We start from the raw sequence: 549,685 nt of genomic DNA, 5'->3' as shown, positions 1-549,685 counted from the left end.
ACAGAATCAATATTTAGAACAGTATGTGTTGATATTAGTAAAAAAAAATTAAAGAATTTTTTTTTATTTTGAAAGTAAAACTTTGGTGCATGAACCAAAATTTCTTTATGTGAAATTCAAGATACAAAAAATGTTTGGAAATTATTTCCTTACATGGAAATGTAAAAGCATTTCAATTACCATTTTGTTTTAGACAGTTATGGCCCAAAAACCAAAACATGGAAAATTTCACTATTTTGCACTACAAATTTCAAACAAAAGCAAATAAATGTGTTCTCAAGAAATGTAGTTGTTTTGTGGTAAAATGGTATTTTAAAAACGCTTCGAAATTTGTGAGTGGACTGTAACAAAAATTCATTAAATTGTGAAATATTTATGGATAATTGGAGCACTTGGTGTCATAGCAAATGAGATACGATGAATTATTGGAAAAGGCATTATTTTAACTGGTTTTATGATATGTATTCACTAACCGGCTGGGTAGCTGAGTGGCTATAGTGCTCGTCTAGTAATCAAAAGGTTGCCGGTTCGATCCTGAGAAAAGTCAGTAGCTTTTTGATGGTTTGAAACTGGACCCAGCTGTTCCTGATCATTGGGCTTTGAATAAATGATCCTGACTAATGAAACAGCTGATCTTAGTCAGTAACAAAGCTACCCAGGTTATCACACACCATTCTACACTCATCCTTCACTCATATTTGGGTTAAAATACACACTTAGGTGGCGTCCCCATCTCAATGATTGATAATTGATAACCATTAGTTGTGGAGATGGGAAGCCACTAATGGTTGAGGACAACACAACATGGCCGATACCCACGCCATGAGCTGGATGAGCTGTTGAGGAAGGCGATGGAGGTACAATGTCCAGACGTGTGATGGGAAGAGAAGGGCTGCAATGTCCAATCTAAACACTTCTTGATGTCGAAACGACGGGTTAGTTTATATGAGCTCAAGAAAATGTTATTGTAGGTAATATTCACACGCGTTCGCGGAAGCCGCACAAGAAGTTGAATAGAAGCTATCACTTTTCAGAGAGTTAATGCACAGTTAAATACAATATAGACAAAATACAATTAGTAACATGAAATAGAGAATATGGAGGCCCAATTACAATACATTGTTAATAGGGACCGGTCCCGAATCAACCGACCTAAAAATAGAGACTTGATGAATGGGAGTGTTACATCAAGGAGCTTCACCGGAGACTGACGCTATAGTCGCGGAGTTATAAGTTTGTTCTAATTTAAGTAAATATATAAATGTGGAAGCGTGAAATAAGTTTTATTTTTGACAATTAAAGTATTTCAGTTTTAGTTAACATTATCTTTTTGCTAATAATTCAACTAGTAGAACTCACACTGTATTTTCCTTTCATAATGACAACATATAGTATTAATAACATATGTTAAAAACAGTCTTTTTGGAACTGTTATGGCTTTGCCACAGCTTGTGGGAATCAGGGATGGACGCGTCCGGTGGTCACATGACCGTCTCGACCAATAAATTTATTGCTATATTTTAGTTCATCAATGAGGGAATACTTAGACCCCCTTAGTTCAAATCGATCAGCTGAGCTCTAGCTTTGATGATCCATGACACAAGCCCTAGGTCTACGTTATCAGTTAACAATGTCCTGCCACCGTGGTCATGGTCAAAGAGCAGATAGTGGTCCTTGTATTGCGCTGTCGAAGCTTGTCCCTCATACCAGCTACGCCAGCGCTGTCTCTCTCTCGCTCAACCACCGTCGTCAGCTGCTCAACCATACGCTCCCCCTCCACATCAAACAAATCTAAATTAATCTTCACACTGTGTTTTTTGCTTAGGAACTTCCAAATAGCAACATTTTTTTTAATAATTTCTCCTAGTAGAGACCTGGGTTAACGATCAGGACTCATTGGAAAAATAATTTTCTGAATGTAATTAATATGTTGGCTTAACGTGTAAAGGTGCAATTTTTTAAAATTTGTTTCAATATATAACAAGTGGTTTTCTGCATTTGCAGGCAATCTTAACAACTTTTTAATAAACATTTTTTGAACCGCCTCCACTTGTTCGCTTTCATAACAGCCCCATACTTGAGCACTATAATACAGGATTGACCTAATAACAGTATTAAAACAAGTAACCTTTGCACTAAATGAAGCTGTCCTGCAGTTTATTAATTTAGAACAAACTGAATTAATTTCAAATTTAGATGTCCTTGTTTCTGTTCGTATTCTCAGCAGCTGTAAAACTCATTGCATGCAGATTTTTAAACCGTTTTCATGACAGTTGTAATTTTTTTCCAATGGAATTTTCTATGTAACTCTCTGCAACAATAGAGGATTTCCAACCTCCATGGGATTCAAGGGCAAGTAAATCCCCTCCTCCCTCGACTAGCATGGTGGCTGAGGTACGCCTGAGGGTGTGTCCAGTATAGCGTTCCGGTTCGTCTAACTTAAGGTATTCCGCTAGGCCTACCTTTTTTGGGATTGAACTGATTGTGTGACCACCTACATTTTGTCCCACACATTTACCACATTTTCTTTTGTAGCCAATTAAAAATCGGTTACTTTTCATTTGTCTGGGGCGCTCTAACAAATATTTGCAAATCAAATCACATGGTCTACATGGACAGTTGTCATTGGTTATGGTAAAACTGTGTTTAATGTGTGTTTTGCCGTCGTTGAGAAACACGACATAAAAACTACCATTGTCTGTGATATCTTCTACTTTTAAATTTATGATATTGTGTTTTTGACAAGCTCCATAAATACCCCCAGAGTTAGGATGACTTTGCATGCTCAAAAATTTGCCAAGTGACCGTTTTTATCACAATTTTTATTAAATATTGTATTTCTAAACCTACATTCTTTCCTAAAATGGCTACCCTTACAAGAATAGTATAAATAGTTTGGATTTTTGATTAGAACCTCTCCATTGCTCTCATTATTGTAAAACGACATTAGATTTTTTGTTGCTGAAGTGGTGAAAACAACTTAATGTCCTAGCATATTTAAGTACAATATTGAAATCTGTGTACTCTTTCTGAATTAAGAAAGCTCTAATAGAACCTTCATTAATTTAGAGTCTCTACCTGTTATGAAGGATGTAATGAGAGCATCTTGTTAAAAGTCACCATGGAAATCACAACTGCTGGTTAATTCTTTTCATTTACTTTCAAAGGTGGACAAAGATTCAACACCTTGCTTCAGTGAAAAGAATTTGACTCTTTCGGCAACTTTAAACTTTTCTGGCTGGAAATGATTTACCGAAAGCTCAGAAAGCTGTTCATATGTGAATTCGCTATTTCTTTTGGTTTGCAAATAACTACCAATGTTTTAAGAACTGCACTATCCAGGCAGCCAATAAATAAACATATTTCAGTATCATCATTTGTAATATTAACTAAAATCCAAACATAAATGTCGCATGAATAAGTAGGGTTAAATTTGTTACATCTATTTATTACTTACCAACATAGGATTATTAACAGTTGCTGGTAATGTATCCTCAGACATTATAATGAGTAAGAATGTGAAATTGATTAAATTATCCTAAAGCACTGTAAGCATTCCATAAATTCTCCTTGTCGCTGTTTTCCTACAGTTATAGCATGTTAGTGTTACCAGTTGGAGTTTATTTGCAGCTTCCACCATCTATCCTCCAAAGATCTTCTAAAGACTTGGGCCTCCAACGTGGAGAGTACTAATGTAGTACCCGCAGATAATATCGTTTAATATTGACAGTGAATTTTTGTTCAACGCATTTGGTGTTATTCTTGCGGACGTCCCATTGACCGCAATATTCACACAGTGTTCAGAGACAAAGTAAATTTGTCGTCATGTATAAAGTAAAAACCAATACAACCAATTCAATAAAAGATGTAGGAAAGTATTTATCAAACACAGGTTTTGTTGATCTAATTCACCTTACAAATAAATCTACTGACCAAATAACTTAAATCAACAAAATTTGACTTTAAAGCCGGGGTTTTCTAGGCGCGGAAGTGGAGCGTGGAATGGGCAGAGCGGACTCCACTTGTCTTAGGCAATTTGTTGTAAATGGACTAACTTAAATTATGTAGAATGATAAAGAGAAAAGTGTTTTAGGTACAAGTTTTACTCAATACAAAACCACAACATAGCTTTCCACAAAACACATCTGGTATCCATGACAACTAACTTATAGGTACAAAACACATGTGATACCAAAATTAACTATTCACACAAATCATATTTCAACACCCTCCTTATTTGTGGAATCCCTGGAACTTAATGCAGTCTCTGAATTTTTTCCTGTCAAGCGCCTTTGTTAGAGAATCAGCAACCATCTCTTTAGTAGGAACATAAATGAAGGAAAGCTGTTTGGATTGAATCTTCTCCCTCAAGAAATGATGCCTCACATCAATATGTTTCGTCCTGGCTTGGTACGTTCCATTCAAGGTTAAGTTCCTGGCTCCCTGGTTGTCACAATATATCTGTATCAGACTCTTTGAACGTTTTAAAGTGACCATTGACTTCGTCCTTTGATTTTAAAAAATAAACAAAACACATGTGACTGTAGTCATCTAAAAAGGTCAAAATATACCTAGACCCACCAAGACTATTCACTTCCATAGGACCTACCAAGTCAGAATGCACTAGCTCCAGATAATGACTGCTTTTAGACTCACTCTTAGGAAAAGGTAAACGATGGCTTTTTCCTAACATACAGATATCACAAATAGTTTCTGGCTTACTACCAGAAATGATGATATCATCAGCTAAGCCATTAATTAATCTTGTAAGGCTATCGTAATTCAAATGTCCCATACGCTGATGCCAGAGCATTAAGCCACTGCTTTGCATGGATAATGCAGATGTGTTCGTAGGCATATCCAACTTAAACAGATTGTTTATTAAACTAGCAGAAGCAATGAGCTGACCTGTTGAATTGAAAACTTTGGCTCCATCACTATTGAATACCACAGAGTTTCCTTTATTTACAATTTGACTCACTGATAAAAGATTAACTTTTAATTTAGGCACATAATGTTACTTACATTCGCTTCTGAGACCTCACCAGAAATTCATATTGGAAGCTCCAAATCACCGACGGTATCAGTCACCATTGTCTCATTATTTGCTGTGGTGATCGTTAGTGCTTGGCCTTTTCTTGCGTTCAGAAGCATGTTAACGTCAACACATAAATGACAAGATGCACCGCTGTCTAAAAAGAACTAATTACTAACGCCTGATCGCATTGAAAATGCAGCAAAAAGTGACGTATTAGATTTGCCAGAGTTTACGTTATTTTTGCTCACTACTCTTGTAGATGTACAGTTCTTTGAGATGTGACCGTAAACATTGCATTTATAACATCTCGGACCTTTCTTCACATTTTTGTCCGAACTACTCGTGTTTCTGTTCTTTTGATACACTTTGTGAACTGTCCCTCTTGAACTGGAACCATACAGTGCAGAATCAGTTCCTGCAAAAGTCATATCACGTTGTACTGGTGACACATCTTGCAATAACTTTGTTTTTATTGCATCCGCCGTGACTTTATTGCCTGAAGATTCAATTCCCATTATCATTGGTTCATACCGGATGGGTAAACCAGCTAGTAAGATTGTTCCAACCCATTCATCGGTGACCTGCAGACCCACATTTGTAAGCTTGTGAGCAGTTGTGACTATGCGGTTCACCTATTCCTCAACAGAACTACAATCTTCCAGCTTTGTAGTTATTAGAATACGGAGAAGTCCAACTCTCCTGCTTAATCCATCGTCTTGAAAAGCCTTCGTTAAATTGTCCCAAGCTGCCTTTGCGGTGGTTGTGTTTTGAATATGTACATAATTCACCGGATCAACCAATAAGATCAGCTTTGACCGACATTTAATGTCCTTTTTCTTATCCTGTTCTACACCAGATACACAGTCCCACAAATCCAAATCTTCCAGGTAAGCTTGTACTGCAAACTTCCATGTATCAAAATTCTCACGACCTTTAAGCCTTTCAATTGGTAATGAATTTTGAGTCATATTGCTGTTACAAACTTATGAAGTTGGTATTCATTAAATGAAGCACTGAATAAAATATCCTGGGCCCATAACCTGTTCTAAATGGACTTAAATTATGTAGAATGATAAAGAGAAAGGTGTTTTAGGTACAAGTTTTACTCAATACAAAACCACAACATAGCTTTCCACAAAACACACCTGGTATCCATGACAACTAACTTATAGGTACAAAACACATGTGATACCAAAATGAACTATTCACACAAATCATATTTCAACACAATTTAATGTTACTGTTTTCCTAGAAAGGAGCGGAACACCGTGTTTATCTCTTTTCCGGTCTTCGCTCTCCTCTTCCGCCCCTAGGAAAAACCAGCTGAAATTAAATGATGAAATAATAGATTTTTTCAAGAAACTCCTGAAAAGTGAGTAGCCTAAATTGTATATTTTTCCAGTGTAGAGGAATATGAAAGCTTTTATATGACACGTCAGTTATGAAAATTGTTGAGGAAATAAGGAAGTTATAGCCTACTGAAAAGAAAAAAAGAGAAAAAAAATACTTGAATTATAATATCTATTCTATATTCTATACTTCTATACTATTATATAAAAATCTAATGGTGTCTGTCTGTATGTGTGTTACTAATAGGTGCTAAAACTACTGAACCAACTAGGCTTAAATTTTACAAAAATATAGCTACCATACCAAGGACCATTATAGGACTATTCACATTTCGATACTGACCGTAGGCTTTGCCCCTTTGGATTTAACACGTTCGCTACTGAGCGTCGCATATATGCGACGCCGCGGTCATTGCTACAGACCTTTGAATCTTACACACAGACCGGCTGTCACTTGGATAACAGTACACACAGACCACGGGCAAAAACCTGCAAAACAGTGATCATTTACATTGTAATACGCTACAATCGTGTTTGTAAATAATGTATTCTTGTTTTTTTGTATTATTAATAACCTTTTGTAATGTCGCATATTTGCGACGCTCGGTCTACAGCGAAGACAATAGTGAAAATTATCATAGTTTTCTTGAAATAGACTAAACATATATGCGACAGTTCATTTTTTTTGTTTTGAGGTGAAAGTAAGTAAAATAAAAACAGATTGATAAAGAACAGTTTATAACTGAACAAATATAAAAGCTACATAGGATAATTCAGCGTACATACTGCATACATACAAACAGTGATGCAGAAAAGTAGAGACCAGTTTTTCCAACTATCATATGACGTCACCAATCATCATATCCACAGACCAAGCGACGCAGTTGTGCGTCAGACATCTCTGTAGACCACTGCAGGGAATTCAGTGCCTTCAAATAGACCGTTACAAAGATATAAGCATTTTAATAACATTAGAACCCCGACCCAAATATGCGACGGCAGTCTATTTTAATGTGACTAGCCGACGCATATATGCGACGGCAGTCTATGGGTGGCTGGTCCACGTGAATGAAAAATTTTGTACTATTGCAGTAGCGAACGTGTTAAAAGTTCTGAGGTGAGGATTTTAAAAGTAAATATTGATTGGTCTCCATGGCTGCGATTAGAACACTAATAATGTTTGTTTACATTTGCTTTGACATTTCAATGTAAACAAGAAGAACTGCTAAATTGCATATTTCACAATTTCAGACAGCTGATACAAAGAAGTTAAATACAGGGTGGCTGAAAAGTAACTTGTACCCCCCCCCTTAACTTTTCAACCATTTGAGATATTTTAAATCTCACCTCACCTCACTGAACCTGACTGTTACACCTGACTGCTTTGAAATTTTTTAAGTTATGAAAATAATGTTATTGATAATGTTTTCATAGAAACAGTATGAACATTACAATGTATAGATGTTTTGTATGAATTTGGAGGCTACTTTAAATAAATTTGAACTGCTTAACATGTGTTAACTTAACATAACTTGCACATCACATTGTTTTTTTTTATATGTATATTTAGGTAAATTTAGTTATTAAACCTATGCTTAAATTAAACTAAAGAATACCATCAATAAATAAATTGTACATCATTGATTTTTGTGTTCTAAAATCTGTTGTTTATGTGTAAGTATATTTAATTATCAAATGGTAATACAAAAAACTCTTATTTTATCTTAACATAGCTTTCAGTTCACAATTATTACTCTATTTGATAAATTTATTGTTTGTGTTTTGCCAAACCCACTGATTAAATTAAACCAAGGAAAATATCATAAAACTAAGCAGTACACAGTGTTCTTTTGTTTCTAAAATCAATGAAATATCTGTTTCTATGTTTACTTAATGGTACATGCATTAGGATGTATTATCATAGACTAACCAACACAAGTAGACTTCTCATCCCATTGTAATTTTTGAAGCACGTTTTTCCATAAATAAAACGTCTAGTTAATGTACGTGACACAAAGGCGCTAGTGTCGATGAAACTTTGTTTCCATTATTTTAGGGTTAATTTCTTGATTTGTGCTTTACTGTTTGGTTATATAACTAGGGGACGAGTTATTGTTTATGATTAGATCGTATTATTTGGTTAAATGAGGTTTTAAAAGGCTGTAATAACGGGAAACAAATAATTGTAAACAAAACACGACCTCTACATAAACCGTACATGTACTAACAATAAAATTGTCTTCAGCTGTTCCATAAGGATGAGAAATCTACTAAGGGAGTATGTTTTATCTATGGTATCATTAATGGTCTACTATGGTGTTTTCAATTCTCATTTGAACTATGGCTGCGTTTATGGGGAAATAGCACTGATGCAAAAAGAGTATTCATATGGCAAAAGAAAGTCATTCGTTGTATGGTAGGCTTAGAAAACAATCAAGAACATTGTACAGATAGTTTTATTAGTCGTAAAATAATGCCGTTACCATGTATGTATATTTTTTGTAATCGGGTTTATGTTAAGGAAAATATAGTTAATTTTAGTGAACAATGTAATCAACATGAACACAGCACGAGAAACAAACATAATCTTGTAACACCTTACATTCACCTTCACAAATCATATAGAAGTCACAGTTACCAGCAATTTCTGTTATTTAACATGTTACCATTAGTTTAAGAAATCTACCTCTTGTAAAATTCAAAGAAACTATCTCAAACTGGCTAAAACAAAAAGCATTTTATAGCATTAAAGAATACCTTAAATGTACATTTTAGACTTAGACTAGAAACTTAAGATTTTTTGTACTAAAACTATTGACGAAGCCTATTGTACGCTAATGTATTCTTGTACATTGTATTTAATGGCCAATAAACTTCTTGATTCTTAAGTGTGAAAATTTAAAGGCAATGGACGATGGAACTGATTAAAAGAACTGGCTTATATTAAGTTGTTTGTTGATATTTTTGTAGAGTAGAATCAGAGATGCAATGAAATATATACCGTATTTGCTATTAAATTTTTTTAGTCCTCGATGCTTTGATAGGCTAATCATATTAGTTTTGTCTGCTGTCTTTAATGCTAAATTATTTGTTTAACATGTTTTATAGTATAGATATAGTTTCTTTAATATTTCAAAAGACTGTATTGATAAGGCACAACAATATTTCTAAAGTTTATAACAGCTGACTTAGTTTTGCTAATGATTTTTTGTGAGTGAAGAAACTGAAGATGTAGGATTTGTGATTTAATATGAAGAAGAGTGAAATTTAAAAAATGTCCAATTAAATTTAATAACTAGTATTTTTGCAACTTCAAAATTGAAATTTAAAATGTCAATTTAACTTCATCTTGTGTATTGCCTTTCGGATTACTTTATGAATGTATACAAGAGGTTAAGTTACCTTGATTCTGTCCAAGTAATCCTTAAGTCGTCATTAGTGCGACCGGTTTCGATGTCTATGGCATCATTGTCAAGCTGAACGTAAAAATCGCTCCTAGGAGGTCGTCATGAGTCTTGAAAAACACGTAACACATAACACGTACAACAAACAAAAAACGATAAAATGCAACAATAAATTAGTTGTGTGGCCATGCATTTTATCGTTTTTTGTTTGTTGTACATCTTTTTTAAGCTCTACAAAATGGTTGGGAAAGAAATTCAAAATTTTATGTTTTTAGGGAAAAAACAAAAAAAAAAAAAAAAATGGGAAAACCCCTATAAGACCCCCATAAACCCCCGTTCCCATGGTCCGATCATGCTGGTTCGCGAACTCGTTCGAATAAATCTAGGTTTACACATTTATACCAAATTTCATTAAAATCGGATAATTTTTGTTCTAGTTTTCGTGCTAACCGACACATATATATATACTGTATACAGAGTGTCTCACGAGAGGTGTCTCAAATTGATTACAGAAAAATGTCCAAACGTACAAGGATGAAATAAAATTATTTCCCGCTAAATCGACCCCAAGTAATAACGTAAACAAGTAATAACTTTTTCCCAATACATGGTGTGCCAAAAACTGAGGGTCACTAGTTCGAATCTCAGAATTTTCAAATGTAAACATATGACATGTTATACATAATTTTAAAGGCATTTGATATACAATCATTTTGGCAAAAACAGAAATTAACTATCTTTATCCGTTTCAAAATGGCGGCAGTTTTTTTTTAAATCTAGGCTATATTTTTTTAATAATCTATGTTTTCTATACCAATGCATTTAGCCCTTCTCCGGTTGAATTTTCTTACTCTTTATGAAATTAGCTTTACTTTGATATGCTACTATTAACGGTTTTTTGAAATGATATAAATAAAAAAAAAATTTTTTTGAAAATTTTAAAATGATCATTGTTTACAATTTTTAAATAGCAACATATGTCAAGTGGCACACCATAATATAGGTTTTTTAATTCCTAACAACTTTGCAATTTACACTTACTTCGTATCTCTTTTAGTTTTTGCGTAAATAACAAAAAACCTAATTTTCTTATATCAAATGCATGTTATTTGGGGTTGACGTGGTTTAGCACCTATTGAAATGGGGCCTTTAGTGTTAAACCCAAAAGTTATAGATGTTATCTTAAAAAATAATAGTTCTTTGAAAGCGGTTTGAAAGATGGGATTTTAACAACTTCAAAGCAAGTGGAGAGAAATTGTAAAATTTAAGCTTAGAAAATAAAATTTTATGTACAACACAGTCTCACAGTCAAAGGCTTTTGACAAGTCACAAAACATTCCAGCAACATTCTGAGACCTATCAATGCCACAGCCGACCTCCCACAAGAAGTCAGACAGAGCCTGAGTTGTACTACGTCCTGATCTAAAACCATATTGTTCTTTCACAAAAATGTTGTTGCTTTTAAAAAAAGATGATATTTGGTCGCTAATAACTTTTTCAAATACTTTCGAGAAAGCTGGTAAAATTGAAATTGGACGGTAGTTGTCAGGATTTGACTTACTGCCATTCTTAAAAAGTGGTTTCATTTCAGCGAATTTTAGTTGATAAGGAAAAATTCCACTCTGTAGACATTGATTTATTATGAAGCTTAATGGACCCGATATAACATTGTTGGTTTTTTTTATTAGCGTTACAGGGATTCATCCCAACCGGCTGACATTTTATTTTTTAGGGAACAAATTGCTTTAGATAAGATACTTTTTCTTTTGAAATTGGTGAAAAATCAAAAATAGGTATAAATGATTGAGGTTAACATTTCTCAACACTACATGAGCATTGAAAAGGTTAAAGTTAGCAGAATTTGATTTTGCAATGTCAGCAAATTTGTTATTAAAATGTTCAGCTATTTCTTTACCATTATTGATCAATTGATTATTATGTTCCTAATTATTCTTTTCGTAATATACACTTACTTCGTATCTCTTTTAGTTTTTGCGTAAATAACAAAAACCTAATTTTCTTGTATCAAATGCATGTTATTTGGGGTTGACGTGGTTTAACACCTATTGAAATGGGGCCTTTAGTGTTAAACCCAAATAACATGCATTTGATATAGGAAAATAAGGTTTAGCAGCCTTCAAAATGTTGGTTGTGGTGAGCGGCATGGTTATAGATTAGTTTTCTTTTGTCTTCATGTACCACATCAAAACGATGGCCTGTCATTCGAACTCTTAAAGAGTTCGAAGTCTGGCCAATGTAATCTTTTGGACAATGTTTACACGATAGTTGATGAATCACATTGTGAGATTCACAAGTTGATCTACCAAAAATCGGATAAACCTTGTTTGTAACGTTACTATCAAATTCAGTTGTATTACTCATAATTTTGCAAATACCACATCGGAGCTTGTGACATGGTTCACAGCCGTGTTTAGAATTGTTTGAAGGCTGAGAATTTTGAATTTTGGGTCTCACCAACATATTTTTTTAAATTTTGTGGCCTTTTAAAAATAACACGTGGTGGTCTGGAAAATAAATTTTCAGTACTGGGGGAAAATTTCAAAATACTGAATGCTACTTTCATTACACTGTTAATCTTTTGTAGCCCAAGATAGTATTGAGTAATAAATTTAGGATCACTTGAAAAACTATTATCTTGGTTGAGTTTTTTGGGTTTTTTGATCTGATTGGATATTAGTTTTTGATGATAGCCTCTTTCAATGAAAGCAGAATTCAATTTAGTGATATATTTTTCAAAATCAGATTTTTCACTGCAGAGTGTTTTAGCACGAATTGATAAGCTTACAATTCTAAACACGGCTAGCCCTCATTGGTGTATATAATAACAATATATATATGAATTTGAACGGATGGTGTTTTTGGCCTCTGGGGACCTCAAAACGAAAAAATAAATCGGTCCCGGGACCAGGTCTTACCATGAGACCTACGGTAATAGCTTATTCCCTATATGGGAAATTTGCTAATACAGGGTGATTACCGAGAAACAAATGTTTTTCAAATAACGAGTACTCGGGAGATTCAGAGCAAAAAATATATTTATGATTGGAAAAACAGTGTACACAATAGGCAATTTCAGAATAAAATTACTTAAAATTTAGCATTTAAACATTACAACTCTAAGGTCGCCTTCTGCTTGTTTATAGTGTTGAAGGCGTTCCTAAAAACTTGTTACGGGTTTTGCTAACATATCTCTAGGAATAGCGCTAATTTCCTGGCAAATAGTTTCTTTAAGTTCCTGAATTGTTTGTGGTTTGTTTATGTAAACTCTAGATTTCAAAAATCCCCATAGAAAGAAATCTGGAATTGTAAGATCCGGTGAGCGAGAAGGCCAAGTGACATCACCAAAATGCAAGATAACTCTTGTAGGGAATGTTCGCCGAAGGAATTCCATACTAATGCGAGCCGCATGGGTTGTTGCCCCATCTCGTTGGAACCATACATTACACATCTCTACACATTGACAGCGCAGTTCTGGCAAGAAATATTCTTCCAACATTTCTAGGTCCTGCATTTACATTTCTAGGTTGTGCATTTACTCTCACTGCTCCGCCATCGTTGTCTTAAAAAAAATAAGGACCAATGATCCCTTTTCACTAACCGCATACCACAGTCACACCTAATCTATGAAGAGGTCTCTCAGTTACGTTTTTGAGGATTTTTTGCACACCAAAATCGTAAAATCTGATTGTTGACTGCTCTTTCCAAGTGAAAATGCGCTTCATCACTCATAAGGATAGCTGCTTTGTCGTTTTCATCTAAAACTTCACTCATTGTTACAAAAATTTACACGTTGCCTCTTATCTGCTTGACTCAATTGATGACATACTGCCAGCTTGAAAGAATGAAATTTAAGATCTTTGACCAAAATCTTTCTCACAATGGATGGGCGAAGTCCAAGAGCAGATGCCCGCTTTTGAATTGACCGGCTGGGACTCTGAACTGTTGCAAGGCGCACTCTTTCAACTGTCTCAGGGGTGACTGTCCTTACCGGTCCAGGAGGTTTCTTCTTAATCAAAGATCCAGTTGTGTTAACATTGTGTATCCAACCCAATATCGTGACGATCAGGGATAGCACCATGCCGTGCAATGTTAAAATGTGCACGAAAGTCTCGCTGAGTCTGAGTGAGAGATTCACCATTTGCGTAATATTGTCGCATGACAAACGTACAATGCTCAAGGTTCCACATCTCGGCAATAATTGAAACTGCACTCTTCCCCCCCACAGCGCAACAACTTTTGGCTGTCGCCGAACGATATTCCTTGTATACTACGCAAGTCAAAAACATGCGTTTCCCAGTAATCACCCTGTATATGGGAAATTCGCTAAAAAACCAAAATTATTTGCTACATAATGAAGATGGCCCAATTATTAACTTTAAATTAGGCTACTAAAACTAATTCCATCAAGAACATAATTATTGTAGTATATCCAAAATTCAAAAGGTATTTTATATTTTTAAGATTATTTTTTTATGTATATTTTTCCAAAATCCTTGAGGTACATCATCTATTTTAACTTAATTTCAAATTAATTTATTATAAAGTAAATATTTATTAGTATTTGTACTAGGTGTTCTGCCCGTGCCTCGCCAAGGGGAGAGAACGCAGAGAATATGGTGGTTCTTCACCACCTCGTCCAATGTAAACTGTGGGATTTAGGAGTTTTAGCGAATTTCCTTATAGGGAAGTAGCTATTACCGTAGGTGGCACGGTAAGACCTAGGTCCGGGACCGATTTTCATTTTTTTTTATATATGTACCATAGGGTTGGTCACTTGACCACGGTTTCATGTTGGACGTGTCTATTTTGCTCTGTAATGTCTTTTCGATTTTCCTAAAAAACCATTCGAGTAAACTTGCATTGTTGTGATTAGTCAATGGTATCCTGCGTCTACTGTTGTGGTTGCCTGGACATTATTCGTTGTGAATTTAAATGTGAAAGGTTTTTTAAAATCCTAACCTTGTTTTATTCATTTTATATTCATTATTTCATATTTCATTATATATATTCTTAGACTCAGACATGAAAGAAAAACAGTAGGTTTCGCACAGCATATCTGCGGACTTCCATGACCCCCGCCACATAACTGCTGGTGTTGCGGTTATTTAAAAAAAATTGTGTGGTAAACCTACGCCATCTCACTGTGTGACAAGACACTTGGCTATACAAGAAAAGGATAACATGGCCTCAATCTTTAGTTTAATTACAAAACCCACCTATTACAGCAAGCCTAATCCATATGACTACGATGCAACGTTCCAGGATTTGACAGAGAATTTCAAGAAACGGGGCCTTAAACATTTGATCTGTTCCCCAATATGATGTGTCCGGGACAATATACATCCATCACATTTCATTAACAATATAATAAAATTTCAAAAATCAACCAATGCAACAGTGACAATAGTTTCATATAATCAAAATTCTCACCGGATCTTGAGAAACCGAATACCACATGACATCTTTAATAAGCAATTAGAACAGCTCGTGGACATAAACTCAAGAATTGGCTGCGGTAGTCCACACTCTACAGGACTGGCAGTAACCAAAGTAAATGAGAAGGGAGAGCTGGGGACATAGCCATAATTATTTAACACAACACCAAAACGATTTAACACTGCCCATTCACAGACTTACGTCACTTGAAACCCTTCCACAATATCCAGGGAATAAATTGTATAATAAACTGCCTGAAAATATTAAACCACTAAAATCATTTGAAAAATACAAGAAAGAAGTTACCAAGTTGCTGGTTGACAGAGCGTATTATAAAGTAAATGATTTTTTAGATGATGTATTTATTTGATTTTGTAGTTATTTTATAGTTTTATGTATTTTATTTATATGACCATTTCACCTGTTTCCCAGCTATGCTGGATTTGTAAACGTTATGTGAAAATAAATGATAGAACTGAATTGAATATATATACAGGGTTAGTAAAAAGTCTGGAGACCCCCTGTTAATTTTTTAAAGGCCCATACTAGAAAAACTAAACTTGGCACACCTTTATGGCAAGTTATGAAGTACTTTTTGGGCATAACCGCCACTTGGTTTACATCCCCAAAATGGGGGATTTTGGGGGAAACTCAAAAATTCCAAATGGTAAGACCCATCGAGTGACCCCTCATTTTGAAGGTGCTGGTAAAAGAAAACCAACAACTCAAATTAGAGGTCTCTATCTCAATCCAGTACAAAATGGCAGCTAATTGAAATTCTCAGAAGTTAAATTTAACTTATAGCATTCCAAGTCTGGAGACCCCCTGTACATTTTGTAACGGCTCACACTAGGAATAATAAACTCTACACAGCTTTATGGGATGTTATGAAGTACTTTTCGAGCCTAATTGCTACTTGGTGTACTACTTGGTGTACATGTAATCAGGTCGACGTCATATATCTGGACTATGCAAAAGCGTTCAACAAACTAAACCACTCAACGCTTCTTATTAAATTGAAGAGCTATGGAATCCTGGGAAATCTCTTGAGCTGGTTTGGCAGCTACTTGTCTGGAAGGAGTCTCTGTGTAAAATTTTCTTCCGCAGTATCAACTCCAATTCCTGCTTCTTCAGGAGTGCCACAGGGATCCTTGATGGGACCCTTCCTATTCTCTCTTTTCGTGAATGACCTTTCCAGTGTTTTGCAAGTCCGTTCTCTAATGTTTGCCGACGATGTGAAGCTCATCCTGGAAAACAACACCGTGCGAGACTGTCTCCACCTGCATAGAGCCCTTGACTCTATCCTCGAGTGGTCAACAAAGAACTTAATGTCGCTGAACCCAACTAAGTGCAAAATCATTTCATTTCATAGAAACATTCAACCCATCGAATTTCAGTATATGGTTGACACTTCTCACTTGGAGCGTGTCACAAGCATTCGTGACTTAGGGGTGGTTCTCTCATCTGACCTTTCACCTGACCTTCATGTTGATGAGATATGTCGTCGAGGCCACAAAACTATAGGTCTCCTTTGCAGAATATCTAGGGATCCCTTTAGTACAAAAACATTGCTCAGCTTCTATTGTTCCTATATACGCCAGCAATTGGAATATTGTTCCGTTATCTGGTCACCTTACCTCCTGGGTCAATGTAATAGGCTTGAATCTATCCAGAGAAGATTTGCTCGGTTGGTGGGAACAAAGCTCGGATTCGGATACTTGGAGTTTCCTGTTCCTGACATCCTAACTGATCTAGGCCTCACTCCACTAAAGCTTCGACGGGAAGTGGCGAATATCAGTTTTCTCCACAAACTATTAACGGGTGCTATCAACTGTGAAGAGCTCCTAGAACAAATTGAATTCCGCATTCCCAATCGAACCAGATCACGTGAATTATTCTACAAGAGATCTTATCCCTACAACACTCTCCTCTTCCCAGATTGATGTGTCTTGGCAACATGGTAGCTTCTCATCTGGATTTCTTCGATGGCCTGAGCCCAGCTGCCTTCAAACGGAGAGCGACTTCCATTCTTCAATCCAATTAGCCTCAACGCACTAGAAATCATCCGTGGGGTTGTGTTCACGGTGGTTCAGTGAGTCTATGTCAATAGTGTGGGGTCAGTGGAGGGATCCGAGGGTTGTGCGTGTGTTGGCATCGGTTTGCTGAGGGTAATGCTTACCTCCGACCTTTGTCCTACTCCATCCTGAACTCCTGCATCAATCTTTGCATGTTTCCAAACTTTCTATTTATTGCATTGTTATTTATTTTTGTTAATATAGTCTATCCTGTTGTTATTGTTGTATCTTGTTCTTGTACAGAGTTTATCATATTGTTATTTTTCTGCAAGTTTTATCTGTTTTTCATGAAGTTTGTTCTGCTTCTTTTACTGAAGTTTCACTCGCTTACTGCATTGCATCATTATTGTTCCTATACTGATTTTGTTTTTTGAATTTCTCTTTTTGTCAACTTGTTCAGATAGTTTGCTATTTATAGTTGTTACGTATAGTTTGTTATTCATAGTTTGTTATTTATAGTTTGTTATTTATAGTTGTTATTTATCATTTTATGTCTTGTTATAGAAGTCTTGTTTTCGGGAGTGTTGCTGAAGGTCTAAGTCCCGGAAGGTCTAATTAGACCTTCGACACACATTTTGCAGTTTGTACTTGTTGCTGAAGGTCTAATCTGGCAGTATGTCGGAGGTCTAAGTCCCGGAAGGTCTAAGAGTACAGTCAATGCAAAAAAACTCATCCACTGACACTGTTTTAGACCTTGCGGGATTAGACCTTGGGCACATAATGTATATTTTCAAAATAAATATTTGTAAAATGAGAGTTGCTGAAGGTCTAATTCCCGGTAGGTCTAAGATTCGAGTGCCGGAAGGTCTAAGATTCGAGTCCCGGAAGGTCTAAGATTCGAGTGCCGGAAGGTCTAAGATTCGAGTCCCGGAAGGTCTAAGATTTGAGTCCCGGAAGGTCTAAGATGCGGGCGGGCATTGCGTCGCCAGAGATGAAGGCTATACAGGCAGGCAATAACTCAACAACTTCTAGAGTTGTAATATCATTGACTATAGTCAATGGTAATATTCTTAGTGATAGTTTTAATAACTCTCACGTCTTTTTTTTGCTAGCTCGTTATTACAAGTACGATGGAGATATAAAAAAAATCTTCATTTATACTATATCATTGACTATTGGATACTTTAATTTTTGTTATTGGCATAGTTGCTGGTCCATAACAGTTGCTATAGCTCAGAATAAATCATTACATCAGTTTAAATTGGTAATAAAAAACCATCGCACAATCGGCAGAAATAAGTTAAATAAGTTCGGCAGAAATAAGTTAAATAAGTTCGGCAGAAATAAGTTAATGTTGGTGTTAAAATAACATCGTTAGTTTCCTTGGTGTTCAGGATTCTGTTTTGTTTATTTCAGCTTAACTTAGCCAATAAATAGTTTCATCCATTGACTTTATACCACATGTATAGTCAATGTTTCATCTTACTAATATTATAAATCTAAAAGTTTGTGAATTTTTGCGTGCGTGCGTATGAGGGTGGTTCCGAGGCGATCAATGTGATTTTCCACCGTGGGTCTGAGGTCCCCGCTGATTTCGAGGTCCGTGTCCGTTTCCCTCACATATAATGTATACACTATACACCCTCTGATACATCCTTCAACTGGAAGCAGAGGCTCCCCTTTAACCCCCTCCTCCACGTTTCTCCAAGATGACATCGTATTTCAGATATCATATCACTAACGGCAGTCGGCAGTCCAAATGGAATGAGAACAGTTGCTATTCAACACCTCACGAGAACGTTGTTTCCAAGCTGTGCTCGTTTGTTTCCTAGACGAATAACAGTAGTAAAATTAAAGAACAAGTATCTTGGTTCCATTATACCTCATAACTGTAATTATTAGTACTCACGTGAGCCTATGAATGTTTATGCATTTTTGGAACGTACTACACATTAACATAACATGTAAACATGAGTTGTTTATTAGATAAACAGTTTTATTCATACCATTGTTACTTAAGCAAATTATTCCGATACACAAATATCAAAAAATAATTACAGTATTAAATAAAACTAGTGGCTTGTAGGGACATAAGTCCCTAAAAAGCTCCAATGTAAAACAAATTATTGTATTGTTTAAATAACCACAGAATCAAATTTTCTTTAGATATTTCAGTACATAATTTTTTACAGTTTATTGTTTTTTTCTTTATGATAAAAATAATGATAATAAAAAGGCTTCCCTGATTGAAATATTGGAACTTGTCATCGTTAAATATGAAAAGGTGAATAAAGGTTTGTTGAGATAAGCTTAGTTCTTTGTGAAAACCGCTAAATTAGCATCCCGACCCAGTTATTATTTCTATGTTTAGGACTACGCTCATTTTGTAAAGGTTTGACAAAATTAGTGTAAAGTTAAGGCATCCCACTGACATAACATAACCCTAAATTTGATTCTGTTCGACATTACAAAAACTACTATAAGCCTAGTGTAAATATATGTGGTGGTAATCCTCCTAAGGTGGAATTGACTTTACAAATTCTATAAGGAAAATGCCTAATCAAATTCTGATTACTAACTATTTTGCGACTGGTTAGGGTTCATTAGACCCTATAGTTGATGATTTATTTAGAAAGTATATGCCATTGAAAAAGTTTTTATTCTTTGAATTTCTCCTCTAAAGCTACTCATTTAGGAGTTACAGTGTGTTAAAACTAAGAAAAAATTACGTGTCGTGTAGGGGCCTACATTCGACGCCATGTATCTCTTAAATGAGTAAGTTTAGAGATAAAATACTAAGGGTAAAAAAGACTGAAAATTTCATCTACAGTCCAAAATGACCTTAAATTAAAAAACATAAAAGATAATGATCCCATAGCACAAAATTTTAAAATAAGAAAACTAGGTATTTTATGGCCTTTTTAGAAAGTGGAAGCAATTTTAAGACTTATTTACTCTTAGCACAAAATATAGGGTCTTCCATAATATAAATCAAAGTTGGGGGCCTTATTGAATAAATGGCTGCTAAATTGTTTTATTTTTAACTTTTTCTAAAACTGTTTGAATAAAAAATCTAAGACCTCTTTCACACTGTCATGCGGCGTTGGTCTATGGGAGTTTTTATATACGTTTTTTTCATATGATGTCCGTCGCGCGCCTGCGGCCTGACTGACGGCGAATTCACTGAACGGCACGCGAGTTACCGCCGGATGCACCTACGCCGTCAAGAGTCTACGCCGGATGACTCGTTGAAGGGCTAGTTCGGCTGCGTCCCGAAAGCCACGAATGTTTATGGCTAAAGCTGGGGGACGAAAACCACAACAATTAGTAAAGGGTCCAAAAGGTTTTAATCCTGGGGACGTAAACCACGACTGCGAGCCAGGTAGACAGCTGTCAGGGTGGCAGCTCACAGGGAGAATGGGAAATTTTAGCTCCCTGTTTTATTTATGCGTCTCAAGCAAATTTGTAAGTCCAATCTGAATCCGCCGTGATATAAAGGTTAGAAATACACTTTTGAGCTCTACTACTGTTTGTTATTTTATTCTACTGTCTGGTTATTGTTAGTATACTGTAGTTGTTCACCGCAATAATTAATTTCAAGCCAATAATAACTTTAGATAAGCTATTACCGTAGATACTATGGTGAAACCTAAACCCTGTCCTCACAGGCCAATGATGTATTAAATATATTAATATTTATTCAACAAAATTGGTTATTAATGTGTGACGGACGAATACTAAAGTACTGAAGTTCAAGTTAGGGAGAATTAACCATCAAGAGCTTCGGACTACTCACTCTAAAAATATCTTAAAATCATGTTTGTTGCTATAATTCTATTTCCCATAACTTAGGTTTACATGTTTAAACCTATTTTTTAATAGTACAATCAGTTTCACCATAACTTTATTGAAAAGATAATATCCAAATTTAAGTTACATAAACACCGTGCATGATGTTTTATTGTGATTTATAACCCTCAGAGGCCCTAAAAGTTGCAGGCTCTCCTCAAATTTCCAGTAAAAGGTGTTGTTTGAACTTGATGTAATGAGTATACATTCCTCTAAAAAAACATTTAAAAAATTTATAATTCACTTCAGCAGCTTGACATAATACGCCAAAAACATACAGCAACTTATTCAACAGCAATTGCATGAGTTTTACAATTTTATTAGGCTATAAGTAGGAATGAACGAGATTGTACTTATGAACAAACAACTTCTGATCTTTTCTCTTGGGCACCCATTATAAATAATCTTAAAGTAATTGGGAATAATATCAAAAATTCATAACTACGAATGTGACGAATGTTAGGGATGACTAATTCCAAAATACCCCAAGCCAAACATCAGCTTTGAGCCCTATTATTTTCCGTAAAAATATTAGGCCTACACGCCCGAATAGTGATGGTTCTTAAAAGAAGTACAGTAATGTATTAAGACTTTATAACACAAACAATGTTAACTATATTCGCCAAATTGTAGTATGCTGATATATTATAACGGTTGGTGATGAATTTTTCGTAACTTAATAACTGATAAAAAGCTTTATGCTTTTTTACTATCTAAATATTGCAACAGTTCATAAATTTGTGTATATTTAAATAATATATAAATAGCCTATTACCAGTCAATTAAGCCCAAAAGCCTATTTTAAATATATTATGTTTACAATCTATTTCAAACACAAGCTAAAGTAAAAATAAATATATATATATATATAATTAAACAAAATCTCAAAAAGTAATTTACCCAAATTAAATTTCATATACTATTAATTGGCCTGAGTGACAAAAAGTGAACTTCAAGATCTAGAAGACCTGAATACATTGTTGCTGAAAAACATGTGTTAGGTAACAACTGGATTTTCTTCTTCTACCATGAACTAGCTGGTGAAAGTTTAAAAACTAGTTTGTATGATTTTTATATTATAATATTTTCTAGTAAAAAGTAAAAAGCTAAAGCAAAACAGTCTCATTATTTCAAATAGTTTAAACAAGAAGAAATATGGAAACTTGGAAGAAACTTGGTAATCTCCATCTTATTATTACAGACTATCCTATAGGTGTTGGACAATTTGAGAACATTAGCCTATCATTGAGGTGGATCGAGTAGCCTTGTAACTGTTAAAATTTATATAGCCTAAATTCTTGATTCAAGTAAAGACTTTTGTTTTAAAACAATCTTATCCAAATTCGATATAAAATTATTTAGTAAAAAAAAATCAAAGGCTAACTTTATTATCATAAAATCAAATTAAAATATTAGCAAGGAAATTGGTAATTAAAGAGAGTTCCAAGCACGAACCTAAAAACCCTGAGGTTGCAATATATAAAAGGCAAAGCTCTCACTCACTGACTCACTCATCACTAATTCTCCCACTTCCCATTTACCTAGGAGGCTGAAATTTTGTACACTGATTCTTTAGGCATTAAATAGGAAAACTAAGCTGTTTTTATTCTGATCGGACTCTCGGGCTCCGCCCCAGTGGCTCTGGAGTTTCCCATGTTAACCTTATGAGTACTCATATTTAAATGGAATTAATGAATCTTAACAGCTGTTTCAATTAAACAAGTTGGTTCTGTTCTCTGATGTTCAATAGCATTAAAGTTACAAGGATTACCAACAGGGTGCAGCACTATTATTTATTTATTCTTTTACATTTATGACAACAGCTAATTTGCAACCAAAAGGTGAGTGAGCGTAGCGAACGAACTTCAACCAGGACGTAATTGGGCCATGCGAACGAGCTCACTTATGAAGTTAAACGGGGCAAAGCCCGCGGGTACAGCTAGTTTATTTATAAATAATCAATGTGGACATTTGTATACAAATAGGCTATTAGTGATACATAGTAGGCTACATAGGTAAAAAATTATTTTCTGTAGGACGTGAGAATTACCCCGGAACAGTTATTGACAGGGATTTTAAACTTATGTTAACTCAAATAAGTTTATTAACAAACTCATTATGTCCATACCCAAAAGGAATGAGAAGTTTTCTTCAATATCATTAAAAATAATGTTAAGAAGAAATTTCCTTTATGTCTAAATTATATAAAAATTGGCCATAGGAGCTTTATATTTGTACAAATCTAAAAAACCATATTATCTGCACTGTTTGGTTTCGGGTGGCCCAATAGGGATTTTTATACAAAAAAGTCAAACTCAAAGAATTACAAAAACTTAAAATACTACTTCAAAAAGTCAAAACCGTAGGTTTACACGTTTGTACCAAATTTCTCTAAAACCAGATTATATTTGCTTGAGTTATAAGTTTTGTCATAAGTTTTGCTTTTTCTGTATGGATTCCAAATTGTTAGTTTATGCTAAGAAAATCATAACGCACTCGAATCTTAGACCTTCCGGGAATCAAATCTTAGACTTCCGGGATTCGAATCTTAGACCTTCTGGGACTCGAATGTTAGACCTTCCGGGAATTAGACCTTCAGCAACTCTCATTTTATAAACATTTATTTAAAAAATATATATATTGTGTGCCCAAGGTCTAATCCCGCAAGGTCTAAAACAGTATCAGTAGATGAGTTTTTTGCATTGACTGTACTCTTAGACCTTCCGGGACTTAGACCTTCGACATACTGCCAGATTAGACCCTCAGCAACAAGTACAAACTGCAAAATGTGTGTCGAAGGTCTAATTAGACCTTCCGGGAATTAGACCTTCAGCAACTGATCCTTGTTTTCCAGTTTTTTTTCCACTACTTTTGTACTGGCCTGTGATTTTTTTTCTGCTTCTGTATGTAAGATTATTGTATTTTTCATGTAAAAATGTTGCAACCGTTTACAAATAATTAAATAAATAAATAAATCCCCTAAATGGGGGATTTGGGGGAAAACTCAAAAATTTCAAATGTTAAGCCCCATTGAGTGACCCCTTATTTTGAAGGTCGTGCTTCAAAATGAGGGGTCACTCAATGGGGCTTAACATTTGAAATTTTTGAGTTTCCCCCCAAATCCCCCCTTTTGGGGATGTACACCAAGTAGCAATTAGGCTCAAAAAGTACTTCATAACATGCCATAAAGGTGTGTAAAGTTTTTTTCCTAGTGTGAGCAGTTACAAAATTTACAGGGGGTCTCCAGACTTGGAATGCTGTAAGTTAAATTTAACTTCTGAGAAATCAATTAGCTGCCATTTTGTACCGGATTGAGATAGAGACCTCTAATTTGCGTTGTTGGTTTTCTTTTACCAGGACCTTCAAAATGAGGGGTCACTCGATGGGTCTTACCTTTAGAAATTTTTGAGTTTCCCCCAAAATCCCCCATTTTGGGGATGTACACCAAGTGGCGGTTATGCCCGAAGAGTACTTCATAACATGCTGTAAAGGTGTGCCGAGTTTAGTTTTTCTAGTATGGGCCGTTAAAAAATAAACAGGGGGTCTCCAGAATTTTTACTAACAGTATATATGTATATATACGTCCGTGAACGTGATAACTTGAGTAATTATTGTCCGATTTATGGTTTAAAGGTGTAAGGCGGGATGAACTTGAATGAGTTCGCGAACCAGCATGATCAGACCATTGGAACAAGAGCCTAAAAAACAAATGATATAGTATATCAAAGTGTTTTTGTACGGTTATTGGTAACAGAAAAAATTCCAAAAATTGTAAATTTAAAATTCCCATGTTATTCTTATGGAGAATATTGTAAAATGTTGTATAGCTCGGCCGCTTAGAAAACGACCTGTGCGCTAATGCTAAACCAATGCTGGAGGAGGTCGTTTTCTAAGCGGCCGAACTATAGTTTGCTTCTTGTTTATGGGTTCATTTTTATGAAACTTTATTTATTATTTATTTTATACTAAGCTATCATTATTTTACTAAAAGATACACTTTATTAGTTTCCTTGTAGTAGCAAACCTAGGTACTCGTTATCTCTAATCTTACTAATATTATAAATCTGAAAGTTTGTGAGTTTGTCTGTTGCTCAATCACGCATAAACTACTGGACGGATTGGGCTGATATTTGGCATGATGATAGCTCTCATTCCCTATTAACATTTAGGCACATTCTTATCTCAAAAATCCTTTCGGGCTCCGCCCCAGTGGGCCTGTAGTTCCCCATGTTAACCTAATGAGTATTCATATTTAAAGAATTTAGTCAGCTGTTTCAACTTTACAAGTTGGTTCTATAATATGCAATAGCATTAAAAAGTTATAAGGTTTCCCAACAGGGTGCAGCACTATTATTATTTTGTTTGTGCATATATGACAACAGCTAATTTGAACTAAGCAGCAACAAAAAGCTGTGATACACAATGAGAACTGTCAAAGTAGGATTGTTTACAGTTAGGTTTGAGTTTTTAATTTAATGAATAATTTGTGATATTGTGCGAATGTTTGATAATTTATTTTTTTCTATTGTTTAGGTGCAATGGTAGAACATTATGGCAATGGTAGATGTGTTATACTATATCATACCGTAAATTTATGAACCAAATTTTATCAAACTGTGTCCTCCCCCCATTGCAAACGCAAAGCTTGAGTATAACTGCAATAAGCATTTTAAACTTTTATGCCAACCCCGTACGAAGGACGGGTGCTCTGCTAGTGTTATATAAATAGATTTAATTAAAATAAATTCAGACAAATAGAAATTTGCTTAGTCGGCAGGTTTGCTGCGATGATGTATTTTTATGTAAATGTTGGTGCTGTTAAAATGTAAACAAACATATTTTCACTTAGAATAACATGGGAACTTTGAAGGCCACTGGGGCAGAGCCCTGATGGAATTTCATAAATGTTTTGTTTTATGGCAAATCCACGACCTATCCAACGACACCTTAAATTTGGTGATCGGATGCGTAGCAGCTCCAAAACAATTATCACAAAATTCATATTGGCCTATTAAATACAAGGGAGCGGCAGAATTACATGACGGTTTCTTTCCTGCCCTGCCATATTTCTTACGGTAATGCAAGCAAATACACCACTGACTGGCCTTTATTTTACTGTTTTTTAGATGCGGTTGTGTTACAAAAAACACTACTAAGATTTTGGCATTCAAATTTTTCCTATCCACTGTCAGGTATTAGTAACGGCATCGACTCTTTGACGATCAATTTCCAATACCAATGTTTCAGAATTGGTAGTATCCAAGAGTCTACACATCAAGAAGCTGATACCTTTTATCCTTTTCCTGTCTTTTTTGCGTACTCCACTGATTAATCAGCAGATCTGATTGAGCAACGGTTTGCAGTTGTCTTCTATACTCATATTGCTGCACAGATGATGCATTACAACCACAACAACGTAACTCAACTTACAATAAACGGTTTTCTAGTCTATATCTGTTGTCAATTTGTATTGTTTTTCGCTCTGTTGTTAATTTACACTGACGTTATTTATATTGTTCTCAATTTGCACTGCTCTAATTTATAATGTTACTTCACATCATGTGCAAATCACTATCATTGTAATCTCATCATCATGTCACCTTCTTACGTATCCATATTATGTTTTCTCTCGTGTGTACTTTTTTGTAAAATTGTGGTTGCCGTTGAAATAAATAAATAAATACTGTACCTAGATCAGACACAAACAGTTGGATTTGGAAAATCTACCTTGGAAAATGTAAATGAAACATTACTAAGAACATTTTATGATAGATAACTTCTAACAAGACAGCAACATTTTTTTATAAGTGAGTAGGAGGACCCTCTGGGATTTCGGACCTGGCTATTCTGGACCTCAACTATTTGTTTAAAATTTTATACATGTCCGTGAACAAAAATTTAGTTTGGTTTTTTAATTTAGTTAGTTTTTGAGTATTAATTATTGTTTCTGTAAGTATTCTATATATTCGTACCCCAATTACTCAAAAACTAACTAAATTAAAAAACCAAACTAATTTTTTTTACAAATAGACAATAATTTTAATATAAAAACTAAACTAATTAACCCTGAATACATTTTGTGAAATTTTGCATGTATATGAAAAACTGGATAAAGTTAGTTGAGTTAACGAACCAGGAAGATCGAGTAATAAAAAGAAGCTGTAGTGTGGTTTTAACTTGTTTTTCAAATCTACCTATTTCATTACAGCCATCGTATAGAGAAAAAAAACAAACATTTTTTATAATGAGGCATTGTTGACATGCTTTAAAAAAATTATTAAAGGTTACATAGAAAATAACAAAATGTTTTTCATTAAATTTTGCAAATTTATTCATTTTATCCCATACTATTAAAACTTGATCAAAAAGCACTATTGCTCTAACACGTGGCGGAAAACCTTAGTAGGTCTAGTTATTTAGGGAATAAATATGACTTGTTTATGGACATTTTTAGATAAAATCCAATCGGACAAATTGAAATTTGCTTAGTCTGCAGGTTTGCCGCAGTGGGGGTATTGTAATTATTTTACGGTGTGAAAGTGGAATAAACAGTGTTAGCATCATTGGTGAAAAATTGGGTACTTACGTATTATACGGAGGCCACTTATTTTACAGCGCGCTGCGGCGGTTAGGTTAGGTTGGGTTATCATAAGTTTTTATGACTCATCTCGTATAGTTCGATTCATAACGAAACTAGGAAAGTTCTACAAACATATTTATGATAACCCAACTTAACCCAACCGCCGCAGCGCGCTGTAAAATAAGTGGCCTCCGTATAATACGTAAGTACCAAAAATTGTTGTGTGAACTTGAAAAAAAAACAATCAAGCCTGCAAAACATCACTTTGTGTTGTTCTTTGGTGCAAAATTCACTATATTTATATCCATATTAAGTTAAAGATTTGTTTTAAAAGTTTCATTTCAATAAGTTTTATTGTTTTTAATCAAAACCATCGTGTAGCTAGACTGTGTAAAATATTACTAACAAGGTAACATAATAAGCTTGAACCACCATCTCATTTGCAAGTTACTTATATGTTTTTATTGCCAACAACAACCATAAAATAAAATAAGCCTAAGAATAAACATAAAAAATTAACTTCTAAAAATATCACTGTAAATGCAGGGTATATTGGTAAATTGGTCCTCTCTCGCTGGTTCAAGTCCTTAGGTTTCTATACATAAATCAATTCGGTCTGGTGGTTCTTGGTCACAAGGTGAACGAGACTACCGTTCGGGGGTCTATCTTCACCCTTGCTCCATCGGTAAAACAAACTGGAAAAACAGAGATAGGAATATAAATACAACAAATAGTACTGCACAGAAGTAAAATGTAACTCCGTCACAGCAAACCTGCAGGCTAAACAAATTTCCATTTACCTGATTGGATTTTAAATGAAATATATTTAAATAATATTAAGTTTAACAAGTACCTAGGTTTGCTGCTACAGGGAGGGTAATAAAGTGTACTATTAGTTAAAAACGTCAACTGTAAAAAAAACAGTTCAATATACCTGTGGCTAAAAGCTCAATCATTGTGTGTCCATTTTTTTAAACTTTCGGAAAACACAAAAACAAGATTTCAAACTTGGAGGAAAACATTGATTAACACTATGTATACCCACAAAAAATATGAAATATTGCCCAATGTTATACTGCATATGATAGTTATAACCATTCTGAGCTAACCTTAACTATTTCAGCATAGTCAAATTAAATATTTAACGAGGACGGACATACTATAAGTGTGCCCTTCTCTTTAGTTCCCAAATATTGTATGTCCACTAAGAATTGGATGTTGTTCTTTAGTGCTCAAATGATGTATGTCCTCATATGCAATAAGTGTGCACTAGGCCATTTAACCTTACAGAATACTGACTCTAATAGAGTCAGTATGAAGATAGGACATACAGTGGCTGTGCACATCCTAAATGATCTCTTCATCAAAACTGGAATATTTTTCATTTCACCATGTTTTGGTTGGACATACAATGTTGATGCAGGTGGAAAGAGCTCATCTTCCCCTTTAAATTGATACTAATAACTCGATTTAACATAAAAATGGACCTACAATGGTTGTGCTTTTAACCATCGATACAGTACGAAATTATTTGTTTTTTTAAGCTTGTAACAACGGTTTTAAGAGAAATTGGGAAATTTTATGTTTTGAGAGTATTCTATGATTTTACAATAAACATACTATAAAACTACAATCAGTTTTTAGTGTTTAACCATGCACCAGGTAGTGTGCTGGCTGGATCTATCATCAACATTACTTTTGAGAAGCCAGGTTAGGATGCGTGTAGGTCTTTATTTTGAAATTGATTTGAATACCTCTGCTTGCTGTTGATATTCAACATGTGTTTAACACAATATTTTTTTAACATGGTGAAATTACATATCATAGTTTCCAGTACAAATATTAGGAAGTGAAATATCAGACATTGGATTTCATTTCAAGAAATCACAACTAATGGCATGAACTTTATGGATTTTTTGCAATCAAAAGAAGGTAGCCTAATTTGAGCCAACATCCCATAAAAAGTTCATAGGTAAAATTCAGAAGGTTATAAGATTGGATGTAAAGAATACAGTAGCAGGAATGAGGTTCATACTCCGCAACAAACTCCAGGGGGGTCCAGGTAGACTTGTCAGCATCAGCCATCCACTTGCGGTTCATTGGAGTGTCCAGGGTGACAGGCAGAGTGGCCACAGACAGACAGTTAGCTGGCAGACCACTGTTCTCTGCAGCCAAGCTCTTTGTGAGCTGGTGGACTGCGGCCTACAAGTTAAAATATATACATTTATCAACATTATTAATTTTCCTACATGATCGTCTTCCATGAGAGCGGAAATATCATGAACATATTCCGCAGTCGTGTGGACATTATCATCGTCTTGCGCGATCGCGGTAAAATTGTGATCATCTCTTGTAGTCTCGCGGCTGTGAAGCTATTGCAGCAAAATTCTCACTGTTTCCTGCGATCGTGTGGACATTATAATCGTCTTCCATAATCGCGGCAATATTCTGATCATCCCTCGCAACTTTGTAGACATCATCAGCATCTTCATGCGTGATCGCAGCAAAATCATGAACATGAACATATCCCGCGGTCGTGAAGACAATCATAATCGTCTCATGCGGTCATGAAGACATCATGATCGTCTCTCGCGATTGCGGCAAAATGTTAATCATCTCCCGCGGTCGAGTGGAGATCATCATCGTCTTCTGCGATTGTTGCAAAATTCTGATCATCCCTCGCCGCCGTATGTAGACATCAGTATCGTTTCCCTTGGTCACGGGAAACGTCACCGTTGTCATGCGCAAGCGCCTGGGTGAGTGAGAGTTTGAAACATTTTGGAAGGGGTCAATGACCTTCAGTGGGCTTGGCTGGAGATGAGTGGCTCATGATTATTTTATATTCTACTGTGCTTCCTTCAGAGAAAAAGACTCTACAATCACAAAAACACTAAAAAAAAAACTACAGTTTGATATGAAAACCTTGATTTGTGTAGGGAAGTAGGACAGTCTCTGTCTGCACTTAATTTAACTTTTTTTCCTGGAATGTGGTTAATCCGATTACAGTCAATTAGTAGTTTAGTGTGAATTGAAATTACCCAAGAAAATTAAATTGATAAAGACATGACAAAAACTCACGCTTTGATTGGGTTAAAGCTCTTAACATTGTGGCAAAAGATCTAGCCCTACCTTAGCCATTCCATAGCCAACCATGCCAGGAGTAGGTCCAAGAGCAGGTTTGGCGCCAGGTAGAGACACGAGCCCTCCCTCCTTGAGATGCTGGGCGGCCACAGATGCAGCTATCACGGACGACCACACACTCTGACGCCACATCAGGTCACTGTTCTTGACAAACTCTGCAAAAAACCAAGTCTAAGCTAAGTCATTCCTCACAGATAATCATGAAAACTCCTCGAGATATCTACCACCAATCTAGAGATAAGCCCTTTTGATTACAATATCTAAATTCAAGAAAGCATCAAATGTGTTAGGACTCTGGTTAAATAACAAGAACTTTAACAATATATTATATATTATTATATTATTACTAGCAGAGTACCCGTCCTTCGTACGGGGTTGGGATATAGGTATAAAATGCTTATTGCAGTTATACTCAAGCTTTGCATTTGCATTGAGGGAGGACAGAGTTTGATCAAATTTGCTTCTTTAAATTTATATTATTTTATAGTATTACACATCTACCATAGCCATAATGTTCTACCACTTCACCTAAACAATAGAGAAAAATAAATTATCAAAAATTCGCAAAATATCACAAATTATTCATGAAATTAAAAAAACAAACATAACTGTAAACAATCCTACTTTGACAGTTAGTTCTCATTACGTATCACAGTTTTTTGTTGCTGCTTAATTCAAACTAGATAACCTGTTGCTCGAAATCGAGCAAAACTCCAAAGCTAAATCCCTCTCTTGACGCCAACCAGTACGACACGTACACTTATTAAATTATTCCTATATGTTTTGTTTTAGGCGTGTTTAAATTAGGTGATCCAACCAAAGTCTCTGGTTGGGAGCCTAAGAATGGATTTAACGACGTATCTAGAACGGATTCACTTTCAACTATTAGTAAAAAAAAAATTATTTGGCCAGGTGGTGCTCTGTTTTCAGCTTTAAAATAGCTGCGACATATATACAGGTAGCATCATTGTAGCAAGGAAAGTCACTTCTTTTGTCTCTTACTATGCACATAAGATTGAAGTTATTACTATAAATAACTTGACTACTCGCAGCACTCGTCCCTACAAATTTCTGCCAAAGTTTTAAAATATTGGGCAAATGGGTTAGCATTGTGACCCTATTTCTCGCATATTTTTTCATTGATTTTTTGTTCGAATTGTTTTACATGCGCTGTTTGGTTCCAGTGCCAACGTCGTACTTATAGATCTGTGCGTATTCGGGATCATGACCTTCTTTGAAGAATTCTTTGAGAAATTCCTTCTTGAGGAATTAGATTACCAACTTGGTGGTAAAACTTTTCATGGATCCTGAAACTGTAGATCCCCTGTGTGACCCTCTCGTCAAAATGAGCTTTAGAGCTGACCATGGCAAAGGCGGTATTGAATTGACGAATATTATCCAGATAATTTCTGGATCTAAGTCTCACCCCCCCTGACCTGAGTCTCAGCCCTGTTTTCAGTTTGGGAGTGTCCAATAAGTTCCTGAAAGTATGGTGAATTCCGCAAATGAGGTTAATAGTGTTAACACTGTTCAATGAAATGGCGACCATACATTAGAGATGTGTCGCTGCAGCTGGAACTACATTTATCCACCGTTCCGAGAGTGGAACTCGTTCCACCGTTCCAAGCGGAACCACAATCCAGTTCCAGTTCCACTGGAACTACTTTTTCAGCTGCAGCTCGGTGGAACGATTTGAATGTAGTTCCGCACAAACAGCTGCAGCCTTTTTGTAAATTTTTAAAGATAAGTTCCGGAGTAACTGGATTTGTAAAACACATACAGTTACAACAAAACAGCTGCAGCTGGTTTATTAATACTCTCACTAAACATTAAGTTCTAGTCTGTGCAGCTGATGCGTTTTGACTTATTTGGTCTCTTGTAAACAAAGGTGTGATTAGCGGATATGGTTGACATACCTTAAAAGAAATTAATCATTTTCTGTTTTATTATTTTTTTCAGGCAGGAGTTAAATAAAAGTACATCAGTCCCAGTTAAGTCGTGCTCATAATATATAAAAATTTAATTAAGTTATCTCTTCCTCAGTTATCAGTACTGTACCGTAATAATGGTTTGTGTTTAACTTAATTCAGGATTTTTTCGCTATTAACTTTAGAATTTTATATTAAGAGTTAGTCTAAGTGGTGTTTGAATAATATTATTTTAACAATAAAAAAATGTATAATATGAATAAATGCATAATATGAAGAACCTCTAAAATAATTTATACCAGCCTGTCACGTATTGTTTTTAGACCCTAGATAGACAAACTAAAATAATTAATTACTTGTACAACATTTCCAAAACACGATATTGATTTCTTTACAACCGCTATTTTGCATTATTTAAAACAATATTCTAATTCAAGAACTGCTTAAACTAATCCGTCTCAAATTATGGTAATAAACTGAGATTTTGTTCATCCGCCCTTTTGCCTCGTTCCACTACAGCCATAGCTCCGCTGCAGCGGGAAATCCAGCTGCAGCGGGCAAAACCAGCTGCAGCTGGAACTGCTTTTGGAACGAGTTCCACGGCGACCTTGGAACTAGCTGCAGCTGTTTCGCCCAAGTAACTGCTTGGCACATCTCTACCATACATAGTAGGTATTTTAAGCCAAGTATGAATGGAGATGAGTGTAGGATGAGTGGCGCGATCTTGTAGTCTTGTTAGTGACTAAGGCCGACATTCCTTAGACATAGCTGTTAATTAATAGCCCATACAGCTAATGGCAACTAAGGGACCTACAGTTTATAGTGGAATCCGAACCACATTTTTTCCTTGGTATATACGAATTGGTCTAATTATCAGGATAGTACTGCGGATAGTCGTAGTACTCACTCGTGTGGACGTTAATCCACACCAGGGAGTAACACATCCGCAGTGCAAGCCTATAAATATCCACAATTCGTGACCTCCTAGTAGCTGGATTACAGGACGACGCCACCCGTCCCAGTCAGTTAAACGAACCTTTCATTTATGGCAACAAAGAGTAAACATTGAACCGTCTCGGCCAGTCTTTTCTTGCTTAAAATGTAAGCCACCACAATGTAAAAATTAAAAATTCATTTGTCCGAGATTGGATGTATCACCACGGCGCGCGGTACTGCCACTCTGTATCCGTCAAACTAGAAGGTTCGATGCAAGCGGTCACGTTTGCATTCTCTCCAGCCACTCACAGTTCTTCGTCTTACTGGTGGCATTTAATTTAAAAATTTAGATAAAATACGAAAGTTAACCAATCAACAGAAAACACAACAAAGGAATTTTGACACACATTGTAAATTGCATGATAATATGGTAATGGGATATCTGCACTGTGAATAATCACTTTCAAACATTCACTTAATCACACCAAATTGAAACCAAAACTACATGATAATTCAGTAAAATATGATTTTAGGTAAATAAATTCAACCATTACAAACAATTTGTTGTCAGGTCTTGCTAGGAAACTCTTTATTTATGAACCAGACTTAGTTAACAGATGTTTAACACGTTCACTGCTAATGACGCACTTGTGCGTCATAAGTATATTAGCAGATATATAATACATGATGTATATAATTACATAATATATTTTAATCCACAATTTATAGTATGAAATTTATTTAATTAAAGATATATTGTCACTCAATTAACATGATCATGTTAATGTTAATGTTTTTTAGCCATTTATAAAAGTATTACATATCATTAGCAGTGAATGTGTTAAATAAAAATATAAAATTCCAGCTTTGCTCTAAAAGTCCTGGAAGTCCTGCAGTCTGTGGTTAAACTTAAAAACTATTTCAAACTACGTCCATATTGTTAGTTGTAAACAAATGGAATTGAGTTAGATATAATGTCAACAGATAGCGCCACGGTTCCCAAACTTTAGCCCTTAACTGTACTTAAGTGATACCCTTTCTTAATATTATGAGACGTATTTGCACATCTACGCGAAAATACCTTTTATTTAACACCTCAAACGTTAAAATCCGTCAAGCCGTTATCGAGTTATAACTGTGAAAAGAAAACTGTTTGCGTATTAATATATAGATTTTCTGTTTTCATAAATGCAAAAAAATATAGTGCTTCACCCTGTTGGTAAATCTTATAACTTTTTAATGCTTTTGCATATCATAGAACCAACTTTTTAAGAACCAACAGCTGACTAAATTTTTTAATTCCCTTTAAATATGAATACTCATAAGGTTAACATGGGGAACTACAGAGCCACTGGGGCAGAGCCCGAAAGGATTTTTGAGATAAGAATATGCCTATATGTTAATCGGTAATGAGATCTATCATCATGCCAAATTTCAGCCAAATCCGTCCAGTAGTTAATGTGTGATTGAACTTCAAACAAACAAACAAACACACAAACTTTCACATTTATAATATTAGTAAGATTACAATATATTTGTCGTTGTCTCCTGGAGTGGCAGATTTAAAGCTTGTACGAACAAGTGCCAGTCTCTCTTCACTCTCACCCTAACCCTTTAGAAAGGGTCAGACCTAAACCACGGCCGCCTTGAACTAAGGCCACGGCGTTCAGTGGCAACACCGCATGGGATGGCTGAATGAATTAATGACTACGACTACGCTACACCACTGTACGCTCGCACCACAAAAGATTAGAGCAAGCATGCATATTATCTATAAATTCAGATGTTTTATATCTGACAACACTGATGTGTATGAAAATAAGGAAATAATCATACAAGGCTTTTGTGTCAATCCAAGAAAATATTTATTAAAACCTTTTATGGTAGCCTACATTGAACATTTAAGTATAATTAACTTAGAATTGTAGTTTTCTTCTGTCTATTCTACGTATTTACTCTTGTAGTAATTAGGTATTTATTATTTGTTAAAATTGTAATCCTATTTACATTGTTATTTAATTAACTCTTCTAATAAAGGCTATTGTTTTATCAATATTATTGGAATAATGACGTTTACTATACAATATAAAAATTTTCAAAAATAACAAATAATATTATTATTATCGAGAAAGGAATGAAATTTTCCTACGGTTACACTGGCTACTATTTTTCACTAAAACCCAGCAAAAACGATTTCTTTGACTTGGCTCTAAATATTTTTTTTTAGATTAAAACCTCCAATTTTTAACCCCCAAAATTTTGCCCTCCCCTTAAATTTGCGGCCCTATGCGGGTGCCTAGTCTGCCTATTCGGAAATATGTTCCTGTTCTTTTGTAAGACTAAAATTTTCTCTATCCTACTGCAATTATTGCCGTAAAAGACAATATGTTATCTGAAAATGGATAGAAAATAAGCAAGATAGGCTGTTTTAATATAATATTGATCTGTACAATGCATTTTAGTTTAGTTATAAGACAAATTACCCTTGAAAGCTTAGAGCTTATGAAATCGATATGAGGTAAATTGTGTTCTCTATATGAAATCGATAGACTTAGGCAAATGGAAGAAAAGAGGAAACAGGAACGACCGGCTGAAGAGTACTAAGTCCTAACTAAACAGCCTCAATCCAGTAGGGTTTCACCTCACTGGATTGGAACGTCATGAAGAAGAAGAAGAAGAAGAAACAGGAACAACAATTCAATAAGAGTCATAGAGTGACCCACATGGATTACCCAGAAAGCATTAAAGTGTGGGCATTTTACCAAAGAGAAGAGGGGTTAATCAAGGAGAAATTGGAGAACAGGAAATATAACGTTGAAACAGACACATTCTCCAACTACACAAAGACAGCGATCTTCACCAAGACCCAACCTACAGACTCATTCTTCAACCACACAAACCTTCACCAAGCAAGACCTACCAGAATTGTTAAACCTACCAAAAGATTCATAGAAGAACTTTGAGAAAGAGGGAGATGTCCTGAAGTATGCATTTTGTGAAACTGCAATAGTTTGTTTGGTTGTCACCTAATTTTACATGTTATTGTTTTATGTTTACTTTATGTTTAGTTTAATGTGAAATAGAATGAAAGAAGTTTGCCCTACAAAAATGGTTATTAATTTAGTTTATTTAAGGGCACAACAAAATGGTTAACAAGATAAAAGTAAATATTTATTTGACATGATAAATAGGGGCTTGCCTACAAGATATACTGTATAAAGGGAATTGATGCATCGTGACCATTATGACAACCTACAGTGTTCTATTTGACCTAAATAACAAAATTGATGCAATTACATTGCCTTCTTTGATATCCAACAACTGTGAATACCATTTTTATAGGCAATTAAAACATCCATCAAGGATGACATTAAGATAACGTCTCATGGACTTATCTTAGTGACTGGTTTTAATTGTCCTAGAGATAATGATTTTTAAAATCAAATAACCGAGAAAGCAGAGTAGCGTTAGCGTCTTGAGCTGATAAGCTAGAAATTGCTGGTTACAATAACTTATTACTGTCTTGCCCATGTCCTTACTTCATTGTGTTTAGATCACTGCATAGAACAATAGTCTATATGTTGTCATGCAGTTTGGATTTAAAAAATAAATACATGAGTTAATTCAAAAGTAAAATCCATATTATGTGATGGTCTTAATGATTCCAGAGTTATCAACATCAACAGATTTATACGCATTTCTCAGCAAAATATATCAATGACAGTGTTCTAAAAATCAACGAAGACATCGAGAAAATCATTACCTGGACTGATAAACATGGACTTAGACTAAACCATACAAAAACAAGACCAATAATAATTTGTCATTCACGTTTACGAAACTCAATTGACTTTGACACAGTGAACTCAGTAACTATAAATGGGACAGCTTTACTTTACTATGACAAAGTGAAAAATCTAGGACTTACTATAAACTCGACGCTTACCTGGGGAGATGCAGTAGTAGACATACGTAAAAAGGTGTTTGTATCAATCCACTCACTGAAGAAGTTACAGAATTTTTTACCTTTACACATTAAGTTACACCTAGTAAAATCACTTGTCTTCCCTCACTTTACTTACTGTAACTCTGTGATCAATGACATGACTGTAAATCTCGCTGATGCTCTCCAACGCACTCAGAACTACTGTTTAAGATTTGTTTATGATCTGAGACGTAATGAGCGCATCACTCCTTTTTATGTTGATTCTAAATTACTAAAACTATGTGACCTAAGATCAATAAAAATTCTTATGATAACCTATTCAATATTAAAAACAAAATGTCCAAAATATTTTTTAAACGACTTCAAATTTGTAGCTGAAGAAAGTGTAAGAAACTCACGTTCTGCTTCAGTAACTTTGCGTATGCCTCATCATAGAACGGCAGTTTATGACAGAGCGTTTGTTGTTTCTGCTTGTCGCCTTTGGAATGATCTCCCTCTAGCCATAAAAACCCTTGATAGCCGTCCCCGGTTTGTGACAGCACTAAAAAATCTGTTTTCTGGACGTATGGCCATGGTTGGTATATCCTAGGCGTGTGCTTGGTTGATCACTGACAGGTGTGCGTGTGTGTGTGCTAGTTCCTTAGAGTGTGTGTTGAGTGTGTGCGTGTGTGTGTGGGTGTTTAACGTGGCATGTTTTAAAAGTTTATTGTTTCTTTTTACATTAAATATTGTAAATAGATTATAGTATTTTATTTGTATTGTACATTGTTTTGTTTTATTTCTATGTTTAGATTTGTATAAACAGGTTAAGTGTAAGAGAGCTCCATGTGGCCCCAAATTTGCCTGATTAAATAAATCATTTTTCATTTCATTTCATTTCATTTCACATAAACCCCTGCCATGCCTTTCCCATCAAATGACACAATTTGCTTGGTTGTTGTTGCTGTGAGATGATTGCATTGTCAGTGCACAGAATTAGTTGAGACCATCAATCAACCACAGACTGTAAAGTTGCCAATAGTTTCAAATGTAAAATTTTTAAATTTAATTTTGTTTAATCAGTTTTTTAAAATCTTTAAATTTTCAAATGTAAAGGGGGGTCGTGTTTTACCTCTTTTTAAAGGTCCTTTAGTCCTGAGTATTTTAGTGGAAAAAGATTTAAATTATCTTCATCCCTATTTACAGGGTGTTCAAAAACGTACAAAAAATTGACCTTTGAACTACTTTTCACTGTAAAGAGGTGGAATTTAGTGGGGGGTTCAAATTTTAGTGGGGGGTTCAAATTTTGATAACACTTTAATTGCTAAATGAGCTTTCAAAAAACTCTGGTTTCAACCCTTTTGCTATCTTTTTACTTATGTTACGCATTTTCAAACTTTTTGAAGTTTCAAAAGCTGTTATCTCAAAAATTTCAAATGGCAACATGGGTTTCATTACAAACCACATTGTAACCCTTAAAATTTGCTATTATTTTTGTATTTAATGTTTTTTGGTATCTTCATTGGTTAAAGAGATATAACGAAATTAGTGTATTTTAATGTTTTATTAAATGGTATTCAAAGTGTTTGCTGTTGCAAATGTACACATCTAGGTCTCAATTAAAACAAATCTTGTCTAAAAAAATAAAATAGTACTCAGATTGTTGATCTTGGAAGATTGATAAAGGTAAGAACACAACTGCAAATATTCTTAGTTATTTTACAATTCCATGGCTCTAATAGTGCTTTGAATGAATAATTTGTTTGAATCAGCATTAATAGCATACATACCGATGGACTTCTACAAATGCTTAAATTGCCTTCCATTTTATTCCATGCAAACCCCAACTCTGTTTATGCACGTAGTACTTCTTCTCCACTATTATGGTACTGTATTGCTATTTTACTACCGCAGGTGCATTCACCTCTCGTACAGATCCAGTAAGTTCCTTATAATTTGTTTTATCTGATCAAACGTGACCAGTTTCACGAACACGCTCATTGATTACATGATGATTTTTTTTTATTTACCAGTAGCATTTATAGACAGTATTCATTCAAAGCACTATTAAAATTTTGTAAATTGCAAAATAACTAAGAATATTTGCAGTTATGTTTTTTCCTTTATTAATCCTCCAAGTTTAACAATCTGGGTAGTATTTTAATTTTTTAACATAATTAGTTTTAATTGAGACCTAGACGTGTACATTTACAACAGCAAACACTTTGAATAGGTACCATTTAATAAAACATTAAAATACACTAATTTCGCTATATCTCTTTAACCAATGAAGATACCAAAAAACATTAAATACAAAAATTATAGCAAATTTCAAGGGTTACAATGTGGTTTGTAATGAAACCCATGTTGCCATCTGAAATTTTTGAGATAACAGCTTTTGAAACTTCAAAAAGTTTGAAAATGCGTAACATAAGTAAAAAGATAGTAAAAGGGTTAAAATCAGAGTTTTTTTAAAGCTCATTTATTAATTAAAGTGTTGTCAAAATTAGAACCCCCCACGAAATTCCACCTCTTTACAGTGAAAAGTAGTTCAAAGGTCTATTTTTTTTACGTTTTTGAACACCCTGTAAATAGGGATGAAGATAATTTAAATCTTTTTCCACTAAAATACTCAGGACTAAAAGACCTTTAACAAGAGGTATAACACGACCCCCCTTTACATTTGAAAATTTCCCAAAAACCACCCCCACCCCCCAAAATCTGCCCTTTGGGGTGCTTTTTTGGGGTTGAAAATAATTTAGCTGAATTCCTTGGGGTCAAAATAGGGGGTTCCAGTTGCAATTAGGTTTCCATTTGCTTTCATATTGGAGCTATACAAGCCGGCCGGGTGGTCTGAGACACCCTGTATAGACTGCAAGAGTTTACTGAGAAGGATTTTGTAAACAAACTAGAATCTTATATAAATTATTTTACTACAAATACCATTTTGTTGAGAGACGTTAATATCGACCTGTTTGATGGAAAATAAATTCTAAAAACTATCAGTACCTTTTAGAGAGCAATGGGTTTTTATCAATAGTTAAGAATGCTACTAGAATCACAACAAATTCTAAAACACTAATCGACCATATTTTTATTAAACATAGGCAAGTAAATAGTTTTAAGTAAGCAATAGTTGATTTGAATATAACAGATCATTGTTTATTGGGTATTAAATTGAATGACATTTCTTTAGACCAAGACAAAAAAAAGTATTTTGTGAGAAGCAGACTATAGATTTTGATAAGGTTATTGTAGGTCCGTTAAGTTGGCGTACCCATATTAGCGTATCCACTTTTGATCATACCAATCGTTAGTTCTCGATAGTTCCCAAATTTTTTCGTTAGTTCTCAAAAAATAAAAAAGTTATAGCCGATTATAAGTGGGTACGCTAACTTCACACTTCCGGGTTCTAGCACGCGCCGTTTTCTGAGGAGAAATGTTTACATCTATATACCAATCGTTAGTTCTTCGTTAGTCCTCGATAGTTCCCAAATTTTTTCGTTAGTTCTCAAAAAATAAAAAAGTTATGAGGCATACAAAGTGGGTACGCTAACTTCACAATTGTACAATTTCCAGCGGGAACAGTTTTTTTACTATAAATGCCTATATCTATATACCAATCGTTAGTTCTTCGTTAGTTCTCGATAGTTCTCCAATATTTACGTTAGTTCTCAAAAAATAAAAAAGCTACGAGGCATACAAAGTGGGTACGCTAACTTCACAACTATACAATTTCCAGCGGGCACCGTTTTCTGACTATAAATGCTTATATCTATACACCAATCGTTAGTTCTTCGTTAGTTCTCGATAGTTCTCCAATATTTACGTTAGTTCTCAAAAAATAAAAAAGTTACGAAGCATAAAAAGTGGGTACGCCAACTTCACAATTATAGAATTTCCAGCGGGCACAGTTTTTTTACTATAATTGCCTATATCTATATACCAATCGTTAGTTCTTCGTTAGTTCTCGATAGTTCTCCAATATTTACGTTAGTTCTCAAAAAATAAAAAAGATAAGAGGCAAACAAAGTGGGTACGCCAACTTCACATTTATAGAATTTCCAGCGGGCACAGTTTTTTTACTATAAATACCTATATCTATATACCAATCGTTAGTTCTTCGTTAGTTCTCGATAGTTCTCCAATATTTACGTTAGTTCTCAAAAAATAAAAAAGTTACGAAGCATAAAAAGTGGGTACGCCAACTTCACAATTATAGAATTTCCAGCGGGCACAGTTTTTTTACTATAAATGCCTATATCTATTTACTAATCGTTAGTTCTTCGTTAGTTCTCGATAGTTCCCCAATATTTACGTTAGTTCTCAAAAAATAAAAAAAGTTACGAGGCGCACAAAGTAAGTACGCTGACTTCAAAATTATAAAATTTCCAGCGGGCACAGTTTTCTGACTAAAAACGCTTATATCTATTTGCCAATTTTTAGTTCTTCGTTATTACTTGTTAGTTCCCCAATATTATTACTAGTTCTTAAAAAATAAAAAGGCAATAAGGTCTTAAACGTGGTTTTGCCAACCTCACACCCAAATCATTCCTAGCGTGCACCCTTGTCTGACTAAAAGTGCCTATATCCTAATATTAATCGTAAGATCTTGATAGCTCACCGATTTTTTTGTTAGTTCTAAAAAAATTAAATGAATAGACGTATAGCCAGTAATGAATAGATAAACTTATTTAATACTTCTGATTTCCATCGCGCACCTTCATTCAACGAAAATTGCTTACAGTATACTACTATACAACTAAATAAATATTGTCTCGACCCCGCCATACCCAATACGCCATGCTAGTAATGTGTTGTACACATTTATTCCATCCACCACTCCAGTCTCCAGTTTGTTCAAGTCCGTATGACCTTCCAGTCTCAATCCGTGCAACTGTCACTCGTTACGTGTTACGTTTAATGATGTAATTTTATAATACTAATACCGAACACAAACAAATACAAACAATACAAACGATTAGTTCAATTAACCAAACAGAAGTTCTTTGATCGTACATATTTTATCTGCTTAGTCCAATTCAAATAATCACTGCTCATAAATTACTTTATACCATTTTACTTAGCAGACTCTGGTTTTCATTTTGATGGATAGTTTATTTTGTTTCCATGATGGACTTTTTATAAAATGCACTTTTTCACACAACTAAGTAGGTATAAATATGATTGCATTGCTTATCTAAAACCAATTTTTGGAAGCGTTGTCTTTTTTGGATGTTCTAATTAACTGAATATATTCAACTGTTAATCATTTTGATACCGTAATCAAAATTATCACTCCTAAAAAATAATCTAACCGAGTGACACCTGCAACTACTATTGCGGATATCACAGATAAGCGCTATCCTGGAACTGATAAGCAATCCTTTCTCTTCGAGAGAATCATAATGTGATAGTTATTCTAATGTCGGTGTTACTTTGATTTTCATTGTGTGAAGATGAATTGGTAAATAGATATAAGTGTTTTTGGTCGGAAAACAGTGCCCGCTGGAAATTTTATAATTTTGAAGTCAGCGTACTCACTTTGTAGGCCTCGTTACTTTTTTATTTTTTTTAGAACTAACGTAAATATTGGAGAACTATCGAGAACTAACGAAGAACTAACGATTGGTATATAGATATAATCATTTATAGTCAGAAATCGGTGCCCGCTGGAAATTGTATAGTTGTGAAGTTGGCGTACCCACTTTGTTTGCCTCTTATCTTTTTTATTTTTTGAGAACTAACGTAAATATTGGAGAACTATCGAGAACTAACGAAGAACTAACGATTGGTATATAGATATAGGCATTTATAGTAAAAAAACTGTGCCCGCTGGAAATTCTATAATTGTGAAGTTGGCGTACCCACTTTTTATGCTTCGTAATTTTTTTTTTTTTTTAGAACTAACGTAAATATTGGAGAACTATCGAGAACTAACGAAGAACTAACGATTGGTATATAGATATAGGTATTTATAGTAAAAAAACTGTGCCCGCTGGAAATTCTATAATTGTGAAGTTGGCGTTCCCACTTTGTTTGCCTCTTATCTTTTTTATTTTTTGAGAACTAATGTAAATATTGGAGAACTATCGAGAACTAACGAAGAACTAACGATTGGTATATAGATATAGGCATTTATAGTAAAAAAACTGTGCCCGCTGGAAATTCTATAATTGTGAAGTTGGCGTACCCACTTTTTATGCTTCGTAACTTTTTTATTTTTTGAGAACTAACGTAAATATTGGAGAACTATCGAGAACTAACGAAGAACTAACGATTGGTGTATAGATATAAGCATTTATAGTCAGAAAACGGTGCCCGCTGGAAATTGTATAGTTGTGAAGTTAGCGTACCCACTTTGTGTGCCTCGTAGCTTTTTTATTTTTTGAGAACTAACGTAAATATTGGAGAACTATCGAGAACTAATGAAGAACTAACGATTGGTATATAGATATAATCATTTATAGTCAGAAATCGGTGCCCGCTGGAAATTGTATAGTTGTGAAGTTGGCGTACCCACTTTGTTTGCCTCTTATCTTTTTTATTTTTTGAGAACTAACGTAAATATTGGAGAACTATCGAGAACTAACGAAGAACTAACGATTGGTATATAGATATAGGCATTTATAGTAAAAAAACTGTGCCCGCTGGAAATTCTATAATTGTGAAGTTGGCGTACCCACTTTTTATGCTTCGTTATTATTTTTTTTTTTTTAGAACTAACGTAAATATTGGAGAACTATCGAGAACTAACAAAGAACTAACGATTGGTATATAGATATAGGTATTTATAGTAAAAAAACTGTGCCCGCTGGAAATTCTATAATTGTGAAGTTGGCGTTCCCACTTTGTTTGCCTCTTATCTTTTTTATTTTTTGAGAACTAATGTAAATATTGGAGAACTATCGAGAACTAACGAAGAACTAACGATTGGTATATAGATATAGGCATTTATAGTAAAAAAACCGTGCCCGCTGGAAATTCTATAATTGTGAAGTTGGCGTACCCACTTTTTATGCTTCGTAACTTTTTTATTTTTTGAGAACTAACGTAAATATTGGAGAACTATCGAGAACTAACGAAGAACTAACGATTGGTGTATAGATATAAGCATTTATAGTCAGAAAACGGTGCCCGCTGGAAATTGTATAGTTGTGAAGTTAGCGTACCCACTTTGTGTGCCTCGTAGCTTTTTTATTTTTTGAGAACTAACGTAAATATTGGAGAACTATCGAGAACTAACGAAGAACTAACGATTGGTATATAGATATAGGCATTTATAGTAAAAAAACTGTTCCCGCTGGAAATTGTACAATTGTGAAGTTAGCGTACCCACTTTGTATGCCTCATAACTTTTTTATTTTTTGAGAACTAACGAACAAATTTGGGAACTATCGAGGACTAACGAAGAACTAACGATTGGTATGTAGATGTAAACATTTCTCCTCAGAATACGGCCCGTGCTAGAACCCGGAAGTGTGAAGTTAGCGTATCCACTTATAATCGGCTATAACTTTTTTATTTTTTGAGAACTAACGAAAAAATTTGGGAACTATCGAGAACTAACGATGAACTAACGATTGGTATGATCAAAAGTGGATACGCTAATATGGGTACGCCAACTTCACGGACCTGGTTATTGTTGTTTTAAGTCTATTAGTTGGGACAAAGTTTTTAATGAAACCAATGTTGATTTATGTTATGAGAAGTTTGATTTAATTAACTACTAAACTACTAAGTCCTTGGATGACAACAAGTCTCTTAAAAAAAAAATAGGTAGAAGGAAAAAACTGTACGTGTTAATTAAAAAAGGCCATATGATTTAGTTTAAAGAAATCACTATAAAATGTTCTACAATAATTTAAAACTTGAAATAGATGTCAAAAAATTGTATTATTCAAATCATATTCGAAATGCTGATGGGGACCCCGCTAGACAGTGGAGGGTCATAAATAGCCTAACTGGTGAAACCCGTAATCAGTGTTTTGATAAGGCTGAGCTGAGGATGGAACTATTGACAGTAAAACACAAAGTGTAGCAGATAGAGTTAATCATTATCTGATGAACATTGTGCAACCTGATAACGATACACCTTCACTGGCCGGCCTGGGTCTACATCAGCATTGCCAATCTTTTTTTATTGTGCCAACCACGGAAAACGAAATTATAGGTGTCATTAATGGTTTAAAAAATAAAACATCTTCGGGTTTCGACAATTTTAATGCATTATTAATTTTTAAAATAGCTCAATACATTGCACATGTTTTAACCTATATTTTTAATAAAAGTTTTAGTGAAGGTATTTTCCCTACTAAGTTAAAATTAAGTCGCGTAATACCAATTTTCAAGAAGCCAAACTTAATAAAATTGAACAACATAAGACCAATCCGTCTGCTTTCAACTTTTTCTAAGATATTGGAGAAGCTAATGGTTAATAGACTAGTAAAGTATTTCAATCAAATAAACTTTTTTTCTCAATGGCAGTTTGGGTTTCAGCGAGGAAGATCTACAGAAGATGCTCTGTTGAATTTTACAAATTTAATATATTCAAGTTTTAACGATGGCAATAAAACGACAGGTCTCTTTGTTGACTTTATGAAGGCCTTTGACCTGGTTAACCATAATATCTTACTATTTAAGCTTGAGGCAGCTGGTATCAGAGGTGTGGCGCTCAGTTGGTTCCGCAGCTTCCTGACTGGCAGAGAACAGCAAGTACGGGTAGGTGACTGCCTCAGCAGACCACTGCTCGTCACTGTAGGTGTGCCGCAGGGCTTGGTTACCTCAGCAATTTTATTCCTTGTTTTTATTAACGATTTGCTTGACAAGAATTTTAAAGGTCAAATCCAAGCTTTTGCCGATGATATTGGTTTTCTTTATTCTAATAAGGATGAGGAAGTTTTAAAAATGAATTTAATGTTTGATTTAGGCATACTCCAAGATTGGTGCTTAAAAAACAAAATGAAAGTTAATGTTAGTAAAACAAAGTTTATAAATTTTGGTTACAGAGAATTTTCTTTTTCAGCTCCTATTTTGTATCACATACAAGGCTGCAAACGTGTAGATTGCCAATGTGACCTTGGGATACACTTTGATGAAAAATTTACGTGGGAAAACACATTCAAATTCTGCATGCAAACATCAAAAGGTCAATTAGAAAATTTTATTTTTTGAAACATTTTTGTGAAGAGCATTTATTGAAAACACTTTATTACGCACTAATACATTCACGTTTGCAATATGGATCAATATGCTGGGGAAGTACTTTCAAAAGTTTCATCAATAGTTTAAGAACAACTCAAAATCATTTTTTAAGAATTATTTTGAATAAACAGTTGAGAGAAAGCTCATTTCCGTTATACTTTCAATCAAAAATAATGCCAATTCAGAATCTTTTTATATTTAAAGTATTAAAATTGTTTTATCTTAAAAGTGGGAATAATGGAACTGATAACCTATATTACGATACTAGAAGCGTAGATAATTTGTTTTACAGGACCCCTAAAGTTAACAAAGAACTGTTCAAACATTTGTATTTATTTTTGGGACCTTTTGTTTTTTAAAGGTTGCCAATTGAGATAAAAAGAAGTAATAATGTTAACAGTTTTTGTAAAAGGTTGAAAGAATGGTTATGTAATATAAATGATACTTTGTTGCTTCGGAATGTTTAAGAATAAAATCTATGTTTTTCATATCGTTAAATTGTAGTACGTTTTTTATATATTTTGTGTTCATTATTTACAGTTCAGGCAGTCACATATGTATATTTTAATTTTTAGTAACGCTACAGGTAGCAGCAGGAGTGATAATTTTAGTAGGACTGATAAGGCTGAACTCTTCATTTAATGTATAGATAAGATAAGTTTTGTGTACACTGACCACAAATACTGGACAAAGTGGTCAGTTAATTTCCGAATTGTCTTATGATTTGATGATTGTTTGTTTTTGAGGAAATAAATTCATTATTCATTATTTATTCATTATTCATTATTATTCATTTTATGGGGTAAAAATAGGTTTTTCCCATTTTTTACCCTAAAACACCAAATTTCTTTCCAAAACATTTTGTAGAGCTTAAAAAAAACAATTTAGTATATTGAACCGTTATTAAGCGCCTATTAGTTACGGAGAAAATTCCCATGTTATTTTATGGAGAATAAGTCAACTGTTGCAGTTTGCTTGTTTATGAACATATTTTGATCAAATTTAGAAAATACATTCATTTCTTAATAAACTACAGTATTAACATTTTACAACAAAAAACACTTTTTTACCCTCCCTGTTACAGCATACCTAAGTACTACCAGGGAAATGGAAATTCGCTAAGACTGCAGGTTTGCTGCGGCGGGAGTATTGTTTTAAAATAAAACGATGTCATTAAATGTTGCTGTACCTTTGCTTGCTGCATTTCCACCGGCCCAGCCACCAGCCACACAGATGACTGCATCCAGCTTGGCTCCCTGTAGACTGCTAGCTACCTGACTCAATACTGCTGACTCCTGCACATAAGTACAGATACATTCTACAACAATCATAATGTAACTCCTTAATACATTGTCCAACAGTACTTAATTACTCTTGCTCTCAGGGCCACGCATATCTAAGGAGATACTCAGGCCTGGACTGGCCAGGTCAGCAATCACGGAGGGCCCCTGCCTCAAGGGGACCCCTTCTTACTTACAAAAAAATGTTGTTGCTTGTTAGAAGTTATCATGTGTTCTTAGTAACGTTTTATTTACATTTTCCGAAGTAGAACATGACGTGTGCCGTTTGTATCTTGCCATTTATAAAAAAGCTTTATATAACCTTCTGTAAAGCTTTATATAACCTTCTGTATTGTAAGTTGAGTTAGGTTGTTGTGTTGTGATACATTGTCTGCACGGTGACTTGAGTTGTGGTTAGCAAACAACGGCAAAGTGATGATCTATCAGATCACCTGATTTTGATTACTCAGTATGATGCGGAAAAAGACAGGAAAAGAAGAAAAAGAAACAAGAAGCTTTAGTGTAGGGATGTGTCGATTCTTGATGCCACCTATTCTGGAACATTGGTATGGGTATTGAGAATTGATAGTCAAGAGTCAATGCCGATCCTAATAACTGGCAGTGGATAGGAATAATTGAAAGTGAAAATCAATAGACAAAATTTTATTATAGAGTTTTCAATTTTAAGCAAATCATTACCAAATCTAAAAAGCAGTAAAATAAAGGTCAGCTATGTATTTGCTTGCGTTAACGCACCAAACACAGCTAGCACACAAGTCTGACTGATAAAATTACTATTGTAAGAAAATTCAGGGACAGTACACTATTGCACAATAGACAATTCAATGTCAGAGAACCGGATACAGCATCATCTTGCCTACATGAAAATATTGTGATATTAAGGGCATTAATTGTTTGGTCGTGCTTTTAATAGTTTGGTCTTTTAAAAAGGAAATTATCTTTTAAATTCATCTGAAAGAACAAAAAGTACGTCAAATAACACTTATAATAATATATTTACACTTATACTGTTTTTTACAAGACGGTAAATACATATAATACCCCCGCCACAGCAAACCTGCTGACTAAGCGAATTTCCATTCGTCTGAATTGATTTTGAATCAAATCTATTTAAATAACATTATAGGTTTAATGAGTACTTAGGTTTGCTGCAACAAGGAAACTAATAAAGTGTGTTTTAGCGAATTTCCCTATAGGGAAGTAGCTATTACCGTAGGTCTCATGGTAAGACCTAGGCCCGGGACCGATTTACTTTTTTATTTTGATGTCCCCAGAGGCCAAAAACACCATTCGTTCAAAATTTTATATATATATATATATGTATGTCCATCCGCACGATAACTTGAGTAACTTTTGTCCGATTTTGATAAAATTTGGTTTGAAGGTGTAAGGCGGGATAAACTTGAATGAGTTCGCGAACCAGCATGATCGGACTATGGGAACGGGGTTTTATGGGGTAAAAATAGGTTTTTCCCATTTTTGACCCTAAAAACACAAAATTTCACAATTTATTTTTAAACCATTTTGTAGAGCTTAAAAAAACAAATAATTTAGTATATTGAAGCGTTATTATGCGCCTAATTGTTACGGAGAAAATTCAAAAAAATTGTAATTTTAAAATTCCCATGTTATTCTTATGGAGGATAAGTCAACTGTTGTAGTTTGCTTGTTTATGAACATATTTTGATCAAATTTGGAAAATACATTAATTTCTTACTAAACCACAGTATCTTTTAACATTTTACATGAAAAAAAAACTTTTTTACCCTCCCTGTTGCAGCAAACCTAAGCACTCATTAAACTAATTCTGTTTAAATAGGGAATAAATGTGATATTTTTAAGGAGACATTTTAGTTTAAATCCAATCAGGCAAATGGAAATTCGCTAAGTCTGCAGGTTTGCTGCGGCGGGGGTATTTTAGTAAAATATTAAATAGTTTAGTATAAAAATAAATCAATTTGCCAAGTTTGATAAAAATATAACCATAAACAAGCAAACTAAGACATTTTACAATATTCTCCTTAAGAATAACGATGGGAATTTTAAATTTACAATTTTTTAAATTTTTTCCGTTACCTTGTACAAAAACACTTTGATATACAAAATTATTTGATTTTTTAAGCTCTTTAAAAAGGTCTAGAGAGAAATTGGGAAATTTTGTGTTTTGGGGGTCAAAAATTAGAAAAACCATTTATACCCCATAAAACCCTCCGTAAAACCCCGTTCCCATGGTCCGATCATGCTGGTTTGCAAACTAATTTAAGTTTATCCTGCCTTACACATTTAAACAAAATTTCATCAAAATCGGGCAAAAATTACTCAAGTTATTGTGTTCACGGACGTATATATACATATATAAAAATTTGAACAAATGGTATTTTTAGCCTCTGGGGACATCAAAATGAAAAAGTAAATCGGTCCCGGGCTTAAGTCTTACCGTGCCACCTACGGTAATAGATACTTCCCTATAGGGAGATTCGCTAAAAGATGGTAAGTGGCGATCGATTTCGATTGGACACTCCAATCATCATCAGACCCAATAGGAGAATAGGTGAATGGTAATAGGTGAATGTGATTCGCCTATTGGGTCTGAAGATGATTGGAGTGTCCAATTGATATTGATCCCCACTTAGCATCTTTTATAGGTATTTACAGTCTTGTGAGTAAACAAACAGTATAAGTGTAAATATCTTACTAATATTATAAATGTAAAAGTTTGTGTTTGTTTTTTATTTGTTTGTTTGTTTGAAGTTCAATCACGCATAAAATACTGGTCGGATTGGGCTGAAATTTGGTATAATGATAGCTCACATTCCCAATTAACATATAGACATATTCTTGCCTCAAAAATCCTTTTGGGCTCTGCCCCAGTGGCTCTGAAGTTTCCCATGTTAACCTTATGAGTATCTATAATATTAAAACAAAACAGTGTTTATTTATTTCACGATTCTGAATCAACCACTCGACGGATTTTCATGATTTTTGTGTTGAAAGAAAGATAGTTTTGAGAACTAGGGAATGTCGAAGCTATAATTTTAATTTAGGGTCCCAGTTTTTTAGAAATGAAGTTTTAATTTTTAAAAAGTCTAGCAGCCGACGCTAAGATTCTAAACTAGCTTTTGGCATAAAGAAATTTGCTTAACATAACAGCTGTAAACATTCAGCTTTTGTGTCACAAATTCAGCATTTGGATAAAAATGTAAAGACATACTTAGGGTTGACTTATTTATACTATGTGTAATGCTAATCATTGATACGTTAAATTCTTCTGTAAGAGGATGACAGATTAATTAAATATACATAGTAAAATACTAGGATGTTCAAATTATTTTTTAAAGCAATCTTTGTAATCTTCGATTTGTTTTAGAGCAATATAATTTGTTTTAACTAACAGCTGGTTAAATATAAACTATGGAACTATGAGGTTGTCATTGATTATAGGAAATAAGTAAGATTAGTAGAGATAATTAGACCACAGTTTAAACCCCAGTACTAATCGAGGCTCTGTACACGAGTCTTAACCCTTCCCGGACGGGCCAAATCATGACATAGGACGGGAAAAAATTAGAGGAAAAAATACATTTTGTTTCATATTTGTGTTTTGTTACACAAGTATACATAAAAGAAACACAGTGGAACACATCATACTGTCAAAATAATTTTTTTTATCCTTTTTAACTATGCGGATATATCCGCTACCCGTCCTCGGATGAGTAGAAATGCAGCGGATATATCCGCCACCCGTCTTTGAAGATATGACCATGACAACGTTAGGCAATAAATAAAGAACAATATGTAAACAAAAAATAGAGACAACGTAATGTTGAGCGCGAAACGTCGAGGGGAGGTGTAGGAGTGGTGGTAGGTGCGCGGGAGGGGGTGAGGCGCAAGAGAGGGGTTAGCGCAGTAGAGAGGGGGGAGTGCGGGGGAGAGCGCAGTCACCCAGTCATGGAAAGAGCAGGATAGTGGCGCCTTGGTTCTGCAAAACATCTGCTGGTTACTGCTCAAGCACCTGCCAGTGTGTCTGAAAAGAAGGCGGATATAACCGCTTCCCGTCCGGAGCATCAAAAACCATATGCGGATATATCCATCACCCGTCCTTTATCACCAAAGACTTATGCGGATATATCCGTCACCCGTCCGGGAAGGGTTAATAAAAAAGGATAAATGCAAATTATTTTACTGCTCCACTTTTCAAGGAAAGATTAGAAAAATAACAAAGTTTACATGTTTTAATTCTTCATGGTAGCTTTTTGTTTACAATTAATGTTTGTCTGCTTTAACTTTGTTTGGATTTAGGCCCGGAAATACTGATGTCATAAAAAGAAGATAAAGAATAATCAGGAATCACGATTTTAAATTACCACCACAACTTCAGCCGGGTTTTATACAAAGATAAACAGATGGATGACATAGATTGAACACAACATCAACATTGACCTAGGTAACTGCAATTAGACAAACCATCCTTTTATGAAATCGTGTTCAGTTGTGGTTACGTTTGGGGGCGCCTATAACAGCGCCCCCAAACGTGAAAATATCACTTTTATTAAACTAACTAATATGAGAAATTACGATGTACATTTATTCAATGAGGGTGGGTAATTATCAAGGATAGATCTGATAACGGTATGGATAATAAACATTGACAATTACGTCATTAGCTTTACTAGCGTAGCGTGTTTACTTTTTATATTCCTGCTACATGTGACCAGTTTTTTTTCAAATGAATTTTATTTGAACCAAACAGCTGTTTCAAAACAAACTGTTATCCTTATATATAATTCTGTAAGACAAAATTTTTACCAGAAAATTGTGGACGTCTGGTAGGTCGCAGAAAAGTGGGAGATGTCTTAAATTAAAGGTCTTGACCCCAGGGACTCGCGAAAAATAGCAGAATTCCCATAAAGATACCATAAAACGAGATATAACGTAAAATGTTCTCCATAAGAAAAGCATTAGAAGCCAATTACTGCAGATTTTTGTTTACTTCAATACAGCTGATCGTGATTTATCATCAAGCCAGTATAAGCAACGATAACATTAATTTGGATTACTTATTTGCCAGTCAATTCTGCAACGTACTATATAAAACCAGGGATAACCTGTACAAATTAAGACTATTTAGTTACGTTATGGAATGGGGAAATAAATCATTTTACTTTGAAACTTTTCAAATATGTGTATTTTTAACGTTTAACATTAAATAACCACATTGGCTAAATAATTAACGATTCAAGATTAAATGGAACACTTCTGCTTTGTTTTTATTTAAAAACATATGCTCTAGATTTATTCTACACTTTCTTTCTTTTAAATTTGAGATTTATTGTAGTGTTTATACTTTGTATGAAGTGGAATAACCTCAATGGCTTTAGAAAATAACCTAGAAATAAAGATGGAAAGATGGAATAGGTTCGTACAGGAAATATATATTTGTTAATTAAGTAAGTACTAAGACAAGTTCGAATGGGAGGAAAAACAATATGCTTGGAGATTTTAAACAGGTACTGTCTGTTGCTCGCAAAAGAGTTAAGAATCAGCCAATGATTAGGCTAAATTTGATAGAATATGTAACGTCAATCGCACCTTTAAGAGGAATACCACCACATAAACTTTCACTAATTGTAGTTTTTTTATGTTGATCAGAAGAAATCTAGGGTTAAGTTTGGTCAATGGGATGCCTTTACTTTACACTAATAAACCCTAACAAAAGAAGTATAAACTTAGAATTATTAACTGGGTAGGGATGCTAATTTAGCGGGTTTGGGAAAGAACTAAGCTTACCTCAAAACACCTTTATTTGCCTTTTCTTATTTGACGAAGACAATTTCCTAAGTTCCAATCAGGGAGGTCTTTTTTATCACAATCAACCACAAGACCAAAGCTACCTTAATAAACCATCATTTATTCAAAAACAATTCTATGTTTGCTTTCTTTATCAGAGTTAAAAGCTATGTATTTATTCAAATTATTTATTGAAAATAACATCATCAAAGGCAAACAAAGTCAAACAACAAACGGTTTTTTACACAAAAGATATGGCGTACAGGGATATCTATTCTGACACAGCGATAATATATTTTTTAGTTTGTTTAAATATTGGAATAATTTGTTTTATATTATGTATTGAGCTTTTTAGGGACTTATGTCCCTACAAGCCACTAGTTGTATTTACTTTTCTTTGTTTACGCTTATTTATTTAGCAATTAATGCAGTGAAATTGATATATAGGATAGGTGTGACGATTAGTTTTGATGTTAGGACACCAAAGTTAAATAATGTGTACTGTGAATTTTATTGGATATATCGTTTTATTTTAGGTCGTTTCTATTTAGACCTACTGGAAATTGTGTATGGTAGTTGTATTGTGCTGATAATAATTATGAAAGAGGGAGGTATGCTATGGAAGGTGGTATCGTTGACTAGGTCTATACACTTCTCAATTGACTATTATCAGTGTGCGTCTGTGCGAATCGGCTGCAAATGTCACTTCAACGCTTTTCACATCGTACAAATTTCAGAATTGCTGTTTTAGCGAATTTCACCTATAGGGAATAAGCTATTATTGTAAACTTATCGGATTTAAAATGCATATCGTATAGGCCTATGATGGAATCAAAACATATTTGGTCACACAACATTTGTTTACAAGATGATTTTTCACATTAAAACTGCAAGAAACTTTGTCTTTATATGTGTAAACTAGCTGATCTGAATTGTACACGGTTTTAACTGACTACTGAATTCCCGTACGCAGGACGGGCTAACACCTCGTTCATATTTAAAAGGAATTTAAGAATTTATTCAGCTGTTTCAACTACACAAGTTGGTTCTATGATATTTAATAGCATTATAAAGTTTTAAAGTTTACCAACAGGATGTAGCACTATTAACTTTTTTGAATTAATGACAACCTGATAATTTGAACCAAGCTGCAACAAAAAGCTGTGATACACAATGAGAACTTAACTTTTTTCTATTGTTTAGGTGCAGTGGTAGAACAATATTGCTATGGTAGATGTGCTATACTATAGTATACCGTAAATTAAAAGAACCAAATTTTCTTAAACCGTATCCTCTCCCATTGCAAACGCAAAGCACATTATAACTTAAATAATAATTTTGTGCTTATACACCAACCCCATACGAAGGATGGGTACTCTGCTAGTATTATTATAAGTGTTATTTGACATATTTTTTATGCTTTCAGGTAATTTAATAACACAAGTAATGCTTATCAAGAAGTTATTTAAATTCATGTTTTATTGAGAACAGTTTATTATTTTAGTTACTAAAAAAATAAATCTTCGATACTAACCCTAAATAAAGAAGTAGCCTATTGTCAGACTCAGAAATAATTTAACCGTGCTCTTTAAGTAAGTCTACTATGTGGCAAAATAGAAGTAGTCAGAGAATTTAAATAAAAAATACAGCTTGGTTGTGACTGGTAAATACAAACTAAAATATTCTTGCGTTATATGATTTTTTTGCCTATATGTGTATGTGTTTGTGAGTAAATGTTGAGCTGGTAGATAGTGCCATAGACAAATAGAATGAATATAGACCGGCAGCAGTGCTGCGGTTAGCATATGTTCCGGCGCCCACCGCTAGGAGTGTCGTGTAGTTACGGCGCACACCAATGCAGCGTCTGCTGGTAGCATACGGCTCCTGCGCTCCTTGCCTGCAGCGGTGTGCGCCTAACTACACGGCACTCCTAGCAGTGGGCGCCGGAAGCTTCCTTTGACAGTCTATATTTATTCTATTTGTCTATGATAGTGCTAATTTTTAAACATGTGTGTAATGTAATTTTTGTGTATATTCCATGTGTTATGGCTCATATTATGTGTATTTATGGTTCAATATTTTTGCTTATGTCAAGTAGGCCTACTGATGAATAGTCTTTGTCTTGTAAGTATTATTTATCAAATCGTTAATATCTTTTTGTGATTATTTTAACACAAATAATGTTGACATAATGCGTCAACATCTAAAGTGTTTGACACGGTGGATCACACTCTCCTCTTGTGGAGGCTTCTTGTCCAGGGGTTTGGAAACGGAAAAATAAAGTGGTTCACCAACTACCTTCAAAACAGAAGGATGTTTGTAAGATTAGTGTCTGCAAACTCGTCTGAGTTTATTTCTTACTCTGGGGATCGACATGGGTCATTGCTCGGCTTTTATCTATTTTCAGTCTTCATAAAAGACATGCCTGGGGACTTCATTGGAATTCTCTACTTTTCGCTGATGATGTATGTGGTGAGCCCAGAACTCGAGTTCAGGAGGTAAAGGACCTAGGTGTCATTTTGAAACCTTCACTAAATCCTGAGTCCCACGTAGCTCACATCTGCAGCAGAGTGAATAGAATGCTTGGCTTTGTTTTTCCCTATTTGAGACACTTTAGTAATGGCTCTGAAGACATTTGTATGCCAGATTCTTGAGTATGCCTCACCAGTATGAAACCCTCACCAAAAATATCTAATTGAAGACCTGAAGAGCATTCAAAGAAGATTCAAAAGAATGGTTGGGGTCAGGAATGGATTTCCTTACCGGCACGTCCCAATTGAAGACATTTCTCGGGATCTGGGGCTCCAATTTCTTGCGAGTCATAGATTTTCTGCTGACATTGAAATTCTTGTGTTGCTACACAAGATCCTTAATGGCAAGGTTGACTGTCCTGACATCCTGCACCTTGTTTTATTCAAGTCACCATCATCCACCCTATCCGGTGACCTGTTCAGTGTTCAAGAGACAATACATCTGCTGTGGAGTTTTTACTTTGGGTTTTACTTTGTCTGTGTGATTCCTCTTTTTACAAATATTACAACCAGCTATCTTTTTACTAGGACATGTATTAGCAAGATGTCCTGGCTTGTAACAAATGAAACATCTCCTCTCAGTGTTGGGTTGCCTCAAATCAGTTTTACTTTTGTTGAAATTATCAAATTTTGAATTTTGGTATCGCTTTCCTTTGTTACATTTACTTTTGAAAGCTATCATATCCTCAGTGTCACTGTTTTTACATCTTATTTCCTCTGTTGGTAACCGTGAAGTTAAATTTGACAAGGTTCTATCTGTTTTAGCTGTAGACTCCCAGGCTGTTACGAAATGTTTGAACTTATCCGGCAAGGATGCCAAAATCTTAGACATCAATATGTCATCATCAATGTTTTGATTTAAACTTTCCAATTTAACTGCCATGTTTTGCAAGCTAGCAATGAAACTAGTCATATCTGAATTTTGTTCTAGTTTAAAATTGAAAAACTCTTGCTGTGCGGTGTTATTAATAATAAAGAGTAAAAGATCGAGGGTTTTGGTATAAAAGATTTAATTTATGAGAGAAATAATGAGAACATGTTGTTATGAGAGGTGATTCGCGATGAATGAATCCAACAATGGATAATGGTCATATGATGGGATGTTAAATACAAAGACATTTAAATTAATAGATGAAACAAAGGCAACTTGACTGAACATACCGCCCCCTTTGAACCAACAAGGTTCAACAAAAGAGAAATTGAAAAAAAATATAAAATGTTTATGACAATTGACCAGAGTGGATTGAAAAATTGTTTAAAGAATGCAGCTTAATGGTATGAAGACACTTTGAATGATGGTCTTGAATGAGGATCCAGCTGATCTGTAGCTAGGAGGAGCTGGTGTGTTTTAGCAAACAGGGTCTACATTGAGGTTTTCTTTCTTGAGGTTCCACTTGAAACAACGCTGATGAGGGGTCTTAAAATATTCTTGACTCCAACGGCAGCATAGGCTTCGGGTGATGTCTTGAGGTAAATTATTAATAAGAGGTGATATCTTTATCGGGTCAGGAACAGTTGTCAGAGAAGAGTTGATAAGGAAATGGCCAGGAGTTACAGCTGTCAGTTTTGAAGGTTTTGAATTTGATATTGCTTCTTTTTGTTCTTGGTTGGAGTGATTTCTGTTATCAGCCATAGGCTTAGTAGGCTTCCAAAAATGAAGGAGTGTGTGATGAAGTTTCAAACAGGTCTTACAAGTATTAGTCGACTTGCAGCGTTTAGCAAAGTGATTACCAAGGCAATTTGTGCAGCGTTTTAAGTCGCATACAACTTTAAGCCTTTCTTGAGGGGTTTTACTATTAAAGACAGGGCAACTGTATATTTTGTGATTTTTATGGCAACAAAAACATTTAAAATCATTTGAAGTACAGATCAAAGCCATAGGGGGATGTTGAAACTGAAATGATTCATAAATTTGACGTGGCACTTGGTGAGGGTTGGATATTTGGAGAGGAGCTACTTGTGAAGCGTGACAGAGAGAGGCATCTTCACTGTTGTTACAAAAGTCTTTGAGGAAGTTGATTATTTCACTAGCTTGAGGAAAATCAGAAGAGTTTATGCGTTTTGATTCAAAAACTTGACAGAGGTTGGAATTCATTTTTCGTAAGATCAACATACTAAGTAGGTAGTTGTCTTCCATGACATTATAGTCAAGAACACTAAGAGCTTGTTCATTTTCATTAAACTCATTTAAAAATGATCTGAGGTTTTTGATAGATTTTTCATTAATATTGGGTAAATCGACAATTTTACTGAGGTGGACAGAGATTAGCCTACGCTTCGAGTGGTATCTTTCCCGTAAAGCATTATAGGCTACTGTATAGTTGCCAGACGAGATCGGTAGGGATTTGATTAGGTGTAAGGCTTCGCCTTCAAGTGAACTTATCAAGTACTGGTGTTTTTCAACAAGGGATAAGCTACTGTTGTTGTGGATAGTAGTATCAAAAAGGTTAATGTAGGATATCCATGTTTTAGTGTCACCATTGAAGGACTTCAGTTCTAGTTTAGGCAATTTTACTATGCGTTGGGAGCGCTGGTGTAGTCTGCAACCTAAGATGGCTGCAACTGTGCAATTTTGACTCTGTCACTGTGTCAGTTTGTCAATGTCAATGAGTTATAAACAATAACATAACCTCACTCGTGAATGTTGGTGTAAAGGATTGGATTGTAGTTTTTATTTTAGGATTTATAGTTTGTTGTTGAATCTCATACACTGAAAATAATATCCTTAATTTGATATTTCTCAATTAATTTGTAAAATAATTTTGTTATTGAAAATCGTCTTCAACTTGTCTTTGAAATAATTTGTTTGGCTCCTTTGAATAATTTTGGTAAGTAAATAGTGTTTTACCAACAAAAACCTAGAGCTGGAAAAATATTGATTATTTTCTCAATTTATTGTTTAAAAAGGAACTCTGAGATTCTTTGATATTTTATATTATTTTAATTCCTTTTTTAACATAAGAAACTTATAATTATTGTTGTTGATGTTTTAAGCAGGCATAGGCCTAACTCAACGTATCCCAAGTGGTATTTAACTATCAATTTTCTTCACCTTCACTAGGCCTATAAGGATATTTTGAGACTTCATTCATTTTAAACAGAATTTTCTTTAGGTTTGAGAGTGTTATTGAGACAGTCCTATTGGAGATAGCCTAAGCTAAGCTAATTAATTGTTTAAGCTCTGTAGTCTTGGGTACAATTATTTTGAAAATTTATTGATTTTAATATCTATATATTAAATTTATTGATTTTAATATCTATATATTAATATTATACTGTATTTGAAATTTTGACTCATATATAGCCTACAATATTTGATTTATTCACCCATTGTTGCTAAAAATTGAAATAATAATTGAGTTTAAAGATTTTTTGGCGCTAATTATTGAGAGTAAAAGATTAATATATCCAAGTGTACATAGGTATTGTAGTGGGTAGCCTACACTTTGATGGAAACTGAAATATAGCCTACTGGATATTGAATAGGTCAGAGCATTTTTTGATTTATAGGTTTGTTTTTAAAAAAGGGTTATTTATATTGTACTTTTTTCCTCTTCTGCTTACAAAGTATTTGTTTTGATATTAATTTCCTTATTAGAAATATTTGAATTATTTACTGGTTTGTAATTGGATTTTACCTCTTAATTAAGATTCAGGGTAACCTGCAAGATGAAGTTCACTACCTTTGAATGACAGAGCAAATTAATTCTGAATCGCCTTAAGAAAATTAAGGATCGTGTCTCCACTTTGGTATCTGATGATATAGGGAGTGATGCTCTTGAGGAATTGGAGCAATATGCTGAAGAAGCAGGCATCAGGTACTCAGAGTTTGATAAATATATTACTCGCTTGACTTCTACTGATTCTATACCTGACTTTGATGCTGAGGCAGTTGAGAAAGTTCAGGATGATATCAGTGACTTATTTATTCAGATTAAAGTGATTGTGAAACCATATCAGAAGGAGTCCACTTCTACTCCTGCTCATGCAAATACTTGGCCTTCAAAGACTCTAAAGTTACCTCCGCTCACTTTAAAAGCGTTTAGTGGGTTACCCGACCAATGGTTGTCATTTCAAGGTTTGTTTGAAGCTTCTATTCACAAAAATGATAAATTAAATGATACTGAAAAGTTCCAGTATTTGATTATTTAGTGAAAAGAACCTCATTAAAATAGGATAAATACTTTAAATAAAAGTATAGAGGTTTCCACTAAATATTATTGTTTAATTTATCACACTTTTACAAGTAATTAACAATTAATTGTTTAGAGCAAATAGAAATGAACCACTTTGGTTGAAAAGCCTAAAAGAATGTCTATTTGTTTATTTTCCTTTTTATAGCAACCAAAATTCAATAAACTATTTAAAACATCTGTCAGCTGATAAATCTGTCAGCTCACTACAGGAGCCCCCTACGAAGACTGGAAGTCCATGGAGTTTTGGAGGGTTCCAAAAAGTCACAAAAAAAAAGAACAAATAACAAAAAAAAAATAATAATAACAGCAAGGACAAAGGCGATTTCCATCAAACTGAAATTGGATTCTTGAATGTCACTTTTCTTCCAGACTTTGTCGTATATGACTTTTGAAAATCCACATCCTTTGAAGTTTCAGATACAGTTGAGGGCTTAACTTCATCATTCTGAAGGACATAGGCCGGTTTAACTCTGTCAAGACTAACTTTAACAATAGAACCATTCACTTTTATTGTGATAGTTTTATTGTCTTTCTTGATCACTGGATGAGGTCCGGTGTATGGATGTTGTAAAGATTTTCTCACAGCATCTACTCTCAGAAAAACGTGCGAACATGTGTCCAAATCACGAAAGATGAAGCTTCGGTTAATGCCGTGTCTCTTGATATTTGTTGGTTTTAATGATGAAATCATGAGTCGTAATCGAGACACAAAATTAGTCGGATCCTCTAAGGGTGCTAGCTGGGTTGTTGGCATAAAATACTCGCCAGGGAGGCGTAAAACCTCTCCAAAAACCATTTCAGCAGACGAGGTGTTCAGATCCACACGGAAAGCATTTCTTATTCCAAGAAGCACTGTGGGTAAGGATTCGACCCACGTGGAGGCGGAGTGGCACATGATGGCTGCCTTGAGTTGTCTGTGGAAACGTTCCACCATGCCATTTGCGCACGGGTGGTAACTTGTTGTCCTTAATCTTGAAAATCCACACAATTTTCCCAACTCAGCAAAGAGTGCAGATTCAAATTGTTTACCCTGGTCTGTTGTTATTCACAAGGGAACACCATACCTTGATATCCAACAATTGAAAAGAGCTGACGAGACTTCTTCGGCAGAGATACCTTGCAAGGGGTGTGCTTCCGGCCATCTGGTGAACCTATCTACTACTGTAAGACAGTAACGAAGATTTCCAACTTGGGGTAATGGGCCGATGATATCCACATGAATATGTTCAAATCTACAATTTGGCAAAGGGAAATCGTTGATAGGTGTTTGAACATGACGAGTAATTTTTGAACGTTGACACTCTCGACAGGACAAGGTCCACTCTTTACAATCACGATTTATTGAAGGCCAAACATATCTTGAAGTTAATATTTTATTCATGGATTTTATCCCAGGGTGACTTAAGTTATGGATTGAATTAAACGCTTCTCTGCGTAAACATTTGGGGATATACAATCGTTCTCTACCGTTCTTTGTATCGCAGTAGACGAAAACATCAGAGCCAGGAACTGGAACTGGTTGAAGACAAAGTGAAGTACTGTTTTCGAGAATAGACTTAAGTTCCTCATCATTAGATTGAGAATCTGCCAAGAGATGCAGATCAATTTTACTAGTCTTGTTGGCAGAAATAGATTCTATCCTAGAAAAACTGTCTGCTACTATGTTTGAAGCACCAGAAACATGTTGAATGTCAGTCGTGAACTGTGAGATAAATGAAAGATGGTTAGTTTGAACAGGAGGTAGTTTGTCCTTCTTTTGTTGAAAAACGAAAGTGATGGGCTTGTGATCAGTATAGACAGTACAGGAGTTAGCTTCTAATATATGTCTGAAATGTTTAACAGACGAATAGATGGCAAACAATTCCCTATAATAAGCGGGCCAACTGGCTTGCTTAGGTGTTAGTTTTTGGGAAAAGAAGGACAGGACAGAGGTTCCCATATTCCATCTTGATTCAATTGGTGTAGTACTGATCCTACTGCAGTATTCGATGCATCACAAAAAAGTGCTAATTTACCATTAGCGTTGGGATGACAAAGTAATGTAGCTTCGGCTAAATGATCCTTACATTTACTGAATTTTTCAGTCAATACATCGGTCCAAGGGACTTTCTGATTCCCTTTTAATGACGAAAGGACAGTGTGGAGAGGGGCTTGAAATTCTGCAGCGTGAGGAATAAACCTGCGGTAAAAGTTCAACATTCCCAAAAATCGCCTAAGACCTTTGGCAGTTTGTGGCAAAGGATAATTCTGAAGGGCGTCAATGCGATCAGGCACAGGCCTGGTTCCGTCAGCGGTGACTTGATATCCCAAAAAAACTACCGAGTCAGTGTTAAATACAGATTTCTTCACATTTATAAGGACGCCATATTTGACTAACCTCTTAAACAGAATACGGAGGTGTTCTTCGTGCTCGACAGGATCTTTTGAGAAAACAAGGATATCGTCAATGTAGGGGAAACAAAAACTTAGTCCCTCTACGACTTCATCAATAAACCTTTGAAAAGTTTGACCAGCATTCCTCAAACCGAAAGACATGAACGGGAACTCAAAGAGACCGAATGGGGTCGTTATTGCAGTCTTGGGCACGTCTTCTTTATTAACCGGGATTTGGGTATATGCCTTTACAAGATCTATCACAGTGAAAACTTTACTACCGTGTAAACAATTTGAGAAATCATGGATATGTCGAACAGGGTAAGAATCTGGAATAGTGCGGGCATTCAATGCTCGGTAATCGCCACATGGTCGCCATTCATCATTCTTTTTAGGTACCATATGAAGTGGTGATGACCATGGGCTTTTGGAACGACACGCAGTTCCATTTGCTACCATGGATTCAAACTCTAATTTGGCAATTTTATATTTATCTGGAGCTAACCTTCTTGGTCTTGACGAGACTGGTGGGCCAGGAGTCGTATTTATGTAATGCACTGTGTTATGAGGAATAAATCTTGGTACTCCTAAAGGTTTTGTGATTTCTGGAAATTCCAATAACAGTGGATAGTTTGATGGGTCGGAAGTAATTAATTTGATACTAGGCTATATTGCTGAGTATTCATGAACTGACATTTACTTTTTAATTGTGTAATGTTGTCAATTAAGAAACCGTTACTACAATCAGGTAATAAAGAATAGTGAGCTAGGAAGTCAGAACCAATGATTGGAGTGCTTACTTTAGCTATTATGAAATTCCAGACTAGAGTTCTTTGTAGACCAATATTTAAATTGAGACATAAACTACCATAAGTGGGTATTTCAGAGTTATTTGCAGCTCTGAGTTCTATCCCGGATGGTTTTAAGGGTCTTTTGACTAAATTTAGGGGTATACAACTTACGTCTGAACCTGTGTCTATCAGAAACTTATAGCCTGAATTGTTATCAATTACTTGTAACCTGTTGCTGTGGTTGCTGTCAACTCCGGGTGATTCATGAGTTTGGCGTCTAGGCACATGACAACTAGTCGACACCGCATCTAGTTGCCTAGTTCGTTTTTTGTAGAAGGATAAGTGCAAGGAGTCACGCATTTGGTGGCTCGTGATCCATAATGTTTATGATACCAGCAGTAGATGTCATTGTGGGGTGAGGTACTATGCTGTTTACTGGGCTGGCTCTGACTTTGCGATCTGAACTTACTATTTTTATATGTGATCAAGTCGTCTGAAAGACAGTTAACTTTCTCCTCCAGCATTGAAAGTTTTTTCAAAATTGCCTCAAAACCTCCTCCTTGATTGAGATTGTTGTGACTATGTGGGTTCTGAGAAAAGGTATTTGTTGGCTTACCTCGGTTTGACAAAATAGCGTCACAGCTCATTGCAGGTGAACTCAAAGGTTGAACCTCCTGAATCTTGTCCGCTGTAACGGCCAATGCTTCGGTACTGACCCCAGCGCCTAACTGGGTTTGGAGGATGCCTTGAATATGCGCAGGAAGTCGCTGCATCCAGATGATCCTCAGCAAGTCATCTTGAACGCTGCTGCCAGCTAACGATTTCAGTCTTCTGAGAAAGTGTGATGGCGTATCTGTACCGAGTTCTTCTTCTACGAGTAACTGTTTAATTCTCTTATGTTCCGAGACTGATAATCTTCTTATTAATTCTTTCTTCAGGCTCGTGTAAGGGTTTTCCAGATTTGGGTTTGAGAGTAAATCCTCTATTTCGGAAGCAGTCATCTCATCTAAGTGTGTCACAACGTGTGTGAAACGAAGGTTCTCATCAAAAATGTGCCATAAAGAGAAAATCGCCTCAATCTGTATGAACCAAAGTGCTGGTTTCTCTTGCCAAAAATGGGGAAATTTTAATTGTGGAGATTGAATTGAAGTTATGTTTTCAGACGGTCTTGGATTTACTGAATTGTTTCGTTCTTGAGTTTTCTGATTCATTGGATTAACCAAAAGATCTTCTTCTGAATCATGATTTTGTCTTGAATGTTCAGAGTCAACTCCAATGACATCATTAAGTTGTTTTCTGAGATTTTGGTTTTGCTCTTCCATCAGTTTTAGTCTTGCCAATATTTCTTCATTGACTTCCATTATGTATTCTTGATGTGTTCAAATCGGGGTCACCAATTTTAGTGAAAAGAACCTCATTAAAATAGGATAAATACTTTAAATAAAAGTATAGAGGTTTCCACTAAATATTATTGTTTAATTTATCACACTTTAACAAGTAATTAACAATTAATTGTTTAGAGCAAATAGAAATGAACCACTTTGGTTGAAAAGCCTAAAAGAATGTCTATTTGTTTATTTTCCTTTTTATAGCAACCAAAATTCAATAAACTATTTAAAACATCTGTCAGCTGATAAATCTGTCAGCTCACTACAATTACCTCTCTTGAAGGGGAACCATTGAATTTGATTAAAAATCTGCCAATAACAGCAGAGAATTACATGGTCGCCTGGGAGTTGCTAAAAAATAGGTATCAAAATAACAGGAGAATGATCATTCATTATGTTAATAACCTAATTGACCTCTCTAACATAACTAGTGGTAATAGTAAAGCCATCAGAACCTTTTTATCTAAGTGTTACGTACTTATTGAATTAAATAATTATAACACATAATTGTAAGAAGTAAAAATAATGTCTTGTTTTTATTCATTTCTCAAACTTAGAATTGTAAATATTACATCAGCTGTAAATACAAATAAAATTAATTAATGAGTCCAGACTAATAGATATAATAATATATAACAGTTTCTCCCCCACTTGACTTCAACGTTAGTTCATCATTCACTTGCAACAACTACATTTCTTAGAATTCCTTATTCTCGAAGATCGTCTTAACTGCAATGGTGGTTGGTTATGAACAGGTGGTTCTACAATATTTTCAATATATGCTGAAGGTTCTTCAATGTTTTGTTGGTTAGCACCTACAGGTGGCTCTGACACTGTGTAATCCATGTTTGATCCAGATGTGGTTATCTCTGAGGAATCCATTGGAGGCTGAGGTAAGATTTGAGAAGAAAAGGGACTTGATGGTGCAGGATCCCCTAAAGGTGTGTTCCATGGCAAGACATTTGGAGAGTTACAACCCTCCAAATTTGTTTGACTTGGTATGATTTGGGTTGCTTTTTGGTATCTATGAAAATATCTTGGTGTTTTTGATAACCCACTAGCTTCAACCTGTGTTTTTCTGAGCTGGTTAATATGTCTCTTTATTTTGTTTTGATTGTCTAATAAGATGATATAATGAAGTTTTCCCAAGCGTTGTAAAACTGTACCGAATTTCCACTGTGTAGATCCTACATAGTTTCTGGCTTGAACTCTATCTCCTGGATTTAGTAATCTTATTTTGGCAGAATGATCATCACTATCATCAGGTATTTTTCTTGTTATATTTCCCATAGGACGTATGAGATGTAACCTAGTACGTATAGTCCTGTTCATAAATAGTTCTGCAGGCGTTTTACCATTGTTAAGAGGGCTTGAGCGGTACTTAAATAAGAAAAGATTCAGCTTTTCCATCAGTCTTCCTGTATCTTCAGTCATTGCTTTGAGTTTTTGTTTCAAGTTTTGTACTGATCGCTCAGCCAGACCATTTGTTGCAGGATGGTTTGGTGCACAGAAACGTTGTATTATCCCGTTATCCTGACAGAATTTAGTGAACTCATCAGACTTGAATATAGAAGCATTGTCAGAAACAATGGTGTAAGGAAGTCCATATCGAGAAAATAGGTCATCCAGTGCATGTATTGTTGTTATTGAGGTAGGGGCTTTTGAGGAAATTTTTACTTCCAGCCACTTTGATTTGGCATCTACAACCACAAAGAAATAGTGATTTTTGAAAGGGCCGGCATAATCCATGTGAATCCTTTGCCAGTTTTCTTGAGGTTCTTCCCAAATGTGAGGAGGGGCTTTGACTGGATTGTTTTTTACTTCAGCACAGCTTTTACATGATTTTACCATGCTTTCGATTGCAGCATCTATGCCAGGCCAATAACATAATGATCTAGCAATGCTCTTCATTTTCACTATTCCAATGTGAGATGAATGTAATTCTTTCAGTACTGCTGGTTGAAGTGTTTTAGGGATGTAAACCCTTGACCCTCGCATAATAATACCAGAATGAAGGGTGAATTCTGGGTTTTTTATTTCTCCTTCAAGAAGCTTTCTTTTAAGGCTTTGTAATTCATGGTCTCTATTTGTCTCTAATCTGATTGTGTCTGCGGTAATAGCTGAGGTGTCTGTAATCATGTCAAGAGTTGTCTGATTTACCTTGTATGAGTCTTCAAGGAAGTTCACCAACTTTACATCCAGAGGAATTGGATTTCGAGAAAAGTAGTCTGCATTTGTATGTTCTTTTGATGGTCTCTGTTTGATTTCGTAATCGAATGCACTTAAGAATTGGGCGTACCTTAATAATCGATGTGCTGAGATGACTGGCATGGCTTTCCTTGGATTGAATATTTGTTGAAGTGGCTTGTTATCTACAATCAATATAAATTTTCTGCCGTAAAGATACTGGTAAAATCTCTTAATACCCCAATACACAGCAGTGGCTTCTTTGTCAAGTTGACTATAAGCCGCTTCACTTTTAGTTAAGGATCTGGAAGCAAATGCGATGGGTTTTTCTTGACCATTTATGACATGGGACAGTACTGCTGAAAGACCAGTAGGTCCTGCATCCGTAGCTAACGTAACAGGATAGTCTGGATTGAATGGAGTCAACACTCTTTCACTTGTGATTTCTTCTTTGATTTGATTGAAAGCGTTTTCACATTTGTTATTCCATTTGAACTTAACATCTTTCTTTAGAAGCTGAGTTAATGGATGAATTATTGAAGATGCATTTGGAATGAACTTCGCATAGTATAGTGCCAACCCGAGAAATGATCTAACTTCCTCTACATTTGTTGGACGAGGTGCTTTCGTAACAGCTTCTATTTTATTTTGACATTTAGTGACACCTTGACTTGTTATACGATGTCCGAGGTAATTTATTTCAGATTGAAACAATTTGCACTTATTCATGTTTACATGTAAACCATATTTCCTCAACGTCTGGAGACACTTTTCTAGTCTTTGATAGCACTCTTCAAAAGAATGCCCTTGAATGAGAAAGTCGTCAAAATATGCAATAGTTCCATCTAAGTTAGACACTACCTGGTCAATGATTTTGTGAAACTCTTTTGGTGCATTTGTGATACCCATAAAGAGTCGTTTTGCTTTGTAAGTTCCCCATGGAGTGGAAACTGCAGCATAGTTTTGACTTTCTTCTTCTAACTGTACATGTAAATAAGCTTTATGCAGATCTAAAACACAGAAGTATTTTCCTCCATTTAATTTATTTAAAAGATCTTCGATTCTGGGAATAGGATATTGAGTATCTTCTAGTTGAGGGTTTAGTGTAATTTTATAATCTGCACAGATCCTTACAGATTGATCTGGCTTAGGAACAATAACTAGTGGAGTACCCCACGCCGAGTGATCAACTTTTTCTAGGACCCCTTGATCAACTAAGGATTGTATTTCTCTTTTAGTTTTGTCTAGCAAGGCATAAGGAATAGGTCTAGGCTTCATAAATATGGGTTTTGCATTTTCTTTCAGTTTTAAAGAACATTTGAAATTTGGAATGACACCTATATTTGATTGAAACACATCTTTGTACTTGTTTAAGAGTTTAGTTTTGATTGATTCGATATTATTCTTGTCTGGGTCCAAACGGTTACCAGTATTTATTAAATTAACCGCTGATACTTGTACGTTTAGTTTTCTAATCCAGTCTCTACCTAATATAGGAGTGTAGTTCCCTTTTACAACATACAAATTACCGTGAGTTTTAATCTGTTTGAATGAAATTGGTACCCTTGCTACACCTATTGGGGAAAAAGATTGATTTGTATATGAACGAAACCTTACATTTGATGGTTTCAACTCACAATTCAGTTTCAAACTTTGAAAATCAGTTAATGATACTATAGTAACTTGACTGCCAGAATCAATTTCAAATTGTTTTGAGCTTCCACCAACCTTGACTGTGACTACAAAAGGATCGTCTCGAGGTTCACCTAAATTGTAATAAATAGGTACAGTTTTTACCTGATTGCAGTCATATTCAGAATCTACGTCGCTTCTTTCAGATTCTGATTCTTGTATTTGCTTTATTGGCTGCCTTATAAGAGATGAAATGCAGACTTTCTCTATGTGGCCTTGCTTATCACAAGATTTGCAATAAAGGTTCTTGGATCTACAATCTGATGCTTTGTGATTATTCTTCCCACAGCGTAAACACGTATTTTCTAATCCAAGTTCTGTAAGCAGACTTCTTCTATTGAAGTTTCTAGATGATTGTTGGCTTTTTCTAGTTTTATTTCTCATAGAATCGAAACGAGACACATTTTTCGATGATCTGGATTTAGAAATTTGTTTAACATCTGTATCGGTACCGTATAACTTGTTTTGTATTTTAGCAGCTTCAATTGCTAGTGAAATTTCAACTGCTTTTTCAAAACTGATGTCGTTTCCTTGCTGGAGAATCTGTTCCCGAATTTCACTGTCACGAAGTCCACGAATAAATTGTGCTTGTAAAATGCTATTTACTGGTTTCCCACAATTTTTTTCTTGGCAATTCCATTTTGAAGATATAGAGAGCTGTTTTAAAACTGTAATGTATTGAGAAATTGATTCATTAGAACCTTGTTCCCTTGATAAAAATTTGTGTCGTTCTGTGAGAACATTTGTCTGTGGACAGAGCTGTTTCTCCAGTAAATCAGTCAAGGTTTCATAGTCTTTTGAAGATGGAAGGTCAGGTGCTGTTAAACTTGATAGAAGGGAATAATATTTTGCACCGAGTGCATTTATCAATATTCTTGCTTTTGTTTCCTTGATTTCATTTGACTCTCCATGTAACTTTTTCAGTTCAAAGAAGTTTTCTAATCCCTCTTTATAAGATTTGAATGTTTCCACTTTTTCATCGAAAGATTCAAAGGTTACTGAAGAATTTAAGATGGGTGTTGTGACTTTACTATATTCTCCATTGTTTTCTGGTTTAGGACTTGCAAGTTGTCTTACTAAATGGGCAAGAGCAGCAGTTTGAGCTTGTAATGTTTCCAATATTGCTTTGTTATGTTCAGTCACTTCTTGATTATCCATTTAGAATGTCCTGCTCTCTTTAAGCTTGTAAGTAATGCCTAAATCTTTTTATTTTCACCTCTGAGTCGCCATTGTTACGTACTTATTGAATTAAATAATTATAACACATAATTGTAAGAAGTAAAAATAATGTCTTGTTTTTATTCATTTCTCAAACTTAGAATTGTAAATATTACATCAGCTGTAAATACAAATAAAATTAATTAATGAGTCCAGACTAATAGATATAATAATATATAACACTAAGTTTCAGGAAAACACTCAGGCTTTGGAAGCTCTTAAACATGAGGTAAGAAAAAACAATATAATCTTGTCTACTATGTTGTTGCGTAAGCTACATGGAGAGCTACGCAAAAAATTTGAGGATGAAATCAGAAATCAGAAATCAGAAACGTTTTATTGTCCTTCAACATTTACAACAAATGCAATAGACAAAAGTCAAGAAAATTCAGCTATTACATAAACATAAACAGCCTATTTTTAGGCAAAACAAAACAAGCCTAAAAACAAGTCAAAATAGGCTATACTAATACATATGCTTACAAATAAAAAACAATGTGGAAATGTGAGGACATTAAAAGTTAACTTCGTCAACCTTAAAATATTCTTCTAAGTCATAAAAAGGATTTAAAAGTAACCAATCCTGAGCTCTTTTTTTAAATGACTTAAGGTCCAATTCTTTGGCATTGATGCTAAGCTTATTAAATAATCTTAATGAAATAACATGGTAACTATTTTTACATTTACTTAACCTACAATAAGGCACGTCTAATAGGAACTGATTACGTGTGTTGTGTGAATGGATATTAAACCTATAAACATGGGAACTAGTATTTTTCTTAACCCTAAGTAAACACATAAATATGTACAGATTAATCACAGTCAATATTCTACTTCTTATGAACAATGGCTTGCAATGCTCTTCAATTGGAGCTTTGTTTATTATTCTAACTACCTTCTTTTGGAGTATTAACACTTCACTTATGTGACTACTGTTTCCCCAAAGAATCAAGCCGTAGCTAATTATGGATTGGAAAAATGCAAAGTAGGCTACCCTTATGTAGGTTTCAGGTACAACACCCATAAGATTTCTAAGCAAACAGATTACTCTGGACAATCTTGCACAAACCAAATCTATCTGAGGAGACCAGCTTAAACATTTATCAATTTTTATTCCTAAAACTGTAATTACATTTTCATTGTTTACATCTTGTGACTCTACTGGAATGTTTTTAAGACTACACAATAGATTTTGAGTTTTATTCTTATTAAGACAAAGGCTATTAGCATTAAACCACATATAAGCTGAATCAGTTGTGAGCTCAGTTACTGACATAAGATCACAAAAGTTGGGATGAACACTCAAAAAATTGGTGTCGTCCGCAAACATGATGGTAGAGGATCTTTTAATATTGGCTGGTAGGTCATTGATGACTGTGATAAAAAGAAGGGGGCCTATAATCGAGCCTTGTGGCACACCTGAGCTAACTTTCAAGCAGCTTGACATCTTGCCTCCTGCATCAACGAATTGAGTTCTCTCTCTCAGGTATGAATCAAAAAACTTAAGCTGTATACCGCGGATGCCATAGTACTCCAGCTTAGTGATGAGTATGTTGTGATCAATACAGTCAAATGCTTTACTCAGATCACAAGCTGTGATCTGAGCAAAGCTCGACTCCTCAAAAGCTCTCAAAATCTTAGAAACAAGGTGGTCCAGGGCATCCACGGTAGACAAACTTTTACGAAAACCAAATTGAAAATTTGAAAAAATTTTGTTTGTGTCAAAAAATGAACATACCTGAGGTTTGATGACAGCTTCAATGATCTTGCCAATTATAGGGACCAGAGAAATGATGGTAGAGAAGACAGTCAGAAAATCCCCTCAGTAGAAGAAATCATGTCATTTTTAGAAGATGAATGTACTCATATGGAAGCTGCTAATCTTTCTAGTCTAAGGATATCCTCTGCCTCCCACTCTAATGTCAAATCAAACTCTGATTATTCTAAGGTAACTAATAAGCCTCGTACAGTTCTGCTATCTGCCCCCGGGTTACCTCAGAATCCCAGGTGTGCTTTTTGTAACAAAAGTGGTCATGTGATCTATAGGTGTACGGACTTTCAAGCTATGACTCCCTCCTCTAATAGTTCATTATCCTGGATAGGTTTTTCTAATAGTTCATTATCCTGGATGAGATCATATCTTCACGGCCGAAAGCAGTGTGTGTCTCATGACAAAACTATGTCTGACTGGAGGCAGGTGCCTTGTGGTGTTCCTCAAGGATCAATACTTGGCCCTTTACTTTTTACTATCTACATAAACGACATCAGTTCAGTCTTACAACACGCCAAGTTTCATTCTTACGCTGATGACTTACAAATTTACGCTCACTTCAAAGTCAGTGTGGTGAATGAAACAATCACATCAATGAACGACGACATCAACAGAATTGTGGAGTGGGCAGCAAAGAATGGACTAAAACTTAACCCTGACAAAACCAAACCAATCATTATTGGCCACGCACGACAACTAAACCGACTTGACCAAAACTTTTTACCTCACATCACTGTGAATGGTACTGTATTGCCATACCAAGACAAAGTTAAAAGTCTTGGTTTGACGATACACAACACACTTGACTGGACTGACACGGTGGTTAACACTTGTAAAAGGGTGTTTGCCGCTGTCCACACACTGAAGAAGATGCAAAGACTTTTACCATTTCACATTAGACTTTTACTGATCAAGTCACTAGTGTTTCCCCACTTCAAAAACTGTAATACCGTGGTTAATGATATGACCGTGGCTTTGGCAACAAAATTGCAACGAGCTCAAAATTACTGCATAAGATTTTTGTATGATCTTCGACGAGATGATCACGTCACACCGTACTATGTAAATTCTTCTCTTTTAAAACTGTCTGACGTTAGAGAAATACGCATTATTAATATAACTCATTCGGCCATCAATCTCAAAATTCCAAATTATCTCGCGATCAATTTTAGATTTTTAAATGAAACAAGTGCAAGAAATACCCGCTCTGGCTCATCAACTCTCCAAATTCCTCACCATAAGACAACAGTTTATAATAGATCATTTACAGTAACAGCATGTCGCCTTTGGAACTCACTACCATTCACTATCAGGAGCATAGAATCCCGTTCCCAACTGACGGCGGCGCTGAAGGCGTACTATCTCGATCGGATGACCGTGGCTTGGTGGGATGGCGTGCGTTAGGCCTAGGTATGGCAAAGAGTGAATGTGTGTGTGTATGCGTATATTAGGGACAAAGATTTATAACTTTAGTTTTTACTTATTATTTTGTTAATAGTTTTAAAAGTTTTATAAAAATACATTTTTTAGTATATATTTAGTACATAAGAGGTTAACTGTAAGAAAGGACCATGTGGTCCTAATGTTCGCCTCAATAAAAAAGTATTTTCATTTCATTTCATTTCATTTCATTTCATTTTCATTTCATTTCATTTCTCTAAATTTGAGTTCATAAAAAAGAAACACTTCTGTTTCAATTGTCTTGGCACAGGTCACAGCTCAAATTATTGTAAATCAAAACGTTCATGCTTTCATTGCGGTAAGAAACACCACTCATGGCTGCATTTATCAAATCGCTCCACACCAACCAGTACGCTAACCCCCCTGCCCTCTCAGCAAGAGAAAAGGAATGTAGTTGACACAAATCTCTCAGTGTCAGCCTCAGATAAGGAAAAACATCCAGTGGTTGTGTTTTCTCAAAGTAATGTTGTCAAGTCTTCAACAGTACTATTAGGCACTACCCTTGTGTATGTTAGTAACAAAGATGGCCATTCTCTGGTTTTAAGAGCTGTACTAGACTCTGGCTCTATGATTTCATGTTTGACTGAAAATGCAGCTAATCTCTTGTCCTTAAACAGATGGCATAATGGACATAGTGATGTAGATGGCCTCTCTTCCTCTCACATCAGTACCAAAGGTGCTTCAAAGGTAAATATCTCTTCTCTCAATGGTACAGACATAGTGAAGAACCATCCTGTGGTGATAGGATAACTTCGGATATTCCTCAAGCTCGAATATCAGCAGCGTTCAAGAATAAGTTGAAGCACCTAGTTCTAGCAGACCCTACTTTTGACCTACCAAGCTCTGTGGATATGTTGTTAGGAGCTGACTTGTTTTGTAGGATTGTAACGGAGGATCACGTGACATTTGGAGACAACTTGCCTATGGCAATGAACTCTGTGTTTGGTTATCTAATTGTAGGACCCGCTCCCCTAGAAGGAACCCCATGTGAGGAGGGGACTGTATCTTTACTCACCACTCATGAAGTTGATCTGCATCGTTCCCTACAACGATTTTGGCTGTTAGAAGAACCTCCGCTAAAAATAAAACCCTCTCCTGAAGATGATCTATGTGAACAGTTGTTTTTAGCTCACCATTCCAGAGACTCTAAAGGTCGCTACACGGTCCGACTACCCTTCAAGGAAGCACCCGCTCCCCTAGGCAACTCCTCAGAAAATGCAAAACGTAGATTTCTTTCACTGGAAAAACGATTGAACGCAAATCCTGAACTAAAAACAGATTATGTGAATTGTATGAATGATTATATAGAATCTGGTCACATGGAGATAGTGACCCAGGACAGACTTCATGAATCTCAACATTTTTTCTTGCCCCATCATGCTGTAGTTAAAAATGAATCATCGTCAACAAAGCTCAGAGTTGTCTTCAATGCTAGCGCCCCCTCCTCTACAGGGATTTCTCTCAACCAGACGTTATTATCTGGGCCAAAGCTGCAAAATAAAATTTGTGACATTCTTATTAATTTCAGACTACATCCTATTGTAATGTCCTGTGACATCAAGCAAATGTTTAGACAGATTAAAATGCACCCTGAAGATCAAAACTTTCAGCTTCTCTACTGGAGGAAGGATTCATCACTCCCCCTGAGTATCTATCGATTAACAACTGTTGTTTTCGGCTTTGTGAGTTCCCCATTTTTGGCAATACGAACATTGAAACAACTTGTCCTAGATGAAGGTCAAAACTATCCATTGGCATCCAAAGTGATGGAAAAACAGGTTTACGTTGATGATTTAATATTTGGAGCCAACTCACCAGATGAAGCTCGAACTACGCAGAAAGAAATTATTGATCTTCTGTCAAAAGGTGGTTTTGATTTGAGAAAGTGGGTTTGTAACCGACCCGAACTAATAAGCGACATACCTGAATCTTACAAGGAAAAGCCTATGTATTTCCAAGGTCCAGATAATCCTTTATACAGTATCCTAGGCATAAAATGGGAGGCTGAGAATGATCACTTTTCTTACAGGCTTGATATCCCGGAGAAGCCCCTTACCAAGCGAAACATCCTCTCAGCCGTTGCTCAAATTTTTGACCCTTGTGGATATCTTGCTCCTACCATCTTCTGGACCAAAGCCCTCTTACAACTTCTTTGGACTCTAGGACTGAAATGGGATGAACCCATTCCTACTGATGTTGCAGAAAAATAGAACAAGTTTTATGACCAACTCCCCCAACTGAGAAATATTTTCATACCTCGATATGTACACCTGAATGATGCCGTAGATGTACAGTTACACGGTTTCTCAGACGGTTCCGAAGCAGGTTATAGTGCAGTTGTCTACATCCGAACTGTCTCAGCAGATAATGATAGCAGCGTGTCCTTGCTTATCGCCAAATCACGTGTAGCTCCTCTCAAAAGGATATCCATTCCTCGCCTGGAGCTTTGTGGAGCACATCTGCTGGCGGAATTGTTGAACTACTCGTCCAACCTAATCTCTCAAAGATGTGAAATCAACTCAATTTTCGCTTGGACAGACTCAACGGTTGTATTATCTTGGATACACTCCCCCCCTTTTAGGTTAAAGGTCTATGTAGCTAACCGGATATCTCAAATCCAAGATTTAGTTCCACCACATATGTGGTCTCACATTTCTACACACTACAATCCCGCAGACTGCGCTAGTCGAGGCCTCTTACCGTCCTGTCTAGTAAACCACAAATTGTGGTGGTATGGACCACCATGGCTGTCAAATCCTACAACTGAATGGCCGGTCTCCTCATTTAAAATTATGAAGAATGAAGAGTTGCCTGAACTCAGGTCTGAACCTTTGAATGTTTTGATAGCTGTCAATGAATTGGACATTTTCTCCAAGTTCTCCTCATGGAGCAAATTGTTGAGAGTGTTATCTTATGTTTTTAGATTCATCAAAAATACTCGCCTGAAGAAGAAAGAATCAAGATCCCTAAAGTTAGAAGAACTGAATAATGCGTCCGTCCAAATATTCAAGATACTTCAATTGTCAGTATTTCAAGAAGACATTGCACGTCTCAAGTCAGGAAAACTAGTAACATCCCGTCTAAAGCATCTCTCACCCTTCATTGATGATTCTGGACTCCTCAGGGTTGGAGGTCGCATTCAACACTCAACATTATCATATGCAGCAAAGTACCCAATCATCCTGCCTAAGTCACACCATATAACTAACATTATTATTGATTATTATCACTTGAAATATTTGCATGCTGGACCACAATTTCTCCAGGGCATAATCTCTCAAAGGTTTTGGATCCTTTTAGCAAGAAGTGTGATCAAGAGTAGAATATTTAAATGTGTACGTTGCTTCCGTTGTCGACCTACTCTAGCTTCGCAGAAGATGGGCGATCTCCCTCCAGTTAGAGTTACTCCTTCTAAAGTTTTCTTTAACTGTGGAACTGACTTCATGGGGCCGTTTTTGGTTAAGCCAAAGAATTTGCGCAAAACTAGCCCTGTAAAGATGTACTTGTGTATCTTCATATGCCTAGCTGTCAAAGCTGTTCATCTTGAGGTAGTTAGCAGCTTGACTTCAGAAGCCTTTATTGCAGCCTTGACTCGGTTTGTATCACGAAGAGGTCTTTGCTCAAATATTTTTTCAGACTGTGGAACGAATTATGTCGGGGCAGCAGCAGAACTACAACACATTCAGTCATTTCTACAACAGGATGAGACTAAGAAAGCATTAAATAAGTTTGGAAATGAAAATCATATAAAGTTTAACTTTATACCTCATGCAGCACCTCACCAGGGAGGAATATGGGAGAGAACCGTACGAAGCGTCAAATACCACTTACGACGTGTTATTGGAGAACAACTCCTCAACTTTGAAGAATTTCTCACCTTATCTACAAAGATAGAAGCAATACTCAACTCTAGGCCCATCACTGCCCTCTCCTCAGACCCTGCGGAAGTTGATTACCTCACACCAGGACACTTCCTCATTGGAAGCCCTCTACTTGCACTTCCTGAGCCCACATGGGAAGAAGTTCGAAGCAATAGACTCTCAAGATGGCAGCTTGTTTAAGCTATGTCTCAACATTTCTGGAAGAGGTGGCAGAAAGACTATCTCCATACCCTGCAGAGAAGAGGAAAATGGACACTTCCCCAAGTAAATATAAAGGAAGGTGATCTTGTATTAATCCACGAAGAAAATTCTCCTCCCCTCTCCTGGAGGACAGGCCGTGTCACCGCAACTTCCCCTGGACCTGACGGTGTCGTTCGGGTTGTACATCTTCATACCAACAAAGGACCTCTAACAAGGGCTGTCACTAAGGTGCCTCCCTTCCCAATTGAAGAGTAGTTTCATCATCCTCCACCTCTTGTAAAATGTTAAGTTTTTTGTTCTTTTGTGAACCCCATTGTGGTTCACGGGTGGGGGTATGTTGGATATTTAAGTACAATATGTAAGGTTTAAAAGGTTTTTATTTGCACATTGCAGGGTATTTTATTTTATATTTCTGTAACCAAACAAATTATATATTTTTTAGTTTTTACTAGAGTTATTAGAATCGAGGTCAAGATTTTATTTTATTGTAAGCAATCCAATCCTTTGAGTTTTCATTTTCAATACGCTCACCTGTAGAATTGAACTTTGATCAGGATGTTCCCCTCCCCCGACCGGCTAGATAGTGAGCAGCGTCGGGTTAGATGTGCCTTGGACATGGTAGTGACCACGTCTTTCTCTCAACGCTCTAATTTTCTCTTTTTACTCTTTTACCCTTGTATAGTTTATTCCTCTAAATTCAGTGTAATTATTGTGATCATCTCAACACCTCGTCCGCCACACCATGAAGACTACCAGAGACTGATTGAGGGCCCTCACTTCGCAGCAACGTCTCAGCATGGAACTCTCTACTCACAATATAATTGTACAGGTATTTTTAAATGGTCCTTCGGTTGCTAAAAATTACTCACAAACATTTAACAACTTTTGATCCGAAACAAAAATTCTGCGGCTGGGTGCTTGACAGTCAGCCACCGCTGTTACTGGCCGTCTTTGGAGTTTCCCGCGTAAGAGCAAGGAGAAGTACATTTTGAAGCTTGTTCACCAAATTTGGCATGATACCAGCAAATTTGGCTTGTAGATTTGTTCTGACCTTGATTCGGGTTCTTTGATGTTTTCTTGTCATGATTGATCGAACTATCGTGCCGGAGGGATACTTCGAGTGCGTCAATCCTTTGTGTCAGTCTCGCAACAACATCAGTGAGATCGTCATTTGACTGTGTGTGTTCACGAGATGTAGTAGCATTTACCGATACTTGTGGTGTTCTTGTAGAAACTTCAATGACTTTATCGGCTATATCTGCAAGTTTATCGAGTGGAAGTTCATTTTGAGCAGTGAGAATCGCTTGAATGTTAACAGGGAGACGGCGTAGCCAGAGTGCTCGAAGGATGTTGCCCTGTAGTTGGGCTGGACCGAGCAGAGAACGTAGGTGGCGTAAGAACTGCGATGGCTTGCGATCTCCGATATCTTCGTCGCTTATCAACTGGCGAACACATTCTTCTTCACTATTAGAGAGCCTTTCAATTAGCTTCGAACGAAGTACCGCGTAACGATTTGTTGCAGGCGGATTTGTGATTATGTCCTCTACATCCACTGTTTCAAGCTGAGAAACGACGTAGTGGAACCGAGTGTCAACGCTTGTGATGCCTGAGATTGTGAACTGGGAATCTACCTGAGCAAACCATAGACTAGGTCGATCGGCCCAGAATGGTGGAAGCTTTACTGCAACTCGATTTACTGATACATTACCAGGGTCGTTGCGTTGCTGAACGTTGGTGGAAAGTTCATTTTGTTGCTCCCGTAGATTTGCCAATTGAGCTTTGATTTCTTCTAGCGACATTGGTAATATTGATGTAGGAATGTCGTGCTTCTTGTTGTCGTTATTCGGGGTCACCAATATATAGTGTGGATAATCTGCATGAATTAAATTCACCACTATATGAACGAGTATTTGGTAATGATTTATTTACAAATTAATTAAGTTGTGTGTTGAATCATAACATAATCAAAACTGAACATTTTTACAAAAACAAACAACAGCTGTTACACAACAAATATGAAAACAAAGCATAGACCAAAGGCAACACAGCTGTGGCTAAGTTGACGCCACAAAGTACAGTACCTAAAACTATTTCTATTAATAAACATTTTTCTTGCACACAGTTTGATCCTATCACAAAATTTAAAAAAAATCCTCAATTAGTGACTTTTTGAAGTTCACAAGATTGTAATCCTTATCATTTTTCACTTTAAAAAACTATTATTTATCATAACCAAAATATTTTTTGAACGTCAGAATCGGTAGTTAATGCAGATAACAACTACGTTAAGTTTCATACGGACAATTGAATATTGTAAATATGTAGGGAATAGAGATGTGTCCAAGTAACTGTAACGGGTACTTTGTAACGGGTACTGGCTTTTGCGGAGAGTAACGGTTACTCAAAATCTTAAATACCCGTTACAAAAGTACCCGGGTACTTCTAATATCTATCTAGGGAGTTAGGAAAATTGTGTACAGGACAAGTAATGGTAGCCGTACCTGTTACAGTCAGTACCCGTTTAAAAGTAACTTTATTGCTGTGCTGACATAGCAGCAGCGCTCTTGTTAGCTGTGGGGGGCGGGGGCACTTTTAGGAACTATGTTTTTTAATTTTAGGCCTAACCAAAACTAACTGTCACTAGGTATAAATAATGTTAGGGAATTAATTCCTGAATATAGGCCTACTTTTTCATTTCGATATTTTACTCAATTTAGGTTACTGTAATAATGTAAATTTACCGTTGGGTTTATATTTTGTGCGATATATTTTTTTTAAATAAATAGGTTAAAGTGGTAAGCCTTTTCATACAACCACTTTACACATTTGAATAAACATAACAGACACAAAAGGAGGTAAAGAGGTACTCAGTTACCCAGTATCAGTACCGATTTCATGGTATGAATCCAAAATGTCAAGTAGATACTATACCTACCTACACTGGACTAGAGTACTTCTGTAACCGGGTACTTTTGTAACGGGTACTTGTAACTGGTACTTTAGAGTACCTGTAACTGTTGTACCCGGGTACAGGAAAGTACCCTTTTAGCCCACCTCTAGTAGGGAAGTGTGTAAATTAATGGTTTGTATAGAGGGCTGCACGCTAGCTCGACCAGTGGAGCCCGCGCGGTGACGTCACAGCCACATGGCAGTGGAAATACTTTGTTCGTCGACGTGAGCCAGCCCCTGTATTCTAAAGGCCCCGATACTAGGCTGTACCAATAAAGCCCCACCACTACTCTCTATCTTCCTGTATATTCCTTTGTCGCTCCTATCTGCTCTATATCTCACTTCACCTGTTTCCAACATTTTTGTCGTGGCCTTTTCTTTGGTCTTTTTCCTTTAGGGTTCCTCATAAGAACTGGTTTAAAATTATCTGCCCCTCTTCTCAAAACAACGCCAGCCCATCTAATCATTCCACATATTTATGCTCACAAACCACAACCGATTCTTTAAATACAATCCTCTTAATTCCCTATCGTGTCTTTTCCTCTGCTCTCCAGTCCTATGATTCATAACTCGTCCGAGGTATATCACTGACCAAAGTTTTAAATTACTTACTTTGCCGTCATGTATATTTACAAGCTTTTTCTTTCCATTAAAACAAATCTCAATATCTTTTAGAATGAAAAACAAAATCATAGTTTTCACTTATTCAAATAACTACCCATCCACAGACTTAAACTTCATTTGAAACTCTGTCGCAATCCTATACTCTAATATGAGCAATGTTTGCTTGTATGTATGTAGGCTATACTTGTTTGCACAATGATCTTGAAAACGGCTTTGACGATTTTCTTCAAATGTTGTAAATAGTTTAAAATGTAATGGGAAGGGAGGGAAACAGGTACGCGACGTAGGAAGTAATGAGAAGTGATGAAGTGACGTAGAGATTGGCGAAGGAAGTAGTATTAAGGCAAGCAGTGTGGAGTTTGGAAATGGATTAATGTATCTGCAATACTAAGACTGCTTTCAGAGTAAACTAATGATTTCCCCCGAGCAAAGCTCGGTCCTCAGGTACTATGCCTTATATAGGAAAAATATGTATAGCAAACTACAAGACATCATTGAAACAATGACAGAACTCCTATTCCCAACATAAAACTATACGTAACTGTTCATAGCATGTACACATGTTTTGAAAAATCATAGTTTTCTCTCTTTAGTTACCATTTCTTTGGTTGGCAAATTTTGATCTGCACCAATGCTTTTATTCAATTTTTATGGCAATTTAGAAGTTACTAGATAACCTGTTGCTCGGAATCGAGCAAAACTGAAACTTGTATAAAAAAATAAACATAAAACATAAACAGCAAGACCTTACTTAATCAAAGAGTCACTCTAAAATAATTTATATGACTGATTATAGAAATATAAAAATATTATGATGTAAAAAAATATAAAAGCAATCTACAATATTTAAATTTACATTCACTCTCATACATTCACTATGCTTTGGTTATCTCTTATGTATAGTAGGCAGGTGCACTCTATGAGCACGTAGATGTCAACCACACACTGTAAAGTGAGCTTTTGGCCTAATGTAGCTCAATTCCTCTCTTGACGCCAACCATCGCTACTCTTATTCTAGCATTGTTGTGTTCTGTTTTAGGCGTATTTAAATTAGGGGCCCCAACCCAAGTCTCCGGTTGGGAACATAAGAGGGTAATTAAGTGGATCTAACGACAGATCTATAATGGATACGCGTTTAACATTATTAGTGTTGGAAAAAACTATACGCTTTATTTGGCCAGGTGGTGCTTTGTTTTCAGCTTTAAAAATTGCTGCGAAATCTACACATTGTAGCGAGGGAAGACACTTCTACTGTCTCTTATTATGTACATAAGAATCTCACTTGACTCCTCGGAGCTCTTGTCCCTACATAATGTCTGCCACCGTCTTCAAAGATTTGCAAAGGGGTGTTTTGGAGTTGTTGTTGAGTGTTAATATGCCCTATTTCCCGCATATTTTTTCATTGCATTTTTTGTATTGTGCTTAGTTCTCCTTTGGGTTCTAGTGACATTGTCGTACTTACTTATATATCTGTGCGTATTCAGGATCATCACCTTCTTGAGGAATTAGAGGACCCACTCGGTGGTAAAACGTGTCACGGATCTTAAAATTGTAGATCCCCTGTGGAACTTTCTCATCTTATGGAGCTTTGGAGCTGACCATGGTAAAGGCAGAACTGAATTGACAAACTTTATCCAAATAATTTCTGGATATAAGTTTCACAGTCCTATTTTCAGATTGGGAGTTTCCAATAAGAACCCGTAGTTTATTGTGGTGAATTGCACAAATGAGGTAAACGAACCTTTCATTTATGGCAACAAAGAGTACAAACTTAACCGTCTCGGCCAGTCTTTTCTTGCTTAAAAATATGTAAGCCACTACAATGTAAGTATTTAACGTTCATTTGTCCGAGATTGGACTATCACAACGGTGGTACTACCACGATGTACCCATCAAATGTTCAATTGAGAGGTTGATGCAAGCGGTCATGTTCGCGTTCCCTCCAGCCACTCACAGTTACTCCACTCAGGCCTTACCTTAGCAATCCTGTTTTTTTTTGTTTTTTTTAACATGATTGCTAAGGTAAGGCCTTATAATATCAATTAATATATAAGCAATCCAGAGGCTAAAATGATTGATGAAATAAGAAAGTTAACCAAATAACAGAAAACACTATAAAGGAATTGGAATTTTGATACACATTGTAAATTACATGATAATATGGTAATGTAACGGATAACTGCCCTGTGAATAATCACTTTTAAACATTCACTTCATCACATCGAACTGTAACTACATGATAATCAGTAAAATACAATGTAAGGTAAATCAATTTAACCATAGACAAAAAGAATTAAATATTTATTCTTTAACACTCTGTTGTCTAGTATTGATAGGAAACTCTTCATTATGAACCAGACTTAGTTAACAGATTGAAACAAAATATAAATTCCAGCTTTGCTCTGGAAGTTTTAAGTCCTGCAGTCTGTGGTTAACCTTAAAAACTATTTCAAACTACGTCCATATGTTATTTGTAAACAAAGGGAAATGAGTTTGATCAAATGTCAACAGAGAGCGCCACCTTCCAAACTTTAGCCCTTAAGTGTACTTAAGTGGTGCCCTTTCTAAATATTCTGAGACGTATTTGCACATCTACACGAAAATGCCTTTAATTTGACACCTCAAACGTTAAAATCTGTTAAACCGTTATCGAGTTATGACTGTGAAAAGAAAACTGCTTGCCTATTAATATATAGATTAATTTACCTGTTCTTGCCATCCATCGTCAGGTTTTACAACAATATTGCAGTCAGCTTGGTCATTCTCTTTCATATCAATAGAGCCAACCCACTGAAAAATTGTACAAACATGCATTAGTAAACTGTGAGAAGATACAGTGAAATAACTATGTAAGGGAATTAAGCTGTAATATACATGTAAATAAGTTAGTTACTTCCTTACCATAATACCCAAGCTGAGCGAGGGGCAGGGTGAGCTTCTCCATGATAAAATTACTAAAGTAGGCCTATGTTTAACAGTTTTACATATATTTACTGTATGTTACCTCTCAAATGCACTTCTGCAGTCAGTTAAACTAAGTCTTATTTTACTTGAATATTTCCTAGTCTAATCTAACCAGGTCTCACAACCTAACCAAGTGCAACACAACCAAGGTTCAATTAAAACTCATATTTGAATGAACTGTTGGAAGCGTACCTATGTATAACATGCAATAGTCAATGGTATAGATAGATATCTATGCACTTATATTTACTGAAGAAGAAAACTTAAGTTATATACTAACAATTATCACCAACAAATAAAATAGGCTAACTATATAAAACAACACTAGGTTATCAATCAAATTAGACTAGGCCTAATAAAAAATTAACTTAATTGCGCTTACAGTAGGCTAGTCTTTTCTACATCCAGGCTTAGAGCCGCAGCCTGCTATCTACCTCATTGTTTCGTTTATTTACTACAGTAGGGTATTTACCAGTTCTAGGCTAATTTAATTACAATATCGTACAAATAAAATAAAGGTCTAAAAAATGTATCTATGCGATGTAAATAGTATCATTAGGCTGGACAATGATCTAGCACTATTAGGCTAACTCAAAGGTTTATTGCGGACATTTTCCATCACGATTGTAAAAAAACAATACACAACGTTTCGGGATCTGGAATCTGATCCCGTACTCAGGTGAAAAAACTTAACTAACACAATGGACTAATACTAACATAATGGGACTTTTGGAGTGTAACTATTTCCAATTAAAGAGTAAATTATACCGTCAAGATGAGGGTATGGCCATGGGGTCACCATTGTCACCTATCTTTGCCAACATCTTTATGGAGGAGTTTGAACAAAAAGCTTTGGCTTCAGCTCGGCTCAAACCGAAGATATGGTGGAGATATGTTGAGTCTATGACACTTTCGTGGGTTTCCCTCATGGAGATGATAAATTAAATGAAATTTTAGAGCACCTTAATAGCGTTTCATCTTCCTTAAAACTAACCATGGAGGTGGAATCACAAAACAAACTCCCCTTTTTGGATGTGTGCGTAGAAAAGCATTTGAACAGTCTTAGAACATCTGTTTATAGAAAGAAGACACACACAGGGCAGTATTTAAACTTTCAATCAAACCACAAAAATTCTGTCAAGGAGGGAGTTGCTTACTCTCTGTTTGACAGGGCTAAGAGCATTTGCTCCAATCAGGATGAGTTAAAGGATGAAATAAAGAAAGTAGAACAGCATTTGGCTAGTAATGGATACCCTCGATCCATTATAAACAAATGCAAGAAAGATAGGGCTACGCGTGAACCTTTACAAAATCGCAAGGAAAAGCTCGTCCACATGTCAATCCGTATGTGTCAGGGCTGCCGGAAAAAATCAGAAGGGTTGCTAGGAAATTTAATGTGCAAACAGCGTTTAGGACACAAAACACACTTAGGCAGAGTCTCGTCAAAACAAAACCCAAAAATGACACTCAGGATACTAAAAACTGTGTTTACAGAATAAATTGATTGTTCCAGGCCTTACTATGGCGAGACAAAAAGACCGTTGAACATTAGAATCAAAGAACACAGAGAAAACACAAAAAAAGGTTTAGTGGAAAAATCTAAGATCGCTCATCATTGCTGGTCCGAAAATCATCATGTGAATTTTGAAGAGGCAAAAATTGTCCATAAGGAACCTCATTATTTCAAACGCAAACTCATTGAACCCTCATACATTAAATTAGCAGACCAACCAATCAGTCAGTCATCGGTTGAAATCAGGCCACTTTGGCTACCCATCTTGAACAAGGAACTAAAGGATAGGGAACTTAATTGTTCAATAAATAGGAAAATAACGAGTTCTCCTCAAAATTTGCACGTTATGTTAACTCGTAGTAAAACTCGTGATAGGAATAAACAGAATTAACACCCATCTTGTGGCATCGTACATCGCTCCGCCATTTTGTTGGTTTTACTTTTCCAGGGACTGGAAGCCATTTCTGTTGTCCCCATGTTTCCGATTGGTCGGATTCAGTCTCATTGGTGGAGTCATTGCGAACGGTGCTATTAGTGTTCCATTGTGTGAGCTTTTTACATTACACCTTTGATAGATTATAGTGTTTTGTGATTGGTTATTATTTGCATGTTGTATCATGACTTGACCAGGGCCGGATTTCCCAATAGGCCCGGTAGGCCCGGGCCTATGGGCGCAAGCTCCCAGAGGGCGCACGGCCGAGAGGAAAAATATTTTTTTTAATATCTAAAAATAAAATAAATAGCCATAGCTTAACATATTTTGTGAGTTGATAAAAAAAACTCTTGCCAATAAAGCATTTTAATTTTTAAATTCATTAAAAGAAATAACCGTTAGAAAATATAAACAGTTTTTCAACATTACGCATCAATTTCGTTACAACATTGATAACGAACATTGGTTATACGGGAGTAGGCTGTAGGGATGTCGAGCGCCCGAGCGGTACGCATCCCGCATCGTATTGCCAGTTGCCACTGTACTCTTTGCACTGCCACTATGCTGGCTCGGCGCCACTGATCGGAGTGATTAGGGGCGTATGCGTGTTAGACACCGTTACCATCCTTACTTCACAAAAAGAAAATGTATTAACTAATCTTTTGATCAGTTTACAGCAACCTGCACTGCAGGGTCAAGTTAAAATATACAATACGTTTTGAATATTAAAAATACGATAAGTTTATCTTTAAAATTCAATAACGAAAAAATTATCTGAGTTTGCAACAGGTTTTAGAAAAATTAAATCCCCTCCAAAGCACCATTTGATGTCATTTCCTCCTCAGCTCAGCCCTGAGGATAATTATGGTTGGCCGGACTATTGCTTTGCAAATATAATCAGAATGCAGTACCACCATAGATTAACCATAAACTCAAGTCGACTTGTTATCATATTGTCAATCCTAAATAATAATATAATAATTAATAATATTAATATATTGTCGATCGGGTAGTGGTGTAAATACTAAATAGGTGGTTGGGGTTCCCCCATCAGCTTGCTGGTGGTCCCCTTCTTCCTGGCTTTGATGGCGGGCTCTGCCTGTCAGGGATTAGATAGGTCCCGAGTGTTGCTTGCACTAAATGCGTCAGGGCATTCCATTATGGTCCTTCTGGGTTTCGTACCTGGGGGAGCCCAGGTGGAGTGACGCTTAAACAAGTAGCCGGTATCCCTGGTTAGGATTGAGGGGCAACCCTCTCTCCGATGGGTTGCTTCGGCAGCCGGTGAGCCTGATGACCTTAAGTCATTCTCCCATGATGTGCCAAAGGTTGGTGCATTAGCTTCGGCCTACATCATGGGGCCCGGGTATGTTTAATTACAGGTACCGGGTTTGCAGTCAGGGAGCTTGCTCTTATGACAAAACGAAATGTGAAATGCGAATGCGAATCCTAAATATAGTTTTTCATGTCTAGTTCATATATGTTGGTCACACTGGAAGTTAGTTTTGACGTAATTTTGTTTCTATTATTGTCTATTATTCTATGTTGTCGTTGTGGGTGTTTTAGTTTCTTGTAATATAACCAGGGCCTATTGTTTATGATTAGATCGTTTTATTTTGGAGAAACTAGGTTTAAATAACATATAACTTAAATAAAAATAATTGTTTTCAGCTAATCCCTAAGGATGACAAATTACTAAAGGCCTATGTTTAATCTATGGTATCACGTACTGTTATGGAGTTCATGTTTTGGGGCCTGAAATTGGAATCAGTGGACATGCTTTTTTGCAGAAATGCTCTGTGGGTTGGATTGTTTTGTTTCAGTCCCACAAGCGTGAGCATTTGCTGAAAGCATAAAGATAATTCTTAAAAAAACTTGCAATGATAAAATTCCGACGAGGAGTGGTGTTCAAGCAATTAACATAGGCCTTTAGGCATGATATAGTTTTAAATAAAGGTTTGTAGGAAAGAAACTGTGACCAGAACAGGGGGCGGAAAAATTATTTGGGCCTAGGGGCGCCAAAATGCTAAATCCGGCCCTGGACTTGACTGCTATACAGTGCATATTTTTTTAATGCTACCCTCTGTAGTGTATGCCAACTTAGGTTGGGTGTTTGTGTATTGTTAGTTGTAATGTGTTAGTTAAGTTTTTTCATCTGAGGACGGGATCAGATTCCAGATCCCGAAACATTGTGTACAGTATTGTTTTTTACAATCGTGATGGAAAATGTCCGCAATAAACCTTTGAACAACATTAACTCACCATCACCAACAATGAACTTCAAACAAAGAACTATTAACTCACTTGTGTCATAAGCTTATTTATTTATTATTTATTTATTTATTCATATGGTTTCACCATTATAAATACAATTTTGTCTAAAACTAATTTACAAGATGGCAGAGGCTGAAAGTTGTAAACAAGTAACTTAATTAATGTCAATTCAAACTATGAACTATAACTAATAAAGTTGCTTTTAAATAAAGTCTGTTAAGTTACTATAGGCTATTCGACTAACTTTTAAGTTACCAGTAGGCCTACTGTCTTATTTAAGACACAATAAGTTACTGTGACAAGCATCTTGATGTAGGCTTCAGGGGCGTAACTAGAGGGGGGAGGGGGCACACGGGGCATGAGCCCCGGGCGCCTGTTTTTGGAAGCGCCAACCAACATGGGCACGTTTTTTCAAACAAAAATTTTTGAAAATATTTTTAATGTGATGTGTGTTGCAAAAGAAAATCATTCTATTTCTTATTTTAATTTAATTTAGAAAAGTCTAAGAAAGTGCAAAGTGAAATGATGAGTGCTATTGGAGGAGTCGTCTGCTGAGTGGTCAACATTGTTGATGTGTACATTTTTATGTCTTTAATTTCAGTAATTTAATCGCTATTACAAGTTGTGTGACAAAAGTAATATTTGTAAACCATAGGTAAAGTATTACTTAATAAGTGGAAACATAAGACTTTTAAGGGATAGTTACAACTAAGTTAAAAATGTAATTGTGAAAATACTCACATTAATCTGAGCAAAAAGCACATGTTTTTGACAATAACTGAAAATTCTTCAAGTGAAAACAGCAAGACCATATAATAAACTTTTTATAAAGCTGATTAATTATTATCAATTAGTAACACTTAGTCAACCCACTAGTGCAATATTTCACAAAACTAAATTAAATAACACACTCAAGACAGGAAGTAACCTACACTTGACTCATGCAACAGGTTTCTGCTGATGACGTCTGGTCCTCCACTCCCCCTACCCATCACTAACTTGTAGACAGCTTATCACTTGGAACTGACCCTTGGATTACAATCTCCAGCTGTGTTTATATTGCCAATATAACTCTTTTAAATCATTGTTGCAAATCATCTGGAATTAGCTGTCACCTTTTTCAAGCCTATTTTATTTTCTCAAGTTTTATTGCTGTTGAATATTGACACCTTATTTTTTATTTTCAACAATAACATATCATGATGTAAAATAAACCCTAAAAATTGAAAATTAATTATAAATTAAAAGGATTACCAACTTCAACAAATTCTGAAGAGAAAAATGTTTTCTGTTAACGAAAAAGTATTTGCTAAAATAAAAGGTCACCAGCCCTGGCCTGCCTTAATTGATAAAGTTTATGAAGGAAAATACTATGTAACGTTTTTTGGTACTAAACAGACAGGAATCTGTAAAGGAAATGATGTTTTCAAATTCTATGAATATTCAAAAAAAACTCTACCTTTGAAAAGGCTAACCACTAGCCTGAAAAATGCTGTTGAAGAAGCAAACCTAAATGATCCAGAGGTAGATGAATATATCTATGAGCCTAATGAGAATACAGAATTTGAAAGTGAAACAAGTATTGTAGAACTAAATGAGATGAATACCCAACTTAAGTTTGAGAAGAGTAAAATTGAAAAATCCTTAAAACTAGCAGAAGAAGAGTCAGAAGATCTATGTAGACAATTCAGTGAGGAAATAAAATCCTTAAATAAGAACATCTGCCAATTAAATTCTGATATAAAAAATAAGAATAACACTATAGATAAGCTAATGGAGGAGCTAAAAGACTTACAAAACAAAGAAAAAAGAACTCTTTCAAATAAAAGTGTTTCTACCAACACATCCCAGACAGATTTTGGACCTTCAAGAAAATCAATAATGACTACAGAGTTACTGGGTAGTGGTTGGCTCTCGGACACAACCATACAACCTTATTTGGAACTACTTAACACGACTTTCCTATCATCAATTTCATGCATGATAATAAATCCATTAATCATTCATGCAGTAAAAAATCCTAATGATTTTAAGCATTTTCTGGATCCTTTACAGATAAAATATAAAAATGTTCTCATCATGCCCATTAATGACTCAGAGGAGACAAGTAAAGGTGACAGTGGCACACATTGGAGTGTTTTGGTTTTAGACAAAGTAGAAAATAAATATCACTACTACGACCCCTTCAGTAACTATAATCTGCCGTCAGCGCAAAGGGTTGCAAAGAAGTTGTCCGAGTACATTGGAAGTGAAACAGCTTCAGCCTCGTTTTTGCCACTAAAAGGACCACAGCAGCCCAACGGTTATGATTGTGGTATTTTTTCATGCTGGATCATTGAGTCATTGGTTAACGACATGGTTACAACAGGATTACTAAATACAAACTTTATTAACAAAGTCAAACTTACAGAGGAAGAAGTAGTTACAAAACGAGCACTGATAGCATATTTCCTATCCAACCCTCCAACTACAAACCAGACACATTTGTATTCACTAATGATTGATAAGAAAGGCAAAGAACTAAAGCAAACTGAATATGAAGAACCAGCCAGAAAAAAAGAAGAACAAACAAAGAATCGAAAAACATGGGTGAAAGTGAAAACTAAAAAAAGAACTGTAAGCAAATCTGACAAAGAACCTGCTATTGAAACGTCCAATAGATATTCTATACTAGAAGACGAACCTGAAATAGATAAATCAGTAAATGGCAATACTGGAAGTTGACCTACGGTAATTGACCTTGTGCAGCGGGACCAAACTTCACCTTTGACTAGAAAAAAGAAAGTATGCAATACATCAACAACTACTACATGCCCCAAAATTAATTTAACGTTCTGTTCTGATAGCCAAGGTAGACATGTGGCTAGCAAAATTGAAAGTTTTAGTGCAGGGAATTTAAACACTTTTGGCTACGTCAGAGCAAATACTTCACTCCTACAAGTGATAGATTCTGCTACCATAGAAAAAAACAATCCTACAATTATTCTAGGAGGAACTAACGACAGCCTAAACGGAAATTTAAAAGAACTTTACCAAAACCTAGAAAAGAAACTTAAGGAAATAAGCATCAACAGACCAGTATTTGTTTGCACGATACCCAATAGATACGATAAAGTTAATAACCTTAGCGATAACATAGAACTGGATGCAGTTAATAGTTACTTGACGGAGTTGACAGCAAGAATAGAAAATACATTTTTAATTGATCTAAGCACTCTCAAAAGATCACACTTTACTACTCATGGACTACATCTTAATAACTATGGCAAATCAAAACTGGCACATCTAATTGTTAGTGCCATCAAAAAATGGTCTCATATGACAAATCCTATTCCCTTAGTCAACTATCAACAAAAACAAATACATCATGGAAGTAAATGCAAGTCTGGTATAAAGGAACAACAAGATAGAAAATCATCAGCCATTCAAGTCATTGATCAAGATATGGCAGAGGTATTGAAGACTAGGCGATGTGATAGATCTGTCGCATTCGCACACTGCATATCAGGGGACTTCGGTAATGTTAGGCAAATGACAGCAGGTGTAGCTGTAAAGTTTAGAAATGAATTTGGGAAGCCAACTGCCTGGGATTGTGTCAGAGATCATTTAGCATATCAAAAACTTGACAATGGTGCTGGTGTATATAGTTTGGTAACAAAATTGAATTTTGATGGGAAGCCAAAAATGAAGGATTATGATGAAGCATTCAAACAACTAACAACGTGCTTCAAAAGTGAAAACTATAAACACCTTATCTGTTCTCCATTAGGATGTGTCAGAGACAAGGTGCCAATCAAGCACTTCATATCAAACATTGTTCAATTTCAAAGGGAAACTGGAGCTAAAGTTGAAATTGTAACTTACCGGCAGAACTCGGCTAGAAGAATTTTAAACAACGGTCTTGAGCATGAACAGTTTATAAACACCTTAAGAAAACTCATAAAGGAAGAAGCAACCTCACGCAAGAATACAATTTTATCAGAAAATTTTAACCAAGACGGATGTTCCATTGCTGTTTCACAATCATCAACCTCTCCTTCCTCGCCTGGGAAAGATGGGACCACTTTCGAGCTGAATACATCGACCCCAACTAGGACTAACAACGACAACGACCAGAAGATCAGTGAGACGAGCAAACAGCAGTGTGGTGATTGTGAAGTGTTAAAGCAGAGCACAGTTTCAAGTGAGCCAATCAAGACAACAAGTATTATTCAACCTATTGCAGAGATGACAACCCCACCACAGATGACACTCAACAGACACTCGACCCCAACCACTCATAGTGTACTTAATTTAGACAATAGCATAATAGACTATGTAAATAATGAAGACCACCATATTTCCAAAAGTAATTTTTTAGAACCACAAATATGGCCCTGGTTGCCAATCAAGTAACTAAGACTCCAAAACAAAATTCCTACTATTGTAATAAATCAACAGCAATCAAAAATTTTAGTATCTTCCATCAAAACATCCAACATCTCCAATCTAGGATCGACTCTTTAATTATAACTATTGAGGAACTAAACCCGGAAGTAATTATCTTAACTGAACATAAGCTAAAGGAGCATGAAATTGAAAAGTTAAATATACCAGGCTATGTAGTTGCTAATTGGTATGCTAGAACAGATTACAATGGTGGGGGGGTAATTATTCTTGTATCTGAAAAAATTTCATTTAAAAATAAAAATTTTCACCTCATTAAAAACCTTAATCAGGACAAAATATTTGAATCTTCTTCAATAGAAATAAAAATTGATAAAGAAAAGCTGATAATTGTAGGGATATACAGAACACCTTCTGAAAATATAGATGATTACTTGCAGAAATTAAATGAATTTTTGAGGACAGTAAATATTGTGTAAAAGAAAAATATTGTGATCTAACATTGATGTTTTGAAGGAAGGTAAAAAGAAAAATGATTTTTTAAATATTTTAAATATGAATGGTCTTCATTATACAGTAAATATTCCCACAAGAGTAACTGAAACAGGTGAATCAGCTATCGATAACTTTATCACCAACATAGATTATAAAAGTTATAAAGTAGAATGTTTTATCACTGCCTTATCTGATCACGATGGGCAACTTTTCAAGTTTTTAATTCCTAAAGTTAAAAGTTATAAAAATTCAAAATTAACTATGGAGGGCAGAAAATTTAGCCAGGAAAGTATGAAATTGTTTCTTGATGATCTTGCAAATGAGGATTGGAACCTGCTTTATATTAGACCTGTAGAGGAAAAATTCACATATTTCTATGATATTTTAAAATATTACTTTAATTTGCGATTTCCAAAAACTAAAATAGTTAAATATAATAATTATAACCAATGGATTGACGATGAAGTTATTTATAAGCGAAGGGAAATAATTGATCAATACCATACTTATAGATGTAACAAAAATAATGTAGCATTGAAAAAGAATATAAAAGAGAATAAGAAACAGTACAAACTAATGATTCAAACTAAGAAAAAATGTCTTTTTAATAATAAAATTAAAAGCTCTACTAATGTTAACAAAACTGTATGGAGTATGGTGAATAAGGAAATAAAAAACAAAAGAGACGTGCAATTTTCCAATATTATTCTGGAGCACAATGGTAGAAAGATTGTGGACCCTGATATTGTTTCAAATGTTTTGAATGATAACTTTGCTGATATGGTGGAAACTCAAGTTATTCCAAATTTAAAAACAAACCCAATTAGGACTACTACAAATTCACACTATTCAGAAACCAAGTTCAAATGCAGAACAATAGATGAGCAGATACTTAATAAATTGATTGATTCGTTGAAACCAAAGTGGTCATCAGGATATGATGAAATACCTATCAAAATTTTAAAAGAAGCAAAATCAGTACTGTTAAAGCCATTGGTACATGTAATCAACTCATCTCTAATAACTGGCATTTATCCTACTCAATTAAAAATTTCTAAGATTATTCCTGTTTTTAAAAAAGGGAAACATAAGGATGCCTCAAATTATAGGCCGTTAGCTATACAACCTTCACTCTCTAAACTTTATGAAAAAAGTATGCTTTATCAGTTGATAGATTATTTTGAAATTAATAATATGTTGGACCAAGATCAACATGGTTATAGAAAAGAAAAGTCCACCATAACAGCATTGATATCTTTTATTGAAGATATTTTAGAGAATTTGGATAAAGATAACTGTATTATTGGTGCTTTTTTAGATATGTCTAAAGCCTTTGATAGTGTTCACCATCCTACCTTAATAAATAAGCTTAAAAATTATGGTATTGATGGTAAAGAATTAAACTGGATAAGGTCTTATTTGGAAGAAAGGCAACAGTATGTCAGTGTTAGATTTGTTGAGAAGCAAAATTTGTACAATATAAAATCTAAGTTAAGGCAGGTACATTACTCGGTTCCTCAAGGGTCGGTTCTTGGACCGTTCCTATTTTTGTGTTATCTGGGAGGTATGCAGGAACACCTAACTAATAAAATCCAGAATACCAAACTATGTTTATATGCAGACGACATCAGTATGTCAATACATGACAGGAATACAAACAGTATAGAATCCAAAATAGAAAATGCCATTTCAATAGTAAACACTTTCCTCAATGATAAAAATCTTTTACTAAATAAGAACAAAACTACTTTGGTTAAATTTTCTTGTAAAAACTCAAAAAACAATGAAATTTTTAATAACTTTGAGAATAACACCAAGTTTTTAGGTCTTATAGTTGATAAAACATTAACCTGGTCCAAACATGTTGATCATGTTTGAAAGGAAATAAGTTCTGGAATCTTTATAATTAATAGACTTCAACCTTTTTGCAATGTACAAACCCTTAAAACAGTTTACTATGCCCACATTCACTCCCATATAACTTATGGCATTGAAATTTATGGGGGTACGAGTAATCAAAATTTAAAAAGAATTTTATTATTACAAATGGAAGCTATTAGACACATCCTAAATTTAGAAAGAACCTCTAGCAAAAATTCGTTAAGAAAATATTTCAAAGATTTGGAAATTTTAACAGTTCCGTGTTTATATATCTATAAAACAATTCTTTATGTAAAAAATAATGAATCAAAATTAGAGCGACAACAGGATATCCACAATTACAATACTAGATATAAACAAAATTTCACAATTAAAAATCATAAAAAAGAAAAATATAAGCAAAGTCCTCAGTATATTGGCATTAAATTTATCCATCAACTCCCAGATGGCATAAGGAAGGAGCAATGCACAATTAAATTTAAAAAGAAACAGAAACAATTTTTAATAGAAAATTCTTTTTATAGTCTGGATGATTTTTTTAACTTTAAGTAATGTATTAATTTTATCTAACTTTAAGCAATGTATTATTTTATCTAAAAACTGTTATTATAAAAATCTTTTAACTTTATGTAATATATTCCTTTATGTTATTTAAAAATAACATAATGACGCATTCATGTACAATGTATCTGTACGTTTTGAATAAAGATTTTATTGATTGATTGATTGATTGATATCTGACTGTTAGACTGTTGACAAATCATGTTTACGGTCCGGATGAACTTGTACATAAGAATGAGCACACTGTGTTATCTCTGGAATGAGTCACTAGGACGGGGCGGCGTCAGAACTCACAACACTTCCTTTACCCTCCCGGCTCAAACCCACACGACACATGCCATAAACACACAACACAACGGACAAAGACGAATTGGCAACCGAAGTGGAAAGTTCCAAATATCATGGTTTGGATTTAGATCCAAACAGCCAATTCCAGGGCTGAATCTACAAAATATGGGCCCCCTGCAAAAGTCCTCCAAGGGCCCCTAGAGCTGGCATCAATGGGAGGAAGGCCTTACTGGGGGGGGGTTTAAGTAGGTGAAACCAAATTTTAAGGCTATTTTAAAGATAAAATATTGATCGTGTTTGTAAAAAGACATTTCGTTAAATGTGTATAATTTTGTAAATTTATGAACTTAAAAAATAACAGCAAACTTCAAATAAAGCTTTCTTATTCTTATGTCAATAAGATTTCTTAGCCTCTCAACAAGCTTTACAAATTACAAAACAAATATTGTACAAAATACCCCCGCAGCAGACAACCTGCCGTCTAAGCGAATTTTAATTTGCCTGAATTGATTTTCAATTAATCTATTTATAACATGTTAGGTTTAACAAGTACCTAGGTTTGCTGCTACAAGGAAGCTAAATAAACAGTATCAGCATTCTGACACATACTTTCTCCCATAAGTTTGTCAACAACCTTTATCATGTGTTAAGCGGTGAGAGTAAATATACGGAAATGGGATTTGTAGAAAGGACTATAACATAGGCCTACTAAATTTTATCAAAATCGTTCCCGGGGCCATTTTTGAGAAAATCCAAATTTTTCGTTATTTTATGGGGTTTTTATGGGAAAATAACTTAATTTACAATAACTGTTGAACCGTAATTTTTACAGAAATTGGATTTGTACCATTTTGTTCAGAATATAAAGGACTATAACGTACTAAATTTTTATCAAAATCGTTCGGGCCATTTTTGAGAAAATCCGATTTTGCCGTTTTTTTATGGGTTTTTATGGGAAAATCCCCATTAAAAATCAAAATGAAAAAAAACGCCTGGAGATACAATGGATTAGAACCTATAAACTAAATTTCATCAAAATCGGACCACAGGTGTAGTCCCTAGCTCTGTACACATCCAGACACACACACACAGATATCACTCTGAAAACCACTTTTTTGGGTCTAGGAGGACCCAAAACGGATATATCCACTCAAAACTCTCGAAAATTTTGACAAAAACAATACTTTCTCCATAGGCTATACTATGGTATAGGGGGAGAAAGTAAAAAGTGTGTTTTTAAGTAAAATAATTATAGCGTACTATAAAATCAATAAATTTGCCAAGTTTCATCAAAATATATCCATAAACTAGCAAACTACAACATTTTTCAATATTCTCCATAAGAATAACATGAGAATTTTAAATTTAAAAATTTTGAGTTTTTTCCGTACAGGTAACCAATAACCGTACAAAAACACTTTCATATAATTAATTATTTGTTTTTCTAAGCTCTTTAAGAAGGTCTATAGAGAAATTGGGAAATTTTTTGTTTTGAGTGGCAAACATTAGAAAAACTAATTTTTACCCCATAAAACCCCGTTAAACTCCGTTCCCATGGTCCGATCATGCTGGTTCGCAAACTCATTCATGTTTATCCCGCCTTACACCTTAAAACCAAATTTCATCAAAATCGGACAAAAAATACTCCAAGTTATCGTCCGGACGGACATATATACATACATAACAATTTGAACGAATGGTGTTTTTGGCCTCTGGGGACATCAAAATGAAAAAGTAAATCGGTCCAGAGCCTAGGTCTTACCATGAGACCTAGATGGTAATAGCTACTTCCCTATAGGGAAATTCGCTAAAAAGTAAAAAAGGTTTTTACATAAAGAATTGCAAGCATTAATAATAAGGTAAAGTAATAAACAAACGACTCAATTTAAACTTGAGTTCTGTTTGAGTTGAACTTTTAATTCTTTAAACTATTTTTTCAAGATAAGCCTACATACAAATCATGGTCCCAGAGGGTGGGGCAGGAGGGCCAGAACCCCGGGGCCCTGGGCTCTGAAGGGGGCCGGCCCGGTCAAACATTTCAAAATCTTTTCTGTACATGTAATCCGCTTATATCTTAGCATGGTTTTCCAGTTCACATAGTAATTTTTGAGTGGAAATAAGTTGTAACTATGAGCAAGAGAATTAATCAAACTATCATGCATTTTAGATATATTGTTAAACGTTTAACAAAACGGCACGAAGGCAGCTAGACACTAATTTGGGAAAACAGGGGGCCCGGGATTGCTCAGCCCAGGGGTCTGTGACGGCTCTTGCCGGCCCTGAGATGGTTAGATAACGCTACAGAGGTTAGTATAAGTTCCTTCTGTACTACAGACTTATTGCTCAGCTCAACTGATATTTGACTAAGTTGACACTAAGTCCACGACGATCGGACTGTAGTGGATCTGTGAAGCGTGCACTGCAGCTGACAAGCTGACTGGACTGAGCTCAGCATACAGACTCGACTGACTGAAAGTGACAGTATTAAACCACAGATTAAACTGTCTACGGCGAGGTCCCGAGTTGTTGACAATCAAAATAGTAGGTCTAAATTTACTTAATAATTTTAACTTTAGCTTTGATTTTGACAATATTTGCCTGTCAAAACTAAACTTACCGTCCTATTCAATTATGTTTATATGCATTAAAATAATTTTAAATTTTATGAGCTCTTTGGGCCCCCTAAGGGCTTGGGCCCCCCCGCATTGTGGGGTTTCGCGGTTCCTAGATCCGGCCATGGCCAATTCAATTGATCTTCTGAAATTTTTGTGTGTGAACAAAATGGAGGATGTATATCCAAACATAACGACTGCCTTTAAACGAATCTTCCTGACGATTTCAGTGGTTCCTGAATTACCTTACCTGAATTACCTCCTCTTCATCGATGACCAGCCTAGGCTGGATAGATAGCGTCAAAGAAAAAAATAAGAACTAATTTAAATATAGGCTATATATACATTTAAAACTGTTTTGCACTGGTGGCGGTGCAAAGCTAGTTCTTGCGCCAGCATACTTGAAGAACTCCATAGTTGAGTAGAAAGGGTTCTCCAATAAAAATTGTTTGATTTTACTTGTGAACACTTTTGTGTCAAGTTCTGTTATTTTACCAGGCAGAGCATTGTACATCCTGACAGCTATGGCAGGGAAACGGTCTCTCGTCATAGTTAGTCTATAGCGATCTGTATTTAATTTATGGGTACTTCTGACATGGTCGTGCATGTCACCCCTTGTTTCATGAAAGTTCAAATTTCCTTTGACGTGTTGAAGGCAATTGTTGGTGAACTGATTGAAAACAGTAAAAACATTCAGCATTTTGAAAAGTGGTCTGCAATGTTCCCGTCTTTCGCTGCTTGTACTTATTCTTAGGGCTTGTTTTTGCAGTTTGAGAATCCTAGTACAGGCGGGTGCAAGGCCCCAGAGTATGATGCCATAGTTGATGTGACTGTGAAATAAGGAGAAATAGACCATCAGAAGATATTGTTTAGTGATCTGGTGCTTAAGTTCTCTTAAGAGGAAATTGACTCTACTCAGCCTAAGACACACTGTGTCAATATCCCATTGAAGTTTTGGGTTCAGGATAAAACCGAGGAGTTTGACTGGAATATCTTGAGATGGAGATGATTACTGAGTGTGCACAGGAGCTTTTGCGTTTTATCTTCGTTTAGCCTGAGGCCATTAAGTGAGAACCAATTTCTTGCAACTTCAAACAGCTGGTCAGATTTGGTTATTGCTTCGTTGGGGCACTGTCCCTTGCCGTACAAGGTTGTGTCATCCGCATAGAGTAGGGTATCCCTTTCTCTTCCAAGGTCATTCATTAGGATTATAAACACGGTGGGCCCTAATATAGAGCCTTGCGGCACTCCATGGTCCATCGCAGCTGGAGCAGAGAACGCTCCATCAACTGACGCCATCTGGTACCTATTTTCAAAATACAAGTGAAAAGTCTTGAGCACTGTCCCTCCAACTCCGTAACGTTTAAGTTTTTCCAACAAAATGTCATGAGACACGACGTCGAAAGCCTTCGACAAGTCACAAAGGACCAGTTCGGTTTCAGTGGCAAAGAATGAAAAAGTTTTAGCAAACTTAAAATAATAAAAAAATATTTACGGAATTTTACAGGGCAACAGAGGCTGGCAAACCTAGGGATTATTTCCATTGAGCACCAGGTAGCCTCAAAACTATGCTTCAGTGAGATTGTCAGTACATTTGCTGCAAGAAAAGTCTGAAAAGTTATTAAATTCGACGAACAATTAAATGTTTAAATCATCAGTATTTTTTGATCATTTTTTTATAATTTTATCAAATACTTTACCTAGGTCTATTGGTCACATAATTAACTACCGTACCTATCTTGTGTTTTTGTATAAATTATGTAATTTTTAAATAAACTATTTGTCTTTAAAATATGTATTAAATTATTTAAGTTACCAAATATATAGGTATTTAAGTTAGACCTATAGGTATACTTTGAACTTGAGGTTGAGTATTTTAAGTTCTAGATAGTACCCAGGCCTATTAATTTATCGTGCCGATGGACACACCACACTTTTTATGAGGAGTTGTAAGGAATTAACTTAGTTTCAGTCCAATTGGTGGGGGGGGGGGGGCAAAATAGGCGTTTATACCAGGTGCTGAATAGCCTAGTTACGTCCCTGGTGGGCTTAGTACACAAAAAGTTCGTTTTTAGATCCATTCATGATTTTTCAGTGTGTTTAGTCTATTTCTATTTTATCAATTTCTAGTTTTATTTAATAAACAGAATGTTTTTTTCATTACTAAACATTTGTTATATTATTTCATTATCAGCAAGTTTGGTTAGTTCGGTTAGGTTATGATAGTTTAATTTTATATTTAAAAAATTATAAAATTGAATTTGAGGCATTTATAGTTTTATTTTCTAACTGTTGGCGCAATGAAAATGAAGAAATCTCGTAAAAATTGTAAATACAGTTATTTAGTAAAGTGTAACTTAACTTACGACTAACTTACACACCAGCACCCAACGATAACCTAATTTCCGAAAGGGTCGTAGCCTAGTGTCTAGTGTTAAGAAACCAGGATTGCTAATGGTATGGCAGGATTGGTATGGCTAATAACCTAGGCAGTCTCAGTCAGTCTTGCTATATAGCTGGACCCTTGACTTAGGCCTAGCTTTTGCCCTGCATTCAATGAAAGTTTGCTTCACTGTCTTTTAGGCATAGCCTAGTGGTAAAAATACACATTGATTTTACAAATCGGTGGCGTAAACCTAAGCTACAAGTAGGCCTATATTTTAATTTCATTTTTATCTGCTTTATGATTTAAAAAAACAATAGGCTATAGGCTACTTACCCAATTCTGACTTTTGAAATATGAAACGCAGGCCGCACCTAGTGCACCTTTACCACCATAAATAAATACACGACCAACACCAGACATGTCAACAATACTCTAAGGTAGGCCTATCTATAACTGTACTTTTAACCGGTTTACTTTCTTCACAACAGTGTCAGAGTTCAGAGTAGAGTGTCTTATCTAGAATTCATTTATTGTTTTGAGCACCGGACCGGAGGCGGATAGAGGAGAGGTCGGCACAGAACACGACACAGGTACCTCAGCAGATCAGACAAGGACTAAACAAACTTAACTTTCTACTTTCTAATCCATCAAGGTCCTCTAGACACCTCGTCCTCGTCTGATCGTGATCGAACATCGAAACTGAACTGGGTGAAGGCTAGGCTAGGCTGGTTCGCTGGTTGTGGTCGTGGAATAGCAAGGCTGCTAAGCAAAGCAAACTACGCCTTGAACAACGGCAACAGATTTGATTTTGTGTATACGATGGGACCGCGTCTCGTTGTCCCTCCGTCTCGTTGTCCCTCCGTCTACTTGTACCTCGAGGCCTAGGGACAACTAGTCGTAGGTACAACTAGACGTAGGTACAAGTAGACGGTGGCTCACCCGACTAGTTGTACCTGCAGATTTTTAGGAGGTACAACTAGACGTAGGTACAAGTAGACGTAGGTACAACTAGACGTGTATCCCACCGACAAGTAGTATCACCTAGCTTGTACGGATGCGACCAGTTGTCCCTACGACTAGTAGTCCCTACGACTAGTAGTCTCTACGACTAGTGGTCCCTCCGTCTAGTAGTCCCTACGTCTAGTTGTACCTACGCGTATTTTGCGTCCTTATAGTCTAGTTGTATCTATCCTTCAATTCGTTACCCTGTTTAATTGATTACTGCACGAGTACTTTTTAATAATACCCTTAATTAAATCAGGAACTGCAGTGTTCCGAGTCGATTGAGTATGATTGGCAAATATTTTTCACCGCAATACGATGTTTTAGTAGTTTTACAGACGTTAATTGGAGGCTGAAAGCTACGCATTGCTGTCCAGGGTCGAAATGGCAGCTATAGTTGTGATTAAAATTTTCCAGCCCTAGTACCGAAAATCGCTTATTTAATTAAAACATTTATATATATCATTAAATATACAAGCATTATATCCCTAATGAATTGCAATAGACCGCTGCCCAGCAATTATGTATTACTATTTTTGCTGATTCCTTTAAATATTTTTTCACATAACCTTAAAGTATTTGCATTGATTAGTGTGCATATCCTATAGTTTACAATGGATTTCCCAGTGATCAATGAACAATGAAGTGTACAATGAAGTTGAGGTCCAGCGGTTGAAAACTCGACAAAAACTATGCAATGTACTACACATACTTCTCCATTTAACATACACTGTAAATAATAAATGTGATTGGAATATGTTCCATTTGTTTTGATTTTATTTTCATAATTAGTTGTTATTTCGTCACCAGCATAGCAACCCGTTAAACCCATGTTAGTTTTAAACATTTGTAATTCTTTTTTTATGTCTTTTTAGCCTATTTTAATTTATAAAGGCATTCTGTAGATCGACAGGAAAATACATTTCCACCGATATGCGGATATTTTCTCTGTGATGTTCACGAGCTGATAAAAAGGTTGTAAAGAAACATGCTTGCCTACATTATTGATATATTTTCTCAGTTTTGTATAGTTTGGTGAAAAACAGCAATCGTGCCACGGACCGATTTCATCTTCGTCTCGAACTTAAAAATGATCCCGAGCTGAAAAAAATCATTTTCGGCCCTAGGTACGAAATATACTCTTAAACTATCGCAGGATCGGTGAATACTAAACTCTATCTTGGAATTGCATACACTCGCTCCTATCTTTAAGTTTACGTTGTTGCCATACAATAAATGTATAAATAAAAACAAAAATTCACAAGTTTTGTTGTAAGTACCTATATCATGTATAAATAAAAACATACAATAGCATCATGTGTAAGTGTATTCTGTAAAACTTTAAACAAATATTAGTAAAATAGTTTTCAGGTAAACTATTGTTGAATGAATTAGTTTTAAGTTGTTAAATTAACCTCGACCCGTGCTATATGTTTAATGGAGTTTGTCCGGAAAAATACCATAGTAAAATTAAATCAAATAAATAAAATCAAAAGCAATTCATAACAAAAGAATAATAGATACAGAATGAACGTAATTTCTGAAAATCGACAGGGCCCACATATGCGAAGCCTGTGCGTGGGGACCAAGTTGACTCAATAATTGGCAATTTGTAGTCTTGTAACATAATTAAATACCACTACTATAATTATCAATACATTTTCAAAGGAGAAACAAACGTCCGATTATTTCTAGGCAGCCACAACAGATAACTTTAGAAAACTACGTTATAAGAATTAGAACAACTCGAAAATTAAATTGTTAACATGATTTGTTTAGCCTAACGAAGAAAATCATGAAAACCAAATTTAACTCCCATAAGAAAAACATGGGGAGCAATTTCGTTTACGTATAAGCCGAGTGAGATACAGTAATAGAAAAATATACGCCGATGCTTGATGGCAAATCTGTGCGTGCATACCTTTAATTTGAGACCTCAATAATAAAAATGGTCGGGTAGCAGAGCCAAACGAATAACCCATTTTCTTAAATTTATAAGATTATTTAATTATTTATTTATTTTAATTATTTATTTACTTTACTTGACTGTTAATACCAAAGCAAACGCTTCAACTTCGTATGCGTCCGGATTACGAATAAACCTAAAACAATCTTACACCAATTTACCAATAAGATTAATAAACCAAAATTGCACATACTCCGGACAGATTTCTTATAAAGAGATGCTATGACAATATGATCAAATCTCTATTTAATATCGTTTAGGTTGTGTATTGATTAGTCAGGACATTGATTGAATAAATAAATATTTAAACAGTATATATATATACTAAAACATAAATACAGCACAAAACAAACATATAAAACATAAATGTAAAACATAAAACATAAATGTACAGTACATAAATAGCCTAATTGTTACAATAAATTAACAATGATCATTTGTTAAATTAATCAGTTCAATGTTATTTATATAATACGACCATAAAGATAGGCGAATGTCTCTCGTGTTTATTAGGACAATAACACAATATACCTTATTGTTGATTCAGGAACACGCCATGAACAGCTATTTCTGAGAAAGGTGAACGAAATACCTGTTGTAAAATGCAGCTAAAGACATCTGCTACAACGTATTTGACTTATTGTTTAATATAAGCAAAACCATATAGATTCAGTACGGTACTTGGAAAGGCAAAGGAAATATTTTGTAAACAGCGTACAGAATGTCCCGTTAATCCCCACACGTTACTCCGAATGGACTTCATTTGCAAATTCTTAGAGTTTCCTTTCACAACAATCCATTCCAGTTATTGGGGTGTTGGGTCAGCCCTCTATCGCGTAGTTGCGAGAAAGTGATTGACCTCCAATCAACCTAAATATTGTTTTGATTTTACGTAGTACTGTGGTAGTTGCTAAAAAAAACTCTTTCACTCACAGTATTAAACATTTTCAAAAAAATGTTGATTATATCAAACTGTTATGAACAGTGTGATTTTTTTATTAATAACATAAGCTTTTAGTTGAGTATTTTAAACTCCTTGAATGACAAAAGTTTTAATGTAAAACAGATCTATAATCTGATGTACGCTGCCCAACAAAGACGTTATTTATTTATTAGTTTTGAAATAATTCCTGGTAATACACATATCTTAAAAATTAGTCGATTTCGAGAAACAGGTACACTACATTATAGTGCAAACAAAACGTAAATAACACTTAGATTTTCAATCCATTACTGATTTTATACTGATTTTAAGTCTAAATCTACACAGGCAACGTAACTTATGAAATACTCTTAGTTTATGAAGGCTTGGTATAAAAAGTCTTGTAAAGTGCCATTCTTGTGTGTTCTCTGGTTAGGAAACTAGCCTTAATATTTAGTTGTTTATGATATAAGCGGTCTGATTCATACCTACAGTGTATTCAGGTTTTGGACTGGCTAGGCCTATATACAAATATGCATGAGTGTTCGATGTCATCATAAGCGTTGGAATGTTTACCTAAAAAAAATGTCGTAGTAGAGGGTGATAGTGTAAATCATAGCTGTTCCCTGGTCCATCGGCCGGTGCCTCGAGGGGTAATGACCGACGGACTAGGGATAGAGCTGATGACTCATCGATATATTAACTATTATAAAACTATTTAATAGTAACTAGGTGAAACCCGTCGAAATCGACGGTTACTTTCAAGGATTACGTTAATTCACCTAACTGCGATAAATTGGATAAAATATAGGCTACATATTTTGAGCATTTAGCATTGTTTAAAGAATAATAAATGTAAAAACAATATTGATATTAATTGCGTTAGTCGCCAAATTCGGTTGATAATTCAATGAATAAAATATTCCCCTTACCGTACGTCATCGGAGTTATTATTAGTATGTTATCTGGTATCTCTTCCTTTGGAAGAACCTTTAAATAGTATTAAAATCGTATTGGTGGATCTTTTGTAGTTAAACACTTCCGTGATTTCATCAGTGTAATATGATTTTATTTGAAAAGAAAACTTTTTTTGGGAAGACATATTCAAAGGGAGGTATATCCGTTACAGTGTAAGTTTGATTTTTCCTTCGTCACGTCGCGTCAGTTCATATTTTACTTCTGTGCCAACGAATGCACCCTCTAGCTTACTTTTGAGAAATTTATTTTGAGGTTACTGTTGAAGCTGGAATTTCTTGACATGGGGGATGTCAGTTAGTTGTCTCAGCCTTATCAATAACATAAAGTTGTCAATATAATCTCTCTACGGAATGTTAGGTGTAGTGTAATGTAATACTTGAAGTGAAGTTGGATTTTATTCTTGAACTGTTAGGGGCCTCCTAGTTCATACGGCCTTGACTTTATTGGCAACAAATAATGCAAATGACATAGCAATGGGACATTTCCAAAAACAAAAAAATACTGTAAATTGGCTGTTACGTATACATTGACGTTTAAATATTGTTAATCAACGTATTTTATAAAGGATTATGTGATCTAGTTTAAATGGAATATGACCTTTCTGTCATGACAGTAGCTGCATAAATAGTATTTTCTCTCTGTACCATATCTTACAGACAACATGTCGTGTTATTTTCAATAATGTTACCAACCCAGTGCGCCAAAGTTCGTAATATAGGCAGGTGCAAATAATTTGTCAAGATAGGTACCATTTTAGGCAATGTTTCTATGTTTGGATTTTATTGGACATGATAAGAGCAGATATTTGTACATAAATATTTGATATGTGTAGAATAATATGATAAAATGTAGGCAAAAGTGGTGAAAAAGGCAGACACCATCCAGTACAATAGATATAAGATAGTTCAATAAGAAATAATTTATGAATTGCTGTGATAAAAGGATTTTGCACTGATTTCGTAATGGAATGTTACATTGCAAAACATGGCTGAAAAATAAGAAAAACAATTTTAAAAAAAGAAAATAACATTAACTCCGTTGTTTGAAATACAATTTAAAAATAAACAGCTGTTTCATTAAAAAGTATTATTTACATGGCCAAAATGTAAACAACTCTGTGGAGGGATCTTTAAAGGCTTCTAGGGCAGAGTCCTAAGGGATTTTGCTTATTTTTTCTTTTGATAATTCATCTAAAGACCAATACATACCTTTCTTTGGACACCTCTACCAAGTGGTTACGCGAAGTTTGCGTACAGCGAAATTTGCGTACAGCTGGAATTTAGCGAAGACTGCGTGACCCGCCAGGTGGATGTTTGACGAGGGTGAGACAAGGCCTGACCGCCTGGCCTTTGTGTCAGTGGAATTTGACAAGCGAAGTTTGCGTACACCAACAAGAACCACGGCTTGGTGTTGACTATTAGACTAACATTTGACTAAAGCAACCAATCAGTTCTCACTGAGGATAGGGTCTTGGTAAGCCATCCTTTGCATCCGAACCAACATGCCTACCAGAAGGGAAAGTCATGCGAAACAGCCCTGCATGCGCTGGTTAGTAAGATTGAAAGTGCTATCTCGAACAAGGAAATAGCGGTGGCTGCATTTCTTGATATAGAAGGAGCTTTTGACAACACCAGTACTCGCTCTATTGTATCAAAGCTGGTGTCAAGAAATGTGGAAAGCACTGTAGTGAGGTGGATAGGCAACATGCTCGAAAGTAGGAGAGCGCAAGCTTCTCTGTGTAGGACGGTGAGAGAGGTCAAGGCCCAAAGAGGGTGTCCACAGGGTGGCGTCTTGTCACCAAATCTGTGGAATCTGGTGGTTGACGATCTCCTGTCCGAGCTCAATGCACAGGGCATGTACGCTCAAGGATATGCTGACGATATTGTTGTACTAATAAGAGGAAAATTTATGAACACTTGCCTGGAACTCATGCAGAGGGCATTGTCCATAGTGGAGAGGTGGTGTAACCAGGAAGGTCTTAGGGTCAATCGAATGAAGACTGTAATGGTACCATTTACAAGGAAGAGAAATGTTGATATCGCTAGAGTACCAACTCTCTTCGGTAATCAGATCCAGGTTAAGAGGGAGTTCAAGTACCTAGGAATAAGGCTGGACGACAAGCTCACCTGGAACAGCCATTTGGCACATATAACGCAACGTTCTCAGACCACACTTATGATGATGAGGCGGGCTGTTGGGAAGACCAGGGGTCTAAGTCCACAAATGACTAACTGGCTATACACTAGGGTCGCAAGACCGATGATGGTGTATGGCTCGGTGGTCTGGTGGACCAAGGTAATGCAAACTACCGCTGTAAAGAGACTACAAAAGATCCAGCGAGTAGCATGCCTTAGCATCACAGGAGCCATGAGAGGCACTCCAACTGCAGCCCTGGAAGTAGTGCTAAACCTGCCACCTCTCGACATCATTGTGAAAGGAGAGGCAAGGATGGCAGCCTACAGAATGGCTTGTAGTGGCAACTGGAAGTATAATGCCTCCAGTGAGCACACAAGAATTGTAGACAAGGTGCAAAAGAACTCCTTGGAAATGCTACCAGACAGGATGGTGAAGATCACAGATCTAGAAAAACCATACAATGTCAACATTGTTGACAGGGATGCCTGGGATAAGGGTGAACCTGAATTCATGAAAAGGGGGATCACCTGGTATACGGATGGCTCAAAAAAGCCAATGGGCACGGGGGCTGGAATATATGGAGTCAGACCCAAGGTGCAGTTATGCGTAAGTTTGGGAAAAATGGCCACTGTATTCCAGGCAGAAGTGGTGGCCCTGTCTGAGTGTGCGAGAGTGTGTTTGAAGCGCGGTCTTATAGGCCACACTATATACATGAACTCAGACAGCAAAGCAGCACTAATGGCACTTGACAGTTTCGACTTTACCTCCAAGGCTGTATGGGACTGTCATCAAGCCATGAAAGCCCTGGGAAAGACCAACAGGATCATCCTTAGTTGGGTTCCAGGGCACAAAGGTATTGCTGGCAATGAGGGAGCTGACAAGTGGGCAAACAAAGGAGCTGAAAGCCCGCTCATGGGTCCAGAGCCGACGTGTGGTATTGCTTACAACACAGCACGGAGAGCTGTTCGCCAGTGGATGGGCATAGAACATCAAAGGAACTGGGAAAGAACAAAAGGAAATGTACAGTCAAAGAGAATGCTGAAGGCACCTACAGGTGCGATAGCGGCAGAAGCCCTTGGGCTGAGTAGGAAGACCCTGCGGAAGGTGGTTGGTTTTATTAGCGGCCATTGGGTATTCCGTGGACATTTACACAAGATGGGAATTCAAGTTGAAAGCCTCTTATGTAGGAAATGTGGAGAGGAGGAGGAGACAGCATTCCACGTGATATTTATGTGCCCAGCCCTACAAGGTCTGCGCATGAGATCCCTTGGCCTATCGACTGGAGATCAAAGGGAAGAACGGGTCACCATTGTCAAAAGGATCTCACGGTTCACAAAGGACCTGGGATTTGACAAAGAATGAGGACCTGTGAATGAGGGTGCACAATAAGCTGTTCTAGCTGCGTTGCAATCCCATGGTTACTTGAAGCCTGGCCCTCTATTAAAAAAAAAAAAAAAAAAAAAAAAAAAAGTTCTCACTGATAAAATAAAACTTACTAACTATATTAAGTAGTAATAAAAATATACCGCTTTTAAATTACTATCTAGATAAATAAATGTATATGTAAATTGGTCTTATGTGATTGTTGGATGTAACAGCCGCTCATACACTAGACAGAATTGTCACGTATGGAAATGTATAAGCGGTCTTTCGGCCTTGACGGTTTTATTCATATTTACAGTTCTGATTATGTAAATACTTAGCGGCTACTATTACAATTAACGTTATTAGTAATCTACAATAGTACAGTTTCTAAATTAAAACTATTTACATTAGTCAGTTCTTTTGGTCTTAACAAACTTATATATAGTTAAATATAGTTACTACCCGAGTTTGTGGAGGTATAATATCGCTTTAAACACGGAGCTATGTCTCTATTGTAATGATACCGGTATTGTTTGCGTATTCTTTCGATCCTTTGGTCCAGCATAAGATAGCGACCAGAAATCATAACGTAGCCAAAATAAAGTGTCTCCTAAAACTAATAATGTTTAATGGTAGCTCAACGTTATTATCTGAAGCAACATTGATTGAAACCCAGATTTGTGTATGTTAAAAATAGTATTTATATGTTACTATAACTTTTACAGTTAAAGATATTTAACAAGGGATTGCGACGTTGTATTCCGCGTTGGCTGGTTACTACATTTAGCTATGTAAAACAGGTTAGTTAAACCTTCAAACCTAACAGAATTGAGCGATAAATAATTAATTGTAATTAAGAAACTGTAAATATTGTACATTACTAATAACGTTGATGTAAACAGTGGCCGCTAAGAATGTACATGGTAAGAACAGCATATAGGAATACAACTGAAAAGACCAAAAGGCCGCTTCATACATTTCCAGACTTGAATTTGGCTTAAGTAAAATTTGTCTAGTAATGTATGAGCAACTGTTACATCTACACTCTATCTATTCTATCTATATATTAATTACGTAAGCCGATTCTTTGCGTCAAAATTGTGGTGAGAGACTGGGAAGTCGTAGAACGACGGGAGAGGGCTCAAATTAAAGGTCTTGACCCCGTGACGGCGGGAAAAATAGTGAAATGTTAACACAAAATTAGATATAACGTAAAATATTCTCCATAAGAATAGCATTGGAAGTCATTTGCTGCTGATTTTTGTTTACTTCAATACAGCTGATTGTGATTTATCATCAAGCCAGTAAGCAATATGTTACTTCATTTTTGTTGTTTTTTCCTCCCACAATATCTAAATTATTACTAGAGGTTAAAATACCTTATAATACGTCAGTGTGACTTTTTGATCACACTGACGGATTATAAGGTATTTTAACCTCTAGTAATAATTAAATATATTACCTTTGGACTACTTATTTGCCAGCCAATTCTGCAATGTAGCCTACTGTACACAATATAAAACCACGAATAACCTTACTTATAATAATTCAGACTTTTTAGTTAGTCTTACAATGTTGAAATCATTATTTAACTGTGCAATTTACAAACTTGTGTATTTTTTTGTAAATTAGTTAAACACGTGATAAGTAGTTGAATCATCGGAGATGGCTCAAATCAAAGGAATTTAACTTAGAATAGCTGAAAAAATAATGAAGTTTTTTCTCATAACTTGAAGGTTATTTTTGTGTTGAAGGAATGTTTAACATGAAATAACCACATTGACTAAAAAATAAACGATTCAGGATTTAATGGAAAACTTTTGCTTTGTTTTAATTTCAAAACATATGTTCAAAATTTATTCAATTTTTTTATTATTTTATATTTAGTTTTCAAACCAGCTTTGTTGAATTGTGAATGTGTATACTATATACTAATGTGTATTTGGAATACGCTATATTTATTTTTTTAATCTAATTTATTTTTATAAGATATACCTTTACATTACTTTTCCTTATTATGTGACTTATTTTTATATGTGTTATCAATGGGACCGCGTCTCGTTGTCCCTCCGTCTCGTTGTCCCTCCGTCTACTTGTAGTCTACCTCGAGGCCTAATATCCATAAGAATAACTTATACATTTTTAATTTGAACTTGTTGTAATATTCTCCGTGACTAATACCGTACAAAAACACTTTATTATACTCAATTACTTGTTTTTGTAAACTCTGAATTTATTTATTTAAGATAATTGTTTAAAGTTGCTGTTTAAGCTAGTTAATGTTAGTTTTCTATAGAAAGGTAGAGTTTAAGTGGAAAAAACAATGATAGCAGATCTTGACAAGAAATAAGGAAAACCAAAGTGTAATATGGATAAGGACTGACCAAGGGACACAAGTACGTTGTTGTCAAGAACAGGGGTTTCTCAATGAGCTGCAGACAAGCCAAATTTTCCTGGCTTTTTTAGCAAGTTGTTTATAATAAATTGTTGTAAGATTGTATGATTTTTAAAGAAATAAAATAAATCTCTTAAACCGGTGACAAGTTGAAGGGGAGATACAACTAGCCGCAGGTACAACTAGACGTAGGTACAAGTAGGCGTAGGTACAACTAGTCGTAGGTACAAGTAGTCGTAGGTACAAGTAGTCGTAGGTACAAGTAGTCGTAGGTACAAGTAGTCGTAGGTACAAGTAGACGCAGACGTATGAGGTACAAGTAGACGGTGACGTTCCCGACTAGTTGTACCTGTAGATTTTTAAGAGGTACAACTAGACGTAGAGACAACTAGACGTAGAGACAACTAGACGTCCGCACCATCGTCAAGTTGTCTCTACAGCTTTGGACGGGGTACAACTAGACGCCTGTCACCAAAATGCAGCAGGTACAACTAGACGCCGGTACAAGTAGACATCGCCCCTATACGATAGGTGGCTGTGATACGATACGATACGATCCGACGTCAGACGCAGACGACAGTAGCACGGCACGGACGGCCGCCTTTAACTCCAGGCCACGGCCTTCGAAGTGGCAACGTCGCAAGTGGTGTTGTAGCTGTTTTGTTTGGAAGCAGCTAGGTATTTGTGGGAATGGGCACACGAAAGGGGGAACGGGCACACGGAAGGGACTAAGGCTAAAGGTGTATGTTAGCCTTAGTCCCTCCCGTGTGCCCCACCGGGTATTTGTGTATTTGCGAAAGATTGGTTACTGGACTATGACAACATTGAACCCTTTTAAAATGTACAGATATAGATTTTTAAATCATATTGTTTCGGTTTTCAATTCTGTATGTTTTATTTTCAATATTTTAATAAATTTATGTTCATAAATTTAAATCAATAAAGTGGGAATAAATGAGCTGGTGATACCATAGATTAAACAAACTCCTTAAGTAGATTTGTCATCATTTTGGATTAGCTGAAAACAATTCTTGTTATTTAAGGAGCATGTTTTATAGGTTTTATCTATGTTTAAACCTAGTTTTCCAAAATAAAACGATCTAATCATCAACAATATTTCGTCTACTGTTTAAGAAATTAAAACACACATTATAGAACTAACCCTAAAATAATAGAAGCGAAATTCACAGAGGATACGCGTCCGGTAACCAGACGTGGATTAGGCGTCCGGTAGTGACGTCACCGGGTTGTGGGGTCCCGGAACGCCATTACCACAACGATACAATGTTTGGTCAGCGTTGTTCGTGGTGTAGTGGATAGAGTGCTCGGCTGATATCCTAGAGGTCCGTAGTTCGAAACCCATCGGTTTCTTAAACTTTTTGTCACAGATTTTGCTTTGAATGTAATTTCTTCTTAACTGTACATCTTTTGTTAGAATTTTTGGCATTTATAATTTTATGTTATGAAGAGAATTGAACCTTCATTTGATTTTTTAATTATCAGCAAGTTTGGTTGGTTAGGTTAGGTTATGACAGTAACTGCCGGACGCCTAATCCACGTCCGGTTACCGGACGCGTATCCTCTGCGAACAAAATTACGTCAAAACGTCTAGTGGGTATTTACTCAGGGGAGGTATAGAAGAGGCTACACGATGACAGCTGTGGACTTCTTATTAGCTGAAGGAACGCCATTACCGTAACAATACGGTCAGTGGCCATCGGCCTCGGTGGTCTAGTGGTTAGCGTACCAGGCTGATATGCTGAAGGTCCCAGGTTCGAAACCCGCTGGTAGCTCTAACTTTTTGTCCAAGATTTTTTCATTATCAGCAAGTTTGGTTGGTTTGGTTCGGTTATGACAGTTTAATTTTATTATAAGTCATTATAAAATTCTAATTTAGCAATTTCTAGTTTTATTTAATAAACAGAATGTTTTTTTTCATTACTAAACATTTGTTATATTATTTCATTATCAGCAAGTTTGGTTAGTTCGGTTAGGTTATGATAGTTTAATTTTATATTTAAAAAATTATAAAATTGAATTTGAGGCATTTATAATTTTATTTTATGAACAGAACTGTTTTTGCTATTAGTATTAGTAAACCTTCATTGCCAAAGTGCTCTCTACTACAGTATAAAACAAAAAGCGGAAGTAACGGGTACCAATAATGCTGGGCTAATAATTTCCTCCCTAAATGTACAGTGTCTTAGAAATAAATCTAGTCTGGTTTCACTCTTTGCCAGAGAAATTGGTTGTGATATTTTGGGTGTTTGCGAACATTGGTTAACTAAAGAGGAAGCAGACCTCTATCATAGTATCGACAATCTTCACCTTGGAAGTGCATTTTACCGCTCATGTCACAGAAATGGGGGCTCTGCAATCTTTGTCCGCAATGGTCTGAATTTTAAACCTATTGACCTTGATGAATTTAGTGTTGAGATGGACCTGGAACTTGCTGCAGTGCAGCTATTAGACTTATCTTCAATAGTGATATCGGTCTACAGATCCCCAACTGGTGACCTATCAAATTTCTTCCACCAACTTGACTTGTGTCTGAACTATATTACTAGGCTCAACTGTAAAAATGTCTTTCTTGCTGGCGACTTCAACATCCATCTTGAGTTCCCATCAAAAGAGGAGGCCTCATTTACTAATATTTTAAGAAGCTATGGGTTGTACATTACATCAAGAGAACCTACCAGAAACATGGCATGCCTGGACACAATAGTGACAAACCTTAACTCCTGGGAATATGCAGTGAAAGTCACTGAACCTGTTGTTGCTGACCACGGAGCAGTCTCCCTAATGATTGTGGCGGATCTGGTGAGTACAGGACCAATGCCTATCTCATGGCAGGATAAATATATATTCGTAAAGCGTAAAATTGACGAAAGTAACCTAGGTGTCTTGAACCAAAAGCTGAAATGTCTCTCAAACTGGAATTTACCTGACACATCTCTAAACCCTGATCAGAGGTTTTCAAACTTTTTTGAAATTTTCAAGGAACTGTTCTATAGTGTGTTCCCATCTAGAAGTTATAAGCCTAGACAGTCTCTCAATTTGTCAAATAAAATTAAGCCTAACTCTTTCAAAGATAAGCACTGGTACACGCTTGAGCTCTCTAAAATACGTTCATATGTTCTTTTGCTAAACGATCTCCACAAAAAATGTTTAGATGAAGTTAGGAAAAAAAACCTTTATGATTTGTACCGTAAGGTAAAAAGGGATTATTCCTCCAAAGTCAATGAAGCAAAGAAGAGTCACTTTGGTGACATCATAAACTCGGCACCTAACCCGTGTAAGGCCGCTTGGGACATAGTCAACGCTAGACGGCAGACAGGAACAAGGCCTAAGATCTTAACAAGCCCTGACGATTTCAATGACTATTTTGTTAATATAGCTAGTGATATTGTAAATAGTTTGCCTGTATTACAGAGTGATCCTACCCTGGAAGTAACAGACCACTCATCAACACTAACACTTGACACCTGGAGCAAGGTGAGTGCTCATGAAATTATATCTATGGTGAAAAACTTCAAAACTTCTAAAAGCCAAGATGTATTTGGGATGACTTGTAATGTATTGAAATCAGTTATTGAGATTATAGCACCCCCACTTGCTAAAATTATAAATGCATGTCTTGAGGTAGGTGTTTTTCCAGATACTCAAAACGGCCCGTACAATACCTGTTTTCAAGAAAGGAGATTCCTCACTTGTATCAAACTATCGCCCAATCTCAATACTTCCGGTATTCTCTAAGATCTTTGAGACCGTAATTCAAGTTCAACTTGTATCCTATCTAGAGCACAACCACCTGCTGATTGATGCACAGCATGGCTTTAGGAGGGGTAGATCAACTACCAGTGCTTTACTCAGCCTTATGAACACTATAATTGATGCATTTGAACATAAGTCTTCAGTCTTGCTAAGTCTATGCGACTTAAGCAAGGCGTTTGATGTGGTGTCACATGATGTGCTTATTTCTAAAATGACAAAATATGGAGTTGGTGGCACAGCTCTAAAGACAGTTTCTAGCTATCTTGCCAATAGAAAACAGCTGGTTTCGGTAAATGGGGCCTCGTCCAGTATTAAAAGTTTAACCCACGGGGTACCGCAGGGTTCGGTGCTTGGACCGCTGCTATTCTCGATCATGATTAATGACCTTTGGCTTAATGGCTCTACATTGCTTTTTGCAGATGACACCACGCTCATATCCAGAGGGGGCGATATTCCACGGTTACGGACTGAAGCCCAAGATCTCCTTGAACAGGCCAAAGTGTGGTTCAATATGAACAAACTAAAGCTTAATGACGAGAAAACCAAGTCGATTTTGTGTACTCTGAAGACGGACGCAAGGGAGGAAAGTGCTGTTAAGCTATTGGGTTTTTGGATTGACCCGAAGTTAACCTGGAATCACCATATATCTCAGGTATGTGTCAAGCTGTCTAGAGTGTGTCATCTTCTCAGAGAGCTCAAATCTGTGTTGACTAAGTCACATTTGGTAACTGTCTACCACGCGCTCTTTCACAGCCACCTTGTGTATGGGATTGTGGTCTGGGGACATTCTACAGATACTCAGGACCTACTACTTCTTCAGAAGAGGGCAGTTAGGATTGTGTCCAATTCTGGCCATTTGGACCACTGTAGGCCGTTATTTATTGACTTGAAGATCCTCACCGTCTTCAGTCAGTACATCTACAGCATCTTAACTATGCTAAGAGTAAACCTCGAAGACTTTAGAAAAAGAGGGAGTCACCATGACCACGGTACCCGCAGAGCTGGTGATTTGGACTTACCCCGATGTCGTCTTGGTATGACACAGCGAGCGTATCCTCAGTCAGCCCTGAAGATTTTTAATGCTCTACCGGATGAGGTGAAGAACCTGAACCCGAAGGCTTTTAAGAAACGACTGAAGGATTGCTTAGTGAAAAGGCCGCTCTACTCTCTTCAAGAGTTACAAGATGGGTCTCTATTTGAGCAGTAAAAAGCCTCAACACACTTCTGACGCAGTCTATCCAATTTTCATTGGTCAACGACGAAGACGACAAGTATTACAAGTAAGTAAGTATTACAGCGCTGTTTACGGAGGAATTTTGAACCAATGCCTCATTCGTACCTCCCCTAAGTCAGACCCCGTCTAGTGTCACCATCATGAACAAGACATGAAAAAAGTTTGAATTAACAATATCATAAGAAGTCGACTTGGAGTTATATTTAATCTATGGTCGTACTGCATCTAGGTTATATTTTTCCAAAGGAAAACAGAGCAAAATTCCGGCCAACCATAGAACCATACCGATCCTTAGGTCTGAGGAGAAAATGACAGCATTAATGGTCCTTCGGAGGGTATAGAATTTTTCTAAAATCTAATGCAAACTAAAATTAATATTTTTTCGTTAAATTTAAAGGTAAATTTATCGTTGTTTTAATATTCAACACAATGTATAATATATTTTTACTTAATCCTGCAGATTGGTCTAAACTAATCAAAATATTAGTTAATAACTTTTGTTTTGTGCGCTGAGGGTGGTAACAATGTCTAGCACTCATGCGCCCCTAATCACTCGTGCCGAGTCTGAGCCAGCATATTGGCAATACGATGCGTACCCCTTGGGCGCTCGTCAACGTCAACATCACTACAGCCTACTCCGTATAACCAATGTTCGTTACCAATTTCGTATCTAAAATGATGCGTAATTCTGAAAAAAAAAAAATAGTTTAAATTTCCTAACTTATTATTTCTTCTTATTAACTTCAGAATCACAATGCTTTGGAGTTTTTTTTTTTATCAACTTTGATTATTTATTTTTATTTTTAGATAGCTCTTTACGTATAAAAAAATTTCCTCTCGACCGTGCGCCCTCTGGGACCTTGCGCCCATAGGCCCGGGCCTATTGGGAAATCCGGTCCTGATTGCTGCAACTCTGTAATTTTATATTTTTGAAAGACATGTTTTAGGCGAGGTTTATTATACTGTATTGATCAGCTTGTGGGCTTCACTCACCTTAATTTGTTAATCCAGGACTCGTCAAATGTAACACAACGAAGACACACAACACACACATACACGCACATAAAAAATCGTCCTTGGATTTTCTCCGACGTTTCGCAGGACCAAGATAACGTCCCGCTTCCTCAGGGAATTAAAACTTTATTTTTCTCGCGTACACGAGCTGAACGCCTAAAGCCGGGTATCCACAGTGCGAGGCTGCTCGCTGCGAATGCCTCGTGCCATCTGCCTCAGGGTGAGCTCTTCAGCTGGCAGCTAGTTTGTAACCATACGAATGCTCACTGCGAGCACACGAACATGGCGCGAGCCACCCGCATTCGTAAAGCCGGGTATCCACAGTGCGAGGCTACTCGCTGCGAATGCCTCGTGCCATCTGCCTCAGGGTGAGCTCTTCAGCTGGCAGCTAGTTTGTAACCACGAATGCTCACTGCGAGCACGCGAACATGGCGCAAGCCACCCGCATTCGTAAGGCAGTCGGTACAATGGTGTTTTCCATAGAAAAGTGCAAGTTCTGCTGCTGCTTTTATTGTGATGGCAACGATTATTAATAAAAAGCAACAGAAAAAGCGACGTAAACATTGTTGGTGGGTCAAAAAGATTTATCGAAATCGGTTTGAATATGGGAACAGACTCCTAGAAGACGTGAGGTTCGAAGAAGACGTGACAAATTTCTTGCGAATGTCCAAGGAAGATTTTGAACATTTAATTACATTGATATAGCCTGCCGTGAAAAAACGCGATACCTACATGCGAAGTGCTATTACGACCAAGGAAAGATTAGCTGTTACTCTGAGATTCTTATATTCTGAGATTCTTAAATTCTTATACTCTGAGATAGTAATCTGAGATTCTTGATTACTATAGCCTCGACCTTTCACGTCGGTAAGACCCCAACAGAGACGTATAATATTCTTTTTCAGATCTTTCACCGGATGATTCATTGACTGCGATATTTCGCGCCACAAGTCTTCTCTCTTAAACTTATTATAATACTCTCGGTGTTTAGAGTCCCAAACCAAACCAAACGTTTACTTTCGTAACACTTCACTAATCTCTTATTCTATCATGAGTATCCATGATGACAGTTTCGCGTGGAATGGTTTGCAGAGAACAGTCTGGTACGGTGCGAGGCAGACAGTGCAGGTATCCACTTAACGCACAGCTCGGGGTGAGGCACCTTTGAGCACTGCTCTGAGACCGACAAGTACACGGCTCGCCTCACGTCCGAGGCAAAGCTGAGCATTCGCAACGAGGCATTCGCAGCGAGCTGCCTCGCACTGTGGATACCGGCCTTTAACCACGACTGCCGGATCAGCTGTTCCAGTAGAGGGGGGGAGGGCAGGGGGGTTGGTGGACGTACTGGTTATTGTAGATAAGCCTTTGACATCCTTGGCCTTGTCTCTCAGCTGTTCTAGTTCTTCTTTAATTATTGGTACCTAAATAAACAGTACTAACATCCATACCGATGGTCGTGATAGAGGCTCATCTTCAATAGCCATAAATAGCGACTCTGCCATGTTCCGTTTCCTCCAATCCGGTTCTTTGTGTAGAATTTTGCTGGAATCCCATTTTACTGTATGATTTGTCTCTACTACATGTTCACAGATTCTCGAGCCATACCTATCTTTATTTTTAACCTTTTTAATGTGTTCGTTAATCCTCACCGTCAATGGCCTTGACGTTTGCCCTACGTAGTTTCTACCACACGAACAAGGAATTTTATAGATAATATTTTTTGTGTTTTGCTGTTCATTTTCAGGTTTTAGTTTGGTGAGACGGCTACGAATTGCGTCTTTACTTTTGAAAACTGTACGAATTTTGTATTTTGAATTTATTCGCCTTAATTTTTCTGAGACATTTTTAACATAGGGTATACAAACAGTAGTAATGGGTTTTTCCTCAGTGGTGGGTTCCAATTCTCTGGAGTTATTTACTTTGTTTAGGGCCTTATTAAAAATAGATTGGGGATAGCCACAGTTGTTTAAATGTTGTTTTATACTGTCTAGTTCTGTTTTAAGTATGCTGTCGTTGCTGCAAATAGATTTAGCCCGTTTGATAAGACCGATAACCAAGCCTGTTTTGACATGAGTTGGGTGATTGGAAGCAAAGTTTAGATATTGTCCTGTAGCAGTGGGTTTTCGGTAGACGCTAGTAAGCCAGCCTTGATCCAATTTCTCAACTAGTACGTCTAAAAATGGTAACCTATTGTCTTTTTCAAGTTCAATAGTGAATTGTATGGAGTCTAATTGATTATTTAGGTGGTCTTTAAATTTCATAAGCTCTTCCATTGAATCCTCCCGCATACAAAACACATCATCTACATAGCGCAGCCAGATTATTGGTTTGGTTTGAAATGATCTAATTGCATCCTGCTCAAATCTATCCATAAAAATATTGCAAAATAAAAAAAAATATTACTTAGAATATATAAAAATATTGCTTAGAACCCCGCCCATCGCCATACCCTGGGTTTGCTCAAAAAAATAATTTTCAACTTGAAAGTAGTTTGACTTAGTACAGACTGTTAGTAGTTCCATAATGTTGGATATGGGGATCTTAGTTTTATCTTCTAGATTGACATCGTTTTCAAGCTTTTCCCTCACAATTGTCAAACAAGGGTCGATCGGAACGTTAGGGAATAAGTTCGTCACATCAAAGCTGACGAGGATAGTGCTATTGCTGGGTTTGTGAGGGTTTATTTTGTCAATAAAATCTTTTGAGTCTCTTATAAAACTATCAGATTGACCAAAGTAAGGTGTCAGCAATGGTAAGAGGAACCTAGATAGTTGGAAGTAAGGTGAGTCAATTGCACTTACTATCGGACGCAAAGGGATGCCTGGTTTATGCAATTTAGGAAGGCCATACAGATGTGGAGCTTTACTAAACTGTGGGCTTAGTTGAAAAAAATGTGCGGTCTGTGACGAGAGGTTTAATCTTGGCCAGTTCCTTTTTAATTCTATTCTGGATTACGTTTGTTGGATCACGGTCAAGTTTTTTGTATTGACCTCCATTGATAAGGTCAGCTATTTTTTTCTTGTAATCTTGTGTGTTCATCACAACTACAGCAACACCTTTATCAGACGGGAGTATGACAACTGCGTCATCCCCTTTTAATTTCCTGAGAGCAGAATTTTCATTGATGTTTAAGTTAGGTTTAATATTAACAGATTTTTTAAGAGAGTTTACTACATCACATCTATAAGCTTGCTTAATATCATCAGGCAGAAGTGAAACAGCAGGCTCTATAGTGACGTCACTATGTTTACATTAAGAACTCGGGACGGGGCAATACCAAAGTTCAATCCCTTGCTCAGGACCTGACGCTCTGTCTCGTCCAGCGCTCTGTCGGACAAGTTGACAACTAACTTATCAGTGTCCGTGGATATTGCAACAACCCTGTCCTGGCATGTTCCATTGTCTTTTGAATTGCATAGACTGGCTGCAATCAATTTGCTAAATTTGTTCTTTAAGCGATTCCTTTCTACATTTTATTCTAAAGCTAGGAGAGTACCTATTCAACGCTAAACGGAATCGCTTAAAGAACAAATTAATAGATAAGGTAAGTCTCTTACCTCATTAGTGTAATGAAGAGGTGTGCTATTTTAAAATTTTATACTTTCTACAGTATTTAAGTTTGACCAAAATCTAAGTCTAAATCTAGGTCTAAGTTGAATTGAATTGAATTTAAGTGATCCAAGACTGCAGTTAGGGTGTGCTGCAAAAACCTAGATGGGTTTCTCAATTAAGTTTGTCGAATAAATATACGTCCCATTAAATAAATTGTTTGTAATAGTTATTTGTGTAACTAGTGGTGAAAGTGGCACTTTGCTGCACACGAGAGCAATGTTTACGCACGAGCCGCAGGCGAGTGTGGAATGATCTCGAGTGCAGCAAAGGCCTTTTTCCCTCGTGTTACACATTATATTTTTCCTACAGTCACTATAAAGCATATAAATAATTAGTCTTTCAAACACTATGCAACACGTTTTTAGGTTCAGCTGGCAACACAAGGTGCCCTAGAGAAAGTAGTACCCGCGGTCCATATCACTCCGCTATTTTTCCTCGGCAAGAAATGTGCTCCGCGTTTTGAGAATATAGTTCCGTATGTTTTTGTAATTTGAAGTGGTTTCCGCGCCTAAAAAAAATGCTTAAAAGCTATTTTCTTGTTTATTAAGATCGTAGGAAGGTTTTAAAAACGTTTAAAAGAAAAGTCCAGAAAGTTCAGAAATACCGAAACTATAAACACGAAATGACAGATTAAATCGTAGTTATAATAGTCAATCAGCTGCTCATAGTATAATTATCTTTAAGTGTTGCCAACCTATTTCCAAGCGTACACGGATTACGTGCATAATGGAACCACGCTGTTTGGTGTTGTTTCGTTGGAATCCTGATGTGCGGCAAAGTATAAACCGTACGGCAAAGTATAAACCGTACGGCAAAGTATAAATATGCAGCAATTAGCAGCTTTCTGTACTATAAACAGTACAAGGAAGCCTACTTTGTCGGATGACTGTAGGAAAAATAATTTACATGTGCAGTATATGCATCAAGAACATGCATCAGACATAACCTGTATTTAAGATTCTTAAGGTGCAGCTTATCCATGATATTTGTATGTTTTCAATAAAAAATATATCAGGCCTACCTTGTATTTGAAAATTTGTTTGGTAGAAATAATCTAAATTACAAATGATTCAAATTAAAATGATTTATTTGGCCATTCAGTACAAACAGACAATAGGCTACGTCAAACAATAACAATAGAGCTGAAATAAACACATGCAGGATCTCATTTAATATAAAACATGCAAAGCAATGCATGCAACTAAAAATGAAAAAAAAATAAAAACTACATGCTGCAAGCCATGCAAGGCAGAGAAAAATAAATTTACAATTTCGTAATACCTCTACTGGACTACTGTGGGTTCAACCCAATAGTAACAAGCTGTGCATTCCAAAACTCTTTTATGGAATAAAATGGATTGGCAAGCATCCAATCTTTTAGTGTGGTCGCAAACTTGATCGGTAAGAGTTGTCTGACAGTTATGGGTAAGGCATTGTAGAACCTTATTCCTGCAACAGGAAAACAGTTGAGAGTTAAATCTAGTCTAACTCTATCTCTAAAAATATTTTCATTGTTCCTAGTGCTATAATGATGAACATTATTAACCAATGGAAAAGCTGATTCATTGTTCTTAATCTCTAACAGGCATTGGTAAATAAATACATTGTGTACAGGCATTATACCATGCTGAACTGCTGAACAAACAGAGGTTTACAATGCTCCAGCTGATGGACTCCACACAAGACCCTGACAGCTTTCTTCTGTAGTTTGAGGACTTTTTGCACTCCAGGGGAGTGACCCCAGAGCCTAGTGCCATACAGAATGTGAGCATGGAAAAAAGCAAAGTACGCAAGTCAAACAAATTCAAATGGCATGTCAGCCTTCAACCGTCTGAGCAAATGGATTACACGACTTAGCTTACCACACAGGATTTCAATATGATCGTTCCAATCAAGCTGAGGATCAAGGGTGAAGCCCAGCAGCTTTACAGTGTTTTCTTCCCTCAGTTCCCTAGAAAGACTAAAAGTGTTGTTTTGAGTTTTGGCTTGGTTCAGGCATAATTTATTGTTGCGAAACCAGATTGAAGCTACATCTAATAATTCCTGCACAGCAACTTTAGTTACAGAAAAGTCTGAGTGACTAGAAAAGAGAGTTGTATCATCTGCCTATAGCAGGACATTGCCTGCAACACTGTGATACAAGTCATTAATTGAGATTACAAAAAGGAAGGGACCCATAATAGACCCTTGTGGGACTCCATTGTTCACCATCAGAGGACTGGAAGAGTTACCATTCCAAGTCACAACTTGAGACCTCCCTTCAAGATAAGATTTAATCAATGAGAGAGCATCGCCTCGTACCCCGTACCTTTCGAGCTTTGACAACAGGAGACTATGTGATACACAGTCAAAAGCGCGGGATAGGTCACACATTATAACGGAAGTAGAATTTCTAATCTCTAGACCATTTAAGATTTCTTGAACAAGACAGTCCACAGCCTGAACGGTGCTTTCCTTTTTGGAAGCCAAATTGAGCGGGCACAATAAGGCGATGCCTCTCAAAGTAGCTGTACAGCTGCTCTAACATGACTGCTTCAAGCACCTTACCAAAGATGGGGATGATAGATATTGGTCTGTAACTTACAGTACTGTCCTTTGGTCCCTTTTTGTACACAGGTACAGTCCTACTAATCTTCAGAGCCTCAGGAAAGACTCCTTCTCTCAGAGATTTATTTACAATATCTACATAGATTGGCGCAACTACATAGATACATCTTTTTAAAAGCTCAACAGACATGTTATAAAAATATTAAAGCTACTGACTACTCTAAGCAGCTTATCAACAGTAACAGGTGTCCATGAAAAATTAGTGGGAACAAATGGAACAAAATTAAGGCAATCATAAGGAACAGATGGATCAGGTTTACAAGAGAGGATTAATTCATCAACAGAATCAAGAAAGTATGAATTAAACTCATCAGCAGTGCAAAAGTCTTTAGCAGGAACAGTAGTAGGGGTTTTATGCCTATTGATGTAGTTCCAGGCAGCCTTGCATGCATTTGGAGATGTAGCAATGGCAGTAGCAGTAGCAAATTGCTTCGCCTCCCTTACCTTCAAACGATAATGCTTCCTGAGATCACGGAGGTAGGGCAGCAATTGTGGGTTACTCTTGCATAAGTCACTGATACCTAGGATAAAGTTCTTAAAGGCAGAGAGTTCAGGTGTGTGCCAGTTGTTTACACTGCACCCAGCATTTGCCTTGGCTAAAGGCACAGTCCTGCAGGTTTTATTTCTTAAGGGAAAACAATAGTAAAAAACTTTTCTAAACTTATCAAAGAAATAGTCAAAGGATTGTTCAGCATTAAATGATTCTATTTCAGAGAGCCACTTTACTGCCAGATCAGTCAATACACATTGAAAGTAATAGTAGTTACTTTCATTAAATTGTCTGTAAGTTACAGTTTTGACAGGATTATTTAAGTAGTCAGGTTCCTGCAGACCACGTTTGGATACACCTTCAGGTAGATCTAGTTTAAAAAAAACATGTTTGTGGTCAGATATCTGATCTACATGGGCCATGTATCTCCAGCTGTCAAGATTGGTAAGAACAGTGTCTAAAGGAGATAGACCACGGGTTGGTTCATTCAGGGGTGCCCATCCCCCCCAAAGCTCACGTCGCAGAATCCCCCCCAAATTCGTTGTTTAACCATACCCATGCCGGAAGGTCTGGGGGCTAACCCATAGTTATGTTTATAATGCGGGGAGGGAAGGGGTGCCCCCGACACTTCTTTAAACTTATGGGAATTTAAGCGTTTGAATCAAACTTTAAACCCAATAAAAATGGACAATTTTCCTTTAAAACTCTAGTAGCAAACTATTTGTTGGTTTAGTTTTAATTTAAATGAGTTGGATTTTTGACATGCACACAATTTGAATCAAAATTGGCCATAGTCAAAGAGTGTAACATGTTAATTTTTAAGCAAAATCTTTCGGGCCAATTCTGAGAAAATTTTATTTATCCATTATTTTTATAGGGTAATGGAATATATCACTATTAAAAATCTAAAATGAAAAAAAAATCTGGAGAGACCATGGATTGGTACCTAAAATACCAAATTTCATCAAAATCGGACTCGGACCACAGGCGTGGTCTGTAGCTCTGTACCATACATACACACATACAGACAGACACACACATCACTTCGAAAACCACTTTTTTGGGATCAGGTTTTTTACATAAAAAATTCTTTTACCATATTAAATTGTAGGGGAGAAAGTACTTGAAGTTATGTCAAAAAGTTTGAAATATTTTCTAAATTGCCCTTTAATCCACTTCTGAGTTTGGTCCTTTTTAAATAAGTGTAAAATATTCAGTCTCAAAAATATTACTAGGCCTAAACTTAATAGTATATTTCGTGCCTAGGGCCAAAAAGAGGTTTTGCTGGTTCGAGGTAGTTTTTAAGTTCGATACGAGGTTGAGGACTTAAAACGATCGAGAACTGCAAAACCATTTCAGTCCGTGGTACGAACGCTATTATTCACCACCCCACACTATACCCTATTGCCACTAATTCACCTCAATGATAATACACTGCACACTGATATAGTCAACACAACTACAACTTTAAGGTCATGTGGATAAATAGTTTGAGGAATCAGCAAAAACAATAATGAATAGTTGCTAGGCAGCGGTGACAATAAAACAACTCTATTGCAATGCTATGGATACTGATTGTGTATTTAAAGCGGGCAGCTGATTTTGCGGCCCTAGGGATGTAAAACCCTGCTCGATCCCCAAATGACGATGACAGCTGGCATGGCCTGCAAAACGTAACTTTCAGCCACCAATTAATGTACCTTTATGTAAAACAGTTAAAAACATCATAGTGTGGTAAAATACTACTAAATCCGTTCAAATTCCTATATTACCACCAACTAAAGGACTAAAAATCACTAGAGGTGTTTTTGTTATAACCACTCATTGCCACCCAAATAGGCCCTACAGTATAATCAGCTGATTGGTGTCCAGCAAAACTCATTACAGTACAGTGTAGTACTGTATGAAACCCCATTTGATTAAGGACAACAGCTGTTTTCTGGACTAAATCCTTGCATGGGAAGTTCGTCAAAATAGTGTAGCGTGGCGTAAAAAAATAATTATATATCTATTCTAAGACTAGTAAAATTTATTTGAAGCTCTTTCTAGATTCAAGAAAAGACAATAACAAATACAATTTAATTAATCCATAATCATGTGTTTCAGTTCTTGAAGTTAACGTAAACACATAGCCTATCAAAAACCTTAATTAAATGTCACAGTACTGTTTGTCAATTTCTTCCAATGAATAAATGACCCAGGCATAATTATTTAGGAGAGCCAAAATATTATCACAAGCTTTCATCATGTTGTTTTTCATGTTGTAAAAATAGCAAAATGATTATCATTATCATTGGTTTTTTTATGAATCAAGAATATATTATAATAAACAAACCTATAAAACCATCAATAGGTCCTCAAGGCAATGAGACTATTTGAGAATGAGTTCATAATGAAAGGTTAAAACAAACTCAAATTGCAGATACAATTTAATAAGCAACCATAATCCTTTGACAGCAGTTGTCATGGAGTTGTTCTCACTGTCAAACATGATACGAGTCAGAAAGTGGAAATCCATCCACATAAAAGCATAGATAAAAGTATCTATATATTTTATAGCAATTATAAAATGATGTATTAATCAAGATAAAATGTCAAACGGGATTTTGATTGCATAATTACCCCAGTAATAAATTAAGGAGGTCGTAAAAATTATCTGATTAATCTTTTATGTGCTTTTAACCAACCACAGGCTTGAATCCCCCCAAAATCACAAAATCCCCCCCAAATAAAATTCTGATGTCGCATTTTGCGACATCAAACCCCCCTGTGGGCACCCCTGGGTTCATTGACACTAAAGAATATATCATGGCTGCGGAGAATGTTCCTGAAATCACTGGCCTCACTTGGATGGTTGAGTATATTCACATTGTGGTCTGTGCCGATTATAATATCTAACCCCAGGGAAGTTAAATAAACTAGACACATGTCAAGTAAATAAAATACCCCCGCCGCAGCAAACCTGCCGACTAAGCGAATTTCCATTTGTCTGAATTGATTTTCAGTTAAATTATATTTTAATAACATTAGGTTTAACGAGTACCTAGGTTTGCTGCTACAAGGAAACAAATAAAGTGTGTTTTTGAGTAAAATATTGATAGCTTAGTACAAAATAAATAAATTTGACAAGTTTGATCAAAATATATTCATAAACAAGCAAACTACAACATTTGACAATATTCTCCATAAGAATAACATGGGAATTTTAAATTTACAATTTTTTAAATTTTCTCCGTTACTAATAATTGAACAAAAATACTTTTATATACTAAATTATTTTTTTTTTAAGCTCTTTAAAAAGGTCTAAACAGAAATTGGGAAATTTTGTGTTTTGAGGGGCAAAAGTGAGAAAAACCAATTTTTACCCCATAAAACCCCCCGTAAAGCCCCGTTCCCATGGTCCGATCGTGCTGGTTCGCGAACTCATTCAAGTTTATCCCGCTTTACACCTTTAAACCAAATTTCATCAAAATCGGACAAAAATGTCTCAAGTTATCGCGTTCACGGACGCATATATATATATATATATATATATAAATACATAATATAAAAATTTGAACGAATAGTGTTTTTGGCCTCTGGGGACATCAAAATGAAAAAGTAAATCGGTCCCGGGTCTAGGTCTTACCGTGCCACCTACGGTAATGGCTACTTCCCTATAGGGAAATTCGCTAAAAAGCGTTCAAAACTACCACCAGGCGAATGATACATGGTGACAACAATGAGATTCAAGTTAGAGATGATTATACCTGTAAATTCTGCATGCAGTTCTTCACAGTACTCACTTAAGTCTAATAATGAGTAGTTCCATTTAGTATTAATATAAATTGCCACACCCCCCCAAGGGGTTTTTCGACAAAAACAAGATACAAGGTCAAGGCTATTGATTCTAGAGTAGTATGCAGTTTCTGCCTCTAACAACCAATGTTCAGACACACAAAGCACATCAATGTCCAGTTGACAGCAAAGTATTTCAAGCTCAGCAATTTTATTACGTATAGATTGCACATTTATAGCACACACAAGCAGGCTACTAGCAGATTTACCCATACTAGGCAAGATTTCAGGCCCATAACCTAGGATTGAGTTTGACGGGGCTGCATTTTCCCTAAAAAAAGTGCGTGATTGTACGAATTGAGGCTTGAGTCTCGGGACAAATTTTTGTTCAAACTCCTTAACCAATGAACCCTTAGGCCAGTAGTCAGCCTGTAAAAGTCTATTTGCATCCGCAGGTTGGACACTGATTTTAAAAGACCGATAAGGCCTATCAAACTTCAACTTTAGTAGAATAGACTCACCTGAAATTCCATCATCAGAGATGTAATTATCAATATCTTCCTTGGTTACATTGTTGGCTATACAAGATAGGAAGATCCACGTCTTTTTTTCAACGGCTTTAACCTTAGTTTTAGCGACAGAACCTACATCCACAGACTTGGTGCCTATAATTGGTCTAGGCCTATGGGACTTGCGTCTGTTCCTTCGGGATACATGTGTCTGCCAGTTATCAGTAGAAGGAGAAGCTTGAGCACTGACCTTTGTCTTTGTCGGCAATGGTGGAAAATGTTTGTCTAAAATCAGATCACCAACAGCAGGAGTCACAAGGTTCACTGAACTGTTAGACACGTCAATTAAAGTAGAATGGTCTTCTGAAGGAAACTGTATAACAGTTTCATCAGTCTCAATTACAGCCCTTACACTGTCGATTTTTGAAGTGTCGACAGACCTAGGATTCAGATTCAGACCTAACCTCACTTGACAACAAACGTCGTCAACGCGTTTATTAAGTTGTAGGTTGTCGTTTGCAACTCCTTCAACTACCTTTACAAGATTGTCTAAGATAGTACGAGTGTTAATCAAATCATCAATGTCCCAAACACTTAACATAAGCCTGTGTAACCTTGCAGAGCACTGCTTGCAGTACCACTTTATAAGGTCTGCCAGTTCATTAACACCAGAGATTTCTTAGAGTCTATATTTACACAACTCGCGTGGTACCATTTTTTACAAAAACCATCGCATAATAGACCATTGCAGTCATTAGTAATTAAAATATTGCAAATTTCACAGGGAGAATCCTCGTCACCAACTTCCACCATACTCACTCAGTGATGATTAGTATCTTCGTAATCACAACTAACGTGTGTATTTATAAATATCACAAATGTTACGAGGCATTCAAAGCACTACAACTGGTTTGGGCTGTACTATAAAACAGTATTAGATTTTACAAGTTTACTTGGGGTATAGGTCTACTTAATTATACAGATACCTTTTGCACACAACTTTCACTGCGTTCTTGTAATTAATGAGTGCAGTTAATGCAAAAATGATTAATTTTATGTTTAACGCAATATTTCTCCCCTTAAGCGGACATTACACGTCACATATTGCATATCATTTTAAAGCTTAAAAACGTGGAAATTTTTTTTATACTATTTGACAGTTTTTAACATGACTTGATAAAAAAATGTCTTAAGCGAGTTGTAGTGCCCTTTTTATAGAGTTTTCAAAATTTGTTATTTAAGTCAAATTTACAAACTTTTGAATGGGTTAAGCTGTACCATATTATACGTACTCTGATAGAAAATTAAATGACGATTCTAAAAATGCAACTGAAAATATCATTATTATTAGGTTAAAAGTTTAGAAATATTTGATTTTATTAGGCAATGTCAAGAAATTTGGAAAAATCTAAAAATGGCTGTTGCTGGAAGTAGGTGTGAGATATAAATTGCGTATTTTTATCACAATTTGGGTGCTTAATAATGCCTTAAAATATTTTACACTGACTACCAAACACCCTGTATATTATATTTGATATTGTTCACGTGTAGGGCTACTGTAATAATTAATATTAATAAATAATACACCATAGTACCCTTTTTTTATTATTTTTAAAGACTGGTGCATTTCAACACTAAGTTCATGGTCACAGTCTTTCACAATGTTATGAAATCTAAATATGTAAACAAAGAAAATAAATACAATCACATGTTTAATTTTTAACTTTTTTCTATGTTGTGAGTAGGCTACCTACTGTTACAAATTCAAAAGTGCAAGTTCATCTCCAAAATTCAAACATAATTATAGGAACTTCAAAACAAACAAATGCTAAAATATGAGTTAACATGCGGCTAGAAACATTTCTATCCATATTTCCATTTTTTCTTCCAACTACATTTAAACTTGAATTATTTTAGGATGTTTAGTTACCGTACAGTAAATGTATTTTTTTTTATACAAAAGTAAAATGTCTGTAAACATAAAAACATAATCTTACATACAAGGTTTCTTAAAATCAGGTCAATACTGATGTACACATCCACTCACAGTTTATAGCCTACAAGCAATAGAGCAGAAATGAAAATGATTTTTGATCTGCAAAAAAATCAAATAGAAGAAACATGTTACCTTATGCAAAGAAATTCAAATGTATCACCTTAATAAGAAATTTTTACTTCTGAACTGGTTTAGTTCTCCAAAAACTGTTGTTTAAATCCCTCCCATGCATTACAACCTACACAGTATACATAGTGTTTAGGTGATTGATCACATAGTGTGAGTCGGACTGTCATGAGTCTGGCTCTAAAAAGTCAACGCCTGCCTTGATGTTATAACTTATTGCCTGCCTTAATCTTTCTGATTAATAACTAACATATGTTATTTTTTATTATTATGATTTTTTAAACATTATCCAATTTAAATACACATCAAGTCTATTAATTTTTGTCTTTTTAAAGTCTTGTCTGCCTTTTATATTTTTAATATTGGTGCCGAAACCCGACTTATAAATTATGTCAAAAAATATGTCAATACGAAAGTCAGGGAGAGAGAAACATCCTCCAAATAGATATTCCCCTGAAATTGTAAATGATAAGAATGATGAACCCATAGAAAAAGATAGTCAACCTCCAAAACCCCCTTCTAAGTCAAAAACCACATCTTCAACTTCCAGCAAGCGCCGGTTACAACTGCAACTAGAAGAAATAGAAGAAATGAACAAACTAGAAAAAATGCAAAAAGAAAAAGAAATGCAACGCCAAAGAGAATTCGAGGCTAGAGAACTGGAACGACAACATCAAGCTAAAGAACTAGAACGGCAGAGGCAAAGAGAGGAGAGGGAAATGGAACGACAACGTCAAGCTGAAGCAAGAGAACTAGAACGACAGAAGCGTCTGCTGAGAGTAAGGACCGAACTTGAGTCTGCTTCGGTCTTGGGAAGTAGTCAGTCCGCCTCAGTCTTGAGCAGTTGTCATTTGGAAGATAATGAAGACCCTGACAAGGTAAGCTTCAATATTGCTACTGTTGAGGAGGACTCTAATGTCAAAGTCAAGAGGTGGCTAAATGACCACCTCGTGTCTACTGCTATTGGTAAATTAGCTGACTCCTTTTCAAAAGCTATCAATTCATCTAACCCCAACCAACCTGTCTCTTGCCGAAGGCGCCTTCAGTGGGAAACCAGACGAACGGCCCATGTTCTATTCCTGTTACAATACGACTAAACACCTTTTTAATGACGATGAAAACCTTGACAGAATAAGAAATTGTCTGGAGGGAGATGCCTTTAAAATGGTAAAACCTCTAGGCCTATTTATATCAGGTAAAAATTTGAGTACAGTGATGAAAACTTAACAAATGCGTTTTGGACGTCCAGAGTTTATAGTCGAGTCAATGTTGAAGAAGGCGCGCATGCTCCAACCAGTCAAGGAGGATGACGCTGTCAGCCTTATTGAGTTTTCAACAACTCTTTTAAACCTGACCTCTACCGCAGAATCGTTGGATTTGGAAATGTACCTAATAAATCCTCTCCTGTTGAATGAACTTTTAAGTAAGCTCCCCTATACTCTGAAGTACAGGTGGGCCGAACAAGTGAATAGCATGCATTTAGAAAAACTTACTGACCTGAAAGTATTCTGTAACTGGCTTAAAAATCAGTGTTCCATTATGAGTATTTATTTTCGTCCACCCAAGGAGACAGCGCGGAAGATAAGTGACCCTAAACCAGTTTTGACTAATTCACCCAATGAAAACGTTTGCATGTTTTGCTCGGAGGGTCATGAAACCAACCGATAAATGTAAGCTTTTCAGAAAAGCAGAGGTCGCGCAGCGGTGGAAGATGATAATTGAGAAAAAACTGTGTTTCTTTTGCTTCCGTCGTCACCACATCAAATTTTGCAATTTAAAGAAACCTTGTGGAATCAATGGGTGCAAACTATCCCACCATCGCCTTCTGCATACTGACAGTGCCTCGAAAAATGCTGGACGTATCACTGATAACTTTACTCTGACATGTTTTGAATATGGTAAATTGCACGAAATAGCAAAGGAATCATTTGAGATTGACAACTACGGTGCAACTCTAGCAGAAAACATCTCACAAGAAGAAAGGACCCGAAACAAAGAAATCAAAATCAAAACAACACATTTAGACAGTGTTCCAATCAAAGAAAAAGCGTTAGGGATGGAATGCCAACTACTGGGGGCGTAGAATATGGTTCAGAACTCTGAGAAACATTCTGACATTCTCACTAGTGTCCAGATGGTCCGAATGGTTGGAGAGAGTACGGAAGAGCCTGATGAAGACAAGGAGATAGTTAACGATGAGCCTATAGAAACTTCCAAAATACTCGAAGTCTTGAGAGAAGCCATGCTGGAATATAGTGTCAAAATCGAGAACAGGATCGTCGCAGTAACTGACAAAAGGAGGAAAGTGAAAACAGACAAACAACATAAAGCCAAACCTCTATGGGAAATGAAGAAAACGGAGAACGATTCAGAGTTGATAATTTGTGGTGGATGTGACGTGCAGTTTGACAATACCTCCTTCTACAGACACAAGAAGAAACGTGTGTACTGGAAAGAGCACAAGAATAACGATGACAAGCAAACAAACAAGTGTGCTCAGTGTGGCTGCAAGTTCCCATGTCTGATGGCCTTGTTTAAACACAACTGTAGTCGCTCACAGGAACCTACGATGCCACAATTGTGTCTTGAAGAGCCGATGGCGGAGGTGCTAGGAGACAGCGTGGAGGACATACCCACCTTGTCATCTGTGGAAATCTCCAGAGACGAGACTGTGAGGAGAATTAACGATGGCAAGCAAACAAACAAGTGTGCTCAGTGTGGCTGCAAGTTCCCATGCCTGATGGTCTTGTTTAAACACAACTGTAGTCGCTCAGATGAACCTACGATGCCACAATGGTGTCTTGAAGAGCAGATGGCGGAGGTGCTAAGAGACAGCGTGGAGGACAATCCCAACTTGTCACCTATGAAAATCTCCAGAGACGAGTCTGTGAGGAGATTGTCAATAGTGGACGATTCAGTCAGCCTGGTCAGTGACGAGACCTTTGACATCTCACAGTACCACGGCAAGTACTTCAAGTCCAGCAGTGATAACCAGAGGAATAAGAAGTATTCTGAAATATTCAAAGAAATCAAACAACAAAGAAGAAAACGTAAGCCCAAAGTGAAAATCACTAATGAACTGGTGAGTACCAAAGTTAGCCTTCGCAAACCTCGGCCAAAAATGACTATTGCTCCAAAGAAAAAACGAATGAAAATGAAAAGGAAATCTAATTTTCGAATGGTTAGTTGTCTTGGAGGGGAGAAGATGTTATAACTTATTGCCTGCTTGTGCTCAATCTTTCTGATTAATAAGTAACATATGTTATTTTTTATTATTATGATTTTGTAAACATTATCCAATTTAAATACACATCTTTTTTGTCAAGTCTATTAATTTTTGACTTTTTAAAGTCTTGTCTACCTTTAATATTTTTAACAACGGTATTACTGTTAGAACCAATTTTTTTATACAATACTTAGAACATGTTACAAAATAAATTCTAATTTTTATATAAAAAAATAAAATTTTCTTCAGCTAAAGTTGGATTGTCTAAAAAATTATTGAGAAAGAATTAAAAGTAAAAGAAGAACTTTCATTGAGTTTATTCTCTCCGCACAACATCCTCCTATATCTCTGTATTCAAGACACAGCTGAGTTATGGCTTGGTGTCAGTGATCTCGGAAATGCCGTACATCCCAGCTAATAACCGTCCGTAGTTGGCTGGAATAGGATCCTTGGGGGGAAGATATGGTCCTTGATCCCCCACATACACATATCTATTTACACATTAAGAAAAACACTGTCAGTATTGTATCATTACAGTCAACTTATATAACTTAATACAGTACAGTATTTGAATGGGATGAATATTGAGTATTAAGTTTTCCAGAGATTAGGTGAAATCATGTGTGAATGGCCACGTTAAACAATGCCTATTTTGTTTAAATTATAGAACTTTATGTACCATATTAGGTTTTTATTAACTTTATATAATTTTCCAATTATTTACAGCATTTTAACGTGATAAATAACCACGGATGACCATGTTACATATATGAAGGAAAACATGAAGGGATAAGTTAAAGTTAACAAAGGTAGGAGTGATGAGTCAGTTGATGACATAATTAAACAATGTAAAGTAGCGGGGGTAAACCCTTCGACTGCTGAGACACAGTGACCATTCGTATGGCGGCTCCCGGTTTTACTGGTCTCCTCACATGAAGATACTATCTTATTCTTATTAAAATAGTTTAATTTAGCACTACGGTTCCCTCGTGCCTTCTCGGGCTTGTCGTAAGAGGCGACTAAAAGGGTGACCGACGAACTCACTGGGAGTCCCTGGGAGTGCCCCTGTTGTGTTGCAGGGGTTGATGTGTGCTCTGCACTGCCGATGGGTATTCTCAGTGGGTCGTGAGAAACCAGCCACTTCGGTCCTTGGTCAAGGAGTGCGGCATGGATGCAGAGGTCGGGCTCTGCATTGCGACGGGCGACCCCCGGCACGTCAGGTATCCGGTGCTGGGCAAACGGAGGTCGGGCCCCGGGGAACCGGGGTAGGGGTTTTTGTCCCCGAGGGTATACCCGTTCCTGACTGATGCGGGGAGGTTGGTCACATCCGTAAGGACTGCAAAGTCGAGTCCTGTTTCCTTTGCAAAGAAAATGGGCTCGCTGACAAACATGTAAAGCATATAGCTGGGTCTGGGCAGTGTAGTGTATTTAAAACTGCTCTACAGCAAGCGAAATCTCTCCCACGAAGATAAGAATCCTTCAGTGCAATCTGGAGCGATCCAGGACGGCTGACGCACTTCTTTGTCAGTTTGCCCTCGAACACGATGTCGACGCTCTCTTAATCAGCGAACAGTACCAGTATCGAGATAGGGACCCATCTTTATGGTTCCCTGATAGTCTTGGCACTGCTGCATTCTGGGCTCGTAATGCAGCTAATGTACAAGTGCGGGGTCACGCGAATGGCCGAGGTTTCGTTTGGGTTCGGTGCAGGGATGTCACTTACTTCAGTGCCTACCTTACTCCCAACGAGGCCATCCGTGACTTTCGTGAGAAGATAGACCGCCTAGAAGAGAGCGTGCGCAATACCACAGGACACGTCGTCGTGGGTGGGGATTTTAATGCTAGGGCTGTCGAGTGGGGAATGACCCTCACCAATTCCCGGGGCAAGTACATTCTGGACTTTGCTGCCAGAGCCGGACTCGTTGTCGTCAACGAGGGCAACACGCCAACTTTCCGGCGCCCTGGGATGCGGGGAACGATCCCAGACATTACCCTTGCATCTGAGTCTCTTTTGCCAAGGATCAGAGCCTGGAGAGTCCTGGAGGATTACACGGCCAGTGACCACCAGTACATAATTTTTGACGTCCTCGATGGTCATCAGAGACAAGTGGCAGCGTTTCGTCAAGTGCCCGTTCGATGGAACATTAAAAAACTGGACGTGGCAAAATTCAACGGAGCCATCCTACGAAGAACGCCGGTGGTTCACCCTGCAACTGGCGTGCCTCACGCAGAGGCGTTAGTTGCATCCACGATGAAACTGATTGTCTCGGCCTGCGATGAGTCTATGCCTCGCAGGAGATACCGGTGCAATAAGCGTCCTGTGTACTGGTGGACTGCCGAGATTGCGGAATTGCGTCGAGCGGCATTGAGGGCCAGAAGACTTGCTACCAGGGCTAGAGAACCCCTAGACAGACGGCGTAAGTCGGATGCTTATAGGGTGGCTAGGAGGTATCTTCGTCGAGCCATCAATCGGAGTAAACGCAGTTGCTGGGATAAATTAAGGGACGATGTTGATTCCAACCCGTGGGGCCTGGGTTACAAACTTGTAACCAAGAAACTTGGAACCCGCTCTCCACCTTCCGTCATGGACAGGGTCACTATGGAGAGGATAGTCGAGTCCCTTTTCCCGGCTCACGCGTTGCGCCCACTGCGGGATTATGGAAGGGTGGACGACGTCCCACTTTTCAGCCCTGAAGAGCTGGTGGCGGCCGTCACGTCCCTGAAGAACAACAAGGCTCCTGGTCCCGATGGGGTGCCCGGTGAAGTCCTCAAGAAGGTTTTGACTACCAACCCCTTGATCCTTTTGAGCATGTATAACGCCTGCCTGGTTGAAGGGGTTTTCCCCTTGTGCTGGAAGACAGCTAGGCTTGTGCTTGTTGGGAAGGGCAAGGGAGACCCAGATCTGCCATCCTCTTACAGACCTCTGTGTATGTTGGATACGGCTGGCAAAGTCCTCAAGAAATTCATCCGTTCCCGGCTAAATTCAGCCGTTGTCGCTGCGGGGGACCTCTCCCCTCGTCAGTATGGATTCAGGATGGGGCGGTCAACGATTGATGCGATTGAGGAGGTGAAGCAAGCCGTGATGAGAGCTGAGGATTTTACCCACTACTCTCGCAGGGTTGTGCTGCTCGTAACGCTCGATGTGCGAAATGCATTTAATTCGGCGAGGTGGTGCGATATGCTGGATGCTCTGGAGAACACCTTCCACGTGCCGGCATACCTCATGCGCATCATAGAGGATTATCTCCGGTTTCGCCTCCTAACCTATGACACTGCGGAGGGCCCGCGGACGATGAGTGTCACTTCTGGTGCTGCCCAAGGTTCCATACTCGGCCCAGACCTCTGGAACGTCGCTTATGACAGCCTTCTGAGGTCTGAAATGCCTGAGGAAACGGTCTTGGTTGGGTACGCAGACGACGTTGCAGCTTTGATAGCTGCACGTAGCGTTGAGCTGGCTCAGCTAAAGCTAAACCGAGCTATGCGTACCATAAACGCATGGATGGCAGACCACGGTCTCTCACTTGCTCTGAGCAAAACCGAGATCGTGATTTTGACAAAAAAACGGATTGACACCATCGTGCCGTTGAGGGTGGGAGCCGTCGAGGTTCAAACTGTTCGTTCTGCCAAGTATCTTGGGGTCATGGTAGACAGCAAGCTTAGCTGGCGGGATTAGATCTTCCGTACAGCGGACAAGGCCGCTAGGGTGGTTTCTTCTCTTAGCCGGTTGATGGCCAATGTCGGAGGGCCTCGGTCCAGTCGTAGAAGGCTGTTAATGTCTTCGGTCCAGTCCGTACTCTTGTACGGTGCTGAGGTGAGGGCAGACGCACTAAATAAGGAGGCATACAGGATGCGGCTCGCCCGAGTGCAGCGTCAGGCAGCACTGAGGGTAGCATCTGCCTACCGAACAGTGTCCGAGCCCGCCGCCCTGGTGATTGCTGGAGTCATCCCCGTCAAACTTTTGGCGGCGGAGAGAAGGGCAATTTACCGGCGCCGTGGGGAGGACGAGGCACGAACAGAGGAACGCACCCGCACCTACCAGCTGTGGCAGGAGGGCTGGGAACAGGAGACACGGGGACTCTGGACCAGGCGACTGATACAGCAAGTCCAACCTTGGGTTGATCGGCGGTACGGAGAGGTGGACTTCTACCTCACCCAATTTCTGACGGGACACGGCTTTTTCCGGTCGTACCTGTTCAGGATGGGCAAAGCCGTGTCACCCGACTGCATATACTGCCCAGGCATTCTCGATGACGTGGAACATACATTTTTCCACTGCCAGCGCTGGGAAAGGCCCCGCCTGGAGGCTCAACAATTAATAGGACTGCTGTCGGTGGACACGGTCATACCGATTATGACGGAGGGTGAGGACAATTGGACCTGTGTGTCACATTATATCCAGGGTATTCTCCGCGCCAAGAAGATCGACCTTGACCGGGATGCGGTGTAGGTCATTAAGAATCTAAATGCCAGAAACGGTGCGAGCCCTGAGGGCTTAGGTCACATGTTGGCCAGACTTGAAGTAATGTGACAAACAATTCCAGGTCTGTGTCCAACAGAGTAGAGGGGGTTTTTTAGTGAGTAGTCTGATAATTTTCAGGAGTCTCACACTACAGGCTGGCTACCTGTGTGCGTAAAAGCATTTTCCCTCCTCTCCCTAAAAAAAAAAAAAAAAAAAAAAGCACTACGGTTCCCAAACGATGGGTTGCAGTTTTGGTGGGTCAGAAGAGACCATAATTAAAAATGTTTTTTATTAGACTCTGGACTACTAGAACCGGAATATTTACAGTTATATTTTGGTTTCTGCTATGCACCAGAATAGTGTATCGAGCGGATAATAAAGGGCATGGCTGTACGTGGTGCACTGTATATTAAAATTTTTCAGAATATTCACTGTTTAATGTGATTGACTTGTTTTAGCTTTACACTAAGAATTTGAAATGCTAATTGTTCATTAAACTTTTATTCCTTATTTCTATGTGTGAATTTGAATAGTTTTTGGACATTTTGGACGTGAATGACGCTCTAATATTACGATAATTTTTTCAATGATTTCGCAAACAAAATTTTACAGTATTGCTGCAATAAGCAAAGGGCCGATTTAGCAAATTTGTTTTTGGTTGATTCTTTAGGACGTGTAAATTATCGTGGTGTTACTACAAATTCGGACGATGATTACGACGTCACCGTAATCGTTGTAGATGATCACTTTAGCCTCAGTTACAGAAAATAGTTAATATCGATTTGTAATATATACACAACATTGTGTATACAAACCTAAACAAAATCTACTAAACAACTTCAGTACTTTTTTATTACAGCCCTTACACGCGGCCGGGTCAGTACAAACCTACACTGCAGTGAAAAAATCTTAAAATCTGTCGCTGAGTGCGAGCCTAGCGTCGGTCTAAGGCGGACCTTTTCCCAGTGCTCGATTTGTTAAAAATGAGATGCCGGAACTGCCTATTTAATGTGACTAGTGTACCTGTTGCTCGAATTTGAGCAATTGAAAAGTATTACAGCCGTTATTTGTTATTTTAAAACGAATACCAGTCATAATTTCCGATGAATTTAAAAGAGTAGACTCAAAGATTATGGAAATACTCACGATGTACATAACCGATATAATCAACATTTCTTCTAAATATCGTATTGTTTTTCAAAAGCTTGTCTTGTTTTTTAGTGCTTTCTAAAATGTTTCCCACTCATAGCCAAAATTTTCAAAATTTTCTGGTGGCCAAAACTTGATCAAGACATAGAAAACATGGTGAATTCTTGTCAAGCGTGTCAACAAAGTCGTCACAACCCTCTAAGAGCAACGGTTCTTCCTTGGGAGAAAACAAAACAACCCTGGTCTCGTCTCCACATAGATTTCGCTGGGCCTTTCCAAAACAAGTTGTTTTTGATTGTTGTCGATTCTTTCAGTAAATGGTTAGAAGTAGTTTTGGTGCCTTCTACAGATTCAAGATCAACTATAAAGGTTCTCAGAAGCCTTTTTGCAACACATGGTATTCCAGACACAATAGTATCTGACAACGGGTCGGCTTTCACTTCACAAGAATTTCGATTGTTTAATGAAAGCAATGGCATCCGCCACGTCGTGGTTGCACCATACCATCCATCATCGAATGGTCAGGCAGAATGGATGGTCCAAACGACAAAAAATTCTTTGCGACGAATACTTCAAGGAGATTGGCAATAAATATTGGCTCAGTTCCTAATATCATCTCATATAACACCAAATTGTTCAACTATGTCACCGAGTGAACTGCTGTTTGGAAGACGTATTAGAACCATCTTAGACAGAGTTCACCCTGATTATTCTTCAAAATGATAAAGAAGACAAAATCTTGGATAAAGCGCTTCACGATTACCAACAGTCACCTCAGAGGAAATTTAAAGAAAATGATTCCGTATTTGCAAGAAACTATAATCAGCGAGGACCAAAGTGGATTCTTGCTAAAGTCACTAGAATAACCAGGCCACGTAGCTACCATTTGACAACAAAAGAAGGCATTGAAATACGACGTCATATCGGCCAATTGAGACCTCGCTCAGAAATATCAAAAGCATCTCCTAACTCGCACTTGGATAATCCTGAATCTCCAGTAAACCCATCATTCCACCCAATATTCCAGAATCCTATTCAGATGAGAACACCAGAAGCACATCATATCACTCCAGTTCAACCACCATCAATGGTCCGCAATCCTATTATGATGAGAATACCAGACGTACAACCAATGCGACCATCGGTGATGCAACAATCTCGTAATTCCTTTAGTAGTATAGAAGGATCAATTAACCCTCATCAAGATGCTGTTTTCAACGTTTCTGATTTAATTCAAGACTCCACTAGCATGAGCACAAGTCCACAACCTGTTCGGTCACGTGTCTCTAGATCAAACTCCCAAAACACTTCAATGAGCATGAGTCCTCGACCTGTTCGGATCCCTCGACCACCGGCATATCTCTAGGACTACCTGACGGAAAAGGAGTGTTATGTATCAAGAAATAAGTCCATATGTTTTATTCATAGCATCTGTCAGATGACTGTTTATATTATTATGTTTTGTTTACTTTTTAAATAACTTCTTGATCAGCATTGTACGTGTTATTAAATTTACGGAAAGTAAATAAAAGAAACGTCTTATAACACTTAAAACATATATTTACGCTTATACTGTTACTCACAAGACGGTAAATATACAAAACAGATGGTAAGTGGTGATCGATTTCGATTGGATGATGATTGGAGTATCATCAGACCCAATAGGCGAATGACAAGAATCTTAATGGCGTCCCTACTTATACCCTATTGGCTACCGGAAGCACCGGCCAATACATTTTTATAAGTACAACTGGAATCAAAATGTATTTGTTCATTAATCAACTTATTTCTATTTTACATTTTTCCTTATAAATATACAATTCTTCCCAAGCATTCATCATATCCTTTCTTACAATTCTTTAAAATATCTAGACTATCCTCAATTTTTCCTAGTGAGTGGCCATTTTGTAACAGGTGTTGTGCGACATTTGATCTTTCCGGTTTGTTGTTCCTCCACGCAGATATGTGGTTTTTGAAGCGGTTAACGAAGTTCACAGTCTGTCCAATGTAGAAGTTATCACAATCGTTACAATTAATTTTGTAGATGCCCGAAGCGTCGAATTTGTTGAAATATTCTATTTTCGGATGCAGTATTTTACTCATGGTGTTCTGAGTCCTGTAGGCTATTGAAACTCCGTATTTCTTGAATCTGTTAGCAGTCCTTTGTGTCGTAGTCCCCGTGTAGCTAAATGTGATATATCTGGTGTTTTCCTCTTTTATCTCTTCTAATGTTGTTCTGCTGTATAGTGTATTCTGCCTATCGATTTTCCTCCTCGTCTTCCTTGCGATGTCCTCTATTGTCTCTATTGTGACCATTAACTTGAGCGATCTTCTTAATGGTGTCCAGTTCTTTCTTCCTATTAGCTTGGCTAAGTGGGATCTTATAGGCACGGTACAGCATAGATCTAAAGGCTGCGGTCTTGTGGATTGTCGGATGGATAGACTTCCTGTTGATTGTAGTGTCCGTTTGCGTAGGTTTCCTGTAGATGTCAAACTCTATCTTGCTGTCTTTTCTCTCTAATGTGAGGTCCAGGAAGTTGATCTTTTTGTTTTCTTCAAACTCGTTGGTAAAGGTGAGGTTTGGGTGGTGGCTGTTTAGTGTCTGCATCATCGTTTTGTGCTCTTGATCCTGGGCTTGTCTGAAGATAACAAGAATGTCGTCTACATATCTAACATACAGTTTTACATCATGATTCTTTCTTAAATTCTTTAACATTTCTTTTTCCTGATGCTGTAAAAATATTTCTGACAAAATTGCCGAAAGTGGACTTCCCATAGCTAAACCATCTGTTTGTTCGTAAAACCTATTGTTAAATCTAAAATAATTTTGTTTCAAAACAGTCACAAGCAATTTTACAATCTGATTGACATATTCATCGTCTAAACTATTCTGTAAAAGCCTACATTTAACAAAAAAAAAATTGAGAATTGAAATTGGAAAAATTGAGGATAGTCTAGATATTTTAAAGAATTGTAAGAAAGGATATGTAATGAATGCTTGGGAAGAATTGTATATTTATAAGGAAAAATGTAAAAATAGAAATAAGTTGATTAATGAACAAATACATTTTGATTCCAGTTGTACTTATAAAAATGTATTGGCCGGTGCTTCCGGTAGCCAATAGGGTATAAGTAGGGACGCCATTAAGATTCTTGTCATTCGCCTATTGGGTCTGATGATGATTGGAGTGTTCAATCGAAATCGATCATCACTTACCATCTGTTTTGTATATTTACCGTCTTGTGAGTAACAGTATAAGCGTAAATATATGTTTTAAGTGTTATAAGACGTTTCTTTTATTTACTTTCCGTTTACTTTTTAGTTTAGTCTGATTGTGAGTTCAATAAATTTGGTTTTGTTAATTATGTTTCAATATACTAAAATGACATTTTTTGTTTTTCAAAGTTAAAGTTTTATCGGGAAGACATTGGTAGTCCAGGGCCGTTTCATCGGCATTAAACATGTTTTTAGGATCATAGTCTTTCTTTTAGTTCCTCTTTCCAGTTTTTACATACATTTCTTCAATGCTTGCACTCTCTCCACACCTGTTAAAAAAACAATGTAATTTCTTTGTTTGTATTTCTCCAACTAACCATTACTTGCTCAAAAATTTTCATGGCCTAATGATTTGGCAAAAACCTTCAGCTGGCGGGGATACCCAAGGCCCCACTAGAAAAACAGGCCATGCTGCAGCGCGGGCAGTACAACACTACGTCACAGTGGTGGATAGTTGTACTAAAATCTGACAGACAGCCAGCTTATTTACCTAAAACATATAGGATATGGCAATGAATTTATCAACGAATCTATCCGCTAGTGTAACGTCATGGATCCTGCAGCATGGCCTGTTTTTCTAGTGGGGCCTTGGGATACCATACTCTTCAGCTACTGTATATCCTTTTTATATTTTTTTCACCACTTTTTTACTTCAACAAAAATTTTAATTTTTGCTTGCAAAGTTAAGGACTAGTACTTCTTAGCACTCATTCTTGCTCACTGAACTGAAACACTCATCAACTAGCAATCAATTAACACAGCAAAATCTGACTGACCGTTAAAGACGTCAACTTTGCAAAGAAAACAAACGGAGACTAATGAACACATCGTGGGAACATCAATGAGAGCATCAGTTCATGTTTCAACAGGTGTATTTTTTGTCCTGAATTCAAATTGCAGAGGCTCACGGTAACGCAGTTTGAATTGTGGTGGACCTTAAATTTTGGAGGTAACAGTTCGAATTATAGCAATACAATTTGAATTGTAGAGGCTCTACTATGTGCAAATTCAAATGGCTGCATTAAGTGTAAAAATCACTTAGAATTATTGGTACATATTTATTTTTTTTTATTTTAGAGGTTTTCTGAGGGGAATAGACAAAACATTACTTATTATAGAGGTTTTCAAATTAGTGAGGTTCTACTGTAGTAGTTAGCTATACAGTAGAATAAAGTAAAGCTTTCACAGATAATGCTTTCTCACTTATTTAAAGTACAATGAATTTATGTTAGTTATTTTATTTTTAACAAGTGTTTCATTCAAGCCCCAAATAGGGTATGCATTACAGTGAAACCGTTGACTATTAATACGCGAAACATAAATTTAAAATAATCCTAATATGTGCTATTTTATTTTTATTTTGACTATATTTTTAAATTAAATTTTACAAAGGATATTGCAGTTTAATGTACTACGAGCTGTCGGGCATGGCCGTCCTACGTACGGGAATCGAGTACTCCATTAAAACTGTGTATATTTATATTCTTAATTCAAGCATAGTTTAAGCAGTTCAAAATTTATTGTAAAGAAAAAGCTGCCAAGATTAATTAAAACATGTAATCATTGTTATTTCCCAACCTTTCCTTAAAAATTTGAGTGGCAAAAAGATTTTCATAAGCTTTCTTTTGAAAGCTCCTGAGCTTCGATTCGTATACAGCAATGGTTATAGAATCTTACTTATTTCCTATAATCAATGACAAAATCAAAGAGTAAATAAACTAACCTCATAGTTCTATAGAATATGGAATATTTTTATATTCAACCAGCTGTTAGTTATACTGTAACAAATTATCCCCCGTGCGGTACCGGGTTAGAATAGCACCGCAGCCTTCTCGGGCTTTTCGTAAGAGGCGACTAAAAGGGTGACCTACGTTCTCACTGGGAGTCCCTGGGAGTGCCCCTGTTGTGTTTGCAGGGGTTGATGTGTGCTCTGCACTGCCGATGGGTATTCTTAGTGGGTCGTGAGAAGCCAGCCACTTCGGTCCTTGGTCAGGGAGTGCAGCATGGATGTAGAGGTCGGGCTCTGCATTACGACGGGCGACCCCCGGCACGTCAGGTATCCGGTGCTGGGCAAACGGAGGTCAGGCCCCGGGGAACTGGGGTAGGGGTTTTTGTCCCCAAGGGTATACCCGTTCCTGACTGATTCCGGGCCGCTCCTTGCCACACGATGCGCTGGAATAAACACGATGGCTTTAAATAAAACCCCTCAAAACACATTTTTGATCAAGAGCTCAAATGAGCCAGAAAAGACGTTAGAAGTGGAGCGGAACGCTTTTGTCCGTAGCTCCAAGGTGCAGCGGTCGCCACCAGCGAAAAACGTGAGGACATCTCCCCCACCTGCCACCTTCAAATGCACTAAGGAGTTCCCCCGTTTAGGAGCTCCTTCGGCAAGTGGAGCTGGGAACGGTGCGGAAAACGCCGGAGATGATCTACCCCACTCTGCCAGTTCTGCTGTAGGGATGCCGGAGGAGCCATTCACGGGACCATTGGTGTCGGAAGGCTCTGAGATGGTGCTTCTGCGTCAGGAATATCTTGACGCAGAGAGTGACATTGAAACCCGGCTTCAAGACATGGAAGCTACGATCAAGGCTATGCTGGACACCTTCCGGACCCAGAAAGCCGTAAATCAAGTGGTCAAAAACGGCATGGCCAAACTGGAGGATGACCTTGGCTTCGTTTTTGCCTGCCGGGTGGTGAGTAAGGCAGCCATGGAGAAGATTGCCAAGAAGGTTGTGTCTCTGTCTGACGAAAGAACACTGCCTTCTAAGAAACGTAAAAGGCCTTCCACATCGGACAGTCCTTAAAAAAGAGAAGAAGGCGTCCAGACCAAAAGGACCATGGTTAAGGCCAAGGGGACTCAGACTGACCTATTGTCTGCTGTGCCCAGATCCTTTTCAGACATTGCTGCAGCTCCTGTAAAGAACCAACAGCCACAGCTACCTACGACCCCCCTTCAGGGAAGTTCCCGAAAGGGGTCAGTCGTAGAGACACCTGGGGCTGCGTGGGAAAAACGCCGTTCCCGAAAGGAGAAGAGGCAGTTGAGGCGGGCGGAGGTCGCCTCTATTAAGAATGTGGCAGTAAAGGCACAGCCGACCGGCGTGGCCCAAACTGGGCCCGGCTCGGTCTCTGCTCCGAAAAAGTCCCGGCCAAAAAAGCCCAGGACGGAGGCAATCCTGGTCAAGCCCTCAGGGGGGAGATCTTTCGCCGAGGTCTTGGGTGCAATTAAGGCCAAGGCTAAACCAGAGCAGACCGATACGGTTGTACGGTCGATTAGACAAACCCGGGACAGGGACGTTCTCCTTGAACTGGGTAAGTCGAAAGACAAAGCAGCCTTTACTGCCGAACTGAAGGCAGCTGTTGAAGGCCAGGGCACCGTCCGTGCTCTTGAACCAAAGACATCAGTCGAGGTTCGAGACATTAATTGTGTATCGACGGAAGTTGATGTTGTTGAGGCCCTAAAGAAAGCTGTCCCCGAGCTTGGCGGGCAAACGGCTTTCCTTAAGGTGTGGCTCACAAAACCGAACAGGAGTCAGCAGCGGATGGCGGTCGCCGAAATGGCAGACGCACATGCCACGAAGGTGCTGGGAGTCCAGCATCTGAGAGTCGGCTGGGTTAACTGCAGGCTCAGACGGAGAGTGGAAGTGAAGAGGTGTTTTAAATGCCTCTGTTTCGGCCATTCCTCCCGAAACTGCAAGGGACCCGACCGAAGCAAGAACTGCCTTCGGTGCGGGGAGGTCGGTCACGTCCGTAAGGACTGCCAAGTCGAGTCCTGTTTCCTTTGCAAAGAAAATGGGCTCGCTGACAAACACTTGAAGCATATAGCTGGGTCTGGACAGTGTAGTGTATTCAAATCTGCACTACAGCAAGCGAAAGTCCTTTCACGAAGATAAGAATCCTTCAGTGCAATCTTGAGCGATCCAGGTCGGCTGACGCACTTCTATGTCAGCTTGCCCTAGAACACGATGTCGACGCGCTCTTAGTCAGCGAACAGTACCAGTACCGTGATAGGGACCCATCTTTTTGGTTCCCTAATAGTCTTGGTACTGCTGCATTCTGGGCGCGTAATGCAGCGAAAGTACAAGTACGGGGTCACGTGAAGGGCCGAGGTTTCGTTTGGGTTCGGTGCAGGGATGTCACTTACTTTAGTGTCTACCTCACTCCCAACGAGGCCATCCATGAATTTCGTGAGAAGATAGACCGCCTGGAAGAGAGCGTGCGCAATACCACAGGACACGTCGTCGGGGGTGGGGATTTTAATGCCAGGGCTGTCGAGTGGGGAATGACCCTCACCAATTCCCGGGGCAAGTACATTCTGGACTTTGCTGCCAGAGCCGGACTGGTTGTCGCCAACGAGGGAAACACGCCAACCTTCCGGCGCCCTGGGATGCGGGGAACGATCCCAGACATAACCCTGGCATCTGAGTCCCTTTTGCTAAGGATCAGAGCCTGGAGAGTCCTGGAGGATTACATGGGCAGTGACCAACAGTACATTATTTTTGATGTCCTGGATGGTCATCAGAGACAAGTAGCCACGTTTCGTCAAGTGCCCGTTCGATGGAATATTAAAAAATTGGATGTGGCAAAATTCAATGAAGCCATCTTACGAGGAACACCGGCGGTTCCCCCCGCAACTAGCGTGGCTCACGCAGAGGTGTTAGTTACATCCATGATGGGACTAATCGTCTCGGCTTGCAATGAGTCTATGCCTCGCAGGGATCCCGGTGCAATAAGCGAGCTGTGTACTGGTGGACTGCCGAGATTGCGGAATTGCGTCGGTCAGCATTGAGAGCCAGAAGACTTGCTACCAGGGCCAGAGAACCTGTAGACAGACGTCGTAAGTCGGATGCTTACAGAGTGGCTAGGAGGTTTCTTCGTCGAGCCATCAACCGGAGTAAACGCAGTTGCTGGGAGACATTAAGGGACGATATCGATTCCAATCCGTGGGGCTTGGGTTACAAACTTGTAACTAAGAAACTTGGCACCCGCTCACCACCTTCCGTCATGGATGGGGCCACCATGGAGAGGATAGTCGAGTCCCTTTTCCCGGCTCACACGTTGCGCCCACTGCGGAATTTCGGAAGGGTGGATGACGTACCACTTTTCAGTCTTGGAGAGGTGGAGGCGGCCGTCCTATCCCTGAAGAACAATAAGGCTCCTGGACCCGATGGGGTACCCGGCGAAGTCCTCAAAAAGGTTTTGACTACTAACCCCTTGATCCTTCTGCGCATGTACAACGCCTGCCTAGTCAAAGGAGTTTTTCCCTCGTGCTGGAACAGCTAGGCTTATGCTTGTTGGGAAGGGGAAGGAAGACCCAGACCTGCCATCCTCTTACAGACCTCTGTGTATGTTGGATACGGCTGGCAAAGTCCTCGAGAAGTTGATCCGTTCCCGACTGAATTCAGCCGTGGTCGCTGCGTGAGACCTGTCCCCTCGCCAGTATGGATTCAGGATGGGGCGATCTACGATTGACGCTGTTGAAGAGGTGAAGCAAGCCGTGATGAGAGCTGAGGATTTTAACCACTACTCTCGAAGGGTTGTGCTGCTCGTAACTCTCGATGTGCAAAACGCATTTAATTCGGCGAGGTGGTGCGATATGCTGGATGCTCTGGAGAACACCTTCCACGTCCCGGCATACCTCATGCGTATCATAGAGGATTATCTCCGGTTCCGCCTACTCATGTATGACACTACAGAGGGCCCACGGACGATGAGTGTCACTTCCGGTGCTGCCCAAGGTTCCATACTCGGCCCGGACCTCTGGAATAACGCGTATGACAGCCTCCTGAGGTCTGAAATGCCTGAGGAAACTGTTTTGATTGGGTACGCGGACGACGTTGCAGTTTTGATAGCTGCACGTAGCGTTGAGCTGGCTCAGCTAAAGCTGAACCGAGTTATGCGTACTATAAACGCATGGATGACAGACCACGGTCTCTCGCTTGCTTTGAGCAAAACTGAGATCGTGATATTAACAAAAAAACGGATTGACACCATCGTGCCGTTGAGGGTAGGAGCCGTCGAAGTCCAGACCGTTCGTTCTGCCAAGTACCTTGGGATTATGGTGGACAGCAAGCTTAGCTGGCGGGATCAGATCTTCCGTACGGCGGACAAGGCCGCTAGGGTGGTCTCCTCTCTTAGCCGGTTGATGGCCAATGTCGGAGGGCCTCGGTCCAACCGTACACGGAGGGTCTGTGTCCAACAGAGTAGAGGGGGTTTTTTAGTGAGTAGTCTGTGATAGATTCAGGAGTCTCACACTACAGGCTGGCTACCTGTGTGCGTAAAAGCATTTTCCCTCCTCTCCCTTAGAAAAAAAAAAAAAAAACTCTAACAAATTATAGCTTCCACTAAAACAAACTAAAGATTTTAAAGACTGCTAAAAAAAATAGATCATCTAGTATTTTATTATGTATATTTTAATAATCTGTCATCCTCTTACCGAATAAATGAACGTATTAATGATTATAGCATTATACATAGTATAAATAAGTCAACCCTACGTATGTAATTTAATTTTTATCCAAATGCTGAATTTGTGTTGCGAACGCTGAATGTTTACAGCTGTTACGTTAAGCAAATGGTATTAATAGCAAAAGCTAGTCTAGAATGTTTATATCGGCAGCAAGACTTTAAAAAATTGAAACTTAATTTCTAAAAAACTGGGACCCTAAACTAAAATTATGGCTTCAACATTCCCTAGTTCTCAAAATTATCTTTCTTTCAACACAAAAATCATGAAAATCCGTCAAGTGGTTGATTCAGAATTGTGAAATAGAAAAACCCTGTCACGTTTTAATATTATAGATTGCAAAAGAATGTGCAAGGTACCTGCTTATTTGGTGTATTGAATTTTAATAAATAGGCCTACAGTAAAATCATAAAATCGTACATGAAAAATATTTTAAAACCTAAAATATTATATTATAAAATTACTTCATACAAAATGCAGCATACTGATAATCTAACAGGTTTAAATATTATTTCAACATTAGATTGCTTGATTAAAATCAGTTTGCATATGTAAGACGCATTATATTGAGTATATTAATGAAACTCGTCCTACACTCATCTCCATTCATATTTGGCTTAAAATACCTACTTTGTATGGTCGCCATTTCATTGTAAAGTAAATATGATGATTGTATGTTCATACAGGGGTCCCATTGGCAAATTTGCCTGGGGCCCCGAAAGTCTTAGGTCCGGGCCTGTAAATTACTAGGCATGCAGCCTCAGGTCCGCCAATTGAGCGGAGTGAAGCATCGATATAAACAAATAACCTTCTTTATAAATAAAATTTTTTGTTTCCAAATATATTATGGATTAAAACGTAAAAACAAAAGTGAATTTTATTGATCAATACAAACCTCATTATTCAAGCCAACAGTTATAAGCAATTTTCTTGAGTCTTTCAATCTCTTTTTCTTTGCTTGTCATTTGCTGCTCTTATTTATGCTTTCGACTCTCTCTATAGAAAATGGATCGATCAACAAGCCCTCGATGGTTATAACTCCTAATGCTACATAAGTCAAGCCGAGGGAAAATTCTAACTTTCCTAGGTCCACCACAGCCTGATATACAGTACCAGTATGCAGCTTGGCTGCGATGTACCAAAATCGCACAGGCAAGATTTAGTGGAAATTGCCTTCGAGAATATTTGACAACATTCAGTTTAAAGGAAGTAGTTGAGTTGTTGTGTTTATGTAAAACCTGTGGATTGTAGTAAATCTCCAACCTGACATCAAAATGCCAACATGCTAGTTCTGTTGGCTGCAATAATTAATCTTATTACGGGAAAAAGGAGGAATATCGATTATCATATGATGCTTGGTTATAACTGTACTCCCGTACAGGCCAAGCAGTCTAGGCCAATTAATTAATGGCCTACTTTTCTAATCGTAACTGTATTTCTTTACAGACGACTATTTATTCATTTAAGCTAAAAATAGACTTCAACACAAGCTTAGTTAAATATTTACTTAAATAGTTGTAAGTTGACTACTGAACTTCCGTACAGGCCTAGCAGTCTAAGCTAGTATGCCTGTGCATCGTAATCGTAACTGTACAGGCCTAGCCAATTATTTGCACACCTTAGTTAAAATTGGACTTCTATATAAGCCTAGGTATTTATTCAATAATTACTATAGTCGCAACTTGACTTCTGTACAGGCCTAGCAACTGTATTTATATAGGATAGGCTACTGTTATCATCATTTGAAAATACTGAATACCTGCTTCAAAAATGCAGTTTCTATAATTTTCAATAATAAAGATTTTCTTTTGCTGTTATAAAGCAATATTTGCTACAAAACTAATAGAAATAAGAATCACCAAAAGAAATAACTTGTATAAGGCCGACAGTAATTAGTAATGCGAATCTGTGTACTGCATTATTAATCAATGCTTAATGGTATTCATCGGACTGCCCTTTTCTTTTGTACTGTCTTTTGTAATTACAAGCAGTTACCCCAGGAACTGTACCTAGGCCATCTGCGCACGAGCAAGCTGAGATGCCCGTGGGTACACGATGTCGAGTCGCATACGCTACGATTATTTGTTTACATCTACGTTGTTATCTCGTAACCAACATGGCAACCCTTAAGACTAATGTTAAACATTGCAAATTTTATGTCAGTTTAAAAGTGTACAGGTATTATCAAATTGAAATTTGTTTGTTTAGTAACATCAAAAATATTTGTCGAAATACCACTGGTAAGTTTGGATTCAATATGTTCAGCCGTTATTGAGTCAATTGATTACATAGTTTGCATAAGGTCCAATCTCAAAGAGCTTCGCTCGCTCCGCTCAATTATAGAACTAGGAAACAAAAAAATAAGTAAGTACACTTTGTAAGTACATCTTATATACTAAAAAACTTTTGCAAAACTTATGACAGCTAGCCTGACCATACGACTGGACCGAATTACATGCGGTTGATACCAAATGAAAAATATTTACCTGTAGATGTGCAGAATCCCTTTATAAACTAAACTAGGCTCACAAATAAGCACAAAAATTGAATTTGAAATTTTGTAAAAATTAACATGGGTCTTATGGGTTGCCATGGTGATGACAAAATAACACTAAAATATAAACAGAAAATCAAAACAAATGTAAGACATTCCAATCACATGTTTTATTTACAGTGACGGGTGAAATTAGAAAAGTCTGTACATTACATATTTTTTGTAGAGTTTTCGATCACAGGGCGACCTCTAGGAACTAATATAAAAATAAACTTTTCTTATGGCGATTGTTTTAAGCTTACGACAGACACCCTGGCCATAATACTGGACCGATTTACACACAGTTGGTACCAAATGAAAGGTAATTGTCTGTATATTTGCCCATTTGGCTTCGACTTCAGATATTACTGGACTAAATGTTATAAAAACGGAAATTAAAATATCTATTGACACTTTAAAATGGGGTAAAATGTTTAGTCTATTAAGAGTGAGATCTGGAGTTATATTGGACCGATTTGCATGCAGGTTGTGTTAAATGGAAGGTAAACTTTCCCAAGTCGCTGAAAAGTTTACTATTAATTTATATAATCTTCTAAAAATGGAATATAAAATCTTATATAATAAAAAAGCTTTTGCAAAACTTATGACAGCTAGGGTTATAGTAGTATGTTTTCTGTGGCTAGACTGACCATACTACTGAACCGAATTACACGCATTTGGTACCAAATGAATGATATTTCCCTTAGATGTGCAGCATCCCTTTATAAATTAAAATATGTTTAAAAATAAGATCAAAAATCTTTTTTAAATTTAAAAAAATAACATTGGTGATTTGGGTTGCCATGTTCGTGACATTCATTTATACTATTCATTTATATAATTCTTTTATATTAATACTATTCATTTATATAATCTTCTAAAAATGGAATATAAAATCTTATGTAATAAAAAAGCTTTTGCAAAACTTATGACAGCTAGGGTTATATAGTAGTATGTTTTCTGTGGCTAGACTGACCATACTACTGAATCGAATTACACGCATTTGGTACCAAATGAATGATATTTCCCTGTAGATGTGCAGCATCCCTTTATAAATTAAAATATGTTAAAAAAAGATCAAAAAATCTTTTTTAAATAAAAAAAAATAACATCGGTGATTTGGGTTGCCATGTTCGTGACAAAATAACAACAAAATATAAACAGGAAATCTAATCAAATTTCATAAGTTCCTATCATATGTTTTATTTACAGTGTGGGGTGAAATAAGAGAAGTTTACACAATACATACTTTTGGTCGAGTCTTCGACCACGGGGTGAGCTCTCGTTCAAACCTAATATTAACCAGATGTTGTAAATTATTGTTTGTCTATGTTTGATTTTATCATTTAAAAGTAAGTAAACGCTTTGAGTTTTTATTTGTTTTATTGTTTGAAAATGTTTTTTATGTAATTAGTAAGTTAAAAGTTTTTGATAGGTACATTTATTGGAATTTAATCTTATTTTACACGGTTTTTCATTTCAGATTTCAAAAAGCACCATTTAAACATACATCAACCCCGGACGAAGGACGGGTACTCTGCTAGTTGCAATCTATTTTGAAAATTCATCATTGGGTTAAGAAAGAACGATGTGAAATCAACGGAGAGGTCTGTGAGGAAAGTTTGCAGTTATATTTATTTTATATATATCATGTTAGTCCTAAACACTCTGATGTTGAACATTTCAAAGTAGGTAACGATTTAAAGATTTAAAAAAAAAAATAAGCCTGCATTAGTCAAATTACATCTAATGATCAAAAGCTGCATAAAAAAGGATACGGTAAACGAAGAACCCAGTATGCACTCTGAGACAGTTTGATTGGTTCCTGGCAACCTGTGACGAAGGTGGGGCAAGGCAGGGGGGCAGGCTGCACCCGGGGGTTGAGGGTGACATGGACGGGGGCCTTGGGAGTCACAACGTGCACCCTCATGAGCTGGGCGGTCAGCGGCTTGCTGCTCCTATGTGAGGGAAACCAACATACCATTTAGCGAATTTCCCATATAGGAAATAAGCTATTAACGTAGGTCTCATGGTAAGACCTAGACCCGAGACCAATTTACTTTTTCGTTTTGAGGTCCCCAGTGGCCAAAAACACCATCCGTTCAAATTCATATATATATATATATATATATATAGTATATGTGTGTGTCCATTAGCGCGATAACTCGAGCAAAAATGATCTGATTTTGATTAAATTCAGGATGGTAAGTAGGTGTTTATTATGCAAAATGCACTATTTTCCCCCCTCTGTGCTCGCCGCCATATTGGAAAAATCTGAATCGCCATATTGGCACTTTCTTGAGATTTTCGCCTATAGCTGCGTTTTGGTGTGTTTTAGCGAAAAAGAAGATATAGTCAATGTTGTAGACAATTAAATTTCCTATAATATACGTGAACATCTTGTTTATACCACTTATGGCTAAGAAAATATTCACTTAATGAAAAGGGGAAAAATGAAATTTTCCCGAATTTGCCAAAATTGTAACATTGGATTGCTGTAATTCAGTAATGACCTATTCTAGCAAAACAAGTATCACAATAAAATTTGTAGAGAACTTGATTACCTTCAAAATGCTTCTATTTTTCTTTATTAACCGTTGGAAGTGGGGCCAAAAAAATTAAAAGCAAACAAAACTGATTAAAACAATGGGTCTATTTTTTTGCTTTTGTAACACCACATTTTATCTAAAAAATAGCACAAATTATTTTTCTGTTTTAGCTTGAATTTTTAACCAAACTTAAGTTTCTTACATGTAACAGCACAATGCTCATGATGCAGGTAATATATTCCCTTTACAAATATCCACTAGTGAAAGGAGCTGTTCAATTTCAAACACAGCAAGTACATTTTTAACCCTTTCAGTGCTAGACCAATAATTCATATTTTGTAAGACTTTTTTGTTTGCCTTTTAATTCTATTACCTGTTGTTGACTTTTAACTGTCATGTTGTCACTATTTTATTAACTAGGCTAATTTTGCATAATAACACAGTAAGAAAATATATAAGAAATATAAGAAATCCCGGTATTTGTAGTAAACATTAAATAAAACTTAGTTTTAGCGAATTTCCCTATAGGGAAGTAGCTATTACCGTAGGTGGCACGGTAAGACCTAGACCCGGGACCGATTTACTTTTTCATTTTGATGTCCCCAGAGGCCAAAAACACCATTTGTTCAAATTTTTATATATGTATATATATATAGACTTATATATATATATATATATATATATACGTCCGTGAACGCGATAACTTGAGTAATTTTTGTCCGATTTTAATGAAATTTGGTTTAAAGGTGTAAAGCGGGATAAACTTGAATGAGTTTGCGAACCAGCAGGATCGGACCATGGGAACGGAGCTTTACGGGGGGTTTTATGGGGTAAAAATTGGTTTTTCTCACTTTTGACCATCAAAACACAAAATTTCCCGATTTCTCTTTAGACTTTTTTAAAGAAATTAAAAAAAACAAATAATTTAGTATATAAAAGTATTTTTGTTCGATTATTAGTAACGAAGAAAATTAAAAAATTGTAAATTTAAAATTCCCACGTTATTCTTATGGAGAATATTGTCAAATGTTGTAGTTTGCTTGTTTATGGATATATTTTGATCAAACTTGGCAAATTTATTTATTTTTTACTACTATTTTACTCAAAAACACACTTTATTAGTTTCCTTGTTGCAGCAAACCTAGGTACTTGTTAAACCTAATGTTGTTAAAATATATTTAACTGAAAATCAATTCAGACAAATGAAATTCGCTTAGTCGGCAGGTTTGCTGCGGCGGGGGTATTTGTTGTAATTTTCCTGGTTTTCCTATAAGTTTTTATGTTCTGATAGCATTATTTGAAACCAAAATCTCATAAAATCAAAAGACGTATAGTTTACAATGTAATATTGAATTTAACCTTGATTTAGTTGGACGAGGTTATCGTAATATAGCCATTTTAGGGAAACTAATGTTTTGCAGCAAAGTCTCAGGAACACATTTACTACTACTAAGACTAAAAGATTGCATCTAAATAGTCCGTGACTAACTGGTGCTGCTACCTAGTAACGCATTGAACAACCATCTGCAGCGCCATCTGTTCGCAATCGGTGGCGACAGCTTAAATACAGGTTTTTGACTCCCCAGTCTTCAAGCACAGATAGCCGAGAAGGCTAGGGCGTGTGTCACTTGGCCAGTGGCATTCGTCTGCTCGGGTTCGAATCCCGTCCTGTGTGGCAAATAATTGGTGACGTGTGTGTTTGTAGCGATATACTACAACCACTGGGGCATAGTGAGGTGTTCATAATCCTTGGTTTAGACATACACCTCGAAATCATCGGATTGGGCGAATCTTTTAGCTAAGTGGTTGGTAGTGTATCCTATGAACATGCAGGTCACCAATGGCCGTTTTGCTATTTTTTTTAAATAACCTTCCTCTCTATATCCCTTAGGGTTTTTTTTAAAACAACGATATATCGTTTCATAGCACTGAAAGGGTTAAAGATTAATTAAAAAAAAAAATAATAATAAGATCAAATACAGTAATAACTAGTGTACCTGTTGCTCGAAATCAAGCAATTGCGAAGCATTACAGGCGACTCACGAAGATTATGGAAATACTCACGATCTACACAACAGTTAGATATAATCAAAATCTTTTGTAAATATCTTATCTTTTCTCAAAAAGCTGATCTTGTTTTTTAGTGTTTCTACAAATTTTTCCCTCTCATAGCCGCATTAGGTTGTCTATAATAACAATTATAAATGAAAAAAAAACATTATTTCTTTTCTTCTACTTGGTTGTGTTCTATGACTTTTTCTATGTTTTCGTGTTTTATGTTGACGTGTTCTATGTCAAGATGGTGGACATCTAGCATCACCTGCAAAGTGCTCCCATATCTAAAGTGTAGTTTAAGTGGTAAAAAACAACAAATTTACTAATTAAACATCACACATCCAAACAACAACTTTATCAAGTGATTTTAAGACAAAAACATTTTGGAAGAAGTGAAACTCGAAGACATCAACCTCAAATCAAGCAAGTAGGTCGTACACATCAGCACCTTCACATGAAAGGTACTATTAATCAAGACCCTCAAGAAAATCTCATGAAAAGCCAATATCGAGACAAACTGAACATGACTGTAAGTTATTAATACAAGTTTAATACCAACAATAACATTTACCTCAAGAATTCATTGAACAGATGGTTATCTTGTAAACATCGCACAGTTTAAAAGTTTCAATTTTACATTTACATATAAGTGTCCAAATTCTTTAAATTAAACTCTGCAAATATATCAAACCACTAAAGCACAATAAATATTAAAAAGTACAAAGAAAGAAATTTCACCAATATATTTGTGACAAAGTATCAAATTGACAACCAAGCAGTGACGTCATAGCCAACTCACAGCTTTATACATTCTTCACTTCCAACACGACACCTGCTGCCTGGGAGTGTTTGAACTGAGAGTTGCTGACTGCACACTCAGCACACCCTGACCACAGACACTGCCACTTCTAACAGTGTCTACAACCTACTACCAACCAGTAATACAGTGCAACACTGTATTCCTCATTACTCTACATAAATTTTGGACAACAGAAATAAATTATTTATTTATTTAAATATTTCTATCCTGACATAAAGAACCAGCCAAACTTTTCAAAACTGATATAATTTTACACCTGATCCTCAAGATTCCTGACATAAAGAACCAGCCAAACTTTTCAAAACTGATACAATTTTACATCTAAACTTCAAGACCCCTGACATAAAGAACCAGCCAAACTTTTCAAAACTGATATAATTTTACACCTGAAACTCAAGATTCCTGACATAAAGAACCAGCCAAACTTTTCAAAACTGATATAATTTTACACCTGATCCTCAAGATTCCTGACATAAAGAACCAGCCAAACTTTTCAAAACTGATACAATTTTACATCTAAACTTCAAGACCCCTGACATAAAGAACCAGCCAAACTTTTCAAAACTGATATAATTTTTCACTGAACTTCAAGATCCCGGACATAAAGAACCAGCCAAACTTTTCAAAACTGATATCATTTTACACCTGAACTTCAAGATCCCTGACATATAGAACCAGCCAAACTTTTCAAAACTGATATAATTTTACACTGAACTTCAAGATCCCTGACATAAAGAACCAGTCAAACTTTCCAAAACTGAATCAGCAACTGGATTAACTAACATGGAAATAAGCAACAAAACTAGCTTTAATACCGGACAAATTGTGTTTGTAAAATTAAAAGGGTACCCACACTGGCCAGCTAAAATTACTGAAATTTGTACAAATTAAAAAAATTGCACCTCAAAATATAAGGTAATTTTTTTGGCGACAACAACACTGCTGACGTTAGAGAAACTGATATGTATTGTTACGAAAAAAGTAAAGATCTGTATGGGAAACCAAAAATAGACAATTTTAAAAATAAAGTGTTCAACAAAGCCTTAAAGGAAGCAGAAAATGCCTTCTCAAACCCGAAATGCTTGAACCCTGACAGAAACACAACACTAGACAGTAATGTCCCTCCACTAGAAAATCAGCAGCTCAGAGATGTCCTAAATAAAGTACAAGATTTACAAGAACAAGAACAAAATCCTGATGATCTAGAGACATCGCTCACACTTGCTGCGGAAGCTGGACATGCTTTACTGTTAGAAATTAATAAATTAAAGCAAGAACTACATGATATGAAGCAAAAATTCTCTTCCTTAAAATGCCAAGACTTCAGAGACAATAACTTTGCTGACATGAACCTTGCTGAGGCAAAAATTGAAGAGCTTGAAAATGGCAAGGAAGTCCTGCTCTCCCAAAATGCTTCTTCACTGGTTAAAACACTAAATGAAGTAGAACTCCAACTAGAGAAGGAAAGACAGCTAAGAATTAAAATGATAGAAACCTTTGAAGAACAAGATAATGAAAGAGAAAAACTACTACTCAACTCAGCAAATGAAATTAAGCAATTAGGTGGAATGATAAAAAAGCTGAAGCTAAACCAAGATGACAAAATGGACCTACCTCAGACACCAAAACCTACTGGCACTTCAGAAACACAAACAAATCACTCTGATTTTTATGTTCCCAACTACTGTGCCTCTCTAATTACTGAGCTGGTTCAGCTGAAAACTCGACAAGACCAACTAGAACGCTCTGTGGAAACTTTGCAAAAAGAACTGCACAAACAAGGTGAACAAATAAACCCTGCTACACCATCAACAGTCAAACAAAGTTCACCCACTAAAGAGATTTTTCCTCGTTCTAAAAACCACAACATAAGCAAGAGCAAAAAACCAATTGGGAAAGAAAGAAACCATTTCAGTGTATCTCTCCAAGTAGCCAAAAACAAATCTCGGCTTGAAGAATGTAGAAATAGGCTTACAGGTAGATGGGGTAAAACAGAAATGCGATGCTGACATCTTGACACGAGAAACTACAAGGATAGAAAGCCAAACTCCTTTCAAAAAACTGAACCCGGATATGACCAGGAGAAACAACCAAACTCCTTCTAAAAAAATGACTCAAAAAGAAAGGATTCCACCTATGACAGCAAGAATACGAGGCGACCAGGAAACTTTGGATGATTTTTTCATGAAGCATATAGATTACTTCAAAGACATAAATATCCAACACAAGGAAAGATTATCAGCCTCAATTAGTCACTCTGAAACCCCAGCCTCTAGAAGTACCTTAATCCCACCCCAAGTAGATAGCAGCAACCCAAGTACAGAAACCAGCAACACCCAAACCTATTTTTCAGGACCCTCAACCAAACCACCGGCAACAACATAACAACATCTAAAAACAATGTTGACAACCAATCAAAACACCCACTAGTTCGCAGACACCAACTCACCCTTGCCCACCAAAATATAGACTGGCTGTCTAATAAAACAGAAAGACTATCACACTTCCTTAATAATGAACAGCCAGACTTCATAGTTATTACAGAGCATGGTCTCTCCCGAGAAAACTTAGAAAACACACAGCTAGCTGGCTACACCCTAATTGGAGGCTACACAAGAAGAAATCATACAAAAGGAGGAGTTGCAGGATATGCCAAACATGGCTTGGAAAATTATATGAAAGTACTTAAGATAAGTGATGACGACTCAGAACTAGTATGTGAAACTGCTCTTTTCAAAATAAAACTGAAAAAGGAAATAGTCCAGGTCATGGGAGTCTACAGGCCTCCAAGGGACAATTTGGAACAAGCGCTAGATATCCTAGCAAGCCAGCTGGAATATGCTCTCCGCACAAAGAAGAAAACTGTCATCATGGGCGACATAAATGTAAACAACCTTGGTGAACATGCAAACGACACAGATAACATCCAAGTTGAAGATCTTCTATCCTCTTTTGACATTGTTAGACTAAATCTGCCGCCTACTAGAATTACACATGAAACTAAAACCTCAATAGACTGGATCTGTACAAACATAGACCCAAAACATATCCAGACATCCATTATCCTGTCTAGACTCTCAGACCACACTGCCCAAATTGCCACTCTCCAACTACCATCAGAAAAAATCACAAAGTCAATTAAGGAGAAAAGAAGAACTCTCAACAAAAACACCATAAATCTATTTAAAACCAGGCTCCATGAACAACCCTGGGATTGTGTCTACCACATAGAAGATGTCGATGAATCTTATAACAACTTTCACAGGGCTATCCAAGGAATACTGATTGAGACCTGCCCAGTAAAAATGACAAGGAGAAAACAACACAATAAAAACAAACTGCTGGGATGCTGAATGCTCTAGACTAAAAAATCTATATATAAATGCCCTAGAAAAAGAAAACCGCACAGGTCTACCTGAAGACAAAGCAGAAACCGCAGCAAGAAAAAGGGACTATGACCTAAGACTAAAGACTTTGAGGAAAACTCAAACATCCGACTATATAAGCAATGCCGACAACAAGTCCAAGGCACTCTGGCAGGTTATAAATAATGAGAGAAAATCAAGTACCAGTATAGCAAATGAGTGGGAACTCCTAGTAGATGGGGAGACATTACAGGACCCAATCAAAATAGCAAACCACCTCAACTGTTTTTTTGCTACAGCCGCGGAAAGGACACTTCAGGCAAACAACACCAACACACACACCAGAACCCCTGAAATTCCCCCTTTAACAGCTAACAAACTAAAATTTCAGCTTGCAACACATAACGAAGTACTAAAAGCAATAGACTCACTTAAACCAAAAACTTCATCTGGCACTGATGAAATATCAGCCAAACTGGTCAAAACATGCAAAAATGAACTGATTAACCCACTAACAGCACTCATAAATAAGTCTCTCAAACAAGGGGTCTTCCCAACACAGCTGAAAACTGCCAAGGTATACCTAAATATAAAAGTGGACCAAACACAGATGTTAAAAGTTACAGACCAATTTCACTTATATCGACCTTCTCTAAAATCTTTGAAAAAATCGTCCTTAACAGACTAATATCCCATCTAGACCAAAACCTGCTGCTCACCAGCCAGCAACATGGCTTCCTTAAAGGAAGATCCACTTCCACTGCCTTAATACAGCTCACCGAGCACATAATAGAACAACTAGAAGACGGCTCCTCAGTCACAAGTCTGTTTCTGGACTTTAGCAAGGCCTTTGACTGCCTTAACCACAAGACACTTCTTAGAAAATTGGGAGCTCTGGGTATTGAGGGAAAATCTAAACAATGGTTCCACAGCTATCTTAATGGCAGACAGCAACTAGTTGAGATTCAGCATGTAGAAAAAAACACTCGCCATAAAATACATTCCGAAACTGTCCCTATACGGAGAGGAGTACCACAGGGATCAGTTCTCGGACCAGTCCTGTTCCTCCTCCTCACAAATGACCTACCAGACCAGCTACAAGAATACTGCCAAACCACAATGTATGCAGATGACACTGTCATCACACTAACCGACAAATCAACGGAAACTTTAAACCGAAACATCAATATAACCTTCAACATGACTAAACTATATTGTACAGTAAATGAATTGGCTCTAAATGAAAAGAAAACTGTTCAGCTGAACTACTCTACTAAAAATAAAGACACAAACGTATTAATCCCTGGGATAGAAGCACAAAATAGTACCAAAAATATCTCGGCATTATCATGGATATCTGACATCACTTTACATCCGTGAGGCAATTCTCCATGCTATCTTTCAACGTCTCGGCATCCTGACTGTTTATGGACAATATGTCCTCAATTGTCTGATACACGTACGCCAGAACATCTCTAAGTATGGTAGAAGACAAGATATACATCAGCATAACACCAGGAACGCTAGAAACCTCGACACCCCTCAATGCAGACTGTCCAAATCCCTGAATAGCTTCCCAGTGACCGCAATTAAACTCTACAATAGTCTGCCTGAAGAAGTCAGAAGTATGGATGTGGCTGGGTTTAAAACCTCAGTGAAGGAAAAACTTCAAAATAGGCCTATTTACACATTTAAAGAATTAGATGACGTGCCACTTTTTTAACTCGCCGCCATCTCAGTTTACTTTTTAATATAAATTTGACGCAGTCCATCCGGAATCCCGGTCAGAGACGAAGCCTTCAAGTATTCAAGTAAGTAAGTATTCATCTCCACAAACCAAACAAGAAACAGAGACATTCACCATCACAATACACGGAACGCCTCAAGCTTTGCAATACCACCTCACCATCTAAGTCTCTTTGAAAAGAAGCCATCCTACAAAGGGGCCCTGTATTTCAACAACCTACCAGAACAACTTAGAAATGAACCAACTCACCGTTTCAAGAACCAATTAACAACATGGCTGCAAGAAAGGCCATTCTACTCAGAAAAAGAATTCCTTGACAACCAGCTTTAACAACATATTAAATCAACAAATTTTAATTATTATTCTGACGCATGTACTGTTCTCAACGAATATGTAAATAAAGATCATTGTATATGTCTATGTCTATGTTTCCATTGTTTGCAAATCGGTTATTTCAATGATTGCTCAAGAAATGTAGCATATTGTTAATTCAGTTTTATTTTTAGCCTATATTAAATTGTCCAGGATTTCTCGCTTTTTTTCCATTGTAATAATTTCACCAACCCAAGTTTCGTCTACAGATGCAATACGCCAAAGAATATCACCTACGTACAATCTCCAAGAAGTGGTAAAAAAAGGCAGAAACCAAGCCATACAATAGATATAAGTTAACTCCATAAGAAATCATTTTAAGAGTTACTGTGATATTAGGATTTTCCACTGATTTGGTAATAGAACATTATATTGCAAAACATGACACGATGCAGAATAAAATCGATTTTAAAATCAGAAAAACCCATTGCAAATACTGTACTTCATTTTGAAAAATTCAATAAATCACAATTTAAATATTAACAGCTGTTTCATTAAAAAGTAGTGGTATGTAGAATTATGCATATGGTAAACAAATTTGAAGAGGCAACTTTAAAGGCTTCTGGGGCAGAGCCCCAAGGGAATTTACCTCGTTCCTCTTTTGATGGCTCATCTATAGACCAAGACCTTTCTTTAGAGACCCCTACCAAGTTTCTATGCCCAGCCGTTCTCTCAAATTAGCTGGGACAAAAACCCAGTTTTTCCTCCATAATAATAACATGGGATGGGAATTCAAAGGCCACTGGGGCAGAGCCCCAAGGGAATTTACCACGTTTCTCTTTTGATGGCTCATCTACAGACCAAGACCTTTCTTTAGACACCTCTACCGAGTTTCTACGCCCAGCCGTTCTCTCAATTTAGCTATGACAAAGAAAAACAGTTTCAAATTAATATATAGATCCTTACAAACATTCATATCAAATAAACTAAGAACCCAAATAAATGTCTCACACCCTGTAATTTTTTTAAATTAAGGCTAAACATCCCTGAAAAAGTTGTGTTTCTGGCCCGATAGATAGCAGCACCTCTGCGGCAAATTTGTACCAATTATAATTTCCGTATTTATTATCAGATTTTTGTTTTTTAAACGGCTTTGTAAATGACATGAATAAAAAATTGACGCTATTTTGCTATTGTTTTTTAAAATTTATTTACAAAAAAGTTTTATAAAGAATTTTTTTTGCTATAATTATTTTTTTTAATCGCAGGTAGTCATTTTGTAAAGAGAAATTTTAAAAGAATTTTGCCGTTTTCAGATATTAATTCGGCCAAATGGTTGTATCGGAATCGTTTTTTAAAGAAATTATCATTATTTCTCTCGCGCTCCAGTCCCCTCCCCCCTCCTCCCCCGCATAGCGCAGCTCCAGTGCCCAGCCGCTCTACCCGGCCCTGCAACGCGACTGTAGCTTCGTCATCTCACACACACCTCGCATTCATACTCTGACCGGACAAACTTACTAGACTGGACTCCTGATTTTAACAGATACTAGTTTATGATTTAAAAACAAGTATTTTCTGTAAGTCGGAAAGAGACATATATTCAAATAAAATTGAGGTTTTATCTGTACATTGCTTAGAATCGTGGAGTTTTTGGTTATTCTTACGTTTCATAGCCTAAGAAAGCCTATGAATAAAGCGTATCAGTAATATATAAAAATTGAATACTTGTGTCAGGCAATTAATTTTACAGTAATCGTAAATGTTAATTTCTTTAACTGAGAATGCTCATTCCGATGACTAAAATAGCGAGCTGTGTTAGCGCTAAAACAGCATTGCGAGAGTTGGCGCAAAGCACTCTCACACTCTAATTTTTACGTTTTCTTTCTGGACTCCAAAATAATAGCTTATGCTATAAAAATGATAAAACATTAACGTACGTAGGGCCTACGGGAATCTTGTAGTAAGTTGAAACCTTATATTCTGAACAGGAGTTAGTTTGCATATTTAGTGTGCATATTTTGCATTAAAAGAAGGCCTGTAATTGAAAGTTACTTTTCAAACAGGTTAAAAGTAGTTAAAATACTACCTCAACCTCACTATTGCACACTTTATTCGGGTTGAAATTTTCATTAACAAAGGTGCTCTTGTCTTTTCCACAAAACAATGAGAAATAAGGACATTAATGCGTTACCAACAGACATACAAACAAAAATACAGAATTGAATTAGGGGATTTGCTAAGCTTTAACCAAAGCAAATTACAAACAAGGTAATTATTTGAAAGTTTTGATAGTGTCATCAAATTTTATCATAATCGTTTTTAGGCCTAAAATTGGTGTAAATCCGTTGGCAAATATATAAATAAGTAAATAAATACACAGTCCACAAAACATTTATACGTTAACAACGCCAAGCTTAAAAAAATTCATGATGGTATGCAAAAAAAAATTTCACTATTGGTTTTTCATTTTCATAGCATAAACTAACATTTTGGAGTCCAGACAGAAAACGCAAAAATTTTACAGTAAAACATTAATTTAATTTAATAAGAAATAAGGTGCAGCACTAACGATAACTATAGTTGTAAATAGTAATGTGTTCGTAAAACTGTTTCTCACTACTACCAATGGTTCTAAGGAAAAGTAGCAGTACCAAAAACCAACGTTTACATTTAAGAAAAGAACTATAGTAGGCCTACTTACGACCAATTCAAACTGTCCTTAATTAAACTGTATTATAGGTGTTAATCCGTTGATAAATAAAAAAAAATAAATACACAGGCCACAAATTATGTAACATGTAACGTTAACAACTTAAAGCTTTAAAAACTCACTATATGGTTTTCTCAAAAAAACTTACACTTGATGTTGTGCAGTTCAGATAAGTTATTAACCTCCCTTGGTTTTAAATTTTTTAAGTTTTTGAAAATCAAAGTTATTTTCCATTAATAGTATTATTTGTAAGCAACTTCTAATCAATCAATCAATCAATAAAATCTTTATTCAAAACGTACAGATACATTGTACATGAATGCGTCATTATGTTATTTTTAAATAACATAAAGGAATATATTACATAAAGTTAAAAGATTTTTATAATAACAGTTTTTAGATAAAATAATACATTGCTTAAAGTTAGATAAAATTAATACATTACTTAAAGTTAAAAAAATCATCCAGACTATAAAAAGAATTTCCTATTAACAATTGTTTCTGTTTCTTTTTAAATTTAATTGTGCATTGCTCCTTCCTTATGCCATCTGGGAGTTGATGGATAAATTTAATGCCAATATACTGAGGACTTTGCTTATATTTTTCTTTTTTATGATTTTTAATTGTGAAATTTTGTTTATATCTAGTATTGTAATTGTGGATATCCTGTTGTCGCTCTAATTTTGATTCATTATTTTTTACATAAAGAATTGTTTTATAGATATATAAACACGGAACTGTTAAAATTTCCAAATCTTTGAAATATTTTCTTAACGAATTTTTGCTAGAGGTTCTTTCTAAATTTAGGATGTGTCTAATAGCTTCCATTTGTAATAATAAAATTCTTTTTAAATTTTGATTACTCGTACCCCCATAAATTTCAATGCCATAAGTTATATGGGAGTGAATGTGGGCATAGTAAACTGTTTTAAGGGTTTGTACATTGCAAAAAGGTTGAAGTCTATTAATTATAAAGATTCCAGAACTTATTTCCTTTCAAACATGATCAACATGTTTGGACCAGGTTAATGTTTTATCAACTATAAGACCTAAAAACTTGGTGTTAATCTCAAAGTTATTAAAAATTTCATTGTTTTTTGAGTTTTTACAAGAAAATTTAACCAAAGTAGTTTTGTTCTTATTTAGTAAAAGATTTTTATCATTGAGGAAAGTGTTTACTATTGAAATGGCATTTTCTATTTTGGATTCTATACTGTTTGTATTCCTGTCATGTATTGACATACTGATGTCGTCTGCATATAAACATAGTTTGGTATTCTGGATTTTATTAGTTAGGTGTTCCTGCATACCTCCCAGATAACACAAAAATAGGAACGGTCCAAGAACCGACCCTTGAGGAACCGAGTAATGTACCTGCCTTAACTTAGATTTTATATTGTACAAATTTTGCTTCTCAACAAATCTAACACTGACATACTGTTGCCTTTCTTCCAAATAAGACCTTATCCAGTTTAATTCTTTACCATCAATACCATAATTTTTAAGCTTATTTATTAAGGTAGGATGGTGAACACTATCAAAGGCTTTAGACATATCTAAAAAAGCACCAATAATACAGTTATCTTTATCCAAATTCTCTAAAATATCTTCAATAAAAGATATCAATGCTGTTATGGTGGACTTTTCTTTTCTATAACCATGTTGATCTTGGTCCAACATATTATTAATTTCAAAATAATCTATCAACTGATAAAGCATACTTTTTTCATAAAGTTTAGAGAGTGAAGGTTGTATAGCTAACGGCCTATAATTTGAGGCATCCTTATGTTTCCCTTTTTTAAAAACAGGAATAATCTTAGAAATTTTTAATTGAGTAGGATAAATGCCAGTTATTAGAGATGAGTTGATTACATGTACCAATGGCTTTAACAGTACTGATTTTGCTTCTTTTAAAATTTTGATAGGTATTTCATCATATCCTGATGACCACTTTGGTTTCAACGAATCAATCAATTTATTAAGTATCTGCTCATCTATTGTTCTGCATTTGAACTTGGTTTCTGAATAGTGTGAATTTGTAGTAGTCCTAATTGGGTTTGTTTTTAAATTTGGAATAACTTGAGTTTCCACCATATCAGCAAAGTTATCATTCAAAACATTTGAAACAATATCAGGGTCCACAATCTTTCTACCATTGTGCTCCAGAATAATATTGGAAAATTGCACGTCTCTTTTGTTTTTTATTTCCTTATTCACCATACTCCATACAGTTTTGTTAACATTAGTAGAGCTTTTAATTTTATTATTAAAAAGACATTTTTTCTTAGTTTGAATCATTAGTTTGTACTGTTTCTTATTCTCTTTTATATTCTTTTTCAATGCTACATTATTTTTGTTACATCTATAAGTATGGTATTGATCAATTATTTCCCTTCGCTTATAAATAACTTCATCGTCAATCCATTGGTTATAATTATTATATTTAACTATTTTAGTTTTTGGAAATGGCAAATTAAAGTAATATTTTAAAATATCATAGAAATATGTGAATTTTTCCTCTACAGGTCTAATATAAAGCAGGTTCCAATCCTCATTTGCAAGATCATCAAGAAACAATTTCATACTTTCCTGGCTAAATTTTCTGCCCTCCATAGTTAATTTTGAATTTTTATAACTTTTAACTTTAGGAATTAAAAACTTGAAAAGTTGCCCATCGTGATCAGATAAGGCAGTGATAAAACATTCTACTTTATAACTTTTATAATCTATGTTGGTGATAAAGTTATCGATAGCTGATTCACCTGTTTCAGTTACTCTTGTGGGAATATTTACTGTATAATGAAGACCATTCATATTTAAAATATTTAAAAAATCATTTTTCTTTTTACCTTCCTTCAAAACATCAATGTTAGATCACAATATTTTTCTTTTTCTCATTTACTGTCCTCAAAAATTCATTTAATTTCTGCAAGTAATCATCTATATTTTCAGAAGGTGTTCTGTATATCCCTACAATTATCAGCTTTTCTTTATCAATTTTTATTTCTATTGAAGAAGATTCAAATATTTTGTCCTGATTAAGGTTTTTAATGAGGTGAAAATTTTTATTTTTAAATGAAATTTTTTCAGATACAAGAATAATTACCCCCCCCACCATTGTAATCTGTTCTAGCATACCAATTAGCAACTACATAGCCTGGTATATTTAATAAACTCATCTTCAAACATAAAAATAAAACAGGAACCAAAAAACAGAAAAACTACGTCTCTGCAAAATATGGCACCTTCATGAGTAACAAATTTAAAAATCTTATGACAAAAAACAATATTACAGTTTCATTTAGAACAGAAAACAAACTTGGCGCATTGTTAAAAGAGCGCAGTCATTCATTGACACAACCCTTAGACAGATCCGGCGTATACAAGATCAATTGTACCGATTGTAATAAATTTTACATCGGCCAGACGGCACGCTCCTTTACAAAACGTTTCAAGGAACATCTCCCAAAAGCGTCAACAGTACACCAGACATCATCTTTTGCAGAACATTTAATTTCTCAAGGCCATAATTATACCAGCATTAGTAAGAACATGAATATTTTACATTTCTCTAGAGACAGATTTAAATTAAACACCTTAGAAGAGTTTGAGATTTATAAGGCTGTAACATCCAACCACGAAAATGTGTTAAATGACCAGCTAACGTTTTCGTCCAATTTTATATATGACACTGCCATAAGGATACTGGAGAGTGGAAGTGTGTTAGACAGGACTAGGACCTAACCTGAAGTGATAAGATAACGGACGTACACCACTGCAATGACCACCCGCAGTCTGGACTTAAACTCCGTCGGGTTAGCGTCGTCTGTTGTCGTAACTGATCAGTAAATGTTTCGTGTCCGTAACGTGTTTTGTGTCGTGTGTAAATGTTTATTTATTTTTACGTGTTAAATATGACGCTCTTCATATGAAGAAAGAAGATGTCCTTGTACCGCCTGATGATGACTCCACATAGGAGTCGAAACTAGTTGCAACTGCAATTAAATGGATTGCTTGATAGCAGGTATTTAAACCTTTTTAATGGTATATTTAACTTTTCAATTTCATGCTCCTTTAGCTTATGTTCAGTTAAGATAATTACTTCCGGGTTTAGTTCCTCAATAGTTATAATTAATGAGTCGATCCTAGATTGGAGATGTTGGATGTTTTGATGGAAGATACTAAAATTTTTGATTGCTGTTGATTTATTACAATAGTAGGAATTTTGTTTTGGAGTCTTAGTTACTTGATTGGCAACCAGGGCCATATTTGTGGTTCTAAAAAATTACTTTTGGAAATATGGTGGTCTTCATTATTTACATAGTCTATTATGCTATTGTCTAAATTAAGTACACTATGAGTGGTTGGGGTCGAGTGTCTGTTGAGTGTCATCTGTGGTGGGGTTGTCATCTCTGCAATAGGTTGAATAATACTTGTTGTCTTGATTGGCTCACTTGAAACTGTGCTCTGCTTTAACACTTCACAATCACCACACTGCTGTTTGCTCGTCTCACTGATCTTCTGGTCGTTGTCGTTGTTAGTCCTAGTTGGGGTCGATGTATTCAGCTCGAAAGTGGTCCCATCTTTCCCAGGCGAGGAAGGAGAGGTTGATGATTGTGAAACAGCAATGGAACATCCGTCTTGGTTAAAATTTTCTGATAAAATTGTATTCTTGCGTGAGGTTGCTTCTTCCTTTATGAGTTTTCTTAAGGTGCTTATAAACTGTTCATGCTCAAGACCGTTGTTTAAAATTCTTCTAGCCGAGTTCTGCCGGTAAGTTACAATTTCAACTTTAGCTCCAGTTTCCCTTTGAAATTGAACAATGTTTGATATGAAGTGCTTGATTGGCACCTTGTCTCTGACACATCCTAATGGAGAACAGATAAGGTGTTTATAGTTTTCACTTTTGAAGCACGTTGTTAGTTGTTTGAATGCTTCATCATAATCCTTCATTTTTGGCTTCCCATCAAAATTCAATTTTGTTACCAAACTATATACACCAGCACCATTGTCAAGTTTTTGATATGCTAAATGATCTCTGACACAATCCCAGGCAGTTGGCTTCCCAAATTCATTTCTAAACTTTACAGCTACACCTGCTGTCATTTGCCTAACATTACCGAAGTCCCCTGATATGCAGTGTGCGAATGCGACAGATCTATCACATCGCCTAGTCTTCAATACCTCTGCCATATCTTGATCAATGACTTGAATGGCTGATGATTTTCTATCTTGTTGTTCCTTTATACCAGACTTGCATTTACTTCCATGATGTATTTGTTTTTGTTGATAGTTGACTAAGGGAATAGGATTTGTCATATGAGACCATTTTTTGATGGCACTAACAATTAGATGTGCCAGTTTTGATTTGCCATAGTTATTAAGATGTAGTCCATGAGTAGTAAAGTGTGATCTTTTGAGAGTGCTTAGATCAATTAAAAATGTATTTTCTATTCTTGCTGTCAACTCCGTCAAGTAACTATTAACTGCATCCAGTTCTATGTTATCGCTAAGGTTATTAACTTTATCGTATCTATTGGGTATCGTGCAAACAAATACTGGTCTGTTGATGCTTATTTCCTTAAGTTTCTTTTCTAGGTTTTGGTAAAGTTCTTTTAAATTTCCGTTTAGGCTGTCGTTAGTTCCTCCTAGAATAATTGTAGGATTGTTTTTTTCTATGGTAGCAGAATCTATCACTTGTAGGAGTGAAGTATTTGCTCTGACGTAGCCAAAAGTGTTTAAATTCCCTGCACTAAAACTTTCAATTTTGCTAGCCACATGTCTACCTTGGCTATCAGAACAGAACGTTAAATTAATTTTGGGGCATGTAGTAGTTGTTGATGTATTGCATACTTTCTTTTTTCTAGTCAAAGGTGTAGTTTGGTCCCGCTGCACAAGGTCAATTACCGTAGGTCCACTTCCAGTATTGCCATTTACTGATTTATCTATTTCAGGTTCGTCTTCTAGTATAGAATATCTATTGGACGTTTCAATAGCAGGTTCTTTGTCAGATTTGCTTACAGTTCTTTTTTTAGTTTTCACTTTCACCTATGTTTTTTGATTCTTTGTTTGTTCTTCTTTTTTTCTGGCTGGTTCTTCATATTCAGTTTGCTTTAGTTCTTTGCCTTTCTTATCAATCATTAGTGAATACAAATGTGTCTGGTTTGTAGTTGGAGGGTTGGATAGGAAATATGCTATCAGTGCTCGTTTTGTAACTACTTCTTCCTCTGTAAGTTTGACTTTGTTAATAAAGTTTGTATTTAGTAATCCTGTTGTAACCATGTCGTTAACCAATGACTCAATGATCCAGCATGAAAAAATACCACAATCATAACCGTTGGGCTGCTGTGGTCCTTTTAGTGGCAAAAACGAGGCTGAAGCTGTTTCACCTCCAATGTACTCGGACAACTTCTTTGCAACCCTTTGCGCTGACGGCAGATTATAGTTACTGAAGGGGTCGTAGTAGTGATATTTATTTTCTACTTTGTCTAAAACCAAAACACTCCAATGTGTGCCACTGTCACCTTTACTTGTCTCCTCTGAGTCATTAATGGTCATGATGAGAACATTTTTATCTTTTATCTGTAAAGGATCCAGAAAATGCTTAAAATCATTAGAATTTTTTACTGCATGAATGATTAATGGATTTATTATCATGCATGAAATTGATGATCATGATATGTTATTGTTGAAAATAAAAAATAAGGTGTCAATATTCAACAGCAATAAAACTTGAGAAAATAAAATAGGCTTGAAAAAGGTGACAGCTAATTCCAGATGATTTGCAACAATGATTTAAAAGAGTTATATTGGCAATATAAACACAGCTGGAGATTGTAATCCAAGGGTCAGTTCCAAGTGATAAGCTGTCTACAAGTTAGTGATGGGTAGGGGGAGTGGAGGACCAGACGTCATCAGCAGAAACCTGTTGCATGAGTCAAGTGTAGGTTACTTCCTGTCTTGAGTGTGTTATTTAATTTAGTTTTGTGAAATATTGCACTAGTGGGTTGACTAAGTGTTACTAATTGATAATAATTAATCAGCTTTATAAAAAGTTTATTATATGGTCTTGCTGTTTTCACTTGAAGAATTTTCAGTTATTGTTAAAAACATGTGCTTTTTGCTCAGATTAATGTGAGTATTTTCACAATTACATTTTTAACTTAGTTGTAACTATCCCTTAAAAGTCTTATGTTTCCACTTATTAAGTAATACTTTACCTATGGTTTACAAATATTACTTTTGTCACACAACTTGTAATAGCGATTAAATTACTGAAATTAAAGACATAAAAATGTACACATCAACAATGTTGACCACTCAGCAGACGACTCAGCTTAATTAACCTCCACAGTAATGTTAACATATTAATGAACAGTTTGAAACATATTAATGACAGTTTCCCGGGATCCCGTGATCAATCCCGGGATTATATAATATTATGATTTTTAACTTTTTAGCCATTTTAAATGAGCGAGAAGTCTCCTCGTTGAGTACTTTAATGTTTTAAACTGGCCTTACCAGTGTTACACTGCGCAATGTTTCCGTTTTGTAAGTAAATAAATATTACCACGCCAAACTTTCATCCGTATTTCTTATTTACAGTGTATAAATGTTGATATGTCACTCTAGAATAGAATATAATATAGGGATGGTCAAGTCTCGAAATTTCGGGAATGTTCGGGAAATTTTCAATCTCGTTACACGAGACGAGATTACTTTTTGGCCGAGATTTTTATCGAGACGAGAATAAAAAAAAAAAAAAAAAAAAAAATTAAAAACGCCTGCAGAAAGTCAATGCAATACCCGCAATACAGGAGCGTGTTGTAGTTGCGTTTCCTTTTCAAAGGCGTTCTTATTTAATTAATTCTTTTAATGTAAATATTACTTGAATTCTTTTAATGTAAATATTACTTGAATTCTTTTAATGTAAATATTACTTTCATTATTTTAATAATATTACTTTAATAACATTTGAGAAGTTTTGTTAAGTGTAAGCAGTGTGAGGAATGTTTTATTACTATAAAAAAAGTCAAAACAAGTAACTATTTTATAAAAATTAATATTGCTTTTATTTTATGATTTATTTTATTTTAGGATAAGTTGAACTCTATCCTAACTGATATCACCATGTTTCCTAATCGTAGGCATTTTTAATAAGTTAGGCGTGATTAATAAAAAAATGTTATGCTGATGTTATTTAATGAAAGATTGTAAATATTCTTGCCTATTATCATTATTTTAGTATTTAAACAGTCATCTAACAATGTTACAAAATCAGGTAAAAATTTCGAACGTGCATTTCCCGTTGTGTATGAGAAGAGAAATCTCGTCTCGATCTCGTCTCGAAATTTTATGAGAAATAAAAAATCTCGTCTCGTCTCGAACTAAAAATCCAATCTCGTCCATCCCTAATATAATAAATACATTAAAAAAATCATGAGCAACCGCACTCGCACGTAGCCTAGATACCGTGACGTATCTAATAGATAGATTAAAGATAGCTAAGAGAAAAAGATAAAATGGGAAGAATCACGAGTAGCAGTGTTAAAATGTTATTTTGACTGACAGCAATAAAACAATATAAGATACTGTAAAACAATAAACCATCTGCTTATGTAGTAGCGTGTGTATGAAAAACGTAATTTTAGATTGTAAGAAATTTAATCACCACACTAATAACCAAATACGAAGATAAAGCTATACGAGTAGAGCGCCTAAATATAAGCAATCTTAATACTGTAATGAGATTATAATCGTGTGTTAATAGTTATATTTTATGGCATCAATGAAAATAATACTTAAATTTCCGATTGCAATGTTATGTTTGCTACACGAATTGCGTTGTTTACGTTTCATGTCAACAGTAAAACTCAAAATAACTTGTAGGCCTACTGTAATTAAGTTCTAACTAATGTAATAACATTTACAGAAAGTAAATCCAAATGGTCTAAAAACTGAAACATATATTTAGGCCTACATTCGTTCGCCTATTGAGTTTAATGATAATTAAATGTTCCAATCAAAAAGATCATTGAAGGCCTACTTATACCATTTCGTATAATCGTCCTAAAAATAAAGAGTATATGTGTTTCAAGTGTTATTGGACTATTGTTATTAGTTTTCCTCAAGTAAAAAGTCCTCAAATTCACAAAAAAATCAATATAAACATAGGTTTTGCAATCCCGTTAATCCCGGGATTAAAAGTCACCAATCCCGGGATTTCTAAGTATCAAAAATCGGCCGGGATCCCGGGATTGAGACCCCTATCTCTAAACGATAATCGGTACATATATCTAGCAAACATTCGGAGGAAATGTGACAAAAAACGCACAAATCAGGGATTTCGGACGTTAGTAATTTTACTTCCTAAATAGGAAAAGTACCGATATCGTTGTCGAAATGTAAGTAAGTAGACACCAAAAATGGCAGCCAGTGGCACATTGGAAAAGTGAGTTTAGCTACATCTGTAAGTTAAACCTCTGTTACGATCACAGCGAAATCAGAAAGATCTTCCAAGATCGCAGCAACATCCACGATCACCCACTGCAGTTCTGATTTTTTACTTTGCACTTTACACAACTGTCTTTGAAGCGCCGTCAGTGAGTGGAAACCTGTTTTGTAAGCTATTGGTGACGATGATAAATAAATGTAAGTTTCCCAGCACTAATATAAAGCACTGTTTCACAGTATTTTCCTCGATTATCAAAACTCAAGAACAATCGTTGCACTTGCGATTAATTAAACCGGTTAAGTAAGGCACAACCAAGGCCGCACAACGTTTTTAATCTAACTTGGTTTGGATGTGCTAACAAAACTTGATCGGAAATGGTTGCGGTATTTGTTAACAACTTTAAATGTAAAAATATCAGTGACAGCTAGAAGTGAGAACTAATCCAAACAGCTGATCGTTATTTTATAAAATGTAGTAGTAAACATTGGGAGAAAATTTGACAAAATTCGAACCAAATTGGGTTTTTGATGGTTCGTTATTTTGTTTTCAAAGAAGCGAGGCCATGTTTTTATAGCCAAAGACACTCTCATCAATCCAGTAAATACGAAAAAATTATTAAATCCTTGATCGGAACTTTAGTTTTCTAGGAGTAGGCCGCGCAAAATTACATTTTGGCACAGAATAGGCAAACAGACAGACAGAAATTGAGATAAGACTCGTTTCGGCTTTCTTATGTTATGAAACGTAAAAATAACCAAAACCTGCATGATTCTAAGCAATGTACAGACAAAACTGTAATTTTATTTATATAGAATTACTAGCTGTTGTACCCGTGCTTTGCAACGGGAAGAGGACCTGAAATCGAAACATTTTGATCTTTACATCTGTTGTATAAAATATACACATCCGCCAACGCTTTTACAAACAAAATTCAACCCTAATGGCCTTTGTGTCAATGCGGAAAGGAACCAGGTTTCTGCACTGTACATAACAACAGGCCTAATGAGAGTTTTGTACAGCTTCATCTTTGTCTTGCGGGTCATCAGCTTGGATTTGAGGATCTTAAGGTTAGTATAATATGCTCTGTTACCAGCCATGATTCAGTTTGTGATTTCTTGCGCAACAGTGTTTTTGCTATTCAGCTCTGCCCCAAGGTAAACAAACCTATCCACGCCCTTAACACATTTGTTTGTATATATTTAGTACTTATTATTTAATTTACACATGGAATTGAGCATTTAAGATGGCAGACAAAACTAATGATTATCAAAACATCCAAGATCAAGGACGAATAAAATTTAATAGTAATACGGTATATGTTTCATTGCATCTATGATTTTACCCTACAAAATATCAACGAACAACATAATATACAAACCATTTCTTTTATTTAGTCCCATAGTCCATTTTCATTACATTTTCACACTTATCATTGAGTAAACATAGTAACAGACATAATTGATTTTAGAAACAAAAGAACACTGTGTACAGCTAAGTTTTATGATATTTTTCCTTAGTTTGATTTAATCATTCGTGTAGCAAATAGCTATTTACCTTACAAGTGTAGTAAGAGCGTTTTTACATCACGCAGGTGAATGTTGTGCAACGAGCGGAAGCGAGTTGCATAATTTACCTAAGTAATGTAAACACGCTCTTGCGTAACGTGTAACGTACAAGATTTTACCTGACCCGACAATATACAGGAGGTTACGAACAATATTTTTCATTATCCATTTCACTCATCTTCTAACAGTAACGTTTATTTACAAATAAAAGCTAGGTTAGGAAAATTCTTTAAAACATAACAATAAAATTCAAGCGCACAGATGATTTCTAGCGTTGAACGTCGTTGGCTCCATAGAGGTATATTTTTTTAAGTTAAGCACTCAATGTTATTTAAATGGGTTTCATTACATCACCGAGTGAGTTTTTTTCAGCTTTACATCACTCGAGAAGTAACGAAGTTATATACATCATGCTTGGGATAGGGAAGTTTAACATGGCGGGTTAGGTAAACACAATTACTAAATTTACCTAAATAAAAAAAATCTATGTGAAGTGTAAGTTATGTTAAGTTTATCCAACACATGTTGAGCAGTTCGAAATTATAAAAAAATGCCTCCAAATTCATACAAACCATCTAAACATTGTAATTGTCATACTGTTTCCATGAAAACATACCAATAACATTATTTTCATAACTAAGCTTTAAGAAATCCAAAGCAGAGCCGGAATTGATACAGCAACGGTTATAGAATCTTTTCTATACTCATTGACATAGTTTTAGAATAAATAATCCATGATAAAACTTTAGATTAAAAAAACTACCTCATAGTTATGGAAAATATTATATTTAATCTCTTTCTATCAGCTGTCTGAAATTGTGAAATATGCATTGTGAAATCAGTTGTTTACATTGAAATGTCAAAGCAAATGTAAACAAACATTATTAGTGTTCTCATCACAGCCATGGAGACAAATCAATATTTACTTTTAAAATCCTCACCTCAGAACTTTTAAAGCTAAAGGGGCAAAGCCCACGGTCAGTATCAAAGTGTGAATAGTCCTATAATGGTCCTTGGTATGGTAGCTATATTTTTATAAAAGTTAAGCCCAGTTGGTTTAGTAGTTTTTGCACCTATTAGTAATACACATACAGACAGACACCATTAGATTTTTATATAATAGTATAGATATTTGCCAACTGATTTACACCAATTTTACAGTTTGATTAGGCCTAAATACTAGGGATGGTCAAGTCTTTTGGCCGAGATTTTTATCGAGACAAGAATAAAAAAAAAAAAATTAAAAAAAAAAATTAAAAACGCCTGCAGAAAGTCAATGCAATACCCGCAATACAGGAGCGTGTTGTAGTTGCGTTTCCTTTGCGAAGGCGTTCTTATTTAATTAATTCTTAAAATGTAAATATTACTTTAATTATTTTAATAATATTACTTTAATAACATTTGAGAAGTTTTGTTAAGTGTAAGCAGTGTGAGGAATGTTTTATTACTATAAAAAGTCAAAACAAGTAACTATTTTATAAAAATTAATATTGCTTTTATTTTATGATTTATTTTATTTTAGGATAAGTTGAACTCTATCCTAACAGATATCACTATGTTTCCTAATCGTAGGCATTTTTAAGAAGTTAGGCGTGATTAATAAAAAAATGTTATGCTGATGTTTTTTAATAAAAGATTGTAAATATTCTTGCCTATTATCATTATTTTTGTATTTAAACAGTCATCTAACAATGTTACAAAATCAGGTAAAAATTTTGAACGTGCATTTCCCGTTGTGTATGAGAAGGGAAATCCCGTCTCGATCTCGTCTCGAAATTTCATGAGAAATAAAAAATCTCGTCTCGTCTCGTCTCGAACTAAAAATCCAATCTCGTCCATCCCTACTAAATACGATTTGAAACCGTCATCCACCCGTGTACAAGCAACACCCCAGCCTTGTTGTGGGGGGAGGGTAGTGAATGTGAGTGTGACCTTGGAATGAGTCACAGCGGCCCTGTCCTGCACCTGCTTCATGTCTCTCTCGCGTTTGTTATAATTACTTTAAATGTTTAAACAACGATACCGACTGAACCAGCCAAGCGATTTAAAAAATTTAAAAAGTAAAATTAATTAAAAATTATTGTCTTTAAAATGACTACCTGCAATTTTTATTTTTTATTTTTTAACACAATTATTTTACTATAATTTTTTTAACCAGCAACTTAATTCAAATGTATCTTCAATGGCGTGAATTGTTATCTTATCCCGTTCACAAATCAGTTTTCAAAATGAAAATCGGATGAAAATTCCACCAATAAACACCAACACAAAATGACTCCGTTTTGGTGCTGCGACGTGGTGGCAGAATTTGGAACTAAACCTGGGATGTTTAGCCTTAATAGAGATAAAAAATATTTAGGGAATCTTTAAATGACCAAAAAAGAAAGTTTTTGGTGTATCTAAATGTTCACCCCCTCCCCCCTAAAAGGCGTAGTTTGGGGGTAAGACGAAATTTTCAAATGTAAACCCTATCAAGTTATATATATATTTGTAAAGGATAATAAAAGAAAGATAATGGGGCAAACTAGAGGTCTCTACGTTAATCCTATCAAAATTTATGGCAGTTCAAAGTTTAATATTTTACCCCTTTAAACGGCTACAGCTTGTTGTTCAATTAAAAACACGTCAACATCCGAAACATTTTAAAAATTTTGGAAGTAGGGCGTTTTTTTTTTTTTTTTTTAAGGTGAACGAGTTTGATTTTTGGAAAACTCCAACAAGTGTTTTGTAGAAAATTTAATTCATGACCATCAAAATCCTTTCAAATGTTTGCTAGCTCTTACCGTTTTTGAGCCATAACTGTAAAAAAACGTGTTTTTCCAAAAAAAAGAGGGGGGGGAATTAAAACTGTGAAATGCCATAACTTTTGATAAGATTGATGTAGATACCTCTAATTTGCACCATTCTTTTTCTTTTATTATGACTTTTACAATTATGTATAACTCGATAGGAGATAAACTACCCCTTTTGGGGGGGGGAGGGGTAAACATTAACATACACCAAAAACTTCCTTTTTTGATCATATAAAAATTCTGCCTGTACAGCCTGTTCAGTTGTTCCGCTCTTTAAAAAGTTTTATGGTAGCCAATAATATAATAACAGGAATGAAGTCACCGTCGATGACAAAGACAACGCCGATCTACTAACTTCACTATTTGAGGAGGACAATTAAAGACTCCGACTTCAATCACTCACCCCTATGAAACGAGCGAAGCTCCAGTAAATCAGTGTTCTTATATGTTCTTAGTTTATTTGAAAAAGAAAAAAAATAGACCCATTGTTTTAATTAGTTTTGTTTGCTTTTTATTTTTTTAGCCCCACTTCCAACAGTTAATAAAGAAAAATAGAAGCATTCTGTAGGGAATTAAATTCTCTACAAGTTTGATTGTGATACTTGTTTTGCTAGAATAGGTCATTACTGAATTACAGCAATCTAAAGTAACAATTTTGGCAAATTTTTGAATAATTTCATTTTTTCCCCTTTTTATTAAGTGAGTATTTTCTTAGCCATAAGTGGTAGAAACAAGATATTCATGTATATTATAGGAAATTTAATTGTCTAACATTGACTATTCCTTCCTTTTCGCTAAAATGCACCAAAACACAGCTATAGGCGAAAATATCAAGAAAGTACAGATTTTTTCCGATTTTTCCAAAATGGCGGTGGGCGCGGAGGGGGGAAAATTTTGCATTTTGCATTTTAAACACCTACTTACGATCCTAGACAACATTTAAAAAATATATAACTACTACTAGTTAGACAGTAGTTAGTTAGACCGTTTGTAAGTTAACATACCTCTATTTACTGGATTATTATTCTATCAACTATTTCCTGATGTACTGCATTTAAAAGTTAACAGCTGTTCTTATGCCTTTGTTCATGTGTCAAATACTGCTTCCATAAGGATTACATTGAAACTTGGAGACCATTGGGACGGATTCCTGGGAGGATTCTTTTTTATGCTATAAAGATGTTGGCACTCGCCAATATGGTCTTTATACCGTAACCATGCAAAATTAGAAAAAGCAATCAAAATTCATGTATTCGGCCCCTGGACTATATTGTTAAGACAATAATAGGTTTTTTACATACCTCAGTCAAATAGTCCAATAAATGATATTGCTCAACAGCTTACATGTTTTGTTGCGAAGACAACATTTTCAAAGCTTGCAACTCGTCAAAAACACATTTAAAACACGGACACGAACACAGAAAACATTAATATGGTACAAATACACGATAGAAATTTAGATAGCGCTATCATAATACCGATTTGGTCCGGCGCGGCACGGGGTTGGTAGCAGACTCTGAGTCTGCTAGAAATGTAGATAGCGCTATCTAAATGTCTATCGTGTATTTGTACCATATTAATGTTTTCTGTGTTTGTGCCAGTGTTTTAAATGCGTTTTTGACGAGTTGCAAGCTTTGAAAATGTTGTCTTCGCAACGAAACATGTAAGCTGTTGAGCAATATCATTTATTGGACTATTTGACTGAGGTATGTAAAAACCCTATTATTGTCATTAGAAAAAGGATTGCTTCAGCCGTCTAGGAGGAGTTTGCGTATGATTAAATGCATAAGAGTTGACATATAAGAGCTTTACTCGCTCTTCTCAATTATACTGAAGTACTTCTATGAAATTCATGTTTGTAAATGTAATTTTTTTAATATCCAGAGAATACCAACACAGACAATTTAACTGAGAGATGATTAGTACTTGACCTGCAAGGGCATGGGAAGTAGAGAGGCATGTCGGAGCTGGTGACTTTGTTGCCATTGTCCTTGACCAGACCAGAGCCTGAGGTCTTGAGCACTTTGTCTGGGGCTGAACACATGAATCTGTGACCTCTCGGACACTCGTACTCCACTCCCACAAATATCTTCACGTTAAACTCGGACAGATCTACAAAATATTGATAATGTTACAAATTAAATTATGCATAGTATATTGAACTAAATAGTGATTCAGGTATTAAAGAACATTAATCACAAATTGAGTTCTTCTAATGAACAGCAGAGGCCAAAAGCTTTTTTTTTTCAAAACTAAGGTACAGTAAACCTTTGATAGTTCGACGCTCCTTGTAGTTCGACACGGGCTGAGCTATTTTGTTGAGCGATATTTAATGGTTACTATATTGTGATGTAAGCTGACTTGAACAAAAATTTTTCATTTATTGTCGACTTGAGACTTAACCCATTGGCGCCGACTTACGAGCATTAACTCGTACGGCCGCTGCAGGCCTGGCGGCCGACTTACGAGTGCCGCTCGTGTCACCTCTACGCAGCACTACTAGTTATTTAATTATTATTATTCTCCCCCCTTTTTGTTTCTTTTTACTTTTATAATGTTTATAAATATCTTGCTTCTTGATTTGCGTAGTTAATCATTTATTTTAGCGAATAACAAACAATTTTCTGTTGCCATGGAAACCAGATATCACAAAAAATCAGCTGCGGTAAGGTAAACCAACACATTTTTTTCTACGTTATTACTTATGAAAGTACACAACTTTTGATTTTTATTTGTAGGGAATCAATTGAACTTTATAATAGTAGTGTTATTTGGTGTCTGGATTAATCTTGGAATTTGTAAATCAAGTTTACTTTCAAAAAATAGTTTTTAAAATTTATATTTTTTTAATCTTTATATATTTTTTTTAGTTTTACACTTTGACTATCCAATTACCACTTTTCTGTAGACAGTTTTACTGTAAACAAAATGGTGAAGGAATTATTAATTTATTACCTAAGGTTTTCTTTATATAGCAATTAGAGTAAAAGTCCACAAATTCGGTAAAATTAATTGCCGACAAAGGGTGCTGCAGGCAGCACATTAATTCCTTCCCCAATGGGCTAACTAATGAACAGTGAAATTTTTAAGCTTTTTAGTATTTAAAAAATTTGAGTGATTTATATATTGTTCTTACTTTCCTGTAAATAAAACTCCATTTACTCCCTATAATTCGACATTTCGATAGTTCGACATCCCTTAAGTCCACAAAGTTTCTAACTATCAAGGTTCTACTGTAATTGTTATTCACTGAAGTAGTGTTATGTGATTATATGTTTAGAAAGAAACATTAACTTCTAACAGGTAATGAAATTATAACCTTTTCCTCCCTTATTCTTTCTCCCTTTGCACAATCCCGTAGATTGCCCTGGCTTCATACGGCTTATACCAGTTTGCTCCCCAACAGTGGGCCAAAAACGATCCTTTTGTGTTTGCTCTAATCTGTGACAGAAATATTGACATTAATAAAACTTCATTTTAACTTTTACAAATCAATTTTTATAAATATAATGTTACAAATCTAATATGAAAATAGCACACAATCAAGAAGCCTAAATTAAAAGGTAGGTTATGTAAAACAAAAGAGAATGGTAACCTGGTAAACATCTTGGACCTTAAGGTGAAGATAGAGTAATTTTCAATCAAATTATGCCATGATGTCTAAATTTTTAAAAGTTAAATCAATCAACTTTTACACATCAGCATGGTTAAGGACATAGATGAGGATTTAAATTAAAGATGTAAAGAAATTTATATTGCTATCGGGCGCCATATATAGTTTTAGAAACAGTTTACTCAAAATAAGCATGAAAAATGCTTAGTTATGTACACACTCAAATACCATGGAAGGGCATTAAATGTGGGGAACATGTTTCATAATGTGAAGAGTAAACTGTCACATAAAGATTGTGATCTTGGTTTGATGTGGTTAATGTTAGTAATCTAAATAAAGTACCTGACAATGACGTCCCAAGGCAGCAGGTAGGCGGAGGCCAACATGCCCGCCTGCTGTTGATCCTGTAGGCCGAGGTTGTGAGAGTAAAGGCTAGAAGGGCCGAGACACACCAGCGACCATGACGGGAACTGAGGCAACAGACTGCCTGGCGACTCCGAGTGTAGCATACCAGGGAGGTACTCTGTGGTGCTGGGCTGACGGACCAAACTCTTGTCTGGTCATATCAAACTTCCATTATTGGATCAATTAAATAAAAAAAAATCTGTTATTCATATATCTTATCTTATTTTGTACATATTACACAATGTGTACATAATTTGCACTTAGATACAAGCTCTGGAACCCCTCTTCCTTGGCTGCCGCATAAAAATCATTTTTTTCCTCTTGATCAACATGGAAAGTTTTATTAATGTTTGTAACTTTTTCATGGGATAAGGTTTTGAAAACTTTTTAACTTTTTCCTTTTACTGATGGTTCTTTGATTGTATTTTCGTGTTCACTGTTAAGAGATGGAGGATGAAACCTGTTATAGTTTGAAACCTCTGCAGATGTTGAATTCTAATAATGATATATACTTCAACACTGTTAACAATAAAACATAGAATTCTGCTCTATTAAAATCTTACATGATATACAGGGTGAATAAAAAGTCAAGACCCCCCCCCCTCTAAAATTTTTCTAAGTAAATGTACAGAGATATCCTTTTGGTGGTCTTGCAATCGGAAGTTTCATTTTATGATTTTGAAATTTTTGAGTGTCCCCCAAAAAGGGGGAATTTTAGGGGCAACTCAAAAATGTTAAATGTTAACCCTCTTCAAGTGAACCCTCATTTTGAAGTGTTTTCAAAAACTTAAAGAATGGTGAAAACCAGAGTTGCTATCTCTTCTCTATCCAAAATGGTAGCCCATCAAAAGTTTAATGCCGTTACTGTTACATTAATTTTCTTGTGTAATAAAAAGTAATTTCCCTCCCACTAATTAATTTGTTCCTAAGTAATTGCAGAGTTATCCTTTTGGTGGTCATGCAAACTTAGCATGAAGTTTCATTTTATGTTTTTAACATTTTTTAGTGTCCCCCAAAAAGGGAGATGATCACTATTTGGGGGCAACTAAAAAATTTTAAATGTAAACCCCCTTCAAGTGACACCTCATTTTTAAGTGTTTACAAAAACTTAAGGAATGGTGAAAACCAGAGTTCGCTATCTCTCTTCTGTCCAAAATGGTAGCCAATATTACAATTACAAACCAATATTACCATTGATTTTCCATAACATTTGACGGGCTACCATTTTGGATAGAGATGAAATAGCAAACACTGGTTTTCACCATGCTTTAAGTTTTTGTAAACAATATAAAATGAGGTGTCACTTGAAGGGGTTTACATTTAAAACTTTTGTGTTGCCCCCAAAATCCTCCCTTTTGGGGGTACATTTAAATATTTCAAAATCATGAAATTAAACTTACTGCTAAGATTGCACGACCACCAAAATGATATCTCTGTATATTTAATTAGAAAAATATTAGAGAGGGGGGTCTTGACTTTTTATTCACCCTGTATACAGTATTAACAATGTTTGGTTTGCAAAATTAAAATAATGGAACACTGCTACAAATACACACAATAGCTTGTTTTTAGGTAGTAAATGATCAATCTTGTTAAGCTATAACTAAGAATTAATCTGGCTTTTAAATAGTACATTAAAGCTTGACTATGATTGAGATGTACAATTATAGTCCAGTAAATAGAGACAAAATTGGGGAGGGGGGGGGGTTAACTTACAAACGGTTCGGTAGTTCTAAATTTTTTATATGCTGTCTACGATGGTAAGTAGGTGTTTATAATGCAAAATACACAATCTACCCCCTCCCCACCCGCTGCCATATTGGAAAAATCTGAATCGCCATATTGGCACTTTCTTTTGATTTTCACCTATTTAAAATTTTTTTTAGGGTGAGGAGGGAAAATGCTTTTACGCACACAGGTAGCCAGCCTGTATTGTGAGACTCCTGAATTTATCAGACTACTCACTAAAAAAACCCCTCTGCTCTGTTGGACACAGACCTGGAATTGTTTATCACATTACTTCAAGTCAGGCCAACATGTGACCTAAGCCCTCAGGGCTCGCACCGTTTCTGGCATTTAGATTTTTTATGACCTACACCGCATCCCAGTCAAAGTCGAGCTTCATGGCGCGGAGAACACCCTGGATGTAAAATGACACACAGGTCCAATTAATTGTCCTCACCCTCCATCATCATCGGTATGACCGTGTCCACCGACAGCACTGTTGAACCTCCAGGCGGGGCCTTTCCCAACGCTGGCAGTGGAAGAAAGTGTGTTCCACGTCATCGGGAATGCCTGGATACGAGGTTACCCGCGCTCGGGCGCAAACAGTTAAACTTCATCCAATTATGACAGGGATAAACCCGAGCGCAAAAAGTCGGCTTCACGGGTTCAATTAGAGAAAACCCCGGGCTAAATTTCGGGTTCACGAGTCATGGTCTAGCGCAAATTGGATAATCTCGGGCATAAATAACAATGGTTTTGGACTTCAACTTAACCCTGCTAGGGGGCAGGGTTGAGTTGACATCATGTTGGGATTATCTCATTTGCTCGTTTATTGTTTTTTGTTAGCAAAAAGAATGTTATATTCGAATTCGCCATTAAATTCCGAACAATATCATTACACTCAACATGACATTTATTTTTTTTTCATTTTTTTACTAGGTACTGATTGTTGAAAACATCTAAAAAGTTGATACAACCTTATAAAGAAAAGTTCCCCGTAAAATCCCTGCTGTTGAGCGCAGTGGCGCACCCAGGATTTGACTTTGGGGGGGGGGACACCGGGGGGTCTGGGGTTAATACCCCCCAGGGAAGGGGGGGGGTCCGGAAAATTTGAGAAAAATAACTTCTCTAAACATTATTTTTAAGCGTTTAGGAAGTGAAATCTGGTGTTAATACTTAATACAATTTTATGTAATTTTGTAGTTAAAATTTTTTTTTAATTAGATACAGAAAACTGAGATTTTATAGATCCTGAGACATAAAAATACTATCAAACTTAGCTTTTTAAATTTAAAAACAAGTTTTACTGGAATAATAAATTACGAATTTTTCAATTTAAACTGAGTTAACATTTCCGACAAACACTGGTAACATCGGCTGCAATTAATTGACAATTTCAATGCAGCATTTTTTTTAGCACTACAGTACTAAAAACTGAGGGGGAAGTGAACCTCCTCCACCTTTAACTTAGTCTCTGGCTCTTATTTGCTTACGTCCAAGAACGGTATAAAAGTATAAACTAAGGATAACAACTTTGAGTGGATTGAGATGAACCACAGACAAACATAGGATTGTCTTTGGTTGAACGTTGAACACACTGAGCTAAAATTATAACTGGAGGTAGCACTGCCATGGCAGAAGTCTGTCAAGAGCGTGTCGCTGATTTTGTTAGGTTGGTATAGCAGTGAGTTTTTTTAACCAATGACATGGCTTCTATAACTAGGTCTGCATAGCAGTGAGTTTTTTCATCCAATAACATGGCTTCTTTATAACTCACACCTCACGCAAACATGGCGGCTGGCGACACGCATCTTTGACATTAAGTGCTACCTCCAGTTAGAATTATAGCTCAGTGGTTGAACACTATGATTTTTCGTCAGTTTAATGCCGATACAATAATCAAAGGTTATACCAATACCAATTACCAACCAATACAGTACAGGAAGAAACAGGGTAAAATAATTTGTTATTACCAAATTCAATTTAGGTGATGTATTTTATATTTAAACTGAAACCAACATATTGCTACAAAGTACAGATTATCTGTAGAAGATCAAAATAAGTTTCTATTCAAATCTTGATGTCGAGACGGCGTGGGTTTTTCGCAAGTTCGTTTAAAACCTCTTCACTACTTACTACTGTTATGTCTTTTTGAGACAGTTGGTAATCGCCGTGCGGTGCCAGTGGCCCTTGAGTGAGGAAAGTAGTTTAACCGGTTTACGAATGTTAGGGAGGGGGCAGAGAATTCTCAGTACTGTCCTGGCCGCCGTGAACGTCGTATCGAACATCCCCCCCCAATCTAACATTGATGGGTGTTGGGATTGTTTTGGTGTTAAGAGAAGCCCTTTTATTATTATTTTTCGTTTTCAATTACAGTATATTTATTTGTATATATTATAGGCTCCTGGGGGGGGACCGGACCCGTTCGTCCCCCCCCCGTCGGTGCGCCCCTGGTTGAGCGATGGTCAGCGTTGGTCTCGGCTAAGCTTGATCTCTGCTAACGCTCTACGTCGTGAACCCATTTTTTGGCCGTCGGTTAAAATTGGCCGAGATCAAAGATAACCGCGGGCCACGAAACCCCGTACTCGTGAACCGTCTCTATAATGGTCAAGGACCTTCCTAGAACCACCTTGATAATTCCGGTTACAATTACTTGCGGAGGGAAATTAGCAAAAAGAACAATACAAAACATAAACAACAATACCTCTGCCGCAGCAAACCTGCCGACTAAGCGAATTTCTATTTACCTGAATTGATTTTCAATTAAATGTATTTAATTAACATTAGGTTTTATGAGTACTTCATTTCATTTCATTTTATTTCATATAACTTTATTCATTTAAGTACATACATAAATACAGGAATGGCGTCAAGAGTAATTTAAATTTAATAAAACTAACTTAACTAAAACAAGCAGGTGGCCCGTCCTACGTACGGGAATCGAGTTGTCAACTAAAACGGAATAATTCAGAACATCTAGTTTACACGCATAGACGCATATTCTGGCAGTTTTAATGGGAAAGATCACCTTATAAACAAATGTAACGTGACCACCTATTTATTCCATTCGAATATAGACCTAAAATATGGTGATATATGCATTTTAAATCCGATAATTTTACCATAAAACAGCATTTGTGTCGATTTGAAAAATCTTGAAGTGAGATTGGCGACCGATTCACACTGGTTTTGAGTAGAGTAGCTACATGCCACCTCCAATTGCATACTGTACTACTTATGTTAAAAGTCAAAAATGGAAAGAGAAAAAGGACTCGATACTGGGCAGAAAATAATTTAATTATTCACAAAAGAAAAGTTACTCAATCATAGTAAAATGCTACCAAACTATTATTCTGTTATTACAACATAACATAACAATTCATTCAAAAATCATATGTCTCAAAATTATTGAAGTTAATTTTCATAGCAGCTGGAAAAATCAATACAAAATATAAACCATAGATTATTTAAGTGAAATGTTTGTATACTATATCCAACATTCTCCCACCTTTTGACTTGTAAAGTCAAAATATTAATTATTGCTTAAGGTATCTTCGTGGCGGTCTAATTTTTCTTCCTCTTTGTGTATAAAAAGTTTGATCATGTTCACGTTTAACACCTTCAGCCACTTTTTCATCTTCCATTTCGAATGTTTCATTACCATCTTGACTGTCTTTCTGCTGGACTAATTCAAGTGGAAACACATGTTGCATGGGTCTCAGCACTGTTCCTTTTGATGTTTTCATTTCCACAAGACGTATGTTGCCATCTTTTCCAGGAAGTATCTTCTCAATCTTCGCCAAAGGCCAGTCCATCCGTTTGGTATTGTCGCTTCCAAGTAAAACGATTTCTCCAACTTGCACTTGACGAGATTTCTTCTTCTTCGAATGCATCACCAATTGACTTAAATATTCGCTTCTAAATCTTTTTTCAAGATCTTCTTTTAATTTTAATTTAAAGTTCCAACGTCGAGACAAATTTGTGTAGTTGATCTGGTCCAAATCAATAACTCCATACTCCTTCGTACCATTCAAAAACATAGCTGGCGTCAAAACTTCCATGTCATGGCTGTCTTCTGAAATGTAAGTCAAGGGTCTACTATTTATGACAGATTCACAACTGCACAAAACTGTCAAAAATTCTTCATAAGTCAAACTAGCTCTTCCTAAGACTCTGCGAAGAAGCTGTTTCAATAGTCTTATGAGTCTTTCCCACCAGCCTCCCCACCATGGTGAGCCAGGTGGGTTGAATTTCCATTTCATACGTTTGATTGTGCTGTACTCAACAATCTTATTCCAATCGATTTGCTTCAACGCACTGTAAGCCCCTCGGAAGTTAGTGCCATTGTCTGCAAACAAGACTGTTGGTCGACCCCGTCTGGAAATGAATCTTCTCAAACTTTGCAAGAATGACTCAGTCGATAACGAAGTAACTAACTCCAAATGCACGGCACGGTATACTGCACAGGTATATAATGTAATCCAAGCTTTTTGGCCATCTCGAAGGAAAACAGGTCCAGCTAGAGCCAGCAGGAGTTGTAAGTCAACTCCACAGACTTCAAAAACAGAAGCATCTCGAACCCGTTGCGAAGGAAGTGGTACTGGATCAGTATCCAAACTTTTAACACAGTATCGCTTGCATTTGACGCATTTGTCAATAACTGATTTTACAGTTCTTCTTCCACTAATAATCCAAACTTCTTCTCTGAGAATAGATAACAATCCTTGGACTCCAACATGTGAATTTTCTTCATGTTTGTATTGTATGTATCTGTGAACAACAGGATGGTTACTCGGCAATACGATTGGAAGATTAAAATTTCTACTATCAGGTCTCTCTGTGATTTTTGTTTTTAACCTTAATAAGCCATCACTGTCTTCAAACGGACACAATGAACTCAATTTTTCATCCTTGATACTATGGAAAGCGTCTTTCTGAATAAGTTTAAACACTTTATTTTGAGCCTTAATCAATTCATCAACCGACAATCCTCCTGATATCTTTTGTTCAGACATATTTGTGTTAGAACAAAATCTCAAAATCCAGCCTACCAATCTGACAATTTTATCAAATCTGGAGAAATATCTGTAATACCAACAATCTGGTTCAGGTTTTGAACTCATCATAATCTTTGTAGTTGATTTAATCTTTCTAAGTTCAGAATTTACTTCTTTCTCATCACAATCATCACTGAAGTTTTGGTTAGGCCACAAGTTTGATGAGTTTCTTAGCCATTGTGGTCCCTCCCACCATTTCGACTCCACTAGCTGCTTAGGAGAACATCCACGTGACGGCAAATCAGCTGGATTCATGTGGCCTGGAACATGATTCCATGATTCGATGCTACTAAGGGATCTTATTTCCTTTACTCGGTTCCAAACAAACACTCCTCAGTAATCTTCTCGACGAATCCATGACAAAACGGTGGTTGAGTCGGTCCAATAAAATGTTTTGACATTTTCAAATCCCATACTCTTTAAGACGTTGTCAGTTAGACGAGCGCCAATGGTAGCCGCCAATAACTCCAGTCGAGGAATAGTCATCTTCTTGACAGGTGTAACTCTACTCTTCGCTTGAACTAATTGAACTGTGACAAGTCCATTAGATTCACCCCTCAGGAAAACCGCGGCCGCATAAGCGTCCTGGCTTGCATCACAAAAACAGTGAACTGTCCAAGAAATATTCCCTCCGATTTCATTTCCAAAATATCTTGGAATTTTCAAATTTGAAAAAATCTCAAGTTGCCTTGCCCAATCTAAAAACAAAAGTTTTATCTCTTCTGAAACCTTGTCATCCCATCCAATTTTACTTTCCCACGTTTTCTGCAGCAATATCTTAGGCAAGAGTGTAGCAGGACAAGTTATACCTATGGGGTCAAACAACTTGTGAGCAAAAGACAAAATAGATCTCTTTGTGACTATTTCAGTTTCTTTAAACGCAAAGTTTTCAAAATTCAACTCAATCATGTCAGTATTTTTGTTCCAATTTAAACCTAAGATAGGTGTCAAGGTAGAATCATTTTTGAAACTCTGAATTTCTGTGTACTCCCAACTCCGAAGACAGAATCTAGCATCTTTCATTACAGAAGTCGCTTGATCTACAAATTGATTCAAATCTGAAAAGTCATCAAAACTTGCCATACAGTTATCTACATAGAAACTTCTCGCCAGTGTCTCTACTACTTTTCTTGAGTAGTTTAACGATCCAGAATCTATCAAGTCTAATGTTCTTTCTAAATGAAGTTTTATTACTGCACTTAGCATAAATGGACTACAGGTAACTCCAAAGACCACTCTAGCGTGTCTGTAAACAACCAATTGACCATCTTCATTAATCCACAAAAAACGAAGAAAATCTCTATCATCCATATGTACACCAATCTGTAGAAAAGCCTTCTCGATGTCAGCAACAACTCCATATCTGTGTAGTCTAAAACGATTTAATATGGACGGAATCAATTCAATTAGATTGTCACCTTTTTCTAGACAATCGTTCAACGAGGGCTGATTCTTTTCTTTAGCAGATGCATCAAATACAGGTCTCAATTTCGTGGTAAGACTGTTTTCTTTTATCACATGTCGATGCGGTAGGTAGTGACCAATTTCCAAATCGGCGTCGTTAACCTTCTCTATGATACCTAATTCCTCCCAGTCAGACAACACCTGTTGATATGAACTAAGATATCCACTAGAATTAAGTTTATTTGTAAGATTACTGAGTCTCTTCTGTGCTACTTTCAAATTAGTAGGTAACGGCGGGTGATCTTCAACCCATGGCAATTTGACCTGATATCTGCCATCATTTTCCACTGAAACAGATTCTACAAAATGTTCCATTGTTCTACTTTTAAATGAAGATTCACTCTTTACCTCTACTGGATCCTTGATTCCTAAAACATCCAAATTCCACAAATCTGAAATGGATTTATTATCAACAGGGGATAGTAAAGAAGTTACTGCCATAGAACTGGACCTGTCATTCCCTTCAACTGTAGTTCTTCCCATTAAAGTCCAACCCAACAAAGTATGCATCGCAACTAACCCGTTGGAAAGCAGATATCGTTTCTCAGTGTATAGTTTCCCGGCAACGTCTGCACCTATCAGAACTTCAATAGGCCCGTCTCCATCTGTTACATTAATTCCCAATGTTCCAAGCTCAATGGACCAAGGACCAGGCTTAACTGTTGTAACATCGTTACAAATTATATCTTGATCAAGAACGTCAAAATTGCAGGCATAACTGTCATTTAAGTCACTTAGTCTAACCTTATAACACGCATGTTCAATTGTTTCAGTACTAGTGCCACCAAATAAAGCATGAGCTAGCTTCTCCTTTCTGACTATGTCGTAGCCAAATTCCTTTGCTGTATTTTTCAAAATATAAGATCGTTGTGATCCCGTATCTATTAAAGCACGTGCTGTTCGCTCTCGATTTTGGTTTCTAATTTTTACTAAAAAGGTTTGTAAAAACACTTCTGTGTGAACATTGTTTGCTAGAGAACTTTCTTTGCCTGGTTGTTCACTCAATGAACTTCCTTCTGCAGCAGATGCCCTACACATAACAGCAGTGTGCCTCCTTCCACAGTTAGGACATTTTACTCTAACTTTACATTGCGCACTCCTATGACCATACTTCAAGCAAGTAAAGCAACAACCATTTTTCCCAACGAGTTTCACCTTCTCATCTACTGTCAATTTACTGTCTTTACAGTTTTCAGCTAAGTGGTTAGAACCACAAAACAAACATTTAGCGTCTTTAGTATTTAAATTATCAGACATCGTTGGATTTACTAAACCAGCAGCTGTCGGCATCATTTCAGTATGTCTGGCGTAACTAGTCTTAGGTCGAAATACAGTAGATTTACTTACTTTAGGCTGTAGGTTAGGTCGCTTACTATTTTCAAAACCAGATGCGGCTAGGGTAATCCTTTCTTCGTTAGCAACCTCCTTTTGAAGAAACTTCATCAAACCATCAAGTCTATCCTTAAGTTCAGCATCAACTTCATAGCTGGAGTGACGCTGCCAAGCTCTCAACAGTTCCTCGGGCAAACAAGACTCTATAAGAGGATATAACATAGCAGAACATTTGTCAGTTGTTACTCCTAATGTCTCCAATGCTCTTAGTTGGGTTTCCAGTTTATCGTAAATGCAAACAACTTCTACCTTACTGTTTAAATTACTCAGCACTAACTTCAAAAGTTCTCTAATATACACTTCTATGAGAAGGTCATCTCTACCAAAACGACTTTTAAGACTTTGCAAAGCTTTTGAATAGTTCTCAGCGGTAGCAGGATAACTTTCGACCAGCTGACAAGCCCTAGAATTAGCTAAAGTAGCCTGCACAAGATAATGATATTTATCAATATCGTCAATATTCTCGTCATCCTTTTGAATTGTGCCCAAAAAGGTAGCCAATCCTTCAAATCCCCGCTAAACTTTGTGAATTCAATAGTAGGTAGCCTCAGCTTAGTCCTAACAGCAGTAGATTTACTCATTACAGACCCATTGGACTCAGGTGAAGTAGACCTAGCCCTAATCAATCTACTCTGTACAGCTAAACTAATTTGATTAAACTTCTCTACATATTCATCTGCTAGCCTAACTTCTTCATTTAACTCTTCTTCATCTGCTCCAGAATCAAGTAAGAAATCTAAAATTTCCCTGTCCAAAGTTTTTAGTTCTTCTATCTTACCTTCCAGAGAGCTCAATTTACCCTGTATATTGTGTATGTCTTGCTCATCTTTGCATAGCTCCTCATTTATCCCATTATAAATTCTGGTAAATGCTGTTCTGAAGGTTTTTCTTAGTTTCCTATTTCTTTCCATTATCTCAATAGTGACTATCTGTTTAAGAACTCATACAGTCCTGTCACGGTCGCCAAATGTTAAAAGTCAAAAATGGAAAGAGAAAAAGGACTCGATACTGGGCAGAAAATAATTTAATTATTCACAAAAGAAAAGTTACTCAATCATAGTAAAATGCTACCAAACTATTATTCTGTTATTACAACATAACATAACAATTCATTCAAAAATCATATGTCTCAAAATTATTGAAGTTCATTTTCATAGCAGCTGGAAAAATCAATACAAAATATAAACCATAGATTATTTAAGTGAAATGTTTGTATACTATATCCAACAACTTATGTACTTACCGTACCTTATCTTACCTCCGTGACCACTGAAACCTTTATGAGGATTCTCTTCTATCACCTGTCTCTTCAAAATTTAGATCCCAGTCTGAGGGTGCATTTCATAACTTGATATTTCCTGTCTATCGTGTGGTACTCCTTAGAATATACTTTTATAAAGTTTATATGCACAATCCAAGCTTTCCATCCAAGCTTTACCTACTTCTGGAAAGCATCCCTATATTTGGGTGTTAACACATTTCTCTTAGCTCTCTGTTATTTTTTATTTCGACCTCTGCTCCGTTATCTTGAACTGGTCTCTATATTTTCTCTGCACTTTATTATCTAACCCAGCATTAAGGTTTTTCGGTTCTTTGGTCAGTGCCCAAGTTTCTGAATCATCAGTACTACGGGGATAGTTGGTATGGTATGAGTCGACTTTGGTTTCTGCTGCACCCTGCAGTTTATTTGACAGTTTTATAGAGACCTACTACACCGATTGACGCTTTCATTACTAACCAAAATTTTAGTATGCCGACATACTCACATTCAAACATAGGGGAAAAGAAGTAGGTATCAACACGTAAACCACTTATATCTTAAACAATTAAGCGATAAACTGCTGAAAAAATATTTCCCAAACATGAGTTGAAATTTACAATGCATAAACTAAATACTTACACAGATTGCATTTATGACAAAACTTGAGTAATCGCAAGTGTTTGAGATGTTTAGTTCAAAATAACACATTTCCTGATATCGCAGATCCTTCACAGTAGGGGAAAACTACCTACATTTTAAAGTGAAATAGTATGTAGGCAAACACCAACGAACAATATTTTTGTAAACAAACAACTCGTAACATAAACATTTCAATGACAGTTATAAACCAGCTGTTAGTTAAACCAGCATTGAAAATACTTTAAATTGCTAGCGTCGGCTGCTAGACTTTAAAAAATTAAAACTTAATTTCTAAAAAACTGAAACCCTACACTAAAATTATGGCTTCGACATTCCCTAGTTCTCAAATTATCTTTCTTTCAACACAAAAATCATGAAAATCCGTCAAGTGGTTGATTCAGAATCGTGAAATAAAAAAACCCTGTTTCGTTTTAATATTATAGATACTCATCATTATCATGCATGGCATACCAGTGGCGGCGATAACAACCCGTGGGCCCCCCCGCAAGTTTGTTCGCCGGGCCCCCCTCTCCCAATGATCTTTAAAAACATTTTCCCATGTATTACCGCCTAAAAAATGGGAAATTATATCCACAGGTGTTCCCCAAGGCTCAGTATTGGGCCCACTTTTTTTTCTTATTTACATTAATGATCTTCCAAAAGCTATTAATAAAGAACTAATTCTTTTTGCCGATGACACTACTGCTTTGATCAAAAATAATAATACAGCTGAAATGTTTTCTTCTCTGCAAAGTGTGGTAAAGGACATGGAGCAATGGTTTTTAGAAAATGGGTTAAAACTTAATGTTGAAAAAACAAATATTATTAAATTTTCTACTAGACACAAAAATATAGAAAACTGTTCCTTTAATTTAGTTGAAGCTCATAAATTCTTAGGGGTTTACGTAGATGACGCAGTTAAATGGGATTCACATTTGAATTATTTACGTAACAAAATTAGGTCGATATCATCTTTATTCATACATTTAAGGGACTGTGTTTCTATTGAGACACTTAAAGTAGTTTATCATGCTTATGTGGAGTCAGTGTTAAGATATGGCATAATTTTATGGGGCCAAGCTACTGGTATTAAAACTTTATTCAGGTTACAAAAACGTATTATTCGTATTATTACCAACTCTCATCCACGCAGTTCTTGTAAGAAACATTTTCAAAATTTAAGAATTCATATATTAACGGGGTTGTATATTCTAGAATTATTAAATTACATACATTCAGTTAAAAATGAGCTACCAGAAACAATACATTTTAATCATAGGTATGAAACCCGAAATGAAAATATATTTAGACTCCCCAGACACCGTTTGACCCTATATGAAAAATCTCCATTGTACGCTGGGCTGAGATTGTACAATGTGCTTCCGCCATGCTATAAGTCACTAAGCAAAACTAAATTTAAAGATACAATAGATAATTTTCTTATTGACAAGGCTTTTTACTTAATTGAAGATTTTTACAGAACTACAATTTAGATTTTTTTTTTTAAGTGTTTAATTTTAAGTTAAAAGTTTTAATGTTAAATATTTTATGTATGGATTTAATTTTGACAGTGCACCTATTCTAAATGTTATGACATGTATGGAATGTTTTGTGCAAATAAAGTCTATGTCTATGTCTATGTCTATGTCTATGTAAACTTGCAATTTTGCAATAAACTTGACAAGGCATCTCCCGAGGCGTCATTATCGTCTTCCATGATCGCGGCAAAATCGTAAATACTTTCCGTAGTCATAAGTCATGGAAGAAACATTATCATAGTTTACCGTGATTGCAAATGCAACCAAACCTATGACATCATTAGATAGCAGCATCATCGTCTCCCGCGTTCATGGCCCAATCTAATATCACGGCCTAATATCTCCCCGCGACCCGTCGGTGGTGACGGGTAAATCATTTACAAAATATCTGGTTTTACAATACCTTTATCAGTTCCAAAAGTAACTTTCGTCAACGTGTGTTACATGTTTCGGCGAGCTGCCATTGTCAAACACTTCAATACAGGAAGATGTAGATCCGCTTGAATAGCTTCGTTACAACACATTACACGACACAACATTTTTACAAGACACGTACGACATAAAAACAAAAATAAATACTTGTAATTTGATAGGCCTATCACGAATATGCAACATTGCCGGTACACGAGCGGGAACAGACTGTCGGTGGAGGGTTCAAGTCAGCGCTATCTGGTTGAATTATCTTCGTTATCTGTTGTGGTCAGCTGATCAGATTTGTTTCCTTGTTGCAGTAGCGTGTTAAAAATTATATTTGACTTAAACTGGAGTTTGTCATTCAGGATATGGTTGTTGGAATCCAGATTTTTTATTGATTTGTATATTTCAAACTCCTCCAAGACGTCCATTTTATTTCCCTTTTGACAGTAATGTAGTATTTGCAGACCGGTGTTAATGTCATTCATATCGTGATTACAGTCAATAAGGTGTTGGGCAAATGTTGATTTTTGTGTGTCTGTTCTCGGGTCTGGGCGGTGTTCTTTATAGCGGGTTTTAAATGCTCGACCCGTTTGTCCAATGTAAAAGCTCGGGCATTCGGCACAATTTATTTTGTAAATTCCTGTTGAACTGGATCTATCGGTTTTGTTGTTATGGCTATTGTCCTTTAAGATATTATTTACTTTGTTACTTGTTCTAAAAGATAAGGTGATGTTGTTGTGTTTTAGATGTCTCTTGAGGTTGTACTGGATGTTTTCATTGAATTCAACACAGACGTATTTTTTATCAGGCTGACGGGGTGTTGCTTCGTTTTTCCGTTTGAGCTGGTTGTTGATGAGTTTATCAATTAAACCATCTTGGTATCCATTTGAAGCGGCAATAAATTTGATAGTTTCCAATTCTATCTTGTAATTCTCAGTATTTAGAGGGACATTTAACAATCTGTGAATCATACTATTGTAAGCAGCTATTTTTTGTGAGTAAGGGTGGTAGGAAGTTGCATGAATCGTTTGTGTTGAAGTAGTAGGTTTGCGATAGATGTTGTATGATAATTTTTTGTCTTCAGTTTTTTCTAATGTTAAATCTAAAAAGTTTATCTTGTTTGATTTTTCTACCTCAAGTGTGAATTTCAATTGGTGCGATGCTGTTCAAGTAGTTTTGGAGTAGTTCTAATTGCCTGGCATTGCCGTTGAACACTACTAGAGTGTCATCAACGTATCTGAAATAAGATACTTTTGTTTAAGATATTTTTGTTTAAGATATTTTTGTTTTAAAGATAAATTTTATACCCAAACAGATGGCCTAACACACAGACAGATTTAACACGCTACTGCAACAAGGAAACAAATCTGATCAGCTGACCACAACAGATAACGAAGATAATTCAACCAGATAGCGCTGACTTGAACCCTCCACCGACAGTCTGTTCCCGCTCGTGTACCGGCAATGTTGCATATTCGTGATAGGCCTATGAAATTACAAGTATTTATTTTTGTTTTTATGTCGTACGTGTCTTGTAAAAATGTTGTGTCGTGTAATGTGTTGTAACGAAGCTATTCAAGCGGATCTACATCTTCCTGTATTGAAGTGTTTGACAATGGCAGCTCGCCGAAACATGTTGTAACACACGTTGACGAAAGTTACTTTTGGAACTGATAAAGGTATTGTAAAACCAGATATTTTATATATTACAGTTCCGGGGCTACAACAATGAATTTTAATAAATCATTTACCGTAATCGAGGCTAAATCCTAGATATATCTCTCGCTAAAAGAGAAACGTCATTATCGTCTTCCGCAATCACGGTAAAATATTGAACATCTGCGGCTGCGGAGACATCGTCATCGTCAACCGCGGGGAAATGTTCTCGTCGATATCCGCGATCGCGGCAAAAGCGTAGGCCTAATCTTTCAATTTTGTGAGCGTGATCCTCACGGATATAAAAGCTTTTACTTTTAATTGTGCATTATTGTATTGAATACTGAGAAACCGGCTCGAGCTTGATTTTCTGACTTTGTGCTTGATCTCTCAAGCTTGTTAACACATGTAATAAATTATTCTCTGATTTCAGGAATTTTTCCATCCAAATTAAAATTAGCCAAGGTTATTCCCATATTCAAAAAAGGAAACGCCGCAGACCCATCATGCTATCGCCCAATATCTCTTTTACCGGTTTTTTCAAAAATTTTTGAACGAGTTGTTTATATTCAGCTCTTTAATTACCTTGAAACGAATCGAGGGTTTGATAAGGAGCAACACGGTTTTAGACCAGGAAAATCTACAATAACAGCTGGAATAGATTTTATTGAATCAATAATAAATTCAGTAGATAATGGTAATAAAGTAGTTGGGATATTTTTAGACCTTAGTAGAGCTTTTGACAGTGTTTCACATTGTAAACTATTAAATATCTTAAATGAATTAGGAATAATTGGAAAAGAATTACAGTGGTTCACTTCATATTTAGAAAACAGAGAACAGTTTGTTGAAGTGGACTACATAATAGAGCAAAAGAATACTAAATATATTGAAAAGTTTAGATCTCAGCGGCAGACACTACGATATAGAGTACCCCAGGGATCGATCTTGGGGCCTCTTTTGTTCCTCTGTTACATTAAGGGGTTGCCAGAGATGATCCCGGTCAGTGATGGATCTATGTGTCTGTATGCCGATGACTCTAATGTTTTGTTTTCAGGAAAATCCAATTCAACTATTGAAAAATCCTCAAACAGGAGTCTTCTCTCTATAAAAAAGTTTTTAGATGAAAGAAATCTGCTTATCAGCACAACAAAATCAAATCTAATATCCTTTTCAACTAAACAGTCAAAAACAGCATTTGAACCTAATATTTTTATAAAAACAGACAAAATTGATCAGGTAAACCAAACAAAGTTTCTGGGACTGGTCATTGATGAAAATCTATCTTGGGATAATCACATAAACTATGTAGTAAATAAATTATCATCTGGCGTTCATGCCTTGCGGCTGATGTCCAAGGTTTGCAGCTTGGAAACTCTTATGATAATCTATTATTCTTTATTTCATTCCCACATATCTTATGGAATCGCCATTTACGGAGCAACAACTAAGGAAAATTTGGATAGAATACTTATAAAACAGGAAAAAGCTATTAGAGTGATCATGAAATTAAAAAGAACAGATTCAGTTAAAAATATCTTTCCTGAATTGGGTGTGTTAACAGTTTACAGTTTGTATATTTATGAGACAATTGTTTTTGCAAAACAATTTCATTTATTATCCTCTGCAAGTAAATATAACACACGCTTTCAAATTAACCTTCCTAGACATAATTTAGAATTCTACACCAAAAAACCTTCATATACAGGGTTAAAATTTCTTCAAAAATTACCCATTTCACTTAAAAAGGAAAATAATATAAACAGATTCAAAAGCCAACTAAAAGGCTTATTGATAAGAAACCCATTTTATTCTATCAACGAATTTTTAAATAGTAATTTTGAAACGTTCATTTGAATTCCAGATACTAACTAGTTTTACTCTGACGTAATCGATTTTATAATTTGTTTAAGTAATAACACTCATTTTTTTAGTTTTACTATATAGATCCTTTGTAATGAATTACTTTAATTATTTAGTTTATAATTTTTTCTTTATGTTAGTTTAATGACGCTATTTAAGACATATTGTCTAAACATGAATAAAGAATATTTGATTGATTGATTGTAGTCCAGGCTCTGCTCGGCTCGAAAATCGACATTATAGGCCTATTATAAAAATCAACCGTTTCCAAAACAACCCGATTTTGAACCGATCTGATTTGGCCTGAGGCCCTTAGTAACATTTTTAGTGCGTTCAAGATCGGGTTGCTTTGGAAACGGTTGATTTTTTTAATAGGCCTATAATGTCGATTTTCGAGCCGAGCAGAACCTGGACTACAAGATTGAGAGATCAAGCACAAAGTCAGAAAATCAAGCTCGAGCCGATTTTCTCAGTATTCAATACAATAATGCACAATTAAAAGTAAAATCTTTTATATCCGTGAGGATCACGCTCACGAAATTGAAAGATTAGGCCTACGCTTTTGCCGCGATTGCGGATATCGACGAGAACATTTCCCCGCGGGTGACGATGACAGAGGCCACATTGGTTATAAAAACGGCCCTATTATTATGCAACCAATTTTGACTGCGCCTTCACACAATCCACGAGGACAGTTAATGCAACCCGCATGACTGATGACAATTCTTTTACTTAGTTTGGTAGATAATTTATATCAATCGGTCAAGTACAGTAATAGTGTTAGTTTAGTTGTTGTAAACTACCTGAACTATAGGTTTGAACAAATTTTCTTCATAAAAAAACGTAGCCTATTTTAATTCTCATATAAATATTGTTATGATAGGGGACCCGTGTGGAGTGGCTGAGCCTGTCACACTATCGCGGGCCCGTGTGCCGGTAAAATTTACCGAAAATCCCGGTCAAGGCTTACGGGCCCCCCTAGCTCGTGGGCCCCCCCGCACCGCGGGCCCCCTATCGCCGCCACTGGGCATAACAACATACCATCAATATTAATAGCTTTCCAGATCAAATAAATTAAAACAAGCAGTGCAATATGAAAGTTTATGCATGAAAATACAGTAGAACCTCTTTAATCCGAACCCCTGTACTCCGAACGTCCACTAATCCGAACGCCTCAATGCTGTACTCTCTAGGTACACAGTACAGTAGTTCTTTATTGTATACTGTATTTATTGATATACACGCCGTAATTATTTCAATTGTAATGTACAGTACTGTTTATTCCCTATGTTTACTACTGTATTAAATAAACACTGTTATTTACTTTATAACGCATTATTAACTTTTCCCTAACTATTGTTATGTAAAAACAACAATATGTTCTGTAATCCGAACTATTCAATAGTCCGAACTACCCCCGGTCCCAATTAGTTCGGATTAAAGAGGTTCTACTGTATCAAAATTAAAAATACAGATAAAATTATTTTAAAACCAAAAGTTTCAATTTAAATAAAATAGAGCAATTAATAACTAGAATAATATAATAAAATTTGTATAAAAACATAAAGAAATTTAATAAAATGTGTTATATGTACAAAATAAGATAAGATGAACATGTAATGAGTTCAATACAGTTGACCTGCAGAACTGCATTTAACTAACCAATATTATACATCACTACATTTTGAAACTAAAATACGAAGCCAGCTAGTAGAAATATGTATACTTTTCTCTCTATCAACCTTCTTAAAACTACTAATAACTCAACTATTTAAAAAAAAGTCCCTAATCTTGTAATAACAATTATCACGAACAAAACTAAATAACCTAGTTTTTAGACGGTTTGAATTTCTTAAACACTTTAGATTACACTGAAAAGTAGATAATATACAATTAGATAGTTACAAAACAAATTTAATAGTTAACTTAAGTAAACAAAGTCCATACCTTTGCTGCTGTCTAAATCAAGATCAGACACCTGTATGATGATCTGATGACTCTCAGTAGGAGAGGTGGTGGAGGTCCGATGATGACTAACAACAACGCTGTCACCCAACAGTAGATCACTGTTCTCTCCACCAGACACATAGGCTGTAACATATATACCAAGATCATACACCTGTATGATGATCTGATGACTCTCAGTAGGAGAGGTGGTGGAGGTCCGATGATGACTAACAACAACGCTGTCACCCAACAGTAGATCACTGTTCTCTCCACCAGACACATAGGCTGTAACACATATACCAAGATCATACACCTGTATGATGATCTGATGACTCTCAGTAGGAGAGGTGGTGGAGGTCCGATGATGACTAACAACACCGCTGTCACCCAACAGTAGATCACTGTTCTCTCCACCAGACACATAGGCTGTAACACATATACCAAGATCATACACCTGTATGATGATCTGATGACTCTCAGTAGGAGAGGTGGTGGAGGTCCGATGATGACTAACAACACCGCTGTCACCCAACAGTAGATCACTGTTCTCTCCACCAGACACATAGGCTGTAACACATATACCAAGATCATACACCTGTATGATGATCTGATGACTCTCAGTAGGAGAGGTGGTGGAGGTCCGATGATGACAAACAACACCGCTGTCACCCAACAGTAGATCACTGTTCTCTCCACCAGACACATAGGCTGTAACATATTTAGTCCAGGCGCTAAACGGGTTGAGTATGCACTGAAAGTCTGACAAAGTTTGACTTTTGATTATTGTTGGGGACATCTAGTAGATGAAAAAAATCGATGATTATGCATTTCTAGGGTGGTCATAACTCATGGGGAGGGGGGGAAGTTGCGCTCGTCAGTCGTTTACGTTTCCGCGTCTAACTCTGAAACGGTTAATGATAGAAAGGTAGTTTAAGCGTCTATCTACGCCTAATTATATTGTCTTTCAAAAAGGTTATTACAACCTTTCTTCTATCTCTTATACTTTAGGCGCTAATCAACATTTATTGAAAAAATTAAAATTTAAAAATACTTTAAAATGAAATATCGGAAATATTGCGCTTGTTTATAGCATATTTATGGTTAGAAAAACTAACAAGTAGTACAACAACACCAAGTTTAAAGAAATCTGTGCAAAAACAACAGAGCTAAGTTGATTTCAGTACTGTAATATTAGTGTACGCTGGAAATTAATAGCAATAATGAGGCACGCTTACCGCGCGTCAGCTGTCGTGACCCAGCCGTTCGTATTCTAACGTGAAATAATTTTGATTGTTGTCTCATTATTGTGTCCGAAGGAAACACTAAACGGTCTTCAGTTGTGATTAGACGTGTTTGGATGGTTTATTATTTTAGTGTTAACCATTTATTAGTGAGGGAGTTAGAAATGAATATTGTGATTTGTGTATTGTGTTTGTGATTTGTGGCTGGTTCCATTTATTAATGCCAAGGTCTGTTGTCCATACAGTATTTTAATCAAGTATACGTTTGACTACAACTACATAATTGCATGAACGTAACTAACTCCAAATATTTCATGTAATTTGAGTTGCTTTGCAGAAGTATGGAAATTTACGTCTTACAGAAAACATAATCAGTTTTTATTAAATTGCTACACTATGGGGTATGAAAATGGCGTTTAATTAAATGTAAAAAAAAAGACAAAGACATTTGATTATGGCTTGTGTCTATTTTGCCAAGAAAAAGACGACGGTACGTTTATTGAGAATTTTAAGCAATCGTCTTTAGAGAAAGTAAGGGAAGCAAGTAATCGCAGACAAGATAATGTAAACTCTTTGATAAACGATGAAACTAAGGAGTTGCTAAAATGGCACAGAAACTGCTACTGTTCCTATATCAGCAAAACAAATTTAGAAAGGTGCGAAAAACGATTGACAGTTAGTAAAAAAAACGATGAAAGTTTTGACAGTAAAAATAAAGACGTACCATGCACTTCTAACACATTAGTCACTAGAAGTGGTATACCAAAATGTACCTTTTTAAAATGTATATTTTGCCAGCGAGCTAAAAAGAAAGGTGAAACAGCCACTTTTAGATTGAGTGAGGTAGACCCAGCTAAAAAGCTATTAGCATTATGCAAAGAAAGGCAAGACGAAGTATTTGTAAGATTAAGTACTTGCAGAGATGTTAATGATATTTTTGCGGCAGACGTGCTGTACCACAAAAAATGTTTTCTTGAATATGGTTATGAGAGAGGAAAGAGGGCATCTGATCATGAAAATCATGACAGATTAAGCAATGCTTTTTCTGAACTTATTTCGGAAATCGACGAAGCTTTAAATGAAAAGTGTTTTGAAGTTAGCTTCCTTACTGAGCGGTTACGCCAACTAAGTAACTGTGGTGAACTGGAAATTGATAACAGAGTAACAAAAACTTGTTGGTTTCACATTATGGGGATTCTCTTCTTTTTTCACATTCAACCGATAGGTCAAAGTCATCCGTTGTGTTCAAAACATGTTTTAAGCCAAACGAATTGGTTGAGCATATTAGATATTTATTGGAAAATTGCATCAACACCGAGGCATTACGAAATGAAGCAAAACAAAATACGTTTAACTTTAACAGGTTTTTATGTACTGACTCGGCCATTAGTAGTGCTTTTGATGGATTTAAGTTTACGCCAGCCTGGGAATAGTTTCTTAGCCATGTTGTAGGAAAAGACAAAAAAATTACAGATAACCTGAAACATAAATGTATTTCAGTGTACATGGATTTACATAATTTAATTATTGAACGAGACTTAACTCCAAAGCATGTAGCTTTGGCGCAATGTATTCACCACTACACGAGATCGAAGTTTATTCCAAGTTTGTTGATCAGGCTAGGGCACTGCATAAGTTACAAAATACTGACCAAGCTAAACAACCAAGTTTTGACGCATATCATTGTAACAAGTAATGAAGTTGATGTACCCTCAAACATTGTTCGTGATCCTAGTGTCCTTATTCATGGCGCTATAGATAACGATGATTTTAAGGAAGATACGTTTGATGGAAAATCAACCACACACGTCACAGCAATGGTACTTTATCAACCTGCAGGTATTGAAGGTATGCGCCAATTTAAGGGAGAAAAGATTCCTGTGCCTGAAACTGGATTGAAAGTTCCAGAAAACGCATTACTTGAATGTCAAGTGTTGAAAAAAGGGCCCCTCATAAAAAGAAACCCCGATCATTTTCCAAAGCCCAAAAAAAAAGAAAAAAAAAGCCATTTTTCGGTTGACCATGTTAGTCAACCGACTGACACTAAACATGATGTCACAAATATAGCGGTGATTTGATATGGGTACTTACACGGCTCGATCTGGAGTCCAAAGACAATATTTTGTTACCTAAACAAGCTTTAGCGCCAGATTGGACCCCTTTTAACCAAACTGTTTCAAAATCTGACATGCCGGTAAAAAAATTGGATTTTGCGCTATATTTCCAGCACCACCAACTACTAGCGATGCTGTGTACACTGTTATGAGTACCTAACTTTTTAAGAATAAATTATCAACTAGGCCAGAAGTATGCAGTTCTAAGTTGTGACATGGCAGTTTATTTACTGGCAAAATTAATTCAACTGCTAACAACTGGGTTTGAAAGACTTTTCCTTAGAATAGGAACCTTTCACTTGGCCAAAAATGTTCTATCAATAATAGGTCAGTATTTACAGGATTCAGGCTTTGTAGACATTGTTATAGAAAGTGGAATGTATGGCGAAAACACAATAAAGTCTGTATTGCATGCTATTCATTATAATAGAGGAATACAAGTACACAAGATTATGTACGAAGCATGCAGAAGACTACAGTTCAAGGAGTTCTTAGAAGAACGCATATAATTAGAAGGTAAAGAGCTTCCAAAAGATCTTGTAAAGAAGTTGCAAACATATACAATGGGCTTCAAGGAAGAAGCTTCAGCAGTTTTCGAGCTTATAGAGGAAGAACACAGCCAATTCTTTGAGAGTTTTAATAACTTTAGAAACGAAAAAGCAGCCAAAAACGAAACATTCAAGTACTGGGATCAATATTGTGATATGGTTGAGCTTCTATTGGATTGCGTCAAAGCAGATAGAGAAGGGAACTGGAATCTGCATATTAACGTATAGTGAAAAGAATGATTCCGTACTGCCTACTATTTAACCACTATAACTACGTTCGAGGATGTGTTATGTATTTAGAAGACATGTCTGACCTTCCCGTAGAGTTAGAAAATGCTTTTCAACAAGGAAATTTCTCGGTAAAAAAACGCCTGGAAAATTCAATAGTGTTGCAGCAGACCAGGCTCTAGAACAATCTCTCATCCGCTCATCCAAGATTCAAGGTGGTTTGATTGGATTGTCCTCAAATGAACATGCTGTACAGAGATGGTGTCTTCTTTACCATCACAAAGCAGATGTTACAACGACACTCCTCAACTTTTGTGACCTAGCCCAAGACCCAACAGGGGACGTTCAGCCGACGCACAAAGAGTGGAATGAAAGTCGCATCGAAAAAGATGAACAAGACGTGCAAACTGTGATAAACTTCTTTTTGCAACATGACAACCCTGTTGTTCAAAGGTTTATTGCGGACATTTTCCATCACGAAAGTAAAAAACAATACACAACGTTTCGGGATCTGGAATCTGATCCCGTCTTCAGACAACCCTTTTGCAGACTCAAATACTCCACTGAGAAACATAGTTAGTGGGACACTGTCACCATCAGATACAGCCGCCTCGTTCCTTCTTAGTATGGATATACTAGCTCAAGATAAATATACATCTTTTAAAACTGAAAGAATGGATCAAAAGAACAAAGGATTGTTTGCCCCAATACATCACAATAAGACTTTTTCATTTAATTCCATGTCTACAGAAGAAAACAAGAAGAAGAAGAGAACAACAACACTAGATGATAGCATTGCCAAGACGATTTTTTTGGCCTTTCAAAGAAAATTAAGTTTGGATGAAGTAATGAAGCACGAGTTGATGCCATACCCTCCCAGCTTAGCTCTTGAAAATGGACAGTAAAAAAAAAGTATTAAGTCAGAACTAATCAATTTTATAGAAAGTGATTCTCATTGCACCGAGTCTATGCAAACCTTAGACCAACTTCAAAATCAAGTCAACATTTTTTATGGAATGGCTCTAATACATAGCACTCCAAACGCAGTAGTTTCTAAGATGGAATATTTTGAAGAATTTGGGAAACATCAAATGACTAAGATTGAAATGACACTCAACCAAAGAAATACCAGTAGAGTTGATGTTGTTTACGACTCCTATAACGATACTTCAATGAAATGTGTCGAACACGATCTAAGAGCTGGTAACAAACTCCCCTTGGTTGTTAAAATACACAATGACTTGACGAAAATACCCACTCAGTGGTCTCAATATTTTTTGTTGTTTACAGAAAACAAACATAATCTAGTACAATACATTTCCAATTATATTTTGAAAACCATTCGAATTCCAAAGGGAAAACTATTAGTTTTATCTGGCTGTTTTGCAGAGGGAAAGAAATGTTTTTCTAAATATGATACAGGCGAGATCTCTGAAATGCCAAACCTGGCTAGTAATCATATTGAAGCTGACACCAGAATGTATATTCACGTTAATGATTGCCTTACTTCTGACACAAACGTTGAGCATGTTATTATCCATAGCCCGGACACAGACGTATTTGTTCTAGGTATCAGGTTCTGGGTAGAATTTTAAAAACTGGGTTCTAAAGGATTATGGATGAGAGTTGGCACCGGGGACAAAAGAAGGGGTTTAGGATGTCATATTGCCGCATCATCCTTAGGAAAAGATTTATGCGAAGTGCTGCCTGCAATTCATGCTTTAACCGGATGCGACACTACCAGTAAAATAAGTACAAAAAAGACAGCATTTAAATACTTTATGAAAAATGAAAACTCCTACCCTATACTGCTGTCGTTATGTCACTTGTCAATATCCCAGGAATCTATTCACCAATTAGAGTTGCTATACCTTCAACTTATTAAAAAGAAAGGCCAATCATGCGATGAGAGCCGCTTTCTTGAGTTTTCCACCACTCAATCTGCTATTCAAAATCTCAGCAAATTAGCATGCACATCTGACTGCTACAAACTGCACATCCTTAGATGTGCTGCTCAGTTACATCTATGGGAAAACTGTCTTCAAAGATTTGTTGAACCATTGGATCAGGAAAGCTATGGATATTACAAAGACAAAAATAATACATTCCGCTCGTTACTAATGACTCTTCCAGCGACTCCAGCATCATTAATTCAACCCTGCAAGTGCAAAAACTGTTCAAAGAACACATGTGGTTGCTCAAAAAACAAGTCTTCTTGTTGCTCATATTGTAAATGTGGAAGTGCTTGCAAGAACCCTTTCAAAAATGTAAAAAAATATGAAGAGAGCGAAGATTAGGGAGACAAGTAAGCCATCAGAATTACAAAAAGCTGAATTTTGAACCAAAATGTAAATAAACATTGTAAATAGTGCAAATATGTAAATGAAATTAATATTAATTGAACGTAAATTGAAGAGGGATAAAATAAAAACTTAGTGTACCTCAAATACATCTAAAAGTAAGTAACTGAAACTTGTTCAACCTTATGTAGTAAATTAGTTAATATTATTAATAATAATTTTATCTGTTATATTTATGTGGTATTTCCTTGTTGACGTCATTTATAGGTTCCATATCAAAACTCAATAATGTTACTTTAAATTTAAGTTAGCCTGTTGCATTCAAACCGATCACGTACGCAACTTGCTATCCTTGGCGCGCCTCGATACTAAGGATACTGTATTTACAGTCAACACTACTACGAATTTCCCACGCATACTCTTACTGAAATCAACGTAGCTCTGTTTTTTTTGCACAGATTTCTTTAAACTTGGTGTTGTTAGTTTTTCTAACCATAAATAGTTTGTAACATGCCCTAAACAAGCGCAATATTTCCAATATTTCATTTAAAAGTATTTTTTAATTTTATTTTTTTCAATAAATGTTGATTAGCGCCTAAAGTATAAGAGATAGAAGAAAGGTTGTAATAACCTTTTTGAAAGACAATATATTTAGGCGTAGATAGACGCTTAAACCACCTTTCTATCATTAACCATTTCAGAGTTAGACGCAGAAACGTAAACGACTGACGTGCGCAACTTCCACCCCTCCCCCCCGTGTTATGACCACCCTAGAAATGCGACATCATCGATTTTTTTCATCTACTAGATGTCCCCAACAATAATCAAAAGTCAAAATTTGTCAGACTTTCAGTGCATACTCAACCCGTTTAGCGCCCGGCCTATACAGGGTGATTGATATAAGTGTGCCAGCCGTTTTATTCAAAAACTATAAGAGATATCAAAAAAAGTTAAATGGTAAGTGCCTTGGATTTTTTATTTAAAAAATTGTAGTCAAGTCAAAAAATTTATTTTAGCCGCCATTTTTCCAATATGGCCGCCAACTTTGATTTTTCTTACGGAACACCCTGTATTTTATGATGTATTCTGGTAGAAAAGGTAATTTTAAGACGATTTTATTCTTGTGATTTTTTTCATAAACCTTACCGTTTTAAAGATAATAATGGTTAAAGTTTTGAAATTTCTGCATGAGAAAGAGTTTTGATAAAGGCCTAAGAAAGCATGCCAGCTGTTTTGCTCGAAAACCACTCAAAATTTCACAACTTTAACCATTATTATCTTTAAAACGGTTAGGTTTATAAAAAAAATCACAAGAATAAAATCGTCTTAAAATAACTTGTTCTACCAGAATACATCATAAAATACAGGGTGTTCCATAAGAAAAATCAAAGTTGGCGGCCATATTGGAAAAATGGCGGCTAAAATATTTTTTTTGACTTGACTATAATTTTTTTAATAAAAAATCCAAGGCACTTACCATTTAACTTTTTTTGATATCTCTTATAGTTTTCGAATAAAACCGCTGGCACACTTATATCAATCACCCTGTATACCAAGATCAGACACCTGTATGATGATCTGATGACTCTCAGTAGGAGAGGTGGTGGAGGTCCGATGATGACTAACAACAACGCTGTCACCCAACAGTAGATCACTGTTCTCTTCACCAGACACATAGGCTGTAACATATATACCAAGATCAGACACCTGTATGATGATCTGATGACTCTCAGTAGGAGAGGTGGTGGAGGTCCGATGATGACTAACAACACCGCTGTCACCCAACAGTAGATCACTGTTCTCTCCACCAGACACATAGGCTGTAACACATATACAGTAGACTCCCTCTTATCTGGCTCCTCGGGACCGAGGCCAGTCCGGATAACGGGTTTTCCGGTTAAACCGACGTCCTCAAAAACTCGTTAAAACGGACTGTTTACTGTGATATTCAACTTAAATTTAGGAGAGCGTTGTATTTAGACACGTTATCACTGGTCTCAAATCTTTCCCACGAGAACAGTTGTTTCAGTACTGCCCACTTCCTGCCGATCTAGTCCAGTTAAACCAATTTGCTGATAAAAATTATCCGGTTAAAGAGATGTCATTTCCGCCGAGTGTAGTCCAGTTAAACCGATGTCCGGTTAAAAGGTGTCCGGATAAGAGGGAGTTTACTGTACCAAGATCAGACACCTGTATGATGATCTGATGACTCTCAGTAGGATAAGTAGCATATGTCTAATGATGACTAACAAAACTGCTGTTACCCAACAGTAGATCACTGTTTGTTCACAGTCAATAAAAATATGAAAAATATTTTTATTCTATATTATGGTTTTAACTTGCAAGTTTATAACTACAGTATGGTCCACGAACAGTTGAGGGGTGAGCCTATTTACCACGTGACTTCGAAGGAGCCAATGAGGAGCACGCACTGTTGCCAAATCTTATAATATTGTGAAAATTTGAAAATATTGGTTTTGTATATATTAATTAGTGTAAAAAATTATAGAACGGGCGATGTTGCAACGTTGCGCTAGTCCAGTCTTGCTATTGGCTGCTACCAACTGCAGACTATTGTGGCCCCTAGTGTAAGCTGTTACACTAACATCTGTAACGTGCCGTTTTTCCCGCACGGAATATATACGCTATTCCGTAGTTATAGCGGGAAAGACGTCACCAACTCTCGCCAGCAGATCGCTCAAGTCGGCGTGCTGGGAAGTTTCCAGGGTTCAGATAAAAATTATTTATTTAATTAACTCAAAAAACTAGCACAGGTACAGATTTGTATAGACGCAAAAATGTAGTGTGAATCAGGTGTGAACTCAGTACCGGTAACCAACAACGCTACTGTACCATCATCATCGTTCACCCCTGGGAACAGCTAATTAAATTAAATTTAAAAATAATGAAAAAAAAACGTTCAACGAAATGTTGAAACAAATTAATGTTGCAGTTTCGTCAACTTCAACACTTAGAATATTTCTTAGATGTATACTTAGCGTGCTCCACCCGACCTCGTGTTTGCACGACCTGCAGAGACGGGTTCAACTTTGCCCGCAGCAGTTCTTAACACCAATCTAATATCTCGGCAAAATATTCGCTAAAACCCCGTCACCCTCAATCTATATTGTAATCACAATATTAAATGAAATATTTATCCTTAAGAATCTTTATCGTCACCCACGGGAGCCCTAGCATACGCTAAAGCGGACTTATACAGGTTCCAACACCCGACAAAGACCCTACCGTGAGTTGTATGTCTAGGGTTAATCGCTAAGTAATAACTCTGAACAATAGTAAACACTATTAAAACAAACGGTGAATTACCTGTATACTCCAGGGATCTTCACTAACCCACTCTTGGCACTACGCAAAATCACGTTAGCGGCAAAATCACTATGAACACTAAGTTACGTCCTGACTCTGTCAAGCGCAGGATTAGAATGTCCCTTGTATCCCTAGCCCACAAGGGATCTCCTCTCTTTCCCCCTCCCTAATCCATTAGGTCGGATTAGGGAGGGTTATCTTCCCAGCTGATCGGTGACGTCACGAGTTCAAACTTGGCGCTGTCACATCACAACGCCAAGACAGCCGACTAGTGGTACAGGTTATGTTGTTAATGTTGTTATTCACCTGCGCCGACTGTGAAATTATACGGCGGAACTTTAAGATCATCGCTGATGTAAACAGAGCGTATAATTTCCACGGCGTGATGTGTAACTTAGTGTCCGACAAAGTGTATGCATGTTATGTACGCGATATTGTATTTGTGATCGCGGTTCACCACCCTAGCCTAAACAACAACTTTGACCGTACTTCCCAAAGGTGTATATTAGGTATGGGGGTTACACGGAAACGGTTTATCACTCGTTTTGTACACAACAATACTATACTGTGACTTGTGAATCTCAACAATAATGTCTTAAGTGATTTTGCCAAAAGTGAGGTTATCCCTACTCAACCCTAGGATAGGCCTAAAACAGCCTATTTACCTTACCATGATAGGTTTACCACTGTCACCAACCAGGTAAGGTATAGGCCTACCGATAATTAGATAATAAATGTAAAATCTTTACCCCCCTATAATTTTGACCCATTACACATCTCACCTAGACTAAGGCCCTGGGTGTTACCAGGCTGGGTACCGAGCTCTCTTGTACTAACATGTCCACTGTCCTTGCGGCCACCATGCGATGAAAACAACTGGGCAGCCCTGGAACAACATTTCTTGGTACAGAGTTTTAAGTATATATAAAAGTAGGCCTACTGTAAGTAGCTTCTTAACATATACGAGACCCAGCTAATGGGACAAAAATAAATGTATTAAATATACAGCACAGGCAAAAAACACAGTTTAGCTAAAAAAGCAATCTACTAGATACTACAAAAGAAATTAATTCACTGCTATCTTATTCGAGGAGGACATCTATAAGTATAAAAGAGGGGTCTGACTTAGGGGAGGTACGAATGAGGCATTTAGTTCAAAATTCCTCCGTGAACAGCACTGTAGTAGAGAGCACTTTGGCAATGAAGGTTTGCGTTCATAAAATAAAATTATAAATGTCCCAAATTCAATTTTATTATTTTTTAATTATAAAATTAAACCATGATAACCTAACCGAACTAACCAAACTTGCTGATAAAGAAATAATATAACAAAAGTTTAGTATTCTTAAACGACATGGTATATTAGGTGAGGTCAATACTTCAGTATGATAATATTTTTGTTGGGCATCACTCACCTTATTGAAGTCACGAGAACGTAGTCCTTGTCATGTCACAATCATACACAGTTCGTTGCACATAAAAATATACAAAAATAAAAATAAAAATAAATACAAATTTAAAATATCAGACAAAAGTTCTCAACACCGACGTTTCGCCGCACCAAAATCAACGTGCGGCGTTTTCAAGGTTATTTCTCTTCTCACGCAATCGTTGTGAGCGCCTAACCACGACTGACGACCCCGGTGGTGGAGGAGGGGGAGGGGGGGCTCTGTTATCAAGAACAGCTGATGGCATTATCTTCTTTTGTTTAGATTTTTCTATGCATCCTTTAATTTCTTTCTCTATTAGTGTATTGTAAACCGGGCTGATATCAATGGATGCGTTGGCTAATGAATCTTGATCTGAAGTAATAAACAAAGCCTCAATAATATTCCTTTTCTTCCAATTAGGCTCCTTGTATAATATACAGCTTTCCTCCCACTTTATACAATGCCCGGTGTCATGAACGTGTTCAGATATTTTTGAACCATAGGTTACACGTGTATCAACTTTTTTCATGTGTTCATGAACCCGTATGAGAGCCGGTCTTGAAGTTTGACCTACATAGCTACGTTTACACGAGCATGGGACCTTGTACACCACGTTTTTATTGTCATTACCACAGTTAGGAGGTTTCACTTTAGATACCTGTCTTCTTATCGTGTTTTTTGAGGTAAAGACCGTCCTAATACCTTGCTTAGCATTCACGCGCCGTATTTTCTCCGAAAGGTTTTTAATATACGGAATGCATACTGTGGCCAGAGGTTTGTTATCTTTAGGTGGTAAACTTGTATCAGAGCTGGATATTTTTCTTAAGGCTTTATTTATGAATCTTTTAGGGTACCCACTGTTAAGTAAGCGGTTTTTTATAGTTACTACCTCATGCTGAAAAGTCTGTTCATCACTACAGATTAGTTTCGCCTTTTTAATAAGCCCAATTATTAAACCTAATTTTACGTGGTCCGGATGGTATGAATCAAAATGCAAATATTGTCCTGTTGCCGTAGGCTTCTTGTACATACTGGTATGCCAAGTGTCCGAGGACCTATCCACCATTACATCTAAGAACGGAAGTTTACAATCATTTTCAAATTCAATAGTGAATTTAATAGTATCACAAATGCTGTTTATATGCTCCTTGAACCTATTAAGCTCTGAAATGCCACTTTCCCACAAGCAAAAAACATCGTCCACGTAACGCAACCATAACCTAGGCTTAACCTCAGCTGTTGTAATAGCTTTATGTTCAAAGTCATCCATGAAGATGTTACTTAAAATGGGACTTAGTACACCTCCCATTGCCATGCCAGCCGTTTGGGCGTAAAAAGTATCTTCAAACTGGAAGTAATTGTTATTTACACAGACCGTGAGCAGTTCCATGATTGAGTCAATTGGTAGTTTAGTTCTCTCAGGAAGAGTGTCATCAATCATCAATTTTTGTTTAACAATCTCCAAACATGGGACAATAGGTACATTGGGAAATAGATTAGTCACATCAAAGCTGACCATTATCGTCTTGTCATTAAGAGTATAATCCCTTATCTTTTGTACAAAATCTTCCGAATTTCTTAAATGGGACGTTGAGTGGCCAAATAATGGGGACAAAATAGGTAATAACCATTTGGACAACTCATAGGTAGGAGCTCCAATAGCACTCACAATTGGTCTTAACAGTATGTTTTCTTTGTGCAACTTAGGTAGTCCATATAGATGGGGAGCTTTACAGTATTGTGGACTGAGTCGGAAAAATGTACTGTCAGCAATGTATTGTTTATTATTCTTTAATGCTGCCTTAATTTTATTCTGTACACTGTTTGTCGGATTTCGATTAAGAAGTTTGTATTGTCCCCCAACAATTATTTCATTGATTTTATTACTGTAGTCAATTTTGTCCAAGACCACAACAGCTCCACCTTTGTCAGACGGTACAATTACAATAGATTCGTCACATTGTAAATCATGCAGACACTTCTTTTCAACCGAAGTAAGGTTTGGTTTTAAAACCGTGGGTTTTTTTTATCATATACAAACCATTCATACAAACCATCATATACAATAAGGGATTATACTCTTAATGACAAGACGATAATGGTCAGCTTTGATGTGACTAATCTATTTCCCAATGTACCTATTGTCCCATGTTTGGAGATTGTTAAACAAAAATTGATGATTGATGACACTCTTCCTGAGAGAACTAAACTACCAATTGACTCAATCATGGAACTGCTCACGGTCTGTGTAAATAACAATTACTTCCAGTTTGAAGATACTTTTTACGCCCAAACGGCTGGCATGGCAATGGGAGGTGTACTAAGTCCCATTTTAAGTAACATCTTCATGGATGACTTTGAACATAAAGCTATTACAACAGCTGAGGTTAAGCCTAGGTTATGGTTGCGTTACGTGGACGATGTTTTTTGCTTGTGGGAAAGTGGCATTTCAGAGCTTAATAGGTTCAAGGAGCATATAAACAGCATTTGTGATACTATTAAATTCACTATTGAATTTGAAAATGATTGTAAACTTCCGTTCTTAGATGTAATGGTGGATAGGTCCTCGGACACTTGGCATACCAGTATGTACAAGAAGCCTACGGCAACAGGACAATATTTGCATTTTGATTCATACCATCCGGACCACGTAAAATTAGGTTTAATAATTGGGCTTATTAAAAAGGCGAAACTAATCTGTAGTGATGAACAGACTTTTCAGCATGAGGTAGTAACTATAAAAAACCGCTTACTTAACAGTGGGTACCCTAAAAGATTCATAAATAAAGCCTTAAGAAAAATATCCAGCTCTGATACAAGTTTACCACCTAAAGATAACAAACCTCTGGCCACAGTATGCATTCCGTATATTAAAAACCTTTCGGAGAAAATACGGCGCGTGAATGCTAAGCAAGGTATTAGGACGGTCTTTACCTCAAAAAACACGATAAGAAGACAGGTATCTAAAGTGAAACCTCCTAACTGTGGTAATGACAATAAAAACGTGGTGTACAAGGTCCCATGCTCGTGTAAACGTAGCTATGTAGGTCAAACTTCAAGACCGGCTCTCATACGGGTTCATGAACACATGAAAAAAGTTGATACACGTGTAACCTATGGTTCAAAAATATCTGAACACGTTCATGACACCGGGCATTGTATAAAGTGGGAGGAAAGCTGTATATTATACAAGGAGCCTAATTGGAAGAAAAGGAATATTATTGAGGCTTTGTTTATTACTTCAGATCAAGATTCATTAGCCAACGCATCCATTGATATCAGCCCGGTTTACAATACACTAATAGAGAAAGAAATTAAAGGATGCATAGAAAAATCTAAACAAAAGAAGATAATGCCATCAGCTGTTCTTGATAACAGAGCCCCCCCTCCCCCTCCTCCACCACCGGGGTCGTCAGTCGTGGTTAGGCGCTCACAACGATTGCGTGAGAAGAGAAATAACCTTGAAAACGCCGCACGTTGATTTTGGTGCGGCGAAACGTCGGTGTTGAGAACTTTTGTCTGATATTTTAAATTTGTATTTATTTTTATTTTTATTTTTGTATATTTTTATGTGCAACGAACTGTGTATGATTGTGACATGACAAGGACTACGTTCTCGTGACTTCAATAAGGTGAGTGATGCCCAACAAAAATATTATCATACTGAAGTATTGACCTCACCTAATATACCATGTCGTTTAAGAATAGAATTTGTACCCGGTATGGGCCCGGAGTTTTACACATGGTTAAAGATCTGGAAAAAGCTTTAATAAAGAAAGCTCTTAACGCCAACCACTTGACCTTCTTAATAAAATGCAGAGCTAGCGGGGTTATCCCTGATGGATTACTTTTAAAATCACCATTAAAGGACAATAAATCTAACGGAATATTGCTTGAAGCCAGTAACAAACTTCTTCGCAACAGAATTAACCAAGTAAGATTAGCTAAGTATATAAATAGCGAAAGAGTGGATTTGTTAAAGTGTAGGCTAATGGATACTATGGATATGGTGGATTTAGAACCAATTTTATTCAAATTCCGGTTAAAATATGACAGGGTTTATAATTCCAAAGGCGTCAAACAAAAAGTTAAGTTTGAACGATTATTGCAAAGTAAGAACAAACAACGTGCTGGCCATTGTGCAAGTTTGAACGTAACATCAGATAACGCCGATCGGCTGGACAAACTGGTAGTCAACATCTCGAGTAGGATATTACAAGATAAGGAAAAACATGTTTTGAGCAAAGGTTTAAACTTCGGTATTGCCCCTGGTCATGTGTCCAATGTTGACATAATAGCTTCTATTGAACCTGCTTTATCTTCTTTGACACCTGACGTTAGAGATTACCATAGATTTGGTATTGTTAATACTTTAAAAAAACCCACGGTTTTAAAACCAAACCTTACTTCGGTTGAAAAGAAGTGTCTGCATGATTTACAATGTGACGAATCTATTGTAATTGTACCGTCTGACAAAGGTGGAGCTGTTGTGGTCTTGGACAAAATTGACTACAGTAATAAAATCAATGAAATAATTGTTGGGGGACAATACAAACTTCTTAATCGAAATCCGACAAACAGTGTACAGAATAAAATTAAGGCAGCATTAAAGAATAATAAACAATACATTGCTGACAGTACATTTTTCCGACTCAGTCCACAATACTGTAAAGCTCCCCATCTATATGGACTACCTAAGTTGCACAAAGAAAACATACCGTTAAGACCAATTGTGAGTGCTATTGGAGCTCCTACCTATGAGTTGTCCAAATGGTTATTACCTATTTTGTCCCCATTATTTGGCCACTCAACGTCCCATTTAAGAAATTCGGAAGATTTTGTACAAAAGATAAGGGATTATACTCTTAATGACAAGACGATAATGGTCAGCTTTGATGTGACTAATCTATTTCCCAATGTACCTATTGTCCCATGTTTGGAGATTGTTAAACAAAAATTGATGATTGATGACACTCTTCCTGAGAGAACTAAACTACCAATTGACTCAATCATGGAACTGCTCACGGTCTGTGTAAATAACAATTACTTCCAGTTTGAAGATACTTTTTACGCCCAAACGGCTGGCATGGCAATGGGAGGTGTACTAAGTCCCATTTTAAGTAACATCTTCATGGATGACTTTGAACATAAAGCTATTACAACAGCTGAGGTTAAGCCTAGGTTATGGTTGCGTTACGTGGACGATGTTTTTTGCTTGTGGGAAAGTGGCATTTCAGAGCTTAATAGGTTCAAGGAGCATATAAACAGCATTTGTGATACTATTAAATTCACTATTGAATTTGAAAATGATTGTAAACTTCCGTTCTTAGATGTAATGGTGGATAGGTCCTCGGACACTTGGCATACCAGTATGTACAAGAAGCCTACGGCAACAGGACAATATTTGCATTTTGATTCATACCATCCGGACCACGTAAAATTAGGTTTAATAATTGGGCTTATTAAAAAGGCGAAACTAATCTGTAGTGATGAACAGACTTTTCAGCATGAGGTAGTAACTATAAAAAACCGCTTACTTAACAGTGGGTACCCTAAAAGATTCATAAATAAAGCCTTAAGAAAAATATCCAGCTCTGATACAAGTTTACCACCTAAAGATAACAAACCTCTGGCCACAGTATGCATTCCGTATATTAAAAACCTTTCGGAGAAAATACGGCGCGTGAATGCTAAGCAAGGTATTAGGACGGTCTTTACCTCAAAAAACACGATAAGAAGACAGGTATCTAAAGTGAAACCTCCTAACTGTGGTAATGACAATAAAAACGTGGTGTACAAGGTCCCATGCTCGTGTAAACGTAGCTATGTAGGTCAAACTTCAAGACCGGCTCTCATACGGGTTCATGAACACATGAAAAAAGTTGATACACGTGTAACCTATGGTTCAAAAATATCTGAACACGTTCATGACACCGGGCATTGTATAAAGTGGGAGGAAAGCTGTATATTATACAAGGAGCCTAATTGGAAGAAAAGGAATATTATTGAGGCTTTGTTTATTACTTCAGATCAAGATTCATTAGCCAACGCATCCATTGATATCAGCCCGGTTTACAATACACTAATAGAGAAAGAAATTAAAGGATGCATAGAAAAATCTAAACAAAAGAAGATAATGCCATCAGCTGTTCTTGATAACAGAGCCCCCCCTCCCCCTCCTCCACCACCGGGGTCGTCAGTCGTGGTTAGGCGCTCACAACGATTGCGTGAGAAGAGAAATAACCTTGAAAACGCCGCACGTTGATTTTGGTGCGGCGAAACGTCGGTGTTGAGAACTTTTGTCTGATATTTTAAATTTGTATTTATTTTTATTTTTATTTTTGTATATTTTTATGTGCAACGAACTGTGTATGATTGTGACATGACAAGGACTACGTTCTCGTGACTTCAATAAGGTGAGTGATGCCCAACAAAAATATTATCATACTGAAGTATTGACCTCACCTAATATACCATGTCGTTTAAGAATAGAATTTGTACCCGGTATGGGCCCGGAGTTTTACACATGGTTAAAGATCTGGAAAAAGCTTTAATAAAGAAAGCTCTTAACGCCAACCACTTGACCTTCTTAATAAAATGCAGAGCTAGCGGGGTTATCCCTGATGGATTACTTTTAAAATCACCATTAAAGGACAATAAATCTAACGGAATATTGCTTGAAGCCAGTAACAAACTTCTTCGCAACAGAATTAACCAAGTAAGATTAGCTAAGTATATAAATAGCGAAAGAGTGGATTTGTTAAAGTGTAGGCTAATGGATACTATGGATATGGTGGATTTAGAACCAATTTTATTCAAATTCCGGTTAAAATATGACAGGGTTTATAATTCCAAAGGCGTCAAACAAAAAGTTAAGTTTGAACGATTATTGCAAAGTAAGAACAAACAACGTGCTGGCCATTGTGCAAGTTTGAACGTAACATCAGATAACGCCGATCGGCTGGACAAACTGGTAGTCAACATCTCGAGTAGGATATTACAAGATAAGGAAAAACATGTTTTGAGCAAAGGTTTAAACTTCGGTATTGCCCCTGGTCATGTGTCCAATGTTGACATAATAGCTTCTATTGAACCTGCTTTATCTTCTTTGACACCTGACGTTAGAGATTACCATAGATTTGGTATTGTTAATACTTTAAAAAAACCCACGGTTTTAAAACCAAACCTTACTTCGGTTGAAAAGAAGTGTCTGCATGATTTACAATGTGACGAATCTATTGTAATTGTACCGTCTGACAAAGGTGGAGCTGTTGTGGTCTTGGACAAAATTGACTACAGTAATAAAATCAATGAAATAATTGTTGGGGGACAATACAAACTTCTTAATCGAAATCCGACAAACAGTGTACAGAATAAAATTAAGGCAGCATTAAAGAATAATAAACAATACATTGCTGACAGTACATTTTTCCGACTCAGTCCACAATACTGTAAAGCTCCCCATCTATATGGACTACCTAAGTTGCACAAAGAAAACATACCGTTAAGACCAATTGTGAGTGCTATTGGAGCTCCTACCTATGAGTTGTCCAAATGGTTATTACCTATTTTGTCCCCATTATTTGGCCACTCAACGTCCCATTTAAGAAATTCGGAAGATTTTGTACAAAAGATAAGGGATTATACTCTTAATGACAAGACGATAATGGTCAGCTTTGATGTGACTAATCTATTTCCCAATGTACCTATTGTCCCATGTTTGGAGATTGTTAAACAAAAATTGATGATTGATGACACTCTTCCTGAGAGAACTAAACTACCAATTGACTCAATCATGGAACTGCTCACGGTCTGTGTAAATAACAATTACTTCCAGTTTGAAGATACTTTTTACGCCCAAACGGCTGGCATGGCAATGGGAGGTGTACTAAGTCCCATTTTAAGTAACATCTTCATGGATGACTTTGAACATAAAGCTATTACAACAGCTGAGGTTAAGCCTAGGTTATGGTTGCGTTACGTGGACGATGTTTTTTGCTTGTGGGAAAGTGGCATTTCAGAGCTTAATAGGTTCAAGGAGCATATAAACAGCATTTGTGATACTATTAAATTCACTATTGAATTTGAAAATGATTGTAAACTTCCGTTCTTAGATGTAATGGTGGATAGGTCCTCGGACACTTGGCATACCAGTATGTACAAGAAGCCTACGGCAACAGGACAATATTTGCATTTTGATTCATACCATCCGGACCACGTAAAATTAGGTTTAATAATTGGGCTTATTAAAAAGGCGAAACTAATCTGTAGTGATGAACAGACTTTTCAGCATGAGGTAGTAACTATAAAAAACCGCTTACTTAACAGTGGGTACCCTAAAAGATTCATAAATAAAGCCTTAAGAAAAATATCCAGCTCTGATACAAGTTTACCACCTAAAGATAACAAACCTCTGGCCACAGTATGCATTCCGTATATTAAAAACCTTTCGGAGAAAATACGGCGCGTGAATGCTAAGCAAGGTATTAGGACGGTCTTTACCTCAAAAAACACGATAAGAAGACAGGTATCTAAAGTGAAACCTCCTAACTGTGGTAATGACAATAAAAACGTGGTGTACAAGGTCCCATGCTCGTGTAAACGTAGCTATGTAGGTCAAACTTCAAGACCGGCTCTCATACGGGTTCATGAACACATGAAAAAAGTTGATACACGTGTAACCTATGGTTCAAAAATATCTGAACACGTTCATGACACCGGGCATTGTATAAAGTGGGAGGAAAGCTGTATATTATACAAGGAGCCTAATTGGAAGAAAAGGAATATTATTGAGGCTTTGTTTATTACTTCAGATCAAGATTCATTAGCCAACGCATCCATTGATATCAGCCCGGTTTACAATACACTAATAGAGAAAGAAATTAAAGGATGCATAGAAAAATCTAAACAAAAGAAGATAATGCCATCAGCTGTTCTTGATAACAGAGCCCCCCCTCCCCCTCCTCCACCACCGGGGTCGTCAGTCGTGGTTAGGCGCTCACAACGATTGCGTGAGAAGAGAAATAACCTTGAAAACGCCGCACGTTGATTTTGGTGCGGCGAAACGTCGGTGTTGAGAACTTTTGTCTGATATTTTAAATTTGTATTTATTTTTATTTTTATTTTTGTATATTTTTATGTGCAACGAACTGTGTATGATTGTGACATGACAAGGACTACGTTCTCGTGACTTCAATAAGGTGAGTGATGCCCAACAAAAATATTATCATACTGAAAAGTTTAGTAATCGGAAAAATAATTCTGTTTATTAAATAAAACTAGAATTTGCTCAATTAAAATTTTGTAATGACTTAATAATAAAATTAAACTGTAATAACCGAACCAAACCAACCAAACTTGCTGATTATAAAAAATCTTGGACAAAAAGTTAATGCTACCAGCAGGATTCGAACCCGGGTCCTACAGTATATCAGCCCGGCACGCTAACCATTAGACCACCGAGGCCGATGGCTATCTACAGTTTTGTTACGGTAATGGCGTTCCCTCAGCTAATAAGAAGCCCACAGCTGTCATCGTAGCCTCTTCTATACCTCCCCTGAGTAAATACCATAAAAGAGGATGTTTGTATATATATATATATATGTTTGGCAGTGATAAACTCAGACACCGCTGAACCGATTGCCACGAAACTTGGTACATACGTGTAGAATTTCATGGAATAGGTTTATGCACCATCAATTTCGTGATCCGTCCAATCAGCTCCGCCCCAGTGGCTCTGGAGTTTCCCATGTTAACCTTATGAGAAATGGAATTAATGAATCTTAACAGCTGTTTCAATTAAACAAGTTGGTTCTGTTCTATGATGTTCAATAGCATTAAAGTTACAAGGATTACCAACAGGGTGCAGCACTATTATTTCTTTTACATTTATGACAACAGCTAATTTGCAACCAAAAGGTGAGTGAGCATAGCGAACGAACTTCAACCTGGAGGCGAGTTAGCGTAGTGAACGAGCTAACCTGAAGGCAAGTGAGCGCAGCGAACGAGCTCCAACCTAAAGGTGAGTGAGCGTAGCGAACGAACTTCAACCAGGACGTGATTGAGCCGAATAGAAAGACCAAAAATATTGTCTACCCACTAGCATTAATATAAGAGCAATAATAAAGAATCGGTTATCCTTTGTACTATATGTGTTTCATTAGTTGTCGTACGTATTTTAATTTAGTTATAAGCACTTCATATACAATAAGACAATTAAACGTTACGGTACTTAAATTATAAATAGTGAAAGGAAAGACAACGTCTGCCGGGTTCAGCTAGTACTATATATTTAGAAACAACTAGCTGCTGTACCCGTGCTTCGCAACGGGAAGATGTACTATAGTACTGCCTAATCCAAACACTTGTTAAGTAGTTTGAATTTATAAACAAAAGCCACTAAATTTATACAAAAAAGTATAACCTACATTCTAATTGTCCTACTGTTTACATGAAAATATATCAATAACATTATTTTTATAACTTTAATAACTCGAAAGCAGAGCCTGGGTTCATACAGCAACGGTTATAGAATATGTTTTTCCATAATCAATGACATGATTTTAGAGTAAATAAACCTGCCATATAGTTGTGTAAAATATTATATTTAATTTCTTTGGATCAGCTGTCTTAATAAATTGTGAAATAAGCAATTTGGCAGTTCTGTTGTTTACATGTCAACGCCGTCCAAAGACTCGCCTGTCTCATCATCACAGGTGCAATGAGCAGCTGTCCGGGAGCCTCACTGGACTGCCTTCTCAACCTCACTCCAATTGACCTGTATGTCAGGGTCACTGCGAGGAGGACTGCCTACAGACTCCAGTGCGAAAACCTTTGGTTGGATGTTGGAGGATCCCGAGGGCACTCTTGGATCACTCAGATGGTAAGAAGAGAGGTACTGGACATGCCTTTGGACCACATGCCGATTAGATTCTTCTTCTCCAGGCCATTCACCGTCCTTCTTCCAGCCAGGGATGAGTGGATGTCGGGTGGGAATCCTCTTCCACAAGGCGACCTTGAATGGTACACTGACGGTTCAAAGGTAAGAAGCCCAGGGTCTGGAATTCATGGAGTGCAGAACGGGGTGGACGTTTGTCTTCCTATGGGCACTCACCCAACTGTGTTCCAGGCTGAAATGACTGCGATAATGGAATGTGCTACGGAGAACCTGAGGCTAGGCTTCAGGGACATCAATATTTCCATTTTTACAGACAGCCAGGCTGCGCTCAAAGCGCTTGACTCCTACGAATTCAATTCCAAGGTGGTCTGGGACTGCCTCTCTGCAGTATGCGACCTGGGCAGGCGCAACAAGGTAACACTCTGTTGGGTTTCTGGACACTCAGGGATAGAAGGGAACGAGGTGGCTGACAGGGTAGCAAATGTCGTGTCAGCCTCAGACTTCGTGGGACCATAGCCTTTCTCTGGAATCTCTCGTGGGCATGCATGTCACTCAGTCATGTCATGGGCTCAGGAGAAACACAGGAAAATATGGTTTAGGCTTCAGCACCACAGGGTAAGTAAGCTCACCCTCTTCTCCCCTTCCCAGACGGTCGCCTCCAATGCTCTACGTTTAGTAGACAGGAGGCAACTCAGACAGATCACAGGATTGGTCACCAGTGGCCAGGGCTTCCTGAAATTGCACCTGCATCGCTTGAGGATTCACAATGGAGACACTGTGTAAGAAATGTGGGCAGTCAGAGGAGACTGCAGATCACCTACTCTACGACTGCACAGCTCTGAACGAGTTAAGGTATAGTACTCTTGGAGCAATGACAAGGGGCAGACACCTTCCTCAGGAGGAGCTCATAGATAGGATGCTGAAATTCATTAAGCAACTCAGGTTTGACGGACTCTGATGTATCATGTGGGGAGCGCAAAAGGCCCATCAGTGGCTGACGTGCAACAGGACAAGGTCCGCCCCTACAGAATCAATCAATCAATCATCAATGTCAACGCAAAGGTAAACATTGTGAATTTTCTCATGCTTCCATGGAGACTGTGATGAGTGCACCAATACTGTTCAAAACCAGCTGGACAATTATTTGTTTTTAAAAGTATAACTTTGGTTTTGTTTATTCTAATGAGTTGCTATGGTTACAAAACAGTTCATTCCTGGTTTTTAAAATTCATACACTTATGTTTTTGTCATGCTTATTAAATTCTATTTTCTATCAGTTTCTTCAATAATTTCATCATAAAAGTAACAAAATAGTTAAAGAAGAACCTACTTCTTCAGTGGTGACCCCAACGTGATTATTTCTTACCAAAATTTAGCAAAATTACAATACAATGTCTACTACTCAAGAAGGTAACTCCATAGAACGAATTACTGTGGAGATTCCACAATTTTGGCCAGCAGATCCTGAGCTGTGGTTTGCGCAGGTCGAGACCCAATTCTCTTTGGCTCGGATCACATCTGATGAAACAAAATTCTTTTATGTTTGTGGAAACCTTGATGCTAAATACGCTGCTGAAGTGAGAGACATCCTCACAAAACCACCAACCGAGGGAAAATACGAAAAACTGAAAACAGAATTAATACAACGCCTAAGTTCTTCACAGGAACAGAAGACCAGACGTCACCTAGAACATGAAGAAATGGGAGACCGTAAGCCCTCGCAGCTCCTCAGACATCTTCGCGCTTTGGCTGGTACCGTTGTGCCTGACACTGTGCTGAAAACTCTGTGGTTGAGTCGTCTGCCTTCATCCACTCAAGCCATTTTAGCAACACAAAAGTCGTCTGAGCTTGATGCACTAGCCGAGTTGGCTGACGCCATGCTTGAAATTAGTCTGCAACATCAAGTTACAGAAGCAGCTGACCCTAACAGTCCCAACTCCAAAGAAGCAATGATGGAGCGACTGACGATCCTGATGACATCTAAAATGGGTGAAATCGTAAGCACTCTTTAGCACGACATTTCAACTATCAAAGAAGATCTGCAGAGTAATCAAAATCGTCGTCCAACATGGAGTTCAAGTCCGGTTCGGCGATCAAGATCACGCTCCAAGAACACGACAAGAGACGATGTTTGCTGGTACCACAAGCGATTCGGTAATGCAGCAACTAAGTGCACCAGGCCTTGCAGTTTCCAAGCCAACAACTCGGGAAACGATCTCGGGAGTCTCTAATGGCGGCCAGCGACTCCTCCGATCTACAGACATCTCGCCGCCTCTTCGTCACAGACAAGGTAACAAAACAACAGTTCCTCATTGACACTGGAGCAGATGTTTGTGTCGAAAAATGCTTTCAGGTAAAATACTCAAATCTGACTATACACTATATGCAGCAAACAACACTGAAATTGCCACTTACGGGTTGCATACCTTATCGTTAGACCTAGGCCTACGTCGAGCATTTGTGTGGCGTTTTATCATAGCTGATGTTGCCAAACCGATCATTAGAGTTGACTTTCTTCATCATTATGATTTATTAGTGGATGTTCGACATCAGTGTTTGATTGATCAGGTAACCTCTCTCGTTTCCACGGGTCGCGCAATATGCTCCAATTTGGTAAGTGGTATTAAAGCAATAAATGAAAACCAACCAAATGTCTACATGCAGCTCCTTCAATCATATGCGTCCCTTATTCGACCGGCAGGTAAACCTTCTGTCCCTGTCAAACACCAAACAGAACACCATATCCAGACAACCCCAGGACCACCAGTCTTTAGCAAACCCCGTCGTCTAGCCCCGAACAAGTTAAAGCTAGCAAAAAAAGAATTTGAGGTTATGGTCCAGTTAGGTATAGCTAGACCTTCTTCTAGCAGCTGGTCATCCCCTCTTCATATGGTTCCCAAAAAAGGAGACAAATGGAGACCATGTGGAGACTACAGAGCCCTAAATGCCAGAACCATTCCTGATCGCTACCCTATTCCTCACATTCAGGACTTTTCTCTAAATTTGTATGGTAAAAAAGTTGTCTCTACTATAGATCTTATTCGTGCTTACCACCAGATCCCTGTAGCTCCTGATGACATTCATAAGACTGCTATAACAACATCTTTTGGTCTTTTCAAATTTCCTTTCATGTCTTGTTTTGGACTTTGCAATGCTGCCCAAACCTTTCAACGTTTCATTGATGGTGTACTCAGTGGCCTAGACTTCTGTTACGCTTACATTGATGACATTCTCGTAGCTTCAGAATCCGAAGAACAACACCTCATTCACTTACAACAATTGTTTGACCGCCTATCCTCTTTCGGAGTCTTTGTCAACCCAAGTAAGTGCAACCTAGGTGTTTCCATGGTTAGTTTTCTCCGATATCAAGTTTCCGGAGAAGGGATAAAACCCTTACCTGAAAAAGTGAAAGCTCTTGACTGTTACCCCAAACCAAAGACTGCAAAGGAATTAAGAAGATTCACTGGTATGCTAAACTCAAATCAAATCAAATCAAAATATCATTTATTTCGCAAAAAAAACAGTCATAACATAATATTATGATCCCTGAACAAAAATATTTACAATATTATTTATTTTTCTATTTAATTTTCTATAAAAGCTTTTTAAATCAAGCGAAATTATCCCCCACAAAGGATAATTTAATCCTGTGAGTGGGAGAGAGTCGTTATATTATTAGAGATTTTTTTTTAATTATTATTTTTTTATATTATTTTTATTATTATTATTTTAAATTATTATTATTTTTAAATTAAACTTTTATCGTAGATTCCTACCCCATTCAGCGTCCCAGCAGAGCACACTAAATGACCTTCTGAAAGCCAATCTAAAAGGTAATATGCCTATTAATTGGACTACAGAAAGTGAACAAGCTTTTGAAACTTGTAAAAAAAGCCTCAGTGAAGCAGTTATGTTGTCTCACCCAGCACCGAATGCCTCACTTGCAATCTTCTGCGATTCATCAGACTATGCTGTAGGAAGTGTATTGCAACAAAAGGTAGGACAAAACTGGCAACCACTATCTTTCTTTTCCAAAAAGTTAAGTCTAACTCAACAGAAATACTGTACAGTACTTATGACAGAGAACTAACAGCAATTTATCTTGCCATTAAGTATTTCAAACATATGCTAGAAGGAAGACTATTCATCATTTTTACAGATCACAAGCCTCTGACCTTTGCTTTTCGTCAAAAGCCTGATAAGTGTTCTCCAAGACAGTTCTGTCACTTGGAATATATTGGACAGTTCTCAACTGACATTCGCCACGTTTCTGGACAAGAAAACACAGTTGCAGATACCTACTCTAGGATATAAGAAGCCACTTTCTCCTTAAACTTCCAGGCTTTGGCAGAGTCTCAAGCTCATGATGAAGAACTACAACACTATCTAGAAACGGAATCCAACCTAAAACTCAAACAAGTGCTGCTACCAGGAACGGAAGTCTCGCTTTATTGTGATGTATCTACTTCAAACCCCCGTCCTTTTGTCACAAAAAAATTTAGAAGAAATGTTTTTTACAGCTTACACAACCTGTCTCATCCCGGGATAAAGGCATCCAAAAAACTGGTTAGCCAATGTTTTGTTTGGCCTTCAATGAAATCGGACTGTCGTTCTATGGCTCGCTCCTGCCTCTCCTCCCAGAAGTCAAAGATAACACGTCATAGTTCAACCCCAGTTGGAATGTTTGTTCCACCATCTTCTAGATCCGAACACATCCATATTGATCTAGTTGGCCCATTACCTGTTTTGGAAGGTTACAGGTATTGTTTGACTTGTGTTGACAGATTTACATGTTGGCCTGAAGCAGTTCCACTTGAGAACATAGAAGCTGAAACTGTAGCTCGGGCATTATTCACCAACTGGATTTAAAGGTTTGGAACGCCACTGCGAATAACCACAGATCAAGGTCGACAATTTGAATCCTCTCTTATCCAGCAGCTAACACAGTTAACTGGATCAACACATCTGCGAACGACTGCCTATCACCCTGCTGCCAATGGACTCGTTGAACGCCTTCATCGACAACTCAAGGCAGCCATAAGGTGTCACACAACGGATCGTTGGACCGAAGTATTGCCAGTGATCCTGATGGGGATCAGAGCTGTGTGGCGCGAAGATATGCAAGCTTCCTCTGCAGAACTAGTTTACGGTCAACCTCTATGACTTCCTGGAGAGTTTATGACGCCCAGTCAAGATGGACATCAACTGGATCCACCAAACTTCGTAAAGTGCTTACGTCAGCACTTCAACAACCTGCGTCCAGTCAGTGGAACTAGACATGGTGAGAAGACGCCATTCGTTTTCAAGGACCTCGCTACATGCACACATGTCTTTGTGCGGACTGACATCTCCAAGGGAGCTCTCGAACCCCCATACTCTGGCCCTTACCCTATTATCAGCAGAACCACCAAGACTGCTGTTGTGGTGATTAAAGGCGACTGAAACCGGCATACTTTTGGACCGATTACAGTAATGACGGATGTGCATGAAATAAGACAGGAAGCAACAAATCACGCATGGATGATCCTAAAGATACCAAGCAACCACCCAAGACTAGTTCAAGCAAATTAAAACCTGCGATTAAAACAAAATATGGAAGACAAGTACGCTTTCCTGTACGATTTAATATTTAAAGTATCATGATTTACTAAAGGTAAATCATTAGCAGGGGGGTACTGTGGTGAGTGCACCAATACTGTTCAAAACCAGCTGGACAATTATTTGTTTTTAAAAGTATAACTTTGGTTTTGTTTATTCTAATGAGTTGCTATGGTTACCAAACAGTTCATTCCTGGTTTTTATAATTCATACACTTATGTTTTTGTCATGCTTATTAAATTCTATTTTCTATCAGTTTCTTGAATAATTTTCATAAAAGTAACAAAAATAGTTAAATAAGAACCTACTTCTTCAGAGACCAATATTAATATTTACTTTTGAAAACCTCACCTCAAAACCTTGGACATCAAAGGAGGGTAGCCCGAGAGGAACTCAGGGAAGTGAATAGGCCTATGACATTCCTAGATATGTGGACCATCTTTGTGCTTAATTTTGGCTTTATCGGTTTAGTATTTTAGTCGTGACAGACAGACACCACCTCAATTTTATAATGTTATATATGATTCATAAAATGAATGATGATTAAACAATTTGATTAAAATTCTAAAATAAATAAACTTTTTTGTTCTTAAAATACATTTTTTGGCCGATGAATGGGTTGGTGGCTACTCATGCACTAACAATCTAAATGACGTTGCTTAGAGGTGTAATCAAAAGCACACTTCCTTTTACAAACACAAACTCCTCCTGTAAGTTACCAGCAAGTACAATAATAAATAACTACATAACCTGTTGCTCAAAATCGAGCAAAACTGCAACTTGTAATAAAATAATGAAGAACAAAAACATAAACAGCAAAACCTCAATCATAAAGTCACTCTAAGGTAATTTCTATAACTGATTATATAAATGTGAAAAATATTATGTTGTAAAAAATTATAAAAGTAATCTACAGTACAATATTTAAATATAGATCCGTTCTCATACTGCTTTGCTTATCTCTTATGTACTGTAGGCACCCGCCCTATATGAAAACGTAGACAAGTCAACCACACACTGTAAAGTGAGCTTTTCAGACCTAATGTATCAAGCTAAATCCCTCACTTGACGCTAACCAGTACGACATTACTATTTAACTGTAATTTTTACAGTAATGGGGGGTTGCACTATTTTTTTTTAGAATTATAAGGACCATAAGATATTAATTTCATTTAAAACCGGTTTTTCTTCTAAAATAAGATTTTCTGATATTTTATGGTTTTTTTTGTTGGGGAAAGTAACATTTAAATTACAATAACTTTTGAACCGTAACTTTTACAGCAATGGGAATAGTAGGCCTACCATCTAGTTCAGAATTTAAAGGGCTATAACATACTACCGGTATTTTTTTTTTTCAAAATTGTTTGGCCATTTTTGAGAAAATTAAATTTGTCTGTTAATTTACAACAAGTTTTTACAACAGCATGACCTTTTGAACGGATGGGTGTTTTACTTGACTGGACTGTATGGTATAGAGGGAGAAAGTAAATAAATAGAATCATCTGCACACTGTCAAGACGCTGACAGGGATCACTTTTGTGTAAGAGAAGCGATGAGTGGGAAGATAAAGAACTTAGAAGCCTCCTCTATTATGAGATTGGCACAGCTCTTACATTCCCTTTTTAGAGCAGAATCTATACAGTGTGTAAATTAAGTAACGAAACAATTTTTTTTTTTTTAAACGGAAATAGATAGAAATATTTTGTTTGTGGCAATAATTGTTAACAAAGGTTCCGCAATTTCTTACATCAAAAATATTTTTTACCTCCCCTAACAGCGGAAGGGGTAGGGGGTGACTTATTTTTTTCAAATAGCAACCCCTATTGAGCAACCCCTCATTTTGAAGGGTTTGTTAAAAGAAACACAATGACGCAAATCCGAGGTAGATATTTCACCCCTATCCTAAATGGCGGGTATTCCAAAATGGGTGCTTTTTCACATAATTAAATTTTGGAATACCCGTCATTTAGGATAGGGGTGAAATATCACCTCGGGTTTGCGTCATTGTTTTTCTTTTAACAAACCCTTCAAAATGAGGTGTCACTCAATAGGGGTTGCTATTTGAAAAAAATAAGTCACCCCACCCCCCTTACGCTGTTAGGGGAGGTAAAAATATTTTTGATGTAAAAAATTGCGGAACCTTTGTTAACAATAATTATTGCCACAAACAGAATATTTCTATCTATTTCCATTTTAAAAATACAGATTTTTTCGTTACTTAATTTACACACTGTATAGATTCTGCTCTTAAAGGGGAATATAAGAGCTGTGCCAATCTCATAATAGAGGAGGCTTCTAAGTTCTTTATCTTCCCACTCATCGCTTCTCTTACACAAAAGCGATCCGTGTCAGCGTCTTGACAGTGTGCAGATGATTCTATTTACTTTCTCCCTCTATACCATACAGTCCAGTCAAGTAAAACACCCATGAGTTCAAAAGGTCATGCTGTTGTAAAAACTTATAAATTAACAGACAAATTTAATTTTCTCAAAAATGGCCAAACAATTTATAAAAATAAAATAGTATGTTATAGCCCTTTAAATTCTGAACTAGATGGTACTATTCCCATTGCTGTAAACATTAAGGTTCAAAAGTTATTGTAATTGAAATGTTACTTTCCCCAAAAAAAAACCTATAAAATATAAGAAAATCTGATTTTAGAAAAAAAAACGGTTTTAAATGAAATTACAATATCTTATGGTCCTTATAATTCTAAACAAAATAGTGCAACCCCCCATTACTGTAAAAATTACAGTTAAATAGTTATTGCATCTTTTTTTATTTCCCTATAAAATATCATAGTTACTCCCACCGCTTACCCATGATAAAGGTTTGCTAACGGGAGAAAGTATGTGTCAGAACGATGATATCGTTTATTTTTCTTTGTCCTCAGTGACCGGTTTGATCAAATAACAAATAATTCAATTCTCTACTAAAATATAAGTTATCTACACTTTGGTTAGATAATGTTCATATAGTAAACCTGTAGTCCTGAGTGCTAGGCTGAAAGACTGGAAACTCTATGCGATCCAACATGTCACAGCCACACTCAGCTCCCAACAGCTGATAGAAGTCACAGTTGGCTGCTCTTGCAGAGAACGGGTCTTCTCGAGGACCTTGTTTTCTGTAACCAAGGGCAATAAGCATAAAACTTATAGTAAGAAACATGCTAACTATTTTAAATTGGTTTAATTTAGAGTGGGTTTTTGGTAACTGAAGTACTGTCAAGATCTTTTTGCAGTGCATCATATTATCTTTCCACACACTTACTTTGCCACAGCTGGATATTCCATAACTAGTTTTAATACAGTGTTTATTTTGCAACAACAGCTGTTAGTTTATTCATTAAAACTAGGTGAAACCCGTCGAAATCGACGGTTACTTTCAAGGCTTACGTTAATTCATCTAACTGCGATTAATTGGGTGAAATATACATATTTTGAGCATTTACCATTGTTTAAAGAGTAATAAGTGTAAAAACAATAATGGTATTAATTGCGTTAGTTGCCAAATTTGGTTGATCATTCAATGAATAAAATATTCCCCATACCGTACGTCATTGGAGTTATTATTAGTATGTTGGTATCTCTTCCTTTGGAAGAACCCTTAAATAGTATTGAAATCCTATTGGTGGATCTTTTGTAGTTAAACACTACCGTGATTTCATCAGTTTAATATGATTTTATTTCAAAAGAAAATATTTTTTGGGAAGACATATTCTAACTTCAAATGGAGGTATATCCGTTACAGTGTAAGTTGGATTTTTCCTTCGTCACGTCGGGTCAGTTCATATCGTACTTCTGTGCCAATGAATGAACCCTCTAGCATAGTTTTGAGAAATTGATTGTGGGGTTATTGTTCAAGCTGGAATTCCTTGACATGGGGGATGTCAGTTAGTTGTCTCAGCCTTATCAATAACATAAAGTTGTCAATATAATCTCTCTATGGAATGTTAGGTGTAGTGTAATACTTGAAGTGAAGTTGGCTTTTATTCTTGAACTGTTAGGGGCCTCCTAGTTCATATGGTCTTGCGGCTTCATTGCAACAAATAATGCAAATGACATAGCAATGTGACATTTCCAAAAAGCAAAAATACTCTAAATTGGCTGTTACGTATATATTGACGTTTTACATATTGTTAATCAACGTATCTTATAAAGGATTATGTGATCTAGTTTAAAAGGAATATGACCTTTCTGTCATGACAGTAGCTGATTAAATAGTATTTTCTCTTTGTACCATATTTTACAGCCAAAATGTCGTGTTATTTTTAATAATGTTACAAAACCAGAGCGTCAAAGTCCGTAATATAGGCAGGTGCAAATAATTTGTCACGATGGGTACCATTTATGGCAAGGTTTCTATGTTTGGATTTTATTAGAAACGAAGATCAGATATTTCTACATAAATATTTGATATGTGTAGAATAATATGATAAAATGTAGGCAATAAATATAAGATAGTTCAATATGAAATAATTTAAGAACAATTGCTGTGATAAAAGGATTTTCCACTGATTTCGTAATGGAACGTTATATTGCAAAACATGACATGATAAAGAAGAAAATCAATTTTAAAATCAGAAAATAACATTACAAATACTTATTTGGTAGAATTCAGTAACTCCCAATAAATGTGTGTTGTTTGAAATACAATTTAAAAATGAACAGCTGTTTCATTAAAAAGTATTATTCACATGGCCAAAATGTAAACAACTCTTTGGAGGGATCTTTAAAGGCTTCTGGGGCAGAGTCCTAAGGGATTTTGCTTAGTTTTTCTTTTGATAACTCATCTACAGACCAAGACCTTTCTTTGGACACCTCTACCAAGTTTCTAGACAAAGTTTCCAATTAAATATTTAGATTCCCCCATGTTAATCTTATGGGAGAAACTCTGTCGGAAACTGTTCGGTAGGCGGATGCAGCTCTTAGTGCTGCCTGACGCTGCACTCGGGCGAGCCGCATCCTATACACCTCCTTATTGAGAGCGTCTGCCCACACCTCCGCACCGTACAAGAGTACGGACTGGACAGAAGACATTAAGAGCCTTCTACGGCTGGACGGCCCTCCGACTTTGGCCATCAACCGGCTAAGAGAGGAAACCACCCTAGCGGCCTTGTCCGCCGTATGGAAAATCTGATCCCGCCAGCTAAGCTTGCTGTCCACCATTACCCCAAGGTACTTGGCAATACGAACGGTCTGGACTTCGACGGCCCCTACCCTCAATGGCACGATGGTGTCAATCCGTTTTTTTTTTAATATCACGATCTCAGTTTTGCTCAAAACAAGCGAGAGACCGTGGTCTACCATCCATGCGTTTATGGTATGCATAACTCGGTTCAGCTTTAGCTGAGCCAGCTCAACGCTACGTGCAGCTATCAAAACTGCTACGTCGTCTGCGTACCCAACCAAAAAAGTTTTCTCAGGCATTTCAGACCTCAGAAGGCTGTCATACGCGACATTCCAGAGGTCTGGGCCGAGTATGGAACCTTGGGCCAGCACCGGAAGTGACACTCATCGTCCGTGGGCCCTCTGTAGTGTCATACATGAGGAGGCGGAACCGGAGATAATCCTCTATGACACGCATGAGGTATGCCAGAACGTGGAAGGTGTTCTCCAGAGCATCCAGCATATCGCACCACCTCGCGGAATTAAATGCGCAGTCGGGAACGGATCAACTTCTCAAGGACTTTGCCAGCCGTATCCAACATACACAGAGGTCTGTAAGAGGATGGCAGGTATGGGTCTCCCTTCCCCTTCCCAACAAGCACAAGCCAAGCTGTTTTCCAGCACGAGGGGAAAACTCCTTCGACTAGGCAGGCGTTGTACATGCGAAAAAGGATCAAGGGGTTATTAGTCAAAACCTTCTTGATTACTTTGCAGGGTACCCCATCGGGTCCAGGAGCCTTATTGTTCTTCAGGGATAGGGCGGCCGCCTCCATCTCTCCAAGACTGAAAAGTGGTACGTCATCCACCCTTCCGAAATCCCGCAGTGGGCGCAACGTTTGAGCCGGGAAAAGGGACTCGACTATCCTCTCCATAGTGGCCCCATTCATGACGGATGGTGGAGAGCGGACGCCAAGTTTGTAACCCAGGCCCCACGGATTGGAATTGACATCATCCCTTAATGTCTCCCAGCAACTGTGTTTACTCTGGTTGATGGCTCGACGAAGAGACCTCCTAGCCACTCTGTAAGCATCCATATTACGACGTCTGTCTACAGGTTCTCTGGCCCTAGTAGCAAGTCTTCTGGTTCTCAATGCTGACCGACGCAATTCCGCAATCTCGGCAGTCCACCAGTACACAGGTCGCTTATTGCACCGGGATCTTGTACTCGTAAGGTCCAATAAAAAGTACAAATGTAATAATTTATACTAAATTTATACTACAGAACAATAACACTTCAATAGGATTTAGACAAAGTTAAAAAGAAGCCATTTCATTTTCATGTGCACCACTGACATTTTATTAATAAAAGCAATGAATTCACAATGAATATATACTTTTCATTTAGTTAAGTTATACCTCTGTATCTCAATCCTTAATAATTCACAATCCTTATTATAATTAATGATAAAACAATTCAAGAATCAGTATAATCTCCTGCGAGGCATAGACTCATCGCAGACCGAGACGATCAGTCCCATCACGGATGTAACTAACGCCTCTGCGTGAGCCACGCTAGTTGCGGGAGGAACCACCAGCGTTCCTCGTAAGATGGCTTCATTGAATTTTGCCACGTCCAATTTTTTAATATTCCATCGAACGGGCACTTGACGAATACGGCTACTTGTCTCTGATGACCATCCAGGACATCAAAAATTATGTACTGGTGGTCACTGGCCGTGTAATCTTCCAGGACTCTCCAGGCTCTGATCCTTGGCAAAAGAGACTCAGATGCAAGGGTAATGTCTGGGATTGTTCCCTGCAAAGTTGGCGTGTTGCCCTCGTTGACGACAACGAGTCTGGCTATGGCAGCAATGTCCAGAATGTACTTGACCCGGGAATTGGTGAGGGTCATTCCCCACTCGACAGCCCTAGCGTTAAAATCCCCACCCACGACGACGTGTCCTGTGGTATCGCGCAAGCTCTCTTTCAGGCGGTCTATCTTCTCACAAAAGTCACGGATGGCCTCATTGGGAGTGAGGTATACACTGAAGTAAGTGACATCCCGGCACCGAACCCAAACGAAACCACGGCCCTTTGCGTGACCCCGCACTTGTACTTTAGCTGCATTACGCGCCCAGAATGCAGCAGTACCAAGACTATCAGGGAACCAAAAAGATGGGTCCCTATCTCGGTACTGGTACTGTTCGCTGACTAAGAGCGCGTCGACATCGTGTTCGAGGGCCAGCTGACAGAGAAGTGCGTCAGCCGTCCTGGATCGCTCAAGATTGCACTGAAGGATTCTTTATCTTCGTGGGAGGGCTTTCGCTTGCTGAAGTGAAAATTTAAATACACTAAACTGCCCAGACCAAGCTTTATGCTTCAAGTGTTTGTCAGCGAGCCCATTTTCTTTGCAAAAGAAACAGGACTCGACTTGGCAGTCCTTACGGATGTGACCGACCTCCCCGCACCGAAGGCAGTTGCTGCTTCGGTCGGGCCCCTTGCAGTTTCGGGAGGAATGGCCGAAACAGAGGCATTTAAAACACCTCTTCACTTCCACCCTCCAGCTGAGCCTGCAGTTGACCCAGCCGACTCTCAGATGCTGGAGTGCCAGCACCTTATTGGCATGTGCGTCTGCCATTTCGGCGACTGCCATCCTCTGCTGACTCCTATTCGGTTTTGTGAGCCACACCTTAATAAAAGCCGTGTGCCCACCAAGCAAACTTCAGGGCCTCAACAACATCAACCTCCGTCGACACACAATTAATGTCTCGAACCTCGACTGATGTCTTTGGCTCAAGAGCACGGATGGTGCCCTGGCCTTCAACAGCTGAATCTTAATACTAGTGTCAATAACATAAAAAAAATTTCAAAATTTTCAAACGTAAAATTCAAAATGGCGACCATTTTAACTTTTTGAACAAGAATAACTTTAAAACCCTGAATCTTATTAATATAAATCAAGAAAAATGTTTTATTGGAAATTTTAAGAGCCTATTTAGTGTAGGTCAATGTACACTGGTTATATAATCTGCAAAAATGTGACAATCACCAAAACAATATATTGGTTTCATAAAGGTTGGTGTGGTTTCATATAGGGTTGAGAACACATTTTTGAAAAGTACAAAATGGCGGCTCTAAGAGTAACTATTGACTTATACAACCTATATACAAGTATACAAATTTGAATAAATAGTGTTTTTGACCTCTGGGGACATCAAAACGAAAAAGTAAATCCGTCTAGGATCTAGTTAAGAACCAGTGTCACCTTACTGTGCCACCTAAGGTAAATAGTTACTTCCCTATAAGGCAATTCGCTAAAAGTTTGTACTAAACTCACCTTCCACAATCACATGCTGAAACATAGCGAACACCACTGCAATGCTCCATTACTGGGAGTTCCAAACGACTGTAACAGTATTTATATTACAACAAAACATTAATAGTAACTAAAGGCTGAAACATAGCGAACACCACTGCAATGCTCCATTACTGGGAGTTCCAAACGACTGTAACAGTATTTATATTACAACAAAACATTAATAGTAACTAAAGGCTGAAACATAGCGAACACCACTGCAATGCTCCATTACTGGGAGTTCCAAACGACTGTAACAGTATTTATATTGCAACAAAACATTAATAGTAACTAAAGGCTGAAACATAGCGAACACCACTGCAATGCTCCATTACTGGGAGTTCCAAACGACTGTAACAGTATTTATATTACAACAAAATATTAATAGTAACTAAAGGCTGAAACATGATTACAATCTTCATCCAAGACAAGGAACACATAGCATACAAAGAAACTGAGGATGTACAAGATCTAACTCAGGTTAAATATTACCAATCTATATTACCAAAATCTAAAAAAATTTAACTTGATTTAAGGCGTAAAAATTAGGGTCTAGCAATAATCACCATTGTGTATGTAACAAAAATATGGTTGATTACCTTATTGCATACAATATTACCGGTACTTCACCGGAGTTAATTAAGATAATTGGTTCCATATTCTTTTAGAAAAACCATCAAATGCACATTGGCCAAGGTTTTAATAGGCCACTGGAAATAATCAGACAAGAACTCGTTTAAGGCCAAATTTCCGTGTTCCATCGTAATTAGTCACCATAAGAGCACTAACTTCTTCTTCATAAGAAGAATTTGAATTTTAGTTTAAGTTCTTATTAGTATCTACTATGTTTTAACTAAGCTGAATGTATACATCAAAGTAACCCAAGTGAATCATCTTCAGAGAAATGCAATTTTCCAGCTTGAAGATATTTATTTCCAAATCTTGCACTCATTTCTCTATGAAAATAAATCAAAATTATAGAAATCAATACAACCACTATTATAATTTACTTGATTCTTCAAAACATGAACATGACTCACATTAGCAATGTAGCCTACTCTACTCGTCTACTGCACTTGCATTGTTTTTATTGTATGACACAATGGAATATTCTTTCCAGTAATAATAAAACATGTTTGACAATAATCTCAAAAATCTATGATGTTTTGTCATGTCATTAATTACACAAAAAACTGAAAACTTACTCGTTAGGGAATAATCAACTGTTCCTTTGAAATTTTAATTCTCCATTAAACTTGTAATGATACTTGGTTGCATTGAAGAATAGATTTTAGAATAACATTTCATGAAATTATACAAAACATGACGTGATGCAGTAGAAAATCAATTTTAAAATCACAAAAACAATGTAAATATTTCATTTTAACAAATTCAGTAAATGCTTATATCATGTATTCTTTGAAATACAATGATTTAAATAAGGTTTATGCAGCTAAGTGTTGGAAAATTCATTGTACAAGGCAAACCAGAAAGTGACAACATTTTAGTGAGCACCGATCATCCAACCAATTAAAACAATCTTTTATATCTGGCTTACTTCAAGATGATGATCTCAACATGCTGAGCCCAATTATTGTACTTGAAATTATAATGTGATTTCTCCACCACAGTAGTTCCATCAATAACTGAGTGTTTGGCATATAGTGCTCCATTTTTTAGGATTTAGCTGTCATAGTAAAATTAAGGACACAAGTGTAAAACTCTATGAGACCATTGATATCTTCAACCTTGACTTGAGGTAACAGACTGGTCTTCCTTTGCGTTGATTCTAAAATCTACGCCGGCCTGCCAAAGAACATTTACCAGTCGTGTTTTGAATGTTACTGTACTTTTCGCTACACTAAAAAGACTTATTATTTTAAAATTTTAAACATACATTGAAACATTTCTTTACTATAGTTTGGGACATTTCAAAACTAATAGCTAGGTGTTTAGGTTAAGGACTTGTATTTGAAGTTCAAATCTACATTAATTGTACATGACAGTTTTGGTTGTTGCAAATTGAAACAGTTGGTGAAAAGATTACAAATGTTTGTTTATGTCAGCAACAACATTGAACAAATATAGTTAACATTAACATTTGCATAGTAAACTTTTTTTGCAAAGTAAAAAAAGATTATACCGGTAGTGAATTTTTGCAGGTGATAAACATCAGACAAAAATAATTAAATATAGACCGTCAGTCATGCTGCAGTTACCATAGGTTCTTGCGCACACCGCTGGGAGCGCCATGTAGTTACGGCATACTATCAAAAATTTGCTATCAAAATCGAAAATTTGCTATCAAATTAGTGATCTACAATAACTAATTTATTAGCATGTGTAACCATCTGTGATGTGGAAAGCGAATAGGGACCACTTGTCGGGAATTTTCGATTTTGAGTTATGTATATATTTGAATTCCTTATTAAATTCCGAATCAATTGGTGCAAGTCCCACGCATATATGATTTTTTTTGTAAGGACTTTGAAATTTTGTTATGGAAAAGGGTCATTTTGAGAAAAACTGTTTTGAAAATTTCAAATACGCATAAAAACGGTGTTTTTCGTATTTAAGAAACAATTTTGGTATCAAAAGAAAGCTTATAATGTCCTCTTTGAAAGAAATACAAATTAATTTCTTAACTCGCAATAGTTTTCATTTAAATGATTGTTTTATTGAAGCATGTCGTAAAAATTCCTTTCAGAAAAGGGACCACTTGTCGGCCCTATGTTATTTCACCATAAGATAAGAAAAGGTACCTCTTGTCGGGACCGCAAAAGTTGTGAGTTATTTTGTTCTTCGTGAACTGAACTTTGTTGTAGTTCTCTACATTTCCACTAGAATGCAGGACAATTCATTTTTTGGACTAAAATCTGTTTAAAAAGGGAATATTAGAAATGGGACCTCTTGTCGTTATGGCGAAATAACATTGAGCGACAAGAGGTACCTTTTCTCAGACCGTGCAGAGGCTAAAAAATGATTTATTTTGACCTTTTGCATCTTCAATTTGAGATTTTAACCGATACTGTCATGTTCTATGTTAAATAAGGTATAACAATCGATAAAAACCCGAAATTTGATATTTTTGGCCTTATTACTTATTATTTCTCGTAAACCTTCCAACGAGGTTTAATAAGCATTGGTATACTTATATCGGCCGTACTGAAAATTTTGCATCTCCGACAAGAGGTCCCTTTTCGCTTTCAACATCACATATTTAAATTCGATGTGAATGAACAATTCTAATTTTTGCCCCTATTTTATTTATTTACACTATTATATTTCATTCACAAGACTTTAAACATAAATATATCTGATACTACAAACAATATTTAATTTATATTTACAGTCATGCGTATGAATACAGTTACAGTAGCCTATATTATAGGTGTGAATTAAATATGGTTAATATAAGTGTAATTAGTTTAGGTGTTCACGAAATAGGGCTCCTGATATATTAAAGCAGTAAATAAAGCACAGCTGAACACCTTGAAATAATTATTATATTTTGTAGACGTTACATGTTTCGGACATGATTCAATTTTCAAATTCAAATAACAGTAAAGACTTAAAACAAAAAAGGTAAAAACAAAGGTAAAGTGTTTACTGTTATTTGAATTTTAAAAATTGACTCATATCAGAAGCATGTCACTTCTAAAAAATATAATTATTATTTCCGGGTGCTCAATTTGCTTAGGGGTCTCAATCACGGGCATTCAATCCAATCCCGGGATTTCAGGATTCATCACAGCCGATCCCGGGATCCCAGGATCAATCCCAGAGGATTATACAATATTATGATTTTTAACTTTTTAGCCATTTTAAATGAGCGAGAAGTCCCCTCGCTGATTAAAGTTGAGTACTTTAATGTTTTAAACTGGCCTTACCAGTGTTACACTGCGGAATTTCGCCGGAACTTTCATCACCCGTCTTTCTTATTTACTGTGTATAAATGTTGATATTTCACTCTAGAATATAATAAATACATTTAAAAAAATCACAAACACGTAGCCTATACGTCACGCTAATAGATGGATTAAAGATAGCTAAGATAAAAAGATAAAATGGGAAGAATCAAGAGTAGCAGAGTAAAAATGTTGTTTTGACTGACAGCAATAAAACAATAAAAATACTGTAAAACAATAAAACATCTGCTTATGTTGTAGCGTGTGTATGAAAAACGTAATTTAGGATTGTAAGAAATTGAATCACCACACTAATAACCAAATACGAAGATAAAGTTATAGACCCTAAATATAAGCAATCTTAATAATGAAATTATTATGGTGTGTTCATAGTTATATTTTATGGCTTCAATGAAAATAGTACTTCAATTTCCGATTGCCATGCTATGTTTGCTACACGAATTGCGTTGTTTACGTTTAATGTCAAAAGTAAAACCCAAAATAACTTATAGGCCTACTGCAATTAAGTTCTAACTAATGTAATAACATTTACAGAAAGTAAATCCAAATCGTCTAAAAACTGAAACATTTATTTACATTCGTTCGCCTATTGAGTTTAATGATAATTTAATTTTCCAATCAAAATAGATCATTACTTATACCATTTCATATATACAGGGTGTTTTTTTAAAAACTTGCATCTTTATTTATGTAAAAACCGCAATAGATAGAAATATGCAGTTTGCGGGAATCATCTGTTGACGTAGGGGGCCCATTTTTTTTTAATTCAACGTTATATTCACATTCCCCCCCTTTCCCCCCTTACACCAACTAATTTTTTTAAAATAGCAAGGTACCACTTGTGACAGGAAGGTATGGGGGTTTAGTGAGTGGGAGAAAATTTTGCGCCGGGGTTGGTTCGGCAGATTGACCACAACCTAAACCCCAACTCTCACTTGTTAGCTGCGGAGAGCTACCTTCTGCCACTGGGTGTTGGTCCACCTACAGAACCAAGTGAGGGGGGCCCTAGACTAAGGTGTAATGCGATCCGTGCCAAGAGTCTTGTGGCACTGGGGGCCTAATATTCAGTGTCTTAACGGAGCCTTCTGCGAACCAGGGGTAACCCAGTCGTACACACCCCTTACCTCTCTAATCGGGTCACTGGGGAGGTGGACTTAAATACCCGGTATTCGTGAGAACAATGTAGACAGTCTGACCCAAATGGAGGAGGAAGGTCTACTGAAATCTGACGATGACGACAAGCTCGCAGAAACCGGAAAGGAACGAAAAACGACTTTCCAGGGGCAAGTTGCAAAGATGGAGGATAGCGGATGCTTTAGCCAAAAGCGAAAAGGTGCTATCCAGAAGTGAGAGGAGGCTGGTGTGGGCTGCCAAGCACCCTAACTCTGCTGCCTGCAAAGCCAGTTCCTCCGGGAACTAGGATGCTGGGAAAAAGCAGAGCAAGGGTGGTACCTCCAAAGCTGACTCTAATGAAGCCTCCAGGAAGAAAGGTGGAGGCTGTGCTGACGCAGCCACAAAGGATTGGCTGGTCAAGCAAGTTCAGGAGCTGAGACCTTTCAGGGAAATCTCGCTACGGCTTGCCCCAGCCAGAGACCTTGTGAAAGCTGTGAAGGTATATTTATGTGCCCAGACCTTGAAAAGGTGCTATCCAGAAGTGAGAGGAGGCTGGTGTGGGCTGCCAAGCACCCTAACTCTGCTGCCTGCAAAGCCAGTTCCTCCGGGAACTAGGATGCTGGGAAAAAGCTGGGCAAGGGTGGTACCCCCAAAGCTGACTCTAATGAAGCCTCCAGGAAGAAAGGTGGGGAGGCTGTGCTGACGCAGCCACAAAGGATTGGCTGGTCAAGCAAGTTCAGGAGCTGAGTCCTTTCAGGGAAATCTCGCTACGGCTTGCCCCAGCCAGAGACCTTGTAAAAGCTGTGAAGGTATATTTAGGTGCCCAGCCCTACAAGGTCTGCGTATGAGATCCCTTGGCCTATTGATGGGAGATCAAAGGGAAGAACAGGTCACCATAGTCAAGAGGCTCTCAAGGTTCACCAAGGACCTGGGATTTGACGTAGAATGAGGACCTGTGAACGAGGGTGCACAATAAGCTGTTCTAGCTGCGATGCAATCCCATGGTAACTTGTAAGCCTGGCCCTCTGTTAAAAAAAAAACCCTTGTGACATATCAAATGAAAAATAAATTTCACCAAACATTTTCTTTTTTCATGCTCTTTCATTTTATATGTCACAAGGGGTACCTTGCTATTAAAAAAAAATAAGTTCCGGGGAGATGGGGGGGGGATATCTCACAAATTTATGAACCGATTTTAAATTTTTTTCATCAAACATTTTCTTTTTTCATGCTCTTTCATTTGATATTTCACAAAGGGTACCTTGCTGTTTAAAAAAAAATTAGTTGGTGGCAGGGGGGGGAAGGGGGGGAATGTGAATGTAACGTTGAATTAAAAAAAATTGGGCCCCCTACGTCAATAGATGATTCCCGCAAAATGCATATTTCTATCTATTGCGGTTTTTACATAAATAAAGATGCAAGTTTAAAAAAAAAACACCCTGTATATTTATCGTCCTAAAAATAAAGAATATATGTGTTTCAAGTGTTATTGGACATATTTTTATTTATTTTCCGTAAGTAAAAGTCCCCAAATTCACAAAAAATAAATATAAACATAGGTTTTGTAATCCCGTTAACCCTGGGATTAAAAGTCACCAATCCCGGGATTTCTAAGTATCAAAAATCGGCCGGGATCCTGGGATTGAGACCCCAAGTTGTGCTTTATTTAGTACTTTAAGTGTAATTAGATATGTTTTTATTTCACTTCCACAATTACTATCTTTAAACAATGTGTGCAAATCATGCCCATTTGAGTTACAAAAATTAAGAAAATACATGTTAAGAATCCTATTGAACCAATTTAGGCCGTTTTCAGAAAACAAGTTAAATTAGACCATAAACTGTAAACAATGTGTTAGCATACATAGTTTCTTTATCAGCACAGATGTTTGAAAACAAACCAACTTCAGAAGTTTTACATGTGGAGGGAGATTAAGCTTTTTTTACATAATTCCGGTAGCCAAGAGTAATATAAGGGACGCCATTTTGATTCTTGTCATTCACTTATTATGTCTGATGATGATCAAAATCGATCACCACTTACCCTCTTTTACATGTATTTACCATCTTGTGAACATAGGTGTAAATATTATAAGTGTTCTTTGACGTTTTTTTTTTTTTTTTTTTTTTTTTTTTTGCTTTCAGGTAATTTAATAACACGTATGATGGTGATCAAGAAGTTATTCATTAAGATTTTGCTTAATGTAATTTTTTCCTTCATCCTGTCTCTAAAGGGCAATCTATTGAGTTTAACACGTAACGAGTTTCTCTATAGCGTCCCCCCTCAATACCTTCAAGTCGACTCGTCCACTGTCCGACCTCTAGGTTAGGAGGCGCCAATTAGCAGTAGTGTGACCTTGGCGGTCGCGTAAACAAGACCCTACATTGTGTTGGAGACTTTTTAACCCGCGAGCGCGCTCACGCTATACATTCATTTGTGAATCACTACGCCTATAGTTCGTGAATTGGGCGAATTACTAATTATGTATTAGTTCGAAGTTGTCTGTGAGTGTGTTATTTGTGCATATTACACTAGGCCATGCTTTTTCAATATTTATAATCGCTGAATCGAATTGTGGGTTTAGTTTAGAACAACAAATACTATGTTTTCTTGATGATTCGGTGATGTTTCATCTGACGATGATTCAGACAATGTTCATGATAGTGACCATAACTCGCTGAACAAAGTGCAGTGAGTGATACTGAAGACTACTTTACTGGAGATATTTTGTTTCATCCTACTACCAACGTAGACGAATCTGCTACAGATGTTGATTTAAGAGGAAGGCAAGAAGAAATTCATTCAGAAATTAACGCTGGTGGCGCTGCCTACGGATTGACAGGCAAAGCTCTCTCAAACCGCTTAATGCATTTTACCATGCGGTTGGCATTCTGGGTTATAGTAGTACGTTTTCTGTGATGAGAGTAAGGAATCTGTTACCAATACTAACTAGTGTACATTTTGCTCGAATTCGAGCAATTGCAAGGTACTGGTATTACAGAAATTATTTCAAAAACAATAACAGTAATATTTACAATGAGTTTAAAAGAGTCAACTCAAAGCTTACTGGTGTGTATCATATGGAGATACTCACGATGTACATAACAGTAATCAACATTTCCTAAAAATATATATAGCCGCATAAGGTTGTCCATGTTTATCTTCGTTATTGATAAACCTATGCATGCTACCACCCTTGTCGCAAGCAGTAAGTTTACAAATTTCATTCATTCTTTAATAAGGATAGAATCTGTTTTCATCACCATAAGGACTTCCTGTTGTCTGTCACAATTTTATTTGTTCAATTGGTGTATTTTTTGTTTAGTTGCAATAACGTTAATTATATTTAACTGAGAAAATGCAAAGTTAAAGACCTTCTGTCGTTCAGTTGATTTTTGTTTCCCTTAGCATTATATGAATAATAATTAAAAGCCTTCAGTAAAATGTTAGTAAGGGGCTCTTGGATATTTTCATAGGCTATTGTTAAAATTGTTTGACTTTTATGAAAACATAGATTAATGTCATTGACGTACCAGATTTATTTGGCTTTAGAGGGTTTTCCTCTGCAATGATCACAAAGTTAAGTCCATGTTTCCTAATAAAATTTGTAGCACTTCAGCTAACATCCTCGTTCATAGTTTGTAGGAATCTGAATCTTGTAGGTGTTCTTCATTATACAGGCTAATGACGATAGTTAATTCTTTAAAAAAAATATTATCTCTATTTCTTCTACTAGGGGGTTCAATGACTTTTAATGTTTCAATAATTTGCAAATGGGTTCTTTCAATGATTTATTTTTTTAAAGATCTAATTTTTGTAGGACGCTTTTCTTTGAAATGCAGCTTAAATATTGACAGCAATTAAATTATATAGCTGATCAAAATTTTAACAATCATGATCTTCATAAGGATAACATGGGAACCTTCAAAGCCACTGGGGTAGAGCCCAAGGGACTTTTTCAAATCCAGTTCAAGACCAGTTTGCAAATCTACGCGACACGCTCTTTCCAATGATACGTCAATGGATAAAATCGGTCAAGAAATGACGGAGGAGTTCAACCGACAAACTTCGTGTTCGCGTATTAATTATATAGATCTACGTATCACGCTTCGTTTAGCATACAGGCAGGAAATGTCGCTCATTACAAAAATATTTATTAATTCTTTTAATAATGACTCTAGAGAAGAGTTAGAAAATTAAAAGGTGTAGAACAATACAGCTAACAAAAGTGGTCCTGTAACATTTGGACATAACTTGAACCCATATGACATTATGGATCCTTTCATGTTCTGGAATTGATGGAGAGTTGCGCGGAGGGGCAAGCAGGGGCGTGTGGGACTTTTTTAGTATCCATACTGGCAACCAGCCTGCCGCTTACTTCGAATTGTCAATGTTACCAACATGACGTGGCTTCCGTGCCCCGTCTTCTGAACTGCCCGTTTAAAAAATGTAAATTTAAGTAAGAAAGGCCTATAAATATTAATATAAATATAAATATAATATAATAAAAAAATATTAATATAAATATAAATATAAATTAAAATATAAATATTGCATATAAATACAATCAAATTAAATGTAAACGGTTATGGCAGTTTACCAAATAAAAATATAGGCATACTGCACATCAAACTTGAGCTTAGAATGTGCATATTTGCTGAATATTATAGGTATGGACTAATTTCTCAGGTCCCCATAGGCCGATTTCAAAGGGCTACGTCTGTTATGCTTTCGCAGTTTGAATAATTTAATTCTGTTTATTTAATGAAAGAGCTGGGCAATCCAATTAATTGGCGTTTGTTTTATTTACATGAGAAAATATGTTTTTGATGCTAGGAAATATGTTCATCTGGGGGATTATGTTCGGACAAAAAAAGGTTGTACAAGTTTTGTAAGAGTATTGCTCACAGTTTTATTTGTAATGTATATAGTAATAACACATAAATAGGCATGACTCAAATTGAAGAAATGTCATAAAACATCTTATTGAATGAAACAGAAGCATTGATATCGAGGACCTTATTTGTGTTATTGCTACACAAAGGTATGTTCTCATAGTTTTTCGAACTGAAACATACGGTATCGGTTATTGGCAGTCCTAGGGTTAGCGATGTTTCTTGCAACACAAAAATCATGAAAATATGTCAAATGGTTATTGATTAGCATCGTGAAATAAATCACTCTGTGACGTTTTAATGTATAGTGTACATGTTGCTCGAAATCGAGCAATTGCAAAGAAGTCAAGTAGTTATTCAAAAACAAATAACTTATTTGAAAACGAATGAAAGTCATAATTTCCGACGAGTTTAAGACTCAACTCATAGACTACGTACCTAACAGTTCCATATAATAAACATTTCTTGTAAATATTTGATCATTTTTCAACATCTTATATGGTTTTTAGTGTATTCTACAATTTTATTCCACTTGTAGCCACATTATGTTAGTCAAAGAATCGTTTAAAAAGTACATTACCGTATAGGACACAGAAAAAGGGAAGAACAATAAGATTAATATCATTGAGCATAATTTACTACAAAATGAAAACAACCAATAATTATGGTCGCCGGAATAAGGCTGAAACACCTTTGACTTTAAATAATCTAAATATCCATTACATTTTAACCAAATATAAGCCTACCATTGAGTTATATTTCCATTTAACTTGCAATTCCAAGTAGGCTTTCCATTTCAGTGAACTAGACTTACAGTTAAATAATGCAGACTTAGGCAGAATAGGTACTGCAATAATTAGGACTTCCATTAATATGAACCGAAGATACCACTGAGTTTAGATGCTGCAAGTAGACATTCCATTGACGTGAACCAGACGTAACATTGACTATTGACTTAATATACTGCGAATCGGCACTCGGTTTATGGGAATCAAATTAACCATTTCTTTGGATCCTGCAAGTAGACAATTTATTTATGTGAACGATATGTACCATTGAGTTTGTATACTTCAAGTAAACAATTTGTTTACTAAGTGAACCCGACGTATCATTGACTTTGAATGCTGCAAATAGGCATCTTATTTATGTAAACCAAATGGACCATTGACATTGGATACTGCAAGTAAATTTCTCATTTTTGTGAAGCTGGTGTACTATTGATTTAGGATACTGCTACTGCAAATAGACATTTAATTTATGAGAACCAGATGAAACATATATACTTTGAAGTAGACAATACATTTAATTGAACCAGACTTGTAATTGACTTTGAATAACGAAATTAGACATTTCATTCATTTGAAACAAAATATATACTAACTAGTTAACCGCCCGTGCTCCGCCACGGGAATATTGTCAACAATAAGAGACATAATAATATAAACAAATACTGTTTATCTTTGTATTTTTTTAGGGGCTGCTTATTTTTTACACGATATAGAACTGATAATTGGCCTGTATAAACTATTTATGTTAATCAAACCCATTTATTAGTTTAGCCAAATGTTAGAGGTTATTAACGGTCCAATCCGATGGTAAAAGTAGTCCCGAATCTTAAAATTATATAAAGTACCAAAATGATGTTGATTCATCTAAGTGAGAGTTAGAACTCGCCATGTATTATTCAAATATTTGTTGATAAGGAGCTAATTTTACCTTCACATTATGGCAACATAAGGAGAATATATTTGTGTCTCTGTTAGTCTGTTCTGATTCGAAATTCATAGATTTACAGTTGTGACAAATCTAATTAAACGATCCCAATACAAAAGAATTGGTGTTTTTATGTAGTGACTTCCAGAGCACATTTAACTGCAATTTACTTCTTTAGTTCGATGGTTCTCCACGTGTTTTTTTTTCGTTCTGGCTGTCTCTTTACGCAGAGTTAGTGACTTTTTACCTTTTCTTTTTATTTTTGTTGTTTTCACACCCTGGGAATTATGACAAAGTTTTATAACGCTGTAATGACCCGAGTCAACATCTATATATTTAATACGCAGTTGTAACACTGTTTTCTTAGTAATTACTATTACTGGACTGATCCACAACTACCCTGTGTACTCGAAACAAATGTTTGGGTATAGTTCACTGATAAATTGTAGTTTTACGTATCCAGAGTACTCGCCATCTTGAAAGGGAAATTTTGGTACTGCTAAACGTCTAACTTGAGTAAGATTAATCACCTACCATAAAATGTTTTTACGTTTCCCACTCATTAGCAATTATCTGTACAACTTGCAAGCGGATTTCCCTATGATTGTTTGGTGGCCGTAGAGAATAAATTATATTGATCGAAACAATAAGTTTTAGTCCCCTACTATGTGTATTATTTTACATTCCATACTCAAACTTAAACTCATCAATTATCACTTTCCTTCAGATCACTTTGCAGGATAACTAACACATTATTCGAAAATAAAAAATTCATTCCAAAACATAGGCTACAAATAATGTTCAAAATCAAATACATTTATAAATAACACATTGTGGTATAAAAAGTTAACAAATAAACTTTTCCTTGTACAAAATCGGGTGTTTTTTACAGGAACACCTAGATTAATAACTACTTACTGAAAGTGAGGTTATAAAAATAATAACACATATCTGACAAACATTAAACAGCTGACGAATAATTTTATAAACTGTGTATTATTTTCTTCAATAAGAATTGTATTGACTCAACCTTTGAAGGGCTGTAAGTCTTAACCCTTAGAGAAAACGTGAATTCTAATGAAGTTCGGCAAATCTATGCATTATCCCCTTTAATTTGACACATAGATCTTGTGGATCGGTCCAGTAATGACTGAGCAAACAGTGTTACAACTGCGTATTAAATATATAGATGAGATTGGATACTGCAAGTATGCATTTCATTTACGAGAAACATATGTAACATTGACTTTAGAAAATTATTTGATTATTATGTCTGCTATCTGCTCAATATTGCAAGCACACAACTGCATTGTACACCTAGTGTAAATTACCTGAAATGTAAAGTTAAAACTGTGAACGTTTCTCATCCAAAGTCCCCGTGCGATCTCTAGTGTTCACTTGGTAATACATGTGTATTACAAAGTATAGGGTGTTTTCAACTCCCCACGAGAGTGTTAACGTTTCGTAAAAAGTACAAGTTCCTGTATAAGGTAAGGTTTTTTTCTTTTTGCGAAAGACTCTAAAAGTAATGAAAGGACATTTTTTATTTACATTTATTTCGATAACAAACAAGTGTTTTTGACATATAAATAAATTTGTTTGCACAAAACTTGTGTGTATTACGATCCCCCCCCCCTAAAAACTGTTTTTTTAGTAGTACATTTTAGGAAAAAATAATACCTTTACCATTCACAGACATAATAGCCTATAATCTTTTAAAAATTCTATATTTTCCGGATAGTACATATGCTAGTTATTCAATATCAAACAGTTCAATATTTTTTAATACAACAAATGGTTTATATGCAAAAGTTGACCAAATACACACACAAATTGCAGTTGGTAAAAGAAATATATTATTTACATTGTATAACTTAAAATAAATAACTCTTTCATATTGGAAACAGTATACAGTAAAATAAACTTAAATAACAACAAAAAATGTTATTTACCAATTATTAGTGTTAATACAATTATAACAAATATGTAATAACGGGGTGTCAAAAACACCCCACGCGAGTACATACGTTAGTAAAACCCGCGCGAGTAGTTAAAGGTTAAAGTCCCTTTAGCATAGAAGTAAGAAGTATAGCAATTAATTAATCTGTAAGTATATAACAAAATTACATAATCGTTTGACATGCGACGGTAGGTATATAGATACTGTACAATGATGCGGCAACGGCTGCTGACAGTATTACAGCGGAGCGGACAGCGCAGGAACTTGTGGCGCTGACTGTACTACACATTCCACTTGGAGATATGAGACTCCACTCAACTTTTGGAGTTATGAGACTCTGGTTTAATTTTTACTTGGACTTATGAAACTTTGGAGTTATGATCACTTGGACTTATGAAACTTTGGAGTTGTGATCACTTGCGCTTATATTTTTCTTGGAGTAATAAAATTATCCCTTTTCGGGTACTTGTAGTTGTGAAACTTTGGATTAAATATAATTTGGAGTTATGATCTCTTGGACTTATGAAACTTTGGAGTTATGATCACTTGGAGTTGTGAAACCTTGGAGTTATGAGATGATCCCTTTTTAAACAACAAAAATAAATGCAATTACATTTTATGTATCATCCCTAAAAACTGTTCCCAATTCCTATCCGTCAGTTTATCTACAACTGATTTTATTCGACCAGTCAGCCTCATCTCAACACCAAAAGGTCGAGTATGGTGTTACGACTAGTTTAATCACCGACGACCGTTTCCAGTCATTCCTACGTAGTGGGTTATGACGTATTGTTTGAAAGATTACTAACACGTCAACACGTGAATCGTTCAGTTTATAACATGAAACGTGTGCACCCAAGTGGTGCAAGTAAAATAAAAATGGATAGGAAATATGTTAAAATAAAAACAAATTAAAGTCAAACTGTTTGAACTTATGGTTAGCAGGTTAGCTGGTTTCAGTTCCGATTCTGTTAACAATGAGAAGTCGCATACAGGCAGGCGGAAATCATCAGAAGTTTTTTGTAAGCCTTAGGGTCCCCATACACGCAACGATTCGCCTGACGGCCGGACTGAAATTTCTCCGCCTAGTGGCAAGTATGCAGTCAGTTTTCGTACGGCAAAAACGTTTTTGTCATCTTGCTATAAGCAGGATCTTTTAAGTCCCTGTTGTGGTATGCCTTTGTTTTGACCCTCCGCCGACATTCATGCTTTCTGTATTCTTCTATAAAGGCTAGCACATGCTGATTAGTCCACGTAGCCATATTAGTACAAAGACTGAACAGAAAATAAAGTTAGGTTATGTCAATGACCTTAAAAATGAACGTAAATAAATAAATAATGCTACTACTGTACTGTCGGCCTTCCGGCGACCCCATACACGTAACGATCGGCCGGCCGGCGTGGACTGTTCAGGCCGGGCCAGCCGGCCGATCGTTACGTGTATGGGGGGCCTTACAAAAAATGAATGAATGAATGAATGAATGAATGAATGAATCCTTTTTATTTCATTAAGTACATCATTTACAATGGTACAAACAACAATTACTGAAATGTAATCCCCAAATGGGCTAATGCCTGTGGTTGGGGATTGAGTCCATCATCCGCACAATAAAACAATAAATTTAGGCTACTTTTAAAAAGGGGAAATAATATACATTGTACACATAATTTTGTTTACAAGAAAAGATAAATAATAAAAAAAAACTAGTTTACGAGGTAAATATATACAAAACGATTCAGTGTATGAAAAATGAATGCACACATATATCACGCGTTCAGTTTGCACGTTAAAATATAGGAAAAGCCTTTTATATATATAGATTACCATTAGAAATAACACATAATTTGAAATGCCTGAGACTTGGCACATACATTCCACACACATAGCCCTAACACATTCACACAGACCACTCATACCTACACAAACTCACAAAAGAACCACACTCACCACAACATACATTCACAGCCACTACCTTCCATAGTACCCGCCCCGGGACCCACAGGCGGCTGGTAGCTCTTTTTAAAAAAAGCCGTCACTGCACTGTCCCTGTGGTCCAGCCTAGCGGGGTACCCATGGCACACCACACACACACCCACCTCAAACTCACGCACACACACACAACACACACAAACATACACGCACGCAACGGCATAGATATACTGCAGTTGTTGATGAAATGATAGTAGTATCTATATGTAAATGGAGGTGAAATAGTTTCTTATTCTGTGACGGCCAACTTCTAGTAACCATTTGTCAATAATTTTTTTGTATGTACGTAGACTGCAGGGAGGGGGGGATTTAATAATTAGTGGAAGTTGGGAATAAATTATGTTTGCAAGATAAAAAGACGAAGTGCTGTTTATTGATTTTGTTAATCTAGGAGTAATAATTCCATGATTAGTTGTTGATCTAGTATGGTATTGATGTGTAATATGTTGGAACAAGAACGTTTCATTTTTATGAATATACAGAATTATATTTTTTATAAAGAGTTGGGGTATATTAAGAACTTTGAATTCGTTGAACAAAATATTTGAGGGATAACGGCGATTTTTTTTTAGTGCTATCTTGATAATAGATTTTTGAATTGTTTCAAGTGGCGATAAAACATTTTGATAACAACCACCCCAAGCTAAGATTCCATATTGCAATAGAGATTGTACACAAGCATAATACACAGTTCTAATCAAGTCGGGGGGAAGTATCCTGTTGATGCGTGAAAAGATAAAAGATACTTTACGCAGCTTACTTCTTACATAAGTAATATGGCAATTCCATTTTAAGCGGTTGTCAAAGATGATACCCAGATATTTATATTCAGATACTCTCTCAATGCACTCACACATCACGCATTCATACAGCCTCGCACTTCCGCACGTGTGCAAACGCAGATGCAGGCCGACCGGGTCGTGGTCGGCTCTCACAGACACTGGCATATATTTGGTTTTGGAAATATTGACTGAGAGCCGACTCTGGTCGAACCACTGCTTGACAGCGCGAAGGCCCCGCTCAGCCACACGGTACTCTTGATCCCAGCTGTCGCCTTCAAAAAGTAAAACGGAATCGTCGGCGTAAAGGAAAAGTTTTCCACCATCCAATAAGACCCTACCTAGATTATTTATATAAACGAGGAACAATAGAGGCCCAAGCGAACTTCCTTGGAAAACCCCAAATTCAATCAGTTGAGGTACACTGGAGTGGCCCAAAATTGACACAACTTGAAATCGATTACTAAAATAACTCCTAAACCACTCCAGTGCAGCCCCACGGACGCCTATTAAGCTCAATTTGTTCAGTAAAATTTCCCTGTCAACTGTATCGAAAGCTTTGGCCAAATCTATAAAGACTAAAAGAGGTTTCTTATTTCTCCCAACTGCGTCATGAATATTTTTAGTGAGTAGAAAAAGGTCATCATTTAAATTTTTATCCTTCCTAAAGCCAAATTGGTTTTCAAATAAAATGTTGTTAACCATCAAATAATTTTCTAGCTGCTCCCTAACGCTCTTTTCTAATAATTTAGACAACACACTTGTTAATGTAATTGGTCTGAAACTCACACATTGGTTTTTCTGTCCACTCTTGTAGATTGGAATTACTTTCCCTAGTTTGAAAAAATCTGGGAAAACCCCAGATGTCAAACTCATGTTTATAATATAAAGAATTGGCGATTTAAGTATATTTATGTTTAGCTTGATTAATTTAGTTGGAATTCCATCTACACCTGGGGCAGAGCCACCTTTCATATTATTGACAAATTTTACTAAATCTATCTCTGAAATAGGCGTCAGCTGGAAGGTAGAGTCCGTCCGGTAATCCTCATCTCTCACGATAGGTTCAGACACAGGGGGGACAGAACTGGCTAAGTCGGCTCCTACATTGACGTAATATTCGTTAAAAGTATTCGCAGCTTCTATAATATCATCTGTACCTATACAAATCCTTTTACCTAGAAACTGGTTGATAGGGAAATCCTCCTTAATCTTTTTTGTACCCATGATTTCAGTTATATTGTTCCATAATTTTTTGTTGTCGTTCCGAGATTCATTTAATTTCCTGCGATAATAAAGAAGTTTAGCAGAAGCAATAATCTTACTAAGGGCGTTTCTGTATTTTTTAAAACGTAGTTTTAAGACTGCATTAAAGGGTTGATTTTTTAAACGTCTACTCATCCCATCTCTGACACGGATCGATCTGACAATACCAGACGTAATCCAAGGTTTTATTTTAAACTCCTTTGATGAAATTGTTTTCCTTGTAGTAGATAATGAAATTATTTCTTGTAACTTATTAACAAAAAGATTACAACTATCATTAACGTCGTTTACATCCGTGATAACAGACCAGTCCGTATCAGAGATAAGGCGGTTTGCAATAGAAAAATCCAAACTCGTTTTCTCTGTTTTGGCTTGTAAAATTGGAGTGGCATCTGAGATATCTTTCGGACCTTGTAATTGTGCAACCGTGAAAAAATGGTCCGTTAGAGCACATTTAATGATTGCGGATTTAATGGAGTTAGTGTTTTTACAGTCGGTGAAAAAATGATCCAGACAGCTTTCTGTATCTTCTGTAACTCTGGTTGGCAAATTTATACAACTAATAAAACCTGAACCATATAAAACATCCAAGTAGCGTTGTGAGAGATTGTCTACTTTATTTGGTAAAATGCAGCAGTTAATGTCGCCGACCAGCCAGTGTGTCCTATCCCTGGGTCTATTATCTAAGTAGGCTTCAAGGTCGTCAATAAAGAGAGATAGATCACTAGACGGACTCCTGTACACCGATAGCAGCGAAATCCACGCACCGCCAAACGATACATCTACTTTAACACACGTCGCTCCAAACATACCAACCTCCTCCATGCACGCAGAAAAACACTTTTTCACGAATACAATCACACCATCATTACGATTTCTACTCTCTTTGTTCATAAACACGTTATAACCATCCATACTCACATTCGCACTAGATTCATCCACCCAAGTCTCAGTTAAAACAATTATATCAAAATGATATACATAACTATCTAAAATAATAATCAGCTCGTCCATATTTTTACTATAACTTCTAATATTTAGACTAAGAATCGTTAAACTATTTTTAATATCTGCATTAAACTCACTGAAAAAATTAAATGTCGATATGTCTTCGTATATGTGTGCATTCACATTTTGATAAGATATTATGTCGTCAAAAATTTCCTCCATTAAAAGAGACAAACCCACCTGAGAGCCCATAGAAACTTCAGATAAAACAAAGATTAATTAGAATCCTACTCTTATTTTAAATGATTAGTATTTACAAAAATCACAAGTACAGAGAAACACGTTCTAAATTGATGTAAAACATATTCCTAAAAAAACACATGGTGCATTCTGTATGGCACAAAAAAAAATGAAAATAAAAATACAACGTTTAAATTAATAGTTATTTGTGCAACTAGTGAGCAAAGGGAGCAATTGACTCACTCGAGAGAAATACTTACGAGCCGTAGGCGAGTGAGAAATGGTTTCTCGAGTGAGGCATTTGCACTTTGCACTCGAGTTGTACATTATATTTTTCCTACAGTTACCATAAAACAAATAACTTGGAAAAGAAACGTATCATATTTTTACACAGAAGTGAACTTTTAATATGACATTTAATGTGAAGTAACAAGTACAACAGTACAACAGCTGACCAGCTGATTTACAGCCAGTGCTGCCAACGTATTTCGCGCGCATACGACCTTGTCTGCGCGCATTACGCGCTCACTATTTCGTGCCTTCACGTTGCAAATCACGAGTGAGACAAAGTAATTAGAGTGAGACAATGTTAACATTGTCTCACTGATGAGCGAATTGGCCACTTTGCTTTCTCAAATCAGTGAGAGAACATGTACATTGTTAGGTAACTGTAGGAAAAATACTTTTGATTATTTATGTTTGTCTTTGTTGCTGAAGTACAACTATGGAGTAAAGTGTGTGATAAACAGTAAATGTGGTCCATTCATAGATGTATTCAAAATTCAAAAGTGGTACGTGATATGCTTTTTTACCATGTATGGCAAAAACTCCAAGAACTAGGTTTTGGTTTTATTTTTTGTACTAAGACTTAAAACAATTTTAAGAATAGGCCTTTAAATTTTATGGCAGCTGTAGAGGAGAATAGAAATACGAGCAAATTTTATATCAAATTTAAATTGATTGATTCCTTGGAATTAAATTTATAAATACAAAGATTCTAATTTATGGAAATTTAGCAATTATTAATTTAATCAAAATTATAAAAAACTTTTAATCCTTTAAAACCACCTTAGGCCCCTTTTATGCACCACGGCATGCAGCAAACATATATGCTAACTAATTGTTGCCGTGAGAGCACCCCATGGTCCTTATTTTATTTCTGGCTGGGGGCCTCAAATCAACATCTACCTGAGGGCCTCCAATGGAGCCAGACCGGGCCTGAACGTGTGCAATAGTGTTATATTGCACCGCTCGGGGGTTAGAATAGGCGGTAGGGATTTTGGCCCACGTTTATTTTACCCAACGTTGACTTTCGGCCATCGAGGCACTAACTTAAGCGAACGGTAGGGAAACGTGTGCAATAGTTATATATTGCACCGTACGTTTAGGAATCGGGCGCAATAGTTATATATTGCACCGCTCGGGGTTTAGAATAGGCGGTAGGGATTTCGGCCCACCTTTATTTTACCCAACGTCGACTTTCGGCCATCGAGGCACTAACTTAAGCGAACGGTAGGGAAACGTGTGCAATAGTTATATATTGCACCGTACGTTTAGGAATCGGGTGCAATAGTTATATATTGCACCGCTCGGGGTTTAGAATAGGCGGTAGGGATTTCGGCCCACGTTTATTTTACCCAACGTCTACTTTCGGCCATCGAGACATTAAACAAATTTATTTCCGATCGATTACTAGGTCTGTGATAGCTGTGATGAAAAGAGTTGTACTGGAGTAAGCTTTTGCTTGACTCATACTCATTTCTGAGCTTAGACTTAGTATTTACGTTAAATCGAACCTTGGACGAAATCACCCACGCTTCGACTGTTTAATCCGGCAAACTTTATTTGTGAGGTACGTTTTTCGACACCCCGGTAATTTTAACCTCACACCCTAGGTAGGCCTACTTGTATTGGTCCACACGATCGACTGTGTCACATCCGCAGGTATTAGACCACAGATCACCACATGAATGAAGATAGAGTTTTCTAGGGCTAGGGTCACGAGTTCGAGATAAGAAAACTGGTATACACTTGGTTTTTGATACATTTAATTTTAATGTATTATGATCCAGCCAATTTTTTATTTTAAGTAAGTCAGATGCAGCTTGAGTATTAGTTGATATACTTAAATTTACAATGTGAAATAAGGGTTGGTGTAAGACGTCTAGATTATGCTTTATCAGTTTAGAGGAAATGCCATCATACCCAGGTGCCGAGTTTCCTCTGATTCTGGTAACCACGTCTAGTAAATCTTGATGGGTAACTGGTTCCAGTGAGAACTGGGAGTTCACAGCAAAATCAGCATCCTCTATTTCGACAGGACCAACAGGCTGCAAAGCTGGGCTAGCTGGGATCCGACGGAAGCAAAATATTTGTTAAATTTATCACAGATGGAGGGGACAGTGTCGCTGTGTGCGCCAAATGCGCCGACTGGAAATTTGCATTTAGGATCTGCGCGACCCGCTACTTCGTTCACTATATTCCAAAATTTCTTTGGATCTCCTTGAGCGTCATTGATTTTATTTTTGTAAAAATCGTATTTTGCCTTTTATAGTGTAGATTTGATGTTTCTGTATCTAACATAGCGCGCACGCAGTCTAGTATTAAAGGTGTGTTTAATGATTAGTCTACTTAATTTGTCCCGATGACGTATTGATTTTAAGAGACCGTTAGTTATTCACGGTTTTATCTTGAACGTTTTAGCGGTAGTGGTAACGGTAGATGAATTACGTTCAACAGTGGAAATAAGTATATCATTAAAGATTTTTGCGGGGGAATGGACATCTATTGATGTATAGATTAGATCCCAGTTTTGAACGAGGAGATCTTGCCTAACATGTTCCCAGTTGATTGTTTTTTGAGAGTGGTTGTTTACTCTCGGATTGGTTTTGACAGTACTTTTAATTTCGAGACAAATACTATAGTGGTCTGTGACTGAGGTCTGTAGGATGGCTGAGTTGGCTGTAAAGTTGGGCGGAAGTTTGACAAAGTAATGATCGATACACGTGTTACTTATTGGCCTTGTTACTTTGTCTATGCACTTGATGAATCCTAGGTCACTCAGTATGTCTAAGTAACGGTCTTCCAAAGAATTTAATTGAGGGCTCAAAATGTCACAGTTGATGTCACCTGCAATTATTTTCATGCTAGAACAATTTGTTGAATTTGTTATATAATCATGTAAGATATCAATAAAAATTTGCAAAGACGAAGCAGGGCTGCGATATATGGCAGTTAAGTTACAATTCACGCCTGCCCACGTAAAAGTCAAGGAAAGACTCGTAGCAACACCGCCAATTAAAAGCTGGTTACAGGAAGTTGATAATGAGTTATCTATGTATATTACTATTCCATCATTCTGATTCAAGTTGTTGTAGCTTCTAAATATGTTATAGCCATCAATAGCCAACAAATCACTATCATCATTTAACCAAGCTTCAGTCTGAATAATACAATGAAATTTGTTTTTTATACCCTGAAGTGTTAATAGTAGGTCATCTATGTTTTTATTGTAGCTCCTGATATTTTGGTGTAAGACTCTAAACTTACAAAACGAGTTACTACTATCTAAATTATCATCAAATAGTTTGTGATTCTGATTAACAATTTCTTTACAAATAACAAAGGGAGATTCATCGTAATCAATGTTCATTATTGGACAGAACTATCGCTCTGCCAGCCAGTGGCGCAGCGTGCCGTCAACGGTATTTGTCAAGTTCAATGGGGAATGTATAGAATGTTTGCGTCCCGAACATAGATGGAAGTCAACAAGGACAAAATTTATTGTTGCTATCCAACTATTACATCGCTACACTATGGAATAAATTCCAAACTATTTAGCTATTTTAAATATAAAATCATAGACTGGATTTCAGAAAATTGTTTAGCTATATTCGAGATAAAATCATGAACTGAATTCCAGAAAATAATAAAATAATTTAAATTTGTAAAATGAAAAATATTTGATTAAATATGCGGATTACATATTTTAGTTAAGGAAAGTATTGTCAAGGAATTATGACAAAGAATAATTCAAATACTCTGATAAATAGTGGAATGAGAATTTGATAGTATTCAAATTTAATTATTTGGATGGTTGAATAATTATCTGAGTCGGCTAAGTCTAACTATCTGAGCAAAAAAGTAATTTGTAGATAAGGAAATGCCGATATATATTAATTAATTATGGAAAAACAATTCTCAACAACAATACTTCTTAACAATGAACTCAGTTACTCTAAAAAATAGGAAATTCAATAATACTAAAATGTATTATTGAATTTCCTATTGAACATCAACCCAATATGGGTATGGACCATTGAAAAATACATTGATTGCAATGTTTTGATGTCACAAAAAGAGGACAATGTCTTCAGAGCAAAGACTCCTGAACTAACTTTTGAACAGACCTCATTTACATGATCTGACCAAGACAGTTTTCTATCCAGTAAAATACCAAGGAACTTTGACTTTTCAGCAAGGTCAACAGTATTAAGGCAGTCTGTTGGTTCTGTGTCATTCCTTGGATTACCATTTTTACAAGAGAATTTAATTATTGTTGTTTTATTTTTATTAGTTAAAAGGTTCAAGTTACTTAGTCTTTCGTTAACTTTGTTTGTTGCTAGGGATAATTGATCAAAAACATTACTTCTATTGCTACTAGCTATCGTTAGATTAATATCATCTGCAAAAATACAAAATTTATTATTTAATGTTAGGTTTGAAAGACATTCTGGTAACTTTCCTAAATACACAAGGAATAGGAATGGTCCCAGGACTGATCCCTGGTGAACGGAATATTTAATTAATCTAGTTTTTGACCTTATTTTAAATAATCTATTGCCATTGAGGTGTTTAGTTTCCACATATTGCCTTCGACCTATTAGGTATGATTTTAATAAAGCTAAATCTTTGCCAATTATACCATTAGAAGTTAGTTTTTCTAGTAAAATAGATTGGGATACACTGTCAAACGCTTTAGTCAGATCTAGAAATGGAGAAACAGTATGGTCACCTTTGTCTAATTTATCCACAATATGTTCAACAAAAGCTATGACTGCAGTAATAGTTGATTTATTTTGTCTAAAACCATGCTGTTCCGAATCTAATAAGCTATTTTTTTCAAAATAATCAGTTAGTTGCATCAACATACACTTTTCAAAAAACTTTGATAATGATGGTAGGATTGAAATAGGTCTGTAGTTGGCAGGATCCTTCTTGTCACCCTTTTTAAATATTGGAATAATTTTTGATACTTTTAATTCTGTGGGAAATACTCCAGATATCATAGAAGCATTTATAACATGCAGTAGAGGCTTAAGAATTGCTCTTTTTGAAGCCTTAATGACTTTTGTTGGGATGTCATCATATCCAGATGACCACTTGTTCTTTACTGAATTAATTATTTTATCTAACTGTTCCTCAGATATAGTATGAAACTTAAATCTAGACTTATCAGCAATAACAGCATTGGACTGCTTGGGGCTATCCCCAAAGGAATCTTTATTATTCAAATTTGGAATTATTGTGCTGTCAACTAAGTCAGCATAGTAATTATTCATTATGTTGACAACTTCCACAGGGTCAGTAACAGAATTTCCATTATATTTTAAAATAATCTGGGATGGTAAATTAGCAGAATTTCTTCCAAGTTCAGTATTGATTAAATTCCAAGTAGTTTTTGCTACATTTTCAGATAAAGTGATTTTATTGTGAAAGTATTGTTTCTTCTTTTCAATTATGAGTTTTTTTAACCTTCTTTTTTGCTGCTTTATGTTCAATTTAACTGTCATATTTTTATTTTTCCTTTTGTTTTTACAAGCATTTAATAAGTTTTGCCTTTCTTCTTTGATCTCTCTATCTATCCAATTCTTAAATCCGTGTTTTGTACGAACATTAGTCACAGGAAAATTCTTATCAAAGTAAAACCTTAGAATATTGTAAAAAAATGTAAATTTTTTATCAATAGGGGTTTGGTAAAGTTGTATCCAGTTCTCAAATACTTAAATCTTTTATAAAACCATTAATGTTATTTTTGCTAAAAATCCTTTTTGATTCCAATAATATTTTAGGGTTATTGGATTTTTCTTTAATCATAGTATTTATTGTGAGCAATTGCCCATCATGATCTGAGAGTGCAGTTACTAAACACAGCACTTTAATATAGGCTTTGTCAATGTTAGTAATAAAGTTATCTATTGCTGTTTCACTTGTATCTGTAACTCTAGTTGGTATGTTTACTGTATAGTACATGTTGTGCAACTTTAATAAATTAACAAAATCTATTTTTCTGTTATCTTCAGACAAAATATCTATATTAAAATCACCACCAACGCAGATATTATTACAGTAGAACCCCTCATATCCGGCCTTGGTTTTACCGGTCCTCTGTTTATCCGGCCCCTTCCAGGAAGCCAATATTAAAATTTTTTTCTCACACCTTACAGACGTTTAGATACAAGCACTAGTCTTTGTGACTGCTCAAGTCATAAAATAAATTGTTCTCATTATTTATCTGTTTGTTTAAACATTTATTTGCTGAGTCACTATACTCAGTTGAGCTAGTAGGCCTAACCTCTGATCAGTTGGCTGATTATTTCCAAAGTGGGTTTAGTACAGTACAGTACGAGTACATTAATTTTTGTATTTCACAAAATGGTTAAGAATGTTGAGTAGAAATGCAAGTACCATCCTAATGATCTTTAAGTACAATTTATTGTCATTTTTACCTCCATTTAATATGTTTAGTTACCTGGAATCATAATATTTGTACATTCATTACTTACAGTAATGACTTTAACCTACAAATATTTTTTTTCCTTTCTACAGACATGTTTATTTTTCTAAAAATGATCCCAGAACAGAATTAAATGATACTTTTGATTGCATATATTGATTACCTATTATTATTAGGTATGAATTGTCATTTTCATAGTAGTTATTAAGGAAATTGACAGGAAAGCAGGCTTACCTTTAAATAAGTCCATAGAGACACATAACACATCACAAAATTAAAAGTAGAAATTTTCGTGGTCACTGACCACTTTTTCAACCACTGGAGATTGGAGAAAATCAACATTTTGTGCATTTTTTTCAACATTTTCTCCAATCTCCAGTGGTTGAAAAAGTGGTCAGTGACCACGAAAATTTCTACTTTTAATTTTGTGATGTGTTATGTGTCTCTATGGACTTATTTAAAGGTAAGCCTGCTTTCCTGTCAATTTCCTTAATAATTCCTGGCAAATGCCCTATCTTTTTATAAGATAACATTTTCATAGTAGGTTGGTTTATCCGGCCAAATCGTTATCCGGCCAGGGGCTTGGTCCCGTGGTGGCCGGATATGAGGGGTTCTACTGTATTAATATCTCCTAAGCAATGTAAAAGTTTATTTAAATGTTCTAAAAAACTATCAATATTCCTAGATGGGGTTCTGTAAATACCAGCTAAGATAAATTTTTAATTATTTGTTTTTACTTCTATTGAACAGGATTCAAAAACTTTATCAATATTTAATTCGTCTATACATTTACTCTGGTATTTTTTTTGCATTTAATCACATTTGAGACCATTATCATAACCCCACCTCCTTGGTTATTATTCCTAACATAATAACTAACTGTTTTATAGCCACTAAGTACAAAACTATTTATCTCATCTATTGTCAATTTGTGTTCTGTCAAGATTATAATATCTGGCTTTAAATCATCAATAGTAATTTTTAATGAATCTATTCTGCTGGATAAACACTGTATGTTTTGGTGGAAAATTGTAATTTTAGATGCTGGATTGTTGGTGGTGTTAGTTATTTTAAATCCTTTGTTACAATTCTGCTTCTTAAAAAATAATTCTTATTATGAACATCATTATCCCCAATCAAAACATCAAGCTCTGCATTATATGTAGGCGCAACACTCACTTCACCTTCACTGAGCACAGCACTTGTTGTTGATGTGTGTGCAGGCGTAGGTGCATCTCTCTGTGTGGATTTCTGGCCAGCCTGTGTTGATTGTTTAATCACCTCGCTGTACTGCAGTTCACCTGGTACCACTGGAGGGCTGGCTTGAATGGGACAGGGGCTGCTCGTCAGATCATTAGTCGTTGTTGTGGTGGCGTCATCAGAAGCATTTGCTGTGCCACTAGCTTTTGCAGCAATATTTGTATTGGTATCACCAGAGCCACCTCTAATGATGTTGGCAGGAGTGCTAGTCGTAGCAATGAAGCTGGTGCTTGGTGGCAGCTGTGAGTTCCCTGTGTTTTGTGTCTGGTCAGGCCACCCGCGCCAGGGCGAGGAATCAGACATCAATGAGTCACTGGCATTGAAGCAAGGAGTGGCAGGAATGACCTTTGCTGATGGTTTTAAAGATTTCTTGAGTATTTCAGCTTTAAGTGATTGTTCAAGCTGGATTTTAAAATTATGGTGGCTCAGTCCGTTTCTCAAACATCTTCTTGAGTCTTCATTGTATGTCACAATGATTACTGCAGCATTAGTCTTCTTTTGGAACGATATGATACTAGATACAAAAGTTTTTATTTCCACATTGTCCCTTATGCATCCAATAGGGGAACAGTATAAAGTATCGTAGTTCCTGCTTTTAAAATCTATAGTGAGCTCTTGGAAAGCTTTCACATAGTCAATTAGTTTTGGTTTGTCATAGTACTTGAGCTTGGTTATTAGGCTGTATATCCCAGGTCTGTTATTAGCTTGTTGGTGTGCTAGGTGGCTGGCAACACAATCCCAAACTGTAGGCTTCCCGAATTGGTTCTTAAATTTAACGGCAACTCCAGCAGTCATTTGCCTGTCGTGACCAAAATCACCTGATATACTGTGGGCAAAAGCTACTTTCTTCTTATTACAGTTGTTCTTCAATGTAGTTGCCATGTCTTGATCAATTACTGTTATTATACTGCTAGGCTTAAAGGGTGTTTTATCTGGCTCTGGCAGTATTTTTTTATCAAAAATAAGATTGAACACTTTTCTAGCTACGATTTTTTTCCCCTTTTTGTTAATATGGTAACCTTGTCGTGTATGATAAAATTTTTCCAAGAGATGCAAGTCCAATAGCTTTGTATGAGAATTTGTATGTACCAATGCTCTAATCTTGTTGTTTATTTCTGAAATTATATTATGCTGTACCTTATAATTGTGTAGGTCATATCGGTAGGGTATTGTAGTTATTGTAAGATTTGTGTTTTTAAAATTGAAAATTAGACTCTCTAGATTTTTTATTATTGAATCTGAAGTTTCGTTAAGGTCTTTCATTGTGTAATGTAAATGAAGTACACTTTTTTACATAGGTTAGGCCAATAATACAGTAAAATAACAACAAAGTGATAACATAAACTAATACAATCAAGATGAAAATGATTACGGGATGGAAATGCAATTTGCAAATGTTTGCTGTACTGTAGATTAGAAGATTTCCGATTTAAATATCAAGACAATAAGGATTGATAGTATTAATGAAGTAAAAAAAGTTACTTTACATTAGATTGGTCGAAAACTTAGATATGTGAGACATGTCAAATACCTGATGTATAATAGTTAATCTAACCGTCAGTGTTAGTGGCCTGGGTAGCTGTCGGTGACCTTGTGGCGGGTGATGTCTCTGTTGACTCGGGTGACGGTGACCTGTGGTCGGTGGTGGATTTGCCTCGCAGTGACGTCACGCTGTCTAGGTGTTGGAGGCTGGTTATTCGAGTCGGTCGTCCCTTGGGTGTTGTTTTGACAAGAACTCGGCCATCGGACGTCCAGACAGACTCCAGTTTCCCTTCCTTGAGTAGGACGCGTCCTTTGTTGAAGATTGTTTGCGTGTGAGGAGCCAAATGTTCATTTATGTAGATTTGATGATTTGGGAAATTCGGGCGTAACTCCGATGACAGTAGACTCCTTCTAAAACGTCTCGCTGCTATCCACTCGTTTTTGACGATGCGTGACACAAAAGATATTATAAAGGGCTGTGTTCTGTCGTCACTGTTTTGGCTCGGAAGCCAGTGTGCCGCGTTAATGTTCGAACGATAATACGGGACATTGATAAGCTGCGCGATATGTGCTATCACCTTGAACACATCTGATCCTCTTGGCAACTTTGGCACACCTGAAACAATTACGTTATTTTTCCGTAGATGTTGTTGAAGGTCAAGCAAGTCCTCTCGAGTTTTGGATAATTCTTCACTAATACGTTTGTTATCTTAAAGCAGTTGTTCGACGTCCTTCTTGGTATTGCTAGCTTGTGTTCCAACAAAGGTTACTTCCACCTTTAGATCACGTATTTCACTGTTAATACTGTTAATGTCCATTTGCATTTGGTCCAGTTTGGTATCATTGCGGTCCCATCGCGAGTTCATTTCGGAACGAAGTGCGGCAATAGCGTTCAATACTGCTGTTTGACTACAATCTGATTCAACACTTTCACTGTTCCTTGGTTCAGGCGGAGTTCCAAAAGAACAATCATCACACTTCCAGGTCTTGGGAGATTTCTTCTTGAATGTGTCTGCGACGCAAGTAATGTGGAAAATTGATTGACAGTCCACGCATTTACATCCGTCCCGAGTTTGAACAATATCGTTTTCCAATTTTGACACTTCATTTTGATAATTTAGAATATTAATGTTAAAAGATCAACGCGTGGGTTCACTGGAAACACTGAAAAAAGATTACAAGCGAATTGGTATAAATCACTTAGTTAGAGACAGCAACCACGCACTGGCCGATAGGCGATTTCTAGGTTAGAGCGCTATCGGCAGGAGCTCCGATAAACCGATCCGTTCGCATCGACTGCACGATAAGAACTGATTGACTGCACGATAAGAACTGATACTGCCTTTAGCAGAGTTAAACCTATATGGGGAGATTCAAATTATTTATTGAAAATAACATCGACAAAAGCAAACAAAGACAAACAATAAACTGTTTTTTACACAAACGATATGGTGTACAGGGATATCCATTCTGACAAATAGATAATATACTTCTGAGTTTGAGAAATTAGCCACTTTAGAAATTAGCCACTAGTAATTCTTTAATTAAGGTTCCTGTGTTAAGAGAGTTTATTGAAAAACTGATATTTTACTGAGCACATCAAAGCATTAAATTCAAGTTTGCGGTTGATAGGTGTGCGGCTTACGATTTTCTCAGAAGTTCATAAACCTTATTAGCCTAATAATATAGTATTTAATATTCCAAAAACATTACAAGTGGGTGTTACCAAAAATATTTTTTTTCTGGCGGCAACGAGTTTCTAAAATTAAAATTTATATTTATAAATCATCAAAAGTTATGAATTCCCTAATTTCAATATTTGTAGAACTTGTAATTTCATTTTGTATTTTAAATTTATTTTTGTATAATCATGTCTGTGTCTGTGTCGATAGTAACACCCTTTGTACCATGGTAGCCATAATAAGGCTGTTATAATAACGATTACAAAAATAACGAATGAAAATCCACAAATGTTAAGAACTGAAATAGTACGATTAAGATCATAAACGTTAAAAAATCATGCCACTGGTCGAAAGAAAACATGTTTTTATTGATACTTAAATTGTTTTAGCTTAGTTTCAAGTATTTAATACTTTTCCTAGCAATCAAGTTGAAGATATTAACAACATAGAATACAATATTATATTATTATCTACGACCTAATCTTCATTTTGATTTAATCCTCCCGACATTTTATTCCGCTTATTGACTTAAAATCCAATTTTAAAAATTGTTGGTTCGGTACAATTATAATACCGGTTTGGTAAAATATGTAAACAAATCGTTAAACTAATGAGCATAAAGTGAGAAAGACGAAGTGATAGGCGTGGGCATAGGCACGTGAAGACAGAATAAACTAGAACGGTGAACTGACAACAGCGCACGTGAGAAGTAGGGGGGACAAACACACTGCTCAAGCGCTACAACGCATTAGTGGCATCCTGTCCACACACTGTTGATAAATACCGTATTGCGGCATGGTGCCACTATTAAAAACTAGAGTGTTTGATGTTAAAATGGAGTGTTCATTAGAAATATCGATGTAAACAAGGTTTTGGTACCTTCCTTCATCCATTGGTGGCCGCAGTTTGAAAGATGCCACAATTTGGTGTGTGCGAGTATTCGGTAATGACCCGTATGTGTGTGTGTCTGGATGTGTACAGAGCTACAGATCACACCTGTAGTCCGATTTTGATTAAATTTGGCATGTAGATACTAATCCATGGTTACTCCAGGCGTTTTTTTTTCCATTTTTTTGAAATTTTGATTTTTAATGTTAATTTTTCCATAAAAACCTATAAAATAACGGAAAAATCTAATTTTCTCAAAAATGGCCGAACGATTTTGATAAAAATTAAGTATCATGTTTACACGCTTTTACCAACTTTCATTAAGATCGGATAATTTTTGCTAACGGACACACACGTATACAGTGTGTTCAAAGGTAGGTACAAAATTTACGAATTGATTCATTGGATCAAAATAAGAAGAAAATAAGGAATAACATTTTTTACAAAATCACTTCGTTAACAGATATCCACCATTTTATATGTTTTCCATGACATTTTATCCTTTATAACTTATATTGGAGATATTGACAATTAATAATAAAATTCACAAGTTCAACAAGGCCAATAAAAATAAAATGAAATAAAATAAATATTATTGATAATTTCGACTGAAATTTTATGACGGTTGGCATGTATGTAAAGGTAGAAGATACCAATTAATTTTTTTTATGCAAACCAGCATGATCGGACTATGGGAACGGGGGTTTATGGGGGGTTTTATGGGGTTTTTATTGGTTTTCCTCATTTTAAACCCAAAAAAACATAAGATTTAGAAATTTCTTTCCAAACCATATTGTGGAGTAAAAAAAAAATTATTTAGTATATTGAAGTGTCATTATGTGCCTAACGGTTAACGAGAAAATTAAAAAAAATTTAAATTAAAAATTCCCATGTTATTTTTATGGAGAATAAGTAAACTGTTGTATTTTGCTTGTTTATGAACATATTTTGATCAAACTTGGAAAATGCATTTATTTCATACTAAACCATTTCATTTCATAAAAACAAGTTTTTACCCTCCCTGTTGCAGCAAACCTAAGTACTCATTAAACAAATGCTATTTAAATGGGGAATAGGTTAAATGTGATATTTTTAAGGAGATATTTTAGAGTAAATCCAATCAGACAAATGGAAATTCACATAGTCTGCAGGTTTGCTTCGGCGGGGGTTTTACAAGATAATTCGTTACGGAGAAAATTCAAAAAATTGTAAATTTTGAATTCCCATGTTATTATTACGGAGAGTACATAAACTGTTGTAGTTTGCTTGTTTATGATTACGGTATATGTTAACGGAACTTGGCAAATTTATTTATTTTAAACTAAGATATTAATATAATGAATAAAAACTCACTTTATTAATCTCCCATTAGCAGCAAACCTAGGTAATCATGAAACCTAATGTTATTGAAATTGATTTAATTGAAAATCAAATAAGGGAAATGGAAACTCACTTAATCTGCAGGTTTGCTGTGGTAGGGGTATTTTGCATATTCCATGAAATGCAGAGACGGTAATGCAACCTTTGATTGCAAGGAAAGTGAATAGGTTGCTGCAGATCTCTGGATGGAGTTGAGAACACAAAACACTGAAAGTTTTTTTTAATCTTAGCTTTTAACGGCCGGTATTTTGAAACGACTTGATCAAACTCGACCATTGACAACCTAGGCCGAGATAATGTATTTGAAATGAAATGAATGAAATGAAATGTGTTTATTGTCTTGTGAATTTATACAAATTATTGACAATGTCCGAAAAACTGCTAAAACTAGCATAGTCAGTTAATGAATACAATATACAATATTTACAAGAATACTACACACAAGGAGACATGTTACAATACATACTTTAATATTACAACCAAATAATCTTATTGTTCAGAAAAATGCAAGGCATTTAGAATAATGAAAGTTATTAAACCCCATAACCAACTAAATCCAACAGTAATTTGATAAATTTGCTAGCTCTACTTAAAAATTAATAAAAGGCATTTCAAAAAATTCTTTTAGAGAATAAAAAGGGTTGTTCAAAAGCCATTTGTAGAATTTAGATTTAAAAGTTTTATTAGGATATTTTGTTATTAAATGTATTAGCTTGTTGTATATTTTTAGTGAGATTACAATATGACTTTTAAGAGTTTTAGACAGTCTAAAAAAATCTATGGTAGCAACGTTTATATTCCTTGTATTATGAACATGGGAATTTTGTTTGATAAGGTTGGGATTTTGTAGAATATATGATACAGAGTCAAATATATAAATGTTAATTACTGTTGGAATTTGTAGCTGAATGAACAGGGGTTTACAGTGTTCCTGTTGGGGTTCACAAGATATGATTCTAACTAACTTCTTTTGTAAGACTAAAATTTCCTCTATCCTACTGCAATTTCCGTAAAATATAATATTGTATCTGAAAATGGATTGGAAATAAGCAAAGTAAGCTGTTTTAATATAATTTTAAACTATACAGTGAATTAGTTTAGTTATAAGACAAATTACCCTTGAAAGCTTAGAACTTATGTAATCTATATGATCTCCCCAAGAAAGGGTCTTATCCAGATAAATACCAAGAAATTTAACATTGTCTACATAACCATCCAACCTATTTGATTCACAGGGTCTAAGGCTAAAAACAATTTTTTGAGTTTTATCTTTGTTTAAGAGGAAGCCATTTGATTCAAACCAAATAGAAGCTTCATTGATTGAGTTTTGAGCTAACTCTTGAAGTTGTTTAAGATCGGGATTAATATTTAAAAATGTTGTATCATCTGCATACAAATAAGTTTTACTGGTTATACATTCTGGGAGGTCGTTAATACAAATTAAAAATAATAGAGGACCTAGAACAGATCCCTGAGGCACGCCATATTTCATTTTTAATTCTTGGGACCATTCTCCATCAATATTGACTTTTTGTATTCTATTGTTTAAGTATGATTTGAAAAAAGAAAGTGGAGATCCGTTGATACCATAAAAACTTAATTTCATTATTAGGTCATCATGGTCGACACAATCGAAAGCCCTACTCAGGTCGCAGAAAGTGGCCTGAGCAAGTGACTTCCTCTCAAAGACCATTAGTACCTCATTAATCAATTTATCTATTGCGTCTGATGTACACTTGCCCTTTCTAAATCCAAATTGTGATACACTTAAAAAGTTGTTTCTTTCAAAAAAAGAATTCAGCTGGTTAAAAACCATGATTTCAAACAATTTTGATACTACAGGAATGATTGATATTGGGCGATAACTTTCTGGAATATCTTTTTTACCTTTTTTAAAAATGGGACAGACTCTGGTGACCTTTAATTCATCTGGAAAGACACCCTCAAGGAGACAGAGATTAAAGCAGTAAGATAGAGGTTCAGCTAGATTACCAATAATCTGTTTAAGCAAACTATTAGACATGAGATAAACATCATTACTGCTAGAGTTTTTTAGTTTTTTTTGTGGCTTTTATTATTAGATCATTAGGTGTGATAAATTTCCAGAAAAAAGGTACAGGAGTAATGGGAGAATTATTAACTAAATCTTTTGAACTGTAAGCATTACTAACAATTTTCATTTTTATGTTTTCAATTGATTCAATGAAAAAGGTATTGAAAACATCAGGAGATATTTTGGGTTTTTTTTGTATTGATTAAAGAATTGCTACTGGTTTTAATGATTTGCCAGGCAGTTTTACATTTGTTATTACTTTTTTCTATGAGATTTGTGTTATATTCTATTTTGGCCTTCTTAATTGAATGCTTATATTGATTTTTTAACCCATTATATGCTTGTTTTGTTTCATTTGAAACGCTTTGACTATTTTTTACTATTTTATCTAGAAAAATTAATCTTTCTTTCATAACTCTTAACTCACTATTATACCAAGCATTACAATTATTTTTTTTCGAATTTTCAGTTAGAATTTTTATTACTTTAGAAAAATAAGAAATGTTATCTTTTAAAACTTTGAAAAAACTCTGAACGTATCTTCTGCTGTTGAATTTATACAATTAAGCACTTGTATCCAATCATAAGTACCAAGCTTTTCTACTAATAAACCAACCGAATCTTTTGGCAAAATTACTTTAGAAAAAGAGTTTAAAGCAGCATATTGATTAACACAATCCTTATCCAAATTCAAAGTCAAATTAATTAGAAGACCATTATGGTCAGAGAAGGGGAAATCAAATACTTTACAGCTTATATTTGCGTTTTTACTACAATTTGTTAATACATTGTCCAGGCAATTGTTGCCTCGAGTGGGGGAGTGATTTAAGAAGTGAAAATTGTGCTGGCGTAGTATATTAAGAAATTGTTTAGAGAGGTAGTTGTTCTGAGTCAAGTCAAAACTTTTATTAAAGTCTCCTCCGATGATTGAAACATAATTAGTCCAACGAGAGAGATGAGTTAATAATTTATCAAAATTTTCAAGAAAAACCACAGGGTTGCCCGAAGGTGAGTAGTAGACAGAGACGAAAATTAATTTAAAATCCTCGATAAAGACCGCTGCTGCTTCTAAACTCATTTCAGAACAAAACTGATCCAAATCACACATTTTAACCTGCAAAGAATTTTTAGTGAAAACTAAAGAGCCCCCCCTTATATGATCAGTATTGAAGTACTTGTGTGCCAAATTTCATGAAAATCGGTTCAGGCATTCGGTCGTTATAGCCAATTCATGGGGACCCAGCATCCTGTTACGGCCGCCATTTTGATGACGTCATTACGGACGACCGAGATCCTTAAAAATTGGGCCTGGGCGGTTTTAGGTTCAGAAACTTGTATACTATAACCACCTAAAATTGCAGCCTCTCCGCCAGAACTGAAATATTTTCCTGCTACCCAACCTGACTATTAATAAAATTTTATTTTAGTAAAATATTTGAAATTATTTGTACAATTGTAATTTTTCTTCAGTTATTTAAACTACACTGAAAAATTGCGATGATGTGATTTAGTACTTTTTAGATACAAGCTTCACTATCTTTAATGTATATTAAAGGTTTAAAATGTCATTGATTTGTTTGTGGGATCTAAATTCAAAGTTTAAATATATTTTAATCAAGTATTATGTTGTTTTATCATTAAAATCCTAAAAAAAACACAATGGGGTAAAAAATTACCCCACGCACGCTCTCGTGTTTTGACGGTAGGCGCGCGCTCTCCAGGGTTAACAGCAGGTTAAGGAACATGTCGGCCTTAGTCACTAACAAGACTACAAGATCGCACCATTACATTCTACATCTACACTACATCTACACTCATCCTTCACTCATATTTGGGTTAAAATTGGGTTAGAAAATATTGTATAATGTCATGATCTTACATCATTAAACATTGATGTTGTAAGTTGTATCCTATAGGCTTAAATTACAAGAGTATGACAAAAAAAGCAAATGAAATAAAATAATATCCTGATTTTAAAAAAATTACCATCTTTATGAGTATACTAGCTGTGTGCCCGTTCTACGCACGGGGATCTTATAGTGGTCAGTTGGAACCTTCCTATATAAAGAACAGCAGTTGGTTTGCATATTTTCAGATATGCTGGCCAAACTATTATACATAAACAAATACAGTATCTGACAGTTTCAAGTAAAAAAAAATGCGTAATAGATCTATGAGAGGTACACTTCCATATCTGTTGGCACAAACAACCAAATGAGTAATATTGATTACCGTATTTGATTGTTTAATTCGATATATCGTTTGGTTAGTTAGGTTAGGTCAACCTTACCTAACTAACCAAACGATATATAGTTAAAATACTATACTTAAACCACGCCATTAAACATTCAGGTTGGAAATTTCACTATCAAAGGTGCTCTTGTCCTGTCCGTACGGAACACTGAGTAATATGCGCTACCAAGGCCTACGAACACAATAGATGGGCAATTGGTCTTTTGGCTGTATGGTCCAGCGAGCAGCAAATAGCATTGAGAAGACACATTGGAAAAGCAATTTGAGCATAATCCGTAAGCATCTGTTACAATCACCCACTGCAGTTGTCACTTTACACTTTACACGGGGATAGCCCAACTCCGCCCGGTGGTCAGATTTAAGAAGACGAAAAGTTTTATGGCCCCCGATGGGTCCAGTCCAACTCCGCGCGGTGGTCACTTTTAGTGTATAGCCCAACTCCGCGCGCTGGTCCCATCTAATCTCTACGCTACCCATCAATCTTTAACTTGTACTTGTTGTACTCTCGGATGGGATATGAAGGGTTTAATACAAAATAGTATACGTATGATGTGTCCCAAAAGTAATGTTACACTTTTATTTGATCATAACTACTTTATTCATGTGACATGTTAGGTTTGGTTAGGTTAGGTTAGGTTAATGATAGTCAAATTCAAATGAAATATAAGTATTCTCTTTTGTACTGATTAACTTTATTTTATTAGTTACTGGGGTTTTGTACAGTTATAAATTGTGTACATTTATAACAAATTCAAACTTCAAAAACAAACTCTCAGCGGTCAGGACTGTGAGAGCCAAATTGACCACTGCGCGGAGTTGGACATGCGCCGCGAGGGATCCGAAGTGACCACTGCGCGGAGTTGGGATAAGCCCCTTTACACAACCACCATTAAAGTGCCATCAATGAGTTGAAACCTTTTATGTAAGATATTGGTAACGCTTATGTAAAAATGTAAGTTTCCCAACCATATACAACACTGATTCAAGGTCTTTTTCCCGATTATCAAAACTCAAGAAAAATGTTATACACAAAGAATCTCTATTTTCATTTACGGTAACCCTACACATTATTGCACTTGCGATTAATTAAATCCATTATGTAAAGAAAAATGGTATTAATCCAACTTGGTTTGGATTTGCTTTTGAAACGTGATCGGAAATGATTGCGGTATTTGTAAACAACATTCAATGTAAACATATCAGTGACAGCTAGGGAAAAATAATCTTGATCCGAACAAACTGCTAAGTACAGTACAAAAATACCCCCGCTGCAGCAAACCTGCCGACCAAGCGAATTTCCATTTGCCTGGATTGGTTTTCAATTAATCTATTAAATTAAGATTTATGTAACGAATACCTAGTTATTTTTTGTTTTTTTGTCCTAGGACGCGAGGCACGAGCCTGGGATTGTTTTTCACATTACTTCAGGCTAGACCTAGGGGTTGCGGCATTATCACTTTGATAAAATCCATTGGTGACTTGGCGGGGATCGAACCCAGGACCTCACGGACTGAAGTCCTGCGCTCTAACCACTACGCCAGCTCGCTGTAGGTTAGCTGCTACAGGGAAACTAATGAAGTGTGTTTTTTATTAAAATATCAATAGCTTAGTATGAAATAAATAAATCTGCCAAGTTTGATCAAAATATATCCATAAACAAGCCAACTACAAGATATTATAATATTCTCCATAAGAATAACATTGCAATTTTAAATTAACAATTTTTTGAATTTTCTCCATAACCAATCACCGTACAAAAACACTTTCATATACTAAATTATTTGTTTCTTTAAGCTCTTTAAAAAGGTCTGGAGAAAAATTGATAACTTTTGTGTTTTAAGGGTAAAAAATGAGAAAACCCCATTTTTACCCCATAAAACCCCTCATTAAACCCCGTTCCCATGGTCCGATCATGCTGGTTTGCGAACTCATTCAAGTTTATCCCGCCTTACACCTTCAAACCAAATTTTATCAAAATCGGACAACAATTTCTCAAGTTATCGTGCGGATGGACACATATATATCTCTATATATATAGATATATATATACATATATACAAATTTGAACGAATTGTGTTTTTGGCCTCTGGGGACATCAAAATGAAAGAGTAAATCGGTCCCGGGTCTAGGTCTTACCGTGCCACCTACGGTAATAGCTACTTCCCTATAGGGAAATTCGCTAAAAGTGAATATTTCTACAGAAGCAGAGCAAGTCATCAGTTTCCTCGAGCTCAAGCAAATGCAGTAGCTACTTAATCACATAGTTTTGTGATTTTTTTTATTATATTCTGTTCGTGTTCTGTTTATTTAACTTATCACCAAAATTTGTGTTACCCTTTACCATAGACTTCTTAATTGTTCCTTATTGATAAGAAAATGTTTCTTTTGGCGGGCTGCGTCAAGTGTCAAAGGTGTAAGCAGGCACCAAACACAAAAGTAGGGAAGCTTGCATCAGAAGTAATTACTCAACCTTGGGAGAAAATTTTCGTCGATCACATTGGCCCTCTGCCACTTTCTCTCAATAGGAACCAATATATTCTCACGGTAGTAGACTCTTTTTTCCAAGTTTGCCCTCATGATTCCTGTTCGAAATACCAAATCAGAAACCACAGCTTCAGTTCTTACCAAACAGGTTTTTCAATCTTTGGCCCACCAAAATTCTTAGTTTCCGACAACGTGTCCACATTCAAGTCCGTAACGATCAAGAACCTTTGCATGGGATTAGGCATCCAACATATCTACACCAGTCCGTACTACCCCAACCCTTCCCACGCCGAAAGGGTCAACAAGCAAATAAAAATAGCCATCCGAATTTTCCACCATGAACACCAAAAACGCTGGGATCAGGAATTACACTGGTTCCAGTTAGCCTTCAACTCTGCCCGTCACGACTCCACCAAAACTTCCCCAGCCCGTTTATTCCTTGGTAGAAACATCTCTCATCCTTTAGAGCTCCACTGGAATCTGGACAGGCTAATCGACGACCAGGCTTCCCCACAGTCTTCAAATGAAGAGTGGGGAAGAGCCGTCGAGAACCTCATCAGAGCTAGACAGCTTAGGCAGCAGAAATACGATCTGGACAGATTGCCCAACCCGTACAAGACCGGGGACTGGGTAATGTTCAGAGAGCATCACCTCAGTAGAGCTGCCGATGGCATCAACCAAAAATTGCTCCCTGTCTGGTCCAAACCTTGTGTCATTGAAACATTTTCTTCCCCAGTCACGGCACGTTTGGTAAATCCATCAACAGGAAAGTTCATTAGAAATGCACACGTGTCACATCTTAAACAATTTTTTCAGCCGCAATTTTAAACACAACAAGATCAACCTCCTTTGCCCAGATCAGAACACTCTGCTAAAGTGATATTAGATTAAGCCTTCTCAATCTGTCGCTGTCCCCGCCAACGCCCGGAGGACTGTGAGTCTCAGGGTATCCTTCCCTAGGATGGGCTGCCCTACCCTATCTTTCACCCCTCCCTTTTCGTCTCTGACACCCTCACCGAGTTCAGTAAAGATTTTTTTTTTTTTAATATGACTTTCCACGGGTGTTTACCTTTTATTTTTATTTTTGTTATTTTTACCCCGTTGGAAAGGGCTCAGTGATGGCACCTTCTGTGGTGGCTAGCATGCGGTCATTTGTCTAGAGGCTAGCTCTCTTTCTATTCTTTCCTATCCACCCTTATCTATTTTCACACTTCTTAGCTTAATTAGTCACTAAGGTAGAGATAGTTAGATTTAGGGAGAAATAGTTACTAGTAAGTTAAGGAATAAGTACCTTTTTTTTGCAAGAAACCAAATGAATAGAAAACTTCGCCTTTCAAGGAAAATACTTGACGAGGAAACAATCTCCGGAATTCCAAGAATACCTATCCCCACCTTTTTCTAGCGCTTACCGACGCGCAATTTTCTGCACGCGTAATGTTCTGCACACGCAATTTTCTGCGAAACGTTCTTTATATAAAAAATTAAAAAAAAGGTTTCAACAAGAACAGTTTACTATCCTTCCAAACCCCATCAACACACAGACCCCAAAACGGTATCCGCGAGTTCCACCAGTCTGGTTTCATCAGCCAACACACCTTGGGCGCAGCCTGCGATGCTCCGGCCTTGTCGGCATGAGTCATCAGCACACAACATCTCTACCTACACTCAGCCTGCTGCCTGAACACGTAGCCCATACCATCAGCACCTCTCAAGACCAGCATCACCAAAAGACACACCAGCTGATCTCAATTCCCCCCACAGTGCACCAACAATTCCTTAGGAAAAAAAAAAATCTTTTGTGAGTGCAGTTGTCCATCCCTTTTTTGATTTCACAGAAGAAGACAATTCAATTTCAATCCGTCCCCACAATGCCTTCTTCTTTTCGCAGGGGGGGTGGATCCCGCTCTCTGCCGTGTTTGGTTCAGGAAAGTCCGGCGGTCCGAGGTGCCATTTACAGCCAGGCTGGTCAGAACCTACAGGCTTCCACATCTGGAAGCAAATCGAACGACAAACTTCCCCACCAAAACAAAAAAGAAAAAAAACACCAAACCAAACCTTTCACCAACCTTCAACAAAACTGTTCTGTTCTTTTCTTTGCTTTCGTCGTAAGGGGGGTGGTTGTGACGCATAGTGGCACGCTATATTTTTTATAGTGTGTGCATTTCGCGAAGCCTTATTAAGTCAAATTCAAATGAAATATAAGTATTCTCTTTTGTACTGATTAACTTTATTTTATTAGTTACTGGGGTTTTGTACAGTTATAAATTGTGTACATTTATAACAAATTCAAACTTCAAAAACAAACTCTCAGCCGTCAGGACTGTGAGAGCCAAATTGACCACTGCGCGGAGTTGGACATGCGCCGCGAGGGATCCGAAGTGACCACTGCGCGGAAGCAATGTGGGCTGCATGTTCAAGTCGTTGCCTGCCGCGATTGCATCAACGTCTCTCCCCACTTCCCCACCTACGTCGACGCCTCTCCTCCTTCTTGCTAAACCAACCTCGACACGGAAAACAACCTAAAAAACTCCGACCGTCTCTCTCGTCATAAATGGATAAGTTTATTTCTAGTTAATATGTAGAAATAAGTTCAAATTATGTTTGGCTAAGTCAGGTAACAAGCGGGGAGCCCTTCTGGCTCGCCCGACCATTGAAATGTAGGAAATCACAACTTAGTAGGTTGGGTACCTTCTGCACCCAACGTTCTTAAACATGAAATATTAAACCACATGTTCCCAGAATGTAGCTTAGCAATTATCCATCAAATTCATGCATATTAACCATTCAGTATTCAATTTACATATTATTTCCCTCACTCATCAATATTAGTAAGTAATTATCCAAGTTCAGTTCATAGTTGGAAGGGTAGGTTAATACTTAAATAGTTAGTTCAATTAGTGCAAATCAAAGCTGGCTAGGCAAGTGTTCTGATCGGGTGAGGTTCATAAGGTCCAAATTTCACAAAGTCCAATGGTTAAAATATTAATAAACAGAGCGTTTCACAAGGTCCAAATTTCACAAGGTTTAACGGTTAAAATATTAATAAACAGAGCGTTTCACAAGGTCCAAATTTCACAAAGTCCAACGTTAAAATATCAAATGAACATAGCGTTTCACAAGGTCCAACGGTACAGTCTCGGCCAGAAGTCGCTGCAGAGGTTGCCTTGTTCGGTATGTAGGCACTACACTACCTAGTGTTGTTGCCACGCGTCACAAAACATCATTGTGGGTCCGTAGATACAGTACGTTGTATAGAGTGTAAAGTAGTGGTATTCACCCCCTCCGCAGCAAACCTGCAGACTAATCGATTTTCCATTTCCCTTATTTGATTTACACTAGAATATCTCCTTAAAAATGATCACATTTATTCCCTATTTAAATAGCATTAGTTTAACAAGTACCGTACTTAGGTTTGCTGCAACAGGGAGTAATCAGTAATCAGTAGTTGAGCGCCAGCGGACGGTGCCTGCTATCTGACCGTGGCTACCAATGTAGAGACTTCTGGCCCAGACTGTACCGTTGGACCTTGTGAAATTTGGACCTTGTGAAACGCTCTGTTTATTTGATTTTTTAACATTGGACTTTGTGAAATTTGGACATAGTGAAACGGTGATTATTTGAATGTTATAGTTTTGGACTTTATGAAATTTGGACCTTGTGAAACGCTCTGTTTATTTAATATTTTAACCGTTGGACTTTGTGAAATTTGGACTTTATGAAACGCTCCCTTCTGATCTGGGTAAAAGGTCTCCGTCCCTCTGGTCCCCAGCAATCTTCCTAATTTTATTGGTAGCAGATTCAGCACACTTAAATTAAGTTTGGTCCAGACACACCTATTCCTAACCTATTAGCATTGCCCTGTTTATCCCTGCTGATTACCCGAATTCCCTCCTCCATACCATACCATTAACCCCCATCATCACCTCCATCCAACGGCCCCCGGCTACATTGTATGGATATTAGTGTAAATGAAATTAAGAAAGAAGAGAAAACATCTACCAAAAATAAATTGGCTTTACAACTTAATCAAACGTGGCAAAATTGAAAATAAAGATGATTTACACGTAAAACAAATTATTTATATGTTTTTTAAGGTTAATTAGGGTTACAAATTAATAGTTTAATTTAACATAATTGTTTTATTTAGAATTATTCTAAATAAATGTGATTCAGTATAAAAATTAACCTCTTCACACTCGTATGCTCTAGACTCAAAAGCACAAAGTAGGCTAAAGGCTATGACATTTTTTGTCTCACAAACCCTTGGATTCAGCCTTTGAAACTACATTATACAGCAGAAAACCCCAATCTTATAGTATTCAGAGTGTTTATTTGAAGGTTTGTCTCTTTGAAGATCTCTATGCTTATTTTGTCTCAGTTTGAATCACAACTTTTAATTTAATTTGAATGTTATTTAAATTTTTCATGACTTTGTTAATGTACGCTTAATTTGTGAGGTATATTATTTTTAAGTTTTGTGTAAATCAATATTTATATTATATCCCTTTATTCTTCAGAATTTGACCAGCACAGGTTTTTATAATTTCTTTAAAAATAATAAAACTAAATTTTATCATACTTTAAAAAATCACACATTCTTATTTCTTTTATTTTGTATTTAAAAAAAATGTACAATACAGAATTAGTACTAGGTATTCATGGTGTACCTGGAGTCGAGCTGGTGGTTGGCCACATCCCCACTGCCTCCCTTGTGTAACGGCTTAGTGCAAGGGTTACCAGTCATACTGAGCACCTCACACATCTGTCTGCCGCTCTTCCAGTATCTCTCACACTCTCTCTCTAACTGTGTGATATAACTCTCCACCAGTGGACCTCTGGCATTCTCTCCAAACACCCCCAGTGCCAGGGACACCTGCAATGTGGCATCAAACTTAATCTTCCACTATCTCTCACACTCTCTCCCCATCTAACTGTGTGATATAACTCTCCACCAGTGGGCCTCTGGCATTCTCTCCAAACACCCCCAGTGCCAGGGACAACTGCAATGTGGCATCAAACTTAATCTTCCACTATCTCTCACACTCTCTCCCCATCTAACTGTGTGATATAACTCTCCACCAGTGGACCTCTGGCATTCTCTCCAAACACCCCCAGTGCCAGGGACACCTGCAATGTGGCATCAAACTTAATCTTCCACTATCTCTCACACTCTCTCCCCATCTAACTGTGTGATATAACTCTCCACCAGTGGACCTCTGGCATTCTCTCCAAACACCCCCAGTGCCAGGGACACCTGCAATGTGGCATCAAACTTAATCTTCCACTATCTCTCACACTCTCTCTTTAACTGTGTGATGTACCTCTCCAACAAGGCTCCTCTGGCATTCTCTACAACAAACCCTACAGCGTCAGGGACACCTGCAATGTGGCATCAAACTTAATCTTCCACTATCTCTCACACTCCTCTCTGTGACTTTCCTGAAAAATTGATTACAAAATTACAAAGAGCGCAAAAGGGATGCACTAGGTGTATTTTAGGTTAAAGTGGGATGATCATATCACTCAATATTACCATAGACTGGGGTAGTTAAAGATTAAGGAGAGGATTGAATATGGTATCTTACGACTGACATTTAAAGTATTTTAAAGTGGAGAACCCGAGTATACAATGGAAAAATATAATATATTAGCAGATGTACACCAAAGACAGACTCGTTTTGGTAATGTCCTACTTCAATTTCCTATACACCGTACTGTAATGTGACGCTTGCGTCACAGCGGCGACGCATCAGACGAAATCAGCTGATAACTGGAAAACTTGGGGGAGAGGGTAGGAATCGCAGAGACAAAGTAGTTAGTTGTCTCCTGGAGTTTGTAGTGTGTAGGCGACCTGGTCAACCCTGGACATGGTCTACGAACGATAATTTATCTTAAGTTTAGTTAATTAAATAAATATGTTCTAATTTTTTTCAGGAAGGGAGGGGGATCAACCCATAACCCTTAAGGTACGAGTGGAAGTTTTACTTATTCTTTGCTTATTATATTTAATTAGATGCATTAGAAATATTAGACCATCAAAATGGCTGTGATATGGATGTGGTTTGGCTCAGTATTTAATTTAAGTTTATTACTATTCAACTCAGAATGTCACACGCAGCAATAAACTGATTAAATTGAGCCTTAACGATCCTTATGAGTCCAGTACTGTTACTATAAAATATAGTACACTACACGCTTCAATAACATATAATAAATCATATAATGTTACTTCTTATGAATGAGTTAGACAATGACATAAGAACTAGTGATGCCAGAGGAGCCTTGTTGGAGAGTTACATCACACAGTTAAAGAGAGAGTGTGAGAGATAGTGGAAGATTAAGTTTGATGCCACATTGCAGGTGTCCCTGACGCTGTAGGGTTTGTTGTAGAGAATGCCAGAGGAGCCTTGTTGGAGAGGTACATCACACAGTTAGAGATAATTTGATAATTTGTTCATTGTGGTGTGAGTAGCCTCCGGATTGCGAATAATAACTAGTGATAGTGGTTTAAATACCTTATTCTTGCAATCCGATTGTTGTCTTCACAACTAGTTTCGACCTGCTAGGAGGTCATCATCAGGTGTGTACAAGGATGATATTAACTTCATATGAAGGTCGTCAGTAACAGTTTTTTACATTTACACAAACACACGACGAATAAACACATAGCGCGCACACATATACGGCCAATAAAATATAACATCGAACTCGACAAGCGGACCCGTGTTGAAAATGCGGAAGTTGTGTCTAGACTGTAGGGTACACAGCTGGTCAGGTATCACGCACATTTTCTTATCGCTCGTCGGTTCCATTCCCATTGTCTCTGCCCTACCCTCCCCTCTCCAGTATTTCTATTGCAGTGTTGTATATGACGTTTGAATTAAAATAAAGTTGGTTGTTTAAAACATTATCGATGTCTGATTTGACGGCTCTATATATCTCAAATTCTTCCAGGGTGTTAATTTTAATCTTGTCCTGTGACGTATGTAAAATTTCCATGTTTTCATTAATGCTGCTGTAATTATGCTGATGTGAAACTAAATTTTCGGCAAAGGTTGAAGTTTGTTTTGAGGTGGTTTTCTTTGGTATGTGCTCCTTAAACCGATTGGAGAAAGAACGGGACGTTTGGCCTGTGTAATACTTGTTACAATCTGAACAGTTGATTTTGTAAACACCACTTTTTCATATTTAAGTTTAGTTGTACCGGTACTTGGCCTTTCTTTAAGAAGTGGTCCCAGATTGTTTTTTGTTCTAAAGGATACTGTTATGTTATTTTTCCCCATTAATGATTTAAATTTATTACTATAAGACATGAATTATAGTCAGCTGATAAGAACTTTTTATTTTGGTTCACTCTTTCTGTTTTGTTTTGGTGTTTCAAAATTAATTTATCTATTAACATGGTCGTTTATCCATTGGAGACAGCAATGTGTTTTATAATGTTTATCTCTTCGTTGTAATCGTCAGTGCTCATTGGGATTTATAACAATCTATTTACAAAACAATGGTATGCGGCTAATTTCTGTGAAAATGGATGGTGTGAATCTGAATGTATTGTTTGATCGGAGCAGGTGGGTTTTTGGTAGATTTTAAACTTTAAGCTGTCATTATGTTTTAATATGGTAAGGTCCAGAAAATTTATAGAATTATTTTTCTCCTCTTCTAGTGTGAACTTAATATTATTGTGAATATGGCATAAATATGCATGTAGAAGGGATAGCTGTCTGTTGTTACCATTGAATAGGACAATGGTATCGTCTACATATCGATAGTAGAAAATTATTTTGTTCTTATATCGGTTGGAGTCAGTAAACAAGTGCTGGTTTTCGATGTGGTTAAAAAATGCTTCAGAAAGAATGCTGGAGAGGGGGGAGCCCATGGCTAGGCCGTCATTTTGTAAGTAGAATTTATCTTGAAACTGGAAGTAGTTCTGTTTTAATATCGTATTTAATAGTGAAACTAGTTCATTGATGGCGTTGGGTGACAATTTGGAATATTTTCGAAGGTTTAGTTCAAGTATTTGCACGGTTTCTTTGACGGGTACATTCGTATATAAATTAACAATATCAAAAGATGCCAACTGTAATTTCCGCCAATTTGTTGATTTTTGATTTTTTCGACGAGTTCAATACTGTTCTTAACACTATGATTATTTTCTAACACAATTTCTTTCCTAATAATTTTATCTAATTTCTTGGCTACTTTATATGATGGAGAAGGCATGAAATTTACTAATGGTCGGATTGGGACATCTGGTTTGTGAATTTTCGGGAGGCCCCTGAGGACCGGTGCTTGTGGGTTCGTTACTTTTAGAGAAAATATATCATTAACTGACAATAAGTTCTTGCTCTCAGATATTGATTTATTGATTAATTTGGCGTAAGAAGTTGTTGGATCTTTGTTAAGAAGATTGATGTTATTGTTACTTATAAAGTCACAAACTTTATTCACATAAATATCTTTATCCATTATGACAATTGAGTTGCCTTTATCGGCTTTTGTAATCAATGCGTTCCCCTCAGCGAGTTTGTTCCTGATGCTAGTTACAGCCTGTCGCATCATCTTGTACTTGTTGTTGAGTTTCCGGGCCACTTGATCGACTTTAATCGTTTGGGAACCAGGGCCGCCCCCCTGGCACAATTTGTTATTCAGAATTAGTTTTGCCAACAGTGTCATTTGGAGGCTTCTGATTGACTATAATGAAGGTTTACTAATTGAAAAATAAGTTATGTTCATAAAATAAAATGATAAATGCCTCAAATTCAATTTAAAAAATTTTAATTATGAAATTTAACTGTCATAACCTAACCAAACGTGCTGATAATGAAAAAATCCAATGAAGGTTTATTAATAAAAAAAATAGTCCTGTTAATAAAATAAAATTATGAATGCCTCAAATTCAATTTATAATTTTTTTATTATAAAATTAAACTGTCATAACCTAACCAAACTAACCAGACTTGCTGATAATGAAAAATCGAATGAAGGTTTAATGGAAAAAAAGTTCTGTTCATAAAATAAAAAAGGTAAATGGCTCAAATTCAACTGTATAATGTTTTAATTATAAATTTAAACTGTCATAACCTAACCAAACCAACCAAACTTGCTGATAATGAAAAAATCCATGACAAACAAAGTAGTGCCACGGGTGAGATTCGAACCCGGCTCCTTCAGCCCAGCGGCACTTCATCGACTTTAATCGTAGTGGGAACCAGGGTCGCTACCCTGACACCCCGGGTCACTTGATCGACCCTATTCGCCGTTATAGATCGAGGCTCAATCCCTCGACGCTATCTCTCCGACATCATTCGTTTTGGGAACCAGGGCCGTTACCCTGACACCCCGGGCCACTTGATCGACCTTATTTGCCGTCATTCGCCGTTAGTGATTGAGGTACAATACCTTGATGCTTTCCCACAGTTTTAAATCGTTTTGGGAACCAGGGCCGTTACTCTGACACCCCGGGTCACTTGATCGATCCTATTCGCTGTTATAGATCGAGGCTCAATCCCTCGACGCTATCTCTCCGACATTAATCGTTTTGGCAACCAGAGTCGCTATCCTGACACCCCGGGTCACTTGATGGACCTTATTTGCCGTTAGCGATCGAGGTACAATCCCTCGACGCTATCCCACAGTTTTAAATCGTTTTGGGAACCAGGGTCGCTACCTTGACACCCCGGGTCACTTGACCGACATCATTCGACCTTATTTGCCGTAAGCGATCGAGGCCCAATCCTTTGACGTTATTCCTCAGTTTTAATCGTATTGGGAACCAGGGTCGATCCCCTGTCACCCCGGGCCACTTAATCGACATTAATCGTTTGTGAACCAGGGCCGTTACCCTGACACCAAGGGTCACTTGATCGACCCTATTCGCCGTTAGCGATCAAGGAACAATCCCTCGACACTATCTCTCCGACATTAATCGTTTTGGGAACCAGGGTCGCTACCCTGACACCCCGGGTCACTTGATCGACCTTATTTGCCGTTAGCGATCGAGGTACAATCCCTCGACGCTATCCCACAGTTTTAAATTGTTTTGGGAACCAGGGTCGCTACCCTGACACCCCGGGTCACTTGATCGACCTTATTTGCCGTTAGCGATCGAGGTACAATCCCTCGACGCTATCCCACAGTTTTAAATTGTTTTGGGAACCAGGGTCGCTACCCTGACACCCCGGGTCACTTGATCGACCTTATTTGCCGTTAGCGATCGAGGTACAATCCCTTGATGCTTTCCCACAGTTTTAAATCGTTTTGGGAACCAGGGTCGCTACCCTGACACCCCGGGTCACTTGACCGACATCATTCGACCTTATTTGCCGTAAGCGATCGAGGCCCAATCCTTTGACGTTATTCTCAGTTTTAATCGTATTGGGAACCAGGGTCGATCCCCTGACACCCCGGGCCACTTAATCGACATTAATCGTTTGTGAACCAGGGTCGCTACTCTGACAGCCTGGGCCACTTGATCGACTTTAATCGTAGTGGGAACTAGGGCCGCTACCCTGACACCCAGCGGAACTTCATGGACTTTAATCATAGTGGGAACCAGGGCCGCGGATTCTACGTAAAATCATACGGATTCTAGGTAAAAAGATACATAAATTTCACCTAAAACATTTTTTGAAAAAAATTGTTTTGTAACTCTAATCTACTATTAAAGTCAATAATAATTATAGGTTATTCATCTGCCAAATGTACATGAAACAATAATAGAGAAAAACAAAAAAAATATGATGAATAAAATCAGCTGTTTATTGTAAACACTATAGTAATTGAGTACCGTAACAGCTGTTCTACGCATTGCTTAGTTTCATTTTATTGTAGAAAGAAATCATATTTTGTTTTTGTATATTAAAGTGGTCGCAAAGTGGTACACAAGCTAAATCTATTTCGAATTACTAAAATTTCTAGACATAATTTGCTTTTCTCAATTTAAAATTCGTCTTGCTTAAAATTGTATGCTTGTTAACTTTTATAGAATCAGGCCAAAATATAGTTTGAAATATTAAAGAAATGATATTTATCTGGAATTTTAAAATATTCCAACGGATGCTCTTAAATAAGATTCTTGTTTGTTACAAGTTTTTTTAATAAATTATTTAACCTATTAAGTACAAAATATCATAAAAATCTGAACATTAATCCATTGGTTGTAATAGCTTAACTTTATTTACAGGTTTTATGTAGGTACAATATCTACTAGGTTTGTTTACTTTATGCAGTGGTTGAACCTGCTGATCCTCAGTGTTCAACGTTGCCACCGCCTCGCCGAATGCACGTTTGCACTCTGTTTTCAAATGTGTCAACCACTCTAATGTAAACACAAATGATTTTTTTATAAAATAAAACGAAACTAAGCAATGAGTAGAACAGCTGTTCCTCAATTACTATACTGTTTACAATTAACAGCTGATTCTATTCAAGTAAGTTTGGCAGATGAATGACCTATAACTTAATTGACTTTAATAGGGGATAAGAGGTAGAAAACAAGTAAAAAAAATTAGACAAAAAAGTTATGTATTTTTTTAACGTAGAATTCGATTCTGTGATCAAAATTGGTAGTTTACATTTTTTAAAGTCAACTTCCGGTCTAAGAAAGCCACTTCAGGTGTGATTTTGTATTTTAAATTATCACCAATTGGTAGACCGTGCCCAATTTATTTAGTTCTGTATTATTTGTTGTTTGTAATAAAAGGTTTCCCTCGTTTTTAAAGGGGTGTACGGGTGGTTTTGGACACCCTGTATTGTTCTCAACAGTGGGTGATAGCAATCGGTTAATTTTACACATGCTGCATATAAAGTGGCTACTTGCTAGTTTAGTATGAGTCTTAATAAATCCTTTAACCTTGTTGTAACATAAGGTTTCCAAAACTGATACTGAATACTTAAATCAACTGATATACTTTCCATACTCTTACAGGAACTTATACAGGAGGAACACTAGCACTCTTATTAAGAAGCCAATAAAAGTCAGGTGTAGTATATGTTTAGGAAAATTCTTATTTAAGCAGCTATTTAGACCAAAAATGGAAGAAAATAACTACAGCAAATAACATACACAAGAGTGAACGAAACGGCACACGGAAGATTTCTCAGGTGCCGTTTAACGTCACTAACGCTGACGTCACTTTGAGAGAACACCAATACCGCAACGATACGATTTTGAACCATCGGCCATCGGTGGTGTAGTGGATAGCGTGGCGGGTTGATATTCCGGGTGTACCGTGTTCCAATCCCGCCAGTAGCACTAACTTTTTGTCAACAATTTTTTCCATATCAGCAAGTTTGGTTGGTTTGGTTAGGTTATGACAGTTTAATTTTATAATTAAAAAATTAAAAAATTGAATTTTTGGCATTTATAATTTTATTTTATGAACAAAGCTATTTTTTAGATTAGTAAACTTTAATTAGATTTTTCCATTATCAGCACGTTTGGTTAGGTTATGATAGTTTAATTAAATATTAGAAAAATTATAAAATTTTCTGTTTCTTCAGACGCAGCAGTTAGTGTCGTCAAACGGCACCTGAGAAATCTTCCGTGTGCCCCACCGCAAGAGTGAACAAGATTTAATAGGAAAAAATTAACTAAAAAAATAAAGAAGTATTTTTTAAGAAAAATTGTCAAGGATTAAAAAATGAAAATTCTGATTTATGCTGAATAAAAGCTTGATAAAGATTAACTGAATGAAAATCTACAAACATTATTAAAACAAGGTAATTGTGTGTTTTGATGGAGAAGCGAATTTAAGCGCAATCTATATATTAATTTGAAACTGTTTTTCTTTGTCACAGCTATTTTGAGAGAACGGCTGGGCGTAGAAACTCGGTAGAGGTGTCTAAAGAAAGGTCTTGGTCTGTAGATGAGCCATCAAAAGAGAAACATGGTGAATTCCCTTGGGGCTCTGCCCCCATGGCCTTTAAATTCCCAACCCATGTTATTCTTATGGAGGAAAACGGGGTTTTTGTCACAGCTAATTTGAGAGAACGGCTGGGCGTAGAAACTTCGTAGGGGTCTCTAAAGAAAGGTCTTGGTCTGTAGATGAGCCATCAAAAGAGGAAAGAGGTAAATTCCCTTGGGGCTCTGCCCCAGAAGCCTTTAAAGTTGCCTCTTCAGATTTGTTTACATTACGACCATATGCATAATTCTACACTACTTTTGAATGCAACAGCTGTTAATATTTAAATTGTGATTTATTGAATTTGTCAAAATGGAGTACAGTATTTGCAACGGATTTTTCTGATTTTAAAATTGATTTTTTTCTGCATCTGTCATGTTTTGCAATATAATGTTCTATTACCAAATCAGTGGAAAATCCTAATATCACAGTAACTTTTACAATTATTTCTTATGGAGTTAACTTATATCTATTGTATGGGTTGGTTTCTGCCTTTTTTTACCACTTCTTGGAGATTGTACGTAGGTGATAATCTTTGGCATATTGCATCTGTAGACGAAACTTGGGTTGGTGTAATTATTACAATGGAAAAAAGCGAGAAATCCTGGATAATTTGATAAAGGCTAAAAATAAAACTGAATTAACACTGTGCTACATTTCTTGAGCAATCATTTAAATAACCGATTTGCAAACAATGGAAACATAGAAAAAGTCATAGAACACAACCAAGTAAAAGAAATAGAAATAATGTTTTTTTTTACACTAAAACACTAAAAAAACAAGATCAGCTTTTTGAAAAAAGATAAGATATTTACAAAAGATTTTGTGTTGTGTAGATCATGAGTTTTTCCATAATCTTTGAGTCACCTTTATAATGCTTCTCAATTGCTCGAATTCGAGCAACAGGTACACTAGTTTAACTTAATTAAGACTCTCTTAATTAAGAACTTTGAATGTATGGATAGGAATATTATATACAGTATACACAAGCATACATTTCTATGCTATTAATACAGGAAAAGACTCACAAAAACAAGTTATATGGGCATTTAGTTAATAAGTATCATTGGTACAAAATATTTATCTCACCTTGTTGAGATGATACTCTTTAGTATAGTTGGCAGGCAAGTTTTCTTGGTATGTAGAAATGGCTAGAGGCAGAACTTTGCTACATCTGGCCTCACTAAATTTAATGTCTGTGTCTAGTAGATCATGCAGAGTAGATAATACAGGAGCAGACACGGGACTATCTTTGACGATCACTGTGTAGAGAGCATTTGCAGCTTCCAAGAGCACTCCTAGAGGTGGGGTCTGTAACACAAATTGCAGAGTAGACAGTACAGGAGCATAGACGGGACTAACTTTGACGATCACTGTGTAGAGAGCGTTTGCAGCCTCCAGGAGCGCTCCTGGAGGTGGGCTCTGTAACAAAAATTGCAGAGTAGAGAGTATAGGAGCAGAGACGGGACCACGCTTGAGCTCACTCTGTAGAGAGCATTTACAGTTTCCAGGAGCGCTCCTGGAGGTGGGGTCTGTAACAAAAATTGCAGAATAGAGAGTACAGGAGCAGAGACGGGACCATGCTTGACTTTACTCTGTAGAGAGCATTTACAGTTTCCAGGAACGCTCCTGGAGGTGGGGTCTGTAAAACAAATTGCAGAGTAGACAGTACAGGAGCATAGATGGGACTATCTTTGACGATCACTGTGTAGAGAGCATTTACAGTTTCCACGAGCGCTCCTGGAGGTGGGCTCTGTAACAAAAAATGCAGAGTAGAGAGTACAGGAGCAGAGACTGGACCATGGTTGACTTCACTCTGTAGAGAGCATTTACAGTTTCCAGGAGCGCTCCTGGAGGTGGGCTCTGTAAAAAAAATGCAGAGTAGAGAGTACAGGAGCAGAGACTGGACCATCGTTGACTTCACTCTGTAGAGAGCATTTACAGTTTCCAGGAACGCTCCTGGAGGTGGGCTCTGTAACAAAAATTGCAGAGTAGAGAGTACAGGAGCAGAGACTGGACCATCGTTGACTTCACTCTGTAGAGAGCATTTACAGTTTCCACGAGCGCTCCTGGAGGTGGGCTCTGTAACAAAAATTGCAGAGTAGAGAGTACAGGAGCAGAGACTGGACCATCGTTGACTTCACTCTGTAGAGAGCATTTACAGTTTCCACGAGCGCTCCTGGAGGTGGGCTCTGTAACAAAAAATGCAGAGTAGAGAGTACAGGAACAGAGACTGGACCATGCTTGATTTCACTCTGTAGAGAGCATTTACAGTTTCCAGGAACGCTCCTGGAGGTGGGCTCTGTAACAAAAATTGCAGAATAGAGAGTACAGGAGCAGAGACGGGACCATGCTTGATTTCACTCTGTAGAGAGCATTTACAGTTTCCAGGAGCATTCCTGGAGGTGGGATTTGTAACACAAATAGCAATGTAGAAGGTACAGAAGCAGAGACGGGACCATCCCTGACTATCACTCTGTAGAGAGCATTTAGAGTCTCATTCAGTGCTCCTCCAGGTGCATTCCTAGGGTCTATAACACAAATTGCAATGTAGAAGGTAGGCCTACAGGAGCAGAGACGGGACCATCCTTGACTATCACTCTGCAGAGAGCATTTAGAGTCTCATTCAGTGCTCCTCCAGGAGCACTCCTGGGGCCTATAACACAAATTGCAATGTAGAAGGTACAGGAGCAGAGACTGGACCATCTTTGACTATCATTCTGTAGAGAGCATTTAGAGTCTCATTTAGTGCTCCTCCAGGTGCATTAATAGAGGTGGGGTCTGTAACACAAATTGCAATGTAGAAGGTATAGGAGCATAGACGGGACCATCTTTGACTATCATTCTGTAGAGAGCATTTAGAGTCTCATTTAGTGCTCCTCCAGGAGCACTCCTAGGGTCTATAACAAAAATTGCAATCTAGAAGGTACAGGAGCAGAGACTGGACCATCCTTGACTATCACTCTGTAGAGAGCATTTAGAGTCTCATTCAGTGCTCCTCCAGGAGCACTCCTGGGGTCTATAACACAAATTGCAATGTAGAAGGTATAGGAGCAGAGACGGGACCATCCTTGACTATCACTATGTCTCATTCAGTGCTCCTCCAGGTGCATTCCTAGAGGTGGGGTCTATAACACAAATCGCTATGTAGAAGGTATAGGAGCATAGACGGGACCATCTTTGACTATCATTCTGTAGAGAGCATTTAGAGTCTCATTTAGTGCTCCTCCAGGAGCACTCCTAGGGTCTATAACAAAAATTGCAATCTAGAAGGTACAGGAGCAGAGACTGGACCATCCTTGACTATCACTCTGTAGAGAGCATTTAGAGTCTCATTCAGTGCTCCTCCAGGAGCACTCCTGGGGTCTATAACACAAATTGCAATGTAGAAGGTATAGGAGCAGAGACGGGACCATCCTTGACTATCACTATGTCTCATTCAGTGCTCCTCCAGGTGCATTCCTAGAGGTGGGGTCTATAACACAAATTGCTATGTAGAAGGTACAGGAGCAGAGACGGGACCATAATTGACTATCAAGTTTACTTTACCACCGAGACAACACTATGTGCTTCATATATTTTTTCACTTCCAAAGTAAGTTGCATAGCAGAACTGGTAAGTATTATTCATCTCACCAAGTGAATGTGTATCTGAATGGGTATCTGTTAGACCAGACCTCTCTTTTTCTAGTCTCCTCATACGCATAAGATATCTTATTATTAATTGTATCCTCCTCCCATTTTCAATATTTCATCTTTGAACTTGAGGCATTTTCTGTTCTTCCCACAAAACTGATTAACTGTTTAACTTGGTCTTAACCTACTGAATATTACAAACATTAATATTTACTCCCAATAAGCTAATGAGTTTCTTTATATAAACAGCTGTTTCTTTGTTTTTAAATTTGTTCTATGTATTTCTTATGGGGAAACCCCGACTTTTGAGAAGGTATCACACCCTTAAGAGTAGGTATTTTAAAATTCTAAAACCTTATTGCTAAACTACATATTGAGACGAATCTTTTGACACCTTAAACGTTAAAATTGGTCTACAATAAGGGTGTAACGGTAAAATTTTCGAGATCAGAAAACGAGCGTTCAGACGATTTCAAATGTCCCGCGCAAGGACATTAGTTCTCCGAGCGGCCACGTACTGCACTAGCGTCGAGACCCCTATAAATGCCGCGCAGGACACGGGACAGTCGGACTCGAGCGCTGGGCGAATAGCTAGCAACATCTCCCTGGTAGGGCGAGGGCGGAATAGCCCGGTAATTGAACCAGTGGTGGAATAACCCTGGTAGCGTCGAATACTAGGGCTAGGCCGAGGGCGGAATAGCTCTCGAACCCGCGTATATTACGAGACGATAGGTCGAGGGTGGAATAGCCCGGTAAATAAACCAGTGGTGAAACAACTCTGGTAACATCGAACACTAGGTGATAGGCCAAGGGCGGAATAGCCCTTGGATCCGCGCACATACATCGCGAAACCGTAGGTCGAGGGCGGAATAGCCCGGTAATTAGCCAGTGGTGAAATAGCTCTGGCATCGTCGAATATTATGTGTTAGGCCAGGGCGAAATAGCTCGTGGACCCGCGACAATCGATTCGGTTTATTGTAAGAATCGTGGGTTTTAATTCCAAAAGTGAAACATGGTATATCCATTAAGTAGAGATTTGTTTTATTTTCGAAGTTAACGAATTTAGTTAGTTACGACCAGTGTTTCACTCACGGAATTAACGCCAGTTATTCTAAATTAACTAATTTGTTTAAATTAAGGCCTAACCCGGGCAGTGATGAATGTGTCATTTACTGAAAGCTGATGCTTTAACGACCATATCTAAGCCCATATTTTTAAACTAATTACTATTATTATTACTACTAACCCTGGACATACTCAATTAGATTAGCTATCCGAAGCCGACAGTACAATTTTGTCCCAGGACAAAATTGCACCGTCACAAGGGAGGAGTTGCGTTAACAAAAAACAGCTCAATTGACAATATAGTTTGTTTGTTTACATTTTTGTTTACTTATTTTATTATTTACTTTTATGTTATTAAAAGAGGTGCAGTGAATGGACAGTGAAGCTATTTCTAGCTGTTTGATACAAGTGAGTGATTAAAGGTGTTCGAAACACGATGAATATGAGATTAACAAACCATGTATGTTGTTTGTTCCAAGAGGTTGTCACCGATCTTTAACAGGTCGCCATTTCATTGACAAGTATTTAAGTAAAGTATTAAAGACGTCGTGAATGAGAGCAGCGAGTTCAGGTACAACCATACCCACCTTAGGACGTAAGGAGGTATGAAGGTTCCACTGCTTTTAACATTCTTTCAGATGACAATTTCTCGAACTTGGGCCCTTTAAATGAAATATTGATAAATGAAAAAGTCAAAGTTGATTAAATTAATTTAATGGTGGCTTCTGTACACCCGTGAATTCGTGGGTAGAACCTATTGTTTACTTTTAAATTCCTCACTTCAGAATTTTGAAAGCCAAAGGAGCAAAGCCCAAGGTCAGTATCAAAGTGTGAATAGTCCTATATGACCATCCTTGGTATGGTAGCTATATTTTTTTTAAGTTTAAGCTCAGTCAGTTCAATAGTTTTACATTAATTAGTAATAGACATACAGACAGACACCATTATATTTTTTATATAATAGTATAGATAGTAAGCCTATAGATAATTATAGAAGTATAGATTAGATTTTTTATGGGTTTGAAATATACATTGTATTTTGAAAGTTTCTCCAAAAACTCATGGTGCATGTTTCTTAGGTCAAAACAAACAAAAAATGTCATATAAACATATGCCCTATCTCGCTTAGTTTTCCATCTGTCAGTGTATATGTATTTTTTACATAACTTCCCATAACTTTGGAACCACTTTAGGTGCCAACTTCAAACTTAGTACGTGTATGATGACTAATAGGAAATATTTTTTTGCAAAACATCGAGTTTCTACTTTGTATAGTTTCAAAATGGCGGCCATTTTTATTTTTCAAAGCTTAAAAACTTAAAAACCATAGGATTTATACAAAAGCGAGTGCTTTAAGAACATCTTCAAGCCACTTTTTGATTATATTGACTGCTGGACAGTATTCCACGTTCAGTAACAGTGTTTTGAACTTCGTCGTATATCATGCGATATTTTCCTTATTTCTGATTGGACGGTTAAAATCCTGCAGAGGGGGAAAGGCCACTATGAGTTTTCAACTGGCTGTTGAGGATTTTATATAGTACTGATTTACTTGTGCTATATAATCAAATATCTTTTTTATGTATCTTTTTATATCAGCTGCTTGAGATTATTATTATGTTGTTCTAATATGTTCACAGTTTGAAGTGTTAATGTTTTAATATCTTTCCTTTTTATTACATCAATTATTAATAAAGTATTTTATGTATTTTATTGAGCGAAGCTCACTTTCCCTCACTTTGTAACTTCTTTGTAAGAGCATCAGAATGTAATGGCTTGACCAATTGATATGAAATTTGGCCAACAACTAAAGAATACTAAGCACAATGTTTTGGTAAAAAATATTTGCAAATTTCCTTCTGGATTTTATTTTACGGGTCACGCAATTTCGCTTGTTATCTATATATCTAATTCCGTAAGCCCAAAATTTTACAATGAAATTGTGAGCGAACGGGAGGCCTTAGAAAGCTGGGACAGGTCTCATTTTAAAGGTCAGGGCATGAAATTTTGGGGAAAATTATTAATTTTTCTCAATTATGCACCAAAAGGTTGTTACGGCATAAAATAATTCACATTTAAATAGCATGGGAATCTAGGTAATGCCTGCTTTGTTTACTTTAAAACATGTGGTTTAACTTAATCTAAAGCATATGTAATATGTACCTTAATACTTTAATATGTATACTATTATCATTGACTAATTATTATTCAAAGCTCATGGTGGAAATTTCCTTCCACCATGGGAAATTTCCAAAGCTATTATAAAGCTGAAATAGACTTTTTCCAATTGTATGTCTTTTAGTGTAAAAACAAAATAAGGAACTAATATAAGTAAAAAAATGTAAAATATAATATAACTAGAGAACCCGTGCGGCTCAATGAGCCGCATAGTATGAAACATAACACCTAGGAGAGCGTTATGCTTAAATTCAAGTATTTTTAGTTACATCTTAGAGTTGTTTGAAAACTTGTTAGAAAATTATTTTGAATAACTCTATTTGCGTCGTCAATGTTCACCTACATTCTTTCTGCTCTCAGTTTTTACTGATAACTTTTAATGTAAGCTAAACGTTCTGCTTCAATTTGAGTTAACATGTTGCAACAATGTTTTTCCAGCATTAAGAATTGATGAAAACTGTTGCCTTACTGATAACCCGTGTTAAGTAATTTAGTTGGGGTTTTTAGTTTGTTAATTTTATTTGAGACATCCTCCTAAACCAACGGTTTTTTTCGTATAGAATCCCGAAAAGTCTCCGGATTACCAACTGGACAGCCATAATCTGCTTTGAAAGCAGCAACACCATTGAAAGTTGGCTCAGTCTCAGTATATGCCTCATACGCATAAGATATCTCATTATTAATTTTCTCATCCTCCCGTTTTCAATATTTCTTATTTGAACTTGAGGCGTTTTCTGTTCTTCCAAATAACTGATTATCTGTTTAACTTGTATTGCAAACATTAATATTTACTCCCAAAAAGCTAATGAGTTTCTTTTTATAAACAGCTGTTTTTGTTTTTAAATTTGTTCTATGTATTTCTTATAGGGAAAACCCGACCTTTGAGAGGGTCTCACACCCTTAAGAGTTGGCATTTAAAAATTCTAAAACCTTTTTGCAAAACTACATATTGAGACGAATTTTTTGACACCTTAAACGTTGAAATTGGTCCGCAAATAAGGGAGGAGTTGCGTTAACAAAAAACGGCTTCACGTATTATATATATAGATTCTCATCCGCCCGTTTTCAATATTTCTTATTTGAACTTGAGGCGTTTTCTGTTCTTCCAAATAACTGATTAACTGTTTAACTTGTATTGCAAACATTAATATTTACTCCCAAAAAGCTAATGAGTTTCTTTTTATAAACAGCTGTTTTTGTTTTTAAATTTGTTCTATGTATTTCTTATGGGGAAAGCCCGACCTTTGAGAGGGTCTCACACCCTTAAGAGTTGGCATTTAAAAATTCAAAAACCTTATTGCAAAACTACATATTGAGACGAATTTTTTGACACCTTAAACGTTGAAATTGGTCCGCAAATAAGGGAGGAGTTGCCTTAACAAAAATCGGCTTCACGTATTATATATATAGATAGATGTAGACAGTTTTTATTATAAACACACCGCATAAACAGTCCTTTGGAATTTTTATTTTAAACAGAGCAGACATCAAAATGCATTATGCAGGTATGTAATAACTATTATACATATTATATAATACAAAAATGTCAAACGATAATTCAAGGTAGAACCAATGAGACTAACAATTTGTACAAAATAATTACTAGAATTTATACTAGTGTACATGTTGCTCGAAATCGAGCAATCGCAAAGAAGTAAAGGAGTTATTTAAAAACAAATAACTTATTTAAGAACAAATATAAGTCATAAATTCCGATGAGTGTAAAAGAGTCAACTCAAAGATTACGTAACTTATGATAATACTCACAATACCGTATACTTAACAGTTCAATATAATCAACATTTCTTGTAAATATATCATAATTTTTCAAAAGCTGATCTGGCTTTTAGTGTATTATAGAAATGTTTCCCACTTATAATAGCCATAATAGGTTGTCCATGTTGGTCTTTGTCGATGATAATCTATGTTGTCTGCATGGTATCACCCATTGTCACCAGTACGTTTACAAATTTCAGTCTTTATTTTAATAGCACCAAATAACCATTAACTACCTGATTTTCTGCATAACCTCCCTTTCACAATTTTACAATTAATTAAGATATGTTCTTCTTCTCACTTTTAATTTCTGACAACAGCTGGAGTTTCATAACAATGTTTGTTTCCCATGTTAATCTTATGGAGAAATACGAAACTTCAAAGGGCCCCAGGGCCTCACTCTCTAATTATTTCCCTAAAAAGAAAGTTTCCTGCACAACTTCACGTTACGCTCTTTCCAATGGCACCAAAAAAATGTCAATCGGTTCAATAGTTTCGGAGGAGTAATTGTCACAAAAAACCTGCTTGCGTATTAAATAAGTATAGATATAAAGGGGCTATTGCCCCTACAAGCCGCTAGTTTTAATGTAAGTTGAAAGAAAAATTTTATTGGGTTTATGACATATGGGTCTATCTCGTTTCATTTAAATAAGATAAACATATGTTAATTGTTTGTAACTGTTTTGTTTACATTTCAATGTTTACTTTCATCCTAGGTTAAAGTTGGAATTAACAGTTTATCAATGAAGTAACAGTTTTGCTATATTTGTTTTGAGCATGCCTCAAAGGCCACGTCGTAATATTGGTCTTCGCACCAATAATGCAAATATTGTAAGAGAGTGAGGTCGTGAACAAGAAGAACCAGATGAAGCAGTGGCGGAAGAAGCTGATAATGATAGGCAGTTAGCTAATCAATTCCAACATGAATTAGATGCACTAAAATTTTACACTTGCACTAACTGTCATCGCCAACAACTAACAGCTTCAAACCAATCACCGATTTGTTCGCGTTGTCGTTCAAATGCACCTAAATTTGCGGCGTTAAATAATATGGATGTGTCATGTGTCCCGAACGAATTAACTGACCTGACGATTGTAGAACAAATGTTGATTGCACGAGTACATCCCGCTATGCGCATTTACAAAGTACAAGCAAATGGTCAGGGTGGCCAGTTTCACTACAAAGGTAACATCATTAATGTTGAGCAAGATATTAATGAAATAGCATCTGTCTTACCCACACTGTCCGAAAACTTCATCAACCAAGCTGTTGTGGACATTGGATCTTCAGAATATGGCTTAGGTTTGTCCTACGTAGCCCTATCAAGAGTTAAGACATTTGAAGGCCTGCTTCTGGATCCACCATTTTCACTAGACCGATTGATGTGAATTAACAGACACGGATCTTGGGCAAAGAAGAAAGATATTCTTATTCTTAACTAAATAAATGAACTATCAGATTAATTTGTCATTCTTTAGAGCTTAAATAATATCGGGCAAACAAACGGTGAATCTGTTGAAAGGGAACATATTGTAGGTTGTTAGCTGCTTTAGCCATTGACAATCTTTAAATAATGTTTCGCTCATTTATGCGTCTAAAGTGTAACGGCAGACCACCCTAGTGTATTTTATTCGCTCATTTCATCACTGACAAAGTTTAATTCCGTCTTCAACGTATCAACGAGTGGACTCCTGTGTCTCGCGGTGTTGTAGTTGTGCACGTGGTTCTCATTCACGTCCGCTGTTTCAGCCCATGGCTAATATTTCTTAATAATGATTCTCTTATTAACGCATTCTCTTAAAATTCAGTTTGTTTTAAAGTATAATTCTCTCAATCAGTGTATTAATAAGTTCTCCTGTTAAAGCAAGCCAAATTTAATCAAGATCCATCAAGTCTCAAATATTGAAAAGTGCCATTATCTATAATATTAAACCGTAACAGGGTTTTTTTATTTCACGATTCTGAATCAACCACTTGACGGATTTTCATGATTTTTGTGTTGAAAGAAAGATAATTTTGAGAACTAGGGAATGTCGAAGCCATAATTTTTGTTTAGGGTCCCAGTTATTTAGAAATTAACTTTTAATTTTTGAAAAGTCTAGCAGCCGGCGCTAAGATTCTAAACTAGCTTTTGGTATAATATAATTTTCTTAACATAACAGCTGTAAACATTCAGCGTTTGTAACACAAATTCAGCTTTTGGATCAAATTAAAAGCCATAGGCCTACTAAGGGTTGACTTATTTATACTATGTGTAATGCTTATCATTGATACGTTCAATCCTTCGACAAGAGGATGACGGATTATTTAAATATACAAAGTAAAATAAATTACTATGTTTAAATTATTTTTTTAAGTAATCTTTGTAATCTTCGGTTTGTTTTAGTGCAATATAATTTGTTTTAACTAACAGCTGGTTAATTATAAAAATACCTTATAGAACTATGAGGTTATTTACTCTGATTTTGTCATTGATTATAGGAAATAAGTAAGATTAGTAGACCACTGAGATAAGTAACACCATCGATGTGAATAAGTCAAGGCTCCCCGTACACGAGTTTAAAAAAAAAGAAATGCAAATTATTTTACTGCTCACATTTTTTGGAAAGGGTAGGAAAATCACAATTTTTACATGTTTTAATTCATCTTGGCAGCTTTTTGTTTACAACCAATGTTTTTGAATGCTTGAACTTTGTTTGGATTAGGCCCGGAAATATTGATGTCATAAAGATGGAGATCAAGAATCCTCGGAATACGATTTTAAATTACCACCACAACCTCAGACGGGTTTTATCCAAAAATATACAGATGAATGACATAGATTGAACACAACGTCATCATTGACCTAGGATACTGCAATTAGACAAACCATTCTTTTATGAAATCTAAAAAGTTGTTTGGCATGTGTTTAGTTGTGGTTACGTTTGGAGGCGCTGAATATTTTATAGTTTAAATAAATGAATATGGGGAATTACGATGTACATTGATTCAATGAGGGTGGTTTAATTATCAAGGATATTAGAACTGATAACGGAATGGATAATAAACATAGGCAATTAATTACGTCACTAGCTTTACTAGCGTGTTTACTTTTTAAATTCCTTCAACATGTGACCAGTTCTTTTGTTCAAATGAATATTATTTTATTTTTGACTCAGCTGTTTACAAAACAAACTAATATGTTGTTGTGTTTACTTTTCTTTGTTTATACTTATTTATTTATCAATTGATGCAGTGAAATTGACATAAAGGATATGTGTGGACGATTCGTTTAATGTTGTCAGGACACCAACGTTATAATTATGTGTATTGTGAATTTTATTGGATGTTTTCGTTTTATTTTAGGGAGTTTCAATTCAGACCTACTGGAAATTGTGTATAGTATGAGTAATTGTATTATGGTGATATTGATTGAAGAGGCAGGTATGCGATGGAAGGTGATATCATTGACTAGGCCTATACACTTCTCATTGATAATTACTCTTTCTACTGTAGGCTGCAATAAAGTTTGTCTTTATACGTGTAAACTAGCTGTTCTGAATTATAGGCCTACACAGTTTTAACTGACTACTCCCGTACGTAGGACGGGCTAACACCTCGTACCGTGTTAATTTCATTATTAATTAAAACATTTAATAATTAATTCAACTGTAAATATAAGGCGCAAGAAGTGCCAAGTTTTTGGTTTTGGTTGTATTTTAACTTTTAATAACGTTTTGATTTGATTTATTTCTATTCTTAATATCACATGAAGAGTGATAAATCATCAAGAGGAAATTTAAGTTTATATGATACATTTTTTTATTCTATTTCTACAACAGCAACATCAAAAAACACCACTCATCTCATCATTAACATCCCTGGACATCTCTACATCAGGAGGCGCCTTCTGCCCCCCAACCAACGAGGTCCTAATTCCCTCTAGCTGTGAGGCCCTCTACAAATCCTGGAGCATCTGCTCCGTCTTTGCATTTCTTCGCCTTCAGCTTCCCTCATAGATCCATCATTTAATAATTGGAAATCAGGTATTCCCACCATCTTTTGTTATATTGCTATTTTATGGTTTTTATTTTATATGTTCAAAAATGCAGTTTGAGAGGGACTAATGTCATTAATAGAACAGATCTGGCAAGTTATTCTGTAGTAGTCGTGCGTTGTGCAGTTATCAAAATTCTCACCTTGCGTCACTTGTCAAATTAAAAGTTAGTCACTGCTCTTTTACCTGAAAGTACGCAAAGTAAGTTACCATTCAACTGCATTAAGAAAAGATGCTCTTTGGCATACATTTTAGAAAACGCAGTCAACTCAAAAACTCTTACTTCTATGATGATCCACAAAACCAATAGCAATATTGATCCAACTTTTGTAAAACCAAAAACAGTAACCAAGAGCTCCAGTTCTGAGACAACTGTAAACAATACCCCTCAACTGCCCAAGATATACAATTTTAGCCAATAATCAGCAACAAGATTTTTCAAAAACATCTTCCAACTTCTGTGCACAAAGACCTCCATCAATCAAACCTCCCTCGTAAAATCAAAAAGAGAAAATCGCTCCACCAGATTTGAGAAAAAAAATCAGGAGAGTAATTGCAATAGATCCTACAGAAACTGTTCCAAACCATAGATATGAATTGAAAGGGCTACAACATAAGAAAAAAATATATGTTTTCACAGACAGCCATGGTGAGGAGCTTGGGAATATTTGAGGTCCATTGCTTCCCCAAAACTTTGAAACCTTTGTTCGTGCAAACTCGGGGGCTACAGTTGACCACAACCTCAACAACGGAAGCCACATGACAGACGATTTCACAAACGATGACACAGTGTTTATTATTGCAGGAGCGAACAACGTATCAAACGTTTCACTGTTCAACAGAGAACCAGCCAAGGAAATATGCAGACAGTTAAATGAATTTGTAACATTAAATAGACAAACAAACATTGTGTATGTAACTGTAACAACACAACTTCATAGGCATCATTTAACATGGAAAAATGTTGTGAACAAAGAAGTATTTAAAATAAAATCATGAGCTGAAACAGTCAAACAACTTGAAATTGGTTGATGCTAGCGATTTTAAGAGACCCTTAAGCATGAACAACACCTAAAAAGTTTGGTAAACAAGTTCTGTGCAGAAGGATTGCTAATGCAGTTCTCAACACTGACTCCAGGGGAACCCGAGTGTCTAAAAGCTTAGTTGTTTCTTTGAAAATTATTGGTGAGGACAAGGGGTCTGTCATAGAACAGTACAGATCCTTCGCCCATTGTGTCTCAGGCGATCTTGAAAGTAACAAACACATTAGTGAAGGTGTGGCAACTGTTTTCAGGGATAAATTTGGGAAACCTACCAGAGCCGACTACTGTGACAGGATGGGCCCTCTGTCTATGGCTTAGTCACAAAACCAAGATTCTTTTTAAACACCAACAATTTCACCAACTACAAGACCACATATGATTCTCCTTTTAGACAACTAACCAAGAATTTTAAATCCCGTAACCTGAGGACGTTAATCTGTTCCCCAATGGGCTGCATTCGTGACTCCATAAAACCTCCGCACTTTGCATCTAACATGTTAAATTTTGTTGAAAAAAATGGTGCTTCTGTAATTATATTCACCACAAACGACACATCACGCAATAGGCTGAGGAATGGAGTTCCTCATGTGGTCTTAGTTCAAAAACTACATCAGTTATTTTTCCCTAATGACTGTACGATGACAACTCTCTGCAATAGCTCTCTACAACAACACTCTTCATACACTGCTAGCAGCTCTGGAACTGATATTTTATTAAAACACATAGTTGAACTTTTTACACTAGTATAAAATAAATTATTTGAAACATGACAAATACATTACTTATTTAAAATTCATATTTTTGTGATAGTTTACTAAATTTACCTCAAAAGCATTGATCAAGCTTGTATGGCGACCATTATTGTCCTTAAACCCATTAGGACTGAACGCTTCATCTATGTGATACTGCAAGAATGATTCAAACTTTTGATCTGAAACAAATTTCAATGCTGTAAGAAATCAACTACTGAGCACAAAGTTTCAGTGGAAATTCTCATTTTCTTAATTACTTCAAGCACATGTATGCATATCTTAGATATTTGCTTACACTACCAAAACCCCCTTGGTAACAAAATCTTTTTTTTATATTTTCATCTGTTGCTCCTATTTGTTCTAAAAAGCATTTGGTTCAACCATTTCTTTAGTCATTCTGTCTTCTCAATATCTACTCGTGTCGTGTTGTAGTTTTTGGCCAGTTGTATATTATTTCATTCTTCCATTCATTCATGTTTTATGTTTCCGGAAAACATTTGCCGAAAATCATAACTTCACTGATGTACATTTAAATTGTAACCTTTGATGATATTATTATCTTGAAAACAGTAGCCATTTTGATGACAATTGGATCAACGAGGACAGGAAAACTAAACCATATTAATGGCTATGTCCACATTCGTGCCTTCTGAACCTAAACAAGTGATTTCCAAGTTTGTCTCAACATTTCAAGTTATACCCTTTATTTATGTACACCAATCTCAACAAATAACTTATTCAGCTGGTTGTCAGTAAGGCAGAAGCTAGTCAGGTTTGCAAGAGTTTAATCTATATTTATAAAAGAGGAAGTTTGTATATATATATTTGAACGTTATGGACCCTGGAACCGCTGGACAGATTGTAATGAAACTTTCAGGCATTATTAAGCATTATTCAAGGATGGTTTGTGTGAAGTTTGGTGCAGATCCGTCAAAACTCTGCCCCAGTGGCTCTGGAATTTCCCATGTTAACCTTATGAGGACTTATATTTAAATGGAATTAAAGGATCTTATCAGCTGGTTCAACTAAACAATTTGATTCTGTGATGTTCAATAACATTAAAAAGTTAATAGATTCACCAACATGGTGCAGCACTATTATTTGCAAGTGAGCGCAGAGAACGAGCTCCAACCTAAAGGTGAGTAAGCGTAGCAAACAAACTTCAACCAGGACGTGATTGAGCGATGTGAATTAGCTTATCTTGAAAATGAATGAGCATTTGAAATAAAACCACATTAGGATAGGACGACGTCTGTTGGGCCAGCTAGTTTTTCCATAAATGACATCAGGGTTTTAAATGTACATTTTTAAATTTTCTCTGCAACCTTTAAACTTAAAATGTTTTAATGTACAAAGTTAACATTTTGTTAATGTTGTATATTAGTTTTATTAAATATTTTATTAAGTGTTATTATTCATTGTGAAAGAAAATTGATATGCTACCGCCACGTAAAAATTGCCTTCTTTAATTATATTTCTGGGTTCTCCATTGTCATCTGCTATTGGAGTCTATTAAACGGGTCTATTGGATTAACGTTGACGGAGGAAAGGGTTTTGATATAGAGATTGTGCGCAAGGATGGAGGGAGTTAGGAAGTGGTCCGATGTTTCCTATGTTGTAGGCCGACTGGTGCTGTTCATCAGTCTCATTTGCCCAAAGTTATGAGAATTTAGCTTGTGGTCTGTTGTTTGATTGTACAAGAGATTATCAAACTATGATGGAGGACACCTCTATATGACTATCAAGGACTACGGTCAGCCCTGAAAGTCTTCAACACACATATCTGCAAGCAGTTTCCTGAAATTTAAACACTGCCACAATGAAAACTGATGAACACCCGCAGCTAGCCCCTTTGTGCAAATATGTCTGGGCTCAAACTCCCCAAGCCACTAACATACTTGGGAATAACGAATAGAAATTCTAACGAATAGCGCTATTCCTTAGTTTTTTCGGCTAACTTCTATTTTATTCGTTAGTTTTTAAAAAGTGCTGGAAATAACTTCTACTCAGTTATTTTTATAGCTAACGAATATATAATATATTTGTTTTTTTTAAATCGTTAGTTTTTTGATCAGGGGAAAGTATTTCAAATACGGGTTATTTATTAGACGTGTTCAGTGAGGGTTGCGTGCGTACGTGAGGGGTCAGCGCCCTTGTTGACAAACAACGCGGGGAAAGAGAAAGTCAAAGTCCAGTCGCTTTGGTATGCAGCGGACAGGGGGGGGCGGGACAATGACGGCCAATAACGATACCCCAAGCACCGAAGGGTGGGAAGGGGGGATGTTTGTTTGGTGATTGATATGTAATCTCAAGTGTCAAAACATTGTCTTCACTTCAGTCGATGTTTATTATCTGACAGTGACAGGTTTTAATTAATTTGTTTCAGCCCAAGTGTTTCTTAGTTATATTGCTGTTATATATATTTTAGTGATAGATAAATATTTTTAATACATAAGTTATTAAGGTGAACAGTTTTGTTAAGTACAGTAGATTAAAAATATTTGTTTGTAATGGCGGGCGAGTATGATATACAGTGGCCAAACTTAAGAGACATATTTCAACAGGTTGGAGAAAATGAAAAGGGTGGAATCGCGGTAAAATGTTTATTGTGTTTACCAAAAACAAAAATAATAAAAGCATCTGTCACAAGTGCTTCGAATTTGAGAGCGCACTTTTTAACTCGTTTTTAACTTGAAGTGGAATATATATTTTTTTAATGAATATAAATTTTATTTTTAAGTACAGTTATAGTATATTTCTCAATAGTGTTTTCCATGGTCTTTTAAAACCTATCTCGCCATGAAATGGGTCACTTTTAAAACTAGTGTAAACGATACTTTTATCACACTGGGAAAACTACTTCATCAGACTTAAAAAAATTATCTGATATTTCGTAATCCATTCATTTTTCTAAGCTAAACACAATACGGCTGAACAATTAATTTTATTGTAACATTCAGCTAATTGAACATCAACAAACTGTGTTTTGAGCTAACCGGGAACTTCAGTTGTAACTTATGTTTGTGTATCGAAAGTAATGTTTATGTCAGGAAAGGTCAGATGATCACTATCTGTTTTTGGCGTATGGAAATTGACGGTTTTTGAAGATGTATGGAAATGGGTTATTTTTAAAAACAGAGTGATGACAAGTTTTTTGTATCACCTTTATTCATTTTATTAGTAAAAGTATTTATTAATCTTAAACTTAACTCTAAAGCCAAAGCCTAGAAAACCGTACCGTCAAATAACATGTTGCAATTGTGGAATTTTTGTTTAAATTTACTAACAAGTCAGATATGATCAATCATTTTATGCTGCAATTAACTATATTTTGCTTCCATTTTAGGGTGTAAATAATACGAAAGTTGAAAACTAACTTTATTTTCTATCAGTTAGTTTTTCAACTAACTATAACTTCTATTAGTTTCAGTTCTTTTTAAACTAACTAACTAGTAACTTCTATCAGTTACTTTTTACAGGACTAACTTCTAACTAGTTGGAAATTTGACTAACTTTCCCAACTATGCCACTAATGCACTTTTTCTATGGCAAATCACTGTTCTGCATACACATTTGTCAACTGGCAACAGTAATCACCACGGATTTGACCCCCTTCCTAAAGAAACTAGAGACAGAATGTGATTTATACTTGGCGGGAGCGTCAATTTTCTTTCACAAGGCTTGACCAGTAGTTACACAGCTAGAATAGTACGATAGTAAATAAATTAGGGAGCACATTTTTGTCTCAGATATGAGCTAGCTCTAGGTTTGGAATGAGAGCTTGATGGAGACCTAAACTTACAAACAACCCTGGTACATATAAATTTGAACGAATGGTGTTTTATGACTCTGAGGACATCAAAATGAAAATGAAAATCAGTTCCAAGTCTAGGTCTTATCATGCCTACAATAATAGCTTCTACCCTATAAGGGCATCCTCTAAAAACACTTATAATGGCAAGTTGCATCGCACATAAATCCAAGCATGGTGGATTTGATTGCGCTAAAGAATCAACTTCCTGGCGATGTGGATGTGATTTGGGCATTCTATTGTGCATTACTTGTGTTAACCATGAGTGTGGACATAGCTATTGACTCATTTAGCACAGAATTAGATTACCAAGGGTCTATCAAGTGTCAGATTACCGAGTGCCAACTGGATTTAGTTTCCATATTTCATTCCGCTCTATCCAACAAAACTATAAATTGAAGGTTGTTTTATAAGGTAAGTATTTTTTGTGACAGTGGTTTTGTAAACAAAGGTTGGTTACATGTAAGAAAACATCTGTATGCAGATTTAGCAAACAAATTAAATACTGTGTCTTGTATAGATCTAAGACATTGAATAGTTATTTTAAAGCCTCGTTCACACGGGGCAAGTTTACAAGCTGCTTGCCAGCGTGTAAGAAGCCGGCGAGTGTATTTGTATTTGTTCACACGGAGCTTGTCCACTCACCAACTCGCCAATGTGAAGAGAGACGCCGGCGAGTGCGCTTGTAGCCGTTCACAAAATGCTTTTTCACTCGCTCAGTAGCTGGCTTGGACCAAATCCTCCGACATCTTTGATAATCATGCGCACAAGCACAATCAACTGTGTTCACACTGGGCTACTTTACACGCCTACTCACTCAAAAGCTGGCGAGTTGGCATGTAAAGTAGCCGCAGAGTCAACTTTTTCCAGAGGTTTTTTACAAGGAGCTTTTGAGCAAGTACGTCGTTCACACAGCTATTTTACTAGCTGCGTGTAAAAAAGCCGGCGTGTAGCTTGCCCTGTGTGAACGGGGCTTTAATGATCTTTTAGCGAATTGCCCATTCAGTGAATAAGCTATTACCGTAGGTCGGTAAGACCAGGACACAGGACCGATTAATTTTTTTTATTTTCAGGTCCCCAGAGGCCAAAAAACATCATCCGTTAAAATTAATATAGGCTATATATATTAAATTATAGTAGTAAATAAAGCATAACTGAGCACCCTGAAATTTTATTTTTTTGTTGTGAATTTCCCATAGCCTATAGGGAATAAGCTATTACCGTAGTACTCATGGTAAGACCTGGACCCAGGACCGATTTACTTTTTTGTTTTGAGGTCTCTAGAGACCGAAAATACCATCCGTTCAAATTCAAATATATATATATATATATATGTGTCTGTTAGCACAGTAACTCGAGCAAAAGTTATCCGATTTTGATGAAATTTGGTATGAACGTGTAAACCTAAGTTTATTCGAGCAAGTTCGCGAACCAGCATGATCGTACTATGGAAACGGGGGTTAATGGGGTAAAAATTGGTTTTTCCATTTTTGACTCAAAAAACATAAAACTTTACAATTTCTTTCCAAATTATTTTGTAGAGCTTAAAAAAACAAATAATTTAGCCAAATGTTTACAGATAAAATTCCAAAAATTGTAAGTTTACAATGTCTATGTTATTCTTATGGAGAATAAGTAAACTGTTGTAGTTTGCTTGTTTATGAACATATTTTGAACAAATTTGGAAAATGTATTTATTTCTTACTAAACTATTTACATTTTACAAACAAAAAAAAACACTTTTAACCTCCCTGTTGCAGCAAACCTAAGTACTCGTTTAATTAATTCTATTTAAATAAAGAATAAATGTGCTATTTTTAAGGAGACATTTTAGTGTCAATACAATCAAGCAAATGGAAATTCTGCAGGTACTATCAGTCTGCAGGTTTGCTGCGGCGGAGGTATAATATATATATATATACTAGCTGTACCCGCGGGCTTTGCCCCGTTTTTCTTCATAAGTGAGCTCGTTCGCATGGCTCAATCACGTCCAGGTTGAAGTTCGTTCGCTACGCTCACTCACCTTTAGGTTGGAGCTCGTTCGCATGGCTCAATCACGTCCTGGTTGAAGTTCGTTCGCTACGCTCACTCACCTTTAGGTTGGAGCTCGTTCGCATGGCTCAATCACGTCCTGGTTGAAGTTCGTTCGCTACGCTCACTCACCTTTAGGTTGGAGCTCGTTCGCTGCGCTCACTTGCCTTCAGGTTAGCTCGTTTGCTACGCTAACTTGCCTCCAGGTTGAAGTTCGTTCGCTACGCTCACTCACCTTTTGGTTGCAAATTAGCTGTAGTCATAAATTAAAAAAAAAATAGTGCTGCACCCTGTTGGTAATCCTTGTAACTTAAATGCTATTGCACATCATAGAACAGAACCAACTTGTTTAATTGAAACAGCTGTTAATATTCATTAATTCCATTTAAATATGAGTACTCATAAGGTTAACATGGGAAACTCCAGAGCCACTGGGGCGGAGCCCGAGAGTCCGATCAGAATTAAAATAGCTTAGTTTTCCTATTTAATGCCTAAAGAATCAGTGTACCAAATTTCAGCCTCCTAGGTAAATGGGAAGTGGGAGAATTAGTGATGAGTGAGTGAGTGAGTGTGTCAGTGAGGGCTTTGCCTTTTATATATTTAGATAACCTTATATATATAACCTATGGGCTATATATACTGTACATATATGTGTCCGTTAGCGCGATAACTCAAGGAAATATAATCCGATTTTGATCTAACTTGGGTCAAACATGTAAATCTACGTTTATTCAGACAAGTTTGCGAACCAGCATGATTGGCCTATAGGAACGGGGGTTTATGGGGTGAATATCAGTTTTTCCCATTTTTGACCCTAAAACATAAAATTTTACGATTTCTTTTTAAACCATTTTGTAGAGCTTAATAAAAGAAATAATTTAGTATATTGACAAGTTGTTGTATGCCTAACCGTTAGAGAGAAAATTTAAAAAAGTTTAAATTTAAAATTCCAATCTTATTTTTATGGATAATAAATAAACGATTGTAGTTTACTTGTTTATGGATATATTGCAATACAATTTGGCAAATTTGATTATTTCATACAAAGCTATCAGCGTATCAATTGAAAAACCCAGTCGCGGATTTACCATAAGGCACACTAGGCACGTGCCTAGTGGCGCCTACCATTGAGGAGCTCCCGACAGCGACATGTGGTGCGTCAGCGAGTGACAGGCGGCACGGCGGCGGGCGCGTGGTGGTTAGGCTGCGGCCAAACGGCTGTTTTTTTTCACGCAAAAATGCAGCTTGAACTAATGTGAAAAATAAAAGTAGCAATGAAACGAATAGGCGCTCGCTATTCCGGAAAAACACACTGCATGTGGGGGGCGTGGCATTCCCCATTACATTTAATGCTACTCATATTTTTGCGTGTTTAAGCTCCGTTTGTGCGTGAAAAAACGCCCCTGTGGCCGTTGACGTAGCGGTGTAGATGACTCTAGTTCATGTCGCGACGTGCAGATGCAGACATACGACTGCGAGTAGCGAGCACTATCAGTGTGTCATTTCCAGTACCTGTGTTGTAATTCTAGTGGCAGTTATATTATAAGTAAAATTATTGTTTAGCTGTTTTGAATGTTAAATTTTTCAGTATAGTGAATTTTGTTGTCAACCGCCTGCGAAAATGATGGTTAGAAAATAAGGCAATTAAGTCATTGTTCAAAATTTGGCCCATTTTATTAAAGTTCTTGATTAAAGTAGGCTACTCATAAATGAATGACAATATAAAATAGGCTTATTTTTTTTATTACTTTTTTGTAATCATACAGTGGACGTGTTAAAAGCAGTCATAAATTATTTTTGTTTTGGCAGAACAGCAATATATATATATATGTTTATTTAATCTAAAATGTATTAATAACAGGCCCTATTTATTTTATTTATGTGAAAAAACTAACTTCTTTTGGAACCACTTTCGATTGTTTTACTTTTTAGTCATTTTAATTTTGTAAATATGCATGAAGAAAATAATAATAATGAATGAAAAACAAAAAAAAAGTTAAGTGGTGCAGCATTTTGCAAACTGTCAAAGGAAAAGCGTGAGAGAGACTTCCTTTCCTTTTTCACGAAACACAAAGGAGCGGCAGGTTAAATCGGCCTTGGGGCGGTGCCGTAGGTAAATCCGTCACTGGAAAAACCTCCCGACCTTCCCTGTAGCAGCAAACCTTAGTGGTCATTAAAATTAATGTCATATAAAAAATGAATAAATCTGACTGTTTTAATGAAATATTTTAGTTAGATCTAGCTAGGTAAATGGAAAATCGCTTAGTCTGCAAGTTTGCTGCAGCAGGGGTTATTTTTAAGTATCTATATATCTATACGCGAACACGAAGTTTGTCGGTTTAACTCCTCCGCCATTTCTTAACCGATTTTATCCATTGACGTCTCATTGGAAAGAGCGTGTCGCGTAGATTTGCAAACTGGCCTTACATTTTTGAAAAAGTCCCTTTGCCTCTGCCCCACTGGCTTTGAAAGTTTCCATGATATCCTTATGAAGAACATAATTGTTTACATTGTGATCCGCTGTATAATTTAATTGCTGTTATTTATTTTTCAATTCATTGAAACGCATTGGATATATTTACTGTTTTTGTTGAAATTTAATATCTATATATATAATACGTGAAGCCGTTTTTTGTTAACGCAACTCCTCCCTTATTTGTGGACCAATTTCAACGTTTGAGGTGTCAAAAGATTCGTCTCAATATGTAGTTTTGCAATAAGGTTTTAGAATTCTAAAATTCCTGCTCTTAAGAGCGTGAGGCCCACTCAAAGGTCGGGTTTTCCCCATAAGAAATACATAGAACAAATTTAAAACCAAAAAACAGCTGTTTATAAGAAGCTGTAGCTTTTTGGGAGTAGGCCTAAATATTGATGTTTGTAATATTTAGTAGGTTAAGACCAAGTTAAACAGTTCAAATCAGTTTTGTTGGAAGAACAGAAAATGCCTCAAGTTCAAAGAAGAAATATTGAACACGGTAGTAGGACACAATTAAAAGTAATGAGGAGAGTAGAAAAAGAGAGACCTGGTCTAACAGATACCCATCCAGATACACATTCACTTTGCGAGATGAATAATATTTGCCAGTTCTGCTATGCAACTTACTTTGGAAGTGAAAAAATATACGAAGCTCATAGTGTTGTCACGGTGGGAAAGTAAACTTGCCTAATGTCAGATCAAATGAATAATGCATGCAAGAAATGTTTACTTCAGACACTGACAGATCAAGATATTTCAAAACGTTTTGTTAAAATTACGTTAACCAACTTTTAATGGTGTTGCTGCTTTAGCCTATTCAAAGCAGGTTATGGCTGTCCAGTTGGTAACCCCGAGTTTGTGGGTAAAAAATGGAGCACATGAAATGGTTGAAATCACCCCACTTTTCAGGTTACTCTACGGAGAAAATTCGTTTGATCGGGGGATGTCTCAAATCAAAGAAATAAAATGGCCCAACTTTAATTACTTAAGAAAGGTTATCAGTACGGTAACAGTGTTCTTCAATTCTCAATGCTGGAAAACTTTGTTGCAACATATTAACTCGAATTGAGGCAGATCGTTTAGCATTCATTAGAAGTTATCAGTTAAAATCGAGAGCAGAAATGATGTAGGTGAACCTTGGTGACGCCATTAGAGATATTTAAAATTAGTTTCTAACAAGTTTTCAAATAACTCTAAGATGTAACTAAATTTTACAACTTAGGGGAAATTCCTTAAAAAATATTAAATATTCCCTTCAGGTTCTAACGAGTAATTAAAATAAAAACCTCTTTTATTCACTTACTAAAAGAAACTGTATTCTATTCTTAAGAATTTTTAACATCACCAACTACTCTGTTTACAAACCAGAATAATAAAAATCAAACATATGATCATATGTTAGTTCCATACAGTACATTAGTTAATTAAACCAAAGTCTTTTAAATTGTGGGTATGAAACCAAAGTCTATTAAATTCAATTCGTAACACACTCCCCACCTTTGTAAATTGAGGAGTTCGACAACAATTTACAAACACTTAATTCATAAAATAAGTAAACGTCATAATTCTTCAACAGTACAACAATTTGTATAAAACCATTCACATGTTCATTCTGGTTGTCATGGTCATGAGTCAAGGGACGGCTGTTCATAAGACACTCACATTCACATACTAACGTCATCAGTTCTTCGTAATACAGTCCTAAGTTTTGCTTAAGAAGGCCCTTTAACACAAGTATTAACCGCTTCCAATATCCTCCCCACCATGGAAATCTTAACCAGTCTCTAACATCAGGGCATACCGAAATCTGAAGAAATGCCTTTTCAATATCCGATATGACACCAATAGCATTTTGTCTGAATTTAGTTAGAACAAGTGGTATTAGCTCAATTAAGTTAGGACCTTTTTCCATGGAATTGTTCAAACTATGACCATTAGTGTCGACAGCGGATGCGTCAAACACTGGGCGCACCTTAGTTGTACAACTTTCCTTAAAAACAGCTCTATGGGGAAGGTTGTGTACATTAATATTATTTATCTCATCTTCGGTAATTGTCTCAATTATTTCAAGATTAAGCCATGAATCAAACACAGAATCATAATCATCGTACTTACCAATAAGTTTCAGTTTTTTGGTAGTAGAACAAAGTCTCTTTTCTGCGACATATTTATTGTCCACTAGTACAGGCTGTCCTTCACTCCAAGGAAGTTTGACAACATATCTCCCAGAATCTTCTTGTTGAACAGTATTTTCAAAAAACTCAGCTACTTGACTATCCTTTTCACTCTGAAGTTTTTTCGTACCAGGGTCCTTAATTCCTAAAAGTTCAAGTTCCCAAAAGTGGGAGGGATTAACTTGATTTGTAAGAGTCAATAACATCGAAGAAGTCATTCTAGTTTCACTGTCTGGTTCAGATTCACCAACTAGTGTCCATCCTAGTTTTGTTTTCACAGCAGCCAAATCATTACCTACTTTTACATACTCCGATGTAATCAATTTAGGCCAACTGTCAGCTCCAAGAAGCAACTGTATATCACTTACTTCTTCTGAGGATTCACAAAAATCCGACAAAATCACACCTTTTGCTTTGAGATTTTCGTATATTCTGATGTCCGATACTTTAGGTATGAATCCGCAGATACGAGGTGTGTCCAAAACTTTGAAATCCTCATCAAAACCATCAGTTGTGGATTGAAGTTTTACAGAATAAACTCCATGAGACCTTAAATTTGTTTTATGTCCCCCAAACAACTCTTGATTCGTCACAGTTTTACCCATTCTCTTCAGTTTTAAATCAGTCGCACAAGATTTCAAAATATAACTTTTTTGGTTTCCAGAGTCAATCAACGCACGAACTGTGTTCTTGGGTTCCCACGACGATTTTCACAAGAAGCGTGCTTAGGTATACAACTTTTGATTTACTGATACTTGACACTAATGCCTGACTTGTACTATCCTCAGGAATAGTTTTCTGTTCATCAGATTTTTCTGTTTTATTCAAGGTAAGGCTGAGTTTCTTTTGTAAATCTTCACACATAATCGGATAGTGTTTTCTTAAACAAGCTGCACACTTTACCATAGCTTTACAGGAATTACTCATGTGCCGACCTTTTAAACACTTGAAACAAGATCCTTTCTTCTTCAAAATATCTTTTCGTTCAAGAAGAGTCAAATCCAAAGATTTCACACAATCTTGAGATCTGTGGTTTTTATCACAAAACACACAAGTCAATGAATAAGTACCTTCTGTAGTCGATACAAATGCCGCCGCCGAAGGCTGTTTCTCTAAAGGCTTCCGATTGTTTTGTTTCTCAAAACCTTTATTTGTTTTGATAGAAGATCCCCACAAATCTTCAGAGGAACTTGAGGGATATTTTACATTGTGTTTGGTACTTGCGATTCCAAATCCTTCCAATGCCATGGAGACCTTTTGTTCTCCCTCTACCTCGTTTTTAAGGAACGTCAACAGATTCTCCAAAACTTCTTGGGATGAACTTTCATGATTGTTAGAGTTATGGTTCGTTGTTCGCTGCCAAAGTTTGAGGATTTCTTCGGGCAGACTTGATGTTACCATTGGAAATAGCAGTGAGGCACAATACTCTGAAGTCACTCCCAGTGCATTAAGATTCCTTAAGTGAGACTGGATCTTGTCATAAAGAACCGACAAAGTTGGTTTTTCTTTACTTGTGACGTTCTGTATTGTTAGAGCCAACATTTGCCTCATGTAATACTCTTTCAAGAGATCGTCTCTTCCGAATCGACTCTTTAGAGCTTCAACAACTTCGTTGTACATTTCAGGCGTCGCAGGGTAGCTTTCAACCAAGTCACGGGCAGGCGATCCAACCGCAGTTGCCATTATAAGATACTGGATCTTATCTGCTGGGTCTACATTCTGATCTTCGTCGATCTTCTTAAATTGAGACCAAAAGGGGAGCCACTCGCCTAGTTCTCCGTTAAACTCTTTAAGTTTCAAATAAGGTAGCTTGTATGAGCGTCCTGCTTTACCCGATCCTGAGCCTTTTTGCGTTATTTCACTCCTTTCATCTTGATGTGAATTCATTTCATTAATTTTTAGATGTTCCACTTTCTTAGAAATAAGATGATATTGTACAATATATTCATTTTGCCCTTGAAGTTCTTCATCAATGTCTTCATCTCTCGCATCACCTTCTAATAATTGATCATATATTGATGAATTTAGGTCGTTGAGAGTGCAAAAATGATTATTTATTACTTCAAGCTGTGCTGATACTTGTATAAAATCAACTATTTCTTCCTTTAAAATATCTTCAAGTTTTTTAACTGTCACAGTAAATGTCCTTCGAATAGCTGATCTTGATTTCTTTAGTTTTGTTAGTTCAGCCATGTTTTCCAATTCACTGTTTCAGTATTCAAAATTGTGTTCAATAAAACAGGGTCAGATTTACTCGTTATCACGTCCTGTCACGGTCGCCATATATTACAACTTAGGGGAAATTCCTTAAAAAATATTAAATATTCCCTTCAGGTTCTAACGAGTAATTAAAATAAAAACCTCTTTTATTCACTTACTAAAAGAAACTGTATTCTATTCTTAAGAATTTTTAACATCACCAACTACTCTGTTTACAAACCAGAATAATAAAAATCAAACATATGATCATATGTTAGTTCCATACAGTACATTAGTTAATTAAACCAAAGTCTTTTAAATTGTGGGTATGAAACCAAAGTCTATTAAATTCAATTTGTAACACTAAAGTTACTAGAATTTAAGCATAAGGTTTTCCTCGGTGTTATGTTTCATACTAGGCGGCTCATTGAGCCGCACGGGTTCACTAGTTTAATACTTTAATTTACATTCATACATATTTCAATGTAAAAAATCGAGAAAGCCTGGGCAATTTGATATATTTTATCAAATAAGAAAAATTAATTGACAGGATACTGTATTTCTTGAGCAATCATTGAAAGAACCAATTTTTTAACCATGGAAATATAGGAAAGTCATAGAACGCCACCAAGTAGAAGAAATAGAGATTTAAAAAAAAGCTATTTACCATCGTTATCATCCTATACAGGGTGAATAAAAAGTCAAGACCCCCCCATCTAATATTTTTCCAAGTAAATATATAGAGATATCCTTTTGGGGGTCGTGCAATCTTAACAGGAAGTTTCATTTTGTGATTTTGAAATTTTTGAGTGTCCCCCCAAAAGGGGGGATTTGGGGGGTAACTCAAATATTTTAAATGTAAACCCCCTTCAAGTGACACCTCATTTTAAAGTGTTTACACAAACTTAAAGAATGGTGAAAACTAGAGGTCGCTATCTCTTCTCTATCCAAAATGGTAGCCCGTCAAATGTTGTGGAAAATCAATGGTAAAATTTGTTCGTAATGGTAATATTGGCTACCATTTTGGATAGAGAAGAGATAGCGAACTCTGGTTTTCACCATTCTTTAAGTTTTTGTAAACACTTCAAAATGAGGTGTCACTTGATGGGGGTTTACATTGAAAAGTTTTTAGTTGCCCCCCCCAATCACCCTTTTGGGGGGACACTCAAAAATTTTAAATGTAAACCCCCATCAAGTGACACCTCATTTTGAAGTGTTTACAAAAACTTAAAGAATGGTGAAAAACACCTACAATATGAAGATTCCCACAAACAATGAACAAGGATGTTAGCCGAAGTGTTACTATTTTGTAGGAAACACAGACTTAACTTTATGATGATTGGCAAAATAAAACACTGTAAGGCAGAATTAAACTGGTACAGCAAGGACATTAAATACCGGGTGTTCCAAAAAAAATTGATCAAAAGTAAACTGACATGAACACTTTATTCAATTATTATTATTATTTAGATTTCACAGCCTAACTTCTACATGTTCTCCGTTGTTCGCTCGGAGAAAGTCAAGGCGGTGTTCAAGCTCAGACCACACATTGTGTCGCATTTCATTGGATATTTTTCCAAAAGGCTTCCCTTATCTTTGCTTTAAGTTCATCTAAGTTTGAGATTGGCAAGTTATACACTTGATCTTTCACAAATCCCCATACAAAAAAATCACAAAGCGTAATGTCTGGAGATCAAGGAGGCCACCGTATGGGACCGCCTCGACCAATCCAACTGTCTGGGAAGGTTTCATCCAGTGTTCCACCAGACGTTCACTTTGGGGCTGTCTCTTACATGCTCACGAACAAAATGCGGTCTTTGTGAACCCCAAATCCTCTCATTATGTTTGTTTACGTTTCCCGAAGTGTGGAAGGTTGCTTCATCAGAAAAAAAATTATTTTCAAAAACTGGTCGTCATCAGCAACTTTATCCAGGACATTAATCGCAAAATCTTTACGAAGCTGTTTATCATTTGGTTTCAAAACTTGAAGTTTGTATGCTCTAAAGTGTAATATCTTGTGAAGAACTCTGTGAATACTAGATCTAGATACATTTAACTCACGTTCAGCAGTTCGAAGTGACTTTCTTGGGCTTTGAAGATATGCATCTCGAATGCTGTCAACAGCTTCATTCGACAGTCAAGGCCTACCGTAACCTTTTTTATGGCCGATGTTTCCAGAATTCTTAAACTGCCTGTACTGCTTAAACTGCTGGATACTGTTTCTGGATGGTGGATTTACATTGTATACAGTCTGCAATCTTCTTTGTACTTTAACCACTGATTTAGTCTCAATGAACCACTCGAGGCACTGTGCTTTTAACTGCACATTCATAATGCAGCTGTGAGGTTTGTTTATGTTTTGAAAATTCAAACGTGCTCACAACAATGAAAATCTGATTTTTGTTGAATCATACTAAAAAAAAACTTAAAGATGTCAGCTTTAAAATAAGCCATACTTGACTTTCCTACAACCCTCAATAACACGTATATTAAGCTGTAGATTTGATCCATTCTTTTTGGGACACGGTGTAGGCTATATGTTTTCATAAAAGTCAAGTGATTTTAAAATAATATGACTACATCCAAGAAACCTTAATAAAACTTCCACTGAAGGATTTGCACTATTTACGTTTAAGGGAAACAAAAAACCATCTGAACAACATTAGGCCTTTCAATTCTGAATTTTTTTTCATGTAAATATAACTTGCGTTATGACAGTAACTAGCCAAATTAATGCCAATTGAAGCAAATAAAATTGTGACAGAGAGGTTATGCAGAAAATCAGGCAGTTCTTAAGTAATGTAAACAAAATGTTATCGCTAGTACACTAGTACTAGTCTTAAAGCAATTCTAGAATAAGTAGGATATTACATTTTCATTACCTAAAGTCTTGTTGAGAGGGTCTGTCAAGCTCTCGTACCCAAAGCTGCAGTGATTTTGCTCAAGTCCTGAACATGTAAAAAAAAAATTAACATTTTGTTACACCTAAAAACTATCACTAAAGGTTATGTTTACAGCATGTGACTATTTACAGGGAATCAAATGTTGGAGTTTGTAATCTTGTTCCTCATTGCCTTCTTGGTCTTAAGTTTATAACAGCTGTCATGTATGATATTTTATGCCATGTGTTTGCTATGTTTATTATTTGTTGTAAATAAACTTCACTTGGACTTTAGAAACTGTAATCATTTTACTCCTAATTATTATAAAGGAAAATCAATTATAAACAAGTGGTTATGGGCCCAGTTTCACTTTTACTGTAACATGTTCTCTGTGGCCTATTTTGAACTGTTTAATTTTTTAGTGAAGTGTTTAAGAAATATCATAGTAAATTTCATTGAATGAACACTTATTAATTACTATGATGGGGGACAAAGTTGTATACTCCACATCCAGTCCCTGGAATTTCTAAGTTGAAAGGGTCAGCCAACTATGCAAGTTAGAAATTTGATATGAAGATGGCTCTAAAGTGTAAGGGATTGTGGAATTGCATCGAGCCACGAAGACTACTACAGAGACGACACCGCTAACTGTGGATCCGGACAAAGATGAAAGGGCATTCGCCAAGATCGCCATGCACCTGGAGGCAGCTCCAAAACTACATGTCAGGATGGCCACATCAGCGAAGGAAGCGCGGGACATTTTAGCAAAGCAGTATGAAGTCAAGAGCACAAAAAAGAGAATATTTCTCCTGGACCAGCTTTTTGATTTAAAGTTGGAAGTATGCAACAGCATGAGTGAGTAGCCTATATTTCTAAATTTCTTGACCTCAATGCTCAACTTGCTGGCATGGAGAAACCTGTGGACGATGAAATGAAGGCGTTTCTACTTCTAAGAGGTTTGCCTGAGTCTTACTGGGCATTTAGGATGGCAGTCGAGAGTACAGATAAAGTAGAATATAGTAAAGTACTCGAAAAATTAAATAGCATGACTGAAAAGGATACCACAGAGTCCTCAGTAGTATTTTCAATTTTTAAAAACTTTTACTGGGAAGCCTTTTCTATCAAAATCAAATAATAATCAAGCTAATTCTAATAATAGCTCAAAGACGAGGAAGCCTTTTATTCCTAGACTGTTTGTTACAAATGTAGAAAGGCAGGCCATATGATAAGGGATTGTCCTGAAAGTAATCAAGCTAATATTAGTAATAGCTCAAAGATAGGGTCAATTTCCAAAATTGGTAGGTCAGATGGTAAAACCAAAAATAAAAATGTTAGATGGATAACTGCCCTGAATGTAAAGGTAGAACCTGAAAGCTTGTACTTAGACTCGTGTTGTTCTGGGAATCTTTCTAAAAGTAAAGAAATTTTTTCAAACGTTTAACTCAAATGAGGGAGTTAAAGAGGTCACTGTCGCTAATAATACCAAAATTTACTCTGTAGGTTCTGGGAAACTTTCTGTGAACCTTAAAAACTCTGGTGAGAGAGATATATCAAATGTGACATATGTAGGCTACCAGTTTTGTCTACAAATTTGCTATCTGTGAGCAAAATAGCTACAGTAGTTAAGGGAAAGTTTTAGTTTTTGATGACAAAGTGTGTAATATTTAAATAAAAGATGGGTTTTCAGTAAGAGGTGAAATCTGTGGAACTGGAACAAATGTAAATGGACTGTATCGGTTGGATACAGAGAGTAAATGCAACATTGATCCAAATGATGGCAATTTGGCTATGTCTACTCAAGTTGACTAGTCAGTTAGTGTGGACCTTCACAAATTTAAAGCACAGAAGGTTGGGTCACTTGAATCATGTTAGTATGGGTGTTTTGAAAAAGGGGATGGCTTTGGGTGTTGATTTTCCTAGTCAGAGGCCAGAATCGTACATTCCCTGTGTGGAGGGGAAACACTTTAGAGAATCTTTCCCAACCACTTCAACTAAGAGAGCTGAGACAAAACTAGAGTTAATCCATACTAATGTCTGTGGGCCTATGAATGTTCATTGTTCAGTCTCTTCAAGGTAATTTCTTCATGCTAATATTTATTGATGACTTCACCAGAATGACCTTTGGTTATTTCTTAAAATCAAATGATCAAGTAGTCGATTGTTTTCTGAAGTTTAAGACTTTAGTTGAAAAAGAGACCAACCAGAATATAAAAACTGTTAGGTCAGATGAAGTACATGAATGCGAGACTAGAAGGAGTGTGTAATAGATTTGAAATAAGGCACCAGGTCACTACTCGATACAGTCCTGAGCAGAATGGGGTAGCAGAGTGTGCAAATAGAACTATTATTGAAAAGGCTAGAAGCATGAGCAAGGGTAACTGGGAGTATGCTGTGGAGGTAGCTATTTATCTTAAGAATCAAAGTCCTACAAAAGCAGTTTGGAAAAAAATTAACAGCTGTAAAAAATTAACATATTGTTACACCTAAAAACTATCACTAAAGGTTATGTTTACAGCATGTGACTATTTACAGGGAATCAAATGTTGGAGTTTGTAATCTTGTTCCCCATTGCCTTCTTGGTCTTAAGTTTATAACAGCTGTCATGTATGATATTGTATGCCATGTGTTTGCTATGTTTATTATTTGTTGTAAATAAACTTTACTTGGACTTTAGAAACCAGATGATGTGTAGTCGTTTTACTCCTAATTATTATAAAGGAAAATCAATTACAAACAAGTTCAAAGACAAGAAGTGTACAGTCCACAGTTCCTAGTACATGTCAAATCTTTATCAATTGGAGTGTTTAGCTTTTGGGATCCAAGAAAAATGGTCGATAATATTATGTAAACAATAAAATATAGTTATTTTCCATTAAAAATTTATCAATTAGATCTGCAACAGCAATAAAAACAATGATTCTGATCATGGAAGTACTTCTCACTCTTCCATTTGAACTTTTGACAATGTCTCAAAGATAAATGGCTCATATGGGACAAATTTAGAGAATAGAACTAAACACCATAGTCTTGCTAAATTTTAAAAATAAAAATGCTTGTATAAATATATGAAAATAAACAAACCAAAACTTACCTAAATTTGGATCTCGGCACAAGTCAATCATAGAGTTAACTAGATAAGGGATCCATTCTTTCGTTGGGTCTGGTTCAAACACCATAAATATATACCTCGAGTTTAGAGGAATGGCGAATAATGATTTGGTGCTAAAAAAACAAATGAGAATTATTTAGCAAGCTAAAACTGAAAATTTTCTATCAAAGCTGAACCTACACGTTGTACAAATGTACATATACTTTACCTCATGGGCAAACTTTACTACATATTTTTATTTGTATATTGCCAAAAAGCTGTGCCAGTATATATTATTCTCAAACTATAAAAACCATTGCAATTGTAAAAGTCTTTTCTTGTTCATATAGGATTACACAGTAAAATTACAAAGGGTGGAAAATAAAATTGACATCAATTTTGTAATTAAATCCCATACTCTAATACGAGCTATGGGTCTGTCTGTAATATATATCTCGAAATCCAGTAGAAGGATTTTGACTAAATTTTGGAATTAGGGACTTATAGCCCTAAAAACGTGACAGCCACTACCTCAGGAAAATTTGTATTTCGCTACACAACTCATTTGAAAATTTAAAAATTTAACATTGGCCTTATGGGTTGGCAAGGAACTATGCTGGTTGAACAAAATAACAAGGAAAAAGTAAAACAAGACTTGTCATATGTGTTTACAACAAGCCATCCACAGCAAATTACAAAGTCACTACAAAGGGAAAACATCAGTTGTAGCTATTGAGCAAAGATTACACTGAAGATTACTTGATATGGGACCGCGCCGAACTTGGACAATGACACACGCGGACAACGTTAAAGTTGGACAGATTAAGTTTCCAGGATTGTCGTTTGCGTGCAACGTTAAACTTGGACACATTTGAATGGGTCCAGTTTCGTCGTGTCGTGCAACACTACCCCTGGACAACTTAAAAACTTGTCCAGGTTTGTCGTTTGCATGCAACGTTAAACTTGGACACATTTGAATGTGTCCAGTTTCGTCGTGTTGTGCAACGCCACCCCTGGACAACTTATAAACGTGTTCAGGTTCGTCGTTTGCGTGCAACGTTAAACTTGGACACATTTGAATGTGTCCAGTTTCGTCGTGTCGTGCAACGACGAATCTGGACATTTGTCTTAAGTCTCTTGTTTTGGGACCTGACTGTACATTCTACCTGTCAAAGTCCATTGTTTGGGATTTCGACCAAGGCCCCACTAAAAAAACACGCCATGCTGAAGGTTCATGACGTCACACTAGTGGATAGATTCTACAATCTACAATCTTATTTTATAAGTTAAAATATTTGTTATAGATATTTTATCTTTCTATTGACGAAACCACAAGCATAGTTGTTGTCGTTTGCATATTTTTTTGTCGTTATTCAAGCCTACTCGGTCTCAAATTATGTCATTGCATGTTCTGTACCTTGTCTTATATTGTTAGATGTGGCTGTTTAAGGCTTAAATGTTTTTTAGTTTCCTGTATTTTTTATTGTGTTGAAGGTACTTTATGCAATCTACATATTATGAACTAGATGGTGATTTTGCTACCCTCATTGTAACCTAATCAATTTATATATAGGCCCTCCTAAATAATTAGGTCTAGGCCTGGGTCTTTTGATTCTTTGGAAGATGCTTTAAAATATACTAAGAAAATTGGATTGAGCCTGAGATAAATTAATGATTGATATGATTGATATTGTGGTTGTTAACTTTGTAAATGAAAAGACAATAATCTTACTCTGTGATAATCCAAATTTTAGTTTCAGAAAAAAAAACTTTGCAAGAGTTGTATCCATCTTATAACTAGTTTTGAAGCTGATAAAAAAAGATGCTCTTTGCCATTACTTCATCATGTCCTCCAGTTTTTCATTGTCGTCTGCTGTGAACAGCTGGCAACTACACTCTCATCGTACTGAATGCTTTTATATGTTTTTAAAATTTTTAAAAACAACTAGACATTGTGTTGGTTGGAAATAATTTACCAGTTGTGAGAAATTATCTTTTCAATAAATGTTTCAAACATGTTTATTTCTAAAAACTCTTATCCTATTTTTAAAACCACTTTTATCATGGCTATTCAAAGTATCTCAGAGTAAAATAGGTAAAGCCTTTATCTTAACTGTGATTTTTCTTGACACAATCCTCGTAGTAGTAAAAGGTTTTGTTTTAATAATGTGTGGTACAGTAATTGTTGTTAGAAAACCATGAATGTGGGATAATATCCATTTTCATAGTAATGCCAATGTATTAAAGTTAAAAATAATGGTTTAAATACAGTTCTGAGCAGAAAACCGCAGAAATACGGGTAGCAGCGTACCGTACCGATTTTGTACCGAGAACCAAGATACAAAATGTTGTACCGTACCGAACTGTACCGACCTTAAATTTTCTGTACCGCAGACCCCTAATTTCCACAAATCTTAAAACATGTAAAATATGTTTTTGTAAATTTTTTAACTGATTTATAAATATGTAAATTTAAAAAATTTCAAAAAATTTATAAAACATCACATACGGCGGTACTCTTTTGAAGGAATCTCTTTTTTAAGGTGATTACAATGCTTTTAACATGTTGAGTGCGGCATACATTCAAACAGGCGCTCGCCAATGGCACGTGGCACCGGAAACAGCAAACACAGTTCAAATATTTCAAATATTCAATAATTGGCATTCAAATATTTCAATCTTACGAATAACAAAAGAGCAGTGGTGATTGTACTGCGTTACCCTGAGTGAACTACGTCCACTTAAACACCCAGAGGTAGCAGCTCTACCTGGATCAGTAGTCAGTGTCTTTGTAATGTGGCTTGAAGAGAGAAAATCCCGAAACCGGGACAAAAGCATTGTCAGACAGGATTTTACGGGAAATTTTATTACCACCTACACCAAAATAAAGCTCACATTCTAAGCTACAGGTTAGCAACGATTATAACGTTCCCCGGCAATGGCTGAGGTCATACTGAACTAATGTAGTGGGGGTGGCGCGACTACATCGATTGATGTTGGCCGATAGGTACATCAATTGATGTAGTCAGCACTCAACGTGTTACAGCCACCAGATGTCGTTGCATAGCTCTGAATGCTTTGGGGAGTTCATGAGAGGCATTGCAGCTGGTATAAGGAAGAATCCAAAACCTTTTGGGGTCACATTAGATCACTCCAAGTCCCACCTACCCAAACAAGCTGCAGATTGGTCATACAACAATGGAGGATCCAAGTCTTTGCCGATTACTTATCCTCGGTCTATGCTCCGCCTAGTAGTTCAATGCTCAATGACGTTTTCATGTCTAGTCTCAATGTACCTGTGTGGCATTTTCTGCAGTTGACGTTGAAAAGATACTACTTGGCCTCAATGCTGATACGGGTGTTGGGCCCGACAATATTCCGCCATTGGTCTTACGGACTTCTGCGTGTTTCATCCAGTGAAGTCTACAGTCACCAATCTATGTGTCCTTACCAACTACGGAACATGAGCTTTCTCAAGACTTCATCAGGTGTTGACCCCACCCCATGAGTATTCCTGGGGGATTCCTGGATTTATTGGGTAATGCACGACTGTAATCAGCCATGAGATCCACAGGACATGTTAATAATTTGACTACAACTGTAATCACTTATCAGCCATGAGATAAAACAGAACAAAATTGACTACAACTGTAATCACTTATCAGCCATGAGATAAAACAGGACATGTTAATAAATTGACTACAACTGTAATCACTTATCAGCCATGAGATTAAACAAGGCATGTAAATAAATTTACTAAAACTGTAGCACTTATCAGCCATGAGATAAAACAGGACATGTTAATAAATTGACTACAACTGTTATCACTTATCAGCCATGAGATACACAGGACATGTAAACACAAACACGACCAACTTTTTTTTACCTGAGATTTGTTATAACTCGACTTCTCCGAAGAAATTTGTAGATTGTATCTTCTAGCTGATGTTTTACCTCATCTTGGTCATCTGTTGTGGGGTTTATTCCAAGTTTACTGAAATTTAAAAGAGTTCAAATGTAAGAGTTATTAATAGAGTACAATGTAGTACAAGAGTACAAGTGACAACAAAGCAATCCCATGGTCACTTGTAAGCCTGACCCTCTGTTAAAAAAAAGGTTCTTATGGGAGGAGGACCACATTTCTCGCCCCGGTGCCGCAGGACGGGAATTTTGCCCAGCGCACTTAACCTGTTAACTGTATTTGAATCAATTTGTTTTGGTCATTAACAGTATTTGGATCAATTTCTTTCAAAGTTTTGGAAACAGTGTTTTCTGATGGATCAAGCACTTGCCAGGAAACACAAAATCTCATCAGAAATCATGTGGATACACTATAACGAATTTGACTATGGGTACAGTAATTTATAACCTCCTACCACCCTTACTCACACAAAATTGCCGCCTACAATAGTAGTCCAGGCAAATTAGATCAAATATAGGGAGTGCTCCCCAAAAATCGTCTAAAGCTGGAAAGTGTTTTAATACCTTTTGGGGGTCCCAAATAAGAGTCCTGTGAGTTTGCGACGGATTCTGACGTCTGCTTAAGTTTTGGGAGTCGAAAAACTATGAAAATTTTGCACTTTTTTCAGTTTTTCGCCTTATAACTCCTAAATATCGAATCCTACGGAAAATGTTGTTCAAAGGTTTCTTTTAGTGCATTAAATTCTGCGTCGATTGGTGTTAAATACGTCAAAATCGGCCGAGCCGTTTAGCCGCAGTAGCTTTCTAAAGTTGGGTCATTTCATCAACATGGTCAAAAAGTTGATTACTTTATTTGACCAGTTTTCGGCTTACAACTCCTAATCGACGCTTACTATACAGAAATGCACCTGTAGTTAGTTTGGAAAACACGACATTCTGCGTAATATGTTTTTTACTAATCAATAATGGCAATTGATTGCTACCTACTTTGTATGGTCGCCATTTCATTGAAAAAAATATTAATATTAAATATTAATTTTAGTGAAATTTTCCAACTTTAACTTTTATAATTAAATGGCGACTATACAAAGTAGGTAGCAATCAATTACCATTATTGATTGGTAAAAAAAAAACATATTACGCAGAATGTTGTGTTTTCAAAACTAACTACAGGTGCATTTTTGTATAGCAAGCGTCGATTAGGAGTTGTAAGCCGAAAACTGGTCAAATACTGTAATCAACTTTTTGGCCATGTTGATGAAAATGACCCAACTTTAGAAAGCTACTGCGGCTAAACGGCTCGGCCGATTTTGACGTATTTAACACCAATCGACGCAGAATTTATTGCACTAAAAGAGACCTTTGAACAACATTTTCCGTAGGATTCGATATTTAGGAGTTATCAGCAAAAAACTGAAAAAAGTGCAAAAATGTCATAGTTTTTCTACTCCCAAAACTTAAGCAGACGTCAGAATCCGTCGCAAACTCACAGGACTCTTATTTGGGACCCCCAAAAGGTATTAAAACACTTTCCAGCGTTAGACGATTTTTTGGGGAGCATATGTCTAATTTGCCTGGGCTATAGCATGATACAGGTTGCTTAATGTGCCATTATCCACTGAAGACTATTAAAGAGAAATAAACACAATCAAATACATTGACGTTTATAATGGACTAGCTATAACCCGCGGGCTTTGCCCCGTTTAACTAATTTTTTAAGATGATCTCGTGTGAAAAGCTTCGTGTGAACGACTACAAGCGCACTCGCCGACGTCTTTCTACAGGTCGGCGAGTTGGCAAGTGGACAACTCCGTGCGAATACAAGCGCACTAGCCAACTCGCTTGCTTCTTACACGCCGGCGAGTAGCATGTAAACTCGCCCCGTGTGAACGAGGCTTTAACATGGGAAACTCCAGAGCCACTGGGGCGGAGCCGATTGGACGGATCACGAAATTGATGGTGTATAAACCTATTCCATGAAATTCTACATGTATGTACCAAGTTTCGTGGCAATCGGATCAGCGGTGTCTGAGTTTATCACTGCCAAATTAAAAATAACAAAAATACATTAAAAACTGGGTTTTTCAAGTTTCTGTTTTCAAGATTCTATTTGTAGCCAGCTTTTGGCTGCTTTTATTAAGTACTTTCAAGAATAGCATAGTAGTTATTTGTAGTAAATTTTATTCTCTTTCAGAATATTACATTCACTTTGGTTGATTTCCCCTCCATTAAAGATATTGGCAATAATCTAAGTGATCTCCAAATTTATAGGGGTTAGAAAATACTGAATTAGATATATTTTTGTTAAACTTTGTACAACTAAATCTAGACTTCTACAGGACCGATTTTGTTACTTAATGGGTCGTTGGAAAGCCTAATTTGTGTAGATTTGCAAATAATTATGAAAGTTTGATTTTATTAGATATTTAAGGTAAAAAAATAAAAAAATAAAAAATAATGCATTTAAAACTCCTTTTATTCCAGGTTTATATTTTCACTTTTATATTTGTAGCCAACTTTAGGCTGCCTTTTTTGAGTATATTCAAGGAATTCATAATAGTAATTTGTAGGAAATTTTATTCTCTTTCATAATATCACCTTCCACTTTGGTCGATTTCCTCGCCGTTTCAAAGTTATTTGCAAAAACGTTAAGCAACCTCCAGGTTTATAGTAGTGAGAAAATACTGAATTAAAGATGTTGTTGTTAAACTTTGTAAAATTAAATCTACAGTTCTACGGAACCGATTTTATTAATTTATACGTCATTGGATAGCCTAATTTGTGAAGATTTGCAAATAATTATGAAAGTACTGTTGAGGTTGCAAGCAAGATCTTTGGCTATAAATCGATGATAAATAACTCCATTTTTTGAAAAATTTGTGTTGGTCGTGATTTAGCTGCGTGCTTTAATGAAATGGAAGCTGGTATTTCAATGAAAGTTCTTAGGTCAAAACAAACAGAATAACATAATTAGAATTAAGTAAATGTATCTACAACTAAATTCCATATCCAAGATATAATCAAATTAATATTTTCTGATTGAGCGATACAGTATCTTGAACCTAACTGATTAAAACTATCAATATCTCAAGTGAAAGCCTTTGAAGTATTTTAAGACGAATACATATAAAATAACATAATTAAAAATAGAGTTAGTATCATTGATTGCAGATAGGTACTAAAACGATTGTATTTATTGTTGATTCGTGATTCAGCAGTGTGCTTTAGGTAATCCGATCTTAATAATCAATAGCTCAAATGAAAGCTGGTATTTCACTTAAGGTTTTTAGACCAAAATGTATAATGTAATTAGAACTGCTGGAATACATCTTTAATTAAAGAGGAAAAAATTCTTTCGTCGAGTAAACATTAGATAAATTAATGATGATGCTTGATGACAAATATGTGCTTGCATAGCTTTATTTTAAGACCAAAATTATGAAATTCGGGCAGGTAGAAGAACTAACCCGACTCGGAAAAGAACAACCAATTATTTTTATAAATGGCAATAATTGGTTTACCAGTATGCATAATCTAATCATACGAAACATGACGTGTTAATAATTCAACAGCTTATTGTTATATTGTTATTTAATTAATTTTTCGTTGATTAAATGTTGTTGTTAACAATTTGCATTTATGTTTAAAATGTATTCCTTATGTTTTATGTTAAATGTGTTATTCTAATGTTATGTACTTAAACTGTACCATTAATATTAGTGAGTAAAGTGGTGTATGGATTTCATAACCATTATTTTACTAGAGACCGTTGTATTTAACCACAACGGGCACTGTTGCTAGTATATAGATAAACCTACTACATAGTTTTTTAATTTTTTGGATCAGCTGTCTGAAATTGTAAAATAGGCATTTGACAGTTCTGGTTGTTTACATTTAAATGTCAAAGCAAATGTAAACATTGTGAATTTTCTCATGCTTCCATAGAGACCAATTATTAATATTTAATTTCAGACAACAGCTGGGGTTTCAAAACAATGTTTGTTTCCCATGTTAATCTTATGGAGAAATACGAAACTTTAAAGGGCCCCAGGGCCTCACTCTCTAATTATTTCCCTAAAAAGAAAGTTTCCTGCACAACTTCACGTATGCTCTTTCCAATGACACCAAAAACATGTCAATCGGTTAAGTAGTTTCACAGGAGTAATTGACACAAAATTCCTGCTTGCGTATTAAATAAGTATAAATTATTATAATTATTTTAAATAACTGCGATCAAGATGATAATATTTCCTTTGATTGAAAATTAATAAAATCCATTAAATGCCAACTACATAATATTAGATTGGATTTATTTAACTAAGAGAGGTAGACATACTTTGAGAATGTACTTATTTGTTTCTAGTGTGATCATGTGTTTAGACTTCTTAATTGTCTAAGATTACTGTAATCAAAAATTTGTTAATGCAATAGGTGGCATTCTTATTTACAAAACCGTAAATACTTAACCATATAAATAAAGAGTAAATCAGGTTCATGTCCATATAGCAAACTAAATCCAAGTCTTAGTTTATTTTTTTAGATGATGGTAAACAAATTACATGTAACATTAATTGATAAAACGTACATTTAATATTTATTGACTAGATGGATTTTTGCTAATTTTTTTACAAAACTGTTTTTCCATGACTAATAACAATAAACCTCAGTGTACTTGATATAATTTCCGGGCTTAAATTTAAATATATATATATATATATATATATAAATATATTAACTAGTTATATATATATATATATACTAGTTGCTGTGCCCGTACTTCGCCACGGGGCCAAAATACTTAAATAGAATAATGTGGGTCTGGTGTCTCTAAACGTAATTTAATAAACATACCTATGTACCATGCAAATTCTACTGACAAATCTTAATCGTACTTATTACCTTTTCAATGAAACTCCCTTGTATTTTTTGCACTTAACTGTGTGGCAGAATCAAAAGATTAACTCAGAGAAAAAAAGAAAAAACATTATAAATAAAAACAAATCCAACACCTGGTCTTATCTTTTATCTATCTATATATTAATTACATAAGCTGATTCTTTGCGTCAAAATTGTGGGGGACTGGGAAGTCGTAGAACGACGGGAGAGGGCTCAAATTAAAGGTCTCGATCCCTTGACGGCGGGAAAAATAGTGAAATTCCCCAAATTTTAACACAAAATTAGATATAACGTAAAATGTTCTCCATAAGAATAGCATTAAAAGCCATTTACTGCAGATTTTTGTTTACTTCAATACAGCTGATAGTGATTTATCAGCAAGTAAGCAATATTACATTTGGATTACTCATTTGCCAGTCAATTCTGCAATGTACTAAATCTATATATAAAGCCAAAAGTACCCATGAACTTTTGAGAAAACTACAAGTGACACCCCTATAAACCATATACTTAAATAAAATGTTCGTAACGACGAGAAACCTTGCGCAAAACTATCCATTATTTCTTAAATTGCCCTATAAAGTTGTTCAAGACTTTTCCCCCTTGATCTGCATTTAACATGTGTATATTTATTTATCATATGTTATTATTTCTTTCTGTTTACTTTTTCATTTTTACGAGAGGTCGTCCAGTGGTCGAAACTCGACCAAAAATATGTAATGTAAACTTACTCACTTCTCTATTTTCACCCCACACTGTAAATAAAACACGTGATTGGAGTTTCTTCCATTTGTTTTGATTTTCTGTTTATATTTTGTTGTTATTTCGTCACCAGCATGGCAACGCATAAGATCCATGTTAATTTTTTCAAATTTTTAAACTCATTTTTTGTGCTTATCTTTGAGCCTATTTAAATTTATAAAGGGATTCTGCACACCTACAGGAAAATAGCTTTCTAACGGTATGCGTAGATTTACCCCACGATGCACACGAGCTGAGAAAAAAGGTTTTAAAGAAACATGCTTGCCTATTAATATATAGATAGATTGCTCAAGTCAACATGGTTTCTTTTTTATAATCTTAATTTTACCATTTCCCAATCCAACATTTGGTCCTAATTCGCAGCCGGATGAAAACCTGGTAACTATATTCATTCCTTGTTAACATTACCCCATTTATAATCTAAATGATCTACTCAGTTCCCTTACAGTCCACTATTAATTTATTGTTTTTGAAGTTTACCTGATTAATCTTTTTGGACTCAGATCACGATATGAAATGAACTCTTTACTTACTTAAATACTATATTTTTGGTGTCAATCAATCAAACAAGCTCAAGTTTATTAATTTTTTGTGCACTTAATAGACTATACATGTCTCTTTTTAGTTAAAGACTTTATTGAAAGAAACTTATTATCTGTATCTTTGATGCACAATTCATCGTTTTGACTTCAAACTGAGATTTTGTGTTTACTCAAGACCTTTTTATATTGTGTGTGCTGCTGGTAAATTTTGTGTTCTACTACTACAATGGCTCCTAAAACTTCTGATTTTAAGTCATCCACATACACTCGCTCAACATCTCTAATTAAAGTTTGTTTTAATAAGCTTAAAGATACCGTTGATGAATACTCTACCTCAAAGGAACAACTCACCCCTATTCAAATTAAACAACTTAATGCTCATTTAAATGAAATTCGTAAAAGAAAAGATGAATTCGACAACAATTTGCAACGGGTTTTAATCTTAGAAGAGGATCCTATCTCTGACGAGACATTGTCTCAAGACCTGGATGAAATTGAAAGTTTATTTTCTCATATCGTGGCTACTATTGAGTTTTTAATGTCCCATCCTGAACCTTCAAATTCTGCTATCTTAAGTGACTCTTCTTCCGTTTCTCTTCACCAAACACCTATTTCGCAAGCAGTACGCCTTCCAAAATTGGATTTACAAAAATTCTCCGGTGACCCACTAACTTGGACAAGTTTTATAAATTTGTTTGATACTGCAATACACCACAACGCGTCGCTTTCCAGTGTCATGAAATTTCAGTACCTCTTAAGTGTACTTAACGGAGAACCCCTCGACTTAGTCAAAAGTTAGAATCTCACTGAAGCTAACTATTTGGTTGCATATAATCTCCTCCGTGATAGATATCACAATGAACGCCGCTTACAATCTTTGCACCTCAATCACATTTTGGACCTTAATACCATTAACGCATTCACTATAACAGGACTTCGCCATTTTGTAAATTGTTTCACTGAACACACGCAAGCTTTAAAAGCTTTGGAATGTGACATTACAAATAACTAGTGTACATGTTGCTCGAATTCGAGCAATTGTAAAGTAGGCTATTACAGGATTTGCAAACCAATAACAATCATACTTAGCTATCAACATTAAAAAAAACACACCTACTTTCCCTGTAGCAGCAAACCTAAGTACTCATATTAAAATTAACTTAATGTTATTTAAATAGGAAAAAAATTTCCATTTTAAGGGAATAATTAATCTTTGTATTAATTAAGCCAGGTAAATGGAAATTCGCTTAGTCTGAAGGTTTGCTGCGGATACACAATTTTAATAACAGCAAAGATTGAAGAACCTGAATTATTACTTATATCCATGAATTTATCTAACAATTATTTTCTGTAAAATATTATTACAGCAGTTCAAAAATATTGAAACAAACTCGGTCAACAAATGATGTTGAAAGAATTCCATACTAATGACATTAACATATAGTTTGACAGTTCCATTTTATCAATGTTAAATGTTTACATTCGGGCATAGACAAAAATGATTCGGGCGAGTGACATATTTGATTAATGTTTATGATCCCTACCGTTCCTGTTCTAATAATCATGCAGTATTTAATATGTTTGAACCAGCTGCGTGGAATTGTGAAATCAAAATTAATTTGACAGCTAGTTCTGCTTGTTAACATTTTTAAATTTTGTGGGTTTGTTCTTTGTTACCATGGATACCATCAATAAATATTTCACTCTTAATTTCTGACAACAGCTGGAGTTTCATAACAAATTTTGTTTCCCATGTTAATCTTATGGATAAATACGAAACTTTAAAGGGCCCCAGGGCCTCACTCTCTAATTATTTCCTTAAAAAGAAAGTTTCCTGCACATCTTCACGTTACGCTCTTTCCAATGACACCAAAAACATGTCAATTGGTTCAGTAGTTTCGGAGGAGTAATTGTCACAAAAAACCTGCTTGCGTATTAAATAAGTATAGATAATCCTCTTCTCTCCGCACTGCTCCTGCGTAAGATGGATGCTGATTTACGCAAAAAGCTTGAAATGTTTCGCTCTTCAACCGAAAATCAGCCGAATTCTCACTCACTTCCCGAGGTCAAAGATATAATCAAATATCTGAACACTGAATGCTCTCAGGCTGAGGATGCAAATCTACACAGCGCCCCCACACTGAATAAAGTTACTAACACTTTTGCTCATGCACCCAAAGACACTACATAAAAGCAAGTACACTTTCGCTCAAGAAACGTTGCTATGGCCACGACCCACACTTCCCCCCATCAGTCATCTCACTCAACAGGAATTAAAAAACCGACTCATTGGCAGTGTTTTGCATGTAACTCAAACGAACACAAGATCTATGCCTGCAGTGTGTTCCAAAATAAATCTCCGCATGAGCGACATAACCTCGTCAAAGAAAATCATCGCTGTGTCTCCTGTCTAGGCCATCATAACCTCAAAGATTGCCATTCACAAACTTCATGTTGTACATGTAACAAGAAACATCACACTTTGTTACATTTCCCTGCACCTCTTGTTAATCAAAATCATTTTAAGCCTGTCAATCCAAATGCGTGTTACCCACATGAGCCTACTCAAACCTCAATGACTTCAACTTCACAAGATCACTCTCAGTCACCTTTTAAAAACTCCACTATACTCTTAGGAACTTTTTTGATAAAGGACACTTCAGTTCAAGGCACATCTCATGAGTTCCGTGCCTTACTTGACTCCGGTTCCATGTGTGACTTAATCACCGAACGAGCAGCTCAACTTTTAAACGCTCGACGCTACAAGTCAAATGTTCAACTTTCTGGACTTGGCAAAAATGCTGCTAAGAGTAACGGGCAAACTTACCTCAATCTTGAAACTCTTTCTGGATGTCTCATATCTCCGCAACATCCAATGCTCATTTTAGACAAATTGACTGTCGACTTACCTCGTGTTCCAGTCTCTCCGGAAGTGTTATCGCTCACTAAACGGTTTTGTCTAGCTGATCCATCATTTCACCTGCCAGGACGCATTGATATCGTGCTTGGTTGCTCTCTCTTCCCTAAGTTACTAACTCATGAAAATTACTCTCTAGGCCAACATATGCCCCACGTAATAGGAACTCATTTTGGATACATCGTGATGGGTTCTGCACCCTGTGAAATACCAAGAAATTCCATACCACAATCTACAAATTTCATTAGTCACACCGTCTCCCTCCATTCATCCAATGATGTTGACCTTCATTCCTCACTTCAGCAATTCTGGACTCAGAATGAACTTCCAAATTGTCAAAAGAAAACTGAAGAAGAAGAACTCTGCGACACAAACTTCGAGTCTACGCACACCAGAGATTCTGAAGGACAATACATCGTTCGTCTTCCCTTCAAGGAAGCTCACTCCCCTCTTGGAGCGTCTCAACCGCTTGCTGAACGCAGATTCCACTCTCTCGAGGGAAAATTCTCTGTCCAACCTCGCTTCTCTCAGGTTTACCACGATTTCATAGAGGACTACATCTCTCTGGACCATATGACCATATGTCAAGATTCCCTTCTTCCCTCTTCGCACTACTTTCTCCCTCACCACGGGGTTCTTAAAGAGAGTAGTAGTACACCCAAACTCCGAACAGTATTTGATGTTAGCTCAAACCCAAGCAACAGGGTTTCTCAAACTCAAGAACTTGTTCCCATTGACTCTTGGCGACACATATTAAGTACTGATAATCCTGCGTCAAGAGGAATTTCTGCTTCTCTCCTTGTCAACCATCCGCTCTGGTGGACAGGCCCTCCTTGGCTCAAGCTCCCCACTTGTTATTGGCTTACCTCGCACTTCACTCCTGAAGACCTCTCTTCGTCAGAAGAAATGAAGAAAAGAAAACACCTTTAGTTGTTCTTACATCAGCTCCTCAAAAGGAGGGGGAACTTCTTTCTGCATACTCATCGTGGAACAAACTCCAACGCATTGTCGCTCTTCTTAATCGCTTCATCCACAATTGTCGTCATCAAAATGACCGCCTCAGTGGTCCTCTCTCATCGTTTGAAATCTCCAAAGCTCGTCTCAAGATATTTCATCATTTTCAACAAGCCACCTTTGCAGATGAAATAGTGTCCCTGCAAAAGAAGCGTGACTTTTACACCAGACTACAACGTGAAACACCATTTCTTGACTCTGGTTAAAGCACTTCGTTGCTTTAAGGCGGGCAGTATGTTCAAGACTTTTTTCCCCTTGATCTGCATTTAACATGTGTATATTTATTTATCATATGTTATTATTTCTTTCTGTTCACTTTTTTATTACATTGTTTTTATTGCTCAAGTCAACGTGATTTCTTTTTTATAATGTTAATTTTACCATTTCCCAATCCAACATTGGATGGAATGGATGGATTGGAGATGGAATTTTGCGTGTTGGTGGTCGCCTCAACAACTCATCACTACCTTCAGATGTTAGACATCCATTGCTGCTACCTAGGAAGCATCATGTTGTTGACCTGCTAATAGACCATTTTCATGTCACACATCTCCACTCTGGACCTCAACTCACTCAAGCTGTGATCGCTCAATCCATTTGGATTCTTTGTGCACGTAGCATTATTCGCTCACGTATATTCAAGTGTGTTACGTGTTTCAGAAATAAACCACGCAACAACACCCCGCTGATACGTGATCTACCCTCCTCTCGCATCACTCCTGCTCGGCCATTTCTCTCTACAGGAATCGACTACTGTGGACCCTTCACAATTAAAAACTTAAATCTCCGTTCTGTAAAACACGTAAAAGTGTATCTGTGCATCTTCATTTGCATGGTGACCAAAGCTGTCCACCTCGAAGTAGTTACAGATCTCACCACTGATGGATTCTTAGCTGCTCTAACGCGCTTTGTTTCCCGCCGTGGACTTTGTGCGGACATTTATTGTGATTGTGGCACGAATTTCGTCGGTGCTGACGCAGTTCTTCGTAAACTGGCTAAACCTCACCTCACAACTCCTCAAGCACAAGACACTATTCAACGTTACGCTGCTACTCGTGGAATCAAGTTCCATTTCAATCCTCCTGCTGCTCCTCATCAAGGCGGACTATGGGAAAGCGCAGTGAAGAGCGCCAAACATCATCTACGACGTGTAATGGGTGAAACAGTTCTCATTCTTTCAGAATTCATTACGCTCACCACTCAAGTTGAGGCCATGCTTGATTCCAGGCCACTAACTCCGCTCTCAAGTGACCCAGCTGACCTTTCAACTTTAACTCTCGGTCACTTCCTCATTGGAACATCACTGGCATCCGTTCCAGAGCCTTACGTCATGGATGTGCCAACAAATCGCCTTAAACATTGGCAATTAGTACAGGCTTTCCTTCTGTACATTAGGAGGAGTTTGCATATTACAAAATGCATAAGAGTCGACATATAAGAGCTTTGCTCGCTCCGCTCAATCAAGTGATGGTTGCCAGATTAAGCACAAGGTATATTCTTTTACCTTGAGATATTCTTTGAGATTGACTGATCGTTACTTATCCATTTTTGTAGAGGAAAGCAGCCTGCCATGGAGAGGTTATTGAACCTTGCGACCTCAAATAAACCTTTAATTGAACCTTGAGGTTATTAATTAAGATTTACATGAGCAATAACTCCTATAATGTAATTAAGTGCGTACGGTACTTTAAGCACTTGTACAATATGTTTTTAACCACTTTTACTAATTTATGTATTTTTATTTTACAAAATAAACTGCTCTTTAATGAAATACAAAGTTTTTTTAATCTTAGTTTAATATTAACTGCCTTGTTTTAAGGCACTAACATGAGGAAAAGGTAAATTTTCAATGTTATAAATTTAAACTGATTTTACTTAAAAACTGTTTGAGATAGAAAAGAAATTTAAATACAAAAGATGTACTAACAAGTACTGGACTAATGAATGTCCATCAAATTTAACATCTAAGCTTTTAAGAATTGAAGGGTGTTTAGCTTTTACAGACCAAAATATTAAGTTTTACACAGTAGATTTTCACTGGAAACTGCTTTAACCCCCCCCCCCCTAAACCCCCCTTGAATCCCAAATTTCGCAAAACCCTGTCTTATCGCACATCCACACCATATATCTACACCTTATACCAAATTTGATAATTCTAGGTCGTATATGTTTTGAGATATAGTGATCATCTGTCAGTGAGTCGTATTTGCCTTTTATGGAGATATAAAGTGTATTAACTCCATGATGGATGTTACAGTCCAACCTCAGTATAACGAATCTGAAGGGACCGAACTGAATATTCGTTATATCAAGGATTTCGTTAAAACGAGGTTCGTTATATAGAGGTTAGGTTTGCAGGAATTTCGCTAAGTCGAGGTTCAGAACCAGCGTCGGTGTATATAGGTCGGGATTTGACCTCATTAAAATAGAATTAAAGTAGCATAGGCTACAATACTTTACAGTACAGTGTTTACATTGTACAGTAGAACCTAAATTATCCGGCATAATAAAGGGGAGGGATCTTGAATATTGCGCAATAATGACAATGGCATTGACCTTGGTACAGGTTAAAAGCTGTAAGTTTAAAATCACAGCTTGTTCTAACCCTCCTAAAACCTAGCCAAACACTGTACTGTGTATTCATAAACCATGTAAAGAACAAAACAAAACAGTACAAAGTTTTGTAAGCTACTGCTCGCGATAGGCCGGTAGGCTACTTACAGTACAGTACTGATTTATCACAACAAAGGAATGTCAATAATAATCATTAACTATAGCATTGGTGTTGCTAGTTGAAACAAATTGTATTGAAAACAATAATTTATTAGATAAGTCATTATAAAAGTGTATAATCATAGCCAACTTAAGGATAACAAAAACACTTGTAAAAGGAATGTTAAAATAACGATGTTGCTATTCTTTCTCTTTGGTTTTGTTTTTATATTCTTTCTTAGGTTTCTCTTTATCCAAAAATTGTACAATTCACCATAGTTATCCCATATCGCCCAATCACAGCTTACTAAACATTACGTCGTCATCAGTCCTCAGTGAATGAAATCAGTTCTCAGTTGCAACATAGCGCGCGCAGCGACAGCAGTAGATGTAAAACGGAGCAGACGAATGTTAGCGCAAGCGATGATGTGACCTTTCCATTTAATTTTATAAAGAAACAGATTTTCCCAAAACAATAATTGGGTGGGGGATTTGTTATATCGAGGGAAAGACGTAGACAATTCGTTATGCAGAGGTTGAATTCGCAATGTAGAGGTTCTGACAATGATAAATTCGTTATATTGAGGTGTCTTATTTTAGCCGAAATCACAAAAAATTTGTTAAATCAAGGCCGTTGTTATGGTTTGTTTGTTATGTAGAGGTAAAATATACATTGTGTCTTATGGAGAGTTCTAGGGGATTAAAAAAAATTCGTTATATCAAGGAATTCGTTATATTGAGGTTCGTTATATCAAGGTTAGACTGTATTACCTTGCAATGCCTTTCCTGAGAGCTGGAGGACAGTTCTCAAAGAACCAAAGAACACGAGGAGAGCAGAATCTGCTATTGGAGGCCCATTCTGTGCTTACTCCTGCAATATTACCCAGCACCTCACTCAACTTTGGCGCCAGCTTCAACCTACAAGTCACCATACAGTCTTATATAATAGCCTAGAACAATGAATACTATTACCTATGTTATTGACACCTCTAAATTGAATAAAGGCAAGGTCTTTACGGATGCATTGCACGACGTCCAAGTGCCACGACGTCCAATAATATTTATTCAGTGCCACGACGTCCAAAACATAATTTTTGAGTTGTTGCACGACGTCCAAGTGCCACGACGTCCAAAAGTACAGTAACTGCCAAAAATATAGTCTTTCTACAAGCTTTGGACGTCGTGGCACTTGGACGTCGTGAAACAGCGCACTATAGAATTGTAAAAAAGTAACATTTGCACGACATCCAAAGTCGCTGCCAGTTGCACGACGTCCAAGTGCCACGACGTCCAATAAATATTTGACTGTTGCATGATGTCCAATATAGCTCAGCGCTGTTGCATGACGCCCAAGCTCCTTCATGATGACCGGTTACGATGACCGGCTACTTGCCGAACAGTGTTCTCTTGTGTAAAATGCTTATGGAACGTTTATTAGTTATATATACATGGGTATATGTTCTTGTTCAGAAATATAAATACTATGAATATTTGAACCATTAATTGAAACATCATAAAGTAAAAAAAAAAAACATAATATAAAGGAAAAATAAACAAGGCAACAGTTGGAAAACTATAAGGTTTACATGGTTTGAAAAATGATGACATTTTGTTAACAACCGATAAACTTCATTATGTTTGGAGTAAGCTTTTAAATACTTATTTTTTCAAGACTAGATGAATGTACATTGATCAACATGATCTTTGAAAACTATTTTTTATACCCTCATTTTAATTTTTACTAGTATGAAGAATACAATTCCTTTTTCAAATTGTTTTTTAGGCTTTAATTAAATGTTCTTAGGTCCAAATATGTTTATTAATAGTATTCACTTAACATTGACTTAATTTTATTTCAATAAATTTTGTGTTTGTGTTTTGCTACACCACTTATTAAATTGCAACCAATGAGAATATAACATAAATAAGTTGTACACAGGGTTCTTTTGTTTCCCCAACTCTAAAATACAACGCACATGAATTGAAAATGTTGTAGGTTTAATAGTACTGTAGCGAATCGAATATCAATAAAGTTAACGTATAACAATTAATTTACATATTCCTAGGCTATAATTGAATGTGTTTACGAAGGAACACCACAACCTCAAAATTCAACAGTATATTTACTCAAGATTTATTGTTTTCATATAGCACAGTTGATGTTGTCAACTAGCGTGGGAGCGGAAGTCCTGATAAAGGCTGGTTCTCGGAAAAGTAATAAACTTGTAGTTTGAATGAAACATTTTTTTAAAATTTTGTACAGGATTCATGGGATCCTCAGCATCAAGTACAAACTGCAAAATGTGTGTCGAAGGTCTGATTAGACCTTCCGAGATTTAGACCTTCAGCAACTGATCCGTTTTTTACCTTCCTTTAATTTATTCTTTATCATGTTGTGCTTCATGTCACATACATAGACTAGAGGGCCGCACATGCCCTTGACAAATAAATTAACATTTTCGCACAAATACAAATCAATATCGTCATTAGACAAGAATTAAAAAATAAAATTTATAAACAAAACCTACCACGGCATATTCTTGAACAAGTATGCCTACAAACCTACGATAAGCATGTTTGTTATTATTATACTTAACCTACAAATGCTATGACTTAGGGCATATCTGCTTTCCTAGATAAAACATGCGAACTAATTGCGAGTGCGACGTGAACTTAGAAAAAGACTAGTAAGAATTTACAACTGTGAATTTCTCAGAATTGATTGACAGTTCAGACGAACCTATGGCCACAGACTACGGAAACCTACAGTATTATTGTATTAGTATACTGTATTTGTATTATTGTGTTACTAGCAGAGTACCCGTCCTTTGTACGGGGTTGACATATAAGTATAAATGCTTATTGCAGTTATGGGAGAGGACACGATTAAAAAAAAAACTGGTCTTTTAATTTATACGGTATCCTATTGTGTAGCACACATCTACCATAGTCCTGATGTTCTACCACTGCACCTAAACCATGGAAAAAAGTAAAGTTCTCATTGTGTACCACAACTTTTTTTTTGCTAGTTGGTTCAAATTAGCTGTGGTCATTAATGCAAACAAACAACATAATAGTGCTGCACCCTGTTTGGCAAGCCTTATAACTTTTTAATGCTGTTTAATATCATAGAACCAACTTGTACAGTTGAAATGGCTGACAAAATTCTTTAATTTCTTTAAATATGAATACTCATAAGGTTAACATGAGAAAGTCCAGAGCCAGAGCCACCGGGGCGGAGACTGAAAGAATTGTTGAGGTAAGAATGGGTCGCCGGAATTTTATCCCCCTGGAATTTTACCCCCTGGGCAAAGCTGACGTCACTATGACGTAGTAACCTGAGCGGCCAAAAGTTTGTTCGCGGCCGGAATTTTACCCCCGCGGATTTGGAAGTCTAATGAAAATAGCCAGAGCGTGATTAATTAGATTAGCGATAAAAACCGGAATTTTACCCCCTGTCCATATAACTAGCGTATAGACAACTGAAGATGTACGGGCCGGATTTTTACCCCCGGATTTTTACCCCCCGGAATTTTACCCCCAGATTTTTACCCCCCGGAATTTTACCCCCTGGCCGATTTTAGAAATTGAATTATTGATTTTCTTATTTCTGTTTTTAATTAATTGTAAATATTTCATTATTTAGTAACCTATCTTTATTTATTTATTTTTTAATCTCATCTAAGTAAACAGAATTCGCTGTTTTATTTTGATCATATTAACCAACAGTTGGCTTCAAAGATCGAATCATCATACTCGAATCTCAAAATTAAAATTAAAAACTTGTTCGATTAGTTAATGTTACAAATAAATTAAGATAGGCTACAATACTGAATAATAAAATGTTTACTCTTAAATTAAAACTGAATGAAGATAATTAATCATTCTCACTAATTTATATATCTGGCAAGGGGGTAAAATTCCGGGGGTAAAAATCCGGGCTGTACATTCTAGTTTTTTATAATTTGATGTGTTCTGATTAAATTCACAACCGTGAAAATATATGTTTAATTCCGCGTTTAATCCATCGAGCTGATGTCGCGAAACTCAAAAGTTCGCGGCCGGAATTTTACCCCCTGGTTTGTGACGTCACGTTTGGCCAGGGGGTAAAATTCCAGGGGGATAAAAATACGCTACCCCTATTGAACATCATAGAACAGAACCAACTTGTTTAATTGAAACAGCTGTTAAGATTCATTAATTCCATTTTTCATAAGGTTAACATGGGGAACTCCAGAGCCACTGGGGTGGAGCTGATTGGACGGGTCACGAAATTGATGGTGTATAAACCTATTCCATGAAACTTTACAATTATGTACCAAGTTTCGTGGCAATCGGTTCAGCGGTGTCTGAGTTTATATACAAACATCCTCTTTTATACTTATAGATAGATAGATTACTATTATAGTATTATATATTGTCTGTGCTATGGCTAAAATATGTTTTTATTACTGCATCAGCTGGAGACACTCTCTGAATATCTGCTTCAACCATGTGTTGTCAAACATTGATCTCGTAAAATAGTGAAATTATTTTTCGTATGCACTAATAGAGCAAGGTTTGTACTAAAAGAAAACCTTCTTTTAGTTTTAAAAATACATGTTTCACAGGAAACATTTTTAACCATTGTAGTAACATCATTATAGCTTAAAAAGTTGATAAGTGATAGTTTACATAATATTTAGCACATTTGACGGATAAACCTTTTTTGAATTCGTCATATTATAAGTGTATGAAAATTCATATATCTGTGTATCAATATCTACTTATCTCATTTCTGTTCAATGGAAGTTATACAATTTCAATGATTACCGGTACTTAAATGGGAAGTCTTACAGCTGTTATAAAACTGTGCATACATTTTATCTTACGAGTAAATTTGCTACCAATTGATATAGTATGACAATTCTATTCTACTGCAGTACTTAGAATTCTACCACTACTCACATTAAACCTACCATATTTACTTTTGGGCTAGTGATTAATTTATTGTATTAATCATACAATATAGTGAATAGTGTAGTCATTTATTTATTTCGTTTCTATGACTTAGCTCTATTTTGTAGAAATCTATTATGCAATCATAACAACAGAAATACTGCATCATTACATTTTAAGGTGACATAGTATTTATTTTACATATAAAAATTTAAGCTAATGCAATAATTAGTTCAATTAGAACAATTGATTATTGAATAATTTAAACATTAATCGAAGACGAAGCGGTTGACAACTTTCAAACAGTTGATTAGGCCTAGTTGCCTTCAATAATTGCAATGCGAACTGTATGCACTGAGGTCGGCATACAGTGTTCACAGTGTGCAGGCACTTTGGACGTCATGGCACTTGGACGTCGTGCAACAGTCAAATATTAATTGGACGTCGTGGCACTTGGACGTCGTGCAACTGGCAGAGGCTTTGGACGTGGTGCAAATGATACTTCTTTACAATCCTACAGTGCGCTGTTTCACGACGTCCAAGTGCCACGACGTCCTAAGCTTGTAGAAAGACTATATTTTTGGCAGTTACTGTACTTTTGGACGTCGTGCAACAACTCAAAAATTATGTTTTGGACGTCGTGGCACTGGGAAAATATTATTGGACGTCGTGGCACTTGGACGTTGTACAACACTCCCGGTCTTTACACTATGTAGTGATAACCTATAGTGATATCAAGTAAAGTGTAAATCAAAAGAAATAAGGAAGCAACATTTAAACCTCACATTTTTAATAGGCCTATTAGTTTTAGATATGTTTCTTAAAATGTTCACATAAATGTTAACGCTAAAGGATGAATAAACATACTGTACTTGATTGACATACTGTCAATCATCAAGGACATTATTAAATAAAATGATCATGGCTAAACAACCAGCTCATCATGATTAATTATTAACAAAGCAGTCATCTCATTCATTCACTCATTTACACACCTTTGCCTCTCCTGGAGTGTCGGCTTCATAATAATCTAATCTATTTATTATTTTGAATGAGCCAAAAGAATATTATTTGAGAAACGTAAACACATCAAGTGAGACCAATGTTTATGGGCTTAACAATCATTTTCTATCGATTTTAATTGTATGGCCAACAAAAACCGTATTACAGACTGTCACAACTGGTGAGTTTTTTAACTGCAGCACATTTTTAAAACTTTAATTTTGCAACAACCAGCCTATTGTCAATTATTCTAGTCTTTATTTATCATTTGCTTCATCATATTAACAATATTAAAAACACGTGATAAATAATCTTGACAAATAAATTATACAGCAGAAATAGAAAAGATTAAAACAATGGACATACATATATGAAATTAGTCATTAGCTCAGCCATCACAGCTGACGTGTGGCTGTGAAGGCTGGTCAGTCATTGAGGAGATGAATACGTCTGTACCAGAATGTGTGCGATCAGCTTTCTGTAACTTTCTGTAACATCCCTTTTTCAGCCATAGTACTTAAGGGTGTTCGATCGAAAATAAAATACTATTATTTTTTAAAGTATAATCGTTAAGGTCATTATAAGGGTAAGAAAAAATGTCACCTGAAATTTTTAAGTGGCCTAATAAGAGAGTTATGGGGCTTTGAAGTGCTAACTCCGTTTGCTTTCCAGCTCAAAAACGGTTTCGACTATATTCACTAAACTACTCTTAAAAATTCCAAAAAATGTATCTTTACAAGCTAAAACATTTTATTTCCCATATCGTTTATAAATAATTTTTTGTAAATTCGATAACTGGTTTATTTTTAAATGAATCGAGAAAATACGCATATCAGAACAAAGCCAATGATGTACAGAATGTATAAAAAAATACTCCAATGGAAAAATCTTAAGCGTTTAGAAGCTGGAAAGAAAACAGAAATCACGTAAAACCAGCGTGGCGTGCGATGTGAGTGTGTACAGTGCTCATACGCGCACTCACGGCGCGCGGGCGCACGCCCCTCCCTCCTCATCCCCCGCACCAGCCGCGCCTACCCTGGTTCCCGCGCGCTCTTCCCTGCTCTCAGCTAGCTGCTGCCAACCTGTCACCGGTCACGTGTTTTGTATTTTGTAGTTATATTTCATTTCTCTTGTCTGTGGTTATTGTTAGGATTGTAAAGGTGCGATGGGAACCAAAAAACCGCATAGTAAATACAAACCACGTAAACGCAGTAAACGCTCGAAAGTGCTTAGAAGAATCCATGAACGGAAACGCGAGGGCGAGGATGTAAACACAAATAACAATAGTTCAAATCTCTCCGAAGAAACTAGAGAGGAAATTTTCGATCGTCTTGTGGCATCCAGGTAAGTTTTATTTGAATAAAATCATATTTAAATGTTTTTATATGTATTGGAAAATTTACATTTTTAATTTCTTCCCCATATATGGAGAAAGTATTGTTTTCGTCAAAATTTTCTAGTTTGAGTTTTGAGTGTATATCTATTTAGGGTCCCACTGAACCCAAAAAAGTGGTACAGTATTCGAAGTGATGTCTGTGTGTCTTTATGTGTCCAGAGCCACAGACCACACATGTAGTCCGATTTTGATGAAATTTGGTCTGTAGGTACTAACTCATGGTATTTCCAGACATGTTTTTTTTATATTTTATTGGAATTGTGAATTTGAATGATGATTTTCCCCATAAAATAACGGGAAATCTGATTTTCTCGAAATTGACCCGAAAGATTTTTTTTATTAAGTATGTAATACAGTAGAACCCCTCATATCCGGCCACCACGGGACCAAGCCCCTGACCGGATAACAATTTGGCCGGATAAACCAACCTACTATGAAAATGACAATTCATACCTAATAATAATAGGTAATCATATATATGCAATCAAAAGTATCATTTAATTCTGTTCTGGGATCATTTTTAGAAAAATAAACATGTTTGTAAAAAGAAAAAAAATATTTGTAGGTTAAAGTCATTAAGTAATGAATGTACAAATATTATGATTCCAGGTAGGTAACAAAACCTATTAAATGGAGGTAAAAATGACAATAAATTGTACTTAAAGATCATTAGGACTTAAATGGTACATGCATTTCTACTCAACATTCTTAACGATTTTGTGAAATACAAAAATTAATGTACTCGTACTGTACTGTACTAAACCCACTTTGGAAATAATCAACCAACTGATCAGAGGTTAAGCCTACTAGCTCAACTGAGTATAGTTACTCAGCAAATAAATGTATAAACAAACAGATAAATAGTGAGAACAATTTATTTTATGACTTGAGCAGTCACAAAGACTAGTGCTTGCATCTAAGTGTCTATAAGCTGTGAGAAAAAAATTTTGATTTTGGCTTCCTGGAAGGGGCCGGATAAACAGAGGACCGGTAAAACCAAGGCCGGATATGAGGGGTTCTACTGTAGTCCTTTACATTCTGAACAAAATGGTACAAATCCCATTTACCGTAAAAATTACAATTTAACAGTTATTGTAACTTGTGATTTTTTACTATAAAATGTCATATTTACTCTCACCGCTTACCGCTCTTACCGCTATTTACTCTTACCGCTTATAAAGGTTGTTTACAAGCTTATGGGAGAAAGTATTTGTCGGAATGCTGATATCGTTTATTATTGTCGGTATTATTATTGTCGCGTCGCTGTGTAACGACTATTTTTTATTAATACAGTAGGCCTAATAATTTTAAACAGGATCCATACAATTCTCTAATGTTGTCTACATTATGACTTGGTTGATTGAGCAAATGGTACTTAATTTTAGGTTGGAATCTACAAATACCTCTGACGAGCTTCAAGACCAAGACAACCAATCCCATTACAGTTCAGACAGTGAGAAATCCTCCGACTACTTACCTCCACTGCTAGTTGAAAAGTGCCATGATGTGGAAGACTATTCAATTATCGGTCGTCAAATTGTTGATATCAGTCATGTGTTGATGCAACTAGAAAAGTTAGCTTCTCATCCAAATGTATGTACGATGGGGAGATACAAATTTGAAAGGGAAGTAGTTAGTGGGCTATATTCAAAATGGGAGTATTATTGTGACAACTGTGAAAAAAGATTTGTTGTCACATCCGAACCAGAAGAAAGTAAAGAAGCGCCTAGTAATGCACTTGTGTGGGGAGCATTGAGCGTGGGTCTAGGCTATGCTCAAGTTGAAGAACTGTTCTCAGTTATGGATATTCCTGTAATGGGGCGACCAAAATTCAAATCCCACGAAAAGAAAATAGGCAAGGTACGTAAGCATATTATTACAAAATATATATTCTACAATACCGTTTCAGGATAAGCGAGTAAGCAAAGTGAAATCCTCTCCATTTGTTTGCTCAATTATGTAATTTTATATTTTTTAACACTTTCACCTTTCAGTATTTAATTTCCATAAACCATATTTGGTTGTCCACAAAATAAAAATTAAAACATAAACTCACCATTACCAATTTGAAACATTTATAAAATAATTTTGTAATAAAATAAGTTTATTTTATAATAAAATAGTTTTACATAGACTCTGTTGTTCACGTTTCTGTTATACCCTTCTGGAAAATTTCGGCTCAATCGGTTTAATAGTTATTGCGTTTACCCTGAACTACAGACAGACAATAACTCTATTTTATGATATTATAAATAATATTGATATTGATGTATCTAGGTAATTTTGTATAATCTTCACAAGTTTATTTTAACCATGGTTTAACAAGGGTGATGTTTGGTTGTCAGAAACAACATTTTTTTGAACCTCTTTCAAATCCTGGTAAATATAAAAATAGCCACAAATTTAACGATGGTACTGGAAAGTCTCATTATGAATTTCTAGAAACTAGTATTTCTTTTATTTGTCAAGTTTCTAAGCACAAAACTATCAATAAGTTACTTATGCATTTCAAACGGTTCATAATTCATGTTCTCTTTAAAAATTGGTCACTACTTATGTAAAAGCATTACATGTTATTTTTATGGGAATAACTGTTATTATTTAGGTTTGGGAAGATACCCTATACTCAAAAATGAAGGCAAACGCGGAAGAAGAGAAGCGCATTGCTTTAGAAAAAGGTAACATCCTGAATGGAACCCCCTTCATTACTGTTATTGGAGATGGTGGCTGGGCGAAAAGGAGCTACAGACATGGCATGACATCAACAGGAGGAGTGGTAAGAAATTTATATCGTTTTCCAAGCAGAGCAATATATGTCTCTAGTGGCAAAATTCACAGGAGGTAAAAGAGTTAACTATTGCTCTAGAGCAGAGGTTCCCAAACTGTGATACGCGTACCCCCTGGTGGTACGCGAGACATTGTCAGGGGGTACGCGAGTAGGACTATGCTAGTTTGCGCGATCTAGTGACGAAGGGAAATTTCGGGTTGCGAGGGAAGTTTTGTGTTGTGCGCCCAGCGGCTACATCACTGACGCTCGCTATTTCGTCTATCGTCTGGCGTCTGCTCATTCAGTGCGCAGTACTTGTGTTTACAAAGTGTTTGTTATGAGTCACACTATTCGTATAATTTAATTAATTAATTATTTCATAGGCAGTTTGAGTTATATGTGAGTTTTTTTATCATAATGGATAAGTGGTTAAGTCAATCTTCAAGCGTTCGGAAAAAGCAAAGAGTTTCATCGCCACTTGAAGAAGGTAATTTTACTCCTGTACCTAGTCCTAGTACATCTTCATCAAAAGAGCAAAGTTCTACTATGTGTTCTGCGACACCATTAGTTCAAAAAACTTGCTCTCAATCAAAAAGGCGTAAATATGATATCAGCTACTTGTCTTATGGATTTACTTATAATGAGGCCCATGACAATGAAGTTAGGCCACAATGCGTAATTTGTTTAGAAACACTTTCTCACCACTCAATGAAACCATCTCTTTTAAAGCGTCATTTCCTAACAAAACATGAAAGTTACAAAGATAAACCTTTGGATTTTTTCAAACGTAAGGAAGCTTCATTAAAAGGCAGTAAGACAAATATAAATTCTTTTACCAGTTTGAATATAAAAGCGGTTGAAGCTTCCTATAAAGTTAGTCTTAGAATCGCTAAAGAGGGCAAACCACATACCATTGGGGAAACATTAATACTACTGTACATTGGTCATTGTGTCAACCATGTTAGGAGAAAAAGAGGCGAAACAGATTGATTCGCTTTCGCTTTCTAACAATACAGTTTCAAGAAGAATAAGTGACATGGCTGCTAATGTAAAGGAAACATTACTCATTAAAATTAAAAAAAGTAATTATTTTGCTATTCAAATTGATGAAACAACTGACGTAACTAACATGGCTCAGCTAATGTGTTATGTTAGGTACGAAGATGGAAATACTGTCGGAGAAGACATGTTATTTTGCGAAAATTTGCCTTCACACACAACTGCAGACGAGATATTTGGAAAATTAGACAGATTCGAGAAAACGAGCTGAACTGGGAAAAATGTGTAGGAATTTACACAGATGGGGCAAATGCAATGGCTGGAGTTCATAAGGGAGTTGTTACTCAAGTGCAGCAAGTAAGCCCAAAAGCCAAATTTATTCATTGTAGTCTTCACCGAGAAGCCTTGGTTACAAAGAGATGTCCAGCGGAACTGAAAACTGTATTAAATGAAGCAGTAAAGACTGTAAATTTCATCAAAGCCAGAGCACTGAACTCACGCCTTTTCCATAACTTGTGTGATGAAATGGATAGCATTCACAAACAATTACTTCTGCACACAGAAGTAAGGTGGTTGTCGAGAGGAAGAGTTATATCTCGAATTTTTGAGCTTCGACATGAAATATAAATTTTTCTATCTGACACAGACTTTCAGTATCGTGACCGTTTTTCAGATGAATTGTGGTTGAGCCGATTGGCGTATTTGGCAGACATATTCAGTATGTTAAATGATGTTAACAGGAAATTACAAGGAAGCTATAACACCCCATTCCAAGTTATGGACAAAATCAATAGTGTAAAAGTAAAACTAAGCTTTGCAGAAGGGGAAGCAAAGAAAAATAAAGTGTCATTGTTCCCATCTCTTGAATCTTTTGTTAAAGAAAACGAACTTCTCCTGAATCAAACAATTTTGAATGATATATCAGATCATTGCAGCTCCCTCCGAGCTAGCTTTACAAAATACTTTCAAGAAGACCTGAGTTCGTACTCATGGATTAAAAACCCTTTTGCTGATATTGAGAAAATTGTTCAAGACAGCTTTTCTCTGAAACTCAAAGAGGAACTTTTTGAGTTAAACTGTGATTCGGACCTAAAAGAAGTATTTAACAAAACCACGCTTATTGATTTTTGGATCCAACGACACTCAGAGTACGGTGAAATTGCTGACAAAGCAGTTGAGTTTCTACTCCCGTTCCGAACTTCCTATCTATGTGAGGCGGGATTTTCGCATCTGCTGTATATCAAAAATAAATACAGGAACCGAATGCATACAGTGGAATGTGATCTCAGACTCAAGTTAAGCCCAATTATGCCAGACATCAGCAGTTTAAGTCGTTCCATTCAAGCTCATCCCTCACATTGAATAACTGATTACTTTCGTGTGACATTCACAATTCTGAATTTTGTACTTTGTAATTTGATTATAATTAAATAAATATATTAATGTAGTTTCTTGCATTTTATCATTCCAACCTACTAAGTTTCAACATCAATAACTAAAAACAAAAGTAATAAAATAGTAATTTTATATAATACTAGCTGTAACCCGCGGGCTTTGCCCCGTTTAACTTCTTAATTTTCAAGATGATCTCGTTTGCATGGCTCAATCACGTCCTGGTTGAAGTTCGTTCGCTACGCTCACTCACCTTTAGGTTGGAGCTCGTTCGCTGCGCTCACTTTCCTTCAGGTTAGCTCGTTCGCTACGCTCACTTGCCTTCAGGTTAGCTCGTTCGCTACGCTCACTCGCCTCCAGGTTGAAGTTCGTTCGCTACGCTCACTCACCTTTTGGTTGCAAATTAGCTGTTGTCATAAATGTAAAAGAAATAATAGTGCTAGTGCGCGCTGCACCCTGTTGGTAATCCTTGTAACTTTAATGCTATTGAACATCACAGAACAGAACCAACTTGTTTAATTGAAACAGCTGTTAAGATTCAATAATTTCATTTCTCATAAGGTTAACATGGGATGGGAAACTCCAGAGCCACTGGGGCGGAGCCCGAAAGGATTTTTGAAATAAGAATATGCCTATATGTTAATCGGGAATGTGAGCTATCATCATGCCAAATTTCAGCCCAATCCGACCAGTATTTTTCGCGTTTACTTTTCCCATACATACAGCAACCACCTCTTTTTTATAATAGTATAGATTAAAAATCTTGTATTGCATTTTATCGTTGAAATTCAGATTTTATAACATAGATAGGTCATAGTAATGATGAATGCATATAATAACTTGGATTTTTGAAAGCAAACTAATGATACGTGTACATTTTTAAATTAATTGTATTATGGGGTACAGGGCATAAAATAACATGTTAACTGGGCGACACTTGTATAAAAATATTGTCTAAAAATAAAAAAATGGAAATTTATATTGTAGTTTAGTTTTAGGTTTACGTAGATATTTTAAACATGTTTGTGTTCACAAATTGTTTAATGTTTGTAGTAGTACACTTCTGAAATTGAGCAATGATTTTTGCCCAAGAGGTTGTGAAGAGAGCCTTGGCCTGTTAAGTCGTTGTAAAACACGTGATTAAGTGAAATTATATGGACTTTTATAAAGCAAATATGATAGGAAAAATCATCAAAAGATGCGTAAAAATGTTTGGTTTTCATGTAATTGATGAACAAATTTTCCGGGGGAGGGCACCCGGACCCCCCTTCTTGCTGGGGGGTATTCCATACCCCCCAGACCCCCCCGAAATGTCGCCCACTCAAAATTCCTTAAAATACGCCCTGGTGGGGTACGCCTTAATACATAGTACGAACTAAGGGGTACATCACCAAACAAGTTTGGGAACCCCTGCTCTAGAGGTTCATATCGAAGGCGATGTGTAGGAGCTGGCCTTAGTCACACATCAGGACCCGGGTGGCACTTGAGCCCTTGGAAAAAACTCAATAGGAAAAGTCCAGGGGGAGTGTTTAAGTCAAAAGTAAACACTAGAGTACAATTGAAATGCAAACGATCTCTAGCTTTCAGCCAGAACGGACCACCAAAAAAGAGAAAACGCTACGGAGGTTCCTACGACTCTGAGTACGGCCCCCTTTGCATCGAACCTGATATGAAACCAGAGGCTTTGAATGAAAAAATGGAAGAACATATGAGAATGCTGTCAAAAAATGCAGAAAATTGTCAAGATATAGAAAGAAAAACTGTTGGTCAGCACAACAACCAGCTGTGGAGGGAAACAAGAGTGAATATGCTTACCGCATCCAACTTCGGGAGCGTTGTGAAACGGCGTGAGCACACACCATGCCATAATCTCGTAAAACGTCTGTTATACTCTCGGGAATTATCTACAGCAGCGGTTTTATTCGGGCGTGTCCACGAAAAAGATGCAATTGAAGATTATGAAAAACTTACTGGTGTTTCAGTTGAACCTTGTGGCCTGTTTATTTCTAAGGAAACGCCTTTCCTAGGTGCAAGCCCTGATGGCCTAGTGGGCAGTGAAGGTATTATTGAAGTGAAATGTTTGTGAGTGAAAATCGGTAAGAGGAGACTTGAAAGAATTTGTGTCTTTAAAAAAAAACCAAACATGTATGGAGTTAAAGGAAGGGAAAGTGATGTTAAAGAGATCGCACAACTATTTCTTCCAAATACAGGGCCAACTTAACATAACGAAGAGGAGTTGGTGTGATTTTATTGTATATACAAGAACAAATGACTTGTTTATTGAGAGAATCCAAATAGACAGTGAGTTGTGGAGTAAAACAATGCTGCCAAAACTTATCCGTTTCTACAACTATTGCCTTCAACCAGAAATGGTAGATAGCAGAATAAATCGGCACCTTCGTGTGTGTGATCCAGCGTACATCATAGATGCCCAAACTCGTAAAGAAGAAGCAAATATGGCTAAGACAAGAAAGAAAAACAAGTAGTGGGCGATTCTCAGGGATCCTGCTTTGTTATTTTTTAGAGTTGATTAAAACTGCTTCAAACATTGTTTTTTATATACAATTTCTCTAAATCATTCCTTGTAATTAAAATAAAAATATTTTTTCCTGGAATTAAAATTTAACTTGGTCAAGTTCTATTTCAGTTAAATGGTACTTTTTCTAGAATTTTAAGTTAAATTTTTATGGTAAAATTAGTCAATTAGTGCAATAACTTATATTAGTAAATAATTGAAAATTTAATTTGTTTAACCTTTGAAAATAAAATTAAATAGATTTTGAGATATTGTTAAATTTCCAATCCATGTTTGCTTGTCCCGTACAACTTTCAAAAGGTGAGATTTTTGTTTTAAATCCCAACCTAATTTATATTATTGATTACAGCTTCAAAGGCATAAAGATAAAATAAAAACAAATGGAGGAAAACATTTGATTAACATAATCATCGATAAATAAACCCATAAAACAGTATTTTATTTAGACTTTTAGAGAGTTTTTAATGAATATTTGTTAATGGATTAACAGTATACAATGTCAACTGGGGGACAGCAACCAACAGTGATGCGTTTTCCAACGAGATGGGCCGCGGAGGCTCAGAACAGAAGCGGGAGTGGTAACAACAACGTTGGGTGAGGTGAGAGTGAGACAGAAATACATCTCGCGCTCTCTCTCACTCCTACTCCAAGAGAGGCTCGCACACGGGCTTGTTCGAGTTAGGTTTAGTACACGTCGCGCGCGTAGTGGCCTAAGTGGTTTAAATTTAATTATAATTTAATAGCCAATCCACCAGTTGAATGTTTAATCACAGACAGATTGTAAACAAGAGACGAAACACTTTGTAAAAATTGATTTAGGATAAATAATTTATTTTTGTGATTGTAACCTGATTAAGGTAGGCAAAGCACTCTTTAATGTGTATACCTATCTAAAACTATAATGTGTAAAATCAAAAACTTTAACTTGAAGTAAATTAGCAGGTTTTTAGCGAATTTCCCATATAGGGAATAAGCTATTACCGTAGGTCTCATGGTAAGACCTAGACTCGGGACCGATTTACTTTTTCGTTTTGAGGTCCCCAGAAGCCAAAAACACCATCCGTTCAAATTCATATATTTATATATATATATTTATATATATATCTTATCTTACTAATATTATAAATCTGAAAGTTTGTGAGTTTGTGTGTGTGTTTGTGTGTGTGTGTGTTGCTCAATCACGCATAAACTACTGGACGGATTGGGCTGAAATTTGGCATGATGATAGCTCACATTCCCGATTAACATTAAAGCATATTATTATCCCAAAAATCCTTTCGGGCTCCGCCCCAGTGGCTCTGTAGTTCCCCATGTTAACCTTATGATTTTTCATATTTAAAAGGAATTAATGAATCTTAACAGCTGTTTCAATTAAACAAGTTTGTTCTGTTCTATGATGTTCAATAGCATAAAAGTTACAAGGATTACCAACAGGGTGCAGCACTATAATTTTTTTTAATTTATGACAACAGCTAATTTCCAACCAAAAGGTGAGTGAGCGTAGCAAACGAACTTCAACCTGGAGGCGAGTTAGCGTAGCGAACGAGCTAACCTGAAGGCAAGTGAGCGCAGCAAACGAGCTCCACCTAAAGCTCACCTAAAGGTGAGTGAGCGTAGCGAACAAACTTCAACCAGGACGTGAATGAGCAATGCGAATACTTATAAAGTTAAACGGGGCAAAGCCCGCGGGTACAGCTAGTTTATATAAATATATATATATATATATATATATATATATATATATATATATATATATATTTATATATACATATATAAATATATATTTATATATACATATATAAATATATATATAAATATTGTATTTGATATTGTTCACGTTTAGGGCTACTGTAATTAATATTAATAAATAATACACCATAGTACCCTTTTTTAAAATTATTTTTAATGACTGATGCATTTCGACACTAAGGTCATGGTCACAGTCTTTTACAATGTTATTAAATCTAATATGTAAACAAAGAAAATAAATACAATCACATGTTTAAATTTTAACTAAATCTATCTTGACTTGGAAAATTATATAATTAAGAATATCGTTATACCAATGGTTTTACTTGTTCATTTTGTCTTAATTCTTGGATTTTATCATAAATCTATACTTATTTAATACGCAAGCAGGATTTTTGTGACAATTACTCCTCCAAAACTACTGAACCAATTGACATGTTTTTGGTGTCATTGGAAGGAGCGTAACGTGAAGTTGTGCAGGAAACTTTCTTTTTAGGTAAATAATTAGAGAGTGAGGCCCTGGGGCCCTTTAAAGTTTCGTATTTCTCCATAAGAATAACATGGGAAACAAACATAGTTTTGAAACTCCAGCTGTTGTCAGAAATTAAAGTGATAATTGGTCTCCATGGAAGAATGAAAAATTCACAATGTTTACATTAGCTTTGACATTTAAATGTAAACAACCAGAACTGCCAAATGCCTATTTCACAATTTCAGACAGCTGATCCAAAAAAAAATTAAGTGTGACGTCGCCGGTGTGACGACGTCTTAACTTGACAGGAGACGGGACTAGTGAGAAATAAAAACTACATAATTAGTTAATACCACGGGCTGCACGGACCGGGATAAAGGTGTACGGTTGCAGGACTAGGACGGACTGACGTAGTGGTTAGATGCACGGGTATAGCGTGGTCGCGGCAGCCAATGGGAATTTATTAAAAATCACCTGATATGACGTCACAGACGTGGCGTGATGTACACACACACTAACACACACTTACATTTTATACAAATCTGGTTTCCTACAAGAAACGCTGTTTTACAAATATAATATTGAATACATAAAATCATTAAATATACTACATCCCTCCCGTGTAATTTTTATACACATCTCAGCAAATATAAAAGCTTATAACAAGTAAAACAAAACTATTAATTTCAAAAACAAACTTCAAAAATCACACATACATTTTTTACAAATCAAGGCGTTCGACTGGTTTTATTATTCTACTGGGATATCTACGTGCTGTTGTAGTAACAGGTGTTTGGGGATGTACAATGGGCGATTGTTGTGGAGAACGGACCATGGGAGTGCTAGGTGAGGAGGGGAAGGAAGTATGACGTGTAGTTGGAGTACTATGATCAGGTGATCGGTTGGTTATACTGTGTCTATTTTTAGATTGGGAGTGGGATTGCTGTAACGGAGTTTTGGGGGGATCAGCTGATGGTACTACTGCCGGCTCACATACGGTTTTAGAATGCGCATTCCTGTCATTGTTACTACTTCCCTGCAAACCTACCAGTTGATCAATATGTCTCTTCCAAACAACACCTGAACTTAGTCTAACTTCATACAAAACATTACTCAATCTTTTATGTACAGTACCTTCTACCCATTTATCTTTTGAGCGGTAGTCTCTAATTAATACAGACTGATTTTGGTACAGGACTCTGGTTTTACTGCCACCAAAATACTCTCTTTGTTTGTTTTGTTTACACTCAACATGACTTGGTAAGTTAGGTTTTAGCAAATCTAACCTGGTCCTTAGGGGACGTTTAAACATCAGCATAGCTGGAGTTTCATTGGTAACAGCATGCACGGAGTTTCTATAGTCAAACAATATACGACTTAGAGCAACATTAAAATCAGTGTTGTCATTTAGTGCACATTTAAGCTTAGTTTTAGCATATCTTACTGAGTTCTCGGCTTGGCCGTTTGATTGGGCATGATAGGGAGGTGAGAAAGTTTGTATTACTCCATTTGACTTTAGGAACTGTTTAAACTCAAGTGATGTGAATGGTGGACCATTGTCACTGTGACAAGTTACTGGCAAACCAAATCTAGCAAACAAATCTCTTAAATGTACAATTGCTTGTTTGGCTGAGGTGGAACCTACTTCAAAAGCCTCCAGCCACTTAGTATGAGCATCAACTACAATTAAAAACATTTTACCTCTTATTGGTCCAAAATAGTCCAGATGTAATCTTTCCCAAGGCTTAGATGGATAGTGCCAATTATGCAAGAAACTTTTAGTTGGGTTTGAACGTTCCATAAGGCAGGAAGAACAGCTGTTTGCTAAGGCTTCTATGTTTTGGTCTATATTTGGCCACCAAATATACGACCTTGCCACTGACTTCATTTTTACGATTTCCATATGACTACAATGTAACTCTTTTAAAACATAATCCCTCATAGAATTAGGAACCACGACTTTGTAACCCCACATTAAAATGCCCATTTCTACAGTCAATTCTTCCTTCCTTTGGAAATAAGGTAACATATCACCTCTCTCTTCCGGCAAAAAACTAGGCCATCCATGCAGGACATAGCTACACACTTTGTGTAGAATAGGGTCTTTTTGCGTTTCGACCTTAACGTGTTCAAAGGTTAGTGGCACTGAGCTTTCAAAAATACAATTTAAATATGTGCCTTGCCATTGGAAATCATTACTTTCCATCGGATGTGGAACTTGTAGTGGTAATCGTGACAGAGCGTCTGCGTTACCATGACTTACTGACTTAACATATTTGATGTCAAAAATGTAGCCTGACAAAAACAAAGAGTATCTTTGTAGCCTACTAGCTGCAAAAACTGGCAACCCCTTCTTAGGGCCAAAAATACTTATTAATGGTTTATGATCTGTACATAAGGTAAACCTTCTGCCATACAAGTACTGGTTACACTTTTTAACACCGAAAACAATGGCCAGAGCTTCTTTTTCTACCTGACTATACTTAACTTCAGTGGGTGACAAAGTACGTGAAAAATATGCAACAGGTTTCTCTACTCCTTCACTTGTTTTGATACTTAACACACAACCTAGCCCTGTTGAACTTGCGTCAGTTGCTAATATTACAGGCAAACTCGAGTCATAATGAGCAAGAATAGGGGCATTTGTCAATAATTCTTTAACCTTGTTGAAAGATTGCATACATTCAGCATTGAAATTAAATGGAACATCTTTCTTAAGCAAATTATATACAGGACTCAGAATGGTAGACATGTTAGGAATGAATTTTCCATAGTAGTTTACTAAACCAATAAAAGCTTTTACTTCAGTTACGTTCTTAGGTACAGGTGCTTTTACTATTGCTTCAACCTTGGCTTGGGAGGTGTGGAGACCTTCCTTGTCGATACAAAATCCCAAATACTCTAATTTGTCTAAAAAGAACTTGCATTTACTCTTTTTGATGGTAAACCCCTTATCATTTAGCCGTGTGAGAACTTCCCGTAACCTACTCAAATGAGTGTTAGTATCTTTAGCTGTAATCAAAATATCATCCAAGAATACTGCCACACCTTCCAACCCTTGGAGTGTCTGTTCAATGACCTTTTGAAAAATGCCAGGAGCTGATGAGATGCCATACGGCATTCTCTGATAGGAAAATATCCCTTTATGAGTACTGATAGTGCATAATTTCTTTGACTCGTCATTTAACTTAAGTTGCATGTAAGCTTGGCTGAGATCAATTTTACTAAAGGTTTGTCCACCTTGTAAATTAGCAAATAGCTCATCGATTCTAGGCAAAGGATATTTTTCAACTTCTAGGAATGGATTTAAAGTTACTTTAAAATCCCCACAGATTCTAATTTTCCCACTTTTCTTTAAAACTGGGACGATAGGCGTCCCCCAAGATGAACTACTTACAGGTACTAAAACTTCCTCAGTTTGTAATCTTTCTAACTCTGCCTCTACTTTACTTTTCAACGAAAAAGGTATCGGTCTAGGTTTGAAATACTTGGGAGTAGCATTCTCTTTTAATTTAAGCTCTACAGGATCTCCCTTGTACTGACCTAACTTGTCACTGAAAACTTTTGGAAACTCTTTTTCCAACTCAACTACGATTTTGTCAAACTGCTCATTGTGTGATAACAACTTAAAATTTTTGTCACTCAACAAATTGGTTTTGAACGATATATTTACCCCTAATGCTTGAAGCCAATTACGCCCCATTAATGGATGTGCGCCTTTTTTAATCACATACAGATCTAGGTTATCCTTGAAATCCTGGTAACTAACATTCACTTTTATTTTACCAATAGGGACAATAGGTTCGTTAGTGTACGAACTTAAGGATAGATCATTAGGCTGTAATTTACAAAATGACAGATTTTTGTTGTAAAAATCCTCACTACAAACACTGACACTAGCTCCAGTGTCAACTTCAAACGTGACTTGTTTACCTTCTACAATAGGATCAATTTTAAGTGGAGCTACTTTAACGTTGACATTACTATTATTAGGCCTATCTACCTCAATTTCGTCCTCAATTTGAAATAGTGTAGAAATATCGTCAACATACTCATCACAACTATCATTAGAATTTATCTGAGATTTCCTGTCAGAAACAAAGTTATGCATTTTGTTGTTTTTACTAAACTGTCCATTAGTCCTTTCAGTTTTCAAATTGTTCTTATCATTCTTAAAAATATAATTTTTGTTTGACTTACCTAACAGCTTTGATCTGCACACTTTAGCTAAATGATTCTTTTTTCCACAAAAATGACATACCACAACACCCAATAATCTGCACTCATTTCTCATGTGACCGAAGCCACCACAACAAAAACACTGCACTGATTTGTGTTGAGGTCGAGGTGTTGACTTTGACGTTTGATTGTGCTGCTGGGCGCCGCCGCTGCTCCCTGAATCTCGTCGTCGTTGTGCCGCTGCCACTCGCAACACCTTGCCGCCGCTGCTGCCGACCGTCAACGCCGCTGCATTCTTCTCCGCTGCTTCCGCTGATGAGACGATTTTCACAGCTTGATCAAATGTTAAACTGGACTCTGATAACAGTTTCTGTTTGATAGTGTCGCTTCTTATTCCACTAACTAGACGATCTCGAAGAAAGTCGTTCAACGATGCGCCAAACTCACAGTGCGTGGACATCTTCTTCAAATTTGCTACATATTCGGCAACTCCTTCCCCCTCTAATTGGTTGCGTTTACTAAACTTGTAACGTTCCGCGATGAATGATGGTTTAGGATGTAAATGATCCTGAATTAACTTTACTATATCTTTAAAAGATTTTGCGTTAGGTTTATCGGGCGTGCACAAATCGCGTAACAGATTGTACGTTTTCTTCCCGACTACTGTCAATAAAGTACTCACTTTTTTGGCATCACTAATCCCGTTACACTCGACAAATAACTCAAACCTTTCAACGTACGAGGTCCAAGATTCTTCACTCCCGTCAAAGTCGCCGATTCCGCCGATGATTCCAGACATTGTATCTTGTTCAAAGAAGACACGAGATAAAATTAACACTGGGTTGTCGTAATCGGACATTAACCCTAATACTTATAAAAATACGGTCGAACAGTTACACCGCACACACGAATAATTAGGTTCTTAATAACGCCATCGTTATCACTGTAACTTCCTCGTCGCCAGTGTGACGTCGCCGGTGTGACGACGTCTTAACTTGACAGGAGACGGGACTAGTGAGAAATAAAAACTACATAATTAGTTAATACCATGGGCTGCACGGACCGGGATAAAGGTGTACGGTTGCAGGACTAGGACGGACTGACGTAGTGGTTAGATGCACGGGTATAGCGTGGTCGCGGCAGCCAATAGGAATTTATTAAAAATCACCTGATATGACGTCACAGACGTGGCGTGATGTACACACACACTAACACACACTTACATTTTATACAAATCTGGTTTCCTACAAGAAACGCTGTTTTACAAATATAATATTGAATACATAAAATCATTAAATATACTACACTTTTCATCTTAAACTTTATGGTAGATTATTTTATTATAAATCTATTTCAATGATTATGAAACAGATTTTTACCGCTGCGAAGCAAAAATTGAAAGTGAGAAGAAGAACATATGCTAATTGCAAACATGCAATGTGTAAATAATCTATGTTGTATTAAAAATGTGTATAGTTATGGATGTTGGTTTGTGTTTAATGATATAAGTTATTAATTATAGAATTTTTATTTTAAGGATTTGGCATATGAGTAAGCCATAAATAACACCATTTCAGAGTTCTGCCAGTTTTTGCCTAACCACTGTAGAGTTTAAAGTAGCCTACACCTTTTATTGTCTACTAAATTGGCTAAATAACTTAGGTACGGTACATTATAAAAGCTGGCAGCCTTTTTACGTTGACTTAAATTGTAAACTTACCTTTTCCCGTCCATGGGCAGTTTGATAGTTAAAAATTAACCTTTTAAACTGGAATAGCAATGTTATGTAAATTGCGAGTATTTCCATTAGTTAATAATCTTTCAGTCGACTTTTTTAAAATCATCGGAAATTATGACTGTTGTTAGTTTTAAACAAGTTATTTGTTTATAAATAACTCCTGTACTTCTTTGCAATTGCTCGATTTCGAGCAACATGTACACTAGTTGGGTTTAAATTTTGTGTTTGCATTATGTTAAGGATGTTGCTTTCATTTTTTCTTGTTGCTAGATATATGTGTAATTCTTCTTTTACATTCATCCTTTCTCCTTTTTGTTCATATTCTAAAATTTTTACACTATCTTCAATTTTTCCATAACTATGGTTATGTGATAAAATGTGTTCCGCGTACATTGATTTTTGAGTTGTCATGTTGTTGGATTTTACTGATTGAATGTGTTCTTTGAATCGGCAAGAAATTGATCGCCCTGTTTGTCCGATATAAAATTTAGAACAATCTTTGCAATTGATTTGGTATATTCCTGGTTTTTCATATTTATTGATTGGTAGCCGATTATTGTTGGACATTTGTTGTATTAATCTGAAGGAGTTATTTCTTGTTCTATAACTAATTTTGAATTTTGACTTGTCAAATGTTTTTCTTAATGGTTTATCGATCGAGGTACTGAATGGGAGGCATATAAAGTCTTTTTTCTGTTTTTCTTCTTCATTCTTGAGTTTTTGTTTTTTGATTTTGTAGATTTTCTTGTTTATTAAATTAGGGTTATAGCCATTGGCTTTTGCTATGTTTTCTATGATTGATTTTTCGGATTCATAGTCTTGTCTAGTCATTGGAATTTGGAGCATTCTGTGTATCAGTGAATTAAAACTTGCCATTTTGTGTTGCCATGGGGCGTTGGAATTTATTGGTATAACGAGGTCTGTTTGGGTTTCTTTTCTACAAATTTTGAATAAATGTTTTGAATTATTTCTTCTAATTGTCAAATCTAAAAAGTTGATACTATTTGTTTGTATTTCTATTGTAAATTTTATTTGGTTAGATATTGTGTTTAAGTAATTTAAGAACTGATTACATGTAGTTTCATTCCCTTTGAAAAGACAAATTACGTCATCTACGTACCTATACCAATATATAATCTCATTTTTGTGTGGATTGCAGTCGTTTAAGATTTTTGTATCTTCCATGTTGTTTAAATATATATTAGCTAGTAGACCAGATAGTGGCGATCCCATGGCGAGTCCATCGATTTGTCTGTAATATTTGGATTCATATTTGAAGTAGTTTTGGTCTGTGACGGTTTTTGTTAGTTTTATTACGTCGCCAATTTTAAATTTTGTTAGCAAATCATTTTGTGATAAATTATTTTCAAGGATATTTAAAGTTTCTTTTATTGGAATGTTTGTATACATGTTTGTTATGTCAAATGAGATGAAAATCGCCTCTTCTGGAATTTCAATATCTTTAATTTGGTACTAAATCTAATGAATTTTTCACAGTATAATCTGTACTGTTTGATATGGATTCGTTAATTGTCTTGTTTAGGTACTTGCACGTTTTGTATGCTGGAGCATTCTGATAATTTACAATTGGTCTGATTGGTATATTTGGTTTGTGTAATTTTGGTTGTCCTCTTAAAACTGGTGCTATGGGATTTATAGTTTTCAAGTTTTGTTTTTCATTTTTAGTTAGTGTTTTGCATTTTGTTATTATGTTGTTCATATTTCTGTTGTATTCTTGAGTAGGATCTTTAGCAATTTCTTGAAATGTGTTTGATTTTATGAAATCCGTTACTTTTTTGTTATAATCTTCTTGTTTCATAACAACTACAGTGTTACTTTTGTCTGCTTTTGTGATTATTGAGTTATTTTCCTTGAGTTTGTTTGATACTGATTTTAAAATGTTCATGTCGGTTTTAGAATTTTGTATAATCTTCTGTTGTTTGTTGTTAAATCCTGTTTTTTCAAGCTCATGAATAAAGTTATATCTAATTGGGTCTTGTAAGTCTTTATCTTTTGTTCGCACAGCTACATCTACTTCTATTAATGAATTTTCCATTTCTTTTTTGTTAAAGTCCAAGTTGATATTATATTTCAAGGATTTGCTTAACAATTTTGTTTCATTTTCATTAAAAGTTATGTTTGATAGGTTCATTAGTTTTGGATATTTAGTCAAATCTTCACTTACCTTATTGGTTTGATTTGGTTTTTGGTGTATAATAAGGTTTTTAATTTTTCTGGAAAAACATTTGACAAGTCAAAATTCAAAATTAGTTATAGAACAAGAAATAACTCCTTCAGATTAATACAACAAATGTCCAACAATAATCGGCTACCAATCAATAAATATGAAAAACCAGGAATATACCAAATCAATTGCAAAGATTGTTCTAAATTTTATATCGGACAAACAGGGCGATCAATTTCTTGCCGATTCAAAGAACACATTCAATCAGTAAAATCCAACAACATGACAACTCAAAAATCAATGTACGCGGAACACATTTTATCACATAACCATAGTTATGGAAAAATTGAAGACAGTGTAAAAATTTTAGAATATGAACAAAAAGGAGAAAGGATGAATGTAAAAGAAGAATTACACATATATCTAGCAACAAGAAAAAATGAAAGCAATATCCTTAACATAATGCAAACACAAAATTTAAACCCAATTTATGATAAAATCCAAGAATTAAGACAAAATGAACAAGTAAAACCATTGGTATAACGATATTCTTAATTATATAATTTTCCAAGTCAAGATAGATTTAATTAAAATTTAAACATGTGATTGTATTTATTTTCTTTGTTTACATATTAGATTTAATAACATTGTAAAAGACTGTGACCATGACCTTAGTGTCGAAATGCATCAGTCATTAAAAATAATTTAAAAAAAGGGTACTATGGTGTATTATTTATTAATATATATAAATATATATAGGGGAGAGTGTTGTACCTTTGACCAGTTTTCACTTAACAATTTTTTGTAGAGACAGGAAAGCTCCAATTATTTTAAAAACAATCAAAGATGATACTTAACTGTTTCGTCGATGGATTAAATATTTTTTCCAGTTCCTTGTCATAAGATTTAACCTATTTTTAGTAATAAAGAAAATTTGTTACATGGTGGTCAAAGGTTCAACATGATGTTGTACCTTTGACCAGTGGGTGTTGTACCTTTGACCAGCATATCGATTTCAGCCCAAAACAGGTAGAAAAAAACTAAATATATATCTTACATGATAGTTTTTTAAAATATAAAACCAGATACACAAAGTTGAACTTATTATTCATTTCATCAAGATTAAAAAATGGCTTATTCTACTTTTTAGGATAAAAAGTCCACTGCAAAATTGAAAAATTCTCTTTGACGTGCTTATTCACCTGATTTGGCAGTGTTGGGGAGCTTGGTGAAGAGCTCCTGTAGGTTACACAAAACAATAGCTTAATATTAATACATTAACATATTTAAATAAAAACCAGTAATAAATACACTGAATACATATGATGTTGTACCTTTGACCTGGTCAAAGGAACACCACTATTAAGTGGTCAAAGGTACAACACTAGCGCTTCCCGCCATTTTATATATATTCTCAAAAGATATGTGATAATATCAGTTTCAAACATCCAAGAGAAGTTAGAGGATTAACATCATATAATAACCCCTCACTTTCACTTTTATTTGTAGAAAAATATACATTTTTATAAAACAAACAATAAGTCAAGAAATTTTTACTTTTCGAAAGCAAAAATGAATAAACTAAAATATCTCCCAACTAACACAGTTTTCAATCTCCAATGCAAGGTGAAGTAATCCTCTGGTGGCTGATCTATGAACTAGTTTCATTAGCTTCCCTATACAGCCTCTAGATTTCACTATATGACTGGTGGTCAAAGGTACAAGATGGTCAAAGGTACAACACTCTCCCCTACATATATAAATATATATTTATATATGTGTCCGTTAGCGCGATAACTCGAGCAAATATGATCCGATTTTGATGAAATTTGGTACAAACGTGTAAACCTACTTTATTCAAACGAGTTCGCGAACCAGCATAATCGGACCATGGGAACAGGGGTTTTTGGGGGGTTTTATGGGGTAAAAATTAAAATTTTTGCAATTTCTTCTCAACCATTTTGTAGAGCTTAAAAAAAGAAATAATTTAGTATATTGAAGTGCTGTTTTATGCCTAACAGTCACGGAGAAAATTAAAAAAAAAGTGTAATTTAAAATTCCCATGTTGTTCTTATGGAGAAAATGAAAACTGTTGTAGTTTACTTGTTTATGGGTATATGTTGATAAAATTTGGCAAATTTATTTATTTCATTTTATACTATTGACATATGGTCAAAAAACACTTTTTACCTTCCCCGTAGCAGCAAACCTAAGCTCTGGTTAAATCTAATGTTATTTAAATTGTGAATAAATATGTCTCATTTATGGAAATATTTTAGTAAAAATGTAATCAGACAAGTTGAAATTCGCTTAGTCTGCAGGTTTGCTGCGGCGGGGGTATTCTTACTTAATAACTGCCTTAAACAAACACAATCTTTCAAATCTTAATGGGTCTTGCATTGGATTTGTTTTGACTTGGAAACAAGTTTTGAACCCTATTAAAAATGTGCAATCTGTACCTAGGTAGTTTTAAAGCCTCAATATCTCGTTTAAAATAATGTTACAAGTCAGGAGCCCCGCGCAACAATAGCCAGGCGCCGTATCAAAAGGGTTGTTTGTTTACACGGGTTTCTCTGTACGTGCCAGTGACAGACAATAGACCCATGTCAATGGACTACGTCAATAGGGTCTTTGACTTCCACCAGAAGCTTCCACGGTGATCTGTAAACACCTTTGTCTAGGCTACTAGGGGTCTCCAGAATGTTCCACGGTAAACTTATATAAGGGACCGTCTTCCGGCACACGGCAGTTGAGTTGAGTTGAGCCTTCCGAGAATCGTCGCAGCAAGCACCCGTCTGTGTTAGTGACCAGTGCTAGTGCTAGTGGCAGTGGCAGTGACAGTGTAGTGACGGTGTAGAGACAGTGTAGTGACACTAGTGACAGTGTAGTGACACTAGTGACAGTGTAGTGACACTAGTGACAGTGTAGTGACACTAGTGACAGTGTAGTGACAGTGTTGTAACAGAAGTAGTGATAAATCCTGTAGAGGCTAGCTGTAAGTAGAAACATTGTAAATTAGAATAGGCATTAGCTAGGTTTAGATAGGGTTAGTTAGGTGTTAGGTAATTTTAATATTTGTAAATAGAGAATAATACGTGTAAATAAATAAGTAATATAAAATCGCCAAGTTTTTATTGTAAGAACCTGTCAAGCCCGCAACAATTGGTGTCAGAAAGCGGCATTATTTTGGCGATTTTAATTGTAAAATATTGAGTTTAATTTTAGTTGTAAGATTCAGGGTCTTCGTTACATAGTAGTAATGTGTGTCGTAAATTTGTTTAAAAAAAAAAAATCATTTATTGTAAAATTATTTTAATTGTTTGGCATAAAAATGGCTTTCAAAGGTGTGAAACTTGATGAGTTAAAAGTAGCTGATCTTAGGAGAGAATTAGAAGAACGAGATCTTGATACTAGTGGAACTAAATCAGCCCTTCAGGCACCCAGAAAACGTTTTATTTGAAACATCAGATATGAATAAAATGCTTAAGAACTTAGAGTCAAAAATGTCAGAAAATAGTAAAACATTAGAGTCAATGTCAGAAAATAGCAAAGCATTAGAGTCAAAAATGTCAAACCTAGAAGCTAATATCGAGTCTAAAATGTCAGAAAATAGCAAAAACCTAGAAGCTAGCATTGAGTCAAAAATGTCAGAAAATAACAAAAACATAGAAGCTAGCATCGAGACAAAAATGTCAAATGTAGAATCAAAAATGCTGAACAAATTAGGTGAATATTCTAGCAAAGTTGATAGTTTAGAAAGTAGAATAAATTAAATCGATGAGAAAGTTAACTGTATAGAAAAGAATCTAGAAGATAGGTTAGTTGATTAGCTTAGGCAGGAGATGGCTGCATCGGGGAGCTTCACACCTGCGTCATCGGCTAGCACTAGCGAACTTCAGCAGGATAACACCCTAGATACGATCTCCAAACCAGCGCCCATCATTGCTGCCGTTGCCCCTCAGAACATCGTTCCTCACTTCGATGGCAAAACTCCCTGGGAGGACTACATGCTTCTCTTCGAGACAGCGGCTATGGTTCATGGGTGGACCGAGGAGACAAAGGCTTCAGCACTGTGCCTTGCACTACGGGGTGATGCACTAGCTGTTCTGCATGCTATGCCAATGGCGGAGCGGAAGAATTTCGCAGAATTAGTAAGAACATTGGACATGTGCTTTGGACATCGACATATGGACCAGCTCTACCGATCACAGCTGCGGAACCGGATCCAGAAGCCCAGCGAGTCACTTCAGGAGTTTGAAGCCGACATTGCTCGCCTGGTGAGAAACGCCTATCCATCGGTCACGGATGATGTCTACGAGAGTTTGGCGGTGGATAAATTCCTAGACGGTCTACGTGAACCTGAGACTCAACAGGCAGTGAAACTCGCCAGACCAAAGACCCTGAGTGACGCACTGACACAGGCACTGGAGTTCGAGGCTGTGCGACAGTCGGTGAGGGGCCAGGCTCGAGTCCGCGTGGCAGACGCAGAACCTACAACTCCACTGGACATCGAGGAGCTAGTAAAGAGAGTGCTGGAGGCACTAAAAACTCGTCGCCGGCAGATATGCTGTTGGAGCTGCGGACAGATGGGACATCCCCGGAGTAAATGTCCTTCGACCACATCAGAACCGAAGCAGGAAAACTAAGGAGGGTTGATGGAAAGGGGCAACCGTCAGCCCGCGATTTGAAAGCCCCGAGGAAAAGTGTTAAAGTTGCTTCACTGGGAAGTCAGTCGAGCAGTTTCTACGTCGACGGAAAGGTGAACGGGTGTCTCCAAAGCTGTCTTCTGGACACCGGGGCGACTATGACCATCCTGAATCCAAACACGGTGTCGACGGAAGATATTTCACCAACATCATGGTCTCTACGTACAGCTACAGGTCAGCTGGCTCAGGTCTATGGGCAGACGGTTGCTACCTTTCACATCGGCGGCTGCGTGTTTCAACACTGCGCACTTGTTGCCGACATAGACAAGGACGTGATTTTGGGAACCGATATAATGGTGAAGTTTGGATTGAAGTTGGACATGTCAAGAGGATTAATGACTCTCGGAGATGAAGATGTCATACTTCGGCGTGGAAAGGATATCTCTGCACGCGTCCTTCTTTTGGAAGACACAACGCTACCAGCACGCAGCCAAGTCATCGTTCGAACTACTGTCGAAGGAGATTTTACTAGTGGGCAAAGTGTTCTTCTGGAGCCAGGAAGTGACAGTAAATCCCAGCTGGGACGTGGTGTCTTTGTCGCCAGATCCTTATTTAACTTAGGACATGAAAATCCGGTGCAACTGATGAACTTGAATGGTTTTCCTGTTACGATAAAAAGAGGAGTAACGATCGGAACGTGCGTGGCTGTTAATTCGGTGGTGCGTCAACTAAAATCATATCCGCCATCTCCAAATGGATTGCCGAAGGAGCTAGAAGATTTCGTGGAGAGCACCTGTCAGGAGCTGACGCATCAACAAAGTACAAAAATAAAGGACTTTATTACCAGATGGCAAGATGTCTTTGAGTACGGAAGTGGCCCTAGAGGAAGGACGAATATAGTACAACACAAGATAGACACCGGAGAGGCAAAACCTATACGTCAGGCCCCTAGACGACTCCCACTGGCAAAACGTGACGAAGCCGAGAGAATCATAAAGGAGATGGAAGCGGACGGTGTCATCGAGCCTTCTAGCAGCCCTTGGGTGTCACCTGTGGTACTAGTGAAAAAGAAAGATGGCTCAACAAGATTTTGCGTAGACTACCGCCTTCTCAACAATGTCACCAAGAAAGACAGCTACCCTCTCCCCAGGATTGATGACACACTCGACACTCTGGGAGGATGTCAGATATTCTCAACCTTAGACCTCAGAAGTGGCTACTGGCAGGTCGGGCTCGCTCCTGAGGACAAGGAGAAGACAGCGTTCTCTATTGGGACAGGACTTTGGCAATTCACTGTGCTGCCTTTTGGACTTTGCAATGCCCCTGCTACTTTTGAAAGGCTTATGGAGAATGTCCTCAGGGGATTGTCATGGGAAACATGCCTGGTATACTTGGATGACATTATCGTCCTAGGCAAATCCTTCGAAGACCACCTGAAGAACCTGGAGAATGTCTTCATGCGACTGCGGATGGCTAATCTCAAGTTGAACCCCAAGAAGTGCAACTTGTTCCGCAAACAGGTCAATTACCTTGGCCATGTTGTATCAGACAAAGGAGTATCTGTGGACCCAGAGAAGATCAGAGCTATCACTGACTGGCCAATACCTCAGGATAAACACCAAGTTAGGAGCTTCCTTGGGCTGTGCGCTTACTAAAGAAGATTTGTAAAAGGATTTGCTAATATTGCCAAACCACTAACTAAATTGACCGAAGACAAGAGAACCTTTGTTTGGGACAACGACTGCGAGAAATCTTTTGAAGAGCTGAAGGCCAAATTATGCAGCACACCCATATTGAGCTATCCACGACCAGACGGAAAATTCGTACTAGACACGGATGCCAGCAATACCGCCATTGGAGGAGTCCTTTCTCAACTTCAGGATGGAGAAGAACATGTGATCGGATACTTCAGTAAGGTACTGTCAGCACCTGAACGAAATTACTGTGTCACCAGGAGGGAGCTTCTGGCAGTGGTGAAGTCCATAGAACACTTTCACAAGTATTTGTATGGAAGAAGGTTTCTCTTGAGAACGGACCATGCCGCACTGATGTGGTTGCTAAGATTTAAGTCTCCAGAAGGACAGGTTGCAAGATGGTTAGAAAGGTTACAAGAATATGACTTTGAATCAATCCATCGTGCGGGACCGAGCCACAGGAATGCAGATGTACTATCTAGAAGACCGTGCGGGGACAACTGCTTGCACTGCACACGCAAGGAAGACAAAAGTGCATCAGTTCTTCGCGTGACTGCCATTGACGACGAATGGGACAGTAAGAGACTGTCTGAGGACCAGAAGGAAGACCCAGACCTAAGACACGTCATACAGTGGAAGATGGACAATAAAGGAAGACCGTCGTGGCAGGATATTGCTCCATTGTCTAAGAATGTCAAGACCTACTGGGCGCAGTGGAACTCGATATTAATGGAAGAAGGAGTTTTGAAGCGAGTCGTCGAATCGGAGGAAGGGGGGCACCGAAAACTCCAAATAATAATTCCAAGGAGGAGGGTTCCTGAAGTGCTAAGGGAAGTGCACGATGGAATTTCTGGAGGCCATCTAGGGGTACATCGTACACTGGTGAAAGTAAGGGAGCGCTTCTACTGGGCTAATCAGAAAGATGACGTCATAGACTGGTGCAGAAGGTGTGCGACCTGCGCAGCATCAAATGGCCCTGTCAACAAACGAAAAGCCCCAATGAGGAAATACAACGTAGGTGCCCCGTTTGAGCGCATCGCCATTGACGTAGCAGGACCGTTCCCCATGTCCGATTATGGAAATAGATTCATTTTGGTCGCAATGGATTACTTCAGCAAATGGGTAAAGGCCTATGCATTGCCTAACCAGGAAGCGGTAACAGTTGCAGATATATTAATCAAGGAAATGGTGAGTAGATTTGGCGTCCCGCTCGAACTTCATTCTGACCAAGGAAGAAATTTTGAGTCAGCGGTATTCTCTAGAATGTGTGAAGTTCTTGGTATCCGGAAGACTCGAACAGCACCTCTTCATCCACAGTCAGATGGCATGGTAGAGCGCATATGGATGGGAAGATACCTGTCAAAAGTCGTCTCCGATCATCAGCGAGACTGGGACCAATACCTGCACCTGTTCCTACTTGCGTATAGGAGTTCGGTCAACGAAACCACCGGCCAGACTCCAGCCAACGTAGTTTTCGGCCGAGAGCTCCGTCTTCCATGCGACCTGCAGTATGGTTTGAAGCCAGACGAATGTGTGGTTGGTGAGGATTACGTATCCAATCTGCGGAAGAAGATGGACGAGATACACGAGAAAGTCCGTCGCAACATATCTGGAGCTAGCGACAGGATGAAGGAGAGGTACGACGTGAAGGCCGAGAAAGGACCGAGAAAGGTCGTGGATATTCGCCAAAACTCCAGAACTCGTGGGAAGGGCCTTATGAAGTTATCTCCCGATTAAATGACGTCATCTACCGGATTAAGAAGCAACCAAATGGCAAACCCAAAATAGTCCATTTCAACAGGCTTGCACCCTACAAAGGAGATCACGGCCAACAAGATGAACAACAAGTTTGCAACATCTCAACCGCACCAAGAGACGTCGTGCCCAAGAAACGTGGAAAGGCGGAATTGAAACTGTTATATAAGGACCTCTTCACCTTGCCAGTGGATTATGACTTGGCCCACTGCGTAGCAGAAGACCTGAGAGTGTCGCGAGGTATTGCCACAGTCTTCAGGAAAAAGTTTGGAGGGACTGAAGATCTTGAGCGTCAGAGACCCGCCATTGGCACCACCCTTCACCTGAAGCGCAATGGACAGCATTTGTTCTACCTCGTTACGAAGGAAGCGTCAAGCCAGAAGCCCTCCTACGAATCGTTGAAGAAAAGCCTGCAAGACCTGCGAGACAAGCTTCTTCGGATTGGAATCAAAAAGCTTGCCATTCCAAGACTGGGATGTGGTTACGACAGACTGGAATGGAAGACTGTAAGAAATATGGTGCAGGAACTTTTCGAGGACACTGGCATCGACATTGTGGTCTGCGTATACAACCCATGGGGAACCGGAGACATTATTGGTCCAGAAGATCCCAAACTTCAAGAGAAATCTGTTCTGGGGCAGAACAGTCTTAAGGAGGGGGCAGTGTTACAAGTCAGGAGCCCCGCGCAACAATAGCCAGGCGCCGTATCAAAAGGGTTGTTTGTTTACACGGGTTTCTCCGTATGTGCCAGTGACAGACAATAGAACCATGTCAACGGACTACGTCAATAGGGTCTTTGACTTCCACCAGAAGGTTCCACGGTGATCTGTAAACACCTTTGACTAGGCTACTAGGGGTCTCCAGAATGTTCCACGGTAAACTTATATAAGGGACCGTCTTCCGGCACACGGCAGTTGAGTTGAGTTGAGCCTTCCGAGAATCGTCGCAGCAAGCACCCGTCGGTGTTAGTGACCAGTGCTAGTGCTAGTGGCAGTGACAGTGTAGTGACGGTGTAGAGACAGTGTAGTGACACTAGTGACAGTGTAGTGACACTAGTGACAGTGTAATGACAGTGTTGTAACAGAAGTAGTGATAAATCCTGTAGAGGCTAGACGTAAGTAGAAACATTGTAAATTAGAATAGGCATTAGCTAGGTTTAGATAGGGTTAGTTAGGTGTTAGGTAATTTTAATATTTGTAAATAGAGAATAATACGTGTAAATAAATAAGTAATATAAAATCGCCAAGTTTTTATTGTAAGAACCTGTCAAGCCCGCAACAATAACATTGTTAGTACATGGTGTGGCAAAAAGATCTGACGGTTTTAAAATATAAACAACTCAAACGTTTAAAGTGATTTAATGCATACAGATTGGAAATTATGAACATCTATAAAAATAACTAAAAAAGGGTAAATTTTATCAGTTTAAGAATTGAACATTACATCTTTAAAGTTTTGTCTATCTTGGGACATGCATTCTTCCAATCTTGCACTAAAAATGTCCAACAATTGCTCTAACACTGCAAGGGCAGAGGTTGGCTATTTCTTGGCATATGGTTTCCTTCAGGTCATCCGATGAGCAGGTTTTGTTTGTGTACAATCGTGATTCCAGCAGTCCCCACAAAACAAATCACAAATGCTGAGATCCGGGGAGTGAGCTGGCCACATAGTGTCCCAAAACGTGAGATGACTCTGCCATGAAACTTGATTTTTAAGAAGATCATTACCTCATCGGCTGTGTGGGCAGTTGCTCCATCCTGCTGGAACCAAATTCTGCTGCGGTTTAGCGATTTATGCGTATTTCGAGGATTAGGAAGTTTTTCAACATATTCAGGTATCGAGGCAAATTGACGGTTACAGTTTGACCGTTCTCTTCAAAGAAGTATGGGCGTATAACGCAATTTTTTTATCACACCACATCACACAGTGACCTTGGCACTATGAAGAGGACATTCATTCAGTTCTTCTGGATTATTTTCTGACTAATATCGGAAATTCTGTTTATTCATATAACCACCCAAATGAATGTGTGCTTCGTTGCTTATAATGACAATTTAGTCATCTGTAAGCAAATCAATCATCTGCTCTGATTATGCGCTTTGCATAGTCACTGTTTGCTTCAACTGTTGCACGATAGCCATTTTGTATGGATGAAAGAGCAGGTCATACTGTAATATTCTTCTTACAGAGCGGTCAGACATGTGTAGAACTCTGGCTTGTTTACATGCAGGCTGCCGAGGACTGGCTCCACCACTTCTTTCACTCTCTCGACATTCTCTGGCGTCCGGCCTGGCCTTGGACAACCTGTTGATTTATTTTTCAATTCTGAACCGGTAGTTCTGAAGTTACCCACCCACTCCAAAATATTGTTTATAGTTGGGACTTTTCCTTTTGGACCCACATTGAAACATCTACGGAACTGCTGCTGAACACACATAAATCGCCACTATTAAAAAAAGCTTCCACAACAAACGCACAGTGCTCACCCATCCTCCACTCTATGCTACTAAAAATTTCCGCACGTAGGCTATGGAAAGCTCCTATCCCCAACAGCGTGTGCTCGAATTGATCCGCGGTCAATCAGGTTTTGGATCATTTAAATTGACCCGGGGGTCTGGTAGGTAGATAATAGGGTTGCTTGAAACATTTGGTCTGACCCGCGAGTCGTTGAGGAAGGCATGGGAATTCTCCCCGTCCTCTACGGGAAGAATAAGTTGAGTAATAGACTTAGCATTTTCTTATATACCCACTAATATGACCCACTAAAATTAGCTACTATTAGCTAATTTTAGCAATTTAATTGATTTGGCTTAATATAGCTAGCCTAGTTTGGTCTTTTATTTAGATTATTGTGTGTATTCAATTCCGTCCAAATATTCAATAAGTTTCTATATCAAACCGTTTCTACAATTGGAAAAAAGTTAACATTATAATTTTGTATTAAGGTTGTCAATTAATTGTTTTGTATTCAGTGAGGATAGCATTTCGGAATTAAATTAATTTACTTAATTGCAATTTGGTTTGCATTAAAAAAGTAAACAGTTTTGTACCACGTATAATCTTATCACCATAAAATAAAATACAGGGTGGGGCAATGAAAGCGCCCCAATTTATAACCAGTACAAACTCAATAATATTCACCCTATGGATATTAAATAGCACATCAAAACACAGCTTATCTTTTGCCATTTTAACTTTACAAAGTCATTTTTCCATTTCTTGAGAACGAAATCCTGCAAGTGACGTCCTTGTCCTACTTGACATTAGGCACTTGAAAACTCCATCAAATACTCCCCCAGCATTTCTTCAGGAATCACTTTAGTTTTTGGACAATTCTTAGCTTCGGTTCAAGCAAATCTGTGGGGTGACATTGAAAAACCTCGAACTTCAAGTAGCTTATTAGAAACCCCCCCCCCCTCCAAAAAAAAGGAGCCAACGTAAAGCTTTCAATAACAACAGCTTCCTGCCAAATCTCTTTGGACTTTGAGTTACAGCGACACGCACTCTTTCAACATCTTTCAGAGTGATGAACTAGCAGTCGACGCGAGCAGACGTCATTCACGCTCGTTGCTAATACAAACTCTTGAGTGAATACAATTTAAAGGCTATGTATGTGTCAAAGTGTTATTCTCGTTTGCATATTTACTCTGGATTATAATTACTTTTTTGGCTGCAAATATTGGTGTACAAATGTTGTGCAATATCTATGTGGGATACCTATAGTGTAGTTGTAGTTATGTCAGGCTTAACCTCAAACTTAATATGAGTAATTGTGGAAAGTGCTTCAGACAGGTTAGTAGGACTGCTAAAAATAAAGTTTATTGTAAGTTGTGTAAGGGATATTTTCACGGAAATTGTGTAAATCTACGCGAGGCTGACATTGAGGTTATATCAAGTAGTGGCAGTTGGTTGTGTGACTCATGCAGTAAACACAGACGACTCAGTCGTAGTACCTCTGACTCTTGCCCTATAAACACTGACACTAGTACTAACACAGCGTCTTCTTCAACAATGGCACTAACAATAGAATCTATTCAGCCCTTACTGGAGCAAATTAAAAAAGATATATTAGATGGTCAAAATAACTTGGAGAAGCAGTTGGGTAAATCTCTAGAGCAATGCTTTGAGAGAATTAATGAAAATAATGGCCTAATTAGGAAACAACAAGAAGCTATTATGGAACAACAACTTAAAATCTCGAACTTAGAGGGTGAGAATAAACTTCTTAAAACTAAACTGAAAGAGCTAACCAAACGTCAAAGTGATCTCGATCAGTACTCTAGACGAAACACACTGGAGATATTTGGTATTCCAGTTTCTCCTGATGAATCCGTTAAACAGACAGTTATTGACATTGGGGCTGCTTTGGGTGTCGATATCAGTGAGAGTGGTATTGATGCTTGCCATCGCTTCAATGGAGGAAACAACAGACCAACACCTGGCATCATCGTAAAGTTTGTTCGTCGTGAGGACCCGGATAACATACTTAAAATGAAAAAGAAAAAACAGGACTTTTCCACTAGACACTTGGCTGGACATACAACGGACAACCCTATCTACATCAACACTTCACTGTGCCCGGAAAGGAGAGTGCTGCTGGGTAAAGCTCGTAAGCTAAAAACTGATTTTAAATTTAAGTATGTGTGGGCAGACAGAGCTGGTAGGGTTAGGGCTAGACAATCTGATGATGAAAACTGTAAAGCTATCAACATAGACGATGAGGAGGATTTGAGGTTACTCATACAAAAGTTGTCTAGTAATATTGCAGGTGATGTTGATATTGGCTCAATCTCCTCAGAGAATGCAATTCATTAGTATGACTCGACATACATGTTTTCCTTGGCCTAAGACCTCTTTATGTTTGTCTTATGAATATAAGAAAATATGTTTTTGTTAATTCATTAGCCAAAAGTGAATTGAATTGTTTTTTCCTTAAATCATGTTGGCCTAGTTATTGTTTTGTTTGTAGCTGTTTTAACTGCTATAATTTATCTTATGAGCATTATTCATTACTGTTATACTGCATATATATAACTAATGAGTGACTCCATTAGTGAAATAACTATTTATTATCAGAATGTCCGAGGTGTTCGTACCAAAACTGAGGACCTGTTTTTAACAGCCTTAAATGAAAACTTTGATATAATAGCCTTGACAGAAACTTGGTTAACAGAAGGTATAAATAACAGCGAGTTGTTGGATGATAGGTACATTATTTTTAGGCATGACAGAGATACAGTAGGCACAGGCAAGTCGCGTGGAGGTGGTGTATTGTTGGCGGTTCACCGTCGGCTGCAGGCCACACAGCTGACTGTAGCTGACCACCTGCTGCCAGTCAGCATCGACTCTCTCTCACTTGTAGTGCGCGTACCTTTATCTAATTTCCTACTTTGTATACATTTAGCATATATACCACCTCAAAGTACCGCATCTGTTTATTTATACTTATTTAATACGCAAGCACGATTTTTGTGACAATTACTCCTCCGAAACTACTGAACCGATTGACATGTTTTTGGTGTCATTGGAAAGAGGGTAACGTGAAGTTGTGCAGGAAACTTTCTTTTTAGGGAAATAATGAGAGATTGAGGCCCTGGAGCCCTTTAAAGTTTCGTATTTCTCCATAAGGATAACATGGGAGATTATTTTTATTTACAGAAACATATGTTTGTTACTTGAAAATAGTCAAAGTCTACTACATAATAATTGCTGTGTATTATGACTTTTAATGTATACCTACTACATTTCAATGAAGGATTGTGTACCTTAAAGTTTACCCATAATGGATCTTACTACTTTATTTTAATGCTGGGAATAGTAAAATTTAGTGGAGAATAAGTTAGGTACCATGATTTAAAAACTTTACTATAATAATTTATGTATTTAAATCACAAATCTTTGACATTAATTCATTTGAAACTAAACAGCTGATCGACAAATCAAACAAATCATCTACTTCATGTGAATAATGTTATTACACAAACATAGTTTTTTTAACCAATATCTTGATTCTTTTTTACTTGTGGGTGTATTTTGAGTTTGCAGTTATGAAAGCACCAAGCCAAGTAACTTTTTTCAAATTTTCTTTATAAACTAACAGTATTAATGAATTACTACATAAACTTGACAAGTCAGGAAATTAATTGTCAGTTTACCAAGGGGAAGAAGAGTGGGTCCTTGAAACAGACGAAGGCGCAGACACCCAGTGGATTACCAAGACACAGATTAGACTAATAAAAGGGGGCAGTGGTTTTATTGATGAGGAATATTAATACATCAAAAAGGGCCTTATTAATGGCACAAGGCTTTGTGATCAGAATGGTTAACAACTTAATAGAATGTAAAGTCTTAACTGGAACAAGTGAGTGGGGACATATTTTGATTTCGAGGATAAAAATTTACCCGTCTGAAACAAACTTACCTTTTAAAATGGAAAGATGCTAATTTCTGTTACCTTTGGCATTTGCAGCGCTGTTCTTACCCAGACCAATTTCAGTCACGAGCAACTATATTATATGTTGTTTTAAGTAGGCTACATCTATTAATAGGATAAGCATATTCGTTACGGAAAACTCTGACCGAGGTAATCTTCCTGAAGGTAACTTTAAGGCTAAAATCGTAGTATTCATGGAAGTGCTTTTGTGATAAAAATATTTTTTTTAGTGTTTATTTTTAAAAGTGTGTTTTCTTCAAGCAGCATTTTTATGACCCTCAAAATATGCTACATAGGCCTATTGGTTTGATATGATAAAATGTTTTGTTAAATGTATTATAAAATCTTTAAAACATAACTACCCTATAACCTTGCTCGCTGCCTATAACATACTTGAACTTGAACACTTATTAATTTACTAAATATAATACACATACAGCTAGGAAATGGCTGGACAGCTTCCCTTCCAAGGCTTCATTATTATTGTATTTAATTTTCGACGTTGAGTCAATATATGATACGATGAATTTGTTTTCTAAATTCATATGTTATTTTGCGGCGCATTGAGCCGCACAGGTTCACTAGTAAAGATTATTTCTCATCTTTCGAGTTGTTAGGTGATTTAGCCTTCAATCAATGTTTAGTTATTGGTGATTTTAATATACCTGAAATAACTGGTCCCGAGTATGATTTTATGTCTGGTAGTGGTATTGCAAGAGATTATTATAACTTTGCATCATTTTATAATTTTGTCTCGTTGAACGATATTGTTAATTGTAGCAGGGTTACCTTAGACTTGGTTCTAAGTAATATTCTCTCAGTCGTTATCTCTAGGGCTGATGTTGATCTTTTACCCATAGATATTTACCATCCCCCACTTAATATAATTTGCTCAATTGATTCTTCTCGAAATTCAACAACCGCACAATTAATAAATAAACCATATTACTGCTTTAAGGAGGCTAATTTTCATAAATTATATTGTTCTATTAGAGATCTTGATTGGAATCCTTTATATAATGTTAGTGATGTGAATGTAGCTGTAGATATGTTTTATTCTTTAAAATGGTGTAAATACCTGCTTCGTGGTAATCCTAATGTTGCTAGTGTCGCAACTAGTTTCGACTTTTTACAAAGTCATCTTCAGGCGAAGGTGTCAAGGATGTCAAATGGTGGTCACTTCATATGAAGGTCGTCATTACACATAAATGTACATAAAAACACGAACACGAACACGGACATTAACACGTAAAAACGGTACATTTAACACGATTAAACGAACAACGGTAACTGTAAAGGAATGATGTGACACGACCGGGATGGATGCAAGGTCTAGACTACCGGTCAACGTGGTCGGTCGGTGCGATGACGTCACTCCTTTTATCTTGTTATCAGTCAGCTGTTGTAGGTCCCATCCCATTCATTCCTGACTCTTTCTCTAGTACTTTGATAGCCGTATCATAAATATAATTTGATTGGAAGGAAAGCTTGTCGTTTAAGATGTTTTGTCTGTCAAGTTTTACAGCTCGGTATATTTCGAATTCTTCTAGTGTGTTTCTATTAAAATGGTTGTTAGATAGATGCAGTACTGTCATGTTGTTGTCGATATTTGTATAATTATGGTTATCTGAGACTAAATGTTCGGCAAAAGTTGAGGTTTGAGCGGATGTTGTTTTTCTTGGTAAATGTTCTCTGAATCTTTTTTTGAAGGAACGAGCTGTCTGGCCAATATAGTATTTAGAGCAGTTGTCACAATTTATCTTATAAACGCCAGTCTTATCGAAAATTGGAGTTGTCGTTTGGGGCCGTTCTTTTAATAAAGACCCAAGTTTGTTTACTGTTTTAAACGATACAGTGACGTTGTTTTTGGCCATAATATTTTTGAATTTAGTACTTAGAGATGAGCCGTACTCCGTTGAAACATAGGTTTTTTTATCTTTTGTTTTTGATGTTTTTCTTTTTTGGTGTTTGAGAATTAATTTATCAATAATATTGCTCTGATAACCGTTAGCGACAGCAATGTGTTTGAGAATGTTTATTTCATCGTTGTAGTTCGATTGACTCATTGGCACTGAAAGCAATCTATGTACAAAGCTATTGTATGCGGCTATTTTTTGTGAATGGGGATGATGAGAGTCTGCGTGGATGGTTTGGTCTGTAATAGTTGGTTTTCGGTAAATTTTGAAGGTAAATGCTGAGTTCTGTTTTGTTATGGTTAGATCTAAAAAATTCAAACTGTTGTTTTCCTCCTCTTCAAGCGTGAATTTCATATTTTTGTGTATGTTACACATATAGTTGTTCAACAAAGAGAGTTGTCTACTATTGCCGTTGAATAGTACGATGGTATCATCGACGTATCTGTGGTAAAAAACTATTTTTAGCAGAAATATTTTTAAACAGTTTTGAAAATGAACATCTATTTTCACCTGACAACCGTTATAGGGATAAAATAGTTTTTTACCACAGATACGTCGATGATACCATCGTACTATTCAACGGCAATAGTAGACAACTCTCTTTGTTGAACAACTATATGTGTAACATACACAAAAATATGAAATTCACGCTTGAAGAGGAGGAAAACAACAGTTTGAATTTTTTAGATCTAACCATAACAAAACAGAACTCAGCATTTACCTTCAAAATTTACCGAAAACCAACTATTACAGACCAAACCATCCACGCAGACTCTCATCATCCCCATTCACAAAAAATAGCCGCATACAATAGCTTTGTACATAGATTGCTTTCAGTGCCAATGAGTCAATCGAACTACAACGATGAAATAAACATTCTCAAACACATTGCTGTCGCTAACGGTTATCAGAGCAATATTATTGATAAATTAATTCTCAAACACCAAAAAAGAAAAACATCAAAAACAAAAGATAAAAAAACCTATGTTTCAACGGAGTACGGCTCATCTCTAAGTACTAAATTCAAAAATATTATGGCCAAAAACAACGTCACTGTATCGTTTAAAACAGTAAACAAACTTGGGTCTTTATTAAAAGAACGGCCCCAAACGACAACTCCAATTTTCGATAAGACTGGCGTTTATAAGATAAATTGTGACAACTGCTCTAAATACTATATTGGCCAGACAGCTCGTTCCTTCAAAAAAAGATTCAGAGAACATTTACCAAGAAAAACAACATCCGCTCAAACCTCAACTTTTGCCGAACATTTAGTCTCAGATAACCATAATTATACAAATATCGACAACAACATGACAGTACTGCATCTATCTAACAACCATTTTAATAGAAACACACTAGAAGAATTCGAAATATACCGAGCTGTAAAACTTGACAGACAAAACATCTTAAACGACAAGCTTTCCTTCCAATCAAATTATATTTATGATACGGCTATCAAAGTACTAGAGAAAGAGTCAGGAATGAATGGGATGGGACCTACAACAGCTGACTGATAACAAGATAAAAGGAGTGACGTCATCGCACCGACCGACCACGTTGACCGGTAGTCTAGACCTTGCATCCATCCCGGTCGTGTCACATCATTCCTTTACAGTTACCGTTGTTCGTTTAATCGTGTTAAATGTACCGTTTTTACGTGTTAATGTCCGTGTTCGTGTTCGTGTTTTTATGTACATTTATGTGTAATGACGACCTTCATATGAAGTGACCACCATTTGACATCCTTGACACCTTCGCCTGAAGATGACTTTGTAAAAAGTCGAAACTAGTTGCGACACTAGCAACATTAGGATTACCACGAAGCAGGTATTTACACCATTTTAATATATTCAACGTAATCCGGAGGCTAAATTCTAAAATTTTATTCTTTGTTATTTTCAATTATTGATCAATGTGTTCCTAAGCGTAGTTTTGTCCATAAAAGCAAATATCCTGTTTGGTTTACAAAGGATATAATTGATTCTATTAAGCTTAAAAATAAGTATGCTAAAAAACGAAAGTTTTCTAACTACCATAATGCCTTGTTTAGAACTATAAGATCGGAAATAAAAATAAAAATTAGGACAGCATATACTAACTATTTGATGTTTGTTGAGGGTAGCATAAATGTTAATACTACTTCTTTTTGGAACTATGTCAAGTCCAAGAAACATGTATCTAGTTTTGAGTTAGGGTCTTCTGCCATGAATTACATGAATGTAAATGTTCCTGTGGACAAGGTAGCTGAAACATTTGCAACTCATTTTGGCTCAGTATTTGATAGAAGACAACCTGATTATTCTAACTTTATTTTTTCAAGATCTATAAAGGGTAGTAAACACATTCATTTTTCAATTTCTGAAGTTCAGTTGGCAATCAAACAGTTGAAATCAAAAAAGTCATCGGGTCCAGATAATATCCCCTCATATGTTGTCAAAGGGTGTGCGGAAGGTCTATCTCAGCCACTTTGCTATTTATTTAATTTATCAATGTCATCCGGTGTTTTCCCGCAAAAATGGAAAGAAGCCAAGGTCGTTCCAATATACAAATCAGGTAAAATTGATCATATTGAGAATTATCGTCCAATATCCTTAATAAATTCCTTTGCAAAGGTTTTTGAGACTCTTATTTATCGCTTTATTTATACCAGTATAAAAAGTCAAATCTCCTCTCAACAGCATGGTTTCCTACCTCAGAGATCAACTGTTACAAATTTATTGGAGTTTTCCTTTGATATTAACACAGAACTAGATTTGGGAGGCAGAGTGGATGTTATTTATACAGATTTTTCTAAAGCCTTTGACAAAGTTAACCACGAAATATTACTTTTTAAATTATCTAGTTTTGGATTTTCTACTCTCTTTGTTTCCTTTGTGGCTTCATACCTAAAAGACAGATTTCAATATGTAATTGTTAAGAATGTCAAGTCTGAGTCATACTTATGTAGCTCAGGTGTTCCCCAGGGCTCCAATTTGGGTCCTCTCCTGTTTTTGATCATTATTAATGATCTTCCTGAAATATTAACTGACTGTAAGAGTCTTTTGTATGCAGACGATCTAAAGATGTATAGAGCCATTAGAGGAGGGAATGATGAGCATATGTTACAAGCATCTCTTAATCTTCTTTCAATGTGGTGTCTGGATAACCACCTGGAATTGAATATTAAAAAATGTGTTACGATGAGCTTTACAAGAAAAAAGTTATTCAACCCTTTTCCGTATTCAATAAATGATTTTAAACTTAAAAGAGTTGACCAAATTAAGGATTTAGGAGTTACTTTTGACTCGTATCTAAGATTTGATAAACACGTTGAATTGATTATTAATCAGTCGTATAGAATGTTAGGTTTTATAATTAGAAATACCAAGAATTTCAGAACTATTGACCCCATTATTAGATTGTTTTACTCATTTGTTAGAAGTAAGCTGGAATATTGTGTTTTAGTTTGGTTTCCTTTCAACTCATACCACAAAAATGCAATAGAAATTCTCCAAAATAAATTTCTACGATACTTGTTTTTAAAAGGGTATAATCAGAGATGTGACTGGCATATGTCAACTGATTCATTGAGAGGATTGTTTGATTTCCAAAGCCTTACATTAAGAAGGGAAGTTTTAGCATTGATTTTTCTGTATAAAATCCTAAATAACAAAGTTGATAGTTTGTTTTTGTTGAGTAAGATTGCTTTTTATGTTCCTCGTAATAATTCAAGGTCGTCAATTTTATTTTATATCCCTCGTTGTAACACTGTTCAATTTTACAGTTTTTCACTTTTTACAGGCTTACGTTTATTAAATGTCCACAATAGTAATATAGATGTTTTTTCTGACACTATTAAGCAGTTTAAATTTAAGATAAACGCTTTGCTTACGTAATGTAATCCATCCCTTTAGATTTGCAGCCAAAATAAGTGAAATTTTCAACAACGTTGTCCATTTTTATTAACTTGTATTCACTCTTTTTACTATTATCATCACTGGTTTTGTATTGTCTATTTATGTGCACTTTTTGTAATTTTTTTTGTTATTCACTTTATGTATTAATATTGTATTATTTGTCATTATAGCTGTTTTGGGTTTATACCTGTAGCTATTGTAAATTGTTTATAAATAAATAAATAAATAAATAAATAAACATTTGCTGGTGTACAAAGAGTTTTTCGGCACCCACCGATTATTTTTAAGGTTTAAGCGTTTATCCTAAATAATTTTACCCAGTTCACCATTGTTTTCCAATCTGGAACAGTGCCATGTTGACCAAGGATGGAATGTGGTCCAAACTATCTCTGGGTTTTTGCACAAGAACCACTATTTTAAAAATAGGTTTGCACATCAAAATATCAATGTTAATAGCCTTGGGCATAATATTTACTAAAATGGCATAGTTTAATTGATGTTTTAAGCACAGCTGATAATTCTTTGTTGCGACAATTAACATGTGACAGCTAAAACAAATTGTGGCGTTCTCATTGCCCCACCCTGTATAAATAAATTGTAAAATAACATATAAAATAAATCGTATGTATATTAGTTTGTCTGCCAGCATCTCGTTTACACATTACTAAACCATCCTTGCAATCGTAACACACCTTTAGAGAGTAGTTTATCTCTGGCTACAAATGTTTACTTTAAAAATATTCAATTTTACTGCAAATATTTACTAAGTCTTAGTGCTATGACTATGAGCATTCAATATGGTTTAGAGTACAAGTAACTATATCAATGATTAAAATATAAAACTAATACTATTATGTCTTAATAATCTCAATCAAGTCAACATCTTACAGCAATATCAAGTTTTTTCAAACTGCATACTTAGTCTCGGCCGGGTCGAGTTTTCGGAATTCTTCACCCAAATAGACATCGTTACGCAAGGCATTTAGAGAAGACGTTAGTCAAATTCCTTATAGGACGAGTGTACCTATGTATACCACCTCCCTGTGAATGAACTCTTTTTATATAAAACATCCTATATCACATGGTTTGGATACTGAAAATAAAAGGTTTTGGACAAGGCAGCGTAGGCATACAATATGCGTGTGGCCTACATGAAAATATTACATTTTATTCAATATTTCATGGTTTTCTAAAACGATCTGGAATATTCTAGGAGGTCTTATAGCTTTATGAATTAACTATAGAAGTGCGTGATAGTAGTTTATCTGGAATGCTCTGCTAGAAAGAATAATCCAGATTTGTCTAGATTGTAGTAAAATTATACCTAGATAATCTTACAGCATTTTACATAATTCGGGAGTGTTTTTTTTTTAATAACCACACCAAACAAGGTTGGTATGTTGGTCTTGAATAGTATAAAATATTCCTCCCACTAATAATTTTATAATCGCCATTGTATTTTGGTATGGATATCGCGTAGTTCGCCGCTAGTCTTTTAAACACATTGTCAATAAAATATAGACAATTATTACCTTATTATTATTACCTTCTTCTTCACCAAGACCAGCAATGCCGGATAGGTTGTGTCAATTAGAATTAATAAAAATAAAATAAAATACTGACTGATACGCTTGTATCTTACTATTTACATGTATGTACACGTAACTTATGGCGGTGGATGTAGCCTCAATTTAGTTTCGGTTTAGTTTTTAAAAAACTCATCCAGGCTATAGAGTGGCCTTCCTACTAGCCATGCCTTCAACACTTTGTCAAACTTCCTTGTTTCAAGGTTCTTGATTTCTTGGGGCAAATTGTTGTAAATCTTGAGCGCTATGGTCAGGAAAGCATTTTTAGTTTTAGAGAGCCTGCAAAAGGGAAGGTCTATTTCCTGATTATGTCTTGTTCTATACGTATGGACTGTATTTCTGGTCGGAAAATTTTGAATGTTGTTTTTTACATATGATGCACATAGGAGAACAAAGTGGCTGTAAACTGTTAAAATTTTTGTTTCTATAAAAAGAGGCTTGCAGTGGTCCAATCGTTTTCTAAACGTTATTATCCTGATAGCCTTCTTTTGCTCTAGAAGAACTTCATGGCAGTTAGGCGCATGCCCCCAAAGCAGCAGGCCGTAGCTTAGCACACTATGGAAGAGGGCGTGATAGACGACCAGTAGGTATTGTGGTGTTACCAGCTTAGACTGCTTTCTTAGCAGACACACAACTCTCGATAACCTTCTGCATACAACTTCAATATACTCAGACCATGTCAGTTTGGGGTCAATCGTGAAACCAAGCAGATTAACTTTAGTTTCAATCTGAGGATGTCTAGTTAAGGTGCACACGATCTTTTGTGTCTTACCCTCATTCAGCTTGAATTTATTGGCTGAGAACCATGTCTTGGCTTCCTCAAAAAGAATTTCTGCGTTGTCGAGAGCTTGAGCAGGAGTAGAACCTGTTGACAAAATTGTAGTGTCGTCTGCAAATCTTAGTGCTGAGCCACTCAAGTCAAGGTCATTGATTGAGACCAGAAATAGAATTGGTCCCAGTACCGATCCCTGAGGAACGCCATGTTGGATTGGCAAAGGTTTTGACTGAGCACCGCTAAGTGATATCACTTGCTGCCTATTTTCCAGGTAGGACTTAATGGACAAGAGAGCAACGCCCCCCACCTCGTAACGTTCAAGTTTCCCTGTCAAGATGCTGTGAGATATACAATCAAAAGCTTTGCTTAAGTCGCACAGTGTCAAGGCCAGCGAGTCAGATGCTTCAAAAGCCGCTTGCACTCTGTTGACCAGTTATGTAACAGCAGTTGTTGTCGAATGGCTCCTTCTGAACCCGTGCTGTAAGTTTGAGAACAGATTTCCAGATTGAAAGTGATTTACCAGCTGATCTTTAATGGCAGACTCAAAAACTTTACTAAAGACAGGTCACCCTTTTTGAATATGGGAACCGTACGAGCCACCTTTAGAATATTGGGAAAGGCCCCTACTTTTAAGCATTTGTTGATGACAGTAGCTAGGGAATATGCAATTTCACACACCACTGCCTTAAGGACTATTGTTGTCATTCCATAAATATCTTGACTACTTGTAGGTCTTAGCCCTGAGACTAAATTAACTATATACACAGAATCTACTGGTTTCCATTCCGTCAAGCTAACATGAGACATCAGTTGACTTATACTATTCAGGGGATTCAGATCTGTATTTGGAATACTATTTACAATTTCATTGACATTATCAAGCAGGAACCTATTAAACTCATCCGGGCTAGCGTTGCTCAGCATGGTTTTGGATTTGGTTTTTCCCCTGGACTCATTTACAAGGGACCAAGCTGCCTTACAGGGATTTAAAGCAGTTTCAATTTGTTTAACATTGAACAACTTTTTGGCCTCATCGACTTTAAGTTTATAAGAGTTCTTAGCTTTACTGTACATAAGACGAAGTTGTTCTTTTCTGTATTGACAGGAGGCCGATAGGTATCTATCTCTTAAGGCTAAGACTAAATTCTTATACCTAGCCAGATCTGGTGTATACCATATCTTAACATCTTACTTTCCCTGTTTAACCTTAGCAAACTTAGGCCTATTGGATGAATTTCTCACTGTCTTAGAAGGGAAGTGATGGTAAACTATCATTGACTAGATTAAAAAATTGCTTAAAAGACTCTTCAGGATCACTAACCTGTAAGACGCAGGTCCAGTCAATCTGTGATAGGCTTTCTCTGAACTGTGGAAGGTGATCCTCTTTAATTAATCTAAAGCTTCGTGCATACTCTAGGTGCCATGCAGGGAAAATAGGAGTGCTACTCACCAAGCTGTTGTATGTACTCATTATCACTGCTCCATGGTCCGCAATCAGAGGCTCAGTCACCTCAACCTCGTAGTCCCACAGGTTCAGGTTCGTTGCAATCGTGTCCAGACATCGATCTCCCCTTGTCGGTGCAACGCTGGTGATAAATAGGCCGTGTGCTCGTAGTATGTTTGCAAAGGTTCTTGTGTGGGCTTCGTCACAATTTAGGGCGATGTTAAAATCTCCTCCCAGTATTATTGTTTTATTCAAACTTGAAAAGTCGGAGAGACAGGTGTCCAGCCCTTCAAAGAAATTGCCAATGTGGCCATTTGGAGATCGATATATGCTCAGAATTATTATTGATGTTTCTAATAGTTCAATGCCAGTCACTTCGAGGTCTAGATCGACACAATAACTTTCCAAATCAAGGGGTTTTATTTCTATGTCTTCATTTGCAAAGATAGCCACACCTCCACCTAGACGTAATCTTCTGCAGTAGCATGCCACTAGCTGAAAGTTTTTGAAATTAGAGTAAAAATCAATTTCCTCTTACGCCAACCAATGCTCACTTATTTATACATAGGATGTTAAGATATGACTCAGAGCAGAAGACTGGCATCAAATTGAATTTAGTCCTTAGACATTGTACATTTAGAAAGGCTATTTTATATACATTAGATTTATTTACATTTGTGAGGTCACTAGACTTTGGTTTTAGTTGGAGATTACCTTGACGTGGTTTAGGCCTAGGCCTAGTCTCCCTTGACTCTCTGACACTGTTTTCCCCGAGGCTATTCTGAATAAAAAACGTTTGATCGTGACATTTTTTGGCCAAACTGAACTATTGAGAAATTCTTCCTTAGCGGCAAAGTCTACTCCTATCTTGAAACTATCACTGATCCCTTTCGTTTCGAGCTTCTCCACTTCACAACCAATGTTGGGGAAGTTTTCAATCACAAATTGTTTAACTGCATCAACTGATGTTCCACTTTTAACTTTACCTAGGTGAAACCAGGCTTTCTTCGTCCCTGATATAAAATCACTGTGTTTACCCGAACCAATTACAACTTTCCGAGTGTTTTTATTAAACTGTGACTGTCTAACTTTCTGTTCAAGATGGCGAGTCGCTGTTGCTGTTCCTTTAGCCATTCCTACTTGTGTTCGTTCTGGTTGAACCTTCTTCTGCTTCTCGCTCGTCTGCATATGTGCTGGCTCTTTGCTCTTCTTTGTTTCGTCTGCTGTAGACCTGTTTGTACCAACTGCAGTTACATTTGCATAGCTCTTGTTATTATATTTATTTCCTCTTCTTTCCATTCAGTACTGCTTGCATTTTCAGCACCAATTGAGTTTTCAAGCGTAACCATATTATTTATTTCTTCCTGGTTTCCTCCCGAATGTTTTGGGACAGAGGAAGCCATGTTGTGACTTGTCAGGGTTTCGTGGTTGCTTTGAAGCCCAGCACCCAAACCATCATTTTGTCCTGAGTTGTCCGCCTGGGCGTGGTTGTCAATTTGATTTAGGTTGTCCGACGACGTCGTCTGTCAAATCATACGTCACATCCTGTCTAGAAACACGTTTCAGGGAATTTTGATAAGAGGTTAGGTTGGAATTAGATTTATCAGTTTCTATGCAAGTTTGTTGAGTCGATAATTTAGAAGGGCCTGTTGGCAGAGATTTTTGCAGTAAAATAAACATTTTACCTAAAATTTTCTGTATGTCTAAGTACTCATCACAGTCGGTCCAAGACTTCTTCAGCTCCGAGAGCCTGGTGGTGCAGGGATCACAGAACCACATCACTGTATCTTCTATTTTCTTGATCGTCTTATATTTCGTGCTGTCAACATTAACACATCGTCCATGGAACCATTTCTACAGAACCCGTCACAATTTAGAGCCATATCGTTATTTTTAACTTCTTTATTACACTGCCCGCACAGATCGACATCCTCATCCACCGCCATCTTACCCGGAAAAAAATTTCCCGTCCTCCCTCAACGACTCGTGGGTCAGATCACATGTTTCAAGCGACCCTATTATCTACCTACCAGACCCCCGGGTCAGTTTGAACGATCCAAAACTACCTTCTGAGCGCGGATCAGTCTGTATGCATTCCCCCAACAACCCCCACCACTCACTCGCTTGACAGCATAGCAGCTAAAACCATCAGATCATTTGGCTGCTCCCTGTACTATGTCAAACTAAGTTATAGCTTTTTTCTCCGCAGATTTAACTTTGTCATATTAGTAATTCCCTTGTTATGTTCCATATAGAAATAAATCCCAATGCAATTCAAAGAGGCTACTCCTTTAATTTCAATGTGAGAAAGTCGATTCTTTTGAAAATGTAATTTAGAACCTTGTTAAACCAAGGTCTCAATTTGCTGAGAGACTGATTTTTTAATTGCTGAAATACTTTTTTTTATTTATTTAATTTTACAGTTATGACATTGACTATTGGAGGTTATGTGCTTAATCCTATAGCCTATATTAATAGGCAATCATGTTTCTTGAAAACCTTTTTTTCTCAGCTTGACTGCATCGCAGGGAAAATCTGCGCATGCTGTTAGAAAGATATTTTCCTTTAGATGTCCCTATATAAATTAAAATAAGCTAAAAAGTAAGCACAACAAATTAATTTAAAATTATATAAAAATTTACATGAGCCTTATGGGTTGCCATGCTGGTGACGAAATAACAACAAAAACAAAATATAAACAGAAAATCAAAACAAATGGAAAAAATTCCAATCACATGTTCTATTTACAGCGTGGGGTGAAGATACCCTCGCCGAAGCAAACCTGCCGACTAAGCGAATTTCCATTTGTCTGAATTGATTTTCAATGAATCTATTTAAATAACATTAGATTTAACGAGAACCTAGGTTTGCTGCTCCAAGGAAACTAAGAAAGTGTATTTTTTTAGTAAATATATCCATAATATCCATAAATCCAAATCCAAATATATCCATAATCAAGCAAACCACAACATTTAACAATATTCTCCATAAAAATAACATAGGAATTTTAAATTTAAAACTTTTTTTATTTTCTCCATTACCAATAACCGTAAAAAAACCTTTTGATACACTACTAGAGAGAAATTGGGATATTTTGTGTTTTGACGGTCAAAAATGAGAAAAACCAATTTTACCCCATAAAACCCCCTGTAAAACCCCATTCCCATGGTCTGATCATGCTGGTTTGCGAACTCATTCAAGTTTATCCAGCCTTACGCCTTTAAACTAAATTTCATCAAAATCGGACAAAAATTACTCGAGTTATTGTGTTTACGGACGTATATATATACATATATAAAAATGTGAACGAATGGTGTTTTTGGCCTCTGGAGACATCAAAATAAAAAAGTAAATCGGTCCCGGGCCTAGGTCTTACCATGACACCTACGGTAATAGCTACAGTAGACTCCCTCTTATCCGTACATCTTTTAACCGGAAATCGGTTTGACCGGACTGCACTCGGTAGAAGTGACATCTCTTTATCCGGATAATTTTTATCAGCACATCAGTTTAACCGGACTAGATTGGTAGGAAGTGGGCGGTACTGAAACGACTGTTCTCCTGGGAAACATTTGAGACCAGTGATTACATGTCTAAATACAATGCTCTCCTAATTTTAAGTCAAATACTGTATAGAGTATGCATTTAAACGGTCCGTTTAACAAGATTTTGGGGACGACCGTTTAACCGGAAAACCGTTATCCGGACTGGCCCCGGTCCCGAGGAGTCCGGATAAGAGGGAGTCTACTGTACTTCCCTATAGGCAAATTCGCTAATAGAGAAGTCTGTACATTATATATTTTTGGTAGAGTTTTAAACCACTGGACGACCTCTAGTTGTTTTTAAAACCTAATCATATTTATTTGTTGCATTGATTTTGTGAATAATACAAGCTCATTTTGTTATTTTTTAATAAATCCTAGGTTTTGCCAATGAATAAATTTCATTACAGGACATTGTCCGTGCTATCACAAATCTTGAATCGCACGGGTAGTTACTATACCCCAGAAATTTATGTTAGCTTATTCATAGCACCTGTAACCAATGAGTTATCGCAGCGCCACTATTGGAATGTGTTTGGCCTTTTATATCATAACCAAACTAAACTTACCACAGCAATGTATTAAAAAAGACTTGCTTTCTGGACAGTAATTTCACCTGATGGTATCCAATGCTCGGAAGAGATGTACGTAGCAGATATCCGGAGTGGCAGTGGGTTGGTTAACAACAAGGATGTGCGATATATGGAACAGGAACAAGAGTGCTCGAGCATAACTGTGCTTCAATTGGGCCCACACCGTCAGGTATCCCTGGGTAACAATAATTATACTAAAGTCAAACTGCTCGCTGAAGTGAAATGAAAATCCTTTATTGTCCTAAGTGAAGTGTACCTTAGTGAAATTAATGACACTATCAAAAACAAAGTTGTTGACCTGATAAATTACCATTTACTTTAGCATAAAACGTTTCCATTTGTATGTATTTATTAAATGTACACATAAACTCACCCTATCAAGGACTCATTTGTATTCAAATGTGTCTTGTGTTGAGGATTTGTGAATTTTTCAAATGCCTGAACTGTGGAATCTGTTACAGTTACAGCCCAGAATGTGTTTATTATTTGTACAAATGAAATTTATTATTTACACAACACAATAGATGATTATCAATATATAGTTTACTGCAGACAACAAACCACATTGCATTGCAATCGTCAAATATATAAACAATAGACAAAGCTTTATTGTACACAACGCCTGATACAATAATTACAAAAGTAATTCCCAAGCTGGTACATGGTCAATTTATATCTAGGTTCCTTAATCTAATTATACCCTAACAAGAGTGAAAACCATTAAGATTTATCTTAAAAATACCCCCGCCGCAGCAAACCTGCCGACTAAGCAAATTTCCATTTTCCTGAATTGATTTTCAATTAATGTATTTAATTAACATTAGGTTTTATGAGTACAGTAGAACCCCTCATATAAGGCCTTGGTTTTACCGGTCCTCTGTTTATCCGGCCCCTTCCAGGAAGCCAATATCAAATTTTTTTTCTCACAGCTTACAGACGTTTAGATGCAGCCACTAGTCTTTGTGACTGCTCAAGTCATAAAATAAATTGTTCTCATTATTTATCTGTTTGTTTATACATTTATTTGCTGAGTCACTATACTCAGTTGAGCTAGTAGGCCTAACCTCTGATCAGTTGGTTGATTATTTCCAAAGTGGGGTTAGTTCAGTACAGTACGAGTACATTGATTTTTGTATTTCACAAAATGGTTAAGAATGTTGAGTAGAAATGCATGTACCATTTAAGTCCTAATGATCTTTAAGTACAATTTATTGTCATTTTTACCTCCATTTAATAGGTTTTGTTACCTGGAATCATAATATTTGTACATTCATTACTTAATGACTTTAACCTACAAATATTTTTTTTCTTTTTACAAACATGTTTATTTTTCTAAAAATGATCCCAGAACAGAATTAAATTATACTTTTGATTGCATATATTGATTACCTATTATTATTAGGTATGAATTATCACTTTCAAAGTAGGTTGGTTTATCCGGCCAAATCGTTATCCGGTCAGGGGCTTGGTCCCGTGGTGGCCGGATATGAGGGGTTCTACTGTACCTAGGCTTGCTGCTACATGAAGGGTAAATTGTGTGTTTTTTCGTAAAATACAATTAACTTACCTAGTATAAAATAAATAAATTTACTAAGTTTGATCAAAATATCTCCATAAAGAAGCAAACTACAACATTTACAATATTCTCCATATGGATAACATTTTTGAATTTTCTCCGTAACCAATAATTGTACAAAAACACTATGATATACTAAATTATGTGTTTTTCAAGCTTTTTAAAAAGGTATGGGAGAAATAGGGAAATTTTGTGTTTAGAGGGTCAAAAATTAGAAAAACCAATTTTTACCCCATAAAACCCCCTGTAAAACCCTGTTCCCATGGTCCGATCATCCTGGTTCGCGAACTTATTCAAGTTTATGCCGCCTTACATCTTTAAACCAAATTTCATCAAAATCGGACAAAAATTACTCGAGTTATCGTGTTCGAGGACACACACACACATATATATATATATACATATATAAAAATTTGAACGAATGGTGTTTTTGGCCTCTGGGGACATCAAAATGAAAAAGTAAATCGGTCCCGGGCCTAGGTCTTACCGTGCCACCTACGGTAATAGCTACAGTAGACTCCCTCTTATCCGTACATCTTTTAACCGGATATCGGTTTGACCGGACTACACTCGGTAGAAGTGACATCTCTTTATCCGGATAATTTTTTTTCAGCACATCGGTTTAACCGGACTAGATTGGTTTCATCTCCCATTTCACCTGTTGTTTGTCATGAGCAAGTAGACATTTCAAAAATTTTACTATGACGTTTGCATTCATTTCAAAACACACTGTACGGCCATATCCTCGTAAAAGCTGTTTGGTGACTTTCTAAAGCCATTTAACGTCTAGAACTGTGTGCAAAACCCCCCACTCCCCCATTTATTTGTCATGAACAAGTAGACATTTTTAAAACTAACCATGGCTATTGCATTCATAAATCTCAAAACATATTGTAGGCTACGGCCATATCCTCCTAAAAAATGTTTACTGACTTTCTAAAGCCAATATTAATGTCTATACAGTACCTGTGTCCAACTGTCCAAAAACCTCCCATTTCACCTTTTATTTGTCATGAGCAAGTAGACATTTAAAAAATTAAACTATGACGAACTTGCATTCATGAATTTCAAAACATAGGCTTACTGTAAGACTATGAAGCCCTAAAAAGCTCCTAAAATCCCTTTGGTGACTTTATAAAGCCAATTTTAACATCTAGAACTGTGTCCAATTGTCCAAAAACCGATCCCATTTCACCTGTTATATGTCATGCAAGCAAGTGGACACTTTTGTAACCTTACGTTTTTCTCCATTTCATAGATTTGTCACAATACGTATAGTATGAAATTCAGTAATAGCATTGACTATATAAACTTCAACACTAGTGTTTATATATATAGTCAATGAGGCTACTGGTGCTACCGCTGATGGCTGATGCCTGTGTAAGTTAGTAGCTAACAGACAATTTGACAACTGGAAACATGAAATCAGCCGTTTCCCCGTCCTCGCTGTCGCGCTCGCTTAAGTCAGCTGACTGCTCTACTAAGAATTGGATGATGCGTACAACTTTCCATAGCGTATTATTGTTTAATTCGTCGTGCTATTGTCCCCCAAAGTTTATTTATGTGGAACTTAATACTACTCCTACCATCGCTTATTTAGTTTAATGAAAACTATATTGATGTCTATTTCATAACATTGTTCGTTTTATGGACAAAATGTACGTGTTTAAATTTATTTTTCCAGGGTCCAAGGGGGGGGGGGGTTTAGCCCCTGTAGCCCCCCCTTGGAACCGCCACTGTCTGGCTCAAAATCTCTTTCAGCTTATATGTAAAATTTGATTTTGATAAAGTTCTGTATGAATTAGGTAAATGATTGTAGATTTTTAATCCCATGTAAAGAGGCCCAGTTTCAAATTTTGTGTGTGAATGTTTAAAATATATATAACGTTTGTTAAAATTATTTCTTGTTTGATAGTTATGATTTATTTGATATTTTTCATAAAAGAAAGAATTTGCATGAACATACTTTGTTTGCTCTTTCATATATATAAAGAGATGGTAATGTTAAGATGGAATGTTTTTTAAAAAAGGTTTACAGCTTGTTTTAGACCTCTGATGAAAAGCAGTATTTTTTTATTACTATTGTGCGCTGCTTTCGATTGAATAGGTATCATCGTAATAATTTTAGAGCCATTCCCTCCAAACCAATATTTTTCAATATGATCAGCAGCAACCTGTGATCCACACAGTCAAAAGCCTGGATAAGTCACAGAAAACTTCTGCAGTCAACTTCTGCTTTAAGGACACTACTAATAAAAGTATATTAACATTTTATTTGCATATAAATATAATCAATATCATAGACATACTCATAAAACATACTCCCTTAGTAGATTTCCCATCCTTATGGAACAGCTGAATCCAATTTTACTGTTAGTTCTGTCCAGTGTACTGTAGAGTCATGTTTTGTTTACATTTCGTTTATTACTATTTCAATTTCAGTAATTTAAAACCTCGTATAATCAAATAAAACTATCTAATCATAAACAATAACTTGTCTACTAGCTGTATAACCAAACAGTGAGGCACAAATCATGATAAACTAACCCCAAAATAATAGAAACAAATTGTAAACAAAACACAACATCTACAGTACACCAGACAGAACTAACAATACAATTGGCCTCAGCTGTTCCATAAGGATGGTAAATAATAGACTAACCAACACAAGTAGACTTCTCATCCCATTGTAAATTTTGAAGCACGTTTTTCGTGTCTAGTTCATGTACGTGACACATGGGCGCTAGTGTCGACAAAACTTTGTTTCTATTATTATTATTAATTTCTTGATTTGTGCTTTACTGTTTGGTTATATAACTAGGGGACAGGTTATAGTTTATGATTAGATCGTATTATTTGGTTAAACGAGGTTTTAAATGGCTGTAATAACGGGAAACAAATTGTAAACAAAACACGACCTCTACATAAATCGTACAGAACTAACAATAAAATTGTCTTCAGCTGTTCCATAAGGATGAGAAATCTACTAAGGGAGTATGTTTTATCTATGGGTAAATCTACTAAGGGAGTATGTTTTATCTATGTCAATATCCATCTAAGCATTTGGTCAGGGTAAAAGTTTTTTTTTATTACTAAACAGTTTTTTCTTCTCTTGAAAAACCCAGTGCTGGAATTTTTATTTTTCAATGTTTCCTAGAGTTTAGATATCACAGCGGTTGTTCATGAAAAAAAGCTAAAATATCAAAAGTACTGATGTATTTAAATTAAAATATTTTCTGTAGTGGTTTTCAAGATCATAACTTACATAAATCACATCTATAGCAAGTTTATCTCTTTTTCATAATCAACAAAAATAGGAAGGTTGTACATCTACTAGTACTTTATACATTATATCATTAGTAACTACAGTAGTGTAGATTTTGCTTGAATTCGAGCAACTGCAAAGTATTACAGGAGATATATTATCAGGTGATGTGAATATTATCACCTGATAATATTTATTACTTGATTTGTTTGTAGGCCTAAATATTGTACTTGTTCTTAATTAAACAGTGTACACAAGTTTCAATTTCACAAGCACACGTGAAAGCAAGGAGAATAAGGTGGGCAGGACACGCACTACGGAGAGAACGAGGTTCACTACTAAAAGAAGCAAGTATAGGAAAGCCAGAAGGGAAACGACCATTAGGAAGGCCCAAGAAGAGATGGTGGGATAGTGTTTCCAGGGACGTCAGAGAAGTGGGGGCAGAAGTGGAAGAGGCAGAAGATCGAGAGAGATGGAAAGCAGTTGTTGGTGCGGCCAAATCCCGCCTTGGGCATAAATGGCCATGGGAGTGAGTGAGTGAGTTCTTAATTAAAACATGGTTGTAGTTTTGAATTAATAAAAGCCATACTTTTGGTTTACTAAGTCTTCCTTACATTAATTTTATTCATTCGTTGATAAACTCAGTGCTACATTACAATGGAGAAATTCCTTAGACCAGACAAATTAGAAATTAATCCGGAATCTCCAACTGCCTCAGAGGAATGGACGCATTGGTTACAAACATTCAAAGATTTTCTAACCATGGCAGAATTTGTTGAAGACAAGGACAAACTGAAACTGGTAACTAATCGGTTATCTTTTACGACTTATAGATTTATCAAGGAATCTGAAACTTACCAAGACGCTTTGAGAGTTCTTAACTCAATTTAAAGCGGCGTTTTCCTAGCGACGCGATTAAGCCTGTTACGCTGCGTGCTTCGTGCTCCGCAGTTGCCGGAACCACCGATCCCCTTTAAACTAATGAGACTGTTTTCCTAGCGGCGCGGTGCGCGACTAACCACGAACTGCGCAGTGCGCAGCGTGATTGGGACCACTGCCTCGAGAGCAGTCAGTTTCGAACCACGCTGCCGAACTGGGCCATTGTTTACATTGGAAATATGGAGAAAACGATAAGTTGTAGTGATGTTACCAAGTTCACTGTTGATTATGACAGTTTATTAATTGACTGTGTGTCCGAGTTTGAAATTCTGTGGAAAATGAGCCATCACAAGCTTTGGAGTGGGATAGGCCAAAAAAATTACCGCAATCGACTTTACTTAAACTAGGTGGCGTTCGCAGAGGCATCCACAAAATTGAGCGGAGTCATCAAGGGTTTATATTATATTGTTTTGGTCATACTGCAGTAATACCAGTCGTTTTTAATGCATGCTTTACGGGTCTAAAGTAGCATTTTTACTCTTTAGGAAGAAAAATAGTTTTTAGCCCCTATGGAGTAAAAATCAGCTGTTGTCAGCTCAGTTTTAAATTTCTATTGTAAACGATTGCATGTATCGAAATATGTATCGATTCGTGCTTTGTAATTATTTTAACCTACAGTCTACATAGTCTCTTCCCATAGCGTTTTAGCATTGCAGATACATTAATCCATTCCCACACTCAACACGCTCACCTTTACTCTTCCTTCACCACCCACCAAGTCGTGGACCCATTTCCCTCTCCTCCCATAGCATTTTAGGATTGCAGATACATTAATGTAATTGCCAAAGACAGTTCCCACACTCTGCACTGCAAGCCTTACTACTTCCTTCACCATTTCCTACGACATAGAGTTGTTTCCTTCCCTTCTCATAGCATTTTTGGATTAAAGATACATCAATCTAACTGCCACATACGGTTTTCACACTATGCTCATACTTTACTAATTTCTAAGCCATTTCCTACATCGTGGACCTGTTTTCATCACTTTCCATAGCAATTTAGTATTTTAGATACGTTAATCTAATTGCCACTAACATCCCCACACTCCGCACTGCTAGCCTTTACTACTTCTATCGCCATTTTCTATGTATTGGGGATGCTTCCATCCCTTCTCATAGCATTTCAGCATTGCAGTTACATTAATCGAACTGCTACAAACGGTTTCCAGTTCCCACACTCCACACTGCTCACCTTACTACTTCCCTCGCTTCTTCTTACGTCGCGGACCTGTTTCCCTCTCTTCCCATAGAATTTTAAGATTGTAGATACCTTAATCTAATCGTCATAAACAGATCCAACACTCCGGACAGCTCACCTTGACTACTGCCTTCACCACTTCCTACGTCCCTGACCTTTTCTCTCCCTTCCCAAAGCATTTTAGGATTGCAGATCCCTTAATCTAATCGTCATAAACAGTTCCCACACTCCAGACAGCTTGCCTTGACTACTTCCTACACCACTTCCTACATCGTGGACCTGTTTTCCTCCCTTCCCACAGAATTTTATGATTGCAGATACCTTAATCTAATCGTCATACACAGTTCCCTCACTCCGGACTGCTCGCCTTTACTACTTCCTTCACCACTTCCTACGCCACGAAACTGTTTCCCTCCCTTTCCATAGCATTTTATGATTGCAGAAACCTTAATCTAATCGTCATAAACAGTTCCCACACTCCGGACAGCTCGCCTTGACTACTTCCTTCATCACTTCCTACGTCGCGGACCCGTTTTCTCCCTTCCCATAGCATTTTATGATTGCAGATACCTTAATCTAATCGTCATAGCAGTTCCCACACTCCGGACTGTAAGCCTTTACTACTTCCTTCGTCACTTCCTACGCCACGGAACTGTTTCCCTCCCTTTCCATAGCATTTTATGATTGCAGATACCTTAATCTAATCGTCATAAACAGTTCCCACACTCCGGACAGCTCACCTTGACTAATTCCTTCATATTTTCCTACGTCGCGGACCCGTTTTCCTCCCTTTCCATAGCATTTTATGATTGCAGATACCTTAATCTAATCGTCATAGCAGTTCCCACACTCCGGACTGCTCGCCTTTACTACTTCCTTCAACACTTCCTACGTCGCGGACCCGTTTTCCTCCCTTCCCATAGCATTTTATGATTGCAGATACCTTAATCTAATCGTCATAAACAGTTTCCACACTCCAGACTGCTCACCTTTAGTACTTCCTTTAGCACTTCCTACGTCACGGACCTCAAGCTAGTGTCGTCATTTAATTATATTTATGATTCATACCGTTTCTGTTCTAATATCTGTGGAATAATGCTATCAGCTATTTATTTATCTACTGCATTCAAAAGTCAACAGCTGATCATATGTCTTTGTTTATGTGTCAAATACTGCTTCCATAAGGATTACATTGAATCTTTGAGACCCAGTGGGGCGGATTCCTGAGAGTTATTTTTAACGCCATATAGATGTTGGCACTCACCGATATGGTCTTTATCACCATCCAAAATTTGAAAACGATTGATTCAGCCGTCTAGGAGGAGTTTGCGTATTACGAAATGCATAAAAGCCGACGTATAAGAGCTTCGCTCGCTTCGCTCGCTCCGCTCAATTAAAAAGTTTCCTTAAATTTGACTTCATTGTCTATCAGGTGCCTATTAATAAGAGTACTAAAAGCACCCTCATGGCTCCTAGATCTAAGTCAAAGTCAAACTCAAAATAAACTTTATTCGTATAAATACATAGCAGTATCAGAATAGAGTCACATATAACTAAAAATCACATACTTTCATCATACTTTTCTCCGATCCATAGCAGAACGCTACTGTGGAAACCACGAATCTGCTTGTTACGCAACGCATTGCCGGATTTCTTGGAAAACACTTTTGCGCAGCGTAAAATTTTAATCACGCTGTTCCTGGCCACGCAGCGTTCTTTGGATTAATCGCGTAGCACGCAGCGCGGTTACTGAAGTTGGAGGAAAACGCACCTTAAATCAAACAAAAGAACTAAATATTCTCAAGATATTTAGCAATGACTAGAAAACAGCAAACAAGGCTGAGACTATTGACAAATATGTGTCGGAACTGAAACTTTTGAGCCAAGATTGCGTTTCTGAAGCTAAACCTACATTTTTTTATGTACATTCGTCACGCTTTTATCAATGGCTTAGCCTCGTCATACATACGTCAGAGACTATTTGAAAATAAAACTTTAGACCTAGCTGAAGCAGTGAAACAAAAAACAAGCAGAGGTCTTGAAATGGCTCAAGCTCAGGCATAATTTCTTATGACTTTAAAAGATTTGACTCAAAGATTATGGAAATACTCAAGATGTACATAACAGATTATATCAATTTATCCAGGCTCTCTCGGTTTTTTCCATTGTAATATTTACGCCAACCCAAATTCAAATAGTAAATATTTAATTTTAACCAAGTCAGTAAATGTTTGTAGCAAACTTTATTGACTGTTTACTATTACAGTAGACCCCCTCTTAACCGACCCTAATGGGACCGGACCTAGGTCGGATAACTCAAATGGTCGGATAAAACGGACAATCCCTAAATTCATAACATAATGAAGTGCTATTCATTTGGAAATATATAATCATAATATTAGTAAGATTATTTTGAAGTCATACTTGCATTATTTTTAAAATAAACTACTCTTATCTCCTTTTACATATTGATAGAAAAGTCACAAATAAACACAAAACACGGTTAAGTCAAATAGGCCTACTTTCAGTGGAATATATTATAATACTAGGCAAGAGTAAATAAAATTCCTATTTTAATAACTTTAGTACTGTAATGTATTAATTGATGCTTTCAAATACATCGTAATACAGTACAGAACCTTTTGTCAACATTAAAGATACAAGCGACCATTTTGTTACAAAAAAGGACGTTTATTTATAGCCTCTCACTGGAGGCTTGAGGCACAAAAACTATCTTGACCTTGGAGTTGTTAACCCCCCCTTCCCTGCCTTCCCTACAAGTTGCGTTGTTTGTTTACTCCGGCGATAAGATAATCAGTTCTCAAAATCGTAACGCACTTTATGATGTTATAAATTTGCCGCACAGATAACAAATCAGATCAGATGTGCTCGAGCTACGAACGATGATGACAATCTGACAATAGGCTATGCTATATCTTTTTTGATCAACACAAAATAACTTATTGTTAGTCATATCCTGTGGAGATAAGCGTATGGTTCAGTTCTCATCGCCCAGCGTGGGAGCGGAAATGCCGAGATTCCTAGAAAGCGGCGGTTAAACTGAGCTGCTCTCAAAGCAAGATCAGTTAAAACAAACTGTATTATTTTACGATCAAAGGCGGATAATCCGATTATCGGTTAATACTAGGTCGGTTAAGAGGGGGTCTACTGTAACATATGTTCTTCTTCTCACTTTTAATTTCTGACAACAGCTGGAGTTTCATAACAATTTTTATTTCCCATGTTAATCTTATGGAGAAATAAAAAACTTTAAAGGGCCCCAGGGCCTCACTCTCTAATTATTTACATGAAAAGAATGTTTCCTGCACAACTTCACGTTACGCTCTTTCCAATGACAACAAAAACATGTCAATCAGTTCAGTAGTTTCGGAGGAGTAATTGTCACAAAAACCCTGCTTGCGTATTAAATAAGTAATATAGATATTGTCCAAGCGCTTTTTTCCATTGGATTTAATGATAATTTCCATTTGCGGTATGCAAACACAAATTCAAATAGTAAATATTTAATTTCAACCAAATCAGTAAATGTTTTTACATCATACTACACAGAAACAGGTACTTTTCCATCTGTATTGATAGGCTGGAATGTTGCCATTTGCCGTGGCTACACAAGGAATAATAACATAATGTACTTTTACCATGCACTAAGTCAGCCGATGAAATAAACAACTGATTGCAACGGCCTATTTTATTTTCTGAAATATAAAAATATTATAATTTATGTTATGTCCTATTGTGTTATGAGTATAAATGTACTAATTTTTCTGTGCAGTATGATGTAAAGTATTGTAATGTAATAACTTATTATTATTACTTACTATAACTTATCACTTACTTATTATTAGTAATGTAATATATTAATACATGCGTTTCCTTGAATTGCAACCTAAATATTAACAGCAATTACATTATCCAGCTGATCATAATGTAAACAAATATGTTCTTCATAAGGATAACATGGGAACTTTAAAAGCCACTGAGGCAGAGCCCAAGGTACTTTAAACAATATTTAAGGTAAATCTACGCGAATTGCTCTTTCCAATGAGATATAAATGGTCAAAATCGGTTAAGAAATGGCGGAGGAGTTCAAAGGACAAATTTTGTGTTGATGAATTAATTATTTAGATTAGATTAGAAATTGCATAATAGAAACTAACTGTACCTTTTCATTGATTTCATCTTTCATAGTCTGAAATTGCTTGATAAGAGAATGAGTGTCATACATTCCTCTTAGGTGCAGAAACAATACTTTCTTGGAACTGCAATAGCAACCTTCAATGGAGCTCTGGAAAAATAACACTAAATTACATTTTAAAGCAGTTAAATCAAATTATATTTTAGTATGTTGATGACATTCAACAAAAGAAGTAACCGTGCAAAATGATACAATGAGATACAAGAAAAAGAGAGTAATTGTAATGATTAAGATACATTTCAAAGTCTAATTGAGTTTGAAAAATGGACAGAATAAAATGACCGCCCCTCTGCCAGATAAAAGCCACATCAAATAAACGAGGCGATGATATAAATCAACCATAGTCCGATCATGCTGGTTGGTGAAATTGTTAGAATAAATGAAGGTTTACACGTTTCTGCAAAATTTAATCAAAATAGGGTCATCTCGTCACAAGTCCTGGTTTTACCATGAGACCTACGGTAATAGCTTACTAACTATATGGGAAACCCGCTACCTAATTAATTTCTAAAACACTATAACACAAATTATAGCTTTAACACTCCCTTTCTCTCAAAATCATCTTTCCTTGACAAGATGAATCTTGCAAATACGTTTCGTGGTTGATTCAGAATCTTTGGGCAAAAAGAACCCCCTTTGCGTTTGCATATAAGAGGATACGTTTTTATGTACAAAGGATTAACTGAAATATTGTTGAAATCTCATGTTAAGAAATCATTCTATGGATTTATTTTTTCAAAATTAATTTGCTGAATTCCAGTCAAAACTTTACTAGAAGTTAGAGTTTAATTAGTCAAAACCAAACCCAACATTTCAGGTGTTGAGATGTGAATTAGTGTAAAAATATTGGAGTTTCCAAATAATATTTAAGTGATCCTTGTATAAATATTTAAATACCAAGTTAAAAGTTACCATGGTTTCTGGATCTACACCGTGATCAGCAACAACTGTTGGGTTAAACACTTGATATCCCAGGATATTATCAACGAGTCCAACTTTGCAGCCTTTCATTTGATAAGAAGACATTCCAAAGAATGAAACCACAACAGTCTTATTGCCAAGGTATTTTGAGAGATCTCTGAAAAATGATAAATTACTTACAACTTATTCAGTAATCTAAATCATCGTTTCCAGTCTGACGTTGCACCTAATAATTAATCAATATTTGTATTTTTTGAGAAGCTGGTTAAGGAAATTATCCAACTAAAACCAAGAAAAGTTAAGAAGTAAGTTATTATATTTTTGAGAAGACCATAAAAAAGGAGCAAGATAATGAACATTAAGATTGCCATACCTCAGACAGCTCAATTGTTTTTGTCTGGAAAAACATTTAAAAAATACAGTACATCTCTGAATTGTTTTCCCGATTGAGCTTTGGGGCACTGTCTGTATTATGATTCAAAAAAAGTCATGCCTAACACCCCACAGAAAGTTTGGCCAAATAAATTATATTGGCTGAGATGTTCAACAGTTGAAATGGCAGTTACGGTATACCTGTTTTACACAAAAAAACAAGTAAAGCTGCTCATGTTTGTTCTTAAAATAAGCCTCGATCATTCAACAACTGATTTTTGTTATCTTCTCTGCCCCGGTGGAGGGGAGGGGAACGGCCCCCTATAATCCTCTCTGGTGGTGCCCAAGCATTATTTATGATTTTTTTACAGTGAGTGCTCTCGAAGATATCAAATTTATTTGTGAATCACTGTGTAAGTATGCAATGTGCATTAAAAAGTAACATCAAAATATTTTCTTGTCACGATCCTTATTCTTGATAGATAAGCTAATAAGCTATCTAACTTGCCAAGTATATGTTTTGAATCCCACCTCACATAATGATATTATTTGCTCGAAATTCAATTGTTGTATTTCATGAAAATTTTAAAAAAAGCATTTCATGCATTCCCAAAGTGATAGGTATTATATCAAATGTATTGTTATTTTATCATTGTGCATGAATACACAAAACAGTTTTTATTTCAACACTATATAAAATACTTACTCTTGATAAGTAGAAAAGGGAAAATTAAACTTCTTTGGCTTCATGATCTATAACTACTATAAACTTTCCCTAAATGATATCCTCTATTCAATTGCGGGTCCTTGCAAAGTAAATTTCTTCTCTTAGATAGTTTAATCGAGGAGATCTGAAAAATACCATACAAGGCATAAAATTAGGCTTTTGAATATGATTAAATATATTTGTAAATACTTTATAGGTTATTATTCAATAAACTGTGATATAAATTAATTGCGAACTTTCAACGGGTCATAAATTTTGTTGAAATACAATGCAATTAAGGCTCGTGCCTTATATAAATATACTAACACAAAATAAGTTAGTTAAAAGAAGAGATTATAACATTGAAACACTTTTGTCTTAAGAAAGAACTACAATAAAATTAAATATAAAGTTTAAACAGTCAGCTGATCATATGATAATTTTAACATTCAAAGTATAGTTGAGACAGTATAGCAGATTCAAATTAATGGCAAAACCATGTAGCCACATACTCCCCTCCCAGTGTCAACGAGGAACGTAACGATGCGGGGGATGAACACTACGACCTAATCTTGTAAAAATCTGTGTTTTTTTAAGGTCAACATCTTCATTTCTGTCTTTGGTCTTGTCTACTTGAGTTTCTCTAGGTTGCATGTCATTTTTTCTTACGTTAATGGTCGTATCGTTCATAGAATCTTGAAGGAGGAATGCCGGTTTGAGTCGGTCAATAGAAATCGACGTAGGTCCTCGTGGAGTAAGAATAGTAAACCACTTGTCAGATCGCGAAACCACTTGGTAAGGGCCATCATAGACAGCTTGCAACGGTCTTCGGGATGAATCATGACGAACAAAAACATGGTTGGATGTTCTTAATTCTGGATGAACAAAGACCTTCTTAGAAGAATGGTATTTGGCTTCTATTGGTTTGAGATCATTCATTTTTCTTTTCAGATTGTACACTAAATCAGGAACATTTGTTGAGGTATCTTCTGTGGTTTGAAAAAGATCGCATGGCAGTCTGATGGACTGACCTAGTGTCATTTCTGCAGCAGTAACATTGTGTTCTGGAATAATATAAGATCTTAGTCCCAGTAGAACCATTGGTAAAGTCTGTGTCCAGTTAGATGTGAGTTGAGCTGTTAATGCAGATTTCAGATGTCGGTGCCATCTCTCGATCTTTCCATTAGCTTCAGGGTGATACGCTGTAGTTTTAATGTGATGGATACCAAGATGTTTTGTTAATTCCTGAAATAAATTGCAGTCAAATTGTCTTCCTCTATCTGTAGTAATGTTTTGAGGAACTCCAAATCTAGCAATCCAGGTAGAAAGAAGTGCTTCTGCAACTGTTCTAGCAGTAATATCCTTGATAGGCGTTGCCTCGACCCATCGGGTAAAGCGGTCTATGATAGTTAGCAAGTACGTAAATCCTTGAGAAGGTGGCAAGGGTCCAACTATGTCCACATTAATGTGAGAAAAACGTCCATTAATGTTGTTGTAAGCTCCAATCTCAGAAGTAGTATGTTTCCAAACCTTTGATTTCTGGCAAGCTACACATGTGTGGTTAATGGTGATGTACAATGATTGATAAAATAATATAATTAGTATTTTAGAGGATTTATTGTCTGGACAAAAGGTACAAGATCAAAAGAAAGAAAAAGGTAAACAAGAAAAGTAAATATTAGTTAACAATAATTGCTAACATGTGTTTTAAGTTCAAATCAATTGAATACTGACAGATGGTTAGGTACAGCCACAATACTCCCCTCCCAGTGACAGCGCAAAGTTTCATGTGAGGTATTTGGAAGAGAACCTCACAACACGTCCCGAGCGGGTTTTTCGTTCAGGGACAAGTCCAGAAGGTCCAGGTTGGGCTGAAGGCTGTTGAGTCTTGATGTTTCTAGGTCTCGTTGGTGGTGAGTCTGTTTCAGGTTGTTTCACCAGTTCATTATCTGACTCCATTGTTTTATCCATCTGAGACTGTGTAGGTTGAAGATGATTTTGAAGAATAAATGCAGGTTTCAGCCGATCAATAGAAACGGTATCTTCACCCCGTGGCAATAATATGTTAAAATACTTGTCACCTCTTGAAACAACTTTGAAAGACCCTTCGTATGTTGGTTGAAGAGGCTTTCTTATTGCGTCATGACGAATAAAGACATGAGATGAGGTCATGAGATCAGGATGGATGAAAATAGATCGTTTGTGATGATGGCGAAATGGTACAGGACGAATTGATTTGACATGGTCTTGAAGTCGAGCAAGTAGTTTAGGGATGTCATTCGGCAGCTTGGAGTCTTCAAAGAAATCAACAGGGAGGGTGATTGGTTCTCCGTAGACGAGCTGTGCAGGTGAAACTCCTATTTCTGGTATTATGTTTGAATGAAGTCCAAGCAGAACTGATGGAAGTTTGGAAACCCAGTCTGCTGTCAGTTGTGCTTTGAGAGCCGATTTTAAGGAGTGATGCCACCTTTCAATAGCTCCATTTGCAGCAGGATGGTAAGCTGTAGTTTTTATGTGATTTATGCCAAGCATGGCTGTCAATGATGAAAACAATTCACAATCAAACTGCCTTCCCCTATCAGTAGTAATAAAGCGAGGAACACCGAAGCGAGATATCCATGAGTGCAAAATAGTGGAAGAAACTTCTTCTGCGGTGATGCATGAGATTGGTATCGCTTCAGTCCATCTTGAAAACCTATCGATGATGGTTAACAGGTACTGATATCCTCTTGAAGGAGGTAAGGGTCCAACAATATCAACATTCAAATGAGAGAATCGTTTTTCGGCAGTAGGGTAGGCACCGAGTTCACTAGAAGTGTGCCGCCATGTTTTACAGCGTTGGCAAGGAATACAAGTTTTGGCCCACAATGAAACATCACGTTTCAGCGAAGGCCAGCAGAATCTCTCTTGAAGTAGTTTGACTGATGCGGCAATTCCAGGGTGAGATAGATTATGAATGGAGTCATAGAGAGGTCTTCGGTAGGCATGAGGGATGAAAGGTCGTAGAGTTCCAGTCGAAGATCGCAAATCAATTGAAGTCCATTATCAAGAATCATAGTTTTGAATGTAAATGATGATAAGTTGGATTGTTGGATGTGTTTGAGTTCATTACATACTTCTTGAGCATGAGCGATGTCTGTAAGTGATACAGTTGATGACAGTTCAATTTCTGTAATCCTAGAGCATGCATCTGCAGAAAAATTTTGTTTTCCGGGAATGTAACGGATATCAGTAGTGAATTGACTAATGTAGTCAAGATGTCTTTGCTGCCTAGGGGTCGCCTTTTCAGGGCGCTGTTCAAATGCGTAGCTGAGAGGCTTGTGATCCGTCAGAATAGTAAAGTGACGGCCTTCTAGGTAATGTTTGAAGTACTTGACTGCTTCATATGCGGCCAGAAGTTCACCGTCATAAGTGCTATAGTTCTGTTGAGTTTTAGTGAGGATTTTAGAAAAGAAACCTATTGGTTCTGGAGTATTTCCTCTCATTTGCTGGACAGAAGCCCCGATCGCGAAATTTGAAGCGTCAACTGAGAGGATGATGGGAAGATTGCTGGAAGGATGGTAAATCAGAGTAGCATTAGCCAGTTCTGTTTTCAACCTGTTGAAAGACTCTTTGGCGCTATCGTTCCATTGTATTTTGCTTTTGTCCTTTCGTTTGGGCGATGAACAAAGGTCGTACAGGGTCTTTTGTGTTGTTGCTGAGTTTGGTAGTGATCTCCTATAGAAGTTAACGATTCCTAAAAATCGTCTCAGTTGATCAACTGTGTCAGGAAGAGGATAGTTTAGTATCGTTTGAACACGTTCAGGTAATGTAAATATTCCACTTTTGTTGATTCGATAGCCAAGGAATGAAATCTCCGAGACAGAAAACTCACATTTTGATGCGTTAATGCAGAGGCCGTGTTTGGATAGACATTCAAAAAGAAGGCGAACATGTTGCTCGTGTTCCTGTTCAGACTCAGAAGCAATTAAGATGTCATCCAGATACGAATATGCAAACGTAAGGTCTCGTAAAACATGGTGAATGAAGCGTTGGAAGGTTTGACCTGCGTTCTTTAATCCAAATGGCATGCGTAAAAACTCAAACAAACCAAAAGGAGTAATAACAGCTGTTTTAGGTACGTCATCTGGATGAACAGGGATGTGGTGGTAGGCTTTGACAAGATCTATTTTAGAAAATATTGTCTTGCCTTCAAGCTGTGAGTTGAAGTCTTGTACATTAGGTATCGGATACTTATCCGGAACGGTAATGTAGTTAAGAGCTCGGTAGTCACCGCATGGTCTCCAGGTGCCGTCCTTCTTTGGTACCATGTGCAACGGACTTGACCAAGAACTCTTAGAAGGTCTACAGATACCTAAATCAATCATTTTCTGAAACTCTAATTTAGCCTGAGAGAGTTTGTCAGGAGCTAACCGTCTGGCTTTAGAGGTAACAGGTGGTCCATTGGTACTGATTGTATGGAAGAATTCAATGTCTGGTGTTTTATGTCCAGGTATGTCTTTCAGTAATTCAGGAAATTCATGTAATAGGTGTGAGTATTTACTATTTGGGTCAATCAGATAAATCTCAGAAGATACTGACGGTGATGGTGTTGAGCCACATTGAAAGAGGTTCGTTTTGTTGTCTGTTAACTTTTTATTTTTGATGTCAATTAAAAGGCCGAATTCTGCTAGGAAGTCTGCACCAATTATTGGTTGTTGGACGTCTGCAATAGTGAAAGGTCAACAAAATGATCTGCGGAGACCTAGGTCAAGTTGTAAAAGTTTCTCGCCAAACGTGGGGATATTTGAACCATTAGCTGCATAAAGTAATTTGGCAGATGTTTTTGGCTTTTGTTTGCTATGTGCAGGTAACACAGAAATGTCAGCACCTGAATCAACAAGAAATTTTGTATTAGTCAGCCGATCGTAAACAAAAAGACGGCGAGGTTGATGTTTTGCGCTATCTCCCGCCGAATCAAGATAGTGCTGAGTTAGTTTTCCGAATTTTTGGACGGGGAAGAATGGTAGTTGCATGGAGTTGTGCATCTTGTAGCGTTTTTACCGAAGTTTCTATGGTACCAGCAGACAGATTTATTTCGTTGAGGAGTTGCGTCACGGTTCTGATATTGGTAAAGTCGAGAACCAGATTTTGAACGGGAGCGTAAAGATAAAATTTGGTTGGTTAGTTCGGTGATTTGGTTTTCTAGGCGAGATAATCTATCAGGTTGTGAGCTTGTTGATGTTTCACCTTTCAAGGAATACATGTGCTGAGAATGAGTGGGAGAGTACTCCATGATTTTATCAGCCATGGTTGCTAGATTGTCTAGAGAGTCGGAGCTAGATGCTAATATTGAGCTGATCTGAGGGGGAAGACGTTTAAAAAATAATGTTTTTAGGAAATCGTCTTTAACTTGGGAACCTGCAAGAGTACGCATTTCCCTAAGAAACTGAGAAGGTTTTTTCGAACCAATTTCTAGTTCGTCAACCAGTTTAGTGAATTTTCTGCTCTCTGATTCTTCGAATTCAGAGATCAGGCGATTACAAAGGTCTTGATAAGGTGTTTGGCTAAGTGGTTTCTCTAAAAGATCTGAAAGCAATTCGGCAACATCGGTATCAAGATTTCCAAGAATGTGGTAATATTTTGTTCGTTCTTGAGTGATATTTTTTACAATGAATTGTGCCTCAACTTGACGTAACCAGGACCTTGACATTTTTCCTCCAAAAGGGTGGAATTTTGACTGTTAGTTTCGAGAGATTATTTGAATTGGTTATTAAATTGGGATCAGTGACATTTTCTTCAGTGTCTGACATTTTTAGGTCTAAACTAACCTGGTTTTGTTCTGACTGACGAAAGTTGAGGTTTCTTGGAGATGCTGTCCTGTCTTGAAGGATTTACTTTTATGTTGCTTCAATTATCACGTCGTTGGTCACCAGTGTGGTTAATGGTGATGTACAATGATTAATAAAATAATATAATTAGTATTTTAGAGGATTTATTGTCTGGACAAAAGGTAGGCCTACAAGATCAAAAGAAAGAAAAAGGTAAACAAGAAAAGTAAATATTAGTTAACAATAATTGCTAACATGTGTTTTAAGTTCAAATCAATTGAATACTGACAGATGGTTAGGTACAGCCACACATGCTTTGGCCCAAAGTCTGACATCTTTATTCATGGAAGGCCAAACAAAACGTTGTTTAATAAGGTCCAGAGATCCTTTGATTCCAGGATGTGCCAGGTTGTGAAGGGAGTCAAATAACTGCTTTCTGAACTGCTGAGGAATAAATGGTCGTAGCCTTCCAGTATGTGTGTCACAACACAGCTCTGAGCCATTAGGAAGTAAAATATTTTTGAATATCAAAGAAGTTGTGTTTGAGTACTTCAGGTTTTTAAGTTCAGCATCTTGAGATTGAGTTTCAGAAATTTGTCCAAATGATATAGATGAAGGTAGGTCAATAGCACTTATTCTTGACATGAAATCAGCAGGAATGTTTTGTTTTCCTGGAAGATACCTTATGTCGGTAGTGAACTGTCCAATGAAGTCTAGATGACGCAATTGCCTTGGACTAGATGTATCAGAGGGTTTATTGAAGGCAAAAGATAGAGGTTTGTGATCTGTATATATAACAAAACTTCGCCCTTCAAGGAGATAACGGAAGTGCTTCACAGATAGGTATGCAGCCAGGAGTTCCCTGTCATAGGTACTGTATTTTTTTTGAGTTGTTGTAAGGGATTTAGAGAAAAACCCAAGAGGTTCAATTGAATTAACGACAATAAAAAGTACAGTAAGGGGTCACCAAATAAGGCTCGTGCCTTATATAAATATACTAACACAAAATAAGTTAGTTAAAAGAAGAGATTATAACATTGAAACACTTTTGTCTTAAGAAAGAACTACAATAAAATTAAATATAAAGTTTACAAACAGTCAGCTGATCATATGATAATTTTAACATTCAAAATATAGTTGAGACAGTAATTAGCAGATTCAAATTAATGGCAAAACCATGTAGCCACACAATCATCATGTAACACATTGGAGGGCCACGGGTTTCGGGCCCTACTAGACACCATAAGAACGTAATGGACAAGGCAACACCAGGCAGCTGGCGGCGCTTGACTATCAGGGAACGATGCATTGGTAAAACCAAATCCCTATCACATCGGAGCATGGTGGGCCGATTTGAGCTGGCGATTTGGATTCTCAATATTCTCATTGGGAGTGCTGAGCGCTACAGTAGCTTTGTTTACATCCCGCCGTGTATGTTGTACACCAACCGGCAAACGGGTTATAGTTGTAATATTTTATGAAATAACAAGCTCCTATACCCGTGCTTTGCAACGGGAAGAAAATGTGACCTAGAGAGCTGATAAAATCTATTAAAGTGGTGCTGATGTGTGTTTTAAAATACAGCAACTCTATGGTTTAGTTTGAAAATATAAACTGATTTAAAACTGTAAACCCACTTACTTTCAAAACCCTACTTTTGATGTTAATAGATCCATAAGAATATGACAACATACCTTAGTAGCAATAGAATCAATTGCTTCATATTGATGCTTCATGAATGACATGGTTTACCATAATTCTTCAATTTTAGTCAAGCCTCTTCACATGTATCTACTTACTATATGAATTAAAAAATGAAACTTTGAGCAATACTTTACAAAACGTATACAACCTCACTTTAAAACCAAACATAACCCTTCTTAATCTACAACATTTTATTTCAGTAAATAAACAAACACCAGTTCATTGTACTGACCAGCTGTTTCATTAAATAAATTAAATTAAATCATTTAAACATTGGAAGCATGCCAGGCAGGCGTAGCCCTTTGGAAATCAGCCTGTGGGGCAGAGCCCTTAGGAAATTCGTCCATATCAATACTTTTCGGCAAATCTGCATACTCTAAGCTTCATTTTGATGTGCCATATATGCCTACATATATGCCTACATTTTTATTTGGTAAATGACCTTAACCGTTTACACAAAATTTGATTGTATAACTTTAATAATATAATAGAGCCATATGCCTACATTTTTATTTGGTAAATGACCTTATAACCGTTTACACAAAATTTGATTGTATCACTTTAATAATACAGGGTGAGGCAGTGAAACGGCATGATTCCAATACCAGCTGACAAGGAATTGGGGGCTATTAGAGCACAGTGGAAATGGCCATAGGCGTCTAGAAAAGTGGAAATTTCAGTAGCCATGGAGCGTTGGACGAGTGCACAACACACGTTAGCTGGAAAGGCATATTTATAAAAACGTGTATATAATGTTTGTGCTCAGCGCGCTTTTTGTTGTGAGTTCAGTCTATCGCAGCGGGCTCCCGTGCCATCAAGGAAAGCTACCCTCCTTTGGGTGAACAACATTGAAGCCACTGCTAGCACGATAAAGCGCTATAAAACGATTGCAGACTTTATGGAAACGCTAAAAACCGTCATGGGGCATTTCAATTCATAATTCAAAAATGTGTGCAAAACCTAATACGCCATTTTACTGACACTGTATTAAACAATATTTTTATTTTTAAGGTGAAACATTAATTTCCACTCATGTACTTAGGATTTATGTTAAAACAACTATCTTTTTCTTCTAAATAAATTATTCATGATTTTTTTAAATCGTGCCGTTCCACTGCCTCACCCTGTATAATAGATGTTAACACCTTTAGTTAGTTTTCTAATATTATTCGTACAGATTTATTAGAGTAGCTATATTATAGTTTTAGTGATCATAAATTTAAAGGCCTGATGGTGATGTTATTGTGAAGTGTGTTTGTGTTCCTGGTTCAAATGGGGATAGGCCTACTTCAACGGTACTGCAATCTTCAGAATTGATTGTGAGTTATTCTTAAAAAATGCAGTTCTTGCCATGATTTCAATAGTAAAAAATAATTATTAGCAGAAAATGACGTACCATTTTTAACCAAACCAAACTTCTAATCAGGTGCATCAAATGATAAAAACCCAATCGAATTTATGTAAAAAATTTCAAAAAAACCTATTTTCAAAATTCCATGACAACCAAACCCCCCGGAATGATCCCACCCTGCATTGTCCCACCCTACTGTTCAGATAAAGCGCCGCCACTGTCCATCAAGCTCCCGTCGCAGCCAAGCTAGTTAGTTCAATTCTGAAAACATTGTAGTGTTCCTTACTTCACCCACTACAATTCTAGCCAGCATAGTGTTCCTTACTTCACCTACTACAATTCTAGCCAGTGTATTGTTCCTTACTTCACTCACTACAACTCTAGCCAACGTAGCTAGTGTTCCTTACTTCACCCACTAGGACTCTAGCCAGCGTAGTGTTCCTTAATTCACCCACTACGACTCTAGCCAGTGTAGTGTTCCTTACTTCACCCACTACGGTTCTAGCCAGCGTAGTGTTCCTTAATTCACCCACTACGACTCTAGCCAGTGTATTGTTCCTTACTTCACCCACTAGGACTCTAGCCAGCGTAGTGTTCCTTAATTCACCCACTACGACTCTAGCCAGTGTATTGTTCCTTACTTCACCCACTAGGACTCTAGCCAGCGTAGTGTTCCTTACTTCACCCACTACGGTTCTAGCCAGTGTAGTGTTCCTTACTTCACCCACTACGACTCTAGCAAGCGTAGTGTTCCTTAATTCACCCACTACGACTCTAGCCAGTGTAGTGTTCCTTACTTCACGCACTACGGTTCTAGCCAGCGTAGTGTTCCTTACTTCACCCACTACAATTCTAGCCAGCGTAGTTTCCTTACTTCCCCTCATAATTTGGAAGAAAAGAATCCTCCGAATTATGACTAATTCCCACCCTAGAAGTTCTTGTAAATCACTTTTTCAAAATTTAAAAATCCAAACACTCACAGGACTATACATTTATGAATTATTAAATTACATACATACGGTAATATAAAAAAATAACTTCCTGATTTTATTCAAATTCACACACAAGTATAGTACAAGAAATAAAACAATTTTTAGATTGCCAAATCACCGTTTGACCTTTGTCCTTTGAAAAAAAGTCCTTTGTACACAGGTTTAAAAATGTACTTTTAATACTTTTCATTGAAATGGCGACCATACAAAGTAGGTATTTTAAGCCAAGTATGAATGGAAATGAGTGTAGGATGAGTGGCAAGATCTTGTAGTCTTACGAGTGACTAAGGCAGACATATTCCTTAGACACAGCTGTTAATTAAAATCCCATACAGCTAATGACAACTAAGGGACCTACAGTTTATAGTGGAATCCAAACCACATTTTAGCCTTGGTATTAACGAATTGGTCTAATTATCAGGATAGTACGGCGGATAGTCGTAGAACTCACTAGTGCGGACGTTAATCCACACCAGGGAGTATCGCATCCACAGTGCATTCCTATAAATATCCACAATTCGTGACCTCCTAGTAGCTAGAATACAGGATGATGCCACCGTCCCAGTCTAGTATAATAAACTACCTGTATGTTATAAAAAAAATAGTTCAAACTAGTTTTAAGAAACATTAAAAAATGAACTCCTTGAATGTGCTTTTTATTACATAGAAGAATTGTATAACCATCCCTTAAGTAAATTTTTAGTTTTTAATTTTCTTAAACAATTAACATAATTTGGCTAGGCTTTTTTTCTGTTACTTTGAACCTTGCATTTTTCCTGTCTAGGCTCAATTTTGACAATGCACCTGTTCTATATGTTATCACCACATATAAAATAATGTTATGAGCAAATTATAAATAATGTCTAATGTCTAATGTCTAATGTCTAATGTACACTACAATTCTAGCCAGCTAGTGTTCTTAATTCACACCCTGTGACTCTAGCCAGCGTAGTGTTCCTTTCTTCACCCACTAAAATTCTAGCAAGCATAGTGTTCCTTACTTCACCCACTACCAGTGGCGTAGCCAAGGGGGGGGGGTTTGGGGGTCATAACCCCCCCCCCCCTTGACGAAAGGATTTTGTCCATAAAATAACCATAAAAACTCCTAATACTGTATAAATGGACATTATTTTGATGATTAATTTGCTTTTCACAATTAAAAGTCAATTACAGTAGTATTGCGCAATCATAATAAAGTAAGTTGTCATTGATTCTCGGTTCAGTAATAAAAACTGTAACGTTTAAAATCATAGCTAACTCAAATTTTTACTCAAACAAAAAAATTTCCAAACACTGTACTGTACAGAAATGAATCGCGTAAAGAACAGAAAAATAAATAAGCTATTCATAGGCTTACTGTTGGCCATAGGCTGGCTACTGCTACGTGCTGTTTTAGGACAGAATAAGTGTGATCTATGACACAGCGCACAGCCTGTTATGCTTCCATTTTATTTTTTTGAATAAAATGTTCAAAAACAATAATTTGAGAACATACTGCATATAAATAATATTGGTAAAAAGTAGTTAAATTAAATATACAATGCATATCAACACATTAGACTAAAGAAACACAATTTATAAAATGTTCTTGGTATTGGATAATGAGGTTATGTAACATAATTTTAGAAGCATTTAAATTTACCACTCTGGTTTATCGAGGTTCTTAATAGACAATAGATAACGTACCTACTAAAAGAAAAAAACTGGACCTCACTGCTATTTAGCTTATTATGTTTAGTTCTCAAGTGGAACTGTGCAAATGAGGAATATTAAAAAATCAAATGTACTAGAAGCTAGAGGGTATACATAGCAAATCAACTACCTACTGTGCTTACATTGTTAGATCACATCTTACACCTGTTTTTTTATGGCCATTAGTTATTTTTTAAATGGCCCTAAACAAAAACTTACTAGGTGGCGTTTTCGCAGAGGCATCCACAAAATTGAGCGGAGTCATCAAGGGTCCATATTATATTGTTTTTGTAATACTGCAGTAAAAACAATCGTATGTAGCAGTAAAAGTAGCATTTTTACCCTTTAGGGAGTAAAAATCGTTTTTAGCCTCTATCAAAAAAAAATCAGCTGTTTTCAACTTATTTGTAAATGTCTATTGTAAACTATTGCATGTATCGAAATATGTATCGATTCGTGTTTCGTAATAGTTTTAACCTACAGTCTACAGTCTCTTCCCATAGCATTTTAGAATTGTGGATAAATTAATCCATTCCCACACTCAACACTGCTCACCTTTACTACTTCCTTCACCACCCCTGCACGTGGACATGTTTTCCCCTCTTCCCATAGCCTTTAAGGATTGCAGATACATTAATGTAATTGTCAAAAACCGTTTTCACACTCTGCACTGCTAACCTTACTACTTCATTCGCCATTTCCAACGTCATAGACCTGTTTCCTTCCCTTCTCATAACATTTAAGTATTAGATACACTTATCGAACTGCCCAACGGTTCCCCCACTCTACACTGCCAGCCTTTACTACTTCTTTCACCACTTCCTACGTTGAGGGGTCTCTTTCCATGCCTTCTCATAGCATTTTAGGATTGAAGATACATTTATCTAACTGCCACAGACGGTTCCCACACTATGCTCATACTTTACTATTTCCTAAGCCATTTCCTCCATCGTGTACCTGTTTTCATCACTTTCCACAGCATTTTAGTATTTTTAATACATTAATCTAATTGCCACAAACATTGACCACACTCCGCACTGCTAACCTTTACTACTTCTTTCACCATTTTCTATGTCGTGGACATGTTTCCACCCTTTCTCATAGCATTTTAGCATTGCAGGTACATTAATCTAACTGCTACAAACGGTTTCCAGTTCCCACACTCCACACTGCTCACCTTACTGCTTCCTTCACCTCTTCTTACGACGCGGACCTGTTTCCCTCTCTTTCCATAGAATTTTAAGATTGTAGGTACCTTAATCTAATCGTCATAAACAGTTCCCACAACCCCGGACAGCTCGCCTTGACTACTTTCTTCACCACTTCCTACGTCACGGATCTGTTTCCCTCCCTTTCCATAGCATTTTAGGATTGCAGGTACATTAATCTAACTGCTACAAACGGTTTATAGTTCCCACACTCCACACTGCTCACCTTACTACTTTCTTCACCTCTTCTTACGTCGCGGACCTGTTTCCCTATCTTTCCATAGAATTTTAAGATTGTAGATACCTTAATATAATCGTCATAAACAGTTCCCACACTCCGTACAGCTCGCCTTTACTACTTCATTCACCATATCCTACGTCACGGACCTGTTTCCTTCCATTTCCATAGCGTTTTAGGATTGCAGATACCTTAATCTAATCGTCATAAACAATTCCCACACTCCGGACAACTCGACTTTACTATTCCCTTCACCACTTCCTACGTCACGGACCTGTTTCCCTCCCTTTCCATAGCATTTTAGGATTGCAGATACTTTAATCTAATCGTCATAAACAGTTTCCACACTCCGGACAACTTGCCTCTACTACTTCCTTCACCACTTCCTACGTCACGGACCTGTTTCCCTCCCTTCCGATAGCATTTTAGGTTTGTAGATACCTTAATCTAATCGTCATAAACAATTCCCACACTCCGGACAACTCGACTTTACTATTCCCTTCACCACTTCCTACGTCACGGACCTGATTCCCTCCCTTTCCATAGCATTTTAGGATTGTAGATACCTTAATCTAATCGTCATAAACAGTTTCCACACTCCGGACAGCTCGCCTTGACTACTTCCTTCAGCACTTCCTACGTCGCGGGCCTGTTTTCCTCCCTTCCCATAGCATTTTAGGATTGCAAATACCTTAATCTAATGGTCATAAACAGTTTCCACACTCCAGACAGCTCGCCTTGACTACTTCCTTCACTACTTCCTACTTCGCGGACCTGTTTCCCTCTCTTTCCATAGAATTTTAAGATTGTAGGTACCTTAATCTAATCGTCATAAACAGTTCCCACAACCCCGGACAGCTCGCCTTGACTACTTTCTTCACCACTTCCTACGTCACGGATCTGTTTCCCTCCCTTTCCATAGCATTTTAGGATTGCAGGTACATTAATCTAACTGCTACAAACGGTTTATAGTTCCCACACTCCACACTGCTCACCTTACTACTTTCTTCACCTCTTCTTACGTCGCGGACCTGTTTCCCTATCTTTCCATAGAATTTTAAGATTGTAGATACCTTAATATAATCGTCATAAACAGTTCCCACACTCCGTACAGCTCGCCTTTACTACTTCATTCACCATATCCTACGTCACGGACCTGTTTCCTTCCATTTCCATAGCGTTTTAGGATTGCAGATACCTTAATCTAATCGTCATAAACAATTCCCACACTCCGGACAACTCGACTTTACTATTCCCTTCACCACTTCCTACGTCACGGACCTGTTTCCCTCCCTTTCCATAGCATTTTAGGATTGCAGATACTTTAATCTAATCGTCATAAACAGTTTCCACACTCCGGACAACTTGCCTCTACTACTTCCTTCACCACTTCCTACGTCACGGACCTGTTTCCCTCCCTTCCGATAGCATTTTAGGTTTGTAGATACCTTAATCTAATCGTCATAAACAATTCCCACACTCCGGACAACTCGACTTTACTATTCCCTTCACCACTTCCTACGTCACGGACCTGTTTCCCTCCCTTTCCATAGCATTTTAGGATTGTAGATACCTTAATCTAATCGTCATAAACAGTTTCCACACTCCGGACAGCTCGCCTTGACTACTTCCTTCAGCACTTCCTACGTCGCGGGCCTGTTTTCCTCCCTTCCCATAGCATTTTAGGATTGCAAATACCTTAATCTAATGGTCATAAACAGTTTCCACACTCCAGACAGCTCGCCTTGACTACTTCCTTCACTACTTCCTACTTCGCGGACCTGTTTTCCTCCCTTTCCATAGCATTTTGGATTTGTTGATACCTTATTCAATCGTCATAAACAGTTTCCACACGCCGGACATCTCGCCTTGACTACTTCCTTCACCACTTCCTACGTCGTGGGCCTGTTTTCCTCCCTTTCCATAGCATTTTAGGATTGCCGGACAGCTCGCCTTGACTACTTCCTTCAGCACTTCCTACGTCGCGGGCCTGTTTTCCTCCCTTCCCATAGCTTTTTAGGATTGCAAATACCTTAATCTAATGGTCATAAACAGTTCCCATAACCCGGACAACTCGCCTTTACTACTTCCTTCACCACTTCCTACGTCACGGAACTGCTTCCCTCCCTTTCCATAGCATATTAGGATTGCCGGACAGCTTGCCTTGATTACTTCCTTCACCACTTCCTACGTCGCAGGCCTGTTTTCCTCCCTTCCCATAGCTTTTTAGAATTGCAAATACCTTAATCTAATCGTCATAAACAGTTTCCACACTCCAGACAGCTCGCCTTGACTACTTCCTTCACCACTTCCTACGTCGCGGGCCTGTTTTCCTCCCTTCCCATAGCTTTTTAGGATTGCAGATACCTTAATCTAATCGTCATAAACAATTCCCACACTCCGGACAACTCGACTTTACTATTCCCTTCACCACTTCCTACGTCACGGACCTGTTTCCCTCCCTTTCCATAGCATTTTAGGATTGCATATACTTTAATCTAATCGTCATAAACAGTTTCCACACTCCGGACAACTTGCCTCTACTACTTCCTTCACCACTTCCTACGTCACGGACCTGTTTCCCTCCCTTCCGATAGCATTTTAGGTTTGTAGATACCTTAATCTAATCGTCATAAACAATTCCCACACTCCGGACGACTCGACTTTACTATTCCCTTCACCACTTCCTACGTCACGGACCTGTTTTCCTCCCTTTCCAAAGCATTTAAGGATTGCAGATACTTTAATCTAATCGTCATAAACAGTTTCCACACTCCGGACAACTTGCCTCTACTACTTCCTTCACCACTTCCTACGTCACGGAGCTGTTTTCCTCCCTTCCGATAGCATTTTAGGTTTGTAGATACCTTAATCTAATCGTCATAAACAGTTTCCACACTCCGGACAGCTCGCCTTGACTACTTCCTTCAACACTTCCTACGTCGCGGGCCTGTTTTCCTCCCTTCCCATAGCATTTTAGGATTGCAAATACCTTAATCTAATGGTCATAAACAGTTTCCACACTCCAGACAGCTCGCCTTGACTACTTCCTTCACCACTTCCTACTTCGCGGACCTGTTTTCCTCCCTTTCCATAGCATTTTAGATTTGTTGATACCTTATTCAATCGTCATAAACAGTTTCCACACGCCGGACAGCTCGCCTTGACTACTTCCTTCACCACTTCCTACGTCGTGGGCCTGTTTTCCTCCCTTTCCATAGCATTTTAGGATTGCCGGACAGCTCGCCTTGACTACTTCCTTCAGCACTTCCTACGTCGCGGGCCTGTTTTCCTCCCTTCCCATAGCTTTTTAGGATTGCAAATACCTTAATCTAATGGTCATAAACAGTTTCCATAACCCGGACAACTCGCCTTTACTACTTCCTTCACCACTTCCTACGTCACGGAACTGCTTCCCTCCCTTTCCATAGCATATTAGGATTGCCGGACAGCTTGCCTTGATTACTTCCTTCACCACTTCCTACGTCGTGGGCCTGTTTTCCTCCCTTCCCATAGCTTTTTAGAATTGCAAATACCTTAATCTAATCGTCATAAACAGTTTCCACACTCCAGACAGCTCGCCTTGACTACTTCCTTCACCACTTCCTACTTCGCGGACCTGTTTTCCTCCCTTTCCATATCATTTTAGATTTGTAGATACCTTAATCTAATGGTCATAAACAGATCCCATACACCGAACAGCTCGACTTTACTACTTCCTTCATTACTTCCTACGTCGCGGACCTGTTTCCTTCCCTTCCAATAGCATTTTAGGATTGCAGATACCTAAATCTAATTGTCATAAACAGTTCCCACACTCTGGACAGCTTGCCTTGACTACTTCCTTCACCACTTCCTACGTCGCGGGCCTGTTTTCCTCCCTTCCCATAGCATTTTAGGATTGCAAATACCTTAATCTAATGGTCATAAACAGATCCCATACACCGAACAGCTCGACTTTACTACTTCCTTCACTACTTCCTACATCGCGGACCTGTTTCCTTCCCTTCCAATAGCATTTTAGGATTGCAGATACCTAAATATAATCGTCATAAACAGTTTCCACACTCCAGACTGCTCACCTTTACTGCTTCCTTCACCACTTCCTACGTCACGGACCTCAAGCTAGTGACGTCATTTGATTATATTTATGATGATCCATACCGTTTCTGTTCTAATATCTGTGGATTAATGCTATCAGCTATTTCTTTATCTACTGCATTCAAAAGTCAACAGCTGATCATATGTTTTTGTTTATGTGTCAAATACTGCTTCCATAAGGATTACATTGAAACTTTGAGACCCAGTGGGGCGGATTCCTGAGAGATTTTTTTAACGCCATATAGATGTTGGCACTCACCGATATGGTCTTTATCACCATGCAAAATTTGAAAACGATTGATTCAGCCGTCTAGGAGGAGTTTGCGTATTACGAAATGCATAAGAGTCGACGTATAAGAGCTTCGCTCAATTATTCTTTTCTAAGGTTACGGTTGTGGCCCTCAAACCCCCCCCCCCTCCAGATCAGCTTTGTGAAACCCCCCTCTTGACATAATCCTGGCTACGCTACTGCCCACTACAATTCTAGCAAGCAGTGTTCCTTACTTCACCCACTACAATTGTAGCCAGCGTAGTGTTCCTTACTTCACCCACTACAATTCTAGCAAGCATAGTGTTCCTTACTTCACCCACTACAATTCTAGCCAGCGTAGTTTCCTTACTTCCCCTCATAATTTGGAAGAAAAGAATCCTCCGAATTATGACTAATTCCCACCCTAGAAGTTCTTGTAAATCACTTTTTCAAAATTTAAAAATCCAAACACTCACAGGACTATACATTTATGAATTATTAAATTACATACATACGGTAATATAAAAAAATAACTTCCTGAATTCATTCAAATTCACACACAAGTATAGTACAAGAAATAAAACAATTTTTAGATTGCCAAATCACCGTTTGACCTTTGTCCTTTGAAAAAAAGTCCTTTGTACACAGGTTTAAAAATGTACTTTTAATACTTTTCATTGAAATGGCGACCATACAAAGTAGGTATTTTAAGCCAAGTATGAATGGAAATGAGTGTAGGATGAGTGGCAAGATCTTGTAGTCTTACGAGTGACTAAGGCAGACATATTCCTTAGACACAGCTGTTAATTAAAATCCCATACAGCTAATGACAACTAAGGGACCTACAGTTTATAGTGGAATCCAAACCACATTTTAGCCTTGGTATTAACGAATTGGTCTAATTATCAGGATAGTACGGCGGATAGTCGTAGAACTCACTAGTGCGGACGTTAATCCACACCAGGGAGTATCGCATCCACAGTGCATTCCTATAAATATCCACAATTCGTGACCTCCTAGTAGCTAGAATACAGGATGATGCCACCGTCCCAGTCTAGTATAATAAACTACCTGTATGTTATAAAAAAAATAGTTCAAACTAGTTTTAAGAAACATTAAAAAATGAACTCCTTGAATGTGCTTTTTATTACATAGAAGAATTGTATAACCATCCCTTAAGTAAATTTTTAGTTTTTAATTTTCTTAAACAATTAACATAATTTGGCTAGGCTTTTTTTCTGTTACTTTGAACCTTGCATTTTTCCTGTCTAGGCTCAATTTTGACAATGCACCTGTTCTATATGTTATCACCACATATAAAATAATGTTATGAACAAATTATAAATAATGTCTAATGTCTAATGTCTAATGTACACTACAATTCTAGCCAGCTAGTGTTCTTAATTCACACCCTGTGACTCTAGCCAGCGTAGTGTTCCTTACTTCACCCACTACGACTCTAGCCAGCGTAGTGTTCCTTACTTCACCCACTACAATTCTAGCCAGCGTAGTGTTCCTTACTTCACACACTACGATTCTAGCCAGCGTAGTGTTCCTTACTTCACCCACTACGACTCAAGCCAGCGTAGTATTCCTTACTTCACACACTACAATTCTAGCCAGCGTAGTGTTCCTTACTTCACACACTACGATTCTAGCCAGCGTAGTGTTCCTTACTTCACACACTACGATTCTAGCCAGTCCCTACGGAATGATGTCTCTTTAAAAGACTAGCTACTCCAAATTAAACTCATGTACCATCCTTCAGTGCATAGATTTTAAATTGAAACTGAATTGAACTAAATTGAATTTTAAATTAATTGAAACTCTATACACATCCTTAAATATTTGTCTTATTAACAAAACTAGTCAACATTATCAAAGTTGAAATTTAGACATTAAAGGTACACTTTTAGAATAATCATAAAATGGGGGAAGCTGACGCACCATGATGCATAGTTTCAGGCATCCATTTTAACATGTTTGCTCCGATGTGGCCACTGGTGGCGCACAAATGAAATTTCAGTCAAAGGTAAATTTGTGTACAAATTACTAAAGACTAAAAAAAAACTAAAGTGTGTATTAATAAAATATAAAAAATTAGATATAATAATATAAAATATATATAATTAGATATCTATATCTATAAAAGAGGAACTATGTATGTATATATATGTGTATATACGTTATAGACTCCGAAACCGCTCGACAGATTGTAATGAAACTTTCAGGCATTATTAAGCATCTTTCAAGGATGGTTCGAGTGAAGTTTGGTGCAGATCCGTCAAAAGGGCTCTGCCCCAGAGGGTTTTAAGTGGGCCAATGTCACGTCAGACTTTTTGATCTAGAATGTTTACAAATAAATATAATTTAAAAGCAGATGTTTACTTTCACCAACTGTTTTGTACGTTTGAATAACTACAACATTCTGTATTAGCACTAGTCATGATTTGAAATAGTGCCACAGTGTTTCTACAGATTGCAGCACAGAAAACTATTTTACTTTTGAATAAGTCCAAATGTATTAAACCCCAATCGCAGCACACCTGTGCACTTAACAACGTTTAAATTCTCCAATGTTAAATATTAAAACATAAAAAGCTTTATAAAAGTACTGTATTATAAACAATAAAAGGGATGACTTTTTTAAATGTATGACAACAGCTTTGCAACCAAAAGGTGAGTGAGCGTAGCGAACGAACATCAATCTGGAGGCGAGTAAGCATAGCGAACGAGCTAACCTGAAAACAAGTGAGCGCAGCGAACGATTTCCAACCTGAAGGTGAGTGAGCGTAGCGAACGAACTTCAACCAGAACGTGGTTGAGTCATGCGAATACTTATGAAGTTAAGCGGGGCAAGGCCTGCGGGTACAGCTAGTAATAATATATATATATTATAATTTCTAAAGTGTTTTTTTTTTGTCGGTACGCCATAACTTCCTTATTTCTTAACCAGTTTTCATAAATGAGGTGTCATTTTTAAGCTTTTTTTACCCACTACATCAGAAAAATATACAAATCACTCATATTTCAGTAGTTTTTTGTAAAAACAATGTATTATATCATTCTGCAGGTAATTTAGACTTGAAATGTTTATTTACGTTATTCCATCAGTTGAAACATGTAAATTAAATTAATCAAAACAAACAAATATTTATTTCTCAAATCCGAGTGTTTTGCTTTTACTTCATTCATAAAGACCAACAAACTTAGTCTGTGCTTTCTACAATAAATAAAGCCAGAGATGAAATCAGATTATTCACTTTAAAGAAGTCTAAACAAGAACAACTTAAAAGTAAGTACCCCAAGGATTCTTTAGCTTTTATATTTCTTTGTTTACGACATAGGCCTAGCCTTCATTTTGACAAACCCAACTTAAATTTGTCATTTTAACATATTTAAGAATTGTATATTTAAGAATTCCATCATCAAATATTACCTCTTATCTTTTCTTTACTACAGGTTTTAATGAATGGTTATATTGTGCCGAATTTATTACCGAAAGGAAATGGTTTATATCAGTTATCATTGGACGTATAACGCTCTGTTGTATCCATTCGAGTTTTTTTTTTTTTTTTATCACTAAGCCCTTTAAGCCGGGTTTTCCTAGGCGCGGAGTTGGCGAGCGGAGAGAGGAACGCGGAGAGCGGACTCCACTTGTCTTAGGCAATTTAATGTTACTGTTTTCCTAGAAGCGGAGCGGAATGCCATGTTAATTTCAATTCCGCTCTCCGCGTTCCTCTCTCCGCTCGCCGACTCCGCGCCTAGGAAAACCCAGCTTTAGGTTAATTACGTCATAAGCTAAAAAGAACTCTATTATCATGTTGATGAGAAACCTAAGCATGATCCAAGATTGGTCGTAGCTCACTTGGGCACCTAACCTACACTATCAAAGCGAAGTTGGCCGACTCCGGTCAAACTATCATACTACGCAATACAGTAGTCTGTATCCTTTCAAACTGACTAAGAAGGAATTTCTTAAAAGTTACCTTTGCCATGACTTTAAATAAGGCACATGGAGCTAACCAAGGAATGGTTGCATGTGCCAGACTCTACTTTTTTACACATTCAGTTTTTATGCCTTTGTCAAGGGTGCACCTTTTCAGCGAAAACTTATGTCTGTGTAAAAAGAAAACCATCAAAACAAAAATCTTTTATGGCCATATTATTAGTTCAAACTACCTAAGTGTTGAAATAGGTCCTGTATACATGTGAATGTTAATAACTTGACATTATATTTTGAAAAGGTTTATTATCTAAAATGTAGACCCACATCTACTCCTGAACTAAGGACCCATACTTAAATCAACAATGCATTTACTACGCAGAATTAAGTGTACAGTAGACTCCCTCTTATCCGGACTCCTCGGTCCCGAGGCCAGTCTGGATAACGGGTTTTCCGGTTAAACCGACGTCCCCAAAAATTTGTTAAAACGGACTGTTTACTGTGATATTCGACTTAAATTTAGGAGAGCATTGTATTTAGACACGTGATCACTGGTCTCAAATCTTTCCCACGAGAACAGTCGTTTTAGTACTGCCCACTTCCTGCCGATCTAGTCCGGTTAAACCGAAGTGCTGATAAAAATTTTTCGGTTAAAGAGATGTCATTTCCGCCGAGTGTAGTCCGGTTAAACCGATGTCCGGTTAAAAGGTATCAAGGGATAAGAGGGAGTCTATTGTATGTTGTTTACCTCAATAAGTGGGATTTGAGAAGGATTCAGCGCAAATGCTTCGCACAGGTCGGCTAGTATAATTAGATTTAATTCATTATTTTTATCAACTGTACACTACTTGTACAGTTTCAGTAACAAAATAAGATAATAAGTTGCTAATTAAATCCTATACCATCCGTGGTACATGTCGACCTGTCATCATGTCGATATAATCGCGGTTCAACGTGTGCCACCTGTGGCCACGCCGAGTACTGCGTTTAACAGCGCATCACGTAGTTCCATAACGCCTGCTTGAGAGCAGCACCTACTAGACGACGAGCTAGTTGATGGTTGTATCACTAGAGCATACGCATAATAAACTCGTCTTCTTCCAGTGGCGATGCATAAAGCCTAAGTGTTTGGTTATGTTTATAGTGCTTGTTTGAGTAAGCTATCGCATTTGAGTGGTATTTATAGTTTCTTTAGTGTGTAAAATGGGTGAGTCTGATATTGATGGTTGTCTTGATGAGACACTGACTGATTGCTCGATATCTGGAAATGAATATATGTGCCTTTAGAGGACGATTGCAATGGAGAGACTTTGACAGTACAAGTGAAGTGGGCGATTCAGAGGGTAGTCCAGAAGGGGAAAATTTAAACTAACTTGACGAGAGTGATGATGAAGGAGTCAATGAGGTGCAAGATTTAGAAGGGATGGAAGAAAAAACCAGGGATCACGTACTGAACGTGATGAGAGATATCCATAATAATTATGATAGAGAAGGGTGAGGTTCATTTGTCCGAGTTTTCAACTGTCTGAGTTTGTTAAAAATTACAAAATATTAGAAAAATCAGTTGTCTGAGTTTTGATAAATAACTAAAAATATTTAGATAAATCAACTGTCCAAGTTTTCATTCGTCCGAGTTTATTAAATTATTTTTAAAAATATCGAAATATCAAGTGTCCGAATTTTCAACTGTCTGAGTAGAGTCAACATCAAAAATGTGACACCGCGCGCTGTGAGCGGTGCTCAGGCTCCTGGTCAGATGCCGATGTAAACCTCTTCTGTGAAGAATTTGGGCGTTGTGCGAGAGCACCTCACGTCGACTTAAGAAAAATTTTAAAACTAATTTTATAATTTTTTTATCATATTTTTTTTTTATCACAAGACTAATTTTAAAATTTTTTATTATAAAATTAAACTGTTATCACCTAACACAACCAACCAAACTTGCTGATAATATAAAATACCCCCGCCGTAGCAATCCTGCGAATTTCAACTTGTCTGATTACATTTTTACTAACTCTTATTTTCATTGTGACGTGCCAAATGTCTATATTTTATTTTGTTAATTATCTCAAACGATTATCACGAATTCCACTTGATCAATTAAAAAATAATAGGTGATGTATTTTGATTGTTTTCTATAAGTTGATGACCAGGCCATAAAATATCTTGGAGTATGGCTGGACAAAAAACTTAATTGGAACTACCACGTTAATCAAAAACTGTCCCAAGGTTATGCACGCCTTGCAAAGCTTTTCCCTTTAATCAATAGGAAATCTACTCTGAAGCCAGCTTGTACAGTTCTAATCTATAAATCAATAATTCGGCCCTTGATTACATATGCATCTCCTATCTGGGGATTAGCTATATCAAAAAACAAACTCTTCAAAATTCAAGTGATTCAAAACAAAATTCTAAGAATAGCGGTGGATGCTCCCTGGTTTGTTAGAAACAGGCATATACATGAAGAACTAGGAGTGGAGTCTATCTCGGCCTTTATTGAAAAAACCACCTCAAAATTTCTAAAATCTTTAAACGATGTTCCTGGTGCATTAACTTTTCATCTTGGTGAAGCAACTGAGAACAGGAGGCTACGTCGAAGGCTCCCTCAAGATCTATTGGAGGAATGAAGCCTAAAGAAGATTAAATTATTCTCTAAATTAATTATGTTACAGGTTGACTCAGGTTTGGGCGAACCCACGATGTTATTATAGTTAATTTCTTATTAATTTTGTTAACACTTCTGTGTATAATGTCTACATTAAACCAGAAATAAATGATGCTGTGAAAAAAAAAATAGAACAATGACTATTCTTAATTGTTATTAAATGTGCCTTTTCGTTGAGAATAGAATCACAAAAGAAGACTAAAAAAAATTACAAATACCCCCTCCGCAGCAAACCTGCAGACTAAGCGAATTTCAACTTGTCGGATTACATTTTTACAAAAATATTTCCAGTAAATATTAAAATGACAGAAGGGAAACAGGCTATTTTTATAGGGGTTTTGACTGCAAAAAACTGTAAACGGATAGAAATCTATGGGCAACTTTGTGAAGTTTATGGGGAAAACATTATTACTGAAGGTGGAGTTCGTCAGTGGGTCATCAAATTTAAGAATGGCCGAACTGATGTTCAAGACGAAGAGCGAATTGGAAGACCCAGCATTGTGACTGCCGAACTTGTTGAAAAAGTCGATGCCGATGTCCGTAAAACTCAAAAGTTCACAATAACAGAACTCTCCATGGGTTTTCCACAAATTTTGCGAAGTTTGTTGCACGAGATCATAACCGAAAAGCTTGGTTACCAAACTGTAACCAAAGAGTCCAATTATTTTTTTTGCACGCACTTCACAGTTTGCGGTATTTTCAACTAACACAGACATTTTAAACTGTCACAGTAACTCAACGGAGTACAGCAGAAACCTCTTACTAGCACGGCTAGATGCCGACTGAGCTGCATGACGAACTAACACCAAGATGGACGCGCTAGCCCCGCCCCTAACGGATACAGACAAAATCGTAATCTACTATCTGGATAGCCCTCGTACTATGGGAAAGAAGGGGAACAGGTCCATGACGTAGGACGTGGTGAAGGAAGTAGTAAAGGCTAACAGTGCGGCATGTGGGAATACTTTGGGGTAGTTAAATTAATGTATCTGCAATCTTAAAATAATTTTGGAAGGGAGGTAAACAGGTCCACGGAGTAGGAAGTGGTGGAGGAAGTGGTAAAGGCTATAGACATCCCAAGAACAAAACAACCGCAGAAACGAAAAGACCACATGGTTCGCGCCGGTAGGTGTGGCGTACCCTTAAAACCTTCACGGCTCGAATTGGCCCAGGGTTCTTTTGTTTCTGGGATGTCTATAAAGGTGCTGAGTGTGGGAACCCTTTGTGGCAGTTAGATTAATGTATCGGAAATCCTAAAATGCTATGGGAAGGGAGAGAAACAGGTCCACGATGTAGGAAGTGGTGAATAGTAAAGGATAGCAGTGTATAGTGTGGAAACATTTTTTTTATTATACCTATAAACATTTTCTCTTTTATTGCTTTATTAAAAACCATGAAACATGATTGCTCCGCTCAACTGGCTTTCACTGCTATGAAAGCAATCCTAGTTTTATTGGGGAAGAGTTGTACTGTCTTTAAATAGACCATATTATTAATTTTAATATGTATCAGCTGACTGATTTGTTTGATTTTGTTATGAGTTTTTGGAATTGGTATTAAAACAGGGTTTATGTAATGTTGGTTTTATTAGCGAATTTCCCATATAGGGAATAAGCTATTACCGTTAGGTCTCATGGTACGACCTTGATCCGGGACCGATTTACTTATTCGTTTTAAGGTCCCTAGATGCCAAAAACACACACACACATATATATATACAGGGTGAGGCAATGAGAGCACCCCGATTTTCTTTCGTTGTCACATTATAAATATAAATAAAGCAACAATGAATGAACAGCTGTGCTTATAACATCAATCAAACTTTGCCATTTTAGTAAACATTGTGCCTGAGGCTTGTAACACTGAGATTTTGATGTAGGAACCTATTAAAAAAAGTGATTCTTGTGCAAACACCCAGAGTGTTTGGACCACATTTCATACTTGGTGAATATGGCGCTGTTCCAGATTGGAAAATAATAGAGAACTGGGTAAAATTATTTAGGATAACAGCTTTAACCATAACAAAAAATTGGTGAGTGCAGCAAAACCCTTTGTACGCCAGCAAATGTCGAAAGAGTGTGAGTCACAGTAACTAAGTCCAAAAAGAGGTTTGCCAGGACGCTTTCGTTGTTGGAAGCTTTACCTTGGCTCTTTGCTTTCTTTGGGGGTTCTTCCTATAAGCTACTTGAAATTTAAGGTTCTTCAAAGATGCCTTACAGATTTTCTTGAATTGTCCAAGAAACAAAAGTGATTTCTGAAGAAATGTTGGAAGGAGTATTCAATGGCATTTTCAAGTGACTGAATAGGAATGTCAAGTAGGACAAGGACGTCACTTGAAGCATTTTGTTTTCAAGAAATGGAAAAATGACTTTGCTACGTTAAAATGGAAAAAGATAAGCTGTGTTTTGATGTGCTATTTATATGTATGGGGTACTATAGTATTGATTTTGTACTATTTATAAATTGGGGCGCTTTCTTGCCTCACCCTGTATATATATAATGGAAGATTAAAGAACAAATTCGCTAAAATGAACCGATTTTGATGAAATTGGGTATAAACGTGTAAACCTACATTTATTTGAATGAATTCGCAAACCAGCATGATCGGACCATGGGAACGGGGGTTTAAGGGGGGTTTTATGAGATAAAAATGGGATTTTTCCCATTTTTTACCCTAAAATTTTGGAATTTCTTTCCCAACCATTTTGTAGAGCTTAAAAAACAAAATAATTTAGTATACTGAAGCATTGTTGTATGCCTAATGGTTAAGGAGAAAATTCAAAAAAGTGTAAATTTAAAATTCCCATGTTATTCTTATGGAGAAAATGAAAACTGTTGTAGTTTACTTGTTTATGGATATATGTTGGTCAAATTTGGCAAATTTATTTATTTCATCCTAGATACTATTGAGGTTTGGTAAAAAAAAAAACACTTTTTACCTTCCCCGTAGCAGCAAACCTAAGCATTTGTCAAATCTATTGTTATTTAAATTGGGAATAATAAATATGTCTTATTAATGGAAATATTTTAGTCAAAATTAAATCAGACAAGTTGAAATTCGCTTAGCCTGTAGGTTTGCTGCGGCGGGGGTATTTTATCTTTAAATAGTTTACAAATGTCCAACAGTGTTTTTAAACAATATAGAGGTCAGTGGATTGCCGAGACACAGAATGAACTTCAAAAAGGGGGCAGTCGTGTTATTGATGAGGAATATCAACACATCAAAGGGCCTCATTATGGCACAAGGCTCCAAGTGACCAGAATGGTTAACAGCTTAGTAGAAAAAGTCCTAACTGGAACAAGTGAGGTAAGTGGGGGACGAGGATAAAAATGTGCCCATTGGAAACAAACTTACCTTTTAAAATGGAAAGAAACCAATTTCTGTTAGCTTTGGCATTTGTAATGACCTTAAATTAAGCACAAGGGCAATCACTAAAGAGCAGCACTGTTCTTACTCAGACCAGTTTTCAGTAATGGGCAACTGTATGTTGCTTAAAGTAGAGCTACATCTTTTAATGAGATACGCATAATCATTCAGGAAAATTCTGACCAGGGTAATCTTCCTGACAGTGACTTTACGACTAAAAACGTAGTATTCAAGGAAGTATTTTTGTTATTAAAATATAGTTTATTAGTTATAAGTTTTAAAGGGGTTTTCTTCAAGCAGCATTTTTATGTCCTTCAAGTATGCTTCAAATTGGTTTTATATCATAAAATGTTTTATTTAATGTATTTTTAAATCTTTTAAAAAATTACTATCTGACATACTTGAAAACTTAATAAGACACATACAGCTATGAAATTGCTGGACTTCTAAGGCTTTATTGCTGTATTATTTTTTACATAGAGTAAATATATAACATAATGTTTTTTCCTCAATTTATATGTTATTTTGTGGAACGTTAAACCGCACGGGGTCACTAGTTCATATTTAAAAGGAGTTAAAGAATTGTGTCAGCTGTTTCAACAACACAAGTTGGTTCTATGATATTAAATAGCACTAAAAATGTATAAGATTTACCAACAGGGTGCAGCACTCCAGTTCAAGTTCCAGCCATTTTAAATGTTCATAAAATCATGAACATTTAAATAGGGAATGTATAAATTGCATTCTTTTAACTCTCCTGGCATATTTTTTACAGCTTCTAACTTCTGTTTCTCAATCTACAAGACAAGCCCTGCTATCAGGTCTGGTGCACCACTCATGAGGACCTCCTCTCTGTAGGCCTATTAGAGCTGGCAGGACTGTTTTTGGGTGTGCCAAGAATCGAACCCGTCCCTTACGCACCAAAGTCCGAGACGCTAACCACTAGGCTTAGCAAAACACACTTCATTGTTTTGTTGTACGGTATTAAAAAATTATTACTATAGTAAATGGGAGTAAAACAATTTTAAGTTCAAGGATCAACTTAAGAGAATCAAAATAAAGATAGTGTTGTCTTTAATATAAAAGTACAAAAACCATAAGAACAAGTAGGTGAGAACTCCCAGAAACAGAGTAAAAACAAACTTAAGACAGAATCATTGAAAACATGACATTTTTGTGGCTTCTGATCCCAATCTGAACTAATATCATAATAGATATTTCTTGTACTAGTATTTTATAAAACTTGACAAAAGATTGCCAGATCCTTCTAGTAAATTGGCTGTTATCTGTAATTTCAGCTATAATATTGGAAATGGCTGCTATTATCGATATACAAATCAGAAACTGTTGTTTTTTGCCAGAATGAATTCAAGAGACGAGACAAATTGACCTTGTGTGTGTGATAGCTGTGTTATGTGATAAGACGAGTAGGCCTACGTATATAAGTTAATGGATAAATTCTCATAAAAGTCAGTAGTTTTTGTTTTTTAACTAACCAATTTTGGGTCTAAGTTAGATTTTGAATCCGTAACTTTTAGCGAATTTCCCATATAGGGAATAAGCTATTACCGTAGTACCTACTCATGGTAAGGCCTGACCCTGGGACCGATTTAATTTTTCGTTTTGAGGTCCCTAGAGGCCAAAAACACTATCAGTTCAATTTCATATAGGCCTATGTATATATGTATGTGTATGTATATATATATATATGTGTCCGTTAGCGCGATAACTCGAGGAAAAATGATCCGATTTTGATGAAATTTGGTACAAACGTGTAAACCTACGTTTATTCAAACGAGTTTGCGAACCAGCATAATCGGACCATGGGAACGGGGGTTTTGTGGTGTTTTATGGGGTGAAAATGGGAAAACCCCCAAAAAATGGAGCTTAAAAAAAGAAATAGGCTAATTTAGTATATTGAAGCGCTGTTGTATTCCTAACGATCACAGAGAAAATTCAAAAATAGTGTATTTTAAAATTCCCATGTTATTCTTATGGAGAAAATTAAAACTGTTGTAGTTTACTTGTTTATGGATATACTAGCTGTATCCGTGGGCTTTGCCCTGTTTAACTTCATAAGTATTCGCATGGCTCAATTACGTCCTGGTTGAAGTTCGTTCGCTACGCTCTCTCACCTTTAGGTTTTTCAATTTCTTTTCAAACCGTTTTGTAGAGCTTAAAAAAAGAAATAATTTCGTATATTGAAGCGCTGTTGTATGCCTAACGATCACAGAGAAAATTCAAAAATAGTGTATTTTAAAATTCCTATGTTATTCTTATGGAGAAAATTAAAACTGTTGTAGTTTACTTGTTTATGGATATATGTTGATAACATTTGGCAAATTTATTTATTTCATCTTATTACAATAGACGTATGGTCAAAAAAAACTTTTTCCTCCCTGTAGCAGCAAACCCAAGCACTCGTTAAATCTAATGTTAGGTACGGTATTTAAATTGCGAATAAATATGTCATGGAAATATTTTGGTAAAAATGTAATCAGACAAGTTGAAATTCGCTTAGTCTGCAGGTTTGCTGCGGCAGGGGTATTTAAACATCAACCAGGTCATTTAATTGTACTATCGGTACCAATATATACCTATTATTTTACTTGATGTAATCTAGTTTCATTAAGTATTTTTTATAACTTGCACATTGCTTTGTGTGACTGTAATGAATTAAAACCTCATAGATGTAATGTATGATAGATGTTGTATTTCATCTGTGAAATATGCCCAGCACATAATGAATTGCCTTTGAAATTTTAATGGTGGTGATAAGTACCACAAACTCATTATTCAACTAACTTAAAGTATAGGTCTATAATACAAATGTTTCATAATAAAACATAATCTGTAGGCCTATCATCACTCCATTGGCTTTAGGTCTTCAATAGGCCTATTTTGTTACAATATCAATGTTTCAAGTAGGTAAATAAATTTTACCGATTTGATTTTTTTTAGGTAGGCTAGTTAAATTACTTTACGCTTAGGTACAATAGGTTTAGCCTACACCTATTGTCGACTTGACAATATTCAAACAAAGTGTGAATTTATTTCAAATTATGTACTTTCAAAACATTACCAAATCATAAATCATAATTTAAATGTATACAAAATTTTCGATTTCAGGTACTTTGGTATTACCTATATGTAGGCCACCCTTAGGCTATACAACACGCTGTGGCGGTTAAGTTAGGTTGGGTTATCATAAGTTTGTAGGACTTTTCTCGTATTGGTACGAATCAAACGATACCATATGAGTCATACTTTATATTTATGATAGAAAGTATGACAGTGCGCTGTCGTAGGGTGGCCACTGTATAATATCAAGTAGCGGGACCTAATTTTAAATCTTTAAAAAACTTTATTAGGCCTATTGTTTCTGGCTTAGAATAAGAAAGTGCAAAGAACTAGGCCTAATTAATAGGCTAATTGTCCAGAAATAACACATTGAAATCAAAAACACACACCAGTAATATATGGTAGTTGTTTATTCAAGCGCAATGGGTTTGTTACAAATTTGTACAGTAAAATTTTATTTAACTAACAGTCAATCACCAAGTGTTCTCTATTAAGACAAAACTTTAAATAATTTAGCTTCTCTTAGAAATATAGGCCTTACTGTTGATACATATCATCTAGGTAATTTAAAAAATATAAATATGTAATTATTTTTGGCAAATAGAGATTGCTTTTCAATATGCCAAAATAACTTTTTCTTTGTTATATCATCTTGACAAAATTATTTCATATTTATATTGTCTAAGATCCTAGATGTTTAAAGTAGAATACACATTACATTCAGATAGTATGCATAACAAAATAGGAAATTGCAGATGAAACATTAATTCAGGCAACCAAATAGCCTTACTATGACTATAGAATTTAAGTTTGAATAAATTCAACTTAAAGTTATTACCAGACAATCATAAACCATAGTTCAATACAGTGGAGAGTCAAAAATCCGAACCAATTGGGACCGTAGGTAGTTCAGATTACCGATTTGTTAGGATTTCCAAACATAGCCTAGAAATGCCTAATATAAACACATAACTAGGCCTACAGTATTTTTTTTTTGTCCTTGGACGCTAGGCACGAGCCTGGGATTGTTTTGCCCATTAGGCCTACTTCAGGCTCGACCTAGGGGTTGCGGCATTGTCACTTAGATAAAATCCATTGGTGACTTGGCGGGGATCGAACCCGGGACCCCAGGGACTGAAGTCCCGCGCTATAGCCACTACGCCAGCTCGTTCCCCCAGGCCTACAGTATTAAAAAATTATCCTTATCCTAGAACTAACTGTATTTTTAAGGCCTACAGTATTAAAAATACAGTTAGTTCTAGGATACAGAGAATGAAATGAAAACAATGATTTTTGTACTTAGGTATTTTCATTACCTACATTACTGTAATTTGTTTCTTGAAAAAATATGTACATTGGAAATGAACAAAACACAGACTGGCTCGGCCCGTTCACTCATTTCCCTGCCGAGTGCCGACTGTTCTGCCTGCAAAATTGTAAAACATCTGTTGTCTCTGTGCTTCTTCATTATTTTAAAACTCTCAGAAGCGGTTCGGATTTTTGACGTTTTAGATTTTTTACTTCAGATTTTTGACTCTCTACTGTATTTTTTTAAACTCCAACAAAAAATTCTATCTTAAATATTTAGGCTATACAACTAGACATTCCATACCCATGTTAAAGTTGTCGCCAGTTTTGAAATCAAAATGGATAATAGTTTAATTGGGCCAACGACAGATTACGCTGATATCTGCCAAATATGCAAACTTTTTAATCAAGTCAACCTAATAAGAATTATCGTAAGCTATAGCATCTCTTATGTCACATTAACTATCTCATTACAACAAGAACTAAGGGAAGTTTTGACACTAGCGCAATCTGTGACCGGCTCACAGAACTATGTTCATTTTGAATTTTAAAAATGACAACAGCTGGTCCATAGATGGGATGTCTACTTTGGTGTCGAAAAGTCAATGATTCTACTGTACTCAATCGATAGGATGTTTATTAATTTAACAAAAATGTGTTCAGACATTAAAAACCACAAAATTATAAAACTATTTCAAACAAAAAGTATCATATTACCTTATTAGAATTCAGTGCCTATTTAAAAGATTTAAGTAGGAACCTGTTCTAAAAAATTGTTATTAAAAGTAGAACAAAATAACTATTTTAATGTTTTGATGTTATAATTAAAAAATGTTGACATATGCTAGTCTAGTTATTACCAAATTTTTAAGTTGGGTAGGCCTACAAGCTTATTAGATTTTAACATAGGTTATAGTTGAAGGTAATTCAGTTCCATAGGTAAGCCAAAGCATAGATACATTTAGTAGAATTAGGCCTATTTCAAAGAGTAATGACAGCCTTTTGACATAATATAGTGGTTTAACAGAAAAACTAAAAATTTAATTTAGATCTTTATAGCATACATAGGCCTTTCTTTAACCCAACACATTAATAATTGGCTCACCTACTTTTGCTACAGTTGTAGATCTGATAGAAATTTAGTTTTTACCTTGAGGATGTTGTTAATTTCTGTCAGCGATGAGTGATAAGAATCAAACGCTAATTCCTCAACCCTACATATGTCTGATACACCAGCGGGATCAATAGATTCTAAGCTAAGAGTAGTCATTAAATTTGTTACATCACTGTCAATGCTCAAGGGTTCTTTCCAGGTTTCTTCCGTTGCATTTACAACACTTTCTAATTCTTGTAGTGCTTTTTGAGTTACAGTCAATAGCTTGTGTGCAACTCGAACACTAAGAGTTGATGGACTTGTCTTATCTGACATGTAAGGAAGTGAAGAAACACTGGAATCCTTCTTCTTTTTACCCTTCTTAATTTTTTCAACATTGTATGGCTTGGCAAGCTCAAACATCACACCACAAAACAGGCAAGAGATGGAAACCATTTCAACGATGACAGTCAGAAGATTAAGAAATCTGCAGCGGAGTTCCAATTGAGAATAATCACTACTTTTAGATTCTGTATTTAAAATTGATATAGCTTCACTCAATTTCAATACAGGGTTGGCTTCAATTGCAGAAATTTCTTCTTTCGAAATAGTACTTTGATCTTCTACTTTCATAATCAAGACAATATGGAGAAGGGTTTGTAGTAATTCAAAGAAAGGTAGCTCCAGGAAGTAAAACAATCTAGAGTCTGATGGAGTGAGAATCACATTTTTTGGTAGTTTAGAAATTTTTTTTTGTGAGAGGGAAGTAAATAAATCTTTTATTTCTTGATGAAGATGTTTGAGTGTTCCCATAGATTCTTCTTCGCTTTGCTTAAAAGACACTCCTTCACAGTTTCCATTTTCAACAGTCCTAGGCTTATTCTTAGATGCGAGTTGAACCACTCCTCCAATAATTCTAAGTGTAATTGATCTGGTTCGCAAAAAGTCAACTTCATTTTGAAATGATGTTTGTATTAGCTCTTGAGACAGCTGTTTACTGGGAGGATTACTTGTCCAGCACAAATCTAAATCTCTATTGTCCTCCAAGCTATGAAAACTAATGCTTTCTTTTTCTGGTTGGATTGACATTTGCTCAATCATCTGTAAACTACTCTGATATGATGATGCCAGAAAAATTTCCAGAAGCATCTTCTCTACGGTCACAGATGAATAATGTAATGAGTTGTTGAGGCGCTCCCTAAATTTGATGAACTCGTGAATTTTTGTAAATGATCCGAACTTGTACAAAAATGTCAGGTGATCAGCACTGTCTTTATAGTTGGAAGTAAAGAACTTAAGAGTCAGTTCTATGAGATGTGAACCTAAATAGTACAGCCCTGTTGATAGGAGAGGTGTGCACATTAGGTAGCCCATTGAGTCCAACTGCACGTGTTTGACGTCTAGCAACTCATAGACTTTTTCTGCGGCTTTGCTGACTCCAAGCACATTATACAACTTGATAAGGAGTACTTTAAATTGATGGTTTGAGGGACTCTTAGACAATGCATGTTCTAGAATAGCTATAGCTTTCCTTAGGTATACAGAGTTATCGGTTTCCATCCACAAATCGTTCATAATTTCAACTATCAGGATGATGAATGGATCATTGTGTCGAACATCTGTTGCAAGCAAATTTTGACTGTTGAATTGAGCTCCATGAAAGTAGTAACGAAGAAGGCAGTCTGAAAGTTGCATCTTAGCTGAGTTAGTGAGCTTGTCATGAAAACCAAGGTGACGTGAAATGTGCAAGTTTGAAATGTACCTTAGCATTTGTTCTCTGGAAGTGGGCAGCTGGCCATCTTCCAATCCAATAAATTTCCAAATACCACCAAGGAAAGAAGCTACTTGAGGTTCTGTTAGTGCATTCAAATAAGGCCTCAAATCATTCAAAACACAAGATTTTGAACCAAAGCAATAAAAATAAGCCTGTAGTAACTCTGTAATTTCACCAAAGTGTACATTAGGATCAATGCCTTTCTCCTGAAGTTGAACATACAATTCTAATATTGCAAGATAGGGGCCACGCAGAGGATGTTTAGTATCTTGATTCTTTTTCTGGATGGCATTCAAAAACTGTACACAGTCGCTAATTGTTTTATCTGATGAATTATAATCACTAACTCCATTGCTACTTGCATGTAGGTCTACTGTATGTGAGACAGTTTGAAAATAGTTCAGATATAATGTCCAATTATCCATGTCATCAATCAATATTTTCTTAATTTCAACATTTGCCCGACTCCAACATTCCATTTTCATCAATAATTCAACTCTCTTAGTAGGAACAGTTAGTGATGAATGCAACATCTCACCTAAGGGTCCCTCAACTACTTGAATCGCGTCTTCAAGTTTATTTTGCATTTCTAAAATCATAAGGTATAGTTGGACTTCTTGTTCAGCTTCAATCTTATCATCTTTTACAAACTTCATAACCATCTTCTCAGCTAGTGGCAGCTGTACACTATTAGCAAGTTCAGGACCAGCTTCATGGGCTTGCATTACAATGCTCATAACAGCCCAAAAATAGTAATGATTTTTTAGCTTTAATTTGTACAGCGTCATAGCAGTTTGTTGTTGTTTTTTGTAATTACAGACACGAACATATGCCATGAATAAATGTGTCAGCAATTCTTCATTTTTTGGTTCTTTCTTGGAGGCTTCTGAGTAGATGTCACATATCATTTCTGGTTGGTTCATTTCACGGTAACAAATTGTCATTGCTTGTAACGTAGAGTCATCACACTGAAAATCTTTACGGACTGAATCTAGAAGCTGTAAACATTCAATTTCCTTTCCTAATCTCAATAATGCTAGTCCTTTTAAAACTTTAGCACACTGAAAGTTAGGTTGTTTCTTTAAAACCTTTTCTGCTTCTTGAAGAGCCTTTTTATTGTTCCCATCATCCAACCAATTATAAATTGGCCTAAGACGCCTCTCAGCAACGCTACTATCCACATGATTTTTTGAAGCCATTTCTAAATGCACCGTCCAGGTTGATGGCAAACAGTGTGAAACAATAATTATTGTAAATTAAATTAAATGTATTAATGAAGAATAAGACCATCACAGATTCAAAACAGTGTGGTCTCTTTAGATATACAGGCCAACTAACTACAACTGCATTATTGTAGTAGGCCAACATAAATTTATTTTAATTGCTTGCATTTCTGGTCTTCCTATAACCTTACTTTAAATTATTTTGAAGATTTCGATTTAACATCCAGGTTATTAAGACAGAACGGTTGTGAAAATGCCAAAAGAATATTACGTTTTGAAGAGTAGGCCCTACCAAGAGCTAAATTGTTGAAATTAATATTCTACCTGGTTTATAACTTAACCATCTTCATCAACTTAAACTTAGATCATGAGGTTATGAACAGATTTTATGAGTCAGAAGTTTCATCAATAGGAGTTCAGAATAATCCGAAGTAGGCCTATAGGCGAATATCAAAATTCCCATTAACAGTGCGGTCTTCAAAATTTCGTTCTACGTAGTTTACTCAAACATGTTATTAAATTTCTCACGTACTTTAGACACACTACATAAAGCTAACAAACTTACTTGATGATGGACTGAATAGAAAACTGCGGCGGTGGTGGGGTCGGCGAAGCGAAGTAGCTAAAGCATTCCCTACTATTTTTACGCTACCCTTTTGGGATCAGGTTGACCACTACAACACTAAAAGCAAACTTAAATACGACAGTTGTCATTATAATCCATAATCCATCAATCTATATAGATATAGATAGATAGATTATGATGATAACTAATTAAGTATTATATATACTTAATACAATAAGGATTTTCTCTCCAACATCCTTTTTCAACTGTACTACTTAACTGGTTTTAGCACATTTTCCTACAGTGAAGTAGTTATAACCGTAAGTGGCCACGGTCATGGCCACGGTCATGGCCACCCTTAACTTCAGGCCATGGCCTGGTAGAATTGGCAAATGTAATAATCGGTTATAGAACAAAAAATAATGCTTTTCAAATCATCAATAACAACGTCAATAAACTACCACGTCAATAAAAAACTGTCCAACAATCTTGAAAATGTCTTACGTACCCAGAGGGCATTTGATGAAGCTAGTCAATCGGATATTAGCGAACCCTGAACGACAACAACTGCAAATTCCAAAACATGCAGCTTTAAATAAGAATAACTTCAAGAACAACACTATCGCCGAGTCTGTATCCCATCAAGATGAACACCAGAGTCAACAGCTACTTTTTTAGGAGAAGCCCAGTTAACAAAAGCAAAAAGGAAACTAATAAGCAGAGGTGGGAAGCAATTTGTGAACTCAAGAAGAAAAATAGTTTAAATCTAAAAATCTTTCATCAGAATACAGACCGGAAGTAACAAAATTGAGAGGCTTAATCAACTATTAGATTCAATATCTCCGGATGTAATGGTTGTTCCAGAACATGGTCAGGATGCAGAAACCATTAAAAATACTCAGGTGAATGGTTATGGTCTTATATCAGCTTTTTGCAGACAAAACGTTATTAAGGGTGGAGTAGCTGTATTCAAGAGCGACAATTTAGAGAATGAAACCAATTCCCTGGATATCGAACATCACAGCATTCCTATGTTAATAGAGGTTTCTGCAGTGTCTCTCAGTATTGGCAGGAGGAAATCTGTCCATATTCTGGGTGTTTACCGTCCACCGAGAGAGGACAAGGAATCTCTGACCTTAGCTCTTCAAACACTTTCAAACATTTTGGACCAGTGGGTCTCTCCTAATATTTCAATAGTAATCATGGGAGATTTCAATGTAGACTGCATGGAACCATCCTTAAAGAAAACTGCACTTGAATATATTCTATCAACCTTCAATGTCCTCAGACTACAGCTTCCACCAACAAGGACTACTAGCATCTCGTCCACCTCTATAGACATGTGCTGCGTCTCTCACCATTTCAATAATAATGTTAATGTCGGGGTTATACACACTGGTATTTCGGACCACAGTGGCCAAATGTGAACTGGGCCTCAGTATCGACAATATAAAGCCATATTCAACTGTTGGTAGAGTCATCAACCCAAATAACTTGGACTGTTTGAGGACACTACTTGCAGCACAGGACTGGCAAGACGTTATGCAAAGCAACCTTGTTGAAATGGCGTTTGACCACTTCCTGGTCATAATTACCATGGCTCTCAACGCTTCATGTCCACTCAAACTGTCAAGAGCAAACCCACGTAATCCAATCAAGCACGTTTTTAATGAAGAAGCGGCCAAACTGTAAGACACCTTCCTTCAGGCCCATGAAACCTACATTAAGACAGGGAGAGAAGAGGACAGGATGACTGCCAACCACTTCAAGAAGGTCTCTGACTTATTTTAAGAGACCTGAGACGAGAGACTACAGCAAACTATATTAATCAGTCTAACTGCAAATCAAAGGCAGTTTGGAGGGTCATAAATAGTGAAAGAAGGTCCAAGCTACAAGATAACATGGAAATTAAATACTTGACGCTTCAAGAAGGCCACAGAGTGGAGGATCCTTCAGAGCTTGCCAATGCGTTCAACTCATACTTTACATCAATAACTGATGTAACATTGAACAACAGCCAGGCCGGGAGATCAAGTACCATAAAGACAAATTTGCCAGATATTACACACGCATTAACAGATCTAATACCCACGACTGAGAAGGAACTGCGAAAGGTTGTTGGCACAATGAAAAGCAAGAACTCTTCGGGGCTAGATGGATATTCATCCAGGATGGTGAAGCACTGCTTGTCCGAGCTAATGAAACCCTTACTCCATGTTGTCAACCTGAGCCTTGCCAGTGGATGCTTCCCCAGTAAACTGAAGACCACTAAGGTGATACCACTACATAAAAAGGGAAATAAACACGAGCTTGGGAACTTCCGCCCTATTTTCTTAGTATCTTTGAAATAACCTTTTCAAAGATTATTGAGAAAGTTATACTCTCCCGAATCGAAGACCGATGGAACAGCATCGACCTAGAAAATCAACACGGCTTCCGAAAGAAGAAATCAACTTTGACGGCCCTTGTGGACTTGGTAGAGTATAGTCTTGATCAGCTTGAGAGTGGTGAAAGCATTGTTGGAATATTTCTTGATCCAAGCAAAGCCTTCGAATGCCTCAGCCATGATCTCTTTCTTAAACACCTTGGAATAATATTAGACTCTAATCTCAGATCAACAGCCTCTGTCAGAAATTAAGCAGCAGTATATATGCTTTAAGACGCATATTAAAGCCATTAGCACATATGATGCAGTAAAAACCACCTATTTTGCTTTACTGGACAGCCGCATTAAATATGGAATAGATCTTTGGGGCGCCACTGCTGGGAAAAACCTACAACGTGTGTTAGTTCTGCAGAAAGAGGCTGTTCGGGTTATGGCGGACTTAGAATAAAGGGCAAGTTGCAGACAAGCATTCGTGGACTTAAAGATATTAACACTAATAAATACTTACATACTTGAAGTTGTCACCATGGCCTGCAAATCAAGATAACCACGGAATGATAATGTTCACCAGCACTTTACCCGGCATGCCTGTAATTTCAATCTACCTACACACCACAGTAGAAGATATGAGAGTAAGCCTTCGAACATCGGAGCCAAATCTTTCAACCACATGCCAGCTGAAATCAAGAGTTCCAGTCCTGAGAAGCTGAAGACAGACCTCCGGGATTGGCTGCACCACCATCCTTTCTACGGCGTTGGAGAGTTCTTGGACTGGCAAGCTCTATAGATAAATTATTCTGAAAGACACTCTCGAAAGAAGCTTCTGTAATATTGTTGGTATTGCTATAACCAGCTGATCTCTAGTTGTTAAATATCTTATGTTATGAGTTCTCAGAATAAACACTTTCTTGTTTCGAATTGATTATTTAATTAAAATAGTTTTAATTAATACATAAATGAACATGGTGTCAGTAGTACCGAATCCACTGGACTTAAGTGACCCAACGCGAGTACGAGAAAACTGGGAAGTGTTCAAGAAACAATGGAAGAGCTATGTAATATTAGCTGAAGCAGAAGCATTAGGTGGTACAAGGTTAAGTACACCTAAACTGAAGATGGTCATGTTTTCAACAGTAATTGGCCGTGATGGACTATGTTTGATTGAAAGAATACTTGGCTCCAATGAATCAACCCTGGATCAGGTAATTGAAGCTTTGGATAAGTATTTTTTAGGGACAAATAATTCTTTGTATGAGAGATTTATTTTTAATGTCATTGTTCAAAAGACTGATGAAACGATTAAAGACTTTATAGGTCGTCTAAAAGAGCAAATACGATTGTGTGACATTGATTCTTTAGCAAATCTCAACAAGACAGGCCTTGAAGATACTCTAATTTGCGACCAACTTGTTGTAGGTATAACCAATACTGAATTAAAAATAACACTTCTCTTGCTCTTCTTAAACAAGACTCAACACCTTGGTGAGAAGAATGTAGAATTTTAAGCATGGCACGTCTCAAAGAACGCGGAACTACTGATGGAACTTAACGATTCAACTAAACCATTATTAATGGAAGAAATTGCAAATTTACTCCAAATTAAATTTACTTAAAACAGCACGTGATTACTTAAGGACCTGGTAAAAAATGGTCATGACATGGGTTTGAGGACAGTTCAATTTTCAACACATTAAGACTAGTGTTATAAATTTGCCATTGGTTTAATCGAATCAGAATTAAATTTGGTTTATTAACATAAAATTATACTATCCTGGTAGGCTTAAAATAGGTTAATCCTCTCACCCAAGAAAGTATGCAAGTGTCTAGTTAATTAGAACACAAGTTAGGCCTATCTTACTAATTTGGAAATTCAAGTAACAAATGTTGTTGCAATAATATTAAGAACTAAGAGATAAATGATAACGCCAACATTAAAAATAGCTTATATTTATATTTTAGGATTCAAGAAAAAATAATATAAAATAAAATATAGTATTGGTTGGTTTTGTTCTGGTTCGTTTTGAGGTTATATCGTTATACCTGGGTTCCCTCCCACCCACTACCCAGGTAAATAAGTCTGTGCCAAGCAACAGACGACAGACCGCAGTCATCAACAAGATGGTTCTTCTTCTTCAGTGACCAATTTTTTTCGTTTGCAATAAGTGATCAGTCAGGCTGTAGACGCTTGTCTTGTACAAAACACCCCCGCCGCAGCAAACCTGCAGACTAAGCGAATTTCCATTAACCTGATTGGATTTACACTAAAATCCCTCCATAAAAATAGCACATTTATTTCCTATTTAAATAGAATTAGTTTAACGAGTACTTAGGTTTGCTGCAACAGGGAGGGTAAAAAAGATTTTTTTATAAAATGATAATAGTTTAGTAAGAAATAAAAGTATTTTCCAAAATCAATGAAAATATGTTCATAAACAAGCAAACTACAACAGTTGACTTATTCTCCATAAGAATAACATGGGAATTTCAAAATTACAATTTTTTTGAATTTTCTCCGTAACAATTAGGCGCATAATAACGCTTCAATAAACTCAATTATTTGTTTTTTTAAGCTCTACAAAATGGTTTAAAAAGAAATTGTGAAATTTCGTGTTTTTAGGGTCAAAAATGGGAAAAACCTATTTTTACCCCATAAAACCCCCCATAAACCCCCGTTCCCATAGTCCGATCATGCTGATTCGCGAACTCATTCAAGTTTATCCCGCCTTACACCTTCAAACCAAATTTTATCAAAATCGGACAAAAATTACTCAAGTTATCGTGCGGATGGACACATATATATATATATATATATAAATTTGAACGAATGGTGTTTTTGGCCTCTGGGGACATCAAAATGAAAAAGTAAATCGGTCCCGGGCTTAGGTCTTACCATGAGACCTACGGTAATAGCTACTTCCCTATAGGGAAATTCGCTAAAAACGACTTTTTGTAAAAATGATGGTCAACAAAAAGCTCAGAAAGTTCCAGCTTGACTCAGGTGCAACTTGTAACGTTATGGGGCTACGAGATCTAAAAACTATTCTTGACAATGAGAATCCTAAACTTAATAGTAGTTCCACTAATTTGTGTTTCTATGGCGGGTCATCCCAAAACTCACTAGGCAGCATTGTGCTTAAAGCAAAATTCAAATTATAAAAGGTTAAAATACCTGCTATTAAGCAATCCAATTTTGTTGTTGACACAACTAGTTTCGGTGTCTGTGTGACACCATCATCAGGCTGCACAAGGACAGTTTTCTTTCTTCATACGAAGAGTTTTCTTTCGTCATATTACACGAAAATAATAAATAATCATTTAAACACGACACAAACACGAATACGAGACATTTATGGTAACTGATCAGTTAAGAAAACAGACGACGCTAACCCGACGGAGTTTGAGTCCAGACTGCGGGTGGTCAGTGCAGTGGTGTACGTCCGTTGTCTTATCATCCCAGGTTGCGTCCTGTCAATCACTCAATCACACCTCCCCTCTCCAGTAAACCGATGGCGGTGTCATACATAAAATTAGACGAGAAAAATTGTTGGTCATTTAGTACATTATGGTGGTCGGATTTTACTGCCTTATATATCTCGAACTCTTCCAATGTGTTAATTTTATATCTGTTTTTAGAAAAATGTAGAATATCCATATTGCTGCTAATGTTGGTATAATTGTGGCCTTGGGATATTAAATGCTCGGCAAAAGATGATGTTTGGTGGGCTGTTGACGCTTTTGGAATATGCTCTTTGAATCTTTTTGTAAAGGAACGTGCTGTTTGGCCGATGTAATATTTCGTACAATCGGTACAATTGATCTTGTAAACGCCAGATTTATCAAAAGATTGCGTCATCGTGGGGCTGCGTTCCTTTAACAATGAACCAAGCTTGTTTTCTGTTCTAAAGGAAACAGTGATTTTGTTTTTTGCCATGAGATTTTTATATTTATTGCTCATAAAGGTGCCAAATTTTGCAGAGATGAAATTGTTCTGTTTATTATTAGTTCCTGTTTTATTTTTATGTTTGTAGATGAGTTTATCCACAATACTACTTGGATAACTATTTGATACGGCTATATGTTTTATTGTAATTACTTCTTCGTTGTAGTCCTGTTCATTCATTGGAATTGTGAGCAATCGGTGTATGAAACTATTATATGCAGCTAATTTGTGTGAATACGGATGATGCGATTCTGAGTGAATGGTCTGGTCAGTGCATGTTGGTTTCCTGAATATTTTAAACTCAAATTTATTTTGATGCTTTTTTATGGTGAGGTCCAGAAAATTCAAACAATTATTGTTTTCTTCCTCCAATGTAAACTTCATGTTGCTGTGAATGCCACATAAGTATGCGTTGAGTAACGACAACTGTCTACTGTTTCCGTTGAACAAAACAATAGTGTCGTCTACATATCTGAAATAAAACAGGATCTTTTCTTTGTAGCGGTTGGAATCAGAAAATAAATGTTTATTTTCCAGGTTGTTGAGAAAAATCTCTGCTAAAATACTGGAGAGGGGGGAACCCATTGCCAGCCCTTCTTTCTGGGAATAATAGTCATTGTTGAATCTGAAGTAGGTAATTCTGATTTAGTACTAATCTTGTGAGTGAAACTAACTCATTTACCGACTCTCTGGATAAACTTGAGTTTTTAATGAGGTTTTGGTGTAAGAGAGCTATTGTTTCTTGAACGGGGACGTTGGTGTACAAATTTACGATGTCAAATGATGCCAATTTGTGGTTATCTTTAACAGCATGGTTCTTAATTCTATCAACAAGTTCTAGGCTATTTTTTATACTATGACTATTTTCCAATAAAATTTGATCCTTTATTATTTTATCTAGCTTCTTGGCTATTTTGTAGGCTGGAATTGGCATAACGGCCTAACGTTAACATCGCCGGCGTGTAACCCGTCGAATCGTGGACGGCGGTGTTTATGGCGAACTGAAGCTCGGCGATATGGGCGTCCCATGACCTATGATTCTCTTTAACGAACTGAGAAATCATGGTCTTCACAACGCGGTTTGACTCGTTCCACCGGGTTTGATTGCGGACTGTAGGGAGCTGTGTTCGTGAAAGTTATGTCCCAATCCGTCGCCAGGTCCCTAAAGAGGTTCGAAACGAACTGAGTCCCGTTGTCGGTGATTATGGACTCAGGTGCTCCGTATCGAAGGAGCATCTCTTTAGTCTTGCTGACAACGTTCTTGGCCGTTGCCGACCCGATAGGACATAACTCAACCCACTTGCTGTACGTGTCCTGGATCACCAGCAGGAAGCGGTGGCCCTTGCCCGACCTGGGTAGCGGACCCACTTGGTCGGCAGACACCGTGTACCATGGACCTTTTGGGGCCCGGAAGTACATCTTCCCCACCGGTTTCGTCTGCGCCACCTTGTACTTTTGGCAGGCATCACAGGATCTCACGTAGGCTTTCGTCTCCCGACGCCATCCAGGCCAAAAATATTCGGGCCCTACACGGCGAAGTGTTTTCTTGACACCAAGGTGTCCTGATGTAGCGTCATCGTGGTTCTGTCGTAGTACCGCCTCTACTTGCCCTGGAGGAACGCACATTCTCCAGGACAGCTTACCACCACTCCCATGGCGTTGGGAGGTTCGGTAAAGGCGGTTCTCCACGATTTGATATCGCGGATAGCGTCGAGGGTTTGCGGTCACAGCTGCGTACAACCGGTCGTACCAATCAGTCGGAGGGACGTCGTTGGCTTCGTCGGGGCGTGCGTCGGATTGCGTCGCGTCACTCGGTTGGTCTTCCGGTCTCGTCGATTCCCTGCGTCTGGTCGTGCGTCGCTCGCGAGGCGCGTCTGTCACCTCCGATGTGAGATGACTCACCACGACCAGGCCCGATTGACCCTCGTTGGTCACGGGTTGCCTCGATAAAGCGTCGGCGCCGCGGTTCAGGGTGCCCTTCCGGTACTTGATCTCGAAGGTGTACTGCTGAAGTTCCATCACCCACCGCGCCAGGCGTCCGCTAGGCTCGTGTAGCCTCATTAGCCATTTCAGCGCGACGTGGTCGGTTATGGCGACGAACTTGTAACCCTCGAGGTACGGCTTGAATTTCCGGGTCGCCCAAACCAGAGCAAGACACTCTAACTCCGTCGTTGTATAGTTCTTCTCTTGGTCCGTAAGCAGTCGGCTGGCGTACGCGATTACGACTTGCCGGATTCTTGGTTCTGCGTGAGAGCGGCTCCAAGACCGATGGTCGACGCGTCGGTCTGGAGGACAAACGGGACCGAGAAGTCAGGACAGGCCAGGACAGGGGCGGAGGTAAGGCGTCGTTTAAGTTCCTCGAACGATTCATCCTGGTCAGGGCCCCACAGCCACCGAGCGTTCTTCTTCAGTAGTTGTCGCATCGGGGCGGTTACTTGGGCAAACCTGTCCACGAAACGACGGTACCAAGACGCGAGACCGAGAAAGCTCCGAAGGGTTTTGCGTTAGTAGGTCGCGGGAACTCGGCGATAGCACGGACCTTCTCTGGGTCGGTCGATATCCCCTCGTTGTTGACGACGTGTCCGAGATATCTGAGCTCCTTTTTGCAGAAGTTACACTTATCTGGGTTTAAACGTAGGCCAGCCTTTCTAAGGCGTTCGAAGACCACCCGGAGGATTTGCAAGTGCTCAGTAAACGTGGCGGACACCACAACGAGGTCGTCGAGGTAGGCGAACACCTTCGGCTCAAGCTCTGGACCGATGACCTTGTCCAGGAGGCGTTGAAAGGTCGCTCAGGCGGAATGGAGTCCAAAGGGCATAACCGTGAACTGGAATAGGCCTAACCCGGGTACATTACATTTACATTTACATTTACATTTGTTGTCATGAGAGCCGAAGCCCCCTGACTGCTTACCCGGTACCTATCCTTCAGGACATACCCGGGCCCCATGATGTAGGCCGAAGCTTACGCATCAACCTTTAGCACATCATGGGCGGATGACTTAAGGTCATCAGGCTCGCCGGCTGCCGAAGCAGACCCTTCGGAAAGAGGGTTGCCCCTCAATCCTAACCAGGGATTCCGGCTGCTTGTTTAAGCGTCACTCCACCTGGGTTCCACTAGGTCGGAACCTAGAGGTCCATAGTAGAGCGCCCCGACGCATTTAGTGCAAGCAACACTCGGGACCTATCTAATCCCTGACAGGCAGAACCCGCCATCAATAGCCAGGAGGAAGGAGACCATCAGCACGCTGACGGGGGGAACCCCAACCTCCCATTTACACCGCTGCCCGATCGAGGCCTGACCCATTGCTGGGAACCAGAGATATCCAGAGCGATAGATCCCCAGATACCCCTGGCGGGCTCGGACCCAGCACCCGATCTACTTCGTTTGCCCGTCAGACCCAACATCACTGCCAGGCCATCAGGGTTTCCCAAAAGGAGGCAGGTATAGAAGTGGGACCCACCCGGATGAACCTATCCACCAGAGGTGGCGACACCCTTGACTCAATTGAGGTTCCGGGAAGAACCCCCCACACTCAAGATAACCATACCGTCCGTGCTCAGAGACAGGGATAGGTTTGCATAAGTACCTACAAACCGTTGCCCTCACACTGCGGAAAGTTACGTTGCCCTTGAGTGTCCCCGTGAGCTGCGGGTACTTGCCCGTTTTCACCTCCAGGAAAGGTTACTTCCAAAGTCGAGGATTTGCCCACTGAATGCTGGTCGCACACAACAAGCAGGCCGAATCCCAAAGAACCACAGACACAGGTAGGTTAGAGATTATGATGTACTTCCATCTCTCCTAGAGCTAAACACCCCTCCATCCTGGATAAAGGAATGTCACTGGGACCCGATGCCCAGTCGACCATATCTGTGGCCAACTTGAAAATGCCGATACCAACACGGAGCATTTACCTCCCCTCTGGGGGCTAGGTATTTCACCTCCCAGGACGAGGCTACTTCCAAAGTCGAGGATATGCCTCACAAAATGTCAGTCGAACACAACAGGTAGGACTCAGTCACAACCACAGTTACAGGTAGATGAGGAGAGGCGGAATTAACGGCATCACTGAGAGCTAAACACCCCCCCCCCCACCCTGAATGGAGGGAATGTCACTGGAGGCTCCCCCTAAGGGGCTGGCGCTTACCAGTCGTCCATAACTGTGGTCTACCTGAAGTGCCGGGTCTGACACCGGGCAGTTACCTCCCCTCTGGGAGAGCTAGGGTCCGCGTGGTCGCCCAGGCCACGAACCCACGCAAGCGTGAGCCCCCTGCGGTTCCTAACCCGGGTACGGTGAACGCGGTGATCGGTCGGCTTTCCTTCGCTAACGGCACCTGCCAATAGCCTTGCTTCAAGTCCAGTGTACTGATGTATCTCGCCGGCCGTAGTTTCTCCAGAATGGCGTTGATTCTGGGCAACGGATACGCGTCGGGGACAGAGCATTCGTTAACTTTGCGCATATCGATGCAAAAACGAAATTTGCCGTTGCTCTTCCTCGTCAGCACGACTGGCGAACTCCAGGGGCTATCCAATGGTTCGATAACACCATCGCGGAGCATCGTCGCCACCTCTTCGTCGATGATAGCTTGCATCGCGGGATTTCTGGGATAATACCGCTGCTTGACGGGGGCGGCGTTTTCTTTGAGCCGTATCGTGTGCTCAGCCAACGCCGTCTTCCCCGAAACGTCGTCAAACAGTGGTAGTTCGCGTTCCAGGAATTCCGCGAGTAGTACCAGAGGGGAGGTAATTGCCCGGTGTTGGAACCGGCACTTCAGGTAGACCACAAGCTATGGACGACTGGACAAGCCAGCCTCTTTGGGTTTACCCAAAGTGAGAGTACCCAGTGACATTCCCTCCATTCAGGGTGGTGGGGGTGTTCAGCTCTGCTAGTGTTGATTAAGTTCATAGATCTTTCACCTGCCTGTAGCTTGTGGTTGTGACTGAGTCCTACCTGTCGTGTACGACTGGCATTTTGTGAGGCATATCCTCGACTTTGGAAGTAGCCTCGTCCTGGGAGGTGAAATACCTAGCCCCCAGAGGGGAGGTAAATGCTCCGTGTTGGTATCGGCATTTTCAAGTTGGCCTCAGACATGGTCGACTGGGCATCGGGTCCCAGTGACATTCCTTTATCCAGGATGGAGGGGTGTTTAGCTCTAGGAGAGATGGAAGTACATCATAATCTCTAACCTACCTGTGTCTGTGGTTCTTTGGGATTCGGCCTGCTTGTTGTGTGCGACCAGCATTCAGTGGGCAAATCCTCGACTTTGGAAGTAACCTTTCCTGGAGGTGAAAACGGGCAAGTACCCGCAGCTCACGGGGACACTCAAGGGCAACGTAACTTTCCGCAGTGTGAGGGCAACGGTTTGTAGGTACTTATGCAAACCTATCCCTGTCTCTGAGCACGGACGGTATGGTTATCTTGAGTGTGGGGGGTTCTTCCCGGAACCTCAATTGAGTCAAGGGTGTCGCCACCTCTGGTGGATAGGTTCATCCGGGTGGGTCCCACTTCTATACCTGCCTCCTTTTGGGAAACCCTGATGGCCTGGCAGTGATGTTGGGTCTGACGGGCAAACGAAGTAGATCGGGTGCTGGGTCCGAGCCCGCCAGGGGTATCTGGGGATCTATCGCTCTGGTTATCTCTGGTTTCCCAGCAATGGGTAAGGCCTCGATCGGGCAGCGGTGTAAATGGGAGGTTGGGGTTCCCCCCGTCAGCGTGCTGATGGTCCCCTTCCTCCTGGCTATCGATGGCGGGTTCTGCCTGTCAGGGATTAGATAGGTCCCGAGTGTTGCTTGCACTAAATGCGTCGGGGCGCTCTACTATGGACCTCTAGGTTCCGACCTGTGGAACCCAGGTGGAGTGACGCTTAAACAAGCAGCCGGAATCCCTGGTTAGGATTGAGGGGCAACCCTCTTTCCGAAGGGTCTGCTTCGGCAGCCGGCGAGCCTGATGACCTTAAGTCATCCGCCCATGATGTGCTAAAGGTTGATGCGTAAGCTTCGGCCTACATCATGGGGCCCGGGTATGTCCTGAAGGATAGGTACCGGGTATGCAGTCAGGGGGCTTCGGCTCTCATGACAACAAATATAATATAATATAATATAAAAATTCCGCGAGTCGCGTGTCTTCGTCGGAGGTCAATGTCTGGATAGCGTTGACCGGACAGGAAGGGGGAACGTCGTCGTTGCGGAGGCTCTGTACGGCGGTGTGTACACTGACAAGAGCGAGGTCAGTAATACACCGAATGCCGAGTACCACCTCCACACTCAGGCTCGGGACATGTAGGGCATCCCACGAATACGTCTGGCCCACGATTTCACCGTCCACTCTGTACCGATCCGAGACACGGCAACTCGCTCCGTTGGCTATACGTAGGTTGACGTCAGTCTGGTCGGGTATGACGCCGCAAGTCCGAAGGTGACGCACGATCTCCAATCAGACTGACTGACGAGCCGGTGTCGACGAGGGCGCCGAACGTCTCACCTGAGATGACCACGTCGACGAAGGGTCGGTCATCTCTGGGGGCGCGTTGGCGGCTGACGGTTCCCGTGAATTGCGTTATGAAATGGAGCTTACGGCTCCACTCGGAGGTCGTACGGCGTCGGGCAAATCGCTAGTCAATCGTTGCGGCTATCTGACGTTACGTAATGATCGTGTTCCGTCGTTGGACCGAAGATCGTGATGCGCGACGGAATATCTTGCCTGGGCGATGGGATGTTGGCTAGCAGCTTTACCAACACTTCGAGGGTTCGTCGAACGGGTGAAGGATGTTCGGTGGGAGTCCCGAGTATATCTCGTACGCTGGCCGTCTCCTGGTGCGTGGAAGGAGGTTCCAGCAACTGCGTTCGAATTCAGATATCATGGGCCGCAGAGGCGGTAGTCCACGATATCGAAGTCACCGTCGGGGTCATCGGCTGACCGATGCTTCCCAACGGGTTCTTCCAATAATCACAAAACCGTTTGCTGCTATATCATCCCAGCCTTCGTTAACGTGTTGTGGAGAATTTTGCCTAACTTTTAGAATGACTCTGTAGGGCCGACGAGTATTCAATCTGAAGCCAATGTGATATAAATACTCGTATTAAACTGTAAACTATCTGGCTAAGGACGTTGGTAAATAATAAAATCGAATCTAATGTAAAAAGCAATTCCTACAGAGTCGTCGGGCCTAATTAATATAACTGGACGGATAATTTAACGTGAGAGGTTTAAAATAAATTTAATATTAATTTACGTGACTGATTGTTCAAATCAGCCTGCTCCCAAGACTTGATTCTTTCACCCGCCAAAGACGGGGTTTAGAACTTAGACGACAAGTCCGGGGTATTAAAACGGTGAAAACGAGATATAATTTAGACGTGATAATTATTTGTTAAGCGAACGGAGAAATCGTAATTTCGAAAATAATTAATTAAAACTAAATAAACGATAGCCACCGCTAGTCACTGGCAGGCAGGAACTAGCGGGTCAAGACTCAAGTTAAGTTATTAAATTTAGATAATTCGAATCGGGACTTTAATAAAGCGAATACGAATAATAGATTTAGAATTGCGTGAAATGAAAATAACGTAAAACGTGAAAAGGTCCTAACTAAGTATGCTAGCTAACCTTCGTAACAAAATCGTACAGTCGTGTCGATTATCGTGCGAGCGTAGATGTAACGACGAAGTTACTTCGAAGACGGCGTACGAACGAATAATAATCCTGTCTTGGAGTAAAATCCTTCATTCCTCCCCGCTCGAAGCTTACGCGCTCAAGCGGCGAACTCAAGTACTACTAAACAACAGCTGATCGCAAATTCACTTGTTGAGCTGGTCTAGTTTCGTCTGTCGTCTGTCAACAAATAAACACCAGTTTGGGGTTATGTCGTCGGCGGCGTTAAATATCTGTAAAATCGGCCGGTTTAACTTTATTATGTGAAACGAAGTGCTATTATGAATAAATATGTAGTTGTGGATGTGTTTGTGTACTTCACTGTGAATGAAAATAGGCCTACGTTCTTTGGCCCATAGCCCAAGCTATGGCCAACACATAGGGCTCGGAGTAGGCTATTGTGGTTAAAAATCGGGTAAGTTCTGATGTTCATTTATTCGCAGTACGTTTTTACCCCCCTTAAAATTTGGTACCTTACAGAAGATTGGAAAGAAAGAAAAAAAAATCCGATGATCCTAGTACAGAGGGTACTAGGTGAGGGGAGAGGTGTTGGTTAGGCACAGAATGTGCCTGGAAGGACATGGATTGAAGCTGACAGCAGGAAGACGAATCCGAAGATATTTCAGGAAAGCGGCCTGGTGAATAAGTCTCTGACTTAAACCAGGGGTGGTGGAGGGACCGCTGGGCTTCGGCCAAACACCTCTCTCTCTCTTCCGGCCTGGCCCAAGACATGGGTTTGGGAGAAGATCAACTTCTTAAGAACCAAAGAATCTGCGCTGGAGTTTGCCAGAATGTGCCGAAGGATAGGGAAGAAAAAAAGCATGAATTTGAAAATGCAGGAAGACAGGCTGGAATTTGAAAAGAAAAATGTTAGGAAAGAAAGATAACATTAAGAAGATTGGAAAGAAAGAAAAAAATAATCCGATGATCCTAGTACAGAGGGTACTAGGTGAGGGGAGAGGTGTTGGTTAGGCACAGAATGTGCCTGGAAGGACATAGATTGAAGCTGAAAGCAGGAAGAGGAATCCGAAGATATTTCAGGAAAGCGGCCTAGTGAATAAGTCTCTGACTTAAACCAGGGATGGTGGAGGGACCGCTGGGCTTCGGCCAAACACCTCTTCCGGCCTGGCGAGTTGGCGAAGCATGGCCCGACTCCTAGGAGTCGCAATAGCCCAAACCTTTTCTCCCTTAAGGAGATTAGGCTGTATTTAACAAGCCAAGTTTAAGGGACGTTGGATGGATTTGTACTATCAACCATAGATTGTTGATAGCTAGGCTGACATCCCGGGTCTCGACCTAAAAATCCTAGGTCTTGACCTGACGTGTGAAACCAAAACACAAAAAACAAAAAAAACCCAAAAAACAACAAAGCAAAAAAAACACAAAACGTTTCACACGAGTCCCGACGTTCACTGCCAGAACGTGCCTGCCTACCCCTGGCATTGAAGTGGAATCAAGGGAAATCAAGTGGCGGTCTGTGGAACAGAGGCGGTGTTTGTGGGGTCTTTGAAAAACACGAAGGCGGATTGGGTGTCCGGGGACGTCATGGCTTGCCCATGGCAAACGGCCCTGAATCTGAACTGGTCACCATCGTGAACCAGACCTCCCCTAGCATTCTGGTCGGTGTAATGGGGGACGCTAGTGGGGATGCCTTCACATGCCAACTCCAGACCTAAGCTTGATGGCAGCCACTGCTGTGAAATTGAAAACAGTGGGGGCCACCGTTAGTAAGCAGCCTCGCCACGCTGAAAGTGGTGCTTCAAAATTGTCGGAAATCGGCTCAAGAACCATGGGCAAATGCGGGTGCCTGCGACTGTGATAGGTGGGCATCGGTGTCGGAGGAGGTTTGGCCTGATTGGTGAAATGTAGGGCCTCGGCCGATGGACGGCGCAGGAGTGATTGGCAATAATCCTTTGAACCGGGGAACTCAAAAAAACCCCCAACACCAATGAATTTGTTTTGTAGTTTTCAGGTTACAGGCTGAAATATTTTAATAGAAAAAAAAAGAAAAACTTTTGACATACTAAACAGCATTTTGAATTTAAGAAAATCATGGATCAAGTAGTGAAGGAGAAAATAAGACGTAAGGAGGAAGAGGAGGCCAGGAAACAAGAAGCTAGAAAGGCTGATGAGGACCGGATAGCGGCTGAAAAAGAGTTTCTGGAGAGACATGAGAGGAAAAGAAGGTTGAGTAGCTCCAGGATGCCTGGGTTAGGAGAAGGCTATCGTTCGGGATCCAGCAGTATGGCGGAGTTGGAGTCCGAGGCGGAGAAGCTAAGAAGTACGAGAATTAAAAGTCCGGAGGAAAAGGAGAAAGAGAAAAAGCGAAAAACCAGGAAGACTGAGGATTTGGAATCGGGTGAGGAAATTAAGGAGGATGATGAAGACCCATTAGTAGGATTGAGCTTGGTATTGGAGAAGATGAAGGGATGGTTCAAGCAGCCAACCATCATAAAAATGGTGACAAAGCCTCAGACGGAGAAGTTCGGGAGGTACCTAAACAAGTTCCAGGAAGAGCTGATTAGGGCTAGAGAGGAGAGAGTCAGGATGGAGACTAGATTGGAGGAACGAACAGAGTTTTTGAAGATTGTGAGCTCAACTGTGCGGCATGAGATGGTAAATCTGACGGATAAGATCGGATCAGGCGCAGGTGGAGTGAGCTACTCTACAGCTCTGAAGAAGGATTCCCCAACCGTTCCTAGAGTTACGGTGCCAAAGGTCACAGGCGTGAAAGGCCCCGTGCTTCCACCGCCTAAGATTGTAACAGTGAAGAGTGACAACCAGGAGAGCGCCGAAGTTCTAAGCACTCTTAAGAGGTTAGTGAAACCGCAGGAAATAGGATTAAAGGTTGGAAGAATAGTTAACATCCGGAATGGAGTCATCGTGGAAGCAGAGAACGAAGAAGGAATAGACAATCTGATGAAAGAGAAATCTCTAGCGGATGCAGGTTTAAAAGTTGAGAAGCCGACAAAGAAGAGACCCGTCATAATGATTTATGACGTGAACGCTGAGCTGACAGAAAACGAGGTTAAGGAAGAAGTCTTCAACAGAAATATGCAAGGTAGTGAAATTGATCAGGGGCAATTCATACAGGAGTTTGAGGTGCGACATAAGTACAAAGACGTTAAATCAGCTGGGAAGAAGAATCACATCGTGGTGGAGTGCTCTGTGAGAGTACGAAACTGGCTACGAAGGCAGGACAAGATATTTGTAGAATGGCAATGCTGTAGGGTTAAGGACTACGTAGACATAGCCAGATGCTTTAAGTGCCAAAGGTTTGGCCACATAGCGAAGCGTTGTACTGCGACAACGCCTAGCTGCTCATACTGCGCTGGTGAGCATGACTACAAGGTGTGCCCTAATAAGAAAAAGAAAGAAGCAGTCTGTTGTGCCAACTGCAAAAGAGAAAATCGAGGTTATCTGAGGCACGATGCAGGGTCAAGAAAGTGTCCTGCTTATGAAAAGGCAGTGAAGAGGAACAACGAGAAGATTGATTATGGATTGTAGGATAGCCCAGTGGAATTTAGGTAGGGGAAAGGCAGCTACAGATGAGGCAATTAGGAGGTGTTTACAGGAAAAGATTGACGTTCTTCTGGTTCAGGAGCCATACACACTGGGCAGAAAGGTAAAGATATCAGGTTGTAGGGTTTTTCATGATCGAAACGGAAGGGAGGATATTTGAAGCGTGATCCTTGTGTTCAATGAGAAGATCGGAGCTATCATGGAAGCCAGAGAAACGAATGGAACGTGCGTCAGTGTTAGGCTGGAATATGATGGAAAGGCTATGCAAGTGATCAGTTTGTACTGTAGGCCATCGGAACCCATAGATGGGCATATGATATGGTTAGCTGATAACATTAGAAAGAAAGGAAATAAAGGAGTGCTGTGTGGTGGGGATTTGAATGCGGGGTCAGGGTTATGGCTCAGTGGATCAACGAATGAGAGAGGATCTAAGGTAGAAGATGTTGTACTGGCTTGGGATCTGCAGGTTCTTAATAAATTTAGTAGGTGGACGACGTTTGAAAATACACAGGGAGGCAAATCAAACATTGACGTGACATTGGTGACAAGGGATCTTTCAGGAAAAATGGAGGACTGGTTAGTTCATGAAGAGACATTAAGTGATCATCGGCTAATTACTATAAAATTGCGAGGAGATCAAAGTAATCGGATTATCCAGAATGAACAGAGGCAAGGATCATACTGCTTAAGGAAGGTAAATTGGGCGAAATTTGACGAGGCTCTACAGAGAAGCAAGCATGAAATGGAAGTTGAAACGGCTACAACAGAGGTTCATGCAGAAAGGATTACAGAAATGACGTGCAAACTGATGGAGGAGCAGTTTCCAAAAGCGAAAGTAGGAACAAAGGAGGTGTACTGGTGGACAGAGAAATGAATTACGAGTGAAGATGAGGAGGATAAGTAGGATCTGGAATAGGACAGGAAGGGAAGATGATAGGAGAGCGTTTGTTAGGTCAAGAACAGATTACGTTTGGGGAATCAGGAAGCAAAAGAAAAAGATGTGGGAAAAGCTTATTGCGGAGGAAGAGGGTGACCCGTGGGGAAAGGTTTATAAGATTGCTGCAGAGAAGCTGAAAAAGGATACTGTGCTGGTTAGCCTGGAAAAAGAAGACGGTACAATGACAGAGACAGTGCAAGAGACCCTAGGGAGAGAATGATACAAGGATTGCTGCCAGACGACAGAGAAGAGCAGGATACAGAGGAACAAGCAAGAATTAGAAGTAGGATGATTGATGAAAGCACTGGAATAGATGAGGAAGATTTCATGGAAGGAGAGCTAACTGCATGTGTTTCACTGCTGAAGGATAGGAAAGCCCCGGGAGTGGATGGAATAAAGAACGAAGTAGTTAAGAGAATGTTTGGAAGGATCAAGGGGACGCTGTTAAACCTGTACAACAAGATGCTGAGAGAAGGCAGGTATCCTGATGTGTGGAAAACAGGAATTGTCAAAGTGTTTCTAAAGGGCGAGGAAAAGGACCCAAGTAAGGTAAAATCGTACAGGCCAGTAACCCTCTTACCTGTCTTAGGAAAGTTAGGCGAAAGATTAATAGTGAAAAGGATGAAAGAATGGATGGATAGGGAAAATAGGGCAAATCCACTGCAATATGGATTCACGGAAAGTGTTGGAAATGTAGACGCACTTCTGGATATGAGAAGAGAAGTAGAAGAGACAGATGAAAAGTACGTAGTAGGCTTGTTCCTGGATATTTCTGGAGCCTTCGACTCCGCCTGGTGGCCAGAGATTCTGAGAGTTTTGAGGAGATGGCGATGTCCGAACAACATCTACCGATTGGTAAGGGACTACCTCCGAGGCAGAACCGTGACACTAAGAGCTGGCAACGGAGAGGTGAACAAGAACATCACTAAAGGATGCCCCCAAGGATCTGTGGTGGGCCCTCTGTTGTGGAACATCCTGTTCGATGGGTTTTTGAGGCTGCCTTTCGAGGAAGGTATCTCCGTGAGAGCCTATGCGGATGACGGACTGCTTTTGGTGAAGTCGAACACAAGCCATGGTCTAATGAGGAAGGCATCAAGAGCCTTGGAACTGGTCACTAGGTGGGGGGAAGATAGGAAGATGACTTTTTTGAGGGAAAAGACTGTGATGGTGCTCCTGAAAGGAAGGTTGGTTGAACGATTCATCCGTTTCGACATGGGTGACGTGACGATTCGGTGTTCAAATGAGACTAAGTACTTAGGAGTCGCAGTAAGAAGTGGATTGAAATTTGCAGGACATTATGAGCAAGTAATCGACAAGACTATGAAGGCATTCGGAAAGTTAAAAGGACTGGCCAAGGCAAACAACGGCATGAGATGCGAGAACTTGAGAAGATTGTACATCGGTGCGCTTGAACCAATGATGCTGTACGGCTGTGAGATGTGGGGCCAACGAATGAGGGGACGAGGTGAGAAGTCTAAGTTGATGAGTCTGCAGAGAAAACTGTTGTTGGGTGTGATCAAGGGCTACAGCACGATATCCCACGAAGCTGTCCGAGTGATTGTTGGGGTCATCCCGCTTGACTTGATGGTTGAAGAAAGGATTAAGAGAAGAAGGGACAAAGATGAAGGTATCAACATCAAGTATAGCATGAGGATCCGAAGAGAAGAAACACTCGTTGACTGGCAGAGACGGTGGGAGTCTAGCACAAAAGGAAGGGAAACCTTTGCGTTCGTTCCGGATGTGAGGTTCAGAAAGAAAGTCCATTGGGAAACCGATCACTACACGACACAGTTCGTCAGCGGGCACGGCAACTTCAAGGCAAAGCTGAAAAGTTTCAACCTCGTCGATGATGATCATTGCACTCATTGCGGAGAGCTGGAGACATCGAATCACGTACTGATGGAGTGCCCATTCTATGAAGAAGAAAGAAGCGACATGAGGGAATTCCTCCAACAAAAGACATGGGATTGGGAGAAGATCAACTTCTTGAGAACCAAAGAATCTGCGCTGGAGTTTGCCAGAATGTGCCGAAGGATAGGGAAGAAAAAGCATGAATTATGAATTTGAAAATGCAGGAAGACAGGCTGGAATTTGAAAAGAAAAATGTTAGGAAAGAAAGATAAAATTAAGAAGATTGGAAATAAAGAAAAAAAATCCGATGATCCTAGTACAGAGGGTACTAGGTGAGGGGAGAGGTGTTGGTTAGGCACAGAATGTGCCTGGAAGGACATGGATTGAAGCTGACAGCAGGAAGAGGAATCCGAAGATATTTCAGGAAAGCGGTCTGGTGAATAAGTCTCTGACTTAAACCAGGGGTGGTGGAGGGACCGCTGGGCTTCGGCCAAACACATCTCTCTCTCTCCGAAGATATTTCAGGAAAGCGGCCTGGTGAATAAGTCTCTGACTTAAACCAGGGGTGGTGGAGGGACCACTGGGCTTCGGCAAAACACCTCTCTCTCTCTCTCTCTCTCTCTCTGTCCCAAAGTTATGCAAGCCTTGCAAAGCTTTTCCCTTTAATCAATAGGAAATCTACTCTGAAGCCAGCTTGTACGGTTCTAATCTACAAATCAATAATTCGGCGTTTGATTACATATGCATTTCCTATTTGGGGATTAGCCATATATAAAAAAAACAAACTCTTCAAAATTAAAGTGATTCAAAACAAGATTCTAAGAATAGTGGTGAATGCTCCCTGGCTTTGCCATAACCATAATGTACCTTAACCATAATGTAAAGGTTAGGAACAGGCATATACATAAAGAGCTAGGAGTGGATTCTATCTCGGCCTTTATTGAAAAAACCACCTCAAAATTTCTGAAATCTTTGAACAATGTTTCTGGTGCATTATCTTTTCATCTTGGCGAAGCAACTGAGAACGGGAGGCTACGTCGAAGGCTCCCTCAAGATCTATTGGTTGAATGAAACCTAAAGAAGATTAAATATATTTCTCTAAATTAATTATGTTACAGGGTGTCTCAGGTCTGGGCAAACCCACAATGTTATTGTTGTTAATTTCTTGGTTATTTTGTTAACACTTCTGTGAATAATGTATTGAACCAGAAATAAATGCTGTAAAAATCAATAACAACATTTCAAAAGAAAATATAGCTAACCAAAATCAAGACAATATAAGAATACCCCCGCCGCAGCAAACCTGCAGACTAAGCGAATTTCCATTTGCCTGATTGGACTTACACTAAAATGTCTCCTTAAAAATATCACATTTATTCCCTATTTAAATAACATTAGTTTAACGAGCACTAAGGTTTGCTGCAACAGGGAGGGTAAAAAGGTTTTTTTTAAATGTTAATAGTTTAGTATGAAATGAATGCATTTTCCAAATATGATCATAAACAAGCAAACTACAACAGTTTACTTATTCTCCATAAGAATAACATGGGAATTTTAAATTTACAGTTTTTTGGAATTTTCACTCTAACCATTAGGCGCATAATAACGCTTCAATATACTAAATTATTTGTTTTTTAAGCTCTACAAAATGGTTTGGAAAGAAAATGCTAAATTTTAAGTTTTTAGGGTCAAAAATGGAAAACCCCATTCCCCCCCCCATAAAACCCCCCATTTCCCCCCGTTCCCATGGTCCGATCATGCTGGTTCGCGAACTCGTTCGAATAAACGTAGGTTTACACGTTTGTACCAAATTTCATCAAAATCGGATGATTTTTGCTCGAGTTATCGCGCTAACGGACATATATATTTATATATATTTATATATATAATGAATTTGAAGGGATAGTGTTTTTGGTCTCTAGGGACCTCAAAACGAAAAAGTAAATCGGTTCCGGGTCCAGGTCTTACCATGAGTACTACGGTAATGGCTAATTCCCTATAGAGGAAATTCGCTAAAAATCAAGGTATTTATGAAATCAAATGTTCTAATAAATCCTACATTTGGCAAACAAGTGGAAGTTTTGAAAAAACCATTCAAAGAACACAATTCAAGCTTTAATATCAGGAAATCGCACAACGACGAAATCTAACTTTGCAGAACATTTGATACAAACAGATCATGAATACACGAAAATTAAAAAACCCTTGAATATGAATGGGGCAAATCAAAATTAGGTGCATGTTAAAGAAGATTTTCAAATACTGTATACAAAAACTATAAACAACACCCAGAAAATTTACTAAACACAATGAACATCAACAAATCCAATACAATATTTGAATAAAAATCCTGCAGTTAAATTAAGAGAGAAAGTTATTATGTATAGTAAAAACCCATTTAAAACAGAAGAAATCTAGCAATCAAAACCTATGAACTCAGGCGTGGGGTCCCAGTTTATCGACATCCCAAAAGATCGACACTGAAATAGTCCGGATGTCTGTAAAGTGGGATGTCGGTTATTTGGGATGTCTACAATGTGGGACGGTTGTGTAAATTTCCCCACTTTATCGACACGCAAAATGTCGACAAGCAAAACAGATCGACAAAGAGCGGGAGATTCAAATTGAAGGTGAACAGCTCTTGCTGAACAGATCGGTTGAGTATAATGAGAGTCGTTCTTTTTTTAACTCCGAACGACTTCTATTCACGGCGCTTGCAGTCTCCTTCAAATTTGTCAATGCTATATCAACTATCTTGTGTATATAATATGTGTTCTGCCGTTTGAAGGCTTTACAATAATTTGACATTTGTCACATTTGTATTATGATTCATTGAGCGGAGCGAGCGAAGCGAGCGAAGCTCTTATACGTCGACTTTTATGCATTTCGTAATACGCAAACTCCTCCTAGACGGCTGAATCAATCGTTTTCAAATTTTGCATGGTGATAAAGACCATACCGGTGAGTGCCAACATCTATATGGCGTTAAAAAAGTCTCTCAGGAATCCGCCCCACTGGGTCTCAAAGTTTCAATGTAATCCTTATGGAAGCAGTATTTGACACATAAACAAAGACATATGATCAGCTGTTGACTTTTGAATGCAGTAGATAAAGAAATAGCTGATAGCATTATGCCACAGATATTAGAACATAAACGGTGGTATGGATCATAAATATAATCAAATGACGACACTAGCTTGAGATCCGTGACGTAGGAAGTGGTAAAGGAAGTAGTAAAGGTGAGCAGTCTGGAGTGTGGAAACTGTTTAAGACGATTAGATTTAGGTAGGTGTATCTGCATTCCTAAAATTTTATGGGAAGGGAGGAAAACGGGTCCGTGACGTAGGAAGTGGTGAAGGAAGTAGATTTAGGTAGGTATCTGAATTTCTAAAATTCTATGGGAAGGGAAGAAAACGGGTCCGTGACGTAGGAAGTGGTGAAGGAAGTAGTCCAGGCGAGCTGTCCGGAGTGTGGGAACTGTTTATGACGATTAAATTTAGGTATCTGCATTCCTAAAATTCTATGGGAAGGTAGGAAAACGGGTCCGCGACGTAGGAAGTGGTGAAGGAAGTAGTCGAGGCGAGCTGTCTGAAGTGTGGGAACTGTTTATGACGATTAGATTAAGGTATCTGCATTCCTAAATTCTATGGGAAGGGAAGGAAACAGGTCCGCGACGTAGAAAGTGGTGAAGGAAGTAGTCAAGGTGAGCTGTCCGGAGTGTGGAAACTGTTTATGACGATTAGCTTAAGGTATCTGCATTCCTAAAATTCTATGGGAAGGTAGGATAACGGGTCCGCGACGTAGGAAGTGATGAAGGAAGTAGACAATGCGAGCTGTCCGGAGTGTGGGAACTGTTTATGACGATTAGATTAAGGTATCTGCATTCCTAAAATTCTATGGGAAGGGAGGGAAACAGGTCCGCGACGTAGGAAGTGGTGAAGGAAGTAGTCAAGGCGAGCTGTCCGGAGTGTGGAAACTGTTTATGATGATTAGATTTAGGTATCTGCATTCCTAAAATTCTATGGGAAGGTAGGAAAACGGGTCCGCGACGTAGGAAGTGGTGAAGGAAGTAGTCAAGGCGAGCTGTCCGGAGTGTGGGAACTGTTTAGGACGATTAGATTAAGGTATCTGCATTCCTAAAATTCTATTGGAAGGGAGGGAAACAGGTCCGCGAAGTAGGATGTGGTGAAGGAAGTAGTCAAGGTGAGCTGTCCGGAGTGTGGAAACTGTTTATGACGATTAGATTTAGGTATCTGCATTCCTAAAATTCTATGGGAAGGGAGGGGAACAGGTCCGTGACGTAGGAAGTGGTGAAGGAAGTAGTCAAGGTGAACTGTCCGGAGTGTGGAAACTGTTTATGATGTTTAGATTTAGGTATCTGCATTCCTAAAATTCTATGGGAAGGTAGGAAAACGGGTCCGCGACTCAGGAAGTGGTGAAGGAAGTAGTCAAGGCGAGCTGTCCGGAGTGTGGGAACTGTTTATGACGATTAGATTAAGGTATCTGCATTCCTAAAATTCTATGGGAAGGGAGGGAAACAGGTTCGCGACGTAAGAAGTGGTGAAGGAAGTAGTCAAGGAATCCTAAAATGCTACGGAAAGGGAGGGAAACAGGTCCGCGATGTAGGAAGTGGTGAAGGAAGTAGTAAAGGCGAGTTGTTCGGAGTGTGGGATCTGTTTATGACGATTAGATTTAGGTATCAACAATCTTAAAATGCTATGGGAAGAGAGGGAAACAGATCCACGACGTAGAAAGAGGTGAAAGAAGTAGTAAGGTGAGCAGTGTGGAGTGTGGGAAATGGAAACAGCTTTTAGCAGTTTTAATGTATCTGCAAAGCTGAAATGCTATGAAAAGGGATGGAAGCATGCCCCACGACATAGGGAATGGTGAATGAAGTAGTAAAGACTAGCAGTACGGAGTGTGGGAATGTTTGTGGCAATTAGATTAACGTATCTAAAATACTAAAATGATATGGAAAGTGATGAATACAGGTCCACAACGTAGGAATTAGCTTAGGAAGTAGTAAAATATGAGCATCAGCATAGTGTGAGATCCGTCTGTGGCAGTTAGATTAATGTATCTTCAATACTAAAATGCTATGAGAAGGGAAGGAAACAGGTCAATGACGTAGTAAATGGTGAAGGAAGTAGTACGGCTAGCAGTGCAGAGTGTGGGAACTGTCTTTGGCAATTACATTAATGTATCTGCAATCCTAAAGTGCTATGGGAAGAGAGGGAAACAGGTCCACGACGTAGGGTGTGGTGAATGAAGTAGTAAAGGTGAGCAGTGTTGAGTTTGGGAATGGATTAATGTATCTGCAATGCTAAAATGCTACGGGAAGAGACTGTAGACTGTATGTTAAAATGATTACTAAGCACGAATCGGTACATATTTTCTATAAATGCAATCGTTTACAATCGAAATTTACAACTGAGTTGACAACAGCTAATTTTTACTCCATAGAGGCTAAATACGATGTTTACTCCCTAAATATTAAAAATGCTACTTTAGACCCGCAACGCTTGCATTAAAAACTACTGTTTTTACTGCAGTATGACAAAAACAATATAATATGAACCCTTGAAGGCTCCGCTCAATTTTGTGGATGCCTCTGCGAACGCCACCTAGTTATACTGTTTTTTTTTCGTGAAAGAAGGTATCTAGTTAAAACTTGCTACCTAGGCCAAACTTTGCTTGAGGATGAATATGGTATCCATCCAAAGTGTTTTCAATCATAAATTTATTTGAAATATACAGGTTGTTCATTTGAAAACTTTCCATATCTGTTGTGTGCAAAGGTAAGGCTTTTAACACTTGTTTGTTCTCATTTCCCCCTAATTTGGACATGCAAAATCCAATAAAATAATTTTCAATTTTGAAAAATGCCCCAAAAGGGCCCAATTTGGGAGGTAGGGGTGCTTTTTGAGAAATGTTCAAATGTAAACATGGGTTGTGTGATACCTCAATTTAAAGTAACTTACTAATCACCCCGATCATTTTTGTGCAAAAAATTTTAATTATCTTTAACCGTATTTACAGGGTGGATCAAAACGTTTTACAAAAGGACTTTGAAGTTAACTACCGTAATACCCTAACTACTGAACGGAACAGCGCCAAATTTCTTTCCAAGCTTATTCATGAGCTATTCTTTAAGATAACTTGTAGTAAGGGCATTTTCCATGTTATTTTCTAATTATAAAAAAAATCTCGAATTTGAAGAATAAAAGAAAGCTAAAAACTCAAAACTGTTAATAGCAAGCTAGGCCTATAACAAATCTTCTATACAGTATATATAAAATCCAATGTATGTTTGTATGTATGTGTGTATGTTTGTTTGTCCTTTATGGACTCCAAAACCGCTCGACAGATTGTAATGAAACTTTCAGTTATTATTAAGCATTATTTAAGGATGGTTTGTGTGAAGTTTGGTGCAGATCCGTCAAAAGGGCTCCGCCCCAGTGGCTCTGGAGTTTCCCATGATAACCTTATGAGTACTCATATTTAAATGGAATTAAAGATTCTTAACAGCTGGTTCAACTAAAGAATTTAATTCTATGATGTTCAATAGCATTAAAAAGTTAATAGGTTTACCAACAGGGTGCAGCACTATTATTTTTACTTTCTCCCTCTATACCATAGTATATGGAGAAAGTATTGTTTTCGTCAAAATTTTCGATCTTTGATCTTTCAAAAAATCTTTGATGTAAGTAATCTAAAAGCAAAATAATATTTTACTTGAAAAATTTTTGTGTGCAGGGGGTGCAGGAGGAAAAGGTGTTTGGGGTAAACCAGGGTCTGAACTAGTCGAAGAAGACGTCGATATGAATGATCCGAATTATGAAAGCGACTCTTTGGATAACGGTGATGTTGAGTTGAAAACTATCATTCCTGAAGCCTCTGCAGATGAAATAAGAGTAAGTATTAGGCACAGTACACAGTACTTAATTTATATCTGTTAGGCATATGACTAACCGAACGAAGCACAAGCATACGATAGGCCTAAACTCAGCGATCACATAATAACAATAGAACAGACCCTTGGAGTTTAAGCTGTCGCCAATTTTTGTGAGCTGTGGCTAACAAAGATTATGAGATGACTGCGCTTCTATTGGCGAGTGTTGGCCATTTAATTCACCTTCGGCTGTTGGATGGGTATTTATGTTGGCGAGGGTGTCTAGCCGACCTGGAAACCGGGAATCGTACGTGAATTTTGATGACCGGGGAAAAAATTTGTGAATTGTGTGTGAATTTTATAAAGAACCAGGAGATTTATGTTTGAATAGTTGTAAAAAAATCCGTACGAAATTTCCAATTTTTTTTCGTAGTTGAAAATTGTTATTGCCTTGATCAAGAGAAATTATCGATTTTGCCGTTATTGCAGCAAATTATATTAGAACAGTTTTTGCTGCAATCGTGGGAAATAGCCAGAGGTCTTGACAGGATCGCTGCAGGTGATTACCATTGTCCAATATAGGTGTTGCCACGATCACGGGAAATCATCATGGATTTTTCCGCAATCACCAGAAATCATCATGGATGTTGCTGCAATCACAGTAAATCATCACTTAACCTGTAACCTACCTATATACCTATAAATATGTATATATATATTATACGTATATGTATATTATATATATATATAATATATATATACATATTATATAACAAGCTGTACCCGCGGGCTTTGCCCCGTTTAACTTCATAACTATTCGCTACGCTCACTCACCTTTAGGTTGGAGCTTGTTCGCTGCGCTCACTTGCCTTCAGGTAAGCTCGTTCGCTACGCTAACTCGCCTCCAGGTTGAAGTTCGTTCGCTACGCTCACTCACCTTTTGGTTGCAAATTAGCTGTTGTCATAAATAAAAAAAAAATAATAGTGCTGCACCCTGTTGGTAATCCTTGTAACTTTAATGCTATTGAACATCATAGATCAGATCCAACTTGTTTAATTAAAACAGCTGTTAAGATTCATTAATTCCTTTTAAATATGAAAAATCATAAGGTTAACATGGGAAACTCTAGAGCCACTGGGGCGGAGCCCGAAAGCCCGATCAGAATAAAAACTACTTAGTTTTCCTATTTAATGCCCAAAGAATCGGTGTACCGAATTTCAACCTCCTAGGTAAATGGGAAGTGGGAGAATTAGTGATGAGTGAGTGAGTGAGTGAGTGAGTGAGTCAGTGAGGGCTTTGCCTTTTATATAGGCCTATTTAGATATGTATTTAATCGGGAATGTGAGCTATCATCATGCCAAATTTCAGCCCAATCCGACCAGTATTTTCCGCGTTCACTTGTCACAAACATACATCCATACATCCATCCATACATCCAAACTTTCTCATTTATAATATTAGTAGGATATATTACAAATTAAAAAAACATAGTTAACAAAGTCCCCTTTTTAAATAATTATTTTATTTTGACTGACTATTTTAAAAAAGGTTCTTTGTTAATTTTGGTTTTAATTTTTATTTATTAGTAGCCCTAACCATGCAAGAAAATATATATCTTAATATATAAAAGAAAGTTGTGTTAGTTACAGCGTTTATAACTAGAAAACTACTGAACCAATTGGCATGAAAATTTACAGGGATATTCCTTAGGTACTAGAATAACATAATAGCCTGTTTCCGTTTCAAAAACCCTTAAGGGTAGCGTCCTAAGGCCCTTTGCAGTTTACGTGTTAATCTTATGGAAGAATGTTTTATTTTGTTTACTATGCCATGTTTGTCATTTCTTGATTAAATTAAATTAAGGAAACAGCTGTTGTAATGATAACCTAATTTTTAAAAACAAATCTATGCATAACAAATGAGAGCTATCAAATAGGTTTCTATTCCATTTGTTTTTTACGAATATGTGTTGTCAAATGTAACTGCCTTGACTGAGCTCCAATATTGGCTTGAAAAGTGGAGGATAAAAGTCAACGAAAACAAGTCCAAACATATTGTTTTTTCTCTGAGAACAGAGTACAATCCTCCAGTAACCATTAATAATGTAGCCTTAACGGAGGCAGACAGTGTAAAATATTTAGGTCTAACTCTTGACAAAAAATTAAATTGGATATCTCATATCTAGTGCAAGAGACAGGAAATGGAATTAAAAATTCGTAAACTCAATTGGCTACTAGGTACGAATTCAAAATTATCATTGGCTAACAAAATTTTACTGTATAAAATTATGATCAAACCAATTTGGACATACGGAATTCAACTTTGGGGGACCTCGAGCAAATCCAAAATCGAAATTCTTAAACGATTTCAGGCTAAGACGCTGAGAAGAATTATTGGCACACCCTGGTTCGTATCCAACACTACAATTAGGAATGACTTCAAAATTAAATCAGTGAAAGAAGAAATTACAGACCTTAGCAAAAAGTATCAAGAAAAATTAGAATATCATCCGAACAGTCTTGCTGTTAATCTGCTGGACAATAGTCAGTGCATTACCAGATTAAAAAGTGTTGTGCATGTGCTGGACCTAAGCTACAGATTTCTGTAAATATTTATGATTTGATCCAATTTTTGGCAAGACTTGTTGATGAACAGGTGCTTGCTTCCTGACATTGTTTTGATAAATGTTTTACTTATTGTTCTCATATTTGTTTGAACAGATTGTAAAATAAATTCTGATAAAAAAATGTAACTGAAGGCAAGTGAGCGCAGCGAACGAGCTCATCTTGAAAATGAACGAGCATTTGACATAAAACCACATTAGGACAGGACGACGTCTGTCGGGTCAGGTAGTTAAATATAATGTGAAATATCCTTTTTAAACAAACATTTTACGTATTTAACTTTTCTTTCTATCTCTTACCGTTTCTATCTCTTACCGTAAAAATTGCAGTAGAAAAACATAATTTTCTATGGTAAAATTATAACTAGTTGGCTAATAAAACACATTGCATTTGCTCAACGATGTAGTAGGATTAATTACAAATTGATCAACTACTTTTAATTGTGTCAGTTCATCTTGGACCATTCATCCTGTCCCTTTGTCATTGGTAACTGAGAGTAACTGGAAAACTTCCTAATTCAATCATTTACAGCTATTATGACTTCAATAATCTCGTTTAAGTGACTAATTGAATGATATACGGTTTAACGAAAAATAAAAATGACTTAGAATAGGCTATATATGAGTTCCTGTTAGGAAATGTAAATTAATTAAAAGTGTTAATTAATCTATTTCGATTATTTTATTTAAAAATCTAAAGATCAACTGTTGTATGAAACATTTCATAAACATATACATATTTACATAATACATATTAAATAAACAGGCTGTGATTGCCGTAATGTCTTATTTGAACCGTTTTCCTATTAACTTTTACACTTAATCATGCGATTGAGGTCCGTGAAGTTGGCGTACCCATATTAGCGTATCCACTTTTGATCATACCAATCGTTAGTTCATCGTTAGTTCTCGATAGTTCCCAAATTTTTTCGTTAGTTCTCAAAAAATAAAAAAGTTATAGCCTATTATAAGTGGGTACGCTAACTTCACACTTCCGGGTTCTAGCACGCGCCGTTTTCTAAGGAGAAATGTTTACATCTATATACCAATCGTTAGTTCTTCGTTAGTCCTCGATAGTTCCCAAATTTTTTCGTTAGTTCTCAAAAAATAAAAAAGTTATGAGGCATACAAAGTGGGTACGCTAACTTCACAATTGTACAATTTCCAGCGGGAACAGTTTTTTTACTATAAATGCCTATATCTATATACCAATCGTTAGTTCTTCGTTAGTTCTCGATAGTTCTCCAAAATTAACGTTAGTTCTCAAAAAATAAAAAAGTTACGAAGCATAAAAAGTGGGTACGCCAACTTCACAGTTATAGAATTTCCAGCGGGCACAGTTTTTTACTATAAATGACTATATCTATATACCAATCGTTAGTTCTTCGTTAGTTCTCGATAGTTCTCCAATATTTACGTTAGTTCTCAAAAAATAAAAAAGTTAAGAGGCATACAAAGTGGGTACGCCAACTTCACAATTATAGAATTTCCAGCGGGCACAGTTTTTTTACTATAAATACCTATATCTATATACCAATCGTTAGTTCTTCGTTAGTTCTCGATAGTTCTCCAAAATTAACGTTAGTTCTCAAAAAATAAAAAAGTTAAGAGGCATACAAAGTGGGTACGCTAACTTCAAAATTGTACAATTTCCAGCGGGAACAGTTTTTTTTACCATAAATGACTATATCTATATACCAATCGTTAGTTCTTCGTTAGTTCTCGATAGTTCTCCAATATTTACGTTAGTTCTCAAAAAATAAAAAAGTTAAGAGGCATACAAAGTAGGTACGCCAACTTCACAATTATAGAATTTCCAGCGGGCACAGTTTTTTTACTATAAATACCTATATCTATATACCAATCGTTAGTTCTTCGTTAGTTCTCGATAGTTCTCCAAAATTAAAGTTAGTTCTCAAAAAATAAAAAAGCTACGAAGAATAAAAAGTGGGTACGCCAACTTCACAGTTATGGAATTTCCAGCGGGCACAGTTTTTTTTACTATAAATGCCTATATCTATATACCAATCGTTAGTTCTTCGTTAGTTCTCGATAGTTCTCCAATATTAACGTTAGTTCTCAAAAAATAAAAAAGTTAAGAGGCATACAAAGTGGGTACGCTAACTTCACAATTGTACAATTTCCAGCGGGAACAGTTTTTTTACTATAAATGTCTATATCTATATACCAATCGTTAGTTCTTCGTTAGTTCTCGATAGTTCTCCAAAATTAACGTTAGTTCTCAAAAAATAAAAAAGTTAAGAGGCATACAAAGTGGGTACGCACTCTTCACAATTATAGAATTTCCAGCGGGCACAGTTGTTTTACTATAAATACCTATATCTATATACTAATCGTTAGTTTGTCGTTAGTTCTCGATAGTTCTCCAATTTTTTCGTTTGTTCTCAAAAAATAAAAAAGTTAAGAGGCATACAAAGTGGGTACGCTAACTTCACAATTGTACAATTTCCAGTGGGAACAGTTTTTTTTACTATAAATGCCTATATCTATATACTAATCGTTAGTTCTCGATAGTTCTCCAATATTTACGTTAGTTCTCAAAAAATAAAAAAGTTACGAGGCATACAAAGTGGGAACGCTAACTTCACAACTATACAATTTCCAGCGGGCACCGTTTTCTGACTATAAATGCTTATATCTATACACCAATCGTTAGTTCTTTGTTAGTTCTCGATAGTTCTCCAATATTTACGTTAGTTCTCAAAAAATAAAAAAGCTACGAGGCATACAAAGTGGGTACGCTAACTTCACAATTATAGAATTTCCAGCGGGCACAGTTTTCTAAATAAAAATGCTTATATTTATATACCAATCGTTAGTTCTTCGTTAGTTCTCGATAGTTCTCCAATATTAACGTTAGTTCTCAAAAAATGAAAAAGTTACGAAGCATAAAAAGTGGGTACGCCAACTTCATAATTATAGAATTTCCAGCGGGCACAGTTTTTTTAAATAAAAATGCTTACATCTATATACCAATCGTTAGTTCTTTGTTAGTTCTCGATAGTTCTTCAATATTTACGTTAGTTCTAAAAAAAATAAAAAAGTTACGAGGCATACAAAGTGAGTACGCTGACTTCAAAATTATAAAATTTCCAGCGGGCACCGTTTTCCGACTAAAAACGCTTAAATCTATATACCAATTTTTAGTTCCATGCATTGTAATTTGATTCATCTTCACACAATGAAAATCAAAGTAACACTGACATTAGAATAACTATCACATTATGATTCTCTCGAAGAGAAAGGATTGCTTATCAGTTCCAGGATAGCGCTTATCTGTGATATCCGCAATAGTAGTTGCAGGTGTCACTCGGTTAGATTATTTTTTAGGAGTGATAATTTTGATTACGTTATCAAAATGATTAACAGTTGAATATGTTCAGTTAATTAGAACATCCAAAAAAGACAACGCTTCCAAAAATTGGTTTTAGATAAGCAATGAAATCATATTTATACCTACTTAGTTGTGTGAAAAAGTGCATTTTATAAAAAGTCCATCATGGAAACAAAATAAACTATCCATCAAAATGAAAACCAGAGTCTGCTAAGTAAAATGGTATAAAGTAATTTATAAGCAGTGATTATTTGAATTGGATTAAGCAGATAAAATATGTACGATCAAAGAACTTCTGTTTGGTTAATTAAACTAATCGTTTGTATTGTTTGTATTTGTTTGTGTTCGGTATTAGTATTATCAAATTACATCATTAAACGTAACACGTTACGAGTGACAGTTGCACGGATCGAGACTGGAAGGTCATACGGACTTGAACAAACTGGAGACTGGAGTAGTGGATGGAATAAATGTGTACAACACATTACTAGCATGGCGTATTGGGAATGGCGGGGTCGAGACAATATTTATTTAGTTGTATAGTAGTATACTGTAAGCATTTTTCGTTGAATGAAGGTGCGCCCTGGAAATCAGAAGCATTAAATAAGTTTATCTATTGATTATTGGCTATACGTATATTTATTTAATTTTTTTAGAACTAACAAAATAAATGAGTGAGCCCATCTTACGATTAATATTAAGATATAGGCACTTTTAGTCAGACAAGGGTGCACGCTAGGAATGATTTGGGTTTGAGGTTGGCATAACCACGTTTAAGACCTTATTGCCTTTTTATTTTTTAAGAACTAGTAATAATATTGGGGAACTAACACGACATAACGAAGAACTAAAAATTGGTAAATAGATATAAGCGTTTTTAGTCAGAAAACGGTGCCCGCAGGAAATTTTATAAATATGAAGTCAGCGTACTCACTTTGTACGCCTCGTAACTTTTTTATTTTTTTGAGAACTAACGTAAATATTGGAGAACTATCGAGAACTAACGAAGACCTAACGATTGGTATATAGATATAGGTATTTATAGTCAGAAAAAGGTGCCCGCTGGAAATTGTATAATTGTGAAGTTAGCGTACCCACTTTGTATGCCTCGTAACTTTTTTATTTTTTGAGAACTAACGTAAATATTGGAGAACTATCGAGAACTAACGAAGAACTAATGATTGGTATATAGATACAGGCATTTATAGTCAGTAAAAAGTGCCCGCTGGAAATTCTATAGTTGTGAAGTTGGCGTACCCACTTTTTATGCTTCGTAACTTTTTTTATTTTTTGAGAACTAACGTAAATATTGGAGAACTATCGAGAACTAACGAAGAACTAACGATTGGTATATAGATATAGGTATTTATAGTAAAAAAACTGTTCCCGCTGGAAATTGTACAATTGTGAAGTTAGCGTACCCACTTTGTATGCCTCTTAACTTTTTTATTTTTTGAGAACTAACGTTAATATTGGAGAACTATCGAGAACTAACGAAGAACTAACGATTGGTATATAGATATAGGCATTTATAGTAAAAAAACTGTGCCCGCTGGAAATTCCATAACTGTGAAGTTAGCGTACCCACTTTTTATGCTTCGTAACTTTTTTATTTTTTGAGAACTAACTTTAATTTTGGAGAACTATCGAGAACTAACGAAGAACTAACGATTGGTATATAGATATAGGTATATATAGTAAAAAAAACTGTGCCCGCTGGAAATTCTATAATTGTGAAGTGTGCGTACCCACTTTGTATGCCTCTTAACTTTTTTATTTTTTGAGAACTAACGTAAATATTGGAGAACTATCGAGAACTAACGAAGAACTAACGATTGGTATATAGATATAGGCATTTATAGTAAAAAAAACTGTGCCCGCTGGAAATTCTATAACTGTGAAGTTGGCGTACCCACTTTTTATGCTTCGTAACTTTTTTATTTTTTGAGAACTAACGTTAATTTTGGAGAACTATCGAGAACTAACGAAGAACTAACGATTGGTATATAGATATAGGCATTTATAGTAAAAAAACTGTTCCCGCTGGAAATTGTACAATTGTGAAGTTAGCGTACCCACTTTGTATGCCTCATAACTTTTTTCTTTTTGAGAACTAACGAAAAAATTTGGGAACTATCGAGGACTAACGAAGAACTAACGATTGGTATATAGATGTAAACATTTCTCCTCAGAAAACGGCGCGTGCTAGAACCCGGAAGTGTGAAGTTAGCGTACCCACTTATAATCGGCTATAACTTTTTTATTTTTTGAGAACTAACGAAAAAATTTGGGAACTATCGAGAACTAACGATGAACTAACGATTGGTATGATCAAAAGTGGATACGCTAATATGGGTACGCCAACTTCACGGACCTATGCGATTGCGTTTACCAAAGTTTGTTTAGCGCCTAAGCTAAGTTAGACAATAAACAACAATGAATTTTTAAATTTTAGCTAATAATCTAGCGCATAGAATACTTTTTCGATTCTCATTTTTTACTATGTTATAATTGATGATTAATGTCTCATGGCACACACTCTTATATGTCGCTCTAAACACAGATTGTTTAAATTCCTCTTAACGCTGATGTTTTAACACTAAATACACAATTTAAGCTAGTCGGCTGGCAATAGCCCATTAAATTTAGTAAATAAATTAGCTTTGATGGAAGAAGCAACCACCCCTTCATACATTGCAATGTAATTACTAACGTTGATTGTTTCAACTCTTATAATTTAAACCAAAACAACTGTAATGCTATATATGATTTTAAAATATTACACCAAAACATAAGAAGTTATGGTAAAAACATTGACGAATTTCTAGTTTTATTACAAGGTATTAAATGTAGATTTAATTGTATTATTCTAACGGAAGCATGGTTGAATCATCAGGGAATCCAAGATCTTATGCATGGTTATAATAGTTTCAGAACCTATAACAATCTGAATCAAAGTGACGGTATCGTTGTCTACATCGATGACTCGTTATCAGTGTCCTGCAATCAGCTGCTAATCGGTGGCGTGGCTACGAGCTTGTCCTTGACCTTCGACTGGGCCGGAGCTACATGTAACCTGCTTTCTTTGTGTATACCGTAGTCCGAATACATCTTTACTGATTTTTTAACGACAACTTAAAATAATTATTGGAACTTAACACAATAAGTTCTCAGATAAATGTCTACGCAGGGGATTTGAATTGCGATATTTTTCAAACTAGTTTTAACTCAGAAGAAGAGCGGTACCTCGATATCCTGTCCGACTTAGGATTCATTGCTTGCATTGATAAAGTAACACGTCCTGCTAGTAAGACATGCATTGACCATTTTTTCATAACTTTGCCACCATCTTTCACAGCTTCCTCGGCTGTGTTGGAGACAGAAATAACAGATCATTTTACAACCTATCTGGAATTGCAATTCACCAGGTCGAAAAATATAGAAATAAAAAATTGTACTTCAAAGACAATCAATTGGCAAAGCATTGGCGTGGAACTAAATTCATCCAATTGGAACAATAGGAATTAAATTCGGTAGACGTGGACGAAGCTTCAGAAATGTTAAATAAGATTATAGGGCAAATTTGAGATAAATATACAATTATTGAAAATAAATCAGCCAAAGCCTCTAAATTAAAACCATGGATAACTAATGGGCTCCTAAAGTCAATACGCTATCGAGATAAGTTAAGTAAGCAGCTCCGACATCATCCTTTCAACACGCATTGTGGACAAGGTTTACTAGATACCGGAACATATTAATATCATTGATAAAGAAAGCTAAATACAGGTTATATAAGACTAAAATTGATGAAGCTAACGGTGACTCAAGAAAGTTCTGGAACATTACTAGTGGCAATAAGCTGGTATGACGCCACTTTAGGCACGTTTTTCCCATGTTATTCTTATGGGGATTATTTTTGGCCACTTTTTTAAAGACCCTGATCTTTGCCTGTACACCATAAATAAATGTTCAATACCATTGTACAACTTCATTACTATTTCAAATCCACATCCATTCGCATGTATATTCTCAAAATCGAGCGAGGTTTGTACGCGAACTCGGGCACGCTCGCGGCTCATGGTGTGCTCCTGACCCATGGTCGGGCTCCTGCTTCTCGCTTCTTGTCTCTAGTGGCGGGTCGGTGAAATGGCATCCTTTGAGGAAATCCTTTGCCTGACTACTTGGGAACCCAAGCCATTTGACATACAATAAATCACCCTTTCTCCTAATTACCTTTTCTACCAAATACATGTCTTTATACTTGGTCTTTAACAACTCCTCTGTATAGAAGCCTCCCCTGATTATATTGCCATTTTCATCTTTCAAGATATAAGTCACAGGCTTTGTATTCTTAACTTCTGCTATTGTAAATAGCTCACCTGTCCAATTTGGGGTATATCCTTTACTAAAAACATGTTTATACATGGAAATCCTTACGCTATCACCTACCGTAAACCTAATGTTACGGTACCTAATGTTAACCTTATATCTTGGCTTTTTAACTTGTACTACTTTAGAAGTCAACCTCTCATGCACATATTTACTATTCTTAATACTCACTTGGTTAGGCTTCATTCCTATAGATCTATGCACTTTATTATTATATTTTCTAATTAACTTTGGAAGTAAATCCAACCATTTATAACTCCCCTGAGCACTTAATTCCCTATATAACCAATTCTTTAAAGTTCTCTGAAACCTGTACACAATTGCAGCCTTAGTTGTAGAAAAAGTGTGATAGTGATTAATATTTAATTTTTTCATTAGTTTGCTAAAATATTGATTAAAAAATTCTTTTCCATTGTCAGATTGGATGTTTTTAACCCCCTTTGGAAGAATGGTTTTAATGGCTTCTGTAACCACCAATCCTGTCTTATTCTTTAGTGGAGCAGCATAAGCTTTTTTAGAAAATGTATCTATTAAAGTTAAAATATATTTATTGCCAGAATTCTCTCTAGCATAGTTTTGCATATCAATTAAATCTATTTGTATGGTTTCGTTTATACCTAATACTTTAAAAGACCTTCTAATGAAATTCTTTCTTGCAGGCTTATGAAGTTCGTAAGCAATTTCATTCATTTTTTATAACATCACTCTTTCCTTTAACTGTAAATATATTACCATTAGCCCCAATCAATAGATTATCTTCCATTCTTTTAATTACATAGTTTTCTGGTATATATGGTCTATTATCTATATACTTAAATCCACTTAAAGATGTGGGGTCAGCAACTAATAAATCAGGATTGTATTCCATCAAATTAAATTTTCTTCCTGCATATACAAATTTTGATCCATCATAATACATAGCTTGTGACATTAAACAAATATCATCTAAATATTCCCCCATTGGCAGATTCCTTATAAATTGTTTTTTGGCATCCCAACATTTTTATTTTTTATCAAAAGTTATAGTCTGTTCTTTTGTAACACAATCAGTGTCATCAATGGTAGGTTTAACACGTACTAACCTTTTATTATTAAAATCCCAATAGCTTGCTTCCATTTTTGGAACTTGTGAAACATTCAAAGCATCTTTAATATCTTTACCTTCCATTAAATCGCTAAGTTTCTGTTTCTTAGCATTCCAAACACCATTCTCTGATTATAAAAATGCATAATTATTATCGTCTTGTACAAATTTACCATCTTTTCGTATTAAAGTCTGTTGTAAAGTGGGTACATCATTTAAACTTTCACCCCTTTCCACATTAGTAATTTTCCGTTTCTTAGCACTCCAAACACCATTCCCTGATTCTAAAAATTCATAATTATTATTGTCTTGTACAAATGTACCACCATCTTTTCGTATTAAAGTCTGTTGTAAAGTGGGCACATCATCTAAACTTTCATTTCACCCTTTTCCACATTAGTCATTTTCTGTTTTTTAGCATTCCAATTTGTATTCTTAGATTCTAAAAACTCATATTTAGTTTTACCTTGTAAAAAGACATCACCTTTTCTAGTTAATGTCTGTCCCAAAGTTGATACATCATCTACAAACTCCCCATCTTTAACATTACCAATTTTACAGTTTAAACAATTCCAACTATCGTCTTGTAAATCTAAAGTAGGTTCACTACTAGCGCTGGGTTCTGCAGGCTTATTATATGGATTATACAGGGTTGGGCAAATGTGTGGATACCCCTAGTTAACTTTTTAACGCGTTGCAATAGGAAAACCAAACTCGGCACATATTTACAACATAAGAAATTGCACTTTTTCATCAAAGTTACAACTTTGCCCCAGCCCCCAAAATGGGGTATTTTGGGGGCAGCCCCAAATTTTCAAATGTAAACACCTATCATGTGACCCCTCATTTTAATGGGTTTATTAAGAGAAATTGAATGGCGCAAACCAGAGGTCAATATCGCACGCCTAATCAAAATGGCAGCCATTTTAATTTAACATTAGCAATCATGATAAAGTATGGACACCCCCAGTTAACTTTATAACGTGTGGCAGTGGGAAAACCAAACTCGGCACATGTTTACAACATAAAAAATTCACTTTTTCATTAAAGTTAGAACGTGTACCCGGCCCCCAAAATGGGGTATTTTGGGGGCAGCCCCAAATTTTTAAAAGTAAACACCTATCATGTGACCCCTCATTTTAAATGGTTTCTCAAGACAAATTAAATGGCGCAAACTAGAGGTCAATATCACACCCCTAATCAAAATGGCAGTCATTTTGGAATATCCCCTATTAATTTTTTAACAGATTATAGCAGGAAAACTAAACTCAGCATACCTTTGTGAAAAAAGAGAATTCACCTTTTGGTCAGTATTAAAATATATAATTTTTAAAGTTAACTGGGGGTGTCTAGACTTTATCATGATTGCTCATCTTAAATCATTAAAATGGCTGCCATTTTGATTAGGCGTGGGATATTGACCTCTGGTTTGTGCCATTCAATTTCCCTTGATAAACCCTTTAAAATGATGGGTCACATGATAGGTGTTTACATTTGAAAATTTGGGGCTGCCCCCAAAATACCCCATTTTGGGGGCTGGGGCAAAGTTGTAACGTTGATGAAAAAGTGCAATTTCTTATGTTGTAAATATGTGCCGAGTTTGGTTTTCCTATTGCAACGCGTTAAAAAGTTAACTAGGGGTATCCACAAATTTGCCCAACCCTGTATAAACGATAAAATGTATCTATAAACATATTTTTATTTAATAAATAATTCCACTTTCTCTCAATTCCTCAATAATGGAATCTATTTCATTATCCACTCCTGAGTTACCGGCTTGGCGACTTAGCCAAAGAAGTCTTAACCTATCTACAAGCTCATTAGGATCGTCCCAATAAATATAGTCTATTTTATTACCAGTCACTTGTCTCAAACCTTCACCAACAGATTTAAATAGAGGATTAATTATATTAAAGTATTTAGTATGTCTATTACTTGAAATTGGTGCACCATCTTTGTAACTCTTTAAATGTCCATTTGTAGCTTCCAAAATCTCTTTATAATTTTGTAAATAGGCGGAGTATAATCCTCAGGTTCTTTTAAAGTTAACAATTCCTACAAACCTTTTGTCCCCTTGTAGGTTTTATTTGCAACTGTAACATCATCATTGGCAATATCAACTTCCTTATTTCCAACTAGCTGTTTGCCCGTTCTACGTACGGGAATCTTGTGGTACGGTAAGTTAAAACCTTATATTCAGAACAGGAGTTGGTTTGCATATTTAATTTGCATTTTTCCAGATATGATGGCAAAACTATAATTGTTTAGGAATACATATAGAAGGTAAACCTTCTCAAATACAATATCTGAAAGTTTCAAAGCCAAAACGAATGCTTCGCAATTAAATGTCACCCGATCGTGTTAGTCCATATTTGATATCTAATGATGAAAGGAATTGCTTTACAGTATAGATCTATGAGGCATAGCCCTAAGGTAGGCCTGTAATTGAAAGTTACTTTTCACACTGGTTAAAAGTAGTTAAAACACTACCTCAACCTCACTACTGCACACTTTATTCGGGTTGAAATTTCTATTAACAATGGTGTTCTCGTCTTTTCCACGAAAAATAAGGACATTAATGCGTTACCAATAATCATCGACATATAAAACTAACTAGTTTTATATGTCGATGCCAATAATAGACATACACACACAAATACAGAATTGAGTCCACTCAACATTTTGGAGTCCAGACAGAAAACGCTAAAAACTATACAGTAAGAAGACATCAATTAAATTTAATAAGCAATAAGGTGCAGTGTTTATAAATAAATAGTGAAAATAGTGATGCGTTTGTATGTAAAAATGATTCTTACTGCTACCAACGTTTACATTTTAGAAAATAACTGTAGTACTTACGACTAATTCAAACTGTCCTTCTAATCAAACTGTATTATAGGTGTTAATCTGTTTGCAAATATATAAATAAATAAACAAATAAATACACAGGCCACAAAACATGTAACATGTAACGTTAACAACGTAAAGCTTTGAAAAATTACTATGGTTTGCTAAAAAAAAAAACTTTCACTAGATGTGGTGCAGTACCGAAGTTATTAATCTCCTTTGGTTTTAATTTTTTTTTTTTTTTAGTTTTCGAAAATCAAAGTTATTTCCCATTAATAGCATTATTTGTAAGCAGCTTTTAATGTTAACATATTAATGACAGTTTGAAGAAACCGCCTTTATCCAAACAAAGGTTTCTTATTTAAAAGATTACGTAATCTCTAAACAATAATCGGTACATATATCTAGCAAACATTCGGAGGAAATGTGAAGAAAAACGCACAAATCTGGGGTTTTGTACGTTTGTAGTTTTATTTCCTAAGTAGGAAAAGTACCGATATCGTTGTCGAAATTTAAGTAAGTAGAAACCAAAACTGACACATTTGAAAAGCGAGTTTAGCTACATCTGTTAAGTTAAACCTCTGTTACGGTACGATCACATCGAAATCAGAAAGATCTTCCAAGATCGCAGCAACAACCACGATCACCCACTACAGTTGTGATTTTTTACTTTGCACTTAACACAACTGTCCTTGAAGCGCTGTCAATGAGTGGAAACCTTTGTAATCTACAGTATTGGTGACGATGATTAAAAAAATTTAAGTTTCCTTGCACTAATACAACACTGATTCACGGTATTTTCCCCGGTTATCAAAACTCAAGAACAATCGTTGCACTTGCGATTAATTAAAGCTGATAAGTAAGGCACATTGTTTTTAATCTCACTTGGTTTGGATGTGCTGACAAAACTTGATCGGAAATGGTTGCAGTATTTGTAAACAACTTTGAATGTAAACATATCAGTGACAGCTAGAAGTGAGAACTAATCCAAACAGCTGATCGTTATTTCATAAAATGTAATAGTAAACATTGGGAGACAATTTGAAAAAATCGATCAAAATTGGGTTTTTGGTGGTTTGTTATTTTGTTTTCAAAGAAGCGAGGCCATGTTTTTATAGCCAAAGACACTCTCACCAATCCAGTAAATACGGAAAAATGATTAGAACCTTGATCGGTACTCTAATTTTCTAGGAGTAGGCCGCGTAAAATGACATTTTGGCGTTACAGAAGCAGTCACAGAATGGACAGACAAACAGACAAACAGACATACAGACAGAAATTGAGATAAGACTCGTTTCGGCTTTCTTAGGCTATGAAACGTAAAAATAACCAAAAAAATGCATGATTCTAAGCAATGTACAGACAAAACTGTAATTTTATTTATATAGATGAAATATTATTTGCTTTTCGTCTAATACCATATGTAGTGTCTGTCATACTACTTTTACTGAGGTAATTTCCTAAATAGTCTGATGCTAAAAGACCAAAATCTAATTTCTGTGGGGTGTGTGGTTGTAATGGTTGTAATCTTGGTATTATTGGTATTCTAGATGGAGTCATTGGGAGAATCTCCATTCGAGGCCTCTCTGTTTTGGCGATTTTTATTAATTCTTATTGGCTCTATTAAAGGTTGGAATGTTTGGAACCTCTCTTCAGCCTCAAGAAACTTGCCACGTTTTAAAGCTCTATATTTTTCTCGTATTTGATTTGCAGAGTCAACCAATTCTTGTTGACCAAATCTTCCATTTTTTTAATAGAAAATTTTAACTTTAGTCCTATTGATTTTAGGAACCTAGCATTTTGTACACTTATAGATAGCTGCCCACTCTTATAAATTCTCATATCTTTTTTATATTACAAGTAATTGTAGTTTCTTCTCCGTTAAAGTCAATTGCCTTGTCGTGCTGATCGGCAAATGTAATACTGACACTATCTAAACTTCTCTTATTTACAGGAAAATATATAATATTTCTTGGAACTTCAATAATTTTGTAGCCAGGAGGAGCTTCTGGATAAAAACTATGTATGGTGTGTGAATTGTTGCCATTTAAATAGGACCCATTTGCAATATTACATTTTACTCTAATCACATTTACATTATTAATGTTTATTTTATTTGTAGATTCAAACTGAACACCAGGAGTAGAAACACCTTTAAATCCCAATAAAACAGACCCTAAACATGGCTTTGTAAAATCAAACACGTGGCTAGAAAGTAATGTCGCTTTCATAGTTTTATTATTAGCTGTAAGGAAAAAGTCTGGGATTTGCTTTTGAATTTCCTTTGCAAGCTCAACTAAACCACCTCATATGTTCCTTCAGAAATTTCTATTGTAACTGGAGCATTGTGGTCATAATTGAAAACATCATCACCTTCTCTAATGGTTAATTTGTTGCCTTTAAGTTGATTTAATTTTGGAATAAGCCCTCTGAATAATATTGTTTGGAGATTTCTGGAATCCCTGAAGAGAACAATGAAAACATATTTCTTATAATCCGTCAAATCTCCAAGGTATTGAATTTCAAATTTGAAGATAATATGGTGGATGCTGCACATAGACTCTCAAAAAACAAAAACAAGCCTACTGAGCCACGAAGTATTATCATTAAATTTTGTCGGCGACTCGATATGGAGGAGATGCGCAGGAGATCTTGGGTGAAGAGACCGTTCCCCGCGACGGAGTTGGGCTTCAACAGCGAGAGACGAGTATACATCAACCTATCACTCACCAAGGAGTCCCGGGTGCTGTGGGCGGAGGTGCGAAACTTCAAGGACAAGCACAACTTTAAGTACGCATGGATCACCAGCGCAGGCAAGATGTTTCTCCGGAAACGAGAAAATGAACCAGCTGTGTTTATCAGTGATAAATCTGATCTTGATAAGCTTGTGTGAATTTCTCAGCATATGTAGCAGGTATTTATATATTGCATGTACGATCTTATGTATTTATTGCACTTAGATTTTTTACAGTATTTATGGTTGAAAGTTTATTATTGTTATTAGATATTTATAGTTCTATTATTATTATATTAATTATTTATCAGTACCTAATTAACTCATTGCATGGCATGTATTAATAATTTAATTCAAGTTTATTACCAAAATGTTCGAGGATTAAGATCAAAAACCACACAGTTTAGATTGGGTATATTAGGTTGTAATTGGGATATTGTTGCAATAACAGAAACTTGGCTTAATGACTCCATTTTTAGTGCAGAGTTAGTAGTGGAGAACTGCCGGTTTTACCTCACTTTAGACACGTTTTTCCCATGTTATTCTTATGGGGATCATTTTTTGGCCACCAATTCCAAAAATCCTGATCTTTGCCCAAATATCCCTATAAAATTGTCAAACCTTATTTCTTAGTTATTCCCTATAAATATATTCGATATTAAGAAAAAAATAAAAAAAAACTAATTATTTCATTTATTGACCCATGCATGTGTATATGTATAGTAGTATAGTTTGTCGGTGCCGTTTTTTGCGCATCGGCATTTTTGGGCCAACTCCCCGCCCATGCCTAATTGCTAGTACATCTACCATTCCCCTTTCTAGTTGATGTATTATATTTCTGTCTTATCTTATCTATATATTAGACGTATGAGTTGTTTAATATTGTTAGTATAGTTTGTCGGTGCCGTTTTTTGTGGTGCGAGGTTTTTGGGCCAACTCCTCCCCCCCTCACCCCTCACCCCCTCACCACTCCCCTCTGCCCCATGCACAATTGCTAGTACATCTATCATTCCCCTTTCCAGTTGATATATTATATTTCTATTTCAAAATCATGTATGTGCGAACTCGGCTCATGGCGTGGGCACGCTCCGGGCTCCTGCTTCTTGCCTCTAGTGGTGGGGCTGTGAAATGGTATCCTTAGTGGAAATCCATGAATTCTGGCTACTTGGGAACCCAAGCCATTTGACATACAATAAATCACCTTTTCTCCTAATTACCTTTTCTACTAAATACATGTCTTTATATTTGGTCTTTAACAACTCCTCTGTATAGAAGCCTCCTCTGATTATATTACCATTTTCATCTTTCAAGATATAAGTCACAGGCTTTGTATTCTTAACTTCTACTATTGTAAATAGTTCCCCTGTCCAATTTGGGGTATATCCTTTACTAAACACATGTTTATATTTGGAAATTCTCACGCTATCACCTACCTTATATCTTGGCTTTTTAACTTGCACTACTTTAGAAGTCAACCTCTCATGCACATATTTACTGTTCTTAATATTCACTTGGTTAGGCTTCATACCTATAGATCTATGCACTTTATTATTATATTTTCGAATTAACTTTGGAAGTAAATCCAACCATTTATAACTCCCCTGTGCACTAAATTCTCTATATAACCAATTCTTTAAAGTTCTCTGAAACCTCTCCACAATTGCAGCCTTAGTTGTAGAAAATGTGTGATAGTGATTAATATTTAATTTTTTCATTAGTTTGCTAAAATATTGATTAAAAAATTCTTTTCCATTGTCGGATTGAATGTTTTTAACCCCCTTTGGTAGAATGGTTTTAATGGCTTCTGTAACCACCAACCCTGTCTTATTCTTTAGTGGAGCAGCATAAGCTTTTTTAGAAAATGTATCTATTAAAGTTAAAATATATTTATTGCCAGAATTCTCTCTAGCATAGTTTTGCATATCAATTAAATCTATTTGTATGGTTTCATTTATACCCAATACTTTAAAAGACCTTCTAATGAAATTCTTTCTTGCAGGCTTATGAAGTTCGTATGCAATTTCATTCATTTTTTATAACATCATCCTTTCCTGTAACTCTAAATACATCACCATTAGCCCCAATCAATAGATTATCTTCCATTCTTTTAAATACATAGTTTTCTGGTATATATGGTCTATTATCTATATACTTAAATCCACTCAAAGATGTGGGGTCAGCAACTAATAAATCAGGATTATATTCCATCAAATTAAAAATTTTTTCTCCATATACAAATTTTGATCCATCGTAATGCATAGCTTGTGACATTAGACAAATATCATCCGTATGTTCTCCCTCTGGTAGATTCCTTATAAATTGTTTTTTGGCATCCCAACATTTTTCTTTTTTATCAAAAGTTATAGTCTGTTCTTTTATAACACAGTCAGTTTCATCAATGGCAGGTTTAACACGTACTAACCTTTTATTATAAAAACTCCAATAGCCTGCTTCCATTTTTGGAACTTGTGAAACATTCACAGCATCTTTACTATCTGTACCGTCTATCAAATTGCTAAGTTTCTGTTTCTTAGCATTCCAAACACCATTCTCTGATTCTAAAAATTCATAATTATTATCATCTTGTATAAATTTACCATCTTCTTTTCGTATTAAAGTCTGTTGTAAAGTGGGCACATCATCTAAACTCTCACCCTTTTCTACATTAGTAATTTTCCGTTTCTTAGCATTCCAAACACCATTCTCTGATTCTAAAAATTCATAATTTTTATTGTCTTGTACAAATGTACCACCATCTGTTCGTATTAAAGTCTGTTGTAAAGTGGGCACATCATCTAAACTTTCACCCTTTTCCACATTAGTAATTTTCTGTTTTTTAGCATTCCAATTTTTATTCTTAGATTCTAAAAACTCATATTTAGTTTTACCTTGTAAAAAGACATCACCTTTTCTAGTTAATGTCTGTCCCAAAGTTGATACATCTTCTACCAACTCCCCATCTTTAACATTACCAATTTTACGGTTTAAACCATTCCAACTATCATCTTGTAAATTTAAAGTAGGTTCACTACTCATGGTTGCCGCCCTGGGTTCTGCAGGCTTATTATATGGATTATATAAACGATAAAATTTATCTATAAACATATTTTTATTTAATAAATAATTCCACTTTCTCTCAATTCCTCAATAATGGAATCTATTTCATTATCCACTCCTGAGTTACCGGCTTGGCGACTTAGCCAAAGAAGTCTTAACCTATCTACAAGCTCATTAGGATCATCCCAATAAATATAGTCTATTTTATTACCAGTCACTTGTCTCAAACCTTCACCAACAGATTTAAATAGAGGTTTAATTATATTAAGATATTTAGTATGTCTATTACTTGAAATTGGTGCACCATCTTTGTAACTCTTTAAATGTCCATTTGTAGCTTCCAAAATCTCTTTATAATTTTGCAAATCAGCCTGAGTATAGTTCTCAGGTTCTTTTAACGTTAACAATTCCCATAAACCTTTTGTCCCCTTGTAGGTTTTATTTGCAACTGTAACATCATCATTGCCAATATCAACTTCCTTATTTCCAATAAAAAATTTATTTGCTTCTCGTCTAATACCATATGTAGTGTCTGTCATACTACTTTTACTGAGGTAATTTCCTAAATAGTCTGATGCTAAAAGACCAAAATCTAATTTCTGTGGGGTGGATGGTTGTAATGGTTGTAATGGTTGTAATCTTGGTATCATTGATATTCTAGATGGAGTCATTGGGAGTATCTCCATTCGAGGCCTCTCTGATGTGATTTTCTTTAATTCTTTTAATGGCTCTATTAAAGGTTGGAATGTTTGGAACCTCTCTTCAGCCTCTAGAAACTTGCCACGTTTTAAAGCTCTATATTTCTCTCGTATTTGATTTGCAGAGTCAACCAATTCTTGTTGAATGTTTTTCATCTTTTATTTACATTTTATTTATCTCATTTGACAAAGGATTGTACTCAAACACTTTATCATGTATTATCAAACAATATGCAGATGTATTTGCTGGCACATTTTCTGCAGTTTCAATCTCTAATTTAATATCAACAATTCCTTCTTTCACTGTTTCGTTCTGTCTAGAACAGTCTATTACAATTAGTGGATATTTCTTCATAAACTCAGCCCTACTAATCATAGGATCTGGGATAGTATTATAGTAAGTCTCTCTAAACCTCATAAACATCTCATAAGCTTTAGAGACATCTCCATTTTCAAAGTCGAGATTTAAATCACTATAAGGATAATATTCAGAGTTTAGAAATACTTTGAGATTTTTTAATTTACAGTGATCAAATTCATCAGTTCTTTTTCGTGCACTATTGTCCCTAGCTGTTTGGAAACCAAATATAATATACCTAGGCTTCTCCAAACTTGAAGATGTCTTTACTGACCATGTATGTCTTGTGGTATTGGGATATGATGGAAGTTCATGCAGCTCTAAACTTCTAAATGCAATTTGCAAATTTTTATTTTGCAATAACATCTTTTGTAATTGTAACTTCTCTCCATCTGATGGTATCACATGTGGCATGACCCATTGAATAGAGTTAAGTGTAATTTTGGGAATCGTATCAGCAGTGCCACTGGCTGGAGCACTAGTGGTTGTTAATATACAATTCAAATCATTTTTGGATCTTTTCAACACCAATTCTTGTTTGACATTTACTAATACCTTATTAAAATCCTCAAATACACCCATTAACAGCTCTAATGGCAAACATGTACTAAACTTGCCACCTTTATGGAACTCTTTTAAATTTGTGTCAGAATCAAATGCTACATTTGACAATTTAGTAGTTTTATTGTAAGAGCTCAATATTTTCATAAGACTAGAAATTCCTGGGTTTCTTACAATGTCTATTTCTTTACCTGCAACTTCGTATCTAATTTCATCAAATAAGAACGCAAATGCATTATTTATAAAATGACCTTTTTCATGATTTTCAATTTCTCCCTTAATATACAGATAACTCCTACACGGGAGAGTTAGCAAATCTTGATTATTAATACATATTCGAATTTCATCAGAATTATTTATTGCTAAAGTGTTGTGGGGAACATAGGAGTGATTTGTAATTTTAACCACACTATCGTCGAATTGGGATTTCCCTGTAACGTCTAGAAAATCTTCCATTTTTATTAATAGAAAATTTTAACTTTAGTCCTATTGACTTTAGGAACCTAGCATTTTGTACACTTATAGATAAATTCTTATAAATTCTCATATCTTTTTTATATGACAAGTAATTGTAGTTTCTTCTCCGTTAAAGTCAATTGCCTTGTCATGTTGATCGGCAAATGTAATACTGACAACATCTAAACTTCTCTTATTTACAGGAAAATATATAATATTTCTTGGAACTTCAATAATTTTGTAGCCAGGAGGAGCTTCTGGATAAAAGCTATGTATGGTGTGTGATTTGTTGCCGTTTAAATAGGACCCGTTTGCAATATTACATTTTACTCTAATCACATTTACATTATTAATGTTTATTTTATTTGTAGATTCAAACTGAACACCAGGAGTAGAAACACCTTTAAATCCCAATAAAACAGACCCTAAACATGGTTTTGTAAAATCAAACACGTGGCTAGAAAGTAGTGTAGCTTTCATAGTTTTATTATTAGCTGTAAGGAAAAAGTCTGGGACTTGCTTTTGAATTTCCTTTGCAAGCTCAACCACCTCATATGTTCCTTCAGAAATTTCTATTGTAACTGGAACATTGTGGTCATAATAGAAAACATCATCACCTTCACTAATGGTTAACTTTTTTCCTTTAAGTTGATTTAATTTTGGAATAAGCCCTTTGAATAAAAGTTTGGATTTAGTATTAATTAATGCTTCTCCATTTTTACCTACTATAACTTTAAGTTTTCCATTTAATAACCGGTTTAAATCATCAACTGAGATATCTCCTTTTGGTAATGTCATTTTCTCTACTTTGTAATATGTTAAAGTATTTAGTGGTTTTTTAACATTAAATATTGAATTATAACTTTGAAAATCTACCAATCCAATAACATAATCATCATTTAATTCTATGGGAGGAAAGAATACTGACTTTAGCTCTGGCTCTGTACCCGAAAATGTTATAGTAAATGAATCCATTTTTATAAAGAAATATTTTTTATGAATGATAAACATAAAATTCCACAAATAGAACTATTTAAATCTTGTATTTGATCGGTTGTATGGTAGATTTTATATCCCTCAAAATATTTAATTACTTCTTTTGGAGGTTGGATTCCAAATGGGTCAAAATAAATTACAATATCTTTATTTTTACGATATGCTGTCCAATGTGTGCCAGATGAGCTATCTAAATTAACTATTCCGCACTCTTTTACTCTTGGTGTTAGATTTTTTAGCTCGCTTTTTAGGTACACTCCCCTGAAGTGAGGCACGTCTTTTGCGGCCTCTAACAGCTGGTAGTTGTCCATCTTTTTTATTAAATTTTAATCCCATTCCCATCTTTGCTTTTGCCTTCATCAAATTTGTCACGGCATAAGCAGCTGCTCTTTCAGCAAGATTTGCATCCTTGGCCGTTACTCTAGTCCAAGCTAAGTCTGCTAATCTCATGTCTGCTTTGTTCCGAGCAGCAGTATCGGGATTATTCATGTAGAATATGTCATGCTCTTTACAATAAGAGTCTAGTTTATTTTTTGGAGGTACATTTTTAGCTAAATTCTCACGTACATTCGTCCCAGGTCCACAGTATTGATATGTTGGTATGTGAAGTGGAAATGGAAGGTTATTTATAAGAGTATTCAATAACCCTCGACCTCTGTAAGGCTTTAGGAATAAACCTTTGCCCTTTTTACATGTTTTCTTATTAACATTTTTTACCATTTTTATTATATAAAAAATGTCTTTTATTCAACAAAAACACAAATTTAAAATAGTACATACTAAAGAAAATATACCAAAGAAGTTGGGTCTATTTCCTACCAATATTCGATGTGTTATTTGCGGTCCAAGTGGAAGTGGGAAGACGGTTGTAATTTATAACCTAATTGTAAGAAAGGAAGGATTAAAATTTACAAACTTATATTTAATATCCAAATCGTTAGAACAAGAAAAATATAAAAAAATAATTGAAATATTTAGTTTGTGTGATGAAGTGAAATTACACACGTTTACTGACTGTGAAATCACACCAAATGATGTAAAATCACAGTCAGTTGTTGTATTTGATGACATAAATAGTCCAAATATTACACAATTTTTCTCAATGGGTCGACATAAAAATATTAACTGTTTTTACTTGTGTCAATCTTACAGCAAAGTACACAAACATTTACGTGATAATGTAAATTTCCTAATATTATTCAAACAAGATGATTTAAATTTAAAACATGTATATCACAATCATGTTGGTAATGACTTTTCATTTGACCAATTTAAAAATCTCTGTCATCAATGTTGGGATAAAACTAAATATGGCTTTTTCGTAATAGACAAAGAAAGGTCAAAGAATAATGGCAAATATAGATTTATGTTTGACCAATTCTATCAAGAGGATTGTAAGGGTAAATAAATGAAAGATTTTTTTAACATTTGCATTTATTATACATCTACACATTTTGAACATCGATTTTATAATGACCGAACGCAAGAGTATTGATGCCATCTTCTAGAATAAACCTCTTGTCATCGTCAAAGGATAGTACTTTTTTATTCATGGTTAAGGTTTGAAGATGATGATTTATAGATTTAATTCTTGTCACATTCTCATAGTAATCTTGCCCAGTTGCAAGGCAGTTCAAATAATGTTGATGTCTGAGGAGATGTTTAACAGTGGCACCATCAGCTCCTTTAGCTTTCTTCACCTCTAAAGCTTGCTTGTCTTCTTCATATAACCATTTTAGAGGAATGTAAGAATATAACTTTGGTCTTAAACCACAATATTCATACATAATATGACCACCTAATTCATCTTTAAACTTTCCAGTGACTTTTTTATTTTTATCAGAGTATAAGAAATGGTCTTTACTATATCCAGAGGTATCAAAATAGTGTAAGTCACATTCTATTTCCTTGTAAAAGTCCTCTGTAACTATAGCATACATTAATGAATCTGTATCTGTCATTAGAAATCTTTTGTTCTTAAATTTTGACATGTAATTATAGTGGAAATCATACATTATTACTTTACTGATATCCAAAATGGTCATCCCTAAATATATTGGTTTATTAAACTTTACAACTAATTTATTTAAATGTATAGCATGTAAATTGTTATCAAACTTTTTGCTACAGTCAAACCTTGGATTAGTGACATATTTTGTTAATAGTGACTCATCCTTGAGATATATATCACGAAACTTGCGTTGATTCATGATTGTTCGACCAAAGAGACTATTATTTAACAATTTATAAAAGTCTTTTTCGAAATCAGTTTTAGCACATTTGCGTTTTTCAATATTAAAATTAATATAGGGCGCAAGCCATTTAGACTGTCTAAATTTTAAAATTCTATGGTATTTTGTTACAATCAAACCCAATTCCTCATATTTTTGTAATGCTTTATAATGTAAAATATATTTAGTTTTGTCATTTAAATTAGGTATTAATTTGCCATTCATTTTCTCTGGTGCTAATGGATAGTCATTATGTAAATCATGTAAGCTTTTATCATATTTTAAATCAACTTCTAAAATGTATCCAAACTCATCATTTTGATTATATTTGTAGTCTATCTCATTAGTCCAACTGAATCCATCCACAGGCAGTGGCTCGCACATTGCTGTAGAGTATAGTGAGTTACAATCTAAATATATTAAATAGACACTCTCTTGATTGGGATCATAGTGTTCACCCATATATCTATTATTTGCTTTAGCGTAACGTGTAGAAATCATACTGACTCCTCCTCTGATCGCACTTTCTATGAACAAATGCATGTCAACATCTTTGAATATTTGTAATTTTATTCCTGTCATTCTAAGACAGGCCTCCCATGTAAGTCCAGGAAGTGAATACATATGTACAGGGTCAAGTTTGTAATCTTTTAAACACAGGTCTCTAAATGTCTCAAACACATCAGCCAGTAGCAATACATCTGTTTTAAGATATAAATCATGATATTCTTGTAAATTATGTATATTAAAATGGGTCCATACATTTTTAGCATGTTCATATTCATTGGGAGAGATATGTTCTTTAGTTATAGAACTGTAAAATGTTTCAATTGGGGGTAGAGACTCTGCGAACTTATCTGGTCCCGTCATATATTCATAGGGATATACACCTTTACGTTGTAGTAGTGGATTTTGTATGAATCTAAATGTGTTCAAATTGGAAGCCAATTTATATAATGGAAGGGACAGAAAGTTGTATGAATCTAAAAATACTAAATCATCAACAGAGAATGATATATATTTTTCCATATCTTTAGCTATACAATTTAATTTACGTTTATTAAACTTTCCCAAATGTTGCATTATTATGTGACCATCATAATTTTTCAAGTTATGGAAGAATACTGGTATTTTCTTTGTTACTTTATAGTTTAAATTACAATCATTGTGGGCAGCTCCACGGTATTGTCCAGAGGAATGGCAATGATCTCTCACCCTATCAAAATATAGGGGCTTTTCACAAATGTGACAATGTGTTGAGTTTTGGAAAGATACCTCTTGCTCAGGGGTCATTTGAAGAGGAATATATATTGCCATTTGATTTTTAATATAATCATAAGCCTGAAATAATCTTTCAAAAAACACATCCATAACATTTGTGCCACTGTACAACTCTTCAGAAATAATTTTTGAATCTTTTACTACGACAAATGCAAATCCCGATGGAATATGTATATTAGAGTTTATAAAGCATTCAAAATCTGCATAAATTACATATGGGGCTTTAAGTTGATATTTATAGTTTTTAAATTGTAATGTATCTTGTTTAGACATTTCCACTCGTTGAGCATCAAAGCTTTTACAATATGTTACATGACGTTCTAATATATCATTAGTGTAAAAATGTTGTAAACACAACTTGCAAAAATGCTGCTTATGGCCATGTTTTGTAGAGTGGAACATTAACCTATCAAAATCACGAATTAAACAATAATGTGATTTACGACCTTCTTGTAATAATAATAAATCTATGTGAGTATTACTATTTAGTTTAGTCGTTCTTAATGGATATATAAATTTATCATATTCAACCCCAAATACATTAATACTTATATCATTCTGTGTTTCAAATTTATCTATATCAGATATTTTCACAGGATACTTTATGTTTGTCATATTCAACTGACTTTCATAGGGTACATAATTAGAAACCCTTTCAGCATTGTTTGCATACCTTGGATGTAAAGCTGCTAAAATCGACCAAAGAAAGCATCTATTGTCAGAATTCTTTATATTTAAAACAGCATGTTTTGATTGAATACTTTTTGGTGTGGGGATATATGACTTTGGAGTTAGGGGTTTATACTTGTAAACATGCAACTGCCAATATTTAGTATGGTCATATATCCATCCACTGCCTTGGGCTTGATATTTGTGTATGGAAGCATCAATCTTTGAAAGTGCATTTTCAATTTGAAGCTTTAAATCTCTCTTCTCAATAGTTAAGGTAGTAAGACTTCGAAAATCTGCTATACATTCTTTTTCATTAACTAATTTACCATTTTGATCCATTGAATATTTTATAAATTTGATTCTCCTAACTAAAGTCCATTTTATCGGTAGAGGACAAGACTTGAGATTATTTTCAAGTTCAGCTCTAATCGATTCACCCACAAATTTAATCATTGTGTATGGACATTTCATACAAGAATTGACATGTCTTTTAAAATGTCCAACAACATTTTTCTTACAAAAATTACAAGTCTTGTGACTTTGTAATATATGCGATTTTAGAGTCATGTTATTTTCACAGATTAAATCACAAACTTTGCACAGTTTCACCTTCATTTGATGAATTACCTTGTAGTGACGAATCATATTACTTTTGGTGGTGAGCGACACGGAGCAGTGTTGACAGGTGGGCCTCATTTTTATATATAACAAAAAAAATTTGTGTCACTTCTATTTATAGACTTTTCGAAAATTTCAAAATTTTGGAAATTTTAAAAATTTTCAGCTAGAAATTAAAAATTTGTAAAAAATTACTTCAACAGATCCAAGACTAGCAAGGAGCAAGCCCAAGTGAGTGACGTTTTCACCACGTCACCACTAGAGGCAAGAAACAACCAACACAACCATGAGTCAGGAGCGCGCCCACGCCATGAGCCGAGTTCGCACATACATGATTTTGAAATAGAAATATAATATATCAACTGGAAAGGGGAATGATAGATGTACTAGCAATTGTGCATGGGGCAGAGGGGAGTGGTGAGGGGGTGAGGGGTGAGGGGGGGAGGAGTTGGCCCAAAAACCTCGCACCACAAAAAACGGCACCGACAAACTATACTAACAATATTAAACAACTCATACGTCTAATATATAGATAAGATAAGACAGAAATATAATACATCAACTAGAAAGGGGAATGGTAGATGTACTAGCAATTAGGCATGGGCGGGGAGTTGGCCCAAAAATGCCGATGCGCAAAAAACGGCACCGACAAACTATACTACTATACATATACACATGCATGGGTCAATAAATGAAATAATTAGTTTTTTTTTATTTTTTTCTTAATATCGAATATATTTATAGGGAATAACTAAGAAATAAGGTTTGACAATTTTATAGGGATATTTGGGCAAAGATCAGGATTTTTGGAATTGGTGGCCAAAAAATGATCCCCATAAGAATAACATGGGAAAAACGTGTCTAAAGTGAGGTAAAACCGGCAGTTCTCCACTACTCCGCAGTTCCCCGACCAGTACCAAGTGTACCGTAGGGACAGATGTCAATTGCGGACTGGAATGTCGAGGGGTGGAGGGGTGTTAGTTGGAGTAGCTTCTCACATCAAATCCCGTAGGCTTCATTTTTTGGAAACTGAGGGAGAAAATATTTGGCTGAAGTTGGAATTCCCTAATAACATATCTTTAATTGTGTCTGTTGTTTATTTTAAGCCTAACAGTTCTCTCAATGATTATATTAACTATTTTGAAAAAATCGATTTGTATAATATAAAAAAAGAAAAGCTTTTAATATTAGGAGATTTTAATTTACCAATAATGGGGAAAATGTTTGATCTAGCTACAAGTGGTGAAATTTGTAAGCAATTGTTGTTTTTTATGAAAAGTTATTGTTTACGTTTACACAATGACATTAAGAATGTGAATGGAAGAACTCTGGATTTGGTCTTATCTGACATAGATAATGTTGATGTAACTGAAGATGCGACTGCGTTAGTGAATGTCGATAAGCATCACCCACCTTTACATGTTACTTTTAAAATATTCAATTCATCTAAGTGTGGTTTTAGTTCATATAGTTGGTTCCGTAATTATAAACGATCTGATTTTCTTTCAATGTATAATGGCTTTAAAAATATATCTTGGTTACAGCTTTATAGTGAGAAAAATGTAGATAGTGCTGTGGAATTATTTTATAAAGAAATCAATAATGTAATTGATTTATGTGTTCCTGTGGTAAAAAAGTTTAAGTCTAAATTTCCTCCATGGTTTAGTAAAGATTTAATTGCCTTAGTAAAGAGGAAAGAGAAATTGTTGCGAAAATATAATAAATATAAGATTCCACAGTTTTATAATGAGTACAAGGAACTACGTAAAACTATCAAGAAGGATATAAAAATTGCTTATAGAAATCATATTGATGGTATTGAAAATGGATGTAATTTTGATCCTAAGGTATTTTGGAGTGAAATTAATAAGTTGAAAAATGTATCTAACTTACCAGCTGCAATGTGTATAGATGGTGAGGAGGTGGAGGGGGGAGAGCAGATCGCGGAAAGCTTTGCTAAATATTTTAGTTCTGTTTATGATCCTTATCAGTTGGACGGCTCGGAGTTGTGCAGCCGTGCGCTCCGCTCCCCGGTGTTGCCAGGGGTCCCGACCATGACACTCGTAGGGATCACTCGCTCTGAGGTGCAATCAGCTCTTCGCAAATTAAAGCCAAAACGTTCTGTAGGATCAGATGGTATTCCTCCTTACATTTTCAAAGCATGTGCGGAACACTTTGTCGCTCCTTTGTTGTATATTTTTAATCTTTCTATTTACAACTCTTACTTTCCTACATTTTGGAAACGTGCTAAGGTTGTCCCTATTTTCAAAAAGGGTCAGAAGTCAGAAATAAAAAATTATCGGCCAGTGGCAATTCTTAGCTCACCTGTCAAGGTATTCGAGACCATAATACATTCAAGGTTATTTGTTCATGTAAAGAGTTTCATCAGCCCGCACCAACATGGTTTCTTTCCTGGTAGATCGATCACGTCCAACTTGATTAATTTTTCTGAATATTGTTTGTCGGCAATGGATTCTGGAGATCAGGTGGACGTAATTTACACAGATTTCGAAAAGGCATTTGACAAGGTCAACCATTTGACACTGCTTTCAAAACTAAATTATTTTGGACTTTCTAGTCCTCTTGTTAAATTGTTTTCTTCGTATCTTCATGATAGAGTTCAATATGTTTGCTATGGTGGATTTTCATCTTCTGAATTCCGTGCATATTCAGGGGTACCTCAGGGTTCAAATTTAGGCCCACTGCTGTTCACAATATTCATAAACGACATATCTGATTGCATCCGAAACTGTGAATATTTGTTATATGCTGATGATTTGAAAATGTTTCGTAAAGTTACTTGTGTGTCAGATTGTTTGAAAGTGCAGGAAGATATAGATCGTCTTTTATCGTGGAGCGATAACCACTTGAAATTTCTTGTAGATAAATGTTTTGTAATGTCTTTTACAAGAAAATCTGAAGTGAATAAAATAGTCTTCAATTATTCAATGAGAGGTAGAATTGTTTCTGTCAAATCAATTATTAAGGATCTGGGAATCACTTTTGACTCAAAACTCTCTTTCATTCACCATATTACTTCCATTTGTAAATCCGCTTTTTCTATTCTGGGGTTCATACGTAGGTCGAGTAATTTCTTGAGAAATACTGGTGTAATAAGGTTACTGTATTGCTCGTTGGTAAGATCAAAGTTGGAGTTTGGGTCAGTTGTATGGAACCCTCATCAGCGCTATCTGTCTGATACTATTGAAAAGGTTCAGACAAAATTTCTCAGGTTTTTGTATTACAAAGAGTTTGGCCACTATACTACTAGTGTTCCCTATTCTGAGCTGTTATCATTGTTTGAACTAGATTCCCTTGATAAGCGGCGGCGAGTGTCTGTGTTGGTATGCCTGCATAATCTGGTGAGCGGTAAGCTGGATAGCGGGGCCTTGTTGTCCAAAGTCCAGTTTAATGTGCCTCGGCACAGTTCTCGTTGTCGCTTCCTGTTCTCCCCTCACTACTCTCGAACAAATCTTGGAGCAAATTCGCCTGTAAATGTAATGACAAAACTGTATAACTCTGTTTCGGCGTGTGTTGATATTGATTTGTTTGGCTGCTCTTTGAGTTTATTCCGCGGGCGTGTGCTGGGGGTGCTGGCTGACTGAGTGATTGTACTGTGTTGTGTTTTTACACGGCACTGTGCCGTATTGGTCGGCCGGCGCGTTTGGTGCGCGCTTGCGGGGTGGACTTGGCGAGCTGGCCTGCGGATTAGTGTTGGCATACGTTCCAACTGGTTGCTTCTGCACAGAAAACTATATAATATTTTTTTAACCGTTCTCTGAGAGTTTTGTTTTCGTTACTTTATTTATTGATACGTCTATTTATTGTTTTTATGAAATGTTATTATTATTATTTATTGGTTGTTATCTTGTCTTAGTAGTTAAATATTATGTAAATTGTGATGTTGTGTGTACCTACCAAGAAGACTGCATGGACTTTCTATAATGGACTTAAAGATTAATGCTGCATTGTAATTGGGCTCTATGCCTGTAATGTAGTATTGTTATCTAAATAAAATAAATAAATAAAAATAAAATATAAGTTTGGATTTAGTCTTAATTATTATTTCTCCATTTTTATGTACTACAATTATTATTTTGCCATCTAATAACTGGTTTAAATCATCAACTGAGATCTCTCCCTTTGGTAATATTATTTTCTCTACTTTGTAATATGTTAAAGTGTTTATAGGTTTTTTTAACATTAAATATAGAATTATAACTTTGAAAATCTACTAATCCAATTACATAATCATCATTTAATTCTATGGGAGGAAAGAACACTGACTTTAGCTCTGGCTCTGTACCTGAAAATGTTATAGTAAATGAATCCATTTTTATAAACAAAAATTTTTTTATGAATGATAAACATAAAATTCCACAAATAGAACTATTTAAATCTTGTATTTGATCAGTTGTATAGAAGATTTTATGTCCCTCAAAATATTTAATTACTTCTTTTGGAGGTTGGATTCCAAATGGGTCAAAATAAATTACAATATCTTTATTTTTACGATATGCTGTCCAATGTGTGCTAGATGAGCTATCTAAATTAACTATTCCGCACTCTTTTACTCTTGGTGTTAGATTTTTTAGCTCGTTTTTAGGTACACCCCCCTGAAGTGAGGCACGTCTTTTGCGGCCTCTAACAGCTGGTAGTTGTCCATCTTTTTTATAAAATTTTAATCCCATTCCCATTTTTGCTTTTGCCTTAATCAAATTTGTCACGGCATAAGCAGTAGCTTTTTCAGCAAGACTTGCGTCCTTGGCCGTAACTCTAGTCCAAGCTAAGTCTGATAATCTCATGTCTGCTTTGTTCCGAGCAGCGGTATCGGGATTATTCATGTAGAATATGTCATGCTCTTTACAATAAGAGTCTAGTTTATTTTTTAGAGGTACATTTTTAGCTAGATTCTCACGTATATTCGTTCCAGGTCCACTGTACCGATATTGTGGCACGTGGACACTGAATGGAAGGTTATTTATAAGAGTATTCAATAACCCTCGACCCCTGTAAGGCTTTAGGAATAAACCTTTGCCCTTTTTACATGTTTTCTTATCATTTTTTACCATTTTTATTATATAAAAAATGTCTTTTATTCAACAAAAACATAAATTTAAAATAGTACATACTAAGGAAAATATACCAAAGAAGTTGGGTCTCTTTCCTACCAATATTCGATGTGTTATTTGTGGTCCAAGTGGAAGTGGGAAGACGGTTGTAATTTACAATTAAATTGTAAGAAAGGAAGGATTAAAATTTACAAACTTATATTTAATATCCAAATCGTTAGAACAAGAAAAATATAAAAAAATAATTGAAATATTTAGTTTGGTTGACGAAGTGAAATTACACACGTTTACTGACTGTGAAATCACACCAAATGATGTAAAATCACAGTCAGTTATTTGATGACATAAATAGTCCAAATATTACACAATTTTTCTCAATGGGTCGACATAAAAATATTAACTGTTTTTACTTGTGTCAATCTTACAGCAAAGTACATAACAAGATGATTTAAATTTAAAACATGTAGCCTATATAACAATCATGTTGGTACCTAATGATTTTTCTTTTAACCAATTTAGAAATCTCTGCCACCAATGTTGGGATAAAACTAAATATGGCTTTTTTTGTAATAGACAAAGAAAGGTCAAAGAATAATGGCAAATATAGATTTATGTTTAATCAATTTTATAATGACCAAGAGATCATGTGCCATGCCATGCCATGCTAAGAGATGGTGTTGATGCCATCTTCTAGAATAAACCTCTTGTCATCGTCAAAGGATAGTACTTTCTTATTCATGGTCAAGGTTTGAAGGTGATGATTTGTAGATTTAATTCTTGTCACATTCTCATAGTAATCTTGCCCAGTTGCAAGACAGTTCAAATAATGTTGATGTCTAAGGAGATGTTTAACTGTAGCACCATCGGCTCCTTTAGCTTTTTTGATCTCTAAAGCTTGCTTGTCTTCTTCATATAACCATTTTAGAGGAATGTAAGAATATAACTTTGGTCTTAAACCACAATATTCATACATAATATGACCATCTAATTCGTCTTTAAACTTTCTAGTGACTTTTTTGCAACTACAGGAGGAATAGTACACTTACTATATATTGTTAAATGAAAGCAATACAGATTACGTTAACTGCGTGTTTTATTGATTTGGCGAATAAAACCATCCTGGCCTTTTTACTGACACAATTCTTTACATGGAGCTTTAATTATATGTTGTATTTGATAATTGATAAGTACCTGGAGACCGAGCTTTGCTCGGGGAAAATCATTCCCCCACTCTGCGATGCAAGCATTTACATTCCTTCAACATTTCCTACGTCATGGGCCTGTTTCCTTCCCTTATCATAGCATTTAAGAATTACAGATACATTAATCTATCTGCCACAAACGGTTCCCAGTTCCCACGATCTGCGATGCTAAACTTTACTACTTCCTACGCCGTGGAACTATTTTCATCTCTTTCCATAGCATTTTAGTATTTTAAATACATTAATCTGATTGCCACAAACATTTCCCACACTCCGAACTGCTAGCATTTACTACTTCTTTCAACATTTCCTATGTCTTGGACATGTTTCCATCCCTTCTCATAGCATTTCAGTATTTCAATTTCAGATACATAAATCTAACTGTTACAATTGGTTTCCAGTTCCCACACTCCGGACTGCTCGCCTTCACTACTTCCTTCACCACTTCCTACGTCTCAGACCTGTTTTCCTACCTTCCCATAGCATTTTAAGATTGTAGATACCTTAATCTAATTGTCATTAACAGTTCCCACACTCCGGACTACTCGCCTTTACTACTTCCTTCACCACTTCCTACGTCTCAGACCTGTTTTCCTCCCTTCCCATAGCATTTTAAGATTGTAGATACTAGATACCTTAATCTAATTGTCATTAACAGTTCCCACACTCCGGACTGCTCGCCTTTACTACTTCCTTCACCACTTCCTACGTCTCAGACCTGTTTCCCTCCCATCTCATAGCATTTTAGGATTGTAGATACCCTAATATAATCGTCATAAACAGTTCCCACACTCCGAACTACTCACCTTTACTACTTCCTTCACCACTTCCTTCACCACTTTCTACGTCGCGGACCTGTTTCCCTCCCTTTCCATAGCATTTTAGGATTGTAGATACCTTAACCTAATCGTCATAAACAGTCCCCACACTCCGGACCGCTCACCTTTACTAATTCCTTCACCACTTCCTACGTCGCGGACCTCTGTTTCTCTCCCTTCCCATAGCATTTTAGGATTGTAGATTGTAGAGCACTTTCTGACCCTATATAAGAACCATCCTTGGGGGACTTAGTCAGTTGGGCCTCCGGGCCCGCCCCCGCCGGTTGGTGCCACCGGTGGGTCCCTTCCCCCGCACTAGAGGCGTGTTGAGCTCGGTGCATCCCGTTCCCCAGCACTAGAGCCGTGTTGAGCTCGGTGCATCCCGTCCCCCAGCACTAGAGGCGTGTTGAGCTCGGTGCTTCCCGTTCCCCCGCACTAGAGGCGTGTTGAGCTCGGTGCTTCCCGTTCCCCCGCACTAGAGGCGTGTTGAGATCGGTGCTTCCCGTTCCCCCGCACTAGAGGTGTGTTGAGCTCGGTGTATCCCGTCCCCCAGCACTAGAGGCGTGTTGAGTTTGGTGCTTCCCGTTCCCCTGCACTAGAGGCGTGTTGAGTTCGGTGCATCCCGTCCCCGCACTAGAGGCGTGTTGAGCTCGGTGCATTCCGTCCCCGTACTAGAGGCGTGTTGAGCCCGGTACATTCCGTTCCTGTACTAGAGGCGTGTTGAGCCCGGTGCAGCTGGTTGGCGTGTTGAGCCCCAGCATCCGTTTTATTTCAGTTTAAGTCCCCGGTGGCCAATGGAGCTGCCTCCCGGGACCATGAATCCGTCTGGAGGGGGATTGAGAGGCCCACCTCCACTATGTAAGAAGAGTGCCGTCTAGGAGAGATGGCAGTTGACATCCATCAGCGTTGCTGGCGACATCGCGAGGAGCTGCTGCGCTTGGGAAAGCGATCCGCCCAGCACGTCTCAGGCAGTCCGCATCCGACAGTGGGACAGGCGACCTCGTAAGGATCTGCTGCGTTTGGGCTCTGGTTGGTGAGCCGCCCAGCACTTCTCGAGACAGGGGAGTCGACGTCCGACAGCGAGACTGGTGGCATCGTGTGGAGCTGCTGCGTTTGGGCTCTGGTTGGTGAGTCGCCCAGCACTTCCCGAGACGGAGCCAGTTAGAGGACTGCAGGAGCTGAGAGAAGAGGACTGCAGGAGCCGAGAGAAAGGGTCTGCCGGAGCCGAGAGGAGAAGTCTGTAGAGCCGTGCTGTTAGGACTCTTGAGAGCCGTGGAGCAAGTGGGAGAAGCCACAGGTTGGGCTTCACGAACAGAAGAGATTTGTATATATTGTATATAGTTTTTGTGTAAATAGTCCTGAAATAATAAATGTGTTGTAATCCATGCAAGTGTTCAGTCAATCTGAGTCCTGAAAACCCCGAAAAGGTCTGAATGCTGTACAAAGGTAAAAACCTGAGAAAGTACGTAACATATTTTGGCGCCCGAACAGGGACCCGATTGATTGACACTTGTTGAACAGACCAGGGGAGGACTTATTGATATTAGGAGAAAAAGTGCATGAAAATAATTCACATAATGTCCGGGGATGAATCAGATACGGAGAGTTTGTCCACCCAGCAAAACAAGGGAAATCCTCGATTCCAACTGATCTCGAATTCCAACTGCAGCCAACGCTATGGAGGCCAGACGCACCCTCAGCAGTTTCATAAAGGGTGACCTGAAGCCACCGAAAGAGACAACCTCCACAGAAGAACCCAACAAGGAAGGAATTATGGAAGGAGCCGCAATGGGAGGAACAACAACGGGGATATCCACAAGGGGAGAGACAGTGACAGGAGGGTCAACTCCAAGTCCAGCTGGTCCATCATCTGGGCTGGTCGATCACGTGAGTACTATCGATAGCTCAATTTGTAATACAGTACGGAAAAGGAATCTGTATTTTGACGGGGAAAAAGATGTGGTGCTATTCTTGGAAAGGCTGAATGAGTTAAAAGAGGCGTATGATATGAAAGCAGATAGTCTGTTGCTAGCGCTACCAGAGCTGTTGAAAGGAAAGGCTTTATTGTGGTATCGCTACTATAAGTCGTCTTGGGAAACATGGGGTGATTTTGTGGGGGCATTACAATTAAATTTTCTTCCAACAAGATACAGGGAAAAGTTAGCCATGGAAATCCGTACTAGCACCCAAGGCCCTAATGGACGCGTTGCAGAAAGTCAACAGTCCCGGAAGGTCAAATAATTTATACCTGTGCCGCTAGGTCAAAAACTACAATGTTTGCAGTGTCTGTAGATCAAAAATCCCAGTAAGTCAAATAGTACAGTCCGGGCTAAAAACGTAGTCTATGTTAAAGCGATTGACTTATTGGGAATTTGACCTAATGCAACAGCAGTTTTAATATAACGAAATAAGATAAAATATAAGTTCAGTTTCGCTGAGTCAACAGTGCCGGAAGGTCAAAAGTATAATCTGTTAAAAACAACGATAGTCCTCTCGACGCATGACTTCAATAATTTCGTGTTTTGGTGTACTTAAAGTTGTGCTAAAATTTTGAAATTTGGCACAGAGCTTCTTGGTTAGTCCTACTCGATGACTATTTTGTTGGAACTTTAAACTATTTACCGATCTAATTAATAAAAATTGAAAAATGTATGGTGAAATAGTTTTAAATCGTGATTTCTAACATGAAAAAGTTAGCATGCGAGATTTTTTTTTTTTTTTGGGTTAGAGAGGTTTTGTCTGTGGCAAAGTTGTAGCTAAAAGTGTGATGCGTAAAATATATATTTTTTTAATTTTTTACAATCAGTGGTTCAATAGATAACTTGGGTTGAAGAGGACGGCAAATTTAGCATTTCGCAACGCATGGAAAGAACTACATCGTACGATGGGACTGCTGAGTGGACTTTTAATTTACACTTCTAAGGACAAGAAAAATATGAATATACAAATCACCAGTTCATTCATATTATTTATAAAACATCTTTCTGTATTGCCAGCTTACACTTTTCACTTATATTAATAAGAATACATCATAAACAGGGTGTTAAAAATAAGCGGGGAGATATTTTACCTAGTAATTCCTTGGGTCAAAATAAACAGAAAATGAAGGATACCGTAACATTTTTTCCAAAATCGTTTCGTTAACCAGATATCCGCCATTTTGTATTTTTTACATACAAATATTTATCTTTACACTTTTCCAACCGATGTTAATGAAACTTGGTATGTATGTTAAGGTAGGAGAGACCCATGTTATTAAAAAAGATTCATCTCTATTAACCTTAAAATTTCAAAATTTAACACTTAACTACAATATAATATACTTTACTACACCACAATATTTACGTATCACCATATAAATCTTTAATAAAATAAAACGTTCACAATTTTAAAATCCAAAGTAAATCAATACAATCTTTCTTTTTTGAAAAATATAGTAAAAAAATATGGCGATGTTAAAATAACGACAGGTGAGTTTCGATCTGGGTGTTTCAGGTTTGAACCTAGGAGGATTTAACATTAATTAACATTATAGTTTAATCCTCCTAGGTTTGAACTGATTGAGAGGAATACATGAAACCAAAGGGGGAGGGATCACAAGTGCATTAGTAATTACTTTGATGGATTTAACAAAAACCTTTTCACCACACTATGATGTTTTTGGCTGTATTACATACGTTAATTGGTGGCTGAAAGTTACGTTTTGCTGGCCATGCCAGCTGTCATCGTAATTTGGGGACCGAGCAGGTTTTTACAGGCCGGGGCCGCAAAATCAGCTGTCCGCTTACTTACTTAAAACATGAATGCATTTTAAATACGCAATCAAAATCCATAGCATTGCAATAGAATTGTGTTATTGTCACCGTTGCCTAGCAACTATTTATTTTAATTTTTGCTGATTCCTCAAATTATTTCTTCACATAACCTTAAAGTTGTAGTTGTGTTGACTATCAGTGTGCATTATTATAGTGGTGAATAGTGGTAATAGGGTATAGTGTGGTGAAAAATAGCGTTCGTACCACGGACCGAAATGGTTTTGCAGCTCTCGATCGATTTAAGTTCTCGACTTCGTCTCGAACTTAAAAACTATCTCGAGCCGGCAAAACCTCATTTTCGGCCCTTGGTACGAAATATACTATTTCTATTTCACTTATTTTCAGCTGTTTAATTTCAAACGATACGTTTTAGCTACATCATTAACATGATTATCATCATCATCATCGTTTGAGTTTGGGTTTGCGGCAATGTATTTTTATGAATAAAACCTTTAACTTGATACCAAACTTGACCTCTTTTGCTATTAATTGACTGTATGGACTATTAATTAACAGCTGTGGACAACCATATACGAGTGTGAGTAAGTCCGAAAACCGAGTAAGTCCGAAAACAACTCTAAAAAACAATAAGCAATAAATTGCAAGAACCGTTGCTTATATCATTGTGTGTAAACCACATACAGTACACCTGTATTCTATCTATTTTACCTTTTATTTTTCCAAGACTATAGAAAATCACGCATTACGTGATCAGTGAAGAAAGGCTGTATCCCATGTGTTTTATAGGTAAAGAAGACAAGGGCGGTCCTAGGCATATATTTTGGGGGGGTCACCGGGGGCCTGGGGGGTATGGAATACCACCCAAAAAGTTGGGGGGTCCTGGGGTTCCCCCTGGGGAAAATATATGAATATATAAATATAGGCTATACAGGTGATCAACTCAAGGAGGCCACCATTGGGATATCGGAAACGGTAAGAATTAGAGAAAACTTAAAATGGGGGACATTCCTTTATTTTTTGTGGCAGTTAAAAATATGATTTTAGTTTCTTTTTTTTACTCAGCCGCCATTTCCCAAAATGGCGGCCAAATTTGAAATTTCTTATGGAACACCCTATATTTTATCATGTTTACGGATAGAATAGGCAATTTAAAAACTTTTTTATCCTTGACATTTTTTCGATAAACCCACTCGTTTAGGAGTTACAGCCTATGGAAAAATGTCTTCCGGTGTACATTTTACATCATGTAACTCCTAAACAAGTAAGTTTATAGCAAAAATGCGAAGAGTAAAAAAGTCTTACAATTGCATCCACATTCCAAAAAAGACCATAAAATTCATTAAAAATATGAATTATATTATTTTAAAAATGGCGGCAAACTTGAAAAGTGGAAAACTTTTTATTTTATAGTCTTTAAGGAATGTAGATGCAATTCTAAGACGAATTTACTTTCTGCAATTTTGCTCTAAACTTACTCGTTTAGGAGCTACATGATGTAAAATGTACACCGGAAGTCATTTTTCCATAGACTGTACTCCTAAACGAGTGGGTTTATCGAAAAAATGTCAAGGATAAAAAAGTTTTTAAATTGCCTATTCTATCCGAAAACATGATAAAAAAACTAAAATCATATTTTTAACTGCCACAAAAAATAAAGGAATGTCCCCCATTTAAAGGTTTCTCTAATCCTTACCGTTTCCGATTTCCCAATGGTGGCCTCCTTGAGTCGATCACCCTGTATATATGAATTTGAACGGATGGTGTTTTTGGCCTCTAGGGACCTCAAAACTAAAAATTAAATCGGTCCCGGGTCCAGGTGTTTAGTAGCTTATTCCCTATATGGAAAATTCACCAAAAACCTAATAGTTATATAGAACAATATTACATTCAACCAGCTGTTGGTTAAAACAAATTATATGGGACTAAAACAAATCAATGATTACAAAGATTCCTTTAAAAATTAATTTGAACATCCTACTAGTTTACTATGCATATTTAATTAATCTGCCATCCTCATACCTAAGAATTGAATGTATCAATGGTCAGCATTACACATAGTATAAATAAGTCAACTCTAAATATATCTTTAAATTTGTGTCACATATGCTGAATGTTTACAGCTGTTATGTTAAGCAAATTATATTGAACTAAAAGCTAGCTTAGAAGGTTAGCGTCGGCTGCTAGACTTTTTAAAAATTAAAACTTAATTTCTAAAAAACTGGTACCCTTAATTATAATTATGGCTTTGACATTCCCTGGTTCTCAAAATTATCTTTCTTTCAACACAAAAATAATGAAAATCCGTCGACTGGTTGATTCAGAATGTGAAAAAACCCCATTTACGTTTTAATAATATATATGATAGTTTGGACAGGTTTCAACCCTTCCGAGGCGTAATACGTTTACACAGTTTATGTGTAGACTACATTATAACTCATAAAATAGTTCTAAAATTAAATGGATCTCCTTTTACAAACGTATATAATAACCAGAAATTTTCAAATCGCCCTTGCGTGTATTTCATGCCACAAATTTTGACGAAAGGCTTTTTATTACATAAACTATACCTATTTACAGTGTTGACCAAACAGTTGGCAAGAAGCATTAATAGATAAGCTATGTACCAAATATGATAATTTTAGCTTTATTCTAATTATGACAAAACACGAAGTAACTAAAAGCGAGTTTTGTTGGTGTAGTAAGCGTTGCAGGAGGTCTACTTTATACTGAATCGACGTTCACTTTTATTGCTTTTGATCTTCCGGCACTTTTGACTCAGCGAAACTGAACTTGTATTTTACCGTATTTCGTTATATTAAAACTGCTGTTGCATTAGGTCAAATTCCCAATAAGTCAATTGCTTTATCATAGACCACGTTTTTAGCTCGGACTGTACTATTTGACTTACTGGGAATTTTGATCTACAGACACTGCAAACATTGTAGTTTTTGACCTAGCGGCACAGGTATAAATTATTTGATCTTCCGGGACTGTTGACTTTCAGCAACATTCCCGTTTTTAGCCCGGACTGTACTATTTGACTTACTGGGATTTTTGATCTACAGACACTGCAAACATTGTAGTTTTTGACCTAGCGGCACAGGTATAAATTATTTGACCTTCCGGGACTGTTGACTTTCTGCAACGCGTCCAATTCAACCCACCAAGCCATCTCAGATGCGGGAGCGAAGTGCCTAGTAGGTATGTACGGAGGATACTACACCGAGGACACCCTCCAGAGACTGCGCTACAAAATCTTTGGGAAAACAGCCGCTTCTTCGAAGGTTGACCCCGCCCGTTTGCCTCCAACAGATGGTGCAAAATTCCATGTCTTCCGAACTTACCACCAAGTTCAAATGTGGTTTGGGGTGGAAAAAGATGCCACTCAAAGGGGATGGAAGAAGACAGATCAGGGGCTCATTCCAATAACAATGATTAAGTGGCGCCCCTCCCTTCTAAAATTTATCTCATGCGGGTGCAAGATAGGCTGTAGCGGAGGTGGCTGTACCTGCCTGAATGCTCGGCACTTTGCTTTGCAAATTTCGCTCCGGTGTCTCTAGCCAAGATGGCACCGTGATTCAGATTGCCGAAGAAGAAGATGACGACGATCCACTACCTATTTTTCAAACTGAATCGGACAATTTTGAACCACCCAGGAAGCGGACAGTTGAACTATTTTAACCCAACAATATCTCTTGTATTAATGCATGTTATATTTATTTTAAATACTTTACATAATTAATAGGCTAAATATATATTTATTTTCTATGAAAATGGGTTTTTATTTCTCCTCAAACCATCGTGATAACTCAACTAAAGCAAATTTTCAAAAAGAATGTTATTTTCTCATATTTTATATATCTTAGCATTGCGAAAAAGCCTCCATGCCAACATATATTATTGTTATATGCTTAAATTAAGACTCATAAGATTTATTACAAGATCTTTTCCAATGGCTTTTCTTATTAACACGTTGACTGCGCGCGCCGACTTTACAGGCGCGGGAAGAAGCCCCGGCGCGCTACCGAATCAGCGAACGCAATTGGCATTCAAATATTTCAATCTGACGAATCACAAAAGAGCAGTGGTGACTGTGCTGTGCTGTGATAGGTATTTTCACTGATTTCGGGGCTGGAAGTTGACCAAACCTTAACATGTTACTTTTTAGGAAAGCATTTCCAATTTTTGGAGGGACATAAAATTTAACTTGCTGAATTATATGTAAAGATTATTATGGTTGCCTAGCAATAACTAAAGATAACACCATTAGCGAAAATTAAATTTTCCCATTATTTTATTTATTAGCGTTATGCGAGAACTATCTGGTCTAGAGACGTCGTTCTGTGCTTAAATTAAAGCTAATTAAATTTACTAAAACATCTGTTCCTAATAACTTAAGCTGTAAATGAGTATTTTCTCCAATTTCGGTGTTGAAAGTTGATCAACTCTTAAAATTTAATTTATTTAAGAAAAAAAAGCCAATCCTTGAGGGTTGTATCTTGGTAACTACTGTACATACAGAGCTGGTTCTAGTCTCAAATTGTAGATAATTTCATATACTTTAAAAACGTAACTTACATGTTTTATGCAAAACTCATATTTTAGGAGATATAGTGAAACAAACTAAACAAATGCGAAAATTAGGTGGTTTTTCGAGTGCTACGCTTTAAGCACAGGTCTTTCGAAGCTGCAAATTTGGATATATACTACTGGTAGTGTCCCTAACAACATATTAAAAAATCAGAACTAGCCAATAGTTTGCGATTTTAATGTACTATATGACTGGCCTATATGGAGGAACTAAAATCAAACCTGTAGATGTTATTAAACTACATTGTCAGACTAAGAATGTTGGTCAAAGTAATCCAAGGATAATTGAATTTGTGGTTACTGACACTAAGCGAGATCAGTATGCGATTTTAGGGTTAGATGGTTGTAACGTCTTAGGACTCATTAAGAAGGTTGATGAGCCTATGAATAAAGAAATGTTTGTCAAACAAAACAATGATGTTTTTCAGGGAGTTGGTAAATTTAGTCTTAAACTTCATTTTGATGTTAACCCTAGTGAGAAAGTGACAGTAAAGCCTCCTAGACGAATACCGTTAGCATTGCAGCCTAAAGTAAAAGATGCTCTAAATGATTTAGAAAGTAAAGGCATAATTGCCAAAGTAGACATTCCTCAAAGTTTTGTTAGTAACTTGGTAGTTATTGAGAAACCCAATGGAAACGTTAGGTTATGTATTGACCCACAAGATCTTAATAGAGCCATAAAGAGGGCTCCTCACTTGATTCCATCCATGAATGAAATAACTCATAAGCTAAATAACAAGTCAGTATTCACAGTGTTAGACTTAAAAGATGGATTTTATCACATAGAATTAGATGAGGCGACTTCAGAACATTGCGCTTTCAGCACCCCATTCGGAACGTACAAATTTTTACGATTACCGTTTGGCCTCAGCGTAAGCCCTGAGATTTTTCAAAAAGTAAGTGAAAGGATGTTTAATGATATTCCAAATGTAGTTATTTATTTCGATGATGTACTAATTGCTGCTCATGATAAAGAAGAGCATGATAAAATCTTGAAACAAGTTATTGAAAGAGCTAGAAAGTGCAATGTCAAGTTTAATATAGATAAGTTACAGTATAAGGTGCCGAGTGTGAAATACTTTGGTCATGTATTTTCTAAAGATGGTATGAGCCCGGATCCAGAACGTATAAGAGCGATAAGTGCTGTAAATAGTCCTAGTTCTAAGAAAGAGCTACAACGAGCTTTAGGGTTATTTAATTATTTGCGTAGCTACCTAACATGGCTCAGTTGACAAGCCCCTTAAGGGAACTACTAAAGAAAAATGTAGAATTTCCTTGGTTGCCTTTACACGAAAGAGTGTTTAATCAGTTAAAAGAAATCATTTGCAAAGTTCCTGTATTAGCAAATTTTGATGATCGCAAGCCTAACCATTCAGTGTGACAGTAGTAAAGATGGTATGGGGTTTTCTTTGATTCAATGTGGTCAACCAGTCATGTATGGTTCACGTAGTCTTACTGATACACAGAAAGGATATAGCCAAATAGAGAAGGAAATGTTAAGTTAGTAGAAGCTACAAAAAAGTATCATGATTTAATATATGGTAGACCTGACATAGAAATTGAAACAGATCACAAACCTATTGTGTCTATTATGAATAAGAGTATTTCTAGTATTAATAACAATAGGTTACAAAGAATGCGACTCAAACTATTAAAGTATAACTTGAAAGTAAAGTTTGTCCCTGGTAAGAATATGCATGTTGCAGATCTGTTGACTAGATCATTTCTTTCAGATAAGCTAGATGATCCTGAATTGAACGAAGTTGTGCATACTTTAAGTAAACATGCACAGGTATCAGAACCAAGAAAAGCAGAAATAAGAGAGGCTACTGAAAAGGACCAAACGGCAAACATTGTCTTGTATTATTAGTTTTATTGCTAATGGGTGGCCTAATGTTGTGCCAGAGTATGTTAAGTTTTATTGCCAATTGCAAGATAGGTTAACTGTATGTGATGAGTTAGTTTTCCTTGATAACAGAATAGTAATACCTTAACCACTTAGAAATAAGTTTCTAAGTTTACTCCATGAATCACATATGGGGATGGAAAAAACCAAAATGAAAGCACGACAAACGGTTTACTGGCCAAACATAAACCGTGATATTGAAAATGTAGTGAATAAATGTTCGGTGTGTGAAAGATTTCAGCACAACAATGTTAAAGAACCTTTAATTTCAAATGCTATACCTAACTTACCTTTTGAAAAAATAGCAGCTGATTTATTAGAGTTTCAGGGTAAGCCTTATCTAGTCCTAATAGATTATTATTCTAAATGGATAGAGTTGCAACTGCTTAAAAACATGCAAGCAAATGAAGTAATCAATAAGTTAAAAGTAATTTTCTCAACTCATGGAATCCCTAAGACTTTATGTTGTGACAATATGCCATTTAATTCTTATGAATTTACCTTGTTTGCCAAAGAGTGGAATTTTAATTGTTGTTTTAGTAGTCCAAGATACCCGAGATCAAATGGCATGGCTGAGCGTGCTGTCCAAATAGCTAAAAACATTCTTAGAAAAAGTAAAAATGAAAGTGAAGTATTGTTAGCTCTTCTTGATTATAGAACTACACCTGTAAAAGGGACTGGTGTGGCACCATCTCAAGCACTAATGAGTAGGATATTGCGTACCAAAATTCCAGTCAGTGATAATGTTGTATGATGATAATAAACCTAAAGTTGAAAAAGGTGTTAAAGAATCTATTTTCAAGTCACAACAAAAGTCTAAGTTGTATTATGATAGGAATACTAAGCCTAAAGCTGATTTTACAAAACCTTATGTATAGAAGAGATAAAGTTTGGGAGCCTGCTCAGATTTATAAAATGGTTTAGGTTACCTTTTGCGTCGAACGATCCTTGTGTAGTAATTGATAACTACAGCTGTTTCATGCCGCTGGGGCACATCTTCAGGTTGTAGAGCGTCAATATAAAATTGTTTCGTCCATAGACTATTATCCATACCACTCACCCCAGAAAATTACAACAAAAAAATTAACATTTTGAAATACATTGCAGTTTCCAACGGGTACGAAAGCTCACTCATTGATAAACTCATTAGAAAACAGAAGAATAAAATAAAAGACATCCCAGAACCCAGAAACAAAAAATACGTCTCCGCTGAATTTGGAGTAGTACTCAATAACACCTTGAGAAAAGAAATGTCTAGGAACGATGTACAAGTTGCATACAAAACATCCAACAAATTATCTTGCATGCTCAGAGAAAGGAAAAAAACTCCTTCTGATAAAGTGAATAACACCGGCATTTACAAACTCAAATGCAACGATTGCCCGAGCTTCTACATCGGCCAAACTGCTCGCTCGTTCGCTACTAGATTTAAAGAACATCTACCCAAAAAGAACTCGAAATCAGCATTTGCCAACCACATTATTAACTCAAACTACAACTACACAGATATACATAACAATTTGGAAATTATGCATTTATGCAATAAAGGCAGATATATGGACACAATAGAGGGATTCGAAATTTACAAGGCATCCAAAGAACACCCTGACCATCTATTAAATGAACAAACTTCATTCAGATCAAACATTATTTACAATACTGCCATTCAACTCGACCAAAACAAAACAGGTCCTGATAAAGGAGTAGGGGGGAGGGGGTAACAGCTGATGCTTGGACACACACCCGCAGTCATGACGCAACATTCACCGGCGCCTGTCTTGCGTGTTTGTCAGTTTGTCACTTGGCCAAGTTTTTTAAATTCGTGTATTTAAATGTTTTATTATTTATGTTTTCTGTGTAATATTTATTTCGACAAAATCATCCACGGATGACAGCTATTTTATCTTGACGCTCTACAACCTGAAGATGTGCCCCAGCGGCATGAAACAGCTGTAGTTATCAATTACTACACAAGGATCGTTCGACGCAAAAGGTAACCTAAACCATTTTATATTGCAATTTTCGATCCAGAGGCTAACCCATCATGAAACTGCTCAGATTGTTCAAAAATGTAGTAGTCCTCGCTCCTACAAGATAAGAAATGAAAATAATAGAGTTTTGACTAGGAATTCATTTCATCTAAGACAGTCTCAAAACAAACCTAATTTTAAGAGTAATAACTATGATGACCTATTTATTGAAACTGATAAAGTTCAGAACCCTATTGTAAATAACAATGAAAATGCAAATGAGTTCAATGTGAATGAACATAGATCCGGTACCTATGAACAATTGCCCTGTTGATCTACCTGTGAACTTAAGACAGCGGCCTATGCCTAGGCCTGGTGAGGTTTATGTAACGAGGAGTGGTAGGTCTGTTAAAAAGCCTAATCGCTATCAGTAAGAAGTGTGAATATGTAAAGTATGGTAAATTATAAAATTGTATTTTTTCAATTGTAAAAGGAAGGGAGATGTTATATATGCACACACCTTCCTGATAAGGTTGTTGGTGATTTATATTTGTAAGGTTGGCTACACAGCCTGTGTAGTATGCTAGGCTTCTGACTTCCGGATAACCTCAATGACTATTGTAAAATGTGACTCTCAATCTAGTAATGTCCAAATGGTTTTGATGTTAATAAATCTAAATTTAAAATGTTTAACTGTGTTTTTATTAAAGAAAACCTGAAAACATAACAGTAGATACATTTTTGGTTGTTAACTTTAATCTTTGGTTACTTTAGGAAATTCTTCTCTGAAATTACTTATTGTGTTATTTTGTCCTCATTCAATTTAGCACATGTTAACTTTTAAATTATGTTTTTATTTAATATTTACTTATGTTTAAGGAATAGTCACCCAGTATATTAATACATGTTTTACTTAGACAAATAAAATTATTGTATATCCAGAATGTAACCGATATTGTTATAGCAGATCTAGAACTCTTTTTCCGCACACGGGCTTATGCCTATGCGGAAAAATATATTTCTTTATAATTTGTATCTGTTTATTGTTTTGTTTAACTTTTGGAAATAAACGATTTGACTTTGATTTGACTTTGTTCTACTGAGAGACGAATGGAAGAAGTGACAAACAAATCGTTAGCCTCATCTATTTGGGTTTTATCTTTTAGTTGGCGAGGAAGGAGAAAAATTTCATGAAAGCATTCTTTAAATTTTTCCTTTAATTTAATTAAACTTTATTTAATTTTAAAAAAGCGTTTGGACAAATACGATTTCAACACTCCATAGTGTGTATGGGGCAGCAAAGTTTTAATTTTGAACAATAATCCTGTGTGCTAGACTTTATCAAACGTCTGGGCTACGTCCAAAAAACAGAAGAACAAAAACGTTTATTTTCAAGATCTTCCTTGATTACATTCACTATTCTATGCACTTGCTCAATGGTGGAATGCTTTCGGCAGAATCCAAACTGATGGGAAGGCAACAATTCTTTTTCATCAATTATAATTTGGAGTCTTAAAAAAAAGTTTTTCAAAAAATTTTGAAACCATGGGAAGAAGAGATATAGGCCGATACGAGGATGCTTGATTTAAAGGTTTACCAGGTTTGGGAATAACAACAATTTGTGAAACCTTCCACTGTATTGGGAAGTATTCGAGGCGTAAAACTGCATTGAAAAGTACTGTAAGGAATACTATTCCTTTTCTAGGCAGCTCTTTCAACACATACTTAACCTGTTATCAGAATCAGATCATAACCGGGGGCTTTTTTGCCGTTTAAATCTTCTTTTATTACTTTAGCTACTTCAGATGGTGTAAACAATTTTATCGGTAAATCAAGTTGATTTGGAGAATCGAGGAATTCCAAAATTTCTTGTTCAACGTTTGAATTTATATTATATGGCCTGAACACTTCTTTGAAGTATGAAGCAAAGACATCTGCTTTCTCGATGTTGTTTTTGGCCCAAGAACCATCTTCTTTTAGAATAGGTGGAATGCAAATTTGTGGACGTTTTTTGTAACTTTCCAAAGTAGTCCAGTCATATTAGTATATTACGTAGAAATAAATCCCTAAAAGGGGAAACTTTGCATATATATACAGTAGTAGGGCTACTAGCACCCAGTAACAACATATCAAAAATCAACATTGGTGCATGCTGTGCTACCATGCTAAATGGCGGCCGATTTTCACTTTTTTGACCATATTTCACTAACCGTTGGATGTACAAAAATAATGTTAGTACAAAAGTTAAAGAGCTTAAAAAAATACATATTTTTACTATTTGAACTTTTGTCATATCTCTAACGGTTATGGAGAAAAACGTAATAATAACAATAATAAATTAACAATGACAACACCTAGTTTGATTTTTGGCAATTAAACACTAAAATTGTCCCCTAGGTTTTAAAGTTTTCTGACATTTTTGAAGACATTGAGTTTTATATATTTAGATATATACGTAAAATCAGATTCACTGATTACTACGCTTCTATGTATGGTCAGAAGTTTGGTTGGTAGTGTGGCAATGTTCTGACTGCAGGAAATATTACTCTATGGAGAGAGACAAGGTACAGGTGTATCAGCTACACAGGTGAATGGTTTTGCTCAGCTGATTATAAGTAATTAGTAGTAAACAATCATAAAAATAAAGTTTTCCTAGCTGTTAACCTCCTCTACAATAGTGAAGCTACATATAGGCTCAAAAGAGTTAATCCAATAGACCTTCCAAATCGGTTTTAGTTAAACTTTTTTAAAGTTTTTGTATGTTAGTGCACTTGATGGAGTGTAACTAACCCATGTTAAAATGGTTATTAAATTTACTTATTATTCTAGTATAGAATAGATTGTAAATAAATACTTGTTAAAAAAAATTTTTTTTGAGGTTTTGTTGTGTTTACATTGCATCAACAATATATTAAGGGGAAGTTAAATATATCATGTTTATTATTACATTACATAAGCATTTAATGGAGGGCAAAAGCTATGTTATATGCAAATCAAGTTTACAAGAAACAAGAAGGTGAAATTGTTGAAGTTAAAAGAGGACTGAGCTCTCTAGTTGAAGCTAGTAAGGAAAGAAATAACGGAGTTCATACACTGTTTTCATCAAGTACGCAAATTACAGTGCACGTCAATTGCCGAAAGAAGTACACTGCAAAGCAAAATATTAAGGCACGGAAGCGGGAACTTGCAGAGAGAGATTCTAGTCCAGCTACGTTACGAAGTAATGTCATTCCGTTCGATCTTAAAACACATTGCATATTCTGTGCGGAGGAGGCTGATCAGCCAAACACCAAGCTACCAAAGAGTAGACGACGGGCTTATACAAACAGTGAGCGTTTTCAATGACAGAGATGCAACCAAAGAGCAAATTGCAGTAGCAGGAGAAACTTTTATCATTGCATTGTATGGTAAATCAGAGAATAAAACATTGGACGAGCATAGGTTTTATATATACCACCAATACACTGCTAAGAAAAGGCTGCAAGCACATTTTGATTTGGTAACGCTACCCCCAACATCAGCTGCTGCCTCCCAACACAGCTTCCGTGTTTATCACTAAGTTCAAAAATGGCTTGGACATGATTTAGATCCGTGTCAGTGGGGCTGGAGTTTGGTTGACAATTCACTACAACCTATTCCAACGACTCTTCCACCAGCACCCGAGAGAATTATGCACGTCATTTCTTGCAATTGTAAGAGGTGTTCTGACTATTGCGAGTGCAAAAGAGCAGGTCTGCGTTGTTCAGCAATGTGTGGTAAATGTGAGGGATTGTCATGCGAGAATTCGCCTGAGGTGGACATTGATGAATCCAAGATGGTCGAACAAGATGAATAAATCAAAATGTAATATTAGGTAATAACTGTTTTACTTTTTTCTTTGTAAATAATTATGTTCAAATATAATTTGTAACAAATAAATGTATTTTATTTTATTCATAAGTATGCTAAAATACCAAATCTTGGAGATTAAAGATTGTGATAAATTGAATTTTCGACCTGATCTGCAGAAATTCAAACAAAATTCAAGTTTTGTCATTATTAATTTAAATAGACTTTATTAGTTGAGTCTAGACTCAACTTCCGTGTCGCCCGCCGCTCCACCGATCGGTACCATAATAGTTATTGGCCATTTTTCGTGTTTTGTGTTAAGTGTTTAAATGTTAAAAACTGTGAATCTCAATGTTTTTTAAAAAACGACGTGTTCGCAAGAACGAAAAAACGATGACGACGTCCGCCTGAAGATGACCCCGTAAGGGTCGAAACCGGTCGCCTTTCAAGGTCAAAAGGATCACTTGACAGCAGGTAATTTCACCAGTACACGTATTGATCAGTGATTCGGAGGCTTAACTCAAACAAAATGAAGTATTAATTTAAGTTTTCTCGATAACCGTTAGAGATATGACAAAAGTTTAAATAGTAAAAATATGTATTTTTTAATCTCTTCAACTTTTGTCTTAACAATATTTTTGTACATCCAACGGTTAGTGAAATATGGTCAAAAAAGTGAAAATCGGCCCCCATTTTCCAAGATGTTGGCACAGCATGCACGAGTGTTGAATTTTGATATGTTGTTACTGGGTGCTAGTACTATACATATGCAAAGTTTCTCCTTTTAGGGAATTATTTCTAGGTAGACGGGTATTTTTAACTAATATGACTGGCCTAAGTCACTAGCTTCAGATGGAGAGGTTTGATGTGAAATCTTGAAATCTGTCATTGTTTAATTTAAACAGTAACCTTTTTTGTTGTTGAGTGGCCCTGTTTAGATTTCTCCTATCCGTCTGATCTCTAGAGTTTTGCCATATTCTACGAAGTAGGCGTTTTTCGGATATTTTCCTATTAATTTCAATTGAATAGCTTATTCCTGATTTTTATTACGTTTATTCTGGTCTGGAGTTGTTCTCCAAGCGGAGTCTTGAACTGTTTTGTTGACATGTTCAACAGCAAGATTCAAATCTTCTTCGCTCTTCAAACACACAGAAATCTTTAAATTTTGATCCATTAATTCACGAAAATAGTTCAAATCTGTATTTTTGTTACATAAATGTGGTGGAATATGTTTGAATATTACAGTTGAAGCGATCGTTAAAATTACAGGTGAGTGGTCTGAGGAAAGGTCCAGAGATTGCTCGATTGTCACACAATCTCGGGATACACCTTTCGTAACGGTAAAATCAAGAAGGTCTGGTATTTTTTGACGATCAGATAAAAAAATGGCTGATAGCGTTATTCCACAGATATTAGAACAGAAACGGTATGGATAATAAATATAATCAAATGACGACACTAGCTTGAGGTCCGTGACGTGACGTAAGAAGTGGTGAAGAAAGTAGTAAAGATGAGCAGTCTGGAGTGTGGAGACTGTTTATGACGATTAGATTTAGGTATCCGCATTCCAAAAATTCTAAGGTAAGGGAATGAAACAGGTCCGTGACGTAGGAAGTGGTGAAGGAAGTAGTCAAGGCGAGCTTTCCGGAGTGTGGGAACTGTTTATGACGATTAGATTAAGGTATCTTTAATCCTAAAATGCTATGGGACGGGAGGAGAGGAAAACAGGTCCGTGACGTAGGAAGTGGTGAAGGAAGTGGTCAAGGTGAGCTGTCCGGAGTGTGGAAACTTTTTATGACAATTAGATTAAGATATCTACAATCCTAAAATGCTATGGGAAGGGAGGAAAACAGGTGCGCGATGTAGGAAGTGGTGAAGGAAGTAGTCAAGGTGAGCTCTCCAAGGTGTAGGAACTGTTTATGAGGATTACAAAGGTATCTGCCATCCTAAAATGCTATGGGAAGGGAGGAAAACAGGTGCGGGATGTAGGAAGTAGTCAAGGTGAGCTCTCCAGAGTGTGGGAACTGTTTATGACGAATTCAAAGGTATCTGCCATCCTAAAATGCTATGGAAAGGGAGGGAAAACGGGTCCGTGGCGTAGGAAGTGGTGCAGGAAGTAGTAAAGGTGAGCAGTCCAGAGTGTGGGGACTTTTTTTGACGATTAGATTAAGGTATCTTCAATCCTAAAATGCTATGGGAAGGAAGGGAAACAGGTCCGTGACGTAGGACGTGGTAAGTAAGTAGTAAATGCGAGCAGTCCGGAGTTTGGGAACTGTTTATGACGATTAGACTAAGGGATCTGCAATCCTAAAATGCTATAGGATGGGAGAGAAACAGATCCGCGATGTAGGAAGTGATGAAGGAAGTAGTAAAGGCGAGCCGTCCGGAATGTGGGGACTTTTTTGACGATTAGATTAAGGAATCTTCAATCCTAAAATGCTATGGGAAGGGAGGGAAACAGGTCCGAGACGTAAGAAGAGGTGAAGGAAGTAGTAGGGTGAGCAGTGTGGAATGTGGGAACTGGAAACATTGAAGATTAGATTAATGTATCTTCAATCCTAAAATGCTATGAGAAGGGAAGGAAACAGTTCCCACGACGTAAGAACTGGTGATGGAAGTAGTAAAGGCTGGCAGTGCAGAGTGGGGGAACTGTTTGGGCAGTTAGATAAATGTATCTAATACTTATATCATGGTATGAGAAGGGGAGGAAACAGGTCTATGACGTAGGAAATGGTGAAGGAAGTAGTAAGGCTTGCAGTGCAGAGTGTGGGAACTGTTTTTTTGCAATTAACTACATTAATGTATCTGCAATCCTAAAATGCTATGGGAAGAAAGGGAAACAGGTCTACGACGTAGGGGGTGGTGAAGGAAGTAGTAAAGGTGAGCATTGTTGAGTGTGGGAATGGATTAATGTATCTGCAATGCTAAAATGCTATGGGAAGAGACTGTAGACTGTAGGTTAAAATTATTACGAATCACGAATCGATACATATTTTTGATACATACAATCGTTTACAATATAGATTTACAACTGAGTTGACAACAGCTGATTTTTACTCCATAGAGGCTGTTGCGTAAAGCGAAAAATAAACTGTTAGAAAGTTGAAAATGTAAAGATATGCGTGGTTAAAACAAGAGACAAATTTTGGTGATGCACCAACCTGGAACTATTACATTGAAGTGAAGGTCACAAGATGGCGGCTTCATCATCTTGGTTAGTGTCGTCTTGAGTAGTGGGGAGTGGGCGGGAAATTTGAATGTACATTACATTTTTACTTAAAATTAATTCTTCTTTTTTTGTGTTTTTAAATTAAAGAAAACTCTTCTTCATGGGATTATAATAATAGATCAAATAAAATAATTACTTCTTCTAACATACCGCCCGCCAAACTAAATTATTTAGTTTGAATAAAGTAAAATTGAATTGAAATTTATATAAAATAAAATGGAAATCTTCATTTAAAATAGATTTTCTTCTTTATGTCTTGATGTGGGGGCGGTAAAATGTTCTTTGTGTTTAATTTTCAATTGGAAGTGGACAGAGCTTCACTACAGGTCTGACCAGTGTCTGTCCATTCTTTAAGCGCAGTGAAACCACACGAACAATGCCGTCAGGTCCATAAGTAGTTGCTGTGATAATTCCCATAGGCCAACGAAGTGGAGGAAGGTTGGGTTCTTTCAAGAGTACAATATCTCCTACTGCAAGATTATCTGGTTTTTTAGTCCATTTTGTACGCTGCTGCAGCGTATGTAAGTATTCATTACTCCATCTACTCCAAAAATGCTGCGATGCTTGTTGTAGTAACTGCCATAGAGAAAGACGATTAAGTGGTAAAGCAGTTAGGTCATGTTGTGGTGGAGCAACTAGCGAATCTCCGGTTAGGAAATGCCCTGGTGTGAGAACTTCAAATTCGTTTGCATCGGTAGATATGGCACATAGAGGGCGGGAGTTTAAGATTGCTTCAATTTGACAAAAAAGTGTAGACATCTCTTCAAATGTAAGTATTTGCTCTCCAACAGTACGTTTCAAATGGTATTTAGCTGCCTTTATGCCTGCTTCCCATAATCCACCAAAGTGCGGGGCAGATGGAGGGTTGAAATGCCATTGAATTTCCTTAACGGAGTCATACCTAGGTCCACCGCGGTCAATCTCCACCGCGCTAGTTTCCGCAAGGTCTGCGGCCGGCGGAGCATGAGACCAACAATCCCTCCCACTTGCCTCTGAGTCGCACAGTTTGGTTTGGCCGACCTAACCAAACGGTGCGGCGGACAACTGGAGACTACTTCACTCGTAACTACGCCTGCAAAATGTAGGATACTTTACCAAAACACTGCTGTATTGCGGGCTGACTACCGTTTTCTGTAAAGTAGTTTTGTACAAATTACCGTACACTTGCTTGGTACGAAAAATAATTATTCAATTATCATATCTATTCCACGATTATTAATGGTTTTGAAATCCATACACCACTTAACTCACTAATATTAATGGTACAGATTAAGCACATACCATTAGAATGATAATTTACTTTAAACACAAATGCAAATTGTTAACGACAACATTTAATTAAAGACAAATCAATCAAATAACAATAAGCCGTTTAATTATTAACACAAAAGGTTGTCGTATGATTAGATTATGCATACTGATAAACCACCTATGGCCATCTATAATAATATTTGGGGTTTCTTTTCCGTGTCGGGTTAGCCCTTCTACTCGACCGATTTTCATAATTTTGGCCTCAAACTAAAGGTATGGACGCACTACAGATTTGCAATCAAGAATCGGCATTCATTTTTATTTACGTGTATTTCGAGTTATGCACAAAATGTGTCCCTGTACATTTCTTATGGGAGTTAAATTAGTTTTTTTTTTTCAAGTTCGTTTGGCTCTTCTGCCCATCCCATTTTCTTAATTTTGGTCATAAAATAAAGTTATGCAAGCAAATATTTGTGATCAAACATAATCATTAATTTTTCTAATGTATTACTCAACGAAAAAATTAAATTTTTTTTACTTCAATTAAAGATGTATTTCAGCAGCTCTAATTAAATTACCCTATATGTTTTGGTCTAAAAACCCTTAGTGAAATACCAGCTTTCATTTGAGCTATTAATTATTAAGATTCCGATCTTAATAATCGAACCTAAAGCACTGTTTTAATCAGTTAACTTCAAGATACTGTATCGCTCAATCAGAAAACATAAATTTGATTATATCTTGGATGTGGAATTTAGTTTGTGATATTTTTACTCAATTCAAATTACGTTATTCTATTTGTTTTGACCTAAGAACCTTCAGTGAAATACCAGCTTCCATTTGATTTATTGATTATTAAGATCGGACGTACCTAAAGGACACAGCTAAATCACGAACAACACAAATTGTTCAAAAAATAGAGTTATTTATCATCGATTTATAGTCAAACGATCTTGCTTGCAACCTCAACAGTAACTGTCGACTTTGACGGGTTTCATCTAGTCAATCTTTAAAAAATCAAACTTTCATAATTATTTGCAAATCTACACAAATTAGGCTTACCAATGACCTATTAATTAATAAAATCGGTTCAGTATAACTGTAGATTTAATTGTACAAAGTTTAACAACAACATCTTTCATTCAGTATTTTCTCACCACTATAAATTGGGAGGCTGCTTAACGTTTTTGAAAATAGAGTAACTTTTAAATGGTGAGGAAATCGACCAAAGTGGACGGTGATATTCTTGATAGAGAATAAAATTTCCTACAAATTACTATCATGTATTTCCTGAAAATACTCAATAAAGACAGTCTAAAGTTGGCTACAAATATAAACTTGGAAAAAAGGCGTTTTAAATGTATTATTGTTTATTTTCATTTTTTCTCCTCAAAAAGTAATAAAATCACACTTTCATAACTATTTGCAAATCTACACGAATTAGGCTTTCCAATGATTAAGTAACAAAATCGGTCCGGCAGGAATTTTAAATTTTATGATTTTTAAATAGATTTGTTTTTCTAACAAAATATATGGATGAAGTATAATTTAAAAGATGCTATGTAAATTAATGGTATGTTTAGGGAATAAATAGTTTTATTTTAAAACGAGCTGTTGGCCCGTCCTACGTAAGGGAATCGAGCAGTCCATTAAAATTGTATATAGTTATACCAATATGTCTATTCCTAATTCAAGCTTACTTTAAGCAGTTCAAAGTTTATTGTAAAGAAAAAGCTACCAAGATTAATTAAAACTTCTGGTCGTTGTTACTTTCCCAACCTGTCCTCAAAAATTCGGGTGGTAAAACAATTTTCATAAGCTTTCTTTTGAAGTCTCGTGAGCTTCGATTCGTATAAAGCAATGGTTATAGAATCTTACTTAATTTCTATAATCAATGACAAAATCACAGAGTAAATAAACTAACCTCATAGTTCTTAGAATATTTGTATATTCAACCAGCTGTTAGTTATAACAAATTATATTGCACTAAAACAAACTAAAGATTTTATAGACTGTTGAAAAAATAAATTAGAACATCTATTATTTTAATTTTACTTTGTATATTTAAATTATCTCTCGTCCTCTAACCGAATAAATAAACGTATCAATTATTAAAGCATTACACATAATATAGAAAGTCAACCCTACGTATGTCATTTCATTTTCATCCAAATGCTGAATTTGTGTCGAAAACGCTGATTGTTTACAGCTGTTACGTTAAGCAAATTGTATTATACCAAAACCTAGAGTAGAATGTTAGCGTCGGCTGCTGGACTTTTTAAAATTTTAAACTTAATTTAAAAAAAACTGAAACCCTAAACTAAAATTGTGGCTTCGACATTCCCTAGTTCCCAAAATTGGCTTCTTTCAAATCTTTCTTTCAACGCAAAAATGATTAAAATCCGTCAAGTGGTTGATTCAGAATCGTGAAATAAAAAAAAAACCCTGTTACGTTTTAATATATAAGATAACGTACAAATTTTTGTAATATTCCTGGAATTAGTTTGGATTTTTATTACTCGATACTTAAATTATATAAATAGCCAAAGACAAGACAACGTCTGCCGGCTTCAGCTAGTTTTTTGATAATCCTATCTCCTCTCTGGCATTATTTAATTCGAAAATGATTACATTGCATTATAAAGTGATTTCATACGTTGTAGGCCCACTTATTATGTCTTACAGTATACCCCTTCAATCACGGTTAAAATATTAAATACACCTATAAAGAGTTATTAAATTGTGAGTGAAAATAGAATGATAAGTATTTGTTATTTAATTAGAAGAAGATTTACCTAAAAATGGGGCCCATTGGCTTCCTTATGGGGCAAGAATAAGTGACCCAATGTTCCCAGTGTCAATAAGCAAACTTTTTGTAAGTAAAAGAAAACTGCTTTTCGTGGTGGGACCTCCATAATAGTAGGCTATTTTTAGGACGCATTCATCCCTTAGCCACCTTCCTAAGATAAATAAATTATTACATATGAGATTATGAATTTCAAAATGGAAAAGAGTGTTTCTTCAGCGTGTAGATTCTTAATATAATAATAATACGACATATTATAATAACGAATAATATGACAGATTAAAGTGTTTTCCGTACGTAAATGTGAGTGAGTGTATGTATAATTGAAATAACATAAATTATGGAAGCAGCCAGATTGGGTAAAATAAAATATGTAAAAACAACAATTCATTTAATTTAAATAACAACCCCTAATTATTCGGTCCACAATGGAATGACATGCCGGGCACGTTATCGGTACTCTTACTTGAGTCCCATCTCCATTAATGGAGAATAACTGTTGAGAGACAAATGCCCTCAAACACCAAACACCTACTACAAAACACGGGGTGGCCACAGGGGGTGCAAAGCCTCGTGGGCTGCATAATACCGCAGAAGCGGAGCGGCGCGGCGGTTCGATGACCAGAGGGTCCAGTTTTGCGAGCAAGAGAACAAAGAGTTTGCGTTCCTTGAAACCCAAACAAAGACTGTTGTGTTGGGGTGCGAGCTTTCTCTCGGCGGCAGGTAGCTACAGCCGCGACAAGGGTCGCTGCAGTTGTAGCTAAATAATATCATTGACGCATTGACTGTGGTGGATAGATATTGTTAAAATAAAAATGAATTATAATAATGATCATAGTTCAATGTCCTAATTAAGAGCTTAATTTTTACGCAAAAACCTTATATCAGACAAATGTGCTTTATGGACAGATTTCACGTTTAAGTCCCTACCACGTGCAACACTTGGTTTTTTAGCAAATTTCCCTATTAGGAAATCAATAGTTTCTTAGCAAACGTATTGACTGTTTACAATTTACATATGTTCTTCTTTTCACTTTTAGTTTCTGCCAACAGTGGTTGGAATTTCATAACAGTGTTTGTTTCCCATGTTAATCTTATGGAGAAATACGAAACTTTAAAGGACCTCTGGGCCTCACTCTCTAATTATTTCCCTAAGCAGAAAGTTTCCTGCACAACTTCACGTTACGCTCTTTCCAATGATACCAAAAACATGCCAATCGGTTCAGTAGTTTCGGAGGAGTAATTGTCACAAAAAACCTGCTTGCGTATTAAATAAGCAATAGATATACTGTTATAGTGTCCCTGTTGCTGTTTTCTTTTTAGTATATCAATTCATCCAGGCTCTCTCTCTTTTTTCTATTGTAATATTTGCACCAACCCAAATTCAAATCTTTATAATTAATACGCTACATTGTCACATTGTACATTGTCGGTTGAACTCCTCCGCCATTTCTTAACAGATTTTATCCATTGACGTCTCATTGGAAAAGAGCGTGTCGAGTAGATTTGCAAACTGGCCTTACATTTATGAAAAAGTCCCTTAAGCTCTGCCCCAGTGGCTTTAAAGGTTCCCATGTTTTCCTTTTGAAGAACATAATTGTTTACATTTTGATCAGCTGTATAATTTAATTGTTGTTATTTATCTTTCAATTCAACGAAACGCATTGAGTTCATTTACTGATTTTGGTTGAATAGAAATGAAATAAATGTACTACTTTAATTTACAATTTAAATAATCGAGAAAGCCTTGGCAATTTGATATATTTTACCTCCTATATAATGAAGAACACCTACAGTATGAATATTCCCACAAAAAATGAACAAGGATTTTAGTCGAAGTGTTACTATTTTGTAGGAAACACGGACTTAACTTCATGATTATTGGCAAAGGAAAACACTCTAAGGCTGAATTAAACTGTTACGGCAAAGACATTAAATATATGTTTTATTAAAAGTCAAGAGATTTTAAAATAATATGACTACATCCAAAAAACTTTAATAAAACTTTCATTGAAGGATTTGCATTATTCACATTTAAGGGAAACAAAAAAACCATCTGAACAATATTAGGCCTTTCAATTCTGCATTTTTTCAGGTAAATTTATCCATTGAGTATACACGTATATAATTGAATATACGTGTACTCAATTATATAACATACGTTATAACAGTAACTAGCCAAATTATTGCCAATTGAAGCAAATACAATTGTGATGGAGAGGTTATGCAGAAAATCAGGCAGTTCTTAAGTAATGTAAACAAGATGTTATCGTTGTAAAAAAATTACAGAAATTTGTAAACGTACTGGCAACAATGGGTAGTACCATGCAGACTACATTATCATTGACGAAGATCAACATGGACAACCTAATGCGGCTATAAGTGGGAAATATTTGTAGAATACACTAAAAAACTAGATCAGCTTTTGAAAAATGATAAAATATTTACAAGAAATGTTGATTATATGGAACTGTTAGGTACGTGATCTATGAGTTGAGTCTTTTAAACTCATCGGAAATTATGACTTTTATTAGGTTTTAAATAAGTTATTTGTTTTTAAACAACTACCGTACTTTACTTCTTCGCAATTGCTCGATTTCGAGCAACATGTACACTTGTAGTAAATGTTTCATTTCAACCAAGTGTTTGTAGCAAACTGTTAAACTGTAAAACTTCCATTACCATCCAAACTATCCATTATTTCGTAAATTGCCCTTTAAGGTCGTAATTCATTTCTAAAGTGAACTTTCCATATACCTAATGTTAAAAATACCTTGGCTGTACTTATTTGTTTGTTATTCTTTCAATTTATTTCCTTATTAAAATAAGTGTGATTTTTTTTATTACGTACTGTATTCCGTGTTAAAACATGTAGCACATGAAATGGTTGATGTCACCCCATTTTTCAGGATTCTCTACGGAGAAAATTCGTTTGAGTAGGTTGGTGTATGTCTTCCTCAAATCAAAGAAATAAAATGACTCGACTTAAATTACTTAACACAGGTTATCAGTAAGGCATATAAGGTTTTCTTAAGTTCTCGATTCTGGAAACACTTTGTTGCAGCATGTTACCTCGAATTGAAGCAGATCGTTTAGCATTCATTAGAAGTCATCAGTTAAAACTGAGAGCAGATATACCGGTAATGTAAGTAAGCCTTGACGACGCAAATAGAGATATTTAAAATTAGTTTCTAATAAGTTTTCAAACAACTCTATAATGTAACTAAAACTATTCGAATTTAAGCTTAATGTTTTTTTTGCGTTATATTTCATACTATGCGGCTCATTGAGCCTCACGGGTTCTCTAGTACTATACAATAATTGAAAATATCGATGGTTATATGCACAAACATTGTATGTCCAATTTTTTCACTTTTTACATTTTTATATATTTGGAAAGCTGTAGTCTTCATCTTTCAGATCACACATATTGTATGTCCATTTTACAATAGGAAAAATTAATATAAATTCTCAAAATAAAAGTGTTCACTTTGGTATGATGTAATTTTATCCTGCACACTTGTAGCATGTCCAAAGATTGCAGTACCAGCTGAACAGAGAAAAACTCCTTTAGAGCACAGATATAGTATCTTTGGACTTGCAATGATTGTGCATGAAAATACAAGGCCTACTATCTCTGGTATTTGTTTTTCATCTTGTAGTATGTCCAAAAATCTCATGATCTCAAGTGCACTCTTATAGTATGTCCACATTTTATTTTACAATTAGGTTAGGTTTAGGACATACAGCATCTGTCCACAACAGAACATAACACCAAAAAAGAATCCGTGAATTGGCTAAAGGTAAAGTGGTTCGGGTTTCAAAAAGCAAGCCCCTTTGAAATTCGATACAAGTACGAACTTAACAAGGAAATAGAGTTTTTGACTCTTGATGTACGATGGATTGCGAGACGCCATTTGTCTGGGAACAACAACTTCTCAGTCCAAAGTACACCGAGCCTATTCCGGTTTCCAGCGCCAAGAAAAAGGATTTGATGTACCTACTTAACGCGGGTGTAATCCCAGAAGTATTCACGCATTTTGTCACTGAAATCCCTAGTTCGGTATCGGCAAGAGATATTGTACTTTACGTCATAGAGGAAGAAGAAGGAAACGAGCCTCTCACTGAAGTTACCAAAAAGAAAGAAGGAAGACGCAGTAGAAGAGATGCTATAGGGCAAGAAACCAGAAAAAGAAGTAATGTAAAGAGAGTTTAAGAAATCCAAGAAGGCTAAAAAAACCAGAGAAAATAAAAGAAATTAAAACTTCATAAGAAAATAAAGTAATGTGTCTAAAGGACAGCACTGTTGAATAAACCCCATTAAGACTGACTAAACAAAATACAGTTTGTACTGTATAGGTACCATTTGACAAAAGGCACTACCTGATTTATTTCGTGCTTTGTTTAATGTTTCGTTTAGGCCTATTTTGTGTTTGAGTTTCTAATGACTGATAGGCCAAGTAATTTTATTTTAAAAAATTTGAAAAATAAAAGTAGTCTACAATATAAGACAATAACAGTCATGGGCGCCCGCAGGATTTGGAACATGGGGGGTGCAATATTATAGGTCTAACAAACCTCCAGGGGTTCGGGGCCTTCCCCGGGAAAAAATCTGAAAATATAGTGTTTTAAAACATATTTTTACGCTATTTTGTAATACATAAAACCAACCAAAACAAAATAGTACATTGTGCATCAAGGACGGTCATCTGAGGGAGTCGTCGTTTTTTATGCCAACATTAACAATTAGCCAAACAATTATAAAGAAAAAAATATAGAGTTTAATAAAGCCTAGATAACAGCCAAGAAAGTTTATGTTTTGTTTCCTGAATAGTTTTGTTAAAGTATGAAAGTATACAAAGTATAAAAGATTTTTACATCTGTGAGTCAACTACTTATTTGATTAAAACATCAATTTAAAACATTTTTTAGACATGACCATTTTGAACATACTTTTATAAATTCCTTTAAACCCAAGTGATCACAGAACATTATGTGTATTAAATTTATTTATATTTTTTTAGCCAGGGGACACCCATGATAACAGTTGTTTAAATTTTTCATTCCTTACTAAAACCATCTAGGGGCAGCTTTTGTATTGCACACTCGTAGCATGTCCATAAATCTGCGCGTTCAGAAGTGCACATATATAGTATGTCCAACATGGTTTGATTAACAAATTATTTGTAAAAATGTGGCTTGAATAAAGATAAAACTATTTATGTAGATGCATTTTTAATAAATGGGGCCAATAAAATTTATTCATTTCAAACATTTAACAGTTTTAGTTTAAGTTTCCCCCATTATACAAACTTTGTTTTTGCGGTTTCCGAAAGTTTACCAAAATGGACATACAACTATTGTGCTTATAACCATCGATATGATGTCATTTTGAAAAATTAAAAAAACTACAACATAACAGCGCATAAATAAAATATTATTAAAAGCAACAAAGATTAACAATCCATTGATTAAATGAATGGAAAAGGCGTTCATCCCACAATACGGCGGAGTTTGCAAAAGGTATACTAGTTTTTGCAGGCGATGTTTCGTATGGTACTCAGCCATACATATACAATAAGTGCCGGCTATGTATAACAAGCTTTATTTTTAAATTGATTTCCTTGTAAAATCAAATAACTCAATTGTTAATATAAGTGTAGTAAGAAGATTCTTTCACTTCGTTCACTCATCTATTATTACAATTAATACAATAATAGCATTCCCCAAAAATTTAAGTTGCCTTTTTTAAAATAAAACTTATTATGATATCTTCTGGCCAAAAGTTTAATTATCGTTCTGATTTTAAAATATTTATTTAACATTACAAAGTTTAAAGTAAATTATTCACCTACTATAGGAGGGTTTCGAAAAGGGTCTAACTTCAAAAAATACAAAAGGATTTTTTTATTCTAAGAAAATAAGCAGAAACCAGATTTATTTATCTTAGTAGCAAAAATGCTATACAAATATATAGCACGGGTTACTTTTGTATTAGTCTTACTCTTATCCCATTTAAATACTATAATAATGATAGTATCAATAAACAAATGCATATTAGTTATGTAAAGGAGACTTTGTCCTGACCGCACCAGCCTAACAGATGCGTTGGCCACTGGCAACAAGGTCTACCGGCAGCAAACACGACTACATCCCCTTCACCCGTCACGGAACTGGTTCAGCTCGGACATTTCGCACCACCAATCGTAGGTCAGGTTGGTGGTCGTAGACCTTGTTGGCCGCGGACCTTGGCGCGTCCCCTCCTTAACGCTTAGCGCCACTTGAATAGCTGGGGTGTTAAGTTTCAAAAACTGATAAACTTCTTTGATCTGCTTGTACGCGCCAATGAAATTTGTACCATTATCAGAATAAATATCTGAGCAGATTCCTCGTCGACCAATAAATCGGTTGAGGGCAGCTAAAAAATCATCAGTAGAAAGACTAGAGACAACTTCAAGATGTACTGCTTTTGTGGATAAGCATACAAAGAGACACAAGTATGACTTGTATATTAAAGGTTTGCGTGCATGATGAGTTTTGGTTTGAAATGGACCACCAAAATCGATACCGACTTGTTGAAAGGGCTTGTTTCGTTGAAGTCTTGCAGCAGGTAAAGATGCCATGAAAGGTTGAGGCGCTAGAGCTTTGAATCTAGCGCATTGATTGCATAATCTTAAGCGCTTTCGTATTAAGTTGCGGCTAGAAAGAATCCAAAATCTTCTATGTATAATTGATTGTAAACTTCGTGGGCCAATGTGAAGATAGATGCGATGATAGTGATCAACAATTAAAGACGACAAATGTGCTTGCTTAGGCAGCAAAATAGGATGCTTTTGGTCATAACTTACATCTGAAAGTTTTAATCGACCACAAACTCTCAAAATTCCATTAGAGTCGATAAAGACGTCAAGTTTAGCGAGGGCTCCCGTCACTGGAATATTAGACGTTAAATTGCTAAATGCATCAGCAAAGTAGGTACTCTGAGTTTTCATAACCAACAGGTTAACAGTAGTATGCAATTCTTCAATGCTTAAGGGGGTAAAAACCCTTTTATCACGAGGTTTAGTCACAACTGTTTTATCACAACTGTTTGTTTGCGAAGCGAAGACACCAAGCAGTCACTCTCTTCAAACGCTCAAATGTTGAAAAACGTTCCAATATGGACAGATCACTAGTGACCATCTTAGAAAAATTACTCTGATGAGAGCATTGTCTAGCTTCCGGTAATTGTGTTAGGGGAACTTGATCATAGTCTTGTTTAGGCCAAAGAGCTGAATCCTTTAACAACCAGCTTGGGCCTTGCCACCATAACTCATGGTTGATTAACTGGCTTGGAAACAATCCTCTTGAGGCACAATCTGCAGGGTTGGTGGTTGTAGGAACATGAAACCAACAATTCGGGTTGGTTTTCTCTTGGATAACAGCAACTCTGTTGGCGATAAAAGTCTTTAAAACATGGGGAGAGTTATGAATCCAATTTAGTGTGATCGTAGAATCAGACCAAGCGTAGATAGCAGGATAGAAGTTCAGACGTTTGTGTAGGATAGTTTTACAATAGTCAATTAAGTTGGCGAGTAATACTGCAGCACAAAGTTCCAATCTAGGCAGTAAAGTGGTTTTTAAAGGCGCAACCTTTGATTTGGAGAGAAAAAGATGGCATGATACTGAATCATCTTCATGCACAACTCGTAGATAAACAACAGCAGCGTAAGCGTGGGTTGAAGCATCAGCGAAGCCATGGAGCGAAATTTCCTTGAAAGCAGGCGACAAAAAATAGCGGGTTATTGTAACTCCACTTAGTAAGGGCAGCTCGTTTATAAACTTGAACCATTCGTCTTGGATCGATGTATCAGGTAAGTCATCCCACCCTATGCCTAGGGTCCAGAGGCGTTGAATCAGAATTTTTGCCCAAATAACGACAGGTGAAAAATGTCGAAAATGCGAGCAATGTGAGACAAAATGTTCCGTTTTGTTGGAATTGCATCAGGAGTCTGAATTTGGTAGCTGAAAACATCTGAAGATGGACACCATTTAATGCCTAAGACCTTGATTGTAGGTATGATGTTATGATCAGTGAAGGTTAACTTAGGCTCTCAGTCCGCTTCAGTGACTGTAGACAAAAATTCTGAACTATTACTGCTCCACTTTTTGAGCTCAAATCCACCTTTACTCAAGAGAGAGTTTAAATCATTCTTCAACGATAAAGCTTCGTCAAGCGAATGTGCTCCAGATAGTAAATCATCAACAAACATGTCTTCGAGGATAGGCCTAATTGCTAGTGGAAAATTCTTGCCTTCATCTTGGACTAATTGTTTAAGAGTGCGCATAGCCAGAAATGGCGAACTTGTTACTCCGTAAGTAACTGTAGTAAGTGTGAATTCTTGAATAGGCTCTGTGGGAGAAGCTCTCCACAATATGGTTTGAAAGGGTTGATGTTCAGGATGGACTCTGATTTGTCGGTACATTTTTGAAATGTCAGCAACAAGTGCAATATGGGATGGAGACGAAAATTGCATACAATTTCCACTATATCCTTTTGTAGTTTAGGACCAGCATGTAGAATATCATTAAGTCACTTGCCGTTCGATGAGGCAGCAGAGGTGTCAAATACAGTGCGAAACCTGGTAGAGGGACTTGATTCCTTTAATATACCATGATGCGGTATAAAATACTGAGGCGGAGGGTCATTGTTCTTATTCGGGCGCATGTGGCCTAATTGAAGGTATTCGTCCATAAAAGCGTTGTACGAAGTTCTCAATTGAGGTTGAGCAGCAAGTTTTTTTTCCAAGGAGCGAAGACGGGAAGTAGCGTTTTGGTATGAAGAACCTAATTCTGGAGCATTTTCAATAAAGGGCAGTTTGACAATGTACCTACCACTATCAGGATCCCTAGTGTGATTTTTGATAAAATGATCTTCACAAAATTTATCATTATCACTAGAATGAAAGATTTTAGGAAATTCTTCCAATTCCCAAAACTGCTTTAGTTGAATGTCAAGAGAATTGTTGTCAAAGGTGCATAAATGTGAGGTTAGGCCTAGGCTTGAGGCGTACGTTGTTGCGTCTGAAAGTAAGTTGATTTGAGCCTTTCCAATAAGAACCCAACCAAAAACGCTGTGGTAAGGTGTGGGAAATCCTGTAGGCGATTGTAGCCGCCCGCCGTCGAATATGTCGGGATACAAGTCGGCACCAAGAAGAAAATCAATTGGACCCGGTACATCAAATTCGTCATCAGCAAGATCCAAATTCTGAAAGGCTTCTCTAACCTCAGAAGAAATCGAACAAGTTGGAAGTGGCGAAGTTATTTTTTCCAAAATAACAGCAGTAGCAGGTATTGTAGGTTGATTCTGGTGTTTAGGTTTTAGGAGACAGTTAACAATTCCCTTAGTTGCGTTGACAGGTACTTGAGACAAACCTTTTATAGGTAAATGATACCGTTGGCGCGGTAGGGCTAAACTCCGAACACAAGTTTCGGTGATAAAGGACAATTGTGAGCCTGGATCCACAAGCGCTCGAAAGCATTTAAATTGGCCAGTCATATCTTGGATTCCAAGTTTCAATGTGCCTAACAACGTCACTGACTGTTTTTCAGCAAGCCTATTCGGCATCTTTAAAGTTGCAGAGTTAGCAGTTAGGCCTAAACCAGCATGCTGCTGCATGGACTTAGGACTTTCATCAGATACTAAATTTGAAGTAGGCTCACTACATATATTAGACACATTCTTAGATTTATTAGCAGAACATTCTTGAGACAGGTTTGTGTTATCTATGTGAATTAGCGTGTGATGCCTCTGATTACATATTTTACACAAACTAAGAGATTGGCATTTATCCAGCATATGCAAGTTGCTCAAACAATTGAAACAAAATCTTTTAGATCTAACAAATTCTTTTCTCTGGTTGAGGCTTCAATGCTTGAAAGCGAGGGCAACGGTAGACATTATGCATTTCAGAACAATAAATGCAAGACGAAGGTGAAACATTGGAAACAAAGGATCTGTTTGTTTGGCCTAACCTAACCGCTGGCAAAGTGGCTGGATTAGTTTTGTTAAATGTAGGCCTAAGATTTGTTTTCAGGCCTAATGACTTAGGCTTAGGATCATGACATTGTGCGGCCTCAACAGCCTTACAATGATTTGACAAAAAACTTTTCAAATTATCCAAGGTTGGAAAATCATTCTTAGAGTACTCCTCCTCAAAGAGCTGTCTGGTACGTTTGTCCAGTTTTTTGGTTACAGTTTGAAAAATTATAAAATTGCCTAGGTTGTCTGGAAGTTCAATTCTTTCAAGAGCAGAAGTGTTTTCAACCAAAGTGTCGAGAAGGTGCCGAAGTTTGGCTGGAGATTCAAAATTCAAGTTTTCAAAGTTTAATATTTCGTCCACGTAGAGTGAGGCGAGAATGCGTTTGTTGTCATAGCGGGAGAATAATTTGTTCCAAATAATTATATAGTTAGGTTCAGTCAGGGGTAAGGTACGCACAAGTGCGTTTGCATCACCTTTGGTAGAAGAAATCAAATACTGAAACTTGTGAATATCTGATAAGGTTGGATTTTCATGGATTAGCGAAATAAAACAATCTCTGAAGGGTGGCCAATCTCTGGGAGTGCCATCAAAGCGTGGAAGGTCAATCCGAGGAAGTTTGAGTGAAGAATCAGAATTAGGCTTGGATAGTATTGAATCATCTGAATGCCGATTGCGACCAGATTCATGAGGAAAATATTGTTTGTATGCATTAAGAACATGAAAATAGCGAGTATCCATATCAGCGCTAAGTCTTTTAGTTGAAATCATTTCAGTAGCTTTGTTTTCATCACCTAGCAAAGATCTCAATTTAATAATTTCCAGATTGCTTTTATTAAAGCTATTGTACATACTTTCAAGTTTTTCCACTTTAAGTTTAAATTCATCTAGATTTTCAGATTCTAAAGTTAGGCTTAGGCTAAGAGTGTATAGCCCATCAATATGATCATAGGCCATGTCCCTTTTAAATAACAAAACTTCCAACTGGGAAGTATACTCCCTTTGAGATTTTGCTGACAGAGCCATTTTGTTTAAGCTCTAGGCTAATTTGTTGAATATCAATAGGCCTATTCATAAACACTACAAATGCAAAATTAATTGACTTCAGAATCCATAAAATATTTAAAGTTAGGCATACCTTGGTAGTAGTGCATCAGGGATAGGCCTGGTCAATGGCCAAGGCCAAGCCAATAGGCCTAGGCTAGGCCCATTACAAAGGACTGAAATTGGCAATACATTCACATAATACAGGATTTAACAAAAATATATAATATTCATTTGTAATAGCAATAAGATTCCACAAAATAGTAGGCTAAATATTTGTTTGTTATTCAGTATTTTCCAAATAAACTCCTTCCAACCATCGATGAGCTTCTTCAAAGTGCATTCAGTAAGTAACTTAGGTGAGATTGAGTCTATGAATAACCTCAAAAGTGTGAAAAATACAAATATAACTTGTATATATATATAGGCCTAGTCACAGCCATAAAGAATCTTGAGCTTCCTTTTTGATAAAATGCTTCAGCTTTAAGTTAGCTTCCACTTCTATTCTAATAGAAAGTTGAACTTGAAATCTTGATGAGGCCTAGGCCTAGTTTGCAAGTTGGTTGATAAAATACCAATAATGATTTAAATGTCCAATATGTATTGCCGACTTAAGATAATAAAGTATTTCAATACTTTTTTCTTGTAAACTGAATATTTTAATTGTCTGACTGAACAATTAAAGAAATTAAAACTGATCTTCTTGCAAAACTATGCAAACTTAAACATGACGTTTTCTTGCAGGAATCAGACTGCTTAAAACATGAAGTTTGATTTAAGTATGCTGATTTAAAATAAATAGTTTGATAAAACAAATTTGAAGAGAAAATGTGTAAATCCTGATAAAATAAGTTTATGTATCTAATTCTTGAAGTAAGTAGATGTAGGTAAATCACTGCTCTGCTGATGTAAATGAAATATGGAGAACTTACACGTCTTGAAGTCTTCTTAATGATTTTTTAAATTCACAATTTTAAAAATAATAATGTAAGTCACTGGTTCTAATAATTTTAAATCCGGCTCGAAGGACCAAAAAATATATGTTGCGTAAAGCGAAAAATAAACTGTTAGAAAGTTGAAAATGTAAAGATATGCGTGGTTAAAACAAGAGACAAATTTTGGTGATGCACCAACCTGGAACTATTACATTGAAGTGAAGGTCACAAGATGGCGGCTTCATCATCTTGGTTAGTGTCGTCTTGAGTAGTGGGGAGTGGGCGGGAAATTTGAATGTACATTACATTTTAACTTAAAATTAATTCTTCTTTTTTTGTGTTTTTAAATTAAAGAAAACTCTTCTTCATGGGATTATAATAATAGATAAAATAAAATAATTACTTCTTCTAACAGAGGCTAGAAACGATTTTTACTCCCTAAAGAGTAAAAATGCTACTTTAGACCCTAAACGCATGCATTAAAAACGACTGTTTTTACTGCAGTATGACAAAAACAATATAATATGAACCCTTGATGACCCCGCTCAATTTTGTGGATGCCTCTGCGAACGCCACCTAGTTATTGTAAATTATAAAGTCTAGGTTCTCATTTACAAGTATTGCAGATCCACCAGACATTAATCTAGCAAAAGAGGTTGCAACTAAAGTAGCCTCTAGGCTTAAGTTATTAATATCATTTTGTGAGACCCAGTGTTCAGTCAAACAAATCACAACCACACTACTGTCATTCCCAAGCAATTGTAGGTAATCTAGTTTGTTAGTAATGGATTGAATATTCCACAGGAGGATGTTTAATTTTTTAGCTGACCTAGATAGTGTTTTATTATATGCCTGGGGTAAGCAAATGTTATAGGAGTTCCCAACCGCTTTGTTATGCGATGATGAGAGTTGTGTGTCAGAATTATCTGACACTTCAGACTCCACGTTAAATTTACAAGAGTTGGGGGGAGTTTCTAAAAAATTTTCCTGACGCTTAGCAGTGCTTGTTGCTTTTTTTAGCAAACCTGAAGGCATTTATATATGCCCCAGTAGGCCAGAATTCAGGCAAATATATTTTGTCCCACAAGTGAGCAGGAATCCCTACCTTAAATCATTAAATGGTCGATAGCCTGGGAACCTGTTCCTCATTTGTGTGACTTTGTAATCACCACTAATTTCATCCTTTCATCCCACTAATTTCAAAATGCTCTAGGAAGGGAGGGAAACAGGTCCACGGCGTTGGAAGTGGTGAAGGAATTAGTAAAAGCTAAAGGGACTGAGTGTGGGAACCCTTTGTGGTGGTTAGATTAATGTATCGGATATCCTTAAATGCTTTGGGAAGGGAGGATAACAGGTCCACGACGAAGTGGTGAAAGAAATAGTAAAGGCTAGCAGTGGAGAGTGTGGGAACATTTGTATTTTGTATTACACCTATAAACATTTTTCATTTATTGCTTATTAAAAACCATGAAACATGATTGCTCTGCTCAACTGGCTTTCACTGCTATGAAAGCAATCCTAGTTTAGTCCAGGCGCTAAACGGGTTGAGTATGCACTGAAAGTCTGACAAAATTTGACTTTTGATTATTGTTGGGGACATCTAGTAGATGAAAAAAATCGATGATGTCGCATTTCTAGGGTGGTTACAACGGGCGCAGGCCGAAAGCCACGAATGTTTATCTCTATAAGCTGGGGGGACGTAAGCCACGACAATTAGCGAGGGGTTGAGAAGTTTTAATCCTGGGAACGAAAGCCACGACGGCAGGTCAGGTAGTTGGGAGGGGCGAGGGAGAAACGGGAATCTTTCACTTGAACATGACAATTATAATATGCAGGGATGGACGCAAATATTTTGCTAAAGCTGTTTGATGATGTCTCAACGGATTTCAAATACAGCCGTAAGAGCTAAAAATAATGAGGGAGCAGTCAAATGAAACCCTATATTCCATGTATATTATGACTGTTAATCACTTAGTTAATTATTTTGCTGTTTTAGTTTCATTTCCTGTAGAATCAATATCAAATATGTAAATAGATAAATTTGTATGTATTGGTAAAACTGTTTTCGATCCAATATGAACAATATTCATTCTAAACTTAAGTGTAGGGTTTTTACACGTACTTATGTGTACGAATAATTTACATGATCGGCCATAGGCTGACGAATATTGACGAAAACCTTTATCGTATAACTTCCCACTTTGTTGTTTATAACAGCTTATTTTTACTCGGAATAAAAATTTTACTTTAGACCCGCAACGCATGTGGTATAAATATCCGTGTTTTTGCTTTAGTATGACGAAAACCCCTTATTGTATTGAGTATTACGGAAGATAATATGCTTATTTAACGATAAAAGTTACACATAAAACTTAAGTTATACAAGGTTTTACGTCGGGACGGAAGTCCATTACATGTTTAGTTTTACATGTTGTAATGTTGAATGCAGTGATGAGGTGTATCTTCTATCACTCTTTTTTGTTCAATAATAACTGTGACTATTGTCGATATTTAATTTCAAAAATCCAAACAATTACATTTATTCGTATGTATTATAAATAACTTTAAAAACTCCGTCAATATTTTTTATGGTTGATTCTTCGTTCTATATTAGTATAGTAGCAGATCAGTTATCAAGCTTGTCTTTATGTTAAATACTTACATTCATTCCTTAATATGGATACCTTTGTCGTATTTTCTCTAACTTTTACAACTTTGTAATGTAATAAAAAGAAATTTATAAATACACAAATATTTTTAATGGTCTTATCCTTTTATTAATATTTATTTTATGATTATTACACATAAATTCATTACCAACCGATCCAATATACCAACTTAGATGCGGCGAATATGGTATAATATGGCATAACATTGTTTGGGTTAAAGTCTTATACATTACTGTACTTGTTTTAAAGAACCAGCACCATACGGGCATGTAATATTTTACAGAACATATAGGGCACACAGCTGATTTCTGGCTTGGGGTAAGGTATTTTGGAATTAGTCATTTGAATGCTGCGTAACCCTACTAGTACCATTCCTCATATTTGTGATATCATGGCAGTTATGAATTTTAGATATTATTTTGAGGCATGGTACCTGTCTTCTCCAATTACTAAGATTATTTATTCAAGAAAATGTCAAGAAGAAGGTGCTCAAGAAAAAAGATCAGAATTTGTTTATAAGTGCAATCCCGTTCATTCCTACTTATAGCCTAATAAAAATGCAAATTCTTGGAATTGCTGTTGAATAAGTTGCTGTTTAATAGGAGTTCATGTATTGTGTCAACTATACGCGCTTGAACGATATTACAAAATTTGTTTAGGTTTTTGTTGAGAAATGTATATGCATGACATCAAGTTTTAATAACACCTTTTACTGGTAATTTGAGGAGAACCTGCAACTGTTTAGGGCCTCTGAGGGTTATAAGTACCACAATAAAACATCAAGCACGGTGTTTATGTAAGTTAAATTTGCATATAACTTTTTAATAAAGTTATTGTAGAACTGACTGTAGCCTTCTATTTAAAAATTATGTCTAAACGTGTAAACCTAAGTTATACATCAGCAATAGTATTCTAGCAACAAACATGATTTTAAGATATTTTCAAAGTGAACAGTCAGAAGATCCTGGTGGTTAATTCTCCCTTAGTTTAGTTGAACTTCAGTAATCGTCCGTCACACATTAATAACGAATTTCGTTGAGTAAATATGAATAGATTTAATACATACTAGCTGTTGTACCCGTGCTTTGCAACGGGAAGAGGACAAAAAATAGAAACATTTTAATTTTTAAATCTGTTGCATATAATAGTTACACATCCGCCAACGCTTTTAGAAACAAAATTCAACTTTTATAGCCTTAATAGAAACGTTTAAGGGCAGTCTGACTTGAAAAAATTTTTTTTTTGCATTTTAATTTTTTTTATGTATTATTAATCTTTATTTTTTCCCCTTTAAAATGATATATAACACATGCAACCTATCTAATATTAACCTCGTATAAATAAATTATGAAAAAAACTTGCAATGGCTTTTTGGCCCTTAGGGCAGCAGTGAATGAAACATGCAATCTTATCGCTTTTCCTCGATTTTCCGAAACTTGCATTTTTTGAACTTTGATTACCCATAACTCAAAAACTACTTGGCCTACCTCAGTCAAACTTTTACACAATATTTTACATACTATTTTCTAGTTCCTCACGTGGGTATTTATACATATCTTTAAGTTATGAGGCAAAATAAAAAAATTAAACTTAAAAACTATAGTTAAAAAACAGTTTTTTTTTTTAAACGCCGTAACTTTTTTAATTTTTTCTAAAATTTAAAAATGCCATGCAGGGAACTAGTTTATAATCTATTAAATAACCCACACAAAAATCAGGACTCTATCTATTACCGTTTCTAAAATATAGGTACTTAAGTTAACATTACGCTCTTATGGGGGTCGGACTGCCCTTAAGTTATGACTTTTAAATCTTGTGAGTAGTGGATACCACCATTTTGGTTTTGATTAATTTTAAATCTTGTGTAGGCTGATATAAGAAACACTGACCAAATCTTGAATAAAACTTTGACATACATGATTTACCTTCATCTTACATATCTTTTAATTTACTATTCACAATTTTGAATTTCAATTTTGAAGTTGCAAAATTATTAATTATTAAATAGCATTAAAGACAGCAGACAAAACTAATATGATTATCAAAGCATCAAGGACTAAAAAATGTAATAGCAAATACAGTATATGTTTCATTGCATCTCTAATTCTACTCTACAAAAATATCAACAAACAACTTAATATACAAACCACTTCTTTTCAGTCAATCAGTCTAATCAGTTCCATCGTCCATTGCTTTTAAAAATTTCACACTTACCATATTAAGTAAACATAGTAACAGATATTTCATTGGTTTTAGAAAAAAAGAACACTGTGTACTGCTTAGTTTTATGATATTAATCAATATAATATTAATAAATATTAACAAACTAAATTAATAAATTAATTATTAACTAATTAATAATTAAATTAATTATTAACAAATTATAATTAATACATATTATTTTAATATTAATTAATTTAATCAGTGGTGTGGCAAAACACAAATAATAAATGTATCAAATAAAGTAAATGTGAACTGAAAGCTATGTTAAGATAAAATAAGAGTATTTTGTATTATTACCATCTATAACTTAATTTACCTAAATATACATATAAAAAACAATGTGATGTGCAAGTCATGTTGCTTATCCAACACATGCATTTATTTATTTAGAATTTATTTAAAGTAGCCTCCAAATTCATACAAAACATCTATACATTGTAATTTTCATACTGTTTCCATGAAAACATATCAATAACATTATTTTAAAAAATCCAAAGCAGAGCCGGAGTTGATACAGCAACAATTATAGAATTTTTTTTTTATAATCATTGACATAGTTTAAGAATAAATAATCCATGATAAAAGGTTAGATTAAAATAAACCTACAAGTACCTCATAGTTATGGAAAATATTATATTTAATTTCTTTGTATCAGCTGTTTGAAATTGTGAAATATGCAGTTTAGCAGTTCTTCTTGTTTACATTTAAATGTCAAAGCAAATGTAAACAAACATTGTTAGTGTTCTCATCACAGCCATGGAGACAAATCAATATTTACTTTTAAAATGTTCACCTTAGAACTTTTAAAGCTAAAGGGGCAGAGCCTACGGTCAGTATCGAAATGTAAATAGTCCTATAATGGTCCTTGGTATGGTAGCTATATTTTTGTAAAATTTAAGCCCAGTTGGTTTAGTAGTTTTTGCACCTATTAGTAACACACATACAGACAGACACCATTAGATTTTTATATAATAGTATAGATTTGGACTCTGAGGATATTAAATCGAAAAAGTAAAACTGTTTAGGGTTTACCGTGCTATCTACCGTGCCTTATCCCTAGTTATTATTTGCTTGAAATTAATTATTATATTTGTAAGAGAGAACAAATATATTACACTAACGATAACTAGACAGTAGAATAAAATATGTAACAAACACTAGTAGAGCTCAAAGGTCTACTTCTAACCTTTATAGCACGGCGGATTCAGATTGGACTGACGAACTTGCTTGATTGAGATACATAAGTAAAACAGGGAGCTTAAATTTCCCGTTCTCCCTGTGAGCTGCCACCCTGACCTGACAGCAGTCGTGGCTTACGTCCCCAGGATTAAAACCTTTTCGACCCTTCACTAATTGTCGTGGCTTTCGTTCCCCAGCTTATAGCCATAAACATTCGTGGCTTTCGGGATGCAGCCGTTACAACTCGGGGGGAGGGGGGGAAGTTGCGCGGGTCATCGGTTTACGTTTCCGCGTCTAACTCACAAACTGTTAATGATAGAAAGGTGGTTTAAGCGTCTATCAACGCCTAAATATATTGTCCTTCAAAAAGATTGTAACAACCATTCTTCTATCTCTTATACTTTAGGCGCTAATCAACATTTATTGCAAAAGATAAAATTTAAAAATACTTTAAAATGAAATATTGGAAATATTGCGCTTGTTTAGGGCATGTTACAAACTATTTATGGTTAGAAAAACTAACAAGTAGTACAACAGCACCAAGTTTAAAGAAATCTGTGCAAAAACAACAGAGCTACGTTAATTTCAGTAAGAGTAAACGTGGAAAATTCGTAGTAGTATCGAGGCGCGCATGGATGGTACGTAGCCCACAGTCAATATAGGTTTGATGTTGTAAGTAACTATGGGAAAGCTGAATTTTTCTATGCTGTTAGACCATGTTGAGATGATCATTTTCCCGAAAGTCCCCACTCCTACCCCCGTGTGCTTTCCTCTAACCCCCCTTTTTAGATAAATTTACAGCCTCTTAGCAATTAAGCTATAACTTTAAAACGGGTAAGGATAATAATGCAATCTTTTATTAATCATTTTGCGTTACGATAATCTACAAAAAGAATTATTAGATAAATAAATATTTAAAAAGAATTATTACAGATTTCTGAAGAAGAAGGAGAAGAAAATGTGTTCATTGTAATAAAATATCAATACAGTGTTTTTTATTTAAATGCAAAGAACAATGGTCAAAGACCGTCTGTTTTGTGTTAGACACACTGATTTTGAAATATTTTTAAACAGTTGAAAAAATTTCATGAATCACATACAAATATTCATAAAAATATACTGATTTCAACTACAGAATATACACAAATAGCACTACATACTAATAAAGATCAGATAACAATTGAATGAATAATAAAATTTAAATGTAGCCTACTGAGAATCTGAATTTTTCCTATAAACAGTTAATAATTCATAAAACAAACCTGTTACTTTTATAATTTACTTTGATGATACTTAACAAACAATATTTTTAATTTTTTTAAATTACATCGATTTTTCCCATTTTTGTATTGATATCTCAATTCTTAAATTTAATAATTATACTCCATTATTAATTCCTACCCTTTACTCCACGCCTCTTTAAGATAATTTCCATGTGCCCGCCAATCTTTGCCATTTAAAAGTTCCAAAAAACTCATATTCATTTAAATATAACTTGTTAGACCAAAATTGATGTATCTTTTTTTAAATTGGACATTCTGCTATAAAAGGGTAAACGTTTCATCCCGGTTGAGATTACATGGTGAACATACATACATTTTATTTTCCATATAGAGTTAACTTTTTATTAGACGACCCACTTTATTTGTAAAAAATGTTTTTAGGGATGGTTTCGAATAAAAAAATATATCCACCATTTTCCAATATGGCCAACAACTTTGTTATTTCTTATGGAATACGCTGTATTTTAGTATTCTTTTAGAATTTAAAAGATATTTTTATTCGTGACATTTTTTCTCTAAACCTACACCATTTAGGAGTTACAGCGTGTTACAGTATATCTAAAAGAAAGGCTTGTGGTGTACATTCGGCATCCTGTAGCTCATAAACGAGTAAGTTGAGAGAGAAAGTGCAAAGAATAAATAAGTCACATATAAGTCCTCGTTCAAAAAAAATATATAAAATACGTTAAAAAATACTGATTTTGTTGTTTTAAAAATGGCCACCATTTTCAAAAATGGTAGCTTACTTTGATATTGGAACAATTTATTTTATGGTTTTTTTAAATGTAGATTTGATTTGAAAACTTTTTTATTCTTTGTATTTTCGCTCTTAAACTTACTCGTTTATGAGCTACAGGATGCAGGATGTACTCACAAACCATTTCTTCTTCGATGTAACTCCTAAACAAGTAGCTTTAGAGAAAAATGTCAAGAATAAAAAGGTTTAAAAATTGTGCGTTTACATTCTAAAACAATCATAAAATACAGGGTATTCCATAGGACTAACAAAGTTGTCAGCCATATTGGAAAATGGCAAACATATTTATAAAATTCGAAACCACTGAAAAACATCTTAAAATAAAGGGTAGTGTCCCATAAGAAGTTAACTCATATCTCATAATAAAACAGTTATCTATTGGTTCACTTTAGGTGAGACACTCTGTATAATAAAATGAGGCTCTGGCGTACAGCAGCAAATGCACGATATTC

At 36.6% G+C, this 549,685-nt stretch overlaps 5 protein-coding genes across 6 annotated transcripts; all 5 read right to left on the bottom strand.

Annotated features, from left to right (window-relative positions):
- Positions 1-28,128: 28,128 nt before the first annotated feature.
- On the bottom strand, positions 28,129-101,764 carry LOC128983693 (dihydropteridine reductase). 2 transcript variants are annotated; one of them, XM_054403092.1, is made up of 6 exons: positions 101,301-101,764; positions 83,884-83,967; positions 48,016-48,121; positions 30,822-30,988; positions 29,728-29,894; positions 28,129-28,387 (listed from the first exon to the last, which is right to left on the bottom strand). In XM_054403092.1, the coding sequence occupies exons 1-6, from the start codon at positions 101,385-101,387 to the stop codon at positions 28,288-28,290; spliced, it is 711 nt and encodes a 236-aa protein (XP_054259067.1). In that variant the 5' UTR covers positions 101,388-101,764; the 3' UTR covers positions 28,129-28,287. The 2 variants fall into 2 exon arrangements, with proteins under 2 accessions (XP_054259067.1, XP_054259068.1); XM_054403093.1 differs by lacking the exon at positions 101,301-101,764 and adding an exon at positions 89,100-89,241.
- A 32,625-nt stretch (positions 101,765-134,389) lies between these two features.
- LOC128998485 (nonsense-mediated mRNA decay factor SMG8) lies at positions 134,390-443,616 on the bottom strand. The gene is made up of 23 exons (XM_054424638.1): positions 443,534-443,616; positions 407,166-407,310; positions 406,079-406,244; positions 405,134-405,256; positions 393,997-394,148; positions 341,109-341,255; positions 327,460-327,567; positions 323,577-323,707; positions 320,486-320,551; positions 304,985-305,091; positions 291,516-291,737; positions 282,692-282,775; positions 282,565-282,648; positions 282,189-282,394; positions 238,452-238,520; positions 232,990-233,130; positions 212,864-212,967; positions 202,324-202,608; positions 183,302-183,515; positions 182,666-182,787; positions 181,278-181,458; positions 153,756-153,935; positions 134,390-134,587 (listed from the first exon to the last, which is right to left on the bottom strand). Exons 2-23 carry the CDS (start codon positions 407,207-407,209, stop codon positions 134,467-134,469), a joined length of 3,057 nt encoding a protein of 1,018 aa, XP_054280613.1. The 5' UTR covers positions 407,210-407,310; positions 443,534-443,616; the 3' UTR covers positions 134,390-134,466.
- Positions 408,951-409,697, bottom strand: LOC128998473 (uncharacterized). Its single transcript, XM_054424613.1, has one exon. The coding sequence runs from the start codon at positions 409,695-409,697 to the stop codon at positions 408,951-408,953; it is 747 nt and encodes a 248-aa protein (XP_054280588.1).
- Positions 437,963-443,554, bottom strand: LOC128983691 (N-alpha-acetyltransferase 25, NatB auxiliary subunit). The gene has a single exon (XM_054403090.1). It carries the CDS (start codon positions 442,942-442,944, stop codon positions 439,993-439,995), a length of 2,952 nt encoding a protein of 983 aa, XP_054259065.1. The 5' UTR covers positions 442,945-443,554; the 3' UTR covers positions 437,963-439,992.
- A 94,080-nt stretch (positions 443,617-537,696) lies between the features above and the next one.
- LOC128998440 (uncharacterized) lies at positions 537,697-538,731 on the bottom strand. Its single transcript, XM_054424570.1, has one exon. It carries the CDS (start codon positions 538,729-538,731, stop codon positions 537,697-537,699), a length of 1,035 nt encoding a protein of 344 aa, XP_054280545.1.
- Positions 538,732-549,685: the final 10,954 nt, after the last annotated feature.

This window comes from Macrosteles quadrilineatus, unplaced genomic scaffold (assembly GCF_028750875.1).
Source record: "Macrosteles quadrilineatus isolate MER2022 unplaced genomic scaffold, UCM_ALF_1.0 Scaffold_1__1_contigs__length_201487025, whole genome shotgun sequence".
NCBI lineage: Eukaryota > Metazoa > Arthropoda > Insecta > Hemiptera > Cicadellidae > Macrosteles > Macrosteles quadrilineatus.
Note: the sequence above shows the minus strand (reverse complement) of the source record. Positions and strands in the feature narration are given on the sequence as shown.

Coding starts and splice junctions, on each gene's coding strand:
- LOC128983691 (XM_054403090.1), bottom strand. CDS start 442,944: ATGGCTTCAAAAAATCATGTGGATAGTAGCGTTGCTGAGAGGCGTCTT.
- LOC128983693 (XM_054403092.1), bottom strand. CDS start 101,387: ATGTCTGGTGTTGGTCGTGTATTTATTTATGGTGGTAAAGGTGCACTA. Junction 83,968..101,300: donor ATTTCAAAAGTCAGAATTGG/GTAAGTAGCCTA, acceptor ACAATTTTTCAG/TGGGTTGGCTCTATTGATAT. Junction 30,989..48,015: donor TGGAAATGCAGCAAGCAAAG/GTACAGCAACAT, acceptor GGTTTTTTGCAG/AGTTTGTCAAGAACAGTGAC.
- LOC128998485 (XM_054424638.1), bottom strand. CDS start 407,209: ATGAAGCCAAAGAAGTTTAATTTTCCCTTTTCTACTTATCAAGA. Junction 323,708..327,459: donor CGAGTTATAACAAATCTCAG/GTAAAAAAAAGT, acceptor TTGTTTTTTTAG/CACCAAATCATTATTCGCCA. Junction 202,609..212,863: donor CACCCAGGGCCTTAGTCTAG/GTGAGATGTGTA, acceptor TATGTGTTACAG/CCTATGTGTCTGGTGGAGAG.
- LOC128998473 (XM_054424613.1), bottom strand. CDS start 409,697: ATGCTTGGCATAAATCACATAAAAACTACAGCTTACCATCCTGCTGCA.
- LOC128998440 (XM_054424570.1), bottom strand. CDS start 538,731: ATGCCGAATAGGCTTGCTGAAAAACAGTCAGTGACGTTGTTAGGCACA.